The 447,486-nt window shown below is 42.7% G+C and overlaps 7 protein-coding genes and 1 long non-coding RNA gene across 25 annotated transcripts in view; 5 read left to right on the top strand and 3 right to left on the bottom strand.

Annotated features, from left to right (window-relative positions):
* The window catches only part of NINL (ninein like), a 156,933-nt gene extending 149,564 nt beyond the window's left edge, over positions 1 to 7,369 (top strand). For both annotated transcript variants that reach the window (XM_032849436.1, XM_032849435.1), the window contains 3 exons: positions 1,023 to 1,232; positions 3,009 to 3,122; positions 6,421 to 7,369. In XM_032849436.1, the coding sequence (XP_032705327.1) occupies positions 1,023 to 1,232; positions 3,009 to 3,122; positions 6,421 to 6,612 (516 nt within the window). In that variant the 3' untranslated portion in view covers positions 6,613 to 7,369. The remainder of the gene's footprint in view (positions 1 to 1,022; positions 1,233 to 3,008; positions 3,123 to 6,420) is intronic.
* Positions 7,370 to 14,321: 6,952 nt separating this feature from the next.
* Positions 14,322 to 38,151, bottom strand: GINS1 (GINS complex subunit 1). 3 transcript variants are annotated; one of them, XM_032849430.1, is made up of 7 exons: positions 37,870 to 38,151; positions 27,860 to 27,924; positions 24,253 to 24,351; positions 23,663 to 23,753; positions 19,740 to 19,856; positions 17,203 to 17,277; positions 14,322 to 14,689 (listed from the first exon to the last, which is right to left on the bottom strand). In XM_032849430.1, the coding sequence occupies exons 2-7, from the start codon at positions 27,892 to 27,894 to the stop codon at positions 14,621 to 14,623; spliced, it is 486 nt and encodes a 161-aa protein (XP_032705321.1). In that variant the 5' UTR covers positions 27,895 to 27,924; positions 37,870 to 38,151; the 3' UTR covers positions 14,322 to 14,620. The 3 variants fall into 3 exon arrangements, with proteins under 3 accessions (XP_032705321.1, XP_032705320.1, XP_032705324.1); XM_032849429.1 differs by lacking the exon at positions 37,870 to 38,151 and adding an exon at positions 33,181 to 33,388; XM_032849433.1 differs by lacking the exon at positions 37,870 to 38,151 and adding an exon at positions 33,014 to 33,069.
* A 206-nt stretch (positions 38,152 to 38,357) lies between these two features.
* Positions 38,358 to 128,815, top strand: ABHD12 (abhydrolase domain containing 12, lysophospholipase). Its single transcript, XM_032849409.1, has 13 exons — positions 38,358 to 38,685; positions 91,667 to 91,791; positions 102,343 to 102,448; positions 112,247 to 112,366; positions 116,148 to 116,178; positions 118,193 to 118,238; positions 120,675 to 120,804; positions 121,888 to 121,925; positions 122,447 to 122,526; positions 123,462 to 123,544; positions 125,571 to 125,649; positions 126,798 to 126,925; positions 128,313 to 128,815. Exons 1-13 carry the CDS (start codon positions 38,495 to 38,497, stop codon positions 128,350 to 128,352), a joined length of 1,197 nt encoding a protein of 398 aa, XP_032705300.1. The 5' UTR covers positions 38,358 to 38,494; the 3' UTR covers positions 128,353 to 128,815.
* Positions 95,716 to 96,651, top strand: LOC116862229 (replication termination factor 2-like). The gene has a single exon (XM_032849410.1). The coding sequence runs from the start codon at positions 95,731 to 95,733 to the stop codon at positions 96,649 to 96,651; it is 921 nt and encodes a 306-aa protein (XP_032705301.1). The 5' UTR covers positions 95,716 to 95,730.
* Positions 128,816 to 131,017: 2,202 nt separating the features above from the next.
* PYGB (glycogen phosphorylase B) lies at positions 131,018 to 188,207 on the bottom strand. The gene is made up of 20 exons (XM_032849408.1): positions 187,905 to 188,207; positions 173,533 to 173,634; positions 161,673 to 161,751; positions 158,788 to 158,891; positions 154,113 to 154,244; positions 151,997 to 152,108; positions 151,527 to 151,609; positions 150,246 to 150,389; positions 149,544 to 149,636; positions 148,054 to 148,200; positions 146,643 to 146,806; positions 145,603 to 145,717; positions 144,330 to 144,431; positions 143,509 to 143,656; positions 140,507 to 140,565; positions 138,690 to 138,831; positions 136,671 to 136,878; positions 135,133 to 135,267; positions 133,872 to 133,938; positions 131,018 to 132,443 (listed from the first exon to the last, which is right to left on the bottom strand). The coding sequence occupies exons 1-20, from the start codon at positions 188,145 to 188,147 to the stop codon at positions 132,291 to 132,293; spliced, it is 2,532 nt and encodes an 843-aa protein (XP_032705299.1). The 5' UTR covers positions 188,148 to 188,207; the 3' UTR covers positions 131,018 to 132,290.
* Positions 188,208 to 207,581: 19,374 nt separating this feature from the next.
* Positions 207,582 to 255,537, bottom strand: ENTPD6 (ectonucleoside triphosphate diphosphohydrolase 6). Of its 15 annotated transcripts, none has more exons than XM_032849414.1 (15): positions 255,476 to 255,532; positions 253,069 to 253,148; positions 234,685 to 235,008; positions 232,856 to 232,932; positions 230,509 to 230,652; positions 228,398 to 228,473; positions 227,699 to 227,734; positions 226,690 to 226,778; positions 225,902 to 225,981; positions 225,210 to 225,274; positions 214,026 to 214,127; positions 211,397 to 211,534; positions 209,674 to 209,730; positions 208,403 to 208,515; positions 207,582 to 208,290 (listed from the first exon to the last, which is right to left on the bottom strand). In XM_032849414.1, the coding sequence occupies exons 2-15, from the start codon at positions 253,076 to 253,078 to the stop codon at positions 208,192 to 208,194; spliced, it is 1,410 nt and encodes a 469-aa protein (XP_032705305.1). In that variant the 5' UTR covers positions 253,079 to 253,148; positions 255,476 to 255,532; the 3' UTR covers positions 207,582 to 208,191. The 15 variants fall into 15 exon arrangements, with proteins under 15 accessions (XP_032705305.1, XP_032705303.1, XP_032705304.1 ...); XM_032849412.1 differs by having other exon boundaries at positions 211,397 to 211,537; positions 255,476 to 255,530; XM_032849413.1 differs by lacking the exon at positions 255,476 to 255,532 and adding an exon at positions 254,026 to 254,085 and having other exon boundaries at positions 211,397 to 211,537.
* A 155-nt stretch (positions 255,538 to 255,692) lies between these two features.
* LOC116862234 lies at positions 255,693 to 258,256 on the top strand. Its single transcript, XR_004381612.1, has 2 exons — positions 255,693 to 255,732; positions 258,176 to 258,256. It is a non-coding gene; the product is annotated as an uncharacterized LOC116862234 (long non-coding RNA).
* Positions 258,257 to 360,192: 101,936 nt separating this feature from the next.
* Positions 360,193 to 365,577, top strand: VSX1 (visual system homeobox 1). The gene is made up of 5 exons (XM_032849434.1): positions 360,193 to 360,616; positions 362,302 to 362,380; positions 362,799 to 362,922; positions 363,926 to 364,106; positions 365,291 to 365,577. The coding sequence occupies exons 1-5, from the start codon at positions 360,193 to 360,195 to the stop codon at positions 365,575 to 365,577; spliced, it is 1,095 nt and encodes a 364-aa protein (XP_032705325.1).
* The last annotated feature ends 81,909 nt before the right edge of the window (positions 365,578 to 447,486 follow it).

Genomic DNA, 447,486 nt, shown 5'->3' with positions numbered 1-447,486 from the left:
CAGCTCAGGTCATGATCTCAGGGTCCTGGGATCGAGCCCCGCATAGGTCTCTCTGCTCAGCAGGGAGCCTGCTTCCCCCCCCTCCTTTCTCTGCCTGCCTCTCTGCCTACTTGTGATCTTCTCTCTCTGTCAAATAAATGAATAAAATCTTTAAAAAAAAAAAAAAAAGAACAGCCACACATTACAGTGATGACATGGTCCCCCAACACGGCCCCTCAGAGATGCAGGGAGATGCAGTGGCCTGAAGCCTCGCTCTTGCCCTTGAGTCGCCATAGCCGGCACCCTCCCTCTCTGACCCCACCTCAGACTTGCTATGAGTGTGACCCTTGACAGAGTCACTTCCCTCTCCCACCTGTGGGGCCTTGCCAGTGTGAGAGCTGACAAGGCCAGTTAGGGTGCCAAGGAAATTCTGGGTATTCTAGGTGAAGTCTCCAGAATCAGAGTAATTTAAATGATGTTTAATAAAAGGATTGGCCACGTTACACATTGTGCAATAATAATGGCCCTGCACAACTCCAGTGAAATCTTGCCATCCTCTGTGGTTGGGAGCTGGGTGCTTGGGTGGTTCTGTGCTCGCTGGTCTTTTCAGGCTTCAGTGTGGGTTCTGCTGCCCTCTGTAGCCTTGGCCTCGGCTGTTTCAGGAGCGTGAGCTCTCCGTGGGTTTCAGTAGTTACATGGACCCTCTGAAGTCTGCTGAAGGTTAAACCGGACAGAATATAGCACAGTTCTCCTTTGGGTGCAGTGGGAAGCTAACTATCACCAATTTGAGAATACAGACCTGAGTCTTCCAGATTGTCTCTGCGCGGAAGCTCGAGCCAAACCGGAATTTGGCTGTCAGAAATCAAACGAGGGGGTTCTTTGTAAACCCTGCATTTAGTTGCAGATGCAGGGACCAAGGAGGCTGGATGCCTTGTGTGCCCAAGTTGTAGGCTCTCTGTAACCTCGGAGTCTTGTGTGTCTGGTAATGGCCCCGTAGTGCTCAGCAGTCACACCAGCCCTGTCTTGGCTTTATCCCATGGCAGCTGCACAGAGCCAACCTGGGGTTGAGGTTGGCCCAGTCCCAACACTCCGAGGAGGTTCATCGGCTGCAGGAGCAGATGCAGGGGCTGGTGCCTCGGGACCATGTGGCTGAGCTGCAGCAGCTGCTAGAAGAGGAACGGCAGGTGGCTGGGCGGTTCCGCGAGGAGTGCCTTCTCCAGAAGGAAAAGGGGAGGCAGCTGGAGACACAGTGGGTGAGTGGGGACAAAGGCCCCTGCTCATGGTGATGGCGGTGGTGAGGTTGGATCACTGGTCACTTGGCTGAAAACTGCCATCCCAACTCCTAGAGGTCTGCTTGTACGGCAGCCACAGGATCCAATTTTTCACTCTGAACAATGTGGGACTTTCTTGTCTACCAGAGATGGACCAGAGAGGGGCGGCACACACCCACTCAGGGAGTGATGAGCCTGCTGACCCAAAAGGTCCCTCCTGCATGGGGGCTGCACACGTCTGTGATAGGCCACATGACCACACACTCAAGCTGTGGACGGGGCCAAAAATGTGATGCAGATGCATGAGTGAAGCTGAGGGCAACATTCCCACCCGTGGAGCCCTGTGGGAGTTCTCCTGATTTCAAAGGAAAGCCAGAAACTAGGTTTTTACACGAACATATCCAATTTCCAAATGATGCATCTGATTAAAAAAAAATCTTAAACCATTTTGCTGAATGAAAAAAGCTACCCACAGGCACACAAGGACTGTAGAAGTTATATACTGGATGCATATGGATCTAGCTGTCAGAGGTACAGAAATGAGCACACACAGCAAAAGCCTGTGCTCTCCTGAAGCCTTAGTGAGGTGGGGTGGAGACAAACGAGAACACGAGTCATGAGGACAGCATGTCAGATGGTGGTGAACTGATGAGTGCTATGGAGTGGGATGCTTTGCAGTTTTAAACAGCGGGCTGGAGAAGGTGTTCCTAATGTGTTCCTAATGAGCCAAGACCTGAAGATGTTGAGGGAGCAAGCCTTCCACTTACTGTGGAAGAGTGCTTGAGAGGTAGCAGGAGCCACATGTGCCAAGGCCCTGAGGTGGGTGTGTACTTGGCATATTTGAGGATGAGAGGGAAGCAGGAGGAGGGTGGTGGGATGGGAGGCCAATGAGGAGTGACACATCTGGGGACCCTGGCTGTGTACCAGGCACCACACTAGGCATCTAGAGACCTCGATAGAAACAGAGCTGCTCCCTTAAAGGGGAGCAGGACACTGGCTGCAGAGGTCAGGATCCAGGCTCCACCACCTCCCAGCTGAGTGAGCTTCGGCAGCTACTTACCCTGTCTTTCCTTCAGTTTCTTTGTAAACGACGGATGCCAGTGGGTCCCCACCTCAGAGCATTGCTGTGCGGCATCCTCGAGTTGGCACGTCTGACATGCTTGAATAGTTTGCCCTGTGTGCACTCTGAGTCAGTGTTTAAAAGGCTGAGAAAACTCCCTCCTGAAATATTCATGAGCAAACACTGGGGCGGGGGGGTAGGTGGTGTGCAGGTAGGAGCCAGAGATCAGGGACGGGGGGATCTCCATGAGGAAGAAATTGGAGCAAGACTCTAAAGGTGGGTAAGAGTTGATGTTTGTGAAGCATAAATTCTGTTGAAGAATAATCTTCCAGCCTTCCAACCATGTACAAAAATGTTAAGCGGAAGATAAGCTCAGCCATGATAGAATATTGACAAAGCAAAGAAGTTTAATCAGAAGTCGTTTAGAATTACTCAGTAACACGTTTGGGGAAATACATTGGAGTCATTTATGATAAATTCTTAGGAAAGCAGTCCACTAATTCTCTTCGAACTACAAAGAGTGGTGTCAGCTCTTGGCTCGTGGCAGAACATTCACAAACGTTTCTCTGTGCAGATGAAAGGTTATCTCCAGCCACTCCCAGATTTGTAGGTTTTAGCTAATTTCCATTCTAAAGTAACTAAGCCTGATATGATTCTTTTTGAAACGTAAACTGCTGGTCTGTAACCTTTTATGGCAGGAAGAACATGAAAAAGAGCTTAAAGACACGGAAGAGCAGGTAGAAGAGATGGGAATGGTTCTGAAGAATATGGAAATGCTCCTACAAGAAAAAGTGGCTGAGCTGAAAGAGCAGGTCAGTGATGGGCATCTGTTATTACCACATGTACTTTCTGAACTTTTTCCGTCTATGGGTATTTAAGTAGCTGTTCCAGGGTGAGACCATCCTCATAGAATGCAGAGAGAGCCCCAGGTTTGTTTAGAACCACTGAACCTGGAACTCCATCTAAACTTTAAGAATCTGAACATACAGATTTTTTCGGAAGATGAACAGTTAAAAGCAATCAATAGAGAAACTGATTTTGTTAAATATATATTTATAAATTATATTTGTACATTGTTTTGAGAATTGTTTTGTTTGAGGGGTGTTTACATAATCTCAGAAAGGACATTCATTTGTTCATTTGTTCAGTCATTGGCCAGATATTTACCAAGCACCTGTCATGTATCCCAGCATTTATTGTTCTGAGAAGACCCTGAGATGGGCCCTCATGGGCCTTACATTCTAGAGGTAGAGACAGACAATAATAAGAGAAATGACCTCAGGTTGTGAGAAATGCTCGCTCTGAAGAAGAGATGGTGGTGGATGGGAAGTGGTGGGGATGGTTGGGAACCACTCTTTTTAGACGTGGTAGGAGCAGACACCCAGTGACAGCATGGAGGGTCTGCCTGTGCCCGCCAAGCTGAGGCCAGGTTGGCTTTTTGGAAGGGATAAATGCTCATTGGGCGGGACTTTCCCATGCAGTGTAGGGCTGACTGCCTGTAGCACCTCCAGTCAGTGGGACAGTCATAAAAATGCACCCACATGTCTCCATGTGTGCTGGGGGACATGCCAGAACCCCGACGAGGAGGGCATCCAGGCAGAGGTGCAGTGTAGGCAAATGTCCTTAGATGGAACCAAGCATAGTATGTCAGCAGGCCATCAAGGAGGTTGTTGTAGCTGATGGGTAGGCAGGACTCCCTCAAGGTCAGGAGTTTGCTTTTATTTTAGTTGCAGTTAGAAGCCATCAGAAGATTTTAAGCAAGAGTATGATATGAACTATATATTTTTAAATAAATCACTCTGGGGGAGAAAGGAAAAATTTGGGTTACTATAGGGAGCAAAGACCAAAAAAAGAAGGCCAGAGCTGTTGTGTTCGATGAAAGTTTTATAGTCCAATTCAGCCGGCAAGGTTCAGTGGTAAGAACTGGCAGCCAAGCAGCCAGCACAGAGGGTGCTAGAAACAGGAGACACAGGGAAAAGTCTTAACCAAACACCAGCAGAGTTCTATTCAGAGCTGGGAGAAATTGTGAGAATCTGTAGAAATATTTTTATTACAGTAATCAAGTATGTTTAGAGAGCTCCTGAACTAAGCCCAAATAGGATGAAACATTCGTGTCACCTCTTGTTCCCTGGGAGGTAGAAGGTCCCAGGGGGTCACATCCCCCTCCTTGACCATCTTCCTGGCTTTGCAGCTTCCTCTCTGCCATCCTCTGACTCCCTAGCTGTGTCCCTGGCCAAGTGTCACAGACTCTCAGTGATCCCCACCCCTCACCTGACAGTCATTCTCTTGCAGGCACCCTCAGTTTGCTTCCTCTGATCTGGCAAATCCTCAATCCTGGTGAAATCCTGTTGCTCCTGCACCCCTGCCCCTGTGAGGTCCCATCTGCAGCCCTGCACCGCCCCCCAACCCCCGCCCAGAACTAGCCTGTGCTCTGGCCCCGCGAACCAGCCACCTGTGTCTGTGCATGTGCCACAGTGCCCAGCCCTTCCCTTCTCAGGGGCCTGCACTGCCCCCCCAACCCAAAGCTTAGGGAGCCTTGGCCCTGCCTCTGCTCCTCTTTACTGAAGAACCTGCAAAGGATTGTCTGCACAATCTCACCTGTTCCCCCTTTTGTTCCCCCACACCGCTGGCTCAGGTCCCAAGTCTGGGGGTTGTGATCGAGGCCCCCACTGTGTCCCCAGTGAGCCCGTCAGTTCAGCCTTTGGAAGGGATGCAGAATCCAGCCTCTTCTTGCCTCACCAGCTACCACTCCCACCTTCATTCTCTGAGCCCTACAATGTCCTTGTGACCTCTTGTGCTCTATTCTTGGCGCAGGAGTGGCAGCAATGCTTTCCCAGTGTGATAAGGTGCTGGCCCTCTCCTCGGAGTACAAGGCAGAATTCCTATGGGGCCTCCAAGGCTCTGTGGGTCTAGTCCCCTCCTCTCAGTGCCTGCCTAGTGAGTGTGGCAGCTCTAACCTCCTCTCAGTGAGCCTCCTACTGCCCTGCCCCCCAGCCACAGGCCTCTGGCCATCCCTACTAACCCCCTAGCCTGGCCAGCCTCTGGGCCTTTGCACCTGCTCCTCCCTTTGCCTGGAACGTTCACACCGGGACAGCCTCAATGCTCCTTTCCCTGCCTTATTCAGATCTCTGTTCACACCAACAGAGAAGCCTTCCCTGTTCACCCCAACAAAAGTAGGAACTCCCTCCTCAGTTGTCTGTCCCCTCCCAGTGAAACCAGTAACCAGAGTGTTAACTAGGACTATTAAGTACAACTGTAACTTTTCACCCAGACCTTTATTTATTTATTTATTTATTTATTTATTGCCTGTAAACATCTGACTCTTTTCCTTGGGGGAAACAGGTTTCAGTATTGCCCTCCTGTCTCCGTCTGCTCCTCCTTGTTTGGCTCTCTCTCTTTTCCTTGCCATGCACCCTATGCTCTGTTTATCTTTGCTGCATATCAGGCAGGCAGACTTGGGTTTGGTTACACAGCTTTTCCTTAGCACTTGACGTGCCTCCGCACCACATATTTGTTTCTGGTCTGTCTGCTTCTCTCAGAATATGTGCTCCTGAGAGCAGGGCTGTTGTGAGGCACTGGCACTACTTGTTGAATGAATGAATGCAGTTTTGACTTCCAAAGCCCAAGTCCAGGCCACATGAGCCTTTATAACTAGAGTAGCCTTGGGTCCCCATTGCTGTGGCTATGGTGTGTGGTGACCAGCCTACACACCCAGGGCTTTGAGGGTGGACGCAATGCTGGGATACGCCCTGGCTAACGTGGTGGGTCTGCGAGCACACTGAGATGAACCAGAATGACATGTTTTATGTTATGCTGGATTGTCCTTTTTGAGTTTGGTGATTGTGGTCTTTTTACATCTTCATTTCATGGTAAAATCTACTATCAAAAAATTGACTTCAATTTTCTCTATCACATAATTCATCAGATTCTCAATTTCCTCTTTCACTCCAAGGTAACAAAAATTGTCATTCTACTCAATGTTTGTCTCAAATGCATAAGAGCCCCTAATCTGTGGTCTAAACATGTGGGGGGGTGGGGGGGAAGGCCAAGCTGTGACGCAGCGTTTCTGCATGAGAGTCGCAGAAAAGTATAGTTCTCTTTCCTCTCTAGTTCGAAAAGAACACAAAGTTTGATTTGCTGCTCAAGGAGCTCTATGTGGAAAATGCTCACCTGATGAAGGCACTTCAGGTCACCGAAGAGAAGCTACAAGGTGCTCAGAAGAAAAACCACATCTTGGAAGAAAAAGTTAGAGCTCTCAACAGACTCATCAGTAAGATTGCTTCAGCTTCTCTCTCTGTGTAAAGGCTGCTTGTTTTCCTGGAATTCATTTTGAAAGAACATCTTTTAAATTAAGCCACCATAGTGCCATAACTTTCTATGGTTCATTGGCTGTGCACCGGGCATAGCAGGTTTCTAATTCTTTCATTGTTCACCTCACACACATTTAAAAATGTCTGTTGTGCCAGATGCTCAGAAAATAGACATGCTGGAAAAAACTACATTTTTATTAGTGGTCCTGGGTAATTTCTGTAGGTAAAATTCCCAGTTTTGCTACCAGTGGGTGAAACAGATTATGCCAGCTTTCAGCAAAGAAAGACTAAAAGAAAATGGTAAAATCAATTTCAGTGTTGTACTTTTGACCTTGGCTGCAGAGAGTAAAATGAAAAATAAGTGCTCTGGATACTTTCACCCTTTCACTGTTACTGCTTTGGGCTTAGATCATTAGCATTCTCGATTTGGGTCTATACAGACATTCTAGAAGGACTACTCAATATGACTATCCACCCTTCTCCACCACAGGAAGATGTTTGGGGAGTGCCTATTTTATGTCTGTGGACTCAGGGATGATAGTATTTACTGTGAATGCAATCTTGTCCTCAATGAAATGTTATCACACTGGAAATTGTATTATATATGTAAAGAAGAAAAACTATAGTTTTATATCCAAAATATATGTAAGTTATGGTCATTTGGTTTATGAGAACAAACTATGAAAAGTACTATGAAGAGTCACTGTATTTACAAAAACTCTTTTCTATTAAAATTGTTTTAACTTCTAGGTTTAACTTTTTTTTGAAGATTTTATTTATTTGACAATGAGAGAGTGAGAGAGCATAAGCAGGGGGAGCAGCAGAGGGAGAGGGAGAAGCAGGCTCCTCTCTGAGCAGGAAGCCTGACATGGGGCTCAATCCCAGGACCCCGGGACCATGACCTGAGCTGAAGGCAGACGCTTAACTGACTGAGCCACCCCAAGTGCCCCTAAGTCTAACTTTTTTTATTAAATATTTCAAACAAATAGAAAAATAGTTTTGTAAGAAACACTCCTATACCCATCAATTAGATGTATTAACGTTTTTTAAAAAGGTATTAAAATCCTTCTGTTACATTATAGATAGAGTTGTAGACCCTGCTCTGTTGCTCTCAATCTCCTTCCCCTTCCCGGAGGCAGCCACTACCCTGAATCTGCTCTACTTCATCCCCTTCTGTCTGTACATTTACTATCTGTGCATAAGAAGAACCTTAAAGCCCTGTGGAAGACACTGATTAATGATTAATGTAATATAGCCCCAGTAAAAATGCAAGTGGGCATTCCCTGCCCCAGTTGACCCCTTGTCCCTGAATCGGACAGTTCTAAAGTTTACATGTACAGCTTGATAAGCGAATAATAGGGAAAACTGGAAAAAGAAGAGCAATGAATGGGAGCTAGTTCTACTAGTTATTAAAAACTCTCAAAGTTTAGGTTACATGGCTATATACATTTGTGTACATTTGTCAAAACTCATCAAATGGGACACTTCTTCACTCACTGTGGGCTTCTGGCTGGGACTAGAGTAACAAGGAGATTGGAGGGGTGCCTGGGTGGCTCAGTAGGTTAAAGCCTCTGCCTTCGGCTCAGGTTATGGTTCCAGGGTCCTAGGATCGAGCCCCACATTGGGCTCTCTGCTCAGCAGGGAGCCTGCTTCCCTTCCTCTCTCTCTCTCTGCCTGCCTCTCTGCCTGATTGTGATCTCTGTCTGTTAAATAAATAAATAAAATCTTAAAACAAACAAACAAACAAACAAACAAAAAAACCCAAGGAGATTGGATTAGTAGTCCTGAACAATACTATCAAACAACTGACATTTAGAACCCAACAACAGTTGAAGTACACTGGAACATTTACCAGGATAGACCATATTCTGGGCCTTGAAAAAAGCCACAAAAAAAAAAAAAAAAATCAAAAGGATTTAAGTCATACAAAGTATATTCTTTGACCAAAAAGGAATTAAATTAGAAATCAAGACCAGAATAATTATCTCGGGAATCCCCAAATATTTGGGAACAATAATTGACTGTTAAATAATCCATGCACCGAGTAAGAAATCAGAGGAAAACTTAGAAAATATTTTGAAAATGAAAACAAATAAACCAAATTTGTGGGGTGGAGCTAAAGCATTACTTAGGGGAAGATTCATGGCACTAAATTCTTGTATTAGAAAAAAGGTCTCAAATCAATGACCTGAGCTTCCACCTTAAATAACTAGAAAAAGAAGAGCAAATGAAACCCAAAGTAAGCAGAAGAAAGGAAATCACAGTAGAAGTCAAGGAATGGAATAGGAAACCTCATGCTAGGAGCTAAGCCTAGCCCTGGAGCCTGTTTTTGTAAATAGTTTGATTGGCGCAGCCACATGCATTCACTTCTGTACTGTCAATGCTGCTTTTGTGCTCAGCATTAGAAACTGCGTGGCCCACAAAGTCTAAAACACAGAAAGTTTGTTGACTCCTGCAACAGAAAACGGGGAAAAAAAAAAAGCCAATGAAACCAAAGGTTGGTTCTTTGATAATATTGATGAAGTTGATAAACATTTAGCCAGAATAATCAGGATAAAGAAAAAAAATTTACCAATATCAGGAATCAGAGAGGTGACATCACTGCAGATGTCAAAAAAAAAAAACAACCATAAACCAGTATTATGAACAACCTTATGCCAATAACTTCAGCAACTTAAGACAAAATGCAGAGGACAAAAAATACCAAAGCTCACACTGGATATAAAAGAAGTTGAACCTTCCCACAAAGAAACTCCAGGCCCAGGTTTTTTTTTCTTTTTTCTTAAGATTTTATTTGAGAGCAAGAGAGAGCACGAGAAGAGGGAGCGCTAGAGGTAGAAGCAGATTCCCTGCCAAGCAGGGAGCCCAATGCAGGACTGGATCCTGGGACTCCAGGATCATGACCTGAGCCAAATGCACTTAACCAACTGAGCCACCCAGGCGCCCAGGCCCAGATATTTTAAACATGAATCCTACTGAACATTTAAGAAGGAACGAACACGAAGTCTATACAAACTCTTCCAAAAAATTGAAGAGGTAGTATTTCCTAACTCATTCTATGACAGGGTTACATGGTCTTTCAACATGATAAGAACACTACAAACCAATATACCCCATTGAACACATGTAAAAATTCTCAACAATATTTTAGCAAATCAAATCCAACAAAAAGTATTAGAACATCATGACCAATTGGGGTTTATGCTAGGAATGCTCAATTGGTTTAACATTGGAAAATCAATCAGCCACTGAAATTCACCATACTAACAAATTAAAAGACAAAAAAAATATGATCATCTCAGTAGATGAATAAAGGGGATAGGACAAAATCCAACATCTGTTCCTGATAGGAACTCACAGGGAAATAAGAATAGAAAGGGGTTTCCTTAATCCGATGATGGGCAGCTAACGTCATTATTAATATAAAATTAATATAAAAGATGAAATGCTTTCCTCCTAAGATCAGACACAAGATACGGACTTCTGACCATTTTTTTCTAGTACTCCTGGAGGTTCTAACCAGTGCAATCAGGCAAGAAAAAGACAAGGCATCCAGGTTAGAAAGGAAGGAGTAAAACTCTTTATTCACCAAAAACATGACCACAGATGTAGAAAATTAAAAAAAAAAAAAGATTTTATTTATTTATTTGAGAGAGAGCAGGAGAGGGAAGGAGAGCACCGAGGAAGAGGAGAAGCAGACCCCTCCCTGAGCAGAGAGCCCTGGGGTGGGGCTGGATCCCAGGACTCTGAGATCCTGACCTGATCCCAGTGCAGACATTTAACCAACTGAGCCACATAGGTGCCCCCAAAACTTTTGTAAAAGATTTTATTTATGAGAGCGAGTGAGCACAAGCAGGAAGAGGGGCAGAGAGGGAGGGAGAAGCAGGCTCACTGCTTGGCGGGGAGGGCCCCAGTGCAGGACCTGATTCCAGGACCCTGGGACCATGATCTGAGCTGAGTGCAGACACTTAACTGACTGAGCCACCCAGGCATCCCTAGATGTAGAAAACTTGATGAAGTTTTTTAAAAAGCTGTTAGAACTATTAAGTGAGTTTAGCAAGGCTATAGGATGTAAATTCCGTATCAGTCTTATTTCTATTTACTAGCGACAAAGAATTGGAATTTGAAATTTGAAAATACTTACAATAGCACCAAAGCTACTGTAAGTAGGAAATACTAACAGAAGATTTCATAGATCTGTATACTGTAAACTACAAAATATTGCTGAGAGAGATGGAAGACAGAAATAAATGGGAAGATGAACCTTGTTTATGGGCCAGAATATCGTCAATACTGTTAGGATGTCAGTTCTCCCCAGATTGATAACGCAGATCCAGTGCAGTCTCAATTACAATACTAGGTTTGATTTTGGTAGAAATTGACAAGCTGATCCTAAGTTTCATATGAAAAGTAATAGACTTTGCATAGCTAAGACAAACATGAAAAAGAAGAAATTTGGACCATTAGCACTATTTGGGGAATTATTATAAGTTATGTACACTTACATAAAAATAGCATGGGTATTGGTGTCAGGATAGAAAAATAGATCATTAGAACAGAACCAAGTCCAGAAATAAGCCCACACATAGACATTTAAGTTTTTTGGTTTTGTTGTTTACAATGGAGAAAAGATAGCCTTTTCAACAAGTGGTGCTCGAAGAGGAAGGCCACATGCTTCCACTTTCCCCCTGCCCAAAGTAACTTCGGGTCCATACCTTATACCATATATGAAAAGTAACTCAAAATGGATCCTAGACCTAAGGGTAAATCTAAAACTATAACACTTCTAAATGAAGGAAAAAAATCTTTTGTGACCTTGAGCTGGGCCAAGACACCAAATGCATAATAGAACAAATGAATACATCAGATTTTTATCAATACTAAAATGTTTGCTCTTCAAAATATATTGTTAAGAAAATGAAAAGACACATGGAGGACATTAGGAGAAGGAAAGGAAGAGTGAATTGGGGGAAATTGGAGGGGGAGACAAAGCATGAGAGACTATAGACTCTGAGAAACAAACTGAGGGTTTTGGAAGGTAGGGGATGGGGGCGATGAGTGAGGCTGGTGCGTCTTAAGGAGGGCACATACTGCATGGAGCACTGGGTGTGGTATACAATGAATCTTGGAACACTGAAAAAATAAAATTTTAAAAAATGAAAAGACAAGACAGAAACTGGGAGATAATAATTACAAAGCATACACCTCATAAAGGACTTGTATCCAGAATATATAAAGAACTCTCAACTCTTAAGAAAACAACACAGGGGGGCGCCTGGGTGGCTCAGTGGGTTAAGCCGCTGCCTTCGGCTCAGGTCATGATCTCAGGGTCCTAGGATCGAGTCCCGCATCGGGCTCTCTGCTCAGCAGGGGGCCTGCTTCCCTCTCTCTCTCTCTCTGCCTGCCTCTCTGTCTACTTGTGATCTCTCTCTGTCAAATAAATAAATAAAATCTTTAAAAAAAAAAAAGAAAAAAAAAAGAAAACAACACAGGTTTTTTTTAAAGGACACATTTTTGGGAAAATCACCAAAAAAGATTCCAAATAATCACATGTAAAGATAGTCAACATCATTAGTCTTTAGGGAAATGCAAATTAAAACCTCAACAAAAGGCGTTACACATGACACACTAGTAGAATGGCTGAAATTGAAAAGACTAATCAATACCAAGTGTTAGCTAGGTTGTGGAAGAACAAGAACTCTTATATGGCTGGTGTGAATACAAAATGCACAACCACCTTGGAAGACACTTTAGCAGCTTCTTAAAAAGTTAATCATGTATAAGGACGCCTAGGTGGCTCCAGTTGTTTTAAGTGTCTGCCTTTGGCTCAGGTCATGATCCCAGGGTCCTGGCATCCCTATGGGGAGTCTGCTTCTCCCTCTTCTTCTTGCCCCTCCTTGTGCTCTCTCTCAAATTTTAAAAAATCTTAAAAATGGTTAAACATATATATAACTTCTACTCCTAGTCATTTACCCAAAAGAAAATATATGTCCATTAAAGACTTGTATGCAAATGTTCCTGGCATATTTTTTTGTAATAGTCGAAAACTGGAAACAACGCACTATTAGCAAGGATGGAGCGGGGAAGGGCATAGTTACTGTCATTTCTGATGGTGATGTAAATTATAATTCCTATATATTTTGTCAGGAGCAATAAAGATTCTAATTTTCCTACAAATAAAGCTGCATATGTATAAAATATGTACCAGGTTACTCACATTAGCTTTGTCTGTAGTAGTAAAAGGCTGGAAACAATTCAGTGTCCCATCAACAGGGAACTAGATTTTAAAGAAAAAGTATTTAACACTCCATATTAGTTTGCTAGGGCTGCCATAACAAAATCACAGACAAGGTGGCTGGAACAGAAATTTATTTTCTTGCAGTCGTAGAGGCTGGAACTCAGCAGGTTGTTCTTGTTTTTTTTGAGGACCTGTCCCCTTGGATTGCAGACATCCACCTTTTCTGTGTATTCATATGGTCAACACAATCAGAACAAAACAATGAGGTTAATAAATATTAAAATGTGGCCAAGTCACCATGATTTTCAGCTCTTTTGTTTTGTTAAAGATTTTATTTATTTGACAGAGAGAGACACAAGCAGGGGAGTGAGAGAGGGAGAAGCAGGCTTCCTGCTGAGCAGGGAGCCCGATGTGGGGCTCTATCCCAGGACCCTGGGATCATGACCTGAGCCGAAGGCAGAGGCTTTAACCCTCTGAGCCACCCAGGTGCCCCTGTTTTGTTTTTTTTAAATAAGCTGAAGAAAAGCTATATGACTTTTCATCAAACCAAAGAGGTACAGAGTTTCTAAATAAAAGGGACCATCTGAAGGTAGTATTGTTTGAAATGACCACCTAATTTTGAGGATTCCAGTATTTATGCAAAAATTTCATAATTTCTGAAAAGTACTTGTAAATCATATTGGCATAATAATCTCCTTTTAGGAAGAATTTTAAAACTGGTCATGCACTGGAATTCTTGCAAAGCAGAGCCACCTGAATGCAATTACCCTGCTATGATAAAGTTCACAAACTTGTATGAAGGAATGCTCTTTTTTTTTTTTTTAAGTTTTATTTCCATTTAATCTCTACACCCAACTTGGGCTCCAACTTACAACCAACTACTTACATGACTGAGCCAGCCAGGAGCCCCTGAGGGAATGCTCTTTAAAAGGAGGAATTACAGGGGAACCTGGCTGCCTCAGTCGGTTAAGTGTGCGACTCTTGGTTTTTGTTCAGGTCAGGATCTCAGGGTTGAGAATTCGAGCCCTGTATCACATTCTGCACTAGGTATGGAACCTGCTTAAGGTTCTTGCTCTCTCTCCTTCTGCCCCTCCCTCTCTCTCTCCCTCTGTCCTTCTGAATGAATAAATAAATAAAAAGAGAAATTACATAGTCTTAAAAGGCATATTAATTTGCATAAAATAGCTTGTTCTGCTATAAAGCACCATTACAAACCACAGTGTTTTGTTCTGGCACTTAAATAACATTTTTGGAGTGAAAATTATCACTAAAGTAACACATGACCCCGACAACAACAAAAAGAATTTTATTATATTAAAGAGTACTATATTAATTTGCCAAAGTTTTGTCACTTAGGAAAGGTATTACCTTCCTTGAATTTGTACTATAAGACAATATGCTATACCATGGGCTGGAAATGTACACTGGAAAAATAAAGTCATTACCAGGGAGGACAAAGAAAATCAAATGTTAACAAATGTTTACTTCCATTAAAAAAATTTTGTCAAAAAACCACATTGTAGTAACTGTAGGAGTCTTGTAATTACAGACATAGCTTACAGTTTATTACAAAGAGGAGGATGAATCCTGTACAAAAGAAAAGCAAACCACTCCTTTGCCAGATACTCCTGGTTATCTTAAAGAACTTCTGTAGAGAACCTTTAAAACCAAAGAGGTGAGGGTGGAGAGGGACGTGTAGCACAATCCGTTGTGTGGCTGCCCCTCACACCACAGGGAAGCCTGGTGGCGCCTCAGCACAAGGTCAGGACAGCACATGCTCCAGAATGCCCTGTCTAACCAGCTGCTCACACTTCCACCGGGGTAAAAAGTGCTGAGGGGAAGGGCAGGGGGAGGGAGGAAGAGAAAAAATTGGAAAAGAATTGAAAATTACATTTTGCATCATTAAAAAGCAACAACTGATTACCTATTTTTCAAGCAGCAGAGTAGCTAAATGTAAGGACATTGTTATTTTAGTCAGTTGAAATTGAAGCTACTTAAAACTCTACTGAATTCTGATTTTTATAAATAAATTTATAGTTTGCTTCAGTTAAAGTTAACTGAAGACTTCTGCATTCCAGCAGGAATTTTGCCATCTGCATTTTGGGATTTATGCACAGAAAACCCCAGGGTGGGATTCTGCACCAGTGGACCACAAGGGGACAACAGCTTGTTGGGAAGACCACTGAAAGGAGCTTCTTCTCAATTAAGCTTCTCTAGTACTGAGCCTGAACATTTATTCTCATCATAACTACAGTAGCCTCTATCCTCCTGTATATTTCAAGGATTAGAAGTATCTGTAATCTGCAGGGTGGGTGCTGTTCACACACTGCATGTAAAGACACTGGTACCCAGCTAAAAGGCTCATACTCTGTGTCCTTCCAAGAGAAAACCACTCTCATTCTGAGGCCAAAAAGATTCTCCCTGTCTGATTCCCCCAAAACATAGGGGCTTAAAATGGGAGCGTTTACTGAAGTCTGGGGTGGGAAAGTGCAGGCAGCAAGGCAGAAAACTTTCCAATCTCACAGATGACCAAAGAAGTCTCAAAGAAAAGATAGACATTCTTGGGTAAAAACCAAAAACCCTACATTAGGAAGTTCACAGCAAATAATCTTTGAAAATAACTGCAGCATGAGGGATTATCACAATAGTTCAGGGAAGCGTGCTGGGCCTATGGGCCTTCCTCACCAGCTCACAGGCCTATTGTGGGCCCTGAGACAGGGATTTACCTCCTGACGAGTCAGGAAGACACCCTGCTGTCTAATTTGTTAAATGGATTTTTTAAATGCCTTAAGAATGTGAAATGTAAAAAAAGAGAAAATATATTTAGTTGTTCGTTTAAGTTATTCCAATGCCTACTACAAAGTGGGGGGGGGGTTCTGATTTCTGGACACATAAACATGCTTGCTATATGGACAAGTATAAAGAGATCTATGGCAAAAAAAATGTTTTCCTATTAATGTTTTATATTATGTGGATGATCTACACCAAATTTTATAGAAAACTGGTTTTAGATGTGGTCAGATATTTTAGAAGTAGATAAATAGATAGTAAGTAAAAGACATATAAAATTGTCCTCTATTTTTATAATTGAGGGTGGGCAATATTGAGACAAGTTAAAACATCTCAAAGGGAAGTCTTCTGCGTGGTCTACAGAGAGTGACAACTGTCTAGCACTGGAGCAGGAAGGGGTGGGGCGGGCTCAGTTGGTTTCCACCTGACCCAGCCCCACCTGGGCACTATGGTGGAGAGATCAGCCAAAAGAGCTTGAGAGAGAAATTCAAACACAGGACAGTGTTTGAGATGAAGTTTTCTCCTATCTTGCTTTATGAGGATAGCTTTGTTCTTGTGAACCACAACTTCCTGCTGGGTCTTCCAGAAATACAGATTTTGATGAGAGCACTTCTTCACCATCTGCTTTCTATTCATTCTATCTACTTCCCAGAGGATACTTGGAAGGGAAATTTTTGCTCTAACAATCAAAGATTTTAGGGTCCCTTGAAGAATCTCTTTAGGGTTGCCTGGGTGGCTCAGTGGGTTAAGCTTCTGCCTTCGGCTGGGGTCATGATCTCAGCATCAAGCTCTCTGCTTGGTGTAGAGCCTGCTTCCCCCTCTCTCTCTGCCTGCCTCTCTGCCTACTTGTTCTCTCTCTCTCTCTCTGTCAAATAAATAAATAAAATCTTAAAAAATAAATATATAATATAATAAAAATAAAAAGAAATTTTTGATCGATATCACTATTTCTTTGCCAAAGAACTAGAATTTGAAAGGTGACCTACAAGCTGAAAATGAGCACTTAGCACCTTTTTTTTTTCCCAAAGATTTTATTTATTTATTTGACAGGCAGAGATCACAAGTAGGCAGACAGGCAGGCAGAGAGCAAGGAGGAAGCAGGCTCCCCGCTGAGCGGGAGCTCAATGCGGGGCTTGATCTCAGGACCCCGGGATCATGACCTGAGCCGAAGGCAGAGGCTTTAACCCACTGAGCCACCCAAGTGCCCCGAGCACTTAGCACCTATTTAATAAATTCAAAGAGAGCTGTTAAATCCAACAATTTAATAAGCCCTTAATAAGAATAAGCCCACTTACCTAGAAAAAGGCCCATTGTGATAATTTCCCAGTAACATGCTTAGTGTTAAATACAAGCAATAACCTAGTAAATTAACCTTTTCTTGATATATGCAAGTCTTTATATTTAGAAAACAGACAAAACAGTGTGTCTTATACTAAGCATAATGCTTATGATACACATGCTCATCACAAGGCAACATTTACTTTGCTACTGATTCTAACATTCGCATCGTTCAACACTCTCATAGGATTTAAAGTATCTCAACACGAGAAATACCTGGCTATTTTTTTTTAACAGGACTGAAGTACCATCATCAACTTCAAATTCTCCATAGTCTTTTAAACACCGCACCTGAAGAAAAAAAAAAAACTTTTGTTTTATCTAAATTATTTTAATATATAGTGACCATAAAGTAAATAGGGGTTATAAAAATACCCACCCAGTACAAATACTAGGCTTTTTGTCTCTCTGTTTCTTTTCTGTGTACCTGGGCCTAGGACTCCTTACTGACAAGCCAATTGTCCTGCTGGGATGGGGAGAATGGCAGGATCTCCACATGTATGTGTATGTCCATGCCGACAGCAAAGAAACCTAGGGAGCTGGTGAGGGAAGACAACATCACATATTGTGTTCCCTCTGCAAATCCTGAAAAATCAAAATACCTATCTACAAAGAAAAGAGAATGTTTTATTGACTCCAACTTGCCTCTTAACAGATTCTTCCATGAAACATCAGTATCTGAGAAAAGAACATAGATAAGTCTCTACAATTTCTGTTTTAAAGGGATTCTTCCAATCTTCTTCAATATTCAGATGATTTCCCAGAAATATGTAGAAGTACACCATGAAAGAAGAGATGCAGACTCACATCAGAAGAATCAAGAGAGGTTCTTTGTCAGGAGGTAGGAGGGGTGAGGCAGCCTTTTGATAACCACTTCTGTAACTGCCAAGAAGATTACCAAGAGACTGCAGCTCTCAGTTTTCCTCTCCCATGAGAACCCAGGATAGGAACTGGTGCTCCTGAGGTCTTGCATTGGTATGAGTGAAGCCAACCCCACCAGCAAGTTCCAGTCTTCTACTTTTCCTAGATAATTTCATGCCCTATGATCCCTCTGAAATCTTTCTTTTTTAAATATTTTATTTATTTATTTGACACACTGAGATCACAAGTAGCAGAGAGGCAGGCAGAGAGAGAGGTGGAAGCAGACTCCCTGCTGAACAGAGAGTCCAATGTGGGGCTCGATCCCAGGACCCTGGGATCATGCCCTGAGCCGCAGGCAGAGGCTTTAACCCACTGAGCCAGCCAGGTGCCCCATACCTCTGAAATCTTAACATGACTTCCAAAGGTATTTTACTTAGTTCAAAAAACACCATTTAAGAAGAATCTCCTCTCCCGCCCCAACGCCACATTTTTGCTTCTTTAAATAGACTTATATTATGGAAAATCTCAAATATTCAGAAGTAAAAAGACTAATATAATGAAACTCCATCAACTGGCTTCGACAATTATCAACATGCGGCCAATCTTGCTTCCTCACCTACTTCTGGATTATTTTGAACCAAATCCTACATACCATTTCATCCGTAAATATTTAAGTATCTATTTCTAAAAAATGAGATTCTATTAATTTAATTTTTTAGAGGTTTATCAATTTTATTCTTATTCACAAAGAATCAGCTTTTGGTTTCAATTAATTTCTTTTTCTTTTCTTAAGTTTTTATTTAATTTCAGTTGGTGTTATATTAGTTTTAGGCGTAAGATTTTTTTTTCAAGAAACATAATCTCAATACCGTTATCACATCTTATTAATCATTTTTACTATCATGAAATTCCCAGCTAGTATCCACATTCCCCCATCTATTTCATCACTGTTTTCTTTAAGGCTGCCATGTTACATCAGAATCCAACGAGAGCTACACATGACACATTTCTGACATGTCTCCATATCTTTTAATCTATACAGTTTTTTCCCTTTTTCCCTTCCTCTTGGCAATCTACTGATAAAGAAAGTGGGTACTTTGGTAGTTTCCCACAAACTAGATTTTGTTGTGGGTACCTATGGGGTCACTTAACATGTTCCTCAGTCCCTGAATTTCCTATAAACTGAAGTTTTTTCTAGAGGCTTGATCAGATCAGGTTTGATTTTCTGGCAAATGGTGTTACACACTTCCTCTTGCAAGACCTCATGAAGCATAAAATGTCTGGTTGTTCCTTTCTGGATGTTACGACTGATCAGTGGGTCTAGGTGTTACCTGTACCCATCCATAAACCTCATCATCATCTCCATTAACTTTTCACCTACTGGTTTTAGAAGCTATTTGCCTTTAAAGTATTTTAAAATAATTCCTGTTCGACTAATCTACCAACTTAAAATACAGGTTCATATGTTTCATTCTGCTTTCAAAATCTATGGGTTGGTCTTCCACTTTAATTTTTTTAATAATATATAAAGCATGTATATGGTTCCAAAGTTAACACTGTTAAAATATGTACATTCAGAAAATTTTAGCTATTCTATCCTATTCCCACCATCTCCCTAGAGGTAACATTTTTGGTTTGGATATATTTTTCTTTTTTAATGTTAAGTTAATATATACTCATATACTCCCTCTTCTTAGACAAAAGTCAGCGTAATCTATGCATTGAAGAAAAATCTATTTTATTTTAGTGGTTTTTTTTTTTTTTAAAGATTTTACTTTTAACTAATCTCTACACCCATCATAGGCCTCAAATTCAAGATGAAGAGCATCATGCTCTACCGACTGAACCAGCCAGGCACACCAAGAAAAATCCATCTTAAAAGGTATACTTACCTCGATATATAGGCTTTTCGGAGGTTTCATATCCTGTGTGATGTCCAAACCTTCATCTCCTCCCAGTGACCTCATATAGGTAGCAAGGGATTTTTTATAACGATTGAACCACTCCATCTGTAAATATAGTCATTTGACAAAGTTATAAGAAGAAAAACTTGCAGAAATTGTATATTCATCCTTTCATAAATAGCACATTTTCCCACATAGATCACTACTGACCATTCATTCATTTAAACTGCAAGTATTACTAGTTGCCTGCTATGAACCAGGTACCGGTCTGGGGATTTAGGATGGATCATTTAACAAAGTGAAAATCTCTATGCTCACAGAAGTTACATTCTAGCATACTTAATCACAGACCTAAGAGACATTTGACCAGATACAGAATCATGGGAAAACTCCATTTCAGAATTATGATCTCTCTAAACCCTGCATTGATAGTTTTTCTGGAAACCATTAAAATCCTGCTGAGAAAAACACCCAAGTGTCCATTAACTGATGAGTGAATAAGGTACGTATATCCATACAATAGAATATTATTCAGCCATACCTCAGGATGGTACATGTTAGCACATGGATGAACCTTAAAATCATGCTAAGTGAAAGGCACAAAAGGCTACAGACTTACTGCATGATCCCACTTAAATGAAAAATCCACAATACAAAAACCTATATAAAAAGTAGATTTGTAACCTCCAGGAGCTGGGAAAACAGGAGATAATGTAGAGTAACTGAAAATGGATACAGAGTTTCTTTTGGGGGTGATGAAAATGTTCTGGAATAAGATGGTGATAACAGATACTCTGAATATACAAAAAACCCCGAGTTGTATATTTTTAAAAGGGTAAACTTTATGTTATATAGGTTATGTCTAAGTAAATCTGTTATTTTTTTCATTGTTGAGAGATATTAAAGACCTAAATATATGCAGGGATTACCACATACATGATTCAGTATTATATCAACTCACCTATAGATTCAATTCAATTTCAACCAAAATCTCAAAAAAAAAAAGAAATAGGGGCACCTGGGTGGCTCAGTGGGTTAAAGCCTCTGTCTTCGGCTTGGGTCGTGATCCCAGAGTCCTGGGATCAAGCCCTGCATTGGGCTCTCTGCTCTGTAGGGAGCCTGCTTCCTCCTCTCTCTCTCTCTGCCTGCCTCTCTGCCTACTTGTGATCTCTGTCTGTCAAATGAATAAATAAAATCTTTAAAAAAAAAAAAAAGAAAGAAAAGAAAAAAAGAAATAGAACCTGACAAATTGAGTCTAAAATTTACATGGAAATGCAAAGCGCCAAAAATAGTTGACACACGTGAAAAAGAACAAGATGGTAATACTTACTCAAGACTTACAATAAAGTTATAATAATTACAACAGTGTAGAATTGGTATGAGGACATACAGATTTTTTTTTTTGAGGACATATAGATTAAGAGAACAGAAGAGAAAGTCCCCTATCCCAAATCCTCAGATATAGTGACACACAATTTATGACAAAAGTAGCACCACATGTAGAGCAATGGTGAAAAGACCTTTTCAATTAAGTGGTATTGGATTATCTCACTATCCATATTCAAAATTCAACATTATACACAGAAATCAATGCCAGTACTGTAGATCTCCTCGTGAAAGGTAAAACAATACGACTCCTAAAAGACTCCATAGAAAAACGTCTTCATAATCCTTATAAGAAATTGTGTGTGTGTGTGTGTATGCCTGCCTGAGCCCTCAGGATTAATAATGCACCTACATGACTCACAGAACTGTGGAAAGTGCTACACTTACAATCACAATTTTACCATAGTGAAAGGGATAAGAAACACTAGCAGCCGAAGGAAGAGACACATGGTGAGGTCTGGCAAGGTACTACAGGGGCAAAGCGTAGGTTACCCCAATATGGGCCAATTTGGCAAGAAGTGTTTTGAGTTAAAAAGCAATTTAAACCCAGCAGATTCAGGAAAAGCTCTTTGGGGGGCCTGGGTTGCTTAGTCATTAAGCATCTGCCTTTGGTTCAGGTCGTGATCCTGGGGTCCTGGGATAGAGGCCTGCATCAGGCTCCCTGCTCAGCGGGAAGCCTTCTTCTCTCCCCTACTCCCCCTGCTTGTGCTCCCTCTCTTGTCTCTCTCTCTGTCAAATAATAAATAAACAAAAACCTTTAAAAAGAAAAAGGAAAAGCTCTTTGCCTCTCTTATAACTGCCTTAAAAAATTTAGATTAAGTATCTGCTCCAGGAAGAGAGTTCCCACCATAGACAACCACATTATTGTCTGAACAAGGTATGGTAGACAGGGAGGGACCTAGCAAAGCCTGTCTGATAACAAAGCCTCTCTTTGTCTCATTGTTTCTGTGGGTGCCCCCCCCACCCTCTACCCCTCCCATCCCCACAAACATCTGTTTACCAAACATTTGCTCTTTTCTATTCTTCTGGAGGATTACATTCTTTCCCTTTCAAGTCCTAAACCCCTAACCCTTGAGACTCCTGGCTGGTTCCACTGGTAGAACATATGACTCTTGATCTTCTTGATCTGAGAGTCTTGAGTTCAAGCCCCATGTTGGGCACAGAGCTTACTTAACAACAACAGAAAAGACATATATACCTTATTTTGCCTGCTTTTGGAATTTCCATGTCTGTATGGATTTCCTGTATGTATGAAATTTGATTTTTTCCTGTTTATCTGTCTCATGTTGGGACACCCAGGTGGGTCAGTCAGTTAAGTGCCCCACTCTTGACTTTGGCTCAGGTCATGATCTCAGGGTTGTGGGATTGAGCCCCACATTGGGCTCTGTGCTCAGCACAAAGTCTGCTTGAGACAGTCTCCCTCTCCCACTGCCTCTCCTCTGGCTTGTGCATGCCCTCTCTCTCTGATGAATAATAAACACAATCTTAAAAAAAAAAAAATCTAGCTCATGTCAATTCGATTCTTATTCTGGTTAAAAGGACCTTAAGGGGACAGGACATTCTTGCTCCCTGACAGTAAACAAACATGAAGCTTCTAGTGTTTTTTCCCTATGGAATCATGACACACTGCCCTTCTGGCACAATATGTAACAATACACACAAAGTACTCTCAATTGGGGAGGCTCACACAAGCTTTGTTGTCCAGAATTTTTACTGGGGTTTTATCACACAGGCACCATTGTTTAAAAGACCATCCATGTGACTGAGTTCCATCTCTATCTCCACTCTCCTCTCTGGAAGTTTGACTGGAATCAAGATATTCAAAGCTCTATACCTAAGGAGATAGCAGGACCCCTCAAATTTTTAGCCACTTAGTCAGAAAGGAGGGAAGCCCTGGGAACCCCCAAACCTGTGGCTGGGGAAGTTTGGTCTAACTCTAATAGTGTCAGAAGTCACTTCAAGCCTATAATAGGTAAGTACTACCACCCTCATTGTGTAAATGAGGGCATTTAGACATAGAGAGAACTCAAGTCACTTACCAAAGATTAGACAGTGGCAGAAACAACATTCTGAACCCAAGTTTACTTGACTCTAATCCTGTGTCCTTAAATATTGAGCTAGCTCTGGGCCTTAGTGACAGGACAAATGAAGAGTTTTGTTACAGGTATTCATGTTGAATAAGTACACACACACACTCTCTCTCTCTCTCTCTTTATGGAAAAGCCCTAAATAATGATGCCAGTTCTTTAATCCTATAAATGGATCACTAATAAGTAACATAATGGGACCCTTAATCTTGTTAATCAGAGAGGTTTCCACATAGCATTTAGAATTACTCCTATCATTCTCATCATACTATATACTAAGTAAATACAGACCAAAAACTGCTGAAAAACAGATTTTAAAGAGAAATAACCATTACAGAACAATACTATGCTATACTCTACTATACAAATACTATTACAGAACAATGCCACAACCAGCATTTTCCAGATTCAGAAACGTGAACAACAGTACTAGCTTACTTCTTCAGCAGACATGTGAAATCGTAAGGCATTGGGCAGGACACTGCCGTATTCCCACCTGAGTGCTCTGATCCGAAGCAATCGGTCATACCTAGGACAGAAAGAAGGTACAAGATCGCATGACTATAAGAAGATACCTTGGGAATGACAGGGAGACATAAATATGGGCTGGATGGGTGCAGTGAAGAGTTCTTAGTTTCTCTAGGTTTGAGAATGGTGCCATGGTCATGGGAGAAAAGGCCCCAAAGTTCCTTATTTCTTAAGAGTATTCAGTGGTAAAAGCCCATCAGTTTCTAGAATAGTTTAATACAGGCAAATAAAACAAGATGAAACAAATATGGAAAAATGTTAAAAAGTATTAAACCTATATGATGTCTCCATGGGGGTTCATAGTATTATTCTCCCTAGTTTTATGAATACTGCAATTTTTCACAATGAAAAAATTTAATGGAAGAAAGAAAAGTATTTAGAATGCTTATACAGGAAAAACAAATCTAAGAATGTTATCCATTTGAAATGGTTAATTAGGAAACCACATGGAAAGCCCTCCATTTATTCCTTGCACCACAAGCAAAAACTGAGAAACTTACAGGTATGCTACAGCACAGCGTCGATTTCTTAACAAAGAACAGTGTCGAAACTTGATGGTTGGTATCAAGTCACTTTGTCCACCCGACTTTACTTCATTCCTGGTAAGAACATTTAAAAAAGAAAAGAACAAATATACATATTTCAGCATAAGGAAAATTTTCAAAGCCAACTAACAACTGACCTCCATGTTTGTTTTTATCTATTTATAATTAGCGATTAATCTAAACAAATAGTATCTGCCTCCACATAAGAGCTTTTATTGGTATGCTAAAAGATAAAAAAGCCAAAAACCAAAAGTAAACTAATTTACCTAAAATCATGCTATCAGCATTTCATTTAACCATTTGGTATTTTGCATTTTTGTACACTGATTAATCTTCATTATTTTCAAAAGACACACATTGTGTTTATTCACTTTTTAGAATTCTTTTACCATGCTGGAGTAAGAGATAAACCTAACATCATGGTTAACAAGATTATGATCTTATATCATATTTTTATTTTAAATAGGACTACTCTTTTAATGGTTTTTCCAAATCTTTGCAATAAAGTGAGTTAAAATGGTAGTAAAAATAGTCCTTCACTTATCCCACAAATATTTATTGATCTTCAACATGTATGTGTCCTATATTGCAGTGTTGTTCACACAGAGAGGGAAAAATTTTGGTTTTACCCTACAAAATGTACATCTCCTTAGATATTAGATAAATATCATATTTAAAAACCAGATGTATGGAGCACCCGGGTGGCTCAGTGGGTTAAAGCCTCTGCTTTCAGCTCAGGTCATGATCCCAGGGTCCTGGGATCGAGCCCTGCATCGGGCTCTCTGCTCAGCGGGGAGACTGCTTTCCCCATTCTCTCTGCCTGCCTCTCCGCCTACTTGTGATCTCTCTGTCAAATAAATAAAATCTTTAAAAACAAACAAACAAAAAACCACAAACCAGATGTATAATAATTAATGGGCACAGAGTTTCAGTATTACAGGATAAAAGATTATGATGATGGATGGTGGTGACAGCTGTGTAACATTATGCACATATTTACTACCACTGCACTGTACACTTAAAATGGTTGAGATGGCAAATTTTATGTTATATTTTACCATAATAAAAATGATGGAAAAAAACAAATCAAAGACAATGTACAGAATGAGTAAGAATCTACTTTGGAGTTTTAAAAGGAACTGGATAGGAGTGCCTGGGTGGCTCAGTGGGTTAAAGCCTCTGCCTTTGGCTTGGGTCATGATCTCAGGGTCCTGGAATCGAGCCCCATATCGGGCTCTCTGCTCAGCAGGGAGCCTGCTTCCTCCTCTCTCTGCCTGTCTCTCTGCCTACTTGTGATCTCTGTCAGTGAAATAAATAAATAAAATCTTAAAATAAATAAATGAATAAATAAATAAATAAAAATAAAAGGAACTGGATAGATACAAAAAGGGATTCCTTCCTGCAGTGCCTGTTTCAGGCCCTGAAAATAGAGGGAAATATCTATGTCCCCATCCTATCATGTCTTCTACATCTGCTCTGTACATTTTTGTCACTCTCTGAAAGTCAGATTCATTCTCCACATTGTTTACAGTGTGCTCTGGATTATAAAGAAACAGTACAAATAAAATATACCCAAGGTAATACCAGAGTATTTCATTAAGTACATAAGGACTTCCTAAAAAAATTTACTTTTACATGCGTAATTAAAAAGGAATGGACTTCTGACAAAAAATTTTAACATAAACTATTAATAGTGACTGTCCCCTACACCCCACCAAGAAAGAAACTAGGAGGGTGGGGCACATAATTTTGGATCACAAATTTGCAAATGGTACAAATATAGCAAATACAGGAAAATCATTCCCTTACTGGACTAAGGCCTGTCAGGCCACCTCCTAAATAAATATATCTTTAACCTGTTCACTTTCTACTTAGTCCAGGTCACCTCTGCTGTCACCTGGATGGCCAGCATGCCTGCCTCTTCTCTTGGTCCCCTTGTCTATTGTCCACAGAGTAGCTATGGTGATTTTTTAAAACATAACCATGCCACCATCTTAAAATTGCTTAAAATTCTTATCTTGTGTTACCCTTTGCCTGCTTGCTAAGCTTCAGCCACACGGTCCTCTTTAACTATCACTGTCCTGAGCACCCCATCCTCCTTCACAACTCAGGGCCTTTGCATATACTGCCCCCTCCACCTAGGACACTCTCTGCCCCCTGTCACTGCCTCACTGAAACTGGCTTCTCCTTTAGATCTCAGCTGAAAGGTTTCTTCCTTGGAGAGAACTTCCCTGATTCCTCAATCTAAGTCTGCCTTTAATTGATTATTCTCTTTCCCAGAACTGTTGTTTTCCTTCATGGCATGTATCCCAATTCGGCGTATCTGTATTTATTATCTATCTTCTGCATTATTAGACTGTGAGGGCTATGGGGACAGACATCGTTACTGTGTTGTTTACATCTGAAATACCAGAGCCACTTATCAGCACATAATCATTTAGTACATATTTGTTGCAAGAATTAATGAATGAACAAAGTGCTTGGGAACTTGAGTCAGGACTTTATATCTGCCTTACACTTACTGTAAACCTGCTATGGTTCTTTCCTTCATTCGACCTGTGAAGATTTTTCTGTATCTCTCCTTAAACAACACAGTTGGAAAATGCTCCCATTGTTCATGTGCTCCACAGATCTTACCAGCATGTTACTGATTTCTATGCCCAAGTAACTGATCAAAACACTGTACCTAATAAGGCCAAAAATGAAATGTCAGGTCACAGACGGACATCTGTTGATTGACATCTATTGGTTGAGATCTGGATAAATCACCTCTGATCCCAGAGCTGGTACTCCTTGTATCTTACTCTTCACCAAATCATAAGAACCTATGAAGTTTGTCACACAGCCCAAATGCTCCACTGTGCCACCACCATGCTCAGCTCTAAATGTTCTCTGAACCCAGAGCTCTTTTACACACCAGGCTGTAGCCTTCTATAGCACTGGTTCTAGGCAAACTTTGCTAAAGCTGCTGGAAATCACTGCAGCTCCTATTAAGTTTACAAATTGCCTGTTACCCATTTAAGGCACCAAGGCAGCTATTAGTGAAAATGAGCAGTGGAAATTCTATAGATTTCACTTTGTTTAGAATTTTTATTTGCTGCTGTCTCATCTCTTTTAGATTCACTCTAATACCCGGTCATATGATTCAAATAAATATTTACTGAGCATCTGCTATGTACCACGCACTATTTGAATCCCCATAAATTTAGGGTGATCAACACAAATCCCCTCAGTCCTGTATAGCTACAGTATGATCAGGCTCACAGAGAATTTAAAAAAAAATCATATCTAAAAACTGATGGAACATTATCTTATTTCAGTATCATATTTTTTAAGTTGTTTTAAAATATCAATCTCATCAGGGGTGTGTGGGTGGCTCAGTTTGTTGGGTGTCTGCCTTTGGCTCGGGTCATAATCTTGAGGTCCTGGGACTGAGCCCCATATCAGGCTACGACAGCTCAGCGAGAAGCCTGCTTCTCCCTCTCCCTCTCCTCCTTCCCCCTGCTTGTGCTCTCAAATAAATAAAAACTCTTAAAAAAGACATCTATCTGTCAAAACTTACACATCAGACTGGTTTTGTTCATATAAAGCTTTCATCTCCTCCAGAACTTGCCTGAGTCCATCCTCCTAGAATATATAAAATGATATTGATACACATCTATTAATTCCTCCACCAAGTCTATAGCAATGTTTGATCTACTCTGTTTATCTTTGATTTTGATATCTTACCAAAAAGCAATACCTATGGGAATGGATATAACAAGTGTTGGTGAGGATAAGGAGAAATTGGAACACTCATACATTGTAGATAGGAATATAAAATGATGCAGCCCTATAAAAAACATTCTGATGGTTCCTCAAAAAATTTAACATAGAATTATCATATTATCTAGCAATTCCACTCTTAGGTATATACTCAAGAAACTTGAAAACATGTTCATTCAAAAACTTTGTACATAAATGTTCAGAGCAGCATTATTTATGGCAGCCCCAAAGTAAAAACACCCAAATATCTATCAACTGATGAATTAATAAATCAAATATGGTATATCTATTCAATGGAATATTATTTGGACATAAGAAGGAATGTAGTACTGCATGCATCAACATGCACTGAACTTTGGGAACATTATCCTAAGTGAAATAAGCCAGACATAAAATGTTAAATATTGTGTGATTCCACTTACCTGAAATATCTAAAATAATAGGCAAATTCCTAGGGATTAGATTAGAGGTTACTAGGGGCTGAGGGAAGAGGGAAATGGGGAGCTATTGCTTAATGGTTACAGAGTTTCTGTCTCAGTTGATGAAAAAGTTTTGGACAGAGGAGTGATGGTTGTACAATGATGTGAATGTAATTGATGGCACTGATATACACTTAAAATCGGTGAAAATGGCAGATCTTATGTTGTATATATATTCTACCACAATAAAAAAGAGAAAAAAAGCAATAAAAAGGAATGAATTACTGACAAGTTATGCAATCAACATAACTGATTAAGGAAACTCTTAAATACACTGTAGTAAGCAAAAGTAGTCAGATACCAAGGAGTACATACTGTATGATCCCTGCTGGCGCTTTACAGAAAAAGTATGCAACTCCTAGCACACTGAATCCAGAAACCTCTCCCCACCAAAAAAGACAACTATCTGTAGCCATGGAAAGTCTATCAGTGGTTGCCCACAGCTGCAGGTAGTAGGTAGCTACAAAAGGGGAAAAGAGAACCCTTGGGGTGCAGAAATCTTGACTGTGGCACTGGTTATAAGGATGTATACATTTGTAAAAATTGCTAAGGCATGACAAAAATAAGTAAGTAAATAAATAATGAAAACAGATCTTAAAAAATTACTACAAGGGTAGTAATAATGCCTTCTGCTCAGGTCATGCTCCCAGGGTCTTGGGATTGAGTCCCACATTGGGCTCCTTGCTCAGTGGGGAGTCTGCTTCTCTCTCTCCTTCTGGTCCTCCCCCTGCTTGTGTACTCTCTTTCTCAAATAAATAATAAAGTCTTTTTTTTTTAACATTTTTTTTTAAGATTTTATTTATTTGACAGAGAGAGAGATCACAAGTAGACAAGAGAGCCAGGTAGAGAGGGGGAAGCAGGCTCTCCGCTGAGCAGAGAGCCCGACGCGGGGCTCAATCCCAGGACCCTGAGATCATGACCTGAGCTGAAGGCAGAGGCTTAACCCACTGAGCCACCCAGGTGCCCCTAAAAGATTTTATTTATTTATTTGACAGAGAGAGAAATCACAAGTAGGCAGAGAGAGAGGGAGAAGCAGGCTTCCCACTGAGCAGAGCTGGATGTGAGGCTTGATCCCAGGACCCTGGATCATGACCTGAACTGAAGGCAAAGGCTTAACCCACTAAGCCACCTAGGCTCCCCTAAATAATAACATCTTAAAAAAAAAGATTACCAGAAAAAATGAACACTTTTGGTTTGCAAAAAGAGAAGGACCAAAGGAGTTTTTCTACTATCCACCTTGGGGCAAACTTCTAAAAAATTTTCCTTTGGAAGAATAAAATTATTAAAATTCTAAAATTCATAAATATTACATAGTAGGTCTGTCAGCAATCCAAAGATAAGTGACCCAACTACTTTTAAGACCAAAATGTATGCAGTAGCAAAAACATTTTGGGACTATTGGTATAACTACAAAATCAAGAACTTAATCCTCTTCAAACATAAGAAAATATATAATTCCTAATAAAAAAAAACGTAAGCATGATTTCTATCTTCCCTTTGCTCAAGTAGTTAAAAAGAGGTCATGGAAAAGTCTGACCTATTAGAATTCAGTTCAAATTCCTTTTATAAGCAAATAATATTTTAAGAAATAGCTGAAACTCCTGTATGAGTAATAGATCTACAGGCATACAAAAGATACCTGTGAGGGGCACCTGGGTGGCTCAGTGGATTAAGCCTCTGCCTTCGGCTTGGGATAGGGTCTCAGGGTCCTGGGATCGAGCCTGGCATTGGGCTCTCTGCTAGGCGGGGAGCCTGCTTCCCCCACACTCTCCATCTGCCTGCCTCTCTGCCTACTTGTGATCTCTGTCAAATAAATAAATAAAGTCTTAAAAAAAAAAAAAAGACGTGTGAAATTTTATGAAAATACACACAGGTGGGGCACCTGGGTGGTTCAGTCAGTTAAGCATCTGCCTTCAGCTCAGGTCATGACCCTGGAGTCCTGGGACTGTGTCCCACATTGCGCTCCCCACTCAGCAGGGAGTCTGCTTCTCCCTTACCCTCTGCCCTGCTCCCTGCTTGTATTTTATCTCTCTCAAATAAATAAAATCTTAAAAAAAATAAAATACACAAATGCTGGGACCCCTAGGTGGCTCAAATGGTTAAATGTCTGCCTTTGGCTGAGGTCATGATTCCAGGATCCTGGGATCGAGCCTTAGGTGGGGCTCCCTGTTCAATGGGGAATCTGCTTCTCTCTCTCTCCCTTTGCCTCTGCCCCTACCCTCTGCTTGTGTTCTCTCTCAAATAAATGAATAAAATCTTAAATAAATAAAAATACATACATGCTTTCAGATTTAGATTTATCTATAGTAAAAATTCCCACCTCAGGCTGGGAGCCCAAGATAATTTTCCCAAAAACTCACTTAAACTATTACCAGTTCTGCATATAGAAAGTGGACAATTATTTCAATTTGCTGAATACAGCATCTAACCTTGAGAGATCCTGGAATGAATAAGGCAGAGTCTTGCTCTAGACCTACTGACTATCATCTCCTGGGAGGAATGATTCTTGGAAGTTCCTGTGGGCCACAGGCCTATCAGCCCTCAGACCAATCAGATGGATTAGCCTGTCCCTGCTTGGCTATGTCAAAGAGTGGCCAGTCTCCTCAGGCTGAGTCTTCCAGGCTGCTGAGTAACTTGGCTAGCAGGTGGGTTTGTCAGCTGAGGGTGCAAAACTGCAAAAGGTGCCCTGCCAAACTAAGACCTAGAAAAAGGAGTGATTTTATAAGTTTTAAGTTCCTTCCCTGGACACCCCCCAAAAGTGGTAACTTAAAATTTGAGTGAAACAGGTTGCTGGATGGACTCAAGGTCTGCAGAGCCAGTCGCAAGGCTGTTGTGGCCAGTTCCTGTTGGACAAGTGTCTCTTTGAGGTTGTCTCCTCATACGCCTAGTTATCTAAATGCAGCATGGAGTCCTATTTTAGAGCCTGCACCCCTTGGCATTCCAGCATCTCTGCTGAACTTCCCATCATTGTCTCCTAACTTTTTAAATGAAGTAACTGTCCTTGAAGAACAATTATATATTTTCTTATGTTTGAAGAATTTTAAGACAGGAATCTAGGAAACCTGTGTTGAAGGTGAGGCTCTGCGCCAATATGTTGTAAGTTTGGATAAATCCCTGAACTTGATCTATAATTTCTCTCTTTTTTAAGGATTTTTTTTCAAAGGATTGATCATAACCACCCATAACCATCTCCCTGCCACTGTTCTTTCTCATCTCCAATCTGTTCCACGTAGTGCTGCCATCATTACCCTCAATACATAAAAAGCTGCCCTATCACTCCCTTGTTTAGAATCCTTTACCACCTTCCAAATGCCTTATACGTTAATACCCAATTCTCCTAGGTCTAGAACCCACCTATGTAGCCTCTGCACACACATTAGTCCCTCCCTTCCTATGTGACCATTAATCTCTGCAAGGCTGTATCCTTCAGCAGCAATGCCTATCTTCCTTCTTGGAGTAGGGACCTCATCCTTCCAGGTGTGGCCCAAATGCTCCCTCCTCTACCCCAGTTCATACCAACATTTCTCCTTATGCTCCTGTGTATGCCTCTCTTGTGTCCTCACACTGCATTCTAATACTCCTTTTTTTACCCCTCTCCCAGCAGAACATGCCCTGGCATTCACACAGCAGCTGCTCTATGCTAGGGAAAGTAGTCAAGTATAGAACTTACATGCAGGTCTGAAGCCAGACTGCCAGGATTTAAATCCTAGTTTCACTTCTTACTATAGCCAAGATACTTAATCTTCCTAAGCCTCTGTATACATGGCTAGAAGGAATGGTTTAAATCTCAAAGCGTTCTTATGAGAACATCAGATAACACAGGCCACATGCTTAGCATTCTTTTGGGGTAGTAACAGAAAATTAAGAATAATGGTAATAAATAGTAGTGAGTAAAGGACATATGGGGCTAGGTAGGGAGAGAGAGGTAGGGGGCTATGGAGTCAGGCTCATAAAAATCCCCAAATTGCGGAGGTGTAAGGAAACCAGAGATAAGGGAACAAACCAGACCATCCTGTCCTAGGTGTCAGAGCTGGGGTCTTGTTGTAACACGGAAAATTAACAGCAGTCACTTCGCTGCTCCTTGTGTGTCAGGCACTGTCCAGAGGACCTACACATATACATCCCACTCCGAGGGCCCTCACTACAGAAAGAACTGAGCCCTATTATTATGCTCTTTCTCGTTTTTGCAAAAGCGGACAGCCACAGAAAGCCGGAGTACTGCTCCAACCTCACACCACGAGCCCAAATCCCGGCCTGGCTCTACAGGCCTACCTTCTGCCTTAGCGTTCAACAAACGCTAGACGGTTACCGGGCAGCCAAGAAACGCTTGGTCAAGCAAAGGAACGCTGATGTAGGAAACACTAAAGGCAATATATTTAAGAAATTCACCAAATCGCTGCGTAATATAAACACGAATGCTCTTTTTCCTGCTAGGTTTCGTTTGTCTGTGTTCCAAAATTTTTGTTCCCTACTTTGGAGCTGACACGGTGAGAAAGCCCACGCTCGGAGGAGACGCAGGTTAGACCCACAGGGTTGAGCATCTTCCGCCCGCCCGCCCGCCCGCCCGCCGCTCTCCCGCCGCTCTCCCAGGCCCCGCGCCTTCAGCCAGACCAGCCCGGTTGACCCCGTCCTCCCTCACATTGAAGGCGGGCAGCTGCCCTTCTGCCGCGCGATGCAGCTCGCGGACCAGCTCCATGGCCTTTTCGCAGAACATATCGTCCGCGCCCCGGTCCCGAGGCCTCGTCAACCGCCGGCTCTCACGCCAAACGGTCGCCGGGTTCACGCACACCGCTCTGGGGATCGGGTGGTTTCCAGTCCCACAGCGGCGGGTACTCGCCTCCGCCTCCGTTTCGCTCTTTGGCGCCAAACACTCCCAGCCAATAGAAACGCGCTCCAGGGCCTCGTAGCCTACGGCGGCGGCCAAAGGACAATTGCCTCCGCTGCGCAGCCGCACTATAAGAAAGGTGAAAGCCGAGGAGGGTTTCGTGGGCGCATCCTTCCCTAGCGAAACCCGTGCAGCTGCGGGAGAGTCAGCGGGCATGGGTTCCAGCCTGTAAGTTGAGCAAAGGCTCTCTTTTGAAGCTCAGCTCGCGATATATACGTATCTCGCAACATCTTTTTTTTTAAATTAGGTCGATTCATTTTCATTTAGGTTCAACGGGGTTCTACTTTGAGATTGAGAAGGAATGCTCAGAAACTTGGTGTGCATTAATGCAATGACGCAGCATTTCATTTTCGTTTTGCAGTGCGGGCTTTTGTTTGCTCAAAAGGGAAACCAACTTTTATTGGGTATCTCCTTTGTGGTAGGGAGTGTGACATATGTATCATTTAATTCTCATGATTAACCCTAAGGTAGCTTTTAAGACCCTTGGTACTGATTAGAAAGCAAAATAATTTTTTTTTTTTAAGTTGGCTCCATAGCCAACTTGGGGCTTGAATTCAGTACCCTGAGATCAAGAGTTGCAAGTTGTAAGGACTGAATCAGCCAGGCGCACCAACAACTGAATAGATAACCTACCAAGTTTACTCAGCTTCTAAAGTGGCAGACTTTTTATTTAAGCTTTGAACCCCACAAAATCACCTTTGATTTTAAAGGAGTCATTTAAAAACATTTGGAGGGGCGCCTGGGTGGCTCAGTGGGTTAAGCCGCTGCCTTCGGCTCGGGTCATGATCTCAGGGTCCTTGGATCGAGCCCCGCATCGGGCTCCTTGCTCAGTGGGGAGCCTGCTTCTCTCTCTCTGCCTGCCTCTCTGCCTGCTTGTGCTGTCTCTCTCTCTGTCAAATAAATAAATAAAATCTTTTAAAAAAAAATAAAAAAATAAAAACATTTGGAAAATAGTTTTAATCAGGAAGCCTACAAAGGGGGAAAATACCCAGATTAACATCAATTCACACAGCCATAATCTTACCTACATGATTATGGAAATTTTCATAATCATATAGCATCAGAGATGAAAATTAATGCTGTAGAGACAACTTGTTTTATTTGGCTACCTTTTAAAAAGCAAAACTTTTTTAAAAAGGCAATATTACTGGATTCATTCTAGCTAACCCTAGAAACTATGTTCCTCTTTTGCAAATAAAGATACAACAGATATGTAATCTGAAGAATGAGCATGGGAATGGCCTACAAAGCCTTTGAATCTTTAAGCTAATTGACATTTCCTTTTAAGCTCTACAGTCAGGGATAATTTAGCTAAGTTTTATTAAAAACACAGATCCATAGTGGTCTGTGCTACAAGACTGTGTTCCAACAATCACCAGTATCCACAACCTTCCTTTGTCATAAACCTTTTTAATTTCAGATCCTTGGCCTGAGATTCATTTCCTCACCTGTACAATGGGGGCAACAGTACACACTTCTGAAGGGTGGTGGTGTTTCATTACTCCTTCAGCAAATATTTATGAAGTCCTACTATATTCTGTGCATTGTTCTAGACACTGAAGATAAAGTAGTGAACAAAGTCCTTGTTCTCAGAGTCTATGTTCCAGTGTGGGATACAGATATACCAATGATAAATATATTAGTGAAAAATGCTCAGGAGAATAAGCCAAGGCAGGTAAACAGAGTGATGATGAGAGGACCTGAGGGTTTTCTTAGTGTTCAGAGAAAGCACAGACCTGCAGTGGGGAGCGAATAACCCATGTGGAGATGGGGCCATAGAATGGGCAGAGAATTAGCAGCAGGAGGAATGCAAGTGCAAAGGCCCCAAGGAGGGGGATGTATGACTCACACACATTCAACCCACACCTCTCCTTGAGACCCCAGCCTCAGCAAGGAGGCAGTGACACTGGAGCAGAGTAAGGGAGGGAGACCTTGGTGGCTGAGATCAGAGTGAGGGCTGGAGACCCTTTCACAAGCTTTGTTTTATCTTCAGTGAGATGGGAAACCATAGTTATTTTAAGCAAACAAATGACAGGACTGGACCTACATCTTTAAAAAGAACTTTCTAACAGCTGAGTTAAGTAGACAAAAGTTGGCAAAAGTGGAGGTAGGCGACCACTTACACTAGTAAAATAATCCAAGTGAGAGAGGATGGCAGCTTGGGCCAGAGTGCGGATGGAGGAGGTAGTGAGAAATGGTTGCATCCTGGATAGATTTTGAAAGGAGTGGTAATACAGATAGACATAAGAAGGGAGGATTCAAGGATGATCCCAGGGTTCTGACCCAAGGAAATAGAAGTATAATATTGTCATTCCTGAGGTGAGGAAGGTTACACATGGAGTTTGGGATGGGAAAAGAGTTGGGAGCTCAGCTTTGAACATCGTAACTTTAGGTGCCTACAGGATATCAGAGTGGATGAGTAGACCATTAGATAGAAGACCCTGGAGTTCAAGGAAGGGGTACAAGATACAAATGTGGGTGTCACCAGCGTAAGATGGTATTTAAAGACCATACAGAAAGTCAATGTGGAATATCAGGAAGCAAGAATTTCCTGTTCCCTTCTAGGACCTTCTAGCTGTACTAAGAATCAGATTGATATGAAATAGAAAACCAAATTATTTTCCTACATACAAGGAATCCACACTGACATGGAAATTCCAAAGATAGTCAGGCAAAATAAGGTATCTTATGTTATCCTGAACTAAGGAGAATCAGGTAGGGGTCTGGGACTTTGAAGGGGAAGAATGCAAGTCACAGGGCAGTAAGAAGAGCAAATGTTTGGTAATTAGATACTTGCCTTGCCATATAGATGGGTCACTCAGATAAAATTTATTTCTGGTAATAAGTTATTCTGGGAAAAAACCCCAATTTAGATTCTTCTGTATAGTCAAGGGAGGGGCAAAAAGTTTCTTCCACAGGGAGGAAGTCTATAGGGTCTTAATTGCCTTTAGCTCAAAATAATCTTCAAACCAAAGTGGCCCACCTTGGATCAGCCTGGCCCTTGGCCCTTACAGGACAAGAGCTGAGGACTGTATGGGCAAGGCCTAATGCCATCCAGACTCAATAAAAACATTTCTCTTCTCAACAGCCCTCCCTTGTTTTTTGTTTTTTTCTTTTTCCTATTAAAGAGGATTTTGTGAGTGATAGGGTAAAAAAAAAAATTTTTTTTAAATTCAGTTTCTGGATTCCTAATCCCAGTTTGTGCTAGTATAACAGTTTAAAGAATTCACAATTGAGTGCTGGTTGGGATATTTTTATAACACAATTAATGAAATTCTTTCACAATTTAAGCATCATTACAAAGCTAATAGAAGGAGCTACTAATTTCTTTCTTTCTTTTTCTTTTTTTTTTTTTTTTTTTAAATCTTTGACAGATAGAGATCACAAGGAGGCAGGGAGGCAGGCAAGAGAGAGGAGGAAGAAGGCTCCCTGCTGAGCAGAGAGCCCAATGCCGGGCTTGATTTCAGGACCCTGTGATCATGACCTGAGCTGAATGCAAAGGCTTTAAGCCACTTGCGCCAGCCACCCAGGTGCCCCCAGAAGGAGCTACTAATTTCTAAAGGGATTTCTAATTGATGTTAAATTATCAGTTGCCAATAGTTTTCAACTAACAGAAATGTTGAAATTTTGAATGTTGAATGAAAGTTCACTTTGTGATAAGTAAGCAAATCTCTTGATTGTAGATCCTTTTCAAGAAATATTAAAGAATGCCAAAGCTGTAAAACTAAATTTGTGAAACTACTCTTTTCTTTGTAAGATGAGTTAAATTATTTTTTTTTAAAAGACTTTATTTATTTATTTGACAGAGAGAAAGATCACAGGTAGGCAGAGAGGCAGGCTGAGAGAGAGAGGGAAGCAGGCTCTCTGCTGAGCAGAGAGCCTGATGTGGGGCTCCATCCCAAGACCCTGAGATCATGACCTGAGCAGAAAGCAGAGGCTTAACCCACTGAGCCACCCAGGCGCCCCTGAATTAGTTCTTAACTTGGGTTTCACAAGTGTAAATTTATCTTTGAAACACATTTTTTTCCACTTTTTTTTTTTTTTTTTTTTTTTTTTTTTAGGATTCTTTAAGTAATCTCTACTCCCAACCTGGTCAAGAGTCTCCTGCTCCAGCTACTAATTGCTTTACAAAAATCTAAAATCAAATACAGACTTTAAGAAGTAAATTGTTTAATGAGTTGTTTTCATAAGTTCAGCACTCAACTTAAAAATTAAATTACCTATATGTTTGTGTTAAAAAAAAAAGTACCTGAAAGCATATTTTTTAAAAAGTAAAATCTTGTGTGTAAACCTGGCGATTCACAGACCTGTACCCCTGGGGAAAAAAAAATATGTTTATAAAAAATAAAATTTAAAAAAAAATCAAAAAAATAAGAACAATTTAAAAAAAAGTAAAATCTTGTGGGAAAATAGTTATAAATCATGAAAATGGTGACTTGTTACCTTTTGATTTTGTTCTCATAAATCATTGAGAGAAACGTTTCCGAGGGATTCGTTCACGTTGGGTTTCCAGCATTAGGGAAAAATCAGTCTGGGGCGGGAGAGGAAGGAGCCAGCTCTCCTCTGCGGCTCTGGCTCGTTGGGTGCTTTCGGGCCGTTGTCCTCCCACATTTGGGTCACTGATCTGGGGCAGGACCGAGTGCGTTTGCTCACGGCGCTGAGCACGCCGGCAAAGGCGACCCTCCCCGCCGCGGCGCCCTAGCCCAGACTCCTCGCCTGCACCACCCGTCGCTCGGCCACCACCAACCCGCGACACCCCGCAAGGCTTCGCACGCCCTTCTCCAAAATGGCCGCAGGTCAGCGCCGGGGACGCTGGGCGCGCTCCCGGCGGAACCCAGGAGGGGGCGGGGCGGGGCGGGGCGTGGCCGGTGGGAGCGCGGCGCTAATTGGCCGACGCGGCCAGCCTGGTCCCAGTCGCCGGTCCGTAGAGCCGGGCGGTGCGGCCTGGGGCTGGGATGCGAGGGGGTGCGGGCTCCTGGCGGCCGCGGCTCCCGTGAGTAGCGGTGACTGCAGCGCGGGCGGGCGAGGTCAGCGGACGCCGCCGGCGGCCGGCCGTGTCGGCCGCGGGATGAGGAAGCGGACCGAGCCCGTCGCCTTGGAGCATGAGCGCTGCGCCGCCTCGGGCTCGTCCTCCTCCGGCTCGGCCGCCGCGGCGCTGGACGCCGACTGCCGCCTGAAGCAGAACCTGCGCCTGGCGGGCAAGAGGCCGGCAGAGCCGCGCTGCGCCGCGGACGCGGGCATGAAGCGGGCTCTGGGCAGGTGAGGCGCGGCGCAGGGGCAAGGCCCCCTACCTGGCGCGCAAGCAGACCTGGATCCTCCCGGCCTTCCTTAAGTTTCTTGCCTGCAGGAGCGCCCCACATCTCCCTTCCACACTCCGGTGTCCTTTTCCGATTCTCCTCCATCCTTTCCCCTCGCCTGGCCGGCGGGTGCAGCCCGTGGGCATCCTTTCCCCAAGGTATCTGCCTGCGGGAGCACTCCGACGGTCCCCTCCCTCCCCGGGTGTCCTTTTCTGGCCCTCCGCGGAGCTCAGCCCCGTGCCCTTCCCCTTCCCAGGGGAGCCAGTGGGACCCTGTCCGCGACGGGCTGGACCAGTGTCTCCTCCGAGGGCTGGGAGCAGCGGGCAGTCACGACCCCGCGTGGGAGAGCAGAGAAGAGCGTGGGGGCGGGGGGCGTCCCCTGTGAGGCTCCCGGACGCCGGCACGTAGATGAGACGCAGAAGCGCAGGCTCCTGAGCCTGAGAGTGTTGGGGCTCTTCGCCTCAGATCTGCATAGAACTCAAAACCGAGCGCCCCTCGTGCTCGGCTGGCTTGTGCGGAAGCTTACCTTTTTTCGGTTTCTCACTCTGGTCATTTTTCTCGGGTAGCTCGTCATCAGAAGTGGCGTTCTCTGCTCAGAACTGCTGGACGTTTGGGGGAAGGTTAAATGCGCTGTGCCCAGGGGGACACCGCATCGCCAGCGGTTGGAGGGAAACCTGTCGTTGGTTGTGCAGGTGCTTGAAATTTGACTGCACTGAGTTGTCTCCTTAGGAATCTCCGTAGAGTCTGGAAGTCTTAGTTTTTTGCTTTCTCCCTCTGATTAGGAGATGAATACATCCAGGTAAAGCTGATTTCAGAATTAAGATAGTGTATTTCACAGGGACAAAGCTCTCCTTGTATGCTAGCTTTGTAATCTGGCTGGTCATAGAACGTATCATTCATGGCAAGTGTGAAGTCTGGATGTTTCACGGTTTTGAACAAGTTACTATGTAATGTTCTCAGGTGTTACCGAGTCCTTTCTTTTGGGGTCAACTGGAATGCCCTTAATTGACACTGGCTACTTCAGTGTCAAATATTTATCAAAATAGTCTCTAAAAATATCAATTTCATTGCCTGAAAGATCACGAAATTGAAAATATGAATATTTGGATAAATAAAATAAAAATATTTCAATAAATATTTCTATTTATAGAATATTTATATTATAGAAGTATTTATCCAAATAGACATTTCAGCATTTCAAATTCATTGCTTAAAAGGTTATGAAATTAAATTGCAGTCTCCTCTAAGTCAATGGTTCACATTCTTGCAGAAGGGCAGGGACTGACAGGTTTTTTGGTTTTGTTTTTGGTTTTTTTTTGGTATAAAGTTATCTAGTAGCTGGTCAGTATCTTTTGTGAAACTAATTTGTCCTCTTTTTTTGTGGAAAGGTTTATCTGCATTAAAAATTCATGAATAGCTTTAATGTACTTTTGTTAACAGGTTTGGCATTACACCGAGATAAGTTTGGGAATTCTTCCTTTGAAGAAATGAAATTGTTAGGCCCAAGAGTGTTTGGGGAAACAGTGCTGGCCTGGTACCTTCCTTGAAAGATGTACTGTATTAAAAGGGTATGCTTATTTTCATTTTTGTATTGGGACAAAGAGACATTCAAGAGGTGCTCATATTCTTTGAAGGAATGAAAGACTGTTAGGGAATAAAAAGTAAAGCAGAGGGCAGGAAAGCCAAGTTTGCATGTTAGCCCGTGGCTTCCTTCCCTTCTTGGAATGTTCTCCTGGACATGCTTCTGCTTTGTTTTCTTCCTCACCCAGGTCTCTGCCCAACTGTCACGTCCTCCTGTCCTCAGAGAGGCCCTCCCTCTCTGAGAGACCAGCCCATGCAAAATAGACTTCTTGCCATTCCCAATGCTCTTATTCTGTTTGCTTTTTTCATCACACTTACCTCTCTCGAACTTACAATTGTCTGTGTACTTAACTTGCTTTATTGGCTGTCTCCTCCCCTACAAGAATGGAAGCCCTATGAGAGCAGGGGCATTGTTTCCTCCACTTTTCTATCTCTAGTGTATGGCTATTGTAGGTGGCAGAAAATACTTGATTTAATTATCTGTGGTGTAAATTCCTAAGAAGTGGAATTGCTGGGCCAAGTGTGTGTTTGTGAGTGTGTGTTTATAATTTTGAAAGGTGAGGCCAAAGTGCCCTTCAATGTACCGATGAATACTTTCCCCAGCAGTGTCAGTTGCCTCTCTTCCCCCCAATGCTGAATGTTACCAAATATTTTTTATCTTTTTTCTATTTGATTGATGAAAATGACATCCTATTTGTAACTTTAATTTGCATTTCTAATTGTTAGCTGGCAATTTGTGTGTGTTTTTATAAGCCTGTTGCTTACCTTTGGGTCTCTCATTATCTGCCTTTTCTTTGGGTCCTATTGTGCACATTTTCAAATATTCAAAAGTAGGGGAGACAATATAATGAACCTTGATGTATCCATCACATCTTCTTAAACGGTTTCCCATGTGTTGCCAATCTTGAATCATTTGTCCCTCCTCCCTCCATTTCTTTGTAGGATGGAGAACTAGAATATTTTAAAACAAATGATTTTATTCATAACTACTTCAGAATTAACAAATGATTTTATTCATAACTACTTAAGAGTATAACTTGGGAACTGGAACAAATAGGAACTTTTGAAATAATATAACCTCATTCCTATATTTATCAAAACTTTATATTTATAAAAATTAACAGTTTATTGCCTATTATTAATTTAATCTAAAATCCAATCTACATACACATTTCTCCAGTTGTCTCAGAAATGTCTTTAAAATGTTTGTTTAAAAATCCTGTACATTTCTTAAGTTTATTCCTAGTTATTTGGTCTTTTTTTTGTTGTTGAAAATAGGACCCTTTCTTATGTTACATATTTCTATTATTGTACTTAATAATTTTTTAAAAGATTTTATTTATTTACTAGAGGGAGCACAAGTAGGGGGAGCAGCAGGCAGAAGGAGAAGCAGACTCCCCCCTAAGCAGGGAGCCCAATGCAGGGCTTGATCCGAGGATGCTGGGATCAGAACTTGAGCCGAAGGCAGAGGCTTAGCTGACTGAGCCACCAAGGCACCCTGAAACTTTATTAAATTACTTATTAATTTTGTACTTATTAATTTTGCAAGCAGCAACTTATGTAATCATATTGTTTCTATTAGTGTTTGCAGTTGGTTCTTTTGGATTTTCAGGTATAATATCATATCAGTCCCAAATAATAAGAATTTAATTCCATGTTTTCTACTTTTTATGTCTCTTGTTTCATTTTTTTGGTTGCATTGTATTTCCAAAACAAGATTAAATACTGGGAATGCTAGTGCGTATTTTGTCTTGTTCCTTACTTTACTGAGAATGCTTTTAGTGTTTTTGCCACACTAGTTATTTTACTAAGGGGTGTGTTGTTGCTATTTGTTTTTTTAATAAAAAATGGTTGTTGACTTTTATGAAATGCCATTTAACATCTGTGAAATTATAATTTAGATGGTCTTTCTTGACCTGTTGATATGGATTATAGTAACAGATATTATGTTATTGAATCATCATCATATTATTGAATCATCTGTGAAAACTCCGTTAATATGTAGCCAGGTTCTATTAATATTTTACTTAGTCACTTTACATTGTTATATGTGAAAGTAGTTTGTAATTTTGTTTCTTAATGTACTCTTTATCAAGTTGTTTTATTGCTTTCCGTAGCTTTATTCAAAGCTTTCTCTGCATTAGCTAGTTTAAATACTCTTGAAATTATTGGTTTCTTTAAATTTGGTGGAATTCCCCTGTGAAACTACCTAAGCTGGTGCTTTTTTAGATTTGCTATCTCTTTCTGGGCTTAGTTTTGGTGATTTACATGTCCATAGAAAATCACCTGTTTTATCCAGCTTTTTCCTCTGTATCTGGGGCTGTTATCCCTGTCCTGTTCCCTAATTTTGTGTGCTTACATTTTTCTTTTTCCTTTTTTCCCCTTTGATTATTTAAACTAGCAAATGGTTATACACGAAGTATTTTTTCTTTGGAAAAAATCTTTTTTTTCCCCCAATAAAATTTTTTTGTTGTTAATTAATTCTGGGAGACCAAGATGCTGCTGAGGGCTCTGGAGAAGTAGAGAGAACATCTTCCATCTGAAAGCTGCTACTGCACCTCTCCTGTTGCTGCCCCTGACAGGAATGTGGCCCTAGGATGGCCAGATTATCCAGTCTTTCAAGAAGAGACCTGGGGATGTGTGTGTGTGTGTGTGTGTGTGTGTGTACTCAAACTTTGTAAACGTTGGCGATTAGTTCAGATAAAAACAATAACTTTGGAGTAAGATAGAACAAAACATTTTTTGTTTTGTTTTTAAAAATTTCTGGATTCATCGTTTTTTAAGGTAAATGTTTATCTAACTTGTGTGCTGACCCTGCATTCCATGAAAGGAGGGACTAGATATTAAGTTTGTGCAGTATCTGGTAATTTTTGGCAAACAAGGAGTTTGTGGGCTTTTCCTGTTTTGTTTGTTTGTTTTGTTTTTTGGTTAGTAATCCTGGAGTTCTTTGGAATATGCCTTAATGGTGTGAGTGATCTAATTTGGACCCTAGGAAGGTGGTACTGAGATGTATGGGTCTGTGTGTTTCAGTGAACTAGTTTTTATCCTTCAACTCCCAGCTCATCAGTGGATCTGCAGGTGACTGAGATCAGTGAGATGAATGGGAGGTTTCGTAACCAGTGATCCTTGCATGTAAATACAGAGGAACTGAGGCATCATCCTTGGTTCCTCCTTGACCTGAAGCAAGGGACTTCATCCAGCTGCTGATGGCTTTACTGTAATCCAGAAAGGCAGGTGGCTGAGGTTAACAGCCCTTTCCTTCAGCATCATTCTTGAGCTCACCTTAGAAGGTGCTTTGCATGGTATCTCTTTGTTCTTTCCTTATACACTGAGAAGGTGAGTGTGTGTTCTCAGTTAGCTTTTGCCATTAAAATGTACTTTTTCCAGTCCCCCTTCTTCCACTTCCGAAGAGTACATTGTGTGCCTGGACTGTGACAAGCAAGGAAACAGGCTTTGTTTATGGCGCTTCAGCTGGGTCTCTCAGCTGAGTCCATCTCTTTCCAACTGCGATTTATCTTATCAAGGCCATACTCCAGCACTGGACCTGGGACCCTGAGACCTGGCACTTCTCTGGTGTCTCCCTCTTTGGTGGGATTTTGTGCCCTGTATCTCTGCTTCCTTTCCCGCTCCATTTTAGCCAGTGCATACTCTCCCTTCTCAAGGGAGTGTCTCTTGTATGGTAACCAGATAGATATTGCTTATGTGTGGGAAATATTTTTGAGTAGATCAAAGGCTCCTGAAGACATTATCATGGAGGTAGCCTTGGGAAGAGGCATAGAAGATGGATCATCTTGTCAGGGTTATGCTGACAGCAGTGGAGACAGGCTGCCTTTCCAGACTCATGATCCTCCTCCTCCTCCCACTAGGACACTTTTCTTTACAAAATGAAGTCTACAGGAAAAAATTTTTACTGTAATATGATCTTGAATACTGACAGATTAAGTCAGTGCTCTTCTCCCAGAGATGATGCTGCAGAATTTGGGTGTAAGTGGGTTCGTGCTTTGACAGAGGACTCTTTCAGCACAGGGAGTTGGCAAGTCATTTGTTTTGTCTTGAACTGAAGGCCAGTTGGGAAGGGTCAGTTAAGAGAGGAGATGCTGACACAGGGAAGAACAGTAGTAGGAAACGTTGCCTGAAATGTCCATATAGCCAACAGATCCATTATTTGGGTGTGGTTCTAGTTGTAGTATCATTTGATATCTTGCAGGATATCACTCACATAGATGTGGAGCCCCAAGCAAGTGTTTCCAGGTTCTGTGGGTTGGGGAGACTTGTTCAACTTTTTGAGTTTGTTTCTTCCTCTGTGATGTAGGTATAGAAATACTTTCCCTATAGGATCGGAGTGAAGCTCAGATGTACAAAAGAGCTGGGTATACGATCAGTGCCCAATCAGTAGCACCTTATAGTTTGGTCATCCCCAGGGCTACTACTAATACTATTAAATGCAGGTCACATCTTGTGGACTTTACGTTCTGTAGGGGAGACAAATAACAAACAAGTGCGTATGATTTGCTTCACATGCTTGGGGTGCTAAGGAGATAAGTAGGCCAGTAAGGAGCACCTGTGATATGTACATGGTTAGGTGGCAGGAGGCCTTTCTGACAGAGGACATTTGAATGGAAGCCACTGGCCTCTTTAGAGTGGAGGAATGCCTTGATGTGATGTATGTCATTACCTTGTCACTCTGACTGCTGTGACAAGGACAGACTGGAGGGACTGAAGGGCCAGAGGGAGCAGGAGGACCAGTTAGGAGTCATCCAGGTAGCAGATGATGGGGCTTGGGCTGGCAGTAGTTGTGGAGGGGAGAGGTGCTGCATTGTGGATCTGTTTTGAAGGAGATGTCAATAAGACTTGGGAGGTAGATAAGTGTGAGAGAGCAAGGATGGCGAGAGATTTTTCACCAGTTTTCTTTTAAGCGATGCGAGGCAAGGGGCTGCCATGCACCGAGATGGGGCAGTTGTGGGAATATCAAATGCTTTGGGGGGTGATGAGCTTGGTTTGGGGCTTATTGAGACCTCCTTTTGCAGATGCAATAGCTAGGAGGAGCTAGAGTTTGGGAGAGTTAGGTTGACTTCTGACCGTTAGCCTGCAGAAGGTACTTAGAGTCACAGTGGGGTGGGGGGGGGGAATCTGAGGGCTGGGCCCCAGGTTCTCAGTGGTTAAGGGCTGGGAGAAGAGGAGGAGACCTGGAGGAAGCAAGGGAATGGATTAGGAAGAGTGGTAGGAGGAAAGGGTCAAGGCAGCTGGGTGAAGAAGCCTTTTGCAGAGAAAGTGTGATCTGCTGTTGGATTTGGTGACATGGAGATGAATGGTTTACAGGAGTGGGAATGGTGGAATGGTGGGGATAAGAGCCTAACAGTGGCTCAAGGGAGAGGTGGAGAGAAGAAATGCAGATAGCTTTTTAAGGAGCTTTACCATAAAAGGGAACAAAGATAAGGGGGATCCCTGGGGTGGGAGGAGGCTTCTGACCAGTGCTGTTGTTAGAGCTCATTGCTCTGCTCAGCGGGATTGTCCAGTAGGCATACACTGGCCATGCAGATGCTGGTGGCATGGTGTCTCTGAGACCCAACACCTCAAGGCTAAGTGGAGGGTCCCCATACATGAAGACAGGCCAAAGGGGCCATGAAGGTACAGGGAGGTGGTTAGATTTGTTGGAGAAACATTGGTAGTTGTCTTCTGCATGCTTCTACTTTCTCTGTGAAATAAAAGCATGGTTGTCCACTGAGGGGAGAGGGGGCCAGAGGAGCTGCAGGTCTTTCTTTCCCTTTCACTTCTCTACCTGGACAGTCCTAGTTCTTTGTCCTTGACCTAAACAGACTGATCCACCATATTTGCTAAACATTAATGTGAACAATCATGCTACCTAGCAGGGACTCTCCATTCTTTCTTTTGGACACGTAATGTTTCAGAAATGGCTCCCATGGGAAGTCATTTCAGCTGTGAGCTCTCGTCTGAGAAGCCACACATGTTTCCACACAGTTTAGTGCTGCCTGGTTGTGGGGGCCTGAATGGGAGGGCAGTGGCTCCACAAGGTTCTTGCACACAACCTCACGACAAGGGGGTAACAGTTGGAGGTGGAGGTAGGAAAAGGAGCAACGTGAGCTGAGGTCAAGATAGATTGTGTGTGACCCAGGTAGAATCCTTACTTCCCAGGTTTCTCTAATACACAAAAAACTGTTTCTAAAATAAAATTTGTCTTGAGATGGCACTTGTAGACTTGAGTTGTCTTAGTATCTGTGTTCTGTTCACCTGGTATGGAAGTGTCCTAAAAGGTAAAAAGAAGGGAAGGTCATTGAGTGTCAGTGTGAGTAGTTTCAGAAGAATAAGACACTTATTTTTGCAAAGATGAAGGCAAGGAGGGGATGTCACTGAAGGAATACAAGCCAATCTCCAGAATACTAGACTTTTGGATCTGTTCTTGAAGTTTGAAAGAAGCTGCCCTGAGGTTTAGGATAAGAAAAAAAAGTTCAAGTTGTTTTCAGTTCTTACAGACTTGTGGGATCTCCATGCAAGGTTTAGATATATTGACTGAACTATTCATAATGGCAAGGGCGGAATGTTCAGGACTGGAGCTGGGGTCATTTTGATGCAGTCCTGATGAGTGCTCAAGAGACATATATGGTTTTTAACTGTACTCTTGTACAAGTGAGACTTCCCACATTTTCTTCTTTCATCCTTGATTTGTGCCATCCTTGGTCCCAGCGGATCATTTCGCCACTACCTGAAAATGGCCATGTCAGTGGCAGGTGCCCATAGATTGTTTTATTCAGCACACAGTTACAATACTTGGGTTGTTGGTCAGATGCATGCTAGGCTCTGGAAACATAAAGATAGAAGGAAACCGTACCTGTTCAAGGGAGTTGTTGTCTGTCAGTTTTTACTTGTGGCTGCCACCAGCTCTTACACTCAAATATTTTAATGATATCTATAGTAAAGACAAAATGCAGGCACGGCTGGAGATGGTTAGTCTGGTTTCACTTTTGTCTTTCGTTATTCTGACATTTTTTTGCGTGCCACTTTATCTTCAGAGAATCTCATCTTTTAGGCTCTCACTTCCTTGACAGGTTGTAGTGCATTCTATCAGTGCCTCCCTGGCTTACCAAGGTTTCTGTAGATATAAAAAAAGAAATTCTCAGAGTTTGGGGACACAGCACACTTTAACAAGGCATGTCATGGCAGAACTTTTGGGAAGGTTTTGATATTTGGCTTAGGGTTCTAGAAGGACGGGACTGTTAAACCATCGTAGGCTGATTGGGAGCCTGCCATGACAGCCCCAGGCTTCAAGAGAAAGCATGAGGGAAATTCTGTAGGCTCCAAGGCAAGGATCTCCAGGGATGGTGTTCACCATGGTGAAAGGCAGCCCCCAAGGAACCCTCTCTCTCCCTCTGTTCCTCTCTCATTTAAATTTTTTTTCTGATTACAAAAGTAATAAAAATTTCTTTCTTTTTTTTTTTTTTTAAGGTTTTTATTTATTCACTTGACAGAGACACAGCGAGAGAGGGAGCACAAGCAGGGGGAGTGGGAGAGGTAGAAGCAGGCTCCCCGCCAAGCAGGGAGCCCGATGCGGGGCTCAATCCCAGGACCCTGGGATCATGACCTGAGCCGAAGGCAGACGCTCAACGACTGACCCACCCAGGCGCCCCAGTAACAAAGATTTCTTAATAAAAGTTTAAAACAGAAGATAACGAGAAAGTGTAATTTCCCTGGATGATTATTGTTAACAGTGTGGCATATATCAAAAATATTGCTTGCATGTTTGTTCTTTCATTCATCTAATAAATACTTTGTTGAGGCCTACTGTGTGTAAGAGGATGCGGACCAAATGTTGCACAAGAGCCAGATGGGTCCCAGCCTTTAGAGAGCTTACATTGTCATGAAGGAGAAAGGTAGCAAAAAAGGTAGTGTTTAAATATATACAGTGACATTTCAAAGGGGGTGCAAAATGGTATAAAGAAAAATATAGCAAGATAGTGTTAAACATAAGACAACAGGCCCCCAAAGTCCTTTATGCTAAGCCCTACCTGGCCAAACCAAGATCTAACTTAATTACAGCTTCAGCTCTCCCAGAAGTGGAATCTTAAACCACTTGTTCAGGAATTGTCTGATCAGCACTAGTGAGGTTATCTGCCTGACCGACCCCTCCCATCCCCTAAAGTAAAGTGACCAGGCAATAACCAACCCGCTTTTTTGGCCAAAGTAACATCCGTATTCCTGTTCACTTCTCTGCCTGTAAAAGCCTTTCATTCTGTATAGCTCCTCCAAGCTCCTATCTGGGTTAAATGCTGCCTGATTCAGGAGTTGTTGAATAGAGCCAATAAGATCTTTAAAATGCACGCAGTTGATTTTTATTTTTTATTTTTTGGAACACTAGGTAATGCAATTGTGTGTAAAGCACCTGAGAACAAGCTATACTATAGTGTCAAATATTTTTATCCCTGGCAGGAGAATAAGGCCTTTTTACAGCAGGACAATTCTGCCAACATCCTCATGATTTTTTGTTTTCTTCTCCGGAAACAAAGAGACATTTATGGATTGCTCTTGTGTATTTTTTTTTTTAAAGATTTTATTTATTTATTTGACAGAGATCACAGTAGGCAGAGAGGCAGGCAGAGAGAGAGAGAGGAGGAAGCAGGCTCCCCACTGGGATCATGACCTGAGCCGAAGGCAGAGGCTTTAACCCACTGAGCCACCCAGGCGCCCTGCTCTTGTGTATTTTATTAAGGCCTTAACTTTTTCAATTCTGTTGAGTGAAATTACCCCCAGTACTCACTGTGTTCGAATAAGATTTTAAAGACTGTTCTTCAGGTTTCTACTTGTGAACTAAGAAGAATTTAACCAACTCTTAGTCTTGGGGAATGAATCCTGGCTTTACTCTTTTGTTCATTCTCAGAGAACATGAGTAATATATATGTTATGCAAACCTTTCTATGTTATATATTACATATGTATTTTATGTACCAAGTTGCCCCTTGAACAACATCAACATGGGGGGTTAGGGATAACCCAGTCCCATGCAGTCAAAAAAACTGTGTATAACTTTTGACTCCACAAAACTGGGTCGTGGAGACTTTATGATGTCTATTATAGAAAAGAAGCTACGAATAGCTTCTGTTAACCAGAAGCCTTACTAACAAACAGTTGATTAACACCTGTTTTCTATGCTATGTGTATTATATACTGTATTCCTATAAAAAGTAAGCTATATATAAGAAAATTATATGAAGAAAGTCACAAGAGAAAATTAGCAGGGGTGGCTATATTAATATCAATGTATATTTCAGAGCACAGAATATTATGAGAGCTAAAGCAAATCGTTTCATAATGACAGATCAGTTAATCAAGAGGACATAACAACTTTGGACATTTGCATGTGTAATTGACAGCTTCAAAAATCTGTAAAGTAGAAATAGAACTGTGAGGAAAATAGACACATCCATGATTATAGCCAGAAATTTCAATAACGGATAGAAGTAGGAGACAGAAAATCAGCAAGGATGTAATAGACTGGGGTGCCTGGGTGGCTCAGTTGTTAAGTGTCTGCCTTCAGCTAAGATCATGATCCCAGGGTCCTGGGATCAAGCCCCGCATTGGGCTTCCTACTCAGCAGGAAGCCTGCTTCTCCCCCTGCTTGTATTCCTTCTCTTGCTGTCTCTCTGTCTGTGTCAAATAAATAAATAAAATCTTTAAAAAATAAAAGGATGTAATAGACTTCAACAACACTGTCCACCAACTTGCTTGACAGTCTGTCCAACAAAGGCAAATACTTGTTCTCCTCAAGTGCACATCAAACCAGATAGATCATATTCTAGGCCATAAAACAAGTCTCAAGAACTTTAAAATAATTTAAGCCTTGCAAGGTCTGTTCTGACCATAAGGAATTAAATTAGAAATCAGTAAAAACAAGATGTCTGGAAAATCCTGAAACATTTGAGAAGTGAATAACACACTTTTGGATAAGCCATGGGTCATGGAAGAAATCCAAGAGGAAATTAGAAAGTAGTTCAAACTGAATGAAAATAAAGACACATGTATGCTCCTAAAGCATCCTTGGGGAATTTATTGCACCAGTTGCCCAGAGGAAGAAAGAACGGTCTCCAATGACTTCATATTTAAAAAACTATTAAATTTATTCCATATTAAAAAACTAATAAAAAAAGTAGGAATTAAACCCAAAGTAAAAAGAAAAAAAAAACATAATAAAGATCAAAACAGAAATCAAAGAAATCGAAAATGAAAATAATAATGTTCATAGAAGTTTAATCTGTAATGGGCAAAAACTAGAAATGATCCAGGGTGCCTGGCTGGCTCAGTCCGTGGAACATGTGACTCTTAATCTTGTAAGTTTGAGCACCATGTTGGGTGGAGAGATTACTTAAAAATAAAAAAATATTACTTAAAAATAAGAGATTACTTAAACAAAACTGGTAGCAATCCAAAACCCAAATGTATGTAAAAGCAAGTTGCGTAGCCCCACAGTGGAATATTACTCAGCAATCAAAAGGAATGAACTTGGACCACAGAGGATATTTAGGGCAGTGAAATGACTGCAGTAGAGACATGTCATTATCTATTTGTCCGAACTCATAGAATGTACAATACCAACAGTGAATCCTAAAGTAAATGAATTCTGGGTGGTAAAGATGTGTCAATATTGCTTCATCAGTTGTAATAAATGCTGGGTGTAGTGCTGGGTGTAGTGCTGGCTCCTTGATTATAGGGGAGGCTGTGCGTGTGTTTAGGGCAGAGGTCTATGATAAATCTCTGTGCATTCTGCTCAGTTTTGCTGTGAACCTAAAACTCTAAAAATGAAAGTTTTTTTAAGGCAATAATGAACAAATAAAAAAAATGAATCTCAGAGTAATTATGCTGAGTGAAAGAAGCCAGTCAAAAGATAGCCATTTAGGGGCGCCTGGGTGGCTCAGTGGTTTAAAGCCTCTGCCTTCAGCTCAGGTCATGATCCCAGGGTCCTGGGATCGAGCCCCGCATCGGGCTCTCTGCTTAGCGGGGAGTCTGCTTCCCTTCCTCTCTCTCTGGCTGCCTCTCTGCCGACCTGTGATCTCTGTCTGTCAAATAAATAAATAAAATCTTTAAAAAAAAAAAAAAAGATAGCCATTTATATGAAATTATCCTGTAGTTGCAGACAGCAGATCTATGTTTGGGGTGGGGACCGGGGACCAGAGAGGGGCAGAAGGAAGAATTAAAAGGGGCAAGATGAACTCTAGGGGTGATGGTTTCAAAAGTGTTTACATGTGTTAAAACTGATAAAATTACACACATTAAATATTTGCAATTCATATCAATTGTATTTCAAAGTTGTTTAAGATACAAAACAAATGCTATAGAGCTTTCACATGAGCATTTTGAAAGAAAATTTTTTTCCCCAGCTTTCATTCTCACCTGTGTACCTGCCACCATTAGGAACTGCTGTGGGTTTGGCTGTCCCCAGCCTTTGGGATTCTGAACATAGTTGGGTGATCAGAAACCCTAAGGAGAAAATTCAGGGGAACTGAATTTTACCATTTTTTAAAAAACAGTATTTTATTTTATTATTTTAAAAAGGATTTTATTTATTTATTTGACAGACAGAAATCACAAGTAGGCAGAGAGGCAGGCAGAGGGGAGGACAGGGGAAGCAGGCTCCCAGCTGAGCAGGGAGCCCGATGCGGAGCTCAATCCCAGGATCCTGGGATCATGACCTGAGCTGAAGGCAGAGGCTTTAACCCACTGAGCCACCCAGACACTCCTGAATTTTACTATTTTTCTTTCTAAAAATTTTCTAGATATCGGTCAGTATTATTATTCATTCCAAATGAGGATTTAGTTGAATAGGAAGAGTGGACCAGACTTCCAGACCAAGGACCCAAGCTCATTCCCTAGCTGAGGCCTTACCTTGAGCAACTTATTTAATAGCTATGAGCTTACCTTCCACATCTGTATGCTGGGGGGTTATCTGTCCTGCCTGCTTCACTGAGTTGTACTAAAATTGCAACAAGATCAGATCAGCACTATACAAGTATAAAGTGGCATAATGCTTTTCTCTTTCTACTCACTCTGTCTTCTTTTACTGTTAATTTAAAAATTCACAGGACACACCTATGTTACATGTTAATTTGTTTTCCCAGTATTTATGTGTTTCTTTGAGATACTAAATTACCTATGTTGCTAATATATGTTCAGTTCTTTTAGTTTTGCTTTGCATTGCCACAGGTTTCAGAACTTTCTCCGATACCTTTTTTTTTTTGCTAGGAAAATAGGTTTGGAAAGCAGGTAGTTTCTTGTTCTAATTGGTAAGGAATCTAGAGCTAGACAAACAATGCTTCTTGAGTGAACAGCTAGATAAAAAGGGAGCTATATTAATTTCCCAATTGAGATAGCCTCTTGGAAATATTTTTTATTGTGGAAAAATATACATAACAATTTACCATTTTTAAGTACACAGTTCCATGGCATGAAGCATATTCACAAGTTATGCAGGCATCACTACTCTCTATCTCTAGAACCTTTTCATCTTCCAGCACTGAAACTCTGTATGCATTAAACACTGACTCCCCACTCCCACCCCCAGCTCCTGATGACAACTGTTAAACTTGCTGACTACTCTAGGTTCCTTGTGGAAGTGGAATCCTAGAATATTTGTCTTTTTGTGTCTGGCTTATTTCACTTCGTATAATGTTTCAAGGTTCATCCACATTGTGATATATGTCACAATTTCCTTCCTTTTTAAGGCTGAATAATATTCCATTGTATGTACATACCACATTTTCCTTGAGACAGTTTAATTTTTATTAATGATGAGAAAAAAATTTTAAAATTTCTATGCTTGCACTGTTGATAAGATAGAAAAACAATATAGAGAGAGAGAGAAAAAAAGAAAAGCACTGTCTTGATTTTTGTCAACATATACCTTCCTACCATTTGTGCATTAGCTCTTACTGCCATCAAAAATGAAAGACTTGTGCTGTTTTGACCTGGGCCAGGAAGAGTAAAACCCCAGATAAGATACTAAACCATGAGAGACTATGGACTCTGAAAAACAATCTGAGGGTTTTGAAGGGGCGGGGAGTGGGAGGTTGGGGGAACCAGGTGGTGGGTATTAGAGAGGGCACGGATTGCATGGAGCACTGGGTGCAGTGCAAAAACAATGAATACTGTTACGCTGAAAAGAAATAAATTAAAAAATTTAAAAAAAATAAAAAAATAAAAAGATGTCATTACATCTCATTACACTGGCCCCATTTAGGGAATGAGGCCAGAAGTTTATCTTCTTGCCTGTAAACAGTACTGCTTCCATAAATGGAAGAAAGGATACAGGAATAAGAGCCCTGACATGGGATCCGGGGGTTTCTGGAACCAGTTTTGTCCTGAAACCAGGTCCTTCTTGGGTACCAAAGCAGACAGAAAACAGGCCCACAGGTGTGAAGAGGAAGGCAGGAAAGATGGAGGAAACCCATGGTGCCATTCCTGAGGAGCAGGAGTTTCCAGCACTGGCTTGGGGTCCATGGTAGTTTTGAACTAAATTTTTGCTATGTGGAAGGGAAATGAAAAAAATAAGGATAGTGGAGAAAATATCTCATAAAGGTAAATTTATATAGTGTTGGAATTCGGAGACAGTGTCCTTTGTGTCTTTTTTGGTGTTGAAATGTTCTCATCAGATTAGCTAGTTTTAGAAATCCTTCCTTGGTAAAATTAAAAACTTGGCAACACTGTGTCACTCCTCATTTTGCAGAAAATGTTGCTAGTTCATGACCTACAAAAATCTAGGAATCAGTCTTTTTGTGGGGAGAGTCGGTGAGGGCAGGTCAGGATAGGTTGGGAGGTGAATTGAGCCTGCTGCTGACTCCAGGTTGTGACTGTGCTTATGAGGGCTGGTCACTGTGAGATCCTGAGATCCGATGCGTGGCTGCCACCACTTAGGTGCAGTGGGCAGGTATGGGTCCACAGCGCTTAAGTGCCTGTGTTGATCCCATAGGCCTGTGTGTAAGAGTAGAGGCTATCATACCAGGTCTTGGTCTGGGGCCCCTCATCAGGAATGCTGCATTTGCAGAGCTTTTAAAGCAGTAGTTCCTGATTAGGCCACATCTCTTGTGTCTCAGACTCCCCTGTCTTTCAAAAACAGCATTTGGCAAGTTGGTATTTGCTGATGATGGGCAAAAGGAAGGTAAAGGAGACTGTCGAAGTAGAACAGTCCCAAAGAAGTGAAGACAGGAAAAGGGAACAGTAGTCAATAAATGTAGGCATAGGAAGAATTAGTAAAAATAACATATAGTACTTAGTATCAGATAGCATCCTCTTCAGCACTTTGCATGTATTAATTTATGTTCACAACTAACCTCATGAGGTAGGGTGCGTTATCGTAGATGAGGAAACTGTTTCACAAGTAGTCTGTCGCTTGCCATTGCTGGCGTTGCTGGGGGGCCCCTGGGCCTGTGCCCTAGCCACTCTGCTCCTGCCTGTGTTGGGGCTGTCTCTTGTACATGTGCTATTAGAAGGGGGAAATAGTGTAGGTTGAAAAGACAGGGCTGATGTCTCAGTAGGGAAACCAGGGCTTTAACCAGGATGTGGCTTTCCTTCTCTGACCACATTAGTAGCCATGGCACAGTGCTAAGGTGTGGGCTTCTGAGATTATAGGCCTGCCGCAGAGCCTTTCCTTGGGTTGATGGCCACCTTTGGGACCTTCTGTGTAGCTTAGCACCTCTCATCTTGTCAGTTTTGGAGTGGCTGGCAGGGTCTGGCTCCCTACTGCAGAGGCTGTGGGGAAATCAGGCCTCCAAGGAAAGCATTGCATGAAGCTCACCTTGCCAGCCCCTCTCTGATGAGTGATGGTGAATCATCAACATGAGGGACCACAAGCATTGAAGGGTGAATCTGTCCAGGGCACCTGTAGTCAATTTAAGTAGTGATTTCTGTATTATCAATGTGTACTCTTTTAATAAAGTGTCTGGAAGCTCAGTCTTCAGATAGGAAAATTAAAAGTGTGGGGTGTCTGGGTGGCTCAGTTAAGTGACCAACTCTTGATTTCAGCTCAGCTTTTGATCTCAGAGTTGTGAGTTTGAACCCCACAATGTGTTCCATGCCCAGAGGGGGACTACTTAAAAAAAAAGTGGGTGTGTTTGTGGGGGTAGGACCACTTACACCTAAAAATGGTCCTTCATTAAAAAATTTACTTATGGCTCTTTTATTTATTTTTTATTTTTTTAAAAGATTTTATTTATTTATTTATTTATTTATTTATTGTGGGGGAGGGAGTGCAAAAGCAGGGGGAGCAGCAGGCAGAGAACAAGCAGGCTCCCTGTTGACGAAGGAGCCTGACATGGGTCTTGATCCCAGGACCTTGGGATCATGACCTGAGCCAAAGCAGATACTCAACCGACTGAGCCAACCAGGCATTCCCTTAGGGCTCTTTTAAAGAACAGGTTTTTCCAATGCGAATTTGTGAAGTATCTCACTTTATCTATTTTCTAAGTGCTGTGCACCCACCTCAGCTGTTTTACCCTGTGGGCACATCTCTGCTCCTCACCAAGTTTCCAGTCTGGGACCTTGAGGTCCAGTCTGGGACCATTTGAGGTGATATATGGTCTTATGGTCTGAAGGGCGTGATGTGTGACTTTTCCAGGAGAAGCATTTCACAGCAGGTTGGTAGTCCATCTGTTCTTCCTAAAGCTATCTGTAGAGATGGTGATGTTATAGAGTGCTGGAGCCTCCTAAAGGGTTCTTGAGTGACGAGGGTCAGGGGAAGCCCCTGACGACCTGTGCTGGACACAGAGCCAGAGCAAGAAAACTATGTCTGTGTGCCACTACATTATGCTGTAGCCACAAACCACAATGTAGTCTGTTCCTGCTGATACAGTCGTGAAATTTTTGTTATTACATAAAAGAAAGATATGTAAAATTTTTTAAAATACCAAAGCATCTGCAGTAAGTTCTCTGTGCCCCACCTCTTCTTCCCTGACATGAATAGTTCCTCACAAGTCTGGAAGCCCTTCCACCCCCACACTGTGTCACTGCATAGACACACGTTCTTTGTTCTTAACAACTGCATGTCATCCCAGTATACAGATGCCCTATCCCCTATTATGGAGATGGAAAATCCGTATACTGTGATCCATAGCTTTTGTATACACAAAACACCAATTGGTTGTGAAGTATAAGGGAGGAGAAGACAAATGTTACTGATGATTGGAAATATGCAAAATCCATAAGAAGAAAACTTGTAAAACATTCCCAAAGCTCACAAAAGTAGGCTTGAACACATGTAAGGACATATGCGTTCTTCAATAAGAAAGCCTAATTTCTCTAAGATTATTCGTTTAACAAAATTTCAAATAAAAATGCCAGCCTGTTTCTCTTGGGTTCTACACAAGCTGATTCTGAAGTTCAACGAAAAATGGCATGCAGGAGTGCCAGCAGAGGGAAGAGAGAGCGGTGAGTAGAGCCTGGTCCATGTTGCAGAGTTGTCTTAGGAGTGTGGCAGTAACTTGGAGTAGCAAGCCAGTGAGACAGGACAGAAATTCCAGGAATAGTCTCAAATACACGTGGGCATTTAGGGTAAAGGTGGGATCATAAATGAGTGGGGTGAAAATTGATTTAGATTTTTAACAAAGGATTTAGGGACAACTGGTAGCCATTTGGAATAAAATAAATCTGGATCGTATCTTAGACCATACACCAGGATCAACGTTCGAAAGGACTCAGCGTAAAAATGAAACCAAAAGTACAAGAAAAAAACATGAGTGAAATTCTTTATAGTCTTGCAATAAAGGTCTTTCTAATTAGAAAGTTGAACTCTTATTTTTTTTATATTAGTTACCAAACAGTACATCATTAGTTTTTGATGTAGTGTTCCATGATTCATTATTTGCATATAACACCCAATGCTCATTATAACACATGCCCTCCTTAATACCCGTTGTTGAGCTACCCTACCCTCCCACCCCCTCTCCTCTCTGAAACCCACAGATTATTTCCTGAGTCCATAGTCTCTGGTTTGTCTCCCTTCCCTGATTTCCCACACTCCAGTATTCCCTTACTTCCCTTATGGTCCCCCATGCTATTTCTTATGTTCCACATATGAGTGAAACCATACGAGAATTTACTTTCTCTGCTTGACTTATTTCACTTAGCATAATCGCCTCCAGTTCCATCTATGTTGATGCAAATGCTGGGTATTCATCCTTTCTGATGGCTGAGTAATATTCCATTGTATATATGAACCACATCTTCTTCATCATTTGTATGTTGAAGGGCATTTTGGCTCTTTCCAGTTTGGCTGTTGTGGACATTGCTGCTATGAACATTGGGGTGCATGCACCCCTTTTCCCTACATCTGTATCTTTGGGGTGAATACCCAGTACTGCAATTGCTGGGATATAGGGTAGCTCTATTTTTAACTTTTTGAGGAGCCTCCATACTGTTCCCACCAATAGTGTAAGAGGGTTCTCTTATTTGTACATCCTCGTCAACATTTGTTGTTTCTTGCCTTATTAATTTTGGCCATTCTCATTGGTGTAAGGTGGTATCTTAGTGTGGTTTTGATTTGAGTTTCCCTGATAGCTAATGATGATGAACATTTTTTCATGTCTGTTAGCCATTTTTATGTCTTCTTCAGAGAAGTGTTCACGTCTTCTGCCCATTTTTTGACTTGATTATTTGTTTTTTTGGGTATTGAGTTTGAGAAGTTCTTTATAGATCTTAGATATCAGCCCTTTATCTGAAAGTTGAATTCTATTAAAAGGTTTTAAAATAAATTTCACTCATAAACATGGAAAACATCGGCATGACATACCTAATGACAAAAGACAAGAACATATTTGCAACTCATATAGATGAGCTAATTCCTCTAATAGATAAAGAACTTCAAGTTATTGAAAAGAAGAAGGTCAAAACCAGTGGAAAATTGTGTGAAGGACATGTGTAATTCATAGAAAATTACCATAACCCTTCAGTATGTGAAAGAGTGCTCAATCACACTCATTCATAATTAGATAAATCAAATTAAAACTATACCAAGGTGCCATTTCTCACTTATCAGATGGCAGACATGCATCTTCATTAACCACTTTGCTAGTGAGGCGTTGAGAGAGACAGGGATTTGTGAGAGTTGTCTCTTTTTTTTTTTTTTTTAAATTTTTTTTTTTTATTTTTATTTATTTATTTTTTTTTTTAATTTTTTTTATTTGTCAGAGAGAGAGAGAGACCACAAGTAGGCTGAGAGGCAGGCAGAGGCAGAGGGAGAAGCAGGTTCCCTGCCGAGCAAGGAGCCGGATGTGGGACTCGATCCCAGGGTGCTGGGATCATGACCTGAGCTGAAGGCAGCCGCTTAACCAACTGAGCCACCCAGGCGTCCCTGAGAGTTGTCTCTTAAAGGTGCATTTACTCTTTGATCTATCCATTTCCATCCTAGGACCATCCTCTGTGCAGTTGCACATAAAAATTTTATGTGTACAAAATGACTCATAGTGGCATTCATTGTTGGAAACCACCAAAAGTTCAGCAGTGGGAGACTGGGTTAATCACCTGTGCTATATCAACCAAGTGCAATACTATGGAGCTGCATAAAAGCTATGAGTCGATACGGAGAAATTGCCTGGATATGTTGTTGAGAGAGAAAAATCAAGGTGTAAAACAGTTTATAAAATGTAGTAGGCCGGGGCGCCTGGGTGGCTCAGTGGGTTAAAGCCTCTGCCTTCGGCTCAGGTCATGATCCCAGGGTGCTGTGACCGAGCCCCGCATCGGGATCTCTGCTCAGTGGGGAGCCCCCGCCAACTCCCGCCCACCTCTCTGCCTACTTGTGATCTCTGTCTGTCAAATAAATAGACTCTTTAAAAAATAAAATAAAATGTAGTAGGCCACCTTTTGTACAGGGATAACAAAAAAGGAAAAAATGAAAACATGTCTTCGAATAAGGATACCCTGGAAGGAAAAATAAGTATCTAATAAAAATGATTATCTGGGCACTAGGGAGATAGGATGCATGGAGACAAGTTGGCAGTGAGACTTTATTTCTTTTTAACTATTTACATAAATGACCTCAAAAAAATTATTGGTGAGCTGAAAGTAAAAATGAGCATGCAGAGTGTAATCTCATATTAGTTAGGATGACATTAGCTACTTTACCAAATCAATAGGACTGCCAAACACCCATCGCTTGACTCACATTGCCTTGGTGAACTCTGTGCATGTAGTCCTACCTGCTCCCTCGGCGGACTAGGAACTGTAGTACCAACTAGACAGCCATCTCCCACTACCACCTCTACCCTAGAGGAGGGTGATTGCAAACTTTTGGTGGTCTGCTAGGTGTCTCCACCACAGACCCTCACTCTGAAAGATATAGTCAGTATGGAATCGAGCTTATACACACATACTACATTAGTACATTGACAGTGGTTGTTTAGGATTATGTGATATGAGGTGACTTTTATTCTCTTTAATTCTTTTTTGCCAGCTTGCAAATTTTATACATTTATCTGTTAATCAGGGAGGGCATAAAGCTGTGAAAATATAATCCCAGTTGAATATTGCAAGTATATTCCCTTTCTGTCTCACAGACGGTGTTGCAGAGAGGACGTCTGTGTAGTCTTCCTGGCGTACTGGGATGATGGAGTCAGGCAGTCACCCTATCAGAGAGGGGTTGCTCAGTCAGAGAGCAGATCCCACTGAGTGTTTGCTCACATTGGCCTCATTGGTACTGTGAGTTTCTTATTCTTTGCAAATAACATGGGGGAAGGTGGAATTTCATTGTTTCATTCCTACATGTTAACTGAATGCTACTTGTTTTGATAACAGGAAGTATCTCATAATAGGTATGTAGCCCTTTATATCTGAAGACAGTTTCCAGAATATTGCTTCATTGTGAATTTTAACTTGTTTTGTTTAAATAAAAATGGAAGGAAAATGATTTCGAGAGCTTTTTCTGTGAAGTCTCCGGATGGCCTTGGCTAAGGGCTGGGTGGTATGGTCTTGGGGCCTTCAGTCTGCTCCTGTTACCTGCCCTGTGAGGTTCAGCAGCAGGAGACTTGTCCACTAGGGTGTAGAGGTTCTCATGTGGAGGGAAATGCTTATATTGTGTCTTCTAAAGCTGCTTTTAATTTTATTTATTTATCTATTTATTTTAAATATTTTATTTATTTATTTGTCAGAGAAAGAGAGAGAGAGTGCACACAAGCAGTGGAAGCTGCAGGCTTGACAGAAAAGCAGGCTCCCCCATGAGCGAGGATCCCAATGTGGGACTCGATCCCAGGATTCCTGGGATCATAACCTGAGCCGAAGGCAGCCGCTTAACTGACTGAGCCACCCAGGCATCCCTAAAGCTGCTTTTTTTTTTTTTTAAGTTTTTATTTATTTATTTGACAGACAGAAATCACAAGTAGGCAGAGAGGCAGGCAGAGACAGAGGAAGCAGGCTCCCCACTGAGCAGAGAGCCCGATGCAGGATTCGATCCCAGGACCCCGGGATCATGACCTGAGCCGAAGGCAGAGGCTTTAACCCACTGAGCCACCCAGGCGCCCCTAAAGCTGCTTTTTATACTTTCATATTCCAGTAGTTTTATTGACAAGTCTGCCATCTACTGCACTTAAAATTAAATCTTGATCAAAGATGACATTCTCGTCAACCAACATTATAATAAAAAATAAAATGTTAATCATTGTTTTATTTACTGCTTGGGATATAGTAGATGTTTGATAAGTATTTGGTAAATGAGTGGAAATTCAAGTGAAGAAACAAGACTTTTCATCTGCTCTCATCTTTGCCATAAAATATTATTCTGAATGTTGTAGATATTGTAGGAAGATAAAATGTTAAAAGATAAACCTATAAGGAAGAGCCAAAATTATCATTCCTTGCCTTTAGATGATAACTACCCATCTGGAAAACACCAATAAAAATCAACTACAAATTTCTCAGAATTAATGGAGATCAGCAAGATTTTCAAATGTAAAGTAAATAAATAAATATACCAACTAATGGCTTTTTTATATACTAGGAACTAACCAGCTGGAAAAATGTAACTATCTTATAGTAGCAACCAAAAATATATAGTATCTAAGAAGAAGCATAAGAAATATGTAGGATGTTTGTCAAGAAAATAATTCAACTTTACTGAAAGCATAACATAATTCTTGCTTAAGTGGAAATATATATTTTGTTTTTAGATAAGAAGCTACATATTGGGGGTGTCTGGGTGGCTCATTTTGTTGAGTGTCTGCCTTTGGCTCAGATCATCTTCCCAGAGTCCTGGGATAGAGCTCAGCGTTGAACTCCCCTGCTCAGTGTGCTTCTCTCTCTCCTCCACCCTCATACTCTCTCTCTGCTCTCCCCTTCTCTCTCTTTAATTATCTCTCTCTCTGAAATAAATAACACCTTTTTTAAAAAGCTATATATTGAAACAATGCTTTTTTTCCAAATAGATTTAATGCAGTTCTGTCTGTTTCAGTCAGCCTCAGTTGTCCTTTAGGGAAGGCAAGATGCAAGGCTATGAGTGAGTGCTGGGCACATAGAGCTCCCATGGTTGCAAATGGCAAGGTGTAGTGTAGATCAGGGGCTGGGCATTTGGCAAAAGGAGTCAGAGGTGTGAGGCTGCCCTCCGTTTTTTCCTCCTGAGCACACCATGGCCCATCTTGAGCTTCCAGCTCTCTGGAACAGAGCAAGAAGGCTGGGGACTCTCAACGTGCTTTTCTAAATTTTCACGTATCTTTTAAACTTTTAGCTTAACTGACCCTGTACAGCCCAGAAACCTGTGTACCTTTCACAGAGAATGAACCTGCAGCCTTTCAGTGGGATGGAACAGTGGTCCCACTCTAATCAGTGAGGTGGGAGTCCCGAAGGGTTTTTCCAAATTGTCCTCCTGATTGGAGTCCCAGGCTGAGCCCCTTCCACATGCACCTGGAGTCATTGGCTCACATGTCTTATATCCCTGCATGCTTCCTTAGGACATTCCTGGAGGTATCAACTGAATTCCCAGGACTCTTGCTTTCTAGCTTCCAAAATGCTGGTGTCTCTTCTCTCATTCTTTTTTTTTTTTTTTAATATTATTTATTCATTTATTTATTTGACAGACAAAGAACACAAGTAGGCAGAGAGGCAGGCAGAGAGAGGGGGAAGCAGGTTCCCCGCTGAGCAGAGATCCCAATGTGGGGCTCAATCCCAAGACCCTGAGATCATGACCTGAGCTGAAGGCAGAGGCTTAACCCAGTGAGCCACCCAGGCACCCCTCTCTTCTCTCATTCTTTGCCCCTAGGGTTTTATGCTTTTTACAACAAATTGTGTTGTGATTTTAGGGAGGGTTTGGAAGAGAACAGTTAAATCTACCATCTTGGGGCACCTGGGTGGCTCAGCCATTGTGCAGCTGCCTTCAGCTCAGGTCATGATCCCAGGGTCCCGGGATCGAGCTCCACATGGCTCCCTGCTCCATAGGAAACCTGCTTTTCCCTCTCCCACTCCCCCAGTTGTGTTCCCTCTCTCACTGTGTCTCTCTATCAAATAAATGAGTAAGATCTTTAAAAAAAATAAGTCAAGCAAAGAGAGTCAAGTATCATATGGTTTCAGTTATTTGTGGAGCATAACAAATAACATGGAGGACATAGGGAGATGGAGAGGAGATGGGAGTTGAGGGAAATTGGAAGGGGAGGTGAACCATGAGAGACTATGGACTCTGAAAAACAATCTGAGGGTTTTGAAGGGGTGGGGGTGGGAGGTTGGGGGAGCCAGGTGGAGAGTATTAAGGACGGCACGTATTGCATGGAGCACTGGGTGTGGTGCAAAAACAATTAATTCTGTTATGCTGAAAAGAAAAAAAAAAGATCTTTAAAAAAAATCTACCATCGTTAGCTATATAATGTGTGTTCAAGGTGGCATTTTAGACAGAAACTATTGGGTGGCTATTTAGGATATAAACTCAGAGCCCTACCTCCCACCATGTGCCAAGATACAGCCCACATGGATTAAATGTGAAGTTCCAAGCCCTGAAAGACAAACGAATATATTTAGCCAGTCTCAAGGCAGAGAAGAACATCTACCTGTAAAGTAGAGGAAGAAATCATAAAAAGACTAATACAGTAAGAATACATAAAAATTAAAAGTTCTCCCGTAATTGGGAATAAGAAGCACAGCACAGGGAATATAGTCAGTGGTACTGTAATGGTGTTGTACGGAGATAGATGGGAGCTACAGTTGTGGTGAGCACAGCCTAACAAATAGAGATGTTGCATGTCTGAAACTAATGTAGTATTGTGTGTCAACTATACTCAAACATTTTTTTTAAAAGAAAAAATGAAATTCTCCTATAATTAAAAAAAGATTCCTGGGGCACTTGGGTAGCTCAGTGGGTTAAAGCCTCTGCCTTCCACTCAGGTCATGATCCCAGAGTCCTGGAATCGAGCCCTGCAGCATTGGGCTCTCTGCTCAGCAGGGAGCCTGCTTCCTTTCCTCTCTCTCTCTGCCTGCCTCTCTGCCTACTTGTGATCTCTGTCAAATAAATAAATAAAATATTTTAAAAATTCCTAATAAAAAGACAAATGATAAGTAGAGGGAAATGCTTGTAAATATATAAAATGTCAGACAAAGGGGTAATATCCTTAATAAATGATAGTAAGAGAAGAGTCCAGAGGCAAGGGAAACAAAAGGGAAAATAAACTTTTGGGACTTCATCAAGATAAAAAGCTTCACAGCGGAGGAAGCAATCAACAAAACTAAAAGGCAGCCTATGGAATGGGAGAAGATATTTGCAAATGTCTTATCAGATAAAGGGCTAGCACCCAAAATCTCTAAAGAGCTTATAAACTCAACACCCCAAACCCCAAAAGATCCAGTCAAGAAATTAACAGAAGACATGAACAGACATTTCTCCAAAAAAGACATTTTGCCATAGTCAGCAGACCCATGAAAAAATGCTCCACACCATTCGGAATCAGGGAAATACAAATCAAAACAACAATGAGATAGATACCACCTCACACTGGTCAGAATGGCTAAAATTAGCAACTCAGGAAACAACAGATGTTGGTGAGGATATGGAGAAAGGAGAACCCTCTTACATTATTGGTGGGAACACAGTGTTCGGCCACTCTGGAAAACAGTGTGGAGGTTCAAAAAATTAAAAATATTCCTACCCTATGACCCATCACTTGCACTAAGTATTTATCCAAAGTATACAAACATAGTGATTTGAAGGGGCACAGTGCGGTGGGAGGTTCTATTTAGGTGGTTCTTTCAGAAGGCCAGGGTATTGGTCTGAAAGTGGGGTGTGTTCACTCATGGAATGTATGAGACATAGTCAGTGGGGTATGGGAAAGAAATTTTGGGACTTCAATTATGTTCATATTCAGAAATTAACCAATATACACATGTAGAACAATTATACATGTGCATAATTTAATAAGTACATATATAGGGAGGGCATGCTCCAAAAAATGTTGATGGAATGTGTAATCACAAAAGTTTGGGCCCACTGGTCTGGGCAAGATATGTTGTTGGTCATGCCCCGGAGAGATAGCATTTGGGTGGTTGGAAGTAGATGGAGTTGAGATGTGTTTTGGAGACTTGGTATGGGTTGCAAATGGGGGTAGAGGTGAGGAGGGAGTGTTGGCACCTGCTGTGGGCCTTGGGCACATGGTGTTTGCTGAGGTGGAGAACCTAGAGAAGAAGCAGATTCGGGGGAGGAGAGGGCCGAAGATCAAGAACGTGGTTTTGGACATGCTAATTTGAGTGGCCTGTGAGACTCCAAACGGAGATGCTGAAGAGACTGCTTGGTCCTTCAGGCTCCACGTTGGTGGTCTTACCTGAGGGCCTTCTGCGAGGGAAAGGAGTACTGTTCAGGACAGACCAGGTCATGCTGTAGAACCCCTGCCTCTCAGGAGTGTTTCTCACTTCCACTGCGTGTCTGCTGCTCCTGAAGTTTCTTCTTGCTCACATTTCCTTAGTTTCTAACTTTCGAGGGGATAGAGACATTCATCCTACCATGGAGCCAGTAGGCAGAGAACCAGAGATAATTGGTGAGCAGTGCTGGCCACTGCTGGTAATTATGCAGAGGAACTCATGGGCCCACTGTCTTTAATAAATGACAGTAGGAGAACACCAGGCATGCATAGCAGAGAACACTGTGCCATCCTTGCCTTCACTGGGCTTAGGGCATGCCCTGGAGGGACTCAGGCAGAACTTCTCAAGGAACGTCCTTTGAGTCAATAGAAGGTTCACTTATTCTCAGGCCCAAGAGCTGCAGGAGAAGCCAGGAGGGTCCGACTGCGAGCTGTCGGGGCTGGGCAGAGACTACCCCTGAGGACTACTGGCCCCACAGCAAGACCTGTGCCTGGTTGTGGCCTAGCTTCCCTTCTGATGCTGCACACAGCATTACTGGAATCATTTCTGGGCATCAAATTACTGCTTTTTAAGCACTGGTGTGGTTAAAGACTAATTGTAATTTAAGCTACCAGAGCAAGAAATTAGAGCTCAGGTGGATGATTTGGCTGAGCAAGAGGCCCCTATCAGTGAGGGCCAGACAAGCTGGGATGTGTTAGCCCACTCCCACCCACAAAGAGGCCCTCTCCATTCAGCTTAACATTGCCTGCTCCCTGTGCAAGACACTGAGCTAAGCATTTCACTTCCTTGCTCGTTTACTCTGCATAAAGGGCCTTATAGGTAGATTCAATTAGTTGAGGAAATTGACGCTCCAAGTAAGTTTGCCCAGGGGTCCGGGCTATGAGGGGTGACATGGCATCTCAGTCCTGCTCAGGTGCAGTGACCACCCCAGAGGGAACACACTAAGGCCCCAACTGCCTGAGAGTTCTGTTTTGTAACTGCCTGAGAATTTTTGTAATTGGGGGTCTCTCTTTGGGTCTTTGCCCGGTCTGTTCCCTCCTCTGGGAGAGGAATCACGGCAGGCTGTTTGAACATCTGTCCTGGGAATAGTAAGATCTAAAGCCAGTCGCTATTGAATGGGAGGTCAGAGGGGAAGCAGGCACCACTGCTGTACGACCCAGTTCAGCAGGGCCTTCTGGATTCTCACTCAGTTTTCCGTAGCTGAAGACAGTAGTGTGGGCCTTCTGCAGAGGAGTGTGTGCTCTGTGGTGCGTCTGAGGGATGCTTATGGAGGAGCTTGTGCAGGTGGAGTCAGTCCCCACGGTGGTGCATGAAGGCTTCTCGTCCTGATTGTGGGAAGGTGAGCACATCTGGGGCAGCAGAGGCCAGCTGAGGTCACACCCCCAGGAAAGCCAGGACGACCATATTCCCCACAGTTTTAAACCTTTGGATGTCAAAGTAATGGGTGGGAAAGCCTCGGTCTGGAAGCATACAAGCGTGACTTGAATCAAGAACCTTGCAAGCACTGGGTGTTGACTGATACATGGCATCTTGAGGGGAGTGTGAGGGTGCCAGCTGCCCCGTGGAGGGCCCATGGGATGTGCAAACCCCAGCAGTTTTGGGGCCAGGAACAGTACGGAGCCAGCAGGAAGAGTTACTGTGTGGGCCTGATCTTGGGGGTCTTTTTCTTTTCTGTTTTGCAGATGCTATTTGACTGAAAGGTTCTGGATAATACCATTAAGATGTATTTTCCTTTTTTAGCTCTTAGTGCAGAAACTACATTTATATAAACAAGCTTGTTCACTCAAGATTTCCTCAGTAAAGATCATCTGTGAGACTTCCTAGGCTCCAGTTTGGCTCTGTTCTCTCAGGAGAGGGACTCTCCTTACCCACCACCAGTGTTTCATACTGTTACCCTTTTTTCACAGCTCAGAGTGGGGAAAAGTATAAATGATGGTTTTTATTTAGTGGCATTCAATCAGAGATCTTTTAATAAATAATGCCTTTTGAATTTGCTCAAAGAAAATATTTTGCTCTTTTAGCAGTAAATGGTAAAATTAAAATTGAAGAAATGATAACTTCGGGACGCCTGGGTGGCTCGGTGGGTTGAGCCGCTGCCTTCGGCTCCGGTCGTGATCCAGGGTCCTGGGATCGAGTCCCACATCGGGCTCCTTGCTCGGCAGGGAACCTGCTTCTCTCGCTGCCTCTGCCTGCCTCTCTGCCTGCTCGTGTGTACTCGCTTGCTCTCTCTCTCTCTCTCTGGCAAATAAATAAAATCTTAAAAAAAAAAAAAAAGAAATGATAACTTCAACAGGAAGCTTTCTTTTTTTAAAGATTTTTTAAAAATTTATTTGTCATAGAGAGGGTGAGTGAGCATAAGCAGGCAGAGCATCAGGCAGAGGTGGAGAGAGAAGCAGGCTCCCTGCCGAGCAAGGAGCCGGATATGGGACTCGATTCCAGGACCCTGGGATCATGACCTGAGCCAAAGGCAGTGGCTTAACGGACTGGGCCACCCAGGCATCCCACAACAGGGAGCTTTCTTAGCTTGAGTTCAGGGACACAGTGTTTCTCCTTAAGCATGATGAACTCAGCTGCCTCCTTTTTTCAGTATTGCCCTTAAAATTGGGGGCAGGAATCTTTTTTTTTTTTAATATTTTATTTATTTATTGATTTGACAGAGATAGCGAGCGAGAGAGAAAGAACACACAAGCAAGGAGAGCAGTGGGCAGAGGGAGAAGAAGTAGGCTTAGCACGGAGCCTGATGCGGGGCTCAATCCAAGGACCCTGAGATAATGACCTGAGCCAAAGACAGCTGCTTAACTGACTGAGCCACCCAGGTGCCCCAGTTATCTGTGTTGTTGTTGTTTTTTAAGATTTTATTTATTTATTTGACAGACAAAGATCACAAGTAGAGAGAAAGGGGGGAAGCAGGCTCCCCACTGAGCAGAGAGCCCAATGCGGGGCTTGATCCCAAGACCCTGAGATCATGACCTGAGCCGAAGGCAAAGGCTTAACCCACTGAGCTACCTGGGCATCCCAGGAATCTGTGTTTTAACATCTTCATTTATTTAAAATCTTCCAGCTTCCTTGTGAGAGGTGATAACAGAGAATGAAAGTAAGCCTCTGCTAGTCCTGACAGTCTAAAACAAGTTCATTTCCTAATACCAGTTGGCTCAGAATATCCAGCTGTTGCTGCTCAGAGAATGTGATAGCATTTCTTTGAGGGTGGGGACCTTGGGGGAATGACTGTACCATTATTTTTTTCTATCTCCTGGTCCAAGTACAGTCTTGGACAGCTCAGACCTCTTAGAAAAAAATAACGTCTCTATTGTTCAAAACAATCTAATTATGTTTGTGTATCTCTTTAGAAGGCACAGAAGGAGAAGAAGATAGGAAAGAGAAAACAAAGATTAAGAGAAGGGACAGACATGTGATTGAGGCAGGTTTCTAATTCTGAGCTGCTGGAGAGGCTGAATACTGTCAGCATAAGAAAACAGAAAGGATGGGCAAAAGCTATGCAGACCAGACAAGTTCATTTATTTATATATATATGTTCATATATCTATATATATATCTATAATATAGATATATAGATATATTTACTTACGTGTGTGTATGTGTGTATAAAACCTTAATTTTTTCTGGCAATACAGTCAAGTTTTGCATAGGATTTTGTGGACCTAATTCTTTGGCTTGCAGGACTTCTGTGGGGTTGCCATGTTCCCCAGGCTGCTTGAGATCCTGTGCATCTGTATAAAGTGTGTGACTCAAGAGTAGAGGAGTAGAGTGGTAGAGTCTGTAGGGTTTTCTATGTATACTCTCATGTTTTACTTCTTCTTACCAATTTGGGTGCCTTTTATTTCTTTTTCTTCTCTCATTGCTGTGGCCAGGATTTCCAGTACCATATTGAATAAAAGTGATGAGAGGACATCCCTGTCCTGTTCCCGACCATGGAAGAAAAGCTCTTGTTTTTCCCCATTAAGGATGATGTTAGCTGTGTGTTCTTCATATATGGCCTTTATTATGTTGAAGTATGTTTCCTCTAGACCTACTTTGTTGAGGGCTTTTTTTTTTAACCAGGAATGGATGTTGTACTTTGTCAAATGCGTTTTCCCCATCTATTGACAGGATTATATGGTTCTTACCCGTTCTCTTATTGATGTGTATATCATGTTGATTGATTTGTGAATATTGAGGCACCCTGTATCCTGGGAATAAATCTCACTTGATTTTGGTGAATGATTCTGTTAATGTATTGTTAGATTTGGTTTCCTAGTGTTTTGTTGAAGATTTTTTTTTTAATTTTATTTTTTATAAACATATATATTTTTCCCCAGGGGTACAGGTCTGTGAATCGCCAGGTTACACACTTCACCGCACTCACCATAGCACATACCCTCCCCAATGTCCATAATAACCCCACCCCCTTGTTGAAGATTTTTGCATCCATATTCATCAGGGATATTGGCCTGTAGTTCTCTTTTAGTGGAGTCTTTGTCTGGTTTTGGTATCAGGGTAATGCTGGCCTCATTGAATGAATTTGGAATGTTTCCTTCCTCTTCTGTTTTTTTAAATAGTTTGGTAAGAATAGATGTTAACTTCATTAAATGTTGGGTAGAATTTGCCTGTGAAGCTGTCTGATCCTGGACATTTGTTTTTTGGGAATTTTTTGATTACTGATTTGATTTCTTTGCTGGTAATTGGCCTATTCAAATTTTGTATTTCTTTCTGCTTCAGTTTTGGTAGGTTATATGTGTCTGGGAATTTATCCATTTCTTCTAGGTTGTCCAATCTGTTGGCATACAGTTTTCAGTAATATCTTCTATGATTGTGTTTCTGTCATGTCATTGTTATTCTCCTCTTTCATTCATGATTTTGTTTATATCACTCTCTCTCTCTCTCTCTCTCTTTTTAATGAGTTTGGCTAGAGTTTTATCAATTATATTGATTTTTTCAAAGATCCAGCCCAGTTCCTGGTTTCATTGAACTGTTCTCTGGCTTTTTAGTTTCTCTATCATTTATTTCTGCTTTCATCTCTATTTCCTTCCTTCTGCTGATTTTGAGTTTTTGCTATTCTTATTTTTCCAGCTCCTAAAGAGTAAGGTTAGGTTGTTTTTTTGAGATTTTCCTTGCCTCTTGAGTTATTCTGTATTGCAGTAAACTTCCCTCTTAGAACTGCTTTTGCTGTATCCCAAATGTTTGGACTGTTGTGTTTTCATTTTCATTTGTTTCCAAGTAGTTTTTGATTTCTTCTTTGATTTCTTCGTTGACTCATTCATTGTTTTGTAGCATGTTATTTAACTTCCATGTATTTGTGGTTTTTCCAGATGTTATCTTGTGGTTGATTTCTACTTTCATGGCATTTAGTCAGAAAAGGTACATGGTGTGACTTGATATTTTTTAATTTGTTGAGACTTGTCTTGTGGCCTAATATGTGATCTATTCTGGAGAACGTTCTGTGTGCACTTGAAAAGGAGTATTCTGCTGTTTTAGGATGGAATATTCTGAATATGTCTTTTAAAACCAGTGTGTTATTTATAGCCATTGTTTACTTACTGATTCTCAGTTTGGATCAGCTGCCCATTGATGTGAGTGGGGTGTTAAAGTCCCCTACTATTATTATAAAACTGTTGATCAATTGTTTTATGTTTGTTACTGTTTTATGTATTTAGGTGCTTTCATGTTGGGTACATAAATATTTACTTGTTATATCTCTTGTTGGATTGTCCCCTTTATTATTATATTGTGTTTCTTTGTTTTAGTCTAGTTTGTCCAAGGTAAGTATTGCTACCCCAGCTTCATTTTTTACATCTATTTGCCGGGTAAATATCTCTCCATCCCCTCACTTTTCAATTTGCAGGTGTCTTTCAGTCTGAAATGAGTCTCTTGTAGGCAGCATAAGATGTGTCTTTTTTATTTTTTTATTTTTTATTTTTGTGTGTGTGTGTCTTGTTTTTTAATCCATTCTGTCACCCTGTCTTTTGATTGGAGTGTTTAGTCCATTTACATTCAAAGTAACTATTGATAGATATGTATTTATTGCCATTATTTACTTGTTCTGTCAGGCACTGATATTTTGTGAACTTATCAGAAGCTTCTAATATATAGCCAAGTGACTGTCACCAGAGTAACTTTCAGTGTAGTTGCTTGGTTGGAGGCAGAGACTGTGAAATAGAAAAAAAAAAATGTGGAAGTCTGTAGGCAGTGGGAGAAGTTGCTGATGGTTCTGCTCATTTTTCTGCTTTAATGATCGTCAGGAAGTAATTCTTGGATCAAGGGTTCATGGTGCACAAACTAGGCATGGCATTGATCAGACAAAGGTGAAAGACAAGGTCTTTGTTGGAAGGAGTTCATTATGTTGGAGAAGAAGAAAGCTTTCCTCTACAAGCTTAGATTTGAATGGTTGGGCTGGTGAGTTAACTGACAGCAGATTAACTGGAGAAAAGTTTATTATGCACGTGGGAGTATTCTAAGAAGAGAGAAGCTTCTTCGAACAGCTAGAGGGAAAAGATTTATATGCTAGTTTAATAAAGGAAGGGGCATGATTAGGATTAACCTTTATAGGGTGGAAGGTTCTGATGAGCCCTGTTCACAGTTTTTTCAGAATGTCCTGGTGCCTAGGGTCAGTCATCTCCCTAACTGGAGACATCTCTGGAGGGGCAATTTGTGGCAATTGACTCTCGTAACCTCTGCTCCAGTCAGAGAGGGAAAGTTCCAATAAGGTTCCTTTCTGCATCTGCTGTAGCTCAGATGTTTTCACTTTGAGGTGACCTTTAAGCCATTTCTGATGGGTTATCAGTCCCCACATTCCCCCATTGCAACTTCCCAAGCAGTCCCCAAACAAGGTGCTGGTTGCTTGCCACAGAGAAAAGACTCAGTATAGAGGTTGAGATAACAGATCTGCAAAGGGAAGAAGAATTTAGAACAAGGAAGCGAAACAGAAAACAAAGATTCGTGGCTGGAGCAGATTATGAATCCAGCGTCTCAGTCCAGAGGGCAGTTGAGAAGATTTTTAAACACTAGTTTGAAATAGGTGGTGAATGGAAGTGGCAGTGGCAACACAATGGATTTCTTGGTTTGAAGTAAATATCTTTGGCAGTGCTGTCCTGTACACTGTCTGTTAGAGTGCTGAGCCCTTTGGAGTTTACATCAAGTTGATTGGCTTCAACTTGCAAGACTGCTTCCCATCCTTGGGGAAAGTGGGAACTACAAAACAATCAGGAGTTCCAGTATGGGTCTGGGCGACCAGGTTGTAGTTTTCAGTTACCCCATGTCAGGAAGGTGGGCAAAAAATCAGAAGTGTTGCATTGGAGGGTTTTAATCAGATATTAAAAGAAACGGGGTGGGAGGGATGGGTGGTGGTGCCTGATTGGCTCAGTTGTTAGAGCATGTGAGTCTTGATCTCAGGGTTGTAAGTTCAAGCCCCACATTGAGTGGAAAGTTTACTTAAAATCTTCAAAGGACACCAGAAGAATTGAGAATTTGGTAGGGACTGACAAAATTTGCAAGGTGGCAGGATCCAGGCTGGTTTATGAGTAGATAATAAAAGCTCAGAGATAATGAGCAGAACTAGAATCTGATAATCTACAAGGTTTTCTGTTGAAACATAAAATTTCTTGATACGATCACTTCCTTCTTTCATCGAGGATAATCAAGATGGTTTTTCTTTACAAAATAATTCGGTTCTCATTAGTAAATTAGATTATTTACAAAAGTGCAACAAGAATGCCAATTGAACACATAGGCCTTTTTAAGTTTGCTTTGCTAGAACTTTTTATAAGGGATCTCAGGTGAAACTTTTAAAAACCACTCAAGGCTAGGAAGGCAAGCCAGGAATTGTAGTACCTATAGCTTTGGATGAATTCCTCTCTTTTCAAAGTCCCAGAATATCTTATGGTTCTTTGGCTTACCAGATAGTGACCTGTCAGAAAGGCTGGAACCTTTTAAGTTAGGTACCAGGACTGTTTTTCCAAGAGAGTTTTGTAAGCATTGGCTCCAAAAAGTAGACCTTAAAGCTGTATAGTTTTGTATGTGATCGTATGCATCATTCTCAAGTATGATATTCCAATCTGTAACTGTAACTGATTGCAAACACTTTAGAGAATCAGAGAAGAATCAGTGTAAAACAACTATCTGTAGATGGCAAAGGACCTAAAATGGCCGTGGTTAAAGATCAGATGAGAGTTCATTATAAAAAACAATTGACAAGGAAATTTGGTTATTTCCATGACAGATAACATTTAAAATCTTAACCAGAGTTATGACTGGTTATACTAGGCATACATATTCCATTATGCCAGGTATACATTATACTAGGACTTTTCATGAATAGTGATGGCATTGACACTTTTCTAGGAACTGCTTACAATTTCTGAAATACTTTTATTACTAATATTTGTTCACATAAATATAACTTAGGGAAGGTTAAAGATCTTTTTTTTTTTTTTTTTAAGATTTTATTTATTAGAGAGAGACAGTGACAGAGATAGAGCACAAGCAGGGAGGAGAGGGAGAAGCAGGCTCCTGCTGAGCAGGGAGCCCTGAGCGGAAGATAGATGATTAACCTACTGAGCCATCCAGGCCGTCCTAGATATCTCTTCTTATTTGACAATGCTTCTCTGCAACTCAACATATCAAACCTATTTTTTAAAAAGATTTTATTTGTTTATTTGACAGAGGGAGACACAGTGAGAGAGGGAACACAAGCTGGGGAAGTGGGAGAGGGAGAAGCAGGCCCCTTACTGAGCAGGAAGCCTGATGTGGGGTTCGATCCCAGGACCCCGATCATGACCTGAGCCAAAGGCAGACGCCTAATGACTGAGCCACAGTTACCCCAAACCTATTTTTTAAAAGATTTTAAGTAATCTCTATACCCAGCGTGGGGCTTGAACTAACAGCCCTGAGATGAAGAGTCACATACTCTACTGACTGAGCCAGGCACAGGTACCAGAAACCTAGTTATTTTTAATATCTCTCTTTTTACAAGGTAAAGAACAAATTTTTGTGATTTTCCAGGGATTTTCTGGGAAATCCCAAAATCAGCTTGAGATCAAGATTTTTTTTTAAAAATATTTTATTTATTTATTTATTTGTCAGAGAGAGAGAGAGAGAGAGAGCAAGTACAAATAGATAGAGTGGGAGGCAGAGGCAGAGAGAGTAGCAGGCTCCCCACTGAGCAAGGAGCCTGATGCAGGGCTCAATCCCAGGACCTTGGGATCATGATCTGAGCTGAAGGCAGAGACTTTAACCCACTGAGCCACCCAGGCACCCCCATAGCTACTTATTTAAGCAAACTGACAGTAAAAGATTTCAAAAGTAGCCATAGGAGGTAATAGGATTGTAACAAAACCACTGTAGGTGTTTTGACAGTGAGAATACTTGGTTCTCTTAATTAGTCAAAAATGTGATAAAGATGAAGATAAAGCACAGAAAAGTGTTCTGATAAGACATTGTGTCTTTGTTGTCTAGATAGATTATGTAAATATAAAGAAAAATGTTTTACAATCCCTTATTAAGGGCATACTTATAGCCCAAGAAAATTTTAACAGTAAGAAACCAAACTCCAGTTTTGCATTCACATATTGTTGGTACTAAAGCTCATTTTTAAACAATTCATCCAGTCTTAGCCAGCTTTGACCACACAACATGAAATTCCTTTTTGACAAAACTTCCACAACTTTCTCTATCTATTCAGGTTTTAATCCTGCTCTCCCTTTTTCTTATTCTGGAAAAATAAGTTGTTTTACTTTAGTGTAAAATTTACTCTTTTTCTCTTAACAGAAATAAATTTTATGTTCCTTGTATACTTTTTTAAAAAATGATTTTATTCATTTCAGAGAGAGAGTGTGTGTGCACGAGTGGAGGTGAGCGGCAGAGGGAGAGGGAGAAACAGACTCCCCACTGAGAAGAGAACCCAAGTGGGGGCTCAATTTCAGAACCCTGAGAACATGACCTGAGATGAAGGCAGACACTTAACCATCTGAACCACCCCGGCACCTCCCCTTGTGTACTTTTCATGCAAAGTTGCCTTTTATCATTATTATTTCTAATGGTTTCATTTACATATATTGGTTATAATTTTTAACTATTAGTAATCTTTATCTTTTTTTTTTTTTTAAATTTTATTTATTTATTTGACAGACAGAGATCACAAGCAGGCAGAGAGGCAGAAGCAGGCTCCCCTCAGAGCAGAGAGCCCGATGCAGGGCTCGATCCCAGGACTCTGAGATCGTGACCTGAGCTGAAGGCAGAGGCTTAACCCACTGAGCCACCCAGGTGCTCCAGTAATCTTTATCATAGAGAAATCAAAGATGTAGGTGATCGTGAATTGTTTGTCATATACCAGCATTTTGTTGCAGGTTAGCAAATTTTATGAATATACTATTTCATAGTTTTGGGGGTTTTTTTAGAGATTTTATTTATTTATTTGACAGAGAGAGAGAGGGAGAGAGAGAGACAGTGAGAGAGGTAATACAAGCAGGGGGAGTGGGAGAGTGGGAAGCAGGCTTCCTGCCAAGCAGGGAGCCTGATGTGGGACTCCATCCCAGGATGCTGGGGTCATGACCAAAGGCAGATGGGGTTAACGACTAAGCCACCCAGGTGCCCCCATTTTATAGTTTTTATAACTACATGTTTCCTCACAGTCCTCACGGTACAACTTTGCAGTGTGACCAAAAGGACATGTTTATTAGCAGACTTAATTATCTTTAGCCACTCTTTACCGCATAAAATAAAAAGGCAAAATTATGAAATCTGAAACTTATGCTTAAAGATTGTATTTCAGTATTTTATCTTATGTAGAATTAATTTAGATATTTAGCAAATATTTATTAGTTAACTTATCATACTTTAAAGTTGCAAGTTACCAAAAGGATTTTTGAAACTATTTTAGGCAGACATATTATAAAACATAATTATTGTTAAAAAATCATAATACATTTATTTCACTTACATCAATCTGATACATGTGTTCTTAACAATTATGCTTGGATTGTTCATGAAGATTTCATAAAACATTAAGCAAAGCTAGCCATCATCAGGTTATCTCCCTGGTAACTATCTATATAACACACAGGTTAGGCAGGTATCAAAAAAAATTACAAAAGCAAAAACACTAAGAAAGTTAAATACATGGGGTTTTTTTTTTGTTTGTTTTATTTCTGTGCTTGATCTGCATGAAGTAATGGATATCAAACAATTTTTATTGCAAATTTGTACATTTGTTCTTAGGTTGATTTTATAATTCTTATGATCTTAAAAATCTAGTAGATATATTAGATTATTTTACTAATATACTCAAGTGGCAAATATTTAATGCTGATAACTCAGAAGACATTCCTGTTTTTATTAAACTGCTAATACCAAACTGATCTTTACACATGAACTTGAAAAACCTTTGGGTTAGTTCCTTTATTTTTGGGAGTTTTAGGAATACTTAATTTATATCAGGGCTTACTTCTCTCTAAGCCAATTAGAATAGACCTCCTTTAAGGGAGGTCTTAATTTGGTAATATCATCTGGAGGTAGGAAAATATCATATATACATAACGTGTACATACATACATGAAATATTGACAGATGCAAATAAAGATCTTACTGCTTTCTTTCTAAAGTTCTAGCCATGAGTCAGGCATAAACACAGTGATAAAAAAACCTCATTAGCTTATGTGAGAGTTGGTTCCTGGCCCCACTTCATGGTTTTATCTTAGTTTTGGGGAGATGGAACAAGCTAAGTGATGGGCTTAGTATGAGGGCTGGTACTCTTTGTTATATTTGTGGAGGAGGCTTTTAAGATTGTCATCTCCCATGATGTGTAATGTGGGCTGTAGATGGAAGCTTGGGTGAGGGACCTTATGGAAACACCAAGCAGCAGTCCAGGTGTTTCTAAAGATCAACTGAGGGGGTAGAATATCCAGCCTGTTTCCAATTCTCTTAGGCCTCAGGTGGTTGATTTTGCTGGTTCCTGAGTCCCTAGAGAGCCCCTGATTTAGGCAGTCCCTGAAGTCCTACTGACATAGGGAAGTGAGGGGCTAGAGTGGGAAGGGAGGGGCTTGGGGGATGGACAGAGGCACGGAGGAAGCAAAAGGAGGAGCCAAGTGGGAGCCAGTTTCATGTGCAGTTTTGTGTGGAATCCCTTTTGAGGAGACAGCTTGGGATTTATAGCCAACAAGTAGAGTTAAAGGTATCAGTGGATGGAAAATTCCTAGGAGGACAAACATTTTCAAGTATGGAGGGATTCTTGCTAAATCGGCCTTATTCTTGCTAATGGCAGGACAAGGACTGAGACATCAAAGGTGGGGGATGAGAGGCTTGATCACTTATCAGGGTTGGGGAAGTGACTTCTTGGGATCCTTGCTAAAGGCAAGGTTGAGGCTGAGTGGGGAAGAGGGCTCAGATCTTGTAAAAGCTGAGAATAGTAAGTTAATGTCTAATGATGGTGTAAAAATTATTTTGCAAGTCAGGTGGTGTCAAATTCTTGGCGTCAACAAATATTAAAAGGTCCTTAATTGTGCTACCAATCCATCAGAAATAATTTTTTGCCACTCTATGATTTTTGGCACGTAACCTTGAAGGAATTAAAAGTTAGTGGTGGGAGTACTAAATTTCAGTTCCCATTTGCTGATTGAAAAAGTACTTAGCACTTACAATTTTAAAAACCAAAAACAGAAATAGAATTAATGCTAGTAACACCTGCCTGCCAATAAATACTATGTGTCTAGACATGGGATGTACTTGCAAAAGTAGTGGAATGCATCTCATTTAGATGTGCATTTGTCATCTTAATTAATGTATATATTAATAACTGTAATGATAACTCCATCCAGAAGAAAACAGTTTTAATGGTACAGAGATTTAAATTTTTTTGTTTATACACATATTTTTGTTCAAGAGGGATATAATAAGAATATCAACAAATGGTTTGAAACATAAAATATACTACATTAAGATAACACTCTGGGAAGCAAAATGGGAATGTAAATTCGAGGAAAAAAGGAGACACAGGTTTTGTTTTGTTTTGTTTTGTTTTTACTTTCTTTTTTTTTAATTTTTTTATTATTATTTTTTTTTAGCGTAACAGTATTCATTGTTTTTGCACCACACCCAGTGCTCCATGCAATCCGTGCCCTCTCCAATACCCACCACCTGGTTCCCCCAAGCTCCCACCCCCCACCCCTTCAAAACCCTCAGATTGTTTTTCAGAGTCCATAGTCTCTCATGATTCACTTCACCTTCCAATTTCACTCAACTCCCTTCTCCTCTCCATCTCCCCTTGTCCTCCATGCTATTTATTATGCTCCACAAATAAGTGAAACCATATGATAATCTCTGCTTGACTTATTTCACTCAGCATAATCTCTTCCAGTCCCGTCCATGTTGCTACAAAAGTTGGGTATTCATCCTTTCTGATGGAGGCATAATACTCTATAGTGTATATGGACCACATCTTCCTTATCCATTCGTCCGTTGAAGGGCATCTTGGTTCTTTCCACAGTTTGGCGACCGTGGCCATTGCTGCTATAAACATTGGGGTACAGATGGCCCTTCTTTTCACTACATCTGTATCTTTGGGACAAATACCCAGTAGTGCAATGGCAGGGTCATAGGGAAGCTCTATTTTCAATTTCTTGAGGAATCTCCACACTGTTCTCCAAAGTGGCTGCACCAACTTGCATTCCCACCAAGAGTGTAAGAGGGTTCCCCTTTCTCCACATCCTCTCCAACACACTTTGTTTCCTGTCTTGCTAATTTTGGCCATTCTAACTGGTGTAAGGTGGTATCTCAATGTGGTTTTAATTGGAATCTCCCCGATGGCTAGTGATGATGAACATTTTTTCATGTGTCTGATAGCCATTTGTATGTCTTCATTGGAGAAGTGTCTGTTCATATCTTCTGCCCATTTTTTGACATGATTATCAGTTTTGTGTGTGTTGAGTTTGAGGAGTTCTTTATAGATCCTGGATATCAACCTTTTGTCTGTACTGTCATTTGCAAATATCTTCTCCCATTCCGTGGGTTGCCTCTTCGTTTTGTTGACTGTTTCCTTTGCGAGACACAGGTTTTTGACCTAACAATTGACATATTCATGTATTTTCAGAAGGGATGACAGTACACATTAAATCACTATGGTATTTTGATTCTGTTGCATACATTTGAGAGAGTTGTAGATATTAAATGATCAATATTTACCATATACCAAAAATTATTTCCTATTTAAATTTAGCAACTTTTATCTAATTAAAAATTTTTAAAAAAGATTTATTTATTTGAGAGAGAGAGAGAGAGTGCAAGAGGGTGCTTACAAGTCAAGGGTAGGGCAGAGTGAGAGAATCTTTAAGCGGACTCCCTGCCAAGTAGGGAGCCTGAGGCGGGGCCCAATCCCAGGACCCCATGAAACTATGAGCTGAGCTGAAACCAAGAGTTGGATGCCCAACCGACTGAGTACCCAGGAACCCCTAAAAAAATTCTTTTTAAGATTTTATTTATTTGAGAGAGAGAGAGCAAGAGAGAGCACAAGCAGGGAAGAGAGGGAGAAGCCTAGGCCCCCTGTGAGCAGGGAGATTGACGAAGGGCCCGATCCCAGATCCCTGAGATCATGACCTGAGCTGAGGGCAGATGCTTAGCTGACTGAGCCACCCAGGTGCCCCTAATTTTTTTAAAAGGTTATTTATTTGAGAGAGAGAGAGAGTGAGAGAAAGAGCATGGGGAGAGGGAGAGAGAGTCCCAAGGAGACTCCCTGCTGAATGCAGAGCCTGATGTGGGGCTCAATCCCATAACCCTGTGATCATGACCTTAGCAGAAATTAAGAGTTGGACACTCAACCAAATGCATCACCCAGGTTCCCCTACTTTTTGTTTGTTTGTTTTATTTTTAAGTAATTTCTACACCTAACATGGCGCTTGAACTCACAACCACAAGATCAAGAGTCGCATGTTCTTCCCACTGAGCCAACATGGTGCCCCAATAACTTTTAGACTTATAACAAATTTTATTTACTTATTTTTAAAAGTAATCTCTGTGCTCAACATGGGGCTGGAACTCATGACCCCAAGATCAGGGGTTGCATACTCTTCCAGCTGAGCCAGCCAGGCACCCTGTTAAACTTGTAACAAATTTCAGATGTCAACTTAAAAATTTGCAGAGAGATACCCAATTTCAAAATTCTTATGAGTCAGACAACAGAAGCAATGGGAGAAGACTGGTCCAGATATTATCTGAAAACATGTTTAAAGAAAGAAAAACAGGTCCTTAAGTTCTTACATGCTTGCCCATCTTGTCAGAAGTGGAAGAGTGCCCAGCCTCCTGCACCTAGGCTGCCTGCTGCCCCTCTACAGGGTTGTGGGCACAGCAGCTCCAGGAGCCACGTTATGCAGTGCAGCATAGGGATGATAACCACCAGAAATGGTATAAAGATTACTTCGGAGTGGAGACATCTGCCATTAAGTAGGGCATGTTCTGTTCCCATGATCTGAGAAGAGACCACTTACTGTATTTCCATTTACCTGCATGGTCCCTAGTGGCATCTGAGTCTGCATCCATTATATAAGACTTCCTTCTCCCACTCCCCGGGGGCAGCTTCTACTGCCTCGCTTTCTCTCTAGTCCTTCCCTCTTTCTGCCCTGACCCCCGATAATATGGGCATGTAGAGTTGTTTTTCAAACTGCAGGTATAAGCCCATTCATTAGTGGGTAATAAAATGAATTCAGTGAATTTCAAAGGGGATTAATGACACCATTAGATAAGGTTTTCAGCCTCCCAGTGTCAGTGCAGCAACCAGTGTTTCATATATTTAAATTGCATTCCTTATAGTAAGGGTCAGTTTCATGAGAACAGACCCTTATAATCAACGGATCAAAGAAAACACAAGGGAAATTAGAAACTACTTCAAGATGAATGAAAATGGAGACACAGCACACCAAAACTTAATGGAATGTAGCTAAAGCACTACTTAGAAATTTATAGCTATAAATAACAAAATTTTAAAAAGACTCAAATCAGTAAGCTAACCTACCCTAAAACATTGGAAAAAGAACAACACTAGACTAAATCTAAAACAAGCAGAAGGAAATAATGAGGAGTAGAGCAGAGATTAATGAAATAATAGGAAAACGGTAGAGAAAATTGGCAAAACCCAAAGTTGGTTCTTTGAACAGAGAAACAAAATTGACGAACTAGGTAGACAGACCAAGAAACAAAAGAGAAGATGCAAATAACTAAAATCAGAAGTGAAGGTAGGGACATCACTACTGACCTTACAGAAATATAAAGGGTCGTGAAGGCATACTTTAAACAATTGTATGCCACTAAAGTAGATAGTGTTGATGAAGTAGACAAATTTCTAGAAACACACAAATTACTGAAACTGAATTAAGAAGAAACAGGAACTTTGAGTAGACCTGTAACAACTAAGGAGATTGAAGTAGTTTAAAACAAATGAACAAAAAACAAACCCTGTTGGCCTCATTGGTAAATTCTGCCAAAAATTAATACCAGTTCTTCATGAATTTTCCAAAAAAACACAAGATTTGGAAACACTTCTCAGTCAATTCTGTATGTTAGTATTACCTTGATACCAAAATCAGGCAAAGATATCACAAGAAAACAAAGCTATAGATGGTATTTCTTATTAATATAGATGCAAAAATCCTCAACAAAATACTAGCAGACTAAATCCAGCAATATAAAGAAGTACCATGAACAAGTGAGATTTGTCCCTGGACTGCAGGACTGGCTTAACATTAAAAAAATCAATTAATGAAATATATCATATTAATAAAATAGGTTACAAAAACACATGATCATGTTAGTAGACACAGAAAAGCCATTTGACAAAGTCCAACACCCTTTCGTGATAATTTTTTTTATAAAACAGTTCTGTTTTCTTATGATTTTCTTAACATTTCCTTTTCTCTGGCTTACTTTATTAGAAGAGTATAGTGTATAATACATACAGCATGCAAAATATAGGTTAATTGTTTGTTATAGGTATAGGTACTGACCAGTAGTAGGTTGTTAGTAGTTAAGTTTTCAGGGAGTCAAAAGGTTTTTTCTTAGCAGGTTTTAAAAAATGTTTCAGTCAGAGGCGCCTGGGTGGCTTATTCAGTTAAATGTCTGACTCTTCATTTTGGTTCTGATCATGGTTTCAGGGTTGTGAGGTCCAGCCCCGCATTGGGCTCCATTCTGGGAGCAGAGACTGCTTGGGATTCGCTCTCCCTCTTCTTTGGCCCCTCCCCCTGGCAAAGAAAGTTATAATCAGGTTTTTGACTGCAAAAGGAGTTGGTGCAGCTAACACTCATGTTGTTTAAGGGCCAACTGTACAAAATCAGTAGTATTTCTATACATTCACAATGAACAGTAAAAATGAAATTAAGGAAACGGTTCTAGTTACAGTAGCATCAAAAAGAGAAGATACCTTGAAATATTAAATCTTCTCATAAGGGAACATACAACTTCATCATTATACCAAGTCTTACTTCATACTCCTGACTGTAAAAGTTCCATAGTTTTCTCATTTCCTGTGAAGACGATTATTGGAGAATTAAAAACATTCTTTTTTTCTAATTGTGGTATGGACCTTTTCCAATTCATATTTTAATTTGCAATTTATGGTATGTAGGAAAGCTATTGATTGGCATTTATTTGGCAAATGGCCACCTTTTCACTCATTAAGTTTTTATAGTTTTTCAGTTAAGTCTTTTGGATTTTTGTCTGAAGATAGCTATCAACTATTTTTTCTCTTCCAGTTTTTATGGTTATACTCCGTTTTCTCTTGCTTTATTAAATTACACTTCCAGAGCAGTGTTAAATCACTCTGATAGTGAACGTCATCTCTCTCTAGTGATAGTACTCCTCAGTACTGTTTGTTTTCGATTACTGGTTTGAAATAGGTATGAATATGATCTTGAAGGCATGTTCTTTATTAAGTATTTGCTATTGGGACTACATGTTGAGCTTTATTAACCTTTTCAGTACCTCTCTTTTATCCTCCCACTATTCCTGTGGCCAGTCCTAATGCTTCTGGAGTAAAACCTACATGGACATACTTTATTAGTCTTATTGTATTCCCTGCACTTGATTTTTATTTAATTGGTATAAAATATACCTAGCATAAAATATACCATTAAATGTACAATTCAGTGTTATTAAATACATCCACATATTGTGACATCACTACTATCCATTTCCAGAATTTTTCCATCATCTCAAACAGAAGCTTTGTACTCATTAAATATTAGCTCCTCCTTTCCACCCCACACCCCACCTAGCCTCTGGTAAATGTATTCTACTTTCTATCTCTATGAATTTGACTATTTTAGCTACTTCATATAAGTGGAATTACAGAATATTTATCCTTTTGTGTCTGACCTATTTCATGCTGCATAATGTTTTTAAAGTTCATGTATGTTATATCAGACTTTGATTTCTTTCTATGGTTGAATCATATTCCACTGTATGTGTGCATCACATTTTGTTTATCCATTCATCTGTCCATTCATCTTGGGTTGCTTCCACCTTTTAGCTATTGTGAACAATGCAGCTGTAAACATTGGTCTACAGGTATCTTATTTGTGTCCCTGTTTTCAGTTCGTCTGGTATTTACCCAGGAGTGGAATTGCTGGATCATATGGTAATTCTGTGTTTAACTTTTTGAGGAGCTACCAAGCTGTTTTCCATAGCAACTGTACTATTTTACATTCCTACCTAATTTGCTTTTATACTACCAGGATTATTGCATCTCTTTATATTTTGAAATTTATTGGTTATTTTCTTTTTCTTTTTTTTTTTAATTGTGTTACGTTAGTCACCATACAATACATCATTAGTTTCTGATATAGTGTTCCATGATTCCTTGTTTGCATATAACACCCAGTGCTCCATGCAATCTGTGCCCTTCTTAATACCCCTAGTTATCTAGGGGTATTGTGGGACTACACAGATTCTGTTTGTTGATTATACTAAAACAAGCTTTTTTTTTTTTAAATTTTATTTTTTCATGGTTCCAAGATTCATTGTTTATGCACCACACCCGGTGCTCCATGCAATATGTGCCCTCCATAATACTCAACACCAGGCTCCCCCAACCCCCTACCCCCTCCTTTCCAAAACCCTCAGTTTGTTTCTCAGAGTCCACGGTCAGTCATGGTTTATCTCCCCCTCAGATTTCCCTCAACTCAATTTTCCTTTCCTTCTCCCAGTGTCCTCCATGTTATTCCTTATGCTCCACAAGTAAGTGAAACCATATGATAAATGTCTTTCTCTGGTTGAATTATTTCACCTCAGCATAATCTCTAGTCCTATCCATGTTGATACAAAAGGTGGGTATTCATCCCTTCTGATGGGGGCATAATACTCCATAGTAGATATGGACCATGTCTTCTTTATCCATTGTCTGTTGAAGGGCATCTTGGCTCTTTCCACAGTTTTGCAGTTGTGGCTATTGCTGCTATGAACATTGGGGTGCATTTGGCCCTTCTTTTACCCAGTAGTGGGTAATAGCCAGTAGTGGGCAAGGTAATAGGGTAGCTCCATTTTTAATTTTTTGAGGAATCTCCACACTGTTTTCCAAAATGGCTTTACCAACTTGCATTCCCACCAATACTGTAAAAGGGTTCCCCTTTCTCCACATCCTCTGCAACACTTGTTGTTTACTGTCTTGTTAATTTTGGCCGTTCTAACTAGTGTAAGGTGGTATCTCAATGTGGTTTTGATTTGAATCTCCCTGATGGCTAATGATGATGAACATTTTTTTCATGTGTCTGATAGCCATTTGTATGTCTTCTTTGGAGATGTGTCTGTTCATGTCTTCTGCACATTTTTGGACATGAATATCTATAAAACCAGCTTTGATTTTGAACATTCTCCCTAGTTTCCTGTGTTCTGCCACTAATGGCCTATGATAATTGTCTGTTTCTGAAAAGTTAAGAGGGGAGTGCCTGTCTGTCTTTCTGGGCTCAGTGTTGTTCAGAGATGTAATTCTTTGATAGCTTTACCCAGTACCTCCGTTGATTATAGGTTTCATTAATTTTTTTTCTAACAATTTGAGAAGATTGTCACTGTTTGTTTTCTTACAGTATGGTCTATATCATTGAATTATAAAAATTTTATTAGCTTAGCAAAGCATGTGATATTCTCTATTAAAAGAAATTTTCTCATGTGGAGTTACCTCACTTTTCTGATCCCTAATTTTGTATATACTCTTTTTAGCCCAAAATGTACTCGTTTTTTTTTCTTGTTTTTTTTTTCTTGAAGAATGAGCTCTTGAATTTGCTAATCAATTTTGTATTTCTTATGTTTGAACTTTTTTTTTTAAAGATTTTATTTATTTATTTGACAGAGATCACAAGTAGGCAAGAGCGGCAGGCGGGACGGAGGTGGGTGGGTGGTGGAGGCAGGCTCCCTGGTGAGCAGAGGGCCTGATGCAGGGCTCAATCCCAGTACCCTGGGATCATGACCTGAGCCGAAGGCAGAGGCTTTAACCCACTGAGCCACCCAGGTGCCCCTATATATTTTTTTGATGAAATGTCTGTTTAGGTCTCTTGCCCTGCGTTGTTTTCTCATTGTTGAGTTTTAAGAGTCCTTTGTCTATTTTAGACAATAGTCCTTTATCAGATATGTCTTTTGCAAATATTTTCTCCCGGCCTATGGCTTCTCTTCCCATTCTCTCTCTCTCTCTTTTTTTAAAGATTTTTTTCACTTGAGAGAGAAAGCATGAGCAGGTGGGGAAGGGGCTGAGGGACAGGAAGAAGCAGACTCCCCACTGAGCAGGGAGCTTGATGCGGGGCTCGATCTAGTACCCTGACATTATGACCTGAGTCAAAGGCAGATGCTTAACCGACTGAGCCACCCAGATGATTCTCTTCTCATTCTCTTAATGCTATCTTTGGCAGAGCAGAAGCTGTTCATTTTGATAATAAAGTCTAACTTATCAATTATTTCTTTGGTGGACTGTACCTTTGATGTGGTATCTAACAAGTCATCACTCTGCCCCAAATTACCTACATTTTCTTCTGCTGTCTTCTAGGAGTTATATAGCTTCACATTATACGTTTAGCTCTCTGGGCCATTATGAATTCATTTCTGTGAGGGGTGTGAGTCTGTGTCTGGATTCATTTTTTTGGATGTGGTTGTCTAGTTATTACAGCACCATCTGTGGACCAGACTCTCTTTTCCCCATTGTATTACTTTTACACTTTTGTCAGAGATCAGTTAACTATATTTATGTGGCTCTATTTCTGAGGCTCACTGCTGTGTTCCATTGATCTGTTTGTATGTTCTTTCAGCAGTACCACACTGGAACTGGCTGAATGTCAACCTGCAGCCTCCCTATATCTCTTTGTGGGTTCCGGGCTTCCTTCCCCAGACTCCTTGGCCTTTCCTTGGCCCTTCTCCACCACTCCCTCCCATTGAGGTACAGGTTTTGTTCCCTCTCACATCCTTACCAACCAGTTCAGCCACGGATTGCTTTGGGATCTACTGTAGGAGGCAACAAGAAGTTGTAAATTACACAAAGTGTCTAGAATAAATTGTTTCTAGAATAAATTTCTAGAATAAATTGTTAAAATGTCTCTTGTCAGAAAATGTCTGAAGATCTAATATCATTTAAGAGAAAATCTCAGACTGCACATTGAGTGCTCTGATTTGGGCTTCTTTTCCAGAAGGAAAGACCAGGATGGAGATGGGTAGGATGCTCAGTAGGCCTGGAGGAATGTGGGTACAGAGGTCACCTTGGCCAGCCCACACGCACTATGCTAGGCTTCTTGTCCAGGAGCAAGTTACTGAACTCCTTAGAACTCGCTGTATGCTCTGTGAAAATTAGGCTAATATTTACTTGGACAGATTGAGATAACATGAAATCCAGTAAATTGGTCAGATTTATTAATGATTACTTATATTTTACTTTCTGTTTTTTAAATTTTTTTACTTTTTCCCATTATGTTGTTTTTGTTTTGTCTTTTACCTTTTTTTTCTCAAAATAATTATCGATTCATAGGAATTGCACAGAAATATACAGTAATGTCCAGTGTTCCCATCCCCCAGCCTCCTTCAGTTTGAGGTAACATCCAACACAACTATAGTACAAAATCAGCCCTACGAGATTGACATTGATGCAATCCATAGAGCTTATTGATTCCATGAGTTAAAAATACATTCATTTTGTGTGTGTGTGTGTGTGTGTGTGTATGTGTGTAATTCTGTGCAGTCTCATTACACGTATGGCATCGTGGAACCACTACCACATGGAGGTGCTCACCTGTACCACCCCTGCCAGGTTCCTTTGTGCTCTCCCTTTATCACCACACCCATCCCCTCCCTCCCATCCCTAAACTGGGGCAACCACTAATCTCGTCTCCATCTCTATCACTTTGTCACTTCAAGAACATTTTTTTAGACGGACTTACACAATATGTGACCTTTTGGGATTGATTGACTTTTAAAACTCAGTATAATTCCCAGATTCATCCAAGTTGTTTCACAATCAATAGTTCATTATTTTTTTTATTGCTGAGTAGTGTTCCATGGCCAGTATGGACAGTTTGTTTATCCACTCACCTCTTTTTTTTTTTTTAAAGATTTTATTTATTTATTTGACAGAGCGAGAGAGATAGCAAGAGAGGGAAAACAAGCAGGGGGAGTGGGAGAGAGAGAAGCAGACTCCCCACTGAGCAGGGAGCGCAATGCAGGACTTGATCCCAGGACCCTGAGATCATGACCGACCCAAAGGCAGAAGCTTAACGATTGAGCCACCAAGGCGCCCAATCTACTCACCTCTTGAAAGGCATCTGAGTTGGAGCTATTCTGAATAGAGCTGCTGTAGACATTATTGTACAAGTTCCTGCATGAAAAGAAGTTCATTTCTCTGGAATACATGCCCGAGAATGCAGCTGATAGGCTGTAGCCTAAGTCCATTCATTGTATTTTTCAGTTCTTTTCTATTTCTTGGCAAGTGATTCGGGTTATCTGTTTATGGTACTGATAATATGAGTAATCTTTAAAGACAGGCACACTGAGTCATTGTGCAGCCTATGGCAACAGTTGTGTGGATATGTGTGGTATAGAAAAAGGTGGACCTCTGATTACTTCAGGTCGCAAGCAGGTGCTAAGTGGAGGTGAAACTTTACTCAGCTGTGTGGGAAATGTTCATTCTTACTAGTAATCAAGAACAAGGAATGCTTCTAGCAGGGAGTAACTACATTAATAGCAACAGTACCAGCAGTAAGTGAGGTTTGCAACTAAAGGAATTTCTGAGAAAATGAACGAAATTGTCACAAGAAGTAGGTAATAATTACTTAAGAAGAAATGAAGAAAATTATATATTGTTCCAGATGTTGTTTATATCCTCCTTCTCTCTTGTTTCTTCTTTGTAAATTCTTTTAACTTTATAAGGAGCAGACAGTTTCTGTCTTATATACACGATTTCGAAATATGAGGAAGATGAAAAGCCACTGTCTGTGGAGGAAGCACCACCCTGAAATAGCACAGAAAAGACAATGCTGGTTTTACTAATGAACAGGAATACTTTTTAGGTGAAATGATATATCAAAACAGAAGTCTGTTGCTGTCCTGGCCATCCTGTTGGGCTTCCTCCACTCAGCGTAGGTTTTTTCTTTTTTAAATTTAATTTTATTTTTTAATGTACTCCCTTGTGGGGCTCGAACTTATGACCCCGAGACCAGGAGTCATATGCTCTTTTTACTGAGCCAGCCAGGCACCCCTCACTCAGCATAGTTATTTGGAGTTTCATCCACATGGTTGCATATATCCATAGCTGGCTCCTTTTTCTTGCTGTGTGGTAGTCTGTTCTAAGGACAAATTATGGTTTACTTATCCATTCACCTGTTGATAGACATTTGTGTTATCTCAGTGGCTATTTTGAATAAAACTTTTGTGGGGTTTTTTTGGCTTTGTTTTTTAATTTTTATTTGTTTATTTATTTGAAAGCATGAGCACAAGTGGGGGGGTGGGGCACAGGGAGAGGGAAAGAGAGAACCCCAAACAGACTCCACGCTGAGCACAGAGCCTGATGTGGGGCTCAATCCCATGACCTCAGGTCAGGACCTGAGCCAAAACTGAGTCAGATGCCCACTGACTGAACCACCCAGGTTCTCCCCCAGGAATGTTTTTGATCAAGTCTTTGTGTGGACATATGCTTTCCTTGCTCTGAGGACATAAGATTACAAGCAGCTTGAATACCTTACAATGGCCAGATTTATGCAGGTTCTGGAGGGTGAGTGACTAGATTGTGCAAGGGACATAGGAATGGCCAATGTGGCCAGAGCAGAGGATCCAAGCATGAGCTTTCCATCTGGCGTTTGATGGTTGTGCATTTGATTTCAGGCTATTTTCTTTCTTGTGGCTTCTCCATTTTCTCTTAGATTGAAGTTCCGAATTCTTCCTGGCCTCTTTGGATCTTTCACATTGTGCCCAGCCTTCCTTTTCAGGCCCATTACTATGCCCAGTCCCTGCTCTTTCCCTTAATGAGAATAAGAAGATGGTGATGACAGCTTAGTTATATTGTGGACCCGGAACTCATGTGTGCAGTCTATATGCATTACTGTGTGTAATCCTTCCAGGAGCCCCACAAAGGAGGTACCACTTTTATGCCCTCTGTGCAGGGAAGAAACCACAGCTCAGAGAGTTAAGTGACTTGTCCAGGATTGCACAGTTAGTAAGTGGTAGGTTGGATATTGGACTAAATCATCTGACTTCAGAGCCAGTACCTTTAACCACAGTGTTGTATACCCTTCATCATTGGAAGGGCAGATAGTGCATGGAATTTAAGATACCATTTTAAACTGTTCTTCCACATCATCTAGTTAATTCCTATATTCCTAACTTAGTGTTTTGTCCCAGTGGCCCCTTCCCTGGCAGCCCTTACTGGGTCAGATCACCCTGCATGCATCCTCCCTCAGAGCTCTGTGTCTGCCCTACTGAGCTGGGAGCACAGCAAGGATGCAGATGCCTTCCTTTGCTTCCCTTAGTGCCTGCTGCCCAAAGAGTGCTAGCTAGCATTGAGTAAACCAGGTGAATGAGTGAATGAATTACACGGTCAGATATCCATGTTTGTCATCAACTTTGTTGAGGTATTATTTACACATACAAATGTGTAACCACAATCCAGGTAAAATTATCTTGATTACTCTAAAAGTTTCCTGTGCCCCTTGCAGTCTCCCTCTGTCCGCAGCTACCACTATTCTGTTTGTCTGTCCCTATGGTTTTCTCTTCTAGAATTTTAGATAAACTGAATCATACAGTACATAGTCTTCTATGTCTGTCTTGTTTAGCAGAATGCTTTTGGGATGCATCCATATTATGCATATGTCAGCATTCCAGGTATATATTTAAAACTGCCTTAAATAGTTATTTTGGAAATAGTTTAGAAATACTTAGCCTCACTCAGGTTTAGACTTGGTTCATAGAGCAGCGGTTTCCAAGGGTGCTCCCTAAGATCTTTTCAGAGTGTGTACAAGGTCAAAATGATTTTCATAATAACCCAAAGATATTATTTGCCTTTTCTCCTCATTCTCTCAGAGTTTTCCAGATGCCACCTGACATGTGGTATTGCAACAGTTTGGTAGCACAAAGATGGTAATCCATCTGTGTTCTGTTAAGCTGTCTGGCTTAAAGAAATTTGTAAAAATGTTAATGCCTCTCTTCTCACTAAAAGTTTTTGTATTGGAAAATATAGTCACTTTTTAAATAACAATTGTTAATTATATTAACATTTAATGGCTTTCTTGTTATTATTAGATACATGACTAAATATTTTTAAGTTTTGTTTTAATTTCTTACATGACAAATCGTCGTAAATATAAACCATGTTAACAGAAGCTCTTTGGGGTCTTCCATTTTCTAGTTGTAGAAAAACCCTTAGTCCAAGAAGTTTAGAATCTTCTGGACTAGGAATATTTTTGGAAAGGCATCAGGAATAGGATGAGAAAGTCTTTTTCCTGGGTGGGTTTAGGAGAGGGTTTGGAGACTTGGCCTGCATTGCCTGGAGAAGGGGCCTCCCTCAGGTGGTGCCAGATGGAATGTGGGCTGGAATGCAGGGACAGGCAGTGTCAGCTAGTCTCATTGTCAGCCCCCTGCTCAGACCTGGTTGGGCAGGTTCTTTTGATGTTTCAGCCTCCCACAAGGAACCCGCGGGGCAGCCCATGCCTGCAGCTGGCTTGCAGGACAGTGATCATGAGGCCTAGAGCCAGCCACTTTCCCAAGATGAAGCTGCTGTTACTCTCTGATTTCAGGTTTGGCACTTGCTGAGGAACTGATTGAGGTCTATGCTGTGTTCTGATCGCAGGGCGAGCATAGAATATCATCAGGATGGTCCACTAGCTTTCAGGAGAAGCTGTGTACTCTCCCTCTGTGCCCGCAATAGAGTTCTAAGCTCAGATTGAAAGACTGTCTAAAATAATTATTTTAACAGAAGCAAGTGGGAGGCTAGTCTTATTACTGGCCCAATTATTGTGGGGAAAGGGACATGTGGATTTTGGTTACCAATTTTGATAATGCTATTATTAATAAATGGGAGCAAAATTGTACCTCCAGTCTTTGACCTGTTAATTGATCTTCTCTTGCAGGCGAAAGGGCCTATGGTTCCGACTGAGGAAGATACTTCTCTGTATTCTGGGGTTGTATGTTGCCATTCCATTTCTCATCAAACTATGTCCTGGGATACAGGCCAAACTGATTTTCTTGAATTTTGGTAAGTACCAAAGTACCAAAGTACTTTGCCTTGAATTTAGTAAGAGTTCGTTTGCATGATGATTTACGTGTTTTTATATCTACCACCCAGATCAAGAAGTAGAGCATTTCTCTTACCCAGGAAGTTCCCTGTTCCATTCCCAGTTACAGGCTGCTGCAGGGATTGTATTGCCCTCTGGGGCTAACAGTTGTGTGCACAGGTAATGCCTGATTGGGTGGGGGTCCTCCTTTAGTGGCAGTGGGTGAGGATGTTAACAGTGTTGTGTTGGAGGACCTCTGCCCTTGTGCCATCTAGGAGGCTCCTGTCCTTGGAAAAGATGACCGCTGAAAGGTGGTCTTAAACAAAAATAATTAGGACTTTTTTCTTAAAAAAAAAAAAAATTAAATCCAACATGCTTTGGTTTCTATGGAATTATATACTGGCTCTATAGGTGTTGTAGTCTCCCTGAGTTAATTTAGACCTTGTGTGTTCCAAAGATGTTTTTTTTTTTTTTGTTTTTTCATGCTGTGTATTTACTTTTGTGCAAGTGGGAGGAGAAAGATCCAGAAGTCTCAAGCTTAGGAAGTAGAAGGCAGAGGGTTCCCAGGTACATAACTATTGGGAATAATCCTCTTAAGGAGCATCATTTTATACCTACAAGGTGAGGTGAGGAGGGAAGAGGCTGGGTCTTCGAGTGTTAGGGTTTGAAGATAGAACTTGGTGCTTGGCACACAGCAGGTGCTCCATAAGTGATGGCCTTCAGCTTGGTGTGCAGGTATGGGCAGCATCTGAACCAGTCAAGGTGGGCTGTGTGCATTTTTTTAGCTGTTGGTTTGCAAAGAGTAGGTTTGGACCTTGTCTATTTGGAAGGAGAGATTTGAATTTTTTTTTTTTTTTTTTTTTTTTTAAAGATTTTATTTATTTATTTGACAGACAGAGATCACAGTAGGCAGAGAGGCAGGCAGAGAGAGAGGAAGGGAAGCAGGCTTCCCGCTGAGCAGAGAGCCCGATGCGGGGCTCGATCCCAGGACCCTGGGATCATGACCTGAGCCGAAGGCAGAGGCTTTAACCCACTGAGCCACCCAGGCGCCCCTGGAAGGAGAGATTTGAAAGCTGGGGCTGATGCTGTGGGAAGAGGCAGCAGGGTTGCTGGTAGAGAGGAGGGAGGAGGAAGGAAGAGCATGAAGATGGGGGGAGGAAAGACAGGAGGTGCTGAGATGGCTCACATGTGTCTGTGGCCTGGGACAAGCAGGGTGAGGGGGTAGTACTGGGACCAGGCGTGTCAAGACTCCAGAACCCTCTTCTGTAGTAACATAGTTCTCCAGGCTCTGAAGGTGCCTGGGCATGCGAGTTCAGGTTTATGAAGTCTACAGTGGACTTAATCACAGAAACTAGGAAGTCACTGGCCAAAAAGGGCATTTCTGCTCTGAAGAGGAACAGTAGGAGGAGGAAGAGAAGTAGTAAGGTCAATGTTTAATACTTTGTAAATCTGAAGTAAGTTTTTTCCCTTGGTGTCTTAAAATAAGTGAAATATTTGTAGTATACCAAGAGGCATTTGATTTTCCTAATGGAAACATAGCTGAACTTTGAGGAATTTATCCTATGTTTTTGTCAGCGTGAGAGGCACAAACTTAAAAGGAATTAACAACATAGTAAAATCAAGGGAATTTTGATTTTCTGATTCTAAGTGTCCTTAAGTGTCCATCATTGGTCTAGCACAGAAGGGAGTTTGGGTTTAAATATAAACATGAAGCTACCAGGTTGTAGATACCCTGAAGGCAGACTTTAAGATGGACGATGAATGGCTTTTCCAACTCTATAGGCCTCTAAGGTGCCTCGGGCAGGTGCCTTTGCCCTATGGTGGGGTCCCAGCAAATATTTGAATTGAATTGCTTTTCTTCAAATCAGTTCTTTGGGCTACTTTAGACACAGCCCACAAATGTTGCTCAGTTGATTTCCTCATGAAATGGTAGGGTGTTGCACAGGAGCAGAACTTTGGGTTCTCCTAGTCCAGGCCCCTGCACACCCACAAGGAGATGCCAGTCGCTCACCCTTTGTCCGTATGTCCACTATGTGGCAGTGGGATCGCCTCCTGCAACCATTTTAAAGGAGATTGTCTGGTTAGCTATCTGTGCTGCCTGCCCTGTGGAGGAACGGGGGGCAGGTCCAGCCCATGGGGCTGGAGGGCCAGTGTGTTGGGATAGCACCTCCATTTTTGTCTCCTCAGAATGCGAATCTTGATCCCATAGATTTCCATTTGGACTCTAAAGGAAGTTTAAACAGTCTTTTGGGCCTCAGAACATAATAAAAAATACATTCTCAGGTTCACACCAAATCTATCTGAAATCACATTCATACATCAGATAAATAAGCTATAGAAAAAGCATAGCCCCTGTGATTTAAGGCATTATTCTACTTTAAATATATTTTCACAAACAAAAACTACATGAGCTTTCCAAAAACAGAAGATTAATGGAAAAGCCCTGAATGGCAGTGAAGAAGAAAATGAAAATCATTCTGAGGAAATTGTTAATGTTGTTGCTTATCTGTCTATTTCCTGCTGGTCACTTTTGTCTGAGTCTCTGCACATAGACATGAGTATATGCACTTTTCACTACTCGGGTTCGAAAGTGAGATTCCAGTGTCAGTGATGTTGGGTGATACCCAGTATTTTGTGGTCTTGAAGTTGAGATGACTTTTGTTGTTGTTGTTGAATTGAAGTATAGTTGGCAAACTGTAGGATATTAATTTTAGGGGTACAACAGAGAGGTTTGACAGTTGTTTGCATTACTCAGTGCTCATCACAATAAGTGTAGTCACCATCTGTCAGCCTACTGACTTACTACAGTAGTGTTGACTGTGTTCCCTGTGCTGTACTTCTCATCTCCGTGATGTGTGTATTTAACTGGAAGCTTGTGCCTTTTCATCTCCTTCCCCTATTTTGCCCATCTCCCCAACCCCTCCCCCTCTGGCAACCACCAATTTGTTCTCTGTATTTGTGGGTCTGTTTCAGGTTTTTGTTTGTTTCAGTTTGCTTGTACCTTGGTTTTATTTTTTAGATGCCACATGCAAGTGAAATCCTATGGTATTTGTCTTTCTCTGTCTGACTTATTTCACTTAGCATACATAATGCCCTTTAGGCCTACCCACGTTGTCCCAAATGGCAAGATCTCATCCTTTTTTAATGGCTGAGTAATGAAACCTAGATAGATATCTTCTCTGCAGTTCTTTGCCCTCAGATCTAGAACCGTCTCTTGGTGAGAAGGAATGTTTCCGTTGAGGGGCCTGCACAGAACTGCTCCTCTCTCCACATTACCTTCGGCCTTTTTTGGGAAATAGGTTAGATATATGAATTATGTATTTGTTTTTAAAGCGGAAGGCCAGCCAGTCCTCCTCAACATTCTCCAGGATACTAATCCTTATGCGTTCTCTTTCTCCTTCCTTTTAGCAGTCCCTTTTAATCCTTGATATCTTTCTTTCTTTCCTTTGAAATTTTTTTGTTTGAGAAGCTGACACATAATATTACATTAGTTTCAGGTGTGTAACATCGTGGTTAGGCTATGCTCACCAGGAGTGTAGCCACCATCTGTTACCATAAATGTGATTACAATATTACATCTCTGGTGAACTGGAATGTAAACTTCGTCAGTGTTAGAGGATAGATGGTATAGTTCTATTTAGTGAGCCTGGATAAGACTTACTAAAGTTGTAGAAGTTCTCCCCCCCCCAAAAAAAGGGGGGTACCTGGGTGGCTCAGTGGGTTAAAGCCTCTGCCTTCGGCTCAGGTCATGATCCCAGGGTCCTGGAATCGAGCCCCGCATGGGGCTCTCTGCTCAGTGGGGAGCCTGCTTCCACCTCTCTCTCTCTGCCTGCCTCTCAGCCTACTTGTGATCTCTGTCTGTCAAATAAATAAATAAAATCTTAAAAAAAAAAAAAAAAGACTCTGACTCCTGGTTTGCGATGGGTTGCGATGGAGGAACAATCCCCAAAAGACATGAGCTGGTGAAGGGGCCGAAGAAGGTTGAGAAGGTTGACAAAGATGCTGAGCTAGTGGCCCAGTGGAACTATTGCACTCTAAGTCAAGAAATATTAAGGCGACCAATAGATGCCTGTGAACTCGGCAGACTTTATAACAAAGATGCTGTCATTGAGTTTCTATTGGACAAATCTTCTGAAAAGGCTCTTGGGAAGGCAGCATCTCACATTAAAAGCATTAAGAATGTGACAGAACTGAGGCTTTCTGATAATCCTGCCTGGGAAGGAGACAAAGGAAACACAAAAGGCAACAAACACGATGACCTCCAGCGGGCACGTTTCAGCTGCCCCGTTGTGGGCTTGGAGACGAATGGCCGGCACAGGTTTTGCTTCCTGCGGTGCTGTGGTTGTGTGTTTTCTGAGCGAGCCTTGAAAGAGATAAAAGCAGAAGTTTGTCACACATGTGGGGCCGCCTTCCAGGATTACTACGTCATCATGCTCAATGGCACCAAGGAGGACGTGGAAACGCTGAAGGGGAGGATGGAGGAGAGGAGGCTGAGGGCAAAGCTGGAGAAGAAAGCAAAGAAACCCAAGGCAGCAGAGTCTGTCTCAAAGCCAGGTATCAGTGAAGAATTTCCAGGGCCATCAAAAATTAAGACAGGGAAGCCTGAAGAAGCCAGCCTTGATTCTAGAGAGAAGAAAGCCAGCTCAGCTCCCCGGAGTGCAGCAGCAAACGGGAGCTCTTCTGGAAAAGTCAGGAAGACTCTGGGTGGACCCCCAAAGCGGTCCATTGCCGACAGCGAAGAGTCGGAAGCTTACAAGTCCCTTCTCACAACTCACAGCTCCGCCAAGCGCTCCAAGGAGGAGTCCGCCCACTGGGTCACCCACACGTCCTACTGCTTCTAACGCGTGTGCTGCACCCCGTGCCACACAGGCCCGTCCAGTTTCCACCAGGGCCGGTGGCCGGGGCATGCCCGTGCCCTGTCCTCTGCTGGCTCTCCGTTTGCGCCGAGCTATAAATTCGTCCTCCCAACCCCCAGAGCTGGTGTGGTCTCCCCTGCTTGTGACATGTGTGGGTTCCCGTGGTGACGTGCTGGGCCCTGCCCGCCCCCTCCTGCAGGCTCATGCCCTCCCCGCGGCCTGGAAAGAGGCATTCGCTGTACCTTTTATGGCTGAAATAAAGACTCGATTCCTTGGGGTGTGGGGGTGGCCCATTTTGCCTAAAATTCTAATGATTTTGCTGCCAGTAGTGAAACAGACCAGGTGGAATTGGACTTTAGAACATGAGCTTTCCGTGCACCCTGCCGGTGTGTCCATTGGCGGGCACCCCTCTGCACCCCCCCACCGGAGCTGCAGCTTTCCCGGTCACGTCTTGAGGGAGGTTCCTTTATTTTTATCACTTTCAAGTTGAAAGCCTTTTAGTTGGGCATCTGAGGGTTTGATATAAAAATAAAGCAAGTCTGCCTTTTCTCTCAAAGAAAAAAAAAAAAGAAAAAAGGAAAAAAAAAAAACCTCATTCCAGATTTGGGCATCTGTACTTCCCACTTGCCTTCCTCTATTTTGCCCATCCTCCCATGCCTCTCCCCTCTGGCAATCATCAGCTTGTTCTCTGTGTTTACAAACAGATCAGGTCTGATTCGGCTTTTTGTTTGTTTATTCATTTGTTTTTTGTTTTTGTTTTAGATTCCACCTATGAGTGAAATCATATTTGTCTTTCTCTGCCCGACTTGTTTAATTTAGCATTATACCCTCTAGGTCCATCTATGTTGTCATAAATGGCAAGGTATTGTCCTTTTTTATGGTTTTGTAATAATCTAGTGTGTGTGTGTGTGTGTGTGTGTGTGTGTGTGTGTTCTACATTGTTCTTATCCATTTGTCTTTCCATGGACCCTTGGGTTTCTTCTGTATCTTGGCTATTGTAAATGATGCTGCAGTAAATACGGGTGTGCATGTATCCTTCCAAATTAGTGTTTTCATTTTCTTTCTATTTTAATTTTTTAAAATATTTTATTTATTTATTTGACAGGGAGAGACAGAGTGAGAGAGGGATCACAAATAGGGGGGATGGGAGAGGGAGAAGCAGGCTTCCCACTGAGCAGGGAGCCCCACACGGGCTTGATCCCAGGATCCCGGGATCATGACCTGAGCTGAAGGCAGACACTTAATGCCTGAGCCACCCAGCTGCCCCAGTGTTTTCATTTTCTTTGGGTAAATATCTGGTAGTGAAATTATTGGATCATAACGGTATTTTTCTTTTTAATTTTTTGAGGAATTTCCCGACTGTTTTCCTTTCTTACCCCTTTTCTCTTATGGAAGCCCCTACAGCCCCCATCACAGTGTTAGAATCTGATACAACCCAGAGCCCTCTGCCCGTCCCCTCGTATTAGCACCACACCTCTTCCAGTGCATCAGTGACTGGGATGAGAGGTGGCCCAACATTTAAAATCCTCAGGCAGTTAGAAGTGTCCATTATGGCTAAGTAGTTGTAGCATCTCACCCTTTTATGTATTTTGCAGATGGACTAAAGAAGGGATGATAGACTAGGTCGTTTTCCATTCAGTTGTATACTCACTGATTTATTCACTGACCACTGTTTGTGCAGGATCCTCTCTAAATCATGCCAGTTGGTATGTGGTTGCCAATAAATGACAGTGCGGTCAGAGGGTGAATAATGAAAAATGGAAGGACAGGAAGCCAGAGATGGGATTGAAGCAGTTGGATGTGTCTTGCAGGCCTATGGGGACAGCAGCATGTGTATTGGGTTTCCAGTTGTGCACTTAAGCTGTATGTGAGGCCGAACTTGTAGAGCTAGCAGTGAGCAGCTGGGTCACTGTCCTGGACGCCTCACTCCTACCCCTATTGTGTGACCTGTGGGCTGCCTGTGGGGCCTGTGCTGTGTCCTTGCTGCAGCCCCAAGGGTCATGGGGCCAAGGGATAACAGAAGTCAGGAGGCCCTGGTACCCAGCTGTTCCAGGCCAGCAGGAGTGACGTGTGTTCTGGCCTGGGCATGTCCTGCCACCCTCCTCCTGCACCCCTTGACCCTGTCTCTTTGTGGCATTTTGCTTACTCAGACTGGTAGTTACCAGTGGTTCCTCTGGCCACTCCTCTCAAGCTGCCTAACCCCTTGGACTGACCATGGACCCCTCTCTCTGGAAGGGCCCCAGGGGAAGGGAGGCACATGGGTGGCATCTGCTGGACTCAATACATTCACTGCCTTCTTTTTCACGGTTATTTCTACAACAGAAGTAAGAGTGGACTGGAAGACAAGTTTTGTGGAGTGAGGTCCTCCTGGAGGAGCATCTGGCTTCTCAGTTTCTAGATTTCTCAGGCCTCAAAGCTTTTGGGATTAGCTGCTAATCCTCATCAAACTCTTTTCACAGGTAGGGGGTTCTCTTGGAGCTGTGGGGCCATGTGGACGTAGCTTGGCCACCTTCTCTCCCAACACAGAACCTGCCGAGGCCTGAGAGCTGAACCAGTGGAAGCCAAGTGCCCTCAGCCCTTGATGACACCCCCTTTCTGTTTGGCATGGGGGCTGGGGGTGGATAATTCCAGTCTCAGGAGCAGAATTAAGGGAATCTGGGTGTAGGGTTGAATGGTGGGCATGGAGTTGAGGTTTTTAGAGTTTTGTTGATGAAGTCATTTCACTTCACAGTTGTCAGTGGGCACATGAAGCTGCAGCCGTCAGTTCCCGCAGCATGGGACACTGTCCCAGAATGGCGACTGCAGGACTAGGTACCCGCATCTGAAACAGCATGGGAAACAGAGGCCCTTGCCAGCCTTCTCTCTGGTCAGGAGCCTTCTCTGAGCCCCATTGCCAGAGTATCTGACCTCCATAGCATGACTGCCTTGGCCCCCGGGAGCAGCTGTAACAAATACCACAAACTGGATGGCTTAAAACAACAAAAATTTATTCTCTCCAGCTTCTAGAGCCTGGAATCGTGAAATCAAGGTCTCCAGCAGGGCTATGCTCCCTGAGACTCTGGGCATGGTCCTTCCTGGCCTCTCCGGGCCTCTGGTGTTGGCCAGGGATCTGTGGTGTCTCTCAGCCTGTGGCTGCACAATTCTGGCCTCTGCCTCTGTCGTCAGCTGCAGCTGTCTCCTCCCAGTGTCTTTCCATTGTCTTCCTCTGCCCTTGTCTGTGTCTGTGTCCCAGTTTTCCCTTTTGATAGGGACACCAGGTCTACTGGATTGAAGTCCACTGTATGACCTCACTTTAGCTTGATTATCTTTGTGCACACCCTATTTCCAAATAAGGTCACATCTGATGGGCTGGGGGTTGGGACTTCAGTGTATCCTTCAATGTATCCTGAAAAGGACATGAGGGCCAGTTAGTATTAGAGCCATTCACCTTTCTTCCTTCCTGTCTGATTAGTCAAGGGTGCGGGCTGTGGGGTCAGGCTGTCTGGGTGCAAGTCCCAGGTCTATAACGTGGGAGCTGATGACTGAACAAGAGCTCTGGAGTGGAAGAGGTGGGGTGCACATCACAGGAGGCCCTGCAGGAGGGTGCCCATATGTGGGGCTGGCATGGCGGGAGCACCAGGATGTGCGGTGTCACTTCCTTTGATGGCCCTTTTTCTTTTAAGAGAAAGTCATAAAGTCTAAAATATTTAGCCCCCACCCCCTTGGGGAAGGGGTGGATTAAGAAGCTGAAGGTACAAATGGCAGCCCTCGTGGGAGGATTTATCTCCTTGAATGGTCTGAAATGCTCAGGGAATTTCTGGGGAAGGAGCATGAGTGGGTATTTCATTTCTTCAGCAAATGTGTAGTGGGCATCGGAGGAGTGAGAGCTGAATGTGCAAGTGTGTGGGGGGAGAGTGCTCAGGTGGAGAGGACAGCAAGTGCAAAGGCCTGGAGGGTGGAGATCAAAGGCCGTGTCTTAGGAACAGGACGGTAGTAGGAGATGAGCACATTTGGCTTTTGTGCCATGTAGATATGTACAATTATGTAATGAAATTGCTCTCTTCACCAAAGGAATCTGTACGGTGGTGTGTGACTCCCTTGTACAAGGTGGGATTGGCTAGAGGCCAGGACCATCCTGCTGTTTGTCACTACCCTCTTTGGGAGTTGCCATTTGATAAAGTGAGTGAATCTCACCTCAAGGTTTTTAGGGTTTGGTTTTTTTTTTTTTTTTAAGATTTTATTTTTTTATTTATTTGACAGAGAGAGAGAGAGAGAGATCACAAATAGGCAGAGAGGCAGGCAGAGAGAGGGGGCGGGAAGCAGGCTCCCTCCTGAGCACAGAGCCCGATGTGGGGCTCAATCCCAGGATCCTGAGATCATGATCTGAGCTGAAGGCAGAGGCTTAACCCACTGAGCCACCCAGGTGCCCCGGGTTTTTGTTTTTTTTTTTTTTTTTATTTTATTTTTTTTTTTTTTTTGATCTTTGGGGTACCTGGGTGCTCAGTCGTTTGAGCATCCAACTCTTGGTTTCAGTTCAAGTCATGATCTCAGGGACATGAGAATGAGCCCTGTGCTGGGCTCCACACTGGGCTTGGAGCCTGTTTAAGATTCTCTCTCTCCCTCTCCCCTCCCCTGCATCCTGTTTGCATGCTTGCTCTCTCTCTCTCTCTCAAAAAAAAAAAAAAAGTTTTTTAACTTTTGACTAAATATAGCTTTAAACATTATGCTCACCACAAGCAGTAGAAGTGCAACAGTATATAAAGGAATATCCCCCACCTGCCCATGCATGCCTGCATGCCTGTGTGTGCACACACTCACTTTAGTAACAGCCTGGCCCATGTCTTCATTTATTTCTTTCTGAGTCCCATATGGGTTATGATGTTGAATACATTTGCTTGTTTTCACTGTAACTTTTGGGACTATGCAGCACATATGGTGATCTCATTCCTTCTCTGTTCTTCTACCTATAGTTCATGGACATTCCTCCATGTCAATGGGTCTCTGTTGGTCTCCAGCTAATTGTCCCTAGATTTTCCATAGTGTGGGCACATTATAGAATTCTGCTCTGTTGGCAGGTGACCTGTTATATGTAGGCCTCCTGTTGCACAGTTCCATTCGGTGTCACTCAACTCTAGATGGGCTCTGTGGATTCCCTGCACCTGAACCTCATCTTTTGCTATCCTGTGTGCATGAGTGAGAGCACTAGAAACTTCAGGACCCCACTAACCGACTCACACCTGCATTCACTTGGTTACTGAGTCCTGTGGCCTTGGCTCCAGAACACCACCCATCTGTCACCTTTCCCACTGTTCCTCCTCCCCCCAACCACCCAGGTTCCAGCTTTCATCTGTCGCTTAGCCAGAGCTGGCTAGCCTCTCCATCTCCAGCCTCTCTCATGGCCAGGATGTCCCTCAGGTCCCTCAGAGATCTTTTCTTCCCTCACTTGTATCTTCTCAGGGGGTCCATCTGTACTCAGACCTCCTCTTTGCTAGAGGATGTGCAGGTGTGCCCACGGCATTCCAGCGCTCGCTCACCCAGCTCTGCACCTGAGGCTGGAAGGCCCTGCATACCTGGCAGTCTTGGTTTGGAAAAGACTTGACACTTCCTGAGAGCTTCGCCCCTGCTTTGTGCACATGTGTACACGTGTGTGTCCATCTGCCCCACTAATCCTGGTTTCCATCTCTTTCTCCTCCACAGTGAGGGTTCCTTATTTCATTGACTTGAAAAAACCACAGGATCAAGGTTTGAATCACACGTGTAATTACTACCTCGAGCCAGAGGAAGACGTGACCATTGGAGTCTGGTGAGTGCCCAGCAGTATGGCCAGTGTTGTCCAAGATCATCACTTGTTTTTATCCTCCCACTCTCCATTTCCAAAACAGATATGTTGGCTAAATTTGATCCTAATGGAGCACAATGAGATGGCATCAAATCTGTTCTTAGGTTTTCAAGCACTGATGGCTTTATGAACCAGGCTGTTTGTGGAAGGGAGCCTTATTTCCAGGGGGAAAAAAGAGAGTATGAGCATAGAAATGAAAGCACAAATTTGAGTACACCCTTTCTTCTCAAAGAAGGGGATGTTTAGACATTGAAAACAGCTGGATTTCTTTCATAAGCAGTACTTCTAGCCACTGATGTTGTGTTTGCTCTCTTCTTGTATTGACTTTTTTGAGCCACAAATTTAAATTGGACTTAATTAAACTCTGTGACTTCTTTCTGTCTCCTTAGAATATGTTTTTCTGGTGGCGCCTGGGTGGCTCAGTGGGTTAAAGCCTCTGCTTTCGGCTCGGGTCATGATCCCAGGGTCCTGGGATCGAGCCCCGCGTCGGGCTCTCTGCTCGGCAGGGAGCCTGCTTCCTCCTCTCTCTGACTGTTTCTCTGCCTACTTGTGATCTCTGTCTGTCAAATAAATAAATAAAATCTTTAAAAAAAAAAAAAAAAAAAAAGAATATGTTTTTCTCCTTTTCCCTATGAACAAGTGGGTGTTTCTGAAAACTAAATTAAAATTGACCAACTTTTCTGTGCCATTTTCTTTCTTCCTCAGAAGCAGCTTGGCATCATTGCCCCTTTGTGTAGCTAGGTTTCTCTTTCAGCAGCCATGATGTCTCTCTGCCCTTGCAGAAAACTGCTGTGTATGTGAGATGCTTCTAAACAAAATGCTGTGGGTGGCTTCCCACTGTGGGCTGTGAGGAAGTTCAGCCATATCTAATGGTCCTGGGTAGAGAACATAAAATGGGAAGGGAGATTATTGTTCTAGGAGTTAATGCTGGGACTAGGCTTTTGTTATTTCTGGTTTAGTTTAATCTTACATTTACTGACCAGTATGTGTGCATGGGACACTTTGTTCTTGTGTCCTCAGTCAGAAGCTTGATGTGTTTTGCTCAGAGCTATTTGGCAGGGAATTGGTTGGCCCTCCTGCCAGTTAGTGTGGTCTGTGCTTTGAGACACTGGAGGGGTTGTTAGTAGGGACCTCTTTTTTGGGGAGTGGTTAGGGTGGTCTATTGTGGGAGGAGTTGTTTATGGTACTGATACTTGGTCTGAAAGCTCCCGCAGCCGTCACCCACAAAGATTGCCCTTAGTGGCAACAATGGCAAGACTCAAGTTAGTGATAGCCAGGCTGTGTGCTGCTGGGCTGCGGCTGGCCTGCCCACGTCTGCTCCCTGTACTGTTGTGAGGACACTGTGGTCCCTGAGGAAGCAGTAGGCCTTGTTCTTCCCACCCTGTCTGTGAGTGTAATCTCTCCATCTGGCAGGGGGCAGGAGAGCCCTGGGAATAGGTCCCTCTCCTCTGGCTAGGAGCTTCCCCTGTCAAGAGTACCAGGTTTGGGGCAGGCTGGCTCCTGGATGTAATCAGCATCCAGGACCTTTAAAATGTGCCTTTTGGTACCGTGGGTTTATAATTTCAAAGAGTGGTCATTATGGTCAGAACCACCCAAAATGCGATCCTCTGGAACGGGTCAAAGAAACATTAGAAGTGAAATGCTGAGGGGCACCTGGGTGGCTCAGTTGGTAAGTATCCAACTGTTGATTTCAGCTCAGGTCATGATCTCAGGTTTGTGAGATTGAGCCCTATGTCACGCTCCGTACTGGGTGTGGAGTCTGCTTAAGATTCTCTCTCTGCCCCTCCCTCCTCTACCTTCTAAAAAAAAAAAAGAAGTGATAAAACTGAAACTTAAGAGTTAGGAAATTTAAAAATGGCTATTTAATATTTTCCAGCATTCTTGCTAATAAATGTGAATATATTTTATAGAAAAACCTTATTCATTCAGACCCTCCCCAGCAATTAACAGTATTTGATGTGGACGGACATCACATTAACTGGAGCATCTCCCTGAGGGAGAGTTCTGGCCAGAGAGACTGAGTGCACCTGCCTGGCCAGGTGTGGGATGAACTGGGCTGACACCAGTCCATCCATGCAGCATGTTGGCTTGTAGCATCTCCTCCTCCAGAGATGGGTCTGCTCCCAGGTGCCTTGTGAGCAGACTCTAGAAATGGTGCTGAAGGATGTCCAGCTTCTAGTCCAGCTTGTAAAGATCAGTGTCACTTAATTATCACCTCTGACACCATGAACTCTCTTAAGTACGTTGTGAGTTAACTTGTTTACAGGTTAGACTGGATAGTCCAAGATGGCAGAAGACTTAGTTTTGTCTGGTCCCAGGAATTCAGCTAGACCGCTATCAAATCATCCCAAACACTTGTGAACTCAGCCAGAGATCTAAGAAAAGAATAGCTACAACTCTACAAATAGAAAAGTGACCGCTTTCTGCAAGGGTGTGGAAAAGTGAGTCCAGGATGATATATGGGAAGGTAAACTGTGGGCAGAGGGAGCCTCTGTAAGTGATATAGCAGCAGAACACAAAATTGGAACTTTAAGAAGGCTGCTTCGGTAAGGGACATACCTGCCTGATGGGTGCTCAGATCAGATGGCAAAGTGGGAAGGAATCCTAGGTGGGACAATTTGGTCTCAGGATCCTCGGGGTCACAGGAAGACTGGGGGTGCCTGTGTGTGGCAGAGTTCCCAGACATCAGAGGGGGGAAGCTGGTTGCCATAGTGAGCCCAGGAGTGGGCTCTCAGCTCAGGGTTGCCTATCCCATGAACCGTGGCATGGTTGGGCGAATGCTCTCCAAGCAGGGGCCAAAAAAGTGGCAGAGCCATGGAGAGACCCTCTTTCTACCCCATGGAGGAGAAGTGCCAGTGCACACCACAGGAGTCTGCAGGTTTTGGAGACTCCAAATGGGGTCGCATGCCTGAGATAGAAACACTGGGTCACAGGGTAGGTGAGCACATAGTATGAACCGAGACCCCCAGAGACAGGAATGACTGACTGCTTTTCCCTGAGGGCAGACTGAGGAGGTGGGCCCCGTGGCCCAGAGACTGAGAGGCTGCCATTTTCATTCTCGTCCTCTAAAGCGGCGCAGGAATCCTTCAGGGAACAAAAGCCACACTGAGCAATCGGGAGTAGATTACTTAGCCTGGCCCCTGGCAAGGGCAGTGCAATTTTGCCCAGGGGCAAATCTCTGGCCAGATTCCCACTGTTGTGAGAATCTGCACAACAGCCCCCTCCCCCAGAAGACCAGCAAGAACATCTGGCTAGGACCCAAGTTTACCGATCACAGAGAACCTCAAAACTCCAGCACTACTGGAAAATAGTATATAGAATTCGTGGTTGATTCTTTAGTCTTTCAGTATTATTTTTCTTCTTTTTCCTTTTCAACCTCTTTCTTACTTTATCAACTCTTCTTTTTAAATCTTTTTTAATTTTCATTTTTATAGTTACAGTCTCTCCTTTCGTTATATTTTATTTTTGTATATATTTAAGTTTCTCTTCCTTTACAATTTTGGGATGCAGTTTCTTCTAACAAATAGTCCAAAATACACCCAGAATCTAGTGTATGGCTCTGTTCTCTTCACTGTCTAACTGTATTCTCTCTTTTTTTCTTGCTTTTTTAAAAAAAATTTTTAAAGTCTTTTTAATTTTCATTGTTATAGTTATGTTCTGTTCTTTCATTGTATTTAATTTTATTTTTGTACATATATAAGTTTTTCTTCCTTTACAATTTTGGGATCTAATTTTCTAACAAACAGACCAAAATACAAACAGGATCCACTCTATTGGTCTCTTCTGATCACATGTCTGATTATATTCTCTCTCTTTTTTTCCCCCCATTTTTGGGTCTTTTCTTATTCGTAGTGTTTATTTCTCGGGGGTCGTTGTTGCCATTTTAGTATTTTGTTCTCTTGTTCATCTGTTCTTCTCTGGAGAGAATGACAAGACAAAAAACTCACCTAAAAAAGAACAAGAGGCCATACTGACTGCCAGGGTCCTAATCAGTATGGATGTAAGTGAGGTGTCAGGACTAGAGTTCAGAATAACAATTATAAAGATATTAGCTAGGGTTGAAAAAAAGCATAGAAGACACTAGAAAATCCCTTTCTGGAGAAATAAAAGAACTAAAATCTAATCAAGTCAAAATCAAAAGGTTATGAATGAGATGCAATAAAAAATGGAGGCTCTGTCAGGATAAATGAAGCAGTAGAGAGAAATAGTGATATAGAAGACAAAATGATGGAGAATAAAGAAGCTGAGAAAGAGAGATAAGCAACTACTGGACCATGAGAAGAGAATTTGAGAGATAAGTGATACCATAAAATGAAACAATTTTAGAATAATCGGGGTCCCAGAAGAAGAGGAAAGGGAGGGGCCAAAAGTATACTGGAGCAAATTATAGCAAAGAACTTCCCTAATGTGGGGAAGGAAACAAGCAAGTCCAGGAGGCACAGAGAACCTCCCCTCAAAATCAATAAAAATAGGATAACACCCTGACATACAATAGTGAAACTTGCGAATCTCAAAGACAGAATACTGAAGGCAGCTCAGGGTAAGTCCATAACCTACAACGGTAGAAACATTAGACTTCCAGCAAACCTATCCACAGAGACCTGGCAGTCCAGAAAGGACTGGCATGATATATTCAGCATGCTAAATGAGAAGAATATGGAGCTGAGACTATTTTATCCAACTAGGATGTCATTCAAAAGAGGAGAGATAAAAAGCTTCCAGGATAAACAAACAGAAGCTAGAAGAATTTGTGACACTAAGCCAGCCTAGCAAGAAATATTAAAAGGGATCCTTTAAGTGAAGAGAGAGCCCAAAAGTACCGAACAGAGACAATATACAGAAACAGTGACTTCACAGGTAATAAAAAGTTACTAAATTCATAATTTTCAGTAATTTCTCTGAATATAAATGGGCTAATTGCCCAAATCAAAAGAAACAGAGTGTCAGATTGGATAAAGAAGCAAACCATCCATATGCTGTTTGCAAGAGATTAATTTTAGGCCCACAGGCACCTGCAGGTTGAAAGTGAGGGGGTGGAAAATTATTTATCATGCTAATAAACATCAAAAAAAAGCTGGGGTGGCAATCTTTATGTCAGACAAATTATATTTTAAGCCAAAGGATGTAATAAGAGATGAGGAAGGACACTATATCATAATTAAAGGTTCTATACAGTGAGAAGATCTAACAGTTGTAAACATTTATACCCTAACACAGGACCAGCCAATTATATAAACCAATTAACAATAAAATTAAACTAACACATTTATAATAATATAATAATAGTAAAGGACTTTATTATTTTTTAAGAGAATTTATTTATTTATTTGACAGAGAGAGAGAACACAAGGAGGGGAAGCAGGCTCCCTACTGAGCAAAGAGCCTGATGTGGGGCTTAATCCCAGACCCTGAGATCATGCCATGTACTGAAGGCAGATGCTTAAATGACTGAAGCACCCAGGTGCTCTAATAGTAGGGGACTTTAACACCCCACTCACTGCAACAGATCATCTAAGCAGAAGATTAATAAGGAAACAAGGGCTTTGAATGACACACTGGACTGTACTTTACAGATATATTCAGAGCATTCCATCCTAAAGCAAAAGAATACACATTCTTCTCATGTGTACATGGAACATTCTCCACAAAAGGTCACATACTGGGTCATAAATCAGGTCTCAACCAGTACCAGAAAATTGAGATTATTCCATGCATATCTTTGGACCATGATGCTTTGAACCTGGAACTCAATCACAAGAGGAAATTTGGAAAAAACTCAAATACCTGGAGTCTAAAGAGCATCCTACTAAGGAACGAATGGGTCATCCAGGAAATTAAAGAAGAATTTAAGAATTCGTGGAAACTAATGAAAATGAAAACACGACTGTTCCAGACCTTTGGGATGCGACAAAGGTGGTCCTAAGAGGGAAGTATATAGCCATAGAAAACTTTCTCAAGAGACAAGAAAGGTCTCAAATATATAACATAACCCTACACCTAGAGGAGCTGCTGAACCCAGCAAATAAAGCCTAAATCAGGAAGAAGGGGAATGATAAAGATTAGACCAGAAATCAATGAAATAGAAACCAAAAGAACAGTAGAACAGATCAACAAAACTGGGAACTTGTTTTTTGAAAGAATAAGATCAATAAACATGTGGCCAGACTTATCCAAAAGAAAAGAGAAAGCACACAAATTAATAAAATCATGAATGAAAGAGGAGAGATCACAACCAACACTGAAGAAATACACATAATTATAAGAACATATTATGAGACAACCATATGCCAGCAAATTAGGCAATCCAGAAGAAATATATACATTCCCAGAGACATATAAACTACCAAAACTGAAACAGGAAGAAATAGAAAAACCAAACAGATCCACAACCAGCAAGGAAATTGAAGCAGTAATTAAAAATCTCCCAAAAAACTAGAGTCCAGGGCCAGATGGCCTCCCAGGGGAATTCTACCAAACATTTAAAGAAGAATTAATACCTATTCTTCTGAAGCTGTTTCAAAAAATATAAATGGAAGGAGAACTTCCAAACTCATTCTATGAGGCCAGCATTACCCTGATCACAAAACTGGACAAATACTCCACCAAAAATGAGAATTACAGACCAGTGTCCCTGATGCACATGGATGCAAAAATTCTCACCAAAATACTAGCCAGTAGGATCCAACAGTACATTAAAAGTTTTATTATTCACCATGACCAAGTGGGATTTATTCCTAGACTGCAAGGGTGGTTCAACATCTCCAAATCAATCAGTGTGACAGACTACATTAATATAAGAAAGGCAAGAACTATTGATCCTGTCAATTGATCCAGAAAAAGCATTTGACAAATACAGCATCCTTTCTCTTCTTTTGTTTTTTTTTTTTAAGATTTTATTTGTTTATTTGACAGATAGAAATCACAAGTAGGCAGAGAGTCAGGCAGAGAGAGAGAAGGGGAAGCAGGCTCCCTACCAAGCAGAGAGCCCGACGCGGGACTCGATCCCAGGACCCTGAGATCATGACCTGAGCTGAAAGCAGAGGCTTAACCCACTGAGCCACCCAGGTGTTCCTATAGCATCCTTTCTTGATTAAAGCTTTCCATAGTGTAGAGATAGAGGGAACACACCTCAATATCATAAAAGCCATCTATTAAAAGCCCACAGTGAATATCATTATCAATGGAGTAGAACTGAGAGCTTTCCCCCTAAGGTCAGGAACATGACAGAGATGCCCACTCTCACCACTGTTATTCAGCATAGTACTAGAAGTCCTAGGCAGTCAGAGAATGAAAAGAAATAAAAGACATTCAAATTGGCAAAGAGGAAGTCACACTCTCTCTCTTCACAGATGACATGATACATCATGTGGGAAATCCAAAAGACTCCACCCCAAAATTACTAGAACTCATACAGCAATTCAGCAAAGTGGCAGGATATAAAATCAGTGCACTGAAATCAGATGCATTTGTATACACTAATGATGAAACAGAGAAAGAGAAGTTAAGGAATCAATTCATGTTTGCAATAGCACCAAAAACCATAGACACTTGGAATAAACCTAACCAAAGAGGTCAATAATGTATACTCTAGAAACTATAGAACACTTACGAAAGAAATTGAGGAAGACACAGAGATGGAAAAACGTTCCATGCTCATGGATTGGAAGAATAAACATTGTTGAAATGTCTATGCTACCCAGAGCAATCTACACATTTAGTGCAATCCCTATCAAAATACCATTGACATTTTCACAGAGCTGGAATAAATAATCCTAAAATTTATATAGAACCAGAAAAGACCCTGAATGACTAGAGGACTATTGAAAAAGAAAACCAAAGCTGGGGCATCACAATGCCTGATTTCAAGCTATATTACAAAGCTGTGATCATCAAGACAGTATGGTACTGGCACAGAAACAGACACATAGATCAATGGAATAGAATAGAGACCCCAGAAATGGACCCTTGATTCTATGGTCAAGTAATCTCAGACAAAGCAGGTAAGAATATCCAGTGGAACAAAGGAAGTCTCTTCAATAAGTGGTGCTGGGAAAATTAGCCACATGCAGAAGAATGAAACTGAACCATTCTCTTATACCATACAAAAAGATAAGCACAAAATGGTTGAAAGAACTCAGTGTGAGACAGGAATCCATCAAAATCATGGAGGAGAGCACAGCCAGCAACCTCTTTGACCTCAGCCGCAGCAACTTCTTGCTAGACATGTCTCTGATAGAAAAGGAAACAAGCAAAAATGAACTATTGGGACTTCATCAAGATAAAAAGTTCTGCACAGCAAAGGAAACAGTGAACAAAACTAAAAGGCAACCTACATTACGGGAAAAGATTTTGCAAATGACATATCAGATAAAGGGCCTGTATCCAAGATATATAAAGAACTTATCAAACTCATCACCCAATAAACAAATAATCCAGTCAAAAATGGGCAGAAGTCATGAACAGACATTTCTTCAAAGAAGACATACAAATGGTCAACAGACACATGAAGAAATGCTTCATATCACTTGGCATCATGGAAATACACTTCAAAACCACAGTGAGATACAACCTTATATCAGTCAGAATAGCTAAAATTAACCAGACTGGAAACAACAAATGTTGATGAGGATGTGGAAAAAGGGGAACCCTCTTAACACTGTTGGTGGGAATGCAAGCTGGTACAGCCACTCTGGAAAACAGTATGGAGGTTCCTCAAAAAGTTAAAAGAAGAGGTACCCTATGACCCAGTAATTGTACTACTAGGTATTTATCCAAAGGATACAAGCGGTCATTTGAAGGGGCATCAGCATCCCCATGTTCGTAGCAGCAATGTCCACAATAAACAAACTATGAGAAGAGCCCAGGTGTCCAGTCACAGATCAATGGATAAAGAAGATGTGGTATATAAAATGGAATACTACTCATCCATCAGAAAGTATGAATACTCACTATTTACATGGACATAGATGTAACTGGAGGGTATTAATGCTAAGCAGAATAAGTCAATAAGAGAAAGACAATTATCATATGATTTCACTCATATGTGGAATTTAAGAAGCAAAACAGAGGATCATAAGGGAAGAGAGGAAAAAATAAAGACAAAATCAGAGAGGGAGACAAATCATAAGAGACTCAATTATAGGAGACAAACTGAGGGTTGCTGGAGGGGAGGTGGGTGGGGTTATGGGGTAACTGGGTGATAGACATTAAGGAGGGCACATGATGTAATGAGCATCGTGTGTTATATAAGAATGATCAATCACTGACCTCTACCTCTGAAATTAATAATATATGTTAATTAATTGAATTTAGATAAAAATAAAAAATAGTGTACAGCTTAATAATATGGGTATGTATGAGGGGAAATGATCTTACCTAGCTAGTATTTATTAAGCAGTCATTCTGTGTGAGGCCCAGATGAGGTCCTGGTGAACGAGCCAAACTAGATCTTACCTTACAGAATGTCCAGTTCACATGGGAGAAACTCCACCCCCAGCCCCAGCCCCTGCCTACCTGCTACCACAGCTACCCCTTCTGTGGCCCAGAGGGGCCCAGGTGTGAGTGAGGAAATCTCCTACCAAGGCTGTCAGAAGCCGTCACTGTAGCTTGGAGTTCTGTAGTTATTTCTTCTGCCTGCCACCGCCCCCCCACCCCCGCCACCACCTGGCCTGCTCTGAGCTCAGTTATGACTCTGATCCTGTGTCATTCTGTCAACAGTCATCCTTATCCGATCATTCCACTCCACTCTGCTTCTGTTTCCAGGCACACTGTCCCCGCTGTCTGGTGGAAGGACGCCCAGGGAAAGGACCAGATGTGGTACGAGGATGCCTTGGCTTCCAGTCACCCTATCATCCTGTACCTGCATGGGAATGCAGGCACAAGGTGAGGAACAAGAGCCTGTGTAGCATGTCCTCCCCTCAATGCTGGCCCAGTCCGGTCTGCTGACCCATTGCAGTGAGGGAGTGTACAGGTAGTGGGGCTGTGGGGCATCCTGAGAACACAGGAAATGGCAGTTTATGGGATTTGGGGGAAAGGGTTCAGGGTGAAACTCCCATGAAGCAGTGTTCCCACAAGCTCAGAGTAGAGCAGAGCTATATGGAAGGTGGGCCCAGGTGCAGGTTCCTTGGGAAACCACCCCCACTCCCCATGTTAAACAGATGTAGGAGTCTGTGTCCAGATACCCCTTATCTGGGGCTCCCACCTGGGTGGGATGGAGGAGCCTGCATCACATCACCTAGATCCTTGGCCAGAGTGCGGTGTTTCCTTCTTCCTGAAGTAATCTGAAGGGCAAAGTGAGGGCCAGTGATTTAGGGAATCCGGTTTCTCAGTGAGTAAGCAGTGGTTGTTCCTCAGAGGGGTTGTTGTGACACTTCAGGGCAGCAGTGCCCCTGGGGAGTGCTGTCTCCTGTTCACCAGCCTTGTGTGTCAGCTCAGGCTGAGTGTCGCAGGCAGGCTGGCCCCTTCTCGCTAGCAGGCATGCCCTTCTGGAGGTTGGGGGGAGCATACTTCCTGGTAAGGGGCAGTGAGTGCTGAGGAGGAATTGGGGTGACATTGAAGGAAGGATGGCTGAAAGCACAAGGAGGCCAGAGGGACCCCAGGGGAATGCACACAGATAAACTCATTCGTGTAGGCTGCGCCATGCTGTTGGGTTGGGTGATGAGTGTGAGTTCTGTCTCTCAGCGGTAAGACAGCAATGCCAGTGTATCCTGCTGGGTGTGTCTGAGGCCCTGTCTGTGGCAAGCTGTTGCTCAAGTTTATCCCAGATCATTTTCAAGAGTGTCTTTAGGGAACCCTCCCTACACTGTTGGTGGGAATGCAAGCTGGTGCAACCACTCTGGAAAACAGCATGGAGATTCCTCAAAAAGTTGAAAATAGAGCCTACCCTATGACCCAGCAATTGCACTACTGGGTATTTACCCTAAAGATGCAAACATAGTGATCCGAAGGGGCACGTGCACCTGTATGTTTACAGCAGCAATGTCCACAATAGCCAAACTGTGGAAAGAACCTAGATGTCCATCAACAGATGAATGGATAAAGAAGATGTGGTATATATATACAATGGAATACTATGCAGCCATCAAAAGAAATGAAATCCTGCCATTTACAACAACGTGGATGGAACTAGAGGGTATTATGCTTAGTGAAATAAGTCAATCTGAGAAGGACAACTATCATATGATCTCCCTGATAAGAGGAAGTGGAGATGCAATGTGGAGGGTTTGGGGGGTAGGAAAAGAATAAATGAAACAAGATGGGATCGGGAGGGAGACAAAGCATAAGAGACTCTTAATCTCAGAAAGCAAACTGAGGGTTGCTGAGGGGAGTGGGGACGGGAGAGGGTGGTTGGGTTATGGACTTTGGGGAAGGTATGTGCTATGGTGAGTGCAGTGAAGTATGTAACCCTAACAATTTACAGACCTGTACCCCTGAGTCTAATAATACATTATATGTTTATTTAAAAAAAAAATGTCTTTAGGGGCGCCTGGGTGGCTAAGTCGGTTAAGCAGCAGCCTTCAGTTCAGGTCATGATCTTAGGGTCTTGGGCTTGAGCCCTGTGTCAGACTCCCTGCTCAGCGTGTAGTCTGCTCCCTTTTCTTCTGCTCCTCCCCCTGCTCATGCATTCGTGCTCAGTCTCTCTCTCTCATGCCTTCAATGGCATGTTGTTCACGTTCACTGGGAATTGACTTTTTCTACCCACGCGGTGGAAAGAATCCCTGGGAGAGCAGCATGGGTGAAGGAGGAGGTACATTTTCTGAACAGAGCATTGTCTGAAAACCCCCAGGAAGGCCGCTGTTGTTGCAGCTTCACTAGGGCATGTGAGGGAGCCAGCAGGAGCTGGCAGGAGGCAGGGCTGCTCCAGGCCCCAGGTGAGGGTCAGCCTGGTGCCTAGCTGCAGTGGCAGGCTGGGGGCATGTCATTTTGTAAGCAGAACCAACAAGGAGATGAATTCGTAGGCCTTGTAGTTTTGTGGGGGGGGCAAGCCAACAGTGTCTCTCAGCGATGTCGGGGTGCCAGGGCTGCATAGTGGACAGCACAGGAAGTCCAGGAAGTATGGGCCGCGAGGATGCTTTGTGAGGCTGCACAGTGCTCAGCTGCTGAATCATGTGTGCACTTGGCAGTTTGCTTTCTTCTCTGCCTGGGACAAGCTACAGTGGGTTTCTCTTCTGCTTTTCAAAGTGCAAGTGGTTATAACCACTCTGCTAGCCTCTTCCTATAAATGAGAAAATTTTGTAGTTTACTGGGAATAAGGTTCATTTAAGCAATGCCAGTCACATGGTAAAAAAGACAAAGTCTGCCTAAACTTCAGGTTTGAAGGAGCCCTGTGACTTGGAAAGTCTTGCTGTCCTCTCCCCCGTCCCCAGAGAGACCCCCCCCCTTGGCCTGGCAGAATTACAGCAGCTCTGTCTCCCCAAGAGCCAGTCTCTGGCTACTGCTATGCACTCTTCTTCTTCTTCTTTTTTTTTACCCCTCTTCTTTTTGCTCAAAGTGGGGAATTTGAACAATCTAGACAAGACATCAAGACATGTACTTCTCCAAAGATAACTGAAAACATTTTTCAGTATTTCTTTCTGGTCCTGAAACTCATTCCCTTGTATTTCTGTGGCCACACTGCATTGGTTTTCCTTCTTTGTCTCATCCCTGTCTCTCTCAGGGACACTCCCTGCCCTCCCCACCCACAAACACACACACAGCAAAGTGGCCAGGGTGCTCATTATAACAAAAGAAAACTGCTGAGAAGTCTGGAGAGGGTGAGCTCACTCGCTAACATGCTTTCCTTCCTGAGGTCGCCCCGTTCCCACTTTGGTGTCTATCCACAGTAATAGCTGACCAGTAGCTGGACAAAATGTGAGGAGGGATAGATAGTACTCGGACAAAGAAGTATAGACACACAAAACACTTTGGATGCACAAAAGCCTGTTTAGCATCTATAATAGGAAGTGACCCCATCACACTAATCTGTGGGTATGGGGCTGGGAGATGGTCAGGGCCCCTCTGAAGATGGCTGGGCAGTAATTGTCAAGATTACGATCACAAACACCTTCCATCCAGCAGTTCCGTGTGTAGGAACATATGGAGCACATGTGTGCAGGAGGATATTAGCACGGGCTGGCCGTGGCAGCAAAACTTAGATTCACAGCAGGTAGGAGAGGGACACAATGACTGCAAGATAAGGAAGGTGAACCACCACTTAAAAGAGTCCTGGAAGTTGGCTGTGCATTACTGAGTGAAAAGTGAGAGGCAGTAGAGTGTGCATGTCGAGGAAAGAAGTGCCTTCACTTCTGCCACATGCTGGTCACCAGGGAGCTGAGGGAAGGGCTAGATGCTGGGCAGGAGTGGGGGGCTTACTGTCTGTCCTCTGTATCTTCTGAAGTTTGTGTTGTTCCTATGTGTTAGTCAAAAATAGAAGTAAGATGATAATTAAGAAATATCCCCAAAGTGCTAAGACTATCCCTTGCTTGTCACGGTATTGCCAGAAACAAGCATGGAGCTGCTCTGATGCCCTGTAGAAGAGGTCATCTGTCCCCCAATGACCCTCTCTGTATGAATTTGGGGACCAAGCCACTAAGGACCCAGACACTCTAGTACTGACCCTGGGGGCATGCCTTTTTGAGAAAATGTGCTAACACCCATTCTTGTTTCCTTTTCCCTGACTCTCTAGAGGAGGTGACCACCGGGTGGAACTTTACAAGGTAGGTGAAGATGGCACACAATGTATGATGGACAGAGTGGTGTCCATAGGCTGCTTGATGTGCAGAGTGGTGTATATAGTGATGACGGGAGAGTGGTGTACACAGTGTGATTTCGGGAGAGCGGCATACATGGTGTGATGTTGGGAGAGCAGTGTACACAGTGATGACAGGAGAGCTGCATACATGGTTGAAGACAGGAGAGGAGGGTACACAGTGTGATGTCGGGAGAGCAGTGTACACAGTGATAACAGGAAAGGCGCTAACATGGTTTGATCACAGGAGAGCATGTACGTGGTGTGATGACAGGAGAGCGGGGTCTATGGTATGATGTTGGGAGAGCGGTGTACACGGTGTGTATGACCGGGAGCGCAGTGTACACAGTGATGACAGGAGTGCGGTATACACGGTGTGATGACAGGAGAGTAGTGTATGTTGGGAGAATGGTGTACACGGTGTATATGACAGGGAGCATGGTGTACATGGTGTGTGTGACAGGGAGAGTGCCATACATGGTGTGATGACAGGCAGAGCAGTGTACACACAGTATAGGACACACAGAGTGGTATTCACAGGGTGTACGATGGGGAGATTTGTGTACACGGGGCATATGAAGGGCAGAGCCACATACGTAGTGTGTATGAAGGGAGAGTGGTATCCACACGGTATACGAAGGAAAGTGCATCACCCAGGGTTGTCTCCCACCTGTTCTCTCCAGTAGGCATGTACACAAGGGAGTCCCTCCAGTACTTGTGAGAGAGATGATCAACATTGGCCTTTCCAATGCTGCCTCCATTGGAAGCCTCTACCGTGGAATGCTTCCCTCTAATGCTGCCTCTAGGGAGAGCTTCCAAAAGCAGAATGAGTGGACTTCTGGCATTATCTGCCAGATATTGGCAGTTATATTAAAGGCATTTGAAATTGTCATTAAATGCTGCATTTCTCCTCTAAAACAGGGCCAGGAAGCCACACTCTGGCCAAGTTGCAGGGTCAGGAACTCTGCCACACTGAAGTCTCACCCATCACCAGATTCCAGGCTGACCTGGTGGAGGGGCTGGTGGGTCTGCCAGCCAGGCATTCAGACCCTCACTTCTGCCTGGTTGTCTTCTTTGGAAGCTTGAGTCTCAGAGCTGGAAATGTGCAGTTGCCTCCAGGGTCCTCTCTCTCATCTACCCCTCACAGGGACCGACCCCTGCATTGGTTAACCTGGCAGAGAGCAAATGCGAGGGAACATCTGCATCTTGTGGGCACCGCTCTGTCCCTCACACATCAAGGCCACGCACTGCTGTGGGCCATGTGAGGGTTTGTTCTTTGACTGAATTGGATCAAGTTGGGGAGGGGGTGCTCCTGTGGAGCTGTGGCCCCTGCTTGAGGTTTCTGTTCTTAGCAAGGGTTTGCACCTAGAGCAGGTATGGCCCTGGTGGGAGCAGATGCTGCAGGGGCAGATGCTGCCCTGGGGCAGGCAAAGGAGAAAGGAGCACACCTCCCTCCGGGGATTTTGGGGCATGTTGGTGGCTGGCCACTTCCACATGTCTCCGGGCACACTACAGGAAAGCTCAGGTGTGGGCTTTGAGAAATTATCTAGTCCAGAAGATCACGTCATCTAGAGGGATTTTGTTTTTAATAATAGAAAAATCCCAACGAAAGCTTCAAGTCTAAGAAATGCTAGGTTGCAGTAAGGATCCCAGATGCTCTGACCATAGAGCCTCTCCTTCTGGGTCTCTGGTCTCAGGGTGTCTGCCCTGGCTGGGAGGCTACCTGTGCCCTGGGGATCTGAGCCGCAGGAGAGCCCTTCTTTCCATCATATCCCCGAGGCAGCGGCATCTGCATGTCCTGTAGCAGCAGCAGACATGTGGGTTTTATAATGGGGAATGGGCAGCATGGTCACAGTGTTTATGAAGCTCCCACTGTGTGCGGGGCCCAAAGACTGACATCGGGCTGGCTTTGGTAAGAGGCAAGCTGCCCTCAATTCAAGATGTGTGGATTTGTGCCCAGATATTTATTTTTTACGTTCTAGGTGCTGAGTTCCCTTGGTTATCACGTGGTCACCTTTGACTACAGAGGTGAGTTCTTTTGCAAGTGTGAGTCTGGGCCCTCACACTGCTCCCGTCCGGGTCTGCTGTGCAGGCGTCAGTCACCTTGGGAGCCGAGGCAGCGTTTGTAGCTCATGGTGCCCTGACCTGCAGTGATGGCGAGTGTGGTGACCGGGGTGAGGGCACATCATCTTCCCGTGTGTGTCCTGCCTGCTGATGAGGGGCATCCCTCAGCAACATTTTAAATGTAGAAGACACTGTCATTTCTTTACTGGATTCCGACTCACCAGAGCTGGTCTTCGGACACATTTTGTGGGCAGAAGAGCTTGTCTTGTTAAAGTTCTTTTTTTTTTTTTTTTAAAGATTTTATTTATTTATTTGACAGAGAGAGATCACAAGTAGGCAGAGAGGCAGGCAGAGAGAGAGGGGAGGAAGCAGGCTCCCTATGGAGCAGAGAGCCCGATGCGGGGCTCGATCCCAGGACCCTGGGACCATGACCTGAGCCAAAGGCAGAGGCTTTAATCCACTGAGCCACCCAGGCGCCCCTCTTGTTAAAGTTCTGAAAACAGGAGAAAGAACTGTTAAGAGAGAAGGAAGATTCTTCTTGCCCCTCAGTATTTTTTCTTTCTTGAGTGAATCAGAAGGCTTTGCTGCCAAAGAGATGGAGAACCCACAGTCACTATAGGCTAAGAATGGTGCACCTTAACGAGCCAGGAAAATACTTTGTACTGACCGGGAGCTGCCTTGTGAGAAGCATGGGCCTCCTGTAGTCTCAGCAGCAGAGGTGAGAGGTCAGAGGGCTGCTTGGCTTACTTAGCCTGCTTAGCTTGACCTACTGGGGGAGGGTAATGGTGTCAATACCCTCAGACCGAGGGTATGGCGTCGTAACAAATTGCCACACACCTTATGTCTTCAAAGAGCACAGACTTACTTTGCAGTTCTGGAGGTCGAAAGTCCAAAATCTTTGGCCGCTGGGTTAAGATCCAGGTGTTGGCAGGACCAGCCCTTCAGGAGCTTCTGTGGGAGAATCTAGTTCCTTGCCTTTCCAGCTGCTTGAAGCTGTCCTTGTGCCTCAGTGCATGGCCTCTTGAGTCTGATCTCTGACCCTGACTTTTGCCTTTCCCTCTCACTTGCCCAGCAGACCATTGTGGTGACTTTGCACCCACGCTGGTAAGCCCGTAATCGCCCATGTCATAGTCTGCTGATCAGCGGCCTCATTTCCTCCTACTGCCTCAGTCCCGCCCCTTGCTGGCCACAGAATCAAATGTCCTCACAGGCCCCGGGGATGAACACACGGGCCTCTGGGGTGACCGTGGCCTACCTGCTTCAAGGATGGTTCTTTCCCAGAAGAGTGTTCGCAAGTTCTGGGTTGGGAAAAACTACAGATAAGGATCTGGAAAGTAGTTCACCCACTTACCTTTTCTCTGTGCTAAAAAGGGTTTTGTGTTCCTACAGGTGCTAGAGACTTCAGGGTGATAGAGCAGCCTCCTTCCTTGTTCACCTCTTTGTGCTTCTACCAGGAAGTGAAAGCCCTCACAGCACTTTGTCTTTCCAGTTCTCATCAAGTCTCTGCATTTCTAAGCTCCACATCTGCCAGTCTCTGTCTCTCTGTGTCCCTTCCTCCTGTCCACACCTTGAAGCTCTCAGGGTGGCCTTGTCTCTCACGTGCCCCCTTCGCTAATCTGGCATCTGGGATGCCCAGGGGAGGTGCCTTATTGTGCCCACTAGTTGTGGGTTTTGCTTATGCAGCAGAGCAGGCTCTTTCTGAGCCTCGTGGTGCTTTCAGGTCATTTGATGATGACTCACTGCTGAGTTGCTAGAAATGACAGTGGCATTTGCCCTTTACAAGATCCTGGGGGGAGGGCCCTGGGGGAAAATGTGGTCTGGGGACTGAGATGATTAGCTTTCCTCTGCTATTCTGAGAGCCCCTTTTCTTTCTGGGTCAGAGTTGCCTTGAGCCTGGAATCCTGCCCCCACCCCAGCCTGACTCCCCACATCTGTCTTTAGCTGGGCTACAGCCGGCCGTGGAAGCCAGACTGGGCTCAGGATCCCCCTGGGGATGCTCCTTTCCTGCCGGGGCTCTGGGCAAGCTGGGGTCTCACTGGCCCATCACCTTGGGCCAGCTACCAGCAAGCCCTAAGTGTTGGGGAGGTTGCTGCCCCATCTGCCCGCAGGAGTCTGTGGGTCTGATGGCTCTGTCTGCACAGTTGTTCGTCGAGGCTTAGATAAGGGTGTGTGGATGGCTGTTTGGGCTCAGGGGTTGTAGCTGGCCAAGGAAGCCGGAGAAGTAGAATCCGGCTTGTCCACACACCCCTCACGTGGGTCTGTGAATGATGGTGGCAGAGACTTCTGTTGCCCCAGCCAGCCCTAGGCTGTCTGTTGAGAAAGAAGGGGATGAGTCCACCCCTCAAGCAGTTCCAGGGGCTGGGATTTGACTTCTTCCTCTTGCCACTTCTCCCCCGCCAGGCTGGGGTGACTCGGTAGGAACGCCATCGGAGCGAGGCATGACATATGACGCACTCCATGTTTTTGACTGGATCAAAGCAAGAAGTGGAGACAACCCTGTGTATATTTGGGGTCATTCCCTAGGCACTGGGTGAGTTCACAGCCTGGTGGAGTCATGGGGAAGCAGGTCTCCATGGGGCAACGTTTCACCAGGTCTCTCCAAGACTGCCCTGATGGCGTCTGGATCCTGTGACACCATGAGTCCCAACAACCCTTGTCCCTCATTCCTGTGATGGGGAGGGGAAGAAGTGCCACAAGACACCATGAAGAGTTTGAGCAACTTGAACTCCTCAACCCAAAAAGGGACTTGAGATACACACAGGCAGCTGTGGGTTGGCCATTTCCCTCTGCAGGGAGGGTAGGCACACTTGCCTCAGTCCCAGGGTGTTCCTCAGGGAGGTATCTGCACAGCAGACCAGACAGGGCACTTGGGTTAGCATCACCTGGCTCTGGAGTGTGGGTGCTGGCTGGCAGCCTGAGGGCTGGGGCTTTAATCACTTGCAAACCAGGGACGTTTGTAAACAGCATGACCACTTGGCCTGTACTTGGCTTACCAGAGACCATAGGGGAGGCAGCAGTGGGTGGTTCCCTTCCCACATCTGCCAGGATGGGGGAAACAGTTTAATATTCCATCTGGGGCTGCCTGAATCGCTGCTGCTGATGGAAGGTCAACAATGTTTCTAAAAGGGGCACTGCTGTTAGTGCCCGGAGTCATGAGGCCTTCAGCAACCATCCCTTTTCCAGCAGCTTTTCCTTTGGGTGCAGTGGGCCGTGGCCCCTTCCTCCCCCTGATGCTCACCTTGGACAGCCTGCTGCAGTTGGTGTGGGCCTGCAGGCTGGGAAGTGCTTGCAGAGAGGAGCTGGGACTGAGCGGGGAGCAGGCCGTCCTGCTGTGGCTGTCTGCATGGGACCCGCCCAATGTGGCCCTAGGATGGCAAGAGGTCCGGGGGCTGTCATTGCCATCCTTGTCAGAAGGGGTGCCCCCCCCATGGCGGGGGCAGCAGGGTCCAATCACGGTCCTGGGGCATCTTTGTCCGTACTCTCCCCCAGCCCCAAACTCCACCAGTTGCTTCACAGATCCCACAGTTCCTCTGGTCACTTACAAGACTAGAACAGTCTCATCTCAAACAACTTCCATCGTCATTCACCTGAACTGTTTTTCCTTCCTTCTCAGAGTGGCGACAAATCTGGTGCGGCGCCTTTGTGAGCGAGGTAGGGGCCTGTGTGGTGGTGGGAGTCTTGGTGGGCTGGGCAGGGGCTCCTCCTGGTCTCTGGGCTCAGGCGGGGTGGGCAGCGTGTTTGTGCTCTGCTGTGGGTTCTTGGGAGGTGGATGCTGATGGATGACAGCACAGTGACAGTGCTTGGTGTTGTCTCGGAGCCCTGCGGGCTGGACACAGGCACCGCGGTATGGGTAAACCCTCAGCTGACCCCAGCCTGCATTCCCCACGGATTTTTGAACAGCTGGCGGAGCCTTATCAGGACTGGGCTCCCAAGACACAGCTTCAGTAGATGTGGTTCTGGGGAGCAAATGACAGCCACCTGAGAGGCCCCTGTGTGGGCTCGTGTGGGCACTTCTTATGTCCCATCCATGCAGGAGTGCCTGTGGAGGGGGGCAGGGCTGATGGTGGGGGGTGCCTGGGGTCCACTGTTCAGTCTGGGGGACCAGCCTCTCCCGGGACATCTGTGAGGGCTTCTTGCCCACCTCGCAGCCCCCTGTTTGTTTTATTTTCTAGAGACACCTCCAGATGCCCTTATATTGGAATCTCCATTCACTAATATACGTGAAGAAGCTAAGAGCCATCCCTTCTCAGTGGCAAGTACAGATCTTATTAAAAGTTGCCTTATTGTTATTATTAAAATAATTACTATCAAGGTAAGTCTTAAGAGAATAAGTATAAAATAAAAATTAATCCTTGTTTAGTGCAGGGCGTTGCCGGGGAATTTTATAACTCTGTAGCAGGCAGAAGGATGGGTTCACAGCTGGGTTGTCCAAGGATAGTAGGATTCCCGGGAGGCCATGCCTCTGAGGCATGGTTTGCCTAGCTGGCATCGTTGCCCTGCAGGGCTCAGCCCAGGCCTGTGGCTGCTGTCCTGGCTGCTTCTGCGAACACAGAGCTGGTGGGTGCCCCTGCTCCCTGTCTGCATAGACGGTGCTCAGCAGTAAGGCTCTCCCAGTCGTGTCTCCAGGTGACACCCTGGGGGAACCCTAGTGGGGATCCCAGGGTGACTCAGGCCCTCCTTACCTGCCAGGATTGAGGCCTTGGACCCTCTTTTTATAAGCCTAGTCCAGAGGGGGCCCCTCTGTGTCCTTTTCTGTCCTGTGGGTTCAAGGGAGCTGTGTCGGCCCCCCACCTGACCTCATGGTGCTCTGTTGCAGACTGGAGGAGTCCTCTGTAGTCTTACTTCTTTGATGTTGCTTTACCCCCAAGTCACATGGACCCCTGTTTTCCCATGGGTGGAGGCCCTCATGTCTCTTGGAGCCGGTCCTGCCCAGCTGCTGCTCTGAGGTGTGGGAGCCCATTTTGTGGGTAGCCATGCATGGCCAGTTCAGGAGCCTCTTAAGCACAGAGTCTGTGGTCTGGGCAGTGGGGCACCCCAGCACAGCTCTGGTGGGGCCTCAGGTCAGTCCATTTGGAAGCACAGGAGACCCTTGGGCACTGAGCGCCCTCTGTCTGAACCCTTGACCTCGGCCTTTGCCGTGGCTGTTTTAACTGATGCTTCTGCACGTTTTTTCTGTGTTGCCTTCAGATATACCGATACTTCCCTGGGTTTGACTGGTTCTTCCTCGACCCCATTACAAGCAGTGGAATTAAATTTGCAAATGATGAAAAGTGAGTACTATGGTACAATACCTCATTTTCCAATTTAAAAAAAATCATTGAGAACCCCCAGGACTAGTCACCTTAACCAAACAGGGTGGAATTCTGTATACTGGGGTTCTTCCCCAACCATCAGACCTTTGTAAAGGGCAAGTCAGGCTGGGAGCTGCAACCGAGAGAAAAGGGATTTGAAAAGGCCATGGTGGCATTAAAGCAACAGGAAGACAACATGTCCCTGTGTTTGTTTTATTTGTTAGTTGAAATCAGAATCAGAATTCCTGACAGGTTCTAATAAGGGGAGCTGTTACTCAAAAAATGACACTGCCTCAGCCGTTTGATTTCTGTTTGGTTGTAGAAAAACATTATAGAGTTCACTATTAAAAATATTTCTAGGGACTCCTGGTGGCTCAGTTGGTTAAGCGTCTGCCTTCAGCTCAAGCTGTGATCTCAGGATCCCAGGATCGAGCCCTTCATTGGGTTCCCTGCTCAGCGGGGAGTCTGCTTCTCCCTCTGCCTACTGCTCCCCTTGCTTGTGCTCTGGCTTTCTCTCTCTCTGACAAATAAATAAAATCTTAAAAAAATATATATTTCTACTGGGGCTCCTGGGTGGCTCAGTCAGTTGAGCAGCCAACTCTTGGTTTCTTCTCAGGGCCGTGGGATCAAGTCCCATGTTGGGCTCCATAAGGAGTCAGCTTGTGCCCCTCCCCACCTCACTTATTTGATCTCTCTAAAATAAATAAATCTTAAAAAAATAAATATCAGGGCGCCTGGGTGGCTCAGTGGGTTAAGCCGCTGCCTTCGGCTCAGGTCATGATCTCAGGGTCCTGGGATCGAGCCCCGCATCGGGCTCTCTGCTCAGCAGGGAGCCTGCTTCCCCCTCTCTCTCTGCCTGCCTCTCTGCCTGCTTGTGATCTCTCTCTGTCAAATAAATGAATAAAATCTTTAAAAAAAAAATATCAGGTTAACATTTAAAAATCTACACTCAGGAATAAATGTGAAAAAATGGAATATTTTTCCCCTTAATTATTTGTTTTGGTTCTGAAAATAGAGCAAACTAAAATTTGAACAGAAATAAGCAAAAAACCTGGTTGTTTATAAATATTGTTTTGGAACTTCAAGAATGATCTGAAAAAAATGGATTCCAACAACAAGCACCACAGTGAGTGTTGGGTTCCCTGAAGGTGCCTTGGCCATGCTCCGGGCTGACCATTGAGGAGCTGGCAGTATTTCACCCGCAGGAAATCACAAGCCCCCACTTGGGCGCATGGTGACAGCATGTGAACCAGGCCTTTTCTAGAGTGGGTCAGGGTTAGGACATACTACTTAGAATGGAAGTCCTGAAAAGATGGGCAGTGTCACTGTCAAAGTGTGACCCTTGCAGCAGAGATGCTCCTCCCTGGAAGCAGAATGCAGGGAAAGTGTGCACGTATGTGTACTGCAAGCAGAACCCCAGATCACCGGATGGGCTGGGCATCGGTGGGGCGACAAGCCTTCTGGCCCATGTCCTGCCCCGGTGCCAGGCTTGCTCAGTGAGGGGTGGCCAGGGTACTCCAGGACCTGTCTAGGCCCACAGCCCCTCTGTGGTTTGCTAGAGGGTTTGGATCATCTGAACCTCTTGAAAATGTTAATTTATTTATAAACCTTCAGGGTGACCTTAAATGTCATTTTCAATAAAGACAGGTTAGAGCATGTAGGCTTTTTTACCAACACATTTCTAGTGACCATCGTTTGCTATAGGTTTCTTGGCCCACCTCCATGGGCCAAATATAAATATCATTTTTTAACTTTTAAAGAATAGGTCTAGTGGCAAAAATAATAATTTTCAATTTCTAGAAAATACACAGGGACTGGATAAGATGAATGGATCGATCTCTAGACTTGACTGAATAGATGATGGTGGAAACACTAGTTCCCTAGTGAAAAGCCAGTCAAGTTCTATCTGTTGAGCACCATGGTGAAGCCCCCACTAAACCTGGATAGGCCCAGAGACCCCAGCCCTCTCCCTGGGACCTTGGTCCAGTTCCATCTCCCCCCGCAGTGTGAAGCACATCTCCTGCTCCCTGCTCATCCTGCATGCCGAGGACGACCCGGTCGTGCCCTTCCAGCTTGGCAGAAAGGTGAGAGTCGGTGCCAGCTCTGGTGCGGGCGGGTGTCTAGCCGGCTCCCATTCAGGCTGGGCCAGGCATCCACAGGTGTTCTGCTACTGCCAGGTGCCCCGACCCCAGAAGAAGAAGGTAGGGGAGGTCAGCAGCAGGGTCGGGTGGGGGCCAACAGTTGATGTCTTATCAGCAAAGGTACGCTAGAGGGCATGGACTTCTTCACCAGTACATTTGGTGATAGCAAGAGGAAACGTGAGAAGTAAGCAGATGGCTCCCAGTCCGTGCGCAGGGGGCCTAGCCTGACAGACTCGACTGCTGGGTACTCGGCTAGGCTGGAGGGAAGGAACCCTCGAGGAGGAGGATCCCCGGCCCCCATGCAGGGATCCCAGTCGGCAGACTTGATACAGAACCTCTTGTCTGTTCTCCTGCCTTTGGAATGGGCCCGATGTCAGGAATACCATGCTGTTGGGGGGCCTCCATGTCTGCTTTTGCTGAATTTACTCTGCCTTTGCTGCCAGGCAGCAGCATTCAATTTGTAGAAGTGTTTTGGCAACTAGCACCATCTGGCATGGCGATGGTGAGGGTCAGAGGCAACCTTGACGGAGTGAGGCCTGGGGGCCAGTGGGTTCCAGCACGGCCAAGTCTCCTCCCTCCAGCGAGCCCGGGCCCACGGGGCTGTCCGGCGACGGCTGCTCAGACCCATAGAGCCTGGCCATCTCAGGGAGGAAGGGGCTGAGGAAGGACAGATTGTGAGCCAGGCTACCAACCGGCCTTGACCCAGGCACATGGCAAAGTCCAAGGCAGACAGCCCAGCCAAGGCCCTGGGATGAGCCCTCAGGGCTGCTCCGGCACCTAGGCATCCACACGCCTGCATGCCAGGCAGCTCTTCCCGTGAGGCGGGCTCAGCTGCCTTGCCGCCCCCTGCGGAGGGGCCATCTGGGAGAGGGGCATTAGGACAAAGGGTCTCTAGTGTCAGGCCAAGGAGCTGATTCCTGTCCACACCCGTGCCCCTCGCCCTGGCCACATAGGCAGCAGGACAGTACCGTCGCTGGCGGAGGACTTGGGTTGCTTTCGGAGGCAGCAGCCACTGACTGGTTTCTCTCCTGGGGAGACCACTAGGCAGGGCTGCCATCTGTGGGTGCTGACCTGTCTCTCCCTCATCCCAGCTCTACAATATCGCCGCTCCATCCCGAAGCTTCCGAGACTTCAAAGTTCAGTTTATCCCCTTCCATTCAGACCTCGGCTACAGGCACAAGTATATCTACAAGAGCCCTGAGCTTCCACGGATACTGAGGTGAGGCATTCTCCCCCTGGGGTGTGATGGCTCAGGCCAGGTATGTGGCAGGCCCAGCCCTGAAAGCTGCCTCAGTGGGGCGGGGGGTTGCCGTGACTCGAGAACCTTCCATCTCCACCGAGAAGGGTTCAGTGTTCGTGGCCCCTCCCTCCTGAAGCGCTTCCGTGATCAGACAGGGCAGTGACTTCCCTGTGGTGTGGGTTGTGCAGGCTACATAGACACCCCACTCGGGAGCATCCAGCCGCTGTGGGTCAGGCCTCAGTTTCTTCCTACACACCCATCAGGTCCTGCCCCTGTGCACATGCGCATGGGAGACTCTGGGCCAGCTCGCAAAAGCCTGTTTGTCCTCAGCTGCTTCTTGAAAGGCAGCTGTGCTCCTGGCTCCACCATGATAGCCATGGTCTGGGGCCAGGACAGTGAGTGGCTGGGGCCATGGTGCCCATCCCTTGCCCAGGTGCCAACCACAGGCATGAAGGGCGAGATGGCGGCACAGGGTCGTTTTGACTGGGTGAGGCCTGGCCCCGCCTCAGGAGCCCAGGCTTTTGTGTGGGGACCAATCCCACCACTCAGGCCCGTGCTCCCCAGCCTCCTTACCTCCCATCCCAAGCACAGGCAGCCCAGCACCTCCTGGCCTTGTGGCCTTCTGCAGGATGCTGAGGTGGGGATGGTGCAAGTTCACCTTCCTGGGCCTGCTGAGCCTGGAAGTGTTGGAATTGGCCCTCAGTAGTTTTATGCCATCACACTTCAGCTCTCCTGTGCCTGTCTCAGCAGTTCCAGAAGCAAAGCTGCATTTCTTTTTTTTTCTTTTTTTTTTTTTTTTAAGATTTTATTTATTTATTTGACAGACAGAGATCACAAGTAGACAGAGAGACAGAGAGAGGGAAGCAGGCTCCCCGCTGAGCAGAGAGCCTGATGCGGGGCTTGATCCCAGGACCCCGAGATCATGACCTGAGCCGAAGGCAGAGGCTTAACCTGCTGAGCCACCCAGGCGCCCCCAAAGCTGCATTTCTTTAGTGGTTTGCCATTTCCTGCATCAGGGACCTGGGTTGCTGAGAGGGGACTGTGAACTCAAAGAGTATGGGTTTGCTCTAGGGTTGTGATTTTTCCAGCGTAAAAGGAATAGGTTATAGGAAATTTAGCCCAGGGTACAGCTCTAGAGTTTAGAACAAAGAAGAGTAGCCCATTACCTGGTCTTTCTTCCTACAGGGTTGGGATTTGACCAGGCCGATTCCATTGGAGCCCTATTTATTTAACTCAGGCTTTCTGAGCAGGGGTGGTCCTCCAGGCTCCTTCTCAGACTCCTGGGATGAGTTGTTTGAGGACGGAGGAGGAAAGGGCTCTGGTGTGGGCTCTGGGTTTGGCTGATGGCTGTCCTTGTGTCGTCTAGGGAATTCCTGGGGAAGTCAGAACCTGGGCGCCAACACTGAGTCTTGCTGCCTGAAGGAGCATGAAGACCTCTGCCCTCCTCCCCTTTGCTCCAGCCAGTCTGGCACCCTGGGGCCCAGGGGTGCCAGCATCTTCAATACCCCTGGAGAGAGGACTTGGATGCCAGCTGGGGCAGGCGGAGGAGACCCAGCAGACCTGAGGCACCTGTCTTGGGTGGCTGGGAGCATGGATCTTTGTGGAAAACACAGGTTGCGGGCATGGGATCCCCTCTCCCTCTTGTTGCCACTCAACCCGAGCTCTCATTGGGAAGACAGTTACAGAGCAGGCCAGCCGCCAGCTGGTCTATCCCGCACTTGCTGAGCTGGGCACAGGGAGCCTGGGGCAGGAGGCTTGGGGTCTTGGGACCACACTGATCTTTCCAGCATCACTGGTAAGATCGTGGGGAGATGGGTTCTGTCCCTTCCCAGCCCACGCAGAATGGATTCTAATGGTCCAATCAGCACGCCCCCCACCAACCCAGGGCACCCTGCTTGCCTACCTTGGCGGTCCCTGCCTCCCTGGGCAGGTCCCACTGCTCACAGCGGGGAAGGTGCCCGTGACCTGCACTTCCTCCACTTTCTGCCCACCTTTCCGCCTAACCTGGCCTTAGACTGAGCATTTATTTAAGAATAAAATCGTGGTGGTGGTCTATCTGCTGTGTTCTCAGTGACCCCTCCAGCTATTTTCAGGTCATGCTCAGAGCCCAGCCTGTGGGAGGAGGGGCAGCTCTGTAAGGCCAGGGATCCTGGGCCTTCCTTTCCTCCTTTTAGATGTGGAGGCCCGTGCAAGGAGGGGCATTGTCCCAGGGCAAGGTATGTTCATGGGGGAGGACCCCTTCTCCAGAGGGGACAGGGGGCGTTTTCCTAAAATACAGGCCCCTTTCAACTTCACACTGTAGCAAGCTTACTGGATGTTGGTATTGGTTGGCAGGCTCCAGGGTTTCACCCACAGACGCCAAGCGAGCCCTGGCATGAGTCCGTGGAAGGACGTGGGGCACTGGAGTAGGAGGTTTCCAGTTCTGGTCCATGAGCACCGCCTTGTTCACTTACTTGGGGAAAGGGAGTGTTGTTCAGCTTTTTGTCAAATCAGTCTCCCTGGACTTCTGCTGCCCCCACTTGGCACCCTCTGAGGATCCTGTTTCTCAACAGCCCCGGTGCTGGTGAAGGGCCAGATTTTCACATCCCGGCTAAGTAACCAGAGAGTGAGAAGTGTGTGGTTTAGTCAGAGGCTTTCAGGCTGGCCCCACAGAGGACTATCCTACCCCTGCGGCTCAGGTATAGAGGCGTGATACACAACAGAGGATGAAAGCCCACCTGGGACCCACTTCCCCTGATGGTTGGACTCTCCCCACCAGGGTCCTAAGGCTCTGGGACTTTGCGGTCTTGGCAGATCAGAAATTCCCCTGGGGTTACAGGGAGCCTAGTTCACCAGCCTGTTCTTTAAGGTCTGTGGCCACTCTTGGCAGCTGTGGGCAGGCTGTGGGGCCAAGGTGCCAAGGCAGGCGACAGCTTCTCTTTTCTGAGGTACCTTCAAGCTGCCTACAGTGATTCTCACATTGGGGAAACCATGCCTTTCCTAAAGGGGTTGAAGCATGAACAGACTCTCCTGAGTTCAGTTTATGTCTTCCTTCCTTTGGACGGGTTCCCCTGGCATCAGATTTGGGTGTGTGCACTACCTGCAAGACCCCACCCCATCCCTGGGGTGAGACATAAGCCCCTTCCTATAGCATGTTCCTATGTAACTGCTCGCATGATGTGCCCCCTGGGCCCGAGTAGCCCCCTGAGGCTTGCTCTTTCAGCCCCGTGACTGAGGCCCCAAGTCAGAGCTGCCCTCCCACCCCACTTCAGCCAGATGCAACCCACCCACCCTGTCTGGGCTGGAAGCTTCCTCCTGTTCTGTGTTGTGTGTGTGTGAGAGCCGTGTGAGAGGATATGAAGTAAAATATAGGCTGTTGGTATTTTGATAGGTGCTCTAGAAAGCACTGATAGGGATGGTGAGCTGCTGGGCCATCCGATTGGCTAATCAAGTCCAAAGTTCACCTGCTGGTCTCAGATTAGTAACTAAACTGTGGGCTAGGACAGATGTAATCTCTGCTGATCACAAAACCAATCCTTGAATTAAAAAAAAAAAAAAAAAAAGGAACAGATCAAGACATGCACAGCTATAAATTCTGCAGTTAATACATGTTTCCTGAAAGCACGTGTGTCCTGGGAGCTGCTCAGCGCCCCCAGGCCGCTCCAGCAGGCCTACGGTGCTCCAGTGTCCTGCAGTTCTCAGGTTGTTTGGCTAACAGCCTCAAGTTCATGTCTCTCCTGGCTTTTAATTCAGCCTACAGTGACACAGTTTAGGGGGAAATGCTCTCATCCCTAGGGCATTCCATGTCCTAGGGCCAAGAGTGGCTGGTGGAGGGCAGGTGCAAAAGAACCAGTGCAATTTGCACCAATGATGCCAACATCCAGATGACAGTTTATACAACAGATTGGATGATTCTTTTACCAGCTTGTGGTTCAAACACACATACTCTTAAGTCCCACCTGCAGCTGGGATGGGAGAGCTTGGTCTGTCCTTAATCCCAGAGTGATGGGCCCTTACGAGGGAGGGTCTGAGGCCTGCCCCTGTGATGCAGCCCCCACCCTGCCCTCAGCGCAGAATGAAACACAGGCCAGGTCAACGAGGCACAGGCAGGAAGGTTTATTCAGTTTCTCACACAAGGCAGTGACATCAAGTGGCACAGTGATGGTCACACATGGCCTAAGAAATGGGGCATCGGGAAGGTGGCGGGGGTGTGACCACAGCCCCAGAACGTGGGCCTCCCCAGCAGACCACTGCAGCTCTGGTGAAGGGCACATGTGAGCAAATCCTCCATGGCCTGGTTCTGTGAGCAGTCAGGACCTGGGGTGAGGGCAGAGCCCTGTGCCATCCAGACCCAGCATGCAAGGATGCAGAGCCTCTGGAAGGGTGCTTCCCCTCCTTGTCCCATTAAGCCTGTGGTGAAGCGTGCCGGCCTTCTCCCTGGCTCTCTCCCCTGGGCAGCTGAGGGGGCTCACCCACCCTTCCTGCCACCAGCCTGTTGTCCAGGCAGAAGGAAAGTGGGCTCCCTTCTGGGCCTGCTCAGTCCTTTCCAAGGTGGTCACACTGCTGGAAATGGAGGGAGAAGGGAGGGTGGCCCCAAGTGTAAGACAGGAAGGCAGGCCCCAGGACACATGCGGCAGGGGCATTTGGCCTCCCCAGCAAAGGCAGCGCCCCACCCCAGGGCCCCCAGGTCTGGACAACACATTCCAGCATTGCCTCTCCACAAAACTTCAAAAGTATAATTTTAGTTGCTAAAACAAGAAAAGGCTTCAGCTACTTTAATTTCCCTGGGAAGCTGATTATCCTCTCAAGAAAGCAAAACCAAGGTAGCTTTGCGTCAGCCAGCCTTGTCCTAGCCAAGGACCCCAAGATGCCAGACACAGATGTCCTCCCCCATGACCCCCTCAGCCATCCTAGAGCCCCTTTATCTGATCAGTCTGGAACTTTGGGCCACAGCGCCCATGCTGCAGCTGCAGACATGGCCAAAGTACTAGCATGGCCAGGAGGCTGTGAGCCTACGCCAGCGAGCCAGCACTTGTGGTACAGAAAACACACAGTTCCCCAGGCTTCGCCAAAGCTACCTGCCTGGACCCCGGAATCCAGAGGCTCAAAACTAAAAATAAGCTCACTGCAAGGTGCGTGCAAGGTCTGAGAGGAGCCCACCCGGTGGCTCTACCCTCCCCACCTCCTTGTGTCAGGTGAGCTAAAGCTGCGGGGCCAGCTGCCCCAGTCAGTGCCGCAAGCTCTGCTTTCTTGCAGGAAACTGGGAGTACCTCTCTCTTTGCACCCTTTCTTCCTTGCCCACCCCAAGCCACCACCACTACAATTCCTATGGGCCTCCAGAAACAGCAGGCCATTGCTAGGACACCTAATCCCTAGGGAGGTTGGGGGGCGGGATCTGTAGGTCGGAGGGCTCCACGCCCCAGATGTCCCGGGCATACTCTGTGATGGTCCGGTCACTGGAGAACTTGCCCGAGCAGGCGATGTTCCTGATGACCTTCTTGGTCCACTCCCTGGGGTTCTGCAGAGGGAAGAAGAGGCTGAGTAATCTCAGGTACCACACAAGACAGCCTGCACTTCCAGAACTTCAGGACTGCTTCTAGATGGGCTCTCAGCCCCTGTTCATCAGCATGATGAACAAAGATGAAATTGCAATCAACAGCTCACTGAAATGGGGATCCTCACCAATCAGAAAAGCGATCAAATGACTAGATTTGGAGGTAAGGAGCCTGAGAAGGCCCTGGGCCTCAAAACGTGCCACGTATTCTGGGGCACAGCCCACCTGACAAAGAACCACCACCAGGTGAGTACCCGCCCAGTGCATCCACAGAAAAAGGCTAAGTGGTCTCCCCTCCACGGCTTCCCCCAGAGCCCGACAACCATCCCTGGACTGAGCCAGCATCATGGGGAGCCTCCCCGAAAGGGAATACTCTGCTGACGCCCACGTCTGGGAAGCAAAGGTGCCCCCCGAGAGCCCTGCCTCGTAACTTAGCTTTCGAGGCCCCCCGTTCTTTAATGGGTCCCCAAGGGCAGACAGCTTCCCTAAAGGTGGGAGATAGGGGCCAGGACCACAGCACATCAGAAACATCCTGGAGGCCTCATCCAAGAACCAGGGGAAGAATCCATCTGACCCACCACTGCAAACTCACACCACAACACCCAGAGTCCTCTCCCCCTGCCACCACTGGTGGGGCACACAGGCTGGGTGTCCAGAAAACCCCAGCAAGGGAAGGGAAGTGGGCACCAAGGGATACCCTCCGTCAGCCCTGCAAGCTCTGGTCCTCTGTCTTCCTATGAGTCCCCATGTGGATACACCCACTCCCTAGGGGACATGCTCCACACAGAAACTGGGATGAGGGGTCCCTTTTTGTCCACCTTCGCCAAGATCTGGGGAGCTGGCTATAGCGGTCCAGCCCTAGAAAGGCCACTCTTTACAGCAATGGCCCTCACTCAACATGGAAGCTTGCACCTGTTCAAGGAAGCACTCATTTTTAAACACAGGCTTTCTATGTGCACACACGTCTTCCTGGCTCTGCACCTGCTCCCCACATTCTCCCAATCACACCCACTGGGGGCTCAGACCACAGTGCCCATCGCCTCTGCCATCCACAGAAACTCCTGTCCTGCTCACGTGTGTTCTGTGGCAGCCACTCAGAACCTGGGCAGAAACGTGCCAGTGTGGACAGTGGCCTGGCCCCAAGGGGTCCCAAGGCACCAGCCTCACCAGGGGACAGCAGAGGGACAACGGAGACCATGTGAGTGGAAGCTGATCAAGAACCCCTGGACAGCCCATGTCCATGATGCAGCTCAGCCCGCTGAGCGCCCAGCCCCCCTTGTCCAGGCCACAAGGTGAACAGTGGCCTCCCAGGACTGGACCTTACAGATGTCCCCCGCTGCTCCCCTGCCAGGGCCACCCTCCCACCCCAGCTTGGGGGCCCTAGAACCATACCTGGTACAGCTGATCCACCTGGGCCTGGCACGCCACATATGCTTCATAATCTGCAAACACTTTGAACCTGAAACGGGAGACGGAGCTAGGCCACTGTGGCAGGTGGTAAGTCAGAGGTCAGGAAATGGGCCACTAGGCCCTGGCCATCCAGGTCCTCATGCTTTGGGATGAGCCACAGAGGTGGCTCTAGGAGCAGAACTTTTGTCTTGGGGATATTATTCTAAAGAAACCTTGTTTTCAGCTGTTTCTAACACACCCTCCCCAAGCAGATGGGGCTGAGCAGCATAGGCTTCCTCCAACTCCACTGCCCCAGGGTATGTGGCACAGATGGGCAGCAAGGCTCCTCCTGGCCATCCCTTCCCAGAGCCAAGGGGGTGAGAACCAGTGATCCAGGGAAAGGATCCTGTGGACAGCACGGCAGGAGTTATGGATAGGGGACTGTGTTTCTGTTTATGGTTGAGTTGCAGAGACGATTCAGGAAACTGAGCCGTGTTTCCTTGATTCCAGTCTGAATCAGGGCCAAGCTCCCACCCTGCGCTGTGCAGGGCTGCGATCTGGTGGGACAGACACCAGCCCCAGCACTCACGGGCCAGCAGCAGATGAAACCCACCTGAAGGCAGCTGAGAGTGGGACAGAGCTCAGCTCTTGCCAGCAGGCCAGAGCAAAGAAAGGCCATGAGAGGCAAGCGGCGGTGCTGACCTGCTGCAAATGAGCGCGTGCGGGAATGTGGACAGTATAGCCCTTTGTTGATGCGTCGTAATAAAACATCACAACATAATTTGCATCACAAGTTAATTCCTCTTTAACCACCTGGTGTCACCACTGGCCAACATCTGGCTCAGTTGGGCCTGTGGGACTTTGGCGATAGAGGCCAAGCCCTCCACCTCACCCTGCCCCCCAGAGGTTTCTGGGGCATCTTGCCCACATTCTCCCTAGGGAAGAGAGGATCAGGAATTGCCTCCGACCAGCCCCATGTGAAACCACCTTCTGCTTGTCATGCCCTTTGGTGGGGGGGGTAGGGTCAGCTAGTGCTGGGGGGCCCCGGGGCTGGACCATGCACTGGCGACCCCTACCACCAGGGCCCCCCAGCAGGCAAGCACCTCCAGAGGCCCCTGCAGGTCCTGGTTGATAGCCTGGGGCTCTGCCCATGGGCTGGGGTGGGGAGCAATCCTTACCATGGGTCACCCCCAAAGTGCAGGCTTTGGCCCACCAGGAGGACCCCTCTGTCTGGCCAGCAGTGGGGAGGGATGTGAGAACGAACCTGTCGTGGTTCAGCAGCATGTTGACCACGTCCCTGAAACAGTCTGGTTCCTTGGGAGAGAAGAAGCCGCTGCTGATCTGGTCAATGGCCTGCTTCAGCTCGGGCAGGCGGTCATAGTACTCTCTGGCATTGTACCTGTGAAGAGGTGGGGCCAAACCTCAGGCTCCGGAGCAAGGGACAGGGTATCTGTACTGGGCACACCCCTGGTCCCAGACCACCGCTGGCTCTGGGCCTGCCCAGCCACATGCGCCACTGGGCCCCACAGAGGTAGTGATGTGCTAGACGGGCAGAATGAATCCTGTAGCTCCCTGTTTAGAGAAACACAATCACTGGAAGACCCAGAATCACATGCTTGGTGCCATCATATTCCTGTAGGGGAAGGCTGCCCGAGAATATGCCCACTGCATGCCACCTCCACGCCACTCCCCCACACCCTGCCCCTAACTGTCCCTGCCCTGCTTCCTGCCACCCCCTACCCCCTGCCACCAGGACAAAGGAAATGAGGTGTACACCAAGCACAACCAGACACAAGAGGCCGCAGCCATTGGAGTCTGGAGTGGAGCGGGGGTTGGGGGGGGGGGCGAAGCATGGAGTAGGTGTGCAGGTGTGCAGTGCCAGGAGACTATGATGTGGCAGAAAGCCCAAACTGAGGGTAAGGCAGAAAAGGACACGTGGGGTGTGTGTTCTCAGGTTGGGTGACTCTCATCCATGATTTCTGGGTTTTCACTCAGGTGGTGCCTGAGGCCTCATCAATTCCCCTGAGAGCTTTTAGGCAATTAGGCAGTACTGTCTTTATTTTCCATTGTTGCTCCGAATCAGGCTGTGGCCAAACTCAAGAGGGTCTGAGGTCATGACACATGAGGAAATGCTGAGAATGTGTCACAGACCAGAGGAGACTGGAGACCTGCCGTCTAAACACAAGCGTGCCCTGGGTGGGATCCTGGGACAGAGGACGACATTCACGGGGAAACAGTAAAACCAAGCAGGGACTTTAAGCAACAATGCGCTGCTGCTGGTTAGCTAATTCTGATAACGTACCACCCTACTTAGGAAGATGTCAGCAGTAGGAAAACTGGCAGAAGGGTCTACAGAACTCTGAGATCTCTTCGCAACTTTTCTAAAAACTTGATACTATTCCAAGACAATCAGTTTACTTTACAGGATCAGTCCAGGGAATCTCAGCAGCAGGCCAACCCCAAATCCCTACACTGGCCTGGAGTGCTCAGGGCTTTGCCTCCAGAGACCAGGGCCTTCTACCCTTTTGAAAACACTCGCTCTGAACCCACAGACTGGGCCAGTGGAGACCAGCACAGAACATCTAGCTCCTGCTCAAGCCAGCCTTTGGGATAGCCTGTGGGGTGCTCAGGAGAGGAGCAGGCTCAGCCAATGTGCCCACAGCCACCCCCAGCTGCCAAGTGGGCATCACCCCAGCAAGCACGGGCCTGGCTCCCAGAGTGCTCTCAGCTCCCCCACCCCCAGTGCTCCGAGCCATGCCCGGGGAGCTGCTGGGCCCTGACAGCACAGGGAGGGACACACACCCTTTCCGGTCCAGGGCCTCGACGTCCTCCACACGCATGCCAAAGATGAAGAGGTTCTCAGCCCCAGCCTCCTCGGCCATCTCCACATTGGCGCCGTCCATGGTACCAATGGTAAGGGCCCCGTTGAGCATGAACTTCATGTTGCCTGTGCCCGAGGCCTCGGTGCCTGCAGTGGAGATCTGCTGGGACAGGTCTGCTGCGGGGATCACTGCAAGCAGGTGGGCGAGAAGGTATGTCACCACAAGCTGCTCACAGCACGAGAGCCATGGGAACTCTGTGTAGGGAAACCACACGCCCTCCTCCAGCCCACAGCTGGTGCTCCCAGAGCAGATGCCACCTGCTGCTCAGTCCAGGATGGGCCTGAGCCCTGCAGCCCACCCCTGCTAGCCTGTAAGGGCTTCCCTTCCTGAGCCAGAGCAGCCTGAAGCCAAGATGGTAACTCCTGAGAAGACCCCAGGTCACAAAAGACCTTTGTTCTGGGACCTTCCAGGGACTGGGCCCAACCATGGTCTGGGGGACCCTGGTTCTGGCTTTTGGTGTTATCACTCTGTTTCATCCCCAACAGGTTCTGTCTCATGCTATCAGGTTGGAAGGCTCCTTAGAGCACTTCAAGAGGACTTTGGACTCACAGAACCAGAGAACTAGGAAGGTGGGGCAACTTCCTTGTGTTCACATGCATGCAAGTCACTCTATAGTATGCAGCCTGGGCACAGCTTGCCACGATGATGACCTAATGCCAGGGCCCCGAGGTTTCTCCCAAGGCGGGGCTCCCTGTGCCTCGAAGATGTGGCTAGTGGGAAAGCTCCATCTTCCTACCCCGCCCTGGCCTCCCTGCTCCCACATCTTTATCTTGTCCATGGAGCTGATGCTGCTCCCCCAGCCCAGTGGCTGGAACTTGGGGTCAGCAAAGAGCAGAGTCCAGCCCTTCTTCAAGATCAAGCCCAAGGAGTCAGGGTAAAGAGATACAGGCATCTCCAGCCCCCTTATATCTCTACACAGAGAGCAGGCTGATGTGATAGTGTACATGCTGCTACAGCAAGTTCAAGAGCTGAGGGAGCACTTGGGGGACCCAGACTTTAGCTCTGAGGTCCCAGAACAGGTACCCCAAGTTCAGTTCTAAAGATGCCCAGGAGCCAGCCGGCCCCAAATAAGTGAGGAAGGGCAGTTCCATGCGGTAAAGGGCTTGACAAAGATATGTCAGAAGCTCAGTGAGGAGCTAAGCATGGCATTGCCCCTGAACCATATATGGTCTGTGATAGCCGAGGGACCCAGAGACGGTCCAATGAGCTGACTGAGCTGGCAGGAAAGGGGAGCGAGTCAGCCAGCACATCGTCACTCAAGGTAGAAGGCAACTGCTGGTCTGTCTGAGCTCCAGATGTCCCTACTACTCAGAGCTCAGGCTTCCCATCTCGTTTCCTGCCAGGACATCCAGACAGGGCCAGTTTAGAAAGTCCTGCCCAGCTCAGGATAGTCATGCTCAAAGGCACACCCGGCTGCAGTAACTTCTCCAGAGGGCAACATACACCCTTGGAGGAATAGCCCCAGGGGGCGTGATGTCAGGCCCTAAGTTGCCTTTGGAAACGATAGAAGAGGCAGGTGCCGGCCCAGATCAGAAGCAGTTATGCCCCTGAGAGCACATCGGTGGTGTTAGCATAAGCACCCTCTGGGGGTGGGAGGAGGGGGTGAGGAGGCCAACCTGGAAGCTGCATCCCGCCAGTAAGAATGAGCTCTAGGAGCAGAAATGAAAGCTGGGGAGCAGAGGAAGGGGGAAGAACGAGGTCACAGGCAGAAGTGAGAAGGTACGTAGACAAAGGATGTCTGAGGTTGAGAGTAACTCTCTGTACTTGGTGACGGGTAGAGAGCTTTCCCGAAGCCTTTCACTGCTAGAACAGAGGCCCGCTCCAGCAGAGAGAGCCTGGTAGCTGGGGCAGAGTTCATCGGCCCCACCAGCAACCACCACCCACATCGCACCCAGGCAGGGGCAGGCTTTCCTGTCTGACATGCCTGCCCTGGGCCTACCTTTCTCAGCCAGAGACACTCGGTAGTTTTCCAGGAAGATCACTTTGAGCTTGTCACCCACAACAGGATCGTGGTTGACGACACTGCCAATGGATGTGACCAGCTTGATGATCATCTTTGCCATGTGGTAACCGGGAGCCGCCTGGAAACAGAGGGAGGTTCAGTACAAGGACACCTGTGCTCAGGGCAGCGCAGGGTCCTCAGAGCATCCTGGGGCCCTGCGCTGGATCGCTGAGGTCACTCACATCTGGCCGAATGGCCCCCCTGCCTGTCCTGCATGCAGTCTGGCAGCCTCATGATGGAGGAACCCGCGCCCCACAGGGTGCAACGCCTGCCTGTGACCCCGCTCCAAGGACTGCCTCACCCAACCCAACAGCTGCCTCAGCCTGGGCTGAAACCTGTCAGCCTCCAATGCATCTCTGACTCCAGTTAGTTCTTCAGAAATGGGATAAAAGGATGAAGACTTTCAGAACTACCAACTTATAGGAAACACAAGGAACTAAGCAACATACTGGAACATGCCAGACAGATATCTGGAAGACACACAGCCCAGTCTCTGTAACAAATCAGTTGCAGGGAGAGAGAGGAGGTTGGCATTGAGGAAAGCCACCGACGATGACGTGGCAGACAGCAAGCAATCACTAGGCGAGGCCCTTGCCAGGGTCCAGAGTTAATCAATCTGTTCCAGATATTTCTAAGTTCACTATCTATGTGTGAAGATGGAATTGTGTGGTGGTGTTAAAAAGAGTCTGTTTCTGTGGCAGTTTGGAAGGAAAACGTCATTGGGAACATGTGTGAAGTACTTAGAGGTGAAGTGATACTATGTCTAAAATTGACTTTGAAATGGTCCCACAGGAGTCTGCGATGTGTGTATGGATATTATTACTAGGATTTCTACTTCTCTCTAGGTTGAAAAATTTTAACAATGAACATTTAAAGAACTGTTGGAAAGCTCATACCTCTAAGAAATGCACCCTGGGATACTGACAAAGGAAGCGACAGGCGCTGGGGGAGGGAAGGGGCCCAGATGGTAGCCCTGTGGGGCTTGCTGGCCCCAGGCAGGTGCTCGTACCTCCTGCCCACCTTCGTGTGTGCTTGAGCTGGCGGGGCAGATGGTGCCCAGGCTCCGCCCCGTATTCCCCCATAAGAAGCTGCGCCCCAGTGTCTTCATGTTTTCTGAGGACACTGAGGCTCTTGGGGAAAAGTGGTGGACAGTGGAAACACAGGTCCTAGAGCTCAGAGTACGGAGAGGAGACCCACCAGGGAATAATGGCCACACACCGGGACCCCATGATCACATGTCCAAAAGCATGCACCACCGTAAATAAAATGAAAGAAAGACAGGCTGAGCTCTCAGCTGGTGTACACTGGGCTGAAGAAGCAGCCAGATATCTATGTCCACTCAGCACACAAGTAGAGGGGAGTGAGTGGGCAGCATGCTAGGGCCTGAGAGCTGGGCACAGGTGTGGAAGGCAGTAGCTATGCAAGGAAAGGCACGGCCCCATCAGATGGAGGGCCTGTAAGCCCGCTGTAGCTGGGGACCCCCACTCTCATGTTTGGCAGGCAGGGTTCCCGTTTAGCTCCCTCCTATGGCTCTGCTGATGGGACACTGAATCAACTAACTCAGTCCACAGGCACAGAGGGGAAGTAGAAGGCCTCTAGCAGTCTGTGAGTATGCCAGCCCCGAGCCACCGCAGTGTCCAGCCCACCGGGCAGCTGGCACCCCAGTTAGGACACAGTCTGCACGGACAAAAAGCATGGTGGATTGTGCATTCAGGCTAAATATCAAACAAGGAGCAAAGAGGACATCACCTCACCTTGCCCCCGATCATGACAGTCCTGGGCACAAAGGCCTTGGCTGGGTCCTTCTTTATTCCTGCAGGACAAACAAGAGATTCAAATAAGGCACTAAAGCCAGACACCCCTGCTTTGGGACACGGTATGGTGACTAGCGTCCTCAGAGATCAACCCCGACTCATGGGGCAGGGTGCAGCCACTGGGGCCCCCTGCATCTGCTGGGAACTCTCACTTACAAAAAGGGGGACAAGCCCCTAGATGCTGCATTTACATTCCACTTTGGTGAGGAAGGAGGCCAGGAACAAACTCTTCCAAAAGGCTCACAGGAAAAGATGCACCTCTGTTTCCAGAACAGCCCAAAGCAGGGGGGCTGGCTTGGCTCTAGTCACTGGCTGTCAAGGCCCTTGTACCTGATGGATACTTGGAAAAGAGGGCGCCCTGGGATCATGGTCATCGTACCGTCAGTCCTTGACAGGTGTCAGGCAAAACTCCAAGTTTCCCCCTACCCTTGCTGTGTCCAGAGGTGAGAAGCTCTCCTGAAGCTCCTGCAGGGGTGCAGCGGAGCCCGAGGGTCAAGGTACAGCGGCTGGCTCACCTGCAGCCCCAGCAGACTGAGAGAGTCCTTTGCCAGGCCCCTGGGTCTCGATGTCAGTGGGTATGGGCAGATGCTGGAGGGGGTCTACAAAGAGGGATGAGGCGGCCCTCCATCATATTCTTCAGAGGCCAGGGACCAATTAAAGCAGTAAGAATTGTGGCTGAGCTTTAACTGACTCCAGGTCCTACCAAGAATATGGCTGTCCCTAGTTCTGAACTTTCCCACTTCCAGGAATCAGACCAAACAACAAGGCAAGGAGGAAAAAATAAAACACAAACTACATTTTCATCAAAACCCAGAAAGAGGAAAAACACACAAACTCCAGGTCACCGAGCAGCTATGCCAGATCACGGCGTGGGTGGGGGATAGGGCTATGAGGGCAAGGGGTACCCAGGACCCAGCCTCTCCAAAGGAGCTGACAGCAGGGCTGGCGGACTGGGGTAGAGGACGTGTACCTCTTTTCTAGGGAAACCTGCTTGGAGGGTCTGACATCCTGGGGCAGAGGCCCCCAGGCAGAAATCAAGGGGTCAGGGCAGGTGGCCTTCTGAGCCAGCCTGGGCTTGGAAAGACAGAGGACCAATGGCCACACAGACAGGGGCCACAGCAGCACTGAGGAAGCCCACAGCTGCCCTGGCCTCCATGAAGCCCCTGCTGGTAGCTCCGGGTAGTGCAGCTCAGGCAAATTCAAATACAGGAAGATCCATGGTTTCCCTCTAGACAAGAAGCGTTCGAACGGCCCTCCCTATAAGAACCTCCAACCTGGGATGACCGTCAGCTCAGAAGAGTCCACAGACCGGAAACTGAGATCCCGGGGGGAGGGCAGCACACTGGAGTGCACGAAATGAGAACTGTCAGGATATGGGAGTGAAAGGAAGCCAAGAAGGAGCCAGATGGAAAAAGCACACACACACAACACATAGAGGATGGAAATGAGAAAAGTAGACAACAGCAGGAAAGGAAAGATCTTTGGAAAAGTTTGGAGAGAACTCAAGAGACAAGAAGAAAATAGGTAGAAGGAAGCCAGCGCATACCTCACTGGAGCCTAGGAAGAAGGAAACCAAAACGGTGGCGCCAAATAGATGTTTTAAATATACTTCAAGAGACCTTCCTAGAAATTATACAAGACCTCAGTGAGTGTATTTGGAATGCCCCGAGTGTCCGGGAAAACTGACCCAACTCTCAGTACCAAGACCAGCCCAATGACATCAGCACAGGTCCTCATGACACCACGACACACCAATGTCCCCCAGCTCCAGACAGTGCAGGAGGGACCTAAAAGATGCTCAAGGAAAGAAAGTGAAGCCAAGAATGTCACCTGCAAATGTCCTACATGTTCTGAACAGAACTCAGCACAATTCACACAAGCGGCTGTCATGAACCAGAGGGAAATTTGGGCAGAAGGGCAGAGCAGGACAGCTTTGCAAAAAGATGGGTGGTGAGCACGGACTGTGTTCATCTTCAGACTGAGATGGGAATTGGGACAGCAGAGCAGAGTGACATGGCAGTCTGCTATGACCAGGGAGAAAGTGCACCTGGCAGGCAGGGGAGACGATGAGGGGGAATGGCCCAAGCCCCCAGCGGCCTGCCTGGTAGTACAGCTGGGCTCAAAGGATGCCATAGAAAGCTAGCAAGCTCAGAAGTGGTGTGGATGGGAAGGAAGCACTCGGGCCCACGCAGACAGACAGGGATAGCGTGGGGCACCCAGGGACGTCATAGCTGCTCAGAGACAGGGGACTGATGGGGTGCTTCCAGCAGAGGCCCAGAACAAAGAAAAGACAGAAAATAACCACCACAAAAGAAAACCATGGCAAAGAAAACAAAACACAGACTCCATGAACTGCTGTCTCTGGCCAGGGAGGACCTGTGGAGCGCCTCCTTCGGCCACGCACAGACGGTCTTCGGTTGGGGCCTTTCCTGGAGGGTTGGCGCGAGGAGCATCAGAAACATTCAGTCATGAACGTTACCTGTCCTGTTACTTAACTGTCTCATGAGGGAGCGGTTTCCTGCACCTGACCAATATGACGAGCTCTGTATCCTGAATAGAGTATTTGCGGTTTCTTGGTTTTCGAAATTAAGAGTCAGTGTATTAAATTACAAAATTCTAAAATCTAAGTTTTTGCATACAGCTTTATTATATATATAAAAATCTGGCAAATATTCATGTTTACTTTTAGTGGTTCTTTGATTCATGTTTGCTCAGTTTAAGGTACGTGTATAAATTTAACACTCTATTTTATTTTTGGGAAGTATACTTCAAATGTTTCTGTTAAGTAAATCTTTCCCAGTAACTCATGACGAGTCTACCAGGTAGCAACTAATTTTGAACGCCACACTACGTGGAGCCTCTCGCCCAGCGCCCGTGTCCCTGTGGTGCTGTGGAGGCTGCTGGGGGCTGCAGCAAAGGCCCCGGCGCCCAGGCACACTCACGGTTGTACAGGGTGATGATATGCAGACAGTTCAGCAGCTGCCGCTTGTACTCATGGATCCTCTTCACGTGCACGTCGAACATGGAGGAAGGGTTGATTTTCACCTTATATTCCTTCTCCAGGAAGGCAGAGAACTTCAGCTTATTTTCCTGGGGAGGAAAAAGGACAAGGAGGGTCAAAACCCTGAGACCCCAAGGTCTGACTGAGGCTCCGGCTTTCCAGGCACACAGCAGGGCAGGGGCTCCCAGAGACTTTCTGGGGATGGGGGTGGGGCAGCGGGGTACTGAAGCTGGGCACACTCCCAGGTGGCAGAAATAAATGGGAAACTAAACCAAAAAGCAAACCTACGCAGAAGCAGAAAGGTAAGAAATGTAGAACGAAGGGGAGTTGTGGGTGTGGTGTCAAAGGACACAGATGGGGGCAGGCAGGGAGAGAAGACTCAAGAGGTAGGACTCTTTCTGGGGCCTAAGACCATGTGGCAGCCCAGCAGAGAGGCAGGCTCCAGAAGGGCTGTGTTCTTGGTCATGGGGGTCACTTGTCAGGTTTGAGGGCTCTAGGGGCTCTGCTCATCTGGTTGTGAGGCTGGCTGCCCCGGGGAGAGGCTCTCACACTAGCAAGCAGTGTGCCACGTGAAGGGATACCAGGACTGGATGGACTTTCAGAGTTCCTCCTGTGGACAAGCTCTTCCTGCAGAACCTGGGGCAATGCATACTTGGGCTGCTCTGGGGTCTGCACCCACCTGCCCGCCTGATGGTGACCTGAGGGCAGCCACTGGGTCTGACACCCAGATCACACAGGACTGCTGTCCCACACTGGGCCTACCTGCTTGACCTTGGCCACATCCCTGATGAGTGCCTCGTCATCAACCAACGGCAATAGCTTCTTCAGTTGGCTCAGGTCAGTTAGGAAACCCTCTCCGATTTTCTGTAAAACATAAAGGGAGACAGTGTTTCTGCTCACTGTAGGACCTGTCGTCATAGATACTGTCTTCCCATTTTGTCATCCTGCCTCTGCTTTCCTTGCTGGATCTGCTCTAGCCTGGCTCCAGGCCTGCTTCTCTCTCACAATACCCAGCAATCAGAAAACACCCCCAGACCGGGGCCGCAGCTGCTACGAGTATTCCCTCCCCAGGCTCCCTCCAATCAGACCTAGGTTTGCTCCTGACTAGGACGTCATAGTCTGGTCAAGCTCAAACATCCACAATAATCATGCAATCCTTCCTCGTCCCCTTCAGAGACACATCCCAAGCCTGGGGGCCAACCATGGCCCAGCAGCTCCTCACCCATCCCCAAGGCCTGCACCCTCCAGCCACTTCCTGATCCTGCCCTCTGCACTACAGCAGGGGGTCGGACTGAATGCACTGCTCATCAAGTGCCCCCGCCAAGTGCCCCTGTTGCTAACTTAGGACCACGAGCAAAACTCCTGGCCTGTCCTCCCTCTGCCTGCCTCACCTGGTGCTGAGCCCCGCTGGTGGTCCAGCTCCCAGGTGGGCCATGCCCCCCCCCGCTCCCCCCCGCCAAAGGAGCAGAGAGTCAGGGCTCCTGGCTCCCTCCCCTTAGCCCTTCAGGTCTGTGCTCTGCTGGCCCTTTGCCAGGGCTGCCTTCCCTGACACGGGTAGCCACACTGCCAGTGTCCCCATGGCAGGCCCTCACCAGGCGTCACCCTCCAGCCACCTGCTGCATTCTCAAGGCCAGCACAGCACCTGGTGTGTAAAAGCACCCACTTCCTCCTTCCTTTCTGCACAAGCACATAAATGATCAGCTTATCGCTGCATGTCTGCCTCACCAAACATCTCCAGTGGGTCTGTGGCTGCTGCTCAGCTAGGCGGCCCCACCCCAGTCCTTCCCAAAGCCTAGGACCTCACTTCTGAACCCCTGCACAAGCCGCTAGGGCCACTGACTGGTGGTATAGCTTGGCTCAGTGTCCCCATATCTGACTCCATGCGTCCCCAGCCAGGAGCCACTGCCAGCCAACACACAAAGGAGGATCGCTAGCCCTCAGCACATGCTGGCGACAGGCCTGTGGGCCTTGGGCGACAGCTGAGGATCTAAGCGTGCCCGCAGCTCCGTGGGGACTCAGGTGCCGTGGGTCTCACCTCCACGATGGTGTCAGCCAGCCCTGGGTTACACAGCAGCAGCCACCGTCGCGGTGTGATGCCATTTGTCTTATTCTGGAACTTCTCTGGCTCCAGCTCATAAAAATCCTTAAAGCTAAGACAGAAGACAGGCAAGTATCACAAGAGTTGTGTCTGGAACAAGGTGAGCAAAAGAACATTAAGGAAATCCCCTGGAAGGTCCCAAAGTTCTGTTTTTCTGTTCTGTTTTCGAAAGAGCACAGAGCAGTTAGCATTACTGCCCACCTTGACCACAGTGGGCACAGAGCACACGCTTTTCAAAGCACTGCTCATTCGGCCACAGAGCAATGACCACATAGGCAGTGGAACCTGGCCATCTTCCACAGGGACTGTGACACTGGAGAGGGTACAGGATATGAAGCCTGAGAACTGGGGTTTAGTCTCCTCATCTGTAAAATGGGGATGTACCCCACTGACAGGCTTGCTGCAGGGAATGAAGACTATTAAACACGAAGCCCTTGGGCCAGCCCTGGGAACACAGAAGCCACCACATGGACAGACCCAGTGTCACGGAGGTGCTCCACACACATCTGGGTCGAGGATGGAGGGAAGGAGTTCCAAGATCACATCCCACCAAGAGAGGGAGCAGAAGCATGAGATCCGACCTAAGAATACTTCCTTCCTCTCACTGACGAGCCCTGGCTCTTTCCTGCCCTGACCTCCATGCTGTCTAGGAATGGGACACTTGTCCTGAAGTGGGGCACTCCCAGCACCTGGCAAGCAGCAGATGGTGAGAGGAGAGCCTGAAAAGAGGAGGGCACTGGTGACAAGAAGGCTCAGCACCTTAATACCACTGACTGAGTTGGAGCCCTCGGTGTCTTCAGCCACGGAAGGATATGCCCTGGGCAGTTTAGTCAGCGTGCATGACGGCAGCAGAGAAGTGTGGAACGTGGGCAACAGGCCTCAGCCACCATGTGTCTGGCTACTAACCGTCCCCAGAGGCAGATCTGGGGTCAGGAAGGAGATACACCCAGCTCAGGGCAAATGCTGGCCTTACTCACACTGACTGCTTCACAATCTCCGAGTGGATCCTCGCCACGCCATTGACGGCATGAGACCCAATCACACACAGATGGGCCATGTTAATCCGCTTGCAGTCCCCTTCCTCAATCACAGACATCCTCCGCAGGCGGTCCACATCCCCGGGGAACAGGGCAGCCACGTGCTGTTGCCAAGACAGAGAGCTGTGAGCAGAAGGCCCAGGGGCCCACATGGAAGAGTCCACCTCCTCCAAGAAAAAGCTGGGGTTGCTGTACCCCATAGAGGCCTTTGAGCTCCTGGAATGCACTTCCCAGAGCCCTAAGGGCAGGAGGAGCTCTCCATGCTGCTGCCACCCAGGGAAGGGCCTGTGCTGGCCAGAGGACTCAGCAAACCTGCCCTGCCAGAGGCAGACAGTCAGAGGAGCTTGGTGCTGAGGCGTGCCACGTGACTCACAAGGATGAGACAAGAGTGCTGCCCTCCTGGCCTAGACATGGTCCATCCACAGTCTGATCAGCTGGTAATGGCTACTTTTTCACCAGAAGGTTAAACCACTGAACAACAGGGGCATGTAGGTGGCTCAGTCAGTTAAGTGTCTGATTTCGGCTCAGGTCATGATCCCGGGATCCTAGGATCGAGCCCAGGGTCAAGCCCCAGTCCAGCCTCGCTCTCACCAGGGTATCTGTTTCTCTCTCTCTCCCTCTGCCCCTCCCCTCACTTGTGCTTTCTCTCTCTCAAAAAATTAATTAAAAAAACTTAAAAAAAAATGAGTAACAGGGGCACCTGAGTGGCTCAGTGGGTTAAGCCTCAGCCTTCGGCTCAGGTCATGATCCCAGGGTCCTGGGATTGAGCCCCGCATCGGGCTCTCTGCTCAGCGGGGAGCCTGCTTCCCCTTCTCTCTCTGCCTGCCTCTCTGCCTGCTTGTGATCTCTCTCTGTCAAATAAAAAAAAAAAATCTTAAAAAAAAAAATCATTAAAAATGAACAACAAACACATCTGGACTCTAAGATGCTCTTTTCGTGTACCATTCTCCCCTCTGCAGGTAACAGAGAAAAGACAAATGCTACTTGGTTTCCAAATCACCCAAATGCTGCTGTATGGCCCAGGACAAAGACATTTCAAGAACAGACACATCTGAGCCCCACTCAGGAATGGGAATGTTTTAAAAAGACCTGAATCCATGACTCCTACATACACTGTGGGGGTGTAGGTGTGGGAACTAGATATCACTGACTCTGCCACCTCTGCCAGATTGTCCCAAGTCCTCAGCTGGGCAGAGGCTATTCAAGAAATAAGGCACCTGTTCTAGGCCAGATGATTCCATGTGGAGGATGGAAGGGCCCTCTACCTCTGCCCACCACCTCCACCCCTGATCATGAAAGGGGGTGGTCAGGCAGCAACCCCCAAGCTCCCATCCGCGTCCCTGCTGCTCACATCTAGGTGCCTCTGGTTGATGGCATAGATGATCTCCAGGTGCCGTGGCAGGAGAGACTCAAACATGGACACAGGCCAGCGTTCCAAGGCCTCGGGTAACACGGTGTGGTTGGTGTATGCACAGGTCTTCTTTGTGATTTCCCAGGCCTAGAACATTCCAGAACATTCCAAAGCATTTTGTTTAGGAACAGTTCTTCTACCAGATGCCTATGCAAGGGGCAAGCCCAGGATCAAACAGAGATATTCGGATCCCACCAGAAAGGGGCCAGGCCAGCTAGCTATATATCTCTGCCCTCTGGCCCTATCTAGAATCTTCTCAAAACCCACAAGTGAGCACCATGCCCTTTACATTTCAGACATGACCACGTACATTCTACTTCCTAACAGAGTACACACACATAAACGAGTAACGCTTATCTCACCATGTGGCATCATTCGCTTACTTTTATTCTGTGTAAACCATTTTTTATTGGTGAACAAAGCAGAACACCAAATAATTTTCTAATTTATTTCCACCCAACTAATCTCACATCCAGTCTGAGAACACTGGGAAACTGTGTGACCTCCCTCCACTGGCCAAGAGCAGATGGGACCATGGGGCTGCTGCCTACCCCATCTGGAAGTGCACCCCAAACCAGAGAGGGGATCTGGGTTCTACACCATGACATAAAAGTTGCTCTACAGTTTTACATGTTGATTTAAACTAGATCAAGAAAATCCCACTATACAAGGATCTAGGACCAAATGAATCAGGAGAACAAACATAAAAGCATAAACAATGTGTTTCTTTACACTTGATATTTCTGGGGGTTTTGTCACAATTCTAAGATGAGAAAATGTATGTGAGAAGCTCTAAGAAGTGTCAGGATCCTTTTCCTGTCTTCCAGAAAACTGCTCATGTGCAGTTTTCTCATGTGCCTCTGTACCACTGCCCCACCCACCGTGTCCTGGTCCCTTGGGAGAAACCCCAGACCCACTCCTGGAATGTCCTCCTCCCCATGGCTCTGTCTCTTCAGGGACAATGTCCCTTTCTCCCCAGGCCACAGGAGAAAAGCCTTCCTCAGCATCCTATGGCCAGCTCAGTACTCACCACTGTTGTTGGGACAGGCTTGAAAGTGAAGGGGACACCATCACCCCACATGCAGGTTTGGGGGAAACACCCTAACACCATGTGTCCAGGTCTGTGAGGAACATTGTCATCCCCCATGCAGGTCTGGGGGGAACACCATAACTCCACATGCCCAGATCTATGGGGGACATGACCACCATACATGCAGGTCTTGGGGGGAAACCATAACCCCATGTGCCCAGGTCTGGGGGACACTGTCACCCCACACGCAGGTTTTGGGGGATACCATAACCCCACATACCCAGGTATCTGCAGGGGACACCATCACCCCACATGCCCAGGTCTGTGGGGAACACCATCACCCCACATGCCCATGCTTGTGGGGACACCATATCCCTGGTGCCCAGCCTTCGGTGCTCACCTTGTCCCAGTCCACTTTCTCCACGTCCACCAGTATCCTCATGAGCTCAGGGATGGCAAGGGCTGGGTGGGTGTCATTCAGCTGGATGGCGACCTGCAGTTTACATAGGGCCTCCCCCTCAATCCTCTTGCCTGCACGGGCGCCACTGTGGTCATTGTGTGCAGAATAGGGGTCCTCAGCCGCCTACCCCTCAGAAGTCTGGTCTACAGGGCCGACAATGGGAGCTGAAAGCATGGCACAGGTGCTGAGCCCAGCAGGACTCCAGCCAAGGAACAGGGAGTACAATGGGGTCACAGGGGCCACACGGAGGGGCCAGGAAGACCCTGGAGTCAGGTTCCTCAGTAGGACCTTCGGCCTGCTGCCAAGGCCCTCCTCATGCTCTCTACTGCTCCCCCTGGCCCAGAATGTTCCTCTCCCCTAGGATATGTTGGCCTTGTTTAAAAACACAGAACCCAGCCTGCCAAATGCATCATGTTTCGCCCACGGGAACCTTTTACAGTGTCCCTTGCTGCTCCTAGGATGCCCTGTGTGGTCCTAGTCAGGGAGGAGGGGCCCAGCCCCTGATGACAAGGAGACCAGGATAAGGGGAGACCGCGGTCCTGCCCCTCCCCTACCTACCCGAGCCCCAACCTTGAGGAAGAAACAAGAGCCTGGGAATGTCCTGCCTTCTGCACCGGGGTCAAGACCCATCAACAAACCAACCTTGTCGGGGAAGGTCTCGAAACAGGTCCTTACTGGGTCCCGGCAGCCAAACTTGGAGGACTTAAAGCGGCGAATGATGTCCTGGAGGGTGGCAGCCACCACAAAATACTCCTGCTTCAGGCGGAGCTCCTTCCCCTCGAAGAACTGCAGACACAGGATAGAGCTGGCATCACCAACAGCCAGCGGGACCCCCACAGGCACTTGAGGGACCCCCTCAGGACCCAAGAAGGGCACTAGGCTGAGGGATCCTGCTCCAGGGATGCAGGGACATATGTGTGCATGAGAACGGGAGCCCTTGGGGGCCAGAAAGGCACAGACACCTCTACCCCCCACCCCCCCGGCCTGGGCCCAAGGTCAGGTAACCTGCAGCTCAAGGGCACAGGCATTAAGTGATGACGGCCTAAACTGCATGTGATCTTCAGACAGGTAGCCAGCCAGCACAGGGTCACACTGCCCTGCATGAGGACAGCAGGCATGCAGGTCTCGTTCCTTAACACCCAGAGTCAATCGGGAGCACAAGCTCCAAAGCTTTAGAATCTGCTTAAAATCTTGGTGGGGGTAGTGAGGATGGGGTGTGTTTGGTTGTGAGCCTTTCAGCACCAATGCCCTTTGCTACTAATGTGCACATATTACTCGGATTAAATAGAAAATGCTAACCCACTAAGACAGGTGAATTCCAAGGGCTCTTGCCTGGCAATAGTAACGAAGCCAGCGGATGTTAAACTCGGTGGCAATGGAGACTGTGGCTGGGACTTCATCTAGTGGACGGTGGCACATACTAAAAGTTTTTCAAACCATGACTGCATATGCCTCAAGGCATCACTGACAAACAGGGACTGCTATCCCCACTTGAGAAAGGGGTCACCCAACTCTCAGGGAAGCAGCATCACATGGCAGAAGAGCAGAAGCTGGCCACATGTGAAGTCTAACGAGCTCTCACGTTGCCCCCATGGCGCCCTGCATATGGCCTCGTATGGGGTCAGCTAAGAGCCAGCCTGCAGGGGCAGCCGTGTATGGGGAGCATGGATGTGTGAGAAGAGGCCACGAACCTCCCAAAGTGTCCCCTTAGGGAGACGGCAAGGGGGAGATGCTGACAGGCACACACAGACTTGTGGGGCATAATCAAGCATGTAGTGCCGTCCTCACCCCAAGGAGCCACATGAGGGCTGCTGGTGACCACTTATGTGGTCTTGACCTGATGAAAAGTGTGGTTTTTCTAGACAGCTCCAGCCCCCCAGGGCACTTTCCTAGTAGATGAAAATCAACACGTGAGCTACTCACATTATCATTTGGATACAGGACTCTGGAGATGTTCTCGGCCAGGTTCCTGTCCAGGACTGCCTCGATGTAGCCACCCACATTAACTGTGAGCAGAGACAGTGAGGTCAGGACCCGTGGGCCTTCCCCTGACTCCCCACGTGCCCTCTGCCTCTAGTTTCCCCCTCACCTCCCTGAACTGTTGGAGGGGCATTCCCAAACAGGGGGTGCCCCCAGAGCCATGGTTTCACTGAGCCCTCACATCCTACACGACCCCAGGCCCCTCACTCCTTCCTGAAGGCACAGGGTCCCAGGAGCACTGGCTTTGCCCGGGGGTGATCCCTGGGAGGCCCCAGGTCTCTGAGGAGCCTGCTCTCTGCCTTACAAGGAGGGCCTCATGCTCTCCACAGCAGGGACAGTGCAGACAGGATAAGAGTTCTGAGGGGCAAGTTTGGGGGAAACCACCCAAAAGAGACAAGAGAGGCAGAACACACAGTCATGGAGCTTGAAGTCGTTGGGCGCCTTGGCGGACCACAGCCTCATGGTGTTGACAGTGTTGTTCCGGTAGCCGGGCACCGGGGTGTCATACGGCATGGCCAGCACCACCTGGCCAAGGAGAGATGGTCTAATTCAGTCAGTCAGAGATGCAGGCCCCAGGCCCAGGCCTCCTCATCCCACCAGTAACATTGTGCTGCATGCTGACGGCCAACCTGCTTGCCCTCTGGCTGTTCTTCTACCCTAGACTCCTGCCACTCACCCTGTGACAGGCCACAGTCCAGCCCAAGGGCAGCCCAGGCCAAGAGCACCTGTGGTGGCCATGAAAGAAGGTCCTGACCACACTCTTGAGGTCACATCTATCTTCTCTAAGTTCACCTCCTTTAGCACTGGCATTAAGAATTCGTGGAGTGCTTGGGCGGCTCAGTGGGTTAAAGCCTCTGGCTTTAGGTCATGATTTCAGGGTCCTGGGATCAAGCCCCACATGGGGCTCTCTGCCTGCCTCTCTGCCTACTTGTGATCTCTCTGTCAAATACATAAATAAAATCTTAAAAAATAAAAAAAAGAATTCTTCCCACTCAGCTGCTCAAGCAGCAACTGCGTCAACCTCACTGATGCTCAGGGCTAGCAGCCACACCTCCTCAATCCTTGTCCTCTGCCTACGACACTGTCCCTCTTCTTGCTCAACTCTGCTTGTGCAACTGCAGGACTCAGCTAACTTCTCCACAGACGGCTTCTATTTCTGACTCCATTTCCCAATGTCTGCAGAAGATCTTGACCTCTAACCCTCAGAGAAACCAAACCAGCCCACACTTTACTCACAACGGAAAATGTAGGGCCTGTGCTCCAAACATAGGGCCTGCCACATCCCCTCCTGACTCCCCTCTGTCCACAAGTATCTGCTTTACTCTTACCTAGGACAGGAAGTTTTGCACAAGTCTCACAGTCATTTCCAACCCTCAGACCCCTGGAAGGTGCTTCTCACACTCAAGCATGTCTGTGGGGGCTCATACAGGTTCAACTCTATAGCTTTACAAGATGAAATCCCCTCCTACAGCCAAAAGGACTACAGGATAGCATCACGAGAGCCTTAGTATCACCTTTTCCCTCCCTTTCCCACTCCCCCTGGCTCCCCAAAGCCTTGTCCAAGCCAGTTACAAGCCCTCCAAAGCATCCTTAACCACCCCTCCTTCCCTATCCAGGGCCAGCCCTCCAGCATAAGGCCCCTATCACTCATCCTGAAATGCCCCTATGGTCTCTACCCTTCCCTACATACACTGATATGCTTATCTTCTACAAGCACTGGGATAACTGACCCCTTCTCTGTTCTTTCAAATTAAATACAACGTATGATGGCGTCTTAACATGGCTCAGCCATGTTAACATGGCTCCAGCCGCGTTAGCCTATGCACCCTGTTTAAAACTTATGCTGCAGAAAATCTCGACGACTCACATTTGCACGCCCAGGGCTTCCCCAGTCTCCCAGGCTCACCTCCCCACATCCAGACGACTGCATCTTGTTCATTACAGCTATGTCCCAGGAAGGCTCTCCTGCTACCTCCCTCTGCCCCCTAAGATCACCCAGATAGGCACTACCTGCCATCCCAGAGCCTAGACTGGACTCGCCGTGCTCCTGTCCCCTTGTCAATGCCAGGGCCCTGTTCTGGGACATCTAGACCCAGCTCACCACATTGCCCAGGGCTCAGATGGCTCAGCGGTGGTGCATGACACCTGGGAGGCACTACTAAGGTCTGTGGTGTGCGTTTGAGAGCAGGCATCAAGCACCTGCTCTCTGGAGATGCTGGGGAGCTATCCGTGTCCCCCAGGGCCTCAGGGCCCTGCCCCCATCACCACACTGTCCCGCCAGCTGTTCAATGACTGCTGGTCTCAACTCCCACACAAGCCCCCCGCGGAGCCTTTCTCCCTGCCTGGGCAGCTCCCAACAACCGACAACTGGTAAGAAGCAGGCATATTACCACAAAACCTCCCAGGCCTTCACCTCGGGTCAGGCTGTGTGGGGAAACCACACAGCGTGCACACCCAAAGGGAAGCCTGTATGACCAGGAACCGTGGTCATCCCTCACTGTGCCCCACACTTCCCCTGAGGGAGGCTACCTGGGTGTCTAGCCACTTGACGCCGTCAGGGGTGTGCTTCACTCTCCCGTAGAAGTGCACAGGCAGCATGTACTCTGGCCGCGCCTTCTCCCAGGGGTTGCCGTAGCGCAGCCAGTCATCCGCCTCCTCCACCTGGAAAGGGGCCGGCAGTGAGGGTGGCAGGCCCTCAGCCCACAGGGATTGGCCGTCCAGGCGCCACCGTGCCATGCCGCAACAAACCACGGCCTCTGTGCCCGGGAACATTTCCAGTTCTGGTCGAGGGCTCGTGTTCAAAAGTGAACATGTTGGACTATTAAAGAAACAAACTCAGGAAAAAGCATTAAAGTGAAGACATTAAGAATCGCCGGAATTTAGGGGCGCCTGGGTGGCTCAGTGGTTAAACATCTGCCTTCACCTCGGGTCATAATCCCTGGGTCCTAGGATCCAGCCTTGCATGAAGCCCTGCATCAGGCTCCCTGCTTGGCAGGAAGCCTGCTTCTCCCTCTCCCGCTCTACCTGCTTGTGTTCTTTCTCTCTGTCAAATAAATAAAATTAAAAAAAAATAATAAAAAGAATCACCCGAATTTAACAATAAAAAGGAATGAAGTCCCGCTGCGTGCTGCAACATGGGTGAACCTTGCAGACAAGTGGAGTCAAAGAAGTACTGGTAGGGTACAGCTCCAGTCACAGGAAATGTCTAGAACAGTCAAATGCATAGAGACAGCAGGTAGATTAGTGCTCGTCAGGCACTAGGGTGTGACTGCAAATCCATGTGGGACTTCTTTTTAGGGTGATGAAAGTATTCCAGAAATAGTGGTGATAGCTGCCCAACTTTGTAAACCTATTAAAAACCACTTTATATCTCAATAAAGCTGTTACTTAAACTTTTTTTTTTTTTTTTTTTTTTTAAGATTTTACTTATTTGCCAAAGAGAGAGCACAAGCAGGGAAAGCTGCAGGCAGAGGTAGAGGGAGAAGCAGGCTCCCCGCTGAGCAAGGAGCCCGATGCCAGATTCAATCCCAGGTCCCTGGGATCATGATCTGAGCTGAAGGCAGCCGCTTAACCGACTGAGCCACCCAGGCATCCCATAAAGCTGTATTAAAAAAAAAAAAAAAGAAAGAAAGAAAAAGAAATTAAAGAAAAGAATCACTGGAGCCCACTGCTTGGAAAATAACACCACAAATTAGTTGGTACCTGGGGCTGGGCTGCCTTTGCCACAGGAGTGCCAGCACACCACTGGAAGACACTGCTTTTCTGTGAGGCCTTCCTTAAACCAGGTTGTTTTTCAAAAACTGCACCTGGTAGCATCCAAAATCAGTAAATACGCAAAAGAGTATCCCACAAATAAAACCAAAAGTAGCCCCACAGATCTAACAATCTTTGAGTAGAAGAATTTGGTGGGGTTGCAATGGAATAAATTAATTTGGTAAGCAGTGAATAAAGAATTAGAAATATAAATTTAAATGAGAGTCTTCTTCAAATTTTTAAAAAAGATCTATTTATTTATCTTCGAGAGGGAAAGAGAAAGCGTGCACACACTGTGCACATGTGGGGATGGGGCTGAGGGGGAGAGAGTCCTAAGCAGACTCCGCATAGAGCACGGAACCCAAACGGGGCTTGATCTCAAAGCCCTAAGATCACAACAGGAGCCAAAACCTAGAGTAGACATTTAACTGGCTGAGCCACTCAGGTGCCCCTGTCTTCTTCAAATTTAATAAGCAACCTTAAGTACATGCATACCTTGGAGATATTCCAGGTTTGGCTCCAAACTACAGCAATAGAGTGAATATAGCTAGAGAGAGAGCCCAGTGAATGTTTTGGTTTCCCAGCATATGTGAAAGTTAAATTTATACTATATTGTAGTCTATTAAGTGTCCAACAGCATTATGTCTTAAAAATATATATAATACCTATGTGGTGGCTAATATAACACAATAAACATTTTTTCTTAATTTTGGCGAAAAAACAAAAACAAAATATAATGCCTTAATTAAGAAATATTGCTACAAAATGTTAACCATCATATGGGCTTTCAGCAAGTTGTAATCACTGATCACAGATCATCAGAACAATATAATAACAACATTTGCAATACTGTGGGAATTACCAACATGTGACAGAGACATAAAGAGAGCAAATGCTGTTGGAAATATGGGACCCACACTTGCTTGATGCAGAGTTGACACAATCCTTCAAGTTGTAAGAAATGTGTTATGTGAGAAGCATGATAAATTGAAGTGCAATAGAATGAGGTGTGCCCATATGTTACCTTCAGGGTTTTAAAAAATTTTTATTCTTTAATTTTTATTTATTTATTTATTTATTTATTTATTTCACAGTAAGCTCTATGCCCAGTGTGGGGCTTGAACTCACCATCCCAAGATCAAGAGTCGTATGGTCTATTGACTAAGCCAGCCAGGCACCCCTGATTTTTTTTTTTTTTTAATGGTTTTACAGAGGTAAAAAGTCAAGAAGAATTTCTGGTTGCAGTTATAGGGAGATGACACAGCTGAGATTATTGCATCAGTATGTGTCTCTGCATCGTACTCCTGGCTGGGCTCTTCTGTCTGGTGCAGACAGCTATTCATCATGGGACCAGCCCTGCCTTTTGATCTGGTGCCATGTCCTTGTACATTAGTAAGATTCTCCAATACCACAGCCTGGCCATCTCCTGCAGAGTACGTCCATGAATAGTTTGCAGAAGCAGGATCTCCTCGACTATAAGAGGTTGTTGGAGAGGTCTCTCAGGGGACCCCTATTTCTGCACCTATGGCCAACAACACTGCTGTCTGACCAGTCCCAGCATTTAATTCTGCTATAGATAAACTCAATCAAAAACTGGCTCCCATCACAACAGGGTGGGAGGAGGATGAATTTATAACTCACCCATCATCCCACAGGTGTCTTTAAGCTGTTATGCAAGATGGCAAGAGGTAGAACAAAAACACAACAAAGAAATGTCTGTGATCAAGCAAACAAAAGATAACACAAAAAAATCTTCCTGCTAGGGGCATCTGGGTGGCTCAGTGGGTTAAGCCTCTGCCTTCGGCTCAGGTCATGATCTCAGGGTCCTGGGATCGAGCCCTGCATTGGGCTCTCTGCTCAGCAGGGAGCCTGCTACCCCCCCCCAGGCCCCCGCTGCTCTCTGCCTGCCTGCCTCTCTGTCTGCTTGTGATCTCTGTCAAATAAATAAATAAAGTCTTTAAAAAAAATCTTCCTGCTATAACCATAACACTAGGTTGGCAATGAGGGGCCTCTGAGTTTCTGTCTTATGAATGCACATTGCATAGACTGTAAGGAGCCTGAATGGGTCAAAGCACACAGGTGTACGAGGGCTGGTGTGCCTCTGACAGACATACATGCATAAGGAGCTCTGCATGAAATCACCCAGACTTGTCCAGGAGGACAAGCGCAGTTCTAAGGTTGGAGAGAGTATGTTTACAAATTAAGCAATAGATACAAATCTGTTTTTTCTTTTACTGTTAGCCATACTTTTCCCTGTCAACTTTTTATTATGAGTGTGTTCAAACATACAGAAGTATTAAAAGAAATGGCAGTAAACACGCACGCACCTTCAACTTAGGATCCATAACTGTTAACACGTTGCTATATGAGGTGTGCCCATATGTTACCTTCAGGTAACATATTTATCACATATCCATTCATCAACCCATCCAATTCTTAATGCATTTCAAAGTCAGCTGCAGACATCTGTACACTTCTCCACGAACAGTTGAGCATACACACCGTTAAGGAGAGTGCATCCTGTGTTTATGTTTTAGGTTAATTTGTACACAATACAATGTACAAAGTTGAAGGATACTTTTGAGCTCTGCAATTGCTTGTGCCCTTGACCCAAGCCCCATCAAGACACAGGAGCTTTCCAACACCCCAGTCTGTTCATGTTCTGTACTCCTGTTACAAACCTTTTAATCCCAACCCCAGCCCTGCTTTATGTGTCACTGTTAGGCCTCAAATTATACTACAGAAACTATTCTCCAGTCAAGTGGAATAGCTATGCCTTCCATTTTGAAGTCCTGAATGAGGGAAATGGTCTCCTTGTCCACTGGAGGGCAATGAGCCTGCACTCAGACACTGCACTCTTTCCACCGATGAGGTCTTGGCCACCTCATTTGCTGTGGTTTGATGCTTCAGAATCCAAGCTCACTCTTCCCCAGAGCCACTTTGCTTTGCAGTCTGGCCTCTAACCCTCAGGACACTGTCCTGTCTCTGGGGTCAGGGAATGAAGGCAGAAGGTGGGAACAAAACCTACAATAACTGCTGTTTCTCAAATGACTCTGAGTCAATTGTCCCACTGAGGGTGAACCAGAGAGGGTCACCTTTGCTCCACACTGAGGTACAACAAAGAACCAGCACATAGCATGTGATGTCCTCAACCCCTGGTGCTTCTACAGGACCAGTTGGGCGCCGGGTCCCACCCCAACAGGCCTTGCAGGCTCACAAAGAAGTTGTGTGCGATAAGCTCACACAGATCAACATCTGGCAGCCCACAGAAAACTCTAAGGGAAGAATGGAGCTCACAGGATAGATCTGTCCCACCTCTGCTTTGGCCAGGACTAGCAGACAATCTCTCCAGAAAGGAGTTCAACATATAAAAGGCTGGACTGAAAGTGCCTGTTTGTTTTCTTGTGCACATGAGAGCTGGAAACAAGTGAAGAAATGGAGTCTCACTCACCTGCCAACCGTTGACAATCTTCTGGTTGAAAATCCCAAACTCATAGCGGATTCCATAGCCATATGCTGCTAGGCCCAACGTGGCCATGGAGTCAAGGAAGCAGGCTGAAAATTCCAAACACAAAGCGCTTCTTAGGATCAAAGACAATCAGCAGCTTCGAGGCCCACTGGAAGCAAAGCCTAGACACCCATGTTAATTAAGTAGGTCCTGGGACGCTAGCCTCTGGGTGCCAGATGGCAATTAAAGGCTGACCTATCAGCTTCAGATTTCATGAAATGAAAACAGCCCCCTCCTCTCCCTTCAGTTTGAGAGCCGGGGGACCAGGCCAAGAGGGTGTTCAGCATGAGGGTGAGGGGAGGTGGCAAGGATAGAAGTAAGGCACGCCACAGAGAGCCCATCTAACTTGGTATGCCTCTGAGTGCACAGTCCCCTCACTGCTAGCTTTGTCGTAGAGAGCCTCAGGCAGGCTGGAGGGTGCAACACCCCTACACGTTCTACTTAAAATCCAAGTAGTTTGGACAGTAACACTACAAAATAGCTCTACACGCTAGTGAAGAAGGCACAGGGATGGGGGCTGGGAATGGATGGACATCTAAGGACTCAAACACGTCAAACACCTAAGAACCAAAATTCCCCAAGACCTCCAGGAAGGTGGCTGGAGCAGCAAGTTGACATAAGGAGCCTTTGTTCCAATCAAAATGTCTCGGGTAAAAAAACCAAAAAACACCAATGTTTAAAAGATTCATTTATTTATTTAATAAAGTGAGAGAGAGCCGGGGCTGGGGAAGGGAAAGGGAATGACAGTATTAAGCAGACTACATGCTGAGCATGGAGCCCGACGCAGGGCTTGATCCTGTGACCCTGAGATCATGACCTGAGCCAAAATCAAGAGTCAGACACTTATGATGTGACCATTCCAGACAGGAAGCCGAACCTTACTTCCCCAGACACCAGGCATCCCGACAAAAACAACGTTTTAAGTAAAGATCCAGAAAGCAGCTTTATTAAACTTCCAGATTAAAAAGAAAAAAAAAAAAAGTCCATAAGAAACAAGCAAATAAAATACTTGCTGAACTGAACAAATAGTCCCAGACCCCTGTTATCAGACCTTGTACTAAGGGGAAGCAACAACAGTATCCACAAATGTAAGACCTAGGCTCCTGTTTTGAAGAAATCATCCTCGCAGAAAGAACACAGGTTTTGTTACAAGGGGCTGGTGGCTACCCACATCTACACGGGTGAGAGGAGTCCCAGAGGAGGTCACACCAGTCCGTGGACAAGGCCAGTGATGCTGCAGAAGGAGCAGGAAACTGACTAGGAAGTCTAAATAGGAACCAGACTGTGGAAGGCCTATAGACGCCTGAACCCCTAAAGGGAACAGATGGTGGAAGGCCAGGGATGGGACTGTTCTGGCTGACAGTCACCAGCCTTGGGGTCGGAGGGGAGGTTGGGCAGCTGTCCTGAGCTGTGAAGGAGACCAAGTGGTCTGGAGCCTTCCTCGAGCTTGGTGAAACGGGTCCTGTTTTACTGACCGGGAGAGAGCTGTTGAGGGTACAGGGGGCTGCAGGGGACTGATGTCCCAAGCTTGCCGCACAGTGGGGCTCCCTCAGGAGGGGGCGCCCTGATTCCATCTGTGGGGGAAGTAAGGTTCAGCTTCCTGTCTGCAATGATCACATCATAAGCTACAAAAAAGCCCTGCATTTGAGAGCAGATGCAGGGACCTCGAGACCCTTCCCACGAAGAGGTAGAGGTGGGGCAGGCCCTGTCAGCTGTTCCATTACACAGATCCAGGTGTTATTTCGTTTGAGAGAAACATATGCTGCTTTTATAATTTTTGAAGAATTTAACTTAAGATTTGAAAACATAAACACATACACATACTCAGATAAATCTGAGGGAATTTGATCCCTTTACAAAATGACAACTCTCAGAAGGAGCAGTAATACAACATGGCAGGGGTCTGAGCCCACCCTCCCGTGGCCCCCACACAAGGGGACATAAACATAAAACTTGGCCTATTTCTCTTCCAGAAACACTGTGACCAAGAGCCTTGAAGCACACAGCAAAATCAAATTTCACTGTGACAGTGATTTCCACCTCTAAGTTCTTGTTTGTTTTTTTTAACTCTATTTATTTATTTGTTTGTTTAGTAATCTCTATACCTAATGTGGGGCTTGAAATCACAACCCTGAGATTAAGAGCCACATGTTCTTCCAACTGAGACCACTAGGCAGCATTCCACTTCTAAGTCCTTCACTCCACTCCCTTTGCCCTAAAAGGCTAGCAAAAATAACTCAAACAGGAAAAACAAAACAAAACTGGATATGCTCTCCAACATAATGACCCAAAGGAGCAATATCCCAAAAGGAATGACTCCCCTATTCTGGGGCAATCTGTTTACTACAGTAAAGCAGGAACAGCTTGCCAGCAGGGCTGCATTCATCAATCGTGTGTGTGTATGCACATGTGTATGTGCCTGTACCCGTGTTTGTGTGTGTACAGACGTGTGCATGCATATATGTGCATGTTCACTCATGTGCGTGTGTATACGTGTGTGCCTGTGTGCATGTGTGTGTGTGTCTGTCCATCTTTCTCCTAATTACCAGCTGTGGGATGTGATCAGTACCTTGGAACCACCCCCCAGAGCCAGCTACCCAACACTGGCAAGCCCCGTCTTCATGATCATCGGGAAGTATCCTTGTGTGAAGGAAAACATGTTTTGCATTTTATTCCACTTGGATGACATATTCTCCCATCCACTCAGAGGGGCCAATTTACCCCAACAAACTGCTGTTTGAAGCACAGCTGACCTCAGCCTCACCATGTGATCAGCGACCAAGGCACCATATCAGGAGAGGCCATGCCTAGCCAGAGGGCGGTGTTACCTGCCAGCCTCCCCAGGCCACCATTCCCGAGGCCAGCGTCCTCTTCTATTTCCTCCAGTTCTTCCAAGTCCAACCCCAGCTATGAAAAAAAACAGCCAACATTTCAGTATCACTTAATATCTTCCTCAAGCAACAGGTGAAAAGATAGTAAATCTTGTCAGTTTTTATCAAAGCTCAGAGTCTGCTTTCTTTGAGACTTGAAAATCTAATATTAAAATCAGGCACTTAATCAAAGCATGAAAATGAAAGTTTCCAGGCATTTTAAAAGCCAAACTACATAAGAATTAATAATCAAAAGGGAGCATGGTTTAACAGCCAAAGATAAATATTGCCAGGTTATTAACCTATGTACAGTGAACAGATTTTAACAAGTATCCTAAAAATGAAACCAGCAGCTTCAGTAATTCTCTAGTTTTGTATGGTCTCATGATATTTATGTGACTTATTTATTTACTAATTATTTAACTAGCTATATTTATTATCTGCCTCCCCAAAGTGTCCTCTTCTCTACATTTAGCTGTAGAGAATCTGTTCTGCCAGGTCAGTTTCTGGGTTATTTACACCGATGTGGGAGTCACCTAAGTGTGCCTGTGATGAGGTGAGCTTACGGTCCTTCTGCTCTGCCATCTTCTCTGGAACTCCTATGCGACAGCTTTTTAAACTAAAGCACCTTTCCCGGGGTATCCCAACTGCATTCAAGCAATCTTGTGAAGCAGGTATATGGAATGTTAAAAATCGGAACAAAAGTAACAAAGTCCCAACTTCTTCACCTGACTTGAAACCATCCCACAATGGTCTGGATGGAGAACTGTTCCATCAACTGGCTTTCGTGTGTTAAACTTCACAGATGGCTCATATTAATTATCTTGATGAGTGTGTTTTAAACTTTTTGGCTTCTGGAGGTCTTCAAGAGCTATTCTTTAATGGAATTATATCTATAGTATTTATCAAGTCAGAAACTTAAAACAGATTAATATTTTTTAAGTATATATGAATTCATTTTAAACTAATAATCCCATTAATATTAACATAACACAATGTAATGACAGGGTTTTTTTTGTAATGACAGTTTTTAAAACAAATAAATATACTAAGAAGAGTAGCAGTGTTTTACATTTTTACAAATCTCTTTAATAAATTTTCTGCTTTAGCATTCAATCTATTGAGATATTATACATCATACAGCCTCTGGAAAGCTTCACCACATAGTCATGATTGAATAAAAATAAACAGTTCTGACCTAGTGGACCACTTGAAAAGGACTCAGAGTCCCCAGAGGTCTCCAGACCACACTTCGAGAATCCGATAAATTACAAAGGGTGAAAGCAAACTTGTGGAAAAATAAAAACATCAAAGTCATAAAGAGATGGTTTAGTGTCTATTAAATAAATTGAATGGTACTAACACAAACAGTAATCTGATTCAGAGTAAGATTTCAAAATATTGACTGAATTCCCATAGCAATTTCAGGGAGTGTGTTCCACCAAAAATATTTTGGGTATGTGGGGGAGGCAGGATTTACCCAGTAGTACACACCGGCTCCAATTTAAGAAACACGTTTAACTACATCTTCCAAATTTATCTGACTATGGAACCTCTTACTCATGAAACATTTGCTAAAGTCAAAGACCACTACACTACATAAAGGCGAGCTAAGAGCCAATGTGGGAGGCAAGATGTTTTGTTCTCTTCTGTTTTTACCTTGAATGTTGTAGGTACACCTCCGCCTAGTAAGGTAAATTTTGCCATGAGTTTGAAACTATTCAAAAGAGGCACAAAAAAAGAGCTAACTGACAGCAAGTCTAAAATCTTGCAAAAGTGGGTTCTGAACCGAAGACAGAAAAAGCACGATAGAGCACGTTAGACTGTTTTTTTATTTATTGAGATGTAATTCACATCCCATTAAAAATCCACACTTTAAAGCAAACAATTCAATGGTTTTAACATACTCACGAAGTTGTGCAACCACCACTGACTCCAGTACTTCCCTGCCCCCCAAAACAAACCCCATACTTTCTGGTAATCACTCCCACTTTCCCTATTCCCTCAGATCTTGGCAATCACTTTTCTTACTTTCTGTCACTACAGATCTGCCTATTCTCATCATTTCATATAAATGGAAACACATACAAACATTTGGCCTTTTGTATCTGGCGTCTTTCAATTAGAATGATGTTTTCAGGGTTGATCCATGTTGGAGCACATATCAGTACTGTTTATCACTGCATAGCTTTCTGTTGTAGGACTAGTCTACATTTTGTTTATCCATTTATCAGCTGAGGGTTATTTAGGCTTGTTCCACTTTTGGGCTATCAAGAATAATGCTGCTATGAACATTCATGTACAATATTATGCGTGGACATATGTTCTCATTTTTCCTGGAAATAAACTTTGGAGTGAAATTGCTGGTTTACACAATTTTGTGCTTAACTTTTTGAGTAACTGCCAAACTATTTTTCAAAGAGGGTCCACCACTTTACTTCTCCCAGAAGTGTATGAGGGTTCCAATTTCTCCACATCCTAGCCAACACTTGTTCTCTGTCTTTACAATTATAGCCACTCAAGTGGATGTGAAGCGGTAGCTCATGGTTTTGATTTGCATTCCCAGATGACTAATGATGCGGAGTACCTTTTCACATGCTTTTTGACCATTTTCATACCTTCTTTGGGAAAATGTTGATTCCAGTGCTTTGCCCATGTTTAAATTAGGCTGTCTGTACATTCTGGACACCAGACACTGATTAGATTTATGATTTACAAATATTTTCTCCTATTTTGTCTTTTCACCTTTTCATAATATACTTGGATGCTCAAAAGTTTTTACTCTTGTCCAGTTTAACTATTTTTCCTTTTATTGCTTATGCTTTTATGTCATTTCTAAGAATCTATTACCAAATCATAAAGAATTACTCATATATATTCTTCTAAGAGCTTTATGGTTTTAGCTCTTATATGTAGATCTTTCATCCACTGTGACTTAATTTTTATATGTAGTGTGAGATAGGGATCCAACTTCATTTATTTGCATGTGGACATCCAACTGTTCTAGCATCATTTATCAAAAACACTATTTTTTCTCTGCTGAGTTGTTTTGGTAGTTTTCTTCAAAAAGAAGAAAAGCAATTGACTACACAGGCCACCAAAAGCACAGGTGACAAAACAAAAAAAACTGGGCTTCAAGAAAACTGGAAACTTTTCCACATCAAAGGACACTATCAACAAAGTGACAAGGTAACCCAGGGAAAAGTATTAGCAAATCATATATCTGGTAAGGGATTAATATCCAGAATGGAGAAATCCTAAAACTCAACAACGGCAACAAAAAACAAAGAGCTCGATTGAGAAATGGGCAAAGGACTTGAACAGACATTTCTCCAGAGAAGATATTTAGATGGCCAATAAGCACATGAAAAGATGCTTAACATCACTCATCAGTAATAATGTTAATTAAAACCACAATGAGATACTATCTTCCCTACAACAGAATGGCTACTTTAAAAAAGAAAGAAAAAGAACAAGTGTCGATGAGGATGTAGAGAAATTGGAATTCTTGTGCACTACTGGTGGGAAATTAAAATGGTGTCACCACTGTGGAAAACAATATGATGTTTCCTCAAAAAGTTAAATATAGAATTACCATATGATCAAACAATTCCACTTCTTGGTATAGACCAAAAATAACTGAAAGCAGGTTGTTTTTTGTATTTTTAAGATTTTATTTATTTCAGAGAATGAGAATGAGATCCAGAGAGCAGAAGTGGGGTAAGAGAGCACGAGTAGGGTGAAGGGCAGAAGGAGAAGCAGATTCCCTACAGAGCAGGGAGCCAGATGTTGGGCTCAATCCTGGGATTCCAGAATCATTACCTGAGCCACCCAGATGCCCCTGAAAGCAGCGTCTTGAAGAGATGTTTATACACTCACATTCATGAAAGTACTATTCACAAGAGCTAAAAGGCAGAAGCAATCAAAGCGCCTAAAGACAGATGAATGGATAAACACAGTATGGTATATACATACAGTGTAATATTATTCACAGAACTTTAAAAAGGAAGGAGATTTTGACATATGCTACAACATGGGTGAACCTTGAAGTTATTAGTATTAAGCCAGTCAGCCACAAAAAGACAAACATTGCATGAGTTCACTTACATGAGGTACCTAGAATATCAAATTCATAGAGACAGAAAGTAGAATGTTAGCTGTCAGGGGCTTGAGGGAAGGGAGAATTGGGAGTTAGTGTTTAATGAATATAGAGGCTCAGCTTTGCAAGATAGAAAGGGTTCTAGAGATGGACAGTGGTGAGTATGGTACAATATGAATACAATTTCTGTTGTGTTTATTTTGCCATAATTTTGAAAAACTGGAGGAAAAATCAATGGACTATAAATGTGAGGATTTATTTCTGGACTCTCAATTCTATTCTATTGTTCTATATGTTTATTCTTATGCCTGTACCCAGTACCACACCGTCTTGACAACTAAGGCTTCGCAGTGAATTCTGAAATTGGGAAGTATGAGTCCTTCAACTTTGTTCTTCTTTTTCAAGTATGTTTTAATGATTTCTGGTCTGTTGCATTTCATCTGGATTTTAGGATCAGTTTGCCAATCTCTGCAAAGAAGACAACTGGAATTTTAGTGAGAATTGCAATAAGTCTGTAGATGGATTTGGGGAATATTGCCATCTTAAGATTAAGTCTTCTAAGACATGGGTGGACGTGTAATGTCATTTCATTTTTAGGTCTTCTTTCTTTCTCTCTTTCTTTCTCTTTCTTTCTTTCTTTCTTTCTTTCTTTTTTAAAAATAATTTTATTTATTTGACAGACCAAGATCACAAGTAGGCAGAGAGTCAGGCAGAGAGAGAGAGAGAGAGGGAGGAGGAAGCAGGCTCCCCGCGGAGCAGAGAGCCTGATGCGGGGCTCGATCCCAGGACCCTGAGATCATGACCTGAGCCGAAGGCAGAGGCTTTAACCCACTGAGCCACCCAGACGCCTCTTTAGGTCTCCTTTAATTTCTTTCAACAATGTTTTACAATTTTCAGAATATAAGTCTATATCTCTTTCAGAAATTAATTCCTAAGAATTGCATTCTTTTTAATGCTATTTTAAGTAGCACTGCTTTCTTAATTTCATTTTTGGACAGTTCAATGCAGGTATATAAAAATGCAGTTGATTTTTGTATACTGATCTTATATCCTGCAATGTTGCTGTACTCACTCATTTGTACTAATAAATTTTTATTGGTTTCCAAAGGATTTTCTAGATCATGTCAGCTGCACATAGAGATAGCTTTCCTTCTTACTTTCCAATATGGACGTTTGTTATTTCATTTTCTTGCCTAAATACCCCAGCTAAAATCATCAGTATGATGTTGAGTAGAATTGGTGAGAGCAAAATCCCTGGGACAAGGTGGGAGGTTAAACACCAGCTGGGGGTGTCTGGTGTCTCAGTCGGTTAAGCGGTCTGCTTTCAGCTCAGGTCATGATACCAGGGTTCTGGGATCGAGTCCCATGTCAGGATCCCTGCTCAGTGGGAAGTCTGCTTCTCTCTCTTTCCCTCCCCCCTGCTTGTGATCTCTCTCTCTCTGTCTCAAATCAATAAATAAAATAAAAAAAAATAAAAATACCAGCTAGGGACACCATCACTCAAATAGAGACTATACGACCCTCTACAGGACAAACTCAGTTTCAGTAAATAAACTGCAAGGCAGACACTAAAAAAGTGGAGAAGTTTATAGATTAAGAGAGACCTAAGAGACATATCAACCAAATGCAAATAGTTTTCTGAATACGTTGTTAAAAAATTATAAGGCAATCAACAAGTTTGTCAATTGCCTGAAAATTACTGTCAATATCTTAGGGGTCATAATGATATGACCCTATCTTTTGAGATACTTGTTGAAATAGCAATAAGTGAAATATGCTGTTTGATATTAGCTTAAATAATCTGGGAGTATTAGGGGTGTGAGGGGAAACAAGAGAGGTCACGAGTGAGGCTTGAAGATAGGTGGAGGCCGGTGATGGGTATATGGAAGGAGTTCATCATAGCAGTCACTCCATTTCTGTACATAATTAAAATTTCTATGATTAAAGAAAATATTTAAATGCACCCTTGATGGCTCAGTCAGGAGGGAGGTACTTCTATTCAAGTTCCAGTTTGAGTAGTTCCTGCTCCCCAGAACTACTTTCCAGCTCTGTACAATAGAGTAGTGGCATGTTTCACTTTTCACACTACATTACAAATTCAGGAGCCTGGGGGAGGGGGTCCACCTAAGCCCTGCATCATCATTTGGTTTCCACTCAAAAAATCTGGCACCCCATCTTACAACTATAAGGGTTCAGCAATTGTGTACCTAGAGACACTAAAGATTTTATCATCAGGAAAACCTTTCAAATATAAGATTAATAAAAAAGCTTAAAGTGAGTGAAGTATCACTTTTAAGAAAAAAATATACATATCTGGTTTTGGAATCAGAGTAATGTTGGCCTCACAGAATGAATTTTTAAGTTTTCCTTCCTTTTCTATTTTTTGGAATAGTTTGAGAAGTATTACGCCTTCTTTAAATGTTGGGTAGAATTCACTTGTAAAGAAGCTGTCTGGTCCTGGACTTAGGCTTGTTGGAAGTTTTTGATTACTGATTTGATTTCCTTTTTTTTTTTTTTTAAAGGTTTTCAATTAATTAATTTTTTTTGGACAGAGAGAGACACAGCGGGTAATACAAGCAGGGGGAGGGAGAGGGAGAAGCAGACTTCCCATGAAGCAGGGAGCCTAAAGTGGATCTCAATCCCAGGACCCTGGGATCATGACATGAGGCAAAGGCAGATGCTTAACAACTGAGCCACCCTGGCACCCCTGATTACTGATTTGATTTCTAAAGAAATCAAGTTTTCTATTTCTTCCTGCTTCACTTTTGGTGGGTTATAGGTTTCCAGGAATTTATCCGTTTCTTCTGGGCTGTCCAATTTGTTGGCATACAGTTTTTCATAATATTCTCTTATAGTTATTTGTATTTCTGTGGTGTCAGTTGTTATTTCTCCTCTTTCATTTGTAATTTTGAGTCCTTTCTCTTTGTTTCTTGATGAGGCTGGCTAGAGGCTTATCAATTTTGTTAAAGTTGTTAAAGAATGAGCTAGTTTCATTTATCTGCTCTACTTTTAAAAATTTTATGGTTTCTATATCATTTATTTCTGCTCTCATCTTTATTATTTCCTTCCTTCTGCTGCTTTGGAGTTTTATTTGTTCTTTTTCTCGCTGCTTTATGTGCAAGGTTAGGTTGTTTGAGGTTTTTCTTGCTTCTTGAGGTAGTGTTGTGGTCAGAAAAGATGCATGGTGTGACTTCAATGCCTCTGAATTTGTTGAGACTTGCTTTGTGACCTAATTAATATGTGATCTATTCTGGAAAGTGTTCCATGTGCACCTGAAAAGAACATGTATTCTGCTGTTTTTAGGATGGAATATTCTATATATCTGTTAAATCTACCTGGTCCAATGTGTCATTCAAAGCCACAGTTCTGAGTGCCTGGGTGGCTCAGTAAGTTAAGTGTCTGCCTTCAGCTTGGGTTGTGATCTCAGGGACCTGGGATTGAGCCCCACATTGGGCTCCCTGCTCAGCAGGGAGCCTACTTCTCCCTCTTCCTCTGCCCCTCTCTGCCCTCGTGCTCTATTTCTTGCTCTGCTCTCTCTCACCAATAAATAAATAAAATCTTTTTTTAAAAAAAGCCATGGTTTCCTCATTGAATTTTTGTTTGGATGATCTACCCATCAGTAAGAGGGGTGTTATGGTCCCTTACTATTATTGTATTATTATTATAACTGTTTATGTATTTGGGTGCTCCTGTGTTGGGTGCATAAATATTTACAATGGTTTTATCTTGTTGGATTATCCCCTTTATTATTGTATTGTCTTTCTCTGTCTCTTGTTACAGTCTTTGTTTTGAAATCTATTTTTTCTGATAGAAGTATTGCATTTCCAGCTTTCTTTTGATATCCATATGCTTAATAAATATTTCTCCATCCCTTTGCTTTCAATCTGCAGGTGTCTTTAGGTTTAAAATGAGTCTCTTATAGACAGCATATAGATGGATCTTGCTTCTTTTATTCATTCTGATACCCCATGTCTTTTTTTAAAAGTTGATTTAAGTAACATCTACACCCCACATGGGGCTCGAACTCACAACCCCGAGGTGAAGAGGTGCATGTTCTTCTCACTGAGCCAGCCAGGTACCCTTGCCCTATGTCTTCTGATTGGAACATTTAGTCCATTTACATTCAAAGCGATTATTGATAGATATGTATTTATTGCTATTTTATTACTTATTTTGTGGTTGTTTCTGAAGTTTTTTTTTCTTTTCTTTCTTTCATGGTTTGCTGTTTTTCTTAGTGATATATTTGGATTTCTCTCTATTCTTTGCATATTTGTTAGTGGTTTTTGATTTGTGGTTACTATTAGTGTTTTTGGTTTTTGTTTTTTTTAGATTTTATTTATTTATTTGACAAAGAGAGAGTGTTCATAAACAGGGGGAGCTGGAGAGGGAGAAGCAGACTCCTTGCTGAGCAGGGAGCCCAATGCAGGACTTGATCCCAGGACCCCAGGATTGGGACCTGAGCCAGAGGCAGATGCTTAACTGACTGAGCCTCCCAGGCTCTCCCTATCAGGTTTTTATATAACATTTTCTGCATATATGTCTATATTAAGTTGGTGACTATTTGGACCAATTCTTTACTCCTCTCCTCCCTATGTTTTAGGTATATGGTGTTATATTTCACATCCTTTTGTCAGTTCCTTGACTGATTTTTTACTGAAATTTTCATTTTACTGCTTTGTGTTTCCTACTTTCATAGTGTCATTTTTGGTCTTTCCCTTCCACTCAAATGTCCCCTTAATATTTCTTGCAGGGCTGGTTTAGTGGTCATGAACTCCTGTATTTTTTTGTTTGTCTGGGAAACTCTTAATCTCTTCTATTCTGAGTGACAGCTCTGCTGCATAGAGTACTCTTGGCTGAAGATTTTTCCCATTTAGCCCTTTGAATATATCATGCCATTGCCTTCTTGTCTGAAAAGTTTCTACTGAAAAGTCTGCTAAAGGCCTTAGGGGGTTTTCCTTCTGTGTAACTGTCTTCTTTTGTCTTGCTGCTTTACATTTTTTTCTTTATCACTACATTTTACCATTTTAAATACTGTATGTCTTGGTTGGGATCTACTTTCGTTAATTCTGTTGGGGGAATTCTCTGTGCCTCTTAGATCTGGCTATCTGTTTCTTTCCCCAGATTAGGGAAGTTTTCAGCTATTATTTCCTCAATTAAATTTTCTGTCCCCTTTTCCGTCTCTTCTGGGACTCTCCTGGGATCCATATAATATATTATGTTTGATGGAGTCATTAATTACCCTAAATCTATTCTTGTTTTGCATAATTCTTTTCTCTCTCTTTTCTTAAACTTGATTACTTTCCAGTATTCTGTGTTTTAAGTCATTAATTCGTTCCTCTGCTTCTTCCAGCCTGTTCATTCCCAAGCATGCTTCTCATTTTGTGTATTGAACCTGTTATGCCTATTATATTATTTATCTCAGTGTTAAATGTCTGAGGTCTTCTACTTTTTTCTCAAGTCCAGGAAGTATCTTCATGATCATTACTTTACATTCTCTATCAGGAATAAATAAATAAACCAACAAACAAGTAAAATTCTCTATCAGGCATGTTAATTTTATGGGTCTTGCTTAGATGTCTGACTGTGTCCTTATCTTGTTCTGTCATTTAGAATAAATTTCTGTCTTCTCATTTTGTCTAAGTTTCTATACCCATTTCTGTGTGTTAGGAAAGTCAGCTCTATCTCCTATTCTTGAGGTAATGGCTTAGGAAGATGAGGTTCTATAGTGTTCTGTAGTGCAGTGTCCCATGTTCCCTAGGACCTGGAATTTCAGGGAGTGTCTCCAATGTGTGCTCTGTGCACTCTTCTGTTGTGTCCTGGCCACTTTGTCCTTCAAGCCAGTCATCTGCAGTCACTCTCTTTGTTGTGGGCAGTGTTTAGTCCCTGGCCCAAATGTGCAAGTTTTGACTTAGGTGGGCTCTGGTCTGCTTGTGAAATGATACCTGTCTCCACCATTGCTGAAATTGAAGCCCCCCCAAACTCCCACAACAGGAGACACAGTGTGAGCAGGGGTTTGGTCCAGTCTTCTGGTGGAAGGGATCACCACTCTGGGACTGAGACAAGCATGACTGGGAGGAGCAATTCCACCAGGGGGTGGGGGGTGAGACCTGGTATAAGCAAGTGACCTAGTGAGTTTTGGCACTGTGCCAGTTCCCCCAGGTGGCCCTGTGCATATGCTGAGGGGTATGGGAGAGAAATGGTGACTGCCAGTTCCTTTGTTCTCAGAGGGGTCTCTGTGAATGCTGCCTCTCTGTAACATGCTCTGAGATAAGCAAATAACCACCCCAGGTGCTCTTCAGGTAGCTGTTTCCATGCTGTGTGTCTGCGGTTGTTTGCCTGCCTTTTCTTTAATGGCAGTGGAACGCCCACTATCCCAGCCAAGCCCACCGATCTTTAAAACCCCAGGCTTTAAGTAAGCCCCACTGGTTGTAAGAAGTCATGAAATTCAGCCTCAGCCCCTCTCACTTTCCACATCAGTTGCTGTGGGGATTCGTCTTCCCTGCGTGCTCCCCTCTGTGCTAGCCTAACTCTTGCCATTCTCTGCAATCATGGCTCCCTCCCAACCATGGCTGTGATCGGTTTCTCTCCCAAACCGTTCATGTCTCCATACTTCCAACCTTCTCTGATGTAGCTTCTTTTCTCTCTTTAGTTATAGAGCTTGTTCTGTCAATCTCCAGATTGATTTCTGGGATACTTATGTGTTCATGGAACAAGGTGAGCCTAGGGTGCTCCTATTCCACCATTGTCTTCCCTTTCAGTCTCTTTTTATATAATTTTGAGGATTGATTCCCATTTTGGGGAGTCACATTTTTTTTCCCCAAATTTTTACTTTGCTAACTGAAACTACCTGCCCCAGCGATTCCTCTCCACTAAGTTGTGGAAAGGGAGACGGGAATCCCAGAAATGTGAGGCTGCTGAGACCCATGTGAGGTCCCTACCACGCTGCTACCAGTGGTGCCTCCAGAGCGCCTCCCACACCAAAACTGAACAAAAGCAAGGGTGCTAGGGGAGGGAAAGCTCTGGTGAGGATCCTGATACGTTCACACAGGAGGGAGGGAGTGCTGCATGTTCATACCTTAAGAACTACGTATTGAGTGTCCAGTGCAGGAGGAAGGTGGTGTCCAGGGAAGGGGGGTACGTACGGAGACAGAAAACAGATGTTCTGGATTTCAGTTCTGCTCTAAAGCCACAGATGAACTGTGGATGGAATCAGCATCCAAGTCTACAATTGTTAACGACGAACACTTAAGCAAAGGCAGTTTTTATTCTGACTGGGTAGAAAGGGCAATTTTATACCTAGAGGGCAAGATGAACACAACAGGTTGCCTGGGGTGGGAGAGGGGACCGGAGGTGGGTTACTAGTTCAGTAAAGTGACAAAAAATGGGACAGAACCACCCACTTCTGCCCTGCAGTAAATCTGCCCGTGGGGTGGGAATGGGGAGTGCAATGGCTTTTAGAAGCCTTGAAACCTTAGCATCACTATGCATCCTTTTGCTCACAGGCTCATGTATTAGCTTCCCCTCCAATCCTTATGTTTGCCCCTTGAGGAGTGCCACCCACTGACCCATTCTGCCCCGTGTAGGAGAGACTATGCCATAAGTCACTTCTAGCCCCAGATGGAGAAAATGTCAACGTCAGGGCTTACCTCTGCGAGGCCTGGATTAAGAGTTAGTGTGCCATGAGAGGCTACCCAGCAGCTGGTCCCTAGGGTCCCGTACCTGATAAATGGCTTCATCACAAGCATTCTGAAGGCCCAGATTCACCATTGTGTTCTGCAGTGTGCGGCCCATGTAGAATTCCAAGGAAAGGTAATAGATGCGCTGAGGAGGCAAAAGAAGGCATCTCAGATTTTACATTCCAACCCCACACATGATGAAGATTAGGGTGATGAGCAAATTCATAAAAGTACCTACTTAAGTCTTTCATTTGGGCTACCCACACAGCCCCCAGATGGGCTCACTCCCTGTGCAAAGCCTTGGCCAACCTCAGCTTTCCAAGGGCAGCACTCAGGACCTTTTGACTATAGAGCCTCTGCTCACTGCCCTGCTGGATGTAAGCTGGCCTCCCCCAGATGGCAGGAGGGAGGGCAGGGCAGCACTGGGGAACAAGGCTCCCAGAATGGACAAAGCCAGGTCTGAACTTACCTTGGCCTCTTCCCCACCACGTGCCCTTGAGTAAATGACCTCCTCACCTCTTTAACATAGGAGAAAACAACCCTGTGACAGGGGAATACTTCCAAGTATTAACAACTTCTGACACCCATGATAAGTACACCCAGTCAACACAACAGGATGGATGTATAGACACATCCCTTTTCACTGGGTACACACGTCTGGATAATGCCTGCTGCCTGACTCTGGGGGACTGGGATATGCAACAGTCTGTGTAAACAATGAGAAGGACCAACTCCTCACTGGGAGCTAAGTGGGGTTCTGAGCCCTTCCCACGCAAGGTACGAATTATTCCTCACAACCATCCATCCAGTGGGCCATGGGGCAGCAGTGAATGAGCCACACTCTGGCCCTCAGAGTCTTGCTCTTACATGAGACTCCATGCTGCTTCCTGCCATCGAAAGGAAATCCTGGGAAAATAAATGGGGAAGAAGGGAGAAATATTGCTTACAGAAGAATTCCAATGAACGCACACAGGTGGAACGAGCAGGACAGAAAATCACCACGAATACAGCATAGTGTAACTGTCACAGACAAGAGTCACCATGAACACTGAAAACAGCGGACACAGCTTTACAGACTAATGGGATATCTGTCAGCCTCCAACATCACCCCCAAAATATGTATTAATTACAATGGTGGTTTCAACAAATGTCCAAAAATTCTGATATCTGTCCCTACAGTAGGTGACTTCCCTGAGGGTAGGCTGGATTGGGGTGACTCCCAGCTACTCAACAGTCTGGGGGGGGGGACTGTAACTTCATAGGGAAGGGAACTGGCTGTGCCACCTTCCTCAGGTGACAGGGATAACAGCCTCAGTACCAGGTCACGGTGATATGCTGTGATGAGAAGGTACCCTGCGGTATTCCTTCCAAGCCCCCAACCAAGACTAATCAGGAGAGAGCCCTGGAAAGGCCCCCAACTAGGGGTCATTCTGTGAACTGCCTGGCTAGCATTCACCAATTTGCCAAGGTCACGAAAGACAAGGACAGACCAATAACACTCACAGGTGGAAGGAGATTAAGGAGACATAATAACCAGAGGACCCTGGATGTGATCAGGGACAGAGATAATATTAGAGGAAAAAGTGCTAAAAATCTGAAGAAGGTGCTGAGCCAGTGCCAGCTCATTTTGATAATGGTGCTATGGTCATGCAGAAAGAGAGCACCACACAGTACTCCACAATATCTTTGTGACCCTCTGCAAATCTAATGTTGCTCCTAAATAAAAAGTTACAAAGCAAAACCAGGCTTTGGAAAGGGGTGTGTCTGTGAGTGCACATGCACAACGATGAGTGTATGTATCTCGGATTCAGGTGTGAATCCATGGGGAAGTATGGACTGTACTATAGTTTTATCTTTCCTGCAGGTTAAAATGTTCAAAAGACAATTTTTAAAAAAACAGCTGGCTGCACAATGCAGCAAGAGAATTCACTTTCCACAGACCGTTGTCGGCAGGCTTTGTCAGGCAAGGGTTTGACTGGGATGTCTGGCCTGTACAGGGCGACCAGCCTGAGCCACTTTGGGACCCAAATTCCATGCAGTGACACTCTTAAACTGTATTTCTTTATACCCCATTTAGAATTCTGACCAGCAGCTGACCAGAAGCCTTTTGAGAAAACTCCACGGTTTCAGTTTCAGCAGTGTCGTTCTCTGATTTTTTACAGCTGCGTTCATACCATTACTTCACACTTTCATGCAGCAGTTTTTAGACAATTCTCCTCAGAACCAAGAAGCAGCCTCAGAAGGTGAGCCAAGGTAGAAAGGGGCTCCCAATTTGCAAAATACACAGGCAGGGGAATTAGGAAAATGGAGACATCCCATGTCAGTGGATTGGAAGGCTTAACATTGATAAGATGGCAATACTTCTGAAATGGATCTACAGATTCAACATAATCCCTGTCAAAATTCTAGCTGGCTTCCTTGCATATTGATAAAATAATTCATGAGGTGGATTAGGTGGATCGATGGAAATGCAAGGGATCTGGAATAGTCAAAACAATTTTGAAAAGAACAAAATTAGAGGACTTATACTTCCTAATCTCAAACCTTATTACAAAACTATAGTCAACAAGACTGTGTGGTACTGGCATAAGCATGGACACACAGGGCAATGGAATAGAGGCCAGAAATCAACCTTCACATTTATGGTTAACTGATTTTCAACAATCATGCCCTGATAATTCAGTCAGAGGAATAATCTCTTTAACAAATGGTTCTGGGCAACTGGATATCCACATACAAAAGAACAAAGTTAGACCCCTACCTCATACCATATATGAACATTAATTCAAAGCAGATCAAAGATTTATACAACTTGGAGAAGAAAACACAGAAGTAAATCTTCATGACCTTGGAACAGGCAATGGTTTCTTTTGTATGACATTGAAAGCACAAGTAAGAAAAAACAGAAAAATTAGACTTCATCAAAATTAAAAACTTCTGATAACATGAAGAAAGTAAAAAGGATGGGAAGAAAGAGAATGGGAGAAAATATCTGCAAATCATATAACTGACAAGAGATTTATATCTAGAATATATACAACTTAATAATAAAAAGACAACCCAATGGTTTTTTGAGCAAAGGATCTGAACAGATGTTTCTGTAAAGAAAATACCCAGTGCCAACGAGCACATGAAAAGATGCCCAACATCACAATCATCAGGGAAATGCAAATGAAAACCACAATGAGACATCAATTCACATCCTCTATAGGACGGCTATAATAAAAAAGTTATCAGATAATAACAAATGTTAGAGTTTGAAAAAAATCAGAGTCCTCATATGTGGGGTATGGAAGGTGAGTTCTAAAATGGTGCAGCTGCTTTGCAAACAGTCTGGAAGGTCTTCAAAAAGTTAAAAGTAGGTACCATGTGTCCAACAGCTCTATGCTGAAGCAGGTACCTAAAAGAAACGAAAATCTATGTCCACTCAAAAACTTGTATGTAATAGAGGATGGAAGCCACTCAAATGTCCATCAATTGGTGAATGGGTAAATAAAATGTGGTATATTTGTATCATGGAGTATTATTCAGCCATAAAAAGGAATCGAGTACAGGGCACTTGGGTGGCTCAGTTGGTTAAGCGTCTGCCTTCAGCTCGGGTCATGATCCCAGGGTCCAGGGATGGAGCCCTGAGTAGGGCTCCCTGCTCCACGGGAAGTCTGCTTCTCCCTCTCCCTCTGCCTGCCACTTTCCTTGCCTATGCTAGCTCTCTTGCTCTGTCAAATAAATAAAATCCTTTAAAAAAAGAGAGAGGGAGAGAGTCACGCTACAACAAGAAGGAACCTAGAAAATATTACATTAGATGAAAAAAGCCAGTCACAAAGGACCACATATTATATGATTCCCTTTATAAAATACAGATAAACCTATAGAAAGAGAAAGTAGATTAGAAGTTGCCTAACTAGGAGGACGTAGGGAATCTGGGGTGGGTGATAGCTAAAAGCTGTCGAGTTTCTTTCTGGGGTAATGAAAATGTCTTAAAACTGACTGGTGGTGATGGCCCAACTCTGTGACTATACTGAAACTCTGTGACTATATTGAAACTGAATTGTTACTTTAAATGGGTGAACTGCATGGTATCTGAATTTTATCTCGAAGCTTTTACCAAAAAGTATAAAATATTAGGGGCACCTGGGTAGCTCAGTCAGTTAAGTGTCCAACTCTTGATTTCAGCTCAGGTCATGATCTCTGGGTCTTGGGATCAAGCCCTGTGTTGGGCTCTGCATTCAATGGAGAGTCTACTTGAGGATTCTCTCCCTTGCCCTCCCCTCCCATGAACACGCACATGCTCTAATAAATAAATCTTTAAATATATATATATATACATAAAATAGTACAAACGATGTATAAAATTTTGACAGATTATAGTAAAATAAATGTACATTAAGTAGAATACTTCCAGTGTAAAGATGATAGAATAAAAATGTTTCTGTCCATTTTTCCCTAAAACACACTGATGGGAAGTCAGAACAGGGAGAACTAAATTAGAAAACTGGCCCTCAAACCTCTTTACCACCGAGCTGCAAGGGGAGGACAAGGGTGATTGTCCGCAGCTGGCTTCTGCTTTTCTGAAGCGGAGGAATGGATAAAGCACTTTACGCTCCCAAACCTGTGTACTCACACACACCCACAGATGCATGCACTCATGTACACAGTCACATGTGGGCATATGTGCATGCACTTACAGATGTGCACACTCAAACCTGTATGCAATTCACTCACTCGCATATGTCTACTCACACATATGGACACACACAAACACATGTACACACTCATAAATCTGGGGACCAAGAAAGGGCTGTTTGCTCCAAGGCTGCACACATCCTCCAGTCCCCTGCCCCATTATCTAGTTGCAAAAAGCTAGTTCAGGAAGAATTCCCTCCACTCAGGGAGATGGAACTCAGGATCTACATCCTGAAATTTAAAACAGGAAAACTTGCCCCTTTGGGCTGCATGGGAAAAAAATAATACAACTAAAAAAAAAAATTAAACAGGAAAACAGAACAGGAAATAAGAAGGGCAAACAACACCCAGCATTTATCAAGGGACAAATACAATTTGTTAATACAGACTAATCCCAGATATCAAGAAACACTAATAAGGTAACAAAAGGACAGCACCACACACAGAAAGAAAAATAAATAAGAGATAAAACCACCACAGAAATGGAGATACTGCTAAATGCAAAACAGGGGCAAAGCTGGAAACAAAAACCTGGCTGGAAAAGTGAACAAAATGGGGGACAGCATGAAAAAGATTGGAGAGGAAAATATCCATACGGAATACAAAGAATACCTAACATCTGTGTGATTAGTGTCCCTAAAGACAGCGCCTGAATAAAATATTAAAAACTTTTTTTGATATAATTGAAGAAAACTTTCCATACCCAGCTAAATCCACAAATTCAGAGAACCCATATGTTCAAAAAAATCATGCCGAGTTCCATCTCTGACAGCCTTTTCTCACTTTCCTGAGACTTTTCTCATCACAAACTCGGCAGCACAGTGAGTGAATCCACAGCCATGCTGAGGACAGCTGCTGTCACCACTGCTCATGGTCCATTGCTTCTTCCCAGACGCTATTTACTCTGCACTTGAACTGAGTTATTATCATACAGGGTTTCCATAGCATTGTGCAGCCCCTCCCCTCCAGATGGGGCTCAGCCATCGTGAGAACACATGGAGCCCAACAAAACCCAGCTGTCTGAGAAGAGTGTGAGTGAAGGTTTCAAGAACAGTTGTGCCCTTTTCCTATGTACACACAAAGGCTTGCTTCTCCCCCACGTAACTACTTTTGAGATTCTCCCCAAGAGGCTTTATAACAAGTTGGCAGCTCAGGAATATTAACCAAGACGTTTTTATGTTGCCTTTAACTAGAATGTGTTTTTATTTTATTTATTTATTTATAGGGAGAGCATGCGCTCACACAATGCACAATGGGGTCAGGGGCAGAGGGTGAGGGAGAGAGAGAATCTCAAGCAGGCTCCACACCCAGTGCAGAGTCCCATAGGGAGCTGGATCTCATGACCCTGAGATCATCACCTGAGCCAAAATCAAGTGCCAGACGCTTAACTGGCTGAGCCACCCAGGTGCCCCATAGAAATATGTACTTTTGAGTTGTAGTTCCATCTCTGCTAAAGTCTCTAACTTTTTTTTTTTTAAGATTTTATTTATTTATTTGACAGACAGAGATCACAAGTAGGCAGAGAGGCAGGCAGAGAGAGAGGAAGGGAAGCAGGCTCCCTGCTAAGCAGAGAGCCCGATGCGGGGCTGGATCCCAGGACCTGAGCCGAAGGCAGAGGCTTTAACCCACTGAGCCACCTAGGCGCCCCTAAAGTCTCTAACTTTTAACTAGCACTAGGAAAACAGCTTGACTATCTTTTTGTAAGGGATGAAATGTTGGGTCTAGTTTTAAAATTTTCCAGTCTTTCTTTTTTCTCCCAAGTTGAGTACGATGTCAAGGGCTCAGTGGTTTATTTAATTCTACAGACAGTTCCAGGGAGCCTCCCCTGTGAATAAGAGGGGAGCAGAAGCAGTGATTCTGGGGCTCCCCTGGTCACTCAGAGAAGACTGGAGACAGTGGGCTCTAAGTCAGGCATGGCTTATCTGCCCAGCTGGAGCACTGCACTCTGGCCTGTGGCAAGTTTTCTGTTGTTGCTGTGTAATTTGTTCTAGGAACTTTTATAGTTTCCTCAAATGTGTTGAAATTGTTTTCCCCATTTCCTTAAGATGGTTCAGAGTAAAGGCAAACTGAAGAAGGCTTGCCAGCAGTGCGGCCCGAGGAGATGAGCACACTTTGGAATCACGCACACTGGAGCCCAATCTCGGCACCTAGCCTGGCCAGCTGTGTGGCCTGGATCCCTTCATCTCCCTGAGAAACACCATGTGTACCTTGGGGTACAACCAAGCTTTGAACTCAGGCTATATTGGTCCCCTTGCCAGGCCAGATTTTCAGGGAGAGTAATAGAACCTAATTAGTAGGGTGGCAATTTTGGACAAAACCACCTGAGGGCACAGGCTTGGCATAAGAAAAAGCGTAGTCGGCTCACCTGCGAAGGCCCAGCTCCTCAGCATGACCAAACTCTGCTGCTGTTGCTGCTGCTGCTGCCGCAGGCCCAGGTTCATCCCAGGTCTGGCCCAGCCTCTTTCCACCCCTCCCACCCTCCCAGCTTCCCCAGCCACCATCTGTGCAACTGTGGACAGGGCCACCCAGCTCAAGGAGAGCCAGCTGAAAAACCAGATGCTCCCCTGCTTTGGCCTGAGAGAGACAGGGACCCCTTTAGCCCCTCTATAGCAGCGGGGGGGCCTGCCGCCCAAGATGCTAAGCTGGGCTGTTGACCTTTCCTGTATGGTCCCTTCTTGCAATATGACTGTAACACATATTAAGTAGCTTAGAGGGGTGCCTGGGTGGCTCAGTGGGTTAAGCCTCTGCCTTTGGCTCAGGTCGTGGTCTCAGGGTCCTGAGACTGAGCCCCACATCGGGCTCTCGGCTCAGCAGGGAGCCTGTTTCCCCCTCTCTCTCTGCCTGCCTCTCTGCCTACTTGTGATCTCTGCCAAATAAATAAATGAAATCTTAAAAAAATATATTAAAAAAAAAAAGTGGCTTAGAGGCAGCTTTTTTTTTCAAATTGTGTTCATTTAAAGGCGAAGCCTAAACCAACAGGCAGCACTACAGAAAAACAAATGAAGCTCCCTAACATAAAGAGATGAAAAGAGGAGCAACACAAACCCTATACAACACAGTAATCTCCTGAAGACATTTTAAGAGTTAAGGAATTTGAATTGTGGAGCTGGAGCTGAATGACAAGAGGCAGAGCGTCATTTTCTCTTCACACGATGGAGATTCATTAACAAAACTGGACTTCTACAGACCACCAATTTATTTTCCCTCTCCAAGGGAAAAGAAAGTCTTTGTTTAGCAGAAGGCTCTGAATGCTCTGCAGGAAAAGGAACAGAGAACTTCTCCAACATTCAGGGCAACGAAACACAGGCTGGGCAACTGTTTTCACCGAAAAGAAGCGGATTCTGGCCAGAGACGTGTCATCCTGTGCCCTGGAAAAGGCAGCAGCACTCCCCTTCTCGACCAGATTCTGTCTGTGCTATGTCTTCACACGCCAGCTGCCTTCTCATGGTGGCTAATCAGGGAGAGTGGCCCCCACAGCAGGCAGCTAGCTCTGTCAGGGAGCTGGCCAGGACAGAGACCACCAGCCCAACAAGAGGCCAACTCTGGTGGGCTCCCCAGCCTCTCCAGTGGCTCCAGGGCCACACTGCCCCAGCCTCTCCCTGCTGCCGACAGCTGAGGCTCATCCTCATCTTCACTGGCTGTGTCACGGCACACATTCTGCTCCATCTGAGGGGCTTTTTGGAGAGTCACACTGACAACACCTTTATGAAACCACTACTCTGTCTGCCATAAGGATGTTGAACATTAGCTCATCTCTCTCTTTCTTAAAGATTTTATTTATTTGAGAGAGAAAGCATGTGCACATGGAGGGGCAGAGGGAGAAGCAGACTCCCCACGGAGCAGGGCGCCCAATGTGGGATTCAGTCCCAGGACCTGGGATCATGACCTGAGCTGAAGGCAGATGCTTGACCGACTGAGCCACCTGGGTGCCAACATTATCTCAGCTCTTAAACTCCCAATCTATGAAGTCACACTCAAGCACTTTCTTTTAGGATTAAGTGCCAGGGAAACTTGGCTTCCTGTAACTGGAAGATTTTTGTTCCGGTGTGGATCAAGAATTTCTTTTTCCACTTTAGGTACTGGTAACTAGAACTAGAACATGGGGCTGTTTGCTCAATTTGGAAAATGTAAAATACAATAATAGAATTTGAGAACTTACAGGGATCACAAAGATCACTCAGCTCTGCAGGGAACAGATTTCCTGTGTGCTCCGTGACATTTTTACAATCCCTTGCCTTCTGCCTTCCATGCTGTTAAGCTCTACAAAATATCTACTCACTCCCATTCCAGTGCCAATCATGCAAGTCTCCCTCCCACAGCCAGAGAAGCCAGAGCCTAATCAATTAATGTGAAGTGATCTGGACTATGTCGAAGTAGGTTTATAACCTGTGTGGTCCTAGTCAGCATTTTTTTTAATTAAAAAAATTTTTTTTCTAGTCATTATTTTAACCCAGCTACCTCCACCTTTCATCTTAAGTGCTGTTTCCAGGCTGAGAAGACACTCAACTAGAGCTGAAATCACATGTAATTCCTACACCAGAAGACGCCATCCAAGATAGAGCTGACAAAACTTTTCTGTAGTCTGACTACCTTGCTAAAATTGTGTTTATTTCTCTTCCCTTTACTGTGTCCTAAGAACCCCATCCCATAGAAGGTAGGAAAAAAAAAGCCAGTAATTATCTGTTGCTGATCTGCTTCATATCTCAGAATGTACAGATTTCTAAATAGCTTAAAGCTTTGATTTGTTTGATGAAAAATTAGGTACAATCTGAAAAGACATAAAGTTCTCCCAGTTGTCTTATTTGTATTTATAGGAGATCTGTAAGTGGCAGCACCATGTCTCTATGAATGTCCTGGGTTTACTCTTTCATGGGGTTTGTCTAACAGAGTCTCCCCGATTTTTGGAAGCACACACTTACATTTTTAAGGGTAAAGGAGCAGCAAGTCTGCAACTTACTTTCAAATGGCTCAGAGAAAAAAATGTATTAATATGTAAAGAAAGGGACACAAGAAATGTGTTAAAATGTTTAATGTTTGTGAATTTGCATGAAAAAGAGTATTTATTATTTCTGCAACTTTTAAGTCTGATGTCATATAAAATAGAATTATTTAAAAAGTCATTTAAGGGGCGCCTAGGTGGCTCAGTGGGTTAAAGCCTCTGCCTTCGGCTCAGGTCATGGTCCCAGGGTTCTGGGATTGAGCCCCGCATCGGGCTCTCTGCTCTGCGGCGAGCCTGCCTCCCCTACTCTCTCTCTGCCTGCCTCTCTGCCTACTTGTGATCTCTGTCTGTCAAACAAATAAATAAAATCTTTTAAAAAAAAAAGTCATTTAAAAAGGGCTGGGATTCAGAAGCAAGGTCAATGATGGTATTTCATAAAAATACAAAAGGGTCCTTGCAGCCATCCATTGCATCTGGGTATTAGAGCTCTCCAGAGACACAGAATCAACAGGAAAAAAATATATAGAGATTTATTTTAAGGAATTGGCTCACACAGTTGTGAAGGTCTGAGGCTAAAATCAGATGAGGGAGGGAGGATGGTGTTTGCAGTCCAAATGCAATCTGCTGGCAGAATCTCCTCCTGCTAGGGAGGGGTGAGCCTGAGGGGTGGGGGTCAGGGGTGGTGCTATCAGTCTTTGTTCTATTAAGGTCTTCAACTGATCAGACGAGGCCCACCCTACACAACAGAAGGTAATCTGCACGACTCAAGCGTCCACTGATTTTAATATTAAACTCATCTAAAAAACACCTTCACAGAAACATCCAGAATAGTATTGGATCAAATTTCTGGACACTGGGGCCCAGAAAAGGTGACACAGTAAATAAGCCATCACAGCTCTTAAGAGCAGAGCCAGACTGTCTTCTTTGAAAAATCATAGCACATACTCTGAGAGGATTCTTAATCTCATAAAATGACGGCTTAACCCTATCTTCCACTTGGCGAGATGTCAGGTTAATCAGCAACACAAAACATCTGTCTATCCTCAAGCTTCTAGCTTGAGAGAAAATAACTGAGCTATCTGGTGTCAGGGAAGCTTGCCCATGGGGTACAAGGTCAACTTCACAAGACAAGTGGAAACATATCAAAACTGGGTGTGTTAAAAAGACCCCAGTGGCTGGTCCCATCAATAAAAGGAAATCTTGTAAGTGGAGGCGGTGGGCAGCCAAGAATGCAGAAACACTGCTTTAGATCATATTCCTTTAACTCCTGCGTCCAGCCAAACCATAAGAGTAATCATATTCATTATGGTTATCCTATTAGAAATATTTAAGACTGCAGTCTGGGCCCATGGTGGAGCAGTCTTTACTTAATCTACTATCACGGCTATGCTGTGAGCATAATTATGGGAAAGAGCCATTAGTAAACAGGCTCTTCCACCCACTGCAGGGATACAGTAGGCCAGCCGTCCGCATTCTACACTACCTACTTTAAAATCCCACAGAAGATATCTCACACTTGCTCACTCTAGCAATTATCACAGAGATCCCATGACTCCTGTAAGTGGACATGAACAGCCATCTGCTTTGGTTGCCAGAACTTATGTCTGCACTTTGAATGCAACCTGTTTCCCTACTGTTACTCTCTGGCCCCAACCTTCTCTTTGAGGTCTTCTATTACTTTGAACCTTTATGTCATGCCTTGCTTAAGCATTCTCTGGTTCTTTTTGGATAGAGATGGAATGTCAATATAAAATGGAAAGATTTTATAAGCAAACACAAGCCCCACAACTTTTTAGCACGGCAGGGACCTCAGAAGTGGATTACCTCATTTAATCCTTCCCCCATTTTAAAGATGAAAAATCTGAGGCCAAGCAAGATTAAGAAATCCAGCCAAGTCCAAGGTCTCACAGATGGAATGGTAAAGCTAGGACTAAAAGCAGTTTGGGATCATGTAAGCCATCCCTCCCAATCCAGCTCTCTTCTATTCCTGAATTCAGAGTGGAGTTCCAGCTCTGGAGTTTCATCCCAGACTCCTGACCTTGCCATTACCTCAGAGAATCTTTGAATCAACTTCAGAACGAAGTATTGCCTCCCATCAAGTGCCCACCCTCTCAATTTTAGCCAGATTTTTTGACCTGGTTCACCAGGCCAGTTGCCTGAAAAATCTTTCTCTGAGCATAAGTTCCATTTGTTTCTGCTATTGCCAAAAATAGAAGGCTAAAAGGGTTCTGAAATAATAGGTACAGCATTATACTATTTTGTATAATAAAAAAGGTGTTGCTACCAGAGTAGAAAAAAAGATGTAGGACACAAAATGTTTATAGCATTTACCATGTTATTACTATGTGTTCAGAGAGATTAAAATTAATGTTTCCCTTTCGTCTTATCTGTTTTCCAATTTTTCTTCCAATAATCATAAGAACTTGCATAATTGTCTGGAAGACAAAAAAATTAAGTATAAGCACTTAAATTACTAAAGATAGATCATTCGGCTACCCCAGTCAGAAGTGCAGTGGTACAAGACCCCGAGGTCATTCCCAGGCTGGGTGTAGCTCTGTAGGGCCCATGGTGGAGCAGTCTTTACAGAGCTCCCATCAGGTTCTGACCTTTGTGGAGCTTATATCTGGTCCATTAGAAGCAAACATGTAACTTCTGCAGAAAAAGGAGAGAAGGAGCTTGTTTTTCAACGTGAATTAGCCAGACTGAAGCACTTAACTTCCAATTTTCCGTTTTAAATGGCCTTGCTATCCAGAACAGGCAAAACAACCTTCCACTTAGTGGCTGTGTGGTTTCTTTAAAAGACAAAACTTTCCATCTGTATCACCACGGCAATCAAAACTCAGACCTCTCACAGAGGCAGGAGGACTGGGAAAGCCGTTTTGTTAGAGGAATTAATTCTGTTCATTAAAGGTCATTTCCGTAATCCCTGAGCCTCACTGTCCTTTTCAGGATCTAATTATACATAAACACTTTAACGGGAACGCAAGGTTTTGGGGTGTGTCCTGGCCCAGGTCCAGGGAAATGTCCTTGAATGTGCAAGCAAAGCTGAACCCCTGTCAACTGCTACACTGACAGCAAAAATGATGTTGCAAACCAGAGCTCTGACATCCTCAGGGAGTTCTGGGGCAGCCATTGCCTCTTGGCTAGTGTCCCTGGCAAAGTCATCCTAAGCCCTGTTGTAAAAACCCACTTTGCCCATTTGGTGCCACTTCTTTCTATGCTGTCTTGCATGCTAAATGTGAAGCAGCCCATTTGGTATTCTAACAAATCTGTCCTTCTTACCATCTCTATTTTAGAAAAAAAGAGTGCCCCAGAGTAAGTTTGGAAAAGCAGTCAATCTCAGTCTTACCACTTATTAAACATTTCTTAATGCCTCATGAAAATACTCCAAAATACTATAAACAAAGCTACGCACTGCCTATGTGTACACTGCAAATTGGGTATTTGCAAACTGGCTTCAGGCCTCCAAGTGTGTCCCTTCCTCATCAGTCGCTCTACCTCAGAATCATAGAAAGGACAATATTCTCTTCAGTCAAGAGCAAGAAGAAAAACCTCAAACTGGCAGCAGATGGGTGACCAAGATTATGATAGGCCCATCAAACTACCAATGGTATTCGAGAAGCATATTTGCTAACTTGGAAAGCTATTGAAAAAGCTACAAATGTCAACAGAAAAACCACAAAACTGTATATACAATATACTTTTAAAAATGTGTATGTATATTTAATAGAAAAGGATCTGAAAGTCCATACACCTTTATTTTAATATGGTTAAGAGTAATGGAGTCACATCAGTGACTTTTCTTTGGTATATTTCATCTTTTTCTACCATAAGCATAAATTTCTGCAAAATACAAGAAGTAACAATTAATTAATCTCCGCGATTAATTACTTAATCTCCGTGAACTTTAACCCAACAACGTTCTTCAAGGAAGGTGCAGAAACCCCTAACGACAGAGCTTTCTTGGAGGGCTCCTTCTCTGAGCTCCTTACCCCCTGCTGCTCTAGCAGGCGTCCTCAACGATTTTCTTCCGGTCACCGCCTATCCAAAAAAAGCCCCACAATTCCCCGCAGATGACTGAGCTCACCCACCTCCGACACAAAATTGCCTAGGCCTGGCTCCAGTACTCTCTTCTCTCACACTCTGCTACAGAAAAACAAAAGGTGGGGGGCGGGGACAGCGGAGGAGGAAGCACGGACTGGGCAGCCTGTCGCGGAAGCTCCCGGCTAGAAACAGACTGGAAAATTCCGCCAGGACTCTCGGGCTCAGCAGTCGCGGGGAGCAGCGGACCCCTGCAAGACCGAGCTCTTCGTGCTAAGGGTCTGTGGGCTCGGGCCCAAGCAGAGGATGCCGAGGCCAGGTCCCCCGGGAACCCCAGGGTAGACAACACCCTAATCTGCCTACATAGACGACCTCCTGACCCCCCGAATCCGTTCTGCGCCCGGGGTGGTAGTGCGGGAAGTCCCGGACCAGGCCTGTGCAAAGCTGGCTGACCGGGGAAAAGCGGTGGGAGAGACGTGCCCCCGCCGAGGCTATTCTCCGAGCAGACCGCCCGGTGCGTGGACCACCGACGGCCTGCGGAGACGGAGGGGGGTGGCCGTGCTCAACTTAAAGACACCCCGCAAGCACCGGCCCTACGTGCGTCTTTCAGGGAGAGGCGCGTCACTCTGCTCTCTCGTCACAGGGGGGCCCCGGCTTTCGAGAGCCGGCAGAAGGGCTGCCCTTTCCCGGGGTGGGGCAGCGGCCGCGGCAAGACGGGCGGAGTGACCCCGGACAGGCGACCCTGGCCTCACCTTGGGGTCGCGCTCGTAGTAGTGCTGCTGCGTGCGGATCCAGCGGCCCACCAGGTGGTCCCGCACCGTGTGCGCCAGTGCGAAGAAGTAGTCGCGCGGCGTGGCCACGTTGCGGTCCTTGACCAGCGTGAAGTGCAGGTGCCGATTGAAGCTCTTCCGCACCTCGGCCACGTCGCCCAGCCCCGCGATGCCTCGCACACTGATCTGCTTCCGCTTCTCGCTGTCTGTCAGCGGCTTCGCCATCGCGCCGGCCAAGGAGGAGGCAGACGAGATGCCGAGCGGGGAGAACACGCGGACACAGAGGATGCTTCGGAGGCTCTGGAGCCGGGCACTGCGGCAAGGCGGCTGGCATGGGCCGCGCCTGCGCGGTGTGCCGGGGCGGGGCCGAGAGGCGAGGAGGGGCGGGGCTACATAGGGGCGGGACGCTAGTGAGTCGGGGCCTCAGGAGACGCGGGTGGTTCAAGAGGCGGGGCCTCCAGAGCGGCATCGCAGGGTCCAGGGTCCAGGCTTTAGGCCTCTGACGGTGGCAGGGGCGTGCTGTTTCACAGGTGGGGAAGATGAAGTGATTTACCCACGTCAACCAAGAGCGGGGTCTGACCCCAGATGTCCAAGCCCGGCCGGAGGCGGGGAGACCGGAGGAGCCGGAGGACTCGGAAAGAGCGTCGATCCCGCCCTGCCTGCCCCCAGTGCCACATGGGGATGGAATACTCTGTTTTTCGTGGCTTTCGGGATTTGGGGGCCGGCGTCCCTCGCCCGGCCAGGGCTCCGCGCTGCCCCAGCTGGGAGCGCCCTGGGTGCTGGGGTGATGCCGAGGCCTGGGAAATCGGAAGGGAAACCGGTGCATGTTAAAAACGCACTCACCAACGCCTGGTGGGCTCAGTCTCCCGAACTGGAGGCGGAGTGGCTCTGAAAACGACAGCTACTAACGTAAAACTGCTCATACTGATAAATGCCAGCCTGCCTGCGACCCTCAGCGTGGGCTGACACACAAGGCTTGGGAACAGGAGATAGCATTCCCCAGGGGAACTGCCGCCCTGAAATGTCACAACAACCCCTCTGAGGAACAACCGCTACTTACTCACTGAGAAACCGGATTCCCTAAATCACTGGCCTTCACTTTGCCCTTCAGATTACTTCAGGAAGAAGGAAACACCGCACTCTGGGCAAGGATCTGGGTAATGTGATGCAGGCTCCTCCATCCCACCCACGAGGCAGCCCCAGATAAGGGGTATCTGGACACAGACTCCCACATCTGCTTAACACGGGGGGTGGCAGTGGTTTCCCAAGGGAACTGCACCTGGTGCCTTGCATACAGCTCTGCTCTGCTCTGCTCTGAGCTTCTGCTTCATGGGAGTTTCACCTTGACCTCTGCCTTTTCTTTTCCTTTGTTCCCTGGATGCCCACGTCCCACTGCCTGTAGTTACTTCACTGCGGTGGATCAGTAGCCCGGTTTTGTGCCACTGCAGGTTTGCACTTGGTGGTCTCACACTGATGGGCTGCATAGATTCCCCACTTACATGGAGGTCAAATTTGCCTGCAGAAGATGCCATGAAAGTAGATGCAGGAGTTTTCTTGTGTGATACTTCAAGTAATCTTCTTACCTGGACTCTCTCCTATATGCATACTTCTTGGAGGACAATAAATGTGGAATTAATTGCAGCCTGGCTGCAATAAATTGCAGGCAGGCTGGCATTTCTCCAGGTGGTCACTAATATAACTGGAATGGCTAATGAACCCCATGGTCATCTCAGCCATTTTCAGATAAGTAATTTTTAGATAGTTTTAAGTGTTATGAAGAAAAGCACATTAAGCAGCCAGGAGATGATATCTGAATTGAGACAAAAAAAAAAAATTAATGAGTAAAGAATCTGGGGGAGAAGGAACTACAGAGGTCCTGAGGTGGGCACCCACTTGGACAGTTCACAGAACAGCAAGTCCAGTGCAGGTGGAGCAAAGAGGGCAGCTGAGGGGTACCAGAATATGTCAGCCCCAAAATGCCTCTTTGGTCCATAGACTGTTTTGAGCTAAAGGCTTCTGAGAAAACAGCAAAAGCAGGAAAACTCTAAAAATAGGGTGCAAATTTTCCCTTTGTAGAGGAAATTTACATTTAAAAGGGCACTTCCATTCTTAGAAATCTTTCCGCTCCTAACAGGTGTGACTATAAAACATTCCTAAACAACTTTCATTTACCATATTTCTGGTCACCTTCCCATAACTTGCCTTCCTAGCTAGGACCCCCAAACCCTCTCTGTTGTTTTAGTCTAGAATGATATTTAAACTCAAATTCTAACCACCACTAAGAGTTGCTCGTCTCTGGGTACTCTTGGGTGTTTGTGTGATGCACATGTTAATAAGCTTATGTTTGTTCTTCTCTTGTTAATCTGTCTTTGGCCAGCCAAATTTATAGGGCCCCACATGGAGAACTTGAGATAGGTAGCAGAAAAGATTTATTCCTCCCCAAGACAACCAAGGGGTACATTCAGACTGGAGGTGGGGAGCCAGGTCAGGCTTGATGAAGAATCCGGATCTTCCTACAGAGCTGTAGGGCTTCTGAACAGATAAATTGGAAAGAAAGTGGGCTCAGCTTTGCCCCTCCAAGGAAAGGACTGTTTTTTTGGCAATCTGGTCTCAGCTATGACTGGGCCAGAGCACCTCCTCTCCTAATGGGAGAGGATTGTGAGGCCAGTCAGGCCACCTTGTAACGTCCAGTTCTCTATTTTTAGGAGAACATTTTAAATATTCATTTACTAAGAAGTGATGGATATTGATCTAGGTTCAGTTATTTTTCGAAAAAAAAAACAAAAACATTTTATTTATTTGACATAGAAAGAGCAAGTGAGAGAGAGGGAGAGCAAGCACAAGCAGGGGGAACGGCAGGCAGGGAGAAAAGCAGGCTCCCTACCAAGCAAGGAGCCCAATGCAGGGCTCGATCCCAGGACCTGATCGATTGATCATGATCTGAGTCGAATGCAGATGTTTAACCAGCTGAGCCACCCAGGCACCCCTGGGTTCAATTACTTTTGTAGTGAGCTGTTCTGTATTGCGGAAGATAGATTACCTTTAAAGTTCTTTAAAACAGGTATTTCAGACTGTCTATAGCTAGTTCTCTGCCTTGAAAACAGACAAAAGATGTCTTGTGTGTGGAATGAAATGCTGTGGGAGTTAGAAGAAATTGGGTGTGGAAAACAGACCCTTGTGGTCTGCTTCAACTTCTTGAGTGTTTCATTGATCACAAAGGTCCATTAAATGTTGGTTACGTGAGTGACTTGGAAACTCTGCCAGCCTTGTTGGGACTATACAAGCTAAGGGTAAAGACTGCCTGGCACTCTGAGAAACAAACTGAGGGTTTTGTAGGGGAGGAGGGTGAGGGATTAGGAGAGCCGGGTGGTGGGTATTAAGGAGAGCACATATTGCATGGAGCACTGGATGTGTTGCATAAACAATGAATCTTGGAACACTGAAAAAATAAAATTTAATTTAAAAAAAAGAGAGAGAGGGAGACTGCCTGGGACCCCAGCAACACCCTGGCCAATCTGTGAGGGTCAATTAAGTATTGCAAATGAGCCACAGACCTGGCCTTTCAGGAAATGGGAGACAAACAATAAATGCAGAGGTCCATAATTGTAAACCTCAGTAGAAATAAGACCATCAGCTAGAATGATATTGTGGAATTGGGGATCTCCCTTCACTGGGGTATGTAACAGATACTCATAATGACATTAATGTATTGTAACACATTGATGTCAAAAATCTATGGGGCACCTGGGTGGCTCAGTCAGTTAAGCATCTGACTTTGGTTCAGGTCATGATCTCAGGGTGCTGGGATCAAGCCTCCTTCAGGCTCCTTGCTCAGTGGGGAGTCTACTTATCATTCTGTCTCTGCAGCTCCCCATACTTGTGCTCTCTCTGTCTCTCTCAGATAAATAAATAAAATCTTAAAAAAAAAAAAAAAAAGAATGTTCAACTGACTGAGTCACCCAGGTGCCAGGGTCTTTAATCCATTTTATTATTATTTTTTTAAATCCATTTTAAATTTAGTTTTGTGTGTGGTATAAAAAAAGAATTTCATGCTTTTGCATATAGCTTTCTGGTCCTAAGGTCTGCTACTTCTTAAGTGATTGTGAAGTAGGGTCTAAAGCCAGCAAGAGTCAGTTTAGGAGGTCCCCCTTACCCAAAAGACCCTCTCCCCTGGAAAGGTGGCACAAACAGGGGCTGGCAAGGGACAGGGTGGTGAACATGCTAATGACAGGAAGCTAGTTACACTCTAGGGCCATTGCCCTGGTGTCCTCCAAGCCAGAAATATTCCCCAACGTTGATAGGCTTGAACTGGACAAGCCCTTGCAGTTTTAAGATTAGATTGGAATTGAATACTGGATGGGCTTCCTGCTGTACCAGAGTAAGCTGGGGGACAGCAGTTCACCCATGGGGACAGGGTAGAAGGGCCAGGCGTGAGGAGAGTCTGACATGCACACCTGCACCCCACAACTCCTGCTCATTCAAGGTCAGACCCCCAGGAAGAAATCAGCCCTTAGAGGTTCAGGGTCCTCAGTATCACTCCTGTCCCTTAGCACAGACCTCATAGGAACGCAAAGGAAAGGAAGGTTCTAGTACACAGGCAGGCCTGGTTTTTGCACTGCCTGTCTCTGCAGAGAATATTTAAGCTCACAGTGAGGAAGTCTGGCTCAGCTCAGCTTGAATTAATGTAAAATGAGGGATAACAGCTACCTGTGGAAGTCACCCTGGAAAACAAGTGTCTTTGTGAATCCATGCACAGCCCAGGGGGAGGGTGGGGAGGAGTTGGACTCGAGGTGGGGCTGAGCCGGGCCTGTGCTCCTCAGGCTGCAGGAGGAGGCCCCTGGTCTGTGGCACCTGCTCCTCTGGCACAGGAGCTTCCCAAAGTCTCTGGCACTCCTAACACCTGCTGTGCACAGCTCAGGCTGTGCATCTGCTCCACACCCACAGAAGACACAAAGAAGGGGCTGAAAGGAGACCGGGGTCCAGCCCAAGGGGAATTTTAGGATGCTTTCCGCGGGAGGAGCTGTGTAAAAACTCCTTAAGAGGACAAGGTAAAGGGCTCCATTATTCATTCCTTAAGCCTCCTTGAGTCCAGTGGACTCATTGTCAGGTGGAGGCATGCCCCCAGGAGGCCCACTTCACCTGAGTAACAGTTATAGCAGGCCCCTGGCCCCTGCTTCCTGGGAGGTACACAAGAGTGTCAGAAGGCAGGTGCTAGGGGCACCTGGGCGGTTCAGTCAGTTAAGCATCTGACTCTTGATACCAGCTCAGGTCTTGATCTCAGGGTTGTAAGTTCAAGCCTTGCACGGGGCTCCATGCTTGGCATGGAGCTCACTTAAAAAAGGGGGGGGGCAGGTTCTGATTCAGCAGGTATGGGGTGTGGCTGCAGTCTGCATTTCAAACAAGCCCCCATGTTCTGGGAGCACACCTTAGGAGTTGAGGCCTTACGGGATAATCACAGCTCAGAGTTTTTAATTATAGAAATTAGTAGAAAGGGGTTTTGAAGAATCATGATTTCCCACACTCCCTGCCACTGTCCTCACCAGGGAGGGAGGGAGAGTAATTCCTCAAGGTGGCTGGGCTGGATGGAAGTGTCCCTCCATTACATCTACCTATCTCTGCTGACTTGGAATTTCCAGACTGTGCTGTGACTCTGAGTGAGCTTACCTGGGGCTGTTAGGGACAACCAGTGCCTTTTGGGGGATGGGTGTATGCCACACCATAAATACATCAAATTGTTTTCTTTCTTTTTCTTTTTTTTTTCTTCCAACACAGGGTTTGAACTCACGATCCTGAGATCAAGACCTGAGCTAAAATCAAGAGTCAGACACCTAACTGACTGAGCCACCCGGGCATGCCCATCAAATTGTTTCTTAATTGGCATCTCCTACAACTTGCTATATGACGATTTCCTGCCATCTCCTGACCCCTGGATGAATGAATTAGCTGAATTTTTCAATGTGCAGAGCTGAGGATAAGGTCTGGACCTGTGGTCCACACTCCTGCTGGTATCTGTCCTTCCCTCCATGCCATGACAATGTCTCAGCACCCCTCTCCTCTTGCTCCTCCTCCTACCCAAAGCCAGGGTTACCTAGTTCCTGCCTGCAGACCCTGGGCTTGAGGACCGACCCCTTGCTTACTCTTACCAGCAACTCAGGTCCACACCCATTAACATCACTGCTGGTGTTCCGCAAGGCCGAGTCCCTAGCTCGGCCCTGCTCCCACTGACCCTGATCTCATCTTGGCCTCTGTAGTTTCTGTATCAGTAAGAACACTTACAGGTTGATACATTGAAAAACTGGTAGTATTCCTTTTTTTTAAGTTTATTTATTTATGTAATCTCTACACCCAACGTGGGGCTCGAACTCATAACCCCAAGATCGAGAGTCACAGTGCTCTTCTGACTGAGCCTGCTAGGTGTCCTGGTAGTTTTCCTGAAAGTTAAACAAACACCTGCCTTGGAACAAGCTATTTTAGTCCAAAGAAAATACCCAACAGAAATGGGGTGTCTGGGTGGCTCGGTTGGGTTGAACAGCTGCCTTTGGCTCAGGTCATGATCCCAGGGTCCTGAGATTGAGCCCTGCATTGGGCTCCCTGCTTGGCAGGGAGCCTGCTTCTCCCTCTCCATCTGCCTGCCTCTCTGCCTACTTGTACTCTGTATCTCTCTGTCAAATAAACAAATAAAATCTTAAAAAAAAAAAAAAAGAATACATATGCCGACCCAAACGCATGCACAAAAATGTTTGTAACAGCCCTAATCAAAACAGTTCAAACTGGAAACCATGCAAATATCCATTAACACTGGATAAATACATTGCAGCATATTCCTACAGCTGAACAGTCTACAGTGGCGAGAGTGATCAGCTCCAGCCAGGAACGGGGGCGAATAATGCTGGGTGAGAGCACTGGCACTAGAGCACATCCAGTAAGATTCCATTTACATGATGTTCTAGGACAGACAATTCTCTAGGACATCAGCCTTAAGATTGGTGATTGAGTTTGAGGGGTGGACACCACTGGGGATGACGTGAGTCTGTGGGGTCTGGGAAAACTATTGCAGTATGGTGTGAATAAGTGCAAAAGTTCACCTTGTGCACACTAGGAGCCAGTCCCATGTGGAGAGCATCTGTGGGTATGGTGAACACCACAGACTGGGGGCAGGGCCTGGGGGTTCATACGTGCAGCCCCTGGCCTTCCACCATCTTCCTCCCCAGCTTATCCTGTTTCCTCCCTCCACAACCAATGGACCAATGGGGCTCCAGATCCTTTTTTAGGCCAGTGGCTTTCTGCCTACTTCTAGACCAGGTGCCAACACCACAAAGGGCCATGGGCATCTTCTCCCCCAAGCTCCCAAGGGCTGTCTCAGGAACTGGTCCTCCAAGAAATCTGGGGCCTCTAGCCACTTTGTTCTCTGCGGGTCTAGCCTCCTTTCACCCATCCTCGGCTGCTCTTTAAGTCCTCCTGCTGGGATTCCTGTTGTAGTTTCCTAATGTGTTCCCTTTCCTCTCAAACACTCCCCAGAACTGTCCTACACAGGCTGCAGAATTGAACACTCCTTCAGGGAAAGGCTGAGCCCAACACTGCTCTTATAAACCGCAACCCCAACTGGGCAAGATTCCTAAGCCAGTCTCAGCCACTCCCTGGCAGGGCTCTGGGCAGGCATGGGGCTGGCCCAGAGGGGGATCTGATGTGCAGGAAGGAGCTGGGGGGCACCTGACTGCAGTGGATGGGCATTCTGGCGTATCTGATTCCAAAGGAATCAGGCAGGAGTGGGAGCGTCAGAACCGAGGTGAGGGTGGGGAGGAGCCCCAGAACTATGGAGCACAGGGCTGCCTGTGTTGCTGTGAAGGCCTGTGAGGAACCTTCCCCTTCTGGTTCTTGTACCACTGCCTCTTTCAGCCCTTCCCTGAGAGGGAGGCACCCAGCCCCTTGATCTCATGGAGTCCCTTCCTGGAGGAGTCGGATGTCGCCACTCTCCCTGATGGGTACTGGGCCCTCGGTGAAGCTCCTGCCTGGCTTAGGGCTGCACTTGAACCGGCCACTTCTGCTTAACCTAGGGCGGGTCCTCAGCCCTTACATGGCCCTCAAGCTAGGAATACCTTTTATGTTTTTAAATGACAAAAATGACCAAAAAATTAAAGAATTCTAATTCTCGATATATGGACATGACATGAAATTCAAATTTCAGCATCTGTAAATCAAGTTTGGCTGGAACACAGCTGCAGCCATTCTTTCACATTCTGTCTAAGAATGGCTTTCACACTTCCACAGCAGAGCTGAGCAAAAGGGACAGAGGCCACATGGCTGCAGAGCCTGAAGTATTTACTATCTGCGCTTAACAGAAAGAGGTTGCTGCCCCCAACCTGGAGTGTGTCCCCAGCACTGCCTCACATGTGTGGGCTCCACAAGTGGACACTGAATAAAGTAGTTCCCAGTGGATCTGCGTGCAGCATGGCAGCCAAGGTGGATTGGGGGGTGGAAGAGGCAGCTGGCCCCAGCAGGACTCTTGAACCTTCTTTCTTTTTTTTTTTTTTTAAGATTTTTATTTATTTACTTGAGAGAGAGAGAGAGAGTGAGTGAGCATGAGAGGGGAGCAGACTCCCCATGGAGCTGGGAGCCTGAGGCACCTGATCCGGGGACTCCGGGATCATGACCTGAGCTGAAGGCAGTTGCTTAACCAACTGAGCCAACCAGGCACCTTTGAGGCTTCTTTAAAATTCATCATATCACATCAAGGAAATGAATGGTCAAACCACAGCGGGGTACCAGAACTCACCGGCTAGAATGGTTAGCATTAAAATGACTGGTGAAAGTACTGACTGTGGGTGAGGATGTGAAGCACTGCTAGTGGGAGTGTAAATGGTAATTCACATTGGAAAATGGTTTGGCAGGTTCTTAAAGTTAAACATACACTTACCATATGACCCAACCATTCCACTTATAGGTTCAGGCATACCTCAAAGATACTGTAGGTTTGGTTCCAGACCACAATAAAGCGAATACTGCAATAAGATAAGTCAAATGAATTGTTTGGTTTCCCAGTGCAAATAAAATGCATATACAAGTTATGCTTGGACACCTACGTGGCTCCATCAGTTGGTTAAGCATCTGCCTTCAGCTCAGATCATGATCCTGGGGGCTATCCTGGGACTGAGGCCCACATGGGCCTCCCTGTACAGTGGGGAGTCTGCTTCTCCCTCTGCCCCTCCTCCTGCTTGTGCTCTCTCTCAAATAAACAAATGAAATCTTAAAAAAAAAAAAAAAAAGTTATGCTCACAGGGGTGCCTGGGCGGTGCAATCAGTTAAGAGTCCAACTCTTGGTTTCCGCTCAGGTCATGATCTCACAGTTGTGAGATTGAGCCCCGCATTGGGCTCTGGGCTCATTGCAGAGTCTGCTTGAGATTCTCCTTCTCCCTCTGCCCTTCCCGCTTATGGATGCTCCCTCCCTCAAATAAATCAATCTTAAAAAAAAAAAAAAAAGTTATGCTTAGGGATCTGGGGCGGCTCAGTCATTAAGCATCTGCCTTCAGCTCACATCATGATCCCAAAGTCCTGGGATCGAGCCCTGCACCGGGCTCCCTGCTCAGCAGGAAGCCTGCTTCTCTCCCTCTCACTCCTCCTGTTTGTGTTTCCTCTCTTGCTGTCTCTCTCTCTGTCCAATAAATAAATAAAATCTTAAATAAAAAAGTCATGCTTACACTAGTCTATTAAGTATTATGTCTAAAAATAAAAAAATCAGAGCCATTATTGGAGCTGTCAGTGACTCAGAATCACTGATCACAGAGCACCCTAACAAATTTGATAATGAAAAAAGTCTGAATTATTTCAAGAATTACCAAAATGTGATATAGAGACACAGAGTGAGCAAATGCTGTTGGAAAAATGGGACCAACAGATTTGCTCAATGCAGGGTTGTCACAACCCTTCAATTTGTAAAAAACAAAACCAAAAAATATTACCTGTGAAGTGCAATAAAGTTTGCTTTGCACAATAAAATGAAGTATGCTTGTATTCATTCAAAAGAAATAAAAACATGTCCACAAACCAAATTGTGCAAAAATGTTCACAGAAGTCTTATCATTAAAGCCCTAAACGGGAAACAGTACAGGTGACTGTCAACAGGAAGAGGAGGAAACAGGTGGAGTATATGGAAATAATGGACTCCTACTCAACAATAAAAATGAATAAACTGCTGACCCGCATGTTGATACCTCACCCACACTCACCCACACACATGCTGAGCCGAAAGCCAGACATACAAAAGAGCACATACTGTAGGATTCCATTCATATGAAATTCCAGAACTGGCAAAAGTATGGTGCTGTGATGGAAATCAGAACTGTAGTTACCAGGGGCCAAGGGTGAGGGGACTGTCTCAGGACTTTCTGGGCCAATAGAATAGGGGTATGTGCCTCGTGTATTTGCCAAAACCATTTGAACTGTATAGTTAAGATCTGTATACCCTATTATATGAAAATACCTCAGCAAAAATAGTCTTAAAAAAATTCACTAGAAGTAAAAGCTAAAACAATCTTCAGTTCCAAACACAGGCAGCCTTTTGCAAATCCAGGCCTGTAGGAAGCAGTACCAAATTCCTTCTAAGATTCATTTTCTGCAGAGGAATTCCAGATGAAGCTCTGAGCCAACTGTGAAGGCTCCATGCAACAGGAAGTGAAGGAAGCCTTCTTGAAAGAAAACCTATTTGCCTTGCTGACAGTTTAACCTCACTGTTTGGCTTGGGTGGAGTCCTGGCCAGGCACTCCCACTGAGTAAACAAGAGGATTATTAGCTCCACTCGGAAATCTGGAGGGTGGGAAGGGAAGGTCTGTGTCCCTATTCTCAGGGGTTTCCAATTCTCCTGTTTTCTTTCAACCGTTCATTATTCAGTAGGCAATAGAGAGCCCCTCCCCAGGAGCTCAGAACTTAAAGGACCCAGGGGTTTAACAGGAAGGAGCAGACCTGAACCCTCCCCAGGGATGGGATTTTCTCTTAGCTCACAGGTTCAAGGGCTGTCCATGAGACTGGAAAAAGTCTCAGGGTTGCCTTTCCATTTTGATTCCCTTTGTTCTGCAAACGGCTTTGAGTTTGATGTAGCCCCCACTTGTTTACTTTGCTTTTGTTGCCTTTGCTTTTGGATTCAGGCCCATAAGATTATGGCTAAGGCTGATGCCAAGGAGCTGACCACCTAGTTTTCTCCTGGGAGTTTTATGGTCTCGGGTCTTTTGAGTTAATTTTTGTGTATGGTGAAAGAAAATGATCTACTTTCATTCTTTTGCGTGTGGCTGTCCAGTTACCCCAATAGCATTTATTGAAGAGACTATCCTTTCTCCACTGTATACTCTTGTTTCCTTTGTCATAGATTAATTGACCATATAATTGTGGGTTTATTTCTGGGCTCTCTATCCTGTTCCATTGATCTTTGTGTCTGTTTTTGTGTCAGTACCATATCATGTGTGAAACAGAGGCAAAAGAATGAATTAAATTTCCTTCCTACTCACAGCCCATCGACAAATCCTTGAAACAGGTAGAGTGACCTTCCTCTGGGAGCTCAGCTGCTTTGATGTTCATGTTAAAGGAAAAAGCAATCTTAGCTTGACTCCCTCCCCCCCACCCAGAATCCTGTAAGTCTACTTTAACATATACATTCCTTTGGAAACCTCCTTTATCTCTACCTGCACCCCCCAAGATACATGTTAGCAACCATACTCTCCAAGCATATGGCCCACCGATACCATCTGAAGGGTCTCAAGACTGAGGGTTTACTAAACAATAATAAATGACTTTTTCCTAACAATAACTAGCCCCCTCAGGATCCTGGAAACCTTGTTTCCAAAATACCTTGGAGGCTTGGGCTATTCCTATCCTCCTCTCAACTTGAAAGTATATAATCAGCCACTCCTCATGACCCCAGTGCAGTCCTTCCTGCGCAGGGGTCCTGTTCTTGTGCCTTAATAAAACCACCTTTTAGCACTGAAGATGTCTCAAGAATTTTTTTTTGGCTGTTCGCTCTGAACCCCACCACTTCAAACCACATCACCACACTGTTTTGATTATTACAGCTTTGTAGTAGTTTGAAATCAGGGCTTTGTACTTTAACTTTGTTCTTCTTTCCCAAGATTACTTTGATTTTTTGGGATCTTTCGTGTTTCCATACTAATGAGGATTGTTTTTTTCTGTGAGGAATTTTGATAGGTATTGCATTGAATCTGTACATTGATTTGGATATATGGACATTTTAACAATATTAATTATTTTGACCCATAAACATGGAATACCTTTCCATTTATTTGTGTTTTCTTCGATTTCTTTCACCAGTGTCTTATAATTTTCTGTGTACAGGTTTTCCAAAAGCTTTTGCACAGCAAAGGGAATCATCAACAACACAAAAAGGCAATCTACCGAATGAGAGAAAGTATTTGTGAATCATATCTGATAAGGAGTTAATATCCAAAATATATAAAGAAATCCTACAACTCAATAGCAAAAAAGAAATAATCCAATTAAAAGATGTGTAAAGGATCTGAATTGACATTTTCCCAAAGACATCCAGATGGCCAACAGACACATTAAAAGGTGCTCAACATCACTCATCATCAGGAAAATGCAAATCAAAACCACAATGAGATATCACCTCACACCTGTCAGAATGGCTATTGTCAAAAAGAGAAGAAATAGTGAGTTTAGGAGAGAATGTGGAGAAAAAAGAACCCTTGTGCACTGTTGGTAGGAATACGAACTGGTGCAGCCAGTGTGGAAAACAGTGTGGAGGTTCCTTAAAAAGTTAAAAATAAAACTACCAGATGATCCAGCAATTCTACTTTATTTACTGAATAAAACAGTGACATTAACTCAAAAAGATATATACACCCCCATATTCACTGCATTATTTACAATAGACAAGAGATGGCAACGAACTAAGTGTTCATCAATGGATGAACGGATAAAGAAGATGTGGTGTATGTGTCTGTGTGTATCTTCTAATGGAATATTATTCAGCCATAAAAGCATGGACTCTTGTCACTGTGACAATGTGGATGGACCTTGAGGGCATTATGCCAAGTAAGACAAAGACAAGTAAGACAAAGAAAGTAAGACAAGTAAGACAAAGAAGTAAGACAAAGAAAGACAAATACTGTATGACCTCACTTATATGTAGAATCTAAAAACAAACAACAACAACAACAAAAAAACCAGAAACAAACAAAAAAAGAAGCCCAAGCCCACAGATACAGAAAATGGATATGTGGTTGTCAGAGGCAGGGGGCACGGGGTGGGCAAAATGGAAGAGGATGGTCAAAAAATTACAAAATAATCAGATCCTGGGGATGTCATATACAACATGGTGACTATAGTTAATAATACTGTATTGTTTATTTGAAAGTCGCTGAGAATAAATCTTAAAAGTTCTCATCACAAGAAAAAAAATGTTTAAAAAATTCTAGCTATGTATGGTGACAGATCATAACCAGACTTAGTGTGATCATTTTGCAATGTGTACAAATATGACACCATTATGTTGCACACCAGAAACTCACATCATGTTACATGTCAGTTATACCCACTTAGGGGAAACTGCTGTCTCAGGTTTTTGCCCTTTTGGAGTTCCCATCTCCATTTTTAATTTATTTTTATTGTTTATTTATTTTTTAGAGAAGGGGAGAGATGGCTGTGGAAGGGTAGAGCAAAAGAGTGGGAAAGAGAGAAACCCAAGCAGGATTACACACCCAGCATGGAGCCCTATACAGGGCTTGATCTCACAACCCTGAGACCATGACCTGAAAATTATGAGTTGGATGCTCAACTAACTGAGCCACCCAGTTGCCCCTCCAGTCCTCATTTCTTGAAGTGCTGTATTAAGATATAATTTATACACCACAGTCACCCATTTAAAGTGCATGATTCAGTGGTCTTTAGTATATCTGCAGACATGCACACCCATCAAGATAATCATTTAGAACCTTCCTATCACCTCCCCAAAACCCTGTATCCAGACCACTCAGCAGCTACTTCCAATTCTCTCCCCCTCACCCCAGCTCCAGGCAACCACCAATCTGCTTGCTGTACTATCGAGTTGCCTGTTCTGGACATCGTATACAGAATCATGTAACATGAGATCTCTGTGTCTGGCTTCTTTCACTGACTAGCTTAATGTTTTCAAGTTTCATCCATGATGCAGCAGATGTCAGTACTTCACTCACTTTTACTGGCAAATAATGTTTCAGTGTATGGGGAGTCCTTAAAATCTCTTCATCCCCAGCAAGCTGAAAACCCTGGTTTACATTCCCACTTCTCCTTGTTGCTTTAGGACAAGCCCTGTGGCCTTCTAAACTTTGGCATTTTTATTTGCAAAACCACCTGATCCTTAGCTGACCTCCAGATGAATCTGGGAAACCTTGAGGCTGCTTTTTTCAGCACCTCACACCTTGGAAGCTGTTTGGAGCCATCCCACTGCCATGTGTTCCACACCATAAACGTGACTCTGGCGCTCTTCTGACCTTGAGCAGCTTCTCAAGGCAGGACGCCATATAGGGGGATGTCTGCTCTGCACTATGTAAATCCGGAGACCGACATGCAGATTTACAGAGCTGCACTTAAGCTCTTAGGCAGAAACCTTTATCCACCAATCAATAACACAGAAAAGTAGGATCAGGCTGTCAAAATGAAAAAGGGACACTTAGGCCCAGTTAGTTTTAATTTCTTTTGACTGTATATCTACGTTTCTAAATATTACAAAACAAATTATTACCGTGATAATTGATTCTTTAGCAGGGAGACCTGCTTTTGATAAACAGCTTTGTGCAAGGCCTGATGTGAGGAGGAAGAATTCTTCTTTTAACACCTTTGACTTTGCATGCAATATGGCACACTGGTTTGGAAGTCTCTAGATCTGGGTCTGAGTGGTGCCATTCACTCCTCACTAACCTTGAGCTCCTTGGGGCCCCCTGATAAGTACCTGCTCATGGGTGCCACAACGATGCAATCACTCACACCTGATGCACAGTAAAGCACTCCACAACAAAGGCCACTGTCATTATCTCAATTCAAATTCAGGGACATTACATGCAAGTACGCTTACCTGGTCATGATGTTCAAGATCATTTTCTAGGCGAATCCAAAGATCTTGGGTATGAAGAGGCCTTGCTGGTGCCTGATTCCGACCTCTTATCTGGGCAGGAATCCCTTTTTGAGCTCCCTTGTGTGCTGACAGGGCAGCGATGCACATGGCTAAGACCCTGTCTTTTAGGACATCTTTCCTTGTTAAGACAGAAATCTGAAAACAGTTCCCTGTAACTTGTGCCCACGTATCTGAGCTCTGGCCTCTGCAGCAACACAGGCAAGGCCAGGGTTTCACAATCCTCATAGTAATGAAGATGCTGTCAGGGTCCCATCCACCCTAAAGCCTCTCTTTCCAGGACTGCACAGGTGATTTGTAACAGGAAACAGATTTGGCCTTCATTCCTGCTCCTAGCTCACAGCTCCCCAAACCTTTGGGGTTAAGCGTTAAGAGTAATGGGAGCATCTTTGTTGTAATACTTGGGTCTTTTGTCCCAGGTTCCATTCAACACAGCTCATTCAACCATATCTGAATTTATGTTAATGAGGTGATTTATGGAGAGCCCCTGGGGAACAAAGTGTGGGGGACAGTTGCCAAGGGGAAGAAGCCATGTAATCAGAAAGTTGGCACTTTCAGGGGCGTCTGGGTGTCTCAGTCAGCTGAGTGTCCAACTCTTGGTTTCAGCTCAGATCACGATCTCATGGGTTGTGAGATCAAGCCCAGTGTCCAGCTCCATGCTCAGTGGGGAGTCTGCCTCCCTCACGCCATACACACGCTCTCTCTAAAATAAATAAATATATCTTAACAACAACAACAACAACAACAACAACAACAACAACAAGAAGGATGGAATTTTCAGCCTCTTCTATCCCTGACTTCTGGGAGGGAAGAAGGGCTGGAGATTGGCCTTATCACCAACAGCCAATTATTTAATCAAGCCCACATAATAAAACCTCTATAAAAATCCCAAGTAGGAGTTTGGAGAGCTTCTGGTTTTTGTTCTAAGATTTTAAGTAACCTACACCCAATGGGGGGCTGGAATTTACAACCCTGAGATTACTAGTTGCATGCTCTTCCAGCAGGGCAGGGCCTGCCAGGCTCCCCAATTCTGGTTTAATTAACACATATAGGTGCTAGGAGGGTGGCATGCCCAAAGAGGACATGGAAGCTCCAGACTCCTGCCTCCATGTCCTGCCCTGTGTCTCTTCCAGCGAACTGTTCATTTGTATCCACTGTAATGAATCAACAATAGTAAGTAAATTTTTCTTCTGAATTCTGTGAGCCTCTTTAGCAACTATGGAATCTGAGAAAGGAGTCATGGAAACCATGGACTTAGAGCCAGCTGGTCAGAAGCACAGGTGGCAAGCTGGATTTGTGCCTAGAGCCCAAAGTGGGGGTGGGGGTACCTGTGTGGTCTGCACCAACTGCAGGTAGACAGGGTCAGGCCACCCAGTTGGTGTCACAGCCCTGCTGCGCCTGGGGTAGACCCTGAATAACTAGTGTCAGAGGGAGGTATGGAGCACAGAGGACTGAGTGGGCAGCAGAGGAGGAGGGGGTTTTTCCTCCATGAGCATGAACTGACTGTCCCAGGGGCTTCAGTCATTCCTCATGCTTCATGCTCTCCAAACAAGTCATGAAAACAACCTTACTATGCTGCACGTGCAGTGTGGCTTCCTGGGGAGACTGTTCCTGACACTGCTAGGATTCCGCACACTTCTGAAAGAGCCTCAGTACTTTATATCCAGACTTGATTTTATCCAAAAATGGTATTATCCCAGTTTGAATATCACGTTTGCCTTCCAGTGACCCTGAAATGGTTCTAAAAATCAAATCTACCTTGAAACAATGAGTTGCTGTGCCTGAGGGCGTTCATAAGCATGCACTGGAAGTTCTTAAGGTAATAAAAAAAAAACCCACTACAACACTGTTTTGTTGACTTTTACAACTATCTCAGTGGAGAAGCCTTTCTAATTATGACACAAAACCTGGAAGTCATTGTAATAAAGTTGTATAAAAATATAAATACATAAAAATGGTAAAACTGTGCATTGAAGAAACACCATATAGTAAAAAAGTAATAACAAAATGAGGAAAAATTTGCAACACTTCTATCAGAATGGTTAATTTCCTTAATGTACAAAAATCTAAAACTAGTAAGAGAATGACCACAGTGTCTCAGAAAAATTGGTAGGGATAAGGACAGATGTTTCATTGAAAAGGAAATGCTCTTGGACATACAAACAAGATGAATTATGGGTGGCTCAGTCAGTTAAACATCTGCCTTCAGTTCAGGTCATGATCCCAGGGTGCTGGGATCCCACATCAGGCTCCTTGTGCAGTGGGGAGCCTGCTTCTCCCTCTGCCTGCCCTTCTCTCTCTCTCTGCCCGCTTCTCTCTGACAAATAAGCAAAATCTTAGAAAAAATGAATTAGGTCAGTGTTTTCTACCCTCCAGTAAGGTAGAGTTAACAGTGTTGGCTGTAGATTTATTGGTGAGGAGGGCTCAGGAAGCTGGCACAGAAGCTGCCAGTGGAACTAAAGGGAAAACTGACAACACAGCCATAATTTAAAACACTTCAGCCCTTGGATCTGGCACTGTCAGAAGGGCTCATGCACAGGGATGTGGGACTGGAAACCACCTGATGCCATGGGGTCTTGTTAGCCAGATGTAGGACTGCCACTAACCACTGCCAAGACAGAGGCAACTCAGCGTGCACTGATAATGCAGCTGTTCTGAGAACAGGAAGGTGCAGGACATGTGGGCAGGAGGTAGTGTGTGCGGTGTGCCAGGAAGATCTGAGCACACAGATGCACATGTTTTCTGTGAGGTGGGGCACAGCAGAGGTGATGACATCCTTACCGTACCCCTAGTTTGCATGCTTTAAATGTTTGGATATGCGTTATATAGCTACTTTAAAAAAAAAAACAAGAGCCTACCTTATAATCACAAAAGACAGAGCAAAATGACTTGCATACTTTGCTGGGCCTAAAAATATTCCAGGACTTATATGGTGATCTTTTGGGAGACTTCCAGTTGTTTCAATTTTTTCAGATGTGAGATCACTAACCTAGAAATGGACCAAATAAATTTTCACTTTTACCTTCATGCATATTTGATTCCTGGCCTCTGGAGTTCTTTAAATATTTAAAACTGTTAGATATTATGGAAGGAAAAGGCTGGGGAGACCCAGGCAGGGGTGATGAGGTGCTGGAGGCTGGATTTTCCTGCCCTTGTCAAGGGAAGGATTTGTAGCCCAAAGGTGGCTTTTTATTTAGGGGAAGCACCTTTCCTGCTTTGTTTTCTTCTGCTCCTGTCACATGTACACCTCTGGACCTCTGCCCCAGGGTTTAAGTTTTGGGGAAACCACTGGGCAGAGGGTGGTTACCCTTATTTTTTCAGTGGTTTTTGTCCAGGGTAGGGGGGTATTTCTCTCCAGTCTTCTGGAACTGGGGCAGTGATGATCAGACCACCAGATTAGGACCCTCAGAAAAGGGGAGAACTGCTCCCCTGGCACGTCCCGTGGGCACAGCACTTCCTCAACATCAAAGAAGGTTTTAGGCTTGGACTCCTCCCTGCCTCTGCCTGTGGGAACTGGGAACAAAGGGCTTTTAGAGGTGAGGAGTTAAACCAATCTTCTGCAGCATTCTGCAGAACCCTTTTCCCAACGAGCCTCCACTCGTGGGCTCATTTGGCAGTCATGTCCATCATGGTCCTGCTGTGGCCCTGGGTGGTCAAGGGGCCAGACCCTGTGCTCCTGCCCAGTCTTTTCCTGGGATGCGACACATTTCCAGCTGTCCCAGATTAGAGCCAGGTTCACATTGAACACACCATGTAGCAGGTGCTGCAGGTCGCAGGCCTAGGGAGGAGGGGAACTCTGTTGGGAAGACAAGCAGCTCCCCTGGAACAGCCTGGGCCTCCACAGAGCCTGCCACCACGGGGACACAGGAGTGCCTGAGAGTGGCCGCCATGTGTCTTGTGGTCGTCTCCTCAAAAGGCACACTGAGGAGACCTAATGTGCCACCTGTCACCCAGCCTGGGCAATTCTTTGTTCCAGCTACAGTAAACAGGGACCTCAGGGGCCTTCCCACCAGTGCTGGGGTAGATGAACACTGCCGACACTCACTGAGAGGAGTCGCCAGGCCAGAAACCCTTGTAAACCCTTTATTTTGAGTGAAACACATAATGTTTAGCTTATTCCACATACCATACATGTACCACAGGAACAACTGTGATCCAGGGGACCAGATCTCACAGATCTTGCACCCCAATGTACAGTCTGGGCCAGTGCCCTGTGGAGCTCCCAGTGTCCTGTGGATGGGCCTGGCCCCACACCCCACCACAGCCAGAAGGCAGTTCCAGGGACAGCAGCTCCAGGGACTGCAGCCTGCCTGACCCACAGGGGACTGGTATGTGTCTTCAACACTGCTCAGCTGCAAATGGCTCACGGTAGCGATACATCCACTGGGGCTCAGAACACAACTGCTACACAAACACTCAGCACCACACGATGGAGACATCACTCACACAGCACAGCCATAGATATTGCAAGCAGTTCACACTCACAATCAGACCTCCTCTGTAGGGCTGGGGCACAGCCCCTCTTCCCCCAGCCCCTCTTCCCATTCACAGGGCCAACTCTTATCAGCTCCAAGCCATCCAAGAACCTGAAAAAACAGACCTCTGGATGACCTCACACATCTACATCCAAGGAGGAGGCAAACACATTCAAGTCTGACAGAACCCCTGTCCCAGAGGGCATGGTGGTTGCCACCCAGCCCTCCCTGAGAGCAGCCAGGGAGCCTGTACAATCTCCCCACCGAGTCTCTAGGGAGAAGATGAAGGTCTGTCCTGGGCATGGGGGGAGGGACCAGACAGGGGCAGGGAGATAAAACAAGACTCTTATCACAGAAACACGTTACAACCACTCCATCCTGCAGAGAGGGACAGGTCGGGGATGGTGTGGCTGCATCACCCTGGCCTTGTCATGTGTCCTTTGCCCTATCTGGTTCACTGTCCACCTGGAGCCAAGGCAAGAGACACTGGGCCTGGGTCACACTACAGCCCTCTGCCCATCCAGGGGCAACTCTGCAAGGCCAAAGGGAGAGTAGCAGGTTCTTCCCAACATGTCAAGGGGTTCCACAAAGGTCTATTCTCATGAAGGTCTGTTCTCATGGAGACGGAGCCACTTCTGTGAGGTTGGCCAGGGCGGCTTGGCCGCTATAAGGCTGGACTCTTCTGTCTGCTCAGGGAGTCGATGTAATGAAAAATGGCCCCCAGAGCCCAGCTGGTCTCAACATTGTTGATTTTCCGAGTCAGCTTGAAAACACAAAGGGAGGGGCAGAGTGGGCATGGTTGGGAGGCTGGAAGCAGTACCCCCAGCCCTTATGGCCATAAAGGGCAAAAGGGGTAATCTAGAGACAGTCCTTACCTTCAGCACTTTGTTCTCTGGGAAGCCAAACTCTTGGAGCAGCAGGCTGATGTAGGTGAGGTCCATGCACAGAAAGGGGTTGCCCTGCAGCCGGGTCTCTGCCGTCCGGCACACTGGGGGTGAGAGAGCCCTTTCCCAGATTCCAGGTGGGGGCACGGGGGGCAGGGCTTGGGCAGACTGGCTCTACACACTCCAGGTGCCCACCCTATGCTAGGCTCTGTGCTGGCCCCAGGTCCTCACTGGTTTAGACAAGACTACAGCCTATAGCAAGAAGGTGATTCACCAAGAGTACACCAAAAGGTAGGATATCAAGGCGAACCAGCCTCCACTGGGCCTGGCCTCCAAGACCAAGAAGGACTTGTATGTCTTGTTTTAGCATCAGGAGCTGAAGGCCACAGTCTCACAGGGCAGAGCCCTGCACCTGTGACTCTGGACACTTTTTCCAGGTGTGAATTTGGGCTTTCTGGGGAATGTAAACACAAAAAAAACTGTCTCAGAACATTCTATTCTTATTCTTGAAGCCGATGAACAAACCCACCAACAGATTTCCCAAAATTCCACTCAGAACCTTTTCCTGTTAAAGAGTCATGGATACCAGGTGTCCATGGGATAAACCCATAAGTGATAAGAAAGCTTAAAAAAAAAAGCCACTTGGGGGGAGTGGGGGAGAAAGGACTTTCTATAGAGAAACAAATGAAGTTTAACTCTTTTGATCTGTAATTGGGAACAGCACTGAAGAGCGGAATATTTATAGCCAGCCTTCATTTCATACCCCATCCGGCAGGATTGTGATGGACAAAGGAGAGGAAGGGGTCAGCCACCTGTAAATTCAAGGGGAAGAGCTCTTCACCCCCCATAAGCTGGGTCTACTGTGACAATTGTGAATTTGCTGGACACTTTCAGGGGAGATCCCTGTGACAATCACCTGAGCTACAGTGAAGAGATGTCAGAAAAAGTGAAATCCAGGGAGCCCATTCCTAACAACCCTAGAACTAGAACTATGCACTTTCAGAGTGAAGGACACTGAGGCTCCCCCTCCCTCTGCTGTGGTCACATAGGATGAGGCAGACAGTGGTCTGGGCCCACAGGACAGGGACCCCCCAAGTACCCTCTCATACTTCTGAAAACACGTTAGGCTGGCTCAATCAGGAACCAAACCTGGAACTTCCAGTACTGCCTCACAAGTACCAAGCTGCACCTGCCACATGGTGGGGCAGGGTTCCTGCCTCCCACCCTGGCCCTTCTCAGCTGGCAGGGAAACCGCTACTCACCATACTTGGCCGCGATATCAAAGTCTCCTACGACGAGGCTGCCACCCTTTTCTGCATCTGTTAGACAAGACCAAGCACCTGGTCTGCACCAGCATCTCTGAACCAGAGATGCCACCAAGGCCCTGAGGCTGGCACCCGTGAGAGGATGACATGGGGTGGAGAGTCCAGGCTGGCAAGCAGGGCAGTAGCCCCACATGCACTGGTCAGGTGTCTGAAGTGATGTGGCTGGGGGGTGGGCAACTGTTCCGTGCAAGACCACAAGGGGATGATTAGCAGTCACGGGTCTTCGAGGCTCCCTCACAGGAAGGTCACCAGGAGCCCTGGGCCCAACAGACTGAGAAATCTCTTCATTTTAAGTTAAAAAAACAAAAGCACAGAATCAGAGATGTTTCCATGAGCTGTGGCCGTGAGTTCAGCAATGGTATTCTGGGTATCAATTTTCTGAATGTGGGGAAAAAAGTTCTATAAAAAAAAAAGCCAAGAAGTGGTTTGTCAGGTCTTAGATCAAATGGGCAGAGCCTTTACAGGGCTCTCAAAAGAGAGTGGCCCTAGGCCTTTGTGACATTCCCAGGGAAGTAGGCATGAAAGCTGTGTCCCCCCAAATCTTACAAATGGCAACTGTTTCTTCATTGCACACAAGAACCTCTACATTTGATAGAGGGTTCTCGAGCTGTCCCACACATTTACGTTTTGTATGAGGCAACTTCTCAGTGAGCTGACTTTTCCTTGACTTTGGGCATTTGCTCAGTCAGCAAATAGCATCACTGAAGATGGACTCCATTTCTTAAAACAGACCCAAGCAGCTCTTTCAGAGCAATGTGTGACCACAAAAGGGAGTTGGAAGAGCTTTCTGAACAGCCCAGCGCCTCCTGAGGTCACTCTGGGATAGTGTCAGTCACTTAATGGAAGGGCAATCTAAAGGCAAGGTGAGGGGCCCCAAATTGATGAGGTGATACTGCGGAGGGGTCCTTTTGAGCTAGCCTGAAAGGGTGGAACCCCAATACACTGCAGGCCAGGTTTGCATGTAGTAGACCCTGAGCATTGTGATGTCCATAGCTGGTGGCACAACCAGGAGAGTACAGATCAACGAACTGCTGCTCCAGTTATGGGAAGCCCACAGGGGCCCTCAGGCCCAAGAGACCAAGTAGCTACAGGACCAGCTACTGGGAGGCACCCCAGGGACCTTGCTCTGTGCCAGAGAGACCCGGGCCCAAGCAAGGCATGACAAAGTCACCTTCTACCTGGACTACCCACTCCTGGCTGGATGCGTTGCACACTGGGCCCGAACAGCAGGTGGCTCAGTGAGCCTTGAGATACCACAGGGCCCATAAGCTCCTAAGGGTGGTCTGTGGAGTGGGCTGACCCCTCCCCATGCCAGCCTGGGTGCTATATGGAAAAGATGGCCATGTGACCATGTCACAAAGGGCTCCCTCAGCCAGAAACCTGGGGCCAGGCAGGAACGACTAAGGGTCAGTTACATAGGTAGGTCAGTTCTGCCTTAGAACAGAACAACTTGACAGCAATTAACTGTTCCTGCACTGACAATGTAACTTTACTAAGTGGCTCAAAGACCTGATTTATTTATAAAATGGGAGCTTACTACTTCCTATATGGATGACAAGACACTCCTCTATTTCTGTTACTGTGAGAGTGACTGATAACATGATTACTCTTTGCTGTGGGCTCTCTGTCCAGAGAATCTACACCTCAGCCCTACCCTTACCTATGAGGCCTACATTTGCAGCAAGGTCGTAATAGTAGGAAAAAGCATAAAAATCCACATCCTTCACTTCTTCCGTTCTGTGCACTTTGTTTCGAAGGATTTCCAATACTCTGCTGGCACATAGCTCATGGAGGTTCACCGCTGGGGCGAAAGAAAAGCACAAAGACAATGGTTAGGGGGCTCAGCGCCTGGGCCACACAACCCCCGAGGCCCTTCCCAATGACTTGAGACCTGGACCTGGAGGGTGAAGCGGGACAAGAAGCCTGCATGGCACCTGGGTCTGGGTGCTCATCAACACCACCCATGCCAATAGGAACCTTACAGGAGCCATGGCACTGCAGGCTCAGATCAAGGGAGAGAAACCCAAAGTATGAAGGTCGCTAGAGATAGCATGGCCCTCAAGCCTGGAGGACACCAGCCTCCAGCTGGGCACAGGTAGCTGTCCTGACATTAGCCCAGTGGGTTCAGGTTCACACCGTTTATTTTCCGCTGTCCCTTGCTGAGCTCTAAACATGCAGGGCCTTACTCTGTCCCATCAGTCACTTCGGAGGTGCGGCCTACAACCTCCTTACGTCAAAGATGAGAAAACAGAGGCCTAACAGACAGCTTGTCAATCACATAGCTGAGATCATTGAACCCCTGATTGGAAGAAGGACAACAGAGAGCCCCAGAGGTAAACAGATGTCAGTATCCCACTACCCACCCCTAGAATCAGCTTCCCATCTCCACCAGCAGACCTGCCCAAAGCCTCAAGGCAGCTCCAGCCAGTTCTCCCCATGCCCTTGCCTGCTGGGCCTTATTTCTCTCCACTCTCCCGTATCAGGACAGCCATACAACCTCCCCCTTTCCTTAAACACAGCAGCCACTCCAGGGCCTTTGCACACGCTGTTCCTCTGGTCTGGAAAAGTGCTGCTTTAGATCCATGTGGCCCATTCCCCAGCTCCTCATGTTTTGGCTCAAATACCACCCATGTAGCCTTCCCTGGTCATCATATTTAAAACTGCAATCTTCTCTTCAGCCCTCCTCCCTTTTTTCCTACAAGTTACTTCCTCACGTGTTTTAATAACTCCTCACACTGGAGTATCAGCTGGGTGCCAGGGGCTACTGCAGGACCTGATGCTATCACGTGCATGAGTGGCTGGCTAAGTCAGAGTGAACTCCATGGTCACTAGATAATAAGAAACAAATATCTGGTCTTTGTTCCTGGTTCTGGATACAGAGCTTTCAAAACCCTTGGAATTTCCCTCGTGATGGGGATGAGATGAGCCTCTTCCATTATCCACTATGAACCTCTTTTTCAAGTATACCTGAGTTTATGTGAATGAGTGGACACTTGTTGGTGGGTCCCAGGTGGCTTCAGGATGGATGCTAGCTGTCAGAGGAGCCAACCATGTGATTAGAAGGTTGGAACTTTCAGCCCCACCCCCAAACCTCCAGGGCGGGTAGGGGGTTGGCGATTGAAGTAAACTAGCAGCCAGTGATTTAATTAACATCTGTGTAGTGAAGCTTCCCAGAACCCTAAAGGATGGGTCCCATGAGCCTCCTGGGTAGTGAACACACAGAGGAGCTGGGAAGTAGTGCTCCTAGAGAGCATGTGGAGGTTCCGCACCCCTTCCCCAACACCTTGCTCTATGCATCTCTTCCATTTGGCTGTTCCAGAGTTGTATCTTTTATAATAAAATAGTGATAATAAGTAAAGTGCCTTCCTGAGTTCTGTGAGCTATTTTGGCAAATTATCTGGGGGGGGGTTGTGGGAACCCCCAATTTGTAGTTGGCTGATCAGAAATACAGGAGGCCTAGGACTTGCGATTTGCATTTGAAGTAGAGGTTGCGTAGGGAGAGCCTTGGTGAGACTGAGCCCTTAACCTCTGTGGTCTGCATTAACTCCAGGGAAAGTGGGAATAGAATTATTCATGGATGGAGAATTGGCTGGTTTGGGGAAAACTCACACACATTTGGTGCCAGAAATGTGGGTAGAAATAGCTCTGTCACCAAAGGCAGACAAAATTCTTGCCCAATGTGTCCAGCTTGGAAACAGTATTTGAATGTTTCTATTAGCACCACTAAAGGAGCACAGGGCAACAAAGACCACCCACATGGGGCAAGAGGGGCCAGGCTGGTGGGACAGCACACCTACTGTCACAGGCCGTGGGCTACACAGCTTGGAGCAGCCTCTCCTATGCTCACCAGGCAGTCCGAGGTGATGGGTGATTTTGCTGAAGGAGAAGCTGTTTCTCCCTCAATTCAGAGATGAGCTCATGTTGCCACTGGGCCAATAGCCCCAACTTGACCATTTGTCTTAGAGCGGCAGAATGCTCAGGTCCTTCCTCACTGGAGGCTTGTTAGGAAACGCAGTCTTTTGAAAGAAAGCATGTGGCAACAGAGAAGGGAGCGTTGTGCAGAGAGACCCTTTGCCAGTGGTTCCCAGTGTGTTCTGGCAAGGCCTCCTGCACCCCTGAAGGTTCACAGAGCTACTTCCATTTCTTGGACAAGTATGGGCTTGTCTGTGAATGAGGTCATCTGACAACAGCCTCCCTGGTTCTCAGAGGTATCTGGAAGGTATGGGATAGAGGACAGTCTGTCATTCTTAACCCTTACACACCAATGACAAATGAGAATTCCACCTTACCTGCCTTCTGTCCTGAAATTCTGTATGTTATTTCAGCATGTTCCCACTCTCCTGTGAAACCTGGAGACAGACAAGGGCTGACCAACTCCTTTCCATCCTCAGCTGAAATAAACAGATAAAGAAGAAAGGCACATTACCACAGGAAGACTGGCATGTGGATTCTGCTGGGAGGAGGTCTATATTCTAGTGAAGGGGAGGTTTTTACTTCTCCCTTAACTACCTTAAAGAATTTAAGTAGGGGATCTGGCCCAGAAAGAGAAGTATTACTAGAGATAAATTTTTATCTAAATGACCACTGTGTGGAAAGGCAAACATCTAATGACCAAATATCTGTTCTTCTTTTGTTCTGTGAATCACCCTCCTTCCTTTAAAGCCCCCGGCCCCTAGCCTACTCCTTAGCTCCAGATGACCCACAGCTTCAATTGCCCAACTTGTCCTTGGGTATCATTTTCTTCTGGGGCTCCCATACATATGTAAACTTGCTTTTCTCCTATTAATCTGCCTTATGTCAATTTAATTAATAGACTAGCCAAAAGAACTAGAAGGGCAGGAGAAAAATCTTTCCTCCCCCGTAGTTGGTGAGCTAGCCAGGAGAAACTTCACTGGCCGCATATTGCCTATTCAAGGGCTGTGGCAGCGGGGAGAGCCTGGGACCTCTGACAGGTGCAGCAGAAGGTAAGAATTCTTATTACCACGTCAGGCTCCTGAATCTCTGCCTGCAGGATCTAGCTGAAGCAAGTGGGGAGAATCTTTCCCCCCCAATTTCTAAGTTTAGATTAGCAGGAGAAAATATCTGTGGAACCAGTTCCTTGGGTATAGTAACCAGTAAAGATTTATTATGAGTATTCTTAACGTTTTTTTCATGTGTTTCTTCCTGGAGATGGGAACTGCTTTTTTTTTTTTTTTTTTTTTTTGCTTTTATCTGTTGTGTCATTTGTCAGAATGAAAACCACGAGGTAGGATGCAGGCCTGGGCCCTATAAGCCTGCTGTACAGACTGGGCTCACAGACTGGTAACTTCACAGTTCTCACCAGGCCAGTATAGACAAATGTTGCTGTGGGTCAATGTGCACACAAGGTAAAGGCAGTTACTAACGAAGAGCTTGGAAACCAAAGTTGCAAAACTAGTGGGCATGGGTTGAGAACTTAAAAGCTGTTAGAGCACTCCCAGCCTAACCCAAAGACTCCTGTGTTAGGATGAGTTTTCACACTGCTGGCTAGGTTGATGCTAGGTCACCAGTCAAACTCAAGAAAATTTCCATGCAAGGAACTCTGTAAAATACCTCACAATTTCCAACCCAGCAGCACATCCCTCTTTGGTACAATTTGGCTCTGAGACACCAAAGGTTCAGCTCAAGCTGTTAATGTGCCTATGAGGGGTTTTCCTTTCATCCTGTTCATGTCTTGAGAGCTTGTCCTTATGACCAGTGAGAATGTTCTCTCTGCATGTATCACATGCACCTTGGTGGCCAGTTGAGTAGCCTGGGGTTCTGCAACTTTAAGTCACAAGCAGCACTTTCTGTCAGACTGTGAGAGCTCTCAGGAGAGTTTGTTACAGGGGTCCTGGTCCATAAGGGGTTTCTGCCATCTCATTCTCACTGCTTTTTGTTAGTGCTGGAAAGGTCCCATTCTAGTAGTACCTGCCTGGTGTCACAGATTCACAGGTCTATGAGTAGAGGTGCCTCATGTTCTCACAGGAAACTGGAGACAGTGTTTTCACTACACCATTCTTACTGCCTGTAACAACAAAGGGCTTTACTATCTTGGACTCTTTCTGGGAGTAAACTTTCTGGATCTTATAAGGGCTGCATTTTTTGGTACCGTTTTTTGGGACACCTCTTATATTCATGGTTAAGCCATAAAAAGGCTTATTGGTTTGTGTCACTAGAGAATAATATAAGATCCTGCTTACCAATGGCAATGGCCAGACAATGGATATTTTGAATTGACAATATTTGAGAGAAAGAAAAATACTTTTGAGAGCTCTTGTCCTAAATAATTATCTTATTGGTATCTATGGAAAAACCAAGTTAAAAAAAATAGACACAAAGAGATGTAATAGCTAAGCTTTAGGGACTCACTTAATAAGATGGAGGAGGAGAGAAGAGACATTAGACTTAGAACAAAAATTAAAGTCCCTGTCTAACATAAATTTCCCTTCTTAAAATCTGGCCCTGTCTCCTCAGCAAATTCTAACTCCCAAACTCTCCTACCTTCCCCAGAAAATCCCTTAAATACCCAGCTACTTATTTTAGCCTCCCTTTTCCTATAAGATGTACAGAGAGCATTCTGGCTTGATCTCTAAGCCCAGGGAATACATGTAATTCATGTAAATACTAAAAGCCAGAGAACAAATTTAACAGAAGCACCTAAGGTAGATAATAGATAATAAGCTTTATACAGAAGGCTCATTTTGCAGGGCTCTATAGTCAGGCTCTGCCAGCTTCAAGCCTTCCGTGCAAGGTCCTTTGCAGCTATATCCCAGGCCCCCATCCAAATAATTCATGTCCCCAAGACAAAAGCATATTTTTAAAATTATAAAGCCCTTAATAGCCTTGACTTTTAAGGACCCTACCAAATTAAATTTTAAGTTGAATTAAACTTAATTGATTGATTGATATCCATCACAACCCCACTCATAGGGACCTTGTTTGGCTGCAAAGGGGTGTTCTTCCCACCCATGAGATTATGATTATATTGTAGTTATCAGACAAGCCGGATGGTCCTCTGGAACCAACACCACCTCCCTTGAGGAAACAGATGACTAGCATTTCTCCTTGGTCTTCCTACAAAGGATCAGCTGAAGGCTCATGAGAGGGGTTAATATAGAGGCTTTTCATTCTAAGGTAAAGGTCTAAGGTTGAAATGTGCACTCAGAAAGGAGGCCTTTGTTAAAATGCTTTATATGGACTTTACAAAGGCATACTCCATTAATCCTCGAAAACATCTGCTGTTTGTCCCAACTGAAAAATGACAAGATATTTGAAAGAGCTGTTTAAATAGCTCTGTGGTTGGAGACTGGCCAGACTAGAAGCTGATATTCAGAGCCTGATAAGATTTTTTTAGGTCTCCCCTCCAAGCTAAAATGAAACTATGTACCCAGAAGGAAAGAAAAACCTCCTAAAGCCTCTGTAAAAAGATTTGTTAAAACATTCCAAAGCTCTCTGATACAAAAAAAAATACTGAGGACAATGTGGTTGGATGGGTAGATCAATCTGTGATGCCATTTAGGCTGCAACCCTATTCTTTACAGGAATTGAGAGCAATTGTGCTCATCTTACAAATCTCTGCAAAACTAAATATATAGCTCTAGAGGCAGCTCAAAGTTCACCTGTTCCAATACTCCCCTCGACCACGATTTATCTTAAAAAACCTGTAATATGCATTTTTCCTTGTGCCTCTGAAACATAAAAGTTAAAGTACAAAATTCAGGGAAGTAATTTTTTTTTAATTAACATATAGGGCAGGTAATTCTTTTTATTTTTATTTTTATTTAATTTCTTTTCAGTGTTCCAGAATTCATTGTTTATGTACCACACCCAGTGTTCTATGCACTACATGCCCTCCATAATACCTACCACCAGGCTCACCCAACCTCAAGGAGATAATTCTTACCAGCAGAAAAACAAAAGAGGGAATTATCATTTGGAAGTTGGGCTCATGGGAAATTTTAAGTGTATGGAAGCTGTAAAGGCTCAGTTTGCACGTGTCTGTATGTTTATGTATTCTATACATATGTACTGAAGTTGGGTGTAATCTTCCATGTCAACAAAATCAATTCGTAAAAAAGCTCTACTTAATTGATTTGAAGAAATTAAGTGCCTTATATTAATTGAATTCTCAGGAATATAACAGAAACTAGGGACCTCTGGCAGGTTCACCTGGTAGAGCCTGTAACTCTTTTTTTTTTTTTTTTTTTAAGATTTTATTTATTTATTTGACAGACAGAGATCACAAGTAGGCAGAGCAGCAGGCAGAGAGAGAGGGGGAAGCAGGCTCCCTGCTGAACAGAGAGCCTGATATGGGACTCGATCCCAGGACCTTGGGATCATGACCCAAGCCAAAGGCACAGGCTTTAACCCACTGAGCCACCCAGGCGCCCCAAAAGCCTGTAACTCTTGATCTTGGGTTCATGGGTTCGAGTCCTATGTTGGACGTAGAGTTTACTTAAAAAATAAATAAATAACATAAATAAATAAAAGTAAGATCTTTAAAAAAAGAAAACTAACCCAAATGTTTTTCAAATTCATGTGATCTAGTATTAACCTTTAGTAAATAAAAACTAGTTTAAGTTGGTTGATTAAAAAAGAAATGTCTTCAGAAGTTAATCAGTATGGAATATAATACTTTTATTCTAGCTTGGTTTACTAAAGTAAACTTGGTTTACTATGAGTTCATGCTATCTCTTACAAAAATTTGTCAGCAAAGGCACCTGGGTGGCTCAGTGAGTTAAATCCTCTGCCTTCGGCTTAGGTCATGATCCCAGGGTCCTGGGATCGAGCCCCACATCGGGCTCTCTGCTCAGCAGGGAGCCTGCTCCCCCCCCAACCCCTCCTGCTTCTCTGCTTACTTGTGATCTCTGTCAAATAAATAAATAAAATCTTTAAAAAAAAATTTGTCAGCAAGAAATATAGCTTGGGCTGATGGCTTACTTTGTGTCTCATGAAGCAGTCTAAATAGTTGTTAAGAACAAGTAAATATATATAAGCAGTATAAAAGGTTTTTAGGTGAACTTTTTAGCAATAATTATCTTTTATGGTGTGTGTACTTAAAGATAGTTTCCCCAAATCTTTCAGGTAAGCTGAAGCTTTAAACTTTTGCGAAATGATAAATTAAATTAACTGAATATCCATGCCATTTCTGAATAAAGCACCAAACATAGATTTACATACTTTTAACTGCTGAACAAAGATTTATACAGTATTCCTTTTAGAGAAGAACTAAAAGGTATTTGGGTCATGAGTTAACATACATCTCTAGAAATTATTAAATGTATTCATAAGTTTGCCATTGTAAATAATGCTGGTGTGACAGTTCACTACTGCTTACTTCTTAGTCAAGGTTTCTAAGGGTTAATTCTAATTAATATATGTAACTAAAATTACTAGAAATAATATAAGAGAAACAACTCTGTATGCAAGGAAAGTAAGATGTGTTTTTGGTAAGAAGAGATATGAGGTATAAAGAGGCATTTTTTGTTAAGGGAAAGTAAATTTGTCCCAGGTAAAACTAGTTATTTCCAGATGGGAAACAGGAAAATAAAGACAGATTAAATGGAAAGCTAGAAAGAGGGGGAAAATGCTACCTTGTGTGGTTCAGGTGGCTAAAATTGAATGAATTTATTTTAACGGTTATAAAGTGAAGCTTTAAAATCAGCAGTGTACTTATACGAGACCAAAACTAGATGTTCTTTCACCTGCTGAAAGGACAGTTTTCTGGGACTACTGGCCTGCTAAGACTGTGAAAGGCTTTTTGTCACCTTCTAAGTAACCAGTCTTCAAAAAGCAGATTATATTTTATCAAAATAATTTTCCATGTTTTATCAAGTCTTTGATCAGTTTTGCTCACAACTACGTAATGTTCTGTATTTGCCCTTAAAATCCTTTGTCACTTTGGTTAAACAGATAAGTAATGCTTCATAATGATCTGTTAACCTATTTAGTCAAGTATCCAAATCTTGTGGTATATTTGACAAATTTCCAACATCATTCTAAATGAAGTCTTTTATGGCCTTAAACTCAGTTTGAGATTTTCAAGAGGGCCCCTAGAACATACCGAAAATCGTGGTTTTGATTTGAATTTCCCTGATGGCTAATGATGATGAACGTTTTTTCATGTGTCTATTAGCCATTTGTATGTCTTCTTTGGAGAAGTGTCTGCTCATGTCTTCTGCCCATTTTTTGATGTGATTATCTGTTTTTTGGTATTAAGTTCGAGATCTTTATAGATCTTGGATATCACACCAAACTGTGGAGAGAGCCAAGATGCCCGTCAACAGACAAATGGATAAAGAAGATATGATCCACATATACAATGGAATATTATGCCTCCATCAGAAAGGATGAATACCCAACTTTTGTATCAACGTGGGTGGGACTGGAGGAGATTATGCTGAGTGAAGTAAGTCAAGCAGAGAAAGTCAATTATCATATGATTTCACTTACCTGTGGAGCATAAGGAATATAATGGAGGACATTAGAAGAAGGAAAGGAAAAGTGAATTGGGGGAAATTGGAGGAGGGAGACGAACCATGAGAGACTGTGGACTCTGAGAAACAAACTGAGGGTTTTGGAAGGGAGGGGGTGGGGTGTTGGGTGAGCCTGGTGGTGGGTATTAAGGAGGGCACCTGTTGCATGGAGCACTGGGTGTTACACCTAAAAAATGAGTCTTGGAACACTACATCCAAAACTAAAGATGTACTATATGGTGACCAACATAACATAATAATAATAAAAAAATATGTGCTCTCTGTTTACAAAAAGAGATGTCACACTGAGTTTATCTGGTATGTTGAATTACCTGGTAGGCATGTCAAATAAGTGATGGTAAGCCTTCTTAGGTTATAATATACAGGTAAGGGGCACCTGGGTGGCTCAGTGGGTTAAGCCTCTGCCTTTGGCCCAGGTCATGATCTCAGGGTCCTGGGATCAAGCCCCACATTGGGCTCTCTGCTCAGCAGGGAGCCTGCTTCCCCCTCGCTCTCTGCCAGCTGCTCTGCCTACTTGTGATCTCTCTGTTAAATAAATAAATAAAATCTTTAAAAAAATAATGTACAGGTAAATGTTATTAACATAAGAATTATAGAAATTTTATGAAATTCCTAAAATTCTGATATTCCCTGGTATAATGTTATCAGTCATAATTGTAGCTATTACCTTAAAATACTGCACACCACAGAAATAACCAGACTTGTCAATTCTGCTACAATGAACTCTCATTATATCTTTAATAATGGGCATCTTAAGTCTTTTGTCAATTACAGTTACTGTATTGCTATGATTCTGGGTAAAAGTGTTCCTGCAAAAGCACTTCCAATCAAGGAGATTTAAGAAAAGGACTTTTGACAAGTGAACTTGTCAAAAACTTGTCAGAAACCTCCAGGTTTCTTATAACCTTAAAGGCCATAAAACTGGGCTGGTTAAGAATTTCCAGAACTAAAGGGAAAACTGGATTTAAGGAGAACAACCACTACTCATATGGAACTGAATAAATGGAGGAGGAGGATTATAATGTTTATGAGTTTTTGTTTGAAACACTGCCTGTTCTGTTTCATTTTTCCAGATTGAAGGAAATCTTTACTCTTTTCCTAAGCTATCAACAATTTGGTAAGATATACCTTTGTGAACAAAGATGAAACAATTGCTTTTTCTCTCTACCTGATCCTTCCACAATTTGGAAACAGTGAATATTCTTATTTTCATGGCAATATAGTTATATACATAACTTCAGGAGGAATCTATTCTCCTTGTGTCTCCAGGACACAACTGCAAATGCCGGTTATATTACCAAGGCTTTGACTGGAATGTCATATTTGAGAAGGATGTGTGAAATTCAGATATGACCAGACAGCTTTAAGGAACTAAGGGTGACTTTATGAAACCAATGAAGCCCCTGGAAAAATTAGCCTGGTACCTTGCTCGCAGGATTCACAGCATTTTTACCAGGTGAGTAAATAAGGTCCTTTCCTGGCAGGCAGAGAAGCCCATGATATTTTCGGGATCTCCAGAAGAAAGGAATTCACTCAAATCTAAAGGTATGGCAGTTTAAGTCTGATGGCCAAGGATTGCCTTTCTGGCTTTAAGAAGTTTTTAAGAACTTCAATCTGAGACTCCTTATGAAAAGTTCCAGCAAAGAGAATTTAAAAAGCCTAAATGGAAAAAAAAAAAAAAACAAAACCTAAATGACCAGTCCCTATTCTCACTGCACTTATACAAGTAATCAAACCAAATTTATTGACACTAGACTTAATCTGCAAACAAATTAGTCTTACTGTTGTTAATCTTCAGTAGACTGTAGAAAGAAAAATTATGTTTCAGTAGAAACCACAGTATACACTTGTGGGTATTAGATTCTACTCCTGCTGTCTTTGAGGTTTTCTTTTCTGCCTATAAATTGGTCTGGATCTTCCTTATTCTACCTTCCTCCAATATTTGGCTATAACTCTCCAAAATAATATTTCCAGTTTTTCTCTCACCCCTCTGACTTGGAATCACTGAGAACTAAAACTGCCCTTTTTTCAAAGTCATGCAACCTAGGCTAGATGCTCTGATAACAACTTCAGAAAAATCACCACAACAGCTCAAGTAGAGATAATCTTCATGCCTCCTGCTATGTGGACCACTCCGAAAGATTACCAAAGACACTGAAACTGCAACAGTAAAACCTATCAGTTTGCTGCTGCCTGCCCTCACTCTGTCTGAAGGTGATTCAAGCTGGAGATCTAGAAATCTTTGTCAACTGGATGCCTTCAGAATGCAAAAACTGGGATTATAATCTGTTCCAATCATTAACCATGATTTATTTCCATAGAAATGTCTTTTATTAAATACCTGATTTCTTGTACCACAGGCCTAACTTGGGAGCCCACCTGCATCACTGCCTCCTGAAATGAGACACAACTGTCTAACTGAACCCATTTATTATTGGGACTAAGAGCCTGGTTCAGTGAGATGGAGCAATCTAGCAGCTTGACTTCTGGACTGTGAAACTTCCTAGGGAAATTTCAAAGACAGGACTGAGAGGAAGTAAAATACATTACCCCAAACTATGCCACTTTGTCATGTGGACTATTGTGAGCTAAAGACAATCTAGACCCAGCAGATTCAAGAAAAACTTTTACCCTTCTCTTAACTATCTAAAAGAATTTAGATACGGGGTCTGGCCCAGAAAGAGAGCTGTTAACAGACATAAGGTTTTAAGAATGACTTCTGTATGCAAGAGTAAACATCTAATGACCAAACGTCCACTCTTCTTATTGTCCTGTGAATTATCCTCCTCCCATTTAAAGCTCCAGACCCCATCCTATTCCCTAGTTCAGGATGGCACATAAGCCTCAATTGCCTGACCTGTCCTTGGATGTCATATTCTTATAGGGCTCTTGTATAGACATAATTAAAATTTTCTCCCATTAATCCGTCTCATGTGAATTTAATTGGTAGATAGGCCAAAAGAATCTTGAAAGGCAGAAGAAAAATTCTTCCTCCCCAATACTAGTAATGAAGGCACTGGAGGGCCAAAGGAACATTCTTCCTTTTTGCCAGATGAGACCTGACCTGTGTAAGCATTCCAGGTCAACTAGGGGATGCAAGGCTTTCTCTATCACAGAAGCTGCGGCAAAGCCTCATTAGTTCTAGACATAGCCTCTCCTAGCTTACATGCTCTGAGGCGCTTCAGGGTTCCAGGCACTGGGCCAAGTGCCGTTCAGTCAACGGTCAAAACCACCCTAATAGAAGGGAAACAAACACTACCTGATTTTATAGATGAATGAGGCTGTTAGAAACCTGGCAGGGCCAGGACAATGCCACCATGCCATGTATCTGTGCTGCCCCACAACACATCTGCGGCCCCACAAGTAACAAAGGGCATATGGTGGTTGGCCTCTAAGGTTGGCCTCATGATGCCACCCCTCAAGGATGTGCATGCTAAGTGAGTTCCTATGCCTGCCCTTGATTCTGGCTGGGGCCTGCTTTCACTAGCAGAATGTGTAAGATATGATGGCATATGATTTCCGGCCAGTCTTCCTTCCTGAGCTGCCAGAGAAGTGCAGGCTGTTCTGCTGGGGGACGCCACGTCAGGGAACACTGAGGTGTAAGACATTCATGCAGCCACCCCAGCTGTCACCATACAAGACTCTAGGGATCCCAGGAGAGGCACTTCCCAGCTCAAGCCTGTGCAATCACAAGATACTGTAATAAAATGATTGCTATTTGCTAGTTTTGACCACTCATTTTAGTGTGTACTTGTGCAACAACAGATAATACAATAGGGAGATGCTTCCTCTGGGGCAAGGAGCTGTCCACACCCTTCTTAGCAGGTGTCACAGCCCTATGTGTCCCAGGTAGGCACTTCATGTAGTTGATGGGTTTAAGGTTAGCCCTCAACAAGCAAATGGGTAACTGCCTTCTTCCTGCCAGCTAAATAGGTGTTATCTGGCCACAAAATGAAAGTTACAAGTGTTTCTGAGACATGGAAATGTTTTTGGTTTGCAATAGAGGAATACCATAATGAGGTTAAACACCAAGATTTGAAATAAGATGTATGTGAAAAACAAAAATTCCAGTCAGAACAACCAGGCCCTTGGAAGAAGTGCAGAGAAGTGGTAGGCCTGTGGAGGGGAGCAGGTGTGGGGCAAGGAGAGGCATGTGGCTGGAGCATATGTATGGGCCCACAGGCACACATCTGGACCAGAGGCATATGTCAAGGCCTTCAGGCCCTGATCGATGTCGTCAGGAAAGACAGGCCATACCACCCTTGGAGCAACGTTCCCCTATTCCCAAACTGGGACACAGTGATCTCCTAAGACCTCCTTAGAGTTCATGTACCTGTTGGCCAGCACCAGGCTTCTCCTCAGCCAGGCCAGTCAGGAATGATCACAGAAGGCCTGGGAGGAAACAACCTGACCTGACATAGACTCCATCTTCAGTTCAATGCCATGTCTGTAGGAAGGGCCGAGTTCATGTTTAATGATCCTTCACAGAGCAAGAGAAGATGGAGGGACATCCTCATAACACTAGAATCTCTGTGAATGAGGGGAAAATTCTCCCCAGCTCCACAGCAGCAGCCCCAGAATCATCTGCTCATGGTCCCTGCTGTACTGTCATAAAGAATAAATTCCCTTCAGATGCTTAAAAACCAGTCCACTCCAAACACAGGGGATGACTAAACAGTTACTTGGTGGCTAAATGACCACAGCTCAGTGTTTGAGAAATGAATTCTCCAGCATCTCTTCCTTTTAAAAAATAACAGCATACATACACAAGTAAAACACATGACCATTTGTCACTCTCATAGTGCCCACTGACACGATGTGGGGTGCATTCTTCCCCACACATCCCTCCTGGGCTCTCCTAGTCCTGCGGAGCAGGGTCCAGTGGGCTGCTATGATGATGGAGGGCAGGGGCACATTTCCTGAAGGGTTCCTCAAGCCTGCTGAGCAAGGAGGACTCTCAACTCTCATTCCACTCACCAGGTTTCCCCTCTATGCCACCCAGAATCGCCAGCCGCGCCGACATCAAACCGAGCCCCAGGTAGCTGTGGAAAGAAAATTCTGGGTGAGGGGCTGGCCTGCCACAGCAACCGCTGGGTAACATCTTCATTCCTGCTTCCAGTTCAACCTGTCCTAAATCCAAAACAAGTGGGAAAGGGAGGAAACCTGTGGCGAGGCAGCAGACTTTCTGCTTCTAGAAGCCTTTCTTTATGGAGGTTAGGGCATTCAGCTCAACAAATGAAAGCCTGTTACTTAATAGGAGCTTGCCTAGGAGCCTCAGATGCCAATGAATGACACATGGCACAAATGTGCCCTGATCTTTTTGGAGTGCATATGCTTTACACCAAGAATCGACTGAAGGTGCCATGTGGTAAACAAATGGACAAGAAAATTCCTGCACAATCCATGGGCTCGTCCCTACCAAAAGAAACCTCCTCCAAAGCAGAACAAAATAAACACACAAAAAAAGAAATGGGATTTTACTGTAGGCAGACTAAAAAATGAAATGGGGAGAAGGCAGGAGGAGAAAGGAACAGCAAGGGAGGAGGAAGTGCTAGAGGGAGAGCCTCCAGCAGTGGGGTTTCCAGGTGCTCTGGGTCACAGCACAGGGCTGGCTGAGCAACAATCCTGGGTGGGCAGCCTCTCCCTCTTCCCCCAACTCCCAAACAAACCTGTAAGAATAGAGCTTGTAGGTCCGATTAAACATCTGGAGTGACGTCAGGTAGCCAGGCGGGGAGGTCTGGAGGGTGTCCTGAAGAAGAACATGAAGGTTATTATCCTTCCTGCTGGTCTTTCTTTTGAAAATACCAGGGTATTCATAGAGGTATTCAATTAAATTAGTTTTTCATTAAGTCACATGTGAAAGAGTTTGAACAAGCAATGAAAAATAAAATGACCAAAATGAAAAAATGTTTTTCCTCCTCCTAACTAACATTTACCATTCTGACAAATATGGCCCAACCAAGACAATTGTGAATAAATTTAAGTACACTTCCACTGTAAACTAAAAATAATAATAAGAAAGTGATGGGTGAGGAATGCACTGTGGTTAGAGCAGCAGACGGTCCAGACTAGAAGCATTTTCATCTCCTTTACAATATCTCATCCCACAGGGCTTGAGGCTCTCTCCCCTTCTAGGAGTAGACTAAGTAATGGCCCCCTCTCTGGCTTGTCCTGGGGGAAAAGGGGACATCGCACATCCTGTGGGTGGCCCTGAGGGTTCTAGGTAGTACCTAATTTATCATCGCACTGAAGATCAACTTTCCATTTCTCCCCCCAGGCAGAATTAAAATCAAGTGAAGGAGCATTAATTGTGAATGAATCTGGTCTTCAGGACAGAAACTGAATGCACAGGCCCAGAGGCACCAGGTTAACGGGCCTTCCCTGAGGGACTACAACTCCTGGTGGCAGGTGGCTTCTGGAGGGTGGGGGCCACAGTGGAGCAGCAAGGGCTGGTTACCTCAACTCTCGGAAGGAAGGTGATCTGAGTGGATCCTCCGCCTAAATCCAGCATGCCCATACTGCTCCTTCCTGGGGTTTTCAAACTGCCTGGAGCAGAGTGAGTAGAAACCAACACAGCACTGTCACATAGTAAATAGATGAGAACAGGTGAAAAAGTACAGCTAGTTTGAGAGCCAAGCCCCACAGTGGAAAGAAAAATAGACAAGCAACTGTGGGTATTTAACAATCTCCATGGAAGGATGCACATGTTGAATGGACGGACATGAATGTGGCTCTGCCAGCTGTGGCTTTAATTTGAACAATGTAAAACAATACTGACCTTCAGCAGAGAATCAATCGGTGCCTGCCTTATCTACTGCTCACCCCCAGGGACACTGACTTCCATCACATCCCTTCATGCCCAGAGGCATGCCTTCCCCCAGCACTGTGCTCCTAATGTGTCCCTTAACATGGCTTTCCATCCCCAAGGGGCAGATTCTGTTACAAAGCTTCTTTCTTTTTCATACATGCATCTCACACACACTGGTCTTTGCCATAATTACAATAAAGGTACAAAAGCAACCTATACTGAGAATAATCTAAGAAAAATGATTCCTTGTCATCTTGTTCCAAGAACACATGTTTCTGTTCCCTCTTCTACCTAGAGAAGAGGAATTCAATTTTAAGGTGAAGAGCATTCCCACCACATTGAATAACTGAAAGTATGACAGGTTTTCTTCATGACTTCCCTTAGAAATGAGAGGACAGGGCCCCTGGCTGAAGCGGATACAGGAAGCAGGAGCTATGCTGTAGAAAGCCAGGCATACAAAAAAGCTCCCTTCCCCAGCATTTTTATCTGGAAGCTTGATATTCGCCCTGATGAGCCCTCACCCAACCTAATGCCCTACTTTGAGCCACTACCACTTCAGAAACCCAAGGGGTTATTTGAAAGAGTAGAAATGAGACCTCTGCCATCAAGAATGGCATCTGTGGACTGTCTGCTTCAGGGAGAGGGAGGAAGAATGTACCTGTTAGGAAGTTGACAGTGATCCACGCTGAAACGCCTACAAGAGAGGGTCATAGACAGCATGTGAATTACCTGAGATGGCTGTAAACAACACATGCACTCAAATGACCACTTTGAGATTCCAGGAGCTCAAAGTGAGCGTCCCTCACTCCTCAGGCTCCAGATCAGCTATAGGAAGAGGCAGTGGTCATCAAGTCACCCAGCAGCTTCTGGCAGACTATTCCAGAAGATGCCATACTACAACACTACAATACTCGGCCAAATGTCACATCTCTCCCTTCTATTCTTTATCATGAACTTCCTCTTTTTGGAAAGAGAATTTTGCTCTCCCTCTCCCCTGGTCATATTTTAAAATCAGGAGCTGGTGAAGAACCTGATGGTCTCTATCTCAGCATTAACAATACAACAGCAAACTTCTAAAATCTGGGGATTCTCTCTAAATGCTCTTAAAGCTGAAAAGAGGATTTGTTTTCAGAAACTTCATCTGTGCCAGGTTTGGAGCTCGTTGAGATGAGAATTTGTCTCTAATACTGGCCCCCCAGAGATCCTCTGAAGACAGTGACACTGTGAATACAATGGGACTGTCACTTTGGTTCTTGCTTGCCCATGTCTGACTGAGGAGAAAGCTCCCACAGCAGCCCTGCACACAGCCTGTCTCCCAGGACAGCCTCATTGCACAGAGAGCTTCTGGAGACCCTACCTTCATCCGTTCCGTTCATGATGGAAACACAGTCATCTCCTACAAGGAAGGGCGATGCCTTAAACACTTCTTTCACCTGAATGTAAAGGGAGACACGCCGTTATCCTTTACAGTCAAAACTCAAAGTTCCCCAATTACACTGTGCTTTCAGCAAGTCATGACAAAACAGCAGAGGGTGTCAGCTGGTGCTGTGAAGTAATAAAATTCATGTTTTATTTTAAATTTCTCAAATCCTCTGCAAGTGATATGCTTATCTACTGCCTGGACTGGTGAGGCAGATGCTACCCTGAAGAAAACCTTCTTTTTAAAATTTTTTTATTGTGTTATGTTAGTCACCATATATCATTAGCAGTGTTCCAAGATTCATTGTTTATGTACCACACCCAGTGCTCCATGCAATATGTGCCCTCCAAAATACCCACCGTCAGGCTCACCCATCCCCCCACCCCTCTTCCCTCTAAAACTGTTTCTCAGAGTCCATAGTCTCTCGTGGTTCATCTCCCCCTCTGATTTTCCCCCTTCACTTTTCCTCTCCTTCTCCTAATGTCCTCCATGTTATTCCTTATGCTCTATAAGTAAGTGAAACCATATGATAAGTGACTCTTTCTGCTTGACTTATTTCACTCAGGATAATCTCCCCCAGTCCCGTCCATGTTGATACAAAAGTTAGGTATTGGGGCGCCTGGGTGGTTCAGTGGGTTGAGCCTCTGCCTTCGGCTCGGGTCATGATCTCAGGGTCCTGGGATCAAGCCCCACATTGGGCTCTCTGTTCAGCAGGGAGCCTGCTTCTCCCTCTCTCTCTGCCTACTTGTGATCTCTCTGTCAAAAAAGTAAATAAAATCTTTAAAAAAAAAAAAAAGTTAGGTATTCACCCTTTCTGATGGCTGGGTAATATTCCATTGTATATATGGACCAAAGCTGCTTTATCCATCGTCTGTTGAAGGGCATCTCAGTTCTTTCCACAGTTTGGCTATTGTGGACATGGTTGCTATGAACATCGGGGTGCATATGGCCCTTCTTTTCACTACATCTGTATCTTTGGGGTAAATACCCAGTAGTGCAAGTGCCAGGTCATAGGGTAACTCTATTTTTAATATTTTGAGGAATCTCCACAGTTTTCCAAAGTGGCTGCACCAACTTTCATTCCCACCAAAAGTGTAAGGGGTTCCCCTTTCTCCACATCCTCTCCAATGTGTGTTTGAAGAACCCTGTTTTAAAGCCACTCTGGGCTAGAAGAGCTCAGGGCCACCTTGAGGCCCCCAAACAGTGCCCTGCTTTAGACTGGAGATGAGATTCCAGAATCTCCTCAAAGCAGAGCTCAGCCTGGGACCCAGGAGATGGCCCTGTAGCCAGGAGGTAAGGCAGTGAGCAGCAGCATTTGGGTGCACTTCCTTCTCCATTTTTTAGCAAGTACTGACACACAGAAACTTCAGTACATCTGCACATCCCAACTACACCTGTGACCTACAATCAGACTTGAGCATGTAAAGGTAACTTTTACAAGGGACCTTGACCAATGTACAACATTTCATCATTTAGCAGCTGCATAGTTTAGAAACAGTACTAATGATGAAAAGCAGTTTCCCTAATGGGCCTGACAACAAGAACTATCCAGGCACTTGTAAGAAACAGGGTTTATGGTTTTTTTGCAGGGCTGCCGCTAGGCTTGGTGGCAATTTGGGCCATGTGAGAGTCAGATCCTTGCATGGGTAGGGTAAAGGCCTCCTCAGCAGTTACATCTGTGGATCAGACCAAGAGAAGAATTGGCAGTTACCATGAAAACATGCAGCCTGGAAATGAAGCATCAGGAACTCAGGCTTCTATAGCCCTCTACAAGGATCTAGTCTCTGCATAGGGGGAAGCCCTTCAAAAGGCCTCAACACATACTTAAAGTTACCGTTATTACGTAACAAGGTTCATTATAGAAAACAGGAACAGCTAAAGGTGATGCTGTTAACATTTTGATGTGTTTTCCTCTTCAGGAAGCTTCTACATAGCCCATTTGACTGCTCAGACACTGGCTGAGTATCTGGTGTTTTCAGTTATCCTAAGCTATCCACCACCACCCCGCCCCCCCCACCCCCCGCCCCGGGGGAAATGGGTAAAATCACCTTTTGCAGTAACTTTTGAGCCTTTTCTCCTGGTAACAGACGTAAACCAGCTGTGGCCTTGAGGACCAAGGGGGTGGCCTTCCAGAAGTCAAAAGGAACATCCTGTTTAGCAACATCCAGCAATTCCTGAATTCCTGAAGTGCTCTGTGAATGTGGTGAAAGTAGGGTCTGTCAAAGCTCAGCATACAGGGTCACAGATGCTCCCCAACCCTTTTGGCTTTATTAACTTACAAACACATCCTCTTCTAACTTTCCAAATTGGCAGAAAACAACTCAAGTGATGCTCGTGAGTGTGAGGGGTATAGGGACCAGGCGAGTACAGAGCAACACTCCTGGCAGTGGTACATGATGGGGTGAAGACACATAAGAGGGTTCTGCTATTCTAAACTCTGGCAACCAAAACCCTGCCTAGCCCCATCACCAACCCTCACCAGACAATCTCAGATGAGCTGTGACTCCTCTGGACATCATGAATGAATCCTGGGGTTCCTCATGGTGCTGAAAACCCCAAAGGAATCATCTATACCTGCCAGAATGCTTGAGATCCAAAATTGGCTAAGGCCCTGTGTCAGTGCAAAGGTGGGAAAACAACTTTGGTAAAGTACTTCTGGATATTACCAACAGCTACAAAGCTGAGGGAACAATTTGGCAATGCCTGCCCAAGGAGAAAACGTACATTCCTCTTACTCAGAATCTCATTCTATGAATTCATCTGAGATGGATGCCCTTATATATGTGGGTAATGAAGTTCAATAAGGTGACAAACTGTAGCCTTTCTCAGACATTACCTGAATGTCCTTCAGGGGAGGACTGGTTCCCATAAATTCAATGTGCCCGTACACACTGCAATATCATTGCCAGAAAAATAAAGAAAGCTCTTCTCATTCTGATAGTAAATACTTTCTATGTTATATTGTTGAGTAACACAAGTAAGTACGTGACAACATGAATACCATTCTATTGTTTATGTGAAATAAACAGGGGAAGGGGAAGAATACAGATGAATTTGCTCATAGGTTATGTCAACAAGCCCTTGAAAGACATAAGAAATCAGGGGGCACCTGGGTGGCTCAGTGGGTTAAGCCTCTGTCTTCAGCTCAGGTCGTGATCTCAGAGTCCTGGGATCGAGTCTCGCATCGGGCTCTCTGCTCAGCAGGGAGCCTTCCCGCTCTCTCTCTGCCTGCCTCTCTGCCTACTTGTGATCTCTCTTCTCTGTCAAATAAATAAATAAAATCTTAAAAAAAAAAAAAGAAACCAGGATCAACAGACCTCCTAGGGAAGACTGGAGCAGGAGGAGCACTCTCACCACCTGCCCTGTGAAGCAGTGAAATATGTCCCACTTGAATATGCATCGCCTAAAACGACTAAGGTTTTAAAAATCTTCTGAGTTTATTCTAAAGCTAACTCACGTGTAATATTATAGTTACTCTAACATCACTCATTTTGATTTTTGTTTTCAACTTGTTTTTTAACCAAGCCACAGGAAAGCAGGCCTATGAATTTACTGTCTAAGATCAAGATGGACCTGTGCGCAAGAATGTATTACCTTTTCTTTTTTTAAGATTTTATTTATTTATTTGAAAAAGAGACAGAGTACAAGCAGGGGTAGAGGCAGAGGGAGAAGTAGGCTCCCCACTGAGTGGGGAGCCTGACATGAGGCTCGAACCCATGACCCCAGGATCATGCCCTGAACTGAGCCACTCAGGTGCCCTAATGTATTAGCTTTGAAGACATACTTGACTCAAAAGGAACTTGTAGCTATGTTACTACCCAGTCCATTTCATCAGCGCCTTAGCAGAAATACAGGTGTCCTGTACTAGTGCAGCTGTAAGCTTTAAGGAGTTGAGAAGTATAAAAGTTACAAATTTATAAAAATCATTATTGGACAGTTTAAGTAAATCACTTTTATTTGGTTTTGTGGATTTTTGCAAAACACATTTTAAGTTCAATTTTTTTGTCAACTTTTGTCATCTTCAGTTGAAGGAACTGGAACAAAAACAATTAAACCCTCAAACACTGCTTTTTTGTCAGTTTGTAGCCTTTGTGTTTTTGAACTGCACCAAGACTTCTGTGTGGCATGCCTGGTGGTTGGGGGAAGGGCCCGGGAAGCTGGAGTGTGGGGGAAGGTGGTGGGGTAGGGGTAGTGGTCCTCCTTTGGCCCCATGCACTGTACCAGTTTCCCCCATCTGACTATCCTAAATAGCATGAAATGTTTCAGGGCAGCACCATCAGAGATGCTTTCCTCTGCAAAGATCAACACACTCAAGAGAAAGGGAATTGGCTTTAACAAACTGCAGAGTTGGAAAACAAATCTGAAGAACAAATAGACCTGAGAGAAAATCATTACCTTTTCAACATCATCAGCATAAGCAGAAAGACCTGGCTTCAGTGCTTTGAATGTCTCATGCGTCAAAGTGGGAGTTTCTAAGAGGAAAACATGTTTAAAAAAAAAAAGTACAAGTGTGAACACATATATATGAATATATGAATATATACAATTATGGCTAGCCACCCTTTTTAAAGGCAAATGTCTGAAATCAGACCAATTCCAAAGTGACCGGAACACTGCCTCTTTAGCCCAGATAAACAAAATAAGCATTCTACCTGATGCTTTGGTCAGAACTTTTTAAAAAAAAAACCAACTTTACTGAGGTATGATTTACATATAAAACTATATCCATCTAAACTGCTGAATTTTAATATGGTTAATTCTTGTTACATTGACTGAGGAGCAGGGCAGATGATTCTAAACTGCAAATATAAAATTTATTTTTCTATCCTGGGATGGGTGTAGTAGGTTCTAAAGAACATTTTTTTTCCTCTTCGTTTAAAAAAACAGTTGTCCTAAATTATGAAGGCCCTCGATTCATGTGCATACAGCAGGGGACTGTTTAGAGGCACATTGGTGGCCAAGGGATGTTGGCCTGAATTTGGACATGAAGACCCAGGAGGAAAAATCAGGGACAGAACTTTTTGAAAGGAGGTCTCTTTAGAGATAAAACACTGGACTATGGCTATTAAAGGATTACATGCTGACAAGTTGTCTTAAAAGCTTAAAAACCATTTTTGGAGGTAGGTAGGTCTGGCAGATAAAAACTCAACTACTGAACTGAGTTAAAAGATAAAGCAGATGAAAAGTAAAACATGACAGCTCTGGAGAGAGCTACTAACAGTGTCTGTTGCCACCAGCTCTGTTAAATGCCCAGAACAGTGTCTACTCAAAAGGTATTGAGGGTCAGCAAAGAACTAGCTATGGCCGATGGACCTACTGAGCAGTCAGGGGCAAAACACTCACAGGCTAGAAGCTGGAGGGTGACTCTCAGAGCAGGAGGGTACAAGAGGTGACAGGAAAGGAGATCAAAGGGAGAAAGGACAGAGTACAGAGCTGCACAATGGACTGGATCTCCCCACAGAAGCAGCTACGGGGAGAACACACATAAACTCCCTCCACCCTAGTGCTGGAAGCCTGCAGACCCCCATCCGCAGTTTATAACGCAGGTTATAACGGGGCTCAGGCTCCAGCTCCCTTCTCACTGCTGAGGCCACTCTCATCTGTCACTCTGATTGGACCCACTGGGCTGCACCGTGTCAGTCTAGGTCCCAGCTCCTTGGCTAGTTCATGACTTTCCCAGACTCTGCCTCATACTAGCCCAAGTCAGGGGCAACTTTCTGCCTTAAACTCTCTCAATGCAGCTTCTGGCCTAAGTCATGATCCTGGCCACCTGATCTGCTGCTGAATGCTGGGATTAGACAGCCTTAGATTAGCCACCTAACACCCTCAGGGATCTCAGATGCCTTCAGGTGGTCACCAGAAGCTACTGTGAGTAAGGACAGTCAGGAAGTCCTGGGAAACTTAGATTCCTGGGCCCCAACCCACACCTGAACCAGCCTCTCTGGGAACCTGTATTTTTGACAAGCTTCCAGAAAGACCTGGCTTCAGTGCTTTGAATGTCTCATGCGTCAAAGTGGGCGTTTCTAAGAGGAAAACATGTTTAAAAAAAAAGTACAAGTGTGAACATATATATGAATATATGAATATATACAATTATGGCTAGCCCAGTCCGAGGCAGGGCATCCAGCCTAACCACTGTGCTGTAAGTGAAAGAGATCCCAAGAGCTCTGCTGTGAGTGAAGAGATCCTAGCAGTGAGAAGCCAAGGCACTCTACCCAGCATACCTCCAGGTTGCCGGCTGAACTGGAAGATGTGGACGCGGGTTCCAGTGCTTCCTGCATCAAACATGATGCCGTAGAAAACTTCATGACCATGTGCAGCTGTCCCTGGGGCACTGTGAGCCTGGTGGCCCCTCCGGGCCCCTGATGCCACCTCAGTGATGCTGAAGAAGGCCTGGGTAGCAGAGGCCCAGTGCCACTTGATGTAGGCGACATAGATGAACAGGCATATGAACAGCCCCAGGGGGTACGCCACCTTTGTCATCTTCAGGTTCCCATTATTTGGTATTTTTCTCATTTCTCTGTCTGCTGAGGACTGTGCTGCAGCTGCTGAAGGGAAGGCAGGAAAGACATGTTAGGATACACGCTTCTGGGGCAAGTCAGAAGTCCCTGTGCTTAGGGACAAAACGTTCAGCCAGAAACTGAATCAGAAGTTTCATTCAGTTCTCAAAGTGCTTCCAGAGTTATGAGCCCAATTTACAGAAGAGAACAGAAACTGGAGTTTACAAAGACTAGAAAACCTGTTCGAGGCAGCAGGTCCTGGAGGGTCTGACTTGGGGCACAGACCCACAACTGATGGCTCTAAAGCCTGAGCCTGGACTCCAGCAATTAATGTTCCAGACTAGTGGTTTTTGGACTTGTTGCCACTTTAAAAAGCCACATGTAAATGGTGTCCCCAAACTTTTCAAGGTACACAAACACATGTCCAATCAATTTTTTCAATTCTCCCTTCCTCTTCTATATAGATATTCAATTCTTAGAAGGCTTAAAGTCTCATCCCTTGGGAACTACAGAGAGCCCCAGCCACATCTGAGAAACACAGCTCATTTTCCTGTAAGTTTCACAGATGTCTCTTTTCACTCAGGTACTACACTCTGCCAAGGAGGAAATAATGCCTGTGTGCTTTCCAAGCTTATGAAAATCCTACCTGAATATCAAAAGAACAAACTCAGCACCACTGTCTTTGTTCAATGCCCCCTGTGCCCCCAAATGAATGCATTTGTTTGGGCTTTCTTAGCAGCTTCTGATGTAAGACACCATGCTTCAAAGTTTGGAGAGAAAACAGTGGAATATGGCTATAAAAGGATTATGACAACCCAAGGCTTCAAATGACAAGTGGGGTACCTGATTCTCAGGGATCCCCTACCCTTGGGGAATGTCCACCTGTGTCCATCCCTGACTCTGTTAGTTGTGGCAAATGGAGTGGACTCTCCTAGAGGTAAGGAGACAGGAAAGTGCCATGTTGAAAGAAAGGCACATAACAGACCAATATCCCTGACAAACATGGATGCAAAAATTCTCACCAAAATACTAGGCAATAGGATCCAACAATACATTAAGATCCAATAATACAGGGAGAGAGTGGTGGGTGGGGTTATAGACATTGGGGAGGGTATGTGCTATGGTGAGTGCTATGAAGTGTGTAAACCTGGCGATTCACAGACCTGCACCCCTGGGGCTAATAATACATTATATGTTTATAAAAAAATAATAAAAATTATTAGAAAAAAGATCTAACAATACATTAAGAAAACTGTTCACAAAAAAAAAAAAAAAGAAAGAAAGAAAGAAAGAAAAAGAAAAAGACTGTTCACCACAACCAAGTAGGATTTATTCTTGGGCTGCAAGGTGGTTCAACATCTGCAAATCAGTCAAGATACATCGCAATAAAAGAAAGGATAAGACCCATACAATCCTCTCAATTGATGCAGAAAAAGCATTTGATAAAATACAGCATCCTGGGGCACCTGGGTGGCTCAGTGGGTTAAAGCCTCTGCCTTCGGCTCAGGTCATGATTCCATGGTCCTGGGAAAGAGCCCCGCATCGGGCGGGGTGGGGGGGGGGGGGTCCATGCTCAGCAGGGAGCCTGCTTCCCTTCCTCTCTCTCTGACTGCTGCTCTGCCTACTTGTGATCTCTGTCAAATAAATAAATAAATCTTTAACAAACAAAAAACAAAAAACAAAAAAAAAACCAAAATACAGCATCCTTTCTTAAAACTCTCCACAGTGATAAAGGGAATATACCTCAATATCATAAAAGCCACTAATGAAAAGCCCACAGAGATTATCATTCTCAATGGGGAAAAACTGAGAGCTTTTCCCCTGAAGTCAGGAACACGACAGTGATGCCCACTCTCAACTACTGTTGTTCAACATAGTGCTAGAAGTCCTAGCCTCAGCAATCATAAATAAAAAGAAATAAAAGACATCCAAATCAGCAAAGAAGTCAAACTCTCACTCTTTGCAGATGACATGATATTCAATGTGGACAACCCAAAAGACTCTAACCAAGAATTGCTATAACTCATACAGGAATTCAGCAAATCAGCTGCATTTCTATAGACTAACAATGAGACAGAACAAAGAGAAATTAAGGACTTAATCCAAATTCTAATTGCACCAAAAACTGTAAGATACTTGGGAATAAACCTAACCAAAGAAGAAAGGACTTATACTCTGAAAACTACAGAACACTTATGGAAGAAATTGAGGAGGACACAAAGAAATGGAAAAACATTCCATGCTCATTGCAATACTGGGTATATACCCCAAAGATACAGATGTAGTGAAAAGAAGGGCCATCTGTACCCCAATGACAGGCTACAGAACATGTCTCAATATATATTTTTAATTAACATACAATGTATTATTCGCTCCAGGGGTACAGGTCTGTGAATCATCAGGCTTACACATTTCATAGCACTCACCATAACACATGCCCTCCCCAATGTCAATAACCCAGCCCCCCTATCCCTACCTCTCCACTCCCCAGCAACTGTTTGTTTCATGAGATTAAGAGTCTCTTATGGTTTGTCTCCCTCTCATCTTGTTTCATTTTTTCCTTCCCTACCCCCAATAAACCCCTGCCCTGCCTCTCAAATTCCTCACATCAGAGATCATATGTAACTATCCTCCTCTGATTGACTTATTTCACTCAGCACAATACCCTCTAGTTCCATCCATGTTGTTGCAAATGACAAGATTTCATTTCTTTTCTTTTTTTTTAAGATTTTATTTATTTATTTGACAGACAGAGATCACAAGTAGGCAGAGAGGCAGGCAGAGAGAGAGGGGAAGGGAAGCAGGCTCCCTGCTGAGCAGAGAGCCCGATGCAGGGCTCAATCCTAGGACCCTGGGATCGTGACCTGAGCCGAAGGCAGAGGCTTTAACCCACTGAGCCACCCAGGCGCCCCAAGATTTCATTTCTTTTTATGGCTACATAGTATTCCGTGGTGTGTGTGTGTGTGTGTGTGTGTGTGTGTGTGTATATATATATATATATATATATATATATATATATATATATCTCACATATTTTTTATCCATTTATCTGTTGTTGAACACCTAGGCTCTTTCCACAGTTTGGAGATTGTGGACATTGCTGCTATAAACATTTGGGTGCACATGTCCCTTCGGATCACTACATTTGTATATTTAGGTTAAATACCCAATAGTGCCATTGCTGGGTCATTGGGTAGCTCTATTTTCAACTTTTTGAGGAACCTCCATGCTGTTTTCCAGAGTGGCTGCACCAGCTTGCATTTCACCAACAGTGTAGGAGGGTTCCCCTTTCGCCGCATCCTCGCCAGCATCTGTCATTTCCGGACTTGTTCATTTTAGCCATTCTGACTGGTGTGCGGTGGTATCTCATTGTGGTTTTGATTTGTATTTCCCTGATACTGAGTGATGTGGAGCACTTTTTCATGTGTCTGTTGGCCACTTGGATGTCTTCTTTGCAGAAATGTCTATTCATATTTTCTGCCCATTTCTTGATTGGATTATTTGTTCTTTGGGTGTTGAGTTTGCTAAGTTCTTTATAGATTTTGGATACTAGCCCTTTATCTGATATGTCGTTTGTGAGTATCTTCTCCCATTTTGTCAGTTGTCTTTTGGTTTTGTTGACTCTTTCCTTTGCTGTGCAAAAGGTTTTGATCTTGATGAAGTCCTAATAGTTCATTTTTGCCCTTGCTTCCCTTGTCTTTGGCGATGTTCCTAGGAAGAAGTTGCTGTAGCTGAGGTCGGAGATTGCTGGCTGTGGTCTCCTCAAGGATTTTGATGAATTCCTGTCTCAGAATGAGGTCTTTCATCCATTTTGAATCTATTTTTGAGTATGATGTAAGGAAATGGTCCAGTTTCATTCTTCTGCATGTGACTGTCCAATTTTCCCAACACCATTTGTTGAAGAGACTGTCTTTTTTCCATTGGGCATTCTTTCCTGCTTTGTCGAAGAATTAGTTGACCATAGAGTTGAGGGTCTATTTCTGGGCTCTCTATTCTGCTCCATTGATCTATGTGTCTATTTTTGTGCCAGTACCATACTGTCTTGATTACTGCTTTGTAATAAGGCTTGAAGTCTGGAATAGTGATACCACCAACTTGTTTTTCTTTTTCAACATTCCTCTGGCTATTTGGGGTCTTTTCTGGTTCCATATAAATTTTACCATTATTTGCTCCATTTCTTTGAAAAAAAATTGATGGTATTTTGATAGGGATTGTGTTAAATGTGTAGATTGCTTTAGGTAGCATAGACATTTTCACAATATTTGTTCTTCCAATCTGTGATCATGGAACATTTTTCCATTTCTTTGTGTCTTCCTCAATTTCTTTCATGAGTACTTGACAGTTTCCTGAGTATAGATTCTTTGCCTCTTTGGTTAGGTTTATTCCTAGGTGTCTTATGGTTTTGGGTGCATTTGTAAATGGGATCGACTCCTTACTTTCCTTCTTCTGTCTTGTTGGTGTATAGAAATGCAACTGAGTTCTGTGCATTGATTTTATATCCTGACACTTTACTGAATTCCTGTATGCGTTCTAGCAGTTTTGGAGTGGAGTCTTTTGGGTTTTATGTAGAATAAAGTATCAAATCATCTGCAAAGAGTGAAAGTTTGACTTCTTTGCTGATTCAGATGTCTTTAATTTATTTTTGTTGTCTGATTACTGAGGCTAGGACTTCTAGTATTATGTTGAATAGCAGTATAGCAGATATCCTGCTATATAGCAGATATCCCCATAGCAGATATCCCTGCTATGATCCTGACCTTAGGGGAAAAGCTCTCAGTTTTTCCCCATTGAGAATAATATTCACTGTGGATTTTTCATAGATGGCTTTTATGATATTGAGGTATGTATCCTCTATCCCTACACTTTGAAGAGCTTTGATCATGAAAGGATGCTGTACTTTGTCAAATGCTTTTCAGCATCTATTGAGAGGATCATATGGTACTTGTTCTTTATTAATGTATTGTATCACATTGATTGATTTGTGGATATTGAACCAAACTTGCAGCCCAGGAATAAATCTCTCTTAGTTGTGGTGAATAATCCTTTTAATGTACTGTTGGATCCTATTGGCTAGTATTTTGGTGAGAATTTTTGCATCCTTGTTCATCAAGGATATATATTTTAAAAGATCACAAAGTATATATTCTGATTACAATGGAATGAAACTAGAAGTTAACAGGAAAAGGAAAGCTAGAAAATTCCCAAATACCTGGAAACTAAACACCACACTTCTAAAAAAAACCATTTTATTTATTTGCGATAGAACAAGAGTGAAAGGATCTGAGACAGAACAAGAGAGAGAGCATGGGGCAAAGAGAGAAACAGACTCCCCTGTTGAGCAGGGAGCCCAATGTAGGGCTTGATCCCAGGACTCTGAGATCATGACCTGAGCCAAAGGCAGACTTAACCAACTGAGCCACCCAGGTGCCCCTAAATACCACACTCTTAAAACAACCAATGGGTCATAAAAGAAATCAAAAGGGAAATCAGAAAGTATCTTGTGACAAATGAAAATGAAAACACAATATATCAAAACTTATGGAATGCAGTTAAAGCAGTACCAATAAGGGAAATTATACCTGTAAATGCTTACGTTAAAAGAGAAGATTTCAAACCAATGACCTAACTGTATACCTTAAGAAACTAGAAAAAGTACAACTTATTTATTTTTAAATATTTTTTTTTAAATTTTTTTATAAACATGTATTTTTTTTCCCAGGGGTACAGGTCTGTGAATCGCCAGGTTTACACACTTCACAGCACTCACCATAGCACATACACTCCCCAATGTCCATAACCCCACCCCACCTCTCCCAAGCCCCCTCCCCCCAGCAACCCTCAGTTTGTTTTGTGAGATTAAGAGTCACTTATGGTTTCTCTCCCTCCCAATCCCAACTTGCTTCATTTACTCTTCTCCTACCCCCTTAACCCCCCATGTTGCATCTCTTCTCCCTCATATCAGGGAGATCATATGATAGTTGTCTTTCTCTGATTGACTTATTTCGCTAAGCATGATACCCTCTAGTTCCAACCACGTCGTCACAAATGGCAAGATTTCATTTCTTTTGATGGCTGCATAGTATTCCATTGTGTATATATATCACCTCTTCTTTATCCATTCGTCTGTTGATGGATATCTAGGTTCTTTCCATAGTTTGGCTATTGTAGACATTGCTGCTATAAACATTCGGGTGCACGTGCCCCTTCGGATCACTACGTTTGTATCTTTAGGGTAAATACCCAGCAGTGCAATTGCTGGGTCATAGGGTAGTTCTATTTTCAACATTTTGAGGAACCTCCATGCTGTTTTCCAGAGTGGTTGCACCAGCTTGCATTCCCACCAGCAGTGTAGGAGGGTTCCCCTTTCTCCGCATCCTCGCCAGCATCTGTCATTTCCAGATTTGTTCATTTTAGCCATTCTGACTGGTGTGAGGTATCTCATTGTGGTTTTTGATTTGTATTTCCCCGATGCCGAGTGATATGGAGCACTTCTTCATGTGTCTGTTGGCCACTTGGATGTCTTCTTTGCAGAAATGTCTGTTCATGTCTTCTGCCCATTTCTTGATTGGATTATTTGTTCTTTGTGTGTTGAGTTTGCTAAGTTCTTTATAGATTCTGGACACTAGCCCTTTATCTGATATGTTGTTTGCAAATATCTTCTCCCATTCTGTCAGTTGTCTTTTGGTTTTGTTAACTGTTTCCTTTGCTGTGCAAAAGCTTTTGATCTTGATGAAATCCCAATAGTTCATTTTTGCCCTTGCTTCCCTTGCCTTTGGCGATGTTCCTAGGAAGATGTTGCTGCGGCTGAGGTCGAAGAGGTTGCTGCCTGTGTTCTCCTCAAGGATTTTGATGGATTCCTTTCTCACATTGAGGTCCTTCATCCATTTTGAGTCTATTTTCGTGTGTGGTGTAAGGAAATGATCCAATTTCATTTTTCTGCATGTGGCTATCCAATTTTCCCAACACCATTTATTGAAGAGGCTGTCTTTTTTCCATTGGACATTCTTTCCTGCTTTGTCGAAGATTAGTTGACCATGGAGTTGAGGGTCTATTTCTGGGCTCTCTATTCTGTTCCATTGATCTATGTGTCTGTTTTTGTGCCAGTACCATGCTGTCTTGATGATGACAGCTTTGTAGTAGAGCTTGAAGTCCGGAATTGTGATGCCACGAACTTTGGCTTTCTTTTTCAATATTCCTTTGGCTATTCGAGGTCTTTTCTGGTTCCATATAAATTTTAGGATTATTTGTTCCATTTCTTTGAAAAAAAAAATGGATGGTACTTTGATAGGAATTGCATTAAATGTGTAGATTGCTTTAGGTAGCATAAACATTTTCACAATATTTATTCTTCCAATCCAGGAGCATGGAACATTTTTCCATTTCTTTGTGTCTTCCTCAATTTCTTTCATGAGTACTTTATAGTTTTCTGTGTATAGATTCTAAGTCTCTTTGGTTAGGTTTATTCCTAGGTATCGTATAGTTTTGGGTGCAATTGTAAATGGGATTGACTCCTTAATTTCTCTTTCTTCTATCTTGTTGTTGGTGTAGAGAAATGCAACTGATTTCTGTGCATTGATTTTATATCCTGACACTTTACTGAATTCCTGTACCAGTTCTAGCAGTTTTGGAGTGGCGTCTTTTGGGTTTTCCACATATAGTATCATATCATCTGCGAAGAGTGATCGTTTGACTTCTTCTTTGCCGATTTGGATGCCTTTAATTTCTTTTTGTTGTCTGATTGCTGAGGCTAGGACTTCTAGTACTATGTTGAATAGCAGTGGTGATAACAGACATCCCTGCCGTGTTCCTGACCTTAGCGGAAAAGCTTTCAGTTTTTCTCCATTGAGAATGATATTTGCGATGGGTTTTCATAGATGGCTTTGATGATATTGAGGTATGTGCCCTCTATTCCTACACTTTGAAGAGTTTTGGTCAGGAAGGGATGCTGTACTTTGTCAAATGCTTTTTCAGCATCTATGGAGAGTATCATATGGTTCTTGTTCTTTCTTTTATTGATGCGTTGTATCACATTGATTGATTTGCGGATGTTGAACCAACCTTGCAGCCCTGGAATAAATCCCACTTAGTCGTGGTGAATAATCCTTTTAATGTACTGTTGAATCCTATTGGCTAGTATTTTGGTGAGAATTTTTGCATCTGTGTTCATCAAGGATATTGGTCTGTAGTTCTCTTTTTTGATGGGATCCTTGTCTGGTTTTGGGATCAAGGTGATGCTGACCTCATAAAATGAGTTTGGAAGTTTTCCTTCCATTTCTATTTTTTGGAACAGTCTCAGGAGAATAGGAATTAGTTCTTCTTTAAATGTTTGGTAGAATTCCCCCAGGAAGCCGTCTGGCCCTGGGCTTTTGTTTGTTTGGAGATTTTTGATGACTGTTTCAATCTCCTTACTGGTTATGGGTCTGTTCAGGCTTTCTATTTCTTCCTGGTTCAGTTGTGGTAGTTTATATGTCTCTAGGAATGCATCCATTTCTTCCAGATTGTCAAATTTGTTGGCATAGAGTTGTTCATAATATGTTCTTATAATTGTATTTCTTTGGTGTTAGTTGTGATCTCTCCTCTTTCATTCATGATTTTATTTATTTGGGTCCTTTCTCTTTTCTTTTTGATAAGTCTGGCCAGGGGTTTATCAATCTTATTAATTCTTTCAAAGAACCAGCTCCTAGTTTCGTTGATTTGTTCTATTGTTTTTTTGGTTTCTATTTCATTGATTTCTGCTCTGATCTTTATGATTTCTCTTCTCCTGCTGGGTTTAGGGTTTCTTTCTTGTTCTCTCTCCAGCTCCTTTAGGTGTAGGGTTAGGTTGTGTACCTGAGACCTTTCTTGTTTCTTGAGGAAGGCTTGTACCACTATATAGTTTCCTCTCAGGACTGCCTTTGTTGTGTCCCACAGATTTTGAACTGCTGTATTTTCATTATCATTTGTTTCCATGAATTTTTTCAATTCTTCTTTAATTTCCTGGTTGACCCATTCATTCTTTAGAAGGATGCTGTTGAGTCGCCATGTATTTGGGTTCTTTCCAAATTTCCTCCTGTGATTCAGTTCTAGCTTCAGAGCATTGTGGTCTGAAAATATGCAGGGAATGATCCCAATCTTTTGATACCAGTTGAGACCTGATTTAGGACTGAGGATGTGATCTATTCTGGAGAATGTTCCATGTGCACTAGAGAAGAATGTGTATTCTGTTGCTTTGGGATGAAATGTTCTGAATATATTTGTGATATCCATCTGGTCCAGTGTGTCATTTAAGGCCTTTATTTCCTTGTTGATCTTTTGCTTGGATGATCTGTCTATTTCAGTGAGGGGAGTGTTAAAGTCCCCTACTATTATTGTATTATTGTTGATGTGTTTCTTTGCTTTTGTTATTAATTGGTTTATATAGTTGGCTGCTCCCACGTTCGGGGCATAGATATTTACAATTGTTAGATCTTCTTGTTGGACAGATCCTTTGAGTATGATATAGTGTCCTTCCTCATCTCTTATTACAGTCTTTGGCTTAAAATCTAATTGATCTGATATAAGGATTGCCACTCCTATTTCTTCTGATGTCCATTAGCATGGTAAATTCTTTTCCACCCCCTCACTTTAAGTCTGAAGGTGTCTTCGGGTTTAAAATGAGTTTCTTTTAGGCAACATATAGATGGGTTTTGTTTTTTTATCCATTCTGATACCCTGTGTCTTTTGATTGGGGCATTTAGCCCATTAACATTCAGGGTAACTATTGAGAGGTATGAATTTAGTGCCATTCTATTGCCTGTAAAGTGACTGTTATTATATATTGTTTCTGTTCCTTTCTGATCTACTACTTTTAGGCTCTCTCTTTGCTTAGAGGACCCCTTTCAATATTTCCTGTAGAGCTGGCTTGGTGTTTGCAAATTCTTTCAGTTTTTGTTTGTCCTGGAAGCTTTTAATCTCTCCTTCTATTTTCAATGATAGCCTAGCTGGATATAGTATTCTTGGCTGCATGTTTTTCCTCATTTAGTGCTCTGAATATATCATGCCAGCTCTTTCTGGCCTGCCAGGTCTCTGTGGATAAGTCTGCTGCCAATCTAATATTTTTACCATTGCATGTTACAGACTTCTTCTCCCGGGCTGCTTTCAGGATTTTCTCTTTGTCACTAAGACTTGTAAATTTTACTATTAGGTGACGGGGTGTGGACCTATTCTTATTGATTTTGAGGGGGGTTCTCTGAACCTCCTGGATTTTGACGCTTGTTCCCTTTGCCATATTGGGGAAATTCTCTCCAATACTTCTCTCCAATATACCTTCTGCTCCCCTCTCTCTTTCTTCTTCTTCTGGAATCCCAATTATTCTAATGTTTTTTCGTCTTATGGTGTCACTTATCTCTCGAATTCTGCCCTTGTGGTCCAGTAGCTGTTTGTCCCTCTTTTGCTCAGCTTCTTTATTCTCTGTCATTTGGTCTTCTAGATCGCTAATTCTTTCTTCTGCCTCATTTATCCTAGCAGTGAGAGCCTCCAGTTTTTGATTGCACCTCATTAATAGCTTTTTTTATTTCAACTTGATTAGATTTTAGTTCTTTTATTTCTCCAGAAAGGGCTTTTATATCTCCCGAGAGGGTTTCTCTAATATCTTCCATGCCTTTTTCGAGCCCATCTAGAACCTTGAGAATCGTCATTCTGAACTCTAGATCTGACGTATTACCAATGTCTGTATTGATTAGGTCCCTAGCCTTCGGTACTGACTCTCGTTCTTTTTTTTGTGGTGAATTTTTCCGCCTTGTCATTTTGTCCAGATAAGAGTATATGAAGGAACAAGTAAAATACTAAAAGGGTGGCAACAACCACAGGAAAATATGCTTTAGCCAAATCAGAAGAGATCCCAAATCGTGAGGGGGGGGAAGGGGATATAAAGAGGTTCAGAAAGAAAAAAAAAAAAAAAGAAAGAAAAAAGAAACAAATAAAAAAAGAAAACCAATAATGAAAAAATATAAAAAGGAAAAAAATATATATATATATTGGATAACCTAGTTAAAAAATGTTAAAAAAGAAAAGGGTAAAAGTTAAAAAAAAATTTAGCAGAAGAAGAGAAAAAAAAATTGAAAAAGAAAAAAAATTAAATTAACTGCAAGGCTAAAGAATCATGGGGAGAAAGCCATGAGTTCTGTGCTTTGCTTTCTCCTCCTCTGGAATTCCGCTGCTCTCCTTGGTATTGAAACTGCACTCCCCGTAAGTGAACATGGTCCTGGCTGGGTTTCTTGTTGATCTTCTGGGGGAGGGGCCTGTTGTAGTGATTCTCAAGTGTCTTTGCCCCAGGAGGAGTTGCACCGCCCTTACCAGGGGCTGGGCTGAGTAATTCGCTCGGGTTTGCTTTCGGGAGCTTTTGTTCCCTGAGCGCTTTCTGTAGAGTTCCAGAGGACGGGAATGAAGATGGCGGCCTCCCAGTCTCCGGCCCGGAGGAGCCGAGAGCCCGGGGCCCCACTCCTCAGTGCGCCCTCAGAGAACAGGGCCCAATTACTCCTGTCACCCTGGCCTCCGGCCTACTCCGGGCTGACGGAGCCTGAGACCAGTTCAAGGTAACCCCGAGCTGAGAGTCACTCCTCGGCTCTGTCTCTGTAGCCGGCTTCCCTGTTCTAATACCTGCAAGCTCTGCAACACTCAGACACCCCGATCCTTCTGTGACCCTGCGGGACCTGAGCCCACGCTGACCCCGCGTGGGCTTCACCCCGGTTAAGCCTCTGGAGCGATGTCCCTCAGCGGAACAGACTTTTAAAAGTCCTGATTTTGTGCTCCGTTGCTCCGCCGCTTGCCGGAAGCCGGCCCCTCACCCCGCGGTCTATCTTCCCGTCGCTTTGGATTCACTTCTCCGCCAGTCCTACCTTTCAGAAAGTGGTTGATTTTCTGTTTCTAGAATTGCTGTTCTTCTTCTCTTCGATCTCCCGTTGGATTTGTAGGTGTTTGCAATCTTTAGATAAGCTATCTAGCTGATCTCCCGCAACCTGAAGTAGTCTCAGCCTGCTACTTCTCCGCCATCTTGACTCCTCCCTCTCTATTTTTAAACATTTTTTAAAAATTTAAATTAAATTAGCCAACATATAGTACATCATTAGTTTCAAATGTAGTGTTCAGTAATTTATCAGTTGCATATAACATCCCATGCTCATCACATCAGGGGCCCTCCTTAATGCCCATTACTAAGTTACCCCATTCCCCCCCACCCACATATTTATTTTTAAACATTTTAAATTTTTATTTATTTATTTTTTAAGTAGCCTCCACATCCAGCATGGAGCCCAATATAGGGCTTGAACTTAGGACCCTCGGATGAAGACTTGAGTAGAAATCAAGAGTTGGATACTTAACCATTAGTTGGATGGTTAAGCTCAGTTGGATGCTGAGCCACACAGGTGCCCCCCAAAAGAATTAATTAAACACAAAGCTAGAAGAAAAGAAACAATAAAAATTAAAGCAGGATAAATAGAGGATAGAAAAACAACAGAGATATATCATGAAACCAAGAGTTTGGTTCTTTGAAAAGATCACCATAAATGAAACCTTCAGCTATCTTGACTAAGGAATAAAGAGAGAAGACTCAAATTATAACTAAAATCAGAAATGAAAGAGGAAACATTACTACTGATTTTATAGAATTAAAATGCTTATGAGAGTATTATGAACCGTTGAACACTAATAAATTGGATAACCTACATGAAATAAACAAATTCCTAGAAACATATAATCTACCAAGATGAATTATGAAGAAATAAAAATCTAAAGACACATAACTAGTAAGGCAACCAAATCAGTATTCAAAAATCTTCCAACAAAGAAAAGCCCTGGCCCAAATGAATACTGATTTGTTAGTCACCTCTGATTTTACCAAACATTTCAAGAAGAATTCCAAAATCTTCCCAAAAAATGAAGAGAAGGGACCACTTCTTAACTCATTCTATGAGGCCAGCATTACCCTAACACCAAAGCTAGACAAAGACACTACAAAAAGATACAAACCATCATTCTTTATGAATAGTGATGTAAAAATCCTCAAAAAAAAAAAAAAAAAAAAAGCATCAAACTGAATTCAGCCACAGAGTAAAGGGACCAAGTGGGATTTATTCCTGTAATACAAGGATGGTTCAAGATTTGAAAATCCATCAAGGCAAATATATCACATTAACAGAATAAAGTGGGGAGGGCGCCTCAGTGGCTCAGTCGGTTAAGTGTCCAACTTTTGATTTCAGCTCAGGTCATGATCTTGCGGTCATGAGATCTGGCCCACTGGACCCTGTGCTGAGCACAGAATCTGCCTGTCTGTCTCCCTCTGCTTCTTCTCCAGCTCTCTCTCTCTCTCTCTCTCTCTCTCACACACACACACACACACACACTCTCTCTCTCTCTCAAATAAATAAGTAAAAATAAAATCTTAAAAAAAAACACCCAGAATAAAGGGGAAAATCAATATGATCATCTCACTTGATGCAGAAAAAGCATTTAATAAAACCTGATCCTTTTCCATAATGAACACAACCAATAAACAGGAATAGGAGGAAACTACCTCAACATAATAAAGGCCATATATGAAAATCCAACAGCTAACATCATACTCAGTGGTGAAAGACTGAAAACTCTTTTACTTTAAAATCAGGACCAAGAAAGACTGTTTTCAATGCTTCCATTCAACATAGTACGGGAAGTTCTAGCCAGATCAATTAGGAAAGAAAAAGAAATAAAAGCCATCCAAATTGGGAAGGAAGAAGTAAAACTATCTGTTCATAGATTACATGATCTTATATGTAGAAAGCCCTAAAGAGGGGCGCCTGGGTGGCTCAGTGGGTTAAGCCTCTGCCTTCAGCTCAGGTCATGATCTCAGGGTCCTGGGATCGAGTCCCGCATCAGGCTCTCTGCTCAGTGGAGAGCCTGCTTCCTCCTCCTCTCTCTCTCTCTGCCTGCCTCTCTGCCTACTTGTGATCTCTCTCTGTCAAATAAATAAAATCTTAAAAATATATATATATATATTAAAAAAAAAAAAAGAAAGCCCTAAAGATGAAACAGGGAAGGAAAATAACTGTTAGAACTAATAATTTCAACAGTACATAATATCAACACACAAAAATCAGTTGTTTCCATTCATTATAATGAACAATTTGAAAAGGAAGAAAACAATTCTATTTACAATAGCATCAAAAAGAATAAAATACTTAAAAATAAAGTTAACCAAGGAAGTGAAAGCCTTGTACCCTGAACACTACAAAACATAGCTGAAAGAAAATTAAGAGTCAAACAAATAGATCCTGTGTTCATGGATGGGAACACTTAATATTGATAAAGGTATCAATACTAGCTATAGTAGTCCATAGATTCAATTCAATCCCTATAAAAATCCAAATGACTTTTTTTTTTTTTTTTTGGTAGAGACAGGGAAAAACATCCTAAAATTCATAGGAGATACAAGGAATCTCAAGGGACCCCAAATCACAAAACAATCCTGAAAAAGAACAAAGTTGGAAGCCTCATACTTCCTGATTTCAAAACATACTATAAAGCCACACTAATAAACAACTTGTGGTAGTGGTATAAAGACAGACACAAAAACAAATGGAACAGAACAGAAACCCCAGAAATAAACCTTCACATACATGATAAAATGATATTTGACAAGGGTACCAAGACCATTAATAGGGGAAAGGACAGTCTCCTTAACAAATGGTACTGGCAAAACTGGATATCCACCTAAAAAGGACTGAAGTTGGATCCTTACCTTACAGCATATGCAGAAACTAACCCAAAATGGATTGAAGACCTAAGTATAAAACCTAAAACTATATAAACTCCTAGAAGAAAATATAGTAGAAAAGCTTTGTAGCATTGAATTTGGCGATGATTTCTTGGATAAGTACCAGAAGCAAAAACAGGACAGCAAAAGCAAAAAGACAAATGTGACAATTAAAAAAACTATGCATCAACGGACACTAACAACAGAGAGAAAAGGCAACCCACAGGATAGGAGGACATATTTGCAAATCATATCTGCTCAGAGATCAATATCTGGAATATAGAGAACTAAAACTCGACAACAAAAAAACTGAACTTAATTCATAGCATGAATGCATGCAAAGCATCTGGATACACACCTCTTTAAAGATACATAAATGAGGGGCGCCTGGGTGGCTCAGTGGGTTAAGCCGCTGCCTTCGGCTCAGGTCATGATCTCAGGGTCCTGGGATCGAGTCCCATATCGGGCTCTCTGCTCAGCAGGGAGCCTGCTTCCCCCCCACCCCCCGCCTGCCTCTCCATCTACTTGTGATCTCTGTCAAATAAATAAATAAAATCTTTAAAAAAAAAAAAAAGATACATAAATGACCGGGGCGCCTGGGTGGCTCAGTGGGTTAAAGCCTCTGCCTTTGGCTCGGGTCATGATCCCAGGGTCCTGGGATTGAGCCCCATATCGGGCTCTCTGCTCAGCGGGGAGCCTGCTTCCCCTTTTCTCTCTCTGCCTGCCTCTCTGCCTACTTGTGATCTCTCTCTGTCAAATAAATAAATAAAATCTTTAAAAAAAAAAAAAGAAAAAAGATACATAAATGACGAACAAGCATATGAAAAGATGCTCAACAGCACTAATCATTAGATGTGCAAAACCACAATGACGTATCATCTCACACCCATTAGGATAGCCACTAAAGTGTTGGAAAAGGGATGGAGAAATTAGAACCTCTGTGGGATTATATATATTTTTTAAAGATTTTATTTATTTGACAGAGAGTGTGTGCATGTAAGCAGTGAGAGAAGGGGAGTGGCAGGCAGAGGGAGAGGAGAAACAGGCTTCCTGCTGAGCAAGGAGCCCAATGCCAGGCTCGATCCCAGGACTCTGGGATCATGATCTGAACCCATGGCAGATGCTTAACTGACTGAGCCACCTAGATGTCCCCCTCTGTGGGATTATAAAATGGTTGAACCACTATGGAGAATAGTACAGATGTTCCTCAAAAACTAAAAATAGAATCACCATATAGATCCAACAATCATTTCTGGGTATATATCAGAAAAAGAATTGAAAGCAGGGTCTTGAAGAGATAACTTGCATACCCATGTTCACTGCCACATTATTCACAATAGCCAAGAGATGGAAACAGCCCCAAAATCCACTGATAGATGAATGGATAAAGAAAATGTAGTGTACATACAAAATGGATTATTATTCAGCCTTAAAAAGGAAGGAAACTGACACATGCTACTACATGGATGAACCTTGAAGACACAATGCTAAATGAAATAAGTCAGTCACAACTGAACTAACAGTCCACTTACATCAATTATCTAGAGTAGTCAAATTCAGAGACAGAGCGCAGAATAGTGGTTCCAGGGGTTGGGGTAGGGCAGGAAATGTTTAATGAGTGCATAGACTCAGTTTGAAATGATGAAAAAGTTCTGGAGATGAATAGCTATGATGGGCACAACAATGTGAATGTAATGAATGCCACTAACTGTAAACTTAAAATCACTGTAAGGGTAAATTTTATGTTATATATATTTTTACAAGAAAAAAAAATCCTTTAATGGCTCTGAGGCCAGACAGGTAACAAAAATGAGTTCTGTGGGCACAGGACTAAAGGCAGTGGTGGGGGGAGAAGGAAGAGGGCTGGGCCTGCTTATTGCATCAAACGTTTAAAGTTTCAATCCTGCCTCACCTCACTCTCTCAACAACAGCAGCAGGTCATGTCCTAATGTGATTCTTTCCACCTTAAGCATTTTTTTTTTTTTTTTTTTAAAGATCTTGTTCCTTTGGTCCTTTCTCCATACTCCTACAAAATCTACCCAAGATGCTTACTGCCACTCTGAACCTTGGCAGCTAGAGGCTTCTCTCTTGGGCTTTTCAGTGTCCCTGAGTAAACAGTATGTGGAGTTGTTCATTTCGCCTTTCTTTCCCCTGGTTTGAGTGCCTCTCTAGAAACAGGGACCAGCCCATTGTCTGGGTCTTCCAACCCCAAAACAAGGTCAGAGCCCAGTAGCCATTCAGTCAATACTTGCTGGTGAAGAAGGCTATCTGAGAGTCTAGCTGATGGAGCCAGCAACAATGCTTCAGGACCCAGATGATGGCCACCAACAGAAGTAGGCCATTTAGGGAGGGGCTATTTGGGCAGGAGACGATTGTGACCAGGTTTTCAATATGTTAAATCTGAAATTACAGCAGGACATTGGTCAGAAATGGAACTGACCCTTGTGAGACAGCAGGTTTGGGGTTGGGACCTAGGGAATGATCTGCATCAAGAGGATGTTAGCTAAGATCAGGAGTGAAGACATCAATGAGAAAAAGAAGACCCAGGAACGAGCAGAGGCTGAAATGTGACCTGGGGAATGCCTGTTCCCAGGCAGCCAGCACTCACCACACAACTAAACTTCTCACAGGCCTCCTTTTATTAGGTTACTATAACCCAGAGTTTTCCATTGCTAAGAGATCATTAAACAAAAAGTATATATAGACAATGTTCTAAAGCAGCTATTTCTAAGGATGAACAATAAGGACACAAAAGTAATACTAACATCTTATAATCTGACACTGTTTTAAAAGATCCTTCTTCTTCTTTTTTTCTTTTTTCCTTCTTTTTTTTTTTTCCTTGCTCTCCTGTTCCTCTCTGCCGGTGGGCCAGTACAGCACCGGTATAAGACCCTTTTACATAATCAACTTTTATTATGTCCTATGTTAGTCTAAGAACCATGACCTACATGATCAGATTAATCTGATCATGGTGGTACAACAAATTTTGAGGCAAAGGTTGCTCTTTATTGAACTTGTCTACCCACGGGCGCCTGGGTGCTCAGTTGGTTAAGCAACTGGGCTCAGGTCATGATCCCAGAGTCCTGGGATTGCGCCCCACATCGGGCTCCCAGCTCCACGGGGAGTCTGTTTCTCCCTCTGACCTTTTCCCCTCTCATGCTCTGTCTCTAATAAACAAAAAAATAAAATATTTTAAAATAAATAAATAAACTTGTCTACCCACTAAAAAAATACCCTTTACATATGCTATATCCTGTTGCCAGAGACCCACAAAGCCAGCACTTACACCACACAACAGACAACAAGTTATTTCCATATAACAGTGCCAAGACCCAGGGAGTATCCGTAAACAGACTTGCCTGGAATCATGTGGTGAGGCACAGACAAGACTTTGTGGCTTCTGTCTCCAAATCAAATGTGCTCCATCATTTCACTTTCCCTATTAACATTAAGACTCTACTTTAGACAACCAAAAAATACTCACATGAAATTACATGCATATAATCTTTACAGTTACACACCAACAAGCTCAGCCCGACATAAACAGAGGCCAAACAGAAAACATTTAAGGGAGCACAGAGCTTGAAACAGCCTGGCCCACAGGCACCTCCATGTCCTGGAGGTGCAAACCTAAAAGCCAACTTCACTCCACTGGGTTAAGGTGTTCAGTAATACTAAGCACTGTAAGACAATTTCCAGAGGAGCAAACTGCATTTCCATGGGCACCACTAACACCATAGTGTAAATGTGTCAATTAGGTCCTTCCTAGAGGTCCGCTCAAGAAAACGACCCAGCTTTAGTTTTGTCCTTTATAAGTGAGAGAGAGTCTAGAACAAGGCCATAAGGAAGGGTAAGCCAGGTAGGGAATAAGGAGTAGGCTGGGAGTAGGGTGCGGCATGATGAAAGGTGCACAAAGGCAAACAGAGGTTTGACTCAGCAAACCTGTACTCATCTGGCTCCTGTCGGGGGCTACCCTCTGTCAGATGGAGGTTGGGGTCAGAGAGAATTTGGGTGTGGAACAGTGGTGCCGGAGACAGGTGCCTGCCCCATCCCTCAGCTAGCTTTCTAGGAGCTGGGGAAGGCAGGTGAGCTCTTGGAAATATAAGCTTTATCTGATATGGATCAGTGGCCACACAATCTGTTAGCCAGTTTCTTCAAGGTTTTCCTTTAAAGTATACAAAAGAGCCATGTGTGCAAATGACTTCCACATATGCTAAAAACCTATCCAAATTTTAATGACATTAACAAACCACTACTTGTTCTCCTGGAGGTTTAAACTGACTTCTCTCTCCTTTTCTGAAAAAAAGTACACATACATGAGTCAGCCCTGTTAACACCACCAGTTGTTTCCTTTCCACAAGACACAGTGGGCCGGGAAGCTCTTCCAGATCTCTATACATGGTTGTCCACCTCTCTGATTTTTCATATTAGGTTCCACAAGGGAGAGAGACACACATATTAGCCAACTGATGCTTACGAGGGAAGGAATGGGGGGTACAAAAACAATTTCTGGATTTATACTATTATGCCCCCCACTACCCCACCCCCCACAAACCTTGTTATCGTATTGGTAACACCAACAGGAGAACCTCCCCCAGACAAAACCGAATTCCCCACCCATCATGGCTCTTGCACAGTGGGTCAGAAAGCCCTTGTAATCACAGCTGCTATCTACCTATCCCCAAGAACCTCCCTTCTAGAGTTTCAGAATCCCTCACTGGGGGGGGGTGGAGGACTATGGGCTAGGACCACCACAGGATCTTGAAGGATGTACAATGTATGGCTTGGTATGCATGATCTTGGAATGCACGTGTCTGGAGGGACAACTGGAGCTACCCAGACACTTCTGGGTGGCTGATTCTGTTGGATGGACGCCTGGGATATGGAGCGCTGTGCTCATCATAATCAACAAAAACAAGTCAGGCTTTCCCCCAACCCTTAAAACCATTCTATGGCTCCGAGCTGAACTTAAGATAACAGCCACCCTTCCTTCCTCCATGGTCCCCTGTCCATCTCTCCCTCCTCTTTCATTTTCCTGACTCCAGGATTTCCACTGAAGGGAGTCGAGCCTGGTGTCCAGCTCCATCCACCTCAGGGTGTCTTTCTCCTTCTCTCTCTTTCTGGTAGCCTGGAGCACTGTTCGCTCATGCCTCAGCTCAGGCAGAACCGCCTTGAGCTCTTCTGGTCACCATAGCAATGTCAGAATTTACTGTCCTCCCATCTGCAGTAGTGTCAGAATGGCATGGTCTTGCCTGTTACCTGGGCTTTCCAACTGGGCTGTGAGGCCCAGGAGGCAAGGGGGCCTCGCCAGTCCTTCCCCTGTTGGATCTCCTGCAGCTGGCGCAGAGCTGGGAAGCGGGTCAGCAAACGCTGAATGAATGAATGCAGCAGCTCCAGGCTTCCTCAAGGTAGAGACCCTTGCTGTCTGGCCCACCCAGTAACCAGAACGCGGATCGCTTCCCTCACAGGTCAGCCGAACCCAGAGTTCTGGAAGGACTAATGGAGCCAGGACAGGAAGGCAACAAGAGAGAAGACCCGCGTGCGAATGACCCAGAGTCCGCCTGCTGGAGCCGCTGCTAGAGACCAAGGAGCTGACAGGTGTGTGGGTCTAGACCCCAAAACCCCGACCCTCTTCCACTCGGGCCCACTTCTGCGGCGCGCAGTACGCCGGGCTGCCCACGTGCAGCTGCTCGGGCCCTGCGGACTCCGCCAGCCCAACACGCACCCCCGGACCGCCCTTACCCGGCAGGGTCCCCTCTGCCTTACCACCGAGGGAGGTTCTGTTTCCCGGGAGCGCGCGGGCGCCAGAGTAAGCTTCCCCAGCTCTCGCTCCCAGCCGGTGTTACCGGGGCCTCCGCCCACAAGCCGCGATCCGGCGGATCCCGGGAGCAGGAGTCCCGCCCACGTGCGCGTTGCGTCACCCGCCGGGCGGAGCGGGCCGTTGGGGGCGCAGCGCGCAGGCGTGGCGGACCGGCGGGGCGGTGTTGGCCCCGCTGCGCAGACGCGGGCGGGTGTTCTGGCCGGTAGGTGTTGCGGTTCCCTTCAGAACAGGTTTGCCTACTGTCAGGCCTGGCCAGGATCTTGGCCCGTCTGGCCTCCAGAGTGCCAGTCCGGCCCTCGCCGGCGGGATTCGGCTGCTGTCCCAGCTCGCAGTGGTTCCTCTGGGCGGCAGGGCAGGCTGTGGTGCTGGCCAAGGAATTACCGCCCTAACCTCACAACCTTGACCTTGACCAGCCTGAGGAAGTTTTGAATTTTCCTTGGGTCCCTCCACACCTAAAGCCAGCTCCCCACCCCAGCCTTCTCTTTTGAAGGTCATACAAGACAGAAAAAGCAACTACAACAGGACAGGCAGTGCGATGAATCTCTCCTGTTCTTGACCCCCATTTTCCTAACTTCCCAGGTGCTGCCAAAGTTGGCTGGAGCTCCTGAGTTCGGTTAGGCATCCACGCAGGCTCCCGGTTTATTTAAGGATCATGGTGGAAGGGTCAGCCAGATGTCTGCTCAGTCAGTCCCCTTTTGCTCAGCCCAGTGCTGGAGCTGTCTTCCTAGCTTCTCTGGCGGCTGGGCTGCCCATGTGACAGCATCTGGGCAACGAGCCGAGTGTGTGCCTCCTCTGGAGCTGGTTTGGAACCGCCCCCCCCATCTCGAGGTGGTGTGGGGCAGGGGGAGGGGGAGACCCTGGGAGGGTCCTTAGTGGATTCCAGAAGCACACGGTGCTCTTAGGTCTGTGGTCCAGATGGTGGCACTTTTGAAAGTGAGTCAGTGCTCACCAGACAGGACATAGGGACAACATACATAGACCAGGAGTTGGCACGGGGCATGCCATCACCATGAGCACCTGCTTGGGCTCTGCCCTTCTTCACCAGGTCAAACTGCTGAGACTTGGTTGTTTATACAGCAGTTAGCACATATGGTCCCTTGTTCCAGGTGCTTGCTGTCATGAATAATGCTACAAGGATCCTAGAGGACTATTTTTGTGTGCACATGTGGGTATATCTATAGGAAAAATTCTTAGAATTGCTATGGTAAAGACTATGTCCTCCTTCCCCTTTTTCTTTTAAATATTAAGATACATGTGGCTAAATTGCTTCTTAGACATTGTACTTACATACCCACAATAATATATGGGAGTGTGGGTTTCCCCACTTTCCCCAGTAGAATCATTACAAACCTTTGTATCTGTGCCAACCCACTGTTTGAAAAATTCTATCTCACATACAGTTTAAATTTACATTTATTCTAATATTTTGAAATTTCTGTTCATGAAACCGTGATGACCTTGGTGAAGGTCATATTTCATATGGTCAACCATATTTCACTCCTAGAGTTTCTAGAATTTGTCAATTTCACTGACGTGGGCTTTTGTATATGCCATTCACTGCTTGGAAAGCTCTTACCCCAGGTCTTTGCTTAGTAAACTGCTATGGTATGAATATTTGTATACTCCCCAAATTTATATGTTCATATCATAAACCTTGAAGGTGAAAGTATTAGGGCCTTTGGGAGATGAATGTGATTAATGTCTTTATAAAAGAGACTCCAGAGAGTTCCCTTGCCCCTTCTGTAATGTGCAGTTACAAGCCAGAAGGCAGCCCTCTGAGGAAGCCAGCCCTTACAAACCAGATCTGCCAGTGCCTTTATCTTAGCTTTCCAAGCCCCCAGAACAGTGGGAAATACATGTTTGCTATTTATAAACCACCCAGTGTATGATATTTTTGTCATATAGGAGTCCCAATGGACTGAGACATAGATTCTTTCTCCTCCTTTAAGACTCAACTCAAATGTCATCAAAACATTTTATCTAGAGTGGTTCTTTCCCCCTCCCCCAATAATCTTTTTTTTTAAATTTACTTAATAGTACTTTTCAAACCCATCATTATTTATTTGCTCATTTGTACATTGGTATATTCCTTATACCTTACTGAAAGGTGAATTCCATGGAAGTGAGGAAGTGGTTTGTCCTGATGGTTGTTGCATGGGTAGCACCTAGCACTCTGCCTGGCATGTGGTAGGTACCTGTAGCAGACACTGTTTTTACCTTATTTCCTCAGTCCACTTCTGACTTCAACTCTCCAGTGGTGGAGGAGAGTTCTCATGAATGCTGCCACCTCAAGTAACTCTTTGCTGTCTGCTGTAGAGCTTACCTTAGAACTTTCTCTGGTAGCCCTGGGAGCAGGAATAATCTGGAAGTTCAGGGAAGTTAACCCTTAACTAATTGGGGTTGAATGCTTCAGCCTTCCATGCTTCATGAGAGTTGGATTGAGCCTGAGTTTCCCACAGTGGTAACCAGCTCAGTCATGTCCAGCCCCTTGGGTTGACTTTTTCTTCTTCCTTGGCCCCCTTTCCCAAATAAACTACTTAGATCTAAGCTCTTGTCCAGAATGCCTTTGGGGAAACCCAAACCAAGGCAATGCTCAATAAGTACTTGTTGAAGGAATGCATAGATTAATTGTAGTGCTTTGGCAGTTTTCACTGTTCAGCCAAGAAGCAGCAGCTCAGTCCTTCAGGTGAAAGATGATGGAAGCCAAGTGGCACCTGTTCTGGACATACAGGAAATGGGACAGATACCAACGATATGGGATGGCAGAAAATGTGTGCAAGTGCTCTGACAGCAGGGAGGCATGACTGGCCCTACCTTTGGGAGGTAAGGAAGTTTTAGAAGAGGTAAATGAGTTACTAAATTGCCTCAGTTTACCCAGTGTGACTAAGGACAGAGTGGCAGAAGCCCATTATTTTGTGCAGATGCTTGCTCAGATTTATCTACCTACTCACATCAATCCAGGGGGACATCTGCAGATCTGTTACATGAAACAGAAAAACATGGACTCCACACTGCCCTGGTAGCAGAATGTACCAGCACCCTCCCTGCCCCATATCCTTCCCACTTCAATCACCAATGATTCTCCCCATGACAGCTTTCTTTTGGCCCAAGCATGCCCGACAACTGGAAGCGCCAGGGAGCTAATGCTTCCCCTTAGCCAATGACAGGTGTGAATACCCTGGATCGTTCACCTCTCCCTCCCTTGCACCTCAAGTAGAACAACACTCTGGCAAGTTGTACAGTGTAATTGAGCCCCAGTTGCCCAGAGCAATGACCCATACTGGCTTACTCCCTGTCCCTGTCTTTCCTACCCTACTAGTGTTTCCTGGGGTCACACACTCCCTTTTTATTTAAGATTTTATTTTATTAGAGAGAGACAGAGGGAAAGTGAGATAGAGAGCATGAGTGGCAGAGAGCCAGAGGGGGAAGCAGACTCCCCACTGAGCAGGGAGCCCAACAAGGGGCTCCATCCCAGAATCCTGAGATCATGACCTTAACTAAAGGCACATGCTTAACTGACTGAGCCATCTAGGCTCCCCAACTACTTACACTCCTTTTTCAGCATTTGTTTTGGGGAGATTTTTTAATAAGACACCCATTGCTCACAGGTCATTTTGGTAACAAAATATCTTAGTCACTTCTGATTCTCTGGAGAGTATAACCACAAATTGCTGCTTTCCCATTCAAATTTTTCTTTCTTAACTCTCCAGAAAAGTCACATCCTCTGCATTCATGGCTAGCCCTCCATTTTCCAAAAGTACACACATGAAAAATGTGAGGGAAAACTTCCTCTTGCCCAGAGGAGGTTGTCTTTTATTATTTCTGCCTGCCACATTGGCCATTACAAGGTCTCCTTTGACTTCCTGATATATGGTCAACAGAGGCCACCTGGACCATAGTGATAATCTAGTTGGGACCCCAAGAAATGTGGCTATAACAAGAGTTAGTAGTGTTCTGGGTGATTGGGTTAACTATCAGACGGACTAATGTGGAAGATTGTTCTGTTTAGGGAACCTGGGTGGATCAGTGGGTTAAGCCTCTGCCTTCGGCTCAGGTCATGATCTCAGGGTCCTGGGATTGAGTCCCGCATCGGGCTCTCTGCTCGGCAGGGAGCCTACTTCCCCTTCTCTCTCTCTGCCTGCCTCTCTGCCTACTTGTGATCTCTGATTGTCAAATAAACAAATAAAAAAATAATCTTAAAAAAAAAAAGATTGTTCTGTTTAACTCCTTGAGCAGCTGCGTATTTGCTGTTCTCCCTTCCATGGAGTCCCTTAACTTTTTAATCATTAAATATTAATGTGCCCCTCATCTGATTAAGAAAACTTTCTTTTAAGAGCTTTTAATGCAGTTTAATAGTTTTAAAAAATCATTACAGGATGTTGAATTTTATTTTGTATATTTTACTAATCTATTAAGGCAATCATCTGAGTTTCTCCATTATTTTGTGAATGTGGGAAGTTGAATTTTGATGTTGAATCACTCCTGATTCCCAATAGAAAACACATTTAAAAAACTAGTTTCAGAGGTAGAATTTTTTTAAAAAGATTTTACTTATTTATTTGAGAGAGACCGAGCAAGCGAGTTTGCTTGAGTGCGCTAGCCTGGGTGGGGGGTGAGGGACAAGCAGATTCCCTGCTGAGTGGAGATCCTTTTTCCAAATGGCAGGATCTCCTTTCTCACGGCATTGTATCCATTGTATCCATTCATCCATTGATGGACCCTTAGGTTGTTTCCATGTTTGTTACTGAGAATAATGTTGTAATGAACATGGGAGTATAGATATCTCTTCAAGATACTAATTTTGTTTCCTTTGTTTTCTTTTTTTTATTATGTTATGTTAGTCACCATATAGCACATCATTACTTTTTGATATAGTGTTCCATGATTCATTGTTTTTGTTCTCCACTCAGTTCTCCATGCAATATGTGCCCTCCTTAATACCCATCACCAGGCTCCCCCCACCTTCTTCCATCTAAAACCCTCAGTTTGTTTCTTGGAGCCATGAGTCTCTCATGGTTCATCTCCCCCTCTGATTCTCCTCCTTGATTTTTCCCTTCCTTCACCCAATGTCCTCCATGCCATTCCTTATGTTCCCCCAATAAGTGAAACAATCTGATAGTTAACTAGTCCCATCCATGCTGATGCAGAAGTTGGGTATTCATCCTTTCTGATGGCTGAGTAATATTTCATTATATATATGGACCACATCTTGTTTATCCCTCCATCTGTTGAAGGGCATCTCAGCTCTTTCCACAGTTTGGTGACTATAGCCATTGCTGCTATGAACATTGGGGTATAGATGGCCCTTCTTTTCACTACATCTGTATCTTTGGGGCAAATACCTAGTAGTGCAATTGCAGGGTCATAGGGAAGCTCTATTTTTAATTTCTTAAGGAATCTCCACACTGTTTTCCAAAGTGGCTGCACCAACTTGCATTCCCCCCAACAGTGTAAGAGGGTTCCCCTTTCTTCACATCCTTCCCAATATTTGTTGTTTACTGTCTTGTTAATTTTGGCCATTCTAACTGGTGTAAGGTGGTATCTCAATGTGGTTTTTGATTTGAAGCTCCCTGATGGCTAGTGATGATGAACATTTTTTCATGTGTCTCTTAGCCATTTGTATGTCCTCTTTGGAGAAGTGTCTGTTCATGTCTTCTGCCCATTTTTTTTGGATGTGATTATGTTTTTTGAGTGTTAAGTTTGAGTTCTTTATAGATCTTGGATATCAGCCCTTTGTCTGTAATGTCATTTGCTAATATCTTCTCCTATTCCCTGGGTTGCCTCTTTGTTTTCTTAACAGTTTCCTTTGCTGTGCAGAAGCTTTTGATCTTAACGAAATCCAAAAAGTTCATTTTCACTTTTGTTTCCTTTGCCTTTGGAGACGTATCTTGAAAGAAGTTGCTGTGGGCAATGTGGAAGATGTTACTCCCTATGTTTTCCTGTAGGATTTCAATAGATTCCTGCCTCACGTTGAGGTCTTTTGTCCATTTTGAGTTTATCTTTGTGTATGGTGTAAGAGAATGGTCAAGTTTCATTGTTTTATACATAGCTGTCCAATTTTCCCAACACCATTTATTGAAGAGACTATCTTAAAAAAAGGTTTTTTTTTAACAAATAATGTATTATTAGCTCCAGGGGTACAGGTCTGTGAATCGTCAGGCTTACACACTTCACAGCACTCACCATAGCATATACCCTACCCAACGACCATAACCCAACCACCCTCTCCCTGACCCTTCCCCCCCCGGCAACCCTCAGTTTGTTTTCTGAGATTAAGAGGAAGAGACTGTCTTTTTTCCACTGGAAATTTTTTCCTGCGTTGTCAGAGATTATTTGACCATAGAGTTGCAGCTCCATATCTGGGCTCTCTACTCTGTGCCACTGGGCTATGTGTCTGTTCTTGTGCCAGTACCATGCTGTCTTGGTGATCACAGCTTTGCAGTAAAGCTTGAAATCAGGCAATGTGATGCCCCCAGTTTTGTGTTTCTTTTTCAACATTTCCTTAGCAATTCGGGGTCCCTTCTGGTTCCATACAAATTTTAGGATTGTTTGTTCCAGAACTATGAAAAATTCTGGTGAAATTTTGATCAGGATGGCTTTGAAAGTATAGATTGCTCTAGGCAGTATAGACATTTTAACAATGTTTATTCTTCCGATCCATGAGCATGGAATGCTTTTCCATCTTTTTGTGTCTTCTTCAATTTCTTTCATGAGTGTTCTGTAGTTCCTCGAGTACAGATCCTTTACCTCTTTGGTTAGGTTTATTCCAAGGTATCTTATGGTTCTTGGTGCTAGAGTAAATGGAATCAATTCTCTAATTTCCCTTTCTATATTTTCATTGTTAGCGTGTAAGAAAGCAACTGATTTCTGAGCATTGATTTTGTATCCTGCCACATTACTGAGTTCTAGTATGAGTTCTAGTAGTTTGGGGGTGGAGTCTTTTGGGTCTTCCATATAAAATATCATGTCATCTGCGAAGAGAGAGAGTTTTGACTTCTTCACTGCCCATTTGAATACCTTTTATTTCTTTTTGTTGTCTGATTGCCGTTGCTAGGACTTCTAGTACTATGTTGAACAACAGTGGCAAGAGTGGGCAGCCTTGTCGTGTTCCTGATCTCAAAGGGAAGGCTGTCAGCTTTTCCCCATTGAGGATGATATTCGCTGTGTGTTTTTCATAGATAGATTTTATGAAGTTGAGGAATGTTCCCTCTATCCCTATACTTTGAGGAGTTTTAATCAGGAATGGTTGCTGTATCTTGTCAAATGCTCTTTCTACATCAACTGAGAGGACCATATGGTTCTTCTCTCTTGTCTTATTGATTTGCTCTATCACATTGATTGACTGGTGAATGTTGAACCACTCTTGCACCCCAGGGATAAATCCCACCTGGTCATGATGGATAATCTTTTTAATGTACTGTTGGATCCGATTAGCTAGGATCTTGTTGAGAATCTTGGCATCCATATTCATCAGAGATATTTGTCTGAAATTCTCCTTTTTGATGGGGTCTTTGCCTGGTTTGCAGATCAGGGTAGTGCTGGCTTCATGGAAAGAGTCTGGGAGTTTTCCTTCTGTTTCTAATTTTTGAAACAGCTTCCAGAGAATAGGTATTATTTCTTCTTTGAATGTTTGGTAGAATTCCCCAGGGAATCCATCAGGTCCTGGGCTCTTGTTTTTTGGGAGGTTTTTGATCACTGCTTGAATCTCATTACTAGATATTGGTCTATTTGGGTTGCCAATTTCTTCCTGATTCAGTCTTAGAAGCTTCTAGGTTTCCAGAAATGCAACTATTTCTTCTAGGTTGCTTAACTTATTGACATATAACTGTTGATAATAATTTCTGATGTTTGTTTCTATTTCCTTGGTGTTAGTCATGATCTCTCCCCTTTCATTCATAATTTCATTAATTTAGGTCCTCTCTCTCTTCTTTTGGATTAGTTTGGCCAGTGGTTTATCGATCCTATTGATTCTTTCCAAGAACCAGCTTCTAGTTTTGTTGATGTGTTCTACTGTATCTCTCATTTTTATCTCATTGATCTCTGCTCTAATCTTGATTATTTTCTTCGTGTGCATGGGTTAGGCTTAATTTTTTGTTCATTCTCCAGTTCTTTAAAGTGTACAGATAGTTTTTGTACCCAGGATTTTTCTGTTAAAAAAATAGAGTGAAGCTTGGATGGCTATGTATTTCTACCTTAGGACTGCCTTTGTCATACCCCATAGGTTTTGGATGGATGTGTTTTCATTCTCATTCTTTTTCATGAATTGTTTAAGTTCTTCTTTGATTTCCTGGTTGATCTAAACATTCTTGTACAGGATTATCTTGGATTTCAAGTGTTTCAATTCCTTCCAAACTTTTTCTTGTGGTTGAGTTCCAGTTTCAAAGCATTGTGGCCTGAGAATATGCAGATAATAATCTAAATCTTTTGGTACTGGTGGAGACCTGATTTGTGACCCAGTATGTCAACTATTCTGGAGAAAGTTTCATGTGCACTCGAGAAGAATGAGTATTCTGTTGTTTTAGGGTGGAATGTTCTGTATATATCTATGAGGTCCGTCTGGTCCAATGTGTCATTCAATGCTCTTGTTTCTTTATTGATTTTCTGCTTCGATGATCTATTTCTGAGAGAGGCGTGTTAAGATTTCCTACTATTAATGTATTCATTTCAATATGACTCTTTATATTGATTAATAGTTTTCTTATGTAATTGGCTGCTCCCATATTGGGGGCATAGATATTTACAATTGTTAGATCATCTTGGTGGATAGTCCCTTTAAGAATGATGTAGTGTCCTTCTGTATCTCTGACTACAGCCTTTAGTTTAAAATCTAATTTATCTGATATGAGAATCGCTACCCTGGCCTTCTTTTGAGGCCCATTTACATGAAAAATGCTTCTCCATCCCTTTACTTTCAGTCTGGGTGTATCCTTAGGTTCGAAATGGGTCTCTTGTAGACAACATATGGATGGGTCCTGTCGTTTTATCCAACCTGCAGCCCTGTGTCATTTTATGGCTGCATTTAGGCCATTCACTTTGAGAGTGATTATTGATAGATACGATTTTAGTGACATTGTGTTTCCTTTGAAGTCTTTCTTGTCTCGATACTCTTTTAAGCCTTGCTGGTCTTGGAAAGTATTATTGGAAGTATTATTCTTTTTTTTTTTTTTAAGATTTTATTTATTCACTTCACAGATGGAGATCACAAGCAGGCAGAGAGGCAGGCAGAGAGAGAGGAAGGGAAGCAGCCTCCCCGAGCAGAGAGCCTGATGCAGGGCTCGATCCCAGGACCCCGAGATCATGACCCAAGCTGAAGGCAGAGGCTTTAACCCACTGAGCCACCCAGACTCCCCTGGAATATTCTCTCTCTCTCTCTCTCTCTATATATATATATATATATGAGGTCCATCTGTTCCAATGTGTCATTCAAAGCTCTTGTTTCTTTGTTGATTTTCTGCTTAATTGATCTCTCTATTGCTGAGAGTGGAGTGATATGGTCTCCTGCAATTAACATATTATCAATATGTCTCTTTATTTTGGTTAAAGGTTTGCTTATGTATTTGGCTGCTCCCATGTTGGGGATATAGATATTTACAGTTGTTAGATCTTCTTGTTGGATAGACCCTTTAAGAATGATATAGTGTCCTTCTACAACTACAGTCTTTAGCTTAAAGTCTAATTTGTCTGTTATGAGAATTGCTATCCCAGCTTTCTTTTGGGGTCTGTTGGTATGAAAGATGGTTCTCTATACCTTCACTTTCAGTCTGGGCGAATCTTTAGGTTCCAAATGAGTCTCCTGTAGACAGCATATGGATGAGTCCTGTCTTTTTATCCAGTCTGCAACCCTGTGTCATTTTATGGGAGCATTTAGGCTGTTCACATTGAGAGTGATTATTGAAGAATATGATTTTATTGTCATCATGTTGCCTGTGAAGACTTTTATCTATAGATTGTCTCTGTAAATTTCTGTTCTATATCACTTTTGGGGTCTTTCTCCTTTTGTGGTCACATATTCCTTCAGTTTCTGCCAGTCCTGGATGCTCTTTATCTTTCCATTTGTTCTGAATTATAGCCTTGCTGGGTAAAGTATTCTTGGCTGCATGTTCTTCTCATTTAATACCCTGAATATATCTTGCCAGCACTTTCTGGCTTGCCAGTTCTCTGTGGACAGGTCTGATGTTATTCTGATGTTCCTCCCTCTGTATATAAGGAATCTCTTCCCCCTAACGGCCCTTAAGGTGGTTTCATTGGTTCTAAGATTTGCAAGTTTTACTATTACATGCTGGAGCATTGGTTTATTCTCCTTGATCTTGGGAATGGTCCTCTCTGCCTCTAGAACACAAATGCTTGTTTCATTCCCCAGATTAGGGAAGCTCTTAGCTATTATTTGCTCAAATATATCTTCTAGTCCTCTCTCTCTTTCCACCCCTTCAGGGATCTCAATAATTCTGACAGTAGAACATTTCATGGTGTCATTTATTTTTCTCTAATTCTGTTTTCATGGATTTTAAACTATTTGTTCCAGGCCTCCTCCTCTTCCTTCTTTTCTATCAGTTTGTCTACTAAGTCACTAATTAGTTCTTCTGTCTCATTTACTCTAGCTGTTAGAGTATCTATATTAGATTGGATCTCATTGATAGCATTTTTAAGTTCTGCTAGATTTGCTCTCACTTCTGCCCTTAGAGAATCTATGTAGCCATTGATGGTTTTCTCCATTCTAGCTATTGTCTTCATAACTGTTACTCTGAAGTCTATTTCCAACATCTTGCTTATATCTATATCCATTAGTTCTGTGGCAGAGGTCACAGTCTCTGACTCTTTCCTATGTTGGAGATTCCTCCTCTTAGTCATTATGTTGATGGGTGGTTGAGGGAATGTACAGAATCCAAATTATTGACCACAACCCAAGCAAGATGCACCTGTTTTATAGGTACCTTAGGGTTGTCAGCCTCTTTTCTTCCAGCCTGTCTTCTGTGGGAGCAATCTGCCATCCTGTTACTCAGGCAACTCTGGGGAGAGTAGCCCTGCCCCTGTGTGTGTGTGTGTGTGTGTGTGTGTGTTGGTGGGGGGGGGCTCTGGGAAAACTAGTTTTGGTGGGCTTTTTTCTCTGGTGTCTTTCCCCAGTGACTTTCAGTGTCTCTTCTGAAAGTCAGAGCAGAAGTAACTGTATCCAAACTTCTGTCTCAGAACCGAGAGATAGCAGTCTGCTCTCCACTGAGCTCTCCAGGCCACATTATCTCTGTTTCTTTCTGTGCTGCAAACTGCAGCAACCTGGGTTGTGTGCCCCATAGCAGCACTTCCAGCCCTTGCTTCCAGGTCCAGACACATCTCTGCCCTTTGTGTTTCTAAAACTGCCAGCCACCCTCAGTTTGCACGTGTACCCCTGCAGCTCCAGGTTTCAGTCTGGGGGCTGCCCTAAAGTCTTGTGGCTGCCACTACTGCTACAGGTCTGTGAGTCTGTGCCTGGTCCCCAGGGCAGGAGGCTTTTGTGCTCTGGTGGCACAGGATCACAGAGCCTCCCTCCCCCTTCCATGTATCTTCTGATATTTCCTGACCACCCACCAGAGACCATCTGTTTGTAGAGATCCAGATATATCTTCTTACATCTCAGCTGATTTCGTGGGTGTTCAGAATAGTCTTGTAGATATCCAGTTCAATTCAGGGGACTGGTTGAAATAGGGTTCCCTACTTCTCCACCATCTTTTCTTGTTTCCCAGAGGTAGAACTTTGTGATTCATCAGTTGCATATAACACCCAGTGTTCATTACATCAAGTGCCCTCCTTAATACCATCACACAATTACCCTATCCCCACACCCACCTCACTCCTGCAACCCTCAGTTTGTTTTCTAGAGTTCAGCACCTCTTATGGTTTGTCACCCTCTCAATTTTCATCTTGTTTTATTTCTCCTTCCCTTACATTCATTTGTCTTGTTTCTTAAATTCCACATACGAGTGAAATAATAGGGTATTTTTCTTTCTCTGACTGACTTATGTCACTTAGCATAATTCCTCCAGTTCCATCCAGGATGTTGCAAATGGCAAGATTTCATTCTCTTTGATGGCTGAGTAATAGTCCATGGTGTATATATACCACATCTTTATCCATTCATCTGGATAATGAGACATCTTGGCTCTTTCCATATTTTCTCTATTGTGGTCATTGCTGCTATAAACATTGAGATGCACGTGCCCCTTTGAATCACTATATTTATAACCTTTGGATAAATATCTAGTAGTACAATCACTGGGTAATAAGATAGCTCTATTTTCAACTATTTAAGGAAACTCCATAGTGTTTTCCAGAGCAGCTACACCAGTTTACATTCCCACCAACAGTGTAAGAGGGTTCCCCAGAAAGCACATTTTTTATACATTGCTGGATTTGATTTGCTAACATGGTGTTTAGGTTGTTTTTGTATTCATGAGAGAGCTTAGGTTTTAATTTTGTTTCTTATATTGTACTTATTTGGATAACTTTCATAGTTATATTAGCCTTACCAAGGGAGTTGGAAATTAAAAAAAAAAAAACTAAAAAAGAGTTTGTGTATGGTTTGAATTTTCTATTCCTTGCATATCTGAGAGAATATGCCTATTTTCTATGTGGGCTATTTTAAATTGCTGATTCCATTTCTAATCATTCAAGTATTCTATTTCTTTTTCAGGCAGTTTTGGTGTATTTCTAGTGAGAGCTTTGTCCATTTCACCTATGTTTTGAACTTAATTGGCATAACAGTGTTCATATCTTATCACACTAGCATTTGTAGTTATAGTCTCTCTCTTATTTATAATATTACTTATTTGTGCCCTCTCTTTTTTTTCTTGATCAAGATTCCTAGAAATTTAAAAATTTTGTTGCTTTTTCCCTACAAGAACTAACTTTTGGCTTCGTTAAATACCTCTGTTGTGTTTGTTTGATATTTTAAAATTTCTCCCATCTTATTTCTTTTGTCCTACTTTCTTTGAGTGTTTTCTGTTTTTTTTCTTTTTCTAATTAATCATCTCATTAATATTCAACCTTCTTCCCTAATATATGCATTTAAAAGTTTAAATTTTCAAGTATCATACTAGCGTGTCCTACAAATTTTGCATATTGTCTTTTTATAATTGTCAGCTTGGAAATTTTTTCTGATTTCCACTATAATAACTCTCTGTCCTGTGAGTTATTTAGAAACATGTTTTTAAATTTTTGAATTAATTTTTAAAATTAAACTTTTACTTAGTAAATTCGCACTTGATTGCATTAGAGTCTGAGAATGTAATCTCTGTAATACCTATTCTTTGAAATTTTTTGAGACTAGCTTTGCAGCTACTATTTGTAAATTGACCATGGGTATTTGAGAAGAATGTGTGTGTCTAAGTTTTAGAGTGAATAAAATACCCATTAGATCACCCTTGTGATATTAATAAGCTAAAGTGCTGAAAGGAGACCCCACCATAGGTCTAAAGCAAATAGAAGATGATTTTTTGTAATTTCAGTGATGCAGAATGGGGAACTCAGCTCCCCATGGTCCATTATCCTAAGACCCAGATTCACTGGGCTCTGTTAACTATAAAATGTGCTGTCTAAGACCATCCTCTCAGTAGAGTCTACACTCTGGGACAGCAGGAATGTGTCTGTTTTCTTTGCCTTTGTTCCTTCAGACAGTGCCCAGCACATAGTAAGCTTTCAGTAAGTATTTGTTAAGTACATGAATCAATGAAGAAAGAATGGTCCCTTAATTAACATACCAACAAAATTTAATATATTTTTTTTCTTTTTAAACTTTGCTTATTTTTTCAATTAACAATACATAATTGTGGCTTAAATTTTAAAAAGATATAAAATTTTATACAGTGATGGTTTTCCTAGCTACCCAATTCCCCTTCCTGGTAACAGCTTGTTTATATTCCCCAGAGGTATTTTATATATACACAAGCAACCATGTATATGTATAGTTTTTTTTTTTTTGAAAGACAGAAAGAGAGAAAGAAAGTGAGAGAGCATGCACGCACTTGTGTGTGTGTGTGTGTGTGTGTGTGTGTGTGAGGGGCAGAAGGAGAGAGAAAGAATCCCAAGCAGGCTCCACACCCAGTGTGGAGCCCTACATGGGGCACCGTCTCAGGTCTCCGAGATCATGATATGAGCTGAAATTAAGAGTTAGCTGCTTAACAGACTGAGTCACCCAGGTGCCTCTGTATAGAATAGTTTCTGACGTATTCTCAATCATAATAAAATGCCTTATTCTTCCCCTTAGGTATTCCATTATTTCTGAATTCACATTTCTGAGAAAGTGTTTGGTGTCAGTCTGTTGAAGGGACACTAGATGGCAGCATACAACCAGAAGCTGGAGGCCCCCTGGGGCTGGGAGTAGGCGTGGGTTGTGTGTCCGGGGTTTAAACAGGGGTTTCACATAGTTGTCCTCTGCACAGCAGGTCTCCTGAGCCGCCCTGGTCATGTTTGTCTGTGTTGGTGTGTGGGTAAATGTCTACCCAATTTTAATAAATGAGTTCTTGTTTGAGTTTTAAATCTGTTACAAATTGAGCTATAGAACCTGACACGGAACTTATTTGTTGAAAATAACAAAATTTTAAAGCCACTCCCAATCCAAACTCCCCAGTACACCCTCCAAGATCATACATATGCCTAGTCTCATCCCTCAGAATTGTTAGCCTAAAATGATTTAAACCCACACGACACACATAATCTGAGGTGTTAAAGTAACAATGGAAGCAACCTTAGTTTCTCCATGCTTTAAGTTTTCCCTTGCTTTAAGATTTTCCCTTTCCTTGACTATTTTTCTCACATGATTACTTTTCTCACCAAACCCACAGCCACCCCTTCTCTTCTGTCCTGGTGACAATGCCTCCCTCATTTCTCCTACTCTTTTCTAATGAAGTTTGAGGAAACATAAGGATCAAAGTGTGTATATTTCCGTTATGGAACCCCCTCACCCATCACAGACTGCAGTCTATATTTTGTTGTGTATACTTTTTTATTTAACATATACCCTGGATAATTACTCATGAATATACAAAGAGAATAATTTTTTAAAGCTTTAAAAAACTGTGCTATAACTTACATACAGTAAAGTGTAATCTTATGTGTGGTGCTTGATGCTTTTTTTGCAGGGGTTTACACCTGTGTCACTACCAACCCCTCATGACATAGAACATGTCCCAGCTCCCAGCCTGCCCCTCCCGCCCCCTTCTAGTTGCAACTTCTTCCAAGTTACCACAATTGTGACTTACAGGGAGGAAATCAACTGTTTTAATGGCTGCATGGTAATCTCATGTATGGATGTGATTTTAGCCATGAGTTTCCAATCTTTTGCTATTATAAATGAGGATACTTGGACTATCCTTGAACACAAGCCACCTCTTGTATTTTTACCTTTATAGGCAAGCCCAAACTCACTTTATAGAAAACACATATAAGGTAATTTTAAACGAGTCTGGTCTTGCTATGTCTTCCTTTCATTTCTATCTTTTTTCTATACAGATTCCTTTCCCTCCTTTGAATTCCTGTTGTTCTTCTTGTCTCACCAATCAGTACCCTGCATCCTCTTGCTCTTGCCTTTAAGGCAATCTTCAGCCTCTCTCACTAGAACAGACACACCCTAAGGGCCTGGACCTGGGACTCATCTCTTTGCATTCCTATGCTTGGCCCAGTGGTTGGCAAAACCAGATCAAATTCAGTGTCAGCTTGGTAAACACATTTGTATGCCAATATATTAGATTTTAGGATTGTTAAAAATGTGTAACACTCTAAAGGGTCAAACATCTGTCTGCTAAACAGATAAACAACAAAATCATGTATAATAGACTATGGAGCAGATTAATTGCTTAATTTAATAGCTATAATTAGTTCTTACTAAGGCTTTTACTATAACACTCTCCTACATAGGCAGTGCACTCACCAAAATTAGAAACTTAACACTAATGCAATACTACCAGGAATCCACACACCAAGTTTCACCAATTGCACCAATAGAGTCTGTTATAGCAAAAGAAAACAGAACAAAAATTCTTTCCTTCGCCTTTCTTCCTTTCTGGTCCAGGGTACAATCCTGGATCATGTACTGAATTTAGTTGTCTCTGCCTGTCTTTTTCTTTTCTTTTTAAATTTAAATTCAATTAGCCAACATATAGTGCATCATTAGTTTCTGATGTAGTGTTCGATGATTCATTAGTTGCATATAACATCTATATAACATCTAGTTGCATATAACATCCATCACATCAAATGCATTCCTTAATGCCCATCATCCCACCTACCTCCTTTTCCACAACCCTCAGTTTGTTTCCTGGAGTCAAGAGTCTCTCATGGTTTGTCTCTCTCTCTGGTTTCTTCCCATTCAGTTTTTCCTCCCTTCCCTTATGATCCTCTGTGCCATTTCTTATATTCCACATATGAGTGAAACTATATGATAATTGTCTTTCTCTGATCGACTTACTTAACTTAGCATAATACCCTCCAATTCCATCCATGTCAATGAAAATGGTATATATTCATCCCTTCTTGATGGCTGAGTAATATTCCATTGTATATATGAACCACATCTTCTTTATCCATTCATCTGTTGAAGGGGATCTCGGCTCCTTCCACAGTTTGGCTGTTGTGGACATTGGTGCTGTGAATATTGGGGTGCATGTGGCCCTTCTTTTCATTGCATGTGTATCTTTGGGATAAATATCCAGTAGTGCAATTGCTGGGTAGTAGGATAGCTCTATTTTTAACTTCCTGAGGAACCTCTCTACTGTTTTCCAGAGTGGCTGTACCAGCTTGCATTCCCACCAACAGTGTAAGAGGGTTCCCCTTTCTCCACATCCTTGCCAATATTTGTTTTTCCTTGTCTTGTTAATTTTAGTCTAACTGGTATAAGGTGGTATCTTATTGTGGTTTTGATTTATATTTCCCTGATGACAAGTGATGTGGAGTATTTTCTCATGTGTCTGTTCTGCCAGTCTTTTTCAATCTATAATAGTCCTTCAGCCTTTCTTTATATTTCATAACATTGTCACTTTTAAAATCCCATTCCATTTTATTTTTTATTGATTTTTGTTATGTTCAGTTAGCCAACATATTGTACATCATTAGTTTTTTATGTAGTTTTCAGTGATTCAGTAGTGTGTATAAGACACAATGAAATGGAAAACATTCCATGCTCATGGATTGGAAGAATAAACATTGTTAAAATGTCTATGCTGCCCAGAGGAATCTACATTTTCAATGCCATTCCTATTAAAATGCCATTGGCATTTTTTTTTTTTTTTACAGAGCTGGAACACATAATCCGAAAATTTGTATGGAACCAGAAAAGACCCCAAATTACCAGAGGAATACTGAAAAATAAAAACAAAGCTGAAGCTGGGGGCATTGCATTACCTGATGTCAACCTATATTACAAAACTGTGATCATCAAAACATTATGGTATTGGCACAAAAACAGACACATAGGTTAGTGAAAACAGAATGGAGACTCCAGAAATGGACCCTCAACTTTATGGTCAACTAAACTTCGAAAAAGCAGGGAAAAGTATCCAATGGAAAAAAGACAGTTTCTTCAATAAATGGTGCTGGGAAAATTGGACAGCCACATGCAGAAGAATGAAACTGGACTATTCTCTTATACAACACACAAAGATAAGTGCCATTTTTGAAGAGTATGTGCCAGTTACTTTGTAGAGTATCTCTCAATGTGGGTTTGTCTGATGTGTCTTCATGATTCAATTCAGGTTGTATATTTTGGGCAATACCACAGAAGTGATGTTGTGCACTTCTCAGTGCATTGTGTTAGGAGCTTGTGATGGTTCATTATTGGTGATGTTAACTTAAATCACTTGGTTGAGATAGTATCTGCTAGGTTTCTTCACTTTGTTACACACACTGTTTAAATTAATTCCTCAGAAAATTATTATAATCTTCCTTCTACAAATGAGCACACTGAGGCACAAAGATGTAGATAACTTGCCCAAAGTCATACTCATAAGTCAGAATCTCAACCCAGCCCTTTTGCTTCCAAAGCAAATACTCTTACCTGCCAAACTAAAGGGAGACTTTGGGGGCTGGAAGACTTGATGTTCTTGGCCTGTGGAGAACTGTTGGAGGGCAGGGAATATGTGGATGGACAGAAACATGAAATATAATGGGCTAAGCCTCTTTATTAGTATGTCTGGCTTGGGGCTTGGTGTATTACTCCAAATATATGATTTGTGTGGGCCTGGGCCTTCTCTGGAATGGCAGGGCTGGACTGCTTGAGAATGCCAATACTCCAAATCCCCATTCTAGGGGTAAGTTCCTTGTAGTTGTTCAGAGGTCATGATGTGCCCCCAATCTTTGTTTCTTGGCTACATCCATGATTTGTATTGTAGAAGTATAGTGAAAAAGTTGTCATAATGGAGTCGTGAACAAAAAGAGTTGATCTATATTTTGGAATTCTGTGTGGACAAGAGATACAGACCTGTTTCACAGATAACTCCTTGTCTGTTCGTGTCCAAGCTCACTGAGGGCTAGATGCTCCCAAGCACCAAGGCTTTGAGCAGACCTGTGCCTGATCCTTTGTTCTTTCCCTCCAGTTCTTTTGACCTGGCTTCCCCTAATTCCTTCCTGACTCTTGAAAAGCTCTTGGTCATCTGCTCACTCCCTTGCTTCCCCAACTGCTGACTCACTATGTGCTCACAAGATACACTTTACCATGCACTCCTTCTCCACATCTGGCACAGCTCCAGCTTTCACTCAGTCAAGTTTCTTCTGCTTCACAGCAGTATTTCCAGATTTTCAGTCTTAGTTTGGACCCCCTGGAAAGAAAGTCTGGGGAAGGAGGGAACTAAAGTAGTTATACATCAGCTCCTGTCAGTCATTTGTTAAGCTTTAATTTTCCTGCATATCTGGCCTGCTGTACATGCATGCTCTGAAAGAGCCCTTAGGCACAGAGATCTGACTCCTTAGGCAGATGGGACTGACTCTAGTTGATACTGGAAAAGTAAGGGTCTGAAGGCTACTAATGAGAACAGTGGCAACCTGGTTCATAAGCTCTTACAATTTTAGAGCAGAAAAGGAGTTTAGAGACCATCTAGTCCACTTTCTCCCTCTCCCCCAATGGAGTCACAGATAAACCTTGCATTTATAAAGAGGAAACTCAGATGGGAAAATTTCCTGAATTTTCTGGATTTCTCCAAACTTCACTGGTTTTTTTTTTAATTTTATTTTAAAATTTGTTTTTATTTTTTAAAAATTTTAATTCCCATGTAGATAACACAGTGTTATATTAGTTTCAGGTATACAATATAGTGATTTGACAGATATTACTCAGTGCTCATCAAGATAAGTGTACTCTTAATCCCATTCACCTGTTTCACCTGTCCCTCCACCCACCTCCCCTATGGTAACCATCTGTTTGTTCTCTGTAGTTAAGAATCTGTTTTTTTGGTTGGTTTCTCTTTTTTTCTTTTGTTCATTTGTTTTGTTTCTTAAAGTCCACATATGAATGAAATCATATAGTATTTATCTTTCCACCTGGCTTATTTCACTTAGCGTTATACTCTCTAGATCCATCCATGTTGTTGAAAATGGCAAGATTTCATTTTTTTTTATGGCCAAATAATATTTCATTGTGTGTGTGTGTGTGTTTATGTGTGTGATGGGTCTTTGGGCTGCTTCCATAATTTAGGTTGTAGGTAATGCTGCTATAAACATCAGGGTGTATGTTTCCCTTTGAATTAGTGTTTTTGTGTTTTGGGGAGGTTAAATATCCAGTAGTGTATTTACGGGGTCATAGGGTAGCTCTATTTTTAACTTTTTGAGGAAACTTCATACTGGTTTCCTGAGTGGCTGCCTCAGTTTACATTCCTGCTAACAGTGCACAAGGATTCTTTTCCATCTACATCCTCACCAACACCTATTGTTCGTTGTGTTGTTGACTTTAGTCATTCTGACAGGTATGATGTGAGGTGATATCTCATTGTGGTTTTGATTTGTATTTCCCTGATGATAAGTGAGGTTAAACATCTTGTCATGTGTCTGTTGGCCATTTGTATGTCTTCTTTAGAGAAATTTCTGTTGATTTCTTCTGCCCATTTTTAAATTGGATTGTTTGGGAGTTTTGAGTGTGTGTTGAGATGTGTAAGTTGTTTATATGTTTTTTGGATGCTAATCTTTTTTTTTTTTAATTTTTTATCACCTTACACCAGTTAGAATGGCCAAAATTAGCAAGACAGGAAACAACATGTGTTGGAGGGGATGTGGAGAAAGGGGAACCCTCTTACACTGTTGGTGAGAATGCAAACTTGTGCAGCCACTCTGGAAAACAGTATGGAGTTTCCTCAGGAAGTTAAAAATAGAACTATCCTATGACCCAGGAATTATACTACTAGGTATTAACTTCAAAGATTCAAATGCAGTGACCCAAAGGGGCAGCTGCTCCCCAGTGTTCATAACAGCAATGTCCACAAGAAGGAAACTTGGGAAAGAGCTGAGATGTCCATCAACAGATGAATGGATAAAGAAGATGAGGTATACACACACACACACACACACACACACACACATGCACACAAACACTGGGATATTACTCAACCATCAGAAAGGATGAATACTTCATATTTATATCGATGTGGATAGAACTGGAGGGTATTATGCTGAGTGAAATAAGTCAATCAGAGGAAGATGATTATCATAAGGTTTCACTTATATGTGGAATATAAGAAACAGTGCAGAGGATCATAGGGGAAGGGAGGGAAACTGAATGTAAGTCATCAGAGAGGGAGAAAAACCATGAGAGTCTATTAATGATAGGAAACAAACTGAGGGCTACTGGAAGGGAGGTTGGTGGTGGGATGGGGTAAGTGAGTGATGGTTATTAAGGAGGGCACGTGATGTGATGAACACTGGGTGTTATATGCAACTGATGAATTATTGAACTCTACATCTGAAACTATTGATGTACTCTATGTTGGATTATTGAATTTAAATAAAAAGAAAAAAAAACCCTTTTGAGGTATTGCTTCACTTCCACTAGGATGGCAACAATAAAAAAAAGAGAAGAAATATTGATGAGGATATGGAGAAATAGAACCCTTGAAGATTGTTGTTTTGAATGTAAAATGATGTAGCTGCTGTGGAAGACAGACTGGTAGCTCCTCTAAAATTTAAAAATATATCTTCAATATGATCTAAGAATTCCACTTCTGGGTAGAAATCCCAAAGAACTGAAAACACATGCTTAAAACAATTATTTGTGAATGTTCATAGCAACAGTATTCACAATAGCCAAAAGGTGAATGTCCACCAATTGATAAGTGTATCCATTTATAATGTGACATATTACCCAGCCCTAAAGAGGAATGAAGTGCTGGTACATGATGTGACATGGATAAATCTTGAACACATTGTGATAAGTGAAAGAAGACACAAAAGTCTACACATTGTATCAAAGTTTCCAATTTTATGGAATGTGCAGAATAGGCAAAGTCACATAGACACAAGTAGATTAATGATTGCAGAGGCTGGTGTGAGGGAGGAATGGGGTGTGATTGCTAATGCCTTTCTTTTTGGAGTAATGTAAATGTTCTAAAACTAGATAACAATAATGGTTTCAAGGCTCTAGAAATCACAGAACTGTACACTTCAATAGGGAGAATTGTGTGGTTTGTGAATTACTGCTCAATAAACCTTTTATAGAATAGCAAGTATCTTCTCTGTTATAACCACAGTGCAATAATTAAAATTAGAAAGTTAACACACTAATGTAATACTGTAATATAATTCATATATCTTAGTTTGAATTTATCATTTGTTCTATTAATGCCCCTTATAGCAAAAGACAGTCTTTGATCTTGTGTTGTAATTAGTTTTCATGTCTCATCTCATTTAATCTGGAAGAGTTTCTCAGTTTCCCTGCCCTTCCCATCCCCTGACCACTTTAAAAAAAAATGTATTTATTTTTGTCAGAGAGAAAGAAAGCACAAGCAGGGAGAGCAGCAGTCTCCCTGCTGAGCAGGGAGCCTGATGTGGGACTCAATCCCAGGACCCTGGGATCACGACCTGAGCTGAAGGCAGGAGTTTAACCCACTGAGCCACCTAGGCATCCCTTGACCATTTTTAAGAGTAAATTATTTTGTACAATGCTTCTCACTTTGCTTATTCTGATATTTTCTTATCAGAAGATAAGACCCTTGACCATTTTTAAGAGTAAATTATTTTGTACAATGCTTCTCACTTTGCTTCTTCTGATATTTTCTTATGATTAGTTTCAGATTATGCATATTTGTCAGGAATACCACAGAAATGATAATGTGCCTTTTCTTTGCTGTGTATCCTAGCAAAGGGCGGGTGGAGGTTGGTTATCCAGTCACTGATGATGTAAGGCGGTGTCTGCTTGGTTTTTCCATTGTCAAGGTGTTATATTTTCTTGTGAAATTAATATGTACCTTGTGGAAAAATACATGTATGACTATGTAAATATCCTCAAATTTCCATCCCTTTGAGTGGAATTGAAGATTTTTGCCTGAAAAATTCAGACTCATATCAGTTCCTATTTTTGTTTTGGTGGGTTTTATTTTGATTTAAAAGACTCAAAGAGCTTTGAGTTTTTTTAAAAGATGTACAGTCAAGCATTGGCCTGCCTATTTTTTTTTTTTTAGATTTTATTTATTTATTTGACAGACAGAGATCACAGGTAGGCAGAGAGGCAGGTAGAGAGAGAGGAAGGGAAGCAGGCTCTCCGCCAAGCAGAGACCTCAATGCGGGGCTCGATCCCACGACCGTGGGACCGTGACCCGAGCCGAAGGCAGAGGATTTAACCCATTGAGCCACCCAGGTGCCCCTGGCTTGCCTATTTTGAAGGGAACATAGAAATAGCCAAATTATCCAGGTTTAATCATCCCTATTTGCAGAGAAGATGATGACATCTTGACTCAGGGGCTTAACACCAGCTAATTTTTGGGAGTTTGCCCTCTGCCTTCTTAGACTTGTAGGGGTGTTTTGGTGATTTGGTAATTATTGTAAATAACACTAAGGTAGTGTTATTTATATCATTGATAGCATGATAAACTTCTGCCAGGTGGGCTTTCACTTCTGTCCTTAGAGATTCTATGTTGCCACTAATGGTTTTCTCTTAACCTAGCCATTGCCTGGATAATTTTTACCCTGAATTCCCTTTCTGACATACTGTTTATGTCCATATCCAATAGTTCTGATGGAGAGGGCACAGTCTCTGAATTTTTCCTCTGTTGGGTGTTCTTCCTCCTAGTCATTTTGGTGAGAGGTGGTTGAGGGTATATACAGCTGAATATATCAACCACTATCCAGGCAAGGTGCACCCTGGAATGTTTTTATACTTCACAGAGGTTGAGAGGGTCCTGGACAACTTTTATTTGTTGAGATTTCAGGAATATTAAAATATAAGTAACAAAAGTGGTTTGTGACTCTGGTAGAAAAAAGATCAATAGTTACTGCCTGTGGGGGTGAGGGTGAGCTGGGGTTGCCTAGAAAAAGCCAAAGAACTTTTTAAGGTAGTGGAATTTTGTGTATCTTAATTGGAATGATACACCATGGCGTCAAATGTTACATTATAATATGTTTTACCTAAAAATCCCCACCAACACATACTGAGCTCTGGTTAATGATGCACATGCTGAGACATTTAGGGAAGGGCACTGATGTCAGCTTAACTTAGATGCTGATATCATTGGATGGATAGGTAAACAGAGGGATAAATTTGTGATAAGACAGGTTTCCAAAACTTTAACAATTGTGGAATGTAAGTGGGGGCTAAATGAGTTTTCACTTTCAACTTTTCTGTATATTTGAAAATTTTCATAATAAAATGTTGAAGGAAGGGGGAGGTGCAAGATGGCAGAGGAGTAGGAGACCTAAATTTCCTCTGGTCCAGGAATCCAGATAGATAGTTTTCAAACCATTCTGAACACCTACAAACTCAACAGGAGATTGAAGAAAAGAATAGCAGTAATTCTAAGAGCAGAAATGCAACCACTTTCTGGAAGGTAGGACATATGAAGAAGTGAATCCAAGGTGACATTTGGTATTAGGCAGCAGAGGGGGTGGGGGAAGGAGCCTCCGTCAGCCAGTACCAGCAAGTGATAGAACAGAGGAGCACAAAATCAGAACTTTTAGAGGTCTGCTCTGCTGAGAGACGTTGCTCCATTGGCTAAGCAGGGGGTGGAACACTTGCTGACACAGTATGGTCTCAGGACCCTCAGGGTCACAGAAAGACCAGGGGTACCTGAGTATGGCAAAACTCCCAGGTATCAGAGAGAGGAATCTGGCTGCAAAGACAGAGCTGACAGAGCTCTCAGCTTGGAATTTACATAAACCATGATCCATGGCACAGTTGGACCACTATTCTTTGAGCAGAGACCCCAGGAGTAGCAGATCCAAGGAACTCCCCTTCCTCCTCCCAGCAGGAGCAGCACAGGAGCACACCACAGGAATCTGCTGGGTTTTGAAACTCCAAACAGGGTCATGTGCTAGAGATAGAAACACTTGGTCACAGGCTGGGTGAGAATGGAGCATGGCTAGAGACCAGGGGGACAAGAGAGATTGACTGCTTTTCTCTGAGGGTGCACTGAAGAGTGAGGCCCTGAGCTCTTGGCTCCTCTGGGTCTGAGATTGGGAGGCCACCATTTTCATTATTGTTCTTCAAACCTGTACAGAAAGCTTTCAGGGAACAAAAGCTACTGAGACCAAACCCAAGCAGATTACTTAGCCTGGTCCCTGGCAATGGTGGTGCAATTCCACCTCATCAAAGGCATTTGAGAATCACTACAGCAGGCCCTTCCCCCAGAAGATCAGCAAGAACATCCAGCCAAGACCAAGTCTACCAATCAATGAACTGAAGAACTCCAGTGCTAGGGGAATACAGCACATAGAATTTATGGGTTTCTGCCCATGATTCTTTAGTCTTTCAAAGTTAATTTTTAAAATTTTAAAATTTTCTTAATTTTTCTTTTTCTATTTTTTTGAAATTTTCTTCTTTCCTTTTCAACCATCTTATCAATTCCTTTTTAAAAATCTTTTTTTTTACACTCATATTCTGTCCCTTCATTGTATTTTTTGTATATATATGTATGTATATACATATATATAATCCATGTATTACATATATGTTATTACATATACATATATTACATATATGTAATACATGGATTATATATGTGTATTTTTTGTATATATATGTATATATTCATACAATTATACATATATATATGTGTGTGTATATATATATACATATATGTGTATATATATATATATTCTTTCTTTCTTTAAAATTTTGGGATACAGTTTCTTCTAGCAGCCCAAAATATACCTAAATTTAGGGTATGGCTTTGTTCTAGTGTCCCACCTGATCACATTCTCTCCTTTTTTCTTTTTAAAAATTTTTTTTCTTTCTTTTTTCAACCAGCTTCTTATCAATTCCTTTTTAAAAATGTTTTTAAACTTTCATCTTTATAGTCATAGTCCATCCCTTCAACATATTTACCCTTATTTTTGTGTATATATATAGATTTTTCTTTCTTTAAAATTTTGGGAGGCAGTTTCTTCTAAAAGAACAAAATACATGCAAAATCTAATATGTGCGTCTGTTCTATCCATCAACCTGATCATATTCTGTTTTCTCCCCTCCCCCTTCCCACTTCTTTCCCCCCTGGTTTCAGGTCTCTCCTTATTTGTTTAGTGTATATTTTTCTGAGGTAATTGTTACACTTTTAGTATTTTGTTGTCTCATTCATCTATTCTTCTCTGGACAAAATGACAAAACAGAAAAACTCACCTCAAAAAAAAAAAAAAAAGAACAAGAGGCAGTTCTGATTGTCAGGGGACTAATCAATAAGGACATTAGTAAGATGTCAGAACTAGAGTTCAGAATGATGATTATAAAGATACTTGAAATCAAGCATAGAAGATACTAGAGAATCCCCTTCTGGAGAAGTAAAAGAACTAAAATCTAATCAAGTCGAAATAAAAAAGGCTATTAATGAAGTACAATGAAAAATGGAGGCTCTTACTGCTGGCATAAATGAGACAGAAGAGAGAATTAATTATATGGAAGACCAAATTATGGAGAATAAGGAAGCTGGGAAAAAGAGATAAACAACTACTGGATCATGAAGGGAGAATTCGAGACATAGGTGATACCATAAGATGAAACAATATTAGAATAATTGGGATCCCAGAAGAAGAAGAAAGAGAGAGAGGGGCAGGAGGTATATTGGAGCAAATTATAGCGGACAACTTCCCTAATTTGGGAAGGAAATTGGCATCAAAATCCAGGAGGCACAGCGAACCCTCCTCAAAATCAATAAAAAAAGGGTCAATACCCCATCATCTAATAATAAAACTTACAAGTCTCAGTGACAAAGAAAATATCCTGAAAGCAGCTTGTGACAAGAGGTTTGTAACCTACAATGGTAGAAATATTCTATTGGCAGCAGGCCTATCCACAGAGACCTGACAGGCCAGAAAGCACTGGCATGATATATTCAGAGCACTAAATGAGAAAAATATGCAGCCAAGAATACTATATCCAAACAAAGATGGCAGAGAAGTAGGAGACCCTATTTCAACTGGCCCCCTAAGTGAGCTAGATATCTACCAGAACACTCTGAACACCCATGAAATCAGCCTGAGATGTAAGATTATATACTTCTCGATCTCTACAGGAGCAGAAGACATCAGTGGAGAGGCAAAGCAGAGTGGGGATGCTCAGACTGATATCAGAGGATAAGCAGAAGAGGGAGGGAGTCACCCAAAGTGACCCACTGGAAAGTAATACCCCAATATGTAAGTGCCCTGTAGTTGGGGAACAGCATTAACTTGGAGTCTGGTTGATGACACTCAAAAAGAGCAAAAGATCTTAAGGGGCAAATGGAGGAATCAGGCTGTCATGGGCACCAGCCTAAGCCCACAGACCCAGGACAGCCCCAGCAGTGACCACCTGTGCCAGAGAGAGTGTGGCGGAGCCTCCAGTCTGTGGTCCCTGAGCCCCTCCCTTTGCACTGCCTCCACCACTGCTTGGCTGGGCACACTCCCGTCCACACGTGAGAGAATCTGGTGTGGGCGTCAGCTGGTGCTTTGTAGGTCCACAGCCTTCTGTGCTCTGTGTGCCCTGCGCAACCATGGAGTGTGAGCACTCTCCTGCCCATGCCTGAGAAAGCTTGGTGTGGGTGCCAGCCAGCACTCTTTAGGACCCTGGCCTTCTGCCACTGGTGGAGGGTCTGGATGCTCCCAGCCTGCACCTGGAAGAACCTGGCATGATTCTCATCAGGATACCTCGGTGGCAGCCTTCTGTGACCTGTGCAACCAGGGGGTCTGAGCACACCCTGCATGGGCCTGGACCCCAGACAGCAGTCCCAGCAAAGGCAGCCAACAGAAGCGGCGTCCCTGAACCAATATTGCTTGTCGTTTTAGTGGCAGAGGGTGCAGAGACAAGCGGGCACCTCAGGTGACCACTGAGACAATGGCTAGGGATGCACACCACCTGTAGAAGGTTGTGCTGTTTAGCAGAGTTTGCAGAGGGGGAGTCTGTATGTTCTGGACCACCCAGAGGGGAGCAGACTGAAGATTCTCTCTGAGGTGGAGGTCTGGGTGCCTTTTACTTTTCACTAAACCTCCAAAAAGCTGCAAAAAGCCTCCGAAGGAAAAAAAAACCTCCAGAGAACAAAAGCCTGAAAAACCGGTTTCCACAGAGCCCAGCCCCTTGAAAGAGGGCAGGATGAATCAACTCAAGCAAAACTGACTGAAAAACAACATGGCAGGCCCCTTCCCCAGAAGGCAAGCCAAAAAAATGAGAGGACAACAACCACAGGGTCCCCATAAAAGGTAAAACCCCAACATCAGTGGAAAAGAATATATTAAGTTCTCAATATTGCCCTAAAACCTGTATATTTCATAGATATGACTTTTAAAAAAAAATTCATTCTCATTATTCTTGTTCTTTTCATTTTTTTAACCTACTTACCATTACAACTAGAGGTTTAATACAACATATTCCATAATAACCTTTTAACTTGAACTTTTTTCATACATACACCTGTGTTTTTCTTTTTCTTTTCTTCTTTCTAAAAATATACATATAGGGTGGCTGGGTGGCTCAGTGGGTTAAACCTCTGCCTTCAGCTCAGGTCATGATCCTGTGGTCCTGGGATCAAGCCCTGCATCAGGCTTTCTGCTCAGCAGGGAGCCTGATTCCCTCCCCCCGCCCCGCCCCTGCCTGCCTCTCTGCCTACTTGTGATCTCTGTCTGTCAAATAAATAAATAAAATCTTAAAAAATAAAAAAATAAAAAATATATACATATAGATATAAGCTTCAAGGTAATCCTTTTTCCCTAATCAATACTACCCCTATATGTAAATCAGTTTTAATCTCCCTTTATCTCTGGAAAGTTGAGTCCTTTAACAAAGTTACCAAGATACACCCAGAAAGAATCAAATAACCTTCTTTGTCCACATCAAGGATTTATAACCACCCTCCCATTTTCTGTCAGCATTTCTGTGTATTTGTTTTTGTTCTGGTATTATATAAATCTTATTCATTGGGTTCATTTTGCTGGGTTCTTTTTTTTTTTTTGTCATTTACTTTTGTTGGTCTTTTTGTTTGTCCATTTTTGTTTATATACCTTATAAATCTTATTTTTGGCACTCATTCTGGCTGGGTTTTCTCTTTTTCTTTCTTTCTTTCTCTCTTTCTCTTCTTTCTTCTTGGTGCTAACTTCTAATTGCTCCAAAACATTCCAGGGTGCACCTTGCCTGGGTAGTGGTTGATATATTCAGCTATATATACCCTCAACCACCTCTCACCAAAATGACTAGGAGGAAGAACACCCAACAGAGGAAAAATTCAGAGACTGTGCCCTCTCCATCAGAACTATTGGATATGGACATAAACAGTATGTCGGAAAGGGAATTCAGGGTAAAAATTATCCAGACAATGGCTAGTTTAGAGAAAACCATTAGTGACAACATAGAATCTCTAAGGACAGAAGTGAAAGCCCACCTGGCAGAAGTTAAAAATGCTATCAACGATATCAATCTATCTAGTTTTTTTTTTAAAGATTTTATTTATTTATTTGACAGAGAGAGGTCACAAGTAGGCAGAGAGGCAGGCAGAGAGAGAGAGAGAGGGGGGGGGAAGCAGGCTCCCCAATGAGCAGAGAGCCCAATGCGGGGCTCGATCCCAGGACCCTGAGATCATGACCTGAGCCGAAGGCAGAGGCTTAACCCACTGAGCCACCCAGGCGCCCCAATATCAATCTATCTAAATACTCTAACAGCTAGGGTAACTAAGGCAGAAGATAGAATTAGTGATCTCAAGGACAAACTGATATGAAAAAGGATGAGGAGGAGGTCTGGAACAAACAGCTTAGAAGCCATGAAAACAGAATTAGGGAAATAAATGACACCATGAAATGTTCCAACATCAGAATTATTGGGATCCTTGAGGGTTTGGAGAAAGAGAGAAGACTAGAAGATAGAGTTGAACAAATTCTCCATGAAAATTTTCCCAATCTGGGGAAAGGAACAAGCATTCCTGTGCTAGAGGCAGAAAGAACACCCACTAAGATCAACGAATCTAGAAAGACCTCAAGATACTTGATTGTGTAACTCACAAATCATTATTTTAGACAAGCATTTCTAAGGGCAGCTAGGGGGAAGAGATTCCTTATGTACAGAGGAAGGCCTATCAGAATAATGTCAGACCTGTCCACAGAAACCTGGAAATCCAGAAAGGGCTGGCAAGACATATTCAGGGACTAAATGAGAACAACATGCAGCCAAGAATATTTTATCTAGCAAGTTTGACATTCAAAATGGGTGGAGAGATAAAGAGCTTCCAAGACCGGCAAGGTTTAAAAGGGTATGTGACCACCAAGCTGGCACTACAAAAAAATATTAAGGGAGGCTCTATAAAAGAAGAAAGAACCCAAGAGTGACATAGAACAGAAATTTACAGAGACAATCTATAGAAGCAAGGACTTCACAGACAACATGATGTCAATAAAAACATATCTTTCAATAATCACTCTCAACACGAAAAGCCTAAGTGCTTCCATAAAATTGCACAGGGTTGAAGACTGGTTAAAATGACAGAACCCATTATTTGCTGTCTATGAGACACATTTGGAACCTAATGATATATCCACACTGAAAGTGATGGGTTGGAGAAGCATGTTTCATGCTAACAGGCCTCAAAAGAAAGCTGGGGTAGTGATTCTCATAAAGATAAATTAGATTTTAAGCTAAAGCCTATAGTCAGAGACACAGAAGGACTGTGTCTAAGGACTACATGATTCTTAAAGGGTCTATCCACCAAGAAGGTCTAACAATTGTAAATATTTATGTCCCCAATATGGATGCAGGCAATTACATAATCCAACTGTTAATCAAAATAGTCCTACTGATATGAATACATTAATAGTAAAGGATCTTAACATGCCGTTCTCAGTAATAGATCATCTAAGCAGAAAATCAATAAAGAAACAAGAGCTTCGAATGACCCATTGCATCAGATGGACCTCATAGATATATACAGAACATTCCACCTTAAAACAACAGAATACTCATTCTTCTAAAGTGCACGTGGAACTTTCTCCAGAATAGTTGACATACTGGGTCACAAATCAGGGCTCGAAGAATACCAAAAGATTTAGATTATTTGCTGAATACTCTCAGACCACAATACTTTGAAACTGGAACTCAACCACAAGAAAAAGTTTGGAAGGAATTGAAACACTTAGAAGCTAAAGACAACCCTTCTTAAGAATTTTTAGATCAACCAGGAAATCAAAGAACTTAAACATTTCATGGAAATCAGTGAGAGTGAAGACACATCGGTCCAAAACCTATGGGATACTGAAAAGGCAGTCCTAAGGGGGAAATACATAGCCATCCAAGCCTCATTCAAAACAAAGAAATCAAACAAACAAACAAACAAACAAAAAACCCAAACAAACAAAAACAAAAACAAAAAACCAGAATACACAAGCACTCTTTGCAACCTTAAGGAACTGGAAAATTAACAACAAATGAAGCCAACCCCACGCACAAGAAGGGAAATAATGAGGATTAGAGCAGAGATCAATGAGAGAGAAACTACAGATACAGAGGAAAACATCAATGAAACTAGAAGATGGTTCCTGGAAAGAATCAATAAGATCGATAAACCACTGGCCAAACTAATCCAAAAGAAGAAAGAGAGGACCTAAATTAATGAAATTATGAATGAAAGGGGAGAGATCATGACTAACACCAAGGAAATAGAAACAAACATCAGAAATTATTATCAACAGTTATATGTCAATAAGTTAAGCAACCTAGAAGAAATAGTTGCATTTCTGGAAACCTAGAAGCTTCTAAGACTGAATCAGGAAGAAATTGGCAACCCAAATAGACCAATATCTAGTAATGAGATTCAAGCAGTGATCAAAAACCTCCCAAAAAACAAGAGCCCAGGACCTGATGGATTCCCTGGGGGAATTCTACCAAACATTCAAAGAAGAAATAATACCTATTCTCTGGAAGCTGTTTCAAAAATTAGAAACAGAAGGAAAACTCCCAGACTCTTTCCATGAAGCCAGCACTACCCTGATCTGCAAACCAGGCAAAGACCCCATCAAAAAGGAGAATTTCAGACAAATATCTCTGATGAATATGGATGCCAAGATTCTCAACAAGATCCTAGCTAATCGGATCCAACAGTACATTAAAAAGATTATCCATCATGACCAGGTGGGATTTATCCCTGGGGTGCAAGAGTGGTTCAACATTCACCAGTCAATCAATGTGATAGAGCAAATCAATAAGACAAGAGAGAAGAACCATATGGTCCTCTCAGTTGATGCAGAAAGAGCATTTGACAAGATACAGCATCCATTCCTGATTAAAACTCCTCAAAGTATAGGGATAGAGGGAACATTCCTCAACTTCATAAAATCTATCTATGAAAAACACACAGCGAATATCATCCTCAATGGGGAAAAGCTGACAGCCTTCCCTTTGGGATCAGGAACACGACAAGGCTGCCCACTCTTGCCACTGTTGTTCAACATAGTACTAGAAGTCCTAGCAACGGCAATCAGACAACAAAAAGAAATAAAAGGTATTCAAATGGGCAGTGAAGAAGTCAAAACTCTCTCTCTTCGCAGATGACATGATATTTTATATGGAAGACCCAAAAGACTCCACCCCCAAACTACTAGAACTCATACTAGAACTCAGTAATGTGGCAGGATACAAAATCAATGCTCAGAAATCAGTTGCTTTCTTACACGCTAACAATGAAAATATAGAAAGGGAAATTAGAGAATTGATTCCATTTACTCTAGCACCAAGAACCATAAGATACCTTGGAATAAACCTAACCAAAGAGGTAAAGGATCTGTACTCGAGGAACTACAGAACACTCATGAAAGAAATTGAAGAAGACACAAAAAGATGGAAAAGCATTCCATGCTCATGGATCGGAAGAATAAACATTGTTAAAATGTCTATACTGCCTAGAGCAATCTATACTTTCAAAGCCATCCTGATCAAAATTTCACCAGAATTTTTCATAGTTCTGGAACAAACAATCCTAAAATTTGTATGGAACCAGAAGGGACCCCGAATTGCTAAGGAAATGTTGAAAAAGAAAAACAAAACTGGGAGCATCACATTGCCTGATTTCAAGCTTTACTGCAAAGCTGTGATCACCAAGACAGCATGGTACTGGCACAAGAACAGACACATAGCCCAGTGGCACAGAGTAGAGAGCCCAGATATGGACCCACAACTTTATGGTCAAATAATCTTCAGCAAAGCAGAAAAAAGTATCCAATGGAAAAAAGTCTCTTCAATAAATGGTGTTGGGAAAATTGTACAGCTATGTATAGAACAATGGAACTTGACCATTCTCTTACACCATACACAAAGATAAACTCGAAATGGACAAAAGACCTCAACATGAGGCAGGAATCTATCAAAACCCTACAGGAGAACATAGGGAGTAACGTCTTCTATATCACCCATAGCAACTTCTTTCAAGACATGTCTCCAAAGGTAAAGAAAACAAAAGTGAAAAGGAACTTTTGGGACTTTGTGAAGATCAAAAGCTTCTGCACAGCAAAGGAAAGAGTCAACAAAACAAAGAGCAACCCATGGAACAGAAGATATGAGCAAGTGGCATTACAGACAAAGGGCTAATATCCAAGATCTATAAAGAACTCCTCAAACTTAACACTCAAAAAACAGATAATCACGTCAAAAAAATGGGCAGAAGACATGAACAGACACTTCTCCAAAGAGGACATACAAATGGCTAACAGACACATGAAAAAATGTTCATCATCATTAGCCATCAGGGAGATTCAAATCAAAACCACATTGAGATACCAACTTACACCAGTTAGAATCGCCAAAATTAATAAGACAGTAAACAACATGTGTTGGAGAGGATGTGGAGAAAGGCGACCCTCTTACACTGTTGGGGGGAATGCAAGTTGGTGCAGCCACTTTGGAAAACAGTGTGGAGATTCCTTAAGAAATTAAAAATAGAGCTTCCCTATGACCCTGCCATTGCACTACTAGGTATTTACCCCAAAGATACAGATGTAGTGAAAAGAAGGGCCATCTGTACCCCAATGTTCATAGCAGCAGTGAGCACAGTCACGAAACTGAGGAAAAAGCCAAGATGCTCTTCAACAGATGAATGGATAAAGAAGATATGGTCCACATATACAATGGAGTATTATGCCTCCATCAGGAAGGATGAATACCCAATTTTTGTACCAACATAGATGGGACTGGAGGAGATTATGCTGAGTGAAATAAGTCAAGCAGAGGGAGTCAATTATCATATGGTTTCACTTACTTGTGGAGCATAAGGAATAACACAGAGGAAACTGGGAGAAGGAGGGGAAATGTCAGTTGGGGAAAATTGGAGGGGGAGACAAAGCATGAGAGACTGTGGACTCTGAGAAACAAACTGAGGGTTTTAGAGGGGAGGGGGGTGGGTGGTTGGGTCAGCCTGGTGGTGGGTATTAAGGAGGGCATGTATTGCATGGAGCACTGCATGTGGTGCATAAACAATGAATCTTTGAACTATATCCAGCTAGGCTGTCATTGAAAATAGAAGGAGACATAAAAAGCTTTGAGAACAAACAAAAACTAAAGAATTTGCAAACAACAAACAGGCCCTGCAGGAAATATTGAAAAGGGTTCTCTAAGCAAAGAGGGATCCTAAAAGTAACAGACCAGAAAGGAACAGAGACAATATACAGTAGCAGTCACCTTATAGGTAATACAATGGCACTAAATTCATATCTTTCAATAGTTATCATGAGTGTAAATGGGTTTAAAGTGCCCCAATCAAAAGACACAGTGTATCAGATTGGATTAGAAAAAAAAAAATCCATCGATATGCTGTCTGCAAGAGACTCATTTTAGACTCAAAGACACCTCTAGATTTAAAGCGAGGAGGTGGAAAACTATTTACCATGTTAATGGACATCAGTAGAAAGGTGGGTGGTAATCTTTATATCAGACAAATTAGATTTTAAGCCAAAGACTGTATAAGAGATGAGGAAGAACACTATATCATACTTAAAGGGTCTATCCAACAAGAAGATCTAACAATTTTGAATATCTATGCCCCTAACATGGTAGCATCCAATTATATAAGCCAATTAATAACACAATCAAAGAAACACACTGACAATAATCCAATAATAGTAGGGGACTTTATCCCCCCCCCCCCCGAAGTGGACAGGTCATCTAAGCAAAAGATAAAGATCAACAAAGAAATAAAGGCTTTTAAGTGACACACTGGATGAGAGGGACTTCACAGGTATATTCAGAACATTCCATCCCAAAGCAACAGAATGCACATTCTTCTCTAGAGCACATGGAACATTCTCCAAATTAACCAAATTATGAATGAAAGAGGAGAGATCAAAACCAATACCAAAGAAATAAAAAAAATTATAAGAACATTTTGTGAGCAACTACACGCCAGAATATTAGATTATCTGAAAGAAATGAATGCATTCCTAGAGAAGTATAAACTACTATAACTGAACCAGGAAAATGTAGAAAACCTGAATAGACTCATAACCAGTAAGGAGATTGTAGCAGTCATCAAAAATCTCCCAACAAACAAGAGCCCAGGGCCAGATGGCTTTCCAAATAAGTAGACTTCCCAAGGGAATTATAGCAAATATTTAAAGAAGAATTATTAATACCTATGCTCCTGAAACTGTTCCAAAAAAGAGACATGGAGGGAAAACTTCCAAGCTCATTTTATGAAGCCAGCATTACCTTGATCTCAAGGCAGTACTGGCACAAAGACTCCATAAAAAAGGAGACTATCCCTGATGAACATGGATGCAAATATTCTCACCAAAATTCTAGCTAATACAATCCAACAGTACCTTAAAAGGATTATTCACCACAACCAAGTGGGATTTATTCCTGGGCTGCAAGTTTGGTTCAACATCTGCAAATCAATCAGTGTGATACAGTGCATTAATAAAATAAAGAACAAGTACCATATGATACTCTCAATAGATGCTGGAAAAGCATTTGACAAAGTACAGCATCCTTTCATGATCAAAACCCTTCACAGTGTAGAAATAGAGGATACATACATCAATATCATCAAAGCCCTCTATGAAAAACCCACAGCGAATATCATTCTCAATGGGGAAAAACTGAGAGCTTTTCCCCTAGGGTCAGGGCCATGGCAGGGATGTCCACTATCACCACTGCTATTCACCATAGTACTAAAAGTCTTAGCCTCAGCAATCAGACAACTAAAAGAAATTAAAGGCATCTGAATCAGAAAAGAAGAAGTCAAACTCTCTCTCACAGATGATCTGATACTTTATGTGGAAAACACAAAAGACTCCACTCCAAAACTGCTAGTAAAGTGTCAGGATACAAAATCAATGCACAGAAATCAGTTGCATTCCTAAGCACCAACAACAAGACAGAAGAAAGAGAAATTAAGGAGTCAATCCCATTTACAATTGCACCTAAAAGCTTAAGATACCTAGGAATAAATAAATCTAATCAAAGAGGCAAAGGATCTGTACTCATAAAACTATAGAATACTCATTAAAGAAATTGAGGAAGGCATGGAAATGGGAAAAAGTTCCATGCTCATGGCATGGAAGAACAAATGTTACAATGTCTATGCTACTAGAGCAATCTACACATTCAATGCAATCTCTATCAAAATACCATCAACTTTTTTCACAGTAATGGAACATATAATCCTAAAATTTGTATAGAACCAGAAAAAAACCCTGAATAGCCAGAGGAATGTTGAAAAAGGAAACAAAAACTGGGGGTATCACAATTCCAGACTTCAAGCGCTATTACAAAGCTGTAATCAAGACAGTATGGTACTGGCACAAATATAGACACATAGATCAATGGAACAGAATAGAGAGCCCAGAAATGGACCCTCAATTCTATGGTCAACTAATCTTCGACAAAATAGTAAAGAATGTCCAATAAAAAAAGACAGTCCCTTCAACAAATTGTGTTGGGATAATTGGACAGTCACAAGCAGAAGAATGAAACTGGACCATTTCTTTAAATCACACAAAAAAATAGACTCCAAATGGATGAAAGACCTCAATGTGAGACAGGAATCCATCAAAATCCTTGAGGAGAACACAGCCAGAAACCTCTTTGAACTCAGCCACAGCAAATTCTTCCAAGAAACATCTCCAAAGGCAAGGGAAGCAAGGGAAAAAATGAACTATTGGGACTTCATCAAGAGAAAAAGCTTTTGCTCAACTAAGTTAACAGTCAACAAAACCAAAAGACAACTTACAGAATGGGAGAAGATATTTGCAAATGTCTTATCAGATAAAGGGCCAGTACCCCAAATTTATAAAGAACTTATCAAATTCAATACCCCTAAAATAAATAATCCAATCAAGAAATGGGCAGAAGACATGAACAGACATTTCTCCAAGGACGACATCCAAGTGGCCAACAGATGCATGAAAAAGTGCTCAACATCACTCGGCATCAGGGAAATACAAATCAAAACATCAATGAGATACAACCTCACAAGAGTCAGAATGGCTAAAATTAGGAAAGGACAGATGTTGTTGAGGATGTGGAGAAAGGGGAACCCTCCTACACTGTTGGTGGGAATGCAAGCTGGTGCAGCCACTCTGGAAAACAGTATGGAGGTTCCTCAAAATGTTGAAAATAGAGCTACCCTATGACCCAGTAATTGCACTACTGGGTATTTACACCAAAGATACAAATGTAGTGACCCAAAGGGGCACGTGCACCTGAATGTTTATAGCAGCAATGTCCACAATAGCTAAACTATGGAAAGAACCTAGATGTCCATCAACAGATGAAAGTATAAAGAAGATGTGGTATATATATACAATGGAATACTGTGCAGCCATCAAAAGAAATGCAATCTTGCCATTTGCAATGATGTAGATGGAACTCGAGGGTATTATGCTAAGCGAAATAAGTCAATCAGTGAAAGACAATTATCATATGATCTCTCTGATATGAGGAATTTGAGAAACAAGACAGAGAGTCATAGGGGAAGGGAGGGCAAGTGAATCAAGGCATAACCAGAGAGGGAGACAAATCATCAGAGACTCTTAATCTCAGGAAACAAACTGAGGGTTGCTGAGGGGTGGTGGGGGGAGGGATAGGGTGTCTGGATGATGGACACTGGGAAGGGTATGTCTTATGGTGAGTGCTGTGAATTGTGTAAGACTGATGAATCACAGAGCTGTACCCCGGAAACAAATAATACATTATATGCTAATCATAAAAAAAAGTTGGAGAAATATGGGTTACCAAAAAAGCTACGTATATTTCAGTTTGCATTTAACAAGTAAATGCTTTTAATGCACCAAAATCAGTGCAAGGAAGTTGTGCTATTTATAAGATAATTGTTAGATTTATTAAAAATATTAATTTATTAAAAATATTAATTTATAATGTCAAAGCTTCTTGTAATGGGATGCAAGCTGAAAATTGTGTGAACAAATTTTTAATTTTTAAATTCTGAAATATCAGTCAGAATTACACTCTGTTTTAAACAAACAGACTTCTCTGCAAACTTTGGTGAAAATTGTTGAGATGACATGGCCCTTGTTATTCCCCTCTGCTTTCCACACTTTGTCTAATGTAGACAGTTCATCACAAATAGCCTTGCCACCACATTTTACAAAGAAAAAGCATCAACATGACACACTTTGTCTGATGTAGACAGTTCATCACAAACAGCCTTGCCACTACAGTTTACAGAGAAAAAGCATCAACATGACACACTTTGAACACACTGGATCCCTGACTTGTGTGTACCCTCACCCCTATCCCACAGGCCCTTCTACTGTGCCTGCAGATAACAAAGCTTTAACATTTACCAAGCAGGAGGTGACAGGTCCTTCCCACGCTTTCTATTCATGGCTTCAATTAATAATTAGTCGCCTGAAAAACGAGCCAATCTGTTTCATGGAGGGGAAGAACCTTGAGCCAAGCCAATTAGCATCTTGGTTCTGGCTGCCTTGGGAATTTAAGTTAGTCACACAGCCCATTTAATGTCTCCAAATATTGTTGTCTCCCGAAAAGGGAAGTCATGATTGTCAAATGAGGGGAGGCCCTGGGGGCCCATATGCTGAGGATGCCTGCGAGGCGGGTTGGCCAGGGCACGGGGCCTTGGGCTTTTGTCCGGCCCACATGCCTGCTCTATTCTTCTCCTCAGGCTCAGCAGCTGGCTCTGGGCAGCGCAGACCCTAACCACCCGCTGGGGGAGTGGCGGCTGTTCCCAAATACTTGCACACTTGAGCGGCTCTTTTGTCTGCTGAGAAGACATTCCAACTGCCCATTCCCAGTTGGCCTTCGCACAAAGGGGGTGGCCGTGGAGCAAAGCAGTCTGTCTGCCCAGCATATTGTCGAGGGGCAGCGAATGGCAAGCAGGCAGCTGTGAGTTGTCCCCTGCTCTTTAGTGTGCGTGGGATGGCTGCAATGCAGGGGAAGGACTGAGGCCAGGGGGAGGGCTTGAGGAGCGGGACTAACCAGACAATTTAATTAGGGAGATGTGATGAATCTTACAATTAAGATATTGAGGCTCCAGGGAGAATGTGAGCAATAATCTAGCCCTTTCCCCCTTCTTTCTCAGAAATCCCAAATCAGGTGATATGGAATCATCTTTTAAAAGAAATTTCAAGGCTTCCTGTGTTTAAAAACTATTGCTGGAAGAAAATTCTTTGAATCATGCTGATTCAAAAGTCTGCTCTCCTTTCTCAAATATCTATCAATAACAGCTGGCTTTCTGTCCAGGAGGCTTCAGAGACATGAAAAATGGTTGCTAGTGATGATAATAGCATCATTACAGATGCCTGTCACAGGCCTGGCCTTATGCTGAGTGCTTACACTTCTCTCATTGCATCCCCAGAGCAACCCCGTGAGGTGGGATTATCACCCACATTTCAGAGATGAGGGAACTGAGGCTTTGAAAGGACTCCGGATCCAGCACACTGACCCAGGGACTCAAACCCAGGGTGGCCCCGACCCAAGCCTGTGCTGCACATCCTCATCACTGCCTCCCCAGTGGCAGCTCTTCTTTCACTGCTGGCTTTGGCTTTTTACCTGTCTGTTGCCCCGGGCAGGTCGCAGAGCAGTGGTCCAAGTATTGCCTGCGAGCCTCCTCTGGGGGACAACGCCCAAGCCACGGGAGGGCTGGGCAGCAAGCTGCTGACTGCAAACATTGCTCAGTCCACCCATGCTCCCACATCTGATGCACAACAAGCAGGGCGCTATGAATCAAGGGTGGTGGGTGCCAGGAAGGGCTCTCCAAAAGTCCACATGCCCCTGCTAGGGATGAGATCACAGAACAATTTTGAGAGCCAGGCCGAGGTGGTGGAGGGAACTCTTCCACTAGATTTGGCCTTAGGAGTGTCTTGTCAAAAAGGGTGGGATGAAATAGGAGAAGGTAAGATAGGGGAGCTGGGAAGAAATGGTGTGGGTCAGAGCTCAGGAGACAAGGCAGAGGTAGGGACAGACACCCAAGAGAGCAAGACTTCAGGGGGCTCTGGTTCGGCAGACAGATGGGATTGTAGGACAGACATGAGGATGGGTGGAAGTGCTGGGGAGCTGTGCTCCCACAGGAGGGCTGACTCCTTGCTCAATGTCCAGGGCCTCCCAGTGTACCACCCACGACATTGAAAAATTCCCGCCCCAGTCAGTTGTGAGGGGAACTCGGATATGGTGCTTAGGGCTCAAGGCCCACTCTGGTGGACTTTGGCATCCATGGTGAAGACTCCCTGGGGAAACACTCAGGCTAGGATGCCTGGTACCCGTTCTCAAGGACAGGGATCACAGAATGGCCTCTGTTAGCACTTATTGAACAATGACAGCATCCTTTTGTCTTTCACAAATAAATAATTTGCTGAGGCCACTTGGCAAAATGTGAAATTACCCAGCGCTGCAGTAGCTGTACCACCTCTTTCCCAGGGTGTGCAAGCCCATTCGCTGCCTTGCACTGAGATACTCTCAGTCCCTGGAAGGGGGCTAAACGGAGACCCCACTGGAGGAAGAGGCCCAGAGGCCAACTCCCATGAAGAGAGTTACATTGGCTGCGTGCAGGACACACTCATGGGACAGGATAAAGACCCCAGCTTCCCACAAGCCAAACTGGTCTTCCCAGGCTCCCAGAAGTATGCAGCAGCCTTGGACCCACGTGCCCACAAAAGTAAGCTGCTAACTAATGTGCTTTGCCTTGGCTCCCTTGTATTTCCCGTCTCACTTCCCCCATCCCTCACAGAGCTTCCCAGAGTCACCTCCCAAATAAACACCTTGCACCAAATCCTTGTCTCAAATCTGCAGTGACTGAGCTGGAGTTGGAACACAGCATCGTCAGATTCAGGGCTCAAATGTCTCACTATTGTGCCACCATCAGCTGCTGGGTGGGTCCCATTGGCATATCACATCCTGTCACAGGACATGAGCATGCTGCCCCCAGCCACTGAGGGCCATCTTTCCACCCCTGCTCCAGCCGATATCTGGCTATAGAGGGCAAAACAGACACGGAGATCCTGGGAACCCACCCTGATTCTTCAGACCCGGTAGCCACGCAGGAGGGAAATGTCACATCTCCATCCTGTATTTCTCAGTTAACCAGGTCTCCTGCTCAGTTCCTTGTTTACAGGCCAGGGTGGGGACTTGACTGTGCTTTGTGAGTATGTCAGAAAACTCCATGGGAGGACCAAGCAGTTTAACATCAACACTGGGCTATAAGGCAAGCAAGTACTGATGAGATGGGAAATACTTCAAACGTATCATCCATATCTCCATGTTTAGAAGTAGGCAGAGAGAAGAACAGTGTTCAGTATGGTTGCTGAGGTCATTTCTTTCCAGGGTATAGAGAACGTTCCAGAAAGTGTCACCTCTATTTTTCCTCATTGCCCTGGAATTCAGGGCCACACGTGAAATGGTGCTGTAGCCACTGTCCATTACTGGCAGCAACTGTTGGAGGGACCCATGGGATAAGTCCAGGGAGCACCTATGTAACTATGTTACATTTAGCAAAACTAAGAGCTTACACTAGTACTAGACTATTTACTAAGCTACAAATTTTATTTGGACTTCACCGGTTTTCCCACTAATGTCATTTTTTCTGTTTCAGAGCCTGATCCAGGATACTACCAGTATGTCGCCTTCATCGTCTATTTGTGGCAGTTTCTCAGTCTTTGTGAAAGTTTCTCAGTCTTGTGAAAAACAACTTTGAACTTTTGAAAAGTATGTTTACCAACTTAGAAAAAGCTAAGCCGGCTGACAACCAGTTGGTTGTTTTGTTTCTGTGACTGTGTAGATACAGTGTTGGTTTTGGGCTTTATGGTACATGAGGCCTGACTTTACAAGAGCCAAGGACATCAACATTCTCTCCAGGGCAGTGAAATCGTAAAAGACCTCTAAAAATGAATTGAATTTCATTGATTTCCTGTGCATTTGTGCTTTGATGCACTCTTTTGTTGTTGGAAGGGTGCTCCAGTGAAAATAGGCAGCAATAGGAAGCATTTAGAGATGGTTGCCCTGGATAGTGTTTCTGTAGAAAGGGCACATTTTAGTCCCCACAGACTGTTTAGTTTAAGTGTATTGATGTGGCTCTCTCCTTCTAGCACCTGCCTGGCTCGGCTCATCATCTCCCCAGGGAATTCCCTCTTGGCTCATATTCTTCCCAGCAGATGTCAGACTCTGTGGTGGTGGCTCCAGGCCAGTCTGGACTGGGTGTGAAGATTCCTTTTGACCCTTCTTAACCCCTTTACCCCAAACAAGGTCTTTCTATGTTACTGTGTAGAGGCAGCCTCATGGAATTTATTGAGATGAGCTCCTTGAGTTGCAAGTACTAAGTGCTCTGAACTCAGTACCTCGGGACTTGCCTCTGCATTTTATAGTTCCCTAAACAGGCTTGGGGGCTACAAGAGAAAGAGACAAGGAAGAAGGTGGCCAATTAACCAGGATCCTCAGCAGCTAGTTGAGTGAATTTCAGACTTACTGCCCTCATCAGGGAGGGTGCCCCTGGCACTTCCTGGCTTTCTCTGGGTGTGGGCTGAGAAGGTTACTGAGATACCCAGAAAAACCTGTGGCATTGTACTTTTTTATTTAAAAGCAATTTGGTGGGGCACCTGTGTGGCTCAGTGGGTAAAGCCTCTGCCTTTGGCTCAGGTCATGATCCCAGGGTCCTGGGATCGAGGCCTGCATCGGGCTCTCTGCTCAGCAGGGGGTCTGCTTCCCCTCTCTCTCTACCTGCCCCTTGGCCTACGTGTGATTTCTCTCTCTCTCTCTCTCTCTCTCTCTCTGTCAAATAGATAAATAAAATCTTAAAAAAATAAAAGCAATTTGGTTGTTTTAAAACCCTGGAATCACATTTTCTTTCTTACCATCTTTTTTTTTTAAATAGATGTATTTATTTTATTTGAAAGATAGAGAGAGAGAGAGAGCAGGAGGAGGGGCAGAGAGAGAAAGAGAGAATCCTCAAGCAGACTCCCTGCTAAGCAGAGGGCTTGACTTGGAACTCAATGTGGGGCTTGATCCTAGGACTCTGAGATCAAGACATGAGCCAAAATCAAGAGCTGGCTGTCTAAATGACTGAGCCACCCAGGCACCCCTTTTTGCTCTGCATCTTAACTAGATTTCTTCAATTCTTTCTGGAGTATGCGTAGTTGTCAACACTGATGGTGATCTGATTTTCTGTCGCTTTTATATTGGGTCCTGCCATGCTCTTTTTGCCCAGCTGTCCAAAGGAATTGTTTATTTGGCTTTAAAGCTCAGTACTTTTACTAGGATATGTCTTGGTATTGGTCATTCTGGATTGATAGTCTCAGGTGCACACTGTGCTCTTTCAATATGTAGCTCCAAATCTCTTTTAAGCCCCATATTTCAGGAAAGTTTTTTTCAGTTACAGATTTCAAAATTCATTCTGTTTCTTTATTCCTGTTTTTAAAATTCAGGTATTCCTGTTACCCATATGCTGACTTTTTTCATCCTTGTCCCTTCTAGAAAAATTCTTTTTGCCTCTTCTTAAATTTCCTTATGACTAAAAAAAAAAAAAAAAAAAAAATCCTCCTATTTCTTCCAAAACATTAACTGTTCTGTTATATGCTCTTATGTTCCTTGAAGTTTGCCTTCATTTCTCAGCTGATTTTCTTTCATTTTTAATTCTTTCCTGAGTCTTCTTTTTCCTTAATTTCCTTATTTCCTTTTCCTTCCTCCACACAGTGGTGAGACCAGGCAGGACTCTGGACACATGGTGATTATTCTATTTGCTTGTAGTTGGTGTCTTTGGGGCAAATAATTTATCATCTAGTTTTGTTGTAAGTTTGTCCATGTGTTTTCAGTTTTGCTTTCTAATTATGATATTATTTTGGTGTAGGATTCAAAGAGATTCAAAACTTTTGTCACTGCTGCTGCTATCCCAGAAGCCCCTTACTTAAGTCCTTGTGTATTTGATGACATTAGGTGTGTTACTGAAAGCCATCACCATGCTAAAATGGTTGCAGTAACTTAGCTGCAACTAGAGGGTTGTGAGTCACATAAATGCATCCCCAACTCAACTTCACCCAAATGCCTGTGACGACCTAGTACCATTCAACATGCAAGGATGTGAGGGAGGCAGTTTGAGTGGTATCAAGTGCCTGCAGTTATGGTAGTTCACTGTGGCAGATTTTACAAAAACATATGACCATGTGAACCTGTTGCTGGGACTCCTCCCAAGGCTTTGGAATGGGCAGGTGTCTGTCATTTTGTAAAGATTAAATAAACCAAAGTGTTTCTGTAAGACAGAATATGCATAGCCAAGGAAAGCAATCTTTTTGCTTTTAAAAATCTCTTTGTAATAATAAATGTGCATTCCAGAAAAATTAGAAAATTTATATAAAAATACATAAAATAAGAAAGTAAAAACATAGTCTTATCACCAAGAAGTGACCACTGTTAATACCTTAGCATGTATCTGCAGATTTTGAAATATTTTAATGACAGTTACAACTGCATATAAATGATGTGAAGTGAAAAAAATTAGTACAAGTTGTGTCAAAAATTATATTGAGTTGTGAGGTTATGTATATTGACAAGTATTGATTAATATACCAAAAAATATTAACAGGGTTATTTGTGGATCATCAGCTTGGAGTGTTTGATATTTTCTCATTTCCTATATTTCCTACAACAGGCATGCAGGCTTTTATAATCAGAAAAAAATGAATCATTTAAAAAAGTAATTTTAGTGTTTCAAAAGTGAGATGCAATTGTGAGCGTATGTAAAATCAGATAAACAGCTTATTTTGTGTCCAATGATTATGTGGCTGCATTATGTTGTTTCAAGTTCTCCTTCCTCAAAAAAAAAAAAAAGAAAGAAAGAAAGAAACAAACAAACAAACAACAAAAACAAAACCCAAATCAGATCAGATTGTGATTTTGTTCCCGGACATTAACACATGGACATTACAGGAGCGTGTATGTCACATGATCAACTCATTGGCAGGAGGATTATGTCGTCAGGGGAATAAATTTGAAATTCTCAAGGTACTTTGCTCTAGTAATCAGGACTTTATTTATCTCTAAGCTAAAAGAGGGGATTTAATTCTTTAACAATGATCGGAAAATGCTTTTAGGAAGATTTCTTTCCTATCAAAACATTTCTTAAAGTTGCAGTAAACACTGTGTGACCAGCGATGCAGGGAAAGCCTGCAGAAGGTTTGAAAGGATAGTTTCCTTTGCCTTGAAAGACACAGAAAGAATGTCACAAGATCCATGGAGGAAAAATAATTTGTAAACGGAAGAAATTGAATAAAGGGCTGTCAATGCTAGCGATGACATATTAGCAAGGTTTCCTGGCACAGTCACTTTTAGGGACTTTGATTTTCCAAGTAAATGTCAGTTGGTGACAAAATTCCCACCATTGTACAGAGTGTTCCCTAACTATTTGAGAAAACTAGGCCTTAAATTAAAATTGGATTTATCCAACTTAATTGTATTTTAGCAGTTTTAGCAGTTTGATTTAAGTGCAAGTTCTGTGTTTGAAAGATAAGAGTGTCTAATTTTTTAGTAATGTAATTGGAAGGGCTGGTTCTGACAGCTCCTGAAGGCCTGAATCCTTCCCGTGAGAAGACCCTAGACCACAAACACTTAACCCTACCCTTTCTTTGTGGCTGCTGGAAACATCAGGATATTTCCCATGGTTCATACCATTGTACTTACACTGTTGGAACACAATGGTGGAATTGCCATCCCCATGCCACTACCCAGAGGGCAGGACCCCACCTCCCAGGAACAAAGGCTGCCCCTCTCTTAGACAAGAAAGTCAGTGGGAGCTCTTGTCCATCAGCAGCAGATTAGAAAGGAGTCTTCTATGTTCCTCTCTCTAGCTTCTGGGAAAGCTGAGTGGATGAGGGGGCATTCCTGTTTGCTTCTAGGTGACTCTTCTAGATCTAGGGATCTACACCCACTCAGAAGAGAAAGAATCTACTCCTAGTTCCATGTTCAGAACTAAAAGGTGTATGTTTGTTCAGACCAGATAGTAGATAATTACAATTTTGACCGGGAGAAAGCCACAGACTGGACAGTAATAAACACTATGTGTGGTTCTTTTTACCTATAAATCATATGAGAGAAGTTAAATTGTGAGCTGTGTACCTTCACAAACAAACCATTGTCAAACAGTTTTCTGGACACTGGTGCGTATAATCTACCCTTTCAGCTTATTGGGGAAAGCCTCATGGGTAAGAATTAGGTGTTCACTCATTATGACTACTGAAATATCAGAGAATTTCTATGCAGATCTCACAAAAATCTTTCAGTGGTTCAAGGGATTTGTTCACATATATGAGACTTACTAGTAGTAAGAGTCTCTTTATATGCCATATACAGGCATACTTTAAAAAAATTTATCTTTTAAACTTTCTTTTTTAAAAGATTTATTTATTTGAGAGAGAGCAGGAGTGAGAGCAAGTGAGCGAAAGAGAGAGAGAGAGAGAGCACAAGCAAGGGGAAGGGAGAGAGGAAGAAGCAGATATCCCCCTGAGCAGGGAGCCCGATGCAGGACTCAGTCCCAAGACCTTGGGATCATGACCTGAGCTGAAGTCAGTTGCTTAACTGACAGCCACCCAGGCACCCTGGCATACTTTGTTTTATTTCATTTTTCAGATGGTGTGTTTTTCACAAACTGAAGGTCTGTGGCAACCTTATGTGGAGCAAGTCTATAGGCACCATTTTTCCAACAGCATTTGCTCACCTTATGTCTCTGTGTCACATTTTGGTAATTTTTGTGATATTTTAAACTTTTTAAGTTGTTATATTTGCTATGATGATCTGTGATCAATGATTTTTGATGTTACTGTTGTAATTGTTTTGGCTATGAACTGTGTCCATATGATGGTGAAATTGATTGATAAATGTTGTCTGTGTTCTGACTGTTCTACCAACTAGCCATTCTACCCCCCACCCCCTTCTTGGGTATCCTTGTTCCCTGAGACACAACAATATTGAAATCAGGTAGTTAATAACCCTATAATGGCCTCTAAGTGTTCAAGTGAAAGGAAGAGTTGTATATCTCTCACTTTAAATCAAAGCTAGAAATGATTAAGCTTAGTGAAGAAAGTATGTCTAGGGATGCCTGGGTGGCTCAGTCATTAAGCATCTGCCTTTGGCTCAGGTCATGATCCCAGTGTCCTGGGATTGAGCCCTGCATTGGGCTGCTGCCCAGCAGGAAGATTGCTTCTCCCTCTCCCACTCCCTCTGCTTGTGTTCCCTCTCTTGGTGTGTCTCTCTCTGTATAAATAAATAAAATCTTCTTAAAAAAAGAGAGAAAGTATGTCTAAGGTTGAGATAAGCCAAATGGTTGGCCTTACATCAAATGCTTAGCCAAGTTGTGAATACAAAGATAAAGTTCTTTTTTTTTTTTAAAGATTTTATTTATTTATTTGACAGAGAGACATCACAAGTAGGCAGAGAGGCAGGCAGAGAGGGATGGGGGGAGCAGGCTCCCTGATGAGCAGAGAGCCTGATGCAGGGCTCGATCTCAGGACCCAAGATCATGACCTGAGCTGAAGACAGAGGCTTAACACACTGAGCCACGCTGGTGCCCCAGAAAAAGTTATCGAAAGGAATTAGAAGTTATACTCCAGTTAATACATGAATGATAAGAAAGTGAAACAGCTTTATTGCTGATATGGAGAAGGTTTCATTGGTTTGCATAGAAGGTCAAACCAGCCACAACATTCCCTTGAGCCTAATCCAGAGCAATGTCTTAACTCTCTTCAATTCTGAGAAGGTTGAGAGAGGTGAGGAAGCTGCAGAAGACAAGTTTTAAGCTAGTAGAGGTCGATTCATGAGTTTTAAGGAAGAAACCATCTCTGTAACATAATAGTACAAGATGAGGCAGCAAGTGGTGATATAGAAGCTGCAGCAAGTTTTACAGAAGATCTAGTGAAGATAATTAAGAAAGATGGCTATACTCAACAACAGATTTTCAGTCTTTGTCTTTTATTGGAAGAAGATGTCATTTAAGGCTTTCATAGCTAGAGAGGAGAAATCAATGCCTGGCTTCAAAACTTCTAAGGACAGGCTAACTCTCTTGTTAGGGGCTAATCCAGCTGGTGAGTTAAGCCAATGCTCAATTACTATCATGAAAACCCTAGTGTTCTTTAAGAATTATGCTAAATCTACTATTCCTCTGCTCTATAATGGAACAACAAAGCTTGGATGACTGCACCTCTCTCTTTTTTTTTTTTTTTTTGTCAGAGACAGAGGGAGAGAGAGTGAGCGAGCACAGGCAGACAGAGAGGCAGGCAGAAGCAGAGGGAGAAGCAGGCTCCCTGCCGAGCAAGGAGCCCGATGTGGGACTCGATCCCAGGACGCTGGGATCATGACCTGAGCCGAAGGCAGCCGCTTAACCAACTGAGCCACCCAGGCGTCCCTGCACCTCTCTTTATAAAAATGATTTACTGTGGGGGCGCCTGGGTGGCTCAGAGGGTTAAACCTCTGCCTTTGGCTCAAGTCATGGTCTCAGGGCCCTGGGATTGAGCCCCAAATTGGGCTCTCTGCTCAGCAGGGAGCCTGCTTCCCCACCCCACCGCGCCGCCTCTGCCTGCCTCTCTTCCTACTTGTGATCTCTCTCTCTGTGTCAAATAAATGAATAAAATCTTTTAAAAAATGATTTACTGAATATTTTCAGCCCACTGTTGAGAACTACTGCTCAGAAAAAAATATTTCTCTGAAAATATTACTGTGTATTACCAACGAACCTGACCACCCAAGTGTCCAGTGAGATTAATGATATGTGTTTGTGTGTGTGTGTGTAAGTGTGTGTGTGTTTAGAGATGCAGGGGGCAGAAGCAGAGGGAGAAGAAGAGGATCTTAAGCAGGGTCCATGCCCAGCCTCATGCTGCGCTTGATCTCACAACCCTGAGTTCATGACCTGAGCCAAAACCAAGTCAGTTGCTTAACCTACTGAACTACCCAGGTGCCCAAAGATTAAAGTTGTTTTCATGCCTGCTAAAACAACAACCATTCTGCAGCCCATGGATTAAGGAGTTATTTTGACTTTCATGTCTTATTGTTTAAGAAACACTCTTTGTAAGGCTATAGGTGCTATACAATTGTGATTCCTCTGATGGATCTGGAAAAAATTCACCAGTCTAGATGCCATTAAGAACACAATTCAGAAGAGATCCTGAATCACTAAGGAAATGTTGAAAAACAAAAATAAAACTGGGGGCTTCACGTTACCTGATTTCAAGCTTTACTACAAAGCCGTGATCACCAAGACAGCATGGTACTGGCATAAAAACAGACACATAGACCAGTGGAACAGAGTAGGGAGCCCAGATATGGACCCTAAACTCTATGGTCAATTAATCTTCGACAAAACAGGAAAAAATATACAGTGGAAAAAAGACAGTCTCTTCAATAAATGGTGCTGGGAAATCTGGACAGCTATATGCAGAAGAATGAAACTCGACCATCCACTTACACCGTACACAAAGATAAACTCAAAATGGATAAAAGATCTCAAGGTGAGAGAGGAATCCATCAGAATCCTAGAGGAGAACATAGGCAGTAACCTCTTTGATATCAGCCACAGCAACTTCTTTCAAGATATGTCTCCAAAGGCAAAGGAAACAAAAGCGAAGATGAACTTTTGGGACTTCATCAAGATCAAAAGCTTCTGCACAGCAAAGGAAACAGTCAAAAAAACAAAGAGGCAACCCACGGAATGGGAGAAGATATTTGCAAATGACAGTACAGATGAAAGATTGATATCCAGGATCTATAAAGAACTCCTGAAACTCAACACACACAAAACAGACAATCATATCAAAAAAAGGGCAGAAGATATGAATAGACACTTCTCCAATGAAGACATACAAATGGCTAACAGACACATGAAAAAAATGTTCATCATCACTAGCCACCAGGGAGATTCAAATTGAAACCACATTGAGATACCACCTTACACCAGTTAGAATGGCCAAAATTAGCAAGACAGGAAACAACATGTGTTGGAGAGGATGTGGAGAAAGGGGAACCCTCTTACACTCTTGGTGGGAATGCAAGTTGGTGCAGCCACTTTGGAGAACAGTGTGGAGATTCCTCAAGAAATTAAAAATAGAGCTTCCCTATGACCCTGCCATTGCACTACTGGGTATTTACCCCAAAGATACAGATGTAGTGAAAAGAAGGGCCATCTGTACCCCAATGTTTATAGCAGCAATGGTCACGGTCGCCAAACTGTGGAAAGAACCAAGATGCCCTTCAACAGACGAATGGATAAGGAAGATGTGGTCCATATACACTATGGAGTATTATGCCTCCATCAGAAAGGATGAATACCCAACTTTTGTAGCAACATGGACAGGACTGGAAGAGATTATGCTGAGTGAAATAAGTCAAGCAGAGAAAGTCAATTACCATATGGTTTCACTTATTTGTGGAGCATAACAAATAGCATGGAGAACAAGGGGAGATGGAGAGGAGAAGGGAGTTAGGGGAAATTGGAAGGGGAGGTGAACCATGAAAGACTATGGACTCTGAAGAACAATCAGGGTTTTGAAGGGGTGGGGGTTGGGAGGTTGGGGGATACAGGTGGTGGGTATTAGAGAGGGCATGGATTGCATGGAGCACTGGGTGTGGTGCAAAAATAATGAATACTGTTACGCTGAAAAAATAAAAAATAAAAATAAATACAAAAAAAAAAGAACAAAATTCATGGGAAGATATTGAAATACCAATGTCAACTAGAGTTTGGAAGTAGTTGATTCTAGCCTTCATGGATGACTCTGAGGGGTTCAAGATTTGTCAAAGCAGTAAGTGCAGATGTGGTGGAAATAGGAAGAAAACTAGTATCAGAAGTGGAGCCTGAAGATGGGATTTGAGTTGCTGAAAACTAATGATAAAATTTTAATTGATGAGGAGTTGTTTCTCATGGATGAGCAAAGAAAGAGGTTTCTTGAGATGGGATCTACTCCTGGTGAAGACACTGTGAAGATTGTTGAAATGACAACAGAATATTTAGAATAGCACATAAACATAGTTGATAAATCAGCAGTCAGTTTTGGGAGGATTGACTCTAATTGTGAAAGAAGTTTTACTGTGCGTAAAATGCTATCATATAGCATCCCCTGCTACAGCAAAATTGTCTGTGGAAGGAAGACTCAATTGATTCAGCAAACTTCACTGTTGTCTTCTTTTAAGAAATTGCCACAGCCACCCTAGCTTTTAGCAAGCACCATCCTAACCAGCCAGCAGCCACCAACACTGAGGCAAGAACCTCCACCAGCAAAAAGTTTACAACTCACTGAAAACTCAGGTGATGGTTAGCAACAGTTATTTTAAAATTAAGGTATGTATATTGTTTTTTAAGATTTTTTTAATTTGACAGACAGAGAGCACAAGTAGGCAGAGAGGCAGGCAGAGAGAGAAAGGGGGGAAACAGGCTCCCTGACGAAGCAGAGAGCCCGACGCAGGACTCGATTCCAGAATCCTGGGATCACAACCTGAGCCGAAGGCAGCAGCTTAACCCACTGAGCCACCCAGGCGCCCTGTGTATTGTTTTTTAAAGACAATACTATTGCACACTTAATAAGCTACATTGTAGTGTAGCATAACTTTTGCATGCACTGGGAAATTAAAAAATTCTTTTGACTATATTGTGATATTTGCCTTATTGCAGTGCTCTGGAATCAAACCTGCAATATCTCTGAGATATGCCTGTTAGATGATTCTAGCTGCTTTGTAAGGGAAGGTGTATGCCTGAAAGATCATGTCATGTGGAATTAAAGTGTCTTGTATTTGAATATTGTATGATCTTGGGAAAATTACTTAGTCTTTCTGAGCCTTAGATGTATATCAGCCTTAAGAGGAGGATAAAATGGAGTCATGTTATATGACTTTTGTAAATACATTTACACAAGTTTTGAGAGAGAGAGAGAGAGAGAAGGACAGAGGGAGGAAGACAGAAATAATTAGAAACAACAATTTAAATAGTGGTGGCCATTCAACCAGTACTATACCTAATGATCACATCCCCCAAAGAGACGGTACATTCTCTTTGGTCATTTTCAGCACTCGTGTTACTGCTGAGCATGACCCTAACATTCTTAGATACATGGAACATACTGAGTGAATTCCAATATTCTTAGACATATGGTCTTTGTGGTTAAGTTTGCTGAAAGGTGGTATATAATCTTCCACATAATGGCTTCCTATGGTATTCAAAGGTACCCTTTCCAAAGGGGTATTCTGACCATATGAATGTCTTACTTTGCTCAAACCCTTTGGAACTCCATCTTGTGGTGAGCCATGACTCCCAGCACTGCTTTGCCAAAGGCTTGTTGTGAGGAGGAAAGGAGGTGCAGCCTGGTAACATGGCTGGATACATTAGGAGCTCAATGGATGTGTATTTTATAAAATCCATTGGGGTAGAGTCCTTTAAATCCAAAGTCAAAGGATCACTTAATGGGACTAGGGGACAAGCACTTTGGGCAGTTATCCATGAGAGCTGACCATGTGTGTCCTCCATGACCCAGTTATTCTTCTGCTAGGGAACTATGCAAAGACTTGTATACCTATGTTAATTATGTGCTTCACAGCAGCACTATTTGTAAAGGTCCCAAACTGGGGAAACTCAAATTCTCATCTCCAGGATATGGACAAATAGATTGTGAAATACACAGCGACAGCTTTAATGAACCAACCACAATTACGACGTGAATATGGATGAAATGACAAATGTAATTATGAGTGAAAGAAGCCAGAAAGGAAAAGAGTTCACATTGTAGGATTCCAATTATATAATGTTTAGAGACTGACAACATTAATCTGTGGTGGAAAAAGTCAAGAGATTGGTATCCTTAGCAGGTGGGGGAGGGTGTTTCTATGGTTCTAATACATTTCTGTTTCTTGATCTGGGTGTAAACATTTTGTGAAAATTTGAAGAGCTGTACTTTTATGATTGTGCATTTATGATTTCTTATGAATATTATACTTTATTTCAATAATATGATTGTGATTCTGGCTTTTTAAAAACTGCTGTGCATGTATGTTTTTTAGTTTTGATGTTTTTGCATACTGTCCTTGAGACAGGGACCATTTTCTTCACTTCACTGTGAACCACCACAGAACCAGGCTGGGACAGTGCATACTCAAACATTTGTGGACAGACCTTGGACATCTCTGTGATAATGGAGCCATTCTCCTCAGCAAAATCATTATGCTGGGCATTGGGGGGTGGGAAGAAATGAACCAACAAAACAGTTGTTTCTCTGCAATTCATTCCCAGAACTTGTTAATTTTGGCCAAACCCTCATCTAGTCATCTCTATTGTAGACAGACCAGGTGGCAGAAACTAGATCAGACACAAGGAATTTCTAAGCTGGGGAATGATGACTACTTGAAATACCCAACCATGAATCCTGTGTGGTCTTTGTTACTTGCAATCACTGAGAATAAACACTCCATGTGCTCTGGAGAGGGATTGAGAGGCTAGCCATTGCAGTGTGGCTCTCAAATGACTTCAAATAGAAGGCTTGAGTACCATCAGTTTGGAAGCTCTGAAAACGCATGCCCTGCTGGCAGTTCTTCCACTGGAAGAACCAGTACTCATGGACCTGCTTGATGAGTCCCAGTCACCCAGCCCATCACAGCATTGTGAGGGTCTCTCTCCATCAGGGACACATGGGCAGCAGGAATGTCTATAACAATCCAAGGGTGGCTAGGGCCCCTGTTCATGCCATGTCTGTTTCTTGCCATTGTCTCCCAGACCATGCTATGCACTAAGAACACAATGAAGAACCAAAACAGTGTGGCATCTGCCTTGACTTACTGCAGTAAGTCTTCCTTGGTGGCACTCCCTGGTCCTGCTAGTCTTGTGTAAACATTGTTACCCCTCCACAGTTCAAAGGCCATTCAAGGGCAACTCCCCATCTGGTCTGAAAATTTGTAGAGGTGAAGACACAGCAGCTCCAAGGTCTTGGCTGAGGAACAATGAGTGTCTTCATCTTTCTGTCTGCTGAGGGCAGTAGTTCACCTTCATCACCCTTCACTACAATTGCTCCCTCACACAGCTGAAGAGTGAGAGCAAAACAATGTCTGTGATTTCTAATTCACTCAGAAACTTAGTCATATTTGTTCTATGTCTGTGGAAATTGGCCAGGCACTTTCATTGGCTGATTTCCTATTCTATTGTTGGGTCCATGGTCAAAGGAGCAAGACTGATACAAAGCGAAGGTCAAGCAAAGCTTTATTTCACGCCAAGCATCAAGAATCAAACTGACCAGCCAGGAACGTCTCTTGCAAAGAGGTGATGTCTCTCTTCTTTACAGACTAGCTTTTAAGGGCAAAGGCCATGTAGTTGGGCCTGGCCACGCACAGGTGACCGATGAGATTGTAACACAGAGAAAGCTGCACAGTTCTGCTAGGTCACACGTAAGTGACCAATTGAATTACAATTTACGCTATAGTAGATATTTGAACTAGCCTATCACCTTGGTCAGAATTGGCGCCCAAAGGGCACCCAAAGGGCGGGGCCTATACTCCTTGGTAGCTAGGAGACAGTATGCACCCCCACTGACTGGATACCTCCACCTGGCCTGAGCCACCCTTGTATTTGGGCTTTGTTACCTGGGACTGGTTTCCGGGACCTGTTTTTAAGTAAGTTCCCTGAAGGGTGGTGGGGAGGAGGGTCAGGATGGAGCTGCTCTGGCTAAATAGGCCCTTACACCATAAATATTTCTTCTATCAGATTCACTATGCAGACTCAGACATGGTGCAGGGTTAGCTGTGGTAGACTCAGGAGAACAGAAAGAGCACTTAAAGCATTGCGAATGTGCTTTGTGGAAAAACTTATATAAGAGTTGTCTGGTTAACTGCATGTCCACATTTCTGTTTACATGTGTCAAGTTTAGGTACAGGCATCAGATTTAGGCTGAATACCAAAACAGAAACCAAATTTTAGTGAATTTCTTTTTTTTTTTTTTTTTAAAGATTTTATTTATTTGACAGACAGAGATTACAAGGAGGCAGAGAGGCAGAGAGAGAGAGAGAAAGAGAGGAAGAAGCAGGCTCCCTGCTGAGCAGAGAGAACAATGCAGGGCTGGATCCCAGGACCCTGAGATCATGACCTGAGCCAAAGGCAGAGGCTTTAACCCACCGAGCCACCCAGGTGCCCCTAGTGCATTTCTAACATAATATTTTCCCCTTAGAGTTACCCTGGAAGGCAGTGAAAGGCATATTTCATAATGATAAATGCACAAGCTTCCCAGAGGCTATATTAAAAACCTCATGTATCTAACTACATAGTTGAAATGTGTGTCTGAAACACATGTCTTTTCATCTCTATCATCTCCAGAATGAGATCAGAATGTCTCCCAGGGGCTATTGGCCAGGCAGCAGTCACTGCTTGTGAACACACAAGCTGGCCTGTTACTCCCAATGACCAGATGGGTGACGGCAACCCTCAGCTTGTCTGTCAGCAAACCAGGCAAGGGCCACGGGGGAGGGTCACCATCTGAAGACCTTCCAGGAATACATTAACGAAGCAACAGCTTTGGTGTGAATGAATGCAAATGCCTAGGAAGGAAAACTCAGTAAACAGTGATGCATTTTCAAAGAAATCCTAAATTGCCAGTGCTCCTCAGGGAACAGAAGACAAGATGTGCAGGAACACACGGACAGCACTGGCCCCAACTCAAACAGTGATTCAGAAGCATCAGGTTCTGAAGGAAAACAAATCTTAGGAACACATTAACCAATCTATTTCACTTAGGTCTGGCTTTTTAAAATATACTTAAGAGAAATATATGATAAAAATGATTTACAACTAAGTCTAGAAGAACTCTTTCACTAAATGTAAAAATTCTCCAGTGAGAAAGCAGTGAGTCATAGAAATTGGTAACTTTCCCCCCCTCAGTGGCATATAAAAAAACAGCAAAGCTCAATGAAGAACAGTAGCTGAAGTACTAGGACTTGTATCTTGGAGTCTAAGTCTAAGCCTGCGGTTTTCTAGGTTTGTGATCTAGAGTCCTTCTTTGCCTTGGATGTCTTACTTAAAAAACAAGGATAACAATAATGCCTCCCCCATAGATGGCTGTGAAGATGGGATGAGATAATATGTATGGAAGGTCCTCGGCACAGGGTCTGATACGTACCAGGTAGTGAATAAACTTGAGTGACTTTTATATCTAAAATAAAAACTGATAGAAATACAAAGAAAAATTTATTTTTTAAAAAATTTTTAAGTTTAAGTTTTTGCCTTAATTCCAATTAGTTAATATACAGTGTTATATTCATTTTAGGTGTTCAATATAGTGATTCAGCACTTTCATACATCACCCAATGCTCATCACAAGTGCACTCCTTAATCCCCATTGCCTATTTCACCAACCCTCCTCGCCCCCAGTGGAACTATCAGTTTGTAAATTCGCCATCATGTGTGAGATTTGTATGGACATTTTTCAAAATTGACAGAGATCAAGAAGATAAAAATAAGCAGACTATTTGAATAACACAGATGATATGCTTCATATAATAGATAGTAGGTTTGTTGACCCACCAGAGAATCTACAATTTTTTTTTTCAGCAGTACCCAGCATGGTCACAGAAACTGGGTGTGTGTTAAGCCATAAAGAAATTGTCAACAAAATAAAAAAAAAATAGAAACCATAATATAGGGCACATTGATCACAACACAATAAAATTAAGAAATGACAACTGAAGATTTTATATATAAATATGTATATATATATATATATACATGTATATATAAATGTACACTGAAATGACAAACTACATAAAAGTAAATGTTGTAGAAAGATGCATATACAAAGTTTATCACTGTTAGTAATAGGAAAAATGCAAGCAACCAAATCGCCTTCATTAGGCAAATGGTCACAACCATGGTACATCCACGGTATGGAATGCCACTCAGCAGTTAAAAACAATGAGGTAGGTTTATTATATACATATGCATTGAATGATGGCCAAGACATGTTGATAAATGAAAAAGTAGTTTGACACACTACATAGAGGTTATGAAAAAAAAACCCCACAAAATGAAATTACCTTTTTTGTGAAATTAAATCCATTTCATACCCCCCACCCCGCCCCACATACACACACACACGGTATGTAACACAAAGAGAACTGTAAAGGACAACTCTGGGATATTACATCATGAACTTGACATGGGGGCTCAGGATTTCCTGTTTCTGTAGGCTGCCACATCTCTGTCTGTGGTGGCCTGTTTCCAAGATGGCTGCCAGGGATCCTTGCCTCCTGCAAGCCACACTCTCCTTCCCACACGGAATCACGGCTGGCCTCCAAACTACCCAGACAGAAAAAGCATTGCAACTTCTATCTTGTTCTCTTTGATGGCTTACATTGAGGGAAGCCAGCCACTGTGCCCTAAGGATGATCAAGCAGCCCACTGGAGAGGCCCATCCCACAGCCAGCACTGTTTCAGCAGCCCAGTGGGAGGGGACCCTCCAGCTCCAGCCAAGCCTTCAGGTGATGGCAGTCCAGGCAGACATCGACTGTAGCCTTGTGAGAGACCCAGAACCACCTAGTGAATTCCTGACCCACAGAAATGATAAGAGATAATAAATGATTACTGCTCTTTTATACCATTCAATTGTGTGGTAATCTGTTACACAATTTGCTGGGGGATTCTCCCCGTCACCCTCCCTTCACAGGGATCTGATGATTTCAATTGTCCTTGATCTCTGTATTACTCCAATCAGCATACAATACCAACATCTGTGTTTGATGTTGGCTCAGTCTGCTTTGATTGCTCTGCTTTACCTACCTGCCTGTGAGGACCCTACCCCTTGCCTGCCCCTAGGATGAGGAAAGATCATCAGCATGCCTGTGGTGTGCTCAAGCCTCCCCCTTGCATACTGTGGCAGCCATTACAATACTGTGGGCCAACTCTTACATAACTTTGTAGCTGGATGAGGGGTTCCAAGGAGGACACAGACTCTTTTGTCTTCAGGACTCAATTCTCTTCTTCTTCTTTTTTTTTTTTTTTTTTTCCCTAGGGGATGAACCAGACTGGTGGGGAATTATTCTGGCACAAGAGGCCAGACCAGCTTTGGGGAAAGACAGAGGCTGTCCTTTGGGGTCAGGCATTTTCTGGAAAAGGGATTAAATCACTGAGTTCCAATGTTTGGTAAGGGAAGCCTCCTCCTCTTATGTATTAGCTCACCTATAGAGATAAACCTTTTCAGGCCTGGTTTGCTGCCAACACACTACCTGGCCCCACAATGGCAGTCCTAGTTCTGACAAGAGGACTGGGCTGGTGAAGAGGAGGGGTCCTTCCCAGAGCACCTTCTGGTCAGAGAAGTGAGCCTTCCTGGGTGGCAGACTTCCTGTTGCCCACTTGGGGCAGGCCGACAGGCAGGTGTGAATGGATGACTTGGATTTTCAGAGCTAGAAGGGAGCCTAAAAAGCTATCTAAAATTATAGTGCCTCCCTCTAGTGGGAGACTCTGCCACGTAAAACAAAAATAAATGACAGTTTCCTTTGCTGTGCAGAAGCTTTTGATCTTGACGAAGTCCCAAAAGTTCATTTTCACTTTTGTTTCCTTTGCCTTTAGAGACATGTCTTGAAAGAAGTTGCTGTGGGTGATATGGAAGAGGTTACTCCCTACATTCTCCTGTAGGATTTTGATAGATTCCTCACATTGAGGTCTTTTATCCATTTCAAGTTTATCTTTGTGTATGGTGTAAGAGAATGGTCAAGTTTCATTGTTCTATACATAGCTGTCCAATTTTCCCAATGTCATTTATTGAAGAGACTGTTTCTTTTCCACTATATATTTTTTTCCTGCTTTGTCAAAGATTATTTGACCATAGAGTTGCAGGTCCATATTTGGGCTCTTTATTCTATTCCACCATTCTGTGTGTGTGTGTGTGTGTGTGTGTGTGTGTGTGTGTTTTGTGCCAGTACCATGTTGTCTTGGTGATCACAGCTTTGTAGTAAAACTTGAAATCAGGCAATGTGATGCCCCCAGTTTTGTTTTTCTTTTTCAACATTTCCTTAGCAATTTGGGGTCTCTTCTGGTTCCATACAAATTTTCAGATTGTTTGTTCCCACTATTTGAAAAAGGCCAGTGGAATTTTGATTGGGATGACATTGAAAGTATAGATTGCTCTAGGCAGTATAGACATTTTAACTCATGGGATGGGAGGAGATATTTGCAAATGACGCTTCAGACAAAGAGCTGATATCCAAGATCTATAAAGAACTCCTAAACTCAACACACATAACAGATAATCATGTCAAAAAATGGGCAGAAGACATGAACAGACACTTCTCCGAAGAAGACATACAAATGGCTTACAGACATATGAAAAAAATGTTCATCATTATTAGCCATCAGGGAGATTCAAATCAAAACCATATTGAGATACCAACTTATACCAGTTAGAATGGCCAAAATTAGCAAGACAGGAAACAACGTGTGTTGGAGAGGATGTGGAGAAAGGGGAACTCTCTTATACTGTTGGCAGGAATGCAAGCTAGTGCAGCCACTTTGGAAAATAGTGTGGAGATTCCTTAAGAAGTTAAAAATAGAGCTACCCTATGAACCTGTTATTGCACTACTGGGTTTTTACCCCAAAGATACAGAGGTAGTGAAAAGAAGGGCCATCTGTAACCCCATGTTCATAGCAGCAATGGCCACAGTCACCAAACTGTGGAAAGAACCGAGATGCCCTTCAACAGATGAATGGATAAAGAAAATATGGTCCACATATACAATGGAGTATTATGCTTCCATTAGAAAGGATGAATACCCAATTTTTGTACCAACATGCACGGGACTGGAGGAGATTATGCTGAGTGAAATAAGTCAAGCAGGGTCAATTATCATATGGTTTCACTTACTTGTGGAGCATAAGGAATAACACGGAGGACATTGGGAGAAGTTGAGGAGAAGTGAGTTGGGGAAAATTGGAGGGGGAGACAAAGCATGAGAGGCAGTGGACTCTGAGAAACAAACTGACGGTTTTGGAGTGGGGGGTTGGGTGATTTGGTGACTCTGGTGGTGGGTAGTAAGGAGGGCATGTATTGCAAGGAGCACTGGGTGTGGTGCATAAACAATCAGTCTTGGAACACTGAATAAAATAAAATTAAATTTATAAAAAGAAGAAATGTGAAAATATTTAATATAAAAAAATGAACAACACATACTTGTGAGCTGGCATGGCACAATCCATGGTGTATTGTGAGTGAAAAATGCATAATATGGGAAGTTTGTATGAATAAAATGACCCATGCATTTGTTGGTAAGTGCATGAACTACCTCTGGAAACATATACAAGTGGCATTGGGGTGGGAGGGAGATTATCAAAGAATATCCTTTTGTAATTTTAAGCTTGAACCATCTCATTTATTCCTTTTTTCAAAAACAAAGTTAAAACACAAAGTGTACAAATATAATTTAACTTCCCTTTTACTGATCAAAATGGAAGCCAGAGAAGGGCTGGACAGTGAACCATGAGGTTAGGACTATAATCTGGATTTTCCAATTTGTATTTCTCTTTGTCATCACTTGTTTGGACTTTTCAAAGTGTTTGCCAACTCTTTGCACTCCATTTTTTATAGGAATGCCCCAGGTGATAAGATGTGGGGTAAACACAGGCTGAGCTGGAAAGAGGGCTCTCTGTGAAGCTTTCAAAGACTTGAAGCCATTATCTACATGGCATAAAACGCAGTAAATAATAGCAGAGTGGTGGTTGTGGTGCTGAGTAACTAAAGTCCAGGACATGATTACCTACCTGAGCTATAACACTTGCTAACTTATAAAACTTATAACAACTTTCTTCTTCTCAGTTCTGTATTTTAGCTTTTGCAAATGGGAGTCTTAGATACCTTTAGTGATTTTTATTCCATTCTTTAATGTTTAACAGTCATTTACATGATCTAGACCATGTGTGGAACATCCAGGTATTGTGCTAAATAGACTACCAACAGCAGTATAACCATATAAGGCATATGTTGGAGATATTACAGATATTCTGTTCCAGAACACTGCAATAAAAAAAGTGAAATGAATTTTTTGGCTTCTTAGTGCTTATAAAAGTTGTGTTTACATTATACTGTAGTCTGTTCACTGAGTATTTTGTCTAAAAAAACCCCAGTGTATTTACCTCAAAAAATGTTTTATTGTCAAAAAATGTTAACCACAATCAGAGCCTTCTGCAGGTATAATCACTGATCACAGACCACTATAACAAATACAGTAATAATTAAAAAGTTTGAAACATTGTGAGAATCACCAAAATGTGACACAGACACAAAGAGCAATACTATTGGAAAAATGGTGTCAATATACTTGCTTGATTCAGGGTTGCCACAAACCTTCAATTTGTAAAGAATGTATTTATCTGTGAAGTGCAACAAAGTAATGCCCAATGGAATGAGGTGTGACTGCCTATCAAAAAAGGGTACATTTATTATCTCCATTTTATAGAGAAGGAAACTGGAGCTCAGTAAGGTTGAGTGAACTGCTCAAAGTGCACATAGCTTGTATGGAGCATAAGCCCATGGGGGTCATTGTCTCCATCATCACACCAGCCTGCCCCCGCAGGGTATTCATGATCCCACAGCCTCTGATTAGGAGAATCTCTGGGTAGAAGGGGTCTTAGAGGAAGGTGCCTTGCTCAGCTGGACTGGAGGAGGCTTTCTTAAGGGGGGGGACTCTGGGCTGAGGCTGAAACCATGCAAGGGTGTTGGCCAGTGAGAAAGAGGAGGGTATATCCAGTGGTGGGAACAGTGTGCACATGGTTCAAGGTGGGAGAAAGTATGGTTTCTCTGAGGTTTGTCTATGGGAAGGAGTGGTGGCCAATGATCGAAGGGAGGGAGCACCTGGGTTCAGCGGGGAGCTGCACTAGAAATCACTGATGTCCCAGCCCTCCAGACAAGTGCCCCTCTCATGAACATTTCCCAGGTTCTCCATGGAAGCCTCTTGCCACTCAGATAGTCACAGCTGCTTGGGGTTTCCTGGAACAGTCCTACTTTCATGAAGTTTAACATTTTCGATAGGATTGGGTTCATTAACTGTATAACTAAATGTAATTTATTTGTATGTAATCCTTTGTAAGCAATGTTTTCATACGAACAGAACAGTTGAATCAAAAACTTTGATTTGAATTTGATTTGAATTGATTTGAATCAGAAACTTGATTTTGATATCTGATACTTTTGAATCTTCTGGAGCCTTCCAGACCTTCAGCATCCCCAGACAAGTTCTTGCTTACTCTCTGAACATCTAAACCATTGTAACAGATATTTTTGGTGTCCTGCCCAGAGACCCAGGGATCTCCTTTTATGGTCAGAAGATGTGTCTTTCCAGCTGCTCTGGGGGCTTGGGTCTCAGTCCTGCCACCTGCCTCTGGAAACTTCTGGGGTGCTGAAGCTGCCTGGCCTGGAGCTGCTGCCTCTTACCCCTGGGACCTGGTTGCTTATAGCCTCTGACTGCCTGGCTGGGGTGGGGGCCATGGGAGTACAAATAAATCCCTTGCTACCTATCTCAATAGCATGGTCCGGGCTCCAGTGCTCTTGTGGGATTAGGCTGGAGCCAGACTTCATCTGAGATCACGTTCTTGCTTTTTTCCTTTCCCTACCCTGCTTCTTCACTCCTTTCCAAGTTTTATCCCTCAATGAACAGCACACATGTGAATCCTGTCTGCATTCTGCTTCTGTGGACCCCAGTTCAGGACATCCATTCTGAGCCATGCTGGTTTCTCCAGCTCCCTGGGGGCAGGGGATGTGCACTCTCATTAGTGGCTGCACTGACCTGGAGAAAGACCACCAAAATAAGGTGGTGGAAGATGTTTTCAGCCTCCCCAGTGAGCAGAGCAGTTCACTTGGTGGTGACCAAGGTAAGTCAGTTGATCAAGGCTGTTGGTCAGTGGTTGCACAGGAGACGTAAACCAGATGTGAAGCTGGAAAATAGAGTGGAGGAAACTTGCAGCGCTCAGTGTTGGTGAGGAAGGGAAGATGGGCCCAGGACAAAAAAGCCATAGCTTAGTGTTACTTGTGATTCTAGGAAACCCCAGCCAGGGAGCCGAGAAGTGGGGGCTATTTCTGGGACCATTAACTCTCTGGCACTCCTAGTAGTTGGGTAAGTGACTAGGCCAGATAAAACACCCTGGGCAAACTTACAGGTATTCACAGAGTGAAAGGAGAAATGAAATGGAGTCACTTATATCAACTGGTTTTAAAATGGCACCAGGAGGCCATTAAAGAAATGGTCCTCATGCACATCCTCACCATGTGGAATCTTGAACTCTGACCTGTGCCAAACAGCAAATATTCCAGGGACTGTGCCGGAACACCTGCAAGTTGCCATATTGAGAGAGTTTGCTTAGTGTTAACCTTATCAACCAATCATATTTAGCCAAGGTTAGTTTTGTGTCAACACAACCAATCAAAATTCTTTGTAAACAACACATACAAGCCTTCCTTTTGTCTTTTGAAAATCCTTGACTTGGGATGCCTGTGTAGCTCAGCTGGTTAAGCATCTGCCTTCAGCTCCAGTCATGATCCTGGAGTCCTAGGATCAGAATGGAGCCCGATGTCAGGCTCCCTGCTCAGCAAGGAGCCTGCTTCTCCCTCTGCTCCTCTCTGTGGTTCATGTACCCTCTCCCTCTCTCAAATGAGTAAATAAAAATCTGAAAAAATAAAAAAATAAATCCTTGACTTACTTTTGTTCCCTAGGGGATGAAATTTGGGTTGCTCCCCTTATCTGTGTTCCCCAAATTATAGTTCTGGGACCCCAAATAAGTGCTCTCATTCTATTTTACCTCTTCCTCTTTTCTCTGTTGATAGAGGAAGCACCTTCAGCACGTACAGGTACGGAGGGCGTCTGGCTGGTGAGTCTTACTGGTAGTATGTTCTACTTGCCCTATGTTAAAAGATAAAGGAGACATATTAAAAGTTTTAAGAGTTTATTTGAGCAAACATAAATTTGAACAGGGCAGCATCCAATCCAGCAAATAAAAAGGAACTCAGGGGAGCTGCACAAAATTAAAGGCTTTTAGGAAGAAGGGAGCAAGAGCAAAGAAGTTATAGTTATAACCAAAAAGTGGGTTGGTTATTGCAAAGTTACTTTCCTGCAGGGGATGGGAGGGTTGTGTCACGCAAATACCTAGCTAGTGCTGATCAAGCAATTCTGAACTGATTGGTTTAAGATCCATTTCTGGGAGAGGTGAAGCTGTAATTAGGTTAGGTCTTGGTTTGGTGATATGGAGCTGAGGATAAGTGACTCCATTTTGAACTCATTGTCTTATGTCTTAACACTTCATTCCTTCCGTTCTTACCACCACCCATGGAATACATGACTCTGCTCTCATTTTACAGATGAGGACACTGATGAAGGCTGTGAGGGGTGACATCAGCTGCTGGGGGTTGCACAGCTCAACTTGCAGAGTGGGCACTCCAGTCAGCCTGGCCTAGAGCTTTTGTCCTACCACCATCTGAGTTGCTTGGAGTCTAAACTTGAGCTTCCCCACATATTATGAAGGCAAGGGCATGTCTCCACCCTCTATGGATCAATACATCCCATCTTGGGACCACTGCAGCCCTGAAGTGGCCCTGCTCCTAGGGCTATGCTTTGGGACTGAGAATCCCAGTTCTTAGCTCTCCTATCTAGACTTCCCCATACCTGATGCCAGGAGGTCTTCCTCACTCATGATAAAGGAATATTCAATATTTAATATTCATAGGCCCTGTTTCTGGGTTCCCAGGGGAGCTATATGTTAACATTTACCACAGTCAAAATGACTGGGCAAAACCTCAAAGCATGGCCTCTATTTCAGCTCTGAGCACACATTTGCTTTTAAAGCAAAACAAGCAAAAAGGAGCATTCCAAACATAAAGATAAGGAAAAAAAATACTTCCCTGACTCCCATAAAAGTCAAGTCCTACAACCTTGTACATGCTAAAAACATAAGATAAAGTCTAACTTTTATGATGACTTATAACCCTTTATGTAAAAAACATATATAACCCTGAACCAAATGTTCCTTCCACTGAGCACTCTCTTCTTTGTGAAGATTGTATACCCTGGGAAGCTGTCCTTATTGGAAAGGAAGACTTCCTTTCTCTTTAAAAAATTTTAAAAAGTTGTTCACTTTGCACTTACACTCACTGGACTCCTCATACAAGTTGTGAATTTCTCCTTGGCATTGGGAGGAGAGGCAGGTGGCTGCAACTCATCTTCATGTCCACACGGGAGTGTGACGGGAATTTCCTTCTTGCCTCTGTGAACAGGAAGACCATGGAAGGGTTAAACACTTTATGTTAGATGGCTTTGCATGTTCTGGAGAATTAATGGAAGATAAGCTAAAAGTTCATTTATAAGAGTATTAAAGGATAATTATGATGGAGTAAGTGCAGAGGGTCAAAAGGCATTATGATGAACAGACTTATAACACAGAGCTGGGGAAAATAGGCTACAGTATATTCAGTAATGCAACACCCATTTCCCCCATAGATTCCCTCTATATGTGAAAATGTATCTCTTTCTCTCTTCCCCTTTTCTCTCCCCCTTTTTTCCCTATTTTAATTAAAAGTATAGTAATTCAATCCCTGGTCAGGTCATCTATGAACTTATAAATTGATCCCAGGAACTTAAGAGTTTCAGACAGATTCAAATAGGTGACCTTTAATAGCAACAAAATTAAAAAAAAGAAAAAAGACTTCATACAAAATCTGCTTCAATCAGATTAGATGGAAAGTGGGTAAAGCTGATTACAATCCCACTAAAGACTACATTTGGGCAGTATTTGTTCTTAAACAATAGTATTAATTCTTCTTTAACAAGTATTATCTGGAAAAAATCAATAATTAATGGGAACTGAGAATTAACTCTGTACTGTGTGACATAAGAAGGAAAGATTGAAGCCCTGGATGTTGCCTTACTGTGGTTGGCAGAAGGCACCTGAGCTCCTCAAGTTTGCAGTTAGATTTGAACATGTTTGGATTTTTAAAAAATAAAAATTTTAGTTTTTTAGAGGTATAATTCATGCACCATAAAATTCACTCCTGTAAAGTATACAGTTGTAAAGTTTTCAATGACAGGATGGCAACAATATTCTGAGGTTTTCAGCAGACACTTGACGGATAAGGTGATAGGGGCTTTGCTGTGATGTTAGTAGAGGAGTGTGTGTCTGTACAGGTGTGTGTGATAAAGGACGATCTTTCAGATATCACCTGGTAGGGATGTTGTTTCCCAGATGCAGCCCTCAGCTCCCAGCCAGGTTCCACGAATGTTTTGTTTGTTGCAAAGTGTCTTTAAACAAAACTTTGAACGACAATGAAAAATAGGTTGATTTTTACATGAGAATATGGATTTCTGCTTTTTATGGAGCCGTCAGAAGAGCTACAGACTCCAGGCCTTTGCTTCCACGTGGCCATGATGAACTGTTTAGCTGAGAACTGTGCCCCCTTGAAGAAGCATGTGTGCTCAATTTCACCCCAGTCCTCACCACTCCCTATCCACTCCCCACACTGAGGCTGTGTGTCTGCACATGTGCAGTTATCTAAAGGAAGAAAACATTTCATTGTACTCTTGCCACTCTCAAAGAAGGTTTTAAAAAATGATAGATGGGAAGGCATCATGGTCATTCTCATACTCTTTTCACTTTGCTTATCACCTTCCTGGTCCATATGCAATTGATCTATCTATCATTTATATTTTAATTAAAAAAAACTGGTCCAAGTGTGTTTCACATCAAATTTGCTTTAGTGATAATTTAAGAAACAAGTAATCAACATGCATGGGATTGGAGGAGATTAGGTTTAATGAAATAAGTCAAGCAGAGAAAGTCAATTGTCATATGGTTTCGCTTACTTGTGGAGCATAAGGAATAACATTGTGGACGTTAGGAGAAGGAAAGGAAAAGCGAATTGGGAGAAATCGCAGGGGAAGACAAACCACAAGAGACTGCAGACTCTGAGAAACAAACTGAGGGTTTTGGAGGGGGAAATGGGTAAGGCTGGTGGTGGGTATTAAGAAGGGCATGAATTGCATGGAGCACTGGATATGGTGCATAAGCAATGAATCTTGGAACACTGAAAAAATAAAATTAAAATAAATAAATAAAAAAAGACAGTGATGTCTACACTATAAAAAAAAAGAGGTGATCAGTTGCCACAGATTGTGATATTGGAATAGGAACTGAATATATAAATAGGCCTTCAGTGTGAGGTTTTTATGTTAACCTGGTTGGGAATTGTATATATTTTGCCTGTGCTTTTGGTATTGTAGCCATGAAATTATTGCTAAATCCAATGTCTTGAAGCTTCCCCCCTATATTTTCTTCTAAGAATTTTACAAATTGAAGAACTTCAATCCACTTTGAGTTAATTTTTTATAGGGTATAAGATAAGGATCTAACTTTACTCTTTAGCATGCAGATATCTAATTTTCCCAATACCATTTGTTGAAAGTCTGTTTTTTCCCCAATGAATGTCCTTGACACTCTTGTCAAAAGTCATTTGACCAGATATGCAAGAGTTTATTGATGGGTTCTCTATTCTATTCCATTGATCTATGTGTCTGTCTTCATGTGAGTACCATGTGGTTCAGTCACTGTAGCCTTCAGTGAGTTTTGAAATTGGGAATTGTGAATCTTTCCAGATTTGTTCCTCTTCAAGATTGTTTTGACTATTCCAGGTCTCCTGATGTTCTATATGAATTTCAGGATTTCTATTTCTGCCATAATCATTATTGGGATATTGATGGAGATTGCATTGAGTCTATAAATCCCTCTGGGTATATGAACATCTTAACACTATTAAGTCTTCCAGCCCATGAACACAGGATGTCTTTTCATTTATTGGTGTCTTCTTGCTTTTTTCTTAGCAATGTTTTGTAGATTGAAGTTTATAAGTTTTCATCTCCTTGGTTAAGTTTATGCCTAAGTATTTTATTGTTTTTGATGTTATTGTAAATGTATTTTTTTCTTAATTTCCTTTTCAGATGTTCATTTTTAGTGTATAGAAACATAAACATAACATGATTTTTAGCATATAGAAACATAACTGTGTGGATTTATTATCTTGCTGTGTGTGTGCATGTCTGTTTGTGTGTGTGTGTGTGTAGTCTTAAGGATTTTATATGTATAATATCATGTCATCTGTGAATTAGCCCTCATACTTGAAATATTTATATAAGTTGGATACAGTGGTAGAATGACAGTTTTTTTTAAACAGAAGAAAATAAAATCTAATAGATGTGTATATGGGGAATCCACATAGTCATGGAAATTCCAAAGACAAGCAAAATGAGGTATATATGTCATTTTGAACTAAAGAGAACTCTGGATTTCAGAGAAAAGGAATACATTTTACAAGACAATAAGAGGAAAAGATGTTTGGCAATTAGATGTTTAGTGACCCATTGTTTAGTGACCCATACATATGGGTCACTCAGATGAAAATTCTCTAGTAATAACCCTTATTCTGGGAGAGATGTCCAATTTAGATTCTTCTCTGACAGTTGTTTTCTCTCATCTTTTGAAGATATCATTCCACTGTCTTTGGGCTTCCATTGTGGCTCTAGAGAAGCCTAACTGCAGTTTCTTTGTAGGTAATTCTATTTTGTCTCTACTTGTTTTTAAGATCTTCTTTTTGTCTGTTTTATTCTTCTTGGTAAATATTGTCCTTTTGTATCTGTGGGATTCAAGTCTTTCCTTAATCCTGGAAAATGCTTAGGAATCATCAGGGCAAATACTTCCTTTCTCTCATTATCTCCTTCAGAAACTCTGATTAGAGACAAGTTAGGTCTTCTATCTTTCTTGTTATCTCTCTTTCATATTTTCCATATCATTTATTCCCCATGCTGAAATCTGGGCATTTTCTTTAGTTTTGTCTTCCTGTTCACTATTTCTCTCTTCAGTGAGGCAATGAGATTATTACTTTAGGGATTAGCAATTAAATATTTTTCCCAGAAGTTTCATTTATTAAAGAAGATTATTTATTTATTCATTTATTTATTCATTTATTTATTTGTTAGAGAGAGACAGAGAGAGCACACAAGCAGGCAGAGAAGCAGGTGAGGGAGAGGGAGAAGCAGACTCCCTAAAGAGCAGAAAGCCAGAGCTGGGGCTCAGTTCCAGGACCTCAGGATCATGACCTGAACTGAAGGCAGATGCTTAACCTACTGAGTCACCCAGGTGACCAGAATTTTCATTTTTAAACTATGTTCATTTAAAAAAAAAATTCTTGATTGTTTGGTTTTGGTAGTATTTTCAGACTTGCTTGTTTTTTTAATATCATTATATATCTTTGAACTTTTCATATATGATAATTTTGTAAATTATATTTAATAATTCCAATACTTAAAGTCTTGGGGTGGGGTGTCTAAGTCTGATGCTTATTTTCTCTCTTACTTCATTTTGAGACATTATCTGAATTTGAACTGTTAGAATTAATACTAGAGTAGATTAAGAGTGTTTTTCTCCAAAGATGTTTGGCACTTGCCAGTGGCATTTCTAATTGGTGCTTTCTATTTCAAACAGATGATTGGGTACCAGAGAGCACAACCAATATTGAAATGATTTAATTTAATTTTACTGCAATTATTTTATTTTAATCTCATGGGCTTGGCCAGCTTCCTCTTACAACAAGGCAGTGTAAGATGACCAGATCCACATGTTCAATTGTCAGGGGAGCATAATTTTTTCTTTCCAGGTCAGGGCAGAGAGGAAGGTTTTTCAAAGATACTTATGTTGCCATACTTCTAGAAGCCAAAATCAAAATAGCTTTTCCAGATTTCTACATTTCTCCCTAATGTTTTTTGTCTGTCTTGTTTAATGTTCCCCACATATATTTTTAAGGTAATTTTTTGTTTTCATCTTTTTGGTTTACATAATATTCCTATTTCATTTGTTTACAAATTGTTTAGCTAAGTTGTATAATACAGACAAATACAACTGGCATAGACAGCTTTGGTAGCAACCCCTACTGCCTAAGCACACTACTTGATTAGTGGGAATGGAAGTATGAAGTCATTTTTTAAAGTGAGTATAAGCATTCAGTGTGCATTGAGCATCACTGCAGAGGAAATAGAGGATATTGGTTGGTTGACTAGAGATTATTTTAGAAACCCTCAGTGTAGTTTAAAACCTCAAAGACCAGTGGTAGCTTATACAGTATCCCAGTACTTTGGTCCAGGTAGCATTTTTGGTGCTCCATAACTACCCACTTAGTCTATCTCAGATATTATCTGAAGTCTTAGTGGACATGCTGATAACTTCCCACCTTCAGCACATGTGTTTGATTGTTTGAAAGTATTATCTGGCCATAGGAGTGTGCTCAGTGTCTGCATGGAGCAGGCATAAAGTTCCAGGTAGTTAGTGTCACCAGGAGCAGCCCTCAGCCAGAGGAGGGATGAGTAGAGACAATTCTGAGGTATGTTCTACATAGTCTCTCAGAGGTTTCCAGAAAGATTGAGTCCCAGTTGTCCACAGTGGCAACATGATCATTAATTCATCATGTACTGGCTTCCCTTCTTCCCCTGTCCCACTCCCCCACTTTGCCTGCAGGTATTTCCTGGACTCATCTCCCAAATAAACCACTTGTACCAAATGCTTGTTTCAGAATCTGCTTGGGGGAAAAACAGGGCTAAGATAATTTACTAAATCTCACCCTCCTTTCCCACTGTTCTTTCAGAGGCAACAACTTTCAATCCTTTTAGTTCTTTCTACAATTTATCTCCTTATTACTAAGTAACATGTTTATATAGCCATTTCTTGAAACAATAATTTCAGAGATTATGCTTTATTAGGACTTTGCCATCTTCTCTACTTTCTTCTTTTTCTCACATTCTCCTTATAATTTTTGTTAGACTGATTCTGTTTATGTGATTAGGACTTATATAGTATACCATAATTACATCTCATTTCTTGTAGATCTTCTTGTTTTCCTGGAGTTATTTATTTCCTCTTTTATAATCTGCTTTGTTTTCTGAGAATCTCACTAGTTCTTTCCCTAGCCTCCAGCAGGCTGCTATCACAACTTTTTTTTTTGAATGCTGCCAAGTATATCAGATAATATTACTGGTCTACTGATCTATTTTCCCTACAAACATATTTCCCGGAACCGTCCAATCACCATTTCAGCCTGGGATCCGCACAGACATCATTTTGAAATTTCTTCAAAATCCTGGGAGTTTCTCTATCTTCTCCCTTGTGTGACCCTATTTCCTGGATACCATATTTTCCTCTATCTTGTTTTTGCAGCCTTCATTTTAGTTGAGTGCTTTTTTCAGTGGCTTCATCTGGAAAGATGAGTCAAAATGATATTTTTGAGTTTAATAGGTCTGAAAACACCCTAATTTTCACATTACATGTCACTTCCCAATTGATCAACAGTTTAGTTGTGGATAAAATTCTAGATTGGAAGTAATTTTCTTTCAGAATTGTGAAAGCAAGGTTCCCATGGCTTCCAGCATTATGTTGGGAAGTCCTTTTTGATTTCTCATGATTGTAATTTGACTTGTTTTTTCTTCTCTGAAGACTTTTGGGATCTTTTCTTTGTCCTTGTTACCCTGTAATTTCTTAGTGATATGCTGTGATGTTGGGCCCTCAGTCATTTCTATTTCTGGGTGTCTGGTAGGCCTTTTGATCAAGAGACAAATTCCTTATTTTCTAGGACATTTTCTTGTGTTCTTGGCTTGGTAATTCTCTCCCTTTCCCCCCTGGACTTCCTTTCTAGAACTCTCATCGGCCATGAGATATATCCCTGAAGTGATTCCCTAATTTTCTTATACTTTTTCTCATTGTGTTCATCTCTTTGTCTCTCTCCACTTGATTTCTTTTTTTAAATTAAGTTCAATTAGCCAACATATAGTAAATCATTAATTTTTGATGTAGTGTCCAATGATTTATTAGTTGCATATAACACCCAGTGCTCACCACATCACCTACTCTCCTTAATGCCTATCACCCAGTTACCCTATCCCCTCACCCACCTCCCTATCGACAACCTTCAGTTTGTTTCCCAGAGTCAAGAGCAGTTGCATCCATGTCAATGCAAATGGTAGGTATTAATATTTTCTGATGGTGGAGTAATATTCTGCTGTATATATAAACCACATCTTCTTTATCCATTCATCTGTTGAGATCTGGGCTCCTTCCACAGTTTGGCTGTTGTGGACATTGATGCTATGAACATTGGGGTGCATGTGTCCCTTCTTTTCACTACATCTCTATTTTTGGGGTAAATAGCTAGTAGTGCAATTGCTGGGTGGTAGGGTAGCTCTATTTTTAACTCCCTGAGAAAACTCTATACTGTCTATATATATATATATATATGTACATAGAGAGAGAGAGAGAGAGAGAGAGAGAAAGGGAGAGAGAGAGAGAGAGAGACAGAGAGAGAGAGAGAGGCTGCTCCAGCTTGAATTCCTACCAACAGCGTAAGAGGATTCTCTTTTCTCTGCACCCTCAGCAACATTTGTTGTTTCCTGCCTTGTTGATTTCTACCATTATAATTAATGTAATGTGGTATCTCATTGTGGTTTTGATTTGTATTTCCCTGATGGTAAATGATGTCTCCACTTGCTTTCTGCGAGATGTTTTTAACTTTATCTTAAACTCCTGCTACTGAATTATTTTTGTTTTGGATATCACATTTTTAATTTCCAGAAGATCATTCTTTATACTTTTTCCCTTAAAAAACAGTGCTCTTGTTTCATAGATAAAAATACCATTTATCTCCTTGAGAATATTAATGATAGTTCTTTAATGCTTTGTCTTTCATACTTTCTCTACTTCCACTGGGTTTCCCTAACTCTTGATTATTTGTTTTTATCTCTGTGTCTAACATTAAGGGTTTTCCTCAGCTAGGCCTTCACATTTAAGAAGGATAAGCACAAGGGTGCCTGGGTGGCTCAGTTGTTTAAGCATCTGCCTTCTGCTCGGGTCCTGATCCCAGGTTCCTGGGATTGAGCCCCACATCAGGATCCCTGCTCAGTGGGGAGTCTGCTTCTTCCTCTCCCTCAGCCCCTCTCCCATGCTCATGTTCTCTCTCTCTCTCAAATAAATAAATAAAATCTAAAAAAAGAAGGAATAACCATAAAACATATGGAAGTTCTGTGTGGGATGTGGTGGGGTGTGTGGGTATGTGAGAGAGTGTGTGAGTATGGGTGTAGATATGTCTGAGTGTATGAATGTGTGTGGGAAGAGAGTGTGTATGTAATTATGTTTGTCTTAATGTGTGGTAGGTGCTTGTTGACTCTTAGCTTCCCCTGTAGGTAATTAGACACCAACCTAATGCCCTGGCCAGGGCGTCTCACAACTTTTTCTGAGGTGGTCACTCTGTCTGGTGCCTCAGTCCTGCCCTCTGATGTGATTGATGTCTCCAGTTCTGGAGCATTTCTGGGTCAATTTCTTCAGAGAAAGAGCCCCAGCTTCTGGAAGGCAGGGAGTGGAGTGGTCCTGTCATGGAAAGGGATAGCTTCTTGGAAGTCTACTTCTTCCAATAGACTTCCCCTGCTATTAGCCCCAGGACTCATCCTGCCCACCCTGGTACTCAGGTCTCCAATTCTGGAAACTTTCTGCATCTCTGTGGCACACAATGCCCACATTTTATTGGTGTTCCTACACAGGCCATCAGTCCTTTCCAGCTCTGCCCCTAGAGCAACCGTCCCCCATTTACTGTATATCTTTGACTTTTTGTTGACCTTACTGTCTACTATTATCTCCTACCCCATTTGTCTTTGTAGGTTTATATATCTTCCCTCCTTTACTTTCATTTGGCAGAAATTGGGGAAGCAATGAACACAAAAGCTGCTGCTCAATTTACTATTGGTAACCTAGTGTCAGTAATTCCTGTGTTAATGGTCACATCATAACCAATCAAATGAATTTATTATTATTTATTTATTCGCCTTAAAGGGATATTTTAAGCTGTGTTCAGTTTTTTGTTATTTAACAAATGCTTAAATGGACATCCATGTAAATAGAGTCTTATATTTTTGTTAAAAATTTTTTCACTTAGGGGTGCCTGGGTGGCTCAGTGGGTTAAAGCCTCTGCCTTCCACTCAGGTCATGATCCCAGGGTCCTGGGATTGAGCCCTGCATTGGGCTCTCTGCTCAGTGGGGAGCCTGCTTACCTTCCTCTCTCTGCCTACCTGTGATCTCTGTCTGTCAAATAAATAAATAAAATCTTCAAAAAAATTTTTTTTTCACTTAAAAAAAACCCAGATATAACTAACATATAACATTATAGGTATCTGAGGTGTTCAGTGTGTTGGTGTGATATATTTATATATTGCAATATGATTATTAAAGTAGTGTTAGTTAATACCTTTATCATGTGATGTAATTATTCTTTTGTCTTGAGAACTGTTAAGATCTAGCCTCCTACCAACTTTGAGTTTATAACATAGTATCGTTGACTATAATTACTATGATGTGCATTAGATCTTCAGAACTTACGTATCTATGAGTTGCAAATTTGTATTTATCTATGAGTTGCAAGTTTGTACAACACCTCCCTAGTTCCCCCAACCATTCTATTCTCTTTTCACAAGTTTAGTTTTTTCAGATTGAAAATATAAGTGAGATTATATAGTATTTGTCTTTCTCTGACTCATCTCACTTAGCATAATGCTCTCCAGTTCTTGTCACATAATTGTCACAAATGGCAGGATTCCCCTTTTTCTCTTGACTGAGAAATATTCCATGTATTTATATGCCATGTCTTCTTCATCCAAGCTTATACTGAATGACATTTAGATTGTTTCCATATCTTGGCCTTTGTGAATAATGCTGCAATGAACATGGGAGTGCAGGTGTCTTTTTGAGATCCTGATTTCAATTCCTTTGGTTGTATACCCAGGAATGGCATTGTTAGATCACATGATAGTTCAATTTTTAATGTTTTGAGGAGCTACCTTTTTGTTTTCCATAATGACTGCATCAATTTATGTGCAATCTACAATGTATAAGTGTTCCTTCCCTTTCCTCTATATCCTCACCAACATTTATTATCTCTTGTCTTTTTTGACAAAAGACATCCTAACAGGTGTGATGTGATATCTCATTGTGGTTTTGATTTCCTTGACAGTTAGTGATGTTGAGCGTCTTTTCTTCTGTTAAATTATCTCCTCAGGATAAATTTCCAGGATGGGACTAGTTGCCATCCTCATAAACTTTTGTGTCTACTGCTTTCCTCACGGGTAGCTGCTCCTATCAGAGGATGTGTCCACACTGCTTTTATTTTCAGTTGGCAGCAATGGTACTGTTAGTCCCAAAGTGTCCTCTGTGCTCACTTGGGGACAAGAAGGAACATGTTTGCTCATCTGGAGAAGGCTTGCAACTTTCAGGGAAATGTGGGTTTTTTGACAAGTGGTAGCATTAGCTTCATGAAGAAAGGAGCAAGTTGTAGGTGAGGGGGGAGTAAGGGAGCCTCACAGAGGAGGAGGTGTCTCTGCAATGACATTTAATCACTGGACATTAACAGGGGACATCTGTCACTGCTCTCAACAGGGAGGGCAGGTTTGCAGCCTTGGTATGACAATATGTTCTGGGCCTCATAATCACTTGAAAAATACCACTTTTGCTGAGGGTTCTTCCAGCATTTGTTGCAAATCCTTCTATTTTATTACAGAAATCCCAGGCAAATCCTTCACTGAGGGGGACTTTCTATTAACACGCAGCTGTTAAGTGAAAATAAACAAGAGCTAAACCAAACCAGACCCTGAATAATCACATGCTGACCCTGTGAACACAGCACTGTCAGGCAGAGCAAAGCCTTTAAAGCTTTAAGCAGTGCTCTTTTGAAAGGCAGAACAGGAATCACAACCCCAATTTTTTAAAATTTAATTTTATTTAAATTCAATTTATTAACGTATAGTGTATTATTAGTTTCAGAGGTAGATTTCAGTAATTCATCAGTTGATTATTACACCCAGTTCTCATTACATCACGTGCCCTCCTAATGCCCATCACCCAGTTACCCCATCCACCCACCCTCCTCCCCTCCAGCAACCCTGGTTTGTCTCCCTCTCTGATTTTGTCTTGTTTTGTTCTTCCCTCTCTGCCCTGTGATCCTCTGTTTTATTTCTTAAATTCCATCTAGGAGTGAAATCACATGATAGTTGTCGTTCTTTGATTGACTTATTTTACTTAGCATAATACCCTCTAATTCCACCCATGTCATTCATTTTTTTATCTTTTAAAATATTTATTTATTTATTTATTTGACAGAAAGAAAGAGAGATCACAAGTAGGCAGAGAGGCAGGCAGAAGGAGAGGTGGAGGCAGGCAGAAGGAGAGGTGGAAGCAGGCTCCCCACTGAGCAGAGAGCCCAATGCGGGGCTCGATCCCAGGACCCTGGGATCATGACCTGAGCCGAAGGCAGAGGCTTTAACCCACTGAGCCACCCAGGTGCCCCTAAATTTTTATTTTTTAAAGAAAATTTATTTACTTGACAGAGAGAGACACAGAGAGAGAGGGAACACAAGTGGGGGGGGGGGGGAAGGAGAATCAGGCTTCCTGCTGAGCCCAGAGCCTGATGCAGGGCTCGATCCCAGGACGCTGGGATCATGATCTGACCTAAGGTAGATGCTTAACGACTGAGCCACCCAGGTGCTCCCATCTTTTTCTTTTTTTAAAGGCAGGTTTTAATAAAATTGAAAAGCAGTGAGATCCATCCTGTTTTATTTTACCTTTTTTTAAAAAAATTTAAATCTTAGTTAATGTACCATGTAATATTAGTTTCTGGAGTAGAATTCAGTGATTCATCACTTACGTACAATACCCAATGCTCTTCATAACAAGTGCCCCCTTTAATATCCATCACTCACCTAGCCCATCCACCTCCTTCCATCAACCCTCAGTTTGTTCTGTATTGTTAAGAGTCCTTAGGGTTTGTTTCCCTCTCTCCTTTTTTTTCTTTCCCCCCTTCCTATATGTTTACTGTTTTCTTACTTAAATTCCACATATCAGAGAGATCATATAATTATCTTTCTCTGATTGACTTATTTCACTTAGCATGATATGCTCTAGCTCCATCCACACCATTGCACATGGCAAGATTTCATTCTTTTTGATGGCCAAATAATATTCCATTGCCTATTATGCCATATCTTCCCTTTATTATTATTAGTAGTAGTACCAGGGATAGAATTTAGTGATTCATCAGTTACATATAACACCCAATGTTCATTACATCAAGTATCCTCCTTAATGGCCATCACCCAATTATCCCATTCCCCCATGCACCTCCCTTCTAGCAACCCGTAGTTAATTTCCTATAGTTAAGAGTCTCTTATGGCTTGTCTCCTTCTCTGTCTTTATATTATTTTATTTTTTTTTCACTTCCCCTATGTTCATCCGTTTTGTTTCTTAAATTCCACATATAAGTAAAATTGTATGTATACCATTTCTTCTTTATTCATTCATCTGTCAGTGGACATTTGGCCTCTTTGCATACTTTGGCTATTGTTTATAATGCTGCTATAAGCATTGGGGTGCATATACCCCTTCAAATATGTTTTTTTTATCCTATGGGTAAATACCTAGTAGTGCAATTGCTAGGTCACAAGGAAGTTTTATTTTTAACATTTTGAGGAACCTCCAAACTGTTCTTCATAGTGGCTGCACCAGTTTGCATTCTCACTAACAATGCAAGAGGTTTCCCCTCTTGAGGGAGAGCTCTTCAGGAGTGAGGAGGTAGGACAGGTTAGGAGAAGGAGCTAAGCAAAGGACCCAGAGCACCGGTTGAACCACAGTGAATCCATAGTGAACGGGGTTATGCCTGAGGACCTGTTCAGTCAGCCAGTGGCTGTTCCTGAGAGGAGGTTCATCCTCAGACATTTGGGGGCAAGGTGGCTCTTCCAGGCTCAGGAAGATTCCCATGGAAGGATGCCCCAGTGAGCCCACACCCATTAACTCCCACAGCAGTGGGGGGTTGATGGCACCAGACCAGCAAAAACATCTGGGTGTTACTGATCTTCCTACTACACTTCCTTAGAATCAGAATATTTAACATTTACAAAAATTATCTTGGAAAATACCAGTGTGCTGGAAGCATGACAGTTCTGCACTCCAGCCTTCTAAGTTATGGGGAAAAGCTTGCAGAGGGTATGACCTGTGTCTCTGCTATACTTTTTTTTTTTCCTGCTATACATTTTAATGCCAAAGCAAAGGAGGTGAAAATATTCACCTTTTCTTTTGACTGATCAATATATTCTATTTGCATATAAAAATGTGTTAGAAAAAAGTTCCTAATTTATATATTTTTAGAAAATTCATCTAAATTTGCAGGAAAAATACCTTACTTTTGCCAAAAAATTGTTGGAATTTGGAAATCCATAAAATAGAAAATAAAAATAAAAACACATTTTATCTTGCCACAAGTCTCCTGCTTTCGGTCATGAGCCATTTCTCTTCTGTTTCAGTGATGGAGAAGTGCATTGTGGCATGATCTGTAAATAACACACTTAGAAGCAATCGTTCACGTCCCTGCTGTAAGCCTGGATTATAATGCTCTCCTACCAGCAGAACATACACTGCATGTATGTGCAGGATAAACATCTTCCTACAACATAATCTAGGAATCAATTCCCTGAATTTGAGAAAACCGGCTTCATTTGAGTAGGATTAATTCCTCCCTCTCAGATATGGTGAGGCTACACTAAATCTGTCAGAAACATTATTGTAAAGTCAATTCCTATGTCTATGTATTATACATATATCTGTCTCTCTTTCTATCAAGCATTTTATTTTTAAGCACTGTAAGATAACACATAAAATGAAAATTGACTGAAAATACTGTTCTGTTGGAACATTTTTAAAATGCACATTTTCCAATCTTACCTCAATTTCACAGTTTTGTTCCTTAAACACTACCTAACAGATCTTAGTGAATGGTAATAATTGAGGTACCTGTAAGTAAGAGAATAAAAGTTACAATTGACAATCATTTGATAGGCCTAAGTAAAGCTTTTTTTGGTTATGCTTTTTTGAAAATGAATAAGTAAAGGATTCCAATGACTGGATAAGAAATAACTTCAAAGTTTGTTTCTTATTCTTTGTTTTAACAAACTGAAAGAGTACCTTATTAGGTTGTCAGTTAATAGATAATCAATAGATTATCAATGAGATTTGGGGCATGGAATCAGAAAGGGGTTCAAAAAATTAAGTGATGTTGCTCTGAAGAAATTGCTTCTAGCCCCATCCACTTCTTTACGTAAACAGGTGATCTCAATGCTCCATACATAAAAAGTGAGAAATAAGTTGAAATAGATGATGCAAGCTCTCCCAGGCTAGCATCAGGCAGTATTCACCCATGCATACATGAGGCAATTGAGAAAAGTTTCAATAAAAGATATATTTCCAATAAAACTGAAGTTTCAATATTCAATGGTTCTTTAAAACTAAAGTATATTTATAGTGTGCTGTTCATTCGTGCATTAATAATAATTGTTACAGTTCAACTCAGGTGACTTTTTTTAGTTTTTGTTTAAATTCCAGTTAGTTAACATACGTTATATTAGTTCCAGGTGTACAAAATACACTTCCATACATCACCCGGTGCTCATCACAACCAGTGCCACTCCTTAATCTCCATCACCTGTTTCACCCATCCTCTGCCTACCTCCTTTCTGATAACCATCAGCTTGTTCTCTATAGTTAAGAGTCTGTTTCTTGATTTCAATATCTCTCACTTTTTCCCTTTCCTTTTTGTTTTTGTTTCTTAAATTCCACATATGACTGAAATCATATGGTATTTGTCTTTCTCTGACTGACTTTTTTCACTTAGCATTAGAGTCTCCAGCCCCATCCATTTCATTGCAAATGGCAAGATTTCGTTCTTTATTCATTCATTTTATATTATTTCTTTCTTTATTATGAACAAATAATTATAATTATTATATTATATTATAATATGTATATTATATCGATAAATAATATAATATTATGGCCAAATAATAATAATTTTATATATATATATATATATATATATATATATGTATGTATGTATATCACATCTTCTTCATTATCCACTCATCTATTGATGGACACTTGGGCTGCTTCCACATGTTAGCTATTGTAAGTAATGCTGCTGTAAACATAGGGATGCATGAATCTGTTTTAATTAGTGTTCTTGTATTCTTGGGTAAATACCCAGTAGTGTGATTACTGGATCATAGGTTACTTCTATTTTTAGCTTTTTGAGGAAACTCCATACCGTTTTCCACAGTGCCTGCACCAGTATGCTTCCCACCAAGAGTGTAAGAGGGTTCCCCTTTCTCCTCAGCCTTGCCAACTTTTTTTGTTTTATGTGTTGTTGATTTTAGCTATTGTGATATCTCATTGTGGTCTTGACTTGCACTTGCCTGATGATAACTAGGATGAGCATTTTTTCATATGTCTATTGGCCATCTGTATGTCTTCTTTGGAGAAATGTTTACTCATGTCTTCTACCAAGTTGTTTCTTTCCTTTTTTTTTTTAAATTTCTTTTCAGCGTAACAGAATTCATTGCTTTTGCACCACACCCAGTGCTCCATGCAATCCATGCCCTCTCTAATACCCACCACCTGGTTCCCCCAACATCCCACCCCCCACCCCTTCAAAACCCTCAGATTGTTTTTCAGAGTCCATAGTCTCTCATGGTTCACCTCCCTTTCCAATTTCCCCCAACTCCCTTCTCCTCTCCATCTCCCCTTGTCCTCCATGCTATTTGTTATGCTCCACAAATAAGTGAAACCATAGGATAATTGACTCTCTCTGCTTGACTTATTTCACTCAGCATAATCTCTTCCAGTCCCGTCCCTGTTTCTACAAAAGTTGGGTATTCATCCTTCCTGATGGAAGCATAATACTCCATAGTGTATATGGACCACATCTTCCTTATCCATTCGTCCGTTGAAGGGCATCTTGGTTCTTTCCACAGTTTGGCGACCGTGGCCATTGCTGCTATAAACATTGGGGTACAGATGGCCCTTCTTTTCACTACAGCTATATCTTTGGGGTAAATACCCAGTACTGCAATGGCAGGGTCATAGGGAAGCTCTATTTTTAATTTCTTTTTTTTTAAAGATTTTATTTATCCATTTGACAGACAGAGATTACAAGTAGGCAGAGAGGCAGGCAGAGAGAGAGAGAGAAAGAGGAGGAAGCAGGCTCCCTGAAGAGCAGAGAGCCCGATATGGGGCTCGATCCCAGGACCCTGGGATCATGACCTGAGCCGAAGGCAGAGGCTTTAACTCACTGAGCCACCCAGGCACCCCTCTATTTTTAATTTCTTGAGGAATCTCCACACTGTTCTCCAAAGTGGCTGCACCAACTTGCATTCCCACCAAGAGTGTAAGAGGGTTCCCCTTTCTCCACATCCTCTCCAACACATGTTGTTTCCTGTCTTGCTAATTTTGGCCATTCTAACTGGTGTAAGGTGGTATCTCAATGTGGTTTCAATTTGAATCTCCCTGGTGGCTAGTGATGATGAACATTTTTTCATGTGTCTGTTAGCCATTTGTATGTCCTCATTGGAGAAGTGTCTATTCATATCTTCTGCCCTTTTTTTGATATGATTGTCTGTTTTGTGTGTGTTGAGTTTCAGGAGTTCTTTATAGATCCTGGATATCAATCTTTCATCTGTACTGTCATTTGCAAATATCATCTCCCATTCCGTGGGTTGCCTCTTTGTTTTTTTGACTGTTTCCTTTGCTGTGCAGAAGCTTTTGATCTTGATGAAGTCCCAAAAGTTCATCTTCGCTTTTGTTTCCTTTGCCTTTGGAGACATATCTTGAAAGAAGTTGCTGTGGCTGATATCAAAGAGGTTACTGCCTATGTTCTCCTCTAGGATTCTGATGGATTCCTCTCTCACCTTGAGATCTTTTATCCATTTTGAGTTTATCTTTGTGTACGGTGTAAGTGAATGGTCGAGTTTCATTCTTCTGCATATAGCTGTCCAGTTTTCCCAGCACCATTTATTGAAGAGACTGTCTTTTTTCCACTGTATATTTTTTCCTGTTTTGTCGAAGATTATATGCCCATAGAGTTGAGGGTCCCTATCTGGGCTCTCTACTCTGTTCCACTGGCCTATGTGTCTGTTTTTATGCCAGTACCATGCTGTCTTGGTGATCACAGCTTTGTAGTAAAGCTTGAAATCAAGTAACGTGAAGCCCCCAGTTTTATTTTTGTTTTTGAACATTTCCTTAGCTATTCCTGGTCTCTTCTGATTCCATAGAAATTTTAGGATTATTTGCTCCAGCTCTTTGAAAAATACCGGTGGAAATTTAATCGGAATGGCATTAAAAGTATAGATTGCTTCAGGCAGTATAGACATTTTAACAATGTTTATTCTTCCGATCCAACAGCATGGAATGGTCTTCCATCTTTTTGTGTCTTCTTCAATTTCTTTCTTGAGTGTTCTGTAGTTCCTCGAGTACAGATCCTTTACCTCTTTGTTTACGTTTATTCCCAGGTATCTTATGGTTCTTGATGCTATAGTAAATGGAATCGTTTCTCTAATTTCCCTTTCTGTATTTTCATTGTTAGTGTATAAGAAAGCCACTGATTTCTGAACATTGACTTTGTATCCTGCCACATTGCTGAATTGTTGTATGAGTTCTAGTAGTTTGGGGGTGGAGTCTTTTGGGTTTTCCATAAAAAGAATCATGTCATCTGCGAAGAGAGAGAGTTTGACTTTCTCATTGCCAATTTGGATACTTTTTATTTCTCTTTGTTGTCTGATTGCTGTTGCTAGGACTTCTAATACTATGTTGAACAAGAGTGGTGAGAGTCGGCATCCTTGTCGTGTTCCTGATCTCAATGGGAAGGCTGCAAGCTTTTTCCCATTGAGGATGATATTTGCTATGGGTCTTTCATAGATAGATTTGATGAAGTTCAGGAATGTTCCCTCTATTCTTATACTTTGAAGGGTTTTAATCAGGAACGGATGCTGGATTTTGTCAAATGCTTTTTCTGCATCAATTGAGAGGACCATGTGGTTCTTCTCTCTTCTCTTATTGATTTGTTCTATCACATTGATTGATTTGTGAATGTTGAACCATCCTTGTAGCCCAGGGATGAATCCCACCTGGTCATGGTGGATAATCTTTTTAATGTGCTGTTGGATCCTGTTTGCTAGGATCTTGTTGAGAATCTTAGCATCCATATTCATCAGTGATATTGGTCTGAAATTCCCCTTTCTGGTAGGGTCTTTGCCTGGTTTGGGGATCAGGGTAATGCTGACTTCATAGAAAAAGTCTGGAAGTTTTCCTTCTGCTTCAATTTTTTGGAACAGCTTCAGGAGAATAAGGGCTATTTCTTCTTTGAAAGTTTGGTAGAATTCCCCAGGGAATCCATCAGGTCCTGGGTTCTTGTTTTTTGGGAGGTTTTTGATCACTGCTTCAATCTAGTTACTAGATATTGGTCTATTCAGGTTGTCAATTTCTTCCTGGTTCAATTTTGGGAGTTTATAGTTTTCCAGGAATGCATCCATTTCATCTAGGTTGCTTAGCTTATTGGCATATAACTGTTGATAATAACTTCTGATGATTGTTTCTACTTCCTTGGTGTTAGTTGTGATCTCTCCCTTTTCATTAATAATTTTATGAATTTGGGCTTTCTCTCTTTTCTTTTGGATTAGTGTAGCCAATGGTTTATCGATCTTATTGACTCTTTCAAAAAACCAGCTTCTAGTTTCATTGATACGTTCTACTGTATCTCTGATTTCTACGTCATTGATCTCTGCTCTAATCTTGATGACTTACCTTCTTATGTGTGGAGTTGGTTTGATTTGTTGTTGATTCTCCAGTTCTTGAAGGTGTAGAGAGAGCTGGTGTATTCTGGATTTTTCAATTTTTTTTGAGGGAGGCTTGGATGGCTATGTATTTCCCCCTTAGGACCGCCTTTGCTGTATCCCATAGGTTTTGGACCGAAGTGTCTTCATTCTCATTGGTTTCCATGAGTTGTTTCAGTTCTTCTTTGATCTCCTGGTTGATCCAAGCATTCTCAAGCAAGGTGGACTTTAGCTTCCAGGTGTTTGAGTTCCTTCAGAACTTTTCCTTGTGATTAGCTCCATTTTCAAAGCATTTTGATCTGAGAATAAGCAGGGAATAATCTCAGTCTTTTGGTATCGGTCGAGTCCTGATTTGTGACCCAGTATGTGGTCTATTCTTGAGACGATTCCATGTGCACTTGAGAAGAATGAGTATTCTGTTGTTTTAGGGTGGAATGTTCTGTATATATCTATGAGGTCCATCTGGTCCAATGTGTGATTCAATGCTCTTGTTTCTTTATTGATTTTCTGCTTCGATGATCTGTCTATTTCTGAGAGAGGCATGTTAAGATCTCCTACTATTAATGTATTCATATCAATATGACTCTTTATCTTAACAGTTTTCTTATGTAATTGGCTGCTCCCCTACTGGGGGTATAGATATTTACAATTGTTAGAGCTTCTTGGTGGATAGTCCCTTTAAGAATTATGTAGTGTCCTTCTGTATCTCTGACTACAGTCTTTAGTTTAAAATCTAATTTGTCTGATATGAGAATCGCTACCCCGGCCTTCTTTTGAGGCCCATTGGCATGAAAGATGCTTCTCCATCCCTTCACTTTCAGTCTGGGTGTATCTTTAGGTTAGAAATGGATCTCTTGTAGACAACATATGGTTGGGTCCTGTCATTTTATCCAATCTGCAACCCTGTGTCATTTTATGGGCGCACTTAGGCCATTCACTTTGAGAGTGATTATTGATAGATACGTGTTTATTGACATCGTGTTACCTTTGAAGTCTTTCTTTCTGTAGATTGTCTCTATATTTCTGTTCAATGCTATTCATAAGAATTTTCCTCTTTTATAGTACCCTCCCTGATATTTCCTGCAGTGTCGGCTTGGTGGTTGCATAGTCTTTTAAGGCTTGATGGTCTTGGAAATTCTTTATCTCTCTATCCATTTTGAATGTCAGTCTTGCTGGATAAAGTATTCTTGGCTGCATGATCTTCTCCTTTAGTGCCCTGAATATATCTTGCCAGCCCTTTCTGGCTTGCCAGGTCTCTGTGGACAGGTCTGACATTATTCTGATGGGCTTTCCTCTGTAAGTAAGTAGCCTCTTTGTCCTAGCGGCTTTCAAGAGATTATATCTACAATTATGATTCCTGAATTTGACTATGAGGTGGATTGATGTTTTTCTGGAATCTATAATCTTGGGTGGGGACCGTTCGGCCTCTAGTACATGAATGCTGGTTCCATTCGCGAGATTGGGAAAATTTTCATGAAGAACTTGTTCCACTATGTCTTCTAGACTTCTTTCTTTCTCCTCCCCTTCAGGGATTCCAATAATTCTGACGTTGGAATGTTTCATGGCATCATTTATTTCCCTGATTCTGTTTTTGTGGCTTCTAAGCTGTTTGTTCCAGGCTTCCTCCTGATCCTTTCTCTCTATTTGTTTGTCCTCCAGATCATGAATTCTATCTTCTGTCTCAGTTACCCTAGCTTTGAGAGAATTTAGATTAGATTGGAACTCATTGAGAGCTTTGTGAACCTCTTCCCTGGTAGCTTTCAGCTCAGCCCTAACATTGTGAACATCTTCCCTGGTCGCTTTCAATTCTGCCCTAATCAATTCCATTTGGTCATCCATGGCTTTCTCCAACCTAGCTATTGCCTGGATAATTGTTAGCCTGAGTTCTTTTTCCGACATATTGTCTATGTTGATAGCCGTTAGCTCTGTTGCAGAAGGTCCATCCTCTGTATTTTTCTTCTGTTGGGCATTCCTCTTCCTAGTCATTTTGGTGAGAGATGACTAAACAGATGTAGCTGGATATATTTACCGTGGTGCAGTCAAGGTGCACCCTGGAATGCTTCTGAGCAATCAGGATTCCCCACCTAAACGAGGGAAAAAAGAAAAGAAAAAGAAAAAAAAGAGAGAGAGAGAGAGAGACAGGAAAAAAAGGGAATATAAAAGAGAAGTTCAGCCCAAATGGGCCACAAGGTAAGATTTAGTAAGTATACAAACAAAAACAGACAAACAAAAAGACTGATAAAAGTATATGACAAGAGAGAAAAAAATATATATATTTATAAGCAAATAAAGGAAGAACCTCATCAAAAAGAACCCCAAGTATAAGATTTATATACTATCAGGAAAAACACAGAAACACTGGTGAAAGAAAAAGATGGGAGAGTGGTAATAAATTCTCAGTGTGGGTGAGGAAGGTTGTTTTGATTCTTTCTGGATGTATCTTGATATGTTTATTAAAGGACTCAACTTTCCTAAGATAAAGGGGGGTTAAAAATTGGTTTACCTATAGGGGTAGCATTGATTGGGGAAAGGGGATTACCTTGAAGTTTAACTCTATATGAATGTTAGAAAATAAAAATAAAAAAGGAATAAACTAGACTAAACTAAACTAAAATTAAAAAAAATAATAAAAAAATAGAAATGCAAAAGAAAAACACAGGTGTGTGTATCAAAAAGTTCAGGTTAGAAGGTTATTATGGAATTTGATGTACTGGACATCTCACTGTGATGGTAAATAGGTTAAAAAATTATGTATATAAAAAAATGAACCAGAATAGTGGGAACGAGTTAAAAATAAAAGTTGTCCTATGAAGTAGTGGTGGTTGTTCTGTCTTTTTTTTTTTTTTTTCTTTCATGATTGGTTTTCTGGGGGAGGGGCCTGCCAGGTGGGTTTTCAGTCAATGATGTTCCCTGAGTTAAGTCCTCCCACTCCCCTCAAGGGGGTGGGCTCTGAAGAAACCAATTTTTTCAAGCTTTTGTTCTCTGGAGGTTTTTATGTTTGTTCACTTTTTTTTTTCCTTGCCTTGACCACTTTTGATGGTTTTTGTAGGTTTAGAGGAAAGCAAACTGCACCCTGACCTCCCTCTCAGAGAGAAGCCTCAGTCTGGCTGCAGAACCCAAATAAATTCCCCCTTGGCTGCTGGCAGAGCAGGTTCCAAGTCGCAGTCCCTGGGGACGCAGGATCTTCTGTTTGTACCCAAAATCACGGCAACAGCGGCTGTATGGGCAGATCTAGACTGCCAGAGAGGTTCCAAGCAGCGATCGCACGCTGAGATTTTCCCTCTGGCCCAGGCTGGGAGTCCCTGGTCTTTCTGGGTCTAAGATTGCCGGGCTTGCGCGCACCTCTCTCAGGGAAGTGTGTGGGGCGCACGTGCGCGCCTCAGGCTCTTGTGGAATGGTGCAAGTCTGAGAGCACAGGCTGGGCCTTTGCGCACCTCTCTCAGGGGAGTGTGTGGGGCGCACACGCACGTCTTCGGCTCCGGTGGAATGGCGCGGGTCTAAGAGTGCGCGGCGTGGGGGCGGAGGTTTGGGGGGCGCGTCTCAGGCTCTGTAGCACCTGCCCTCTGCCTCTGGATCCTCTGCCTTCTGGCGAGGCTCCCAGCCCCTTACAGGACCCGGACCCCACGGGATCTCAGTGTGCTGGCGGCTCAGGACCAAGACCTAGTTTCTCCGCTGCACTCTTTCTGGCTCAGCGCCAGGGGAGGCTGTCCTCGGTCCGGGGACTTAAGCCCCTGTCCCTAGCCGCCCTGATTCCCGAAATTTCCCCCCAGGATCCTTTGCTCTCTTTGAGCGCTTTCAACCAGACTCCAAGTTAATGCTGGTCCCCAGATGCAGGGCACTCTTGGATTGGGGTATTACTTTCCAATCGGTTGCCTCTGGTGGCTTCCTCCCCCTTTTGTTTATCTTCTGATATCAGTCCGAAGTTTCCACTCTGCTTTACCTGCCCACTGGAGTCTTCTGCCCCTGTAGAGATCCAGACGTGTATAATTCTGGTCTCAGGCTGTTTTCATGGGTGATCGGAATTCTTTGGTAGGTAATCAGCTCACTTTAGGGTACAGGTTGAAAAGTCACCTCCTCCTACTTCCCCGCCATCTTCCAGGAACAGTTATTGAATTTTTTATCTATTTTGGTGCTCCTACGTTGGGTGCATGATTATATAGATATTCTTGTTAGATCGTCCACTTTATGATTTTTTTTATTTTTTTAAAAGATTTTATTTACTTATTTGACATACAGAAAGAGAAATCACAAGTAGGCAGAGAGAGAGGGGGAGGCAGGCTCTCTGCTTAGCAAAGAACTCAATGCGGGACTGATCCCAGGATCCTGAGATCATGACTTGAGCTGAAGGCAGAGGCTTAACCCACTGAGCCACTGACGTGCCCCACTTTATGATTTTATAGTGTCCTTCTTTGTCTCTTGTTACAGTTTTCCTTTCAACCTTTATTTTGTCCAAAATAAGCATTACTAACCACTCTTTCTTTCTATTTTTTTCAGTTCTTTTTTTTTATAAAAATGTATTATACCATTCTTTCTTTTGAATTCATTTGTATTATAGATGTTTCTCCATCCCCTCACTTTCAATCTGCAGGTGACTTTAGGTCTGAATAGGGTCTCTTGTAGGCACCATATAGATAGGTGTTTGGTTTTTTTTTTTTTTTTTTTTTTTAATCCACTCTGTCACCCTATGTCATTTGTTTGGAGTTTTTAGTCCATTGATATTCAAAGTATTTATTGATAGATATGTGTTTCTTGTCATTTTATTACTTGTTTTGTGATTGCTTCTGACATTTTTCTCTGGTCCTTTCATGTTTTCCTCTCTTTCATTGTTTGCTGGGGTTTTTTAGTAATATATTTGGATTTCTTTCCCTGTTTTCTTTAAATATTTATTAGTTATTTTTGATATGTGATTACCAATAGGTAACCATCAGGTTAATAGAATCTTTAGGTTCTTTTGCATATAGCATCTAAATTAAGTTGATATCATTTAAGTTTGAAACCCATTTTTTTCTCCTCTCCTCCCCCACATTTTCGGTATATCTCATTAATTTTCTATCTTTTTTTCTTGAGCTCCTTTACTATTTTTTACAGAAATATTCATTTTCACTGCTTTGTGTTTCCTACCTTTATTCTGTTACTTTTGGTCTCACCTTTCCACTCAAAGTGTCCCTTTAATATTTCTTGCAGGGCTGATTTAGTAGTCATGAAGTCCTTTAGTTTTTCTTTGCCTGGGAAACTCTTTATTTCTCCTTCTGTTCTGCCTTGCAGGATAGAATGTTGTGGACTGCAGATTTTCTCCCATCCAGTGCTTCAAATATATCATGCCACTCCCTTCTTGCTTGCAAAGTTCTGCTGAAAAGTCTCCTGCTAGCCTTGTGGGTTTTCCCTCATAAGTTAATGACTTCTTTTATCTTATCAGTTTTAAGATTTTTTTCTTTATCGCTATATTTTGCAAGTTTAATTACAATATGTCTTGGTGTTGCTCTGCTTTTAAAAATTTTGTTGGTAGTTCTCTGTGCCTCCTGGATCTTGCTATCTGTTTCCTTTCCCAGAGTAGGGAAGTTATCAGCTATTATTTCTTTGAATAAATTTTCTGTCCTTTTTTATCTCTCTTCTTCTGGGACTCATATAATATGAATGTTATAATGTTTGATGGACATACTGAATTCTCTAAGTCTATTCTCATTTTGTGTAATTCTTTTTTTCTCCTTTTTGTTCATCTGGATTACTCTCCATTACTCTATCTTCTAGGTCACCAATTCATTTCTCCGCTTCTTCCATCCTGCTTTTCATTTCATCAATTGTGTTTCTCATTTTGCTTACTTAGTCCTTTATCTCTGCTCTATTATCCCTTATCTCTGTGTTAAGGGACTTACTCATGTCTTCCACTTTTTTTCTCAAATTCAGTGAGTATCCTTATGATCACTGCTTTAAATTTTCCTTCAGGTATATGATTTACATCTGTTTCACTTAAATCTTTTATTTGGGATAAATTTCTCTGTCTCCTCATTTTGTCTGCCTCTGTCTGTTTCTCCATGTTAAGACAGTCAACTATGTCTTTGGGTCTTGAAAGTAGTGGCTTTATGAAGAAGAGGTTTTAGGATGACCCGCAGTGTTAGTGTACCCTGTTCATCAGAGCCTGGCACTTCAGGAAAGTATCCTCTGTATTACGTATGCCCTGCTGTTGTGTCTGAGTTACCTTTCTTTTCAGTGCAGTCTTCTTCACTGACTCTCTACCTGGTGTGAGCTGTGCTTGCTGTCTGTAGTTTTAGCCCTGTGGGGAACTCTGTGGGGAATGCCCAGCAGGGAACTTGGGAATGGGGTGGTGGTATTAGAAAAATTTGGTCTGGACCACTAATCCTATGCCAGATGCTCTGAAGCACTGTGGGTAGCTTGGGGCTGCATACTAGCTCTGCTGGGGGTGTGGTTGGGGGCATGTGGCTGGGACTGCACAGTGGATGTGTGCAGTGCACTGTGCAGGTGTGGACCCGGTGGCTGGTCAGGGTGCATGCACAGCTTTAACAATATTTTCCCTGGCCCCAGAGCTGAGACCAGCAGGTGTAGAGTGGGCTAGTCCTCAGAAGACCTCATGAGTGTGGTGCACTGCCAGCAGGTTAGGCAGCAAGTGTCTGTGAAGCCCACCACTTGCAGTCTGCTCTGTATTTATGCTGGAGGGCAGGGGAGGAAAATGGCACCTGTTAGTTCCCCTGTTTTCAGAGAAGTCCCCCAATGTGCTTCAAAATCAGTATGAAGAGATCAGTCTCCCATTTGTCCCGTGCACTGCAAAACTGCTGTTTTTGTTTTTGTTGTTGTTGTTGCTGTTGCCTGGCTGCTTAGGCTGCTTTCTCTTTAAAGGTTGCAACACAGCTATCACTTGCCATCCTGGCCTGACCAATACTGAGTCAGCAGACTTTTAAATCTCCATGTCCACTGGTTTTATAATTCAGCCCCTCTGGTTTTTAAAGTTATAAGTTATGGGGATTAGTCTTCCCTGTGTGTGTCCCTGGTGCAAGGGCCTATTTCTCTGCCTCTCTGCACACACAGATACTTCCTGCCTTTCTGACCTTCATAAGCTTTGAGCTGTAGGTTCTTCTCTATATTTAGTCATGGAATTTGCTTTTCCAGTCTTTGGACTGCTCTCCAGTTTGTTTATTTGGATGTGGATGGTATCTAGTTAAAAATGTGTGACATGATGAGCTCAGGGTCCTCCTAGTCTGACATCTTCCTAATCTCTGGGTTCAAGTTGTTTTTGACACTTGCAACCAGAAGAGCCTTGAAAATTTTTCTGAAGGAAAATTTGATTTCCATTTTCAGCCATAAATGTCAACTGATTAAGCTAATAACCTTCCCTAGAAATACTGAATAATATATAATAAATGTCCATTTAGAGTCAAAGCTTATCTCTTAAATGGGGAATTTCCAGGGACCAAAAATGAGGATGAAAACCAGGGATGTGAAGTACTGAGAGCAAACTCTCCTTTGTGGGCTTTGCCAACATCAGTGATAAGACTTCATTTTTAAAATTATTTTAAAAATTTGAGCAGAAAGGGGCACCTGGGTGGCTCAGTGGGTTAAGCCTCTGCCTTCAGCCCAGGTCATGATCTCAGCATCCTGGGATCGAGCCCCACATCGGGCTCTCTGCTCAGTGGGGAGCCTGCTTCCCTCTCTCTCTGCCTGCCTCTCCACCAACTTGTGATCTCTCTGTCAAATAAATAAATAAAATCTTAAAAAAAAAATGAGCAGAAAGTACAGAGGATTCCCACATACAAAATCTGCCAAAACTCATACAAGAAGAAATAGACAATCTGAATAGATCTGTATCTATTAAAGAAATCTAATTAAAAATTAATAAGCTTTTAAGTCAAAAAGCCCAGACCCAGATGCATTCACTTGGGAATTCTACCAAAACTTAAGGAAGAAATTATACCAATTCTCTACAATTTCTTTTTTTGTGAGGCTGCTTTAGTGACAAACTCCTTTAGCTTTTGCTTCTCTGGAAAACTCTTAATTTTTCCTTCAATTCTTAATGACAATCTTCATGGGTAGAGAATTCTTGGTTGACAGTTTTTCCTTTGGGCACCTTGCCACTTACTTCTGGTTTATAAACTTTCTGCTTAAAAACCTGCTGGTATGGTGTATTCCTTGTATATAATATGTTGCTTTTCTCTTGCTGCTTTAAGATTCTCTCTTTACCCTTAACTTTTACCATTCTAATGATAATATTTCTTGGTGGCATTTCTTTTTGTGTTTATCTTATTTGAAATTCTCTGGGATTCATGGACCTGTATGTGTGTTTCCTTTCCAGATTAGGGAAGTTTTCAGCCATTATTTCTTCAAATAATTTTTTCTGGTTTGTTCATTTTTTCTTCTCCTGCTTGGATGCCTATAATGTGAACATTATTCCATTTGGTGGTGCGTCTGATGTCCCTTAAGGTATCCCTACTACTTTTAAATTTTTATTTATTTATTTATTTTCAGTGTTCCAGAATTCATTGTTTATGCACTGCACCCAGTGCTCCATACAATATGTGTCCTCCATAATACCCACCACCAGGCTCACCCAACCTCCCACCTCCCTTCCTCCAAAACCCTCAGTTTGTTTCTCAGAGTCCACAGTCTCTCATGCTTCATCTCTCCCTCCAATTTCCCCCAGCTCACTTCTCCTCTCCATCTCCCCATGTCCTCTGTGTTATTCCTTATGCTCCACAAATAAGTGAGACCATATGATAATTGACTCTCTGCTTGACTTTTTTTTTTTTTTTGCTGGTCGGTCTGAATGTTTTACACCGCTTTGTCTTCCAGCTCACTGATTTGTGCTTTTAATTTACCCACTCTCTGTTGGACTCTTATGGTTATTTTTCACTTTACTATAACTTCTGTTTCATATTTTCTTACATTTTCTATCTTTTTATTGAAGTTCTCACTGTGTTGTTATTCATTCTTCTCTTAACGTCAGTGAGAATCTTTATGACCATTACTTTTAACTCTTTAAAAGGTAGGTTGCTTATTTCCATTTCCTTAAGGCAATGGGATTTTCCTTGTTCTATGGTTTGAAATAAATTTGGCTTGAAATAATACTCCTCTGTCTCTTCATCTTGCCTGTCTGTTTGTCTATATGTAGTAGGCAAATCAACTACTTCATTCAGTCCTGAAGGAGTGGTCTTACATAGGAGCTGCTCCATGTGGCCCAGAAGTGCTGTCTCCCTGGCTGCCAGATCCAGATTTTCTATGGGTATCTCTGTGTTGGCTGCATATGTCTGCCAGCTGTGATAGGGCTATGGTTACTCCACAAGGAATGTGGAGTTTGGGGCTCTTCCTCAGCCTGGTTGTGGCTTAGTCACTATATGAGGATAGTAAGGTTTAAGTTGCTTGCCTACAGGGATTGCATTGTTGCAGCTTGGTCTTTGTGTGGGATGGCTAATTCTCTGACATGCCCATCAGGCAGCCCATTTGTGACCCATTGTGACTCATTAGCGATATGGGGAGGACAGGGTTTGGGGAACTTGCCTAGCTTGACTGAGGCTCATTCTCTGTGTTATGTTGTCAGGGCTCAGGATAACATCATACTTAATGGTGAGATAGTAGAAGCTTGTCCACTAAGATCAGGAATAAGCTAAGGATGTCCCCACTCACCACACCTTTTCAACATTATACTAAAAATCCTTGCTAAAGCATTAAGAAAAGAAAAAGAAATAAAAGAAAGAAAGAAAACCACTTTTGTTCCCAGATGACATGATTATCTATGTAGGAAACCAAGGAATCAGAAAAAAAATTTCCTGGAACTAATAAGTAATTATAGCAATGTTGCATAATACAGGGTTAAGATTCACCAGTCAATTTTTTTTATGGACCAGTGATGAACAATTAGAATTTGAAATTAAAAACATAGTATCATTTACATTAGCATCCCCAAAATGAAATACTTAGGTATAAATCTAATAAAATATGTATAAGATTTATATGAGGATAAAAAGAAAACTCTGATAAATGAAATTAAAGAAGAATTAAATAAATGGAGAGATATTTCATATTCATGGATTGGAAGACTTAATAGTGTCATGATGTCAGTTCTTCCCAGCTTTCTCTATTGATTCATTGTAGTCACAATCAAAATACCAGCATTATTTTGTGAATATCAACAAAATGGTTCTAATGTTTACATGGAGAGGCAAAAGACCAAGAACCAGCATCATTTTGTGAATACTGACAAAATGGTTCTAATGTTTACATGGAGAGGCAAAAGACCAAAAATAGCCAACATAATAATGATGCAGAAGAACAAAGTTGGAGGATTGGAGCTCCTCGGCTTCAAGACTCACTATAAAGGTACAGTAATCAAGACAATTCAGTATTGTCAAAAGAATAGACAAATAGACTAATTGTCATGAAATAAAGTCCAGAAATAGGTCCTCATAGATGTAGTTAACTGATCACTGACAAAAAAGTGAAGGGAATACAATGGAGCAAATATAATCTCTTTAAGAAATGGTGTTGGAATAACTGAATATCAATATGCAAAAAATCCATCTACCTTTCACAAAAAGGAACTCAAAATGGATCATAGAGCTAAATGTAAAATACAAAACTATAAAGCTTTTGGAAGTTAACATAGAGGAAACCTCGATGATCTTTGGTGTGGTGATGACTTTTTAAATACAAATGTATTATCCATGAAAGAAATAATTGATAATCTGGACATCATTAGAATTAGAAACTTCTTCTCTGTGAAATACAATGTCAGGAGAATGAGAAGGCAAACCACAAACAGTGATAAAATATTTGCAAAACAAACATCTGATACAAGACTGTTTTTCAAAATGTACAAAGAATTCTTAAATCTCACAATAAGAAAATAATCTGATTAGGAAATAGGCCAAAGACAGATACCTTACCAAAGAAGATATATAGGTGGAAAATAAGCATGTGGAAAATAAGCATGTGAAAAGTTCATATGACGTCGTATGTCATCAAGGCAATACAGATTAAATCAACGGTGAGATATCACTACATAGCTGTTAGAATGGTCAAAATCCAGTACAATGACAACACCAAATATTGGGGAGGATGTGGAGCCATAGGACCTGCCATTCATTGTTACCAGGACTGTAAAATGGTTCAATCACTTTGGAAGACAGTTTGGTGGTCTCTTAGAAAAATAAAAATACTTTTATCATAAGATCCAGCAATTGTGCTTGTTAATATTTATACAAAAGAATTGAAGAGTTATGTCTATACAAAAACCTGCACAGATGTTTATAGCAGCTTTATTCGTAATCGCTAAATCTTGGATGCAACTCAGATATCATTTAGGAGGTGAATGGTACCTCCATAGGTAAACTATGGTACCTCCAGACAATGGAATATTATTCAGCACAAAAAAGAAATGAACTATCAAGCCATGAAAAGACATGGAATAAATTTAAGTGCATATTACTAAGTGAATGAAGTCAATTTAAAGGGGCTACATAGCATACAATTCCAACTATATGATATTCTGGAAAAGGAAAAACTATGGAAACAGTAAAATCAGTGGTTGCCAGGATTTAAAGGGAGGGAGGGATGAACAGGTGGAGCCCAGAGGATTCTTAGGGCAGTGAAAAATACTCTATATGATACTTTAATGGTGGATACATGTCATTTTACATTTGTCCAAACCCATAGTACATACAACATGAAGAGTGAACCAACTGTAAACTATGAACTTTGGATGATAATGATTTGTTGATGTAGGTTCATTGAATGGGAGGGTGTTGATAGTTGGGGAGGCTATACATGTATGGGTGCAGGAGGTATATGGGAAATCTGTGTATTTCTGCTCAATTTCTCTGTGAATCTAAAACTGCTCTTAAAAAGAAACCCAAAGTCTTCATAAAAATAAGCGAAACTATTGTGAGAATTAGCAGAAAGAACAAATGACAGAATTTGACCTTTAAGTGCTTCAGCTACCAAGCACTGATGGCAACTCTAAAATGAGTGGGTTTAAATCAGACAGAAATGAAAAAATACAGTCTTAAACTTAAAACACAATGGGCTGTTTATAAAGCAGGTTAGGCACAATCAAAGAGAGATTAGGGAATATCAAGTTAGAGCTGTAGCAAAATGATTGGAGGACAGAAAATATGAAAGAGAGGCTTAAGAGTCATGGAAGAAAGAGTGAGAAAGCTCAGCCAAAAAATAACTGGAATTCAAAAAGGACAGCCTAGAAGGAATGGAGGAGTGGAAATATTAAAAAAGATAAAATCTGTTAATATCCAGAACAAATGAAATACATGGGGTGCCTGGGTGCCTCGGTTGTTAAGTGTCTGCCTTCAGCTCAGGTCATGATCCGAGGTTCCTGGGATTGAGCTCCACATCTGCTTTCCTTTTCCCTCTGCTTATGTTCCTACACTCTCTGCCTTTCTCTCATCAAATAAGTAAATAAAATCTGAAAAAAAAAATAAAAAATAAAAAAGAAATACAGGAGACCCCAGTCTGGGGAATCATCAGTGAGCTCCCAGCATGTGAGGAGCATGCGATGAAAGTCCCTCCAAGCATGAGAGGACCAAGAGCACAAACCACCTCCAAATACTTTCACCCTTTGCAGACGAAAGCCTTGGCTATAATGTGGTATAAAGGATAAAATGTCTCAGTGTTTACAACTTTCTCTCTCTCTGGGGAGCTGCACATTGAATAGAGGCATCTTTGTTGTGTTCAGTAAGGGCTGATTTAAAACATATTGGCAGCCCGTGTCTGCAGGCTGGGGGTAGGTTTTCACTGTCATACCTTCTCCTGTTTTTGCTTCCTCCTCCCCTCTTTAATGAGGTTTTCTCTAGTTGACTTGAGGATGTCTGGTTTAATTAGCGTGTTTGGGGGGAGTGAGCTAGAACAAGTAAGATACAACAATCGGACAGACATGTCGCCATCTTTTGTCCAGGCTGACAGAGCACAGATGGCTTGCTCCAACCCCATCCTGTGCCAGGCCTGGGTCACCACAAGTCCCTTACACACCCCAGCCTCTAATGCCACTTCCTTTGGCCTCACAGGCAAAAACCTAGCACAGATGAAAATACAACTGCAGAGTGTCTGGGCAGCTTGGTGGCACACATTTCTAAACCTTGGTCTCCAGCAGTGAACAACAGGTCTGTGGGAAGAGGCAGGATGACTAGTCCCAGGGCTGGGCTATGAGTTCCAAGGTTGGGCTCCTTTCTGTCTTAAGTGACAAGGTTGCCATGGAAGTATGCTTTTAGCCCATCTTCCTTGGACCAGGCCTTGAGCATTTGGGGAGGGGATTCTTGAGAAAGAGTGCTGCTTAGATGGTGAGGAGCTGGTTTTGGCAGCAGATGCATGGTTCATATGTATCACAGCCTTGGAATCTTCCACTCTGTAGACCTTCTGGAAGTAGTCACTCTGTGCCAGCCATGTGCCAGGCACCCAGCACACAGTCCTGCCAGGCCTGCCCAACTCTGCTTTTGTGGAGCTCTCCACTATTCAGATTTAGGTCCCCAGAGCAGACCCCGATACAGGGACTGGATAAAATGGTTCATCTGGAAGGTAGAATAAGTCATCTATGGTAGAGGAGAGGGGGAGGACACAGAGAAGCCTCAAAATTAATTGGATTTGCCAGGCTCAATCCTGATGTGGCCTTTGGAGTGACTGTGAAAAATGCTCCAGTTTTGTTGTCCCATTTGACAAGGATGCTTTTGTATTACACACCAATTCCCAGTCACCCTTAGAGGGTTGTTGCTGGGACCATTGCCTACCTGGATCCCAGGCCTGGCCACTGTATTCCTGGGGCCTGATAACATCATCAGGCAGAGTTGCAGGTGCTGAGGTAAGATGCTGTTGCTGTGTTTGGGAACTGTCCACAGATGCTGCAGGTGACCTGGGGGGTTGGTGGGCAGCCCTCAGACAGTGCCAGCTGTAGCATCTGGTAAGGGTAGAGGAAAAGTGCAGTAATGGACATGAGTAATTACAAATGTGGCAGGTAACTCTAAGAGAGCTGGCAGAGCTAAGCACTGTGGTAGGAGGGAAGACTTCCTTCCAATGAGAAGCGTCTGTGTCCTAGGAGAGGCCCCATCAAGCTGGTGGAAACTGCAGTCACCCCTCCCTGGCAGAACCGTTCTTACCTTCCCCCAGAGCATCAGCCTAGGTATGGCCTGAATGGTAACCATATATTCACCTCTATTACAAATCCATTACAAGCACATTGTCATTTGCTGCCAGATAGCTTTCTCCACCAGTAGATGACCTAATGCTTGTTTAATGCTGGAAATGAAGCTCATCAACAGTTCCTGCCTGCCCTTAGTGTCCCCTTCCCATGATATTTTGGTTGACATGATCTGTGCCATTAACTTCTCACTCCATTCCTCACCCAAGCAACACAACTGCCAGTGTCTCTTCCTCCCATGCTCACCTTCTGTCATGTCTTCTCTCTTCCCTGGGGATCCCAACTCAGAGTCTTGCAGTTCATTTGACTTCATTTGAAATTAAGGAAGGTGGCCGTGAGCCTTTTGATGAGCTAAATTGAGGGAAGGGCTAAGTAAGAGAGGGGTAGGGAAGAGGAAGGAGGAGAGAGACAGCCACAGGGTCCCAGAAAGAGGAAAGGAAACACATTCCTTGGGGCCAGAGTGTTACCTGCATTCCTACTGGGGATCTCCCTACTATCCCAGAACCTAAGGAGAAAAGAACAACCATGGCACAGTAGCTTCTCACAAAAATCTGCCTCAAGCCCACAGTACCATCAATTGATGGCAATAGGATATGTGCAAGATTAAATCTTTTACAGGCCTCAAGTCCATAGAAATCAAAATCCAAAACAATCCCTAACCACAGACAAGTGTGAGGAACATTGTCATTCTCCCCATCATGACTTTGTTGCTTCAAGGATGACAGTAGATCCTCACTTCTCCACTGCCTGCCAGACTAGTTACAGCTTTGTGTCTTGGTTTTCTCATTCACAAAATGGGGATAATACGAAGAATTCCCTCATTAGGGTTTTTGCACATATTAAATGAATTGATACACGTAAAACACTTAGCACAGCACCCAGCACACAGCCAGTCCTCCACCAATGGAAACTATTAGTTTTATTGTTAACATTTTTAAAAAGATTTTATTTATTTATTTATTTATTTATTTATTTATTTATCAGAGAGAGAGAGAAAGAGAGAGAGCACAAGAGCACAAGCAGGCAGAGTGGCAGGTAGAGGCAGAAAGAGAAGCAGGCTCCCTGCCGAGCAAGGAGCCTGTTGCGGGACTCAATCCCAGGACCCTGGGATCATGACCTGAGCCAAAGGCAGTGGCTTAACCCACCCAGGCGTCCCATAACATGTTTTGTTTTTTTTTTAAATACACATGAGTTTTAAATAAAAGTTTTTCTCTTCCTTTTTTGGTGCCCCTGATTTGCTGGTTCCCATAGTTCACATCTGGCTGTTAACTGTTATCCTACCCTTGAATTTGAGCATTCCCCATAGCTCCTCAAAGCATGGGGAGAGGTTTGTATGCCCAGACCACATTTGCTAAACAAAGGACACATGGGTCATGAAATATTGCTAGGAGACCATGATCCCCAAACTTGAAGGGGCAGTGGAATCCCCTGGAGAGCTTGTGAACACAGATAGCTGGGCCCCACCCCTAATTTCCATTCAGTAAGTCTGGGTGGGGTCCAGAGCTTGTCTTTCTAGCCAGTTCCCAGGTGATGCTGGTCCTGCTTGTCTGGGGATCACATTTTGGGAACCACTGGTCCAATGTGAGGAGATCAATCCAGAAGCTATATGAAGAAATGCATTGTGTTGGAAGATAAAAAGTATTTTTCTGGGATGTGATTATGAGTAAGACTTGGTCCTGGGCACCTGAAGCCAATAGAAGGTTGAAGACTGATATAAAAGAACTGAAGGGTAAGACAACATGGCATAAAAAACATCAAGTACTGCAAGAGTGTAGAAGAGATTTTTCCAGTGGGGTGAGGGGAACCTAGGAAGGACTACATACCTGGCCCTTTGCACTGGCCCCAGGACTCCCAGGTAATAACTGAACTGCCAGAGAGTGGGAAGAGAAAACATCTACCTTTTACCCCACTCAAAGAAAGCACCTCTTACAGGGCACCTCAAGAGTTGTTTGGATACTGAGTAGCCATCGACTGACAAATACATTTCCCTCCAGCAAGTGCTAGCTTGACCAGACCCATTGAGCAGCAATGGGCAGGGAGAGAACTTGAAGACAGATGCAGACTAACTAGTGGGACAGATCCAGGCATTAGTCTCACAGAGTTTGGGTTCAAATCTGGCTCTGCCACTTGGCAGTGGGGTGCCCTTGGGTAATTTATGTGATTATTTGTCCCACTGAATCTTTGTTCCTTTACCTGAAAGATATAGACAACACTAGCATCCACCCTTAGACCACCAGTGGTCAGGATGAAATGCGAACCTTTTGATAAAGCATATATAATAGTAGCTGCCTCTAGTAAGAACCCAAGAGATGTCAGCTCTTGTTGTTACTCATGTTATCTTTGGTAATTGGAGGTTGACCTGGTGTGGAGGGCTTTCTTTGGGCCCCTAGCATAATAAAGATGAAGAAGACTTGGGGGCAGATGTTGCATTCAGTGCTGATGGACTGTGCTGTGGCACTCCTGAGACACTGGGACAGAAGTCCAGGAGGCCCTCGAAGTGGGCCTGAGCTGCAGGAGCACATACCAGGCTGAAGACAGATTTGGGAGTTCTTGGCAGGCAGATGATGACTGAATCATGGGATCTCACATGAGGGAAGAGACGGGTGCCCAAGGGAGCCTGAGAAATAGGATGTGTGAGTTTGGGTTTCCCCAGAGGTGGGCATTGAGTCAAGTACTCCAGAATAAGTCATTTATCTGGGAGATGCTTTTGGATGTCTATATGGAATGTGGGAAAATGAGATGGGAACAGGTTCCTAGAAGCAGAGATGGAGAGACAATGTGGATGTATAAGCTTTATTGAGGTTGAGGCTGAAAAGGTCCCAGAGATTAGGGAAGTCAGAAAAGGGGGAGGAGCTGGGCAACAGTGTGCTCATAGGTCCAGCTGAACCTTGGCCTGATCCTCTAGCAGAAAGTTTAAAGCAGAAACGGCTCTGCAGAATTGTTCCTCTGGAGGCAAGTGGTAGCATTGTATCATGTCTAATATAAGTCAGTTAAACATTCTGGATGTGGGGATGGGGGGGGGGGTTGTAGATTAAAGGCTTTTGTCAGCAGGGGTAAATTCTCATTATGGGCAATGTAGTTAGTAGCCTACATTCACAGCAGCTGGAGGGAGGTGCCAGAGCCCAAGAATGGGAGCCTGGGTGAGGCACCTACAGCACCTAGGAAGAAAGCAATTTGGATATGATAATTAACCAGTAACTGGGGCACACCCTGCTAGAGACCTCTGGGAAGCAGAATAGAATGCATGCCTGAGTTATTCCACCCTAGACCTGGCACAGGTGGTCTGGGGCTTCTCAGGGCATTTTAATCCTTGGCACCTCTGGTTAGTGGGCAAAGTAGCCTCTGGACACCAGAGAAAGTCCCCAGGCTAAGACGTGGGTGGTTTGGCACCTGAGCTTGGGCAGGTCTGCAAGGCAGAATGGTCAGGGCTTGAAATGGTGGAGAGGGCAGAACAGTGTCTAGGCAGCCTTTGAGGGGTGGGGGCGAGGGGCCACAAAACAACCAAGAAGGAGTAGCCAGAGAGGCAGGAAGAAAATCAGAGGAGGAACAGAGTCATAGGGCTTGTTTGTGCATTCACATGGAGATCTGTTTTATTCACCCCCATCCATCCCATTCCTATTTTTTAATGCTGCCAGCCTGGCCAGGGGTGGCTCCTATAAGCCTCAGACACAATTCAGTTGAGCCACTCACACCCGGTCCTGTGTCAGCCTGGAGCTGGGCAGAGCAGGAACGCGTGGGAGGTCAGGTTAAGTGGAGCACACATTCATGGTTGGCCACAGAGAGGGGATGGAAACCTTTCTTGGAAAATAATGAGCGGAGAAACGTTTACTGATTAGTTAAATCCCGGATAATCCTGGCTGATGAAGATAGATCCGGACCCCTTAACGGATTTAGGGTTCCAAAACGACTCCGGGGGTGAACCAGGTCGGGGATGCTCCGGAGGGTTTGTCCCCTGGCCGCAGATTTGTTTGTGGAGGGAGAGGGCTAGGAGGACACTACTCTCCACCCAGCCAGGGCGCGGAAAAGTTCCCCAAACGCTTACGCCCACCCATAGACTCCGCACTTGCCCCAGCGCCAGGGGACTCGTGAAGTGTGGGTGGGCTCAGGATGGCACCAGGTCGCACTCTCCTTCCCCAGTTTCCTAAACGAGTGGAAACGCTCTCCGCACCTTGGCAGACATAGAGCCAGGGGCTTCGTTCATCTCTTGTGTCTGCGTTCGCGTTCTCTGAGCAGACCCGGCAGAGTTCCTGTGGCAAACTGATAGTCTGCAGCAGTGGGGAGGTGGATTAGAGCTGCAAGGGGGTAGGGAAGGTGCTTCTCTCTGGGGAGGAGACACTGTAGGTGTCCTCAGGTTCTGCGCTCCCGTGGCAGCCACTCTGCAAAAAGGAAGACACCACGGCTTCATCTAGCTCCCCAACTTGGTCCAGAGGGCCTCTTCCTGCAGTTGGAGCGGGAGGAGGCTTTTGGGATGCTCCAGTGCAGGAATCGCAAAGAGCCTTTAAGAGCTGCAATCCCTGCTCCTTCCACTTTCTTTTAGCTTCGCTTTCTTGGTTTCTCTATCCGTGTCCAGTGTACTGGGTTAATAAGCCTCAGTTTTTCTCATCTGCCAAAAGAGGCCTTCCGAAGGGGTTGCTAACCTGTGTGCTCTTGGCTCTGTGAGGTCACTGTGTGGGGTGACCGAAGTTGGGCTCCTTCCGCCCCGCCTTTTAGTACCTCTGGGTTCCAGGCCATCCACTTGAGGCCTGTCCTTTGAGTAATCATCTGCCTCCCAGGGCAGAGATTTGGGAAGGGAGACTTCAAGACCCTAGCAGAGGCAAGGGGACATTATTAGCCCTCCAGGCTGCAGGCGTGGCGCGAGCGTCCGGGAGAGTTTCTGTACGAAACATGGGGAGACGCCTCTTACACCCTCCCCTTGAGAGTGACCACGGTTGAGCCACCTTGGGGCGGATGGTCCCTCCTGTCTACCCCGGACTTGGTCTCAAAACGTGTGGATCTTTAGGTGTCTTCCTAAACTGCGGTCTCAAATTCTTAATTACAATGACTATTCTGCGGAGCAAAGAGCTAGAGCACGTTGACTTGGTCCTGTACCAACAACACCTTCCTTTAAATTCCTGGCAGGGCCGAAATTGATGCTGGGGTCCAAAGCCGCCCCTGACCCCCAGCGATTCAAAAGACAATTATCCTAAAGGAAAGTTATTGTTTTGCTAATACCAGGAACAGCTTGCGGGGGAGGAGGGGGAGGGGGGAGGAGGAGGGGAGGAGATTTGGGTCTTCCTTTAATAATGGAAAGTTAATGCTCAGCCTATTGTAATTATCTTTATCGGAAGCTCCTCGTTTAATCTGCACGTTTAACAGAGGACCCACTCGAAGGTGCAGCAAGCTGGAGACCCACTTTTCAGGGCTTGAGCTCCTCTCTCTGGGGCAGGGAACCACTCCGGTGGGACCCAGAGTTTTTACCTCTCTCACTAGGTGACCTCAGACTGCCCGGCCCTGGGGTTGGGGTGGGTGGGTGGGTGGGTGCTATGTGGAGACACTGGAAAGATTGTTTCCAGTATTCTATGTTTAGAAAGGGTGGGCTCAAGGTTTCGAACGATTTGGGTTTGGAGGACTCAAATTTTCTGTGTGTGAGCCCAGAGTGGTTTACTCATGTAATTTGGCGCCAACTTTAACAAATCAGGGAGCTCCACAGGAAAATCAGGCTTTCTTTGAATGATGGTAAAATCTGACAGTAATTTATTTTCCTCCTTGAATAGGGGTGCCTCTCACAGGTCTTATGTTCCAATTTATCCCCCACCCAATTAAGAGTTCCCAGATAAAATACTGGTACATTCTTACACTAAAAAAATATCTGAAATTCAAATTTCACTGGACCTCCAGTACTTTTGTTTACTAAACTGGGCACTCTTCCCTGGTTCACTTTACATCTGTCACTCTCTACTACTTCCCCTATCTCCTGTGAGTTTAATACAGGCTAAAGCCATTTAGAGAGCAGGGAGTAACTTCGGCTGGAGATGGAGTGGGAGTGGATTAAATAAATGTTTCCCACTCCCTTCCCTTGGAGATTTTTGGGGAAGGCCCTGGCGGTGGAGTTGGAAGGCTGGCATGTGTCATATTGGTGGTAGTATGGCTGAGAATGAGGTCTTAGGTCTTTTTAAAAAAATATTTTTAAAAAAGTTTTACTTATTTAAGTAATCTCTACACACCAGGTGGAAACTCAAACTCATAACCCGAGAGTCAGAGTCTCATGTTCCTCTGACTGAGTCAGCCAGGTGCCCAGAGGACCTAGGTCTTGGGAGGAGGCTTTGGGGACAGCTGTGAGCAGGACCTCCACCTAGAGAATCTGGAAGGAAAAGGAAGACCACACTGGGGCCTGGGATATGTGGCTTTTAGAGGAACCGGCAGATGGGGGGGTCGTCCCCTTCTTACTTTTTCCTCTCCCTGAGAATGGGGGCGGGGAGAGGGTTGGCTGGGGAAAGGAGGACAGCTGGAGAGGAGAGAGAAGGAGGTGATTGAGGGGACTGCAGCTGGGAGGGCGGCGACCGAGGGGAGGGAAACTTGTGGCGTCCCCATCTCGCGGGGTCCGGGGCGATGACGCGTCCGCGACCCACTGATTGGACCCTCCTGGCCTTCCGCGCCCGACGGGGTGTCCAGCAGTATAAAGCGTCCTCTGAGCTGCGCCCACTCAGCAAACCGGACCTAGCGAAGGTCAAGTCTCGCCCACTGAGAAGCAATGACTTACCAGAACGCACTTTCCGACGGGCGCTCCAGGAGCAGGGCGCTGGTACCTGGCGGCTCACCTAGTGTTCCGCGCCCCCGCAGCTTCGCCATCACAGACCTGCTGGGCCTGGAGGCTGAGGTGCCGGCGCCTTCCGACCCCGGGCCAGGATCTGGTTGCGAGACCTCCCCGGCCGCACCCTGCACGGGTCCGAGTGTCGGGAGCTCCTGCCTGGCGCGCGGGGCCCTCCCACTGGGGCTCGGCCTTCTCTGTGGCTTCGGCGCGCAGCCTCCTGTGGCTGCTCCAGCGCCCTGCCTGCTTCTAGCCGACGTGCCGTTTTTTCCACCCCGAGCGCCTGAGTCCGCTGTCCAGCAAGCCCCAGGTGGTCCGCCTCCCCACTTCAGCAGCCAGAAGAGCAGCGAGAGCGTCTCGACGTCCGGTAATCAGGAAAGCCCATCCGGGTCTTGCCCCTCTTTCCTCCGGCTTGGGCAGTGCAGGGGTAATTCACCATAACCTCACTGAGCCCCTATCCCCAGCATCCCGGATCTAAGGGAAGTCGGGACCCCAGGCCGTGCTCCCGTCGGAGGAGGCGTATTCTCTCAGCCTCGATCCCTGCCCCTTGCCTCTCCCTAAATCCCTGCCTCTTCTCCGGGATCTAGTCCCGCAGCACAGCGGATATCACCACCACCCTGTTCTCGACCTACCCTGGGGGTCTCGCCAACCAAGCAGCGGTCTCCTGAGGGTTTTTCCTCAGCGCCCAACGCGAGTCTCGGCCTCTACGAACGGCATAGGTCAGTGAGGCCCGGGCGTGCTTGTTCATCACCTGCACAGAACCCAGTACCCTGCGTGCGCTCAAAGGTTTGCTGGATTAAAGATTGAATAGCGCGCGGCCTGGAGGCCTGGAACTGTCCTCCTTCTGGGGTGCTGAAAAGGGAATCTAGGTACCGCGTTTTTCACCTTGCGCTGCCTTCCCTCCTTCCCACACGTGAGAAAGGACTAAACTCGCCAATTTCGTTGCGCTATGCCCAGCATTTTGTTCTGAGCCCAGTTATTTCCTCAAAGAAGTTGAGGCGGAATATGGGGAAAGGGAAAGAGGCAAAAAGAAAAAAAAAATAGAGGTCTGGGGTGTGGGTGGAAGAAAACAGAATTATATTAGAAAACGTGGACTGAGAGAAACTGTGTAGAGCCTAGAGCTGAGCATCCAGGCAGCCAAGGCAAAAGAGTACATTGAGTCTCCACTGATAATAAAAGTAACAAAATAATAAAACTAAGCATGAGAAATCAGCAGGCAAGCAAACTTTCATTCTGCTTTTTAAAAAAATGTATTAATAGGTCTTTCTATAAAATAAAACAAACCATTATATTAGTAATTTCACTAAAAAATTCAGAAACCACCTTCATAGGATGAGTTTTTTTTTTCTTTCTGAGCACTGGTAAAATGAAAGACAAAATAGGACTAGATTTTGTCAAGAATGAGTTTCCTGGATCCCACTTCCAGAGATTCAGAATTGGTACAGCAAGGCAGGGAGTGCAGTTCTGATAAGGCTTCTAATGTCAAACCTTGGCCCCCACCCCTGGTTAGAGAAATGTTGATGTATTGGTTAAAAGGAGGGGTTGGAGGTGGAAAGAAGTGAATGAATTTGGGAGTTGGGAGCTAAATGGTGGTAGAGAGTGCCATTAACAGCCAAGTAGCTTCACACAGTCTTCATATAATACTTCACCATGTACAACCTGTGTGATCTTGGACAAGTTACTTAATCTCTGCACCTCAGCTTCCTCATCTGTAAAAATAGGACAATACTAGCAGCTCCCCTGAAGTTCTTTTATTTTATGAAGAATAACTGTGATAATGCATGGACAATGCTAAGGAAAGTGCCTGGAATATAGTAAGTGCTAACAATGCTAGTGTGTATTAATAAATGTTAACATTCCTCAGCAGAATCATAACTTCAATCCTCATATTAGAATCCAGAGAAAGTGAAAAATATGCTCACTTTTTTCTGGGGCACCCAGGTGCTCTGAAAAATAGGCTCACCTTTAAAAACAGGGCTGGTTTTTTTTTTTTTCCTCAATAAAAGGTAATGTGCTCACCTTTAAAATCTTCTCTTTCTCCTGTGCTAACAGATGAGGACAGCCCATCTGAAGACAGGCGTGGCCTGAAACTGTCCCCTACTCCTGGCAAGAGGAAGAAGAGACGGCACAGGTATATAACCAGGCTGTCTTCCCTGGCCCTTTACTTAGGACACAGAATCTAGGAATCTATGGTGCTGCATTATGGCAGGCCCTGTGGCCTCTTGGTTGACACATAATAGCCATTTGGGAACATAATTCTGCTATTCACAGGAGGCTGCAGCATAATCTTTGTAGCATTTTAGAGACACAATTTTGTGGACCTTTAAAATAGATCTTAGATTGAGTTGATAGAATTCATTGAGGAGGAAAAAATATGTTAAAGAACTTCTGGACTTTCCAGAGGCCAATCATTTAGAGGTGGGATATCCAGTTATCATGAGGTGGACTTTTAAGGTGTGGAAAGGCAGGCACGGGGTCTTCTACATCTGGGAAGCCTGGCAGCCTCCTGTGGACATGCACTTACACATGTGCTTTGGGTCTCCCTACAGGACTGTTTTCACTGCCCACCAGCTGGAAGAGCTGGAGAAGGCATTCAGTGAGGCCCACTACCCTGATGTGTATGCCCGGGAAATGCTGGCCATGAAAACTGAGCTTCCAGAAGACCGAATACAGGTGTCTGGGGTCCCCTTTCTCTTTCCCAAAGACATCACAGAGAACATGCTTTTTTTCACATACACACAGGCACCTCTAAACAACCCCACATGTTTCCCTTGACACACAAACCGAAGCTCACTTAGCTGCACGTACCACAATGCTAGAGCCATTCTGTATGTTTATTCCAAGAAGATAGCACCTGTAACCTGAATGTATTTTTCCTTTTATTAATTAATTCCTTAAAATTACACAATAATATATGCTGCAACTAAAAACTACATATACAGTTATATCTATCTATAACTCTATTTATCTATCTATCATTTATCTATCATCTCTTTGACTATCATTCCCTGAGAGAAACCAACATAAATAGCCCGTTGTAACCTTTCGGCACACCATCTCTGTCATATATATTTGGCCCTGAATATGTTTACATGTGTATACCTATAGATATATGTATTTTTACACACATGGAATTTTTTTCTTGGTTTATACAAAAAAGCATTGTGTTATACTTCTTAGCCTCTTTGCTTGACAACACATTTTGGACACTTCCCCAGCTCAGAAGATATGTCACTATTTCTTTTTTTTAACAGCTAATAAATATTCCTTATTGTTTCTTTATGAAGATAATATTTTCCAGGAGAAATTTCACCAACAAACCAACAACTTGACATTAAAAGGGACCATTGCCACTGTGAACTCTTTCCAACCAATGAGAAAAATCAGGAAACATAATAGTCCACTTCTTTACACGACATGGGAAATAATACTTTGATTTTATTTTTGTCATTCCTGGCTCTCTGGAAAACCTTAGTGGAAACTGATTGCATATTATCCACACAATGATGAGTCCCTGTGAGTTTTGAGTGAATAGTAGACACAGCTCCTTAAGGTCTGGGATTTGAATCATTAGTTGGCTGTTTTTAGGACTCCCTGCTAAGGGACACTTAAGAGCATCCTCTTTACTGTGTCTCCTCCTGTATGTTCTTCTGCCTCCTGTCTTGCCTCACATCAGGTCTGGTTTCAAAACCGGAGGGCCAAGTGGCGGAAGCGGGAGAAGCGTTGGGGTGGTAGCAGCGTGATGGCCGAGTACGGCCTTTATGGGGCCATGGTGCGACACTGCATCCCACTGCCAGACTCCGTCCTCAATTCCACCGAGGGTGGCCTGGTTGGTTCCTGTGCACCCTGGCTCTTGGGTAAGGAAGAGGGCCCTGCAGCCAGCAAGAAGTCCAGAAATGCTGGGGGAGGGGCCAGGGTTCCCTGAAGGGCAGCCATTTGCCAAGCCAGTCAACATCCATTTACTCAGTTTTGGGCCTAGAATATCACATTGATTTTAATTAATTCCAAGGCTGAAACTATGGTCAGTAGAATTATTTTTCATCAAAACTGTGTAGGCAGTGTGTGGAAAGGTCACATCAGTTCTTGGTTCTAGAAGTGGAATGATATACTTGTAATTTGTTAAACATGTTTCCAAACTGTTGAGTGCTATTACAATGTTTGGAAACCATACAATGTAGAGCTCATGGTAATAGGAATGAGGATAGTGCTAAGCAGAGAAATCTGTAGGTGATTAACCCCCTACATACAAGAAGGTTTGGGGTCTGAGTCCTAGTTCCGCCATTAACAACTTGCTTTTTTCTGTCTCATAGAACAGTCTACTCAAGAGAGGTCCAAGGTTTGGGACTGGGCATTCTGGGTGTTTTCTGTACCAGAAACTAATGGGATCACACCTGGGAGGAATGAGTCACAAGATAGCCCCTGGGGCAGGGTAGGAGATTAGAATTAGGGGTGTGTGTGTGGGTGTGGGGTGGGGTGGTGGGGAAGAGTTTTTTATTTAGCACTCATTTAGCCACTAGGGTCATTCCATCATTCGCTGTGGTGAGACTTGAGATAACAATTGTAAATACGGTCTAGACTTTGCCCTCAAAGACTGAAGAGCCAGAGAGAATTTTGGGCTGGGAACCAAATCCACCCCTCTGAACTTCTACAAGCAGATCAGGTGTAGGGTGGTGGTGCTTACTGGTATCTGCAGACCTGTAGCCACAAGAAAGTGGGCCCAGTGCTGCCAGACATCTTACTTTCAGAAAAGCTGGAAGTCTGGCTTTTGATGTGCCATCTCCTGATTTCAAAACATTGGCAACAATTAAATTAAGAGAAAATCATTTTAATACCTTTGCTGGCTGCACCCCACAGGCAGACATCAGATTTTAACACCTAATGGGGTTAGTTACCTACTTGGCATCCTTAGAGACCCCAGAGATGGGCACTGATGAGGGCACTTCTAATGGAATTTTGAGAACAATGACCAGGAAGAGATTTACAAAATTGCTGAATTTGGAGATATCTATTTTTAGTTTTTTCTCTTTTCTTTTTTTGGAAGGGATGCATAAGAAATCCACAGGGATGATAAGGAAACTGGGAAATGAAGAAAAGCTGACAGGAACCTGGGACTCACACCATCTCCAGGAAGGCTCTAGCCCAAGACTGGCAGGATCCCAGAGAGGCTCAGATGAAGCCCGCCCTGAGAATGGCTTGGAAGATGTGGCTATTGATCTCTCCAGCTCTGCTCGGCAGGGGACCAAGAAAGCACACCAGGGCAACAGTGTCCTAGGATGCTCAGACTCCTCCGGGCTGGAGGGGCTCCAGCCAGGAAAGGTAGGAGCCTGATGAGGCCCACAGGACCCACCCTCAAAGGCTGGGCAATGTGTTCATCCCTCATGGCATTTTCCACAAGACAGAAGTTGTCTACGACCAGTACTTTCAGCTGGACTTTCTTCTTCCAGTGTCAGGATACAACGCAATGCCACTTGCTTTAAGAAGACAAAGGGATGGCTTAGGGAAAATCCCATTTTACTCTAGATGGAAACCATTCCTTAAAGGCACTTGAACCAGTTAATTTCATGTAAAATTTTACATCTCTTTTATAGAACTTGAGGAGGGAGGATTTAAAGTTCAAAAAGCATATATACTTCTGGGCCTCATTTTGAAATTTGGTTCAATATACTGTGTAGATTAGTAGGTGAGGTCTGATGTTCTTACTCTGAATTTGAAAATATAAATTTATTTAACCTCCGGAGAATCAGATGTCTTTAAAAATAGCAAAGAACCCATACAGACATGAATGAATTAAAGTATCTTTACCTTAAACTTGGCTTTGGACATTTCGATTTTCTTGTTAGGGAATACTTTTGTATTATCCTGAGTGTCATTCGATAGGCTGTATACATTGGAACTCATAAGTAAGAAAGAAAGCCATACTTTCCCTTTCCTTCTGAAATATCATGGGACCATGTTTAAATAATTATTCAATATCTATAAGCAATATTTTAAAGATAGATGAGTCTTCTTGGTCTTTTAAAATTTATGTTTGAAAGCAACTTGGATTTCATGAATGTTTCCTTTCCTGTATTTATTTTGCCACATTTATTTTTAAAGAATAAATGTTGTGTGGTGTGTTGCATCTCAGAGTGCTCCTTCTGTTACATGTGTATGCCACTATCATTGATTCCCTAAAGAAGCTCCTCCCCACTCCAGCCCCTTTGCCCCCCACTTTTTTTTCAAGATTTTATTTATTTATTTGACAGACAGAGATCATAAGTAGTCAGAGAGGCAGGCAGAGAGAGAGAGGGAAGCAGGCTCCCTGCTAAGTAGAGAGCCTGATGTGGGGCTTGATCTCAGGACTCTGAGATCATGACCTGAGTCAGAGGCAGAGGCTTAACCCACTGAAACACCCAGATGCCCCTCCTTTGGCCCTTTTTAATCTCAGAATATCTTTAGGCTGTAGCACATATCATGAGTAGTTTTGTAAACTCCCACTGGGTGGCAGCCAGGTCTAATTCACTTTTTATTATTTTATTTTACTATTTTACTTTATTTTTGAGAGAGAGAGTGCACACATGTGAGAGAGTGCCTTCATGTGAGAACTGGGGCAGGGAGCAGCAGAGGGAGAGGGAAAGAGAGAATCTGATGATCTCATGACCCTGAGATCATATCCTGAGTGAAAATCAAGAGTTGGATACTTAATCGACTGAGCCACCCAGCTGCCCTTAATTTACCGTTTAGAGTTCAAGTTCAGAGAGAGCTTAGATTCATGAGGCAGAAGTGTGAAGCTTCATGATGAAGCCAGAGTGGGGAAGGAAAGTGGGGATCCCCCATTTGAGAGGCCTTCTCTAGAAGTTGGTGCAGTCAGACTGGGTCTGTTTTTCCCATCTTTCCAGATGATAAAACAGAGTCTCCCTTCCTTTGGTCTTTCTCATCCTAGCTAGTTCCATACTATTGGGAGAAGTAAATGTTACCTATTCTTACTGTAGAAACAGAGAACCATGAGCACTACATCCTTTTATTCATTCTGGCTCATAGAGAGCATTGCTGAATCCCGAGACTAAAGGGAGAAAGATCAGGTGTTGGCAAAGAACTCTAGAAATTATGTTCTAACTTTCCTGTCTAGAGGCACCAGACCATGCTCAAGCCAAATGGCCATGCTTGTTCTGGGCCATCTTCTGCCTCACAGCTGGTTGTAAGATTCTTGCTTCCATCTCTCTTCCATCTCTAGGGTTGAGTTTAGGGGAAGGAGCTAGTAACCTGTGCAACCAACATACATCAAAGGTCTCCCACAAATGGACACATTTTCTGGAAAAATACATTTTACGAACACTTACTTCAGAATAAGCATGAACTTTGAAAAATCACTAACCAAAAAAGTCATAAACATTTGTACTATAGACAGAAGTTCCTACCCCAGGAAATCAAAGTGAATTTAGTATCATAAAAGGAAATTATTTAAACATTTTATTAACAACTCAAACAACTCAATGAATATTAACTTTCATTCAAGAAATACCTATTTCTTTTTTTTTAATTTCTTTTCAGCATAATACTATTCATTGTTTATGTACCACACCCAGTGCTCCATGCAATACGTGCCCTCCATAATACCCACCACCTGGTTCCCCCAACCTCCCACCCCCCCCGCCCCTCCAAAACCCTCAGGTTGTTTTTCAGAGTCCATAGTCTCTCATGGTTCACCTCCCCTTCCAGTTTCCCTCAACTCCCTTCTCCTCTCCATCTCCCCTTGTCCTCCAGCTATTTGTTATGCTCCACAAATAAGTGAAACCATATGATAATTGACTCTCTCTGCTTGACTTATTTCACTCAGCATAATCTCTTCCAGTCCCGTCCATGTTGCTACAAAAGTTGGGTATTCATCCTTTCTGATGGAGGCATAATACTCCATAGTGTATATGGACCACATCTTCCTTATCCATTCATCCGTTGAAGGGCATCTTGGTTCTTTCCACAGTTTGGCGACCATGGCCATTGCTACTATAAACATTGGGGTACAGATGGCCCTTCTTTTCACTACATCTGAAAAAATACTTATTTCTTTAAAAAAAACAACTTAAAAGTAGGAATAGAGGATGCTTATTTTAAAAATAGCATCTTAGGGGCTCCTGGGTGGCTCAGTCTTTAAGCGTCTGCCTTTGGCTTGGGTTATGATTCCAGGGTCCTGGGATCAAGACCTGCACTGGGCTCCCTGCTTGGCTGGAAGCCTGTTTTCCTTCTCCCACTCTGCCTTCCCCTGCTCCTGTTCCTGCTCTCTCTCTCTCACTGTCAAATAAATAAATAAAATCTTTAAAAAGCTCCAAAACAAAAACCCCCCACAAAAATAGCATCTTAATATATATATATTTAAGATTTTTATTTATTTATTTGACACAGAGAGAGAGACCACAAGTAGGCAGAGAGGTAGGCAGAGAGAGAGGGGGAAGCAGGCTCCCTGCTAAGCAGATAGCCCAATGCAGGGCTCCATCCCAGGACCCTGAGATCATGACCTGAGCCAAAGGCAGAGGCTTAACCCACGGAGCCACCCAGGTGCCTTACATCTTAATATTTTGTAACATATGTGTATATATATATATATATATACACACACACACACACACATACATACATACATACATATATCTAAAAGCCCAGTCTTTGAGGTGGCTCTGTTACCTTCCTAACTGTGGATGGATGCATTATATAAACTTTCTGATCTTTCAGTTTTTTCAGTCATAAAATGGGGATAATAATAGAACATTCTCATTTCCCCAGAAAATGAGATAAGAGGACATGAGTAATGTACTTAGCTCAGTTTCTGGCATGGCAGAGAAAAAGCAAAATAAATATTAGCTATTATATGACTATTACTGGCATTCCTATTAATATCAAGACTCAAATGAGAATACTTTCCACCATTATTTAACAACATGGGATCGACTAAGTACAGAATGGAATAGTAACCTATTAGAATGCTCTGTGTAAGCAACATTTAGGAAGAGTTCCAGGAACAAAGTAGGACAGACTTTTGGTCTTCTTTCGTATTTTCTAAATTTCATAAAATTAGTATGTAAAAACAAAATTAATTTGTTAATATTATTAAAATAGTAATACCTCTTTTTCAGTTTAGAGCTAAATTCACACTGGACAAAAACTCTTGAAAATACAGTGTGAAAACTTTTTATGATGAAAAGTCTGTACTCTGCTCACATCTCCTGTCTGGTTCTTGGAAGTGCCAATTTAATAATGAAGAGACAAGCAGGCATTTTACACACAGTCTTCTCAAACCCTTACTGAAATTATGCATCTGGTCAAAATGAAATCTACTCACAGACTGACAACAGGACTGAATCATTCCAGCTTTCAAAATTGCTTACTGGCTAAAATGTGGCTGTAAAATCTCAAAAGGAGATTGTAAAAAATTACAATTTTAGCAAGGCCAATTTAAAAAGATTCCTCATATGTCACATTCCCAGAATCACACTCCCAACTTGCTTTCAGCAGCAGGAGGCAGCACATCAGTGCATGAGAAATTTCATGAGCTCAGAAGATATTTTCAGAAATGACATTTGAACAAGATGTGGAAATCACTGTTGTTTCCTTCGGTTTAGCAGTATAAATATAATAAAATATCCACACACAATATATACATTTCTGAACCATTTAAGAGGAAGTTGCATATATCATCTGCCTCTTTATCTCTTTTTTTCCAGGCTTATTGTGATATAATTGACATAGCCCATTGTGTAAATCTAAGGTGTACAATCTGATGATTTGATACATGTGTATATCACAAAATGTTTACTGCAATAGGTGAGTTAACACATCTTTCACCTCACAGCATTACCATTTGTTGTTATGGAGAAAACATTAAAATGCTACTTTCATAGCTACTTTAAAGAACACAGTGTGGTAACTATGGTCACCATGCTGTACCTTGATCCCCCAGAATTTATCAAATAACTGAAAGTTTGTACCTTTTGACCAGTAACTACCCATTCCCCCACTCCTCTGCCCTGACAATCACTGTTCTACTCTGTTTCTATGGGTTTCACATTTTCAGATTCCTCATAAGTGAAATTGTAGTTTTTGCCCTTCCCTGTGTTAGAAGGTCCTCGGGAGCTTCCTAGGTGAAACCTGAAATCTGTATGGGACTGTATGTGGAGGGTAGGGAGAGATGGACAAAAGAGGCAGGCACTCCAGGTTGGTAGGTGGCAGTTCTAATAGCAAAAGGAACATACATACAAGGCTTGTCTTGGGTGGCAGCAAGATAAGTAGATTTCTGCACCTGCCTGCCAGATCTTAAAAGTTTTTACAAAGGTCTTAAGTGTGTTCAGTCACATATACTGTTCAGAGGGTTTTAGGACCACATTCACTTTTTTTTTTTTTTCAAGATTTTATTTATTTATTTGACAGACAGAGATCACAAGTAGGCAGAGAGGCAGGCAGAGAGAGGAGGAAACAGGCTCTCCGTGGAGCAGAGAGCCCGATGCGGGGCTCAATCCCAGGACCCTGAGATCATGACCTGAGCGGAAGGCAGAGGCTTTAACCCACTGAGCCACCCAGGCACCCCAACCACATTCACTTTCTCAAGTTTGTGTCCTTAGGGAAGGCTCTGGAAGTGGAAAAGGCAATGGAATGCACATTCTAAGAACAGGGGAGGGGTTGAGCAACCTCTGATTATCATGGTCCAGTTCATGGGCGAACTGGCAGTCATATCTTCTGGATGACGTCTTCTAGCAGTTAGTCTGACTTACTTCACTTAGCATAAAACTCTCAAGGTCCACCCATACTGTTGCAAATGACAGGATTTTCTTCTTTGTATGGCTGAATAATATTCCATTATATATTCATAAATTATATATATAATACATTTATCTCACTTATATATTTATCAATAATATGTATATATCTCACTTTTTTTTATCTATTTATCTGTCAGTAGACAATTAGGACGCTTCCATGTCTTGGCTATTATAAATAATACTGCAGTGAACAGGGGGATACAGATATCTTCTCAAGGTACTGATTTCATTTCCTTTGGATCTATCCCCAGAAGTGAGATTGCTGGATCATATGATAGTTCTGTTTTTAATTTTTTAAAAGCACTTCCATACTTTTTTCCATTGTGGCTGTACCTGCTTCTGTATTTCTTAAAGCTGTGTGTATTTTCTAAGAAAAAGGACCTTCTTTTACATAACATGACTATTATAGACTTCAGAAAATCTATATCAATGCTTTGAATATGAACATAATATTTAAACCTGAATAGACTACAGTATTTCTAAATCTGAATCCTATACTTTTATCTAATACAATATAGTATCAATTAGATACAATAGCTTAATACTGCATTAAATACAGTATTATAATCTGAACATGACATTTTATCTACTACACACTGTATGATTATAATATTCTAAATATGAAAAAAATACAGATTTCTAAATCTGGACAGAAGTCTCTTATCTAATCCCCCAGTCACATTTCAATTTTGACAATTGGTTCAATAATGTCTTTTACAGCAATTTCCTTTTTCTGTACAGAATCCATCTAGAATCATGTATTACATTTAGTTGTCATTTCCCTTCAATCTGGAACATTCCTCAGCCTTTCTTTGTCTTGCATGACATTGATATTTTTGAAGCACACAGATCAATTATTTTATAAGATGCCCTCTCTGGGTGTGTTTAATGTATCTTTGTGATTAGATTTCAGGTTATACAGGAATATCTCTGATGTGAACAGTTGAAAGGATTAGAAGAGTGGCTGAGTGGAAAGGCTGAGGGTGAGAGAAAGGAGAGCAGAGGCTCCTGTTACCTGCTATACATCCTCCTGCATTCTCTGAGTTTTTAACAGGGACATAAAATTATTTGATAACAATTTTTTAAAGATTTTATTTTTAAGTAACCTCTTCATCCCCCATGGGGCTCCAACTTACAACCTCGAGATCAAGAGCCACATGCTCCACTGACTGAGCCAGCCAGGTGCCCTAACAATTTTTTAAAATAAGGGAAACTTATGTTGGAAGGCACATATTTTGGAGGTAGGCAGGCATACTAATCGTTTTTCAAATCTTTTGAGGAAGTCAAATTGGTGGAAAGGCTATGTATGATCTGGGGAAGAATCCTTTCAGTCTAGAAGGATAAATCACTTCCCATCTACTCAGGCACTTAGAAATTCTTGCAGGTGGTGTCCTATGAATTTAAATTGTAAGTACTTTGAAGGTTGAGAGACTTAGACTTTCTGCTCTGCATTTCCATATTGCTGAGTTCATGCTGGGCAAATAATGACAGCTAATGAACTCTGGGCCATTGGTTCTGATACTGATTTTGAGATTCTTTGGCCTCACTTTGGACACTGAGTAGGGGCTGCAAAGTTTTTCAGATTTCTGGAAATGAGAAAAGGCTTTGTAATGGGTGTGGCGATTTCCCTAGCAGCTCTAGGAAGATGTGCTTCTCCAAGAATTGTGAAATACTCTATTTCCCAATTTTACCTTTGGTTCATCTGGGTCCCTATTTATGGGATTTTATGAGGTAGCACACAAGTTGCTTCAAACCCTGTTTTGGTGCTTGATACCCTTTAGCTACATGCTCTAATGCTGCTAAATTTTCCTTCTTTGGGCAATTTCTTATGCAGCTTTATTCTGCCTAGTAAGCATGCCAATTTCCCTTTGTTATCACTGAAGATCCCTCTTCCAGACTCCCTACTTGCAGGCCTCCCAGATATGCAAATGTTCAACAACCTTAGAATGAAAACAATATCTCCCAGGTTTGTCATATTCTTTCCCACATCTGGCACCTGGTTGAGAAGAGTAAAATGGTATTCATGACATCTGGATCCAATGTACAGATGTAGAAAGCTGCTCTTTCAGAAACATCTCTTCATATTAAAGGGCTTTGTCCATCATTCTGAAGTCCTTCATACCAGTTATCTATCAGGAGGGAACTGTAGATATCCATTGCACTATTCTCACTTTTTTGGACAAACTCTCTCCTTAAAAGTTCATCTAAGGCTGGCTGCCTTTTCTCTCTTCCTTCCATGAAAAGGAAAAATGGAAAGAAGGAAGGAAGGAAGGAAGGAAGGAAGGAAGGAAGGAAGGAAGGGAAGGAAGGAAAACGTAGGAAGGAATAAAAAACACATAAACATCAGGCATTTACACACTGGTGCCCCCTGTTGGCAAGCGCTTGATATGCTTTTGCTTTGTTTTTAGCATAATATCTATCTAAATTCACAGCTTGAACATTTTTGTGAAGGAATTATTGTTGTTCTACCTTCATTTTTCCAACTTGCCCTCTAAATCACCAGCTGTGGCAGTCTTCTCATTAAGTGCTGATCTTTGAAATGTCTCTGTTCACATCATTGTCTTGTTAGCCACCTTGCTGGCCTGTGGTTCAGCCTCACTTACCGTTTTAGAACTTCTCTTTCACTCCCTTCCACCCAAGGCCACCTGCATTACCTCTTTTCTCTTTCCCTCTTCAACATGTCAGTTTTATGCAATGACTAAAGTTGCACTAAATCCTGAGCGAAGTCTCTAGGGATGCAGCTGAGTGTGGGAGGTGGGGAGATTCTGGCATCTCTTTACATATCATGGGCAGAGAGCATGTGAAGGGGCTGGAATCCATAAAAATGAATATTACAAGGAAGTGTGTCTTCATGTGTGTGGGAGGTGGGGGACAGAAATCCATTTCTTTTGCCAAGTAATGCAATGAAGAGTCCTTCAAGAAATTTCTGATTGAGATACTCCTGAGACACACATCACATCTTCTTGAACATTTCTTACACTGGCGGCATCAACTGACTTTGCAAGTCTGGCTGCTGCATGGAAAGTCTCTTGCCTTCCACCTGGGCTTCTCAGACACTGAGGTATGGATCCTTCTGGGAGTCCACCTGGTACTCTCACCTGTGAGACTTGGAAGTGCCAAGAGCCACAACTCATGACCTGTGGTGGAGGGGGGTTGAATCCTTGAGAATGAATGTTCCCCTTTCCACTTCTGTGACGTCAACTCTAATGTGCATCCCATAAAGAAACTTGAAGGTCTTGGTGGGACCCCAGCCCCAGTGGCCCACGGGGTGACTTGTTGAGAATGGGCCCTTGCTGTGGTGTCCCCTCCTTCCTCCTCTGTCTCCTGCTTCTCTGCCACCACTCCACTCCTTTCCAAGCCAAACCATGTGCTCACAAGACCTCAAGAGTCTCAAGTCGGGTGGGAAGGGCTAACATCCTAGCCATGACAGAATTATAGTGGAATCTGAAAGAGCTCTTATGATCTAAAAAATTCCATCTGCACACAAACTGGCTTTACTGAATTCAGTTTTGTAAACAAAGCTTGAATCAAACAGCATTTTTGTCAGTCTAAATGATATCCAGTCACTGTCCCAAATTTTATGAGCTGTTTTTTGGGATTTTGTATACATGCCCTGAAAATTGTGAGGATTGATTTGTTAATTTCTCCCTGTATTTCTGTCAATTATTACTTTATGCTTTTGGAGTTGTATTTTTAGATATATACAAGTTAAGAATTCCTGAATTTTCCTGGTGACCATTTACCATATGTAACTTCCGTCTTTATCTCCCCTTCTATTTTGAATTATTCTTCACTTTCTCTGATATTTAATTCACATTTGTTTGGTAAATATTTTCCTTGCTTTTAGTATCAATATTTATATATATTTACATTTTTAGGTTGAGGTATTTTGCTTGAAAAAGTATCTAGTTGGGATTTTTATTCATGCCAACAATCTTTATCTTCAACAAGAGAATTTATTCCATTTACTTAGAATGTAATTATTGATCTTTTTGAAATTTTTTAAGATTATTTATTTATTTGTCAGAGAGAGAGAGAGCACAAGCAGAAGGAACAGCAGGCAGAGGGAGAGGCAGGCTCCCCTCTGAGCAAGGAGCCTGATGTGAGATTGGATCCCAGGACCCTGGGATCACGACCTGAGCTGAAGGCAGATGCTTAACCCACTGAGCCACCCAGCTTCCCTTCATTAATTTATTTTTATGTGTGTTTAAAAATTTCACCTTTTCTTTCTTTTGTTTCTTTTAAATGTGTTTTTCCTTTCTTTCTATAGCTCAGATTGCTTAGATTCTCTTATTTTACATTCCCTGCTACTAGATTAGAAGTTGTGTTTCTATTTGTGGTTAATCTAGAAAATGTAACAGTCATATTTACTTAAATTTAAAACTCTTCCCAACCATGGGAAGGATTGTAGGATGCTACCCCCATCCACTTCTACACTCTTGTTGTTCAGGATTTTGTTTCCCTCTCTGATTCACTATACCATGTAGACATTGCTGTTCCAATTATATAGTTAATTATTGTTTTGATTTACCCACAAGTGCAACAACTTCCTTGCGTATGGCCCTCTTGAATTCTAGATCTTCATTTGGGGCTAATTTCCCTTTCTCCTGAAGGAATTCATTAGCGAGGGAGTCGAGTGGAGAACTCTATTAGTTTTTGTTTTGTACTTTGCACTTGTTCTTGAAAAATTATTTCACTAACTACACTATTCACAGTTGACAATTATTTTCCTATAATAGTTTAAAGATATCCCACCTGGGCCAGCTGTCAATCTAATCAACAATCCTGTGTAGGCAATCCATCTTATCTTTCTGTTTTTATGACCTGCTGCTTCTCTGTCTTTGCTTTCTGACAGTTTTACTATGATGTGTGTAGGTGTTGATTTCATTTTACTTAAACAGCTTTGACTTGTGCACTTTAGAGGCTGAGTATGTCTTTCACTAATTCTGGAAAATGTGCAGCTTTTAAATCAATGAATATTGCCTCTTCTTATTGTTTCCTCAGGAACTTCAAATGTGTGTGTGTGTGTGTGTGTGTGTGTGTGCATGTGCGTGCCAACTGCATGTTTTGCATCCTCTTTTTCAAATTTTCTATCCTTTTGACTCTATGCAACATATTTAATGGGTAAAATTTGATTAATTGTAGCTATTACAGATAAGATGTTTGGACATACATCCCCTGATCTTGTTTTATATTTTCTAACTTACCTTTCTTGCTTATTCCTTTTCCATGTTACTCATTCCAACTTGTTTTTTTTTTTTTTTTTGATTGGCCTACTTTTGTTCCATTTCCTTCACCAATGGTTTGTAGTTACATTCTCTATTTCTAGTTTTCTAGAATTATTTCTGATTTCTAAAAGCATACTGTATGTGTGTTTGGGCTATAGTTTCTTCTCCAAATTCCACCATTTGCCTTCCATCTGGCAGGGGTTCCTCCTCAGGACTTTTCTTCAACCATGGTGTTATGGGCCAAATGTTTGTGTGCTTCCAAAACTCGTGTGTTTAGATCCTAACCCCAGCGTGCTGACATTAGAAGATGAAGCTTTCGGGAGATGCTGAGGTCATGAGAGTGGAGCCCCCAGGTTAGGTTCCGTGCCCTTGTAAATGAGACTCTAGAGTGATTGCTTGTCCCTCCCACCATGTGAGGGCACAGTGAAATGATGACTGTTTATGAGCCAGGAAGAGGGTTCTCCCACCAGACACTGAATCTGCCAGCGCCTCATCTTGGGACTTACCATCCTCCAGAACACTGAGAAATTAACTTCTGTGTTGAAGTCATCCCGTTGGTTGTACTTGTTATAGCAGCCCAAATGGACTGAGACATGAAGCTTATCTTTCCCATTTTATCAGAATTTAAAAATAAATTATTTTGATTCTTTCATATACCCAGTCTACCACCATGATCTCTCTCTCTCTCTCTTTCTCCCTACCATATATAACAGATGATTCATGTCCTTAACCAGAGGGTGTGTCCTTTGAGTTCAGGACTGCCACACTGCCTTGGACATGATCAATCTTTGCTCAGGAACTCACTAAAGAGACAAAAACTATTTCAAGGGGTCTCATTATTCAGAAAACCCTCCTGAATTTCCTTTGATGGTGATATGATTTCAAAGAATGTATTGTGGTCTTCTGGTTGACCTGTCTTGTAGTACAAATATCAGGTTTCCCAGACAGGATAGGAAGTAACGTTAACATTAAATGTAGACTTCCCATAAAAAAGATTATCTTGCCATTTGCAACAACATAGATGGATCTAGAGAGTATTATGCTAAGAAACAAAATAACTGAGCGAAGATGCAGGGGGGAGCGAAACCAGGAAACATACTCTTAATTATAGAGAACAAAAGGACCGCTACCAGAGGGGAAGGAGGTGTGTGGGGCAATGGGTAAAAAGGGGGACTGTGATTAAAGACTAGACTTAATAATGAAAAAAGTTAAATGAAGAATTTATCACCAGGTGGCAGTGTTGGTCGGCTTTAAATTTCTCCAAACACCATGCTATCAGATGTTTGGTGCTACCAGATTTATATTTTCTACCACTGGTTTTCTGAAGCAGTCAATGAGTACACATCCTCCTGTATTCTCAGCTGGTGCTTTCAGGGTTGGGGTCCTGTTTAATCTGTCTTTGGAACCAGCACCCAGAGAAAGCAGTGTCTTCCCCCAGAGAAAGCAGTGTCCTCCCCAGGTGGCCAGCACCTGTTTGCTGGCTGAGCCCTCTGTTTTCAGGGTGTTTGTCTCAAAGTTGTGCTGTATATAAAACCTCATATTTGGGTTGATTGAGGTGAGAGGCTGGGGAGCCCATGGAAGCATTCCTCTTGCCACAGGCAAAGATAGCAACAGTGGTTTCACCTGCTTTTGCCTTCTTGGGACAAGAAAAGGGACCCCGATAGCTCAGACCTGCTCAAAGACTGCTCCCTGGATGCCCTTCCTCCCCCATAGACTCTTGCGATGGAGAACCCAAGCATCCAGGGTGATCATTGCCAGACAAGTGTCTAAGCAAGGATACCAACTGCACTGAGACCATGAAGGGGACAGGGTGGGCTGCTGGTGGGCATTAGGGTCTTTGACGAGGAGTGAGTGAACTCTGCAAGCCTCTGCCAGAGGATAAACCCACTGGATGAATCATGAGGACAAGTGGCCTCTGGGCCTTTCTGGCACATGCAGGAAATCCACACACTGTTCAGGATGGCTGTCCTAGTTTGGGAGGTGGCTCTCTGAACAGTGTTGCAGTTGGCTATCTCATGCATTTTGCCCTCTGGAGTATAAGCCTCCTGCTCCTCCTGTTACCTCCCCACTGAGTCACCAGTTGAGCTCAACAGGAACCCCAAGAGTGAGCTGAGAGCCTTCCCTAGTTGTCCACCCCCTTAATTTTTTGTTTCATCCAAGTTGAAATGCAAATCTTCCCAGAAAGAACTGGCTGCCATTCTCAGAAGCTGCTGCACCAGAAACCCATCAGACCATCCATCCCTGGTGGCACTTCTGTCCAGAACAAAACCAGTTCTAGTTGGGCCAGCTTTAAAGAGCTGCAGACCATGCTCCTGACTGCATCAGTCAGGTGAGAGCTGCAGCAGATGGTATGTCTCCTTTGGAGCCCTGGAGTTCGTCCTGGTTTTCACCTCCTGTGCTGCTCTTTGGTGGGGAGCACTCCCACCCTGTAGTTGCTGTGCATCATTGGGTTAACCCCACAGGGCATGTGATCGGGCAGCTCATCCACAGGGATGTGGTGTGCAGTGTTACAGGATGGGAGACAAAAGTTGTGCTGCAGCTATATGAGAATCATTGAGCCCCCATTGCCAAAGGGGATGGATACAAACCTCCCCAGATGTCATCATTACCACTGAAGTCATGGCAACACTGCAAAGCGGGAACCTGGGGTGGGGGGGAGCTTTTCCCGACACCCTTCTGAAAGCACTCCTAGACTCCTAGCCCACCAAGTGTTCTCCTCCTTCAGACATGCTTCAGGCCTCCTATTATAGAATTTTTGTTTGGGTTTTATTTTGCATTTCACTCATTTGAGTGACTTTCTCTCTGCCTCTCCCCATTACCTCCATGGTAAGCTTGAGCTCAGGGGCTGTGTTGGGGTCATTCTTGACAAGCTGTCAGCCCTTAGCCCTGGGCTGTGCACACAGGAGGGGCTCCACAGACCACCTCTGCATGTCATTGAAGAGAAGTGCAGAGTGGGTAAGCAGAGTGCTTTGAAGGCTTTTGTGGAAGCACCTGATTTACAGATTTGGTGAGTCAAGGCTAGGTCTTGCTGACTAGGGGCAGGCAGTTCTCCCAGGTCCATTACCAACAAAACTGTTTCTAGGAGCACCCCTGTGCTCTGAGTAATGTAGGTGGTTGGTTATAAGAAGGCAAGAGTCAAAGGCGGTGTTGGCGGGCTATAGCCTCCAATGTGAACATCAGGCCTAAGATGTAAAGTAAGCCCCAGCTTCCCATGGGAAACTTCCCAGGCCTCCCTACTTCTGCACATGCCAATGTACAGATTTCAGTGCTGAGGACTTTGCCCAGGGGTCCGTTGGGAAGAGCATGTGACCAGCTCTGCCTGGATGGTTGGCTGCTCTCTCAGCACCACTGGGGCCCCAGGGAAGCAGCCCAGATAATATGGCTGGGGCAGGTGGACAGTGGCTCTACTTGGTTCTAGTCATGGGAGATATGTTTCCAGGAGGCAGAAAGGGACCTCAGGGACCCCAGGGCTGTGACACTCAGGAGGCAGGTTCCCAGGTTCCTCAAGCCAAGAAGGATAGAAGGAAACTCATGGAATCTTGTTTCAACCAGATTCTTAAAGATTCCAACATCCAAGATGTAAAAGTGTAATAAAGAAGGTTAGCAGAGGAGATCGGGGATTTGGAAAACCGGTTGGTTATCTCTTGGGTAATGGGCTGGCTGCTGGAAGTGCAATTCTGTACCACCTGAATTCTGAAATGTTTTATGTCCACATAATCGCTTCTCTTTACCAGCCTGAAGAAAACAAGAACCAGGTACTTCTTTATCTTTTAAAGGTTTTATGTTTTATGTCCACATAATCACTTCTCTTTACCCAGCCTGAAGAAAACAAGAACTAGGTACTTCTTTAGCTTTTAAGGTTTCTTTCTTTATTTGAGGGGGCGAGGGCAGAGGGAGAAGAGTCCTAAGGAGACTCCGAGCTGAGCTGGTAGGCCAATATGGGGCTCAGTCTCTGGACCCAGAGATCACAACCTGAGCTGAAACCAAGAGTTTGATGCTTAATGAACTGCACCATCCAGGTGCCCCTGTACTACTTTATTTTAAAGTTGAGTCAATTGTATGTACTTTTTACATTGTTCTCATGAGGCTCTTCCTCTAGAAGGCTACTTCAGCTCCCTTATAGCACCACACGTGAGTTCCAAAAAAGCTGGAGCTTCAGCTGGGGCCTGTAGGGCCCCGATCTGGGTCTGTCAGTCAGGGATGCCCCAGTGGCCAGGCATCAAAGCAATCCCCCAGCCTGTGTTTAAGGGGTGGGGGACAGGCTCCCCTCTCCACGGAGCAGCATAGTATCCCATATAAACAGGGGATGTAGTGTTGGTGGCAGTCTTTGGGACACCATGCCACAGTCATAATCTTCATGGACAGTTTTGCATTTTCCATTAAAAACGAAGATTCAGGCCAAATGGTGAGGCAGCTACTGAGATGGCAGCAAGAGTGCTGGGTGTCAGTGCTGCTATTTCATGTGACCGCTGTGGGCTTTTCAGTAAGCCTGTTTATTTCTTTGTGTATCTGTCCCACCAGGGGGTTGGTCATTGGTGGTAGCTGTAGATAAATTTAAAGCTAAGTAAAAAATGTGCTTGGCACAGAGCAAGTCACATGTGTAATGCTAGCTATTTCACTCTTCACCAGCCTTAAAATCCTTGGTTCTCTGGCAGAAGGTGGGCATCACACACACACACACACACACACACACACACACACACGTGCACACACACACACACACAGTAGGGCCTGGGGTTGACTTCCAGCGGACGTGCATCTGACATGTTCTCCTCTGCCTGGTCTTTCCCTCTGCAGATCATACAGCTAACAGGAAGGAATCTTCCCCAAACCCAAAGAATGCAACCAACCAGTTTTCCAAATCCCCAATCTCCTCTGCTTGCCTTCTTTATTACACTTTTACATCTTGGGTGTTGGAATCTTTAAGAATCTGGTTGAAACAAGATTCCATGAGGTTCCTTCTATCCTTCTTGGCTTGAGGACAACAACATAGCTTCCACTACTGAACTTCCTGTTTGCCCACTGCAGGCTAGACTTTCCACAGATACTATTGCATTTAATCTTGACCTCGGCCCTGGGGAAAGAGATGTTACTCCTCTTTTCAAGGAAAGGAAAATGAGGCACAGAGAGTTTCAGAAACTTGTCCAAGTCACAGAGCTAGCAAAGCCAAGGTGTAAGCCCAGGCCACAGATGCGGGAGCAATGGAGAAAGCCCTAGGTTTCCAAATCAGTCAAGGTTAGCAGAGCATTTGCTTTGCTTATACTCCCCAAGGGGCACCTGGCTGCCAAGAGCATCAGTCCTTGGGCCAGGTCTGAGCATCAGACCCCAGACCAACATGCTGCTCCGACGACCACTAACCAGCCCATTTGGCCCACAGGGGCCCTTATGTGTGTGTTGGAGGGTGGGGGTACAGGTCAGCCTAGCAAGACGACAGTCTCCCTCTCAAGGGAACACAAAAGGGTTGATACTTGGACTTCAGCCTCTGAGATGCCGAAAGGATGTAATCGTGGTTGCCCTCACACCCACCTGTGTGCTTCCTTCCACCAGTCGCTTACGTTCTTCACCAGCTCCTTCCTATAACAGGTGGTTCAGGGTGCCAGGAGCCAGGAGCCTGCGTCCTACCATGCACGTGTCACTGATTTCTTCTTCTTCTTCTCCTTCTTCTTCTTCTTCTTCTTCTTCTTCTTCTTCTTCTTCTTCTTCTTCTTCTTCTTCTTCCTCCTCGTCCTCCTCCTCCTCCTCTTCTTCTTCTTCTTTTACTCCTTCTTCTTCTTTTGCCTGGTGCAACTGTTGGTTCCTGAAGACCCCCAGGCTGAAACCAGAACAGCCCAATGCCCAGCGTCAGGACAGGAAGGCAAAGACAAGTGCATCACGGCTCTGCCAGAACCAAGGGTCTCCCTTCCACCCGCACTCCCTCATGCCTCCTCTTCTTCATATAGTTCTTTATATAGTCCAGATTGAAGTGCTTTATCAGATATGTGACTAGGAAATATTTTCTCCCCATCTCTGACTTGTCCTTTCAGTCCCTTAGTTGTGTCCCTCAAAGAGAAGGTGTGATGAGGGTGATGAGTGATCCTCCTCAAAGCGTGAGGATCCAAACCTCCAAACCTGTGGTTCTGAACACAGGACAGATCAAGTTTCAGAGGCAACAGAGGAATGTGCAGACAAGTCCCCTAAAAGCTTCCAGCTCACTTCCCCTTTCTGGGCAGGCTCACCAGGGGGGAAAGTAGTAAGAAAGACTGCTTAGAAAAAGAAAATCCAGTGAAGGGGTAAATGGGAGAAGAAGCCCAACCTGAGACAGGGGGATTCCCACCCGCTGACCACGTCTCCTGTCCAAATCCAAGCCCAGGCCAGGCTGACTGCACTCACCTCAGGGAAGCAGTCTTTGCTGAAGACATGCAGCACTGCAGTTTTTCCCACACTGACAGTCTCCCACTACTACTAACTTGCATTTCACGTTCTGATTAGGATCCATGATAGATTTACTAGATAATTTCTGGCTGGCTCTTCTCTCCTTCCTTGATCTTGCCTTATTTTCTCTTGGAACAGGAATTTTCTCGTAAGAGGAAAAAATATATACTTTTCTCTCTATAAAAAGCGATATAAAAATACAACCCAAAGCTGGTGGGAACTCTTGAAGTGCAGTGCTGATGAGGGGCTAGAGGAGCAGGCTCCTTACCCCCTCCACACCTCGATTCCCAAGTCCAATTCCAATTCGACTGCTTTGTTTCCTGCTCTCTGTGTAGCTTTATATCTCTGGCCTTCCAATGCTCTTTCTCAATGAGAGAAGAAACTGATCCACCTCTGCCCCTTTTATGGAGACTGGGAGAAAAGAGTCCTTTCCTTATTCCCTGAAAATGTACACAGTGCGCCCTCTAGGTGACCGTGTGGTATCTATTTCCAGGTTAAGTCTCTGGAACAAGTTGAAGACCCCAACTATGCTTTGCTGATGGATGGGACTGTGCAAGTCCACAGGAAGTGGGAAATGGAATGTCTGTACATATAGATTTTTATTAGGATTTATTTTATTTATTAGGATTTATTTATTTATAAGGATTCCTTTATAGGATTTCTTCTTAGGATTCCTTAGAAGCAAAAACATTTCTCACCCAAGTTAAAACATAGTTGAAAAAAAAAAAAAACAGAGGAAGCACTCTTGGGTTGGGAAGGGTTAAGTGGGCTTTTGTTTGTTTGTTTTGTCTTGTCTTGTTTTGTTTTTGGGGTTTTGTTGTTGTTGTTGTTGTTTTAGAAAGAAATGGTTTGTATCACGTACACACGCCATGGAATAATAGCTAAACCAGGCTATTTCAGATGCCAGAACTGGCCTGTCTAGGTCACAGCAACACACTGGCTCCTGAAACCTGTCAGTTTCAGTCACTCAGGAGGAGGCAGAAAGGTTTTGAAGAGAGGGTAGAAGAGGTGGGAGCAGAGAAAAAAGAAAAGCAGGAGATGCTTATAACTCAGTGCAAAGGCCATTGTGAACCCAGCCCTATTGCAGTAGGAGCCCAAACAGGCAAGGCAGCCATTGCCCCCGTTGCAATGAGGAAATCACGTAGAGGGTATCTGATTCTGCCCTGGTTTCCTCTATCTGTAGCCTCCCCTTCCCAAGAATCTAAGATGTATCCAGAAAACACAAATATGCTTAGTTGGAAAGGGCAGGTGCAACTCTGCTCCCTCTACCCCTCATTTTACACACCTATCCCCCACCCACCCACTCTAGCAATCTAAAAGAGGGGCAATAATGGCTATGCATATGTTCTCTTTTCCCTATCAGCAGTCCTTCTTTTCTTGTCTTCATCTCCATCTCCATCTCCATCTCCATCTTCATCTTCATCTGTGCTTCAAATGGAAAGGTTTCAGTTATTAAACTGTAGTAAGGATATTGGCCAAAAATATGATAGATCCCTCTATGGAGACTTCTAGGCTTATAAATGAGAAGGTGAGATAAAAACCCAGAACATTCAGGGCACCTGGGTGACTCAGTCAATTAAGCATCTGTCTTTGGCTCAGGTCATGATCCCAGAGTCCTGGGACGGAACCTCGAATTGGGCTTCCTCTTCAGCCAGGAGTCTGCTTTTCCTTCTCCCTCTTCCCCTCCCACCCTTGCTTGTGCTCTTTCTCTCTCTCAAATAAATAAACAAAAATTTAAAAAAAAATGAAAACCCAGAATTCTCAGTATGAGGAATGAAAAGGCACTGAAAGGGGGTTAAAAGCAGAGATGTTAAGTATTGAATGCTAAGACTATGAAATCTCATGCATCCAAGGATGCTCTTGTCTCTCGTTCAGAGCTGAGAAAAACTGGAGCCCTCCCTCCCCTACTGCAAAGCAAGACCTTGCCTCAGACCCAGTGTGTGGGTGTGTGTTTACACACATGTAAGGCTGACCCCCATAGAAAGGGATAGTGGGCCCTAATCAAGTTCCCAAAGCAGCACTGGCCAAAATTTTCTCAGCAGAACTTTAGTCCTCCTCACAAAAAAGCGTCTTGTGCCCCAACGAATGATGGAGACACTATGCTCTTTTCACCCCTTGGAGATGCACCAAGTGCTTTGACATGTTATAGACATAATAAAGTTCTAAGGAAAAGTAGCCTACTTAACTTAGTTTGATGCAGCATGCCCTATTTAAGCACAGGAAGCTTTTATCCAATTATTTGTTCTTTCATTTGAAAAACAATGAGCAAAATTGTTGGGGGCAACATCACCAAGAAGTGTATCTGTTGACCTTGGATGAATTGTTCACCCTTTCTGAGCCTCAACGTGATCATCTGTAAAATAGGAATCATAATAGTAATGATGAGGGAGTGCAAGTGAACTTTGCAGAATAGTTTGCAGCACAATAAAGAATCTCTGTTCTATTTTATATTCTGCATGTAACTCTTATTTACACTTCTTAGAATTATTAAACATATCTTGGGAAATACTGGCCTCATTAGTGGACTCACTAATTGGAACTGGGAGTCTAGATCTACCCATTTCTTCCCTCAGATTTTCACTTATTTGTGGAGCATAACAAATAGCATGAAGGACAAGAGGAGATGGAGAGGAGAGGGAGTTGAGGGAAATTGGAAGGGGAGGTGAACCATGAGAGACTATGGACTCTGAAAAACGATCTGAGGGTTTTGAAGGGGTGGGGGTGGGAGGTTGGGGGAACCAGGTGTGGGTATTAGAGAGGGCACGAATTGCATGGAGCATTGGGTGTGGTGCAAAAACAATGAATACTGTTACGCTGAAAAGAAATTAAAAAAAAAAAAGTTGCACTTTTCTAGAGATAGGATGTGACCTTCCCCATTACTGAATTGACATGGTCTATGTGGGTAAGACACTTTAACTAGTAATAATTATGAATTATTAGTATTTGGCTGACAGCGAATAGGTAGATAATTTGTCATATAAACTGCATATTTTTGAGAGCAAAAAAAGGTAGTACTAATGATTATGTCAGAACAGCAGTTGTAAACGGGTCTATCCCAGGCAAAATGAGAGCCATAATCACTTTACCAATGAAAAATCTGAAATCATAGTGGATGACTATTTTTGAAATCAGGTGACCTGAATTTCCAGGAATCTGCCAATGCTGAGTAAAATTTAATGGCTGTGTAATAGAGTAGAAAACCAACTGCCCGAAGTTACCAGTCTCTGAGTCTCATTAGAGCAAGAATTCTTTCCTTTCCTTCTCTGGATCTCTAGTGCTCAGTGTCTCATAGATCATCAATATTTTTAAAAACCCACTTACTATTTAGTTCAACAGACATGTGTTAAGCACCTGGTATATGTCAGGCACATTTCTAGGGATGGTGGGTATAACAGTAAACAAGACAGCTCTGTTTGCTGTTCTCACAGAGTGCATATTTCAGACCAGAGAGACAATAAGGATGTAGGTACATAAACAAGAATGAATGTGCTCAGCCCTATGGAGAAAAAAGCGGGGTGACATGATAAAGTATAGTAGGTGGGGATTGGACCCAGTGGCATGGCAATGCCTCTCTAAGGAGGTTGAGTCTTCAATGATGAGCAAATGAGGGCAATGAGAGCAGATCAGCAATGAGAAGGTCTCCTGAAGGAAAGGGGAGAGAGAGTGAAAAGGTCCCATGCAAGTAAAGAGTTTGGCAGGTATGAGGAACAGAAGGAGGGCCAGAGGGATTGGGGCCCCCGAAAGAGGGGAGAAAATGGGTAGCAGAGCAGAAGGGAGCAGACAGGAACTAAATAATTGGGGCTTGGTGATGTGATCATGGAATTTGGAATTTAATGTTATTTTTTAAGATATTATTTATTTTAGAGAGAGAAAGTGAGAGAGTGAGCATGAGTGGGTGGAGAGGAAGGGAAGGAGGGAGAGAATCACAAGCAGACACCATGCTGAGATCAGAGCCCATTGCGGGACTCAATTTCATGACCCCGAGATCATGACCTGAGCTGAACTTGGATGCTTAACCAACTGAGGCACCCAGGCACCCTGGACTTTATTCTAACGGTAATATGGAGTCAGACATAAGAGCGCTTAAAGCTGGGTAATAACATGATTACTCAAAAGAATGAATGAATGAATGAATGAATGAATTGTTCGAGTTTAGTTCTGTACCTGTTACTTCACTAACTGTAAAACTCTGATGTAACTTCTCATGTTCAATGAGATTTTCAGATCCAAATGATGTCTAAAGTCCTAGAAAAGGCTATACTTTAGACTGCAAGGAAAGATTTCCTTTAAGAAAAACATGCATTTGGAAGATGTGAAACCCCATCTAGGGATCATACATTACTTAAAGTCCTTATTTTTCTTATTCTCCCTGTTTGCCTTCCTCTTACTCTAGCCTTTCTCCTTAAACCCTAAGTTCAAGAGAGAGAAAAAATAGCAAACATTCCAAGAAGGATTGGCTAATGAACCATCTGTATTCAGCATTCGCTGCCCTAAGAGGTTTGAGCTTGAGAATCTTTCCTTTGTGATTAACCCTTTACATATTAGGGGAAGCCACCCTCCCCACAGAGACTACATTTCATTTGACACACATACACACAAAAGTGTTGGTGCCAGACCTGGAGAGAAGGCTAACTGCAAGAGAATAGCCATCCAGGAGTTACATCAAAGGACAGACAGCAACAGCTCTGTGTTCCTTCTGTAAGCACTGGGCCATAAGTCAGGAGATTTGGACTTTGGTCCAGGTTATACGAATGCACTGTCTGGCCTTGGGCAAACACGGACTGAATTATTTCCCTTAGGTTCATCCTTACAAGAGCATGGTAACATCTGCCTCCTTCACATTACAAAATAAGGTTGCTTAGATCATCATGTGTCCTATGCTTTCAGACAGTCAGAAACCCACAACAGACACCCCCCTCCCCCTTCAGTTCAGTGTTTTTCCAGAGCTCTTGGCTCAAGGGGCAGTTTTGTAAGGCATACTCCTCATTGTTTATTCATGGTTGCTGCCTCTCTTCAGACTCCAGCAGAAGCATCATTTTGGTGAGAGATGACTGAATGGATGTGGCTGGATGTATCAACCATGGTGCAGTCAGGGTGCACCCTGGAACGCTTCTGAGCAATCAGGATTCCCCACCCAAATGAGAGAAAAAAAAAAAAAAGAAAGAAAAAGAAAAAGAAAAAATAAAGAGAGAGAGAGAGAGGAAAGAAAGGGAAGATAAAAGAGAAGGTTCAGCCCAAATGGGCCCCAAGGTAAGATTTATGAAGTATACAAACAAAAACAGACAAACAAAAAGACTGATAAAAGTATATGACAAGAGAAAAAAAAATATATATGCAAATAAAGGAAGAACCTCGTCAAAAAGAACTCTCTGCTTTTCATAATGCTGGCCCTTATTAAGTGTTGTTGAATGTGATTAGGAACTAACTGCTAGCGCCTTAAAGAAAGCCACCTAACTAAAGGTCAAATGACTCACCACAACTGATCTGGGCCCATATCCAGCACCTTTCTGTGGGTCACATCACTGTCACCAAAGTACAACAGACTGCCATAGGTTAAATGAAAGTATAAGTATTATGATGCAATGTCTGGCAACTAACAAGATGTGTAAGTCATATGGCCAGGGGAACAACTGTCCTGTGCTTTAAAAGCAGAGAGGAGGTCCTAATACATCAATTATACAATTCATCTTAATTTTAAGTCTGAACAAAAAGCTACCATCAGCACATTGCATGTAACCATTGATCTTAATAAATATTTACTGAGGATTTCTGCCAGTACACACTGTTCCAGCTTATAGCCTCCATATGCCTCTGAGAATGCCTAGCGCTCTCACATTGTCACAGTAATGCTATGGAGTCAAATGACTGCTCTTAGGAGTCCCCTGTGTCATGCAGTCCACATAGAGAAGTCTAGCTTCGTGTCAAACAGGGTCACTAAAAGCTGCTGACATGTTGGCACTGGGGCATTTATGCCAGTTCATATACAATGAAAACAGACCTTAGAAACCAAATTCTATAGTATATCAGGAATCTTGGCATGATGTGAAAGAACAAAATATAAGGTGAATATGAAAGTATTTATTTTTATTAAAAAGCAGGAATTAGAAAGAAAGGCCAATGTTAGCATACTAAAGAGAGGCTTTTTTATTACAGTGTACAATGGAGGTCATTCAGTTTTTATTCATTTTCCAGAAAAGCTAACTAGCTGTTGCTCAATTAATACATCTTAAGAAATTTTCCCAAATGGTGCCTTTCACAAATATAAATTCATAGTTTTATTTCTCCCCAGATTTCTCAGTTTGCATTTTCAGCAGCCTTGTCGAGTGCTAGCTGGCCCGTGCTTCTCAGTCATAGGGGCTGGAAAGTCAGGTCCAAAGAGTTGTAGAGTGGGGGAGACAAGATGGTGGGGAAGTAGGAGGAGGCGCTGTTTCAACCTGTACCCTAAAGTGAGCTGATTACCTACCAAAGAACTCCAATTACCCATGAAATCAGCCTGAGATTAGAATTATACACGTCTGGATCTCTACAGGGGCAGAAGATGCCAGTGGGCAGGTAAAATGGAGTGTTTGAAAGATAAACAAAAGGGGGAGGGAGCCACCAGAGGCGACCTATTGGAAAGTAATACCCCTAATGCGAGAGAGTGCCCTGCATCTGGGGACCAGCATTAACTTGGAGACTGGTTGAAAGCACTCCAAAAGAGCAAAGGATCGTGGGGGGAAATTGTGGGAATCGGGGGGCTAGGGACAGGGGCTTAAGTCCCCGGACCCAGGACAGCCTCCCCTGGCACTGAGCCAGAGAGAGTGTGGCAGAGAAACCAGGTCTTGGTCCCTGAGCCACCAGTGCGCCCGAGAATGCATCGGATCTGGCTCCTGTGAGGGGCTGGGAGCCTCGCCAAATGGCCAAACACTGAGCCATGCTAAAAGAGCCTGAGATGTGCGTGCCCCTCACCCTCCCCTGAGAGAGGTGCGCAAAGGCCCAGCCTGGTGCTCTTGGACCCATGCCCTGCTATCAGAGCCTGAGATGCGCGCATGACCCATACCCTCCCTGAGAGAGGTGCGCGCAAGCCTGGTGCTCTTAGACCCAGAAAGACCAGGCACTCCCGGCCCCGGGCCAGCGGGAAAATCTCAGTATGCTATCACTGCTTGGAACCTATCTGGCGGTCTGGAGCTTCCCAGACAGCCACCGCTGCCGTGGTTTTGGGTACAAACAGAAGATCCTGCGTCCCCAGGGACCGCGACTTGGAACCTGCTCTGCCAGCGACCAAGGGGGAATTTATATAGGCTCTGCAGCACCCACAGGGGACCAGACTGAGGCTTCTCTCTGAGAGGGAGGTCAGGGTGCAGTTTGCTATCCTCTAAACCTACAAAAACCATCAAAAGCAGTCAAGGCGAGAGAAAAAAAAGTGACAAACATAAAAACCTCCAGAGAACAAAAGCCTGAAAAAACCGGTTTCCTCAGAGCCCACCCCCTTGAGGGGGGCGGGAGGACTTAACTCAGGGAACATCATTGGCTGAAAACCCATGTGGCAGGCCCCTCTCCCAGAAAACCAACCAGGAAAGAAAAAAAAAAAAAAAAGGCTACAAGAGAACAACCACCACTAATTCACTAATTCATAGGACAACTTTTATTTTTAACTAGTTCCCACTATTCTGGTTCATTTCTTTTTTATATAGATAATTTTTTAACCTATTTACCATCACAGTGAGATGTCCAGTACATCAAATTCCATAATAACCTTCTAACCTGAACTTTTTGATACACACACCTGTGTTTTTCTTTTGCATTTCTATTTTAAAATTTTTTTTTAAATTTTAGTTTAGTTTAGTCTAGTTTATTCCTTTTTTATTTTCATTCTCCAATATTCATATAGAGTTAAATTTCCCCAGTCAATGCTACCCCTATAGGTAAACAAATTTTTAATCCCCCTTTATCTTAAGAAAGTTGAGTCCTTTAACAAAGATATCAAGATACATCCAGCAAGAATCAAAACAACCTTCCTTGCCAACACTGAGAATTTATAAGCACTCTCCCATCTTTTTCTTCTGCCAGTGTTTCTGTGTTTGTCCTGATAGTATATATAAAGCTTATACTTGGAGTTCTTTTTGACAAGGTTCTTCTTTTATTTGCATATATATATATTTTTTTCTCTTGTCATATACTTTTATCAGTCTTTTTGTTTGTCTGTTTTTGTTTGTATACTTCATAAATCTTACTTTGTGGCCCATTTGGGCTGAACCTTCTCTTTTATCTTCCCTTTCTTTCCTCTCTCTCTCTCTCTCCTTTTTTTTCTTTTCCTTTTCTTTTTTCTCTCATTTGGGTGGGGAATCCTGATTGCTCAGAAGCGTTCCAGGGTGCACCCTGACTGCACCATGGTTGATACATCCAGCTACATCCATTCAGTCATCTCTCACCAAAATGACTAGGAAGAGAAATGCCCAACAGAAGAAAAATACAGAGGATGGGCCTTCTGCAACAGAGCTAATGGCTATCAACATAGACAATATATCAGAAAGAGAATTCAGGCTAAAAATTATCCAGGCAATAGCTAGGTTGGAGAAAACCATGGATGACCAAATGGAATTGATTAGGGCAGAATTGAAAGCGACCAGGGAAGATGTTCACAATGTTAGGGCAGAACTGAAAGCCACCAGGGATGAGGTTCACAATGCTATCAATGAGTTCCAATCTAATCTAAATTCTCTGAAAGCTAGGGTAACTGAGACAGAAGATAGAATTAGTGATTGGAGGACAAACAGATAGAGAGAAAGGATCAGGAGGAAGCCTGGAACAAACAGCTTAGAAGCCATGAAAACAGAATCAGGGAAATAAATGATGCCATGAAACGTTCCAACGTCAGAATTATTGGAATCCCTGAAGGGGAGGAGAAAGAAAGAAGTCTAGAAGACATAGTGGAACAAGTTCTTCATGAAAATTTTCCCAATCTCGCGAATGGAACCAGCGTTCATGTACTGGAGGCCAAACAGTCTCCACCCAAGATTATAGATTCCAAAAAAACATCAAGGCACCTGATAGTCAAATTGAGGAATCATAATTGTAGATATAATCTCTTGAAAGCAGCTAGGACAAAGAGGCTACTTACTTACAGAGGAAAGCCCATCAGAATAATGTCAGACCTGTCCACAGAGACCTGGCAAGCCAGAAAGGGCTGGCAAGATATATTCAGGGCACTAAATGAGAAGAACATGCATCCAAGAATACTTTATCCAGCAAGACTGACATTCAAAATGGATGGAGAGATAAAGAATTTCCAAGACCGGCAAGGCTTAAAAGACTATGCAACCACCAAGCCGACACTGCAGGAAATATTAAGGGGGGTTCTGTAAAAGAGGAAAAACCCTAAGAATAGCATTGAACAGAAATATAGAGACAATCTACAGAAAGTAAGACTTCAAAGGTAACATGATGTCAATAAAAACGTATCTATCAATAATCACTCTCAATGTGAATGGCCTAAATGCACCCATAAAATGACACAGGGTTGCAGATTGGATAAAACAATAGGACCCATCCATATGTTGTCTGCAAGAGACCCATTTCTAACCTAAGGATACAACCAGACTGAAAGTGAAGGGATGGAGAAGCATCTTTCATGCCAATGGGCCTCAAAAGAAGGCCGGGGTAGCGATTCTCATATCAGACAAATTAGATTTTAAACTAAAGACTGTAGTCAGAGATACAGAAGGACACTACATAATTCTTAGGGGGCTCTCCACCAAGATGATCTAAAAATTGTAAGTATTTATGCCCCCAATATGGGAGCAGCCAATTACATAAGAAAACTGTTAATCAAGATTAAAAAGTCATATTGATATGAATACATTAATAGTAGGAGATCTTAACATGCCTCTCTCAGAAATAGACAGATCATCGAAGCAGAAAATCAATAAAGAAACAAGAACATTGAATGACACATTGGACCAGATGGACCTCATATATATATACAGAACATTCCACCCTAAAACAACAGAATACTCATTCTTCTCAAGTGCACATGGAATCGTCTCAAGAATAGGCCACATACTGGGTCACAAATCAGGACTCAATCGATACCTAAAGACTGAGATTATTCCCTACATATTCTCAGATCACAATGTTTTGAAACTGGAGCTCAATCACAAGGAAAAGTTTGGAAGGAACTCAAACACCTGGAAGCTAAAGACCACCTTGCTTAAGAATGCTTGGATCAACCAGGAAATCAAAGAAGAACTGAAACAATTCATGGAAACCAATGAGAATGAAGACACTTTGGTCCAAAACCTATGGGATAGGGGCGCCTGGGTGGCTCAGTGGGTCAAGCCTCTGCCTTCGGCTCAGGTCATGATCTCAGGGTCCTGGGATCAAGCCCTGCATTGAGCTCTCTGCTCGGCAGGAAGCCTGCTTCCTCCTCTCTCTCTCTCTGCCTGCCTCTCTGCCTACTTGTGATCTCTCTCTGTCAAATAAATAAATAAATAAATTCTTAAAAAAAAAAACCAAAAGCCTATGGGATACAGCAAAGGCGGTCCTAAGGGGGAAATGCACAGCCATCCAAGCCTCCCTCAAAAAAATTGAAAAATCCAGAATACACCAGCTGTCTCTACACCTTCAAGAACTGGAGAATCAACAACAAATCAAACCAACTCCACACATAAGAAGGGAAATCATCAAGATTAGAGCAGAGATCAATGAGGTAGAAACCAGAGATACAGTAGAACATATCAATGAAACTAGAAGCTGGTTTTTTGAAAGAATCAATAAGATCGATAAAGCATTGGCCACACTAATCCAAAAGAAAAGAGAGAAAGCCCAAATTAATAAAATTATGAATGAAAAGGGAGAGATCACAACTGACACCAAGGAAGTAGAAACAATCATCAGAAGTTATTATCAACAGTTATATGCCAATTATTGGGTGAGTTTCTCATTTAGTTTAATACAGTGATTTCAATGGATAGATGTTTAAATATTAAACCAATATTGCATTCTTCAGGTGAATGTTATTTGCTTATAATGTATTATCTTTTTTAATATATTGCTGAATTATGTTAAGGTTTTGTGCGGGTATGTGGAATATTGGTCTATAATTTCTTTTCTTATAGTGTCATTTTCAAATGTCAGTCAGAAGATTATTCTGGTCTTATAAAAGACATTGAGATGCATTCCTTACCCCTTACTTTCCAAAAATTGTGTGTGATACATATTTTTTCTTTTAAATGTTGGATAGAATTTAACCTAAGCCAGGTGTCTGAGTGAGGAATTTTCTTTGAGGAAATTTTGAATTATAAATTCAATTTCTTTAACATAGGTACTTTTCTTCAGATTATATATCTTCTTGTATCCACTTTGGAAATAATATTTCTCAAAGAATTTTTCGACTTCATCTATGTTATCAAAATTGTTGGCATAGAGCTGTTCATAGAATTTTCTTATTTTCTTTCTAAGGATCTGTGGTGATAGTCCCGCTTTCATTTTTTATTTTGGCATTTAAAAATTATTAGTTTTGATAGAGGTTTATCAATCCTATTAATATTTTAGAAAAACCAGCTTTAGATTCTTTCAAAGTTGTTCATTTTCTTATTATAAGTGTGTATTCATATTGGCAACATACATTTCAGCCTTATATCATTATACATTCTGATAGTCTCTGTTTTTTGTAAATTTTAATCCAATCACATTTAATATAGCAATTAATATAGTTCAATTGAGTACATTTCTGTTTTTGTTTTTTTTCTTTCTCCTTCCATGCTAAGTTTCCTTTTGTCATATATTATCTAAATAAGTGCCTAGGCATTATCTTCTTGGCTTAGGCTGCTTCTCTATCTCTCAAGAAAAGTATATCAATACTACATATATGTATTAAATATAATCAAATGAGTAGATAAATGAAAAATAAGTATTAGGAACATAGTCTAGGTTGGATCACACAACTTATGGTCATTTTGCAGAAAGGACTTATCAGAAGGTCAGTGTCAACATTGGTGGTACAATGCTGGGCCTAACACCAGCCCTAACACTGCTAAATATGTTCCTTGGTGATTTGTGAGAATAATAATTATGGCAGTAAATGACTGCAGCCAGGTGGAAAGGTTGGTTAGTCCATGGTTGCCCAGTTTATAGAAATAAAATAATATGTTGGAGAAACAATCAGTAGCAAATAACATGAATGTTAATTAGATATGTCTTTAGCTGATACACATAAAAACAAAGTTGAAAAAATTTTAAAGTTAGTAAGTATGAGGGAGATTAGCAGGAAAAAAGTCTTGAGGTCAACATGGATAATAAAATGATTCTCTCACCCCTCATATCCAATGATTTTAAAATATTATGAGATCAGGATTCAGAAATAGTAATACACCATGTCACAGTGATGACGTAATTTCTGTACTCAGAACCAGCGTGCTGTGTCCAGTTGTAGCTTCCCTAACTAAGATGTACGAACTAGACAGATTTCAGGGAAGCATCAGAAATTTGGTTTTAGAGATGGATGAATAGTTAGAGATAATTGTGTCCAAACTCCACATTTTACTGATGACAAAGCTCAGAAAGTGGAACTATTTTATCCAAGGGCAGACAGTTAATTTGTGGAGAACTGTGACTACAGCCTTACCTCTCAATTCCTTATCTGTTGTTCCTTCCAATTCTCAGAGTGAACTAAGGGACTCTGAAATGAGAGTAGATGAGGAAAGATGCAGGGAAGTGAGATTATTCATTGTAGAGAAGAAAATGTTTAGATTATATACAATACCTATCATCAAGCCTATAAAAATTTCTTATTTAAAGGTTGGTGACTAGACACTCTTCATCTCCTCTAACAAGGAACTTCATTTGTTACTGAGGACTAAATGGGAGGAAATGCACAATAAAGTGCAACTGGAGGAATTTAGGAAATGCATAAGGGAACTATTTTATGCAGCGAGAATCATTACTTATTAGTGTGGTAACTTAGAAAATCTGTTACAGTCCAACATCATTCCCAGAGTGAACTGACTCCCTCTTGAGCCTTTATTTTAGGATTTCAGCTTTCATCTTCTACTATGAACTACAGGGCTGTGGTGTTAGTTGAGACAATTTACCTAAGTGCTCCCTTGGCTGCCCAAGATCTGCTGGAGAATAGGACACTCCCTGTGAGCAGCCAATGGAATTATTGATGGATGCTATAGCAAAATTTTAAATTGCCAAGATGTGAATTGTTCAAAATAATAATTTGCTACCAGTTTACTGAGTAAATGGAAAAACAAACAAACAAACAAACAAACAAAAAACCTAGATAATACAAACTACATGAAAAAGTACAGATAGAAGTCATTACCTGTGATGGATTTTGCTTCTGAGACAGAGTTTTTAAATGGAAAGCAGGTTCAATTAACATTAAAATCTGTATTACTTAAGTTCAGAATATAATTTGGAGCAATCTTAAGGATCTTAGAAATTCAGAGAACGTTTTTTGTTGTTATTTATTTTCTTCCCCAAAGATCCTATGCTACAAATAAAACAAATTTCCCCCTTCCCCCTTTCTTTTCTTTTTATTGTATTTATAGGATATGAAAGATGTTAGCTAAACATATTGTGGTTATCATTTCATGGTATGTGTAAGTCAAACCATCATATTGTAGGTCTTAAACTTATACTATAATGTATGTCAATTATTTCTCAATAAAACTGTAAAAAAAGCCAATCCTTAATAGTTGAAAGTGAATTAAAATTCTTTTTTAGGCACGTACTTTCAGTCAAGAAAAATAACTGCATTTTAGTTTATTTCAAGGTTGATTCTTTTTCATTATGGAAGAGCTTTTACAAATGATTTAGACAAAGATCACACAACCAAATCATTATTTTTCTTTCAAGAATATACCTCTATAAGAGATAACAAAATAAGAACCAGCCAAGGAAAGTAAATATGTTTGTTGACTTTCCTGAATATATGTGAGGACCGTTTTACTGGTCCACCTCCCAGATAATTTATAAAGGAAGGAAGACAGTCACACTATAATATGCAGCTGTTTGAAATGTGTTAAAAATTATCTCATATTTCAAGTTGTTTTCCATTGAGTAACATGCATCCATTATATGATATTACAAAGCATTTTGTTAGGCCATGGAATCTGTGGCACACATTTTGTATGCTCAGTCATAGACTTCATGTAGGGAGAGAAGTTATGTGTAGTGGATGGGTAAGAGCAAGGACGATGTAAGTCAAGAGACTGGGTTTCAGATTTTGACTATTTCCTGTGAATGAGCAATGTGGGCAAGTTACTTAACCTTTTAGTTTCTCTGTGCTTGTGGATGATGACTCAATTATATCCTTTGGTTTCTAGTAATCATCTCCAACTTCTATAATGTTTTCTGTTTGTCTCTATGTTTACTCACGTGAAAGAAGGCAGAACAACCTCCGCAAATCCAGGAAAGTTGGTCCTGACAATGTTATATCTGCACAGCTCTGCCACAGCCTTCTCCAGGCTGGAGGGAGCAGCTCTCTCCATCTTGGGCAAAATGAATCCTAAGAAATCCTCTTCAGTTGTGGTGAATCGACAGACAGCACTGTTGTTTAGTTTAAAATGACACATTTGGTTTATTTTCCTGGAATATTAATCCCACAATGTTTTATGCTAATTAGAGCTATACCATGGTTAGAACTTCCTTCTGACCACCCAATAAAGTGATTTTTTTAGAGCTCCATGTCATGATTTACCAACAGCCAAGCATTCTACACATGACAGCTATTCTGAAGGCTTGGGCTGCCATAAAAAATGCCACAGACTATATGACTTAAAGAGTAGAAATTTATTTTCCTGGAGCTCTGGAGACTGGAATGTCTAAGCTCAAGGTCTGGTAGGGTTCTGTTTCTGATGAAGCCTCTCTTCCTCATTTTTAGGTGGCCATCTTCTTACTGGATCCTCACATGGTCTTTCCTCTGTTTGCACAGAAAGACAAAGAGAAAGAAGTCTCTTTCTCTTCTTCCAAGCCTATCGGTCCCATCTGATTAAGGCTCCACCATTATGATGTTATTACCTCCTTAAAATCCAATCTCCAAATACAGTCACATGGGCCATTAGGGCTTTGACATATTACTTTGGGGGACATAATGTCATCCATAGCCAATGATAAATATGGAGATTTATTGGCATTGTCTCAATTTCTTAATGCATTTTTCTAAAGAAAAGCAATTATTTAAGTGAATGACTAGATGTGATTTCATTTTTTTTTTTTATCTTACTGGATTTTTTCAATGGTAAAATACTTCTGCATCTTTGCTTGACTTTGCTAGTCTTATACTTATAAAGTATATTTAGATATGTTATAAATCTGAAAGTCAGCTTTGTTACATCACCAGCTGTTGAGGTCAAAAGATCACCATAGCTTTATAAATTGCCATCAGAAAAACTACACGGGGAGGAATAAACATGAGCACCATCTTGTAAGTCCAGACAAATTGAGTTCAGTGCCTCCTGAAAACTGTAAATCTTGTGAACCTGAGGTCCAAGGAAAATAACAGACAAATAAGTAGCTTCTGCAAACTTGATCAGCTTTCAGACTCTCAAAGAACTTTACCTTCCTCATTAATACACCCACAATCCTTTCTCATACCCATATTTTTTCAAGGTCAAGAATTAAATGTAAAACCCTTCCATGCAATGCAGCCAAGGCATAACCTGAGCCTCTAGCAGGAGAAATTCTTGTGCTGGGAAGTGGTGGCACAATTTTGACCTTATAAATTGATCCAATAAATCTGAACTTCTAAGTGAGTAGAGATACTTGGACATTGAATAGGTCACAAGATGACCTTATTTAGAAGAATAAATATGTGATCATATAGAGCCCTGAAGAGAAAGACATCAACTCTGGACTGAAGCAAGTTATTTAATACTTGAAATGCTGGCATGCTTAACACCCATTAGATGGACCAGAATACTGAGAAAGTATTATACAGGTTATTTTATAAAATACATTTCCAGCAGTTATCTGATCAACAATTGTTGTTGATTGAGTACCTACTAGGAAACAGTATCAAATAGAAAAAAGCATAATTGCTCTGCTTTCCACATTGAGACAAACTTCCAAGGCCACTTAAAGTATTTTAAACTTTATATGAAAACTTTACATGAAACATACGTGCATTGTCTTATAAACAAAGGATTTCATAAGAAGGGCAAAATAATTAAAAAGTTATTTTTTTAAAAAGATTTTATTTACTTGAGAGAGAGGGACCATGAGAGGGAGAGAGAGCATGAGCATGTGGGGAGGGGCAAGGGGAGAAGGAGAGGGAGAGAGAGAAGCAGACTCCCTGCTGAGCAGGGAGTCTGACATGGAACTTCATTCCAGGACCCTGAGGTCCTGAGCCAAAGGCAGCTGCCTAGCCAACTGAGCCACTAAGGCACCCCTACAATTTTAAAATGAAAATCATAGACAGTGATATTTTATTCCATCCCAAATTATTGCGTTCTATTGTAGTGAAAGTTGTCAATTCACTGTTCAGAACAGGTCAGACATGAAGAAGTATGAAGGGAAAAGAAAGAGCTCTAAATAAATGCTTGTCCTTGCTACAGAGTCACTCAGGTCTCTCTTTGGGGTGCAGAAATTCACCTGCTCTTGGCATTATTTCACTTAACTTCCATCGGTCTCTTGCCTGGGTTTGAGTGCCTTGGTGAGATAGTGGAGACAAGTAACTCTTGGGATTAGCTGTGTGTTTTAAAGTACTTTTGCTAATAATAGTGTACATAAGCACCTGGTTCAGAGGGGGTTAAATCAAGGGCATGGAGCATTCTTGCTTTGGGTGGCAGAGATCTGAAAGTTGTTACTGAGTTTAAATGTAATGTAAACTGCTGAAAATCAATAATTAAACTTACACTTTTAACTTTGTTAGGAGCTCCGCCCCTCTCTCTGAAAAAAATATAAATTAAGTAGCAGAAGTCTGCTGTTGGCAACTGCAGTGAGTATATGGGACATGCAGTCTGGGATTATTTGGATTAAGAATAAGTTGCACTCATGGATTGTTCAACCACTGAGAAAATATTATGAGTCTTCTAGGACATGTTCACCATTAAATAATATAAATATATATATCAGATAAAGCCAAAATCTCCCCAGAAAGGAAATAATTCACCATTCATAAGACAGTACATTCAAAAAAGTGAGAAAAAAGTTAAATATGCTTTCTTTTGGGTGTTAAAATGATAAAATTCTCTATTATAAAATTTCCCTTAATGCCACTTGAAAGGAAAATTTTATCATAAAGGCCAAGTGGAGGAAAAGTCAAGATTTATATCAAAACTGTACTGAACTGTATTGAAACTATATTAAACTATATTAAAAAGTGTCAAGATTTTCACAATACAAAGGCAACAAACCTCATTAGAACACCTCAAGAAACCAAAGAAACAGAGACCTCAATTAATCCAAGAGAGAGACTGATGGCTAAAAACAGTCAGGTGTTCCATTCAGCGCCTTCTGTTGAGGGTACAGAGTTGGTAAAGAAGAATCTCTGGCCCTGTGTTTTTCCTTCAAATTCTGGCTAAATCGTATCTGTATGTTTGTGCACAATGAAGAATTTCATTGGGCCTCAGATTCAGCTCCTGCCTCCTTCCTTTATATGGATTTGTCTTTTAATGTGGATTATAAAATTCTCTCTGGCAGACACCCTAGAACTTTTCTGTGGTACACATTTCCATTGAGCACTCAGCACACCAGACCTGGCTATCCATGAGTACCTTCTCTCTGGAAGCAAGAGTGCCCTCTACTACTTGATCTTTCCTAGAGCACTAAAGAGTAATCCTCCTGGGAGAAGTGATTCTGCTCACCTAGGAGAGATGATTTTGCTGGGGAAGAGTTTGCCCTCCAGGCTTCTCCACTGACATGGGATTAACAGAATTCTTTGAAGAAGGCCATGGCCTCACCAGTGATCAGTCAGTTCTTTAGATAATACCAGTCATCTAGAGGCATCTCAACTAAGTGAGCATGACTATTCCAATTAGGCAAGTGTCCTCCCTATTAAATATTATTGGATGAAATTTGGTGCCCCGGGAAATTTCTTGATGAAGCCCATTCCACTAAGGACAGGACATTGTAAAGGCACAATAACACGCTCAGAAAACACCTCAACAGTCAGGCTGATTAAGTTGCAAACAAGATCCTTTGGTGACATAGTCACTAGGTGTAGAGAAACATCAACCATGACAGCCAGAAAGAACTTTGGCAATGTTATCATATCTGACCCTGTCAATCTACAGATGAGGAAACAAAATTACATGGTGATGTGGTGGACTAGTTAGGGGAAATAAGACTCAATCTTAGGCTTCATGACTCTTCCCACCCTGGGTTTTTTACAAAACACCAGCATACATCCTAAAACACACCAGTGACTGAAAGCACGTCTCTAAAGCTGTGATCTCTCAGTGTTGTTGTTGGCGGTGGAATTACAGTCCTTAGTTTTGCATTTCTAACCAGTGTTTTAACCTTGAGGAATTCAATCTGACTGCATCTCATTTTTAATTGTCAATTAGAGAGAATTCTATCTCAAGAAGTTTTGGTGAAAATGTAATAAATATTGCATGACAAGGGGCTTTTCATAAATATAATGTTAAAATGGAGATGAAAATTTGTCTTTGGAAGCTTATCTGTGACTTTTGTTTCCAGAAGGTGGGTTGAATACATGTTTTGTTTTACCCAATGGGCAAGCATGATTGCTCACTATTTTCTTAAGTATTAGTGGAATTTATCTTCTGTTCATTTGCTTATTAACCATTTATATTTTTTTATTCATTTCTTTCAATTAGAACTATTTTCCTATTTAGCTGTTTGTGGTTTTCTTGCTATTTGATAGTTTTTTTCTTATCTCTTAGAAGTATTTGTTTTTTTATATATGGTAGAAGTATTTTCGCCTAGGCTGTTGTTTGTCTTTTGTGTTTTTAATTTGTAAGTGTCACAAACTGCCTATGGATTATCAGAGAAGAAGCCATAGAGGGGAAAGAGCTAGTTTGTTATTTCTGTGAGTTCTCAAATTTTTTTTTTTTTTTAAGCACATCAAGACTTGTGCTTTATTGTTGGTTAGTCTGAAGATGCAGGAGCAGCAGGCCCCACAGCCCCTGGCTGGCACTGAGGCCCACGTGGTCCCTGCTGCCTCAGGTGGGCACCCCCACCCCCCCCAGGAAGAGTGGCAGGGATCTCCTCATTTTGGATACCCCAGGTGGGGCTGCATGCCAGAGACAGAGACGCTCGGTTACAGGCCTGGTGAGCTCAGAGTGTGGCTGGAGACCAGGGAGATGGGAGCAATTGAGTGCTTTTCTTTGAGGGCGCACTGAGGAGTGCGAGCTCTCGGCACCTCTGGGCTGGAGATTGGGAGGCTGCTGTTTTTATTCCCATCCTCCAGAGCTCTACGGAAAGTGTTCAGAGAACAAAAGCTCCCAAGAGTGAACCCAAGCAGATTACTTAGCCTGGCCCCTGGCAAGGGCAGAGCTATTCCACCATGGGCAAAGACTCTTGAGAATCACTACAACAGGTCCAGTCAAGACCAAGCACACTGATCAAGGAGAAAGCAGAATTCCATAGGAGGGGAAAGCAAAACATGGAATTCATGGCTTTCTCCCCATGATTCTTTAGTCTTCCAAAGTTAATTAATTTTTTAAATTTTATTTTTTTCTTATTCTAATTATTTTTAACTTTTACTCTTTTCTCTTTTAATTTTTTTTTAACTAGTTTATCTTAACAATACCTTCTTTAAAAAAATCTTTTTGAACCTTCATTATTATAGTCATATTTTATCCTTCATTGTATCTAACTTTGTATTTTGTATACTAATAGAGTTTTTTCTTCTAAAAAGTTTTGGGATACAACTTCTTCTAATAGATCAAAATATATTCTAAATCTAGCACAGGGCTTTGTTTTAGTCTCCACCCTGAGCAAATTCTCTCCATTTTCTTTTTCTTTCTTTTCCCAACCAACTTATCTTATCAACTCATTTTAATATTTTAAAAAAAATTTTCAATTTTACAGTCATATTCCATCCCTTCATCGTGTTTATCCTTATTTGTGTGTGTGTGTGTATACACACATATGCACATATATGTGCATATATATATGAAACTGTCTCCCAAAATTTTTAAGAAAAAAAACCGTATACATATATATATTTTTTTTTCTTAAAAGTTTTGGGAGGCAGTTTCATCTAAGAGACCAAAATACTCCCAAAATTTAGAGGGTGGCTCTGTTCTATTCACCAGTCTAATATATATATTTTCTTTCTTCTTCTTCTTCTTTTTTCTTTTAAACTTCTTTTTACCCCCTTTCTTCCCTCACGTTTTGGGGTCTCTTCTGATTAGGTTAACACAGATTTTTGGGGGGGTTCTTTGCCACTCTTTTAGTATTTTATTTGTTCCTTCATATATTCTTAACTGGATAAAATGACTAGGCAGAAAAACTCACCACAAAAAAAGAACAAGAGGCAGTACCAAAGGCTAGGGATCTAATCAATACAGACCTTGGCAGTATGTCAGATCTAGAGTTCAGAATGACAATTCTCAAGGTAATAGCTGGGCTCGAAAAAGGCATGGAAGATATTAGAGAAATGCTGTCTGGAGTAATGAAAACCCATTCTGGAGAAATAAAAGAACTAAAATCTAACCAAGCTGAAATCAGAAAAGCTATTAATGAGGTGCAATAAAAAATGGAGGCTCTAACTGCTAGGATAAATGAGGCAGAAGAGAGAATTAGTGATATAGGAGACCAAATGATGGAGAATAAAGAAGCTGAGCAAAAGAGAGACAAACAACTACTGGACCATGAGGGGAGAATTCAAGAGATAAGTGATACCAGAAGACGAAACAACATTAGAATAATTGGGATTCCAGAAGAAGAAGAAAGAGAGAAGGGGGCAGAGGTATATTAGAGAGAATTATTGCAGAGAATTTCCATAATATGGCAAAGGGAACAAGCATCAAAATCCAGGAGGTGCAGAGAACCCCCCTCAAAATGAATAAGAATAGGTCCACACCCCGTCATCTAATACTAAAACTCACAAGTCTTAGTGACAAAGAGAAAATCCTGAAAGCAGCCTGGGACAAGACGTATGTAACATACAATGATAAAAATATTAGACTGGCAGCAGACTTATTCACAGAGACCTGGCAGGCCAGAAAAACAGGCATGATATATTCAGAGCACTAAACAAGAAAAACATGCAGCCAAGAATACTATATTCAGCTAGGCTATCATTGAAAATAGAAGGAGAGATAAAAGGCTTTCAGGACAAACAAAAACTAAAAGAATTTGTAAACACCAAACCAGCTCCACAGGAAATATTGAAAGGGGTCCTCTAAGCAAAGAGAGACCTAAAATTAGTAGATCATAAAGGAACAGAGACAATGTACAGTAATAGTCATTTTACAGACAATACAATGGCACTAAATTCATATCTCTCAATAGTTACCCCAAATGTACATGAGCTAAATGTCCCAATCAAAAGGCACAGGGTATCAGAATGGATAAAAAAACAAAACCCATCAATATGCTGTCTACAAGACACTTATTTTAGACCCAAAGACACCTCCAGATTTAAAGTGAGGGTGTAGAAAACAATTTACCATGTTAATGGACATCAAAAGAAAGCTGGGGTGGCAATCCTTTTTTTTTTTTTTCCAACAGAGAGAGGTCACAAGTAGGCAGAGAGGCAGGCAGAGAGAGAGAGGAGGAAGCAGGCTCCCCACCAAGGAAAGAGCCCGATGCGGGGCTCGATCCCAGGACCCTGTGATCATGACTTGAGCCGAAGGCAGAGGCTTTAACCCTCTGAGCCACCCAGGCACCCCTGGGGTGGCAATCCTTTATCAGACAAATTAGATTTTAAGCCAAAGACTATAATAAGAGTTGAGTAAGGACACTATATCATACTCAAAGGGTCTGTCCAACAAGAAGATCTAAAAATATTAAATATCTATACCCCTAACATGGGAGCAGCCAACTATATAAACCAATTAATAACAAAATCAAAGAAACAAATCAACAATAATACAATGATAGTAGGGAACTTTAACAACACCCTCACTCAAATGGACAGATCATCCAAGCAAAAGATCAACAAGGAAATAAAGGTCTTAAATGACACACTGAACCAGATGGACATCACAGATATATTCAGAACATTCCATCCCAAAGCAACAGAATACACATTCTTCTCTAATGCACATGGAACTATTCTCCAGAATAGATCACATCCTGGGTCACAAATCAGGTCTCAAACAGTATCAAAAGATTGGGATCATTCCCTGCATATTTTCAGAACACAATGCTCTGAAACTAGAACTCTATCATGACAGGAAATTTGGGAAGAACCCAAATACATAGAGAATCAACAGCATCCTTCTAAAGAATGAATGGGTCAACCAGGAAATTAAAGAAGAATTGAAAAAAAAAATCCATGGGAACAAATGATAATGAAAACACAACGGTTCAAAATCTGTGGGACACAGCAAAGGCAGTCCTGAGAGGAAAAATATAACAATACAAGCCTTTCTCAAGAAACAAGAAAGGTCTCAAATACACAATCTAACCCTACACCTAAAGGAGCTGGAGAAAGAACAACAAAGGAAGCCTAAACCCAGAAGAAGATTTTGGCTTTATCTGATATATATTTATATTATTTAATAGTGAACATGTCCTAGAAGACTCATAATATTTTCTCAGTGGTTGAACAATCCATGAGTGCAATTTATTCTTAATCCAAATAATCCCAGACTGCGTGTCCCATATACTCACTGCAGTTGCCAACAGCAGACTTCTGCTACTTAATTTATATTTTTTCAGAGAGAGGGGCGGAGCTCCTAACAAAGTTAAAAGTGTAAGTTTAATTATTGATTTTCAGCAGTTTACATTACATTTAAACTCAGTAACAACTTTCAGATCTCTGCCACCCAAAGCAAGAATGCTCCATGCCCTTGATTTAACCCCCTCTGAACCAGGTGCTTATGTACACTATTATTAGCAAAAGTACTTTAAAACACACAGCTAATCCCAAGAGTTACTTGTCTCCACTATCTCACCAAGGCACTCAAACCCAGGCAAGAGACCGATGGAAGTTAAGTGAAATAGTATGCTGAGAGCAGGTGAATTTCTGCACCCCAAAGAGAGACCTGAGTGACTCTGTAGCAAGAACAAGCATTTCATTTTTCTGCATGGGGCTGTCCAATTTTACCAACACCATTTGTTGAAGATGCTGTCTTTTTTCCATTGGGCATTCTTTCCTGCTTTGTTGAAGATTAGTTGACTACAGAGTTGAGGGTCTATTTCTGGGATATCTATTCTGTTCCACTGATCTATGTGTCTGTTTTTGTGCCAGTCCCACATTGTCTTGATGATGACAGCTTTGTAATACAGCTTGAAGTCCGGAATTGTGATGCCACAAACTTTGGCTTTCGTTTTCAACATTCCTCTGGCTATTCGTGGTCTTTTCTGGTTCCATATAAATTTTAGGATTATTTGTTCCATTTCTTTGAAAAAAATGGATGGGATTTTGATAGGCATTGCATTAAATGTGTAGATTTCTTTAGGTAGCATAGACATTTTCACGATATTTGTTCTTCCAATCCATTAGCATGGAACATTTTTCCATTTCTTTGTGTCTTCTTCAATTTCTTTCTTGAGTACTTTATAGTTTCCTGAATATAGATTCTTTGCCTCTTTGGTTAGGTTTATTCCTAGGTATTTTGTGGTTTTGGGTGCAATTGTAAATGGGATTGCCTTCTTAATTTCTCTTTCTTCTGTCTTGTTGTTGGTGTAGAGTAATGAAACTGATTTCTGCACATTGATTTTCTATCCTGACACTTTACAGAATTCCTGTACAAGTTCTAGCAGATTTGGAGAGGAGTCTTTTGGGTTTTCCACGTAAAGTATCATATCATCTGCAAACTGTGATAGTTTGACTTCTTCTTTGCCAATTTAGATGCCTTTAATTTCTTTTTGTTGTTTGATTGCTCAGGCTAGGACTTCCAATACTATGTTGAATAACAGTGGTGATAATGGACATCCCTGCCATGTTCCTAACTTAGTGGAAAAGCTCTGTTTTTCTCCATTGAGAATAATATTCTCTGTGGGCTTTCCATAGATGGCTTTGATGATATTGAGGTACGTACCTTCTATCCCTACACTTTGGAGAGTTTTGATCAAGAAAGGATGCTGTACTTTGTCAAATGCTTTTCAGCATCTATTGAGAGTAACATATGGTTCGTGTTCTTTCTTTTATTAATTTACTGTATCACATTGATTGATTTGCAGATGTTGAACCAAGCTTGCATTCCTGGAATAAATCCCACTTGGTTGTGGTGAATAATCCTTTTAATGTACTGTTGGATCTTATTGGCTAGTATTTTGGTGAGAATTTTTGTAATCTGTGTTCATCAAGGATGTTTGTCTATAATCTTCTTTTTTGATGGGGTCTTTGTCTGGTTTTGGGATCAAGATAATGTTGGCCTCATAAAATGAGTTTGTAAGTTTTCATTCTATTTCTATTTTTGGAGACAGAAAATATGAATTAATTCTTCTTTAAATGCTTGGTAGAATTCCCTTGGTAGAATTCCCTTCAACAAATGGTGTTGGTAAAATTGGACAGCCCCATGCAGACAAATGAAACTGGACCATTTCCTCATACCACGCACGAAAATAGACTCAAAATGGATGAAGGACCTCAATGTGGGAAAGGAATTCATCCAAGTCCTTGAGGAGAACACAGGCAGCAACCTTCTCAGCCTCAGCTGCAGCAACTTCTTCCTAGGAACACCGCCAAAGGCAAGGGAAGCAAGGGCAAAAATGAACTATTGGGATTTCACCAAGATCAAAAGTTTTTGCACAGCAAAGGAAAGAGTCAACAAAACCAAAAGACCACTGACAGAATGGGAGAAGATATTTACAAAAGACATATCAGATAAAGGGCTAGTATCCAAAATCTATAAAAAGCTTAGCAAACTCAACACCCAAAGAACAAATAATCCAATCAAGAAATGGGCAGAGGCCATGAACAGACATTTCTGCAAAGAAGACATCCAGATGGCCAACAGATACATGTAAAATTACTCCACATCACTTGGCATCAGGGAAATACAAATCTGAACCACAGTCAGAATGGCTAAAATTGACAAGTCAGGAAATGACAGATGCTGGTGAGGACACGGAGAAAGGGGAACCCTCCTACACTATTGGTGGGAATGCAAGCTGGTGCAACCACTCTGGAAAACAGCATAGAGGTTCCTCAAAAAGTTGAAAATAGAGCTACCCTATGACCCAGCAATCCCACTACTGGGTATTTACCTTAAGGATACAAATGTAGTGATCTGAAGGGGCATGTGTACCCGAATGTTTATAGCAGCAATGTCCACAATAGGCAAACTATGGAAAGAACCAGATGTCCATCGAAAGATGAATGGATAAAGAAGATGTGGTATATATATACAATGGAATACTATGCAGACATCAAAAGAAAAGAAATCTTGCCATTTGTGACAATGTGGATAGAACTAGAGGGTATCATCCTGAGCGAAATAAGTAAATCAGAGAAAGACAGCTATCATATGATCTCCCTGATATGAAGAATTTGAGAGGCAATGTTGGCGGCTTGGGGGCTAGGGAAGGAAAAAATGAAACAAGATGGGATTGGGAGGGAGACAAAACATAAATGACTCTTAATCTCACAAAACAAACTGAGGGGTGCTGGGGGGGGAAGGGGGTTGAGTTATGGACATTGGGGAGGGTATGTACTATGGTGAGTGCTGTGAAGTGTGTAAACCTGGAGATTCACAGACCTGTACCATGGGGGGCTAATAATACATTATATGTTAATAAAAAATAAAAAAAATATTTAAAAAAATGGTCTCATCTACATAAAACCCAATAGATGTGAATATAGAAAAGAATGCTTTACAAAGGCTGCTGAGAAAATAGTTGATGTATAGTTGTGTTGAATCTTTACCATTTTAAAAAAAGAAAAAAAATATTTTTTACGTATTTTTCTAGCTGAACTTACATGCTGAGTTAATAAGATTTCCTGTGTAACTCATTAAACGAATTTTTGCCTAAATGTTCACTTAGGCTTTGGAAAAGACTATCATTATAAGTGTCCATTTTTTCTGTGATTTCTGAAATCTTCTCCCTACACTTATAAACTACATGAAAATCACATGGTTAAGCAACATTTTTTCCAAGTTATTTATCTTCTGTTGTGGAAATTCTACAAAAATTTTCTGGGTTGAAAGTGTAGCTTATTTATGGCCAAGCCTCCTGCTTTGAGCATCAGCATTATTCCAGAGCTAAGCATGACAATCTCAAGGTCCTTGTGAAAGCTTTTATGTATTTTAACTTGGCATAATGTTTTGCTTAATATCTAGAAAAGACTAGTCATTCAAGAAAATACAAAACATAAGCTAAGTAATTAAGACTTAATTTTGTGCCTGCCTAGGGTGTTTATCTGAAGAAGATGGGGTTTTCCTTTGATTTGGTGATGTGTCAGTCCTCAGATACATAAGTGTAAACATGAAAAGCAAAAATAGAATATACTTGGCTCTTACACTCATTTATTATTCACTCACTCATTTATCTTTTTTTTTTTTTAACCAAATAGAGACAATAACACCAGGGTTAAAGTCTCGGTGCTGTTGTTTATGGGTCAAAAAAACCTTTAAGAAATAAAGTTAGACTAACACACCCATAGACTACTTTTTCTGGAGCAACCTATAACAGAGAAAAGAGTAGGGAATCTAAGGGGAGGCATGGGAAGAGTGACATCCTGGCCCTTTGGAAGTACCTTATTTCTTTCAGACCATAAGAATCAATGTAGGTAAAAAGTACTTTCTCTCAATAAACAATTCCCTAAGTCAGGGGTTGGTGAACTCCTGCAATGAGCCAGATGGTGAATATGTCCCTTTCAGTGGGCCATAGAGTCTCTCCTATCACTACATAACTCCACCATTGCAGAGTGAAAGCAGCCATAGATAATATAGATAATACAGAGAGAGTGGTGTGACTGTCTTCCAATAAAACTTCATTTTTAGACCCTGAAATGTAGATTTCATGTGCCACAATTGTTAATTTTTATAATTTTCTTTCAATCGTTAAAAATATATATAAACTATTGTTTATATAAAAAAAGATGGGGGGTGGAAATACTGGATTTGACCTTTGGGCTGTAGTTGCCTGATCCCTGTCCTCAATTATAACCTTATTTTTAAAACCTCCAAATACAGATACACACGTATACATATATATATTTACACATGCTAAGATTATGTTTCTGTCAAGAGATTCAATTCTAGTGAAAGGTCTGTTTTTATTAAACACATGTTTGTGAACATGTCTAACTTTCAGCCCAAATAATAATTGGAATGCCAATGAGGATCCATAGATTAAATTAGCACTCAGGAGTGCCCCAAGCCCTGCCTGAGTTTCTGTGTGTCATGCATAAGACTTATTTGTAGTTTCATTTGCAAATTTTTAATTCACTAGAGGCACGTGCTAGAGTTCCACAAACTTTTTACCTCTCCCCTTGCTTTCTTTCCAAAGCCGCTTTCTTTTCCTATTTATGTCTTATTTAGGTTTCACAGGACAAAAGGGTTTTTGTTTTTTGTTTTTTTTTTTTAGATTTTATTTATTTATTTGAGAGAGAGACAATTGGAGAGAGCATGAGAGAGGAGAAGGTCAGGGAGAAGCAGGCTCCCCATGGAGCTGGGAGCCCAATGTGGGACTTGATCCCCATACTCCAGGATCATGACTTGAGCCAAAGGAAGTTTTTTAACCAACCGAGACACCCAGGTGCCCAACAAAAGGGATTTTGATATCCAACACATCAAGAGAGAAAATGGCAGAGAGAAGGGAATGCCAGAAAGTGAGAGATGAATTAGGTGAAAGAGACAAGCTCAGGAAAGAGGTGGTTAGAGGGTGTGTGATCAGAGAGGTGGATCACTCTGTTGCTCCCACTTTTCTGGCTTCTCCTCTTCTTCCCATTTCTCCTGTCTCACCCCCAAAGGCTCACTTGCCCATTTCTTGCCCACATCTTATTTCCTACTTGTGTCTGAACTTCTTACCAGACTCTCTCTCCCATTTCTACTTCTTCCTTTTGTATGTTTTCCAGCACAACCCTCAGGCTCACCTCCTGGAAAGTGTCACTAGAGCTTGCCTTTCACCTTGCTCAGTTTCTGGCCATGGCAAGTAGCCACTGCAGGCAGCTACACCCCCTCCCCCACATCCCCAGCTTCCTGGGATGCCTGACCTCACTCTGCCAGAGCAGCATGGGCACCCTTGATCTCTGTCCACCTCCCACTCAGGGAGAATCATCTCCTGGCTTTCAGAAGGAAATAGTACCCCTGGGCTGATGCATTTACAAGACAGAGTACTATTCTGGCTCCCCTAATTGGCTTTTTAAATGCAGAATTTAGCTTTTATCACCTTTTCCCACATACTTTACCAACATGTCTGAGTACTGGGGAACTTGCATGCATTTTCCACTTTTGAACCACTTTCATACCACTTTTGAACTCAAATTCATGGGTTCAGTTATACTACCTTTTTAAATAAATGGACTCACTAATGAGGAGGATTAAAAATTATTTTATTGTAAAAATTATTAGGCCTCAAGTAAACATACATTGTTTACTGTTGAAAGTTTAGAGCATGAATATGAGCAAACAAAAGTAAAAACTCACAGCAAACTCTACTTCTCAGACACAGCCATTTTTGGCATATAATCTCCCAGAGTTCTATATAACCCTAAACGTGGATAAGTTTATGCAGGTGTATCAGTCACAATTTCATCAGAGAAGCAAAACTATTTGGAGATATATATAAAATAAGGGATTTGACCTTTTTCAGTCATGACTGCTGGTTCAATACTCTATCTGTGCTGTTGCTTTTGTATCTGGTGCTGGAGTCTGAAGAACTTTATCAAGCTAGTTACAATCTCTGAACCTTAATTGTTTCATTTGTAAAATGGAACTAATATTTATGTAATAGAGTTATTCAATATTAATATCATTATTTAATGAAATGATAGTGTAATGTGTTTCATCATACTTCCTTGTTTGCAGAAAGCTTGGTAAATTATATCAATAATTACTATTAATAAATTATTAATAATTATGCTTATTACATTTTCTGTCACTGATACTAGCTATGGAACAGTAATTGTCGCTTTTCTGATGCTCATTTTCATCACCTGTAAAATGGAGCTGTTAATACTTATCTCAAAGTACTATTGCAAGAACTAAATGAGAAAGGTAAATCTAAAGATACCAGAGACAAAGTCTTGCATGAAGAGAGTACTTGGTGAACGTCTTTGATTCTCCTAATGCTAAGATTGTGTTAGCATTTGTTAGTAACACTGCCATGTCATTATCTTACGTGGAGCCTGTTGTCATTTATATTCTTGGGGTTTCACCTGCACGGTGAAATAGCTCTGCTATTCTATACTTGAAATATGTTGTTAATCCTGCTCAGTATAGGATTTTATATTTATCCTTATTCTCTTTCATCGCAATAACTTTCTATCCCATACCTCAGAATGCCCAGATTTCTTTCAAATTTGATTTTGGGTACAACATGGTTTTTTCTTCCTTAGTTTTTCATGCTTCCTATCAATTGATCTAAGATATTAGGCTGAGTCTTATAATATTGCTGTTTTTATAGGTTAAAAATGGTTATATATTGGCAGTTGTATATGGCTCAACCGAATATTTATCACAAAGTTGAATATAACTGAGGACGTGAGTGTGAACTAATTCCTTATTAGTAGTTTGGACCTTTTTAAGGTCATGAATCTCTGAGAAACTTATGAAAGCTATTTCTTTTCTGGACACACACACACAGACACACACACAACTTCATACTGTCTCTTTATTGCATCGGATATTCATTTCCTTCATGGAGACAGAATATAAAACAACCCCCTCCCCCCCAAAAAAGGCCTCTCTTCTTAACTTTAATGTGAAAAGCTTTAAAAGTTATAGCAATATAAATCATGTATAAAAGTAAAATGTAAATTTTAATCATGTTCAACTTTGAATTTCATTGACAGCATAGGTAGTTTTTTGGTTTGAACAAGAAGTAAACATTGCAGAATGAACTAACATGATGGTGAAAATCATCTTTTGACAATCATATCTGAGTTTTCATTTCTTTGTCAACAAATGCTGGAAGCTCTGATAAATGTCTGGCATAGCAAAACAATGGAATCAGAACTCCCATTACTGGTTTTGCTAGATGAGAGTAGATTTGTTTCCAAGGTCTTCAAGTGGGATTTTATATTGTATCATGTCCTTTGCTCTCAAGTCAAGAAGATGAACTTTCATAAGGCCTGCAAGTCAGCAAAATAAGGATTATGAATCCACATTTCATTTTTAGGTTATCCAAGGGGAAGTAAGTGTCTAAAAAATTCTGTGATATTTCCAAATGTCTGTAGGTTTTGGTTTGCTTAAAATTTTAGAAGGCTTTGTTACTTTTGATTTCAGCCTACAGAATCACTTCCTACAGCACAGGATGTTTTCAGAGTTGTCTCTCTCCAATCTTTTTGTTCAGAATGTCCCTTTAGCCAAAAGGTCTCCTAGTTTTTAAACAGTATTTATTATGCTGACCATAGGGCCTTAATGGAAAGTTTTACATTAGTTATGTGGCTGAAAATATTTGTCAAGTAACTCAATTCAGAAAGACATGCTATGTGCCAAATGGCTTTATGAATGGATTTCTTCTATCAGATAAAAAGAGTGATGGGTGTGTTGGGGTTGGGGCATCTGTCCCAAGTTAATCAAGCTCATATGAAAAACCCCTTCTTCTATGCCATATGAAAGAATCCATATTCTGCTCCTCTCTCTTTGCAAAACTTTTTGGCAAAGTGATTCACTTTCCTGCCAGTAGCCAAATATTTTAGGCTGTTGACCAAGTCTATTACATTAATGCACCTTGATGTACAACCCTAGGTTCATAGTTATGGGTGGAATTTATTTCCTTGTTCCTTTTTTTTTCTCAACTCACTTGATAAATATTGCCTAAAGACTCTCAAGGACAACTATCATACAGAAGTAACATTTATTTTCCCTTATTTGTTACTTTTCATAGAGGGAGATGAGCATGACTCACCTTCTCAGGACACAAGATAGCATAATCACTATGTATCTTATTATAGTATTTGAAAGATGAAGAGCAATATACATGTTCCAAATAAAAATCTTTAATTGACAAAACATATCATATGTCCTTATTAAAAACAAGTTAGTTTGCAAATGATGCATTAACTGTCTTACCATTATTATAAATCATCATAATTATTAGTTAAAATATAACTATGGAAACTTTGTTCAAGATTTATTCTTTAAATTCCCACAATAAATGTCACTTAGCCAATCCCCCAGTTGGCTTAGCCTTCACTAAGATAGTTCTTCTTCCATTCTATACTCAAATTTTATTTATGATCCCAGCTCACATTGCGATTGGTTATATGTCTTGTTCCAAATTCTTTCCCATAGGCCAACCTAATCTTAATATGGTTATTATTTTCATCTGGTTTTCACCTTTATTGAACATCTCCCATTGTAGAATTTATCCTCTTCCCAGCATTCTTCTGCCTACTAATTTAAATATATTATTACCTTCCTTCTAACCACCCCAAAAAGGGCATTGATCAAGGCTTCCATCTGGCCAGCTGCCTGTAGTACACTTTTACAAGGTACTCTGTAAATGAATCCCCATTCTCAAGATCAGAGATTTTTCTTGAGAATAGCATCTGGTATATAGTACTATTAAATATTCCCCTATTAGTAGATCTGTTTCTGTCTAAAAATGATTTTCTCTCATTCTGCATTCCTACCCCATGAATGCCTATTACAAAATGTGAACATTACGTAAGTCCATGTTTACTTGTTAGAATCTAAATTTTAATTTTAACTGTTTAAAACATTTATTCAGTGGGTAGCTTATAAAAATTAGATAAAATTATCATTTATTATTTTCTGTTACTATGAATCTGCAGTATAATCTTCTTTTAATATATTATTCTTATTGCCTGCCATAATATTTTCTTTTCCTCTCTGTCCTGAAAATATTACTTTAAAGCCTTCTTAATCAAGTTAGTGCATTTTCTGGAGTCACAATCCCTTAGAATTTTTTAAATGTTCTTTGTCCCTTTTAAGGGGACCAAATTTAATTATTGTAAGAATATCATTTTCAAAAGTTTTAAGTCATGGAATCTTTATTTCCTTTAAAGGAAATCTCACTCAGAGCCCTTATATATAAAATATATAAAAGTGAAGTTGTGGTTGAAGGGCATGTATGTGTGTTGGGAAGTGTGGGGAAGGAGGCCTTGTCTAGGTGATACCTCTGTGGTCCCAAATCCCTTGCAGAGCACAGTTATACAAGCCACGGTCACGTTAAGCAAAATCTTTTATTATGGCAATTCCTTTCTTCTTTGAATATTTGCTGAGCACCCACCATTGGCAAAGCACCATACTATGCATTACATAAATTCTACTCTCATTTCCAAAGTCATACCTTTCTATCAAGCATAAGTGAAAACACAGTCTTACATCCTCAAGTATCTCAAAAATCACCAGGAATCTGTTCTGGGCAGTTTGTGGTGATTACATCCTTTCTAATACAAATAAGTACACATGAAAACCAGGTTTCTCTTTTAAAAGATTTTGATCTGAACCATCAACTTCAAATTCCATTGAGCTGGGGACATGGCACAAAATGTAATGAACATAGCTGTCATGGAGGAAAGCTTGAATTCTCTAGTTGTATTTCCTTCAGTGACCCTGACCCCGCATGAGAGGACTTAGTGTGCCCTGTAAACACTGCATGTCCTACCTCTGTTCCTTCTAGTCCACTCTCAGTGGGCTGCTGGTCCACTTTTCTTTGTTTAGTACTTTTCTGTCTTTCAAATCTTCAGCGCCTTCAGCCAAAAATCATTTCCTCTACCGTGCCACAAAATCACATATCTGCTTTAAAATCACATGTTAGTCCTTTTACTACAGTTATTTTTGTATATTTTGCACCAGTCTTCCTACAAGATGATAAATGCCCCAGGGAAAGAAGGCACTCTCTCTAGGGCCTAACTGAAAGAATCCAGTTAATAGCGACCTTGGTTATTTATTTTTACCAAAGAAATTGAAGGAAATGATAAACTGGTGCTCGGGAAGAAGAGACATAAGTCTAATGTAGGTATTATGTTTAGGATTTCTGGATGCAATAATGTGTTTCAATAATAGAGAGAACCATTTCCTTTCTACCAAAATACCAACATACTCTAAGCTCCTCAAGGATGGTAAAGTTTGGGGCCGTTGATAGCAGACCCTCACTGTAACACTGGAAATCTCCTGGCAGGCCACATAAACCATGGCAGAGGTTAGGCATGCCAGAATCCCAGAAGGAAAGGATATTGACCAAGATGAGATAGACCAGGGCAGGAAGAAAGTGGAAAACACCACATGGTCCAGTGGTGACTGTGGCTGATGGACCTTCACAAACACATAGGAAAACCTGCTAGAGCTGATGGGGCAGATGGAGAAGAATTTGCAGGAGATCGCAGATCCTGGTTAGCGGATGAGGACAAGATATGTTTAATCTGTAATCGTGATTAAATTGCCCTACATCCAAAAACTGGTGATGTCCAGAAATGTTTGGATTATATTTATTTTACAGAAAATGCAAAGGCTCTTAATTTACAATTGTTAAAAGACTTTTCAATGCAAACCTCCATTAAGACAAAGGTATAAATGACTAACATCATTGTATATACACACTATGTGGGTATTACATGTGTATATGTCTGTATGTCTGTCCTCAAGAAGAGATTTTGCTAAGAGAGCAAAACTGGCTAGCCAAACTGAAAGAAGACATAGAAAAGAGAAACAGTGGATTTTCTGGAGATTCTGAATAATGCAAATGAACCCTGTTTTTCAGTTTTGACTATGATTGTCTATCTTAGTGAGCAATTTATTTAACATAAACTTAGCACTTTGCCCAACTCTCTACAAAATACAGATTGGCTAGAAGGAAGAAAACAAGCTTCAGCCCCAAAATTGAAAGTAGTTGTTCTAAAAGTATAAAATTAGTGAGTCTATAAGGATGACTATAAGCAGATGTCTCTGAAAAAATAGTGTAAAACCCACAAAAATTCTAATTTCCTTCTATCCCTGGAACACTCCCTTTTGGTTTGTTGGCTTTAGACAGCCAGGTGAACTTGGAGAAACAGCATACAAAGATTTTCCATTTTTCTAAGTGCAAATATTTGGAAACTAGTAACATCTGAATCATCCCTAAACCATCTTTCAACCAATAATTTTTTGGATCAAGTTAAGCCAGTGTCTGCAATCCACTACCATTTCAGTTATTTCTGGCCCTGAAGTTTTATTGAACTACGCAGAGCATCTTGCATTTCATAATGAAACACCAACTTATTATTGTTGTATTCTTCTCTTCGATTCAATCATTTTTGGACACATTTGGAAGGGACTGACTTAAGTCAGTGTTATCTATGCTCTTAGGTCACTTTTCTGACAAAATATAATCATGGAAAGATGTCTGAGCCAATTAAACCATCTGGGGCTTGCATGTTTTTAAGACTCAAAATCTTTTAGATTTGTGGATTGTGCCAATAAATTTCAAGCCACTTGGATTGAACCAGGTAAAAAATGGCCTGTATCTGCGTCACTTTTTTTTTTCTTTTTAAAATAGTATTTTAAGCTACAAATATTTGGATTGGAATATTCTTCCCTGAAGTAACTCTTATTTATAGCTGCACAGCATATGATATTTGCACAATTAAAGCTGGTGTTATTTAAACCCCAAATGACAATATAAATACATACTAGTAATTTTTAGTGGTATTCTCATTCTAATGGTCAGCAGTTCTTGGAGATCCTTATTGCTGGGGCCTCAGAAGGGTAACAGTACTTCCTCATTACCAAGTACTCACTTGAGTTCAAGGCAGTGCATGGAGGTACACAAGAGTGGGTATGAGCATGCATCTTCAAGGGACTGATTAATTTTGTGTGTTTAATACTCAGATAACAGGATACTTACAGCAAGTGTTATTGGATGATGACCAAATAGTCTCTCCTCATTTCTTGCTGATACAATCTCAGTTCTGTTTGTGCTCCATCATTTACTCAGAAATTAGACCACAGACTAAGAATTTTAAATTAGACCTTATTGTTTCCTAATAATTCATCATGGGAAGGATGCAGGATGAAGGATGAAGGAAGCTACCAGCCAGTAGCTAGGGATTGATCAAGTCCTACTTCTTTAAGACATCAAAATTATAGACTTTCTTTCTTGTACACTGGTACAAACTAAGACCTCCTTTAAGAATTGTCTTGTGGCCAGGGGAGCCTGGGTGGCTCAGGTGGTCCAATGCCCTACTCCTGATTTCAGCTCAGGTCATGATCTCAGGGTCCTGACATAAAGCCCCGCATTGGGCTCCATGCTCAATGAGGAGCCTACTTGTCCCTCTTTCTCTCTGCTTCCCCCTGCTCATTCTCTCTCATTCTCTTTCTCAGATAAATAAATTAAAAAAAAAAAAAAGGAATTGCCTCATGGCTAATGACAAGGAAGAACTTTGTGGTACTCAAGTAGAATAAAGGAGAAATCCACGGCAGGAGAGATCAGACCCTATTAATGATAATTAAGGAAACATGATTAAAAGAATGTGAAAGGAGTTGGCCTACATTCGGCCCAGTAAGATATTAAAAATTAATTATTTTTTGAGACTTAAACTTTGCTTCTTCAATTATCAACCTGCAGTGATAGTTGATTATGGAGGGTCTGATTTTTTCCTAATAGGGGTCGATAGAAAAACAACGACTTCCTCTATTAAAGAGGCCTTTCTCTTCTCTTGCTCTAAGTTGTTCATATCTGAATGGCATACGTATGACCCTGAGATCAGCTGGCCTTTGACACAGTGGCAATGCTGAGGATGGGAGAACAACAATGAAGAGAGTCCCAATTGTAGAAGATGTCACAGAGCTAATGAGTTAATCAGGATTAGAGTCGTTGTGCCTTAGGACTTCTTGCCTTAGGGGGAACAAAAATTCCTTAATTGCTTAGGCCATTGTGAGCTGAGAGGTTTTTCACTTACAGTCAGAAACTCTCTCACCAATATATTGTTTCATCCAAATGTCTTTGTTTAGTGGAAATAATACCTGGGATATGTCATGTCTAATATGTAGCAAATATAGATCAAATGAGACTAAACATTTCAGGTAGAGAAGTTATTTTCTGAAGGAGTGGCTCAGGTATTTGGGTTTGTAAGGAAGGAAACATTTACAGCAAGACAGCACTGCCTTTATAGTAGACAAATGTTTCCAGACACGTATGGCATAGGATGTTAATATGCACCAACAACCTAGATTCCAGAGATTCCAGCATCAGTTCAACAGACTTAGTAAATAATGGTTTAAATAAAGTTACATTTTTTTGTAGCAGAACTGCTTGGAACCTAGACTTTTCTTATATATCCTTTGACTTTCCAAGAAGTATAATACGCTCCATTTCCCCATTTAAAAATCGGAATATTTTATTTTCAAAATATGTAGGAAAATAAAACTATTAGTTTCCTTTAGTGAAGAGAATGGAAATTGTCTAAAAGCACAACATCTGTCCTCACTGAGAATACTGAAATGTACATTAAAAGGAGAATGCTGTTTCCTGCTCCAGTTTCTTCTTTGGTCTTATATATGGAGAAAGGAGGCTTCTGGGGGAAGGAGTAGATATGCCATATTCAAAATGCAGGAGATCAGAAAAATCAGGATGGCTTTTGAGAAACTCCAGTCTCAGGATACAAAAGGATTCAACTTAACTGGAAACTGGACTTGGGAGAATCTCATAAGGTTCTGGAATTTAAGACTTCCTCACGACCATCCTCTTTGTTTTCTTCAAAGCAAAGCTAGTGGTGATGTGGGGATCCTGAAATACTGTGGCAGAGTTTTAAGAAAGGCAGAAACCAAGGGACAGGGAACGTGGGAGCAGCTTTGAGGAAGGCAGAAGAATAGGACGAAAGTAGGAAAATAGATGGATTCCATCTGAGCGGCCAAGTTGCCTCTTGTTTTTTGGAAGAGAAGGTATGATGTGATTTCTGGGCTTATCAGCCTGAATACAAGATAAGAGAGAGAAGACTAGATGTCTGAGAACACAATAGGGACTTAGATTCTCTCTACCCAGAGTGTTCATTAAGAACAATCAAGGAAGGCAATAGAAAGCTGTATTATCAAGAGAAGGGTCAGTTTGTGACACAGTCAAATGAAACAGCCTGAGTCTGTCTGGAAGGAAGAGTGGACTTTCTAAGATGTTGGCATCTCAAAGCAGTTCTATTGCTAATAATTGTGTGACTATGTTGAGCGTAAATCTTTATCTTTCCTGGGTCTTAGACTCTTAGGTAAGAAGTCTCCAGGACTCCTTCAAACACCTAATGGTCTATGATACCCCACTTTCTTTAAAACAGATGTTGGCAAGAGGATTATGAGGGGGAAAACAAACAAACAAAACAAAGACAAATGGCTATGGGAACACAGTTACAAAAATTGTCCTGGAGACAGAAAGATTTCTTATGTCTTTATGCAGACTAAGATTGCGCTTTAATGATAGAAGTGAGAAATCATTGAGGCTGCTGTATGCTTGATGAAACAATCGGGGCTGAACAAAAACCCTTCACTTTCAGGTAGATCAGAAGTTCCCACATACTTCCACATATAAACACACGTGTGTGTGTGTGTGTGTGTGTGTGTGTGCGTGTGTGTGTGTGTTTGGACAAGGCAACCTTGGAATTTAAAGCTGTCATCCCATTTACCTTCCTGTTCTTATCACAGAGGTAAAAAATGGAGAGATTGCTCAAGGCCACAGTAAGGGAAGAAAATCAACTAATACATGTGCCTATCTTTGACATATGACACAGCTTTAGATGTTGATCTGTGACTGAACCAGGAATTGAAAGGGTGGATGGAAGAATGTCAAATCACTCCATTTTGTCTGAAAAAAGGAGGAAAATATGAGTGCAGAGGAGAGGTTCCTGCTGTGGCCTTCCTTACAACCTCTTCTGATGCTTTCATTGAGTTTTCAGTAAAGATTTCTTTTTTTTTTTTTTTTTAATTGTGGTAAGAACATTTATCATGAGATCTATCCTCAGCACATTATTGAGTATACACTACGGCACTGTTAACAATAGGCATGATGTTGTACAGCAGATTTCTGGACTTATTCGTTTTATGTAACTGAAACTTTACACCCCTTGATTAATCCCCAATATCCCCTTCCACCCATCTCCTGGCAACCACCTTCCCACTCTGCTTCTATATGCTGTTTAATTTGGGGGGTGGTAGTGGTGGTGTTAAACTTCTAACTTGCTTCAGTTTTCTCTTCCCTTGACGCTTTTACTTACAAGAGCCAATACATTCATTTGGACTAGGTTTAAGGCCATTTGCTTCTGAGGGATTCCTTACTGGACAGGCCCTTTAAAGCCTCCCCAAGCATCCTTTAGGACCACTTAAAATCTCATCAGCAGTTCTCAGAGTTGCTCATTCAAACTCCCTGCCTGGGCTCCTGTCTCACATTCCACGTGGACACCAGAAAGTCCCCTGGAGACCTTCGCCATCAGGCAGTTATCACTTTTGTGCCTTTTCTTACTTTTTCTCTGGGACAACAGTGCCCTTTACCTCTCATCATCACCCTACCTCTTCTTCATCTCATGTTCCAGCTAGTGCATTGTCTGGCAGGAGACTGAGAGCTAGACTGGCCGCTGTCCACTGAGTTCAAAATGGGCTCTGTAAACCCTCATGGGACCTCATTCTGTGTAACTGGTGTGCTCTATTGATCTGCCCTGGAAAGTGCCTTCACAGAGAACAGAATCCTTGCCTTTCCTCAGAGCCCCATGTAGGGCCAGGGACTGGGCAGGCATCCAATAGAGAAGAGTCAGTCAAAGGCTGAGTGCTGTTCTGTGTTGTTGCCTTATTTTTATGTCATTTACCATCCTGGTTTGAACACCATATCCCACCCATAGCCTGATCGTCTGTAAATAGTCAACACTTGATTCATAGCTTTCATAATGCATGGTTAAGGAATATGTCTCTTTGAAAACCACTCCTCCCACTATCTTCCTCTTTATCTTTTCCTGTTTTCTTTTAAGCTTTATTGAAGTATAATTCACAAAATTGTAAGATATTAAATGTGAAGATTTGGTATATGTAAACATTGTGAAAGGATTTCCCCCACTAAGTTAACTAATCAATCGCCTCCCTTATTTACCCTTATTTTTTCTTGCTGAGAACATTTAAGCTCTACTTTCCCTGAAAATTTCAATTATACAATACAATGTTATCATAGTCACCATATTATATATTAGATCCTCAGACCTTATTCATTCTATAACTGAAAGTTTGTGGCCTTTTACCAACCTCTCCTTATTTCCCCACCCCCCACCCCTAGCAATCATTTCTCTCCTCTTTTTCTATGAATTCAACTTTCTTTTACGATTTCACATATAAGTGATACCATGTAGTATTTATCTTTCTCTGTATAACTTCTTTCACACAGCACAATGCCCTCTAGTCTCATCTATGTTGTCACAAATTACAGGATTTCTTTCTTTTTTAAGGCTGGATAATATCCTATTGTATATAGATGGCACATTTTCTTTATCTGTTTATGAGTTGACAGACACTTAGGTTGTTTCCATACCTTGGGTGTTGTAATACTGCTATGAACTTGGCAGTAAATATGTAACTCCTTGACATAATTGTTCTGTTTCCTTTGGATATATACCCAGAAGTGGGATTACTGGATTATATAGTACTGTGTTTAATTTCTTAGGAACCTACATACTGTTAACTCCATACTGTTAGGGACCTCCATATTGTTTTCCATAGAATTTGCAACAGTTTGCATTCCCACCAACACTGCACAAGGGTTTCCTTTTCTCTACATCTTCATCAGCGCTTGTTATCATTTGCTTTTTGATGTTATAATAGGTGTGAGATGATAACTCATTGTTGTTTTGATTTGTATTCCCTTGATGATGAGTGATGTTTGGCACCTTTCATGTACTTCTTGGCCATTTGTATATCTTCTTTGGAAAAATGTCTGTTCAGGTCCTTTGCCCATTTTTTTTTTAAAGATTTTATTTATTTGTCAGAGAGAGAGAGGGAGAGAGAGCAAGCACAGGCAGACAGAATGGCAGGCAGAGGCAGAGGGAGAAGCAGGCTCCCTGTGGAGCAAGGAGCCTGATGCGGGACTCGATCCCAGGACGCTGGGATCATGACCTGAGCCGAAGGCAGCTGCTTAACCAACTGAGCCACCCAGGCGTCCCACTTTGCCCATTTTTATATCGGGTTTTTCATTTATTTATTTATTTTGATGTATGAGTTCCTTGTACATTTTGGATATCAACTCCTTATCAGATATGTGATTTACAAATATTTTCTGTCTGTAGGTTGACTTTTCATTGTGTTGATGGTTTGCATCACTACACTGAAATATTTTAGTTTGATATCCTCCTACATGTTTCTGTTTGCTTTTGTGGCCTTTATCTTCTTGTGTTCCACTATTTTAGATACCTCTTGTAAGTGGAATCCATGTTATTGCACTCTACAGGATTTCCTTCTTTTTTTAAGGTGCAATAAATCCATTGTATGTATATACCACCTTTTATTTATTCATTTTCCTATTGACGGACATTTGGTTATTTCCACATCATGGTTATTGTGAATAATGCTGCAATAAAAATGGATATTTGGGAAGACAGGGATGAACCAGGAAGCATATCTTCACTCTCCTGCCTGTCACACTATTGCTGGAAGTCATTAACACAGAGGTTGTCCACTTTACATCCAGCTGCCCATATAATTCAAATAGGGACCGTGAATCTGCTCCCTGCGTAATGTTTTGTTCTAAGGCCTTAATGTAACTGAGAATAAAACTAGTGACTTATTTTATGCTTCATACTCTAAGCGACAACCTTCACCCCCATTTAAACAATTTTCTGAAGGAAGTATCTAATTATCCAACCCCAACCTTAATTCAGTCTAGTAAATAAAATTCAGACTACCTTGACCACCAAAAAAAGAATGAGGTCTGAGGATCATCTAGCCAGAAGCTATAGAGCAGACTCCAAAGTCTAGTTTTGAAGGGAATATGACAGATTGGGCTATTCTGTGGGTACATTGGTTTCCATGGCCACTTGAAGCCTTGCTATAGTCAAGGTATAGGAAACGCTCCACCTAATGTGCTGCTGAACCCATGAGTACTTCATCTCTACTAGTATGTTCTTAATTTAAGGGAAAGTTTTTAGTTCTGATGGCCAACTGAATTAAGTCCAGAACTGTTCAAGTTTATATTGCTCTAGGATATAACATAACAGGGTTATGTTTAGATGGATGCAAATCTCAGTTTTATTTAAGGGAGCGTATTCTTTTTTTTTTTTAATTTAATTTAATTTAATTTAATTTTTTTAATAAACATATATTTTTATCCCCAGGGGTACAGGTCTGTGAATCGCCAGGTTTACACACTTCACAGCACTCACCTTAGCACATATCCTCCCCAATGTCCATAACCACCCCCCCTCCCAAGTCCCCTCCCCCCAGGAACCCTCAGTTTGTTTTGTGAGATTATGAATCACTTATGGTTTGTCTCCCTCCCAGTCCCATCTTGTTTGTTCCATGCTCCTGGATTGGAAGAATAAATATTGTGAAAATGTCTATGCTACCTAAAGCAATCTACACATTTATTGCAATTCCTATCAAAATACCATCCATTTTTTTCAAAGAAATGGAACAAATAATCCTAAAATTTATATGGAACCAGAAAAGACCTCGAATAGCCAAAGGAATATTGAAAAAGAAAGCCAAAGTTGGTGACATCACAATTCCAGACTTCAAGCTCTATTACGAAGCTGTCATCATCAAGACAGCATGGTACTGGGGCACCTGGGTGGCTCAGTGGGTTAAAGCCTCTGTCTTCAGCTCAGGTCATGATCCCAGGGTCCTGGGATCGAGCCCCACATCGGGCTCTCTGCTCAGTGGAGAGCCTGCTTCTCCCTCTCTCTCTCTCTCTCTCTGCCTGCCTTTCTGACTGCTTGTGATCTCTCTCTCTATGTCAAATAAATAAATAAAAATCTTTAAACAAAACAAAACAAAATGACAGCATGGTACTGGCAAAAAAACAGACACATAGATCAATGGAACAGAATAGAGAGCCCAGAAATAGACCCTCAACTCTATGGTCAACTAATCTTTGACAAACAGGAAAGAATGTCCAATGGAAAAAAGACAGCCTCTTCAACAAATGGTGTTGGGAAAATTGGACAGTCACACGCAGAAAAATGAAATTGGACCATTTCCTTACACCACACACGAAAATAGACTCAAAATGGATGAAGGACCTCAATGTGAGAAAGGAATCCATCAAAATCCTTGAGGAGAACACAGGCAGCAACCTCTTCAACCTCAGCCACAGCAACATCTTCCTAGGAACATCGCCAAAGGCAAGGGAAGCAAGGGCAAAAATGAACTATTGGGATTTCATCAAGATCAAAAGCTTTTGCACAGCAAAGGAAACAGTTAACAAAACCAAAAGACAACTGACAGAATGGGAGAAGATATTTGCAAACGACATATCAGATAAAGGGCTAGTGTCCAAAATCTATAAAGAACTTAGCAAACTCAACATCCAAAGAACAAATAATCCAATCAAGAAATGGGCAGAGGACATGAACAGACATTTCTGCAAAGAAGACATCCAGATGGCCAACAGACACATGAAAAAGTGCTCCACATCACTCGGCATCGGGGAAATACAAATCAAAACCACAATGAGATATCACCTCACACCAGTCAGAATGGCTAAAATTAACAAGTCAGGAAATGACAGATGCTGGCGAGGATGTGGAGAAAGGTGAACCCTCCTACACTGCTGGTGGGAATGCAAGCTGGTGCAACCACTCTGGAAAACAGCATGGAGGTTCCTCAAAATGTTGAAAATAGAGCTACCCTATGACCCAGCAATTGTACTACTGGGTATTTACCCCAAAGATACAAACGTAGTGATCCGAAGGGGCATGTGCACCCAAATGTTTATAGCAGTGATGCCTACAATAGCCGAACTATGGAAAGAACATAGATGTCCATCAACAGATGAATGGATAAAGAAGATGTGGTATACATACACAATGGAATACTATGCAGCCATCAAAAGAAATGAAATCTTGCCATTTGCAATGACATGGATGGAACTAGAGGGTATCATGCTTAGCAAAATAAGTCAGTCAGAGAAAGACAGCTATCATATGATCTCCCTGATATGAGGAAGTGGAGAAGAATAAAAGGGAGCATATTCTAACATTAAATCTTAAGCAGGAGGTAGAATGGTCCCTGCTGTCACCTTCTCAAAGTCGAAAGACTAAAGTAGGCTTCTGGTTGTACGTATGCAAAAGAGATTGAACGAAAGAGTGAATGTGAACATGTTCATGCTGAGGATGTAACAGCCATTTCTCCTTCGTGTGTGGAGAGTATTTGTGTAATCAGTGAAAGGACAGGAAGCTGACTCTTATTATGGAGTTCAGGTTGGCCACGTGATTTTAAATATTATGCATTTAGTCCCCACAGAAATCCAGTCATGCTAATATTATCTTCACTTTACTGAGAAGAACTTGGGCTCACCTGTCCAAGGACACAAAGATAGAATTATGTAGGCTTTTACAACTCCTGAAACTATGTTCTTAATAAAACTGAACATGTATGGAGCACTTACTCTATGTAGCACCATGTTGAAGCACTCCTCCCACATTATGTCCTTTAATCTCCAACAGCCTGATAAAGCAAGCACCAGTCTCATTCTTATTTATAGATGAGGGTATTTAAGTGTAAAAAATTAATTGAATTGTTCATTGAAATATATTTTATTATTAGCAAAACCAAGATTTGACCCTAGGCAGCTTAACTGCACACTTCTAATCATTAGTATATACTGCCTTACTTCTTCACTAGTCTGTTCACTGAGATCTACTACAGTGAAGATTTTTGGCATACTTTTCCAGCAAGCAGTACACCTTCTTATAGGCCTATTTAGAAATAAAACCACATTTATTCATAGATTTTTTTAAAATCCGAAGTAATTATAAAACCAGAACTCATAAGCTCTAAGTCATTTCTAATTGCCACAACTATCATCAGCACCATAGCAAGATCCTATGAGGGTGAACTGCAGCAGAAATAAGGCAGTCCTGAGTTACATGCCATTCTCTGTTCCAGCTGTACCTTCAACTCTTTCTCTCCCAATACAGGAAACACATGGGATTGCTAGTAAGAGTGATATTACAATAGGGAAAATCTTACATTCAAACAAGTTAGTTTAAAAATTTACAAGTGTTTATACTTTATTAGTAGTAACATTGTGTATGCATGCACGTGTGTATGTGTGTGTGTGTGTGTGTGTGTGTGTGTGTGTGTGTGCATGCGACACAGCTTACAACTAATCAAGGTGTACCATGGTCCAGCATTCTCCAAATACTCTTCCACTATAATTTTAGGTAAATATGTGTAGCAGATAATGTTGATTCTCTGTCCATATCTTCTTGGATCTCATTTTTACAACTTTTGTTTCCCGATAAGAGGATTGCTTATGGGCTGCTGGGAGCCCTCTTTTGCAGGGCAGATATCCAGAAGTTCTGGATATTTAACCTCCCTCCCCTTGATGGGTGGCCCTTAACTGGTGACTCCCAGCTATAGAAGTAGGACAGTCCCAGTTCATTTGACTGGGATGGGGATGATCAGAGGCAGAATCCACAGTCCATAGTTCTCTGCAGGATCAGGTTGAAGCTAGCTCCTGCAAAGCCATGCCTGAGATCACTCTTGCTCAGCTTCCTCCTCTCTTCTGGCCTGATTTCCCCATTCCTTCCCACTCCCTGACTAGCTTTCCTGGAAGCACTTTGTTGCCTTTGCCTTTGGAGACATATCTTGAAAGAAGTTGCTGTGGCTGATGTCAAAGAGGTTACTGCCTATGTTCTCCTTTAGGATTTTGATAGATTCCTCCTTCACATTGAGGTCTTTTATCCATTTTGAGTTTATCTTTCTGTATGGTGTAAGGGAATGGTCGAGCTTCCTTCTTCTACACATAGCTGTCCAATTTCCCCAGTACTATTTATTGAAGAGACTGTATATTTTTTCCTGCTTTGTCGAAGATTATTTGACCATTGAGGGTCCATATCTGGGCTCTCTACTCTGTTCCACTGGCCTATGTGTCTGTTTTTATGCCAGTACCATGCTGTCTTGGTGATCATAGCTTTGTTGTAAAGCTTGAAATCAGGCAATGTGATGCCCCTAGTTCTGTTTTTCTTTTTCAACATTTCCTTAGCAATTCGGGGTCTCTTCTGGTTCCATACAAATTTTAGGATTGTTTGTTCCAGCTCTTTGAAAAATGCATGTGGAATTTTGATTGGGATGGCACTGAAAGTATAGATTACTCTAGGCAGTATAGACATGTTAACTATGTTTATTCTTCCAATCCATGAGCGTGCAATGGTCTTCCATCTATTTGTGTCTTCTTTGATTTCTTTCATGAGTGTTCTGTAGTTTCTCAAGTACAGATCCTTTACCTCTTTGTTTACGTTTATTCCCAGGTATCTTATGGTACTTGGTGCTATAGTAAATGGAATCGATTCTCTAATTTCCCTTTCTGTGTTTTCATTGTTAGTGTATAAGAAAGCAACTGATTTCTGTACATTGACTTTGTATCCTGCCACATTACTGAATTGCTGTATCAGTTCTAGTAGTTTGGGGTGGAGTCTTTTGGGTTTTCCATATAAAGTACCATGTCATCTGCAAAGAGAGAGAGTTTGCCTTCTTCTTTGCCAATTTGAATACCTTTTATTTCTCTATGTTGTCTAATTGCTGTTGCTAGGACTTCTAATACTATGTTGAACAAGAGTGATGAGAGTTGACATCCTTGTCGTGTTCCTGATCTCAAAGGGAAGGCTGTCAGCTTTTCCCCCTTGAGGATGATATTCGCTGTGGGTCTTTCATAGATAGATTTTGAGAAGTTGAGGAATGTTCCCTCTATCCCTATACTTTGAAGCATTTTAGTCAGGAATGGATATTGTATCTTCTCAAAAACTTTTTCTGCCTCAATTGAGAGAACCATTTAAAAAAAATGGGCAGAAGATATGAATAGACACTTCTCCAAAGAAGACATGCAAATGGCTAATAGACACATGAAAAAATGTTCATCATCATTAGCCATCAGGGAGATTCAAATCAACACCACCAGTTAGAATGGCCAAAATTAATAAGACAGTAAACAACAAGTGTTGGAGAGGATGTGGAGAAAGGGGAACCCTCTTACACTGTTGCTGGGAATCCAAGTTGGTGCAGCCACTTTGGAAAACAGTGTGAGGATTTCTTAAGAAATCAAAAATTGAGCTACCATATGACCTTGCAATTGTACTACTGGGTATTTACCACAAAGATACAGATGTAGTGAAAAGAAGGGTCACCTGTACCCCAATGTTTATAGCAACAATGGCCACAGTGGCCAAACTGTGGAAAGCACCAAGATGTCCTTCAACAGATGAATAGATAAAGAAAATATGGTACATATATACCATGGAGTATTATGCCTCTAACAGAAAGGATGAATACCCAGCTTTTGTATCAACATGGAAGGGAATGGAAGAGATTATGCTGAGTGAAATAAGTAAAAAAGAGAGAGTCAATTATCATATGGATTCACTTACTTGTGGAGCATAGGTATTAACATGGACGACACTGGGAGATGGAGAGGAGAAGTGAGTTGGGGGGAAATCAGAGCGGGAGACAAACCAGGAGAGAGACTGGACTCTGAGAAACAAACTGAGGATTTTTGGGGAGGTGGTAGAGGGTGTTTTGAGTCTGGTGACAGGCATTATGGAGATCATATATTGCATGGAGCACTGGGTGTGGTGCATAAACAACGAATTTTGGAACACCAAAAAAAATTAAATTTAATTAATTTTTTTTCAAAGGTAAATGCCTTCTGTTGTTTATTTCTATAGTGAGGTGCCGGGAATGACCAGTACTTACCATGTGCCAAATGTGGGAACATGTAAATTAATTTCTGAAGTGTTGGGTGGAAAATAATTGTCAAATACTTCCCTATATAATTATATTACTATATTTGTCAACAAAGCAGTTGGCATGTGGGCAATATTTGATGCACTTATCAATCTCACTGAGGTTCTAGGATCCTTACTCCAGGACCCTTTCATCCTGAATATGATCTAGAAGTCACTTTTACAGACCTTTATAGAATCGTCAACAGACACATGAAAAAATGCTCTACATCCCTTGTCATCAGGGAAATACAAATCAAAACCACAATGAGATACCACTTTATACCAGTTAGAATGGCTAAAATTAACAAGACAGGAAAAACCAAATATTGGCAAGGATGTGGGAAAAGGGGAACACTCTTATACCATTGGTGGGAATGCAAGCTGGCACAGCCACTCTGAAAAACAGTGTGGATGTTCCTCAAGAACTTAAAAATAGGGACACCTGGGTGGTTCATGTGGTTAAGTGTCTTCCTTCAGTTTAGATCATGATCCCAGCAACCTGGGATCAAATCCCACATCAGGCTCCTTGCTCAGTGGGGAGGCTGCTTCTCCCTCTGCCTGCTCTGCCTGTTCTGCCTGCAGCTCTCCCTGCTTCTGCTCTCTAACAAATAAATTAAATCTTAAAAAAAAAAATAAGTTAAAAACAGAGCTACCCTATGACCCAGCAGTTGCACTACTGGGTATTTACCCCAACGATACAGATGTAGTGGAAAAAATAAATGACACCTGCACCCCAGGGCTCATAGAAGCAATGTCCACAATAGCCAAACTGTGGAAGGAGACAAGATACCCTTCAACGGATGAATGGATAAGAAGATGTGGTTCATCGATAGAATGGATTATTCCTCAGCCATCAGAAAGGATGAAGACCTAGCATTTACACTGATGTGGATGGAACTGGAGGGTATGATGCTAAGTGAAATAAGTCAGGGAAAGACAATTATCATATGGTTTCATTCATCTGTGGACTATAAGAAATAATGCAGAGGATCATAGGGGAAGAGAGGGAAAACTGAATGGGATGAAATCAGAGAGTAAGACAAACCAAGAGAGACTCATGACTATGGGAAACAAACTGGAGGTTGCTGAAGGGGTGGTTGGTGGGGGGATGTGGTAACTTGGTGGTGGGCATTAAGGAGGGCATATGATGTAATGAGCACTGGGGGTTAAATGCAAATGCTGAATCATTGAACACTACATCTGAAACTGATGATGTCTACTTGAATTTAAATTAAGAAAAATAGAGATTGAAAAGAAACTCCTCATCAGCAAGAAAGGGAGTTTGAAACATCAGAAGAAACTGTGTTGGGGTGTTGGCATTTTAAGTGGGAAATGTGATTCACTTTGATTTTGGAGGACATAAACTTAGTGTACAAATAAGATAGAAACAGGCAGGCAAGGGAGGAGTCAAGATGGTGGAGAAGTAGCAAGCTGAGATAATATCAGGTAGCAGGAGATCAGCTAGATAGCTTATCAAACCATTCCAAACACTTACAAATCCAACAGGTGATAAAAGAGAAGAAGAGCAGCAATTCTAGAAACAGAAAATGGACCACTTTCTGAAAGGTAGGACCAGCAGAGAAGTGAATCCAAAGTGATGGGAGGATAGCTGTGGGGGGAGGGTCTGGTTCCCTGCAAGTGGAAGAGCAATGGAGCACAAAATCAGAACTTTTAAGAGTCTGCTCCACTGAGGGACATCGCTCCAGAGGCTAAGCTGGGGTGAAGCTCATACTGGGACAGAGTGGTCTCAGGTCCCCAGGGGTCACAGAAGGATTGGGAGTGTCTGAGTGTCACAGAGGTTGCAGGTGTTAGAGTGGGGAAGCCAAATACAGAGACAGAGCTGAGAAGTGAGCTCTCAACTCAGGGTTACCTTAAATTGTGATCCATGGCACAGGCCTCTGCTCAGTGAGGAGGGACCCCAAAAGATCTGGGGAGGCCCCCCTGGAAGAGCACAGGGATCTGTGGGGTTTGGAGACTCCAGGTGGAGCTGTGTGCCAGAGATAGAGAGGCTTGGTAACAGGCTGGGTGAGCTCAGAGTGCGGCTGGAGGCCAGGGAGATGTGAGTGATTGAGCTCTTTTCTCTGAGGGCGCTCTGAGGAGTGGGACCCTGAGCTCTCAGCTCCTCCAGGCCAGAGACTGGGAGGCCACCATTTTCATTCCCATCCTCCAGAGCTCTACAGAAAGCGTTCAGGGAGCAAAAGTTCCTGAAATGGAACCAAGCTTATTACTTAGCACAGACCCTGGTAAGGGCAGTGCAATTCTTCCTCAAGCAAAGATACTTGAGAATCACTACAACAGGCCCCTCACCCAGAAGATCAACAAGAAGTCCATCCTAGACCAAGTTCACTTACCAAGGAGAACAGCAGAATTCCAGAGGAAGAGAAAGCAAAGCATGGAATTCATGGCTTTCTCCCCATGATGAGTCTTGCAAAGTTAATTTATTTTATTTTATTTTTTCCTTCTGCTATTTTTTTAAACTTTTACTCGTTCCTCTTTTAACGTTTTTTAAAGTAGTTTATCTTAACAATACCTTTCATTAAATTTTTTTTTTGAACCTTCATTATTATAGTCATGTTTTATCCTTCACGGTATCTAACTTTATTTTTTGTATACACATAGGGTTTTTTCTTCCAAAAAAATTTGGGATACAACTTCTTCTAATAGGTCAAAATATACCCTAAATCTAGCACAGGGCTTTGTTCTAGTCTCCAGCCTGAGCTAATTCTCCCAACTTATCTTATCAGCTCTTTTTAGAAATTAAAAAAAAAAAATCATCTTTATAGTCCTATTCCATCCCTTCATCATGTTTACCCTTATTTATGTTTTCCATTTTTTTTTTAATTTTAGGAAGTAGTTTCTTCAAAGAGACCAAAATACTCCCAATATTAAGTGGGTGACCCTGTTCTATTCACCAGTCTAATGTATATATTTTCTTTTTTATATATTTTCTTTATTTTTTTTTCTGAATTTCTTCTTATCCCCTATCTTCCCCCCACGATTTGGGGTCTCTTCTGATTTGGTTAAAGCACACTTTCCTGGGGTATTTGCCCCCCTTTTAGTATTTTATTCACTCCTTTATATATTCTTTTTTTTAAAAAAGATTTTATTTATTTATTTGACAGACAGAGATCACAAGTTGGTAGTGAGGCAGGCAAGAGAAAGAGTGTGTGGGGGGTGGAGAAGCAGGCTACCTGCTGAGCAGAAAGCCTAACGTGCTGCTTGATCCCAGGACCCTGGGATCACACCTGAGCGAAGGCAGAGGCTTTAACCTGCTGAGCCACCCATGTGCCCCTCCTTCATATGTTCTTATCTGGATCAAATGACAAGGTGGAAAAACTCACCACAAAAAAAGAACAAGATGCAGTACCAAAGGCTAGGGACCTAATCTATACAGACATTGGTAATATGTCAGATCTAGAGTTCAGAATGACAATTCTCAAGGTGCTAGCTGGGCTCAAAAAAGGCATGGAAGATATTAGAGAAACCCTGTCTGGAGAAATCAAAGCCCTTTCTGGAGAAATAAAAGAACTAAAATCTAACCAAGTTGAAATAGAATAAGCTATTAATAAGGTGCAATAAAAAATGGAGGTGCTTACTGCTAGGATAAATGAGGCAGAAGAGAGAATTAGTGATATAGGACACCAAATGACGGAGAATAAAGAAGCTGAGCAAAAGAGAGACAAACAAATACTGGACCACGAGGGGAAAATTCGAGAGGTAAGTGATACCATAAGATGAAACAACATTAGAATAATTGGGATTCCAGAAGAAGAAGAAAGAGAGAGGGGAGGAGAAGGATTTTCAAAAGAATTATTGTAGAGAATTTCCCTAATATGGCAAAGGGAACAAGCATCAAAATCCAGGAGGTTCAGAGAACTCCCCTCAAAATCAATAAGAATAGGTCCACACCCCGTCATCTAATAGTAAAATTTACAAGTGTTAGCAACAGAGAGAAAATCCTGAAAGCACTTTGGGACAAGAAGTCTGTAGCTTACAATGGTAAAAAACACTAGATTGGCAGTGCACTTATCCACAGAGACCTGGCAGGCCAGAAAGAACGAGCATGATATATTCAGAGCACTAAACAAGAAAAACATGCAGCCAAGAAAACTATATCTAGCTAGGCTATCACTGAAAATAGGAGGAGAGATAAAAAGCTTTCAGGACAAACAAAAACTAAAAGAATATGTAAACACTAAACCAGCTCTACAGGCAAAGTGGAAAGAGGTGTTCTAAGCAAAGAGAGAGCCTAAAAGTAGTAGTTCAGAAAGGAACAGAGACAATATACAGTAATAGTCACCTTACAGACAATACAATAGCACTAAATTCATATCTCTCTATAGTTACCCTTAATGTAAATGGGCTAAATGCCCCAATCAAAAGACACAGGGCATCAGAATGGATAAAAAACAAAACCCATCAATATGCTGTCTACAGGAAACTCATTTTAGACCCAAAGTCACCTCCAGATTGAAAGTGAAGGTGTGGAAAACAATTTACCATGATAATGGACATCAAAAGAAAGCTGGGGTGGCAATCCTTATATCAGATCCATTAGATTTTAAGCCAAAGACAATAATAAGAGATGAGGAAGGAAACTATATCATACTCAAAGGGTCAGTCCAACAAGGAGATCTAACAATTTTAAGTATCTATGCCCCAACATGGGAGCAGCCAACTCTATAAACCAATTAGTAAACAAAATCAAAGAAACACATTGACATAATACAATAATAGTAAGGGACTTTAATACTACCCTTACTGAAATGGACAGAGCATCCAAGCAAAAGATCAACAAGGAAATAAAGGCCTTAAATGACACACTGGACCACAAGGACATCACAGATATATTCAGGGCATTCCATCCTGAAGCAACAGAATACACATTCTTTAGTGCATATGGAACATTCTCCAGAATAGATCACATCTTGGGTCATAAACCAGGTCTCAACCAGGATCAAAAGATTGGGATCATTCCTTGCATATTTTCAGACCACAGTGCTCTGAAGCTAGAACTCAATCACAAGAGGAAATTTGGAAGGAACCCAAATACATAGAGACAAAAGAGCATTCTTCTAAGGAACGAATGGGTCAATCAGGAAATTAAAGAAAATTTTTAAAAAAATTAATGGAAACAAATGATAATGAAAACAAAATGGTTAAAAATCTGTGGGACACAAAAGAAAGCAGTCCTCAGAGTAAAATACATAGCAATACAAGACTTTGTCAAGAAATAAGAAAGGTTGAGAGGTCTCAAATACACAACCTAACCCTACACCTAAAGGAGCTGGAGAAAGAACAGCAAAGAAAACCTAAACCCAGCAGGAGAAGAGAAATAATAAAGATCAGAGCAAAAATCAATGAAATAGAAACAAAAACAAACAAACGAAAAACAATAGAACAAATCAAGGAAACTAGGAGCTGGTTCTTAGAAAGAATTAATAAGATTGAAAAGCCCCTGGCCAGACTTATCAAAAAGAAAAGAGAAAGGACCCAAATTAATAAAATCATGAATGAAAGAGGAAAGATTACAACCAAGACTAAAGAAATGCAAACAGTTATAAGAACATATTATGAGCAACTATATGGCAGCAAACTTGACAATCTGGAAGAAATGGATGCATTCCTAGAGACATATTAACTACCACAGCTGAACCAGGAAGAAATAGAAAACCTGAATAGACCCATATCCTGTAAGGAGATTGAAGCAGTCATGAAAAATCTCCCAACAGGGGTGCCTGGGTGGCTCACTGGGTTAAGCCTCTGCCTTCAGCTCAGGTCATTATCTCAGAGTCCTGGGATTGAGCCCCACATCAGGCTGCCTGCTCAACAGGCAGCCTGCTTCCTCCTCTCTCTTTCTGCCTACCTCTCTGCCTACTTGTGATCTCTCTCTCTGTCAAATATGTAAATAAAATCTTTAAAAAAATATCTGAACAAACAAGAGTCCAGGGCCAGACAGCTTCCCAGGGGAATTCTACCAAGCATTTAAAGAAGAATTAATACCTGCTTTCCTGAAACTGTTCCAAAAAATAGAAATGGAAGAAAAAATTCCAAACTCATTTTATGAGGCCAGCATTACCTTGATCCCAAAACCAGACAAGGATCCCATCAAAAAAGAGAAATACAGACCAATATCCTTGATGAACACAGATGTGGAAATTTTCACCAAAATACTACCCAATAGGATCCAAAAGTATATTAAAAGGATTATTCACCATGACAAAGTGGGATTTATTCCAGGGCTGCAAGGTTGGTTCAACATCCACAAATCAATCAATGTGATACACTACGTTAATAAAAGAAAGAACAAGAACCATATGATACTCTCAATACATGCTGGAAAAGCATTTGACAAAGTACAGCATCCTTTCCTGATCAAAACTCTTTAAAGTGTAGGGGTAGAGGATACATACCTCAATATCATAAAAACCATCTATGAAAAACCACCATGAATATCATTCTTTTTTTTTAAAGATTTTCTTTATTTATTTGACAGAGAGTGAGAGATCAGAAGTAGGCAGAGAGGCAGGCAGAGAGAGAGGGGGGAGCAGGCTCCCTGCTGTGAGCAGAGAGCCCGATGTGGGGCTGGATCCCAGGACCCTGGGATCATGACCTGAGCTGAAGGCAGAGGCTTTAAGCCACTGAGCCACCGAGGCAACCCATGAATATCATTCTTAATGGAGAAAAACAGAGCTTTTCCGCTGAGGTCAGGAACACGACAGGATGTCCATTATCACCACTGCATATCAACATAGTACTAGAAGTCTTAGCCTTAGCAATCAGACAACAAAAAGAAATGAAAGGCATCCAAATTGGCAAAGAAGAAGTCAAACTATCACTCTGTGCAGATGATATGATACTATATGTGGAAAATCCAAAAGTCTCCACTCCAAATCTGCTAGAACTTGTACAGGAATTCAATGAAGTGTCAGGATATAAAATCAATGCACAGAAATCAATTGCATATCTTTACACCAACAACAAGACAGAAGAAAGAGAAATTAAGGAGGCAATCCCATTTACAATTGCACCCAAAACCTTAAGATACCTAGGAATAAACCTAACCAAAGAGGCAAAGTATCTATGCTCAGAAAACTATAAAGGACTCATGAAAGAAATTGAAGAAGACACAAAGAAATGGAAAAATGTCCCATGCTCATGGATTGGAAGAACAAATATTGTTGAAAATGTCTATGCTACCTAAAGCAATCTACACATGCAATGCAATCCCTATCAAAATCCCATCCACTTTTTTCAAAGAAATGGAACAAATAATCCTAAAATTTATATGGAACCAGAAAAGACCCCGAATAGCCAGAGGAATGTTGAAAATGAAAGCCAAAGTTGGTGGCATCACAATTCCAGACTTCAAGCTCTATTACAAAGCTGTCATCATTAAGACAGTATGGTACCAGCAAAAAAACAGACACATAGATCAGTGGAACAGAATGGAGAGCCTAGGAATAGATCCTCAACTCTTTGGTCACTTAATCTTTGACAAAGCAGGAAAGAACATTCAATGGAAAAAAAGACTGTCTCTTCAACAAATGGTGTTGGGAAAATTGGACAGCCACATGCAGAAAAATGAAACTGAACCATTTTCTTATACTACACATGAAAATAGACTTAAAATGGATGTAGGACAAAATGTGAGAAAGGAATCCATCAAAATCCTTGAGGAGAACACAGCAGCAACCTCTTTGACCTCAGCTGCAGCAACTTCTTCCTAGGAACATCACCAAAGGCAAGGGAAGCAAGGGCAAAAATGAACTATTGGGACTTCATCAAGATCAAAAGCTCTTGCACAGCAAAGGAAACAGTTGACAAAACAAAAAGACAACTGACAGAATGGGAGAAGATATTTGCAAATGACATATCAGACAAAGGGCTAGTATCAAAAATCTATAAAGGGCTCAAAAAACTCAACACCCAAAGAACAAATAATCCAATCAAGAAATGGGCAGAGGACATGAGCAGACATTTCTGCAAAGGCATCCAGATGGGTAACAGACACATGAAAAAGTGCTCCACATCACTTGGTATCAGGGAAATACAAATCAAAACCACAATGACATACCACTTCACACCAGTCAGAATGGCTAAAATTAACCAATCAGGAAATGACAGATGCTGGCGAGGATACGGAGAAAGGGGAACCCGCTTACACTGTTGGTGGGAATGCAAGTTGGTGCAACCAATCTGGAAAACAACATGGAAGTTCCTCAAAAAGTTGAAAATAGAGATACCTTATGACCCAGCAATCGCACTACTAGGTATTTACCCTAAAAATACAAATGTAGTGATCGAAAGGGCATGTGCATCTGTCTGTTTATAGCAGCAATGTCCATAATAGCCAAACTATGGAAATAACCTAGATGTTCATCAACAGATGAATGGATAATAGACACACACACACACACACACACACACACACACACACACAGGAATACTATGCAGCCATCAAAAGAAATGAAATCTTGCCATTTGCTATGATATGGATGGAACTAGAGGATATGGTGCTTAGTATTGTGCTTAGTGAAATAAGTCAGAGAAAGACAATTATCTTATGATCTCCCTGATATGAGGAAGTGGAGAGGCAACGTAGGGGGGTTGGGTGGTAGGAAAAGAATAAATGAAACAAGATGAAATCAGGAGGGAGGCAAACCATAAGAGACTCTTAACCTCACAAAACAAACTGAGGGTTGCCGGGGGGAGGGGGTGAGGGAGAGGGTGGTTGGGTTATGTACATTGGGGAGGGTATGTTTTATGGTGAGTGCAGTGAAGTGTGTAAACCTGGTGATTCACAGACCTGTACCCCTGGGACTAATGATATATTATATGTTAATAAAAAATTTAAAAAATAATTAAAATTTTAAAAAAATAAAATAAAATAAAATAAAATACATAAAAGAAAGAATCCCTCTTTATCATCTTAAAGGAGGTACAACCTTTGTCTAGTTTAAATATGCCAGTACTACGTCTTTGAAATTAAGAGGTAAGTTCCAAATTATTGGCCCATTTGTGTGTGTGTGTGTGTGTCTATGTGTGTGTGTGTGTTTGACATGTGTGTCTGTATCTAAGTCTAGATCTGCAGTAGTATCTATATCTCTACCTCTACCTGTATCTGTATCTTATATAGATATAATTTTCTTATATATATTATTTAAATTTCTTATATAGATATAATTATATAGATATAATTTGAACACTGCTCTGGTAGTTTTTAAAGAATTTTTAAATGGCGCTGTAGCGACTAACCACTTACGATAACTTGAGAGAAATTTTTCTTTTGGCCAAATACACATTATCTATGGAGGGAAGTAGAACATTATAACCAGAACCAGGCTCTGGGAAATATGACGACATCTGTATTTCATAATCATTTTCAGCTAGATTTCAGTTGTAAGATTTTGTCTCTTCTGTCAGGGGTATTACCATACTAATTCCTTGTTTAACCAAAAAAAAAAAAAAAAAAAAAAAAAAAAAAAAAAAAAAAAAAAAAAAAGAAGAAGAAGAAGAAGAAGAAGAACACCTGGCAAAGCTAAGCAGACTAATTTATTTGCTTGGGTTTTGAAATATTCCAAAGACCTGAATTGACCATTGTCTTACTTGTTTGTAATCAAACACAAATGGACGAGACACGTTTTGCTGGCACAACTTCTAAAAAGCATAACAAACAAACAAACAAAAACTAGTGAAGAGGATCCGAGCATGCTACCCCAAAATACACTGTCTCGGCATAGTGCCTATTTCGAGCTGAAGGTACTTGAGAAATTGCAGATGCAGAAGGACTCTCTGACCTTCCCTTTCTACCTAAAAGTGCTTGATCATAACATTTCCCATGAGAAAGGTGCCCTCCCTCTACAGAAAGACAACATGGTATCACCCAAGACTGGGAGTCAACACTGCAATAGACCTGGACAAACAGAACTACTAAAATCACCCTTGATCTTCCATCTGTTTCCCTCATGCATTTACTGTTCACTGTCCCACAATTTACTGCCCCAAGCTCAACCCCCTTTGTCCTGTCACAGCCCACAGTTTATTGTTCTTTGTGTATAAAGGTACAGAAGCTTTTAAGGCAGCGGCTTCTTCAGGTCTTCATTTTTCTTCTGAGGACTCTCAAATACACATCAAAAAATAGTAAATAAGTGTGTATGCTTGTTTTTGCTCTTAATGTGTGATATGTCAGTTGAAATCTGAGGTCCTGCCACAGAACTCAAGAGGATAGAAAGAAGTTTGTAGTCCCTTCCACCAGGAACACTTCCAGAACACTCACTTGGGAAACTGTTGCTTAAAGCAGCAGATGAGATAGGTGCCTGATTTACTGGCTATTCAACAAATCATAACATGTAAGAAGAAACAACTCAGCATGATATACTTTCCAAAATATTGACATGATGCATGTGAAAAGGGATTCAGAAATCCATCTTACATTTCTGAACAAAGGACTTGAATTCTTAACTAAGAGCGGGTTTTCAATTGACTTAAGTCAAAGAAGCCTGCTACAATGAAACACGGATGGGTTTTGAAACAAGATCTGGGATTGAATCTTGTCTCTGCCATGTATTTTCTGGTTGCCCTTGGGCAAGTTATTTGACTGCCCTCATCTTATGTCTTCATTTATAAAATTGGGGTAATGGTCCTACAAAGTGGAACTGATCTGCATATTTAAGGAAGTAGTGTAGGTAAAATTTTAGGGCACAGCAGATACTCAGTAAGAATTAACTCTTTCTCTTCAAATTAGTTGCCATGAGTAGTAACTTAATCCAGAAGCAGTGCTCAGAATACGGCGCAGTTTTATCCAATGAATTAAAAACAAAAAACAAAAAACGAAAAAAAAAAAAACCACACATAGGTGGTATCTCAATGTGGTTTTGATTTGAATTTCCCAGGCGGCTAATGATGCTGAACATTTTGTCATGTGTCTGATAGCCATTTGTATGTCTTCATTGGAGAAGTGTCTGTTCATGTCTTCTGCCCATTTTTTGACAAGATTATCTGTTTTGTGTGTGTTGAGTTTGAGCAGTTCTTTATAGAACCTGGATATCAGCCTTTTGTCTGTACTGTCATTTGTGAATATCTTCTCCCATTCTGTGGGTTGCCTCTTTGTTTTGCTGATTGTTTCCTTTGCTGTGCAGAAGCTTTCGATCTTGAAGAAGTCCCAAAAATTCATTTTTGCTTTTGTTTCCTTTGCCTTTGGAGACATATCTTGAAAGAAGTTGCTGTGGCTGATACCTAAGAGGTTACTGCCTATGTTCTCCTCTAGGATTTTGATAGATTCCTGCCTCACGTTGAGGTTTTTTATTCATTTCGAGTTTATCTTTGTATATATTGTAAGAGAATGGTCAAGTTTCCTTCTTCTACACATAGCTGTCCAATTTTCCCAGCACCATTTATTGAAGAGACTGTCATTTTCCCACTGTATATTTTTTCCTGCTTTGTCAAAGATTATTTGACCATAGAGTTGAGGGTACATATCTGGGCTCTCTACTCTGTTCTACTGGTCTGTGTTTGTTTTTATGCCTGTACCATGCTGTCTTGGTGATCACATCTTTGTTGTAAAGATTGAAATCAGGCAACGTGACACCCCCAGTTTTGTTTTTCTTTTTTAACAGTTCCTTAGCAATTCGGGGTCTCTTCTGATTCCATACAAATTTGAGGGTTGTTTGCTCCAGCTATTTGAAAAATGCTGGTGGAATTTTTATCAGAATGGCATTGAAAGTGTAGATTGTTCTAGGCAGTATAGACATTTTAACGTTTATTCTTCCAATCCATGAGCATGGAATGGTCTTCCATCTTTTTGTGTCTTCTCTGATTTCTTTCATGAGTGTTCTGTAGTTCCTCAAGTACAGATCCTTTACCTCTTTGGTTAGGTTTATTCCCAGGTTTCTTATGGTTCTTGGTGTTACAGTAAATGGAATCGATTCTTTAATTTCCCTTTCTGTGTTTTCATTGTTAGTGTATAAGAAAGCAACTGATTTCTGTACATTGACTTTGTATCCTGCCACATTACTGAATTGCTGTATCAGTTCTAGTAGTTTGGGGTGGAGTCTTTTGGGTTTTCCATATAAAGTACCATGTCATCTGCGAAGAGAGAGAGTTTGCCTTCTTCTTTGCCAATTTGAATACCTTTTATTTCTCTATGTTGTCTAATAGCTGTTGCTAGGACTCCTAATACTATGTTGAACAAGAGTGACAAGAGTTGACATCCTTGTCGTGTTCCTGATCTCAAAGGGAAGGCTGTCAGCTTTTCCCCCTTGAGGATGATATTCGCTGTGGGTTTTTCATAGATAGATTTTGAGAAGTTGAGGAATGTTCCCTCTATCCCTATACATTGAAGCATTTTAATCAATAAGGATGCTGAATTTTGTCAAATGCTTTTTCTGCATCAATTGAGAGGACCATGTGGTTCTTCTCTCTTCTCTTATTGATTTGTTCCATCACATTGATTGATTTGTGAATGTTGAACCATCCTTGTAACCCAGTGATGAAACCTGGTCATGATGGATAATCTTTTTAATGTGCTGTTGGATCCTACTTGCTAGGATCTTGTTGAGAATCTTAACATATGTAATCATCAGGGATATTGGTCTGAAATTCTCCTTTTTGGTGGGGTCTTTTCCAGGTTTGGGGATCAGGGTAATGCTGGCTTCATAAAAAGAGTCTGGAAATTTTCTTTCTGCTCCAATTTTTTGAAGCAGCTTCAGGAGAATAGGTATTATTTCTTCTTTGAAAGTTTGGTAGAATTCCCCAGGGAATCCGTCAGTCCTGAGCTCTTGTTTTTTGGGAGGTTTTTGATTACTGCTTCAATATCGTTACTAGATACCACCTTATACCAGTTAGAATGGCCAAAATTAATAACACAGTAAACAATGTGTGTTGAAAAGGATGTGGAGAAAGGGGAACCTTCTTACACTGTTGGTGGGAATGCAAGTTGGTGCAGCCACTTTGGAAAACAGTGTGGAGATTCCTTAAGAAATTAAAAATAGAACTTAACTATGACCCTAGAATTGCAATACTGGGTATTTACCCCAAAGACACAGATGTAGTGAATAGAAGGGCCATCTGTACCCCAAATTCATAGGAGAAATGGCCACAGTCGCCAAACTGTGGAAAGAACCAAGATGCCCTTCAACGGATGAGGGATAAGGAAGATATGGTCCATATACACTATGGAGTATTATGCCTCTATCAGAAAGGATAGATACCCAACTTTTGTATCAACATGGAAGGGACTGGAAGAGATTATGCTGGGTGAAATAAGTCAAGCAGAGAGAGTCAATTATCAAATGGTTTCACTTATTTGTGGAGCATAACAAATAACATGGAGGACATGGGGAGATGGAGAGGAGAAGGAAGTTGAGGGAAATTAGAGGGGGAGATGAACCATGAGAGACTATGGACTCTGAAAAACAATTTGAGGGTTTTGAAGAAGTGGGGGGTGAGAAGTTGGGTGAGCCTGGTGGTGGGTATTAGGAGGGCACACATTGCATTGAGCACTGCGTGTGTTGCATTAACAATGAATTCTGGTACACTGAAAAGAAATTAGATGAGATCGGGCACGTTCAGGGTGGTATGGCCATAGACTGGAAAGAAATAAAAAAATAAAAATTTAAATTAAAAAAAACATAAGAACACACATATTTCAAAACATTTTATGCACAGAACCTTGCCATCCCTATGCAAATGAACTTCTCTTCAAACTAATGTGAATAACATTAAACCGGCAGATAATCTGGCCCTTGTTATAAACAACCTTCACTGTGTTTATTGAATTTCAGTGTTTGAAGCAGGCTAAATAAGATGCAAAGACCATGAGTTAGGAGCCCACTTTGTTGAGATTCTTTTGGCCCTTTTGTCTTATGTCGATTGGGAATAAGTTGTTTTAGGAATATTGCCTGCATTCCTGCAAAAGAAACACAATCTTTTACAGATGTCACCAGACTTTGCTCCTTTCACCTAGAAACAGAGAGTAAGGAAACTCACAAAATTATTAAGGCAACCCAATTTTCCCTTCCCCACCATGGGAACCCTCTGGTGTTTGGTGTGAACATGGATTACACCACTCCAGAGCAAGTTTGTGGGTAAAAACAGATCTGAAAATGTAACGCTATGTAGTTTCTTCCAGAGTACTTCTCAGCCACTTCACATTTCTGTGAATCCAGATGTTAGAATACAAAAAATAGATGATCAGAGGCTCTTCTATCTTCTACCCAGAAAGAGATTTACTAGTAACACCCCTAGGCTCCTGGGGGAAGGGGGAAAAAGGAGGAAAGTAAGTGACAATCCCTATGTTTACAAACACAACACAGAAAAAGGAAGTCTATTTTTAAATATTGATTTTAAAATAATTTTAATTATGTATGTAATATGACTCCATAATGGAAAATTTAGAAGAAAGAAAACAATGAACATTAATCCCACTACCTTAAAACAATTATGGCAATATTAATGATCTAATGCTTTATACAGTTCACATGGCTATAATATTGTAGATATCCTACTTCTTTTTCTTTAATTTATTTTTTCTAAGGATTTTATTTATTCATTTGACAGAGAGTGAGAGGTCACAAGTAGGCAGAGAAGCAGGTGGAGGAGGGGAGCAGGCTCCCTGCTGAGCAGAGAGCCCTATTCAGGGCTCCATGCAAGGCTCAATGCTGGGCTGGATGCTGGATGCTGGGCTCAATGTGGAGCTCCATGCCGGACTCAATCCCAGGACTCTGAGATCATGACCTGAGCTGAAGGCAGAGGCTTAACCCACTATGCCACTCAGTCGCACCTATAAATATCCTACTTCTTAACTTTTAACACTTTGAACACTTTTCATCTTGAATATAGGTTTTATAACTATTGATTTTAATAACAGTATGATATTCCATTTGATGTATGTAACATACTTTACTTAACTACTTTCCTACTTCTAGACATTTAGGTTGTTTCCAAAGAAGCTGTTGATGGGTTATTGGCAAAAGTTCTAAATACACAAGAGTATTTAAAAAGTAAAAGTATTTAAAAGCAAAAAACATAAAAATAATAAAAGCAGCAACAGAAAACTGAGTCTCTTTAATGACAGAAGTGGAAGGGTCATCTAGGCTAGGGCTGCTACTTACCAAGATGACCCTCTGGTCTAGGGCCACCCTAACTCTGATTAAATATTGCCAGTGGGTGACAAGCATCAGGCCCAAGATGCAGAGGGTCTGGTGGGCTTCCTGGAGCTGACTGTCTTCTGAATGACATCTGAAGTACTCTTCCATGCACATTCTTTTAAGTAGATGTTGAATTCTGCCTGCTGTTTCAGGAGGATCAAGTATTTTGATTTTTGAGATTTTTTTTTCCTAATTTTTTTTTAATCCCAAGGATAGTTGTTTTCCCTTTATCAGCAGTTTCCATAGTGTACAGAGCACAAGTTTCCAACTGGCAGCCCAGGGGCTAATTTTGGTTGCAGAAATGTTTGGTTTAGCCCAAGCAGGGGAGTTAAAAATTATCTGTTAAATTAGTTGCCAACCCTTGAAATTAACAGATTTAATATACAGATCTGCATATTGGGTATCTTTGAACAGTTGGAGGACCTTGTAACACAGAACCTACATTTTTACTTTCCAAAACACTTATATCACTACAGAAATTTCTTTCCAACAGCTCTGTTTTATTCCCTTTGTAGGATGTACTTGATAACACATTCCTCATTAAGGAAATTTGTTTCTTTTTTGGCATGTTCGTCATTTACTTTCACTTGCTTCTACAAATGTCAGTTCTGATGTTTGTGCTCTGTCAGAAATAACAAGGAGCAAATGACTTTTCAAAGACCTTTTGTAAACTGGCTTGATTTCTTCCATGTTTTCAGAATTTCTTTCAATTTCTTCTCATCTGGGATGATGAAACATGACTCCCTTGCATATGATATTTTCTCAAAGGAACTGAACAAAAAATGGTATGATTTTGTGCAAATCCATTACAGATCTTAGTTATGAGTCCATATGGCTCCCACTTCACTTAGCTTAGTTATCAGCATAAGCCTGTAAAAGTCAGATTTTGCCCACAAATGGAAGTAATTGCAAAGAGATCTAAGGACAGTTTGGCCCACTCAGGAAGAACGGGAAGCAGAGGGAAAAAAAAAAATAGGCTCAATCAACATTTTCACTTAGTGCATGCACATCACCCCCATCAATATTATAACTTACACCTTGAAAATGAGGGCACTAGTGTCCAGATAAAAGCTACAGCATACTCTACTGTTAAGATCTTTACCCTACTGTTAAGATCTTTCATCAACTGTACCTTCTGAATAAAGATTCTATTTTACCTTAATTTATGGGAAGCTTGAACTTGTTCTTAAGGCAATGAAGTGATCACTCCTGTCTTTGTACTTCTCCTGTAGTTTAAATATTATCACATTGTATATGTTTGCAAAGTCATCTATTTGCATATAGGTCTCTCTGACAATACTGTCATTATTTAAGGCAGGAAAGTCCACTCATCTTTTTACCCCCAGTATATCGTGTAATGCTTGGCAAATATTAGAAGGGCTGGTGTAGCTGATCCATTCCTTAGATCCATTCCTCAAGTCTTTTTTTTTTTTTTTAAGATCTTATTTATTTATTTACTTGAGAGAGAGAGAGAGAGAAGTAGAGGAGCAGGGAGGAACCCGATGGTGGGGCTTGATCCCAGGATCCTGAGGTCATGAGCTGAACCAAAGGAGGCACTTAACCAACTGAGCTACCCAGGAACCCCTTCTTCCTCAAGTCTTGAGAGGTCTTACCTTCCATATTCCCAGCCACATTCCCCATCCACTATCACTCCATCATCACAGTGTTCTGGGATAAGAAGATACCTAGAAGCAATATAATCATCTCTCTTCCAGCGATAGACAACTCTGTGCTCTGCCAAATGCAATCCTGCTCACTACCCCTCCAACTTTACACCTCCTGTCCAACAAACCAGTAATGGGCAGGGAAGAAATCCAGAACGTGAAGGGGTTCGATGGGCATCTCCTTCCTGGGCACTGCCCGGGTTACAATTGGAAAAGACTCTCAAAATTGCTTGCTTGCAATCAAGGCATGGAGAGATCAAAGGCAGTCCACTACCTGCCTTTATCAGAGAAAACATAGTTAGCCATTTCCAAAACTCCGAGAGGATAGCTGAGCAGGTTAGTGCTTCAGAGCTTGCCCAAGGCAAAAACGATGATTTTTCTAAAAAGTTTTCTCTTATTTAGCACCCTTTTCCTTTCAAAGCATGGATCGAACTAGTTTTTAACTGATGATTTCAGCTTTTGAAGACTCAAAAGATTTAACGACCCACTACCTTGTTAATAATGGAGTGTTAGGCCAGTGGGGTATTACTCAGAGGAGTGGGGTAAGCTCAGGATCTTGAAGTTTATTCTGTTTGCATTTTCCTGTCTCCACTTGTCTTGAATCCACCCTGAAACAGCTGGGCTCTCATGAAGAAAAATCCAGAAGGCAAACAATTCATTTAGCTTTGTGATCAGAGTCTAAAAGCTGTGGAAAGAATTTCACGTTTTCTTCCAGGAAGGGAAAAAATATAGTCTGCTCAGTCTCCAATCAAGCCTTTTTATGACATATGGAACAACTAAGTTCTTTTTTTCCACAGAGGTCAGCTTTCATTAACCAAGTTTTTCAACTCCTATAGAAGTAAGTCTCACACATAACTTATACAAGTGGTTAAACCAAAACTATGATGTGGTCATTATTTGGTTAATCAATGATTTTAT

Source organism: Lontra canadensis, unplaced genomic scaffold (assembly GCF_010015895.1).
Source record: "Lontra canadensis isolate GAN:19392208 unplaced genomic scaffold, GSC_riverotter_1.0 scaffold228, whole genome shotgun sequence".
Taxonomy (NCBI): Eukaryota; Metazoa; Chordata; class Mammalia; order Carnivora; family Mustelidae; genus Lontra; species Lontra canadensis.
The sequence above is the reverse complement of the archived record's forward strand: the minus strand, read 5'-3'. Positions and strand labels throughout refer to the sequence as shown.

What these genes read in the sequence shown, in the direction of transcription:
- GINS1 (XM_032849429.1), bottom strand. Translation starts at nt 33,255, where the DNA reads ATGTTCTGCGAAAAGGCCATGGAGCTGGTCCGCGAGCTGCATCGCGCG. An exon ending in GGCAGCTGCCCGCCTTCAAT is followed by an intron (nt 27,925 to 33,180) that starts GTGAGGGAGGAC and finishes TATATATTCTAG; the next exon opens with GAGGATGGACTCAGGCAAGT. An exon ending in TTCACATGTCTGCTGAAGAA is followed by an intron (nt 19,857 to 23,662) that starts GTAAGCTAGTAC and finishes CTATATTTACAG; the next exon opens with ATGGAGTGGTTCAATCGTTA.
- ABHD12 (XM_032849409.1), top strand. Translation starts at nt 38,495, where the DNA reads ATGAGGAAGCGGACCGAGCCCGTCGCCTTGGAGCATGAGCGCTGCGCC. An exon ending in GACGTGACCATTGGAGTCTG is followed by an intron (nt 102,449 to 112,246) that starts GTGAGTGCCCAG and finishes TTCTGTTTCCAG; the next exon opens with GCACACTGTCCCCGCTGTCT. An exon ending in AGAGCCATCCCTTCTCAGTG is followed by an intron (nt 122,527 to 123,461) that starts GCAAGTACAGAT and finishes TGTTGCCTTCAG; the next exon opens with ATATACCGATACTTCCCTGG.
- LOC116862229 (XM_032849410.1), top strand. Translation starts at nt 95,731, where the DNA reads ATGGGTTGCGATGGAGGAACAATCCCCAAAAGACATGAGCTGGTGAAG.
- PYGB (XM_032849408.1), bottom strand. Translation starts at nt 188,147, where the DNA reads ATGGCGAAGCCGCTGACAGACAGCGAGAAGCGGAAGCAGATCAGTGTG. An exon ending in TGGCCTGGGGAGGCTGGCAG is followed by an intron (nt 158,892 to 161,672) that starts GTAACACCGCCC and finishes TGGAATTTTCAG; the next exon opens with CCTGCTTCCTTGACTCCATG. An exon ending in TGGCTGACACCATCGTGGAG is followed by an intron (nt 144,432 to 145,602) that starts GTGAGACCCACG and finishes TATGTTTTACAG; the next exon opens with AAAATCGGAGAGGGTTTCCT.
- ENTPD6 (XM_032849412.1), bottom strand. An exon ending in ATGCTGATGATGTTGAAAAG is followed by an intron (nt 230,653 to 232,855) that starts GTAATGATTTTC and finishes CCACATTCACAG; the next exon opens with AGCACTTCAGGAATTCAGGA. An exon ending in CTCAAAAGTTACTGCAAAAG is followed by an intron (nt 228,474 to 230,508) that starts GTGATTTTACCC and finishes CTTTACATTCAG; the next exon opens with GTGAAAGAAGTGTTTAAGGC.
- VSX1 (XM_032849434.1), top strand. Translation starts at nt 360,193, where the DNA reads ATGACTTACCAGAACGCACTTTCCGACGGGCGCTCCAGGAGCAGGGCG. An exon ending in AGGAAGAAGAGACGGCACAG is followed by an intron (nt 362,381 to 362,798) that starts GTATATAACCAG and finishes GTCTCCCTACAG; the next exon opens with GACTGTTTTCACTGCCCACC. An exon ending in CTGTGCACCCTGGCTCTTGG is followed by an intron (nt 364,107 to 365,290) that starts GTAAGGAAGAGG and finishes TTTTTTTGGAAG; the next exon opens with GGATGCATAAGAAATCCACA.